Source organism: Dendropsophus ebraccatus, chromosome 7 (genome assembly GCF_027789765.1).
Source record: "Dendropsophus ebraccatus isolate aDenEbr1 chromosome 7, aDenEbr1.pat, whole genome shotgun sequence".
NCBI lineage: Eukaryota > Metazoa > Chordata > Amphibia > Anura > Hylidae > Dendropsophus > Dendropsophus ebraccatus.
In genome coordinates, this window is record NC_091460.1 from 63,134,641 (window position 1) to 63,637,775 (window position 503,135).

Sequence of the window (503,135 nt, forward strand, 5' to 3'; positions counted from 1 at the left end):
TTGCTTCTCTGTAATGAAGACAGATTTGCCTGATAATGAACAGATAGGCTGGGAAACTGCTGGGAAACTTTGCACCACCCCTCCGTCCCTTCTCCCCACCCTCTTCATCATTAGGAATGCCAATGGAACATTTTTTCCATGCTGAATATTGCACAGGTGCTTAATGATCCAGCCCATGTTCAGTATTCACACAGCTGACTAATAGGAGACAATCTGCCGTCCTAATGATGAAGAGGGTGGGGAGGAGGGACGGAGGGGTGGTGCAAAGTTGGGGCACAGATACTCCCGTTTGGCATTGGCTGCAAGTTTAAAAGTTTTTTTTTAGGACAATAACTGCATCACCTGCTGAAAGGACCGCAGGACAGATCTTGAATTAAAAGCAGCTATCCGAAGGTACAAGTGGTTTGGGGGGGGACAGATTGTGGGTACAGAGTTGCTTTAACGTCATGCTGAGGTTGTGAATGGATTCCTCTTAGTTGTGGCCTGATAATGGTTAAACTGTTAACTTATTGGCACACATGTAAAGCTACTTTTAATGACAGCTTTCTAGCAATGCTATAGTTTATAAAAAATCCTAAATGTATCTTGGGAACAAAAAAAAAAAAAAAGGAAAGACAAATTAATACAATTCCCACTTACCTTTTCTATCTCATTCCTGGCAGATGTATACTCTTCATCTAAAGCCAGACACTGGAGGTAAAATGTTAACGATTCGTACAGGTTCCCAGTATCCTGCAGTACTTTAGCTTTTCTGAAGTACACCTATGAAAAAATGCAGGGTTTAGATGGTCACGTAAGGCAGGCCACACAGTAGTAACAAGATGTCATACAGCAGCAAGGGATACTCCGGCCCTTCAAATCTTTTTATTTTGTGCTAGAGCTGCCTGCTATCGCCTAACCACTCTCCTCTGAGGTTCTCCTGTTACATGTTCAGAGGAGACCAAAAGACGTGACAGGAGGACCCCAGGGAAGAGGGGTTAGGTGAGAACAGGCAGACCCCTTTAAGCCTTAAACTGCTCAAAGATAAGGCTCAAAGAATCTTATAGTACCTTAAGGAGAATTCAAAGTACAGCAATAACTATCTGTACAAAATCACTGCATCTTTGCCTTGTGTGAATTTATCTTGCAGCTGTCAGGGCATGCTGGTAATTGTAGTTCTATAACAGCCGCTATGAGCAATCAGATTTCTCTAGAACATTTCTATACATTTTTGTAATCACCTCCGGCCAGTTCAGTTGCTTGGAGAGGACAAAGTCCAGGTCCTTGTGAGCCTTCCCACATTCATATAGTGCAGCATAGGACTCCGCTCTGTAAACACGTAGGACCAAGTCATTGGGATCTGTAAAAGCAAAACATAGAGGAGAGGAAAAACATAAGAGTCGTGCCACCAATCCAAGTTACTTATAAATTCACCCTCATTCACTCTTTAAGATACATATTGGCTCATATCTAGCTGACTGTTAGCAGGCTTTAACAAAGAAACCCTGTCTTTACAGTTTCTATACACTGTATATAGTCAAGTTCTCTTCACAATATAGGCCATGCTCACGCAATTGATTTTTTGCCATTTTTTAGGCCATTCTAGTGAACTCAGTGGTAAAAAGGCCATTATTGCACACATATCACTTTATTATAAAGGCTAAAATTAACCATTTGTTCCCTAAAGCAAAAAGTCAGAGTTTTTAACTAGCAGCAGGTAAAACAAAGGATGCTGTAGGATCTGTTAAAGTGTGTTATACATAAGGACACACACACACAGGAGATGCTCTTTCCCCCTCCTCTACAGTCCCGAGTGCTAGTTGTATAACATATGACATCACAAGAGGATTGTTTTATAACCAGCAGTCATGTGACCCATGAGAGGCGTCTCCATCCCCAGACGGAACACTGTATGTTCTCTATCCAGAAGCTTCTCCTCAGATTTCTCACTAACAGTAAGGGGCTTCATAGCTTCCATTGCTTTGCACCAAGTTACATTTACTAACAGAGGAAAGTGCTGTGTGCACAAGATCTAATGCTGCTGCACGACAACTGCAAAGTAACGCACAGGGTGTACCCGGTACTGTATATGCCCTGATACATAGTCTATTATATGTGCATTAGAATAGAAGACAGAAAGTATTGTTCACTTAAAGTTTCCACCTAGGCAATGTTTTCTATGGATGTTTATCCCTGAATTCTGTTTCTATGCAAAGAATCTGTTATATATTTGGCAGATCCCCATAGGCCCTGCCAGAGTATGTGCTGGGAGTTGTCTGGTAGATTTACTGCTCCCAACTTCTCATATCCTGGAATAACAGACATGTCTGGCAGAGCTGAATGTACAAGTAAAAGCAGGATCCCCTATACTAAGGCCAAATCTGTCTTACAGGGAGTAGTCGATCCCCTACGTGCTGCCCAATAACTTGCATTCACATCACAACTGTACCATTTGGGTCATGTATACATCGGCAACCTGTCAAAATGGGATACCAACTCTGACGTCAATGGTCAGAATATACATAGCTAGTGACTATGTTGGGATCATTTCCCAAATGCATAGACCATGAAACACATGTTTGGGTAGGTACCCGAACATAGGAACTAGCTGACTACAATAAAACCATTAGGGGGGCCCATGTCTATATGTGCACATATACATCCAAGTTTAACTGGTTGTCAATGTATACATACCATGGAGGGCACAACAGCCATTTGAAGGATTTTTATGCCCACAAAAAGATGATCAGCAGAGAATCAGTGGACCTTTTCCATAAGCCTATAGCTGGGCATAACATCCCCAAGCTGCTATAACAACCTCCCCATGCCCTGGACCTCTGGAGCCTGTTGTGTAGCCCCAACCTAAAGCATGAGGGAGGAACATAGCAATAGACTAAAGGCCTGATGGATAGGAGGTGGATTTCTGACTACCTCCAACACAGCTCAGAACAGTGACTAACCCAGGAGGGTCACACCCAGGTCCCTCCAGCTGCTGCAAAACTTTTATCATGCCTGGACAGCCAAAGCTTTAACTAGCTGACATGATGGAAATTCTAGTTTTGCGACTGCTGGACGGCTACAGTTTGACACCTGTGGACGACCCATAGCAAAACACCTCCAAACCCCACTTAAGTCCAGTGTGAAGGGCCCCAGAGGAAGCACAGAAGGGCTTGACCGTCACAGTACATCCAGTTCATCTAGAGCACAGCCTGTTCGGCCTGTCTGACTGCCAAGGAGCCACTTCCAGGTCTGTAATAACCATTGCAGCTCTGAAAATGAAGCCATGCTCCTTTATAGTATACGTACACCTTAGACAGCTGCTGGTCAAACACTTTCAGCCACCCTTTAACAACCCCATGCACACTTGGCAGACTGTCCGTTCTCTCAAATAGCAGAGATGAATACTCAGACAAGGGATTGGGTATGTTAAAATCTACCATGCAGGACCCATCTCTACCCCCACAATTACTACCAGGTGAGATTTTGCACTCCCCCATACATATCTGATGTTCACTTGGTGTATGGTCACCTTTATAGAACAGCACAATAGACTTAATAAATGCTAATTTCTTGGTTTCTAAATTTCTTGGTTTCCATAGGAACGTATTACAGTAGGCGCCTGTGAGCTTTGTGCTCAAATAGGTAAAAATAATTTAAATCCAGAGAAGATACAGCTGCATTGTAACGTGTGCTTATACAATCATTTACCCTCTATTACTGTGGGTCTGATTCCTTAATAGTTCTGCTGACTTACAGTACATGTTTTCTCAGCTCTTCTGACTACAGGAGGTCCTAGCTTAAAGTGGACGGGTCAGCGGCTTTCTGCTGACTACAGTAGAGCCTCTTACCCTGAATAACCATATAGCTCTTATATCAATCTGTCGCTCCAGCGCTGAGATATAAGCTTTAAAAGTTTTATGCAATTTAGGAGATAATGCCCATTAATGCCAATAATAATGCCCATTAGGTGCTCCCCAGGGCTGTGGAAGCCCTGCTAAGTGTGGCCATTTACATGAAGACATAGGGGCTCAGTCTAAAGGAAAGGGGCAGAATATTGCTGACCTCAGTAGAATAAAATAAGAGTTCTATCTCCTGATTCTGGGTGAGAAGCCCTATTCTATACAGTAAGCTGCTGACAAGATACAAATGTAATTAGGTGCTGGCCAACCACTTTAAGTGTATCTCCCTTTGATTTGACTAGGGTCTTACAATAGTGGTGTAGTGAGCTGTGTGTAAAGCTTCATACTGGTCGTGGGATCCCATGGCATCTAGCTGTGATACATTGCTGGGGAACTGATGTGGTTGGGGTTTGTAGTTTTTAGAAGTTGTGTGAGTGATCTCTCTGAAACAAATCCCACCATGCAACATCCTCCCAAGCGTACTCCCAATGCTTCCCTGATCTGCCCAATGCTGTCGCACTGGGAGTGGCTGCTGTCCCGTACCCTGTGTTGTAGGGCTGGGCGATTGGGCGATTAATCGAATTAATTCGATTAATTCGCCCAGAATTTGAGAATCGATTTGACTTTTTTGGAAAATCGAAAATCGATTTTCCAAAAAAATCATTGGATTTGGGCGCGCGGGCGGGCTGCTCGCATCCTCCAGCTACTGAAACAGCGTGAGGAGCGAGAGCGCCCAGCAGCGTCCTATGTCCCCGCCTCTGACCCGCCCCCATAGCCGGACGTGTACGCGCGCTTCCTCCCGGCCGCACATGAGGTCCCCGGAGGAGGCTGCAGATACTGAAGCATCGGGTGATCGCTGCGGGTGCTGGAGCTGTACAGCAGCGACACTATCACCCGATGCTTCAGTATCTGCAGCCTCCTCCGGGGACCTCCATGTGCGGCCGGGAGGAAGCGCGCGTATATGTCTGGCTATGGGGGCGGGTCCGCTGCGGGGAGTAGTGCGGGCGGGAGGAGAGCGCAAGTGCCGGTGGTGTGCGCCCGCGCAGAGCGGGTACACCAGGTATGTTCCCTCCTGCCCCGGTCTGCCCTATTCTCCCCCCGATCTGCCCCATGCTCCCCCCAGTGTGCCCCATGCATGTCCCCCAGTGTACCCCATGCCTTTCCCCCCTAGTCTGCCCCTTGCTCCCCCCAGTGTGCCCCATATTTGCCCCCCCCAGTGTACCCCATGCTCTCCAGCCCAGTGTACCCCATGCCCTTCCCCCCCAGTCTGCCCCATGCTCTTAGCTATGTCCCTGACCCTCATCTTTACCTGCACTACTACTACTGCACCCCTCATCTGTACCTGTACTACTACTACTACACCCCTCATCTGTTCCTGTACTACTACACCCCTCATCTGTACCTGTACTACTACACCCCTCATCTGTACCTGTACTACTACTACACCCCTCATCTGTACCTGTACTACTACTACACCCCTCATCTATACCTGTACTACTACTACACTCATCTGTACCTGTACTACTACTACTACACCCCTCATCTTTACCTGTACTACTACTACACCCCTCATCTGTACCTGTACTACTACTACTACTACACCCCTCATCTGTACCTGTACTACTACTACTACACCCCTCATCTTTACCTGTACTACTACTACACCCCTCATCTGTACCTGTACTACTACTACACCCCTCATCTTTACCTGTACTACTACTACACCCCTCATCTTTACCTGTACTACTACTACTACACTCCTCATCTGTACCTGTACTACTACACCCCTCATCTGTACCTGTACTACACCCCTCATCTGTACCTGTACTACTACTACACCCCTCATCTTTACCTGTACTACTACTACTACTACACCCCTCATCTGTACCTGTACTACACTCCTCATCTGTACCTGTACTACTACTACACCAGACTCATTTATACCTGTACTACTACTACACCCATCATCTATACCTGTACTACTACTACACTCCTCATCTGTACCTGTACTACTACACCGCTCATCTGTACCTGTACTACTACTACTACTACACCCCTCATCTTTACCTGTACTACTACTACACCCCTCATCTTTACCTGTACTACTACACTCCTCATCTGAACCTGTACTACTACTACTACTACTACACCAGACTCATCTATACCTGTACTACTACTACACCCCTCATCTGTACCTGTACTACTACTACACCCCTCATCTTTACCTGTACTACTACTACACCCCTCATCTTTACCTGCAACCCTACTACTACACCCCTCATCTGTACCTGTACTACTACTACACCAGACTCATCTATACCTGTACTACTACTACAACACTCCTCATCTGTACCTGTACTACTACCACACCCCTCATCTGTACCTGTACTACTACCACACCCCTCATCTGTACCTGTACTACTACTACACTCCTCATCTGAACCTGTACTACTACTACACTCCTCATCTGAACCTGTACTACTACACTCCTCATCTGAACCTGTACTACTACTACACTCCTCATCTGAACCTGTACTACTACTACTACTACACTCCTCATCTGAACCTGTACTACTACTACATCCCTCATCTGTACCTGTACTACTACTACACCCCTCATCTTTACCTGTACTACTACTACACCCCTCATCTTTACTTGTACTACTACTACACCCCTCATCTTTACCTGCAACCCTACTACTACACCCCTCATCTGTACCTGTACTACTACTACACCAGACTCATCTATACCTGTACTACTACTACAACACTCCTCATCTGTACCTGTACTACTACCACACCCCTCATCTGTACCTGTACTACTACCACACCCCTCATCTGTACCTGTACTACTACTACTACACCCCTCATCTGTACCTGTACTACTACACCCCTCATCTGTACTACTACTACACCCCTCATCTTTACCTGTACTACTACTACACCCCTCATCTGTACCTGTACTACTACACCGCTCATCTGTACCTGTACTACTACTACTACTACACCCCTCATCTTTACCTGTACTACTACTACACCCCTCATCTTTACCTGTACTACTACACTCCTCATCTGAACCTGTACTACTACTACTACTACTACTACTACTACTACTACACCAGACTCATCTATACCTGTACTACTACTACACCCCTCATCTGTACCTGTACTACTACTACACCCCTCATCTTTACCTGTACTACTACTACACCCCTCATCTTTACCTGCAACCCTACTACTACACCCCTCATCTGTACCTGTACTACTACTACACCAGACTCATCTATACCTGTACTACTACTACAACACTCCTCATCTGTACCTGTACTACTACCACACCCCTCATCTGTACCTGTACTACTACCACACCCCTCATCTGTACCTGTACTACTACTACACTCCTCATCTGAACCTGTACTACTACTACACTCCTCATCTGAACCTGTACTACTACACTCCTCATCTGAACCTGTACTACTACTACACTCCTCATCTGAACCTGTACTACTACTACTACTACACTCCTCATCTGAACCTGTACTACTACTACATCCCTCATCTGTACCTGTACTACTACTACACCCCTCATCTTTACCTGTACTACTACTACACCCCTCATCTTTACTTGTACTACTACTACACCCCTCATCTTTACCTGCAACCCTACTACTACACCCCTCATCTGTACCTGTACTACTACTACACCAGACTCATCTATACCTGTACTACTACTACAACACTCCTCATCTGTACCTGTACTACTACCACACCCCTCATCTGTACCTGTACTACTACCACACCCCTCATCTGTACCTGTACTACTACTACTACACCCCTCATCTGTACCTGTACTACTACACCCCTCATCTGTACTACTACTACACCCCTCATCTTTACCTGTACTACTACTACACCCCTCATCTGTACCTGTACTACACCCCTCATCTTTACCTGCACTACTACTACTGCACCCCTCATCTGTTCCTGTACCACTACACCCCTCATCTGTACCACTACTACACCCCTCATCTTTACCTGTACTGCTAATCCCCTCATCTGTACTACTACTAATACACTAGTACATAGGGCACATATTTGGGAAAACTACTTATATGGGGCACACAATGGGCTTGTCTACTACATAGGGGCACGGGAGGAGCACTGTCACATTGGGAAGCAATATGGTTGTTGTCTCAAACGTCTATAAAATAGTTTCTGATGCTGCAGGGAGAAAAATGTCCTGTTTGTTTAGCAAAAAGAGAAATTATCGAGATTTAAATCGAGAATCGTCCAAAATTAAAAAAAAAAAATAAAATAAAAAAAAAAAAATTGAGATTTTATTTTTTGGCCATATCGCCCAGCCCTACTGTGTTGTCATGCTCTGTTCCCCCCTACTCCTAGGACACATCCCAATGACAGAACTCTTTGGCCACACAAAGCAGAGAAGCGGACCAGTGAAGATTGGAACTGAAAGGTGCAGGGTGACATCTGTGCAATGCATCCCAGGAACAGGAGCGTGCATACAGCCTGGGCGGGATAGTCACATGGAAGTTACATCACACACTCCTCCAGAGCCTCACTTCCTATATACAGAAAGGACTGGATACAGGAGAGACAGATACCTGAACATGGACAGAGATGCAGGATGGATTTGCAGTTTGATGGGGGATTTACACACAAATCTGCTGCAGGAAAGAAAAAAAAAAATCTCCACCATATAAACTGCCAGCCTGGAAAACCCATGCAATAACTCTGCAACCTTGTGCTGTGACATCACTACAAGCATTATCCCTGTGCTGTGACATCACTACAAGCATTATCCCTGTGCTGTGCACTATCCCTGTGCTGTGACATCACTACAGGCATTATCCCTGTGCTGTGCACTATCCCTGTGCTGTGACATCACTACAGGCATTATCCCTGTGCTGTGCACTATCCCTGTGCTGTGACATCACTAGAGGCATTATCCCTGTGCTGTGCACTATCCCTGTGCTGTGACATCACTACAGGCATTATCCCTGTGCTGTGACATCACTACAAGCATTATCCCTGTGCGACAACAAGTGAATCATCTGTGGTAGCCGTGTATTATCAGTATGATATGATGACATCATGTACAGTATCCATATACTATACATTCACTGTGAATATACTTGTCATAGCATATAGATTAGCCCTAGACTGTGACATCACAACAGCAGAATAGATTATCCATGCACTGTGACCGCATTGTGTGTATATGTAATGACATCACTGTGTACTATGACATCAAGTACATTATCTGTATACTATATGACATTACAGTGTATTATGTCTGTAGTGGGACATGAAGATCACCTTGTGCCCTAGCTGCGCACAGTGACATCCCCTTGTGCCCTAGCTGCGCACAGTGACATCCCCTTGTGCCCTAGCTGCGCACAGTGACATCCCCTTGTGCCCTAGCTGCGCACAGTGACATCCCCTTGTGCCCTAGCTGCGCACAGTGACATCCCCTTGTGCCCTAGCTGCGCACAGTGACATCCCCTTGTGCCCTAGCTGCGCACAGTGACATCCCCTTGTGCCCTAGCTGCGCACAGTGACATCCCCTTGTGCCCTAGCTGCGCACAGTGACATCCCCTTGTGCCCTAGCTGCGCACAGTGACATCCCCTTGTGCCCTAGCTGCGCACAGTGACATCCCCTTGTGCCCTAGCTACGCAGTGACATCCCCTTGTGCCCTAGCTATGCACAGTGACATCCCCTTGTGCCCTAGCTACGCAGTGACATCCCCTTGTGCCCTAGCTACGCACAGTGACATCCCCTTGTGCCCTAGCTACGCACAGTGACATCCCCTTGTGCCCTAGCTATGCACAGTGACATCCCCTTGTGCCCTAGCTATGCACAGTGACATCCCCTTGTGCCCTAGCTGCGCACAGTGACATCCCCTTGTGCCCTAGCTACGCAGTGACATCCCCTTGTGCCCTAGCTACGCACAGTGACATCCCCTTGTGCCCTAGCTACGCACAGTGACATCCCCTTGTGCCCTAGCTATGCACAGTGACATCCCCTTGTGCCCTAGCTATGCACAGTGACATCCCCTTGTGCCCTAGCTGCGCACAGTGACATCCCCTTGTGCCCTAGCTGCGCAGTGACATCGCCTTGTGCCCTAGCTGCGCACAGTGACATCCCCTTGTGCCCTAGCTGCGCACAGTGACATCCCCTTGTGCCCTAGCTGCGCACAGTGACATCGCTATACATTATCCTTGTACTATGACATCACTGTGTGTATTAGACTGTTAGTGTATAACACCCTGCACTATATCACCACAGAGTAGACTGTGTCACTATCTGCATTACACAAGACAGAGGGGCGCGACCGAGCTCAGCAGAAACTTTTCATGTTTCTCAACTTGCTCCTAAAGGAAACAAATGCTATATATATACACACACACTATATATTATATATATATATAATATATATATACACATACACACAAATACACACTATAGAACTGAGTGGAGTTGCAGGAAAATTATTTAGTTGCTAGAAGTTCTCAGTCCAGCTGCAGGAGCCTTGGAAAGCCTGATAAAGACACTATCCATAAGGCTCCATTCACACCGCGTTTTGTTGCATTTTCTCTCTTGATTGGGGAACTCAATGGTAATTTATCAATTAAGACAAACGCAACAAGGCACCAGTGTGAATGCCAGCACTCTCGCTGTCCTGTGAGTCTCCCTCACCTCCGGCTATAGATTCATGCTGGGCATTACCTGCGTCTATGGCCGCTCCGGTCCTGGCCAGCGCCTCCCGGTGCTCCCCGGCCTCCAGCAGCTCTGCCACGTCCCGGTGCGGCCAGCTCCTCCCGGGGAGACACTTGTCCGCCAGCTGCTTGAGCAGCACGCAGGTCCGGCGGGGAGGGCGCCCCATGTCCCCCTGGCACAGCCGGCAGCGCCTCCTCGGCTCCCCCCGCAGGCAGGGCCAGCAGTACGTGTGTCCGCACTGCACGGTGACCGGGTCCCGCAGGAAGCCGCCACAGCCCGGGCAGCGCAGCACACAGGCCTTCTCCTCCCTCCGCACCACCACAGAGCCCCGGTACTGCCGCAGCAGACACGCCAGCAGCGGCTCCAGCTGTAGCGGACGGGACATATTGAGCGAGTCTGTGAGCACACAGCGCGGTGCGGCCGCCGACATGACGGAGCGCTCTCAGCCCCTCCACATACTATCACAGGCTCTACCTGCTATTACATAAAGTGCGGCTCAGCCAGCAGGTCAGGTGACCGCGAAGGACACTTCTGATTGGCTGCAGGAAGGGAGAAGGTTACAAAACACGCTGTTGCCGCTGCCCAGTTTCATAACAAGTCATAACAGGGGCGGAGCCGTGAGGTCAGCGGCTCTCATAACTGTGCTGCTAAAATGGTGCCCCGCCCACTCCTGACGTCACCGGGGCTCCACACTCCTGTGTTGTGTAAATGGGGAGTGGAGTTTATGTAACGGCCGGGACGGACGCGCTACACACAACGGAGGGAGAACTATCACCCATAGCAACAACACACACCTTATTGTATGGGGCGTGCTGCAAGAATCCTGCAGATAGTTATAGTACATGCAGGCCTGTATTCAGAGTTCATGCTGCCCTAGGCACTTGGCATGCTGAGGCGCCCCTCCCCCGTTACTGTACATGCATACTATATACCCTGGCACTTGGGTGCCGCTCTGCTTGATGCCCGCTCTTCTCATCAAACAGATGTGATGGAGGAAGGAAGGAGGCTGGGGACGTCTTAGTTTGGGGACTGGTTCTGTCCAGTGTCAGAGACTTAAAAAAAAATCACTGTGTGCAGAGTCTCCTGGTGGCTGCAATCTGTGGGTGACAACCATCAGCCCTGAAGGTCCAGCAATACATCTGTCTACACTGTACTACAACTCCCAGCATATCCTGAGGGCTGCAGACTGTCAGTAAATGCTGGGAGTTGTAGTGCCTGCAGCTGTTGTAGTTGGGTTCTGGGTGCATTATACACTGGATGCTTCGTGATATATACGAATACAGAGTTCTGCGGGGGCTCATTGTAGGGAAGTGACCCCAGAACATCACTAATAATGGGAGATCTTTTTGTTCTATCCCCTATTAGTGCTGTTCTGGGGTCACTTCCCTGCAATAAACCCCCACAGAACTATATTCTGATCTCCCTCTAAGCACCCAGTGTATAATGCTTATAGGACCCAACTACAACAACTGCAGGCACTACAACTCCCAGCATATACTGACAGTCTGCAGCACTCAGGATATGCTGGTAGCTGTAGTGCCGTTGTCCCCTTCCCCCCCAGCCTCTCTCCCTGTCCCCCAGCCCCCATCTACTTCCCCTGCTTGTCCCCCCAGCTGTTCCCCTGCTCCCCTGCCCCCCAGGCTTCTCCCCTTCCCCCCAGCTGTTCCCCTGCCCCCCAGCTGCTCCCCCTGCCCCCCAGCTGCTCCCTCTACTCTCCAGCTGCCCCATTTCTCCCTGCCACCCTAGCTGCCCCCCAGGCTTCTCCCCTGGCCCCCCAGCTGCTCCCCTGCCCCCCCCCCCCAGCTGTCCCCATCTTCCCCCTGCCACCCTAGCTGCCCTCCAGCTGCTCCTCCTGCCCCCTATCTACTCCCCTTGCCACACCAGCTGTTACCCCTGTCCCCCAGCTGTTACCCCTCCCCCAACAGCTGCTCCCCCTGCCCCTTTCACCCCAGCTGCTCCTCCTGCCCCCCATCTACTCCCCCTGCCACCCCAGCTGTTACCCCTCCCCCAACAGCCTCTCCCCCTGCCACCCCCAGCTGCTCCCCCTCCCCGTCACCCCAGCTGCTCCCCTGCTGCTGCCCCCCCCTGTCACCCCAGCTGCTCCCCCTGCCACACCCAGCTGCTCCCCCTGCCCCTTTCACCCCAGCTGCTCCTCCTGCCCCCAGCTGTTCCCCCTCCCCTGCCACCCCCAGCTGCTCCCCCTCCCCGTCACCCCAGCTGCTCCCCTGCCCCTGCCACCCCTAGCTGCTTCCCCCCCCCCAGTCACCCCCAGCTGCCCGCCTGCAGACGAGTTGTGGTCAGAGAAGTCTTCATCGTGGCTGTGCCAGATGGAGAAGAAAGCAAAAAGTGAGTGACGGCAATCGGAGAAGACGTCACCTGTGAGTCATTAGTAACTGCACTGTAATCACTTCTATAGTGTGCAGAGCCTGTGTACCATTGGGGTTTAAATAGGTCAGTGTATTGTTTGCGGTAGTGTACTGACAACCCCCTGCGGTCACTACAGTACACTAGCGCAAACTTTTAAACTAGGACCCAACTACAAGAGCTGCGGGCACTTCAACTCCCAGCATATCCTGAGGACTGCAGACTGTCAGTACATGCTGGGAGTTGTAGTGCCTGCAGCTGTTGTAGTTGGGTCCTAGGTGCATCATACACTGGATGCTTTGTGGCATATAAGAATACATAGATCTGTGGGGGCTCAGTGTAGGGAAGTGACCCCAGAACATAACTAATAGGGGATAGAACAAAAACATCTACCCTGCACTGAGCCCCCACAGATCTATGTATTCTGATCTCCCACAAAGCATCCAGTGTATGATGCACCTAGGACCCAACTACAACAGCTCCAGGCACTACAACTACCAGAACTGCAGCCCCAGGATATAGGGGTAGATGTTTTTGTTCTATCCCCTATTAGTGATGTTCTGGGGTAACTTCCCTGCACTGAGCCCCCACAGATCTATGTATTCTGATCTCCCACAAAGCCTCCAGTGTATAATGCACCCAGGACCCAACTACAACAGCTGCAGGCACTACAACTCCCAGCATGTGCTGACAGTCTGCAGCCCTCAGGATATGCTGGGAGTTGTAGTACAATAGTACAATCCTCTGATAACTGCAGCTGTAGACAGATGTATTGCTGGACCTTCAGGGCTGATGGTTGTCACCCACAGATTGCAGCCACCAGGAGCCTTAGCACACAGTGATTTATTACAGGGTTCTCCTCTCAGGCCCCATTCACACGTCCGTGTCAGTTTTTACTGTCAGGAAATCCTGATCAGGAGACCTCAAATGTCATCAGGATAGTATCAGGATTTCCTGACAGTAATCCGTTTTTACCATCAGGAAACCATCAGGAAAAACCTTCAGGATTTCCTGATGAGATGGTCTAGTATGCCAACATAAATCACAGGTACCCGTGTACCTGGATGGCCACAGGCTGCAGAACTACAACTCCCATCATGGCCTGTCAGCAAGGCATGATGGGAGTTGTACGTCTGCAACCTGGATGGCCACAGACTGCAGAACTACAATTCCCATCATGGCCTGTCAGCAAGGCATGATGGGAGTTGTAGTTCTGCAGTCTGTGGCCATCCAGGTTGCAGAACTACAATTCCCATCATGGCCTGTCAGCAAGGCATGATGGGAGTTGTACGTCTGCAACCTGGATGGCCACAGACTGCAGAACTACAACTCCCATCATGGCCTGCCAGCAGAGCCATGATGGGAGTTGTACTTCTGCAACCTGGATGGCCACAGGCTGCAGAACTACAACTCCCATCATGGCCTGCCAGCAGAGCAGCGCACTCTGCACTCTGGCCTGCACCGCACTCTGGCCGGCCAGCCCTGTAGTGCCGGGCAGAGTGTGCGGTGCGGGGGGGATGGGGGTGTGCGGGTGATCGGACGGCGGCCGGGGCTGGCTCTCTACCAGTCTGGAATCGCGGGCACTTTCCTGATATACATCAGGAAAATGCCCGTGATTCCGGCGCTCCCATAGACTTCTATGGGGGCGTCCGTGCCGGATTTCCGGACGAAAATAGGACAGGATCTAAAAAATCCGGTCCTATTTTCCGGAACGGACACCCTTCCGGAAAAATCCGGAAGGGTGTCCGTGTCTAATGTTAGTCTATGAGTCCGGAAATCCGTCCGGATTTCCTGATAGGAAATCCGGACAGATTTTCCGGACGTGTGAAGGGGGCCTTAGAGACTACAACTCCCAGCATACCCTGAGAGCTTTATAAATGTAGGGATTTGTCACAGATACAGATGAATCCAGGAAGGAGCGGGTCAGCGTGTCGTGTCTCACTGGTTCTATATTGGTGGGCCCCAGGTGGCCCAGTCCAGTGTCGGACTGGCTACTTGGGGCCCACCAGGGGAAATTATCCTGGGGGCCCACCAATGAAGAACCATTAAGAAGCAACATGCTGACCCATTTCTATGCTGGATTGATCCGTGTCCACAACCAGTCAAATTACAACTCTCAGAATGCCCTACACTTATGAAGCTCTCAGGGTATACTGGGAGTTGTAGTTCCAGAGAGGACAATCCTTTAACAAGTGATGGTTGTGTAGCGGCTTCTGGTTGCTGCAATCTGAAACAACCATCAGCCCTAAAGATCCATCAATAAATCTATTTACATCACCAGCTGTTATCAGGGGATTTTCCATTCAAATATACTAAAACTCCCACCATATCCTGAGGACTGTGTGCCGTCAATAAATGCTGGGAGTTGTAGTGTTTGCAGCTGTTGTAGTAGGAGGATCCTAGGTGCATTTGTGGGAGTCCAGAATACACAGAATAGTTCTGTGGGGGCTCAGTGTATGGAAGTGACCACAGAACAGCACTAATAGGGAATATAACAAAAAAGAAAATAAAAAATTACACACACATACAGCAATGTAGTGCTGGCATATACAAGCATATATGTATCCTGTTTGTAGGCTGCATGGTACATATATGCTTATATACACCAGCACTACATTGCTGTATGGTTTACTCATGTATTGGAGTAGTACATTAGAATTCCCATTTTTCTCCTGTTCATACTGGTGTTGGTTGGGCTGAGGGGCCATTTGTTACATCATGGCCTCTTGGTTTTTATCATGTTTAGTGTTTTTATCTCATGGTGTTTTTTGCATGTTGTGTACTATTTAAAAAGATTTTTTTTGGCTACTACATTTATTAGTGAAGCGCTGGTGTCTCTATCTGATGGGTCTTTCTCTTTTGATGCAACATATATACACGCTGCACCAACATACATTATACCTACAGTATATACACACACTGTAGATTCAGTCACACACACACACACATATATACACACACACACACTGCACCCCCACACATTATACCTGTATACACACCCTGCAGAGTCAGTCACACATACACATATATACACACACTGCACCCCCACACATTATACCTGTATACACACCCTGCAGTCAGTCACACATACACATATACACACACACTGCACCCCCACACATTATACCTGTATACACACCCTGCAGAGTCAATCACACATATATACACACACTGCACCCCTACACATTATACCTGTATACACACCCATACCTCCCAACTGTCCCGGATTCCGCGGGACAGTCCCGTTTTCGGGGTGCTGTCCCGCGGTCCCGGAACGGCCTCCGTGTCCCGCATTATATGTGGCCCCAGCAAAAAAAAAAAACAATAAACCAGTAACTCACCTGTCCTCCGGTCCCAGCAGCTCCTCTCCCGGCAGAGAGCGCACTCCCGTCATCCTCCGGGGCGGGCAGTGGGGTGTACAGACACTGACTGTGCCGGAAGTGACCTGCAGCCTCCATCATGACTCACTTCCGGCACAGTCAGTGTCTGTATACCCCACTGCCCGCCCCGGAGGATGACGGGAGTGCGCGCTCTGCCAGGAGAGGAGCTGCTGGGACCGGAGGACAGGTGAGTTACTGGTTTATTGTTTTTTCGCTGGGGCCACACTAATGGGGGATTGGCTACTCTGTGGGGCGCTATATGGGGGCATTGGCTACTATGTGGGGCATATATGGGGGCATTGGCTACTATGGGAGGCACTATATGGGGGATTGGCTACTATGGGAGGCACTATATGGGGGATTGGCTACTATGGGGGGCACTTTATGGGGATTGGATAATATGTGGGGCACTATATGGGGGGCATTGGCTACTATGTGGGGCACTATATGGGGGCATAGGCTACTATGTGGGGCTCTATATGGGGGCATTGGCTACTATGTGGGGCACTATATGGGGGCATAGGCTACTATGTGGGGCTCTATATGGGGGCATTGGCTACTATGTGGGGCACTATATGGGGGGCATTGGCTACTATGTGGGGCACTATATGGGGGGCATTGGCTACTATGTGGGGCACTATATGGCGCACTGGATACTATGTGGGGCACTATGTGGGGGATTGGATACTATGTGGGGGATTGGATACTATGTGGGGCACTATAATGGGGGATTGGATACTATATAGGGCATTTTTTGGGGGATTGGATACTGTATAGGGCACTATTCAGTCAGCAGCATGTGGTGACTGTAGGGGAGTGGCTATGGAGGGTTGCTATGGGGGCGTGGCTATGGAGGGTTGCTATGGGGGCGTGGCTATGGGGACCGCGGCGCACATGTCCCTCTTTGCCCTTTGCAAAAGTTGGGAGGTATGCACACCCTGCAGAGTCAGTCACACACACACACACACATATATACCCTCTGCACCCCCACATATTATACCTGTATACACACACTGTAGAGTCAGTCACACATACGCATATATACACACCCTGCAGAGTCAGTCACACATACACACATACAGTATAGTCACCCTGCACCTCCAGTCACATGTCAGACCTCCCATTACCACCATACCTGTGGAGCTTTTTCTCTTCAGACCCCAGGACAGCAAAGGGGGGAGGGGGAGCTGACTGACCTTTGCCTGACTGTTCAGTGGCAGCCACATCTGACCTCCTGGACGCTAATAAGATCTTCTTTCCCTTCTGTCTGAGCAGGAGGCTGGTGAGGAGAAGAGCAGCCAGAGCTCCTGTCATAGCTGCAGCCTCCTGCTCCTCCTGCACATCCCGACAACAGCATCTATGGGAGGGTGAGGAGAACCTGCCTGCTGAGGCTCACTGAGGGCCCTAGGAGAGCTGCCCACGGATTTGCCTGTAGCAGGGGGCCCTGGAACTTGCTGTCATCTGGCTGGGAAAGATCAACCAGGGCCCAGTCAGATGACAGCAGCGCACACCACCGGGGAAACCCCCGGCTCCCCGGTGGCCCAGTCCGAGCCTGCCCCAGTCCCACACTGGACAGAAGAGGTCCCCAAACTAAGACGTCCCCGGCCTCCTTCCTCCATCATGTCTGTTTGATGAGAACAGCGGGCATCAAGCAGAGTGGCATCCAAGTGCCAGGGTATATACCATGCATGTAACCGGCAGGCAGGGGGGGGGGGGGGGGCTCAGCATGCAAAGTGCCTAGGGCAGCATGAACTCTAAATACAGGCTGATTATTAGGGAGATTTGGCTACTTTCTAAGACTATTGAAGAGAGCTGGCTATTATATAAAACTATGGGGGAGGGGTGGTATTGTATAAGAGACTATTTTAGGGACTGGCTTCTTTATAAAAGACTATTGGAGAAAACTGGCTCCTATATAAGAGACTATTTTAAGGACTGACTTCTTTATAAGACATTATTGGGGAGGGCTGGCTACTATATAACAGACTATTTTGGGGACGGACTTCCATATAAGACACTATTAAGGAGGGCTGGCTACTATATGAGAGACTATTTGGAGGGCTGTCTACTAAATAAGACACTATTGGGAGGGCTGGCTACTATTTTGGGCACTATTGGAAGGGCTGGCTACTATGTGGGGCTCTTATAGTAGGTCTGGCTAGTATGTGGGGCTTTATTCGGGGGGCTACTACATGGGGCACAATTATGGGATTTCCTACTGCTTGAGGGATATAATGGGTAACTACCATGTAGGGACATTTACCTTAGGATAGGCAGTGCCAGGAACGCTGCACGCTGCTCTGACAGTACCTAAAACGCTGCATGCAATCTTCATTAAATATTAAGGTTGGCCTGCAACTTTCTCCAATTTTTTTATTTTGGCCTATTGTGTATTTCAGTTTGACACCCCTGCTCTATACATATATATAATAGCTGTATATACTGTACACCAGCCATACCACTGTTATTAGAGCAGAGTGGTGGTCAGTAACCTAGACAACAAGATGTCAACAACAGGGGGAAAAAGAGCAGTGAAATTAGGAGGAGGAGGCAACTTTGCTAAATGGATGTATTTGCAAAGTTTTTACTCATCTTTTCAATGGGTATTCATGCACTAAAAAATACTTTCCTTTCTAGGCCGCCACCTCATAGCCCATTTCTTAAATGCACATATTAAAAACAACGCACTGTTTGAACTGGTCCCATAAATCCTCACGGTGTTTATATGCAAATCATGTGTATATTGCAACTGAATCCTATGGATCCTATGCAATTGAATGCTCTCCTCCATAGGATTGAATTGCAATGTATGCATGATTTGCACACAAGGACTGTGGTGATTTATGAGACCAGGTCACACAGTGTGCTTTTTTGTTGTTAATATGTGCATGATATGTTAAAAGTTATTTGTAGTGAAAGTGCCTATTTAACAAACTTGGCTCCTTCTCCTGATATGCTACTCTTTCCCTCCGATTTTGACAGATTATTGTCTAGGTTATAGACCACCCCTGCTGAATATATCAGTCCAACCACTACACGCAGATTTATTCATTGTGCAGCGCTGTACAGATAATGTCATTACTTACCAGTAGAGCTCACACAATACACACATGAACACCAGGGACAATTTCATAGAAACCCAGTATCACTAATACTTTTGAGGTATAGGTAAAAACCCATGAAAATGGACAAGCTGCATGCACATGTTGCCCTTTGTTGGATGTGAAGCTAGACTTCCATATGAACCTCTGGTTAGCTAGATCAGTGATTTTCAACCAGTGTGCCGTGGCACACTAGTGTGCCGCGACACATGGTCGCGTGTGCCGCAGGGAAAGTTCCACAAACTATGGTGCCCCTGTGAAACAGGAGAAAACAATGGGGAAGAGAAACCTGGGGATGGGGGGGAGAAACAGGGGAGAGAAACCTGGGGATGGGGGGGAGAAACAGGGGAGAGAAACATGGGGATGGGGGGGAGAAACAGGGGAGAGAAACATGGGGATGGGGGGGAGAAACAGGGGGGAGAGAAGAAGTTTGGTGGAGAGAAGCAAGGGGGAGAGAAGCACAGGAGAGAAGCATGGGGGAGAGAAGCACAGGAGAGAAGCATGGGGGAGAGAAGCACAGGAGAGAAGCATGGGGGAGAGAAGTACAGGAGAGAAGCAGGGGGGAGAAGTATGGTGGAGAGAAGCACAGGAAAGAAGCACGGGGGAGAGAAGCACAGGAGAGAAGCATGGGGGAGAAGTATGGTGGAGAGAAGCACAGGAGAGGAGCAGGGGGGAGAAGTATGGTGGAGAGAAGCACAGGAGAGAAGCAGGGGGGGAGAAGTATGGTGGAGAGAAGCACAGGAGAGAAGCAGGGGGGGAGAAGTATGGTGGAGAGAAGCACAGGAGAGAAGCAGGGGGGAGAAGTATGGTGGAGAGAAGCACAGGAGAGAAGCAGGGGGGGAGAAGTATGGTGGAGAGAAGCACAGGAAAGAAGCAGGGGGAGAAGTATGGTGGAGAGAAGCAGGGGGGAGAAGTATGGTGGAGAGAAGCACAGGAGAGAAGTAGGGGGGAGAAGTATGGTGGAGAGAAGCACAGGAGAGAAGCAGGGGGAGAGAAGCACAAGAGAGAAGCATGGGAGATAGAAGCACAGGAGCGAAGCAGGGGGAAGAAGTATGGTGGAGAGAAGCACAGGGGGGAGAAGAAAAAAGGCCCAGGTTTCACACTGAGAGTATAAATACATTTAGAATCTATATTATTATATTAATAACTATATGTATGATATGTACTGTTTTAGTGTCATTTTGTGCCATTTTGGTTGGTGATGTGTGCCCTGGGATTATTTACGTATAAAAAATGTGCCGCGGTTCAAAAAAGGTTGAAAATCACTGAGCTAGATGATGTACTAAGTCCAGGGCTGGCTTGCTCTCACATACTAGTTAGGTGTGGCCCTAAATAGTAGTAAGGTTAGGCAGCAGTGGATTATAATAGGGGCCTTTCGGGCGGCAGCCCGGGACCCTGAGCTCCTGGGGGGCCCATGACCACCCAAAAAGACTTATACTTTCAGTGGTGTACTGTCTCCTGGCTACACTTCTGCCATGATTTGCAAAAAAATCACAGTTTTTTTGGCAATTTTGCACAAATCAGGACATCATGACATTATCTATCCTGTACTATGAACTCCAGGCTAGTGCCGCCATAGTTACAGTGGGGTGGGGGGGCCCAGGCTTGGTGAACAGCCCTGGGCCTATGGTAAAGGTAATCCGCCCCTGAGGTTAGGCCTCTATAATATAGGCCTCTCTGTGCAGTCCCCATGTATGGTAGTATCAGGCCTCTCTGTGCAGTCCCCATATAGTATCAGATCTATCTGCAGCCCCTAACTAGTATAGGCCTCTATGCAGTCCCTATATAATGTTGCATGATTAAGTATTCAGAAAGAGCTGTAGCCGTGGTGTTCTATGACATTGAAACTGCCTTGCAATCACCTGTAAAGCAATTTTAGTAGTTAAAAGATTATTAGTATAAACCAATTAGTGGATGGCCTTAAGCAGGAAATCTTTAGTGTGAAAGCTGAATGAGTGAAAAGCATTCCAGCACAGTATTACGCTGGTACAGTGACATTACAGGCTGGGCTCACACTGCTTTTTTGCTGTCCATTTAACACATTTGTTTTTAAATGCTTAAATGTGGTTAACCATGTTTTTTTGTACAGTAATAAAAACATGTTTTGATTTCTTTTTTTTTAATAATGAAAGTCAACGAAAAAACTGATCCAAATGGATGCATGCAAATGCATCTGTTTTTGCATCTGTTTTTTCATCCGTTTCTTTGATTAAACAGATAAGTTAAATGGTGGCTCCCCTATTTTCAGCATAAGTTTGCCTGTTATATCTCTCGCTCTTTTTAATACTTGGGGTTGGGGTTGCATGTTTCTTATTTTGACTTTTTTTATAGAGGTAAGCTAGTATTTTGATTGTAAGGCAGATAAATAAATGTAAAATTCCCCATTTGAAGCCATGCTTGGAAACTTGGAAACCCCTTAACGACATCGGGCGTAAATTTACGCCCTCGCAGCCTGGTACTTAACGCACCAGGGCGTAAATTTACGCCCGATGTTTCCCCGCTCGCTGTGTGTTCACACACAGCGATCGGGGAAGATGGCCTGCTATAATGTATAGCGGACCATCTCTGCTCGTCGGCACGGGGGGTGATTACCCCCCCCCGTGCCGACGATCGCTGCTATCGGCTGATCAATACAGATCAGCCGATAGCAGCTGAATACATCGGTGACCCGGAAAGCAATGGCGATTGGTGCTGTCCGGGACAGCACCAATCGCCATTAGTGTCCCCAACAAAGATGGCGCCGGTGCCACCCCCACGATCGCCGTGATAGGCCGGCCAGTACCCCACATGTGGACATAAAGCGCCATGCGGGTGCAGGGTAAGCCTCCAAAGAGAAGGAGCACCATTTGGTTTTTGGAGGCTGGATTTGGAATGGAATAGATTTTGAGGGCCATGTTGCATTTAAAAGGCCCCTGTGTTGCCAAGACCGTTGAAACCCCCCACACGTGACCCCATTATGGAAACTACACCCCTTAGGGAATGTAACAAGGGGTGTAGTGAGCATATGGACCCCACTGGTGACGGGCACAAATGTGGAACAATGTGGCGTGAAAATGAAATATTACATTTTTTACACTATAATGTTGGTTTAGCCTTAAATTTTTCATTTTCACAAGGGGTTAAAAGAGAAAAAAAACACACAAAATGTGTAGAGCAATTTCCCCCCAAGTCCGTAAATACCCCACATGTGGACATAAAGCGCCATGTGGGCGCAGGGCAAGCCTCCGAAGGGAAGGAGCGCCATTTGGATTTTGGAGGCTGGATTCTGCCAGAATGGATGATGAACGCCATGTCGCATTTACAGAGCCCTCGTGCTGCCAAAACACTGGAAACCCCCCACAAGTGACCCCATTCTGGAAACTACACCCCTCAAGGAATCTAACAAGGGGTGCGGATATGGAGGATGTGAGGATATGGACCCCTTGATGAAGGGCAGATTTGTGCCGTGAAAGTGAAAAATTTAAAAATTTCCCTTTCACGTAACAGTGTTCCACATTTGTGCCTGTCACCAGTGGGGTCCATATGCTCACTGCACCCCTTGTTAGATTCCTTAAGGGGTGTAGTTTCCAGAATGGGGTCACTTGTGGGGGGTTTCAAGTGTCTTGTCAGCATGAGGGCTCTGTAAATGCGACATGGCCCTTGAAATCCATTCCTGTAAAATCCAGCTTCCAAAAGCCAATTGGCGCTCCTTCCCTTTGGAGGCTCGTCCTGCGCCCGCTTGGCACTTTATGTCCACATGTGGGGTATTTCCGTACTTGGGAGAAACTGCGCTACACGCTTTGTGTTTTTTTTCCTTTTATCCCATTGTGAAAATGAAAAATTGAAGGCTAGAACAACGTTATAGTGTAAAAAATACATTTTTCTTTTTTCATGCCACATTGTTCTAAAAATCTGTGAAGCACCTGTGGGGTCCAGATGCTCACCACACCCCTTGTTACATTCCTTGAGGGGTCTAGTTTTCTAAATGGTGTCCCTTTAGGGGTGTTTTTTAGGTTTTGGCACCCCAGAGCCTCTGCCAACCTGAAGTGGTACAGTCAGAAATGACCAAATATAACGGAGCCATTGAAATTCACTAGGCCCTCCTTTGTATCTGAGGCTTGTGGTTCTGTCAAACAATGCATTAGGGCCACATATGGGGTATTTCTATAAACTGCAGAAACGGGGCAATCAATATTGGGGTGAATTTCTCTGGTAATAAGTTTATAAATATGAAAAATATTGGATTACAATAAAATCTCTGCACAGAAAGTTAAAATTTTCAAATTTCTTACACACTTACAGCTTTTATTTCTGTGACTCCCCTAAAGGGTTAAAACACTTTCTGGATATGCTTTTGCAGAGTTTGGGGGGGTGCAGTTTCTGAAATGGGGTGCTTTGTGGGGCTTTCTAACATACAGGCCCCTCAAATATATTTTAAACTTGAACAGGTCCCTAAAAATATCTGATTTTGAAATTCTACTGAAAATTTGGAAATTTGCTGCTTATGTTTTAAGCTTTCTATTGTCTAAAAAAAAAATGACAGATCGTTTAATAAATGCCGCCAACATAAAGTAGACATGTTGCTAATGCTATTTATTATATAATTTATGTGGTATAACCACTTTCTGTATAAGCAAAAAAGTTTCAAAGTTGGAAAAATGCATTTTTTCACAATTTTTCACGTTATTTGTGGTTTTTTCATAAATATTCGTTATAAATATGGACTCCAATTTACCAGAAATGTAAAGTACAATATGTCACGAGAAAACAATCTCAGAATCAGCCGGATAGGTAAAAGCATCCCGAAGTTATTAATGACTAAAGTGACACAGGTCATTTTCATAAAATTTGTCTCTGTCATTAAGGCCATTTCAGGCTCTGTCCTTAAGGGGTTAAAGGGGTTGTCCAGGGAAATTTTTTATTTTTCAAATCAACTGGTGTCAGAAAGTTATATAGATTTGTAATTTACTTCTATTTAAAAATCTATTTAAAAGTCTTCCCATACTTATAAGCTAATGTATGTTCTGCAGAAAGTGTTGTTTATTTACATTCAGAAACCGTGCTCTCTGCTGACATCTCTGGCTGAGTCAGGAACTGTCCTGAGCAGGAGAGGTTTTCTTTGGGGATTTACTACTGCTCAGGACAGGTACTGACTCGGCCAGAGATATCAGCAGAGAGCACTGTTTCTGAATGTAAATAAACAACACTTCCTGCAGGACATACAACAGTTTATAAGTATGGGAATACTTGAGATTTTTAAATAGAAGTAAATTACAAATATAAATAACTTTCTGACACCAGTTGATTTGAAAGAAACTTTTTTTCGCTGGACAACCCCTTTAAGTATAGGTGTCAGGACCAGTCACACCAAACACACAGACAGTGAGCCCTGAGCTCAGCCCCGCCCACTGTCCCTACCTAATTGCCGCAATCTGCCCTAAAATGGCAGCAGACAACTTGGCGGCGATCCCTGGCCTGGATACGTGATACAATAGACAAGACAAAACAAACAAACACAATAAGAATAGTCAACAATCAGGGTCACAACGGTCTGGCAGCAAAGGTACAAAATCAGGATCCAAAAGAGTAGTCGAATAACAGGCAATATGGTCGGGGGCAGGCGGCAAGCGAGGTCAAAAGATACAAGGCAGAAATCAGGACAAACAAAGACACAGAACCACAAGCAGGCAGAGACTAAGTCAATAACCGGCAAGGCACAGGCAGAAACAGAAATCTTAAATAGGAGACCAGGAACCATGTCCAGAAAGTGATAGGAGGGACCAGCTGTCAATCACTGAGGCAAAGGCAGGTTAACTGTTACAAGACCAGAAGAAACTTAGCAGAACAGACACAGGTGGGGCAGGGAATATATACCAAACAAGACAGAAAGACCAAGAATGGTGCACCCACAATATAATAATGAATAAATTCGATATCTTTATTTTCAAAACACATAAACAAAACAGCAAATGAACATACACTTAACCCCTTAAGGACAGAGCCTGAAATGGCCTTAATGACAGAGACAAATTTTATGAATATGACCAGTGTCACTTTATTCATTAATAACTTCGGGATGCTTTTACCTATCCGGCTGATTCTGAGATTTTTTTCTCGTGACATATTGTACTTTACATTTCTGGTAAATTGGAGTCGATACTCATACCAAATCTTTATGAAAAAAACCCAAATAATGTGAAAAATTGTGAAAAAATGCATTTTTCCAACTTTGAAACTTTTTTGCGTATACAGAAAGTGGTTATACCACATAAATTATATATTAAATAGCATTAGCAACATGTCTACTTTATGTTGGCGGCATTTATTAAACTATCTTTCATTTTTTTTTAGACAATAGAAAGCTTAAAACATTAGCAGCAAATTTCCAAATTTTCAGTAAAATTTCAAAATCAGATATTTTTAGGGACCTGTTCAGGTTTAAAGTGTATTTGAGGGGCCTGTATGTTAGAAAGCCCCACAAAGCACCCCATTTCAGAAACTGCACCCCCCACACTCTGCAAAAGCATATCCAGAAAGTGTTTTAACCCTTTAGGGGAGTCACAGAAATAAAAGCCAAGTGTGTAAGAAATTTGAAAATTTTAATTTTCTGTGCAGAGATTTTATTGTAATCCAATATTTTTCATAATTATAAACCTATTACCAGAGAAATGCACCCCAATAATTATTGTCCCGTTTCTGCAGTTTATAGAAATACCCTATATGTGGCCCTATTGCGCTATTTGACGCAACCACAAGCCTCAGATATAAGGGAGCACCTAGTGAATTTCAACGCCTCCGTTATATTTGGTCATTTTTGACTGTACCACTTCAGGTTGGCAGAGGCTCTGGGGTGCCAAAACCTAAAAAACACCCCTAAAGGGACACCATTTAGAAAACTACACCCCTCAAGGAATGTAACAAGGGGTGCGGTGAGCATCTGGACCCCACAGGTGCTTCACAGATTTTCAGAACAATATGGCTTGAAAAAAGAAAAAAAAAATTTTTACACTAAAATGTTGTTCTAGCCTTCAATTTTTGATTTTCTTAAAGGGATAAGAGGGAAAAAAAGACAAAAAATGTGTAGCGCAGTTTCTCCCGAGTACGGAAATACCCCACATGTGGCGATAAAGTGCCAAGGGGGCGCAGGACGAGCCTCCAAAGGGAAGGAGCGCCAATTGGCTTTTGGAAGCTGAATTTCACTGAAAAGGATTTCAAGGGCCATATCGCATTTACAGAGCCCTCGTGCTGCCAAGACACTGGAAACCCCCCACAAGTGACTCCATTCTGGAAACTACACCCCTCAAGTAATCTAACAAGGGGCACAGTGAGCATATGGACCCCACTGGTGACGGGCACAAATGTGGAACAATGTGACGTGAAAGGGAAAAATTTCATTTTTTCACTTTCATGGCACAAATGTGCCCGTCATCAAGGGGTCCATATCCTCACTGCACCCCTTGTTAGATTCCCTGAGGGGTGCAGTTTCCAGAATGGGGTCACTTGTGGGGGGTTTCCAGTGTTTTGGCAGCACGAGGGCTCTGTAAATGCGACATGGCGTTCATCATCCATTCTAGCCAAATCCAACCTCCAAAATCCAAATGGCGCTCCTCCCCTTCGGAGGCTTGCCCTGCGCCCACATGGCGCTTTATGTCCACATGTGGGGTATTTACGGACTCAGGGGAAATTGCTCTACACATTTAGTTTTTTTTTCTCTTTTAACCCCTTGTGAAAATGATAAATTCAAGGCTAAACCAACATTATAGTGTAAAAAATTTAATATTTCATTTTCACGCCACATTGTTCCACATTTGTGTCCGTCACCAGTGGGGTCCATATGCTCACTACACCCCTTGTTACATTCCTTGAGGGGTGCAGTTTCCATAATGGGGTCACTTGTGGGGGGTTTCAACTGTCTTGGCTACACAGTGGCCTTTTGAATGCAACATGGCCCCTCGAAATCCATTCCATCCAAATCCAGCCTTCAAAAACGAAATGGCGCTCCTTCTCTTTGGAGGCTTACCCTGCACCGGCATGGCGCTTTATGTCCACATGTGGGGTATTTCCGTACTCAGGGGAAATTGCGCTACACATTAAATGTTTTTTTTTATCTTTTAACCCCTTGTGAAAATGAAAAAATCATGACAAGATTAATGATTTAGAGTAAAAATTTTACAAAAATTACACTAAATGTTGGTCTAGCCTTGATTTTTTTCCATTTCCACAAGGGGTTAAAAAAGAAAATGAACACAAAACGTGTAGGGTAGTTTCCCCTGAGTACGTAAATACCCCACATGTGGGCATAATGTGCTATATGGGCACAGGGCAAGCCACCAAAGGGACAGAGCGCCATTTAGAGGCTGGAATGGAGGATGGAGGTCATGTCGCAATTACAAAGCTCCTGTGCTGCCAGGTCAGTAGAAACCCCCGACAAGTGACCCCATTCTGGAAACTACACCCCATAAGGAATCTAACAAGGGGTGCAGTGAGCATATGGACCCCACTGGTGACGGGCACTTACGTAGAACATGTGCCGAGAAAATAAAAAATACCATTTTTTTCATTTTCACGTCCCAAATGTGGCCGTCACCAGGGGGCCATATCCCCGCTGCCCCCCTTGTTAGATTCCTTATCGGATGTAGTTTCCAGAATGGGGTCACTTGTGAGGGTTTCTACTGTCCTGGCCGCACAGAGGCTTTGTAATTGCATCATGGCATCCTCTAATGGGAATGGCGGCCATACCTACTTAGCTGGGGAAAAGGGACAATTCTAATTTATTTGGGGGATTTATTTGGGGGTATTAGGCCAATTATTAGTTTATAAGGTTGAAAATGACAGGTGTCCATCAAACTCAACCTGTGTTGATCCAGAGGAAGGCAAAAAACCCTCGTGAGGCAGACGACAGTAGCCTCATCACAGGGAAAAATTCCTTCCTGACTCCATAATGGCGATCAGAATAATCCCTGGATCAACGTGACCCCTGAAATAGGAATAAGGGACAGAATATAGATAATGTAGAACCCCAATGACGTGTAGTACGCCTTGGAGCGATCCAGTATGCAGAGGCCGGGGTGATCAGGACAGGTGTCACACTGGAAAATGTTGTCCTTCCTGATCCCCCTGTTACGCCACACTCTGCACTTCTTCTGGGGTCTCCCTTTCTCCAGTGTGGGGGACGTCACCTGGAAAATGTTGCCCTGGTGCGATACGGGGTCCTTCATATCCAGAAGCGCTGGGTCCGCTCCATGGCTGCTAAATATTAGGGCTCTATTACTACTTCTGATATTTTCGTATCGTGCCGCAAGCTACAGTAGCTCGGGCAGCGAGGGACCGGAAGAGGGGGTGCTGGTATAAAGGTTATCCCCGTACAGGTGGTAACCTTTATCCAGCAGTGGGAAGATCAGTTCCCGGACGATCTTCCCACTTGTTCCGAGGATGGGGGGGAGGGGGCATCTGGGGCTGGATTCGGGTGTCCCTTCCTACATACACTCTAAGGGTACGTGCACACTGCGGAATCGCGACAGATAACCCTTCGTGCATTCCGCAGTTGGCACCCACCGGCGGACTGATGCGGGCGCACGTCTCCATCCGTGTCATAGACTCCATTCTATGCACGGGCGGATTCCGCTCTCCGTCCAACGTGTTAATTCTTTGGACGGACGATGGAATCCGTCCAAAGGGTTATCCTTCGCCATTCCACAAAGGGTTATCCTTCGCCATTCCGCAGTGTGCACGTACCCTGAATCTGTAAGTGTACCCTGAGGTACGCTCACAGAGTTAGTAGAATTTTACACCATACCGCCATCTCTTATTGGGACGGTACTGGTGGAAAAGACGTGTCTGGGGGGCAGCGTACGCTACGCTAACTCCCAGACATGTCACTGGATGATGAGGATGATGAGGATGATGAGGATGAATGGAGGAAAGAAGGATCCCTCCCATTCATCCTCACTGGCTGTTTCGGTGTCGGAGGCAATAACGTATGCGTCCAACGCCGAAAACACCCTGGGGGTAGGTAGTACCCCTGACGAAGTCACTTGAGGTGACGATACGCGTAGGGTTACAGACCGGAGCCCCATGTCAGTGCCCTGGGTGATATGTGATCATTCTGATTTGGTTTTGACCCTGACTCTCTGACATGATAGGATAAGTTTTGCACTAGGTCACTTTTTTTGGGGGGGAATTATAAGGATTTTCAGTATTTATATTTAGACATGGTTGTTTAGTTCATGCTATCTCTGTGAGCACGTGCACTTTAGGATATGTGTATTTTGAACAGTCAGGGTTTTGACTTATTTGTTTAGATAGGATATAGGGCCTGGTATTTATTGTTATTGGGGCTGCGGTTGGAGGGACACGTATATTATTACGAGTACTCCCTGTGATGGTTTACCTGGATTGGGTCTTTTAGGTGTTTTTAAGTGTATGTTCATTTGCTGTTTTGTTTATGTGTTTTGAAAATAAAGATATCGAATTTATTCATTATTATATTGTGGGTGCGCCATTCTTGGTCTTTCTGTCTTGTTTGGTATATGTTCTGTTAAAGGACATGGGCAGCATCCCATTTAGAGATTTTTAGTAGCTCCCACCTTCTCTTTTTGTACAGTGGGTGGGGCAGGGAAAACAATTAGCAGACCAGAAGAAATAAGACAGTTCAGACAGGGCAAAAACAAGGCAAACAAAACACAGAATAAATGGAAGATTATGGCCAAAATCGCAGTCTCGGTCGTACCTTACGCACCGAGGACTGCGCCAAAGTTCCATTCATGACAGTACCCCCCCTTTTATGAGGGGCCACCGGACCCTCATTAGACGTACCAGGAGTGGGTGGAAAATTACCTCTTACAACACATGTTTGAACACCACTGGAGATGTCACTGTCCGTCTCCCACTCATCAGCGGAGGCATCCAGGTGACTGACTAAAGGTTCACTGACAGGCTCGATATCACCAATTATACTACTGGCATCAGACACAGACTCAGCTTCCATGTTGCAATTATTTAAGATTACAGTGTCATCTTTGGGTGAACACATAGATTTCACATTAGGTTCAGCAGAGCAACAATGCATACCCACACCACTTTGAGGTACCTGTGCGCCCAGGTGACTCTCCTGGTTGTCACCTGGACGCTGATGTTCTGGCCGCAGGGGACGCTTGGGACAGTGGCAAATGAAGTGTTCGTCATCACCGCAGTAGAAACAAAGTCCATTTAATCTCTGGTGTTCACATCTGGTCCTGATGCCCATAACTCCCAACTGCATGGGTTCAGCCTCGATGTAATCAGAGGGAAGGACAGGTTTTTTCAAAGACAGAGATGGAGAGACAGAAGGTTTAGAAAAGTCAGGACCTGCTTTCTCCTTTTGCCTATCCCTGAGCCTGCGGTCTATGCGTACCGCCAAAGCCATGGCCTGCTTCAGGGTAAGGGGATCTGGATGACCTGTCCAGGCATCTTTAATGCCATCAGACAATCCCTGCTTGAATAATGCTTTCAGTGCAGCCTCACACCACCCGGTAGTCACACTATGACGTCTGAACTCGGCACAGTAATCTTCAACTGGTCTCTTGCCCTGGCAAATAGTCAATAACTGTGTCTCAGCTAGACCCACATGATCTGGTTGGGCATAGATGGCTCCCAGAGAAAGAAAAAAGTGCTCTAAATCGCTCCACTCCTCAGCCTCAGGAGGGAGTTTAAGAGCCCAGGCCTGGGGATCTCCTTGCAACAGTGAGACAACTATAGCTACCATTTCCTGCTGTGTAGGGAAGTGGTTGACTTGAAAATACAACAAACAGGAATTTTTAAAGGTTTAAAATTTGTCTCTATCCCCCAAAAAACGGTCTGGAAGCAACATTGTAGCTTTAGCAGATTGCACTACCACTGGGGGCGCCACAGCCCCATCCTGGTTAGCTGTAAGGACACGAACTTTATCAGCCAGCTCAGCTACCGACACTGCCAAACCCTTCACTTGGGTGACTAGGTCCATGTCTATAAGCATATTGACCTGGTTAGCCAGCTTGACTACCAGGCCTGACAGCCCCTCCACCTGGATAGCAAGATCCTCTACCGTAGTCATGGAACCAGAGGGGGCAGCAGATTTTTTGGGCCGGTTATTATGTCAGGACCAGTCACACCAAACACACAGACAGTGAGCCCTGAGCTCAGCCCCTTCCACTGTCCCTACCTAATTGCCGCAATCTGCCCTAAAATGGCAACTTGGCGGCGATCCCTGGCCTGGATACGTGAAACAATAGACAAGACAAAATGAACAAACACAATAAGAATGGTCAGCAATCCGGGTCACAACAGTCTGGCAGCAAAGGTACAAAATCAGGATCCAAAAGAGTAGTCGAATAACAGGCAATATGGTCGGGGGCAGGCGGCAAGCGAGGTCAAAAGATACAAGGCAGAAATCAGGAGAAACAAAGACACAGAACCACAAGCAGGCAGAGACTAAGTCAATAACCGGCAAGGCACAGGCAGAAACAGAAATCTTAAATAGGAGACCAGGAACCATGTCCAGAAAGTGATAGGAGGGACCAGCTGTCAATCACTGAGGCAAAGGCAGGTTAACTGTTACAAGACCAGTCTGCAGCACAGACACGGGTGGGGCAGGGAAAACAATTAGCAGACCAGAAGAAATAAGACACAGTTCAGACAGGGCAAAAACAAGGCAAACAAAACACCAAAGTTCCATTCATGACAATAGGAAATAACTTATTAGCATGTCTAGTGTTATTTTATTGAAAACGTCCAAAAGCATCCAAAGTAGAATAATCCAAGAAGTTTCAACATACTTGATAAAGACCAAAATGTTGTATTAGCACTTGGCAAATAATCTTCTTGGATTATTCTTGTTACAATACCAAGGGAGAGAACGGTCAGGGAAGGGATGAGGTCCCCGCACACTGTCCCTGCCTACTTGTCTCAGACAGCCCTAGGTTACTGCGGGCAACTGGACGATATGTGAAATACAGAATATGCAAAATGTGAAAAACAGAAAACATTGACAATAAGAACTTACAGATAAGGGGTAGTGGACAAGCCGTGTCTAACCAAACGGGTGGCAAAATACAAAATCAGAATCCAAACAGTAGTCGGGTAACAAGAGCCGAGGTCAGGAATGCCAGATAACAAAGCACATTAGGATATGGAAAATACTGAGCATGCTAGAAAGCTAGTCTAATAGCCAGAAAGGGTAATGTTAACTAGGAGTCGTATATATACACAAGGTCAGGGGTCCAGTCTAGAATGTGATAGGACCAGTCACCTGATCCTGACAAGGCACACATGCAGAAAGAACATTTGACTGGCAGGGAGAACTGCTAGTCATTGCAGCATGACTACAGAACTCTAAATGCCTGCCGAGTGACGCAGACCCGCAGTACCTTGTGTTGCCGGCGACACCGCCGGGTATCTGTGACGTCACCTGGCAGTCCCTGGCGGAAAAAAGGTTGGTGACCATTGCTTTAAGGAATTCACAATATTGCCTTTTGTCTGACACACCCGCTTTTCTTTCAGCCTCCTGGCAATGCAGGAGTTACACTGCTCACTGCTAGGCTTGATCGCTGCAGCTGATCTGGACCGGGCTCTTGATCCTCATAAATTAATTTGGTTCTGACTTGGCTTGTCGACTCTCCTATATTGTGTTTGTCTGTTTGTCTTGTTCTGTGTTACACTTATTCAGTATAGGGAACGTCTTTGTGGTTGTCCACAGCCGCCTAGGGCCGACTGAGGCAAGTATGTAGGGACAGTGGGTGGGTTCTGCTTAGGGCCCACTGTCTCGTTTGGTCTCTACCTCTCGTCCTGACAGAAGCTACCTGCATTGTACTGTGCTCTATAGCAGCACCACTTATTACCACTGTTAGACCATTGCATTCAAGGCTCTGCTGAGAGTTTCCATTGGACCTTTTGGCAATCTGCAGCATTGTTCTTGCCATCTACAATACCTGAAACATAATGGAATCACTAAGAAGTCACATAGTTTTCATGACTCCATTATAACAGAACAGTAAATAACCTGTGGCTTCCAACATATTAATATTATTAACCGCAGTACCATCTCTATGCTGATGATACCCAGCTGTATACCTCCTCCCGTGATATCACCCCCGCACTTCTACAGAACACCAGTAACTGTCTGTCTGCCATCTCAAACATTACGTCCTCCCTATTCCTAGAACTCAATGTTGCTTAAACTGAGCTGCTTGTATTCCCTCCCACTGCTAACCGCCCTCCACCTTACATTTCCATCTCTGTATGCGGTGCAACCATAACCCCTACACAGCAAGCCTGGGGTTATGTTAGACTCTGTCCTTTACTCACCATATTCAATCTCTTTTATGTTCTTGTCACCTGCATCTAAAAAAACCCTTCCGTACTGTTGAATCAGCTAAAACTCTCATTGTCTCTCTGATTCATTCCTGTGTAGACTATTGCAATTCCTAACTAATCATCTTCCCTGCTCTAAACTCTTCCCTCTCCAGTCTATTCTTAAAGGGGAACTCCAGGTAGAGGTTAAAAAAATGAAACTTCTGCAGAAGCATAAAGCATTACTTATCTATCTATTCCATTTTTTTGAAACTACCAAAAATCCATGCAGTAATTTATGATTTCATTGTGGTCCAATAAACACAGCACACAGTTACTACCTGTAACACCACACAGCACTGTATTCTCTACCTGTAACACCACACAGCACACTGTATGCAGCACACTGCACACTGTATTCTCTACCTGTAACCCCACACAGCACACTGTATATTCTCTACATGTAACACCACACAGCACGCTGTATTCTCTACCTGTAACATCACACAGCACGCTGTATTCTCTACCTGTAACAACACACAGCGCTGTATTCTCTACCTGTAACACCACACAGCACTGTATTCTCTACCTGTAACACCACACAGCACACTGTAATCTCTACCTGTAACACCACACAGCACGCTGTATTCTCTACCTGTAACACCACACAGCACGCTGTATTCTCTACCTGTAACACCACACAGCACTGTATTCTCTACCTGTAACACCACACAGCACACTGTAATCTCTACCTGTAACACCACACAGCACGCTGTATTCTCTACCTGTAACACCACACAGCACGCTGTATTCTCTACCTGTAACACCACACAGCACGCTGTATTCTCTACCTGTAACACCACACAGAACGCTGTATTCTCTACCTGTAACACCATACAGCACGCTATAATCTCTACCTGTAACACCACACAGCACACTGTATTCTCTACCTGTAACACCACACAGCACACTGTATTCTCTACCTGTAACGCTACACAGCAGACATGTGTAATTGCGTGGGCTGCGAGCGGGGAACAAGGAGCAAGCAAATGCTGACAGCACTGATTTGCTGCTCAGCATCGCCCTGTGTATAGGGGGCTTTAGGCGCTTAGAGCAAGTATTGATTGGTAACTGGTTTACCCACCCTTACCTGCATTTCCCATTTTATGAAGATGACTGGACCATAAGAACAACCAAGCACTTTTGCCCCTCTGCCTTTTTGTCTCCAACCCCCTGCTCATAGTCTGTAAGCTCATGCATGCGAGCAGGGCCCTTATTCCTCATGTATGGATAATTATATGTATAATTATCTGTAATGTCTGATTTTGTCTATGTATGTTCCCCAGAATTGTAAGTGCTGCGGAATCTGTTGGTGCTATATAAATAAAAATTATTATGATGATGATTATTATTATTAATATAATTAACCTTGATGTTTTCCGGTAAATAGTAAGGATTTCATAAAATAGTTTCTGTAACCATTGCAGATCAATGTGATACCCAATGGAGTACATGGCAGAGAATATTATTTGCACTAGACAACAGAGAAAAGAAACATTTTATATAATACTTCTAGAAATTGCCATGTAGGACAATTGAGGAGTATCAAACCCAATTATATAAACAGAATTTATGTAATCTAGAATTATATAACTGTCATACTAAGCACAGAGTGAGGCTATAAAGAGATACAAGTTGAAACCTGATTTCAAGACAGCCAGTTATGTAATCTGATTTCCACTCCCATAAAAAAAGACTTTTCTAGCTAACATTCCTGAATGCCTGGCTGTTTATATTGCACAACTGGTTTTCGTAAAATGATGCGGTAAGAGGGATCATTTTATGTATTCAGTAGCTAAAAGGTAAAAATAATATAACAACAGCAGAACAGGTTTCTGTCTATAACGGAAATCATGACACAGCTGAATCCTATGGCTGATAGCAGTGTTGCTCGACAGATCTTATTCATTTACTATGAAGTCTTTTGGGTTATTATGGTTACAGCCACCTTTATAGGAATCTTCCGTGTACACTGAATTATGATAGGCTGCAGTGTTTTTTTTAATTTTAATTTTTTTACTTTATTATTACTTTATTATTTATTTATTTTTATTTATTATTATTATTATTTTTTTATTTTATTTTTTTTTACTTTACTTTCGTTTTACAAATCATTTTACAAATGTTAAAAAATGGTTTATATCAGTTTGCAATGGACCACGCCTTGGATGTCACTGCTCCGCAGATGAAATGGGAGGCTCTCAAGTGCGTATTACGTGGCACACTGATAAAACATGGGTCCAGGTTAAAGAGAGAGGCGGCAGGCAAATTGCGTATATTACTAGACACCTTACAAACTCTGGAACTGAAACACAAAATGACGTTAGCTGACGGGGACTTTAGAGAACTGATCCGAGTACGCGAGGAAATAAGGAAACTCTTAGATAAAAAACACCACCGATACAGGCAAATCTGTGCGAGTGCATTCTACGAGCATGGGAACAAGTCGGGACGCCTGCTGGCGAGGGCGTTGAGGGATAAAAGGGCCTCCTTATATATACAATCGGTTAAGAACCCAGCCGGCCATGTGGTGCGACTCACCTCTGAGATCCTTGATTCCTTTAAATCCTACTACTCTGATTTATACCACCTTTTGCCAACAGGAGGGGTGTCTAAAGAAGATGTGCTCCAGTACATTGCTCGCACAGCCCTTCCACGAATGGATTCGTCAGTCCTATCGGATTTGGACAATCCGTTCAGCTCTGAGGAACTTGCTACTGCTATCGCGGCACTACCTGCGGGTAAGAGCCCAGGCCCTGATGGCTATACTAGCAAATTCTTCAAACTCCTGCAAACAGATCTTTCCCCCCACATTTTAGCAGCTTTTAATGGTATCTCCTCGTCCTCACCCTTCCCGCCCTCCTTCCTCACAGCACATATCACTGTTATTCCCAAGGAGGGAAAGGACCCCAACCTATGTGCGAGCTATAGACCAATCTCCCTTATAAACACAGATGCCAAGCTCTATGCTAAAATGTTGGCTCAGAGACTTTCACCCCTTCTGGAAACCCTGATCCACCCTGACCAGGTGGGGTTTGTCCCCTCCAGAGAAGCCAGAGACAATACTCTGAAGACTTTCTCTGCTATTCAGTTTGTTCATGCCTCCAACACACCGTGTATGCTTCTGTCTCTCGACGCGGAAAAGGCATTTGACGGGGTGGATTGGGGTTTTCTGGGGGGTGTTCTGGAGGGCGTTGGACTGGGAACGGTGATGAGGGATAGGATTCTGGCATTATACGGACACCCGCAGGCGCAAATTAGAGTAAACGGGGCATTGTCTGCCCCGTTCACAATTCATAATGGCACCAGACAGGGGTGCCCTCTCTCCCCGCTCCTTTATGTATTAGTGATGGAGCATCTGCTAAGGGCCATTAGGTCAAGTGACGATGTTGTGGGAGTCAAGCTTGGAGAGATGCACCTTAAATGCTCAGCCTTTGCAGATGACCTGCTGGTGTACATTACAAAGCCAGAGAGTTCCCTGCCGGCTCTGATGGACATTTTGAAAGCTTACAGTAAAATTAGTAACTACAAAATAAATCTCTCCTAGAGTGTTGCCCTAAATGTCTCCTTGCCCCACGAATCCATTCGCCCCTTGATGCAGCGCTTCCCCTTCATGTGGCGCACTTCCTCTTTTAAATATTTGGGAGTCCACATCCCTGCCAACTTGGCCAACACCTATGAGAAAAACTTCGCCCCTCTGTTGTCCCAGTTTAGGGTGGATCTCGCCAAATGGGATAAGAGGGATTTTTCGTGGCTGGGCAGAATTAACATTATCAAAATGAACCTCCTGCCTAGGTTATTATACCTTTTTCAAACTATTCCGGTCCAGCTCCCTCGCTCCTTTTTTCAGGCCATGAACCGCCTTTTCTCCCATTTTATTTGGCAGCGTAGACGCCCCCGTCTGGCGGGATCCACTCTCTCTTTGGCGAAGATGGATGGAGGTTTGGCCCTCCCTGACCCTCACAAATACTATCTGGCGGCAGTAGCAACTAGAGTCCTGGATGGATTCCACTTCTCTGATTCGAAATTGTGGGTACGCTTTGAAAACTACATGTCCCCGTACTCTATACCATCCTTGTTGTGGGTTAAACCCGCCCCGTGGACAGGTACACAATTGTCCTCCCTACCCTTGATATCCCGCACGGTCTTGCTGACGTTCCGTTACACGAAAGCTGGTAGTTCCCTATATTCAGCTGATGGCCCGCTCACTCCCATAACGCATAATATAGATTTTCCAGCAGGACACACTGACCGACTCTTTCTGAAATTCTCGTCTTCAAGGAGATCTGCACTGCTACGTCTCTTAGTCCCTTTGAGTCTCTGGTTCCCGAGTCAGATAGGACCCCCAGACTTAGCTGGCAATATATGCAGCTGTCACACTTCTATCGATCCATAGCCATTAGCGCTAACCTTCATAGACAACTTACGCCATTTGAAGAATTATGTGTTCAGGTGGAACCCGTCAAACACACTGTATCTCTCATATACGCTTTACTGAACGCATCGGGGGACTCGTTTAAGTTGACCTTTCAATTAGGGTGGGAAGCGGAACTGAACCACACTTTCTCCAAGGAGGAATGGGAAAAGGCGCTGTTCTTCTGCCACAAATCCTCGGTCTCCAGCAGGGCTCAGGAGACCTGCTATAAAGTTCTCTCACGATGGTATAGAGTGCCGACGTTGCTCCACAGACTATACCCATCTGTCACTGATATCTGCTGGAGATGTGGGATAGCTAGGGGAACTATGTCCCACATATGGTGGGGGTGCAATAGCCTACAGAGTTTCTGGACGGAAGTGGTTTCCATTATAAAGGAGATCACGGGACTGACTTTAGTAAACGACCCTGCCACGCTCTTACTGCTGATCCTGCCTGGTTCGATAGCTAAACTCAAGAAGTGACTTGTCAAATTCCTCCTCCTAGCCGCTAAAACGGTGATTCCAAGGAGGTGGAAATCAGACGCCCGCCCCCCCTACAATAACCGACTGGTTTGAGGAAATCGTACGGTTGCAGAGAATGGAGGAACTCAAAGCGGACTATCACAATAAACCCGTACCCACGGCCAGGCTGTGGTTTCAGTGGATGAACTTTCTTGACTCTCCAGCTTACAAAAATCGAGCTGTAGTGCATCGGGCCTGACCCATTTCCTGGCTCGCATTTCTTAAATGAACCTTTTCTCTATCGCTCGGACCGTGCTGGCACTCCCCCTCCTTTTCCCCTCCCTCCCTTTTTCATTCCCCCTCCTCTGTCTCCTCTCCTTCTCTTTCTTGCGGTTCTTCTTTTTAGTTCTCTTGGTTTTCTTTTCCTCTCCGTTAATTTGCTAATAAGTTGATATGCCTGTAGTGACCTGTAAGGTCAGAATTGCTATGAATAATCTCCACTATTGGCCCTACATAGAAGTGCTCCCTAATGTGATACTGATTTACTGTCGAGCGGAATGCCCGCTCCTACTGTTTGTACATTCTTTTTCGTGCACTTCTTTATTCTTCAATAAAAGCGTTGAGAAAGAAAAAATGGTTTATAAGTTCTACAACAAAAATCACCAACATTTTAATGCAAATATGTTGTGGTTATAACAGGAATGTCACTAAATAACAAGGGGTTATAAAGATGATGTGTATGAGAACAAAAGGAATTAGGGTAGTTACTCTTATAATAGGGGGAAACAAGAGGGTATGACAGACAATACCCACCAAGCTTAGGGAGTAAGAAGACAAAAGAATAGTGTTAGGGCCCTATTACGTGGAGCGATAATTGTACGAAATGGGCTGATTCGGCTGACCTCTCCGTGTAATAGAGACAATGATCTGCCATTGACAACGATCATCAGCTAATTGTGTCTTTAGGTTTTGATCTAAAATTATTGGCCGTCGGTCGCACATAGCTATTATACGCAGGGATGCGCGAACGACGGCTAATGATTGAATAAACTTATACAGTACCTCTCCACTCTCAGAGTCTTCTCCCACCCTCTACTTTCACTGGTGGTCCCAGACAGTGATTGGCTAGGCAGCCAGCAGACGCGAGACCAGGAGCGCAGGAGAAGACCGGATCGTGGAGAGGTAATGTATAACAGTTATGGCAAGGGGTGCACAGACATTGCTAATGATGTTCGTGCAGCCCTTGCTAAATGATTATCGAGCCGTGTAATAGGCCCAGTAAACAAGTGTCAATTTAGCAGATCTGCGCTCGTTTATATTATTGATCAGGCTGCCATTGGCCAGTGTAAAAGGGCCCTCGGCAGCAGAGAATTGGCCTTTTACACAGGTTGATTATCATGCAAAAAATTATTCGAATTTAAGTGATAATTTTCTCATGTAAACATGGCAATGATCAAACTATGAGTGAAAATTTGTTTGTATGTCGATTGCACCTTTTGAGCTGACATCAAAATCATTGTTAAAGGGTTAGTCCGGCGGTAAACAATTATTCACAGAATAACACACATTACAAAGTTATACAACTTTGTAATGTATGTTATGTCTGTGAATGGCCCCCTTCCCCGTGTCCCACCACCCCCACCCGTGTACCCGGAAGTGTGGTGCGCTATACATACCTGTCACGTGCCGACTCGTCTCCGATCTTCAGTCAGCGATGTCGTCTTCGGCCGAATCCCTCCGTCCGTCCTGAGTGCCGGCCGCCCTCTGCCGCGATTGGCTGAGCATAACTGTGCTCAGCCAATCGCGGCTGAGCATCTGATGACGCTGAAGAGGGCGGCCGGCACTCAGGACGCCCGGAGGGATTCGGCCCGGCCGTCCGAAGACGGCATCGCTGACTGAAGATCGGAGACGAGTCGGCATGTGACAGGTATGTATAGCGCACCACACTTTCGGGTACACGGGTGGGGGTGGTGGGACACGGGGAAGGAGGCCATTCACAGACATAACATACATTACAAAGTTGTATAACTTTGTAATGTGTGTTATTCTCCCTGCATTGCTCCCTGGGAAACATGCAAAAGGAAAGCCCGTGGAGCCTCATTTAATAGTCTCGAAACACAGGACTAGCCAGATATCCCTCCGGGAAAGACTCAGCCAAGGTGTGGCTCTTGTAGGGAAACCAACAAAACCACCATATTAAGTGGCCCTATAAGTCAATGTAATGACAAGGGAAAAACCAATGCAATAGAGCTTCCCATAGCACACAGTGAAGCAAGCGGCTGGAGCAGCTTGCTTCACTGTGTGAACTGACAGGTCTTTCTGCGGCCGGAATTCCCTGAATTCCGGCCGCAAAAAACTGACATTTCAGTTTTTTCCGGCGCCGCATGGGATCCCGGCCGGAGCGCATACGATGTGTGTACGCTCTGGCCGGGATGCCATTGAAAGTAAGGCTATGTTACACACCGCAAAACTACGGCCGTAGTGAAGAGAACTACTGTGGCGAGAACTACGGCCGTAGTTTTACGTAGTGTGAACATAGCCTTAAACAGGACATGTGCAGTTGATAGCAATGTACCGCAGGAACGATGCAGCAATAGTTTGCACGGCCCGGCCTGGTACCTCATTCCCCCTGCCCACCATTTTGAAGATGTGGTCATGTGACCCTTTCTGCTGTATTCTGTTGGAATATTGGGGTTAGTTGATTTAATACTTGAGTTAACGTGGCCTGACACGTGTCAGCTGAACCCGCAGATTCTGGCCCGGCCTTGTCTGATGTCATGTCAAAGACAGTGTAATCCTCTGGGCAATGTTCCGGTTGAAAACTTTGGGTTTATGTGGATGTTACTTTGACACATACTTTAGCACCTATCGCGTACATACTTTTACCTATACGCGGTAAACTCCGGCCGGAGATTTACGCTACTTGCGGCCGGCTACGTACGGACCGCGAACTTACGCCCGTAGTCTACTTACGCTTCCCGAGCGCCCTACGTAACAATCTGACAGCGGTCTTTTACTTGGAAATCTTCGCCTGGCCCCGGACACCCCACAGAACCTTTTGGATCGGCACAAAAAGCTGCAAAAATTAAGAAATCACCACTACGTACGGGACCGCATGTTACGCTACGGGTGTAAGTTACGGCATTTTCGTCCGCAAACAATGGTCTGGTTCATTTTTTACGCCGCCGCGAATGATTCGGGCATAAGTTCGTAAGTAGTGTGAACTGTGCAGCCGTACTTCGTATACTTTCCATTATACGCAAACTACGTAAGTCTCCGGCCGCTTATTCACAGAACGCGCTACGGCCGGAAACTTACGTAGTGTGAACATAGCCCCAGATTGTTAGACATTACCTGCAGTAGGCACTGGGTCTCTCACTGGCTGCAGGGGATGCTCCTTCTCATAGCGTTCTATTGTGCGCAGAGTGGAGCTGGCAGGACAGGTGATCGTGCACAGTGCAGTCATTGCTGAAAACCCCCCCACTAGAGGTACAATTTATGCTCCAGGTAGTGCCATATTATGTATGACAATGTGATAAAATGTGTTTTATTTAAATAAACATAATATTCTTCATAGTATGACACTTTCTTACAGTATCAGGTATTTAGAAGAATGAATTGGTGTGATAAATATTGCCCTCTACTGGTCGACCTGTGTATGGCACTAACATCTGAAAGCTCAATCCTTGTGTGAAATTAAAGTATGCATCTTACAAATGATATTGTATAGCTAGAGACTTGTTTTCTTGTATCACTTCAAATTTGACACTAAGTATGGCAGCATTAATGTATGGTAGTATTATCTGGCGATAACACACACAAGTTGTAAAAGAAACCTTTAAAGGAAGATGTCATTTCCCCTTGATGTGTGGTTTAATGAGAACACATTCACCCACAATTCCTATTAGGTTGTGCTTCTGACTGTGTTACTTGGCATCCCTGTATAGAAAATCTGCCATCTGCATACCCGCTGCCAGCTGGGCTGGAGATCTTGGACTAAAATATGCAGGGAGTAACATTAAGTGTATTTTCTGTGTGTGCTTATTTGTATATCGTTCTAGTGTGAACTCACAATACAGCACCTATAGAATTCATTAATATATCTCTGTGCAAACATGTAAAATATAGAGAAGAGTATTTTACTTTCTAATAGCACAAAGCATGTCTATGAGTCTGTAATAAAATACCACTATAGGGGTCCACTATCTCTTAGGCCAGGTTTATATATGTCCAGTATAGTTGCTACCCAGGCTGGTTGCCCTGGATGATAAAGCATTGCATGTAGCATTTTTTGTTTAAGGCAACTAGGCCAGATCATCTATAGTTCCAGCACTGTGCCTCATCAGCCTATGGAGCACAGGATAGGACGCTCAGTGCAATGGATCCAGCTTGTTGTATTGGATATTCCCCTCTTAGGCTCCGTTCACACGGAGTAAAACCGGCGCAATCTCGCCAGCCTCAGTGTCATAATGACAGTCTATGGGAGGCTTACGCATCTCCTCTCTCCGCGTCATGCCCATTCTTCATTGTGGAGAGAGGAGGCACGCAAACCTCCCATAGACTGTCATTATGACATGGAGGCTGGCGGAATTCCACCAGTTTTACTTTGTGTGAACGGAAGCTAAAAAGGCTCCAAATCATCCAGCATATCTGATCACTGCCTTAGGAGTATTAAGGTGGGAAAAGTGCACAGTTGCTTTTAGATTAAAACGTTACATTATACAACGTCAAAGTCTGGCGCAGTGCTCTCTGCTGCCACCTCTGTCCATGTCAGGAACTGCCCAAAGCAGGAGAGGTTTTCTATGGGGATTTGCTGATGCTCTGGACAGTTCCTGACATGGACAGAGGTGGCAGCAGAGAGCATGGAGCTCGGCTGGCGTGTGAAGTTTCCAAAGCAACCCATTCTTCGAGAGGGATCTGCACGCCACATCAGACACATTAGTCAAAGATACACCCCATAATTTTTGTTAATGGGGGGGCCCAAGCACTTCGGCTGTATGGGGCCCCAAAATTTCTGATAGCGGCCCTGATGACGGTAATTGTAGTTTTGCAACAGCTGGAGGGCCGAAGGTACCCTATCCCTGGCTTAGATCACAGTAAACACTAATTTTATGATATTTGAGAAGTTCATTTGACTGAACCATTAGCCATATGGTCGATTGTAAGTATAACAAGTTCCTGTGACCTATGAGACCTACATTTATTGGCTGCGTGCGCTGTTCCATGCTCCTGAAATGATGTCCTGCCCGATGACTCGTTTCTTCTGGTTCCTTTTCTTTATGGCCAGCATAGTCACAAAGCACTGATTTACAGCCTGAATGCATAGGAAACCATGGAGCCATAAACCGGCAGAGCCAGATGTCATTGATTGAGCAAATACATAGGGTACATCCTGTGAGAAGGTAGAACATCACATGTCCTGTGCGGCCGTTCAATAAATACCATTCCATACCACTGCTTTATCAGCAATTACTCCTTACAAGTTGCATCATTCATCATCTGATACTGCTGCATACTAATAATGTGCCAATCACATCACCATTCTGAAAGGCTCGCTCTGTTATTCTGTTACCATAGCGGCAAAATGGGCCGATGGAACAGCAGGAATAATAAACATCTTGTTCTTTTCTAAGAGCCAGAGCAGCGCAGGCAAAACTTGTTATTTCCACTAAGGAATTATATTCCTCACTTTTCAGATGAGGTCAGTAGCGGATTATAATAGGTCCGTTTCGGGCAGCAGAGCTCCTTAGGGGCCCATGGCCACCCAAACAGACTTATACTTTCATTAGTGTATTGTCCCCGGGCTACAATTCTGCCATGATTTGCAAACAATTGCTGCTTTTTTACTTCAATTTTTCACAAATCAGGGCATCACGACAATATCTATCCTGTACTATGAACACCTCGCTAATGCCACCATTGTTACCGTGAGTTGGGGGGCCCAGGCTTGGTAAACAGCCCGGGGCCTATGGTAAAGTTAATCCGCCCCTGGATGAGGTCATGAGGATAAAGGCAACGACCCTATATACAGAGCCTTACTGTCTGGAGAATTAGTATCATACAAATAATGAAAACAAATTAATTTCAACAATGAGGCAAAAGGAGCCCTCCAAGTCTTCCCTGATAGCAGAGGTCATTGGGCATGTTGGATTTTAGTTGCCCGATTCTTTATTTCTCACGGACATCACTAGAGGGGTCTGGCAGCAGCTTTCTCCCCTCTTTCCATTTAGAACAGATACAAGCTCTGCCTTGAGCGTTTGGGGGTTTGAGAGAGATAACTGTTAGCTTTTGAAGTGTCAGAGATTTGTAATTTACTTCTATTAAAAATCTCCAATCTTCCAGTACTTATCAGCTACTGTATGTCCTGTAGGAAGTGGTGTATTCTTTCCAGTCTGACAGTGCTCTTTGCTACCACCTCTGTCCGTGACAGGAACTGTCCAGAGCAGTAGCAAATTCCCACAGAAAACATGTCCTGCTCTCCAGACTGGAAAGAATACACCCCTTCCTGCAGGACATCTAGCAGCTGATAAGTCCTGAAGACTTGATATTTTTAAATAGAAGTAAACTACAAATCTCTGGCACTTTCGGGCACCAATTGATTTGAAAGAAAGTTTTTTTTTTGCTGAACTACCCTTTAAGAACCTGTAGTCTAAAAGGGATGAAGGTAGTGTAAATGTATGATGAAGGGACTGTAAATGTGTGATAGTACAGCACGAAGAAGGATTTTATCAATAAGGGTCGTATTAATGACGTAGTTCCCCAGTGATATGCCAGGGGGAACTATGGCTATTAGCTGTAAGGGGTGGCCAGCAAAGGGGGACAATTCTTCATGATAAATGTAGAGTAGGTCTCCGGAATGTGTGGTATAGAATGGCCCGTTGGCCCGGAGGGGATTCGTTTTCTAATCGGGGGTGGTTTCCTTGGGGTCAGGAGGGAAAGGCAGATGAGTGAGTGAATGACCTCAGGAGTGGGAACTGAGGTTGATTTTGAATATTGATTTTGATATTCTTCGGAGAGATGGTTACAAAGGTATGGAGGAGAGTGTTTGTGAGAAACGGCATGATTTGGCTGATTGGATTAAAGGGCGAAGGGGGAAGAGCTGAGAAGCTGAGAAGCTGAGAAGCTGAGAAGTGATAGAAGGGGCGGGCGGAGGGGGTCGCTCAGGGCCGCTCACTATGCATATGCTTAGTGAGCGGCAATACAGGGGGCGGGCAGGAAGGCTTCCTTGCGGTGCTCAGCACTGCTTGGAAGCCGTCTTCGCTTTATAGGACGCACTTAGTTTTATAAGTGCGTCTTATAAAGCAAAAAATACAGGTGTGTCCCAGAGGGCAGGGGGCCCCCTAGGACGCAAGGGCCCCCGGGCAGCCGCCTACCATGCCCAATGGGTAAGACGGCCCTGCCCTTCTCTCCTGGAACCAGTATTTGTGTAAAAAGTTAAAAATGTTTAATTCCAGCGTTACTGTGTCAACGAGGCTTGGCCTAGAGAATCTGTGCCCTAGGCCTGCAGCATTTTTCTCTCAAGGAAATCCAGCAGGAAGCCCCCATATTAGATTACAAGATAACTCAAAATCCCAGGACAGAGAAGAACATTTGTGAATACAATCTATGCAGAACATTGTGTAATATGGGATAGTAGAGATTCAAAGAATTCTAACACTTAAGGCTATGTTCACACTACGTAAGAGACCGGCCGTTCTGTGACCCCGGTCTCTCGCCGGATCAACTCGGACGGTTCTTAAGTACCGGCCAGATGATCTTTCCGCCCGCAGAGCTCTGATGCGGGCGCATCAAGGCGCACCCGCATCAGAGCTTCTCATAGCACACCGGCCACAGAAAATTCCGTCCGCAGAAAACTGACATGTCAGTTATTTGCGGCCCCGTATACGATGTGTATATGCTCCAGACGGGATCCCATTGAAAGTAAGGCATTGTTCCACCGCGCCAAAAGTACGTCCGTTGTTGCCATCGGCAACAATGGCTGTACTTTTACGTAGTGTGAACTTTTCCTAATACTGCAATTGAAATAGACATACGTACAAATGCTACATACTATTTCATGCTTTATGAGTTGTTTTTGTTAATCATTGTATAATAACTTCATTCAGTTTAGTCAGTGATTCTCATTCAGCAGACAGTGAAACATGTGTTGTGTGTGGGTGGATGAAATCTGTTTCCAAAATTGTGTGTCTAGCAGCCAAAGGAAAAATTGGCATGTTACCTTTCAGTTGTAAAAGAAATGAGTATGAATAAAAATGTAATCCCATTTCATAGTAATCCGATATATTGATTCACACATTGGTGTCAAATATGTCAGCGCTACAGTTGCACATTTGCAATTCTCCTTCTGTAAATAAAATGTATCCTGGATGTCATCATGCATCTTTTCAACTTATTCAGATTCATTCCTCAACAGGAAATAATTTCCGTCTTTTTTCATTTATGCCTTTATTCTTCCTCCCAGCCTGTAGTGAGAGGAAAAGGGGACTGATATATGTTGCATCGTAACACAGCAACTCTTTCTGACTTCTCAGACTTATCTTTAGTCTTATTAAAGTTTACATACACCACATATTGGTGCCAGTACTGGATACCAGTGCCATTTATTATTACCAGCCTTATTATCACCAGTTATCTACCTTTTGACATTTCCCATACTCTTCAGAAAAAGCTGCATGCTTAAAGTGCCACTTTATAGTAAAATTGCTCAGTGTCAGGATTAGTAAGTGTAGTCACTGTACTTACTGATAGCAGCTTCCTGTTTACCTCATAGAGCTAAAACCAGACTCTCCTCCTCCAGGCTGTGCTGCCCAGCTGTGTGGTGAGTCTGTCCATAAGATGGCTGACATGAAGGAGCATGTGACCATGCCCTGCCCCCAGTGTCCACCATGGGCATATACAGTGTTGGACACTAGGGGGTGGGGCATGGTCACATGCTCCTTCATGTGGGCCATCTTATGGAACCTGTTAGATGCAATTTGTGTCATATGTCATATTAAAGTGTATTTGTACTTTCAAAATAAATGTATAAACCTGCATGGTTTGTTACATTAACCTATCAGAGTGGTGAACATGTTTGGGCTTTCACTGCAATTAAATAAGCCCCTAAGGTTTCGCTGCATGGTGCTCAGCTATTTCTTATTCTCTACATTACAAGTAGTGGGACCAGAGCTGGGCTGTTTGCTAGCAGTACTCACATCTGGGATTCTTTTTCCCTACTTTTCTGATTAATCAGAGGACAGCACCTGCCCGTAAGTCTTATTATGTTTAGGGTACAAACCCACTTGCCGGATCCGCAGCGAGTCCTCTCGCTGCGTATTTGCAGCGAGACTCGCTGTGGATCGCGGCCCTATTCTTTCAATGGCAGACAAAATCGCAGCAGGGATGTACATCCCTGCTGCGAGTTTGTCCCCAGCCCGCCCCGTTAACCCCCCAGCCTGGGGGGTGATCAGGCGGCCGGGGCTGCGGGCGGGCGGCTGGAGCAAGCATATACTTTACCTGATACCGACTACGGCTTGCTGAAGACACCGGGAACCGCCGAAGCAAGCCAGAGTCGGGATCAGGTAAAGTATATGCTCCGGCGGCCGGGGGTTAACGGGGCGGGCTGGGGACAAACTCGCAGCAGGGATGTACATCCCTGCTGCGATTTTGTCTGCCATTGAAAGAATAGGGCCGGGATCTGCAGCGAGTCTTGCTGCAAATACGCAGCACTGGACTTAGGTGGCGTAGCTACCATGGAAGCAGACCACACAACTGCTACAGGACCCGTACGGCATTGAAGTGAATGGTGTTTTGCAAAGCACAGGAATTGCAAACCACAGCTGAACTGGAGACAAGAGTTATGTAGTCTCTGGAAGAAAGTGGCCATGTTTTTCTAACACTGCATAACCCCTTTGATTGGTCTCTAATCTTTTAACTAACTTTGCATAAATAAGCAGTATGAACAAATTTATGAAATATTAAAAATCTTCACCCTCTCACCCTCTCCCTATCTGACACAAATCACTCACTGCAAAAAAGTGCTCAAATCTGTCAAAGGCTGCGTTCACACACTATGGGGGAGATTTATCTAGCTCAGTTGCCCCTAGCAACCAATCAGATTCCACCTTTCACTCCTCAAAGACTCTTTGAAAAATGGAATGTGGAATCTGATTGGTTGCTAGGGGCAACTGAGCCAGTTTCACTTTACACCATGTTTGATAAATCTCCCCCTGTATGTTTACAATAAACAATGGCCGTTATTGCAATTTGCAACAACAGCCGCTGTTTATTGACAGTGTGATTACATTGTAGTGTATTGAAGACCGTCCGCAGTGTACACACTCTGTATACACCATGGCTGTGCATACAAAATAGCCTGTGCTCACAATGTAATGTACGGCTCCTGGCCATACTATAAAATCGTGTGCTATGGCTAATTGAAGTGGGGGCACACCCGAATGTGCCTGCATTCCAATTAAAACAAAGTGATATTCACCTGACTGATACTGCAGTATCAGCTGGGTGAACATCTGAAGCATTGGCCGTTTGAGACGTCAAACAACGTCCACCTCAAACAATGGCTTTGGAGCAGAGGATAAAGAAGATGCAGTTTGATAAAGGCAAAGACAGAAAGAGAGACAATGTATTTTATGAGAAACCAAGTGTTTTATCTATCCCCAGTAGTGGAATCATGGCTACTGTGACATGTGCCACTGTGCATATGTTCTCCGCCACAACTCTTGTCTTCCCAGCTCTCATTGCCCATAGTGAGTACCACATTTCACAGATTGAGAGTCTGAATTACTTGAAATGTGACATTACTTTGTTGTACTAATTATACGTGCATAGCCTAAAACTATGGGATATGGAGAAAAAAAGGCTACTTTGGAAAAACTCCCTGTGATGTGCCATCTTCATATTTTATGTGTCTGGTACATGCACGGCAGCTAGTAATGGTAATTGTTCAATAACTCAGTACCAGCAAGACAATTTGTTATTAGCATCACCTGCTGCCTATAGTTAGACAGAGCAGACAGAGCAGCTGTCCCCCCTCGCTACGTATAAGTAAATAGGTTATGCATAGAATCAGTCTTATCAAGGTTACTCTATTTACTGAATCAGCTTGCAAGTGATATATTGAAATTTTTGTGACTCATTGTTAACCAGGCAGGTGTCTCTCTCTACCGTAAGCTTTCTGTGAATGGTAAGTCTACAGTTCAGAGACTTTTATATTAGCAATCCACCCACTACCAGCCTCTAGTGAGAAAATGATGCTACGACAGTGACTCAATGGCGGTAGGTTAGCACTCTTCCCAATTTACACTGTCATCAATTACTATAAATGTCTTGTAGGGACCCAGCCCAAGCAGGGAGCACCTTCCTCCCTTCAACTGCAAATGGAAAATTATATGTCAGCTTGGGAAAAAAAACTCTTGTTAAAGCAGCTCTATCATGTCTGTGTGGTGCCTGAAGAGGAGTATTAGTAATCTAAGCAAGGTTGGTTGCCTCCAGTTACAACAGGGCAAGATTCCTTTTTACAGATAATTGGCTATGGAGATAACAAATACAGTGGACAGTTCTCCCGCCATGGCACCAACGCACGTGCAAATGGGTTATTAGGCAATTTCAGTTTGGGTGTAATTGGGAGTCTTCATGCTGTTCACAGGGATAAGTTTTAAGGGTAAATTCACACGGGCGTATCCGCAGCGGATTTAACGCTGTGAACTCGCAGCTAAATCCGGAGCGGATCCCTCCTCTGGGAATTCCAATGTGATTGCATATGTGATTACATCCCGCTGCCAGTATGTAAGTGCCGGCCCCATTAACCCCCGCCGCTCCGGATAATACACTACCGACACCACGATCCGGCCGCGTCTGAGGCTCCCGGCTCGCAGAGGTCCCGCAAAGCCAATCAGTGACTGTGACGGGGGCATGCACTGATTGGCTGTGCGGGACCTCCGGGAGCCGGGAGCCTCAGACGCGGCCGGATCGTGGTGCCGGTAGTGTATTATGCAGAGCGGCGGGGGTTAATGGGGCCGACACTTACATATTGGCAGCGGGATGACAATTCCGCAGCCAGTATGTAATCCCATTGGAATTCACAGGGGAGGGATCCAGAGCGGATTTAGCGGCGAGTTCGCACCGCTAAATCCGCTGTGGATACGCCCGTGTGAATTTACCCTAAAGGAGTACTCCAGCGGCATACACAGCATATATACAGCATATATACTTACCATCCCTCTGGTGACGATAGCATGTGCACCGGCAGCCTTTTCATTGGCTGGAGCGCATCAAATGGCTTCCAGCTTGCTCAGCCAATCAGGGCCAAGTGCGCTGACAGACAGAGAGTGGTGACTAGACATGGGCGGCGAGCCACCCAGATGACTACCTCCCCGCCTCTGCCTGTCACGCACTCACGGTACGGTAATTAAACTAATTTTTCTCCAGTATAAAGCTTCTGCAGCAGCTGCGGCTGGTACAAGTATGTAATCACATTGACACTGACAATAGAGGTATCTGCAGCGGGTTTTGAAACAAACTTGTAGTGTGAAATCCACTACCGATACATTACATGTGAGTCTAGCCTGAGTGTGTTTCCTGAGAGAAAGTATGTACAGAGAGATCTCCTGCTGCAGTGTCTATCCAGGCAGTCAGGACCCATTTGTGGGACTATTCCTATGAGAGAATTTATTTTGTTCTACCAGTATCTAGCTAGTGATGTCCAGCTAGTGCACCTCGCGGTGAGGCTGCGGTAGAAAGAAATGCAAAAACTGCATCCACGCTACGTGGCTATCTTTCTTTATCCTGATGACTAAGCCAGTATTTAGTCAGTAGTTAGGCAATCAAGCACAATTCGAGACAAGAACTCTACTGCTTTGGCTAGGTTTTGTTAGGGGTCCCCCCGGGGGCTGGTCCCACCTACTAGGTGGGACCTACATCCCTGATCTCATGCCACTCGATGCCCACAGACAGCATCAGGTAGAAGTTCATACCCATGAGCATAGGTGCTGTCTCTTTAACCCCCCCCCCCCCCCACAGCTAAGTACCTAAGGTCTGAATAGGACCCAAAACTCCTCATCTTACAGACATTCCACTGTCACCCCTGCCAGTCAATCTCAGATCAAGAACCATCTATTCAAGAAGCTGTGATTCCAAAGTCTATTCTCTTCTGCCAGCGAGAAGCTGTGAAGTCTAAAGTGTATTCAAGTATTCTTTTCTCAAGTACCCAGCTCAGCAAAGGGATCTCAGTCAGTCAAGTGTGTATCATTACACCTTTATTGGAAAACAAGAGACTGCCTATTGTGTACTGTCACTTTAAGGATTCAAGAAAACGTTTTCCTGGTTAAGTCTAATTGCTGGACTCTGTGGTTCCCCACACCTGCACCTAGAATGGTTCTATTTAATGGGCGTGTGTCGGTACATCCAGGGGTGGGCACTTACTACTCTTGACAACTGTGACATGCCTAGGCAGTACACTACCATCTTGCCCAGCTAAACACCTCCTGACCCCCCTGGGTTACTGCACTAGTTCTAAGTGGGGCTGTTCCTGGACTTTGCTTCTGCATATCCCTTCTGGATATCAATGTAGGAAGAATTCCTGGCACTTATCAATATCTTTCTTGCTGTTGTATTCACATAGCAGGTGAACTGAGTTGACAAAGGCATTCCTTGCCGAAACATGTCCTATTGTACAATTGTTTTTGATTGGTCACCTGCTATGTATACAAAACCGCAAGAAAGATATTGGTAAGTGCCAGGATTTCTTCCCTTAGTACTCCTGGAGTTTACTCTACCACCGTCCAGCTGAGTGCTATCCTTTACTGCACTGATTTACCACTTCTAGATGTTCTGTCTAGTCCTGTGTCTATGTCTGCTAGCCTAGTGTCTATGTTCCTAGGCTGATCTGTTCTGTGTTTATACCCACAAGTCTTGCATCCATGTCTACGAGCTCTGTGTCGTGTTTTGTACTTGTGGTACTATAATCTGGTGCAATGATTGCAAGTCCTTTCTATAGTCTGTGCTTCAATCGATTCCTGCTGCACAGACTGTGTTCCGATGATTCCTTTCCATAGTTCATATGTCAGATGTCCCTGTTATTCTGGTTGTGTTTGGATCCCTAATGATGGCTATTCTGGGGACCATGACCTGCCATTACTTTTGACTCCAAGATTCTGTATGGTCAATGCCAAATCAGTAGTAGCTAGAAGGATCTACACATCCCTGTCCTGAGACTTTGATTTATGTTTGAACATGCTTGTGTAAATTATTTGTGCCTTAAAAGGGAACTATGAAAAGGTTAGACTGAGGACAGATCAACGCACGGGTGGTGGGGCTACCCACCAGCCTCGCCCCCATTGCTCTTAACAGCCTTACCGGACCAAGGATTTCAGAACAAACAACACACAGAGCAGAGGATAAAGGTACTAGACATACCTTCATTTCCAGCACTTCATGCGTACTAGAGAGCGATCAGCAGATTCATCTAACTTGCTGACAGTTCCCCTTTAAGGCTATGTTCACACTCTGAAAAAGTACGGCCGTTGTTGCCATCGGCAACAACGGCCGTACTTTTCACGTTGTGGAACACTGCCTCTGCTTCTATGGGATCCTGGCTGGAGCGTATACACATTGTATACGCTCCGGCCGGGATCCCGTGCGGCTCCGCAAATAACTGACATGTCAGTTTTCTATGGCCGCAATTCAATGAATTGCGGCAGTAGGAAACCCTGTCAGTTCACACAATGAAGCGAGCAGCTCCGGCCGCTTGCTTCATTGTGTGCTGTGGAAGGTTCTGATGCGGGCACGCGCTGATGCTCCCGCATCAGAACCCTGCGGCCAAAAGATCATCATGTTCTTTGCAGAGACCGGCCGTTCCGTGACCTGGCCGGGTCACGGAACGGCCGGTCTCTCACTTTGTGTGAACATAGCCTTAAAAACTCAATAAAGTCTGTATACAATAATAGACAAATGATAGCAGAATCACTGTCAACTATTATAACTATAAAGACAGGTCTCACCTTTTCCTAGTATTATAATTTTCACATATTCCTTATTTCAAACACAACTCTAAATCTAAGTTGTCTTTGTCAGCTTGAGTACTCTTCATAAAGCCATTAGTGTTTTGTGTCATGCAGTGGAACATTCACAGATTTCTACTGTGTTGTGGAGTGACTTCAGTCACAGTAGTTTTATGAGCGCTGATATTTATTTTTCCTTGTTTGCCTCATAACTGTGCAATTATTATTTTTTTAGCGGTGTCTATTGTTCCCTTTTTTCCTGCTTTAAGCACTGATGTTCCCTACTTTGGACTTTAGGATAACTGTGATGGACTCAAGTGCCTAGGGATGACCAGTAGAATGGATTTTGGCGACCCAACCTAGAGCTATAAGCAAACATTCCCTAATCTTGTTTTTTTAAGCATCATACAAACCAAAAAAGTACCAAAACACCATACCAAAAAAGTGATTTTGACCGTTTATTGTCCTATTCTCGTCACTTGTATTTCCTGTTCTAGTGCTTTCTGAGCCCCAGTTGAGATTTCTAGTCTCAAAATCAGGGAAAGGCGGTGACCAGTAAAGGACAGAAATGAACTAGACTGGGAGTTGCAATGGGCTGGGATAGTGGGGTAGATTACTTATTTATTTTTCTACACCACTTTGAGAATATTATGAAATACCAGTATATCCCTTTAGGCCGGGTTCACATGTACCGTATCCGCAGCGGATTTCACACTGCGAGTTTGCAGCGAAATCCGCTGCAGATACCTTCCTATTCACTTTAATGGAATGACACACTCGCAGCGGGATTGTCATGCACCCTTAACTCCCCGCGGCCCGGGTACATACTTTACCGAGTCCCCCTCTGGCTTGCTTTGGGGGCTCCCTGCACTCAGCCAATCAGTGTGCTGCGGCGGGGCGGTAAAGTACGCTGCGGATACGGTACATGTGAACCTGGCCTTTAAGAGTTTATCCTAAAAATAAAATAAAAAATCCCCTATCCACAGGTTACAGGATAACTACCTGATCAGTGGAGGATCTGACTGCTAGGACCCCCACTGATCACAAGACTGGAGCTCATTCCCCTAAGTGAATGGAGTGCAGTGTACATGCTTGACTGTCACGCCATTAATTCTCTATGGGATTTCTGAACTTGGCATGCTGAATACTAAACTTGGCTATGTTTAGAAGACCTAGGCTCTGCTTATGTTGCTAAGCTATTAGACAATCTATGCCAATACCTTAAAGCGAATGCACCATCAGGCCCACCACCTCCAGTGCTTCAGCTCAGGCCGGTGTTTGGTAATAGAAAAAGGGACCAAGGAACCGGTAAAAAAAAGGGACCAAGGAACTGGCTTCCCTGAGTTGGTGCCGTTCTATTCATATGCAAAACTTTAAGATGTACTGATAGTACATTTGTTTAAGCCTGGTACTGCCTCATATATATCACGAGCTAGGACATAAATGCTATATTGGTGCTATCCTAAAGAGAAAGACAAGCGCTTATTTCTAATAACAAGAATGGCTTGAGGCAAATGCACATCCTTTCTTGCAAGTTCTCCCTTGAGCATTGGTCTTTGCAAAGGTCTCTGTGACTGGACTCAAACCCTATTATGGTTATATATAGTTTTTGTGCATAAAATAGGATTTCTTAATTGTTGGCTGCACTATTTGTTAAATCAATCTCTCTAGTTTAATGTTTGTTGACAGTCTATCGAGCTGAATAAATGTCTAATCTGCCATGAAGCAGATGCTACTTTCATCTACCCCATCACTGTATTATGAGCATATGTTTAAGGATTTTATTAAAACTCTAATAGTCCAGAAGAAGATGGTCCAAAATTCTAATAGAGTAGAATTATTATTAGAAATTCTAGCTAGCTGTTGAGCATATACTGTACACTTAAAGGCCCTTTACATACTGATTATTGGCCAGGAGTGATAATCAGCCAGTGTAAAAGTGACACCAATCAGCCGAGGAGAGGGAAAACGCATGAGCCTTGGCTTATCAGGTCTTTACAGCAGGCTTTTAAATTTATTGTTAAACAGTGCGCTGACAGAACACATGTTTATATCTGTGCTGTCAGTTTAAAGGTCACAAGCAGAGTGTATACTTACACCTGCGCTGCTTGTGATTAAGGATCCAGGTCTCCCATACTTCGGCCACCGACTTTGGCTTCAGGCCCCACCTTCTCTAGAATAATTGACAGCTGGAGGCGGGAGATCCAGCCGGTGGTCAGAAGACGGGAGACCTGGATGCCAGATCACAAGTAGGACAGATGTAAGTATAGACTGCTGCTTGTGCTCTTTTAACTGACAGCACAGATATATACATATGTGTTTTGTCAGTTTCCAGAGCTACAGTAATTATTTGTGCATTCTGGGGTTCAATTTTTTATGCCCTGTAAAGTCACTGCCGACCTTGCTAATTGGCACTCGTTTGCACCCCTGCAGCCTAGAAATCTTGACATGTAAAAGGACCCTTAGAGGGGGATATTCAGTATCATGTCAGTCGCATGTTCTTTGGAGAAGACCTGGTGGGGAAATGTCATAACCTACACTGAACATGCAGCCCACTATGCCAGCATCATGTTATAGAGCAGGAACAGCTGAGTAGATTGATATATAGCATTGCAGAACTAAACTTAGGGTCCATAAACATAGAGATTTATATGACAGCGTTTAGAAGCCAAAGCCAGGAATGGATTTGAGAAGAGGAGAAATCTCAGTCTTTCCTTTATGACCTGCTCTCTGTTTATAGTCTTTTCCTGGCTTTGGCTTCAAAAATCTGTCAGATAAATCTTTCTGTGTAAAGGCACACTTAGGGTGGTATGGGGGCCCGATAATACCTGTAAACGAGCAGCGATCTGCTAGATCATTGCTCGTTTACTGAACCTATTACACGGCCCGATAATCGTTAAACAAGGGCTGCAGGGACATCGTTACCGATGTTCTTGCAGCCCTTGCTTAACTATATACATTCCCTATCCACGTTCCAGGGCTGCTGCTGCGGTCTTCTTCTCCACGGGTTCCGTCGCACTCTAACTTCAGAGTGGCCTGTCAGCGGACAGGCCACTCAGCCAATCGCAGGCCGGGACCGCCTCGGCCTGTGATTGGCCAGGCGGCCTGTCAGCTGACAGGCCACTCTAAAGCTAGATTGCGCAGGAAGAAGACCGCAGCAGCAGCCGATTATCGTTCCGTGTAATAGTACCCTAAGAATGACTTGTTCTTTTAAAGCCATTGTTATTCTAATCTTACTAGTTCAGTGAGAGGTCCTAATCAGTGCTAGCTTTCTCTGTATGCAAGTTTATGTCATTCATCACTAAATTCCAAGGTATATAAACAGTGGAAAGTTAAATAAAGGAAAATATTGGAAATCACTTCCTACAAAACTATATATACTTTATATATCCAGGCAACAAAGCAAAGCTGCACAGCAAATACGTGGCTTTCATGTAGTGGAAAACCACATGGACATGTTGTTTGGTGTAATTTTTTATTGATTGATAATGACTGCTCAGCTCCAGATTACCTGTCCATTAATGGTTAAACTCCATGGCAGCATGATTTTGCAGGTAACCAGCTTGCAACACCATGTGGCAATTAACAACCAATTAGCATGTTTGCACTGTTTTTATTGCATCGCAGCTGGGAATCACTTTAATATTTTCTGCTACAAAGAGGCTATACCCTTAAAGGGGTTGTCCAGCGAAAATCTTTTTCTTTAAAACAACTAATATTAGAAAGTTATATAGATTTGTAATTTACTTCTATTAAAAAATCTTAAATCTGCCCATAGTTATTAGCTGCTGTATGTCATGCAGGAAATGTTGTTTTATTTTCAGTCTGAAACAGTGCTCTCTGCTGACACCTCTGGCCGAGACAGGAACCATGTCTTGTCTTGTTTTTATATGAATCCCGTATACAACCTCTTTTGCTCTAGACAGTTCCTGTCTTGGCCAGAGATGTCAGCAGAGAGCACTGTGTCAGACTGAAAATAAAACACCATTTCATGCAGCATATATAGTAGCTAATAAGTATGGGAAGACTTGAGATTTTTTAATAGAAATAAATTACAAATCTATATAACTTTCTGACACCAGTGGATTTGAAAGAAAAAGATTTTCGCTGGACAACCCCTTAAAGTAGCAGTCCATTTTTTTTAATTCTTCCCCCTGCCGCAGGCTGGCAGATATACTGATCAATCATGATTGGTGTCCCTCGGCACGGCTTCATTCGGCTTCAATTTTTTGCGAACGATCAACGACGATTTGAGAACTTGTTGAAAGATCAAAATGAACGATTTATCGCTCGTCGCTTGATTGTTCGCAGCGTATACACGTACGATTATCGTTCGAATTCGATCGTTATTGTGCGAATTCGCGCGATAATCGTTCCGTGTAAACGCAGCTTAAGATGTTAAATATTGCCACTCCTTTGTGATCATCAATTGACAGCAGTGGTTGGGGATGCCTAAAGCTGCTTGAAGTGACCTGTCACTAAGGCTTGGTGATATTTTCCTGACGATACCCATTTCGGAACTCATCAATGAAGTGTGACAGTGTGGTAAGGGATTTATTATATTTTCAATAAACTATGTTTAACTATTGCTGATTTGTCTGACTTTCTTCTCATGTTCTATAACGAAATCCAAAGAATCTAACTCTAAGCAAAACACTTCCGGCCTCCTGAGCTGTAGAGGTCATGTGTGTGCCAGCGGGATCTGAGCAGTGCAATAGGACCGGAACAAAGACGTGCTATGGGAAACCGATCATCATTGGTAAGTATTTGTGCCAGCCTGCAATGAGGGAAGAAGTAAAAAAAAAACCTGGACTGCTTCTTTAAACAAGCATCTAACCTGTTGATATGTCCCTATATAGTGCATGGAGGGGCTCAAAAGGATGAAGACTACTTTCTTACTTTCATCCATATCGTGGTAAATACTTGTGATCAAAGTATTTTAGGAGTGATACCTTTACTGGCCAACAAAAAATTGTTAGAGCTGGGAGCTTTCAGGATTCACAAGATGAATGACTTACAGAAACAGCACAACATTTTAGGGATGTTACAAGCAAGAAAAGAGAGACGGTCGGAGCGGTTCGGCCGTCCCTCTGAAGATGACATCGTTGGCACAAGATCACAAGATGGCGGATGGGGGGCGGCAAAAAGCAGGTGAGTATAGAGCACTACACTTACGGGTCTGGTAAGGGTGGGGGGGAAACACAGGGAAGGGGGCGATTCACTAACATAACATATGTATAACTTTGTAATGTGTGTTATTTAGTGAATAATTGTTTAGCACCACACTACCCCTCTAATTTACAACAAGTCCTTTTTATTGCCTTGGCTTATCTATGTGATGTATATACCCCCTCACCTCCCTTGTTCACAGATGTCTGTCCCTTCTTGTATCTAACGTCCCTTAAATGTTGCGCTGTTTCTGTAAGTCATTAATTTGTGAACTTATCTAATGAAGGGATCTTTTGAATCCCAAAAGCTCACAATTCTAACAATTTTTTGTTGGCCAATAAAGGTATCACTGCCAAAATACTTTGATCACAAGTATCTACCATGATATGGATTTTTCTGGCTAACACGGTACTATACTATTTTTTTTTCTTACTTTCATTCTCAGTGCCATCTTCTACACAAATTTTAGGTACCATGAAACTCACTATCATGTCCACATTTTACTTTAATAATAAAGATTTTCAAGCATTTTCCTGGTGCTATCGGGAAGCATACCTCTGGTGGTGGAGCTGTGGACATTCTGCTAGGTTGGGTGCAGTATGAGTGATACATTTGGAGCAAATATGGAACATCTTGGGCATTGCTGATAAAACTCTGTAATTGTATAGAAATCCTTGTAGGGTTGGGGCCAAATGTCCCATTTATCTCCATTAATATGTGTTTACTCTTTAATTTCTATTTAGATTGTCCTTGTGAGTAATATACAGTAATATGTGGCCCAGCAGATTGTACAGACGTATGTATTCCCAGCAGGATAGGAGTAAGAAGCTTTGTAGAAATAGGACAGGAAAGCGTAACAAAGCAGTTCTCCCACCACCTGAGACAGGTTATTATTATAATCGTCTGCTTATCAGCTATAAGAGAACGCATCTAGGACAAACATGAGTGCTCGGCAGAGAGGAGGCTTTTACATCTTGGTAATTGTTATGTGTCAGCAGAGGCTGATGGGTTAAACGACAAGTAATGTTCAATATCAGAGGGGGTGGAGCAGCTTGAATAAACAACCAAGTTTTTTTAAAAAAAGTTTAGAAGGGAAAGGGGGTTAAATTTATACAAAACTTTCTCTGACAGTCTTTTATTTCTTGAGTGATATCCAGTAGAGGTGGAAAGAAAATTCCTTAGTAGAGATGAGTGAATCTCAAGCATGCTCGGGTCCTTTCGTTCTTGGCATTCACAGCCCATGGAGCTGTTCCATCTCAGTCAGTTATCAGCTGACTGAGTGAGTGGGCTGTCATTTAGTGTTTTTTTTTTTTTAAGTTAAAATTTTTAAAAGCAGTCAAATAAAATAAAAGTTTTATAAGTTGCCAACATATATAACATGTCGCACGAAACCCCCAAAATGAAAAAAAAAAGTTTTTGGTTTTTTTTCAATTTAACAGCCCAAATATTTTTTTCCCAGTCTCGCTGTATTTTTTATGGAAAAATTAAGTCTGTCATTGCAAAGTACAATTGGTGTTGCAAAAAATAAGGGCTCATGTGGGTCTGTAGGTAAAAAATGCAAGCGCTTTGGCTTTTTAAACACATGGAGGAAAAAACAAAAGTGCAAAAACTTTAATTGGCCTGGTCATCAAAGCTAAATCTTTGGCTGTCCAGGCATGATAGGAAGTGTAGTTTTGTAACAGCTGGAGGGCCTGAGTTTGACACCCCTGATCTAAACAATTAGGGGATGTGAAATAAAGCAAGTTTGTCATATTTATATTTATTATTTATATTTTCGTTATCATGCTGTAAAACAAAGCTGTACTTACCAGAAATCCAGGTCCAGTCTCCTGAAGGCAAATTTTTAGTCTTGTGCTGGTTGTAAAAAAAAAAACTAAACACATGAAGTCCCGGCCAGTACAGAGAGTCACGGCTCAATGTGTCCATGAATCACACGACTGCCTTCTCTGTGAGGGCTCAGATGTGCTTGACTTGCTGTGTTTAGACTCTTTGGGGAAAAAAAGAGTCAGGGCGCAGAAAGTGCCGTATTTTCCATAATAACTAAAGAAAATATTGAATGTATTTTGCAAACTTGCTTTATTTCACATCTACCGTTGATTTAGATTTTGAAAGTTATAACGACAGTGACACTTTAAAGTTTTAAAGTACCCCTTCAAGTCTTAAAATTTAGCTGTGATTAAAACCACCATAAGGTAGAGAAGTGCACAACCTAGCAGAGCCACTCCCTCATGTTTATACTACAAAAAACAAAAATGGTCAACACCTCCAAACAGAATAAACTGAATGCAAAGGTTCATGCTGCCATGGCTGCACCACAAATGCAAACACACGACACAGCAGCCCTCTGCAAACACTGACTAATGGGAGCATATTTATCTCCATCTCATCCTCATATCTTTGTGTCCCTCTATACTTCTGTCAGAGACAGTGTTCTTCTCTTTTAACTCCTTATTTAGGTTTATTATTTATCCAGGTTTTTATTTTCCTTCCTGTCCTTGATATCCCTTTGTGTTGAGCCTTCCCGTTCTCTATACAGGCACTATAACACACTTCCTGAATAGGTTTCTGTAAATGATGAAAATGCTGACCCACTGTCACCGCTCACTTCATTGTTCGGCCATCAGTTTCACAGTGTGAGAAAATCTATTTGGCTTTCTGTTAGTAATATGTGTCTACTTGATTGGAAATTCTGAATAACAATGCTGCTCCTTTCTATTACAAAAGCAATGTTAGGCCACAATCACACAGCAGCTTGCCAAATAATGTAATTTAAAGTCTGGGAGAGACGCTCCAGCCATGTCTTTAGGCCTGTTCAAAGTGATCAATTTAAAGAGGAACTCCGCTTAATAAAGATTTGACCCTGTTTAATCCCCACCCATAATTTTAACTTATTTGTAATAGGTTTCTATTACATGAATTGACCCGTTTGTCTGCAGCACATCCTGATTTACACCTTGAGGCTAGGTTCAGACTATGTAACTGTGCGGCTGTATTTGCGGCTGTAATTGTGCGGCGGTATTTTTGGTGGTTCATGCGTACGCTGGAAAGTATAGGATATACGGCTGCACAGTGCACACTATGTATGAATCTGCGGCCCGATCGTAAACGGACCCGTAAAAAATGAACAAGACCATTGTTTGCGGCTGGACATGCGGCCGTGGATTGACAGGCGGTCCTTACGGAGTACTTCAAAAATAGCCGGCAATGATGCCGAATGCTGATGCCTCTAATAGTTAATATATTAAATTAATAAAACACATTTTCTTTGTAATAAAGTCCCTTTCGTTGGTCAATAATTTAATTCTAACGAATCCATCATTGTGCAATTAAATATACTGTCAAAAAATAAATATATATATATAAATATACATTTATTTATATATATATTTATTTTAACAGTATATTTAATTGCAAAATGATGGATTAGTTTAAATTTAATTATTGAACAACGAAAGGCACTTTATTACAACGAAAATGTGTTTTATTATTTTAATATATTAACCATGAGAGACATCGGCATTAGTGCAGAGGATCGCAAACCCCGGTAATAGCAATTCATGTAAACTGTGTTCCCTGCTTTCCCAGATGCATCCAGAGGTATTTGCATCACTTTCTTAAGATTTTATTTTTAGTTGAACCAGATTTCCAAGTAAATGACCGTATGTTTTGAGCCACATGTCTATTTTTTCCCACGGCCGGAGTTTCATCCGCACATTTACAGCCGCATAAAAAATACAGCCGCACAGTTACATAGTGTGAACCTAGCCTGAAGCTGATGAAAATCCTCACTTCCTGGTCCACTCTGTCTCCACTTCTCCTTATGAGACCAAAGTCACATGATTATGCAACATGTGTGAACACAGTCTTAAGGTCCCTATAAACTATATACCTTTGTCAGCCATACCTGCAGCATCCATCAGTATAAGGCTCTCTTGACTGCCCAGAACGGTCTTATGACGTGGTTATGCAGAAAAATTTATCTGACAAATTTTTGAAGCAAAAGGCAAGAATGGATTTGAAAAGAGGAGGAATCTCAGTCTTTCCTTTGACCTGTTCTCTGTTTATAGTCTGTTCCTGGCTTTGGCTTCAAAAATCTGTCAGATAAATCTCTCTGTGTAAACACACCCTTATCCCTCCCGTACCCTTGCCAAACATTCCTGTGTGGGGGGGAAACTGGAGGGATAAATGACGGATGAACAATTGTTTGTCCATCAGTTATTGAAGGTATATGGCCACCTTTATGGTCCTTTTACACGGGACGATTGATCGTTTGTTTTTGCACGATAACGGTCAAATTCGAACGATAATCGTACGTGTAAACGCAGCGAACGATCAAACTACGAGCAAAAAATCGTTCATTTTGATCTTTCAACATGTTCTCAAATCATCGTTGATCGTTCGCAAAAAATTCGCAGATCGTTCTGTGTAAACATTCTTTCAGCGATTTCACCTATGTGTGAGATAGGCTTAAACGATCGCAAAACTATCGCATAGCGAATTTTCCATACGATGTATCGTTACGTCTAAACGCTGATCGTTATAAAAAAAACATTGTTCATTCAAAATCGTGCGATTGGGTGAATTATCGCACCGTGTAAAAGTACCATTAGGCTGCATTCACATGTATACGGGTAATATACAGTTCGTATGTCTGATGTATATCACAAACTAAAGACTTTGCCTCTTACTGACTCCCATCATCATAATTCATTATAATATAGTGAGCTCCAAAACAGCTAAAGCACTACACTACTGAACTGACACACCAATATCACGGATGTGTGGATGCAGCCTTTTTGTATTCTCTTGCCTGCCATATTATGGAATGTTTCCCCTAGTAGTAATATCCCAAGAGGATACAACGCAGTAGCGTGCTAGGTAGCTAGGGACACTTCATTCTCTAGACAGGGCCTATGCACATAATCTGATACTTTTCAGAAAGCTATGTTATATTTATTTCATGAAAGATTTATAAAAAATGAAATTATAAAATGAAATGCTCCATACAGCCAATCATATATACAACGTGTGGTCCATGGATTGTATAACAGTAAGGATTGCAGAAGCAATCACGCAGCAATTACAAGTTAAAATAATCCCTTTAAATTACACAGAGTCTGCTCTGAAAAATCTGAAAAACTCATTAAAAGAACTGAGAAATAATTTTCTTTGTGTAGCTGGGGTTTATCATTCATTAGAATTACCATTTCTCTAACATACTGTAATAGAGGTTTCTTCTTATTGCTTTAACTTATTATTATAATAGAAATGATTGCACCTCACAGCATTGTCATTTGTTATGTCATTATCTCCATGTGTGAGATCCAAGCTGTTTTTGGGTTTCCATTTACACACTGCTTCACTGGGTTCTGCAACTAATATCCAATATTTATTATAATCTTAAAATCTTAGGTTCTATAGAACTTGAACCTTGTTGAACTTTGCGCATTTGATTCCCGATGCCTTCCCGGTCGGTGGGGAAGGAGGAGACAGCCCGGGTACTGCCTGGAATTCCAGGATTCAGCCAAGGTAATAGGCTATATCCTGGAATTCCAGGCGGTACCCAGGCTGTCTCCTCCTTCCCCATGGATCGGGAAGGCATCGGGAATCAAATGCGAAAGGTTCAACAAGGTTCGAGTTCTATAGAACCTAAGATTTTCCGCTGTTCGATTATCTCTAATGACTATTAATCCTGTAAAGGAGGCATATATATTTAGAAGCAAGTAAAAAGCAGTTCATGAAGTTTGGGTGTAGAATAGAAAAAATAGAATCTCACACCCTTTATAGTCTAAAAGGCACCAAGATTCAAATGGTGAGGTCCCCTGCTGTGGAAATTGATCCAACTTGTCATTTGCCTCATATGGGTTTTTGCCTTCCTCTGGATCTACAAAGAAGGGGTTCTCTAGGTTGAACCGGATGGATTCTTGTCCTCTTTGAACCTAATTAACTATGTTACTATATTAATATGTTAACTTGCCCTGGATCAGAGAGCACATGTAGACAGCCAGGAGTCATAATTCCATAAGTCCTATCCACATAACAGTTACATTTTCCAAATCACTGGACCTAGCCGAACGACCTCTTCTTCCCCCGCTTCTCACTCCTCTGTAGGACCCCAGAGTAGGTAGATATGCTGAACTAGTAGTGGGAGCTGGTATTTGGTCTACAAACATTATAGGGCCAGATGCAATGTTACCAGAACAATCATCCTATGACCCTGTGTTGCAAAGTTATGAGCCCTCTTAGTATTGTATGGGTTTTGCTTTCAGTCCAAGAGGGAAAAACTTGGGACCGTCCCATAGGGTGGGAGAGGAAGCAGGGGTATAAGTACTGGGAGCATTTAGTCTTTACTTCAACTAAGGGTGGTATTACACGGAACGATAATCGGCCGAATTGGCCCGATTCGGCCGATTATCGCTCCGTGTAATAAATGCAACGATCAGCCGATGACAACGATCATCGGCTGATCGTTGATATAGGTTAGAACCTATTTTCGTCGGGCGCCGACCGCGCACCGCTGCGTGTAATAGCGGTGCGTGGCCGGCGACTAACGATATACATTACCCATCCACGTTCCAGGGCTGCTCCTGCCGTCCGCTTTTCCCTGCTTCCCGCGCGCGCTCTAGCGTCACAGAGGCCTGTCAGCTGACAGGCCGCTCAGCCAATCACAGGCCGCGGCGGTCCCGGCCTGTGATTGGCTGAGCGGCCTACCAGCTGACAGGCTGCTGTGACGCTAGAGCGCGCAGGACCCCCGGGAGAAGCGGACGCAGGAGCAGCCCTGGAACATGGATGGGTAATGTATGCTAGTTTAGCAAGGGCTGCAAGGACATCGGTAACGATGTCCTTGCAGCTCTTGTCAAACGATTATCGGGCCGTGTAATAGGTCCAGTAAACGAGCAACGATCTAGCAGATCGCTGCTCGTTTACAGGTATTATCGGGCCCTGCTCGGCCTGTGTAATACCAACCTAAGTCCTTTATTCCAATGTAATGGACACTTCACATATCAAATACACAGCAACATGGTGAGAAGAGTGCTGCAACTTAGGGTGGTATTACACAGGCCGAGCAGGGCCCGATAATACCTGTAAACGAGCAGCGATCTGCTAGATCGTTGCTCGTTTACTGGACCTATTACACGGCCTGATAATCGTTTGACAAGAGCTGCAAGGACATCGTTACCGATGTCCTTGCAGCCCTTGCTAAACTGGCATACATTACCCATCCACGTTCCAGGGCTGCTCCTGCCGTCCGCTTCTCCCGGGGGTCCCCCGCGCTCTCTAGCGTCACAGCAGCCTGTCAGCTGGTAGGCCGCTCAGCCAATCACAGGCCGGGACCGCCGCGGCCTGTGATTGGCTGAGCGGCCTATCAGCTGACAGGCCTCTGTGACGCTAGAGCGCGCGCGGGACGCAGGGAGAAGCGGACGGCAGGAGCAGCCCTGGAACGTGGATGGGTAATGTATATCGTTAGTCGCCGGCCACGCACCGCTATTACACGCAGCGGTGCGCGGTCGGCGCCCGACGAAAATAGGTTCTAACCTATATCAACGATCAGCCGATGATCGTTGTCATCGGCTGATCGTTGCATTTATTACACGGAGCGATAATCGGACGATTATCGTTCCGTGTAATACCACCCTTACTCTACTTGTATTGTGCCAGATCTACCTCTGCCCCTTCAGAGACAAAGACACCCACACACCCTCTACTACCCTGCCCTACCAATACTTAAAGGGGTAGTAATAACACACATTAGAAATCACAAAGTTTATACAACATTGTAATGTGTGTTATTTAAGTGAATGGCCCCCTTCCCCATGCCCCCCCGACCATGGACCCGAAAGTGTGATACAGAAGACTTTGTAACTTTGTAATGTGTGTTATTTATTGAAACAATGCTTTACACCGCACTACCCCTTTAAGAACAATTGCCCAGTTCACTTGGCATGTGGAGTTCTTCATCATAGAAAGGAACCGCTTAGCAGTACACGCCTCCCCATGTGTTCGCTTTGCAACCAAGACCTGCATCAAAACATTAAATGACTACTTCTAAAACTGTTTCTATCACTGCCTGTGTTTGCATCTGACCCTTGTATATATCTTTTAACGTGTATATAGTGTCTTGTTTGGCGCGCTTTTAAGGCAATTAAATATCCCATTTAATCGTAGCTTGTCCTTTTATCTTGATCCATGAATTCACATGTTACACACTACAGGACTGGCTTTTGGCCCAATATAATCCAGATAACAGACTGGGCTTATATCTAAACGTGAAGCTGGTGGCAGTACTTCCTACTTTTTCACTGGTATTAGTGACAGGGGTCACTCGGCCCTCCTGTGCCTGTGTGGACAGGGGGTGTTGGTATAAATTAGCATTTATCTGACCTTCTGAACTCACCTAAGAGTATGTCACAAGGGGTGTTCCCTGTATATAGTGGTTAAAGGTTTTATTGGGACGAGCAACCAGTGAATCAGCAACAGGGACATGAGCAACTAAAGTTTATTGATTCATGTGGTATGGGAAGACTAGACTGTTTGACTGTCTCTCAGAGAAACTACTGTAGGAGAAATTGCTGCAAACCTAATGCAGGCTATAATAGAAAGGTTTCAGAATACACTGAACATTAGAAGTTGCTGTATATTCGGCTATGCCTATGCTAACCATGGTGCAATGCCAAAAGTAGCTTCATGTGGCAGAAGGAGACCAAGGAACAATGAAATAAGGCAGCCTAGTCTTATGAATCACATTTCCCAATACATCATGTGAATTGCCATGTGTGGGTCACTTACCAGTAGAAGAGATTGCAGCAGGATGCACTGTAGGAAGAAGAAAAGTCAGCAGAGGCGGTGTGATGCTCTGTTCGGGTACACTGAGGCTTGGTGTTCACATACATGTTACTTTTACATCTATCACCTATATTAACATTGTTGCCAACCAAGTACACTCCTAATGACAATGGTATTCCCTAATGGCAGTTTTTTCTTTCAGCAGTAATGTACCTTCCCATACTGCAAAAATTGTTTAAGAATGGTTAGCAAGTCAAAGAGTTCAAGGAGCTGAACACGTTCATATTCTTCTATGTTTACTTGATCTTAGCAGGGCAGTTTCTAGGTTATTTCGGCAACAGGGCGGATTTTGATAAAAGCGCCCCCCCCCTCTCTCAGTTCAGCCCTGGGGAAGGAAAGGGTTTTATCAAGATTCAGGTTATTAGAAAGAAGCAGTGTGTGTATTGCGGCATAGATCAGTGTTGCACCCCTGCCAAAGAATGTTCCACTGAATACAAAATAATTATACAGTGACTCACAGGTGATGTCTTCTTTGATCTGACGGGTCCCTTTTCCTCTCCATCCGGCCCCGGCCTCCATGACGGTTTCTTGCAGCTTCAATTCATCTCTTTAGGACCTGCCAGACAGACATCTCAGGATCCGCACATATCCAGGAACTTCCTTCCCCTTTTCCCACTTATAAGGTCCCAAACTGTATGCTGGGAAAGCTGGTGACCTCCATTATACAGTGACATACAGGATGCTGGGAGAGCTGGGTGACCTCTATTATACACTGACATACAGGATACTGGGAAAGCTGTGTGACCTCCATTGCACTGACATACAGGATACTGGGAAAGCTGTGTGACCTCCATTACACTGACATTCAGGATACTGGCAGAGCTGGGTGACCTCCATTACACTGACATACAGGATACTGGCAAAGCTGGGTGACCTCCATTACACTGACATACAGGATACTGGGAAAGCTGTGTGACCTCTATTACACTGACATACAGGATGCTAGGAAAGCTGTGTGACCTCCATTACACTGACATACAGGATACTGGGAAAGCTGTGTGACCTCTATTACACTGACATACAGGATGCTAGGAAAGCTGTGTGACCTCCATTACACTGACTTACAGGATACTGGGAAAGCTGTGTGACCTCTATTACACTGACATACAGGATGCTAGGAAAGCTGTGTGACCTCCATTACACTGACATACAGGATACTGGGAAAGCTGGGTGACCACCATTACACACTGACATACAGGATACTGGGAAAGCTGGGTGACCTCCATTACAGTGACATACAGGATGCTGGGAGAGCTGTGTGACCTCCATTACACTGACATACAGGACACTGGGAGAGCTGTGTGACCTCCATTACACTGACATACAGGATACTGGGAAAGCTGGGTGACCTCCATTACACTGACATACAGGATACTGGGAAAGCTGGGTGACCTCCATTACACTGACATACAGGATACTGGGAGAGCTGTGTGACCTCCATTACACTGACATACAGGATACTGGGAGAGCTGGGTGACCTCCATTACACTGACATACAGGATGCTGGCAAAGCTGTGTGACCTCCATTATACACTGACATACAGGATGCTAGGAAAGCTGTGTGACCTCCATTACACTGACATACAGGATACTGGGAAAGCTGGGTGACCTCCATTACACACTGACATACAGGATACTGGTGAAAGCTGGGTGACCTCCATTACACACTGACATACAGGATACTGGGAAAGCTGGGTGACCTCCATTACACTGCCATACAGGATGCTGGGAGAGCTGGATGACATGTAAACTTTGGCGTGGGGGCGGGGCTTATCGCGGGGGGCGGGGCTTATCGTGGGGGGCGGCATTATCGGGACATATCGGGCTCCCTTTGTGCAGGATTCCCCCACCAGATACTCACCTCTGTCCCTGCAGCCTCCAGCTCCTCTTCTTGGTGAGTCCCGTCCTCTTCTGGCTTCCGGTGCAGGCAGCCACCTGTCATACAGAGGCCGCCTGCACAGGAAGCCCCTCTGTCTCTGCCCCAGCTGCTGTCTCCTTTAGCTGTGCGTGCTGTACGCACAGCTAATAGTCTCTCTGGCCAGGGGATCTGGAACTTAGATTCCAGATCCCCAGGCCAGTCCTAATGATGCGGGGGCTGCGGGCCGCCCGCCCCTAGAAACGGCCCTGGATCTTAGGGTCCATTTACACAGAAAGATTATCTGACAGATTATTTGCCAAAGATTTGAAGCCAAAGCCAGGAATGGACTGGAAAAGAGGGGAAATCTCAGACTTTCCTGTATGACCTGATCTCTGTTTACAGTCTGTTCCTGGTTTTGGCTTCAAATCTTTGGCAGATAATCTGTCAGATAATCTTTCTGTGTAAATGGACCCTTATGCTGGGTTTACACGGAGCGATTATCGGGCGAATTTTCGCGATAACGATCTAATTCGAACGCGGCGAACGATCGAAAAATCGTTCATTTTGTTCTTTTAACAGGTTCTTAAATCGTCGTTCGCAAAAAATTCGCCGATTGTTCCGTGTAAACAGTCATTCACTGATTTTCCCTATGTGTGAGATAGGCTTAAGCGATCGCAAAACAAATTTTCTGTACGATATATCGTACAGTCTAAACGCTGATCGTTATAAAAAAAAATCGTTACTTCAAAATCGTTAATCGTACGATCGGGCGAATTATCGCTCCGTGTAAACCCAGCATAAATCTAATCCAGCACAACCAACAGAAAATCAGATATAAAACCACTGATTTTCAATTATCACTACAATTACAATTAATAAAATAAAGCGACAATCTCCAAGCAAGAAATATACTGCAGGAACAGTAGGTGGTATAAATATATAATAGCGGAGCTGGAGCTGCCAGATAAGCCTCATGCTATAGTCTCAGTATCTGCATCAGCTACTTGTGCTACACATGCAGAGATAAGTAACAGCCAGTCATCATATACAAACACAGTGGTTCCTATATTGCACTTCAAGCTACCTATTGCACATATCAATAACTGCATGACTCCCACATAAATACCGTCAGCTTCTCACCAATCCTGTATCCTGCAGACTAGAACCCAATGTGCGATTTGCGATTGTATGCTTTCTCGAGGGGTGTTCCTCAAGGGTTATACAATCGCAAAATGCACGTTGAGGTTCCAGTCAACAGGATACAGGATGGGTGAGAAGCTGACGGTATTTATGTGGGAGCCGTGCAGTTATTGATATGTGCAATAGGTAGCTTGAAGTGCAATATAGCAACCACTGTGTTTGTATATGATAGTTGGATGTTACTTATCTCTGCAAGTGTAGCACCAGCAGCTGAGGCAGAACAGACTCCTGAATAATATTTAATGACAGAATTTATTAGGATTAAAAAAAAAAAAAAAGGGGGGGGGGGACCAGTTTAATAGACCCTGTGTCCCGCTCAGCCAGTGTTCAGCCAAAGAAACAGTCATTAGCTGCAAGGGTAAAGAAAAAAAATAAAGATTTTACTTACTTGGCCAGGCTCTGTGTTCTCTGCTCACCGCAGCCACCTCCGGCATTTCCGAACCTGTCTCTGAAGTGACAGGCTGCTCCCATCCGGCTGTCCCATCTAGGCCAGTGATTGGCCGAGTCGCCTGTCACTTCACAAGTCCCCGATGCAATGAGTGGGGAACACAGGAACAAGGCTAGAGGACAGTGGGGGAGCCTGGACAGGTAAGTATATCTCTTTGATTTTTACACAAAAGCAAAGGATGCAAGGACATTACTAACCATGTCTGTGCAGCCCTCGCTGCAGATAATCGCGCAGTTTATGGGCTCAGTAAGGCTGGGTTCACACTGCGTTTTTAGCATACATTTAACGGATCCGTTTTTTTAACGGACAAAAAAATAGTGTCAGCAACGTTTTTGTGTCCATTAAAAAAACCCTTTTTGATCTGTTTTTTTTTTTTTATAAAGGAAGTCAATGGAGAAACGGATCAAAACGGATGCACACAAATGCATCCGTATTTGCAATCCGTCTTTCATCCGTTTTTTAGTTACGATCTAGCAGATATGTAATGCTGGACTGTCTAACACAGCCCTTTCTTTCAGCCAATGTGCAATTTGTTGACTTTCAACTTGTTTATCTTGCTGAGCAAGTCAATTTGCTAAACCTTTGACCTCTGCTATGACCTTTTACCATTTAGGTTGAGGAATGTTCACACAAAGTAAAATAAAAGCTAAATACAACCGTAATTTTGACGGAAAATACAACAATGTGTGAGGAAAAGAGGTAAAATAGCCATATTTTGCGAAAGCAGGTGGTAAAAAATGAGCATGTTTATTGTTTGGATGGTTGTACTTAATTACAGCCATTATTCTATATTGTGTGTGCTCTGCCATCCAATTTTTGATTGACTTATACGAGAATTACTTCTTGTGCATATTCCCTTATATAGATAATTCGGCTGTATTTTTTTCTTTTACCTAAAAATGACATATTTTACCTTTATTTTATAGTGGGTACCTATAGACCTATACTATATGAAGCTGTCAATACACAATAGATAGCACAATAACAGCATATAGACAGCTGCAGGGGCAGAATAAGGTTACCATGGGCCCTGGGCTGTTTACAAATTGTGGGCCCCTTGCTAACCATGCCCCCTCTAGTAGTAGTAGTTGTAGGCAGCATTTTAGTAGATGAGGGGAGTCACATGTCCCCTAGTGTACTGTTTCATCCTCTAATCCGTAACTTCAACTCCAATTATGAGATGTAGTCCTGCTTATTACCACACACCATGCTGGGAGATGTCGTCCTGCATATTACCACACACCATGCTGGGAGATGTATTTCTGTATATTACCACCTAGCATGCTGGGAGATGTAGTCCTGTATATTGCCACACACTATCCTGGGATAAGTAGTCCTGCATATTAGCCCACACACCATGCTGGGAGATGTAATCCTTCATATTACCACACACCATGCTGGGAGATGTAGTCCTGCACAGGGGCGTAGAGAGTGGGGACGAGGAGGGGCGGCTTCCCCGGGTGACAAGACCAGGGGGGGGCACCAGCACAGACAGCAGGATGGCAGAGGAGGAGGCAGCCTAGAAGCAGTCCTGACCTCTGTCAGTGTGGGGAGGCAGGGGAGGATGTTTAGCTGATCAGCAGAGGTATTTTCCATGCTGTACTGTTTCCTGGCTGTTGTTTGGCTATGATTTGCACAAAAATCACTGCGTTTTTACAGCGATTTTGCTCAAACCAGATACGGTTGTTGTCTCCTGGCTGTTCCTGTATGTACGCTGCGCTATGGAGGAGGAAAAAAGACGATACAGGTGTGTGGCAAGCGGAGGACAATCAGGGGTGCCCAGTCTGGGGAGGAGGTACAGGGGGCCCAGTCTTGGGAGGAGGTACAGGGGGCCCAGTCTGGGGAGGAGGTACAGGGTGCCCAGTCTGGGGAGGAGGGTGAATGGTGACCAGTCTGGGGAGGAGTGTGAATGGTGACCAGTCTGGGGAGGAGTGTGAAGGGTGACAAGTCTGGTGTGGAGAGGGGGGCAAAGGTGTACAGGGTGACCAGTCTGGGGAGGAGGTACAGGGTGCCCAGTCTGGGGAGGAGGTACAGGGGGCCCAGTCTGGGGAGGAGGTACAGGGGGCCCAGTCTGGGGAGGAGGTACAGGGGGCCCAGTCTGGGGAGGAGGTACAGGGGGCCCAGTCTGGGGAGGAGGTACAGGGGGCCCAGTCTGGGGAGGAGGTACAGGGTGCCCAGTCTTGGGAGGAGGTACAGGGGGCCCAGTCTGGGGAGGAGGTACAGGGTGCCCAGTCTGGGGAGGAGGGTGAATGGTGACCAGTCTGGGGAGGAGTGTGAAGGGTGACAAGTCTGGTGTGGAGAGGGGGGCAAAGGTGTACAGGGTGACCAGTCTAATGTGGAGAGGGGAAAGGGGGTACAGGGTGACCAGTCTGGGATGGGGAAGACACACAAGAGAGTTGGGGTCCAGTGTCTATTTAGGGGTCTGGTTGTACATTATTCTAACCCCTCAATTACTGCCCTCTCCAAATATATATCACATTTATATAAACCTTACCTACTATCTGCAGAGGTAGAAAACCTTGGTTCTATAGCTGTTGCAAAACTACAACTCCCATCATGCCTGGACAGCCGGAGCTGTCTGACCCCCCCTGCATAAACCCTACTTGGAATGTAAGCTATCCCTATCCTCAAACCATAATGTAAAAAAAACAAAACAATTAACACATAGGCATGGGTGTGACAATAGCTGTATCACCCATAGCTGCTGTTATGAGGACCAAAGGGTTAAATATTAATATAACTTCATTGAAAAAAAAAAATAAATATATATATATACATATATTTTTATATACCAGCAGTAAGGGGCGATATGGGCCCCCCTGCGCCAAATGGAATCTTTGCCCCAGGAGAGCCAAGCTACACCTCTGGTCCTGCATATTACCACACAGCATGCTGGGAGATGTAGTCCTGCATAATGCCACACAGCCTGCTGGGAGATGTAGTCCTGTATATTACCACACACCATGCTGGGAGATGTAGTCCTGCATATTACCACACACCATGCTGGGAGATGTAGTCCTGTATATTACCCCATAGCATCCTGGGATAAGTAGTCCTGCATATTGCCACACACCATGCTGGGAGATGTAGTCCTGTTTATTACCCCATAGCATGCTGGGAGATGTAGTCCTGCATATTAGCCCGCACACCATGCTGGGAGATGTATTCCTGCATATTACCACACACCATGCTAGGAGATGTAGTCCTGTATATTACCACACACCATGCTGGGAGATGTAGTCCTGCATATTACCACACACCATGCTGGGAGATGTAGTCCTGTATATTACCACACAGCATGCTGGTATAAGTAGTCCTGCATATTAGCCCACACACCATGCTGGGAGTTTGTCTACCAGAGACACATGTCTGAAGGGTTGGGGGGCAGGGTGTCTGTGAAAGCCGAGCATCCGGGGACAGGGAGGGGGGAAGGTGTGAGCGCTGTCCCCAGGGGAACGGGGGCACAGGCATGGTGGACACTGTTACCATGGAGGCAAGTCACACTCTGCCAGGGGGCCCGGACCCCTGCCACACGGATCCCATGGCTGCTGCCTAGTTTGCCTTTATGGCGAGCTAAAATTTTGCACCAGGAGGCCAATCATCCTTTAGCTATTCCCCTGGACCTGATTGTACAACCACTAGTCACATGTATTGGGCTGTAAAAATCTGCAACATATCCATATGTCTGAACTCACCCTACATCATTCTGAGAGGCCATAAAAGCCTCTTTCACATCTTGATATTTCATAGTGGGTGCAACGTGCCCCAACCTAAAACAAGTTCCATCATGCCCTGACAATCTGCATGCTCATGACATCAGGATACAACAAGCAGTGACATCAAGTGACATAATTGATGATGTCACCCCAGGGCCCTAGGAAAGAAGGTGCAGAGTCGCAGACTCTCTGTCCTGAGGGGCTTCACACTATTGACCACACTCTGTATTGCCCATGCATGGCTGCGTATACTGCCAGTTTGTTTCTACTGCTTCTGATTTTTGTCAGAACATGGACAGAGAGGAAAGAATTGACAGGGATCTAGCCTTTTTGGCAACCTCCTGTGCTATGCAGTTACAATCTTGGTGGACTCTCTCTCTACTAGACATCCGCTCACCATCGGTCCCACTCAGCCAATCAGTGACTGCGGCGGGGCCATGCACTGATTGGCTGAGCAAGACCGATGGGAGATGGGAGCCTCGAGCACCGAGCAGGTAATGTATGCTCCGGGCGGCGGGAGGTTAAAGGGGCCGGGCTACATACTCGCAGCGGAATAAACATTCTGCTGTGGGTATGTAACACCATTGAAGTGACAGTACCAGATTTCACAGTGGATTTCGCTGCGAATCCGGGACGTGTGAAGCTACCCCAACACTGAAAAAATGCCTCCTGCCTGGAATACCCCTTTAAATATGATGATAGAAGTGACATAATTTTACACAATAAATTTTCTCAGGTTGCAGATGCGCCCCTGCACCCTCATTGTTGTCTTAACCACATGTCCAGCTGTGCAGAGACAAGTCTACAACACAGGAATATTAGCCACGAAACCATCACCTCCATCTGCTCCATGCAGTATCTGGAGTATGGGAACCATGAGCAGACACCGCAGCTGCTGTATATACACTCACCGGCCACTTTATTAGGTACACCATGCTAGTAACGGGTGGTCTTCTGCTGCTGTAGCCCATCTGCCTCAAAGTTTGACGTACTGTGCGTTCAGAGATGCTCTTCTGCCTACCTTGGTTGTAACGGTTGTCTATTTGAGTCACTGTTGCCTTTCTATCAGCTCGAACCAGTCTGCCCATTCTCCTCTGACCTCTGCCATCAACAAGGCATTTCCGCCCACAGAACTGCCGCTCACTGGACGTTTCTTCTTTTTCGGACCATTCTCTGTAAACCCTAGAGATGGTTGTGCGTGAAAATCCCAGTAGATCAGCAGTTTCTGAAATACTCAGACCAGCCCTTCTGGCACCAACAACCATGCCACGTTCAAAGGCCCTCAAATCACCTTTCTTCCCCATACTGATGCTCGGTTTGAACTGCAGGAGATTGTCTTGACCATGTCTACATGCCTAAATGCACTGAGTTGCCGCCATGTGATTGGCTGATTAGAAATTAAGTGGTAACGTGCAGTTGGACAGGTGTACCTAATAAAGTGGCCGGTGAGTGTATATATATATTTGACAGCAGCATTTCAGGAGCAGTCACTGCATAAGGTCAACGACAATGCAACAGCACCACAACTGCAATGCAATGGGATTATGTGTTTTCACCCTTGAAATATCTCCTCGTATTAATGATTATTCATAATTACAGTATGTACCTAAAATCTGTTAGAGGGCACTACCAATTGTACATATCCAGGTTACAGGGCTTGTTCTAGATGAGTTGAACTTTAGTCTTTTCTTCTAGTAACAATACCATGTAACAATTACCCCTTTGATCCTATGACCAATGACTGCATACAATTAACTTAAATCCACTGAAGCACTCTATGTATCAGATGCTGTGATGGTGCTTATTGTTCCATTGTATCTAATCAGACAGGTAATTGTTTGATTTTTATGGCAGGCTGAGATTTATCACTGAACCTGGATGAGCTCTGTTCCTAGGTTGCAGATGTGAACTTGCAGAGAATGCACATGACCTATACATACCCTCTATGGGGAGGCTGGCAGTAAGGCATGACATGTCGTGATATGCGTGCAGAATGGGACCTGAGAAGCTGATCCTGATTCCCATGCACCTTGCAGAGCTTTTTATGTGAGCAAGAGGCAGGAAAAGAGAAGCAAGGTCACATGAGCAGCAGCAGCAGCAGTCCCCCACCCCCTCCTCTGTCCCCGGCACATCACTCTCTCTAGCTGCCAGTACTGAGGATTACTACAGGGAGCCAGCATCTTCCTGCTCCGTCTGGACACCCAGCACTGCCCTGCTGCTGCCCCTCACCCTCCAGCACTGGCTCCTTCCCTGCTCACAGCTCTGCCAGTCAGCTGCAGCAGCAGGGGGGGATGGAGGGGGCACACCATGCCAATCCGAGCAGTTTGAGCTTCCTTGGTCACAATGCTATGCACTGACTGCAAAACACGGGCTCCACGGCTGGCATCAGAGGCAGGTAATTCATGCAGCATGCTAAAGGAGTCCTAGGTTAGGCTAGAGAGTGTACAAGATGCAGAAAGAGTGTGTGTATAAGGGCTAAGTGTGCAGGGACATCCCATCTATATCTATAGTGTGGTTATAGAGGGTGCAGGGATATCCCATTTATATATCTATAGTGTGGTCATAGAGGGTGCAGGGATATCCCATATATATCTATAGTTTGGTTATAGAGGGTGCAGTGATATCCCATATATATCTATAGTGTGGTTATAGAGGGTGCAGGGATATCCCATTTATATATCTATAGTGTGGTCATAGAGGGTGCAGTGATATCCCATATATATCTATAGTGTGGTTATAGAGGGTGCAGTGATATCCCATCTATATCTATAGTGTGGTTATAGAGGGTGCAGTGATATCCCATCTATATCTATAGTGTGGTTATAGAGGGTGCAGGGATATCCCATATATATATATCTATAGTGTGGTTATAGAGGGTGCAGGGATATCCCATATATATCTATAGTGTGGTTATAGAGGGTGCAGGGATATCCCATATATATCTATAGTGTGGTCATAGAGGGTGCAGGGATATCCCATCTATATCTATAGTGTGGTTATAGAGGGTGCAGGGATATCCCATCTATAACTATAGTGTGCTCATAGAGGGTGCAGTGATATCCCATATATATCTATAGTGTGGTTATAGAGGGTGCAGTGACATCCCATCTATATCTATAGTGTGGTTATAGAGGGTGCAGGGATATCCCATCTATATCTATAGTGTGGTTATAGAGGGTGCAGGGATATCCCATATATATCTATAGTGTGGTTATAGAGGGTGCAGGGATATCCCATATATATCTATAGTGTGGTTATAGAGGGTGCAGGGATATCCCATATATATCTATAGTGTGGTTATAGAGGGTGCAGTGATATCCCATATATATCTATAGTGTGGTTATAGAGGGTGCAGTGATATCCCATATATATCTATAGTGTGGTTATAGAGGGTGCAGGGATATCCCATATATATATCTATAGTGTGGTTATAGAGGATGCAGGGATATCCCATATATATCTATAGTGTGGTTATAGAGGGTGCAGGGATATCCCATATATATCTATAGTGTGGTTATAGAGGGTGCAGGGATATCACATATATGTCCTTAGTGTGGTTATAGAGGGTGCAGTGATATCCCATATATATCTATAGTGTGGTTATAGAGGGTGCAGTGATATCCCATATATATCTATAATGTGGTTATAGAGGGTGCAGGGATATCACATATATGTCCTTAGTGTGGTTATAGAGGGTGCAGGGATATCCCATATATATCTATAGTGTGGTTATAGAGGGTGCAGGGATATCCCATATATATCTATAGTGTGGTTATAGAGGGTGCAGGGATATCCCATATATATCTATAGTGTGGTTATAGAGGGTGCAGGGATATCCCATATATATATCTATAGTGTGGTTATAGAGGGTGCAGGGATATCCTATATATATATCTATAGTGTGGTCATAGAGTGTGCAGGGACATCCCATCTATATCTATAGTGTGGTTATAGAGGGTGCAGGGATATCCCATATATATCTATAGTGTGGTTATAGAGGGTGCAGGGATATCCCATATATATCTATAGTTTGGTTATAGAGGGTGCAGTGATATCCCATATATATCTATAGTGTGGTTATAGAGGGTGCAGGGATATCACATATATATCTATAGTGTGGTTATAGAGGGTGCAGGGATATCCCATATATATATCTATAGTGTGGTTATAGAGGATGCAGGGATATCCCATATATATCTATAGTGTGGTTATAGAGGGTGCAGGGATATCCCATATATATCTATAGTGTGGTTATAGAGGGTGCAGGGATATCACATATATGTCCTTAGTGTGGTTATAGAGGGTGCAGTGATATCCCATATATATCTATAGTGTGGTTATAGAGGGTGCAGTGATATCCCATATATATCTATAATGTGGTTATAGAGGGTGCAGGGATATCACATATATGTCCTTAGTGTGGTTATAGAGGGTGCAGTGATATCCCATATATGCCTCCAGTATGGTTATAGAGGGTGCAGTGATATCCCACATATGTGCTTAGTGTGGCTATAGAGGGTGCAGGGATATCCCATTTTTGTATAAGGTGGAAGTGTGCATTAATACCCTGTATATGCTGTCAGAGTCTTGAGGGTACAATGAAGCCACTTGTATGTATATGGTATACTAAATACTGTTTGTCTTCAGTATGAGTATAAATGCATAAGTATCCTTTGTATAGTGGGTATTGATATGTCTTTAGTGAGAATAGAAAGGGTACATCCATGCCCCTCATATGTATATTGCATCAATATCCCATACAGTATGTCTTCAGTAGGAGTATAGAGGGTGCAACAATGCCCCTTCTACAGTATGTATATGGTACAGTGTGCAGTGAAAGCACATAGATGTCTTCAGTATGAATATAGAGGATGTAATGATGCCCCATGTACAGTAAATATGATATCTCATATGCCTTCAGTAAGAGTATAGAGGATGCAATGATGCCCCCTGTACAGAATATATATGGCACAAGTGCGTACTGATATTCCATAAATATCTTTAGTTTGGGTATAAAATATGCAATACTGCCCCTTGTACAGCATGTATGACATATAAGTGTGCAGTAATATCTCACATATGTCTTAGGTTTAAATATAGAGGATGCAATCATGCCCACTATATAGAAGTTTATATAGGTGTGTATTAATACCCTATATATGTCTTTAGTCTGAGTATAGAGAATGCAGTTATGCTTTTTGTACAGTATGTATTTAGTGACAGTGTGCACTGATATCTTGTGTATATCCTTGGTATGAGCATAGAGAATCCAATGATGCCCTCTGTACAGAATGTATATGGTATAAGTGTGTATTGATATTCCTTATACGTCTTTGGTATGAGTATAAAGGATGCAGTGATGCCCCTTGTACAAGTATGTAATGATATGTCTTCAATAGGAGTATAGAGAATGCAACGATGCCCCAATTTATAGTCTGCAGTTATGCATTATGTGAGTTAGCGGTATACATATGCAGTGATATCCCTGGGTATGAGTATATCAGGTGCAATGACATCCCAAATCTGCTAAAGTTTAGTGTAAGTATAAGGAGGTCAGTAATACATCATGTCTGTATTGGATATGCGTGTCAGTGGTATCCTATGTAGACACTGTACATGAATATAGAGGATGTAATGAGTTCCCAAGTATGTCTTGAGTATGAGTGTAGAGAAGCAGTCATACCCCATACATGTGTAAGGTATGAGCATGGAGCAGTGGCATCCAACCTGTGTCTCTTCAGGCTGCCTGGGATTTGGGAGTTGTAGTGTCACTACAGCTGGGGAATCAGAGCCTTAAGACCACTGGTATAGAGGATGCAGTGATATCATATACATGTCTTATATATGAGTGATATATAAATATGGAAATTAAGTGATAAATAATATATTCATTGCATATACATATAAAGAATGATGTTAGACTTTGACTATGAGCATACAATGTGATGTGAGCCCAACTTTATGTGTTGCTATGTAAATGCATGCTACATCAATCCTGGGCATGATGGTTCATTTACACCTTGTGCATATCTCTTGGCATACTTTTATATAGTTCCTTGTTACCCTATGTATTGGTGTGCAGAATGTAGTGATATCCCTATTGTCTTGGCCATGAGCCCAGAGAATGTATTGACACCACTTATATTTATTTCTTGGTTATGGCAGAAGACAATTCACAGATCATTTGTTGGGCATGAGTAAAAAGGGTGTAGTGACAATCCATATATTTCATGGATATGGATGCACATTAACACCCCATGTATAAGTGGTATAAGTTGGGTATGAGTGTGGATAATACAATGATATCTCATGTTTGTGTGGAATACAAGTATGGAGAATTCATTGCCTTCCCTTGCTTGCTTTAGGTATAGTATGAGTATAGAGGATGCAATGATCCCCTTTGTACATAATGTATATGATATAAATATATATGTATATAAGTGTAAAGCCATGTTCACATGTCGTAAGACAGCAGCCATTCTGTGACCCGGTCGGATCACGAAATAGCCGTTGTCAGAGAAGATCATCCCGATCGGTACTGCAGTACCGGCCGGATGATCTTCACTCTTGATGAATTGGGAAGCGGGTGCATCTGTGCGCGCCCGTATCCCAATTCGCCGCTGCACACAATTGAGCATCCAGCCAGTGAATAGCGGTCGCAGAAAACAGACATGCCAGTTTTTTGCGGTGCTGCTTCAGATCCCGTCCGGAGTGTATACTATGTGTATACACTCCAGCCGGGATTCCCTTAGCCTGCAGCACTAGGTAAGTTCTGTAGTATTGACGGCCGTTGTTGTAAATCGGCAACAACGGCCGAGATTACTAGGGAACTTACGTAGTGTGAACATAGCCTAAGTATGTTATGATATGTCATATATGTCTTCAGTTGGAGTATAAAGAATGCAAAGATGCCCCATGCATGTATACAAGTATAAAGTCTGCAGTTATGCATTATGTGAGTTAGAGGTATATATACGCAATGATATCCCATGTATACCTTGGGTAGAGTATATCAGGTGCAATGATGTCCCAAATCTGCTTAAAACGGTTGACAACTTACTTTTTACTATAGTAAAATTGTTTTGTGTGTAGTATGTGAAGTAAGTGTATTCACATTACTTACTGACAGCAGCTCCCTGTGTACCTCACAGAGCTACAATCAGACTCCCCTCCTCCAAGCTGGGCTGCCCTGCTCTGTGGGGAGTCTGTCCATAAGATGGCCGACATGGAGCAGCATGTGACCATGCCCCGCCCCCAGTGTCCTCCATAGGCTTTTACAGGCTCAGTGGTGGACACTGGGGGGTGGGGCATAGTCACATGTTCCTTCATTTCAGTCAGTAAGTGATACATCATGTATGTTGTACTTCCATATCTTGGCTATAAATACAGGCAATTCAGTGATACCAAATAAAAGATATGAGTACAGAATACAGTGATTATTTCTGTATGTATTTGATATGTGTGCAATGTTATAGCTATGTAGTGACATTCTAGACATGGATTTGCTGGGAGTTCAATGACAACCTTCCAGTACAATAAGTAAACCAATGGCTAGTGAATAGACTGTGATCTGTGAAGCTTAGCACATTTTATTATAGGGTACAGAAGACCCCCAGTGAGAGAAACAAAGGTTATTTTAATAGCAGAAAATGATATCAAAATGATGATTTATTTACCATGAACAGAGGCTTTTTACTACCCAGCAGCTGTTAAGTGATTTCTCAGCATTTGTCTGGCACAGTTGATGTTAACCATGCAGGGCATGACCACCTAATAGTCTGGGAACGAGAAGATAATTTAATAGAGGAAATATATAATTAATAGGAAACATTTATAATGCACTGAGAGTGTTTGGACATTTGGTAAATGGTGTAAGACGATTGCAGCCGGGACACTGGCAGCAGATGTGTATTCTAATCCAATATCCCTGTGTAATGTCTGGAGCTGGGCTGACTGTGGGTACGTCTGTCTGCGTGCCTACCCTCCAGCATTATGGAGATAAAAATATGTTATGTGTTCTGCTGTATTCAATAAGGGAAATGTGAGAATCCAGGTGTTTCTAGACAACATGACCCAGAGGGATTAGGTAGGGGATTATGATAAAAGGTGTAGTCCAGCAACCACTTCAAGGTAATCATGAGGATGTTGGTTTAAGGCAGGAATGGGGAATCTTCAACCCTCCATCTGTTGCAAAACTACAACTCCCATCATACCCGGACAGCCTGGACTTACCTGGTTTAAGGTAAAGCTTTGTTTGCATCATATGGACCAAAAATATTAAACATATCCATATTTCCATATGTTTGTACAATTCTGGTTAAGAAGTCTATCAACCACAGTGCTCGATTGTCCCCAAATAAGCTACTCTACATTAGAAATTTGCTTTAAAGAGGATGTACCACCAGGTACGTCCTCTCTAACCTGACACAGGGATAGAAAGGCGCCGTCACGGGGAAGCCGGTGCCGCGGTCCGTTTTTCGGCGTCACTGTTCTTTCCACGGTTACCGGCCGGTGCTCAAGCACTGGAGGTAGGCCGGTCCGCCCCCAGTGGGAGGGAATTTCCTCCCCTCTATCGTGGAAAGCGAACCGGGTCACTCGAAAAACGGACCGCGGCAACGGCTTCCCCGTGACAGTGCCGATCTATCCCTGTGTCAAGTTAAAGAGGATGTACCTGGTGGTACATCCTCTTTAAAGGTGACGTGGAAAAAATCCACAACAGTACAATGGGACTGAATGGGTATAAAGATAGGATAAAAAGATTGTTTAGATTTGCAGTGGATTTTGCATTAGGAAGTTAGAATGGGCAAAAAATCCAGAGCAAACTTTTTGTCATTATCCCTATGAAAATCTGTTCAACTATTTCATAAATATAAATTATTTGAAGGTGGTCTTCTGTGTACACAGAACAACCTGAGACCCTGGAGTTCAGCAGCCTGTACTGCAGAGCCTAGACTTCCCTCCAAACCGCTAGTACTAGACAGCAGGGAATCTGTGTACCGCCATGTTGTGTGGAGTGGAGACCCATTTTGCCCATAATATTGCTACCTGAATGAAGCTTTGTGTTGTATAACCTTGCCTGTAGGTAACCTACAGAGTCCATAGTGGCCCAGTATGCAGTCCATGTGTATACAAATTCACTTTCGGAGAAATGTCCGCAGGCTTCCTATAAAAGCAATAACACTATTGTACATTTGATTTATTAAATGAAACGGTGAAAAAGAGATAAAAGATTCCTGTAGGCTCTGTCATGTTCGCTCAGGAGGACACTGAATTACTTATTGTAGCTATAACGCGGGGTGAAATTGGAATTTGTGTTCTGTATCCTACAGCCATGATAATTGTATCCTTTGCCCTAATAATGGTTGATGCGAAATCTTTCACTATGGAGGTTAGAAAGACGTGGGAGGTTTTCTCATTCTGATTCTGCACTGTGTAAAGCAGAGGTGGAGAATTGTTTGTAGTATGTAAGCTGTGTTTAGCTAAGGTATTATTGACCCTCAATGTTCCTTTCATTTAGTGCGAGGCAGCCATATGGGCCCTTGTTATAGTTTGAGCCTCCTTGTAAAACAGATGTCTACAAATACCCCCATAACAGATAAGTGACAGATGCCCCATATAACACAGGTATGGCCCCCATGCAGTCATCCGCTCGCTCATATCCACCACACCTCTGCCTTCCTCGGGGGACTCTCTAAGGACATCAGTGTTTGTGGTAATATACAGGGCCGTATTTGCCACTAGGCACCCGTGGTCCGGTGCCTAGGGCGGCGCCCTGCGGGGGGCGGCACCCGCAGGACACATTTCTTTTTTTATTTAATTTTTTTTTTTTTTTTTTTTACCCCCTAGTCGCCCCGCCGCTGACATCCGCGCCCGGGTGGTGCGGCGGCGGCGGGGGGGGGGGGGGGTCTTGTGATCAGTCGGCCGGTGGATTAGCCGGCCGGCAGGGACAAAGGCAGGCTGGGAAGGAAGGTCCCCCTATGCAGGGCCGGCGTGAGCTTCCGGCATAGACTGTCACACAGGCCGGAAGCTCAAAGTGCAGCCCCGCGATGCCCGAACTTCCCTGCTCAGCAGCGGCGTGATGACGTCACACGCACGCTGCTGAGCAGGGAAGTTTGGGCATCGCGGGGCTGCACTGTGAGCTTCCGGCCTGTGTGACAGTCTGTGCCGGAAGCTCACGCCGGCCCTGCATAGGGGGACCTTCCCTCCCAGCCTGCCTGATCCCCCGCCCCCCCGCTGGTCCCTCTGCCCCCCTCCAGCTGGTCCCTCTGCATCCCCCCCCCGGCTGGTCCCTCTGCCCCCCCGGCTGCTCCCTTGCCACCCCAGCTGCCCTCCCATCTTCTCCCCCTGCCACCCCCCAGCTGCTCTCCCTGTTACCCAGCTTCTCCCCCTTTCCCTGCCACCCCTAGTTGCTCCCTGTCGCCCCAGCTTCTCCCCTCCCTGTTAACCCGACTGCCCCCCTGTCGCCCCAGCTGCTCCCCCTGTTCCCCAGCTTCTCCCCATTCCCCAGCTTCTCCCCCTGTCGCCCCAGGTTCTCCCCCTGTCGCCCCAGCTTCTCCCCCTGCCACCCCAGCTGCCCTCCCATCTTCTCCCCCTGCCACCCCTAGCTGCTCCCCCTCCCCCTGTCGCCCCAGCTGCTCCCCCTGTTCCCCAGCTTCTCCCCCTCCCCCTGTCACCCCAGCCTATCCCCCTCCCCCTGTCACCCCAGCTTCTCCCCCTGTCACCCCAGCCTATCCCCCTCCCCCTGCCACCCCATCTGCCACCCCATCTTCTCCCCCTGTTGCCCCAGCTTCTCCCCATTCCCCAGCTTCTCCCCCTGTCTCCCCAGGTTCTCCCCCTGTCACCCCAGCTTCTCCCCCTGCCACCCCAGCTGCCCTCCCATCTTCTCCCCCTGTCGCCCCAGCTTCTCCCCCTGCCACCCCAGCTGCCCTCCCATCTTCTCCCCCTGCCACCCCTAGCTGCTCCCCCTCCCCCTGTCGCCCCAGCTGCTCCCCCTGTTCCCCAGCTTCTCCCCCTCCCCCTGTCACCCCAGCCTATCCCCCTCCCCCTGTCACCCCAGCTTCTCCCCCTCCCCCTGTCACCCCAGCCTATCCCCCTCCCCCTGCCACCCCATCTGCCACCCCATCTTCTCCCCCTGTCGCCCCAGCTTCTCCCCATTGCCCCAGCTGCCTTCATCGCCCCAGCTGCTCCCCCTGTTCCCCAGCTTCTCCTGCTCCCCCTGTCACTCCAGCTACTCCCCAGCTTCTCCCCCTCCCCCTATCACCCCAGCTGTTCCTCCTGCCATCCCCAGCTGCCTCCTTTCCCCAGTTACCCCCAGCTGCCTCCCTTCCCCAGTCACCCTGCTCTGCCAGCCTGCAGACGAGTTGTGGTCGGAGAAGTCATCATGATGGCTGCACCAGATGGAGAAGAAAGAAAAAAGTGAGCAATGGCAATCGGAGAAGACGTCACCTGTGAGTCATTAGTAACTGCACTGTAATCACTTCTATAGTGTGCAGAGCCTGTGTACCATTGGGGTCTAAATGGGTCAGTGTATGGTTTGCGGTAGTGTACTGACACAGCCCTGCGGTCACTACAGTACACTAGCACAAACTTTTAAACTAGAATGCAACTACAACAGCTGCAGGTACTAAAACTCCCAGCATATCCTGAGGGCTGCAGACTTTCAGTACATGCTGGGAGTTGTAGTGCCTGCAGCTGTTGTAGTTGGGTCCTATACACTAGGTGCTTTGTGGGAGATCAGAATACATAGATTTGTGGGGGCTCAGTGCAGGGAAGTGACCCCAGAACATCACTAATAGGGGATAGAACAAAAACATCTCCCCCTATCCCCTATTAGTGATGTTCTGGGGTCACTTCCCTGCACTGAGCCCCCACAGATCTATGTATTCTGATCTTCCACCAAGCCTCCTAGGACCTAACAGCTGCATGCACTACAACTCCCAGCATGTACTGACAGTCTGCAGCCCTCAGGATATGCTAGGAGTTGTAGTACAGTGTAGACAGATGTATTGCTGGACCTTCAGGGCTGATGTCACCCACAGATTGCAGCCACCAGGAGCCTCTGCACACAGTGATTTATTATAGGGTTGTCCTCTCAGAGACTACAAATCCCAGCATACCCTGAGAGCTGTATAAATAGAGGGTGTTCTGAGATTTGTCACAGATACAGATAAATCCAGGAAAGGAGCGGGTCAGCATGTCGCGTTTCACTGGTTCTATATTGGTGGCTCCAGGTACCCCAGTCCGACACTGGACAGAAGCTGTCCCCAAATTAAGTCCCCGCCCTCCTTCCTTCCTCCATCACGTCTGATGATGAGAAGAGCGGGCATCAAGCAAAAGGGCACCCCAGTACTACTGACAGTCGGGGGGTGCCGCTCAGTAGTACTGGGTGCTGGAGTGCCGGCCTGCCAGCTGTGCCAGGGTATACACCATGCATGTAACCTGCCAGTGCCGAGGGGAAGGGGGCACTAGTTCGCCGGGGGGGGGGGGGGGACGCCTCGGCATGCAAAGTGCCTAGGGCAGCATGAACTCTAAATACAGGCCTGGTAATATAATATAATCACCCAACCAGGGCCCTACATTTAAATGAGTCTATGCATGACTGTCTGAGGTTTGGCTGATAATCCCTACTCAGGTTTTAAAGTTTTTTATCAGGCCAGACATTGAGTTACAGGGTAGTAACCTATAGGGGGCAGTAGAGAGGCAGGTTTCTTCCTTTGGAAGGAGAGCTAGTTTACATACTGTTTCCCAGAGAGCATTGCCTGCAAGAATCCCTATACAAAATGGATCACTGCAAGGAGAGCAAGTAATTTCCTGGATTATTACTGTAACCAGAGTAATTCTTATTATATTAGGGAGTCACAATATATTAGGGAATTTCTAATTACCCACCTTCCCTAGTTTACCAAATTAGATAAGGCCCAATATTACCTCCAGGCATGTTAAAATAGGTCTACAAGCAGACTCTGACTCAAGGAAGAAACCTGTCATGGCAATATGAATTTTAATGTATATGTGCAGTGTGTGGCAATAAATCTTTCATGCATGTTGCTATAAATATATCGCCTCTCTTATGCTTCCTGACTGCGCCAGACGAACCCTGTGAGATGTCTGTGATGGACTTGTAGGCATTGTGCCTTTCTCATTCATGCAATTCATTTGGCCACATTGATTTATTGTTAAAATCTCAGCAATGTACTTGATGAGATAGAAGTAATGAGGGCAAACAAAGCTTCTAGTTAAGACAGCAAGGCATCCATAGAGAATGACACGAAGAAAGACACGACAAGATCATAGCTCATACTTGGTAACCTCTTGCTGGTGACAGAAAGACCTACATCTTGGAGCTGGTCATTAAAACCAGCAATGAGAGACGCCAGTGCATCACTGTCTGCATTCAGGGTTGTGAACGTGGGACTGATGGTATTACACATGGACACTGCCTTTTACTGAAATGGCAATTTTAAAAAATCTGTCTATCTATCCCACTATATTATTCAGCAGACCGATAGACTGTCTAAGATTGGAATGGCGCAAACCTTTTATATTGTGATGGTCATACAGATATAGCATAGCCATTTCCTTTATGGTATTACAATACAAACAATGACTATGGCTCAATAAGAATATTATAATAATAACGCTTTTATTTGTATAGCATACACAGATCCCACAGCACTTTACATAGTATTGCCAATTAATGTTCCCTGTCTCCATTAGGGCTCACAATCTAAATTCACCTATCTGTATTTTTTGGGTGTGTGGAGAAACCCACACAAACACAGAGAGAACATTCAAACTCTTTGCAGATGTTGCCCTTGGTGGGATATGAACCCAGGACCCCAGCACTGCAAGGCTACAGTGCTTACCACTGAGCCACAGGCATCTGCTTTTTCAGGCGTCTTTTTATGCTCTGATTGCTTTGAATTGTGCCACTAAGTAAAAAAGCTCTGAAAAGGTAACTAGTAACATTGGAGTCTAGTCCCCATTGGAGTCTATGGAAGCTGAATACCAGTGCCACTTTTTTGTCTTTTGATCTTTGTGTATGTTTGTGTGTGTGTGCGAGGGGGGGTAGGCAATATTTATCAGTCAGGAGTGAATCATGGTAAAAATCTATACCGGCTGAGAGCTAGTGTAGATTTCTGAGACTGCAGCATGGCGTGCGTTTCCCAATAAATCAAGCTTGGGCCGAGGGGGGGATTAAGGTAGGACCAGCGTACAGATATATCAGTCTTGATAAATCTTCTCCATAGTTTTTATTAACCTTGTGAACATACCCTTAGACTTTTTTTTTGCTGAGTGGGTTCCTATCTAATGTAGAAAAATGTTGCTTTAATACCCAAGAACAGTGAAAAATACATTGTAGAATCTGAAATGTGACCTTCAGGCTTCTCATTTGATGTGGTTGATATTGAGCAGGAATTGAGACCCATGCTACTGTTTCTTAGCTATGCATTATATACTGTTCTGCATAATGTCTCTCCTTGCATTCCAATTCCATCTTATAATGCTCATTGGTCAACTGGTTTTATAACATTGTTAGGGGTTTTCCAGGAGATACTTTTCCTACTTGGGTTCATCTGAACCTAAGTGAGTGGCTGTAGAAGTTTCATACAGCCTTTAGGCTGCCTGGAAAATGTGGATACAGCCATATCAATTTGCTGCAACGGCCATGATTTATGCAAAACATATGGTGCATTTGAATGAATGGAATCCCGGCCGGAGTGTATACACATAGGGGGAGATTTATCAAACATGGTGTAAAGTGAGACTGGCTCACTTGCCCCTAGCAACCAATCAGATTCCACCTCTCATTCCTCACAGACACTTTTGAAAATGAAAGGTGGAATCTGATTGGTTGCTAGGGGCAACTGAGCCAGTTTCACTTTACACCATGTTTGATAAATCTCCCCCACAGTATACAATCTGGCCGCACGAAAAAAATGACATGTCAGTTTTCTGTGGTTGCTATTCATTGAATAGCGGCCGCAGAGAACCTGTTAGTTCACACAATGGAGCGTGCGGTGCGCCAGCATCCGAATTCAAAAGAAACGAAGATCATCTGGCTGGTACTGCATTACCGGCTGGGATGATCTTCTCTGACACCGGCCGCTCTGTGAAGGGCTGGTGTCTTACGCCATGTGAACATGGCCATAGGCTGTAGCCATGTTTTCCAGGACTCACTAGGGCTGCATCCAACTTCTTCAGCCACTGGTAATCAAATGTGACACGCTTGATAATGATGAAAGGCAGCTTGTAGAGGAGCCACTTGGTACAGTTAAAAAGCCACCTGCTTGGCCAGTCAGCTGGGTGGGACACTCAATATGCACAGGCTATCTCTGTTATAGTTCATGGCTACCATGTATCTAATGGCCAACAGTGCTTGTATCTCACTATGTCCTTCTGTATGATATGGCTTTTAGAAGATGATCCTTATAACAGCACTCATATATTCAGAGCTTAATTGGTCCTGTGAGACAAGAAATAGCATCTGTTTTTACATCAGCCTGTCTTATGGGAGATTGTGTTATGAGTGTCATCATTTTGCACTAGCGTTACAGCAAAGTGAGATCTCGAGACCTGTTTGTGCTGTGATAAGGTGGCTGTGTAACTTATGAATTGACTGGATATCATTGATATCAGGGGTACACACTGTAATGATCTGGTACCGTCAACACCCCAGAAAAGGACCATACGGCACAGTTCATCTATGAGATCCCCCTTTCCCATTACTGCAGTTTGGGTGATATATTTAGCTTATTCAGGTCTGTTGGGATAATGTTAAGTAGAACCAGAATACACAGGAATGGATTGTTATAGGCAGTCAACAGAAAGTCAGTATCATGATATACCCATGAGAGTAGGATGATGAATAGGGAATACTGGAGCAAAGTCAAGCAGGCTAGAGGTAATGAAGGTCGAGCAGTGCCAGAAAGCAGTACTATGGAACAGATAGTACAGTTAGCATAGAGATGCAAGCCAGGGGTAATTACAAAGGTCAAGAAATGCCAGGAAAATATACTACTAGGCTATGTTTATCAGTGAAAAAATGGATTTTGGAAATTAATTTACAACAGTAAATAATCATTTTGATCATTTTTTTCTGGCCATTATTATGAAAAATGTCAATTTTTTTACTTAAAAAAAAGTGTAAACATAGCCGCACACTTAACACAATTTTTTTTTTTATCATGAGGGGTCTGGTTGCTGAGAACAAGGGGCAGAAGCATTCAGCTCTCCCTGAATAATTGACCGTGTGGTGATGTCTCACAGACATAGAGGTTGGGGGCATAGTTGTATAACCTGATCATTATATCAGTTCACTTTAGTATTCTTCCCCATCTCAGCTTATCTAAACACTGTACACAGCAGCTCCCAAAGAGAATGGATAGAGTGGCGATGCACATGTACATCCTGCTGCTCTTTTCTAATGCAGGACTTAGGGCCCTATTACATCAACAGATATCTGACAGATTATCGGACACATTTTTTAAACCGGAGCTAGAAACAGACTATAAACAGAGAACATGTTATAAAGGAGAGACTGAGATTTCTCCTCTTTGGCTTCAATAATCTGTCAGATATCTGTTGCATACCTCCCAACTGTCCCGGATTCCGCAGGGCAGTCCCGTTTTCGGGGTGCTGTCCCGCGGTCCCGGAACGGCACCCAGTGTCCCGCATTATATGTGGCCCCAGCGAAAAAAACAATAAACCAGTAACTCACCTGTCCGCCGGTCCCAGCAGCTCCTCTCCTGGCAGAGCACGCACTCCCGTCATCCTCCGGGGCGGGCAGCAGGGTACAGAGACACTGACTGTACCGGAAGTGACCTGCAGCCTCTGTCATGACTCACTTCCGGCACAGTCAGTGTCTGTATACCCCGCTGCCCGCCCCGGAGGATGACGGGAGTGCGCGCTCTGCCAGGAGAGGAGCTGCTGGGACCGGCGGACAGGTGAGTTACTGGTTTATTGTTTTTTTTTCGCAGGAGCCACACTAATGGGGGGATTGGCTGCTCTGTGGGGCGCTTAATGGGGGATTGGATAATATGTGGGGCACTATATGGGGGATTGGATAATATGTGGGGCACTATATGGGGGATTGGATAATATGTGGGGCACTATATGAGAGGCATTGGCTACTATGTGGGCACAATATGGGGGATTGGCTACTATGGGGGCATTGGCTACTATGTGGGGCACTATATGGGGATTGGCTATTATGTGGGGCATATATGGGGATTTGCTATTATGTGGGGCATATATGGGGATTGGCTATTATGTTGGGCATATATGGGGGCATTGGCTACTATGTGGGGCACTCTATGGGGGATTGGCTGCTATGGGGGGCATATTTGGGGGCATTGGCTACTATGTGGGCACTATATGGGGGATTGGCTACTATGTGGGGCACTATATGGGGGATTGGCTGCTATGGGGGGCATATTTGGGGGCATTGGCTACTATGTGGGCACTATATGGGGGATTGGCTACTATGTGGGGCACTATATGGGGGCATTGGCTACTATGTGGGACACTATATGGGGGCATAGGCTACTATGTGGGGCTCTATATGGGGGAATTGGCTACTATGTGGGGCACTATATGGGGGACATTGGATACTATGTGGGGCACTATATGGGGTATTGGCTACTATGTGGGGCACTATATGGGGCATTGGATACTATGTGGGGCACTATATGGGAGCATAGGCTACTATGTGGGGCTCTATATGGGGGAATTGGCTACTATGTGGGGCACTATATGGGGGGCATTGGCTACTATGTGGGGCACTATATGGTGCATTGGATACTATGTGGGGCACTATATGGGGCATTGGCTACTATGTGGGGCACTATATGGGGCATTGGATACTATGTGGGGCACTATATGGGGGCATAGGCTACTATGTGGGCACTATATGGGGGGATTGGTTACTATGTGGGGCACTATATGGGGGATTGGCTACTATGTGGGCACTATATGGGGATTGGCTACTATGTGGGCACTATATGAGGGTATTGACTACTATGTGGGGCACTATATGGGGGATTGGCTACTATGTGGGGCACTATATGGGGGGGTTGGCTACTATGTGGGGCACTATATGGGGATTGGCTACTATGTGGGGCACTATATGGGGGCATTGGCTACTATGTGGGGCACTATGTGGGGGCATAGGCTACTATGTGGGGCACTATATGGGGGCATTGGCTACTATGTGGGGCACTATATGGGGGCATTGGCTACTATGTGGGGCACTATATGGGGGCATTGGATACTATGTGGCTCACTATATGGGGGCATTGGATACTATGTGGGGGATTGGATACTATGTGTGGCACTATTGGGGGGATTGGATACTATGTGGGGCATTTTGGGGGGATTGGATACAGTATAGGGCATTTTGGGGGGGATTGGATACTGTATAGGGCACTATTCAGTCAGCAGCATGTGGTGACTGTAGGGGAGTGGCTATGGAGGGTTGCTATGGGGGCATGGCTATGGAGGGTTGCTATGGGGGCGTGGCTGTGGAGGGTTGCTATGGGGGCGTGGCTATGGAGGGTTGCTATGGGGGCGTGGCTATGGAGGGTCCCTATGGGGGCGTGACTATGGAGGGTCGCTATGGGGGCGTGGCTATGGAGGGTCGCTATGGGGGCGTGGCTATGGAGGATCACTATGGGGGCGTGGCTATGGAGGGTCACTATGGGGGCATGGCTATGGGGACTGCGGCACACATGTCCCTCTTTGCTCTTTGCAAAAGTTGTGAGGTATGCTGTTGGTGTAATAGGGCCCTTAGGTCCTCATTCGTGGGATTGATGGGATCCTATCAGACAGACCCCCATCGATCAGCTTGTTATCCTCTATGCCAGTGCTTCTCATTTCCAGACCTCATGGCCCACCATCAGATCATGCTTTGAGGATTTCCTTAGCATTTCACAGGTGATATAATTATACTCAGCGTATAAGTTATTATCACAGCTGTTCTTTGTATGGGATATCCTCAAATCATGAATAGGGGTTAACAAGCTGAGATGGGAATACCCCAAAAACCTTCTGAACAAGTATTATTAGCCTGGTGGTAATATTTCATTCATTAAAATGTTATTATGTTTATAAGCATTTAAGATGCTTCTAATTCCAAACAGACCCTAATTCTAGATTGTGTCTTTCACAGGCCTGCACAAGTCCTCTACCATGCCTTACTTATGCTTGTAGGAGAAATTAAAGATTACATTTTTTACTATTTAATATAAACTTAGGGGGAGATTTATCAAACTGGTGTAAAGTAGAATTGTCTTAGTTGCCCCTAGCAACCAATCAGATTCCACACATACTCTTTTAAAAATGAGAGGTGGAATCCGATTGGTTGCTAGGGGCAACTAAGACAATTCTACTTTACAGTTTGATAAATCTCTCTCTAAGGGTATAAACCCACACCGTATATGCAGCGTATTTACTGCTGCGATATGCAGCAAACTCGCAGCAAACTTGCAGCAGATTAGATCTAAATAACTGAACACAACATCAAATCTGTACCAACAAATCTGCTTCGTATTTGTTGCATATCTGCTGCATATACGGTGTGTGGGTTTATACCCTTAGTGTTAAAGGTTTTTGTCAAATTGGATAATTATGTTTTCCTATTTTTCTGATGCAGACAAAAGAGTGCTTTATAGACCTGTTCACATCATATATGTCGGCATACTGACAAATCAATATATCAATGTAAAATGTTGCATACTCGTGGTGGCCCTATTGAGTTAAATTGGCTAAACGTAGACATCTACAAAGTCTAGTCCGTTTCCCTAACGATTTTTTTTCAAAATATCAATTAAATCAGCAGTTCTGCGGTTGCTGATTCAAGAGCAATGTGTAAATGCATAGTTCCCATTCACATTATTTGCAGCAGCAGTCTTTTAGTAGAAGGCATTCTAAAATGGAGGATCCCCTTTATAATAGCCATGTACCATAAGCACATCTGAGTGACCACCACAGTTGCTATTTTTGACCATATCTAAATTGTTTGCACAGCACTGTATATAGACTTTGTATTATTTAAATATTAGGAACTTAAAGATTATCCAATTGTTAGTTTCATGTAATATTACATATTAACCATAGATTTGTTAGATATGTAAGTTTATGTTCCCATTATGCTTACAGTATATGCTTGCAATTTGTCAAAGAAGATTGCCAACGTATACCATATCACACTCTCTAAAAAGAGAGTTTATGTGCATTTCCCATAATAAGTGTATATTGCTGATTTGTAAAACTTTGGGGGGCAATACAATAGTTTAATAAAAATTTTTGCTGGACTTCACCTTTAATGTTGCCGGAGTAGCACACTACATTATTGAGTGCCATAAAAGTAACATACAGTATACAGTATGTTTATAAAATGGACTGAATGTAGTAACTCAAAGGGTACTCTTACGAGTATGCTGTGGCATATGTTGCAACCTTTTTTGTTTAAACATGATGTGAACATAGCCTTACTAATAAAGTATAAAGTCAAGGGGGAATCCTACCATGTCCTTTTACTTGTGTTAAATCCTATGACCAATTTCATGTATTTAACAATTTTATATACAAAATGTGTCTAGAAGCAGTAAAATATAACTGCTACCCACTCTTGGTTTACTTAGCTGCATTGATGACATCTTGTACATGCATGTGACTGCTGCAGCCAAGCACTGGCCTCAGTTATCTGATGTAGGTGATATCATTGCAGTGCACTGGCAGAGACCACCATAGGGACGGGTGCTGCAGCAGTTGGAGTATAGGTTATTATTTATTTAATCACTTTTGCTGCTGTTAGGTTGATGTTTAAACCCTGGGACATCGACAGTGATCACAGTGTATTATTATTATTACATTGCAGAAAGAGGTTTTGCTTGTAGAACTGGATTAGAAGTCCCTTAAGCCAACATGTAATGACTATACTCCACTCTACTGATCTTACCTGCAATGAAATATTTACTAAGCTAATAGTATACATAATAAAACATGAATACATTCAGCTTATGTCACTGAAATACTCACGGATTACATGGATCATTTGATTAAGCAGTATTCTGTACACGGATACATGTAAAGGGTCAGCATGCACCTCTGATTTTTTGACTCTCAATTCACAGATGTTGTCACTTAGAATTCCTTTAGAGACATCTAAGCCACAAGGTCAACCATGTCGTGTCACATCACATAGCTACATTCCCTCAGGCAGGCACGCTCTTATTTTGCAAATACATAGACGTGTTAGGAAAAAAATCAATATCACCATGTTTGTGTGGGATTTCAGAGATTTTAATATGAAAGCTCTGTCTGGCACAGTCCATTAAGGCTACATGTACTTTTGCCACAGATACATCCATAAAGCATATAGGGAGGGTTAGCAATGTTTGACAACATAAAACCTGCGTAAAAAAGTGGAACTACTATATTATTTTATGTTTTTGGCTCCAAAGACTGTACACACAAGTGCATGGACCGTGCATTACAGGCTGGCACATGGCTATGCGGACGACGCCTTCTGGAATATGTTATCAGAACCTATTGTTTAAATCAGCTTTTTATGTTAAACATAGATTTCAAAAATTTCTGGTAGTTTTATCTAAAATTTTACTATCAGTATTTAAAAATAATTCTAAAATCGTGCATTTTTCTGTGCACTAAGCCTAGTCATAAGATGGATGAGACTTTAAATAAAACTTTTCAGCATTCTCCTCCTCCTTATAGTTACAGACAGGATTACAATGAAAGGTAACAGCAATATATAGATAACAAAGGATTCACCATTCACAATAGGTGATTGCCCTAGATCCTCCTACATGTACATTGACTTCTACACTGGTCACAGACCATGCCTAGAAAAGTTTTCCATAGAGTTTACTAAGTGCCTGATAGTCTATTGTTTCCTATGTACATATAGCTGCTATAAAGCATAAATCTAAATGCTGATAACAGTGCAGTATCTAACCGTAATCAGGAAAAACCTTAAGGCAGCCATTTCAGATAGGGTTAAATCTCCAGTTCTGAGAAGCTCGAGATACATACATATTAATTTTTTGATACCATTTTTATAGTATAACGTCTATAATATAGACTGCACAGTATGCATGAAAATATTTTGTATGAATATAAATCTGGGTTTATATCATTATCAAGCATGCTATATGTTTCAGCCTCCCTAGAAAAGACCGAACTATAACCATGATCTCCAATTATTCGCTCCAATTATTCTCTATGAGAAAGAGACATGAAGAGTATCTGATCTCTTATCAGAGATTGACAGACTGAAATCCACCGGTTAGCGGATCAGCGGGGCACTCAACACTCTGCAGGATATTAAGAAACTAGATCTACAGAGGTAGTGCCCTTAAAGCTAAATAGCAATTGTGATGAAAAGGAAATGATAACCGTGTTTTCATCCCACGAGTTACATAAAGGACATCCTTTTGATGTCAGATAAAGACACTCAGAGGTAAAAGCTTCCCAATATAATATTCTATCAGGTTGCCCGGCATCCCTTGTGTGGCTTAATGCTATGCTGAGAAGTTGTATTTCACATGAAATCTTATTCACTGTATCTGGGGTGGGGAATGATCAATAGTTTATGCTTTACCTGCTAGAGGGACCATAGCAGAGAACTGATGTGCCTCCTGGGAAGACACCCTACTATTGGGACATACTGTATCCTAAGAAATAGGGTACAATGCAGAAATCGTAGAAATGCACTGGAGCAAGTAATCCTCTTGCCAGATTTGTGTTACCAATAACAAGAATAAATGTTAGGTTTTATACACCGCTCTTTTTTTGTTCTTTTTTGTGTGGCCAGATATTTTCTTATATGTTTTCTTATATGTTTTCATGTCAAATCTGATATTCTACTGAAGGTCCTGCTTGCTGCTTTTTCTTTTTCTCAGCCCTTTGCAGTCAGTTCCAATAATCATTGCATTCCCCATACTCAGTGTTGTCTGATTCTTTTTGCTTTTTGAGAAGAGTGTAGGCACCACATCATGTCATGCCGGCCATGGACCATCAGACTTTTGATATGTAAGAAAGCTGGCAGTGCTTGGAGAGCCAGGGAATCTCAGAGCTCCAAGCACTACAACCACAGATTAAATACTTTTACAGCTCTATAACATATATAGACACATGGCCATTACACTACAGAACAATCCTTCTAGTTGAAAAGCAATTCCCTGTTCTTTAAAGCTTTGACGTTTTCTAAATGCAGATTGCTTTGAGTCGGTGGGCAAAGCTTGTATCATTGTCCTTAAAGGAAAAGTTTGGCCACAATGAAAAATTCAATGCAGGCAGGGTGTGTGGGAACATAATAAAGAGTCGATACTTACCCATCCCTGTGCCCCACAATGCTCACAGACCCCCGCCGGCCTCCTGGAACTCCAGCTCCTGCAACATAACAGCACTGGAACCTGGGAGAAACTGGAGCCCCGACAGGTAAGTATAAATTCCTTATTATGTTCCTGCACCCCCCACCTGCAGTTCTCCTTTAAGTACTGTACATCATTGCCTTTTGTCAGGTTAGGGAGACACGGACAAGACAGTGAGCCCTAAACTTGCCCCAACCAATATCCCTGCCTACTTGCCACGCACGGCCCTAATTAGCCGGGGACAACCACGGAGTCGGTCCCTACGCTGAGTAGGTGAACACACAGAACGGAGACAGACAAACAAACAAAATGGAGGAGAGTCAGCTAGCCAAGTCAAAACCAAACGGACAACGCAGTACAAAATCAGAAAGAGAGCGGATAGTCGGAGGTCAGACAAAAGGTCAGAAAACTGGCAAAACAATAGCAAGGGTATAGGTGAGGGAACGCTGGGAAAGGAGCAGGGGAGCTGGGACTAGTAACAACTAATAGCCAGCAGGGAAGTGAGGAGCTGGCTGCTTTTTATCCAGGATCAGAGCCTAAGTCCAGCAGCTGATTGGAGCAGCCCTGATTCCAGTTGAACAGACCTAGCAGTGCAGTAACCCCTGCACCTCCAGAAGTCTGTCAGGCAAGGCAGGTGTGGCTGGAAAGTAAGGTTCCTATTCCACGGGCTGAGCAGGGCCTGATAAACTATGTAAATGAGCGCTGATCTGCTAGATCAGCGCTCATTTACTGGGCCTATTCCACAACCCGACAATCGTTAGGGAGGGCTGCAGGGACATCGTTACCGATGGCCTTAGCAGCCCTTGTTTCATACATTACCTGTCCAGGCGCAGGTCTTCTCCTTCTCCCGTTCCCGCACGGCAGCATCAGCTTCGGAGCAGCCTGACTGAACTGACAGAATGCTCAGCCAATCACTGGCCCCCGCAGTCCTGGCCAGTGATTGGCTGAGCGCTCTGTCAGCTCAGACAGGCCGCTCCGAAGCTGATGCTGTGGCGCGGGACCGGGAGAAGACCTGCGCCTGGACAGGTAATGTATGATGTTTTTAAATCATCGGTCGCCAGCCGCGCCCACTATTCTACGTAGCGATGCATGAGTGGTGACCGATGATTTTAGGTTTGAACCTAAATGAACGATCAGCCGATAACACGATGATCAGCTGATCGTTCTCTCTATTCCACGGAACTATAATTGGCGAATCGGGCCGATTTGGCCGATTATCGCTCCGTGGACTAGGCCCCTAAGACACAATTCAGACAACATTCAGTGCAAACAACAGACAAACTCCTTCCTTCCTAACACTTTAGGCTATGTTCACATTATGTGAACATCCAGCCGTTCCGTGACCCCGGCCGGTCACGGAACGGCCGGTCTCAGCCCTGATCATCCCGGCGAGGTGATCTTTCCGGCCGAGGAGCTCTGATGCGGGCGCATCAGCGCGCGCCCGCATCAGTGCTTCACATTGCACACAGTGAAGCGAGCGGCTCCGGCCTCACTGTGTGAACTGACAGGTCTTTCTGCGGCCGGAATTCACCGAATTCCGGCCGCAGAAAACTGACATGTCAGTTTTTTCCGGCGGCGTATGGGATCCCGGCCGGAGCGTATACGATGTGTGTATGCTCCGGCCGGGATCCCATTGCAAATAAGGCATTGTTCCACACCGCAAAACTACGGCCGTAGTTCTGCGGCGATAACCACGGCCGTAGTTTTACGTTGTGTGAACATAGCCTTAATGTTTCCATAGCTGTTAAGTTCCATACCTGCTGGAACAGAGTAATGAGACAAACAAATGATATGAATAATAAAAGAATTCATTGTCTGGAGTAAGTAAGTTGAATGACTGACATTTTCACTTTTGCACAAGCAGCCGCCACTGTGTTTAATAAATAAGGATTATGTATTGGAGCCCCATTTTCTATTATGTCAGAATTCTGTAATAGGCAAAAAGGGAGAATTCTGTAATAGGTTATAGGATCATGGATTTTCTAAATCAGACAACACTTTTAGTGAGCATACTGTTAAAAAAAAAAAGATGTATTATGTTGTATGGATGCTTATAGGATAGCCTTATTAGTATAATAAAGCAATAGAAAGTCATCTTCTTGTTATAATGATGGAGAGAAAAAGACAAGGGTCGCTGTAATATCGTTAAAGCAGCAGAGTTTGCAACAGGGTGCAATTGGAAGCACTTACTGGGTGAGTTGTGCAAGTGAATAGGTACACCTCTATAGTAAGCAAACAGATGCTGACACTGCAGCAGTTCCAGGGGTCACCACCAGGGTGGCAATATATCTGTATAGAAGTGGTCCAAGAGTCCCCCACTAAAAGGATTAGTGCAGGTATGTATGGAAGGTGTCCAGTCCGCAGTCCCAATCAATAGATAGGGGGAGGCCCGGGTACAGTACATCAAACAGGATCTTTATTTTCAACGAGATTCAGTCCGTATTATCACAGACAGGCCTTTCTCAAGCATCTCAAGCATGCTTGAGAAAGACTTGTCTGTGATAATATAGGCTGGAACGCGTTGCAAAAACACATATTATTTGAAGTACTGTACTTGGGCCTCCCTTACCTATGGATTGGGACTGCGGACTGGACACCTTCCATACATACCTGCACTGATCCCTTTAGTGGGGGACCTTTGGTCTGGTGATCCTGTGTGGACCACTTCTTTATATACTAATATAATCATCAAATTTTAAATAGTCATTGTATCTGAAAAGAGTGCTAATTTCATTGTTGTTGGCCTTTTCTAGCATGGACTATGAAGCTGCCCAGCTGGAGAATCAGCATGTGCACAGCGTATATGAGAGCACCGCTCCTTACTTCAATGAAGTGCAGAGTAAAGCCTGGCCTAAGGTTCGACAGTTTCTGCTGGAGCAAAAACCAGGCAGTCTTGTTGTTGATATAGGTAAGCGTTTCTTATTTGGTATTGTTGCTGGAGATTGTCTGATCTACTGTATATTTATTTATTTCTACTACTATTCCTCCCTTTAGGGACCATACATCACACTGCACATCAGATAAGGCATATATCTTCTCTCCTGACCCCTCCCTGGGTCTTTCAGAAGTTTCTTTTGCATTCATTCATGGACATGACCCAGGGAGGGGGGGATCACATATTTGTATAACCCTTAGAAAACTATGTAGGATCTGTTTGGTGCCTTGGTGCCAAGTGGCTCTTTTGGCGACACAAGGTGACAGTGTGTTGTTTTGGCGACACAAGGGGGAAGTACACAATAAAAGGCAGGCTTCATCGTTTCATAGTAGTTTTAAAACGAGTCCATAAGGTTCAACCTGTAACCCTACTGTGTCTGTGTTGATCCAGAGGAGGGTAAAACCCCTGAAGAGTTAAATGCCAGTTGCCTCACACCAGAAGAAAAACTTCCTTCACGACACTTTAATATGGTAATCGGAATGTTGTATCCAGGGGTGTAGCTAGGATTCATGGGGCCGCATAGCAAAGAACTATACGGGGCCCCATGAATCCTGTAAGCTCCCCCGCCAAACACAGACAATGACGTAGATATACACACACAGAGGCACCATTAACATATATACAGATACACCACTGACATACACACATACGGTATATACGCTGTAATATGATTACACTAGTGCTGATGTATACACCATGAGTAGACTGTATAAAGGGAAATCATCTCAGTGTAATAAGAAATACTCAACCAGAAATAAAAGAAAATGCTGCAGATATTAATGGTGGGTTATTTTATTAGAGCCCAACATTAATAGAAGCTGCTGCAGAACATCTTTGGGAGCAAACCTGTCAATCACTTGAGACACAACTGACACAAACACACACACATACACCAGTGTTACAGACACTACTGACACACACACACATATAACCACAGATACATACACATACTGACATATAAATATATATACAGATACATACATACACTCACTGACACACATACACAGCACTTAAAGCTTCCAGGCTCCCATCCTCCTCCTCCTGTAGTCCGGGCTGATCTTCACATAGAAGTATTCAGGACCTTTGGGTCATGTGATCATAAGGTCCTTCATCCCTCTTCTGTGCCCTGCAGGACCTGGCAGGTCCTGCTCCTTTGTTCCTCTCCTTTTGATGTTAAGCCCGCTCACCCGTCACTACAGTGAGGGGGCTGAACAGTGCAGTGGCGGGTCCCTCTTCCTCTCTGGACCCCTGGGGGAGCGGGGTACAGTGGTTGACTGTCAGTGGCATACAGTACCTACCATGAAGGCAGAGCAGGCGTCCTCAGGCCCCCTTCCTGCATGGACCCCATAGCAGTCGCCTTCCCTGCCTTCATGGTAGCTACACCACTGGTTGTATCCCTGAATCAACATCCTATACCCAGAAATCTAGTATCCCTAACTTTATTCCTTTATTTCATCTTTTTCATTGAACATGTTTAAAAGGATTGAGCAAATATATATTTATGTAGACACTTTCCTGGCTCCTGTGCCAGTGTCAGTATTATGGTCCTCCATATCTGCTGTGTGGGGATTTTGGGTTTTGGGGATGTGATACTACAGGCCCACTCAGCCAGTCATTGGCCACAGCGGTGTCCCTCCTCAGCCACTGATTGGCTGAGCAGGCTTCTGACATCATGTCCCCGAATCCAGAAGCTCTGCACAGCAGCTCTATGTTTCCTTTCTTTGTCCAAGCATTTAGCTTCCCCAGATCTATCTATAGTGTTATCTTATCCTTCTCTGTGGTGATTACCTTACTCAGTTTAGTGTCAAATGAAAATATTAACATCCATCTACAAGGTCATTATTGAACATATTGAAGGAGTGGGCCCAATACTGACCCCTGCGATACCCCACTTGTGACTGTAATCTAATCAGAGTATATTCCATTAATGACCACCCTCTTTTTTCCATCACTGAGCCAGTTACTTACACATTTACTTACATTTTTCCCTAGTCCTAGGACTGTCCTTTTATATAGTAACCATTTATTTGGCGCAGTATCAGTATCAGATACACAGCATCCACTGCCTCACCCAGGTCCAGTTTATAAGTGACCTTCCTATAGAAGCAGATCAGTCTTACAGGCCCCATCCCTCATATACCCATGCCGATGCTATGTTATGTTAAGTACCGGCCGGATGATCTTTCCAGCTGCAGTGTTCTGATGCGGGCGCATCAGCGCGTGCCCGCATCAGAACTCCTCACAGCACACAATGAAGCAAGCGTCCGGATCTGCTTGCTTCATTGTGTGAACTGACATGTCAGTTCTTTGGGCGCCATGAGGGATCCCGGCCGGAGCGTATGCGATGTGTATACGCTCCGGCTGGGATCCCATAAAAGAACATGCGGCATGTTCACCTGTACAAAGTACGGCCGTTGTTGCCGATGGCAAGGGTTTGTCTATCGCTGTACCTAGTTTCTGCAGAATGTGGGGATGGATGTTATCTGGACCCGGTGATTTGTATATTTTAATGTTTTACATTATGCCTACTCATGACATCTAGTAGACAGTAGAGAAAAAGACTTTAATAAATTGGCCATTTCCGTATCCTCTACCTCCTCCACAGTTACACCCACATTATATTTTTGGATTCCTTTTGCTTTCTATAACAATCATTTTCTCCCTTTCAGTTTCTACTACCTTTACTTGTCTTTTATCCTAATTTTTTTTTTTTTTTACTTTAGAAACTTTTATTGCTTCCTCACTACCTTCTGGTTTTAATAACTTAGAGAGTACCTGTCAGTAAAACAAAACATAAATAAAGTTTAGATATATCAAAGGGACATATCAAAGGTTTTAATCAGTCATGGTCTAAGTGTTTAGACCCTGACTGATCAGTAGAACAAGTGGGGAGACAATTTGGCTGCCGTGCATTCTTCTACCTTCTGTGTGTCTGAGATAGTCCCATAGGCTTGCATTGGAAGTCCGTTTAGGTCACATGACACAGATCTGGGAGTGAATGCCCTGCACTTGTACTTCTCCCAGCTTGTTCTACTGATCGGTCACAGTATAAACACTCAGACCACAACCAATAAAATAGTGCCCATGTAAATTTTATGGCCCTTACAGTTAAAGGAGAAGTCCAGTGAAAATTTTTGTTAAAGTATTGTATTGCCCCTCAAAGGTTAAGAGCTGTACGGGCTGTGGCTGCTGGAGAGGATGATGGCAGAGGGACACTGAGGGACACAGGGCACTGGAGGGACACTGAGCTTCCTCTGCCATCATCCTCTCCAGCAGCCATAGCCCGCACAGTTCTGGGAATCAGGTCGTGACATCACCATTTTATCCAGGAAGTGAAGTCTTGATGCAGTAGTAAGTGCAGGGAAGAAAAACACTTTATAAGCATTTCCCGTGATAAGTGTATATAGGTAATTTGTATAACTTATGGGGGGCAATACAATACTTCAATAAAAATTTTAGCCGGACTTTTCCTTTAAACTTAATCACATTAATTTTCTCCTGTTTTTAACGCATTGATTCCCATGGTAGATATTGTACAGACTATACTTAAAAAGCTAGTGTTTAGTAGATATGTGGTTATACATTGTAGTTATACTCCTTGGTGACTATTATCATTTTTATCCTATCTTCTGTTTAGTCTGATACAATTGAATACTATTATATTTCTTTGTTGTAATTGGTTTGTTTCTTGTTTTGAACATATTTTGGGGCATATATAATAAACGTTATGCTTTAGCTTCTGTGATACAGTGGTGGGACCTGCCTGCAGTACTTGTAAAAGTCTTTTATTATTGCCTGCAGGTTTAGCTTCCAGCTGAGGCCTCTTATAATAATGACTTGCTGTTTTGCTGCCTTATCTGATTGTCTAGGTTTTCTTCTGCTTCCATAAAAGTGTGCTTTGTAAACCAGCCATAATGGGAAAAAATTAGACTGTTTTCAGTATTTTTACCTGTTTTCTGAAGCACAAAACTACTTTTTTATGTGTCAGAAGGTCCTCAAAAACAGTGCATCGATATCTTCTCCCCCCTCTGTTGTGCCTCATTAATAAAGCGTAACTGTCATTTTTCAGAAATCAATAAATATCAATAGTACAAGTGATTTTAAAGTGCTCTGTAATAGGGTTTTATTAAGAAAAAGAGTTTCCTTCTATACTCAAAAAGATGCTTTCCTACCATGCCCCTCACTTCAGAAGAAGTAGGATTTCTGTGTCCATTATGAGGGGAGGGATTGAGAGGGGTGAGTGAGCACAGAGGGGAGAAAAGCAGGGCTGTACAAAACAACATCCTACAATCTTCTCTCCCCAAGCTCCCAGATAACCACTGACCTTTCTGACCTCTGAATCCAGCATTTTATGTGCCCAGAGAATCTGCAAACTGTACAGCTACTTGACTGATCTCCCTTCTCACTCATCCCCCTTGACCCGTTGCCCCTCCATAGGTTATAATGGGACTTTACAAACCCGTCTTCACTTTGCTTCTTTGTTATGAAGACAAATTTGCCTGATAATGAGGAGATAAGTGAGGGGGGGGGGTCTAGGAAACAGCTTTTTGAGTACAGCTTTTTTGCCTAATAAAACCTATTACAGAGTTTCTTAAAATTGCTTGTACTATTGATTTCTTTAATAAAAATTTCAATGACTGTTACACTTTAAGTTCTTTTGAAAAAGGATCGGCATTCTGGAATTTTGTAAAAATTACCTCAAATGCTTTAAAGGGTTATCCAGCAATACAAACCTTTTCATATGTAGCTGCAGTTATAAAGAAAGTAATAACTAGCCCATACTTACCTCATGACAAGCCCATCTATAACAGGGTCCATCATAGAGGAGCATGTGACACACACAGCACTCGTCATCTTCCATAGGCATATACAGCTGCAGTGGAGGAAGGCGAGGGAGGTCATAGCTTTATTATTAAAGTAACATTACTAAATTCAGTGGCCACTCTTTTTAACAATTTGCTTCATATTCTTTATGTTTCAGTATGTAAGTTCACAAATCCTATAAAGGTATTGTTCGATCTCCCCCTTAGTGTGCTTTATAATTGAGCCTGTGAGTGTCATCATAATTGCATATGTCTTTAGGTGGAGTCTTGGGGGGCATCTTGCTGTCACCTGCCACCTGAGATTGGAGTCAGCCTCCCCTGAACAATGACAGAAATAGACAACAGATATAAATAGGCTGCGACGCATTACAGTGTCAAGCTGACTCAAGTCAGCACTATTTACCCTGCATGAAGAATAAGTGATGATTTCTTACATAATAACAAGGAAAAGGAACATTTGGAGATTCTAGCTGAGGAAACAGTCCCTGCTAATGAATGCAGTGCAGAGTTTTATAGTCTACATATTTGAAATATTCAGAATTTCACACTGTTCTATTTATTGACTCCAAAGGGACTTTATTTTAGGAATTATTGCAACATATTTCTATCCCTAGTGTATGATAATAGATGTACGGTTTTTATGGGGATTTCTTATTTTTGAAATGTGGATCTGCTAATAGGTTTAACATATCAAAAGTAGGAATGTGTGACTGACCTCAATGTGTTCCCAACATTTTGCATTGCTTCATCTCTCTATACATATGTGAATATAAAAGACATCAACAGGAATGTCTATGGGACATGTTTATACAACCATGGCTGGCTCTTCACTTTCCAGAACGCCCTATTCAGCTGCATGGGCTGCTTCCATTCTAGGTACATACTAGGGGTATAGCTTTCAGGATTTCTCTTACAATAAAGTAACAGAAGTGTGTTCTGCATTATTTTATTCATATAAATAGACCACATATGGTATTTCAGTCATGTCAGCTCCAACATGGGTTTTTCAGAAATCTTCACTTACTATTCATTTATTGTTACCCTGTTTGCTCTCTGCATATACTGTAAGTAAAAATGTGTAAATCGCCCATTTGTCATTGCAGGTTGTGGTACAGGAAAGTATCTGAGTGTGAACTGCAATACATACAATCTTGGCTGTGATTACTGTGAACCTCTAGTGGAAATTGGCAAAAATAACAACTTTGAAGTCATGGTATGTGACAATCTGAATCTCCCTTTTAGGGACAAGTGTTTTGACACCATCATCTCTATTGGCGGTAAGTCCCTTGGTGGTACTGTTGAACAATTGCTGTAAAATACTGCCCTGCTCAAGTCTTTCAGTACTTATCAGCTGCTGTATGTCCTAAAGGAAGTGGTATATTCTTTCCAGTCTGACACAGTGCTCTCTGCTGCTACCTCTGTCTGTGACAGGAACTGTCCAGAGCAGGAGAAGTTTTCTATGGGGATTTGCTACTGCTCCGGACAGTTCCTGTTACAGACAGAGGTGGCAGAAGAGAGCATTGTGCCAGGCTTTTATACTTCAGAAAAATCTGATCAGGGGGCCTTAAATGGCTTCAGGAAACTATCAAGATTTCCTGACAGTAATCCGTTTTTATGTTAAGGAAACAATCAGGAGTGTCTTCGGGATTTCCTGACAGTAATCAGTTTTTATGTTAAAGTGACACTGTCACCCCCTTTGTGCATCTCTACACAGGTGTAAAGTGTAAATTTAGTGTTATTCATACCTTATTTCATATCATACGTCATGGTGTTTGTTCAAGTAAAAAGTGTCCTTTTATCAACTGCAGATTGTGTTAAGTGGGCGTGGCCTTGCGGCAATAGCACCACTTAGCCCCGCCCCCTTGACGCCCATTGGTTGGTCGACGTAAAGGGGGTGGGGTCTAGACCTTTTGGCCAGCCTGTTCCAATGGCCGTCGAGGGGGCGGGGCCAACGGTGCAGTTGTGGGCGGGGCTAAGCGGTGCTAATGCCGCGAGGCCACGCCCACTTACTACAATCTGCAGTTGATAAAATGACACTTTTTACTTGAACAAAGACCATGACGTATGATATAAAATAAGGTATGAAAAACGCTAAATTTACCCTTTACACCTGTTTAGGGATGTCAGAATGCTCAAAGGGGGTGACAGTGTCACTTTAAGGAAACAATTAGTAGTTTCTTTAAGATTTCCTGATTCGCATCAGGAAAGTATGAGGGCTTCCTGAGCTCCCATAGGCATATGGCCAGGAAATCCTGATGAAAATAGACAGGTGACCTATATTCCTGAACGGACACCCTTCAGGAAAATCCTGAAGGGTGTTAGTGTTCAATGCAAACCTATGGGTGAGAAATCCTGAGAGGATTTCCTGATAAGAAAAACAGGTAGGGATCACATGGATTGTGCAAATTATAGGCAGATCTCCCTCTTAAATTCAGACTTAACATTTTTCACCAAGATACTGGCTACCAGGCTGGGATGTTGGTTGCCCTCCCTCAGTAACACAGATCAGGTGGGATTCGTGCCCGGCAGACAGGGTGGGGACAATACAAGAAGAGCTCTTGATATTATAGATGCGGTCAATCAGCAGTCGGAGAGGGCCCTGTTTCTTAGTCTAGATGCCGAAAAGGCCTTTGATCGCCTGGGCTGGCCATTCATGTTTGAGACTCTTAAAGAGGACCTGTCACCCCTGGTGCCGGGGTGAGAGGCTCCCTACACCCCGCTAGAGCTCCTCATACTTACTTGATCGCACCGGGTCCCGCTTCGGTCCTGGGACAGAGATATCCCCGCGGGAAGCCCGGCGCACGCGCCGCTGAGATGAGTCCGACGCTCATAGAGAATGAATGGTGAGTCCGACGCTCCATTCATTCTCTATGAGCGTCGGACTGATCTCATCAGTGCGCGCGCCGGGCTTTCTGCGGGGATGTCTCCGTCCCAGGACCGGCCGAAGAAGAAGGACCCGGCGCAATCAAGTAAGTATGAGGGGCTCTAGCAAGGGGTCGGGAGCCCGTCACCCCGGCATCGGAGGTGACAGGTCCTCTTTAAGCGTTTTGGCCTTCGGGGTCCCTTCCTGACTGCCATTGAGGCACTGTATTCTAAACTTACTGCAGACATTAAATTTCCTCATATGCTGTCGGAAACTTTGTCAACTCTGAATGGCACCCGCCAGGGATGTCCGCTTTCCCCTCTATTGTTTGTTTTATGTATTAAACTCCTGGCGGCAGCCTTTCGCAGTTGTCCTGATATACATGGAGTCTTCATTAGGGGGAAATACTCTAAAATTATGCTTTTCGATGACAATGTTCTTCTTACCCTGTCTGACCCTGATACGACCATCCCTGTCCTCCATGACCTGCTCACTAAATTTGGGGTGTTGTCAGGTTACAAAGTAAACACCACGAAATCGGAGGCTATGCCCCTGAACTTGCCTAGTACATTAGTAGCCCATCTACGCACAGTTTTCAAATTTAAGTGGACCCAGTCTTCCCTTAAGTACCTGGGGATTAATGACACCCGCCTACTGTACCGTCTACTCATTTGGGCCTCGAAAAGGCATTGCATACCTAAATGGGTGATGATGAGCAGTAAAACCCAGGGGGGGTTAGCTGTGCCTAATATACTCCATTATTACTGGGCGACTCATCTGAGGCAAATACTGGCCTGGTCTAAGTACCTGGCCTACAAGAAATGGGCCGAAATAAAGAAGGTGTGGCTGGCCCCATTCCATCCTAACTCGTTCCTCTGGCACCTATCATCTCCCTCCTTTTCCCATCTTTGATTGCTTGGGCCAATACGCTTTACCTTACACATATGGTCGTCCTGTTCGGCTAAGTTCAGGTGTTATGTCTAAAGCTTCCCCTCTTAACTCTTTCCTCCTCTTTCCAGACTTCCCACAGGCCTCCAATCTCAAACTGTCCGACTATGGGGTACAAAAAAACTTATCCAATTTGCAGATAGTGTTGACCCACTTACCCGGACCTTGCTTCCCTTTGCCAAGCTCATGGACAGATCGGACCTGCCGTCCTCTGAAAGGCTCACATACCTACTAATACCCCATCTCATGATGTCTCGCCTGGGTTCTCTCACGGTCTCTAAGCCCTCTGCATTTGAACAGCTAGTGAGGTGTAACACTTCTACCTCTGGCTTAATTTCAGACATTTACCGTATCGTTAATTCACCCGTGGGAAGATCCCTAGTGAGACATGCATACATGTCGAAGTGGGAGGAGTTCTTGGGTAGACAACTTCTGACAGAATGCTGGACTGTTATTTGGGAAAGGGCGGCAAAGTCTTCCATATGTACTACATACAAGGAATCGCATTATAACTTATTGATGCTTTGGTACCATACGCCGGAGTTAATAAACTGAATAGTGCCATCTCCCCCTCGTGCTTGAGGTGTATGAGTGCTATAGGGTCCCTCTTTCATATATTTTGGGGTTGTTCCCTCGTTCAACAGTTTTTGAGGGATGTTTGCGGTCTACCACAGTTCTCCAGATGGATGTCTCTAAGGACCCGGCAGTATGCCTGCTCAGACTCTTCCCTAAGCACTTGGGGAAAAAACAAGCTAAATTATTGTTGGTTTTCCTAACGGCCACTAAATCCTTCATAGCTAGGAGTTGGAAGCAGTTCTCCCCCCCCCCCCCCCCTACCCTGAACTGCCTCATGACTAGGATCATGACTAGAACTGCGATCTTTGGAGCGATTAACAGCCTCTCTCAATAATAGAATGGAAATGTTTGAGTCAGTGTGGTCTCCATGGGACTCTTACTATGCTCCGCATATTTCAACTGGTGGGCAGCCCTAAAGCTCTACCTTCCTCTCCACCCCTCCCTCTCGTCCTTCCCCTGTCTTCTATGTTGGTTTGTCTTGTCGGTATCCCGTGTCAAAGTGGGCCGCTGTGTAGGTCATGTACAATGTTGGAGGATACTGAATCTCGTTCTCCCTCCCCGTTGGGTTGGGGAGTCTATGGATGTTTTATTAGAGGTGTACATTCCATACCTGTCGCTCTGATTCTGTGCTTCTAATCTGACTGCCTTGGGAATGTGCTATGTGTAACTATTATTGTACCAATCGCATATATATGTACACTTCTCATTTTGTTTCTTTTATGATCTCCCGATAAGTCGGGTTTCCTTCTGTGTTTTTGTTAAAAACCTTTGAATTAAAAATTTTATAAAAATTACATTTATTAAAAAAAAAAAAAAAAAAAAAAAAGTATTCCAGTACCTACCAGCTGCTGTATGCCCTGCAGAAAGTGATGTATTCTTTCCAGTCTAAGGCCCTCTTCACACGTCAGTTTTAACCATAAGAAAATCCTGTCTGGTTTGGGGATGAGGGTTATGTATGAGTGAAACAGAGAGGAAGGGATAGGCTTGCCCTGGAGAGGGGAGTTAAACAATGCCAGTAGCCTAGGGGACAACTCCTCTGAGTACGTTTTATAGTAAAGATAAGTAAATCCATCTGGCCCCTGGGCCCGCCCTGACGGGAGAGACTTGAGCACCTCAGACAATTCTTCACTAGTAACAGGCGCATTCAAGTCATCTATGGCATTGGGTGGCAGGGATGGTAGCTGGCATTCGGAGAGGAATTAATTTATTCCGTCAGCACAAGCCCCAGGGTCGGACGGAAGGGTTGAAGGCAAGGAATACAACTTAGTATAGTATTGAGGAAAAAGGGATGCGATATCTGTGGGGTGGTACCTCAGCGTACCGGTGGAGTCCCTGAGGACCTGAGGAGACTGGGAAGCTGTATGCTCATTGAGCATATTAGCCAACAACGTGTGAGCCTTGTTGCCCTTCTCATAGAAGCGTTGTTTGGAGTAAAGAAGAAGTTTCTCCACCTTCATCAATGATAGTTCTTTTAGTCGCGCTCTAGCTGCCACCAGTCTCCACAGTGTCCGAAGTGACGAATGATGAGTGAAGGATCTCTCCAGGGCTGCAATATCTCGTTTAGCGTTACTAAGGGCCATCTGAGAGTCCTTCTTTTAGCGGGAACTCAGTGCAATACACTGCCCTCTAATTACTGCCTTATGGGCCTCCCACAGGATAGCTTCAGACCCGACTGACCCCCCATTCTCAAAAAAGAGTATACTGGCTTTGATCAAATCACGGGTGAGCGGAAACTTTAGCAGGCTCTCGTTCAGACGCCATTGGCAATGGCGTACTGGAGTCAACAGACTTTTCAAGTAAATTAACACAGGCCCGTGATCCGACCAAGAAATGGGGTCGATGGTAGCCTTCTGTAGAAGTCTAACAGTAGGGATATTGATGAAAAAATAGTCGATCCTACAGTGCAAACAGTGCGGATGGGAATAAAATGTGTACTCCCCCTCTGTAGGGTGATCAAGTCTCCAAAGATCATATAATTTATGTCTATGAATGAGCTTGCGAAACTTGCTAGAAAGTATTGCGAAACTTGCTATTCGGCCAGTGACCGAGTGCCTATCCATCAAGTCAGAAAAGAGTAGATTAAAATCCCCTCCACAACTCTGGGGGCTGGGGAATATTTCGCAAGCGTATTGAGAACCCTACGGAGGAAGGGAATCCGTGCTCTATTAGGGGCAAATACATGGCAAAAGAGGAGGGGCTTGCCCGGGTCAGAGAAGGAAGAGGAGATTTGCGAGAGCGAGAGAGCGAGAGAAAAGAATATCGACGCCTGCCGTCTTAGTTCCCTTGGAGGCTGACACGACTATGGGGTAGGAGTGGCGAGCAAAGCAGAAGGTGACAGTATACTTTTTTTTTTTTAAATAGAAATATTTTACAAAGTTGTATAACTTTCTCACATCAGTTGTTTAAAAAAATCAAGAAGTACTCCTTTAAGTGCATGGGAGCTGAGCTGCAGTGACTGATATTGGCTACTACATAGTGGGCAAAGTTGTCTGCTTTCTGCTATGTTTCACTGTGTAGACCAGCAGCACAGCCCTGCACACAGCTGATCGTTGGGTGTTCAGGGTTTTAGACCTTCACCAATCTGAGATTGATGATCTTCCCTGAAGATAGACCAACAATAAATGTTGCATGGAAAACTATCTGCAGTTTAATTGTGCCTTTGGCCAGGACAAGCCTTCTTGTACCAGCCGTAACCTTCCCTCCTCGTACAGGATGCATGTGTTGATGTCATGTTGTATGATGACACAGTCTATCTACACTATAAAACCATACTTATTAGTAATCCCACTTACTCAGTTACTTAGTAATAGTGCATGATATGCCATTGCCCTTTTCCAAGTACAGAAGCGTTTTTATGGTTGTAATGTCTGAAATCTTACCTTGTGTATAACTTTTCTTATTTCCTTGGTAATTATGTAGTAAAAAGTACTATGTCATAGAGGCAAACTGACAAGCAGCCGTGACTCATATGTACCTGCTTATTATTAGACCTGTGTATGCTCCATTTATACTTCTATAAATATCAATGACTAGAACACACAGACATCTTCATCATCGTTCCCAGTTAATGCATTCATCTTCGTATAAGTCATCAATACTATTTATTCTGCACACACTTAAAAGGGTATGACGAGGTCAGCAAATAAAACATTGTGTAAAGAAAAGATGGACTTTTTAAAATATACCTTCTGTATTCTTCAATTTTTTGAGGTCTCTGCTTGTTCGTATTTGGTAGCAACTTTCCATATTACATGTGGTAACCCAGGGGTTACTAGGGGGAACTTGCAAAGGCAGGTGTTCCGGTACTACTGCGGCATTTGTCACAGGGCTCAGTGTTATATGCCCTTACTGGGTCCCAACACATGCCCTTTAAAGGTGTAGGTGTAGTCCAAGGTGTCCAAGGTGGTGTGCTGGGTTATTGCTTTAGAAATAAATGAAAATGGGGCAGCTGAAATCCATCATGCTTGACCATCTTCTTCCATGACATCTTTCCATGATAGAAAATTTTGATTGCGTGGGTCTGGGTGTTTAGACCCCAACCAACCACTGGACTTGCTCTATGGATGAAGTCCTATCAAGTGCAGCTGGTGAAATCCATCATGCTTTGAAATCCGTCATGCTTGACCATCTTCTTCCATGTCATCTTTCCCTGATAGAAAATTTTGATTGCAAGGGTCTGGGTGTTTAGACCCCAACCAACAACTGGACTGGCTCCATATATGAAGTCCTATCAAGTGCAGTATCCCAGTTTTCTAGGCTTTCCTTACGCTTTATCCACCCGCGGCAGACAGCGGGAGTCAGATGCCGAGATTTCTGGTTCGTACGAACCAGAAATCCATCAGGTTCACTAATCTCTAGTCTGAACACTCACACCCAAAATTATCGAAACATTTGACATCACTGTCTGACATGTCAAAAGTTTTTTTCTAATAACTTGGATACTTTTAAGTGGTTTTCTTACCTCAAGGATATGTCCTAACATTGTGATTGTTGTGGGGTATACCTATGTGGGACACCTATGGCATATCCTTAGAGACATGCTGCTATGGCTCAGCACCACCTCTGTGACTCTTTACCTATATTTCCATATTTTATTTCAAGAGGTTGTCCCCTTAGGACAATCCCTGGCCATAAACTATATTAGGGCATGTGAACACCTTAACAGGGCCCCCCCTTTTTGGCCAAAGCAGAGAGCTGCGATGGAAAGTGCATGTATTAGCCAGTTAACATTGCCACGGTTTCAGTGACCAGACCCAAGACAATTGGCAGTGTGCTGAAGGTGTTGTCTTTGATGGCACAATTCCTTCAAGGGCATTCTTTGCTACATTTCTTATTTGTATTATAATGCTGTAAATTTGTAATTCAATGCCTATTTAATCTAGTTGTATAAATTGTGCATAAAATAATAATAACATTCATTGTCATTGTCAGTTAAATATAAGCTTTCTATTCTAATTTTATAGTTGGGCATGTGTTTAAATAGCTTCTTTTTTTTTTTTTTGTCCCCAGTGATTCATCATTTTTCCACTAAGCAAAGAAGAATCCGTGCAATAAAAGAAATGGCAAGAATTTTGCACCCTGGTGGTCAGATAATGTTGTATGTGTGGGCAATGGAACAAAAAAGCCGTCGGTTTGAAAAACAAGATGTATTTGTGCCATGGAACAAAGCATTGCTGCCTCGACGGACCCCAGAAACAAACCAGTGTGAAAATAAAGCTAATCCTGATACTAAGTCACATGACATCGGCCAAAAGTTAGACCAAGAGTCAGAGAGCATTGTCTTACATAACCTGAAGAAGTCTTTCGATTCTAAGCAGTTACACAACACTGGCAACTATAAAGCAAATGAATCATGCTGCATGAAGTTCCCTAATGATGACAGTAGACTCTACAGTGCTCTTGGAAGATCAATCCGCTCATGGTTCTTCTCCAGGTCCCTCGATGAGTCTACTTTGAGGAGGCAGATAGATAAGATGAAGTCTCTCAGCCCTGTCAGTGGGTGGGTGAACAGTGCGGTGTCGGTGCAGCCTTCTCGGCACTGTAGCCTGGACCTGGGACACCAGAGGCTTCTACTACAGGAGCATAGTTTTGATGATGATGATGAGGTTTTTATTAAAAATGATACGCACAAAAAACATCAATGGTTTCTAGCTTTAGATCCCTCGAAAAATAAAAATGGAAAACACGTTGTTGGTTTGGTTCAAAATGACATAAAGCAAAATTTTCAGCCAGATGCCAAATACTGTAGCTGTATTTGTAGCAGTGAAGGTAATACAGGTACCCAAAGCAAAGTCTTAAAAAGAACTTCAACCACTGAGTCCAGTGACTCAGTCCTGGATGAGACTGTGGCCGCCAGCGACCAAGAGGCAGATGCTTTTGACTCAAAATCATACATGCGATATTATCATGTTTTCCGCGAGGGAGAATTGCGTAGTCTCTTAGAAAGTGATGTTCCAGAACTTACCATTATAAGTTCTTCTTTTGACCATGGAAACTGGTGTGTAATCGCGGAAAAAAATAATCTTATCCCATAAGTATTTCATTTTTTTTACATGAAGTCATGGTTACTTCGTCGTAGTAGGATGTTTTAATGTGTTTTCTTTTTGTACCTCAACAAAAATAATAATTTTGCTATTTATTTAATTTATTACAATTATTGCAAATAACAATACTTGAAATAATGTTTTATACACATTAGCCATTAGTGGATAATGGTGTATTTTTACTATCCTTGTTTCCTATTATAACTATTCTTTTGTTCATTTTTTTTTTTTTTTTAACAAGAAACGGATAATGAAGCAATACTGTTTCTGGAAAAGGACATCATTACATGGCGCTCTCGTAGAGGCCACCCATCATTACTGGTTCATTTACCTCTATCTGCTTGATAATAGGTAATACCAGGATAATTAGAGGATTTCTAGATTATTATTATCAGTCTTTTACCAGGCAATTACCTAAGAAGCACCATATTTATTCACTTAAATGCTGCTTACTTTATAAAGCAAATAAACGTGTACTTCAGGGTGACTTCAAACAGCATTCCGCAATGTTTTTTAAAGAATTTTCGCTATGTGTTTTTTTCTATACTTTTGGGAGGCTAATCTATACTTTGCATTTGAAAGTCTATAGCATAATATAAAATGTATTTAACAACACCATAAAATATTTAAAACTAGTATTTCTATATGCTCTAGGATATTCTCTACTAACGGTATTCCAGGGACAAATATCTTCTTACATAAAGAGATCGATGGAAGCCACGCAGCATTGTTATTGGAATCTAGCAGTAGTTCTGCCTCAGGATTTGGGTCCAGTGAGGAATAATTTTTTTTTTCAGTAGGACTCCTATAAAAGCAGACAAAGAGAAACATACTGTATATTTTACAAGTAGTCAGTCCACAGAAAGTGCAGTTGGCACTGCTAAGTTACACTGGCCACTCATTTCAGGTGTTCACCTTGTCAGACCAGTGCTAATGGGTTTGGACTAAGGCCACATTCACAAGTTCCATGCATGGACCAGATTAAAAAAAACTTATGGCATCATGTATCATTATGATGCCGGGAGAACCGCAACTGTTTAAACCATTGCGGTACTGTACTGACACAGCTGTTCGGACCTGAGGTCCGTGAATCTGGTCCATAGCACATCCTCCGTGCATGAACCGCATTCACGAAACATGCTGCCTTAGGTGGTTCTCAGTGACGTGAGTGTATAGCAATCCACAAGTTTATCATCCAAAAGAAATAATCATGGCAGTCACTAGTGTGTTCTATATAAATCTTATTATTTCTTTTGGATCATATATATATCATATCTTATTGCTGAAGAAAATAAGATTTGTATATCCATGAAAAAAATTGCAATTATTTGACAATTATGTATGTAGATTTATGTAGGTTTACGTAGATTTTAGGGATTTTTTGTGTCAAGGATGGAGGAAAATCTTATACTATTAACGTTAAGCTATATTAGCTAGAACTGGGAGCTGCAGTTCTAGCTCTGTAGGAGAACCATCAAAGATATATATGTGATGACCCTGCAGAGTACCATGCACCATGTAAAAGTATTCCCGCTGTAGTAATCAAAACAGTTACAATATTCCAAATGCACTATATATTAATGTGGACTCTAAATAAATATTTTGTGTGCAACTGGAATATGCTATAAACTTTCCATACTTGTGTGGCTTCCTGCATAAAATGTTTACCTGGATTGCCCCACTATGTATATAATTATATAGACATACAGTAGATGCCTTGATATGTTAAAGTCACCCATCGTGAATAAGCCTATATATATGTGCACATTCAGTGCTCTTAGTTGGACTGTGCACTGCTATAAGGGAAGAGAGCAAAAAATACACAAGCTCAGTACATAAACACAGTGCCAAAACTAAGCTTGGTACAAAAATATAGTTAAATCAGATTACATAAATACAGTACCAGCACCAAACTTAAACAGAAATACAGTGTTATAATAAAGCCCTAAACGTATATTCAGCATTGAATCCAAGCTCAACACAGATATATTGTACTATAACCAAGTACAGTGCACATACTGTATGCTACTTTAGAACCAAGCTCAGTACTAGAATCAAACTCATACAGACATACAGTACCAGAACCAAGCAATTATAATGTCATTATAGTGCACAGATATACACCTCTAGCACAGATATAGCTCAGTACAGAGACCATTTGCTAATTCAGGTTAAAGGGGTATTCCGTTTTTTTTTAAAATCCGCTCAGCCTGCTGGAAAAACAAAAGTACCCTCCTTGCTCCCACCGCTTCAGCTGTTTGGGGTCGACACATGCACTACCCCATTTACCTTAAGGAGAGGATCAGGAACCCAACATAACAGATTTATTGAGCAATGCTTAACCCAACTGCTGCTGAAGTCAGAATGGCCAGTCTGGGCAGACAGACTGGTTGACTTGTTTTGCACCCTCTGATCTTCAAAGCCATGATTTGCTCCAGTTGTGTAGTCAATACTAGACTGTGATCCTCATGTCTCACTGTACCAATGATGGGGAACCTTCAGCACTACAGTTGCTGCAAAAGTACAATTCCCATCATGCTTGGACAACAAAAGTTATGGCTTTGGCTGCCCAGATATGATAGGTGTTGTAGTTTTGAAGCAACTGAAGTGCTGAAGGTTTGCCACCACTGCACTTTACTTTGTGTTCCTTGTGTACGCATGTGGGAGAACAGGATCCATTTAATCCTATCAACTTGGATTTGTTAGGAAAGTTAAAGTAGTACTTTGTCTTTTTAAATTAGCTTACCGCCCACAGGTTCCCCAGTATACTCACCCATGGTGATTGTCGTCATCCCGGTGCTTTGACACCTTTAAGATCCCGCTGGCGACTACGTTACATCTCTTCTGACCCCATTTTGTTCCCCCAGGCTTTTGTAGACCAGAAGTCAGGACTGATGGTTCTCTTTCCCCACTAGTGCTGTTAGGCTGTTCAGTTGTATACATTTCCCCATTTCCCGAGTTCTGGAAACCAGACTTTATTAACTAATTTTGGAGAACTGGGGAGAACAAGCCAGATCCTACTCCTGGCCAAGAGGACTCAGTGACAGGCACTTTACTTACATATAATGCACAAATGCTTCTGCAGCATCAGGTAACTGACCAGTAAGGGACCCAACAAAGAACAATTTATTAATATGTCATTGATGAACTTTCTACAATAGATTTTTGCTAGAGGGGTCCTCTAAAGATAAACTGATCTCATGGTGTATCACTGCTGTGTCCCCTAAAGATCAGTTGATTTCTGCAGCCTGTGTTCAATCTTACTGCTGCATGATCACACCGTAAATTTTGTATCACTCAGTACTAATTTAAAGGAGACGTCCGGTAAAATAAAAAATATTAATTCAGTTCAGAGGTGGGGGGAACATAGTAAAGAACCTATACTATAATAAAGACCAGGGATGTGGACGGGTACTGTAAACTGTCTTTGCAAAGGCTGCATGGACATCGCTAACGATGTCCATGCAGCCCTTGCTAAATGACTATCGGGGCATGTAATAGGCCCAGTAAACAAGCACTGATCTAGCAGATCGGTGCTCATATACAATATTAATCGACCTGTGTAATAGGACCCTTACTGGTCCCCTTGCCCTTGCAGTTCCGCGTCCCTCTCCCAGAGCCCGGCCAGGATTAACCATCTCTCCCCCCCACTACATCATGACTTGGCTCATGTATGCCACGCTCTGTCAGTCAGTGACTGGGGTGGGACACCCCTGCAGTCACTGACTGACTAAGTGGACTACTTTTCACCCTTTCCCAATGAGTTGTGACGTACTAAGAAAAGGAGAGCAGATGACATCTGGCAGGGTTCTGGTGATGCCGCGCTGCAGGGGCACAGGGACTAGTAAGTGTAGGTTCCTTATTATGTTTCCCCCACCCCGTGCAAGCATTGTAATTATTAAATTTATCTGACTTCTCCTTTCAAGAGTACCTGGCATGACGTGCGCTGACCCAATCGATTTGAAATCCATTCTGCCAGCAGAAGTTCAGATATCCAGGGATACAACCACATTGGGTTGGTTCTGTGCATCGGCCCTGTTGGATCAGAATGTGTTGTCCTATGTTAGGGCAGTATAGAATGGGGACAAATCTGCTCCTCAATTAGCCAAAATGGCACTTAAATACTGTGCTGGAGGCTAATATTACTGAAAAAAGAATACACATACATAGTTATGAGGTGGGTGTATTCAAAAAGGGAGTGTGTCTCCCCGCACAGTGATGACGGTCTGCGATCTGCGTACAGCTGTCAATCACCACTACAGACTGGGAACCTGTCCCTCCACTATGGTGTCCTTACAACAGGACAGCATAGTGTCATGAGAGATTTGCTTAAGTGGACAATGCAATAAAATGCTGCTACAGTGTACAATTTGTTCTTATTCATAGGAGTATTGATGTAATTTCTGTAAATTATAACATATATAGACTAGTTCAATGTGATTCTGTGATATGTGTATCTGTCAGCAGATGTATATTCATCACCTCATACTAGGAACTTGGTTGTTTCAAATTGAAACTTGTGTATTATAAGGAATAATAATTTGTGGTATAATGCAAAAACAGAATTGATGAATGAAGGTCAATAGTGTGTAGGTCAATAGTGTATTTTGAGGCTAAAATAACTGGCGTCATTTAGCAGCCCCGCCTCACCTTAGCAATGACGGCTGTTGGTACATTATGCTTTTTTGGGGTTACTAATTGGACTTTAGGTGTGTCTTAATTGAAAAGTCCATTTAATTTTTTATTTTTATTTCTTTATTTCTTTTACTTCCATTTACAAAAGAGAAATAATCATTTACATGAAAAGTCCATTTAATTTAATAGTAAAAATGTAGAAAGAATGGTGGGGAAAAAAACTGTGTGTCGACAACTACTAAAAAAGGTCTGCTGTTTGCAAAAGACATCTGAAAATGTTGACGTCCGCGGTAAAAATGGCCGTTATTCAATGCATTGTGTGCATTGGACGTCCTTCTTTCCATTGAATTTAATGTATTACCATTGCAGTTAGTTAAATCACGGCAAAAACTGACAATTATTTTATCGCTAAATCGTCCGCCTTTTCTCTGTTTTTGACGTTGTGTGAACATAGCCACAGAGAGTGAATTGCAGATTGAGATGGGAATACCCCATCAGTAATTTACCCTCCCCCCCAAACAAACTCCAGCCCCCCAGCTAGAGTTGCTTGGAGTGGCCAAATGCTGACGCGGTATATCTATGATAAAGTGACGCAGATGTATAATCACTGCTCATAGGCGGGGACTTTATGAAACTGTATGTTTCACTTCAAGACTTCTCCTAATGCCATATCATATAAATATATAGGGATAAGCACATAGCTATGGGTATTTTGCCATGAAAACCATTAGTAGCTCCCTAAGTGGCACTATATTGTGTGAATATGCAAAAGGTTGCTGATATTGCAGGCATTGTACTGGTGTTACTTAGTGTCTTTTTGAGGAACACAATGTTTGGTTAAACAAAAGTATAATGGAGATTTAGAGTATAGGACACAGTACAATGGTTAAAATTGCTTTTCTGTGTGGGAAAGTAATTGCAATCAGTACTGATGCAATCTGTATGGAGATGTATACCTAAAAATGTGTTCTCTAAAGGCCCTATTCCACCAACAGATCTGACAACAGATTATCTGCCAAAGCTTTGAAGCCAAACCCAGGAACAGACTATAATCAGAGAACAGGTCATAAAGGAAAGACTGGATTTCTCTTCTTTTCAAATCCACTCCTGGGTTTGGCTTAAAATCTTTGGCAGATAATCTGTCGTCAGATCTGTTGGTGTAATAGGGCCTTTAGGCTATGTTCACACTACGTATCTTTCCGGCCGTAGTGCGAACCGCGAATATACGCATGTAGTTTTGAGGTTGATGTGTTCGCTTGAAAGTATACGATATACGCCCGCACAATGGACACTACGTATGAGCTTACTGCCGTATCGTATGCAGCGCCGTGAAAAATTAACAAGACCATTGTTGGACGGAAATGTTCCAACTCACGGCCTGGGATTTCCATGCGGTCCCGTACGGAGTACTTATTGCAGCCAAATTGAATTTGATTTTTAGATCCAAAAGGTTCTGTGTGGTTTATGGGGCTGGACGAAGATTTCCAAGTAAATGACCTGTTTCAGATCGCTTCGACACAAGCTAGGGAAGCATAACTGTACTACCGGCGTATGTTCGCGGTTCGCCCGCATGTTCGCAATCCGGCCGCATGTCTATTTTTCCCCACGGCCGTACTTTCAGACGCACATGTACGGCTGTGTACGAACTACGGCCGGACTCATACGTAGTGTGAACATAGCCTTAAGGGGTAACCCAAAGCCGAGTTTGATCAGATCAAATGAAAAGCAACTGTACCCTTTATATACCTGTTCCTCCCCCCCTCCAAACTACCAGTGATGGCTTGAAGAAGCGGGATCTCACCCCTGACTCCACAAAACAGGATGCCTCTGTCAGGATGGTATCTCTGCAGAGCATTATGCGCCCCTCGGCTCGTGCTGTTCGGCCGAGAAGGCACTGATTTTCTTGTATCCTGTTTCTGTGTTTTGTTTGCAGTGTTTATATGCTCACCTTTGTTGGGAGACACACCCGACTTCACCTGCTGAATTCTGTCTGGCCATGTCATGGTTAATCTGTGTTTGGGTTCTGCTGTGACTGACAGGTCATCCTGCCAGTGGATCTGTCTTGTTCTCAGGTGTCTGTGCTTGGAGATCAGGGGGATGGTCCAATTACATTCTGGACTAGAATCCTGGCCTCCTATATAACTAACCCAGTCTGTGCTCTCATTGCCGGATATTGAGCTTGTCTCTGCCTGGTTCTGTGTTTCTATTCTTGCTCTGTTGATTCTGACCCTGCTTTGCCTTTCTGACCATTCTTGTTTGCTGCCTGCCCCTGACCATACTGCCTGTATATTGACTTTGCCTTCAGATTGTGATTTTGTACTTTTGCTGCCCGTTTGTTGTGACCCGGACTGTTGACCATTCGTTATTGTGTTTTGTCTGTCTGTCTTGTCCTTGTGTCCCACCTAGCCAGCGCAGGGACTGCCGCCCAGTTGCTCGCCGCCATTTTAGGGCGGATTGTGGCAAATAGGTAGAGGACAGTGGGCGGGGCTGAGCTTAGGGCTCACTGTTTGTCTTGTCCTGCTGTCCGGTTCCTAACAGCCTCATTAACAATTCTGATCAAATTATTATTTATTTTACTAAATGTATCCCAAACCCCAAAAGCCCCCCACCAGAAAAGACCCTCAGGCGCTGTCTGGAACCTGATGTTTGTTTAGTTGCCCTATGTAAGAGACGAGTAGAACAGTGATATCGTTGGTCCATACAGTAATTAGCTGAGTTATACACCTCCCCTGACTCACTGCCTGTCTCTTCTATCTGCTGTCCTCAGAATCTTTTGTGTGTTTTATTGTCAGGCAGCTTCACACTGATCTTCCCTGCTTCCTGCGTGTAAGAACAGAGAAGCCTACAATAAAGAGATGAGCTGAAGCTGCATCTCATAGGAATACACTGGTCCTCTATAGTAGGAGTTAGGGAACAGACATTATGTGTCACTGATGTATCACTTGCAGCACTTAGGATTCAGAGCAAGTGTAGTGATGAATCTCCGACCCCTCTGAATATTCCTTTGATTCTTGCATAGAGCTTACTAGGATGAGTTCTGATGGGGCAATTTTCTTTTCCATCCAACACCACAACACTGAAGTAATAAAATTTGCAGCACTTTCACAACAGAATAATCATACTCCACATTTATGTTTTTAAATCTCCATTCCCAAATATCGTACTGTTAATTGTGGTGGTTTTGCCTGTATGCAGCATTGACAGCTTAAAAAATGGGAACACACCAAACTGTTTTTTATTGTTTAAAGGGAATGTTCACCATTTTTTTCTTTCAAATCACCTAGTGCCAGAGATTTGTAATTTACTTCTATTAAAAAAAAGTCTCGTCTTCCAGTACTTATCAGTGCTGTATGTCCTGCAGGAAGTGGTATTCTTTCCAGTCCGGAGAGAATGATATGTTTCCTATGGGGATTTGCTACAGCTCTGGACAGTTCCTGACATGGACAGAGGTGGCAGTAGAGAGCACTGTGTCCGACTGGAGAGAAAACACCTCTTCTAGCAGGACATACAGCAGCTGGAAGACTAGATTTTTTTAATATAAGTAAATTACAAATCTCTGGCACTAGTTGATTTGAAAAAAAAAAAAAAAAAAATTGGGGTGAACAGTCTTTGTAATTGGAATGGTCTAATAATGGACAAATTTGTCATGGTCTCAGGGGTGATATCACTGGTAGGTGAAATGTCTGCTCAGATAGTGACAGATAATCATACCACAAATATTGTCTGATTAGAAAATATTGTGTATTACATGGAAGATGTATTTGTTATTGTCTATGTTGAAATAAAGAGAATCTAAACAGTGTTTGACATGTATCTCACTCTTTTAATGTTTTATCAATTATTTGTGACATGTTTTGTCCTGGTTTTAGATTACAATGGTGCAAATTAAGGGTAGACCTGAATACAAAATGGACCTCTGGCTACAAAATTAGGGTTGAATAGAAAATGTGTAACGTATCTTATCAGGAAAAATGTATTTTTCCCCTTTTATCTGGGTCCTTTCCTGCCCCCTCCCCCCAACTTTTTATTAACCAAATTACCCAAATTACTAGCAGCTCAATGAGGGTTTAGGTTATATGTTGCACAAATCTATGGAAAGACAAGAAGGGAGAGGAAAGTCACAGTAGCTACAGGTTCTTTACATGGTACTAAAGCTAAATCCTAATGCAATGTTCTTTAGAAAACCTAACCCCTCTTGTGCCTCATGCGGTCACACCGCAATCATACTAGTGATTGAAAGTGATTGTCATAGTGTCTGAGAAATTCTAGAAATCTTTACTCATCACAGGGAACTTGACCTTTCTACTTGTCACCATTAATGTACTCATCCCTGTATATTTTACAATCCATTCTGCCTGCACAGAGTATTGTTATTTTTTGGTGGATTGGAGCTGACATCATGTCAAGTGTTCACAGTGTGTTTTACATAGCTTTTTATTGCTGTTAAGAGTCTGCCCTCAGACAGACAGGGTAGCATATTTGTGGACAGACGGATGAGAGAGATGTTCTCTTCAGTCATCAATGAAACATTTATCTGCCTGTGCATTTGCCCACGCTTGTTTTTTGGGCTGGATGTGAAAGTTCCCAGGACTGGTCATAGCATGTCTGACATTCACTGTCATAGACGTATTATTTTATCTGTATGAACACAGCTCTAAGAATGCAGACTGGGGTATAAATAGTCTCTTGGATAGACTTCTTTATATTTTCATTTATAATTTATATATATATATATATATATATATATATATATATATATATATATACAGTATATATATATATATATAACACGAAGAAGACAATGTTTCCATTCACTGACATAGAATCTATCTACATTATAGAATGAACAACCTTTAGTTACAGACACCTGAAGAAGCCCTTTGGGACCCTTAGAGGACCGGGCCAATTTAAATTTTTGTGCTTTCGCTTTTTCCTCCTTGTACTTAAAAGTCCATAGCACCTTTTTCACCTAGAAACCCACATGAGCCCGTATTTTTTGCGCCACTTATTGTACTTTGCAATGACGGGCTGAAGTTTTGCATAAAGTACACTGCGAAACCAGAATAAAATTAAATGTGTAGTGAAATGTAAATTTATTTTTTTTTTTATTTGGGGTGGTGGTGGTTGTTCTTACGCCGTTCGCCCTGGGGTAAAACTGCCTTGTTATATATATTCCTCAAGTCAGTACAATTACAACGATATGTAACATGTAGAACTTCTATTTTATTTGATGGCTTTTAAAGCTGGTTCTTTAAAATGTCTCTATTACCATGTTTATAGCGCTTTTATCCTTTTGTCTATGGGGCTGTGTGAGGTGTCATTTTTTGCGCCATGAAGTGTTCTTTTTATCGGTACCTTGATTGAGCATATGGGACTTTTTGATCGCTTTTTATTACAATTTTTATGGATTTGATGCGACCAAAAATGCGCAATTTTGCACTTTGGAATTGTTTTGCGCTTACACAGTTTAGCTTGCGAGATCAGGAATTAAATAAACGTAATAGTTTGGGCGATTATGCACGCGGCGATACAAAACATGTTTGTTTATTTATTTATTTTTATTTATAAAATGGGAAATAGGGGGGTGATTCAAACTTTTATAAGGGGAGTTTTTTTTTATTAATAATAAAACATTTTTTTAAATGCAGCTGTCAGCTTTGACGGCTGCATTAAAAAAGTTAATTAGGGTCATCTAGGGGTTAAAGAGGTTGCTGCCCATGGTGAGACTAACAATTCCTTCCAAACTTGTTATTATCTTTTAAGTCTCCTTCACCCAGTTCTCAGCTGCTGCTGAAATGTTTTGACTATTACATCAGTGTGACATTTGTCTTACTGCTAATGTTATCAGTATTTCAAGGAGTATTCCACCCAGAATCGTGAATATTAATGGACATTTCTTCTATCCACACACAGGATCATTGGAGCTCAGCCAGAGTGACCACTTCATTCTTGGTCACCTCTCTTACCAAACCCTTCTCCGCTGTTACTTAGTTTGATGGTGCAGTCAGATCCAGAAAGAGTCTTGGTGGTTCCAAACTTCTTTCTTTTAAGAATTATGGGTGCTCTTGGGACCTTTCAGTGCAGTAGATTTTTTTTTGTATTCTCCAGATCTGTGCCTCCACACAATCCTGTCTCTGAGCTCTACAGGCAGTTCTTTCCTCCTCAGGGCTTTTTGTTTGAAATGTGTTGTCAGCTATGAGACTTTATATAGACAGGGCAGTGTTTTTCCAAATCATATTGGTAGAGTAAAAGAGGACAAAGACAGCGCTCCATGTGCAGGACCAGATGCAATAGGATGGATAAAATTCCAGTAACAGAGTGAAACCTGGTCCCCTCTCACCTGCCTGAGTTGCACAAGATCTCCATGCGTATACTCAAGAAGGGAACCAGTGTGCAACCTTCCTGCAAACCCAGGCCAGGGCCGTAACAAGATGCAGACCTCCTCTCCAAATTCCAGCAGGATGAACAGGCGCAGCTACTCCCAACAGATGAAGTACAAAAAACTACTTTATTAAAAAATAAAAACATATATAAAAGGCTCAGCATTACACATTTCAGTCTGTTCATGAAATTGATCAGTGCAATGAAGGCTGTTGGTACATTATTCTAGTTTGGGTTACTAATGGGCCTTTGGGTGTGTCTTTAATTGAAAAGTCCATTGAATTTAATAGTAAAAACAGTGAAAGCATGTTGAAAAAAAGAAAACTGTGTGTGAACAACTCAAAAATAACGTCCGCTGTTTGCAAAAGATGAACGAAAATAATTGTCATGATCATTATTTTGACTTCCGCGCATGACTTCTGTCATTTTATACACTGTGTGCATTTGATGTCTGTCATCCCATTGACTTCACTGCATTGCATTGAAGCCAATTACATTGCGGCAATAAAGGATGCCTTTTTTTTACGTTGTGTGAACATAGCCATAATATGACATTCAGAATGCACTGTATAGCTCTAATACTCCAACACCAGAAAATAGCTATATAGCTCTAACATCAAGTATGTATGAGCTGAGCATCTCACTAGATGGTCCTCTGCTGAACAATAAGGGACTCTGAACCATCTATGTATGGACAATGTGGTTACCTTGAACTCTTTGTCATATTCCTCAATTTCTAAACTTTGCAGTGCGACAGGGCACATTATGTTTCTGAGAGAGGCTCGTACCATATTAGGGAATTATGTTTCCATGAAAGGATGAACACAGCGTATTAAAGTAACATCCACATGAATGTCAAGATCCAAGTTATTGCAGCAGAGCATCATACTGCCAGTTCTGTCCTTCTTCCCATAGTGTGTTCTGGTGGTCAGGTAAGGAACACACACTCTCCAGCCATTTCAATTCATTAGACTAGACCACCTTCTTCCAATTCTCCATGGTCTAGTTTTGGTGCTCCCCTTACCATTGTGTTTGCTTTTAGACAGCCACAGCCAAGCACCAATCTCATTTACATCTCATTTATTACATGGCTGCAGAAAGATTTTGTTTTAATCAGCCGTTGTCTGAACATCTCTTATAACACGGACAGATGTGTGGCCAACAGAATATTTTTTCACCAATTTGTGCTACTGTAGCTCTAAGGCAAGATTAGACAGCTGGGCTGTTCTTTGTGCACCACCCTTGTCAACGAGCCTTGGGTGTCCAGATGGACCAGTTTTGGAAGGTACTGATCGTTGCATACTGGGAATACCCCACAAGACCTGCCGGTTTGGCCTGTGTACAAGTTGTTCACATTCTTATGTTTGCTCATTTGTCTTTCTTGCAATAAACTACTTAACCTCCCTATGACCGACACCATTACGATCAGTGCAGGCAGGAGTATTCAAAGGACTTTTGCCGTACTATTATAGGGGCCCTTGGATGCAGTCTGTATCCATAGATAGACAGTTTAGGAACCCAGAGAGAATGAACTGTTTGTTCAGGATAAGGTATACGTTGGTATGCCCTAATAACAGCCCCTATCCTTTCGGTACAAAAGTTGGTGTACTTGCAACTTTGTCAGAAGAGATTTAAAAATCAGCACAATTACAAGGTAACTTTAGTGCTCCCAGTGCCTCTGTAATGGTGAACACTATTTTTCATTGTCTCCACTTCACATGGTGGGACCAGAGTGGGAATGTTTGTCATTAGAGATGAGCGAACCTTGAGCATGCTCGAGTCCATCCGAACCCGAACCTTCGGCATTTGATTAACGGGGGCTGCTGAAGTTGGATAAAGCCCTAAGACTATCTGGAAAAAATGGATATAGTCATTGGCTGTATCCATGTTTTCCAGACAACCTTAGAGCTTTATCCAACTTCAGCAGCCCCCGCTAATCAAATGCCGAACGATCGGGTTCGGATGGACTTGAGCATGCTTGAGGTTCGCTCATCTCTATTTGTCATCCATTCTCACATCTAGACTTTTTTCTACATACTCTTCTGCTTTGTCATGACATATTGCAAAAAGTACTCTACACTGAATAGGCTGGCGCTGTGCTAGGGGAATTATTTTCTGTACACTACTATAGATATATAGATATGTAAGAATGCAATATTCATACACTGGGTTTGCAATGTACTGTGTAAGTAGAAAGGACATAAGTAGTAGCAGCGAGGATCACAAAAAGGATGGGAAATACCCCTGGTCTAAAATTCTAAGTTGTTATCTGTTCCAAATGATAAAGAAAAGAATTTTGACAGAATCCAACAGAGAGAAAAAAAAGAAGACATCTTTATTAGGATCCCCAAAACATGTAACGTTTTGACCCTCTAAGAGTCTTTGTCAAGCATTGTTTCCTGCTTCAGGGACATAACATATATTCATATTTGGCATTTGTGGCAATTGTGTCTGTTACTGAAAATTAAATTTAGTTTCATTCATCTCAGGTGCAAAACTCTCTGCCAGGTGTGAATATACTCATATATGCATTTTCATACATGACTTACCTTTTGAATTAAAGATGTTCTGTAATATTCCTGCTTGGAATTTACCCAGAATTGTTTACATGGCGTCTATTAAGTGAATATGTGAACCCTGATTCACAGCTGGGATTTATCTCATAAGATTTGAATCAAGCTGATGAAATGTATATGATAAAAGAGATCAGGCGATGAAAGGGTCTGGTCTGATGCTGGACATCCGAGACAGCAAGTTCACTCATCCTAAAGGAGCAGGAAGGGTAATAGAATAAAAGGTGTAATGGATGAGCAATTTTCAGTAATCAATACAAAGTGAATAGGAAATCAATATGACTGAGTAAATTCAAACAAAAGTCAATAGGAAATGTAGCCTGAAAGAATGTACTGAATTAATATTTTGTTCTTCTCATATACTGATATGTTTATCTAATTGTTTATTTATACTTGGCTACTGTAAAGAAATAAAATCAATCCTAAAGTACCGTATAATGCTATGATGGCTTTCTGTATTATATGCTATCCCAATTTACTAACATATGACAGTCAAAGTGCCCCATTCACCATCACAGTCTAGTGTTACATCCAATGCCTAGATGACTGGCTCAGAGAATCTTTAAGCGACGGGTCCTAAGTAGAGATGAGCAGACCGGGTTCGGGTTCGAGTCGATCCGAACCGGAACGTTCGGTATTTGATTAGCTGGGGCTGATGAACTTTGATAAAGCTCTAAGGTTGTCTGGAAAACATGGATACAGCCAATGACTATATCCATGATTTCCACATAGCCTTAGGGCTTTATCCAACTTCAGCAGCCACCGCTAATCAAATGCCGAAAGTTCGGGTTCGGATCGACTCGAGCATGCTCCAGGTTCGCTCATGTCTAGCCCTAAGGTCCCCATACACTTTATACTTCTGTTGGCCAAATGCACTTCTCACATGTGTATGTGGCTCTCCCAAGACTCAAGAAAGGGGTCAGGCGTGATGGAAAATTACTGTCCGACCCCTTTGTCTTATATGAGATAAGCCCTGTGTTCTCCTCCCAAAAGAGAAAACAGAAATGTTCAACCATGTCAACTATTCATGTGTATGAGGAGTATGGCAGAGACAACTGTTGGCTGAACGATCCTTTGTCTGACAGTTATTAAAGGTGTTTGGGCAACTTTATGGAGTTTTCAGAGCATACAGTGGTTAATTGGTATTAACCTATCGATAATGGTAGGAAAGGATAACCTTGCAGGTAAGGATAATCAGTAAACTTGAGAAAGATTCTCCAGCCACTGATGTGCATAAGGAGCCATGGTCAGCCTGTCTGATCTAATCCCGCAGAAGAGCTATCCTAAGGCTGGTTTCACACTATGTCTTTCCTATCCATTTTTTAGTCCTTTTTCCCCCCAAAAAAACAGATGAAAATAAAGGATCAAAACGGATCTGTTTTTCTGTCAGTGTTCTGCCATATTGATCCTTTTTTTTTTTTTTTTTTTTTTTTTTTATAATGGAAGTCAATAAAAAAACTGATCAAAATGGATGCACACAAATTCATCCGTTTTCCATCCTCCCCCCCCCCCCCCGCCAAAAAAAACCGGATGAATAAACGGATTGAAAAAAAGTATTGTGAACCCAGCCTAACACAAATTACTGAAAACTTTCATGCTGGCTATGATAAAGTTCTCAGAACACACAATGCAATGCTGCTTGTTGCATAGCCCCATACCAGTCAGAGATAGCACCAGGATGCATTATGGGCAGAAGATGAGCCAGAGAAAGAATGTGATGATGAACATTGGGTCTCAATATTCATGTGTTCATGTGTGTTTTCATTCATATGTTAGTATGCTACCACCTACCTAAATGCAGTGTCAGGAACCCATAGGCCTCTGGGTTCCTCTCTTAGTCAACTTGGCCCTGAAGGTATTTTTGTATGGGATCCCTATATTGTATTCTCAAACCTGTCTTACTACTTTTTCTACAAAGTATCTTCAGGAAGTCTTTCAGCTGACCAGAACTACCCAAAGTGGACGGCAAAAAGCAAGTAAAGCCGAAGTATCTCACTGAACCTCGCTCGATCTCCTCGAGTAATCTTATCATTTTATGGGATTAGCTACACCCGGATGTCCAAGCCCGTGGCCCCTATTCCTGGATCTGACACTCACACTCTGTAAACTCCGGCAAGAAGAGGTATTATCTAAATTGTAAGTATGTTTTTTTTCTACCAACAGTCAAATATTAAGGTAATCCTGACAGATTTCTGCACTGCCTAGACAGAGCCCCTGGTAGCCAACTATATCTTGTGCAAGTCTTCTATGTAAAACCTACCAAAGAGACTTTGCATTTTTCAGTATTACAAGGTACAGTGGTACCTTGGTTTAAGAGTAACTTGGATTAGGAGCGTTTTGGTTTAAGAGCTCACAGTTTTTCAAAATTGTGACTTGGTTTAAGTGGGAGGGAGGGGGAGTGGAGGAGGGGCATGGTCTGCATAGTGAGGTCTACAGCACTGTACTCTGACCCAGGAAGTCTACCTCACCTTCCAAATCATAGCAGATCCATTTCAGGCTTAGGCTTGCATCAGGGGACAGGACTGTGGAGGTAATTTCTTCATAGCTGTAACCCCTTTCTCCCCGGACAGAGAGTGTTGCTATACTGTGCCCACATCTGTACTTATTCCTTCATGCACCCTGCAGTCTGTTTCCCATCCTCTCCATTTTGGGGATCTGCAGTTCCATCCTGTATCTACAAACTGCTGCTGTTTTCAGGTTTCTGCACTTACTATACATTATACACCACATGCTGATTGCTATACTGTACAGTAATTTATAATATCACATATTCAGCTGTTTCTAAATGTTTGTTTAATCTGTTTTACATGTTATTCAGAATATAAAATCATTATTTTGGGGGTGTGAAACCAATTGTCGGCATTTCAGTGATTTCTTATGGGAAACTTTGCTTTGGTTTAAGAGTGGATTTGGATTACAAGCACGGTCCCGGAACGAAGTATGCTCGTAATCCAAGGCACCACTGTATTGGCAATCATACCACTTTGTCCACACTTGTTCCTAAAGTTATCCTGCACTGTCACTTGAACTGTTCCAGTAAAGTATTCAAATGGTTACGTTATTGTGAACTTTGTGGTTTCTCTACACTGCATCACCATCACACTACAGGGACCCCAGGGACTACCAACTATGTTTAAAGGGTAATTATAATCTTTAGTGGGGGGCAGGATACACTGCCAAAAAAACCTGCTGCTGCATTCCCTATGCGGTGACTCTTCAGATATGGATTTCTTCCAGCAGGGAAGTTGATTGCATTGTATACCGTGACAAGTGCAGCAGCGGTACCACAACACCTACCCTTGATAAGACCAACTGGCACCCCCTGGGTTACCACATAAACATTGTTACAGACTAGGTTCTCCCCTTCCCCTGTCTCACTACAAAAATTGTCCAGGAATGGCTTCAAGACATAAGAAAGTGTTCAAGATGCCGACTTGGCCTCCAGTTTCCCCAGATTTCCAAGTGAACATCTCTTTGGGATGTGCTGGAAAACAGGCTCAATCCAGGAAGACCCCACCTCACGACTTGAAGTACTTTAGTGGCATGAGGGGGACCGACACCATTATAAACTGATAGTTTTAATGTTATGGCTCTAATCTTATGGGTGTCTACCACAGCGGAAAAACTATTGAGGAAGCAATTTGTAGATTATAGGCTCCATTACAAAGTACACCTACTCCTGAAAAAAACAGGCACTTAGAAAGCCCTTAGAAGATAAAAGTGCTAGAGCTCTTAGAGAAAAAAAAGAAACAGCAAAAATGGGTCATTTTGGGCTTGTTCCTCTAAGGGTTAATCCATATCATGTCCCCTCCCAATATGTTATTTTTCATCCAAATAATGTAATTTAGGCCCAAGTACCATAGGTAAGTAGATAAATTAAGGTGTATTAAATATTGTTAAAGTATTGGACTAGAAATTGGCAATTTTGTGACTTTTTTTAACCCACGCATGAAGGATAACAGAATAGTTGGTTTACATATGTAGCCTGTAGTGCATCTCCAAGTCATGGAGATCCGGTGTTTGGTCTTGGGTTTAAAGGAAACTCTGGAAGAATCTAATGGAGTTTCTGTGGACAGAGAATTCTGAGCATCCATTCACTGTGCATCATGGCGCAATATCAGTAGTCAGTATTAAAAATGACCGTATAACAATGACTGGAAACCTCATAATGGTTTTGAGTTTGGATCCTTTCTTTACAACTCATGAATATTAGTCACCATATTAATACAGAGAAATAGTTCCATAGATCTCATTAACCAATAAATTACGAGGAGTTGAAGCATATCTTTATTCTACCACTAGGGGGCCCTCAAGCCTTAGTTCTGAACTGTACGTAACTATCACCTTGGCTGTCTTCTTTTTTTTTCAAGGAGTTTAGCATTCACAGTCACCATGTCTGCTGGGTCCTTTTACCAAAACAGATAGGGCTACTCCATATTAAAGTCCTAACACTGCACAATCCTGGGAACCCTGCTGATCTTGAGGAAATCGAGTCCTGCCATGAAGAATGTGATAAAGCAAAGAGACTGTATTTCCATTTGACTACACCAAACAACTCATATACTCTTAGGGCCCTATTACACTGGACGATTATCGCTCGAAAAATCATTAAATCACTCGGATTTGAACGATAATTGTTTAGTGTAATAGCAGACAACGATTAAACGACCAACGAGAAATCGTTGGTCGTTTGATAGGATTTGGACCTATTCTTATCGTTAATCATTTGCAAATCGTTCACATGTAATAAGACGTCATTCGGTCATTCGCTAGAGCGACAAACGCAATAGCGACGACAAGACGACTGCAAGAACGATCATAAGTAACAATCATCGCTCCGTGTAATTGGGTGAACGATTTCCGGTCATTCACCATAGCAGTACTTTGATATCATATATCAATAATCATTGATCGTTGAAAAATCGATTTGTGTAGTAGTACCCTTACACCCTTTTTAATCTAAAATAACGGACGACACTTAGCAGCCTGGCCTCCCCTTAGTGCAATGACGGCTGTTGGTACATTATTCTAGTTGGGGTTACTAATTGCACTTAGGGTGCGGCTTAATTGAAAAGTCCATTGAATTTAATAGTAAAAACGGAGAAAGACTGGTGACAAAAGATATACTGTGTGAATAACTAATAAAAAAGTCCGCTGTTTGCAAAAGACGTCCGAAAAAAATTGTCATGATAATTATTTTGACATCCGCGGTGATAACGTCCGTTATACAATACACTGTGTGCATTGGACGTCCGTCTTTCCATTGACTGCAATGCATTGCATTTAAGTCAGTTAAACTGCAGCAAAAACAGACGTTATTTTAAATTTCAAAATCGGAAGTTTTTTCTCTGTTTTTGACGTTGTGTGAACATAACCTTGAAGGGGTTATCCAGGCTTAGAAAAACAAGGCTACTTTCTTCTAGAAACAGTACCTCTCCTGTCATCAGTTTGCATGTGATTTTGCAGCTCAGTTCCATTGAAGTGAATGGAGCTGAATTATAATACAACCTGGGGACAGGGATGGCACAGTAGCTGTGCCTTTTTCTAACTCTGGATCACCCCTCTAAGGATCCGATATGGTATGGCAAGAGCTAAGCTTCCACAAATAAAACCATGCTGCAAGTTTAGTTATTGTGAGTCTTTTATACTTACCCAACAAGCATTTATTTTTTTCCCCCCTACATCCTCTTTCTGTACAAAAGCATGTAAAAGTAGGTGAAGGAAAACAGCTATAACATAGGCACATTAGTCTTTAGCTTTAAAGATGGTGTCCCCAGGGGCGCATTAACTTTACCATGGCCCCAGGCTGTTCACCAAGCTTGCCCCTCCCCCCCCAATCCACTGTAACGTTGGCAGCACTAGCTTTAGTCTTTTTCTTCCATAATGCAGCATGTAAAGGACCTGTGGTGACATCATTGTCACATGATAAGGTCCTTCAGTATGTTCTCAAATGCTACTGTCTCCTGGCTGCAGTTTTGCCCTGATTTGTGCAAAATTGCGGTAAAAAGCAACAATTTTTATGCAAATCATGGCAAAACTATAGTCTGGAGATAATACACCACTGAAAGCATAAGTCTGTTTAGGGGGTCATGGGCCCCGGGCTACCGCCCAAAATGGACCTGTTATAATCTGTTACTGGTTGTCCCAGATTGCTTAAACCTGCTCCCGGCACTCATTTTCGGTGATTCCTTGTCTTGGAAGTCTTCCGAGAAATACATCATTGGGTGTGGGCAAAACCACTAGCTGCAAAATGTCCTGGCCACCAGGACAAAGTAAATTGCAAGACTTACTGATGTTATATTAACAACTCTGATATTGTTATACACTACAGCTAAATCAGTGTGTTCCCCACTCCTCCTGGAACCTACACCAGTGACCTGCACATGGCTGGATATTGTCTCCATACAATACTAGTGAGCCATAGGCTGTACCCATGTTTTGCTGGCAGCCCTAGGGCTACAACCAACTTCTCCAGCCACTAGGAGTCAAATGCAGAGCAAGTTTGCCCATCACTATATAATACCCAACCCTTTGATATAATACATTGGATATTAAAGTCAATTAAAAATCATAGCTTACTGTTCAGTGATCAGCTGGTGCAGGTTGACATATCCAATGCTTTCACTTGCCACTATGAAACATTCATTAGCCAAACAGGACCCACAGACTTTGATATCACATCTGAAAGATTCAGTCAATGTCATGTATAAGGACACCAATGTTTTCTCCACCAGAAGCTAAGACATTTCCATTGGTTATAAGAGGTGACACAAGCTATGTCAGTAAACTGAAGCCATCCGTCAGCACTTAATCTTTATGGTGATGGAACAGCACATGGAGAATTGCTGTGCGATGTGTTACATGACCTTTTACCACTTGAATAACAGGATTAAATACATTCCAGCGAGGTTTATTGGAGCTTAAAATTGCCATTAATTGCCATTAACCTGTAGGATCAAACATTGACATACCTTATCATGTCCCTCCTCCGAATGGGGCCATTGTATAGAGCTATGAAATATGAGATTTCCTGTGCTCACTAAACCTATTACTTAATGCTCTAAACACCGGGATCCATTGTACGTATGCCTTCACCGCTTTTCAGAAAATGACAGCATGACATGTTATATTTGGATTAATATCATTTTAAGATGTAGATATGAATTACTGAAAGGAATTTATATGATGAGACATTATACAGAGAGTGATGATTATATCCTGTGTATCCAGCACTATGGAGGTACAGTAGAACCCCTCTAAAAGACCACCTCTCATCTAGGCCACATTGTCCGGGAGTAGATTTTAATTTCCACTCTATTATGCATATTGTCCATGCCTCTTAAAGACCATCTTTTACTACAATTATTGGCTGGTTATCTCACAAAGGTCTGCCTGTATAAATTTCTACAAGAATGTATCACTAGTTTCTTACAGACTCAATACACATATGATGACGTCTTAGAACAGGGGGTGGGGAACCTTTTTCCTTTCAAGGGCCATTTGGGCATTTATAAAATCATTCGAGGGCAATGTACTGTACGGATGTCGCACTCAATGTTATATTGAGCACGGCAGTTGGCATGATGCCCCTAGTATTTTACTTAACCCCAATGATGCCCCTAGTATTTTACTTAACCCCCAATGGTGCCCCTAGTATTATAGTTAACCCCCAATGATGCACAGACACCAGCGTCACCACAACAAGATGCCAGGAAAGCACAGAGAGGTAAGGATAAGCTCTTTATTGTTTTCTATATACAAGCTGCAATATATTAATAGTTGCTGATCAGTATGCCACTGTGTGCACGGTGCTGCCATGTGCACGATCCTTTAGGCTAGGGCTAATCTTTTCTAATTGTAGGCTAAAGAAAATCAGTCTGGTGTAAAAAGTTTGAGGTGAAACTAGAGAAAGCATAGTAGCATACAGCTGAGGGAAATACTCACCAAATAATTCAGTATATATCTCAATAGGACCAAGATGCCTATGTAAGTCATGGTGATAATAAATGTGGCAAAAGCAGACAAACGATCAAAGAACTAAATAATTGTGTAAGTGTAAAACAATGTAAATGCCACAGACGGCCGCAGCGGAGGAGATGAGGAAATAAGAGAGAAGTGAAGCAATGAGGAGCGTTTCCTGCAGTGGGGCAATGGGAAAGGCTTCTTGATCTCAGGTGGAGAGGGAAGCAGTATGTTGCAAGCTCCACTGCCTGCCTCATTGAGATAACAGTGTCCTTGAACATTTCAGCATTTTACCTCTCCACCATGCTGACTACCAGACAGCTTTGTGGTAAAGATGTGTCCTTTGAATGTAGGAACATATTTGTAAAGAGATATATCTGGTGACCTTCCTATTTGCACTCTACACAGATAACAAGGCCTAGAGAATAAGGCTTGATAGTGTATTACACATTATAAGCTTAGATTCTATGCTGAGTCTTTGTGAATAATGTGAAAACACGTACTGCATCTGTATTACTATTAAGGCAATTGCTTTTTGGCTTCATACACGGATCCATGCTGTTTGGCACTCACAGAGATGCACGGGGCCTTACTGTACCCCTCGCAAACAATGCCTGTAGGGAATAACTTCCTTGTAGAAAATCCCTTTAACTTTGTATTACAGAACAACAGGGGAATATGTGCTGCCATACAGCCTCCTTACCATGGCTCTATGTCTGCATGTATGAAAGTTGTTTTGTGTTTTATATTTATTTTTTTCTTTTATTTTTACTGAACCTTTTAAAAATATATTATCAAAATAAGAAAAACATTATATATGTTTAATATTAAATTATTCCTCCAGGACAACTGGAAGAACTCGGACTATTCATAGATTATGGTCTGCATAGACCTGTTTAAGAAAAAATAAAACAAATTCCTTGCAGGCCTGCCAATGTAGTATTAAATACCTGCCATTCAAGTGAGTCAATGGCTGAAGTAATACATGAATGGGCAAAGCCTGCCAGAGCAGGCGACATTCTTTTTGGATGGCTGTCTAGTTTGGCTAAAAGTTGTGGGTCCCCTTTGTAACCTTCTTATGTCCTTATAAGCCAGATGGTTAGAGGTTATCTTTTGAAGCACTTTACATCCTTTAATAGGAAAGTTCAAAAACCATAAAAAAACCTAAAGCTGACCGTATTGGCCATATGGGATAAATGTCCTCCAAACCCAATGATTTTGGTGTCATTTGCTATCTAATGTGTAGGAGTTTCTACACTGCCTACACATGAAAGGCAGATGCACAATGCTTTATTTGGTTAAGGTTGTGCAATGTCATGCCTAGTGGATAGCAATGGTCCTTAATATCCCCATACACTTTATACTTTATATGTCCGTATAAAGTGTATGGGGGTCTCCTAAGACTGTCATGGAGATAGGGGTAAGGTATCATGGAATTTCACTGCCCAATCCCTTTGGTCTCTGAGAGATAAGCTTTTCCAAGAGAAGTCTGGGTGCGTTCCCCTCTCCCCCCTTCTAAATAGAATGCAGGAACATTTGCCATGACGAACATTTATGTGTATGGGGAGAATGTGAGATATAATTGTCAGCTGAACAATCATTCGGCCAATAGTTATTGAAGCTGCACAACCTTTATTGTTGACCTCATGAAGATACAATGTGATAAGACCCCAATTAGCACCATAACTTGAACATGCATGGCTCCAGTACAAAATCTGTAACAGAATCCCAACTGTTATGATTCATATATTATACTGGTCTCCCTATATAGTAAAGGGAGACCTTATTGGGGGCCTATGGCTCCTGGTCACAGGTGCACCTGCACACTTTGCACCTCCTATAGATATGTTTCTACTACTAAAGGTTCCAGTTGATTATAATTTAGTGCTTGATGTCATCATAGCACATAAGTCACATGACAATAGAAATTAATGGAAAGTTTCTGCAACTGCAAGTCATATGCAAAAAAATGTTTTTTGTTTTTTTTTAAATTCAGCGTTCCTTGAATCAAATAAATATCTTGTGTCGGGCATAGCTCAAGGCCTTTCCTCCTTTATGTCTTTATCTTATGCTTTGAAAAATAGTTCCCTGACTATAGAAAGTTGCTGACTTGATATAACACATACATATCTAGAAGAAGATATCAGTCCCAGGGCTTTAAATGGGAAACGATAAAGAAATAGATCTATCTGTTTGTGTGATTGATGGCTGCTATTTGACATGACCCCAAGATAGCAATTCAGACGTCTTCCTTTCTCTTTGATCTAAATTTTTACTTCTGTCATGGCCTGAAACCACTTCTGACCTGCAAGGTAACTGTGCTGATAAAATGTCAGATATTCAGCTACTACTGATATGATAACCTTATATAGAAGCAGGCGTGTCAGCTATTATCTGGAATTTCTGTACAGAACAGTAATCTCCGTAGTCAGGACTCCCATACTTTTATTCTAAAATTATAACAAAAAGATATGGTTACATTTTATTGAAGATGAATAAGAGATAGGTCCATGTCAACCAAAAGGGTGCAGCTCATCTCTCTTAGAAACTCCTTTAGAACCACACAGAACTGAAAGATCAACAAACCTGATGCTTTCCATATGGTTGAAAAGAACCACATGCCTAATTTCTCATAATCCAAAAGTTGTTGCATTCCATTTTGGGTACAACTTGACTTATGTCTTTGAAGGAACCCATATGTCTCCCTTCCTCTGCTCCACATTTGTTTGGGGTGAAAACTGCAGATCTTTGTCTGCCCTATGTAGGGTATCTGGTGAAATGGTCATGAAGAATGAGCTGCAGTTTCCTATCACAAGATGCAGGTCTGTATATAGATGTGACATGAAAACCATGAAGCCCTGGTCCCAGGCTGCAGCCCTTGCAGGTACCAGAACAAAGCAAAGAGGACCTTTTGAAGTTTATTCTTTCTGGCTCTGTAGCTACTACTCCTTGGATGCAGCTTGAAAGTCTTTAAGATAGGACTGGAGACTGAAAGATAACTCCAAGTATTCCCAGGTTAGGTTTCTTTGGGTTTAACTATTTTAAGCTCAGATAGCCTACCACCACCCAGCCAATAGTGCTGGTAGGTATGTATCAATATCGGGAGCAGATTATCCTGTGTAAACAGGGGATGTGTGGCCGATAGCAATAGATTTAAATTGCTGCATGAATGACACAGGAGTCGTTCTTGTGGCCCGGCCGCTCAATTCATTTTGCCTTCTGAAGGCACCACAAATGAGTGCCGATTAGAGATGAGCGAATTTGCCGAAGTTCGGGTTCATATGAATCTGAAGTATCGGCTTCTGATTCCCACTGTCTGCAGCCTCCGTGAACAGGGTGGATACAGCCTTACGGACCGCCCGGAAAACTGGTATACAGACATTGGCATATCCCAGTTTTCTAGGCGGTCCTTACGCTGTATCCACCCTGTTTACAGAGGCTGCAGACAGCGGGAATCAGAAGCCGATAGTTCAGGTTCAGACAAACCCGAACTTCGGCAAATTCGCTCATCTCTAGTGCCGATCTTGCCGATCGGCACTTATTTGCTGTTGCGGACGGCTGAAGGTCTTCTATTATAAAAGGACTTGCACTTTATTAGTAAATTCCCCCATTTATTTGCAAAAATCCCATTATACAACACCTTCAGCGCTTTTCCTATTTTATTTTAGGATACGATACACAGATACAAACATCCCATTGTGATCAATATTATCTTGCGTTTTTAGCATGTTTTGACATGAAAGCAGGAGGATGAAGTCAAATATCACCATTAACACCCATATTAGTAAGAATTAACAGAAATGCAAAGATGCCTTTGGAAACAGTTGGCCATTACAATAGTGTGAAGTTAGCTGAAGGTGGCTGTGAACATTCAAGATTAACCTCAGCAAGTCATAATAGAAGGAGACATGCTATTTCACATACAAATACAGACAGCTACAAATGAGCCCCACACACAAGAGGTTACAATCTGTCAGTGGGGTGAGAAGACGCCTACTGCTGACCTCAAACAAGTGGTAATTATTTTACAAGCCTGTCATTGCCCTCCTATATACGCTTAGTCAATCGATAATGAACTGGTGTAAAGCTCATTTACATATTAATAAGAAGGGTATTTCCCTGGTGACATATATCCACACAATGAATATGTAATCACACAATTTACATTGGTTGTGCCAAATGGAACAATGCCATGTTGCTTCCATGTCAGTAGGGTCATTTGTTAAATTAAGTTTCTATAATCAATTCTCTTGGACCATGGTTATTTTTTTTCCTGTTGCTTAAATAACCCCAACATATTCTGCATTTTCTAAAATCATGCAACATTTTTAAAGTGATTTAAGAAATACAGCAAAAACTGAAAAGGAACTGAAGAAAAGACCAAAAAACAACAACAACAACAAAAACAAATTATACCTTTATACCTTTGGAGTGTGGGTGACAACCAGAATCCGCAGAGCATACATACAAATACATGGGGAGAACATGTAAACTCCATGCAGATGAAGTCCTCAATTCGAAATCAAATCTAGAACTCAAGGCAACCACTGAGCCCCTATTGTGTCCTTGACATGAACCCAGTGTACAGTGAACGCACTATATGTTAGCAAATCCCCATCTTTGTATTCTATCTATTCATCATCACCTCTTCCTGTGTTTTTGTACCCCCATTGTATCCCACTGTCTTTCTTCATCCATCTCTGTCTGCCTGACCTGGTGGTCCCTTCACTCTTCTCGCTGTCACCCTGATCCTTTTTCCATCGTTAAATATTTTAAATGTTTAATCACATTCAGTGTTTTTAATATCAGTATACCTTAATAGTAAGGAAAAGTGTTATGTAAAACTATAATGGACCATGCATAGAATATAGGTAGAGATATGTAAAGGATTGTGGCCCTAGAATTCCCTTTCACAGAAGAAGCAAGTTCAAGAGAGAGAAAATGCTTTCGTTTATGCTTAATGGTTTCAGAAGACACAGTGGTAACAAAAGCTAAATGGTTTCAACACACAAGATAGTCCTGACCTGAACTTTACTAAAACCCCAAATAAAAAAACAAACAGTTTTTTACTCCCCGCCATAGTTCAATTTTCCAATGACACTGTAACGCCCGGAGTAGTGGATCCACTGGACCGGCACCAGCGATGGCACAAACCTCACCAGGGAGCGGAGTCTAAGGGGCCGCTGGTTTTCACCAGAGCCCGCCGCAAGGCGGGATGGACTTGCTGCAGCAGGCGACCCCCAGGTCGCTACCCCTGGCTTGGTTGCTGGTGTCGGCAGGCGAGGCGTGGCAGGAGATGGCACAGGCAATAGTCTGCAGATGAGAGAGCACGTGACAGGCTGGACACGGGAACAGGTGGAGTGACAGGGGAACAGGAACCAGGAACAGGGACTTGGGACCAGGTAACGGACAGGACTCAGGAACAGGGACTTGGGACCAGGTAACGGACAGGACACAGGAACAACAGGGAGCTGGGCCAAACGCTATGGGAAGCATGTAGAGGCTCCAACACAGGGAACAGGGCAAGCTGGGATTTATAGGGGAGTGATTAGGTGCAACTACCAATTAGGAGCGCACTGCCCCTTTAAATCTGAGACAGCCGGCGCGCGCGCGCCCTAGGAGGCGGGGACGCGCGCGCCGGCCGGCACAGCGGGAGACAGGAGCGTGGAGAGGTGAGGCGCCCCCCGGGGCCGAGGTGATAGCAGCGCCGGGTCCCCGACTATGGACACCGGCTGCTGCATGGGGCAGGAAGCGGTCGCGGCGGCGGCCCGGAACGCGGGACGCCGCCGCGGCTGTGACAGTACCCCCCCCCTTTGGCCTCCCCCTCTTTCTTGCCTGCAGATGGCACAGGAAGCCACAAAGTCTTTGACATCTTGAAACAAACTGGACCACCAGTAGTGGCGAGAGATCCGTTGGCCGGTCTTACGGACTCCAGGGTGCCCGGCCTCCAACGAGGAATGACCCCACTTCAAAATACCTCTTCGAAGCGCAGGGTGAACATGAGTCTTTCCGGGGGGTACTCTCCGAAGCGAGGAGGTGACGACTGGTGCTAGGCGATCAGGCGGTAAAACATGGCAAGGGACTGTGGGTCTGTGGACGAGGACCTTCTGTAAGTTCTCCCGGTGGTGAGAGGACCCGACCTTAGTCTTGGGTACGGAGAGAGGGTACACCTCGGCAGAGAAGGCATCCGCCGAGTCTTGGTCTTCTGCCGGTAGGTCGGATAGAGGCTTGGCTGGGACAGGAAACGACATAGTACACTTGGTCTGAGGTGACCTGAGACACTGGTTGGAACAGTCCTGACCCCAACTGAGAATCTCCCCGGTTCTCCAGTCCAGTTGAGGGGCATGTTCTTGCAGCCACGGGAGTCCCAGGAGGACCGCGGGGGAAGAATGGGGCAGGACGTAGAAGGATATCTTTTCTTGATGTAAAGGACCCACCTGGAGGACTAAAGGTGCGGTCTGGTAGTACACACGGTCGGTAAGAATTTCGCCTGTGACCGAGGAGATAGTCAGGGGCCTGGCTAGTCGGGTCACGGGTAGCCGCCATCTTTGGACCAATGTTGCCGCAATAAAACTGCCTGCTGACCCAGAATCGAGGAAGGCAGTAGTCTGATGATTTCATCCTGAGAGAGTCCGGATGGAAACTGGCATAGACAGACTTGGAATGGTGGCATTCACACCTAGGGACACCTGTCCCACTGGACCTAGGTGCGAGCATTTTCCGGATGTTTGGGGACGTAGGGGACATCCCAGCCGGAAGTGATCGGAACCACCGCAATAGAGACAGAGATTCTGCTCCAGGCGCCGGATTCTTTCATCAGGCGTCAGGTGAGCCCGTTCCACCTGCATAGGAATCTCAGGAGAGGGTTGGGACATCGAAAGGTCAGGATTCTGGAAAACCGGCGCCAGCTGGGGATGGCGACGGGAACGGGTTAGTAAATGTTCATGCCGAACCTCCTCCTCCCTCTCCGAAAAACGAGTATCAACTCGGGTGGCCAGTAGAATGAGTTCGTTCAGGGAGGTAGGCAGGTCTCGGGCAGCGAGCACGTCTCTCACACGACTAGACAGGCCCTTCTTGAAGGTGGCCAATAGGGCGGCCTCGTTCCAGTCCAATTCGGCTGCCAGGGTGCGGAACTGGATGGCGTAGTCACCAACAGAGGAGCTGCCTTGAGAGAGGTTGAGGAGAGCAGTCTCGGCTGAAGAAGCACGGGCAGGTTCCTCAAAGACGGAGCGAAACTCGAATAGGAAGGCCCGGAGATTGGCAGCAACTGGATCATCACGGTCCCACAGTGGCGTGGCCCAGGCCAGGGCTCTACCCTCTAATAGGCTGATGATGAAAGCCACTTTAGAGCGCTCGGTGGAAAACTGACTACTCAAAAGTTCAATGTGCATGGTGCACTGAGTCAAGAATCCTCTGCACAACTTAGAGTCCCCAGAGTACTTGCTTGGGAGGGCCAGTCGGAGTGAAGAAGAAGCGTCAGGAGGTGGTGTGCGCTGGGCAGTAGTCTGCTGCTGTAAGGCGGCAGTGAGTTGCTGGATCTGCTGTGACTGTTTCTGGATTTGTTGCGCCTGCTGAGTGACCACTCTGGCGACGTCACGGAGATCGGGCACCTCGCCGGGATCCATGGTTGGAGCCTACTGTAACGCCCGGAGTAGTGGATCCACTGGACCGGCACCAGCGATGGCACAAACCTCACCAGGGAGCGGAGTCTAAGGGGCCGCTGGTTTTCACCAGAGCCCGCCGCAAGGCGGGATGGACTTGCTGCGGCAGGCGACCCCCAGGTCGCTACCCCTGGCTTGGTTGCTGGTGTCGGCAGGCGAGGCGTGGCAGGAGATGGCACAGGCAATAGTCTGCAGATGAGAGAGCACGTGACAGGCTGGACACGGGAACAGGTGGAGTGACAGGGGAACAGGAACCAGGAACAGGGACTTGGGACCAGGTAACGGACAGGACTCAGGAACAGGGACTTGGGACCAGGTAACGGACAGGACACAGGAACAACAGGGAGCTGGGCCAAACGCTATGGGAAGCATGTAGAGGCTCCAACACAGGGAACAGGGCAAGCTGGGATTTATAGGGGAGTGATTAGGTGCAACTACCAATTAGGAGCGCACTGCCCCTTTAAATCTGAGACAGCCGGCGCGCGCGCGCCCTAGGAGGCGGGGACGCGCGCGCCGGCCGGCACAGCGGGAGACAGGAGCGTGGAGAGGTGAGGCGCCCCCCGGGGCCGAGGTGATAGCAGCGCCGGGTCCCCGACTATGGACACCGGCTGCTGCATGGGGCAGGAAGCGGTCGCGGCGGCGGCCCGGAACGCGGGACGCCGCCGCGGCTGTGACAGACACCTTTAGCTCCAACCCTTCCCAGCCCATTCTTCCACAGACTAAGCCCACCAGGTTATGCCCAGGTCTAAGGTCACCCGCATATTGTGACTAGCTAGCCACCAACCTCCTATGTTGGCCCTGTTAGCAGTTTCTCTGGGGTTTGGGCCTAGCACTACCCCAAACTGGATTTACGCCCTTTAGTGTTGCACCTCTCTCAGCTCTGCACTCTTTTATAGAACTGATCAACCACAAGGCTGAAAGCATGCTCAGCCTATAGTCAGCATGCCCTAAACTCTGCATGCTTCAGGCTATCGTAGTCCCTAATCTAAATAAGACATGCTTTATTGGTAAGCTTCTATCCATTCCAATCAAACTCTGTACACAACCTTCTCACTGGACACTGGGACCTAATACACAGGCTAAATGCTTCTCCAAATTGGTGCAGGGGTGCAGCTTTTAACTGCTTCACTCTGTCCCTCATACCAACATTGGGATGCAGCTCCTCAATGTCAAAGCATATACTCTACACATGTGTCAGGCCCCACCTAGGTCCTAACCTCCCCCGGCAGCCACCCTTCTGTCAGCTGGGGCAAAGCTTGGCAGTACCATCAAATAATGGAATGGAGCATGGTGACTAACCAGCCCCAACAATCCAGGGCAGAGGAACACCATCACACAGGACCCCTCCACGCAACATAACATAACATATTCTTTGTGTTAACAGGTTTTTAAACAGGCTACTGCAAAAAATACCTGAAGGGAAGAAAACATAATTACACCTTACCTACCACCTTACAGATAAGCTGCTGCCTGACCCTGGGTAACAAAGCATTAAAGTCCCAATATCTTTAAGAGAGCTGTCTGCCAAATGCTCATTCAGCCAACAGCTATTCCTCCTGGCTCCCCCATGTACTTGCATTCTCACCTTGATCTGCGTGCACATTTTTTCAATGGGGGGAGACAGGTTGCAGCCAGGATGCTTGATCCTCCTTTCTCCTAACATCTCCTGTCAGGGAAGAGTCTGGTGAGCCGCTCCTACACTAGACGGTCAGCTGATCATGCTATAATAGACAGGATATGGATAGCTTTAGGTATATAGGTATATTGAAATTCATCATGTCCCACCTTTTTTTATTTTGCACAGATACTGAGCAGATGCCCCCACACATATTACATTGTCAGTCAATATTAATCTAAGGTACATGGTCTGGTTTTGCTAGGTCACAACAAGCAACCATATTTTTTTTATATGAATAGAATATTTAGGGGTTATTCACACTCCACTAAACAAGCCCTTTGTTTGTAGCCAAATGTTACTTTGCTGGCCAGGTATTGTGTTTTCAGGCATTGGTCCAATAGTCTTTTCTATAGGAACTAAAGAGGCAGGCAAATGGACCAAAGGAAAAAAAAAACAAATGAAAAAATACTACTATACATGATGCTGGTTTTAATTTTTCTTTTATAGTAATGAAACCTTATACCTTTTCCTTCTCTGCATACTGTATGTGATTCCAGCTTCCCTTCCTTGGTCACATGAGGTTTTGAAAGATAATTCTCTGAATTCCAAGTTACAGGCATACTGATGAAATCTTTGTACTTTTGTTGAAGTAGCCTTTTAGACCCAGTTTCTTCACCTTAGATGTGAGGTGATAGAAGACACGGGTCTTAACAAGGTGCAGGTCAGGTAAAGGCCAGTCCACAAGTTTGTTAAGCAGTAAATTTAGAAAACAGTAAAGGCAAAAATATTTCTTTCTTTTCTTTTTGTCTCTACTTCAGTCTGAATTGCACTTCCTTCAACTTTACTGCTGGAGGGCGAATTGTTTGACATGATGACTCTTTGTCACTCCTTACCTTATCTGATGACCCTCAGCTGGCTCAAGGTGGTGACAAAGCAGTAGGTCCTTCCTCTTTAGAATTTGCAACCCTGTGTTACATATAACAATATAAGGGTAAATTCAAATACAATAGAATTTTCTGTTACTTATGGGCCACACTTGGCCTGAAAAGCAGTCCTGGCACACATACCCCACCAAGCCACATACAATATGCCCCCCTCCCCCATAGATATTGTGAAATGTGCACTGTAGTGAAATTTCCTTTACTTCGTGATGCCCCTCACTATTCCCAGGGGCAGTCTTGGCATTTCTGGGGCCCCAAGCAAAGTTATGTCTGGGGCCCCCCCTCGACACGCATTCCAAAACAATAGACCGTTGTGTGTTGCCCCCAGTAGTATATACCCCTTGTGCGCAGCCGCCAGTAATATATACTCCTTGTGTGCTGCCCCCAATAGTATATACCCCTTGTGTCCTGCCCACAGTAGTATATACCCCTTGTTTGCTTCCCCCAGTAGTACATAGACCCCTGTGTGTTCCCCCAGTTATATATAGCCCCCCGTGTGCTGCCCCAGAAGTATATAGACCTCCTGTGTGCTGCCCCAGTTGTATATAGACCCCCTGTGTGCTGCCCCAGTGGTATATACCCCCTGTGTGCTCCCCCACTAGTATATAAGCCCCCTGTTTGCTCCTTCAGGGGTATTTAGCCCCCCTGTGTGCTCCCCCACTTGGATATAGACCCCTGTGTGCTCCTCCAGTAGTATATAAACCCCCTGTGTGGTTTATATAGACCCCCGCTGTGCTCTCCCCCAGTTAAACAGACCCCTGTGTGCTCCCCCTCCCATATAGTATATAACACAATAAAACAAACACTTATACTCACCTGGGTCCGGGCGTCTCCTATTCTCTTCACTCTTGTGGCCGCAGGAAGGGTTTTCCCTGCGATCACAAGAGACAGCACTCCCCTTGTCCTGGCGCCGATGCTCCAGTGATGTCACTGGAGCGCCGTCACCACAAGGACAAAGCTGCCACTTGTGACCGCAGGGAAAACCCTTCCTGCATCCACTCCTTGTGTGCTGCTCCCAATAGTATAAACCCTTTGTGTCCTGCCCACAGTAGTATATACCCCTTGTGTCCTGCCCACAGTAGTATATACCCCTTGTTTGCTTCCCCCAGTAGTACATAGACCCCTGTGTGTTCCCCCAGTTATATATAGCCCCCCCGTGTGCTGCCCCAGAAGTATATAGACCTCCTGTGTGCTGCCCCAGTTGTATATAGACCCCCTGTGTGCTGCCCCAGTTGTATATACCCCCTGTGTGCTCCCCCACTAGTATATAGGCCCCCTGTGTGCTCCTTCAGGGGTATTTAGCCCCCCTGTGTGCTCCCCCACTTGGATATAGACCCCTGTGTGCTCCTCCAGTAGTATATAAACCCCCTGCGTGGTTCCCCCAGTAGTATATAGACCCCCTGTGTGCCCCACCAGTATAATATAGACCCCTTGTGTGCTGCCCCAGTAGTATATAGACCCCTGTGTGCTCCTCCAGTAGTATATAAACCCCCTGTGTGGTTCCCCCAGTAGTATATAGACCCCCTGTGTGCCCCACCAGTATTATATAGACCTCCTATGTGCCCCACCAGTAGTATAGAGACCCCTTGTGTGCTGCCCCAGTAGTATATAGACCCCTGTGTGCTCCCACAGTTATATTTAGACCACCTGTGTGCATCACAAGTAGTATATAGACCCCCTGTATGTTCCCCCAGTAGTATATAGACCCCCTGTGTGCCCCACCAGTATTATATAGACCCCCTGTGTGCCCCACCAGTATTATATAGACCCCCTGTGTGCCCCACCAGTATTATATAGATCCCCTGTGTGCCCCACCAGTATTATATAGACCCCTTGTGTGCTGCTCCAGTAGTATATAGACCCCTGTGTGCTCCCCCAGTTATATTTAGACCACCTGTGTGCCTCACAAGTAGTATATAGACCCCCTGTATGTTCCCCCAGTAGTATATAGACCCCCTGTGTGCCCCACCAGTAGTATATATACCCCTGTGTGCTCCCCCAGTAGTATATAGCCCCCCTGTGTGCTCCTCCAGTAGTATATAAACCCCCTGTGTTGTTCCCCCAGTAGTATATAGACCCCCTGTGTGCCCCACCAGTAGTATATAGACCCCTCTGTGAAGTCCCAGTAGTCTATAGCCCCCCTGTGTGCTCCCCCAGTTATATATAGCCCCCCAGTGTCTTCCCAGTTATATAGCCCCCCTGTGTGCTCCCCCAGTTATATATAGCCCTCCTGTGTCTTCCCCGTTATATAGCCCCACTGTGTGCTCCCCCCATTTATATAGACCCCCGTTGTGATCTCCCCCATTTACACAGGCCCCTGTGTGCTCCCCCTCCCATATAGTATATAACACAATAAAACAAACACTTATACTCACCTGGCTCCGGGCGTCTCCTCTTCTCTTCACTCTTGTGGCCGCAGGAAGGGTTTTCCCTGCGATCACAAGAGGCCGCGCTCCCCTTGTCCTGGCGCCGATGCTCCAGTGATGTCACTGGAGCGCCGGCATCACAAGGACAAAGCTGCCACTTGTGACCGCAGGGAAAACCCTTCCTGCATCCACAAGAATGACTGACAGGAAGGGAGCCAATGTCTCCCGCCCTGTCAGTGCTGCTGCATGTAAATATGAGTGCTCATTACGAGTGCTCATAGTTACAGTTCAGATGGCAGTAGTGAGCGGGGCAGCGGCCCTGTCCAGCGTTCTTGAGCACAAGAGCCGGGCGTGGGGGCCCCCCTGGATGTTGGGGGCCCCAAGCGATCGCTTGGGGTGCTTGGTGCCAAAGACCGCCACTGACTATTCCCTTAGGGTACAAACACACACACACACCGTATACGCAGCAGATCTGCAGCAGACTTGGTGGTTCAGATTTGATGCTGTGTTCAGTTATTTAGATCTAATCTGCTGCGCATCTGTTGTGTCATTGCTGCGTATCGCAGCAGTAAATAAGCTGCGTATACGGTGTGTGTGTTTGTACCCTATGGCTGCGTTCACACTACGTATATTTCAGTCAGTATATGTATATTTCAGTCAGTATATTTCAGTCAGTATTGCAACCAAAACCAGGAGTGGATTAAAAACACAGAAAGGATCTGTTCACACAATGGTGAAATTGAGTGGATGGCCGCCATTTAATGGCAAATATTTGCTGTTATTTTAGAACAACGGCTGTTATATTGAAATAATGGCAGTTATTTACTGTTATATGGCGGCCATCCACTCAATTTCACCATTGTGTGAACAGATCCTTTCTGTGTTTTTAATCCACTCCTGGTTTTGGTTGCAATACTGACTGAAATATACGTAGTGTCAACGCAGCCTTAGGCTATGTTCACACTACGTATATATGTCCGGCCGCGGCCGGACATATACGTGTTAAACTCCGTCCGGGGATTTACGTAAGCTGCGGCCGGCTACGTACGGTCTGCGAACTTACGCCCGTAGTCTACTTACGCTTCCCAAGCGCCCTACGTAGCGATCTAACAGCGGTCTTTTACTTCGCCTAGCCCCGGACACCTCACAGAACCTTTTGGATCGGCAAAGAAAAGTGCAAAAATGAAGAAATCACCACTACGTACGGGACCGCATGTTACGCTACAGGCGTAAGTTACGGCATTTTCATCCTCAAACAATGGTCTGGTTCATTTTTTATGGCGCCGCGTACTATCCGGGCGTAAGTTCTTACGTAGTGTGAACTGTGCAGCCGTACATCGTATACTTTCCATTGTACGCAAACTATGTAAATCTCCGGCCGCTTATTCACGGAACGCGCTACGTCCGGAGACTTACGTAGTGTGAACATAGCCTTAAAGTGAATTTGTCAGTTAAATTTGCTGCTAAGATCTTCAGACAACATTGGATAGCTGTTTGTGTATAAAAGCAAACTGCCTTTCCTGGTGCTGATGGTGGTTGCTAATCTTATTTTTTTTCAACCAAGTGTCAAGGAGGTGGAGTCGAGTTGTTGTAGTGCCATAGCCTAGCACACCTTCTCACTTGCCCTCGCCACCCTGCCTCTCCTTGACTTACATACGGTGCTCTGTACATGGGTCAGGAGATAATGGGAGGTGAGGGTGAATGAAGAGGCATACTAGTCTGTGACCCTTGAGTGAGATTTTAGAAAAGGAAGATTTTATAACTTGGTAGCTCCAGGAAAGGTACAGTCCCCATGATGTGGAAGCCAACTCTGCTATATGAACTAAGGTGTGGATTCTGTGAATTCACATTAAAAACTCAGTGTGAATATACCCTTAAGTTTTTCAGACTCAAGATTGCACCTCAAAATTCGCCAGACCCCAGACCAGACCTCTAATTTCCCAGATCCCAGACCTCTAATTCCTCAGATCACAGACTAGACACCTGATTCTTCAGACTCAGACCAAACCTTTAATTTTTAGACACCCCTAATTCCTCTGACTCCAGATCAGACCCATAAGCTCCTTAGACCCCAAACGAAACCCCAGTAAGTGTGTTATACTCTTAATAAACTTCTATTCACTATTTCCTACCAGGTACCTCTAGCAGGCTGTAGAAGAAAAACGAGCAAAACTGTAACATTCACTGCATTGTGTCCTTACAGTAATCAGATGATTCAGAACATGGCTTCCATGGGACCTGATCAGAATCTCACTAGAAGGCAGTAGTGGTACAGTAAGACTTGTCACTTCAAAGGTGCGTTCATACGTACAGGATCCACTGCAGATCTGCAGCAGATTTGACGGCGCAGAGTTGATGCTGCAGATACCAATGTAAGTAAATGACTAAACACAGCATCAAATCTTTTGCGGATCCTGTACATGTGAACTCACCCTTTTACCCTGTATTCACGCTGCCTTTTCTGTTGTGGTTTCATTGACATTTTTAACACAGCATTTTTAAAAATTATTTAATTGCCTTTTTGCCATTTCAGTAACATTTTTTAGGGTCAGTTCCTTTTTTCTTCTTCAAAATACACATTGTTCTACTGTGGTTATACCTTTTTAGTGGAAATATACCCATAGTATTTGCCATAGAACATAAAAAAAACACTGTAATCACAAATGAAAACATTATTTTTTTGTTTTAAAATGTGTGAGATGGAGCCTCGGAGGGTATATTCCCATATGCCATGTGAATTCATGAGACTTACCATCAGTAGAAGCAACATATATAAAACAAAGCTACTGTCAAAACCATTTACCAGATTCCTGTATATTATCATCTTTAAGAAGTTTACATTTGCCTTGTATTGTTTCAATATAACTGAATACAATATTGTTGTGTCTACTTCTCTTTATGCATTTTAGACTTGCAGTTTATGACTATGCGCTCAGATACAGGCTTGTTGACTGCTGGAGGGGATAAGTACTATTTCCTATGTCCATCCCCAATAATACACTTCATTACATCAGTCACATCATGTGTACACATAAGATCTTTATACCTATCACTCAGCACATACTCCAGAGTGGCTGCAAAGCCCATTTGTAATGACAAGTTGGAGGCACAACACTGAAATGATTTATTCAATGCATTTGACAAAGTCATGTTCCTAACTTAAGTGGTACGGAGCAAAGGTTCCTTACAATGCACTCCTCACACACATCTTTTTTCCCAGGAGAGATAATGCTGTTGACATTCCAGGTTGACTTTCTGACAACTAAAGCATCAGGTAAAGAGCTGGAGGGAAATACCTCAAATCCTTGTGCAGTAATCCCTGTAAAGTAAAGAAATGCTTTCTGAATGATTTCACTATGAAATCTTCCATTGCTAAAGGGGCGAGACTGTGCCATGTGCTCAGTGTATGATAGGTATGTAAACTATTTTTTCTCAAACAATGCAGTCACTGGGACCAACCACTTACAGATTAACCTTAAGGAACACCGAACCTACAATCTACATGTCTACATATCTACATGTACTTCTCAGTTGCTAATATATATCAGGTCTCTGAAATGCTTTGCAGCCACAAAGAGAATGAATGGAGCACTGGTTACCTATGTGTGGTATGCAGTGGTGGATTAAATGCATCCTGGGCCCTGGGCTGTCCACCCAAACTGCCCTGATCCCTTGGACATGACTAAACGCAGGAAAAAAAAAAAACACTAGAAAAAAATGGTCCCCTCTGTAAAGTCTCCATAAGAAATGGCCCCCTCTGTGCAGTCTCCATTTAGTGAGTGGTCCTTTCTGTAAACTCTCCATATAGTAGGTGGTCCCCTCTGTGCTGTCCCCCTATAGTAGATGCTCCCTGTGTAGTCCCCTTATAGTGGATGGCCCCCTGTGTAGTCTTTCTGTAGTAAATGGCCTCCTGTGTAGTCCCCTTATAATAGATGGCCCATTGTGTAGTCCACCTTTAGTAGATGGCCTCATGGCTAGATTAAAAAAAAAAAAATCACTTAACACACTCTCCCCCGTTGCTGCTGCTCTCCTGCTGACTCTCCTCCTTCTATCTTTCGACACAGGCAGTGTTGGAGATGTTGCCTGTGTCAGAAATCCCAGCCACATGTCAACTCTCTGTCAATTAACTGCGTGCCTTAAAGGTGCTTAAACAGTTGCTCACAAAGTGCACACCAAGGTATCTAGGACAGACAGAGCTGCACATTAGTCGTGGCCAAACAGAGGATCCCTGATTCTTCAGTGGACTACTGCCACTTGCCATTCAGCAGTTTATGATCAGATGGGGTGGTTTGGATGGTCATGGGCCACCAGGAGCCTTGGCCCCATCAGCCACCCAAACAACCCTCATTATGATATACTACTGCAGGTATGCACTATTCATTTATAGTGTCTGTATTCTCACATTGCATTTTATGTTGTTGATGCAGGTTAATGGCTTTAAAGGCAAAAAAAGAGTGTATACCCTCACGTATGTTTTGTTTTTTTATACATTTTGTTTGTGTATAAATAGTTGATAAGTTTCTTAGCTCCACAAAGATTGCTAGTCTTTGTGGAATTGATGACATACCTATATACCCCCTGTATTGTCAGCAGCCAGTCATGCTGGCTGTAGCAGTAATCTGGCTATATGGGCATGTCATATCTGTAGAAAGGTAAGCAAAGACCGGTGTGAACAACCAGAAAGTCAGAGTGGCTGTAAGGTTATTAGATGTTATTGCAAAGGATGTCATTTTGAGGAGAATGAATAGGAAATTGTGTATAATATTCTATAGATTGAGGGTATGTTCACAGAACTTATTGTGAAAATACGTCTAAATTTTGATAATTACGGCTATAAATAATTATTATGATCATTATTTACGGCTGTAATTATCAAAATACTGCTGTATTTTAGCCTCACAAAAACATTGTGTGGACATACCCTCAGGGTCTTGCTTATCCTTTTAGCAGTATAAGTGACATTTACTGTTATATTTACTGTATTCTATGGATTTGGACTACTACAGTAATACCAAATTTATATGGGATTTTTATTATTTGCTACTTTTGCTCTATTTTGCTGTCAGAGCCACAACTTTAATTTTTTCAATGATGGAGTGTTGTGAGGACTTGTTTTTGTGGACTGAGCTGATGTGTTCAATGGTGGCATTTTTTGGTAATTTTTGGGGGTGGCCTGGTGATTGAAAAACAGTAATTCTTGCATTGTTTTTTAATTCATTTTTGTATAGCACTCATGCGTTTCAAGATTGAACTGTACCTCTTCCTCAGTGACAAAAGATTTTGTCTGTGAGGAAGGGGTACAGTTAAACCCCCAAAATGCATATGGCCATTCTACTTTAAGAACTTTATTGATATCATATCTACAGCTTACAACAGTGAATACTCTAATATTGTGCTATATAACTCGACAGTGCAGCCACAAATAAGCCAAAAACATGCTAATTGTGTTCTGTTATCAAAGAGACAACATATCCGAACGGGAGAAGACACTTACCACAGGACTCCACGTCTGACCGGGCTGCCCAAAAGGGTGAGAGGTGCTTGTAATCTGTGTGTGTCCCCTGGCAAAAACAAACATTACAGTGGAAATGACACTTGGAACTTTTAAAGTTGAATCATCAGTGTGAACCACAGCACGCTAAATGTCATCAGAAGAGAAAAGCGAATTTACAGTGGTAGCGAATCGCTTCACTAGGGCCAGCACTTGGCTTATCAGCCTGCTGTCTTTCAAATCTGAACTCTAGCACACAGTTCAAAGGCAGCCGGCTGACAAGCTGACCGCCGAGCCTAGCAAATCGCTTTGCTACTACTGTAAATTCGCTCAGCCCTAGTCATCATCGTCATTTGAACCTGCAATATATGTTACTGACATACAGTGTTTCCCAGTATATCTACAACGAATCGCCATTAACATTTAGCACTAACATCTAGCGCTATGGCCCCCTATCGAATCTCTCCATTGCTGAGTTTGTGGAACTCTACAATAAACTCAACAATAAAACAAGATCTCTCACACATTGTAAACGTATTACTTATTGCAATTTAATACAGTGATCTATTCATGGATGCTGATGCCCCTCGAGTGTGGCTTTTATTGCATTTTATTGCATATACACACACATAGGCCCTGCATCTGTCCAGTGGTATGTGATATATACATATTAAATTGTTTTATATTGAGAAATAGTACACCTTTTCTTTCTCTTAGTTGTGGGAAAAAGCCCTTTAAATGACCTGGATCTTCCTCAGACTTTTCTACCATGTCTAATCTACTCGTCATTAATGTCATTTTGCCACAAGCTCTAGCCTTTTTAGGACTCTTCTGTAAAGTATTTGGTAAATTCTGAGGAAATGCTAAATCATCAGATAAGAGTATTAAACAGGCTTTAGGATTGCTGATGTCAGTGACTAAACACCTCAGCTGCTAACACTAAATGTGTGCTTAAATCCAGGTACAATACAACTTATCTGGATCATAGTGATCAATATATTCTACACTTTCTGTAATTGTGGACAATATTTGAAAAGAAATATACAGTCGTGTGAAGGAGGCCTAAGAGTTCTGCAATGCTAAATAATTCTATACTTTCATCCCCTTTGCCACTATGCCAGTGCAAACCAAGATGGCACTCTAGGACATGGTTCTAACTAACATGGCTCAAAATAGCTGGAAAATCACAGCAAAAACTTACCATAAACACTAAATAAATGCCATTTGTGAATACGGCCTAAGGGGGGAAATTTATTAGGAGTAGTGCACTAATCTGACATCCTCTAATCCAGTGATTTTCAACCATTTTTGAGCCGCGGCACACTTTTTATACTTAAAAAATCCCGGGGCACGCCACCAACCAAAATGGCACAAAATGACACTAAAACAGTACATATTATACATATAGTTAATAATATAGATTCTAAATGTATTTATACTCACTCAGTGTGAAACCTGGGCCTGTTTTCTTCTCCCCCCTGTGCTTCTCTCCTGTTCTTCTCTCCACCATACTTCTCCCCCCTACTTCTCTCCTGTGCTTCTCTCCTGTTCTTCTCTCCACCATACTTCTCCCCCCTGCTTCTCTCCAGTGCTTCTCTCCACCATACTTCTCCCCCCTACTTCTCTCCTGTGCTTCTCTCCACCATACTTCTCCCCCCTGCTTCTCTCCTTTGCTTCTCTCCTGTGCTTCTCTCCCCCATGCTTCTCTCCTGTTCTTCTCTCCACCATACTTCTCCCCCCTGCTTCTCTCCAGTACTTCTCTCCACCATACTTCTCCCCCCTACTTCTCTCCTGTGCTTCTCTCCCCCATACTTCTCCCCCCTGCTTCTCTCCTGTGCTTCTCTCTCCCATGCTTCTCTCCTGTGCTTCTCTCCACCAAACTTCTCTCCCCCCTGCTTCTCTCCACTGTTTCTCTCCCCCATCCCCATATGTCTCTCCCCCCTGCTTCTCTCCACTGTTTCTCTCCCCCATCCCCATGTTTCTCTCCCCCCTGCTTCTCTCCCCTGTTTCTCCCCCATCCCCAGGTTTCTCTCCCCCATTGTTTTCTCCTGTTTCACAGGGGCACCATAGTTTGGGGAACTTTCTCCGTGGCACACCCAACCATGTGTCGCGGCACACTAGTGTGCCACGGCACACTGGTTGAAAATCACTGCTCTAATCTACTGACTGGACATAATATGATAAGACACAGCAATGTCTATATAAGATCTCAAGCTGACAATGTATACAGTAAGCATACAGTAAATCTTGGCTGCACTTAAAGTTCCCAAGACCACAGTGGCCTCCATGATTGCTAAACGGAAGATGTTTGGGACAACCAAGACTCTCCCAAGAGCTGTCCATCCCTCTAAACTAAGTAATATGAGGAGAAGGGCCTTGGTAAGAGAAGTGACCAAGACCACTCTGGTTGACCTCCAAAGATCCTGTGTGCAGATGGGAGAAACTTCCAGGTCAACCATCACTTCAGCACTTCACCAATTTGGGCTTCATGGCAGAGTGGCCAGAAAAAAGCTCTCCTCAGTAAAAGACACATGAAAGCCTGTCTGGAGTTTGGAAAAAAGGACCTAGCAGACTCTCAGACTGTGATAAACAAGATTCTTTGGTCTGATGACACACAGAGTGATTTTTTTGGCCCTAATTCTAAGCGCTGTGTCTGGAGGAAACCAGTCACTACTCATCACCAGCCCAATATCATCTGAATAGGACAAAGTACAAAGATATTCTTAAAGGGAATCTATCAGCAGGTTAAACGATCCTAACCTGTTGATAGATTCTAATAGAGCAGGGAACAGGGAAGCTGATGATATATTTGTTATTAGGTGTCGATAAGCTATAAATGTGAAAAATCTACTTTTATTAATAAGTAAATGGGGGTGTTTGATGCAGTGGAAGCCACCCTAATGCACAATAGGGACACAGCTTGTTATTAATAGACGATTCCTTTAAGCTTTAAATAACTACAGTTCTTATTTTCATAAGAACTGTAGTTACATAACTACGTAGTTACATAACTACGGTTCTTATTTTCCTTTAGAGAATTACTGAAGGGCAATTTATAGATTTTGATCAATGTCCCTTGTGAATCTTTTCTTCCTAAATGACACATGTAAGACCCTATGTGTAACTTGATAGTTTTGGAGAGGTTTCATCTTCTAGAGGTGTGCAGGAATAAGTCAGCCTAGCAGTATATACCTCCTGCACTCAGCGATTCATGAGGCAGAACATTGTCTGCAGTCTATCAACAATAATTCCATTTGTAAGACAATCCCCTGTTAAAAGAAAGTGGATGATGTGCCGCAGAACTCCTATCAGTACAACAGGGGAGGGTTTTCCCTTAACCTTCACTTGGTAATACTACAACTTTTCACAGTCAGCCAGAAATCTATACTTGTTTTTGACAAATTGCCATTGCTTGTCAATCACAACACAATTCCTCATTGTGAACATATCCAGGAGATTTTCTTAGAGAAATAAAACCAGGTATTATGTTTCAGTGATGGCCCTTACATCAACATACAGTACAAACATAGGAACGCTGTAGGCACAGTGCAGGAAATACTTGTGTTTATCGCATGACAAGATAGGCTCCCTTGTTGAGGTGAGTGAATGGAATGTGAACAGAAAGATTTGCAACAAATTCGGGGCCTTTTAAGGGGTGCGGAGAGTAGTATTTGTGAAAAAAACATATGTTTAATATACAGTAGCTTTTACATCCACATCCATAAAAACGATGACCTGGCTTACAACAAGACTCTTTTTCAGGCTGTCCTTACTTTTGGAAATGTAATACCAATGGAATTTTATGGTCAGTGACCTTCTGGGTTGTGATGGGTCCCTTGGGCGTTTATTACGATGGCTTGGAGTGGAGTTTTGACCCACCTGGACTGTCAGTACCACCAACCACAGAAAGGGGAAATGACCCAAGGACAGTGTAGCCTGTGTGTAGGTGCTGGTGCAATAACTACTGAGTCCTGTAAAATAAATAAACTTGTTCTTTACTGATAGATCTTCCGTGATACGATATGATATGCAGTGAATAGTATTATACAATCTGGACTTTACTAGATCTGCACCGAGAACTGTTGAGGTAGAAAGTAGAATAGCAGTGATGGCTTGGCTGCGTGCTGAAAAGAGTAGAGAGAGTTCAGAGTAGTGGAGAGGAGTAGGTCGTGAGAGTCCCAATTAGTACTGTGCCTGCCGAAACTTTAAAAAGTAGGAGAATACTTGAGAATACTTGAAAGAAGAAGAATACTGTGTTTCGACCTTTGTCGCTATACCACCTTTTTCCCCTGCAGTATCGGGTACCCGGCGTTGCGCGATAGAGTACATAGGCTCTTAGCTGCTTTGCTCTATCTGGATCAGTTCCTCTACTATTAGGATACTGTCCTGCACTTTTAGAGATGTTGGGTTGATCTCTGACTTGTACTCTCTTCAGTTGTTTAGCTCTGCATTATATGTAGAAGTGTTGTTTTAAGAACAAAAGTCTCTGTGTCTTCCATAAGGATACATTACAGCTGGTCTGTCCCGGACAGTGAACCTGGCAGAGCCAGGCTCCTGGCTAAACTCAGTAGGGATGCCTGATCCATGTCTTGCTCCTCTGAGAAACAAAGAAGAAGTGACTAAGTGCGGATCTACACTTCCTCTCCCCATGTGACAACTTCCTACAGGGTGTATGTCAGGACAGGGCAGTTAGGGAGAAGACACGACAGTGAGCCCTAATGCTGAGCCCACCAACTGTCCCTACCTACTTGCCTCAAATGGCCGGCCCTAGGTAGCCTTGGACAACCACGAAGGCGGTCCCTGCTCTAGAATAAGTGTTACACAGAACAAGACAGATGAGCAAACACAAAGGAAAGTTAACCAGCCAAAGTCCAAAACCAAATGGGCAACGCAGTACAGAATCAGCAAACCATAGGATAGTCAGAGGTCAGGCAGGAGGTCAGATAACAGGTCAAGCAAGCAGAGGAATTAGGAACGGGGATCGCAGGAATAGACAGGGGGAGCTGAGATCAGGGTGTAAACCTTAATAGCCAGTGCTTAGAGACTGGCTTAGCTTTCTTTTTTGAGGATCAGAGCCATTGGACCAGAGCTCTGATCCTCAAGGTTCCAGACAGGCAGAGGAACAAATCAGTCAACAGACTTGCTCAGCTGCAGTAATCATGTCTTGCAGAGGTTTGAGTATCTCCTGCCTTGCTGGATGCTGAGAAGCAATCGGGTGTGTCACACAAAAGCAAAAACCAGGCTACTGCACATTCCTGACAGTGTATGTAACAGCTCCTGTGAGTGATGGAGAAGAGAGTGCAAGAATAAAGGAGGATAGAGATAGGTAGAAGAGAAGAGCAGCTCCCATTGGTGTGCAGATCACAAACAAAACAGTAACCCTTAGTTCACTAAAGTTCACACCTCTTGTGGTAAAACTAAAATATACACTTTCATTACCACATTGTTCCTTATAGTACAAGGCTTTTGCAAGGGGTGTTCAAACAAGTAACACCCATGGTGGGATACCACACAGTCATATAGTGGGAGAGTCCCTATAGTGATAGGCTGCAGATATATAACCCCCTTACCCATACTGTTTTTTCTGCTGTCTTCTGTGTGCAGAATCTGAAGCTGGGCACTGCTTGACAATGCTTTCCTTGACACCAACATATTGTTTAAAAGCCGACAAAGAGAAACCTATCATTAGTAGACCGGATGAAGCTGCATCTTGTAGGAATACACTGAGGCCCTCCATTGTCGGGGAATTGTCAGGTTCTATGTCACCGATCTATGCACTAAAATATGACTTTTAGTGAACTGCTTAGAGCAAGTGCAGTGATTCTGCCACATGAGAGGTGTAGAGGGAACCTAGATAGACGACAGCCCATAAATGGTACATTAACAAACAACATATGCACAAGCCATCCCCAAGCCTTCACATTAATCTATAGTAATTGCATCTTGCAGCATATTTGCAAAATATAAAAATGCTTCTTTAACCCCTTCACATCAGCAATATGTCTATAAATGTTCTTGGTGAAAGGGGTTTTAATGTGTGCAGTGCTGCTTAATTGTGACCAAAACTGCCAAGAGATGGGCATAATGACAGGCAGCAGTAATCGCACTGCCAATCTTACTGATCAATGCTATGCAAAGGCATGGCATTGATCAGTATAAGCAAGTATAAGGTGTTACTATCACCCCCCCTTAGGGTGGTATTACACGGGCCGATGGGGGCCCGATAATACCTGTAAACGAGCAGCTATCGTTTACTGGACCTATTACATGGCCCGATAATCGTTAAACAAGGGCTGCAGGGACATCATTACCGATGTCCTTGCAGCCCTTGCTTAACTATATGCAATACCTATCCACGTTCCAGGGCTGCTGCTGCGGTCTTCTTCTCCACGATTGGCCGGACAACCTGTCAGCTGACAGGCCACTCTGAAGCTAGAGCGCGCAGGACCTGGGGAGAAGAAGACCGCAGCAGCAGCCCTGGAACGTGGATAGGTAATGTATATCGTCAGTCGCCGTCCGCGCATCGCTATTACACATAGCGGTGCGCAGTCGGCGCCCGACGAAAATAGGTCCAAACCTATATCAACGATCAGCCGATGATCGTTGTCATTGGCTGATCGTTGTATTTATTACATGGAGCGATAATCGGCCGAATCGGGCCGATTCGGCTGATTATCGTTCTGTGTAATAGTACCCTTACTCTATGTTCAGTTCTCTGCACTATCCACAAGCTTAGATGCTGCGCATTCGATATATACCTGTATAAAACTTGTCTGCCTCTGCCTTCTGCTGTAGAATTACTTCATTAAATCGGTGGACAACTAGACGGGGCTTCATGGCAGTTGGGCCTTCTCCCCAGCCAGAAGATGGGGCCCAACTGCTGTGAAGCTCCATCTAGGTGACACTATCCACTGACAAAATGAGGCAAGAGTAAAAAGGGTGACAGTATCACTTTAACCCTTAGAGGACCGGGCCAATTCCAATTTTTGCATTTTTGTTTTTTCCTCCTTGTGCTTAAAAGACCATAGCAGTTGCATTTTTTCACCTAGAAACCCACATGAGCCCTTATTTTTGTACTTTGCAATGACAGGCTGAATTTTTTCATAAAGTACACTGCAAAACTAGAAAAAAATCCAATGTGTGGTAAATTTGAAAAAAAAAAAACGCATTTCTTTTATTTGTTTTTTTTTTTGTTTTTACGCAGCTCGCCCTGGGTTAAAACTGACTTGTTATAAATGTTCCTCAAGCCGTTATGATTACAACGATATGTAACATGTTTAACTTTAATTTTTATTTGATGGCTTGTAAAAAATTCTCAAACCATTGTTAACAAATACATATTCCTTAAAATCGCTCTATTCCCAGGCTTATAGCGCTTTTATCCTTTGGTCTATGGGGCTGTGTGAGGTGTCATTTTTTGCGCCATGATGTTTACTTTCTATCGATAGCTTGATTGCGCATATACGACTTTTTGATCGCTGGATTTGATGTGACCAAAAATGTGCAATTTTGCACTTTGGAATTTATTGGCGCTTACGCCATTTACCGTGCGAGATCAGGAATATGATTAATAGTTCGGGCAATTACGCACGCGGCGATAAAAAACATGCTTATTTATTTATTTATTTTTATTTATAACATGGGAAAAGAGGGGTTATTCAATCTTTTATTAGGGGAGTTTTTTTTTTTTTTTATTAACAACAACACTTTTTTTTTACTTTTACAGGGGGGCTTCTAGTATATGCACACTGATATCTCATTGAGATCTATGCTGTAAAGTTATACAGCATAGATCAATGAGATAGGCACTCGATTGCTTCCGGCTGCATCAGCCATTACGGCGCTGACCCCGGCCGGTAAAGGATTTGTGGATCGCTCCTCGGGGACAACGTCCCGGGGGGGCAATCCACCCCACTAGACACCGGGGATGGCTGCATACAAGTAATCAGATGCAGCTGTCAACTTTCACAGCTGCATCTGATTACTTAATTAGTTGGCATGGCGATCGGACCGTGCCCGCTAATAGCCGCGGTCCCGCGCTACAAGCGGCACTCGGGACCGCGGCGGTTCAGAGCGTGGCCCCACTCTGAACACCCGCCCAGGGTCGTCTAGAGGTTAAACAGTGTATTTAAAAAGTATTTAGTTTTAAAAAATCACAAAGCCCTTCCCTCAGTTAAAACTGAAATCTCCCTCTTTCCCATTATACAAATAAAAATGTGTAAAATAAATAAATAAACATATTTTATATCATAGGCTGCAGAATTATCCGATCTATTAAAATATAACAATATTGTTCCCACATGGTGAACATGTTAGAGGAAAAAACACACCAGGATTACTGTGTTTTATTATTTATCATAAAAAGTTCAAATTTACACTTATATGGTACCAATAAAAACTATAGAGCCCCCAAACAGCCCAGTGGGGTAAAGAAATATTAACGTTATGGCTCTTAGAAGGTGAGGAGGCGAGCACTGCTTCAATGTGACCTGAACAAACATGCATCAATGACTCAAAGAATTAAACTTTCATTCAGCTATTGTTAGGACAGCATAGAGTAGACAAATTGAATGCAATATCACATCTCCAATTTTTTTGGTATCAGGACTGGATTTATCAATAGTTCTTTCTTTTTTTTAAACAATGTAAGTGAATGAAATTATTCTTTTTTAAATGTGAATGTCACTATGGATCATTGTTTCTCCACCCAGATCATAATAGGAAGGGTTTTTGCTTACATTGTTGGTCAGACTGCTACTAGCACAGTAAATGTTATTATACGGTATACCTACTAGTGTTCTGGAGGCACAAGCTCACCAGCTTGATATGTGATACTATATACTTACAAGTGAGAAACAAAACTCTATAGCAATACAAGCTGTTTCTGTTAAACACTGGAAAGTCGCTCTGTCTAAAGTCTACATGTGTATATATTGAGCCCTTCCTTCTCATACACAATGGTCTGCTCTGAATGTCTCCAGGCTATTGCAACAGGAAATGAAGGAAAGCATTTGCTAGGAGGGGATTTCTTCTCTGCAGGTTGGATGATCTGAAAGCAGAGGCTGTTAATCCACACCACCACTATTACGTTTACAAATGTGGACACCAGTAAAGTGACTGTTCAGATACCTCGTTCATATGTCATCAAGTTCATCAAGAAAATTAATGTTTGCTCCTTTTTGGTTTCGACTCATTCTTATACTTTGCTAAGCTGCATAATGCCAATATATAGTGCACTCTCTAATATTGGTATTACTAAAAGAGTAGTAGATGCTTGGAACAAACAGATGTGATAGGTAAAAATACAGTAACTGAATGTAAATATGTACTCAATAGAGAGAAAAAATAGACATGGCCGCACATCCACAGTGTTTATGAATGACCATCTCCTTCTCAGCACTGTTTACTACTAACAATAAGGAGTTAGCTACATTTTGATCAAAAGGCATAAGCCCACACACCCTGTCAAGGTTTCTGATAAAGTGTGGGTCCCTAACTTAAAAATGGCGCAGCCCCACACTGCGACCATCACAACAGTTGGGCCACGGGAGGGAGCAGCCCAGTTGCCCAGCAGCCCCAGCACTGCCTAGGCTCTGGGCCACACCACCCACAGACACAATGACGCCACAGCACTGGCCGCCACAATGGAGACCGACACCATAAAAACAAGGAGAAGCAGACAGAAAAGAAACCTCTTACCTTGTATGCGGCCATGTCTATTTTTTCTCTCCATTGAGTACACGGAATGTAAATATGCCTGGGATAAATATATATATTTCCAATTTCCAGTTTCCAATCAGGAGGCCTCTAGAGCTTGTCAATCATAATGGAAATGAGGGGGTTCTGGACACCTAACAAGAAGAACCACCTGCTGAGCATTTACTATAGTGGCAGCCAGGACTTTTTTTTCCCTTCGTGGAGGTTGCATGACTGATATACAAGGCTACAAGTTATGGGGATCTCAGCAGTTCTGATAGCTCAGAAATTCTGACAGATTCCTTATACAACTCAGAATATCAGATTACTATATCGGATAGTGCATCACTTTTACAACTACTTAAGATCAGTGTGTGCAGAGAAATATTTTGACATTTGTATTGATAAAGAAGTAGACTATTTTGAACTTTGCAGCTTGTGAAAGTGAGTTGTAAATAATTCTATGGTCTCATTTGAAGCCATTTACGACCAGTGGTTATCAATGCAATGTCTGACATATAGTATATATACTGCTCAACACTGCTCAACACTGCTCAACTTAGTTTAAAAGCCTCAACGTTTTAAAGGGGCTGTCCAGTTTAGAGAATTTTTTTTTTTCATGTATCCTGTTAGGTTAACATACATGGGTTCTGTGTACAGGGTCCTCATGGCCAGATTGAAGAGTGGATACAAGAATGTGTTGTTCTGACAAACCTCTCCTGTCATGCATAACACAGGCACTCCACTGACATAAGTGGGCACTATGTAATACTCAATTCCCCCTGTAGTGGCACTTCAGAGAGACTGGAGGGAACCTGCTAATTCTAACCGCCTCCCCCGCCAAAAGAAACAAACACAATTTATATATAAAATGTTTTTGCAGCATACGCTGCACTTTATTAACAAGAAGTATACAATACAAGGAGGGGGGCAATGCAAATTGCGACACCCCCATCTAAAAGGCTAAGCTTCGCTATTGAGGGCTGTTTGCACAGACATGCCCTCCCCATTGAAAGTTGGCCTGTAACACAACTATTCCTACAGGTGCCATCCCCTTTTCTGCTCCATCTTAGCTGACTTTCAACGTCCATATACCTCTCCCCCTATACACCTATATTATGCTCCTCATGATAAGTAAATGACCCCTAACCCATCCTATTGTTGTCGCATTGACCCCACTTATGGCCCCTTGCTGGGAGACCCCCTTTACCCCAACTTGTCTTTCGTAAAGTGTCATTGTCATTTTTTTTATGCAGAAATCAATAGTACAGGCGATTTTAAGAGATGTTGTAATTAGGTTTATTAGGCAAATATGCCATTATCTGCATTCAAAAAGACTTTCCCAAGGTCCCCCCCCTCCCCCTTTCCTCCTCTCTCACTGCTCATTATCAGGCATTCTCGACTCTTTTACATCAGTCAAGCCCTGTGTAACCTATGGAGAGGGGAGGGGGAGGAGGGAGGTTAGTCACCAGCAGAGAGCAGAGAACAAAGGATTACACAGTGGTCAGAGAGGTCAGTGCTGACTTCAAAGGAGATAGCCCAGTGATAAAGCTGTAAATTAACTCTTTGTTGTCCTCTTTTGGTGCCTCATCTCCCTCCACCCTCCCCTCTTCATAGAGAACAATAAAGACAGGGGGGGGGGGGGGGGGGGGGGGGGAGAGCTTTAAACTGCTTTTTCATGATAAAAATGCATTTTTCAGCTAATAAACCCAGTTACAAAGTTTTTTAAAGTCTGTACTGTCATTCAGCTGATAATCGACCCCTGTAAAAGTGCCAGAGATCAGCTGACAAGCAAGCAAACACCTGCCCATTGGCTGATTTGATCTTTTATTTGTCCGTAAAAAACCTCATTATTGGCTGCACATCTATCTGGGTAAACAGGAGACTAATAACATTGCATGTTGTTGGCTGCATGAACGATACAGCGATCATTTGCAGATTGGCCAAGTAATTAATCATGCCTTGTAAGGGCACTGTAAAGGGGTGACTATCTAGCTGATCAGCTCTTGTTTGGGGTCATACACAACCCCATATCGTGGCTTGTAAAAGGCCCCTTAAGGCCCTGCTACATGGAACAATTATTGTTTAAAAATGTGATATAATGACCAAAAATGAACGATTATCTGCCCGAGCAATAACACCCAACGATCAAACGACGACCAAAAAAATGTTGTCTATCAATATGTTGAAAAATTCTCGCTGGTAGTTCGCAAATCTGTTCGTGTAATAAGTCGTTCACAGATATAACATGATGCATGGGTCCTGCTGAGGAACAATTGACGACCACAAAAATTATCGTTTATAACGGCAATCAGTGACTGTAATAACATCAGAATCATTCGCTATAATATCGCTAGTTATCTCTAGCGATTAATCGTTATAGCAACCTTTAAAGGGAACCTGTCACCCCCATGCCGGGACAGAGCCCGTCCGACCCCCCGGTGCAGACCCATATACCCACCACTTCCAAGAAGTCCCACTCCTGGACCCGCTCCCGCCACCCAGATATCTCCGTCCAAAGACGTGCGCACGCTCCGAGATGAGTCCAATGCCCATAGAAAATGACTGGAGTAGTCATCTTCTACAGGCGTCGGACTCATCTCTGGGAGTGCGCACACAGCTTCAGATGGAGATATCTCGGCGGCCGGAGCGGGTCCAGGAGTGGGACTTCTCGGAAGCGGTAAGTATATGGGTCTGCATCGGGGGGTCGGACGAGCTCTGTCCCGGCATGGGTGGTGACAGGTCTCCTTTAAATGATAATTGCTCGGTGTAATAGGTCCTTAAAAAGTCACTGTCATATTTTTTTTTTTTTTTTTGCAGAAACTTTGTAATTGGGTTTATTAGCCAAATATCCCATTATCTGCATTTAAAAAACCTTTTCCCGGCTCCCCCCTCCCTCCTCTTTCCATCCACTGCAAAAAATTAGGAAATTGTGACTTGTTGCATCAGACGTACCCAGTCTGTTCTAGGGAGAGGGGAGGGGGGAGTTAGCCGACAGCAGAAAGCAGAGAACAAGGGGATTACAGGCACTGAGCTGGGTGACAGCTGTAATCAGAGCTTAGAGAAGTCAGTGCTGACTGTCAGAGGAGATAAAGGGTGAGGGATTTGTAGATTAACACTTTGTTGTCCTGTTTTGGTCGTTTATTTAGCGCTCTCCATAGAAGAACAATGAAGACAGGGGGGAGAGCTTCAAATTGCTTTTTCATGATAAAAATGCATTTTTCGACTAATAAACCCAATTACAGAGTTTCTTAAAATCGCCTAGACTATTGATTTCTGCAAAAAAAAATTCACGACAGTGACACTTTAACTATTGATTTCCCCACAGATAACATCTGGTCGCTGGAACTACCAATACAGGATCTGCCTACTGTCATGGTAACCCCTAACATGTAGTGTGTGTGTCCAAGCAGGTCAACCCTTTTGAGAAGAAGAAACACGTATATCAGCTTGTAATATTATTGTGACTATGGCAGGCATTGTTTATGCAGGTACACAGCATTTACTAATGTGTTTGTTCCTAGGCCTTGTTGTAAAATTTGTCAAAATTTGGAGCACTATTGGTTTATTCCATCAGATTTTAGACATGTGATAAATGTGCTCCTTTTTTAGGCCGCCTGGTCTAATTTTACAATGTATACCTCTTAAAGGGAATCAATCATGAGGATTTAGAGTTTTGAGTTACAATAATGATAATATGAAGAAAGCTGAAGCATTTCCTACCATATAAACTGCTTGTTTGATGTTGCCTCCAACCCCCCTGAAAATTTAGTTTTATTCCTTCCCGAGCTGTATGCAAATCAGCAGCAACTAGTCATGTGGGCGGCTTCTCTCCCTCCCTAGTCATGGCTTCCAGGCTGTAATCTCTCCCATCTGTGCTGTAACTTCACCTCTTAATGATGTAGCTACTCCTGGCCTGTGAATTACACCAAAAGAGGTGGGATTACAGCATGTAGGGGAGTGATCACAGCCTGGGAACCATGACTAGTTGAGGGAGAGACGCCGCCCACATGACTAGTTGCTGCTGATTTGCATAGAGCTTTGGGAGGAATAAAACTACATTGTCTAGGAGATGGCGGCAACAACAAACGAGCAGCTTATATGGTGGGAAACGCTGCAGCATTCTTCATATCATCATTATTGTAACTCGGAACCCTAAATTCTCATGGTTGGTTCCCTTTAAACAGAAGTAGTAAACCTGATATGGTGGCTTTGTTCCATATCTAGATATGCCTTAATGCTTTCATGGCTCCCTCATTGTCTGAGGACCTCTAGAATTCCTGGAAGATGCGGTCCACTTTTAAGAAATAATAAAGTGAAAATGACATTAACGTGTTTTAGAGTCGTCTCAGTAAGGTGCGCTCCACAACTGACAGCAAATACAGCAATAAAAGCTGAAAATACAATAAAACATAGTGACCGCCACATCAATTGTGAGACTTAGCAGGACACAATAAATGGTTTATGGAACCATATGATATTTTTAAGCCTTTCTGTCCACCACATCAAGAGTTTGCTTCTCCTCTACTGTACTTCACATGTTGGAATGATGTGGTCATTACTGAAGTTCTAGAGATGCCATAGCACAGAACTGTGTCTCTGGGGATTATTATCTGTTCCCATACAATGTAATGGTATAATGACTGCAAGCTGCTCTTGACTGTGTGAGAAATCTGCTTTAAAGCTCGTATTTCATCTGGTCAAAGAGAAACATCCCATCCCTTGCAGAAACTTGTATAATTGCAGCATTTTGATCCACTAAGCCATGCATTACAGATTTACATGATAAAAATACAATTGTTTTCCTAGAAACCGGTCCAGCTTTTAAATATATGGTAGGCATTCACTTTCTCACAGTAAAGAACTATAAGATGTCAATGCCATTGTTGAGTGACGTCATCGGAGTTACTTTAAAGTGATAGTAACACCTGCCAGTATTTATTAACCACAAAGAATATGTCTCTGCTGTTGGAGACCAAACAGTAAAGCTATTCAGAGAATAAAGAAAAAAGAACGGAAGTGTTAAGGCTCAGTTCTACTTCTGTTGTTACCTGTGTAGAGGAAACTATAACATTAAAAGGGCTGCTTTTAACTATTTTCATGTCTGTAGTGGGTCTGTATCTTGCCATTGCGGTGAGCTGTAGCATTTTTTTTGTGTTTTTGTGTGTTTATAACATTATCCAGTGGTGAGAATAGAATAAGTCTAGTGATTTAGGAGCTAGTATAAAATACAGAGTTACTGAGATAAACATCTACAACAATAATGAAATATAAGGTATAAGAAGAGGTTGATTTATGGGTCTCTGATGAGTCCACATTGGATGGTCATATTAATCCGTATGTGGGCCTATGGTCTACATGTAGATCAATGTAATGAACTCATCTGATTATGGCCCTTCTACTATTGCAGGCAGTGGTGGTCAGGAAGTGGAGGCGGTACAGTGAAAAATATATAGGACGGAAGGATGGAAAACCAATTATACAGCAACGAGTTTTACACTTTATATGTACTGTGCTAATATATTAGCTTTAGTAGCACATTTCAAAAGTTTTTTTTTCCTTTTTATTACTGATTAGCTGTTTCACTGGCATATTAGTGATTTAAACTAGAAGTAAAAATATCTATGTGTATTTGGCTCCTAAACTAAAAAGCTTAGAAATCAAATAACGTTTACTTAGTTAATTTAAAGGCGTTGGACACCTTTGAAAAGCATTTTCATTCTCATTTTGTACAAAACAATGGTACAAAAACAAACAAACAAACATATTTCCTCCATAGATTTTGCCTACTTTGGTTTGTGCAGTCTCTACAGCCTACTGTGTGAGCTCTATTTTCTCTCTGCACTGATGCTTCTCCCCTGCAGATAGGACTGCATCTGCTCTCTCCCTCCAGCCTGTGTGAGCTGTCCTCCAGAGTTTCTCTCCCCCATTTACTCTTTGAGCTGGTGTGTAAGTCCTCCTCCTTCCTGCTGCTATCTCTAACACTTAGGCCACGTTCACACAACGTATATTTTTAATTAATCACGGCCATTGTTGCAATTTGCAACAATGACTGTGATTAATTTAAACTATGCATTGCGTTGAAATCAATGGAATCACATAGTATACACTCTGGGGAAGTTCGTCCGGCCAGTACTTCAGTGATAATCTTCACTGACACTGGCTGTTCTGTAACATGGTCAGGTCACTGAACGGCCGGTGTCTTACGCTGTGTGAACCCGGCCTAAGAGAGCAGAAAATTAGGGTACTATTACATGGAACGATAATCGGCTGAATTGGCCCGATTCGGCCGATTATCATGCCATGTAATAAATACAACAATCAGCCAATGACAACGATCATCGGCTGATCGTTGATATAGGTTCTGACCTATTTTTGTCAGGCGCTGACCACGCACCGCTACGTGTAATAGCGGTGCTTGGCCGGCGACTAACAATATACATTACCCATACACGTTCCAGGGCTGCTGCTGTGGTCTTCTTCTCCAATCAGCTGACAGGCCACTCTGATGTTACAGCGCGCGGGACCCGGGGAGAAGAAGATCGCAGCAGCAGCCCTGGAACGTGGATGGGTAATGTATGTAGTTATGCAGGGCTGCAAGGACATCAGTTACTATGTCCCTGCAGCCCTTGTTTAACGATTATCGGGCAGTGTAATAGGCCCAGTAAACGAGCGGCGATCTAGCAGATCACTGCTCGTTTACAGGTATTATCGGTCCCTGTTCGGCCCGATAATCTGATAGATTTACATGATCTTTCTTTGAATAGCAGCTAAATCATAGGAAAATTTTTAATGAAGATGGTATAGAAAGTCGCTTGATTTTGCAGGAAACAAAACAATAAAAAAAACAATGCTAAGGTGTCCAACTTTTTAGTAAATAAGTTATAATCTAAAAGGCTCACTGTGTGTAGTACTTGATCCCTCTATTCTTCTCCTGATCCCCCTTTCTACTTCTAGAACAACTCGAAAGTCAAAATGATGTTAAATTCTGGGCTGGGGGTCCACTCTCTTTCTTTTTCTCTCCCTCTTTTTCATTTGCTCATCTCACTCCTCTTCTCCTCTCTCTTTCCCCTCTGTCGCCTTTTCTGTTTCTTCTCTCTATCTTGCCCTCTTTCTCTTCTCTCTCTCCCTTCTATTCCAATCCATTCTCTCTTATTGTCCCCCATCTAATCCCTCTCTCCTCCTCTCCTTTCTCCATCTCACTCTCATTCTCTCCTGTCTCCTTTTTCTATCTGTTACACTTCTCTCAATCGCCACTGTCTGTGTTGCTCTCTCACTCTCTTCTCTTATCCTCTCTTTCTTTCCTTCTCTCATTCTCTCCTCTCTCTTTCCTCTCACCTTCTCCCTCTCTCTCCTCTCTCTCACACTCTTCCTCTCTTAAGGCCCCCTATTACACCAAAAGATGTCTGACAGATTATTTTACAGATTTTTTCAGCCAAAGCCAGGAATGGATTGTACAGAATATAATTGTTTGCTTTTAGGATCATTCCTCCCTTTACATATATAATGAGCTGTGTGTTCTTATCTATTTTGTACAATGTCTACTTTAACATTAATATAAGTATAGGCTCATTTTCCTCAAGTGTTTTTCTTAGCCAAAAAACACAAAACTTCTGTTAGACTATACATTTTTTTTGCATATGAAAAGCTTCTCTATGTAAGCCATTTCAGTTTTTGGTTTATCAGCCCTTTAAAATTTACTCCTTTTAGTTATGTAATATATGGGACACTAAGCACTTTCTAATAATCAGAAATATTGTTCTATAAAAACAGCTCTCCTCAAATTGCATGCAGTTTCCTGCTTCCCGCTTCTATTTTCTGGACTGATTTACATTTTTCCAGATTGCACAAAAAGTTTCTATGATGTTATATAATTCATACGCCAACTTTACATTGAATTTCTTTCAATCCAACTGTTCCATCCATTAGCAGGTAATTGTTGTAGAAGCTCATAAAATGTGATTGAGTATAGTTTTATGTCATTAGCGTAATTGCTCCAGACACAAGCAACAACTGAAGAGACGTTCAACTAGTATGACATATGTATAGTACATAGGAAGGAAAATAATCTATATTTGTAGCATTCCACCAGGTTCTGTGTATCCAGGATCCCTGAAATGCAAATGTACTATGTGTTATAAGCATTTGTGTGTATTGTCCTACAATAAAGGTACATTTTAGATGGCAATAAGCCACTGTCTCCAGGTGGAGAATATAAAGCTCGCTGTGCATGTGTGTGGGAAAACAGACGACAACATTAAGCCAGAAAGTGGCAGAGATTTGTCATTTACTTCTGTTAAAAAATCTTGTCTTCCAGTACTTATCAGCTTCTGTATGTCCTGCAGGAAGTGGTGTATTGTTTCCAGTCTGGAGAGCAGGAGAGGTTTTCTATGGGGATTTGCTACTGCTCTGGACAGTTCCTGACATGGACAGAGGTGGCAGCAGAGAGCACTGTGCCAGACTGGAAAAAATACACCACTTCCTGCAGGACATACAGCAGCTGATAAGTACTGGAATACTTGAGATTTTTTTAATAGAAGAAAATTACAAATCTCTAGCACCAGTTGACTTAAGAGAAAAAAAAAATGTTTGGTGAACTACCCCTTTAAATAGGCGTGCACATGCTCAGAAACTGTACGGCCCTATGCATACATGCCCCACATCTGTGGCCAAAAGTCACAGTCTTTTTTCTGATCTCATGCAACCAGTGTGTAACAAACTTTACAAATGTTACCTTGTAGCTGTGGTAGAACTCGAGTGCATCACAGTCCACACATGGATGTGACAGAGATCATTGGACGCAACACAACAAAAGATTGATTTCATGCAACTATATCCCATGGTAGTAGATATGGAGCACAACTAATGTATACTGTCATTGTAGTAACATTTATTAACTTTTTATAACATAGCAACTGAGTCATAATAACAACCTGAAATGTAAAAGCCAGGATCTCTTCCTAGAGCAGGAAATCCCACGGATCATTGCATGGTCATCAGACAAAACTGGGATAATCATCAGAAAGTGTTTTTTAGGATTTCATGTCTGGCCAAAGTTAGCTTATTCAAGTGAGGAAACATCTTCTACAGCTTTGTTGTGGGGATATCATTTCTTATGTCAAACTAGCCAGAACTAGTGTTATTGCATACTCCAGAAATATTAGTATGTTAGTGCTGGAAAGATATATAAACCGTATGGTGGAACTCTAGGGATATGGCTGGGGTGTGCATAGATGTCTGCAAACCTCATTTACATGAATTGGAGAGTCACAGACATTTTAGCACAACATATGTATAGTGTGTGGTTATAATAAGTAGTGCCCAAATATATTTTTAGAAAAATCAAAAACACAGTCCAAGATGGGGGATTGATGTGACCTAATCATGCCTATCTGCAATTCTGTCTGCGCTGTGTCAGTCCAGGTATGAGACAATAGACTCATGTGTTCCCACTAAACTCAGGGCAGAGGCTTGGCAGGGTGGCAGGATGTATCACTTTTTATTAAATACACAGTTATACTAACACTTTTTTTTCTTAAATCCGATTATATTTTCTGCTACATATGATGTAGCTGATAGTGGCCAGATGTCTTGTTCTGAGTTGAGAACAGTAGAACATAAGAATAAGAAATAAATATATTTATGGTTGTCAATGGAGACTGTAGTGAGCATGCTCTAAGTTATGTGCAGAGAAAGGGCAGAGTAACTAAATGTCACCATTACTTTTTGTCAGTGGTGGTCCCTGCTTGAGATGTTAAAGGAGTTGTCCAGCGAAAATCTTTTTCTTTCAAATCAACTGATATCAGAAAGTTATATACATATGTAATTTACTTTTATTAAACAATCTCAAATTTTCCCATACTTATTAGCTGCTGTATGTACTGCAGGGAATGTCATTTTATTTTCAGTCTGACACGGTGCTCTCTGCTGACACCTCTGGGCGAGGCAGGAACTGTCCAGATCAGGAGAGGTTTTCTATGGAGATTCATAGAAAACCGAGACAGAGTTCCTGTCTCGGCCAGAGATGTCAGCAGAGAGCAGTGTCAGACTGAAAATAAAACAACATTTCCTGCAGGACATACAGCAGCTAATAAGTATGGGAAGACTTTAGATTTTTTTTTATATAGAAGTAAATTACAAATCTATATAACTTTCTCACACCAGTTGATTTGAAAGAAAAAGATTTTCGCTGGACAACCCCTTTAAAGTAAATGTACTATGTACATCACTTTGGGTCCTTTTTTTGAAGCACTGCCCTGTTCCAAAGCATGGCTCTGGTGTTTTCCCAAGCACCGACCCGGTGACTAAATATATTTTTTCTTTTCTCTTACTATTGTATCACTTTAAAAAGTGCAAAAATTCCCAATAAGGTTTACATTAGTTTTTTATTAGTAATTCATTTTTTTAATCAATAACAAGAAAAAATAAAGAATAAATAGCTATATTTTATTTCATTTCATTGAACCAAGGTGATTGGTCTTTAGACAGGTGAGTTACTACTAAACCACAGCTCCAACACAGGCTTGGAGGTTCAATTATATCTGAGTGTATATGTCAGACATAAACTTCCTACAGAGGACTGATCTGCAATCAGAGACACTGGCTAACAGCTGAGTGAGCAGGAGGCTGGGCAGTATTAATTATTCATGAAGAAGAAGGAGGTGGAAGGAGTAGTGAATGGTGAGTGCCACAACTCATCTTTGACTCTTCAGAGACCTGAGATTGTACATAATCCACTCCACAGACAAATTACCAAAAGCCGCCATGTTCACTAGGGGACTGCCCAGGGGCGCTTTAACCAGAGGGCACATGGTGCACGTGCACCGGACCCACTGGTTAAAGGGGCCCCCCGAGCAGGCCGGCCGTTGCTATGTGCGACCAGTGCGGTCGCACAGGGCTGCGACCACCAGCCTGTCAGGGGGGAGCGCCATGGATGGGTAATCTACTTACCCCTCCATGGCGCCCCCTGCAGGGCCCCCCCGTCCGCCGCTGCGCCTGTCCGCTGCTGCTGCTGCGGCACTTCAGCAGCAGTGATAATGACAGAGAGAGCCATTGGCTCCCTCCCTGTCAGTCAATCTTGTGGCTGCACTTCCTGCGGTCACAAGAGGCCGCACTCTCCCTCTAGCGCCCGACGTCACTGGAGCGTCGGCGCGAAGGTAAGGGGAGTGCAGCCTCTTGTGACCGCAGGAAGTGCGGCCACAAGAGGGAGGAGAAGAGGAACGCGTGGACCTAGGTGAGTAAAAGTGTTTGTTTTTTTCAATGTTATATGGGAGGGGGAGCACATATACTATTGGGGAGCACAGGGGGCTATATACTATGGGGGAGCACAGGGGAGCTATATACTATGGGGGAGCACAGGGGGCTATATACTATGGGGGAGCACAGGGGGCTATATGCTATGGGGGAGCAGAGGGGAGCTATATACTATGGGGGAGCACAGGGGAGCTATATACTATGGGGGAGCACAGGGGAGCTATATACTATGGGGGAGCACAGGGGAGCTATATACTATGGGGGAGCACAGGGGAGCTATATACTATGGGGGAGCACAGGGGAGCTATATACTATGGGGGAGCACAGGGGAGCTATATACTATGGGGGAGCACAGGGGGCTATATACTATGGAGGAGCACAGGGGAGCTATATACTATGGGGGAGCACAGGGGAGCTATATACTATGGGGGAGCACAGGGGAGCTATATACTATTGGGGAGCACAGGGGTCTGTATACTATTGGGGAGCACAGGGGAGCTATATACTATTGGGGAGCACAGGGCTCTATATACTATGGGGGAGCACAGGGGGCTATATACTATTGGAGAGCACAGGGGGGCTATATACTATTGGGGAGAGCACAGGGGGCTATATACTATGGGGGAGCACAGGGGGCTATATACTATGGGGGAGCACAGGGGGCTATATACTATGGGGGAGCACAGGGGGCTATATACTATGGGGGAGCACAGGGAAGCTATATACTACTGGGGAGCACAGGGGGCTATATACTATTGGGGAGCACAAGGGTTTATATACTATTGGGGAGCACAGGGGAGCTATATACTATTGGGGAGCACAGGGGTCTATATACTATTAGGGAGCACAGGGGGCTATATACTATGGGGAGAGCACAGGGGGGCTATATACGATTGGGGAGAGCACAGGGGGGCTATATACTATTGGGGGGAGAGCACAGGGGGGCTATATACTATTGGGGGAGAGCACAGGGGGGCTATATACTATTGGGGGAGAGCACCGGGGTCTATATACTATTGTGGGAGAGCACAGGGGGGCTATATACTATTGTGGGAGAGCACAGGGGGGCTATATACTATTGTGGGAGAGCACAGGGGGGCTATATACTACTGGGGAGAGTGCACAGGGGGGCTATATACTAATGGGGGAGCACACAGGAGGGCTGTATATAACTGGAGGAGCACATGAGGGTCTATATACTACAGGGACACCTTAAAACTATGGAGGCACAGAGGGATGTAACTATGTAGGGGTACAGAGGGGTGTAACTACTGTGTAGGGGTACAAGGGACCTAACTACTGTATGTGTTGGAGCCTAAAATATTTGTCTGGCAGATTCTGGAGAGAAGGTTCACAGCCAGGAGAAGACTTCAAGATGGCCCAGGCTGGATGGAGAGAAAAAGAAAAGGTGACAGACTCTGATCGGAGAAGACGCCCCCGGTGAGTCACTGAATGTAACTGCACTCTGTTATAGGGTTGTAGTGTTAGGGGTCATGATGTGGCGGTATTATGTAATGGTATAATTGGTGATATCTTTCTGTTTTGTTTAGTGCAGTTTTTATGTAATATGTAATCATTGTATGGTGGAAATAGTGTTATAAGGTAACTACTGTATATATTGGGGCTCTTGATACAGTGTGGGGGCAAATTCAGTACATTATACAATGTGCCGAAAGGGAAGGAGGGGGCCCACTCTTGAGGGCTGTGCACTGGGCCCACCAATGTATTAAAACGGCCCTGAGACTGCCAGCTACATCACACTGGCAGCACCTCAGGTAGGGCCTGCATGCTGACAGAATCCCTTTAAAGGGAACTTGTCAGCCCTGACAGAGGGCCAAAACTCACCCTACCAGCGTGGGATACAGCATGGGATATTTACCCTCTCCAGTCGGTCCCGCTCCAGATGTGTGTCCCATCGAGTAGAAATCGCCGCTGCACTCATTATGCAAATGAGCATGCATGGGTCCAATGTCATAGGAAATCACTGCTCAATGATTACCTATGGGCATCAGACTCATCTCTGCTCATTTGTAGGGCCAGTTCACACAGAGTAAAACTGGTGGAATCCCGCCAGCCTCCGTCTCATACTGGCAGTCCATGGGAGGCTCATGCGCCTCCTCTCTCCATGTCAATTCTTTCGAGCGGTGAGGCGCGGAGAGAGGAAGCACGCAAGCCTCCCATAGACTGCCAGTATGAGACGGAGGCTGGCGGGATTCTGCCGCGGAATTCTGCCAGTTTTAGTATGTGTGAACAAGTGGCGATTTCTATGTGATGGGACCGGCATCTGGAGGGGACCATCAGGAGAGGATAACTATTCCACGCTGTATCTCCGGGTATGGTGGGTTCTGGCCCGCTGTCAGGGCTGACAGGTTCCCTTTAAATCTATAGGTGCCTCAGTGTAAATATAGGCAGATATTTCCAGCTTATACTTGAATGTGCAAAACAGTGAAGTGAATTGAAAAATACCCTTATAGATGGACCCTAAACAAAATAACAAAGTTGTCATGTTAACTTTTGCCATTGGAAATAATAATTTCCTTACATGTATCTGCTTTTGTTGCAGTCTATTCAGTAGACAACAGAATCAGAGTTTAGAAACCTATAATCACAACAAAACAAAAGCAACACTTTAAGGATATGTTCACACAATGTAAAAATAAGTGTACATAATGGTGCAAAACGACTACCGTTATTAACCGTTATTAACTTATTTTTACATTGGAAACATTGGAAACATAGCCTTAAAGAAACTCTTCCATGTTTAGCCCTTCCCCCACAGTTGCCCCCTCTGCATGCTTGGCCTAAACAATGAAGACCTATCTTGGATGATGGCAATGTACCATTATGTATGTAAGAAGAATTGTCACTCTCTTTAGAAAATGAGAAAAACACATAAACTGTGACGATGGGGAGAAGGTAAAACTGTTAATGGTTTCATCCTCTAATTCAGGCGTAGACATCCTGTGAGGCTGTAACAATTCTACTTGTGGTTTTACTGTCTCCCCAGGCTATACAAGACGTGTGTAGCTGCAGGAGAGAGCAGGAGGTTTACATAAAAAGCCTTTGTTGTAAATAGACTGACTTCTTGTATTGGCCACTGTTCTTTCTCTTGTATGTAAAGGTAGCACTGGCTCAGCACTGGCCTCTTTGTTGTGCTTGTTTTGATGGCATGTAATGCGGCGGCCTTTATTTTTATGGTTATTCTAGGAAGACTTGGGGGTTGGCTTCTGGGTCTCTCTGTGTTTTGATCTTTTATAGGGGGGATTCTGTTGCACAGCTGAAGCTAATTTAATGCTGAAAAACATTTCCACAACATCTGCTTCCTTTCTGTGTCGATGCGCCATAAGTTTCTAATATAGGTGGACATGTTCACAGGCTGAGAACTAATAAGGAACTGTTCTTCCTAAAACTATTTCTATAGGGATGCAAACAGCTTTCATGTATAAATAAAACATAAGGAAATATAGCATAATATAACACAATAGAATATAAGGAAAACCTGGCCAATATTTATTCCTTTCTTGGTCATAGATCCCAAGTCAGTTTGTGGCTACTATGCATTTTAATATCGGGCCAAATTCACAATTCCCTTACCCCCCCCCCAAAAAAAAAAATAATAAAAAAAAAAATTGCCCAGCTAGCAGCTTTCCTTACTCCTGTATCATTGAATAGAAATTCAATACAAGCCTTTGGTAATGGTTTTCATGTTGTAGATTCAGAGTAGAACCCAAACTCAAGGTATTTATCAAAGTAGCGTTCTCAATTTAGTAAGTGAAAGCATAGTTCTAGAACATGCCATCATATATTGTTCTCAGGGGGTCTTATTGTTTGCCCAGAAGATGGCCCAAAATATTTTTTGTGCAGGTCAAAAAATTAGAGGGATTGTCCCGAGATGTAAAAGTAAAAAAAGAAGCTATACTCACCCACCCTAATTCCCTGCAGATATGGCACCAGCGCTTCCGGTTCTCACTTTCCAAGGTTACTTCCTGGTTCCTTGAGATCTTTAATCCTCACAGGAACTGCCCCACTCAGACGATCACTGGCCATAGTGACTCCCTACCTTAGTCAATGACTGGCTGATCGCCCACTTCTTGTAAGGATGGCACAATAGTAGGAACTAGTAGAAACTGGAAGCATTGGTATGCCAGCTGTGGGTGCTCAAGGTAGGTGAGTATAGCTTTTTTTTTTTTTTTTTACACCATATAAAAAAATTAAAATAAAATATAAAGGACAAGCCTGGAAGACAGAAATGGCTGTACATCGCACCCATGGTTGATACGAAAGCCTGTTCAGCTACATTAAAAACCAACATCAGTAGTATATAATTTGATCATACCATATTGCCTCATGTACCACGTGCAGGTCTTCTGATACGCATGAGTCCCTACACTAAATGACACTGTCGGTCAGCGAACGCCAACCCCGTAAAGCAAGCGCAAGCAGGGAAGGGGGGCCCCTGCAACCCCACTGTCACAGGACCAAACCCCAAGGGCCCCTTCAAACCCTGACCAGCACAGTGTTGTTTAGCGTAGGGACTCATGTGTATCAGAAGACCTGCACGTGGTACATGAAGCAATATGGTTTGATCAAATTATATACTAACTTCTGATGTTGGTTTTTAATGTAGCTAAACAAGCTTTTGTATCAACCATGGGTATGATGTGCAGCCATTTCTGTCCTCCAGGTTTGTAAATTATAATGTCTGGACAACTCCTTTAAGATTTGGACATATTTTTGGTTTTCTGATTTTAACCATGCACATTAGAACTTATTGATTTTGGTAGGACTGGGTGCCATCTTATGGGTAAGGGGGGGCTTCTGCCTTTCCCCTGACAGCAAAGTTTGTGGGAGAGAAGGATTAGGCATGTTTGATTTTAACTGCCTGATCCCTTTGTTCTTGAGAAGATAAGCTGCTGCCAGAGGAGTCTGACAGCAGCATATCCCCCTCTCCAACCTGAACACATGCCTATTCAGATGAGCCGAGAGTGATTGGCAAAAAGAGCTTATACATGAACCTCATTATATTTATTAATAGTATTATTTTGCAGTCAAATATTGCAATGCGTTGGTGTTCTGATCAATGTGGTCTGATGAAGTAATGGTTGCAAATAGAGTGGCTGAAAAACCAGACACACCTGCGGTATGTTGCGGTTTGTACCTGATTGTTAATGGCCACGTGGTTTTGAAAGTAAAACTTTAGGTAAACGATTTGCTAAACCAGGCAACCATTAATAATCAATTAGAAAGTGCGGCGAACACCATGCCCATTTGGCAGCGAAATGATATCCTAATGAGCATAAGAATAGAGATGTTATATTAGACACCAGGTCGTACAGATAGTGATATGAGAAAAAATGAAGCAGAAAGACTCACGCGTAAAATGAGATATCGGCTGACTGACACGATGTCATTAGAAGTAAGGGAAAACAAGAGTTCACAGACCCTTTGTGTTTTTGATGGTTAACATGATAATCGGCCTCAGATGGTTCCTAGTAGAGTCTCCTCACTTGTTTTGACTCTAATCCGAGGTGTCACTTATGCTCCAATTTTGAACAGATCTCCTAATTTGTTATTTTGCTTGCAAAGAATGCACACATTTCCTGGACTGTCAGCGTCTCTTCCTGATAAGTATGGAAGTGGTAGACTGACCTGCCTGAACCTGTCCCCTCACTCTTCTGGCTCAGGGTTATATTTCTATACACAGTTACATCATTACAAATTGCCAAAAACAAAAATACTCACCATCACAGTTATGAAACTAGATAATCCTTTGTATTACCAAGTCAGTCTATAAGGGGTGATGCCAACTTTTATTAACATCTATAATACATAAAATAAACAATAGTTTAAAGAGAACCTCAGAGCTCAAGTGTCAAGGATGCATTGTTAACTGCAGCATGCATGCTGCCCCCTCCCCCACCTCTCCCTCCCCTGCATGATTGATATGGCTTCTAGCACTTCTAGTCAAGGTGAGGAGGGCTGGGGAGGGAGCAGGCATGCATGCTGTGCTTCAGTAACACCTCCTTGACACTTGAGCTCTTAGCATGATACAGAGCTGACAGATTCCCGTTAAAGGGTGCCTTGTTGGCAACTGTTATATTGTTTCTTATACTTGGAAAAAATTTATAATTTCACAATAAAAAAAAAGATAGAAAAGGTTTAAATGTTAAAGGGTTTATCCAGCGAAAATCTTTTTCTTTCAAATCAACTGGTTTCAGAACATTATATAGTATATATAATTTACTTCTTTTTAAAAATCTCATGTTTCCCAGTACTTATCAGCTGCTGTATGCCCTGCAGGAAATGTTGTTTTCTTTTCAGTCTGACACAGTGCTCTTTGCTGACATCTCTGTCAGAGACGGGAACTGTCCAAAGCAGCATACAATCCCCATAGAAAACCTCTCCTGCTGTGAAGAGTTCCTGTCTCGGACAGGGGTGGCAGCAGAGAGCACTGTGTCAGACTGAAAAGAATACATTACTTTCTGCAGGACATTCAGCAGCTTATAAGTATAGGAAGACATTTTTAAATAGAAGTAAATTACAAATCTATGTAACTTTCTGAAACCAGCTGATTTGAAAGAAAAAGATTTTTGCTGGACAACCCCTTTAATGTTAGGTCAAGCTGTATACCTAATATGATTCTTGAATATTGAGCAGCATGGCCGGCAGCTGCTACCGTACATGCTCGGTGGGGTTGCTATATACAAGGTAATTCTTCCATAGAAGCAGTGATATCTGAGGAGGCAAACCACATTTTTTTTGTACTGAAACCAATAGAAAGAGACTCTATTCATCTGTAAGAATACACAGTTACCGTTTGGTCCCATGTAATTCTATTGATGCCCTATCATGGCTACATATGAAGCAGAGCCATAATATAAACCTGTATAATAATGAGCCCCTGCCATCAGGGAGCATATATCGTGCAGCCAACCCCCTTGGTTTCTATAGGGCCTTGGGTTCACCCCTTTAAACCTAGCTCTGTGTTACTTATAAATGGCATATATCTCTACATAAACCCTGCGATCTACAGGTGCCACCCTATTAGCAAATGTGGATCCACAAACCAATCCAGGGGTCCTATCCTCCTTTCCTAGGATGGCAGAGTGCTATGGAGATAAACCATCATCATGGAACAGGAGAAGGGGCCTTTCTGTATTTCATTTTTAAAAGTTTTTAGTTCATGACTTATTTTAGTCACTCGTCCACCCTCCTACAGATGATTTCAGTACATACTGTTACATTACCCATACTCCCACTAACCACATAGAAGGCTAAGATCATACAGCACATGGTGTAATTAGAAGACAGAGGGAAATACCAATAATTACTCAGCTTCGAAGAATATTTTAGGGAGGTACTAAGCTAAACATATGGGAAACTGGACTTAACCACAATGTCATCTCTATTGAGTTTTTCATTTAAACCTAAATAAAGCCAGAAAAAAACTCCAATAAATCACAGCTCCCTTGTTTTTTCTTCATTATTTTCCCATACTATTTCATTTCCTTGTTCTCTAGCTTTTCATATGTTTTATGGAAATGATGGATGTCGGGGCCCATGTATGTTGTGCTCAGGCAGCAAGTAAATATAGGAAATGAAATGAGCTATGTGGGCTGAACCTTGACCACTACAAGTAATATCTTACATTAAAGTATATGTGACAGAATGTTTGAGTGGTGCTTGCTGGAGATAATAGGATTTATATATAGCTGGTAGAGTGAGTCTTAAAGGGGTTGTTCAACAATTTTTTTTTCTTTCAAATCAACTGGTAATCTTTCCAGTTTGGAGAGCAGGAGAGGTTTCCTATGGCTATTTGCTATTGCTCTGGGCAGTTCCTAACCTGGACAGAGGTGGCAGCAGAAAGCACTGTGTCAGACTAGAAAGAATACACCACTTCCTGCAGGACATGCAGCAGCGGGAAAGAACTGGAAGACGTAAGATTTTTTTTTTTGTTTAATAGAAGTAAATTACAAATCTCTGGCACTTTCTGACACTAATTAAGTTATAAGAAATTTTCTTTTGTGAACTACCCCTGACAATATTATAATGTGTACCCATTTTCTTTTTGCTGTTTACAAATGTTAGTTGAGTCCTCCGTTCACTCTTTAATAACTACAATATTCCCCCTTTCCCTCCATTGATAAGTCAGTGTGTACTAGAGCCACCTTTGGTAAAGAATAAAGCCTTATGGTTGGCCTTACCCAAGATATTTTGGACAGCCAAAAAAAGCCATTTGCACATACTGCAGCAATTTTCACGCTGCAAGTTTTACAGTAAAGTCCACTGTAATACTGATTACTATTATCGTCTAGGGTTCTTTATTCTCGCAGCAATATTTCAGTCTCCTGCGAGAATGGAGTGACATAGACTTTAATAGTAATCAGTATTCCAGCAGATTTCGCTGAGAAACTCACGGTGTAAAATCTACTGCAATATGGTATGTGTGAACAATTGTACAATTTTCTGCTGACCCTCAGTGATATGAGGGTCAGTAATATGAGGGTCTAAATTCTGCCCTCTCAGGTGTCAAGTTACCACACAGAATCCTTGCAACAAGTACTGAACTAATTGAACAGCCAGGTAGCCCCCTCAGTCTTCTCTAAAAGGGTTTTCCAGTGCTACAAAAACATGGCCACTTTCTTTCAGAGACAAAACGACAAAACGTGGCAGTTCCCACCCACTATATACTCGCTGTGGTCTGGACGACCGCAGCGAGTATGTAATTCTACCGCCCTTAACCCCTTCTGCTCCCGCCCGGCTCCCCCACTGTCCCATCCGGCCAATCAGTGTGTTGCACAGCCGCAGCCACTGATTGGCCGGACGGGAGAGCAGGACGCCAGACCCGTGCTGCGAGGACAGGTAATGTATGCTTACAGCGGGGGAGCCGGGCGGGAGCAGAAGGGGTTAAGGGCGGTAGAATTACATACTCGCTGTGGTCGTTCAGACCGCAGCCAGTATATAGTGTGTGGGAACTGCCAGGACCTCGCTGCGAGTCCGTTCGTGTGAATATACCCTTAAGTAGTTCTTCGACAAAACTCATTTAAAGGGACAAACTATTATCATTATTGATCAATGGGTAATAGGGCCCTTACAGGGGTTTCTGGAATGTACAAAACTGATGACCTATTCTTAGAATGAGGGTATATCCTATGGAAAAACCATCAGTTCTGGAGCCCTGGATATTCCCTTTAAAAGCAGCTTTTGTAGACATCTGATTTTATTGCTGCTAGCCCACAAAACAAGCATTTCAGAAATCTAACAGGTGCAAGTTTGCAAGGTTTAGCAATCTTGTGAGTAAAGCCATAAGTTCAGCAGGTGCAAGTAGATCAAGTGCATTGTCCACCAGGTCACTAATATCATGTAGTTTTAGGCAGACAGTGAGAAAACAGACATTCAAGTGGGCACAATACATAGCATTTCTGTCATTTTTATGATGCTGTCAATCTGGGTCTTCCATTGTAGCCCTCTCATCTCATGTACACCAAATGGAGCTTTGTCTTCTGGCATATGTTCCCACTTCGGGAACATAGAGGGGAAAGGCGTCCTTTTCGGCCGTGATTATAATAAGATGGCTGCCTTTCCCTGCTGCCATAGTGGGAACATAGCCTAAGGCTGTATTCAAGATTAATGTATCTGCTGCAGATTTGCTGTGGAAATGAACATAAATATCTGAAAGCTTCTACAAATCTGCCGAATCAACAATTTTTTTTAACTCTTACCCTTATTAATACTGCTATAGAGTTAATCTTGTGATTCTAAATAGAAACATACAGGTGGGAACTTACATAATACTCTGCCAGCATCCGATCGTGCTAGGTTTACATAGGGGTGCATACTGAAATCTATGCCATCTCTGTGGGCAGCCAATAGCAGAGTTTACTAATGCTGAAAGAAATCTACATTGAGTGTCTCAGTAACCACAGTATAAATGTGTCTGTCACAAGGATCATTGCTTTCAGTGACAGCACCTCCTTCCTCTCTGCACAGACCATGACAGTTACGACTGTTTTGATAGTGTCTGAACAGTAACTACAATTTAGTAGCTGGGAAAGAGACAAAAAAAAAAAAAAAATTTTGTTCACTATTTCTCTATCACTTCAATTATAGTTAGAGAGGTTTCTGGGGCTACAGAATTAATGGTCTATTCTTAAAATGGGAATTTGACTATTCCACGGATAGGCTATGGCTGGGTAACAGCTATAAAACCAGGAAAGGAGAGTTTACTTTGTGGCATATAGAGAGCCAAAGATGCACACCAAACATTTGACCAATCTAACTCCAAGGATATTCAGTTTAAAGCTGATGCACTTAGATGTCACCATTTAGTGCTGCATAGTAAATAACATAGACGTTAGCATGGTGGTGACTTTAAGATCTTAGACTTTAGGTGGTGGGTTCTGCCATCAATCTAAGGTGTATGGGGGTCTCCCAAACAACTGCGGACACATGATGTCGGTGGTGATAGGGGTGGAGCGTGATAGAAAATCACTACCCAACCCCTTTTTGTTCAGGGTGAAAAAAGCCGCTGTCAGAGCGCTCTGACTGCAGCTTACAACTCCCCTCCCCATAGAGAATACAGGAAAGATCGGCTGTCAAAAATGTTCCTATGTGTGGGGAGGACTGGCGGTGGGTGGGAGAGATAACTGAGCAGAATTTTTTTTTTGTTTGTGTGAATCCTGCTCAATGGAATAGGGTGAGGTCAACGCTATTTTATCCAGCACCTATTTTAACCTACCTTATATGTTCCAAATGGAGACTAAAATTGACTAAAATATGATGCGTACAGTATATGAAGTCTATGGACCAGGCATTTGTCTGTGCACTGCCTAATGTGTAGTAAAATAGCCTAACATTCATAGATTATGAATCCCATCAGCCCCAAAATAAAAAAAGACATTACTTTTTGGATTCATCGCATACACAAAGTCATACAGTCATAAGACTAACAACAGACTGACATCTGTTTAACCCTTTGAGGACCAGGCCCAAAATGACCCAGTGGACCGCGCAAATTTTGATCTTAGTGTTTCCGTTTTTCCCTCCTCCCCTTCTAAGAGCTCCAGCACTTTCAGTTTTTTATCTACAGGCCATGTAAGTGCTTGTTTGTTACAGGAATAGTTGTACTTTGTAATGGCGTCATTCATTTTACCATAACATGTATGACGGAATCCCAAATATATTATTTATGAAGATATAAATTGGTGAAATCGCAAAAAAGAATGCAATATGGTAACGTTTGGGGGGTTCCTGTGTCTACGTAATGCACTATATGGTAAAAGCGACATGATACCATTACTCTATAGGTCAGTACGAACACAACCATATGCAGGTTTACGCAGATTCTCTAATGTTATATATTTTTTTTAAATGAAATCCTTTTTTTTGGCAATTAATTATAAATAAAATGGGCCTATTGTGACGCTTATAACGGTTTTATTTTTTCACCTACGGGGCTGTATGGGGTGTCATTTTTTCCGCCATGATCTCTAGTTTTTATTAATACCATATTTGTGAAGATCGGACGTTTTGATCACTTTTTATTAATTTTTTTATATATATAATGTAACATAAAATCGGTAATCCGCGCACTTTTTTCCCTCTTTTCGTGTACGCCGTTTACCGTTCGCAATGACGCTTGTTATATTTTAATAGATCGGACAATTACGCACGCTACGGTATATTATATGTTTATCTATTTATTTATTTTTATATGTTTTATTTATATAATGGGAAAGGGGGGTGATTTCAACTTTTATTGGGGGAGGGGTTTTGGGGTAGTGTGTTAGTGTTTTTAACTTTTTTTTTTTACACATTTGAAGTCCCTTTGGGGAACTTTTACATAGTTTAGTTTGATTTCTACACTGATGAATGCTATGCCATAGGCACAGCATTGATCAGTGTTATCGGCGATCTGCTCATTGAGCCTGCCTGTGCAGGCTCAGTGACCAGAGCGCCGATCGGACCGCACGGAGGCAGGTGAGAGAGCACCGGCGGCCCGTTTTACCGATCGGGACCCCCGCAGTCACACTGCGGGGGTCCCGATCGGTAAGTGACAGGGGACTCCCCCTGTCACTTACACTTAAACGCCGCGGTCGCGCCGCGATCGCGGCGGATAAGGAGTTAATGACACGCGGCAGCGCGATCGCTGCAGCGTGTCATTGCCGGTGAGGTCCCGGCTGCTGATTGCAGCCGGCCCCCACCTGCTATGAAGCGCGCTCCGCTCCGGAGCGCGCTTCATAGCGTGAGAAACACCCAGGGCGTACAGTTACGCCCTAGGTCGTCTGGGGACAGACTTCCATGGCGTAACTATACGCCCTGGGTCGTCTAAGGGTTAATACCAAAAAAAAAACATTCCACAGCTATGAGACTGTCAGGTGTATTACATCATGTCAGTTTTCCCTGCAAGCCTGCAATGATTGATTTCACACCCCTTACAATAAGATCAGCTAATTACAATTGCATGTTCCAAATTCCGTAATAAACCTTACTGTCAGGAGACGAAGCAGGTAATTTGCTTGGTTGATGTGTGAGAGAATGCACAGCTCTAATGGGGATGAAAAGCAGCTGCCAGCGCACTGTGCTAGGGTTTGTTCCCTTAGGGGTGGGTGGCCAGCTGAAAACTTGAATTTAGATTACATAAATGTCATGCCTCTATTACTGTGTAACAGAACACAATGTACACATTCTATAGGAGTTACATAGTTATTACATAAGGCAGAACAATTATCTCACGTTAGGATTTCAAAATATAAAGGAAGAGAGCCAGCTGTATTACAACCCAGGGGGCCTAACTACGTCCTATGATGACAACATACAGGGCAACCGGGCTTTACACAGTTTTCTATATATGATAATATACTTTAAAATACAGCCATAGAGAAACCAAATAATCCTACTTTATGACAAAAATCCTACAAAAAAATTACTTCATTTAATAAAGCCAGTATTAAAATAATACAGTATACAAGGGAATAATAATATCACTCCCCTATGACATTAACACTACTGTTACTAAATACTAAATAAAAACCTACTAATAGTAGACCAATATTAACCCCATACAATAACTAATAGTATAGTGGTAGATTCCAATTCATTGGAGCCAAGCATACTGTAGCTCTACACCATCACCTTCCTTTGTGCCCCCCGTACATTACTAACAACCCCTTTTGAGTACCTGTCAGTGGGCAATTAGAACTCTGATTTCATGCATTTACCCCTTGTATGCTGCAGTTAATATTGGCATATAGTCAACAGAGAGCAAAAAACCCGTATTTTAAAAATTCAATACACCCGCCTTATTATATAAATAAAAAGTCAACATAATTGATACTGCTTTGTCTAAAATGTTCTCATTCTTAAAATATAATGTTAATTTTCCTGCTTGGTGAACACCAAATAAGAAATAAATATACCCAAGTCCAATATTATTATATTATGGTCATCAATCAATCAATGGAGATCAATCCTGCTCAGCAATGAGATCATGGACACTTTTGTCATGGAAGAAATGATAGCAGAAGATTGGTCTACAGGCCATGTGGGCAATGCCATGAAGGGGCCCTCACAAGAAAATGTCAAACTGGTCCTGGAATTATGGCATGGGGTGGCATAATTTGCTAGCTTAACCCCTCTTCTCTTTCTAACAGCAGGCAATTACATTGGTTTTGTTATGGTACAAGCGGTATGGCGGCTATTTTTTAACATGAATTGCCAACACCAGGCCACATGTTGCTGATGGTGCAGTGAGCAGCCTGCATGCCCAAAATGCATTTAGTGTGGCAGAACATTCCTCAGACATCCATTAAAGTTCTCATTGACAGCTACCAAGGTATATTCGTTTGTCCATTTCTGTACATGGCGCTCATACTTGATTCTGAATAAATCAAGTACATTGGTACCTTGGTTTAAGAGTAACTTGGTTTAAGAGAGTTTTGGTTTAAGAGCTCACAGTTTTTCAAAAATGTGACTTGGTTTAAGAGCATTGCTTTGGTTTAAGAGCTCCCTGTACTGGGTGAGAGCGTGAGTGGGGGAGGGGCATGGTCTGCATAGCAGGGTCTACAGCACTGTATGCTGACCCAGAAAGTCTCCCTCACCTTCCAAATCATGGCAGATCCACTTCAGACTGGGGCTTGCATCAGGGGACAGGACTGTGGAGATAATCTCTCTATAGTTTCACTTTACACCATGTTTAATAAACCTCCCCATAACACCAGGGGCGTAACTACCACTATAGCAGCCATAGCGGCTTCTATGGGGCCCACCAAATTAGGGGGCCCCATTGCCCCCACTGGGCCCCTGAGCTGTCGTAATTTGCAGCACCAGGTGGACAGCTTAGGGTCAGTCGGGAAGGAAGGAGGGCCCGAATAAAAAGTTTGCTATGGGGCCCAGTCATTTCTAGTTACGCCCCTGCTGATAACACATAGGGCCACATGTATCATCCGGCAAATGGATGATTTTCGGCGGAAAGTGCCGATTTGCGTCTTTTTTTAAGCAAAAATGGCGGATTTGCGAATAAAATATTCGCAAATCGGCACTTTCCGCCGAGTACGCCAGAGGGCGGAAAAGGGGCGGAGAGTGGGCGGAAACGGACTCAGAGTCCGCGCGATTTATCATCCGTTCCGCCAAAATGTACGCCGAAAACTTACTCCAGTCCTCAGCTGGCATAGGTTTTCGGCGGTGCGCAACGGCGCGCACGGGATTTATGTAGAGGCAGTCCGCCTCTACATAAATCTCCGTAGCGCTGGAGCTGCGGGGGCATTTTTACGTCCGGCGTAAAAAACGCCGGACTTAATAAATGCCTCCCATACTGTCCACCTAATTTTGGACCACCTTGTATAAACAAAAGTTAAATCAGAGACCATCTTAAGGCTCAGTAGTAGTATTTTTAGCCAAAACAAGGAAGTCTAAAAAAAAAAAAAAAAGATTTAAATCAGTAGTATTTCTTTCTATTATTTCCACTTCTTGTTGTGGGTAATATTATTGATAAAAAACTACACATGAACATAGCCTTTACATTTCACAAAAACTCATAAAATAGGGACAAAGCAGAGACACACAGTTTCATTTGAGACATTTAATAGTGCACTTGGCTATAGTTTAACATATGCATCAAGATATAAATCTATTTTCTAAGCTCTTTATTTTTTATATTTAGCATATTTAAAATTGAGGGAATGCATCCACATACCAAAAAGAAATATCTGAGGTATAAATACAAGTATACATTAAATAATTACGCTTGCCATGCAGTTACTATCTGGAACAATACACATTACATTAAAGTGTAAAGTATGTACAGTGACGCATTTTTACAGTCATGAAGATTACAAGGAATATACAACATTTATATATTTAATGGAATACGTGGAAACACTGATAATGGAAACACTATTATTATGATTGTTACACAAACAGATTCTTCATTGCAAGGCATTAAAATAATACTGACAATGGTAACAAAAACAATCTTTCATCACTTTCATTCAATAAAAGTTCTCCTTACAGACGGCACACACTCAATTAACCTCTAGGAACTTCCAAGTTTCCTCCTCCTTACTGTAACAAATCTATTTAAAGAGACATCCTATATCTTCTGGGTGCCACAGGTTCATCTCATTGCATGGCAGTGACTTAACCCCTGACACCCATTGCATGAACCACCTACCTAAAAAGGTTTTTTTGTATAAGATTGTCATTGAAAGGTATCTCTACACTAGGCAGGAACCATGCATTTAAATATACACAAGCAGGATCCATCTTTTCAATGGAAACCATAGATCACCACAGTAAAAGTATTAAATAGTAATTTAAATTACTTTGTTGCCTCGTGAGGCACCTTGTCTGAACTTACACAATCTTATAGGTTATATGAACATTAAAGCATATATGTTGTATCTCAATGAGGATTTTTGTCTAGTGTGAAGAGTGATTGACACTATTTGAGTGGAAGGCTTAGATGGTATTGCTGTAGGGTCTAGTTGGTGTTCTTCAGAAGATTACCTGTACAAAGACAGGTCGGCAAACCTGGGATAGACATGTTATACAAATAAAGAATAGGTTGGTAAGATTTGTTGACCATTTCACTAAACCTGAGTTTAAGACCATTACAAGTTATCAGTGTACCAGACACTTGATAGCTTGATGACGATGACGTTCACAAGGACAACGCTCATTCACACATCTTCACTGTGCAAATATTTCTATTCGGAAAATAAAAGTATATAGATAGCTATACAGAGTAAGAGAATGAGTACCAATTATTCCAGTGGATACACCATAACCAAGAACCAGGATGATGATTTACATGAAAAACAGCATTAAGGAATGTGACTTTTTTTTAATAATTCTGCACAATACATCTTTCCAATAAAGTATTTTGTTTGCTTCTCAGAAGCCAATTCAGTTGATATGTAATAAAACATATATGAAGTTAAAAGTTGAGACAGTCTTTAGGACGATTAATTCCAGTCCAGGGGCATTAAGCACCATATGGATAAAAGCAGCTTCAAATCTTGCATATAACCAATCTGAAACAACAAATAACAGCACTAAATACAAAAGGTCCAACGGGTGGGGTCCTTATCTTCTTTGGACCCCACCAATCCTAAGGATGAATGTTTTTCTGCAATCTCTGGGTGACACTTCCTAGATTTGTCACCTTGACTTTCCATTATTGCTTTCAGTTTGTTGATTGGTGAAAGAGTCTCGAATCCTAACAACTTCAGCTGCACACAATTGTCCAAAAACTTTATTGTACCATTCTGGCATGCGGCCCCTGGAAAAGAAAACAAAAGTCCTATGTTAGGTATCCATTTAAAAATATACAATGAATCATAATATTACTGCTCTTTTACTTGCCCCCAGTTTCAGTGCAAATCATGTACCATCTGCACAGTTATGCAGAGCTACATGATATTATACAAGATTCTCCATCTACAATCTAGTTTCATGGCTGTTTTGGATTATGTCAGCTTCTTCACAAGCAGAGAAACCACATGATGAGGGATAGTGGTGAGCTGATTCCTGATGAGTATCCCTAACCTTCCTGACACTCAGTGCAAGTCTGGTCTTGTAGAATGAATGAATTACAGCTATTGGATAGCTCATGCGTACCCAATAGAATTTGTTGTTTACATGTTTGGAATGACTAAAGCTGGCTATAGACATAAAGATGCATCACATTGATCAGCATTATTAGCGCTCTGCTTATAAAGTCTACCTGAACCAGACTCTATGAGAAGATCACCAATCCGACAGGACAAGTAAGCATTATACTTATGTCTGTCAAAGAAACTGATCATGACATCTGCAAATTGCGATCAGTCAGTGACGTACTGTTCTAGTCAGTAACTTAAAGTGACTGTACCACCAGGCCCAGGCTGAAGCAGTAGAGGCGGGCTGACCCACACCCAGTGGGAAGAAACCCCAGCACCTCCATGACGTGACTCCATTAGAATGAATGGGACCCTATCATAGAGGGGCTAGGGGTTTCCTCCCACTAAGGGTGGGTCGGCCCGCCTCCAGTGCTTCAGTGATCACTATAGATTGCAACATTTAAGGAGTTAATAGCATACATCAGTGTGATCACTGCTCTCTGTCATTATACCTGGCTCCTGGCACATTAATATGAGCGGGCTGCTCCCACTAAAGCAGCCCTGCACACATTAAAGCCCCTCCATGCCTGGAAAGCTCATGGACATTCCAACTTCAAAAGACATTGACAGTTGGAACGTTTTCATATATATTGCTGACATGAAGGGGTTAAAGGAAATGACCGAACATTTTGGAAGCAATGGGACAGTGAAACAAATTATTATTGATCGTAAAACTGTTTAGAGTGTTTAAGAAACTATCCAGGAATCTTCCAAAACTATCGATCACAGCTAAAAGAAGGGTCTGGGGAAGCCGCCAAAACAGAGCGCATTGGGCACCTAACAGTAGTAGTCATCCAACTATTGCTATTGCTATGGTAGTAAACAGGACATGTAATAATGATTTTTTTGGTCATGGACAAAGAAAGTTTTATTATATTCCCAGCTTCCTGTTCTGCTCACCGGTGTTCACTTCCTCCTGGCCTAGCTGACCTCTATCTGAGATGAGAGGAGGCAGGGTGCATGTGCCGAGCAATGCATGTGGGCAAAACCATGGCTGTATGTGATGTTCAAGCTGTCTGAATTGAACACCACATAGAATAAAGGGTAAGATCCCCTCAAAAAACACTTTAATAGGCTGGGTTCACACACAGTATATTTCAGGCAGTATTGTGGTCCTCATAGTGCAACCAAACCCAGGAGTGGACTGAAAACACAGAAAGTCTCTGTTCACACAATATTGAAATTGAGTGGATGGCCGCCATTTAATGGCAAATATTTGCTGTTATTTTAAAACAACGGTTGTTGTATTGAAATAACGGCAGTTATTTACCGTTATATGGCGGCCATCCACTCAATTTCAACATTGTGTGAACAGATCCTTTCTGTGTTTTCAGTCCACTCCTGGTTTTGGTTGCAATATGAGGACCACAATACTGCCTGAAATATACTGTGTGTGAACCTAAGGGTTCAAAAATGCAAGATCCAGACTCATTAACCCAAATAAACAAAGCTATTTAAATGGTTCTTACCTCATGTCTGCTCTGCACAGGTAGGTAAGCTTGGATTTTCCTGTGCCACACGGCTCAATGAGGTATTTGCATAGAAGTACATTGACTCTCACACCAAGTAAAGGAGCTTGATCATGTTCAACAGATGTGGTCTGAAGAGCACAGGCTCCTTTGGCCAAATTTGTTCTCCAGGATCTGTCAGAATTAAAAAGGAAATTTTAGAGACACGAGAAAAGAAACCTACGAAGATTCAATATTGCCACTCCTTTTTACATACCTTAGAACAACAAAGTCTCGTGGTGGATGTGGAGCCATGTTGTTTTGGACATATTGATAAATATCAGTTTGATCATCTAATGTTTCAATAACTTTAGAATCCAGAAGATCCTCATCCCACATGTGTTGCTCTTTCAGTAGACGCTGAAGAACACTTTCTGGCTGGGCTGGGATCTCTATAGTGCTTTTCCACAGTCGGAGTGGAGGGCCATCTGGAATCTGTGCAACAAAGCAATAGTGGTAAGATAACTGCCAGGTAGATGTATACAGTATTGTAAAGAAACAAAGCAACACAAGTCTGAAAATTACCCCCCCCCCCTATAAAACAGCAGTTTTTGATCTCAAAAAGTTTGAACATAACCATAGGGTGTGTTCTCATTTTGATTTTTTTATGTACAAGCAGAGGACACAAAAAAGAAAAAAATGAGATGTCTCCTCTTTTTAAATCTATTCTTGGCTTTGACTTCAGAAACCATATCCAAAATTCTGAACGTGGAACACACCCTAACATGATCTCTATAGCAGTTAACGCCTCCTAAGTAAAACACTATCAAAAATAATCTAAGGGCAGAAAGCAGACAAAAAAATCAAGCCGTTGTCCACTAGCAAAGCATTCTGATGTACAGCACGATGCAGCCCAAGGCTATGTTCACACTCAGTATTGCTCAGTATTTTGGTCAGTATTTTTCAACCCAACCAGAAGTGGATTTAAAAGAGAGAAAGGCTATGTTCCCACACTGCTGAAAAAGAGTGGATGGCCACAGCAAATAATTGTCATTATTTTAAAACAATAGCCATTGTTTTAAAATAACGGACGTTATTTGCTGTTAAATGTCGACCTTTTACTAAATTTCAACAGTGTGTGAACATTGCCTTTTTGTGTTTTCAATCCACTCCTGGTTTTGGTTGAAAAATACTGACCAAAAAAATGGAGCAAAAATCCTGTGTGTGAACAAAACATAGGGCCATAAATCAGCAAAGTTATAATGCTCTCTTCTAGCCAAACGCGCAACAAGCTACCATCACAGAAAATGGCAGTCTAATAACCGGTGTGATTATATAAACTCATATATACTATAAACATTAGTTTTAAAAATACTCACTTTTTTGTAGGCAAGATCGGCCTGCTCAGACGTGGAACAGCTGACCCAGCCTTTAAACTTGTCCTTGGCCTCCTTGAGTAAATTGTCAATTCCCTCTTGAAGGTACGACTGATAGTCACACTGTCCCTCACCATTGCGGTTCACCAGTTCCTCCAGGCATACTGGCCTCAGGTCTTGTTCCATATAAGAATTGCGACATTTATTCATTTCCTCCGGAATCTAGAATAGGAAACAATACTATAAAGCCAAATCTGTTAATCTGTCCTAACAAGAACTTAACTGTGGTGGATTTACTCCATTTAGAAAAAGACTGGGCACAAACTCTAGAAAGGGCTAAATGGCTCACATCTTGTTATTGTTAGAGTTCTATATTAGTATTATTACAAAGGAATGCCACCAGTCTGGTAATCCAGTGTTTAAATCATTATGTAACCAGGTTGGAATAAATAGATTTGCTATGTGAAAAAAAAGTCTCCCGGCACAAAAGGCCAGAAGGAAAGTGATGCAATTCATTTTAGTTACCCTATATAATATGTCCTTTACAATATATCTGGATTTATTAAACCATAACTTAACATACCTGGAAGAGTTTTTTGCATTCGGCAATCATGTGTGCTAGGCCTTGAGTGGCAGCAAGGTTTTCATTCAGATCTTTCTGATCAGGTTTTCCTAAGCTTTGCTTTCTTTGCATTACTCTGGAAAAGAAGCATAAGAAGGGGTAAAGTTAATTCACCAAAATTATATACATATATATATATATTTGAATTTATATAAAACTACAAAAAAATAAAAAAAAAAACACTCTAGGGAAAACCAGGCATCATAATGGGCAGCATAATGCTACGCTTAGTGCATGATTCGAGGAAGCAGTGTATTATAGAGAGACTTAAAGAACATCAAAGACAGAATTGCTATGCACATTCTGCTTCCTCAGGACCAAGGGTCAAGTTGATCCTACAAACTACAATAACAATAACTGATGAATGTGAGTATGGCGCATTACCTTGGAGATGAGTTCTCTCTCTTTAGGGTGTTTAGATGGAATAAAGAAGGTGCTAAACAGACAGCCAGGTTGGTTGGTGTCATCTGATTTTCATCCACAGCTGCAGCTATATCACTCAGGAAGTATAAGAGAGTCTGGAGGACCTCTCGGTTTTCGTCAGGCAGAAGCATAATGGCAGCTTTTATTGCTTGGAGACGTTGGTCCTTTGGAACATCTAAAAACATCAAAACAACCAATATCAATGTACAGAACAGTAAAATGGATCTACATAATATTTGTGTAATTATATGGATATGTAGTGTAAAACTTATTATCTGCCCATGGTCCACCAAAACCCATTGGCTTGTGAGTGTCATTTTTGGGTGGCTACATTATATGTTTTGCCAAGGATATATTCACTGCTCCTTTATGACACTGGGGAAAGGAGAAGAAAAGTTTATGGGCTACCACTTATGTGGGCCATACAAGTGTGGCTACTGCTAGCCAAACCAGCCGATTTCAGCGAGATCATCTGACATCTAATGTGTATGGGGTCTGGCTGACTTTTTTTCTAGACAGCAAGTCTGGTGACAGCTTGCTTTTCCTCTCCCCAGAAGCCACACATGCATGCTGAGAACACAGCTTTCTAAGACGTATGACCAGCCATATGGTCTTTTTAGACAATAAAATAATTGCCCAATATAAGCACAAATTGACTATATACAAGTTGATTGGCGCTCAATCAATTGATTGTTCACATGGCCATACACCTCCATTAATATTCCAACAAAGATTTTTTGTCATGCAACGGGGTGTAATCAGCTAAGTATTTGTCGGATGATAGCTGGGCCTTATATGCAGGGCAGTGTCCAATTGACAAAGTCCTTTTATCAATAGTAAGTCTTGTCTCATATGCCTTTAGGTTAGTGTATTTAAAATATTAAAATGTTACCCATGTATACCAATAAACAGGACAAATAAAGGAATATGATGCATATTAACTTACACTGGTAGATCTGAAGGAATGTTTCTGACAGCTTGTTGGTGAGAAGTGGCTCTGGCAAGTCTCTGAAATACTGCTTTAACATATCAGCCACATCATAAGCAGATTGTCCCTCATACATCAGTGCGTCAGAACTGTTCTCACATATCTCCCTCAGTGCTAGGATCCTGGACTTCACTCCTGATTTTCGGAACAATCCCACCTATAGAAAAAAAATAACAAATGTAATATTTTACTGTATAAAATGCAGACAATGGATTCATCGTCTAACACATCCCACCCATAACCAACCTGATCCAGGCACTGGCTGCGCAGATATCGCATTGCTTGCTGAATGTTCTGTGGCAGAGGCTGACTGGATCTCTGGACATTAACGGCTAAAGGAACTCCAAACACGTTCTTGTCCCTGTAATCTGGAACTTTGACACGCTTCATAAACTTTGGCACAGCCCTGAAAGAGTCATGTAGAAGACTGTGATAAATACATTACATGGTAATGGTGAGAGATCGCTTGGAAACTTCCAGACATGTCCACAGACAAAGGTGGTGCTATATCCAGCAGACCCTACTGTATAATATCACACAACATTTGTATTTACCTTATTAACATTAATATTTATGTATCTATAAATTGAACTAATAGCTATCTATCTAGCAACCGTTCACATCTATCTATTGACCCTTCATGTGGGGCGATTATAGACTGCCCTATTCATTAGGTCCAGCGATAAGATGGAAAAAGGACAATAGTTGTCTGCTCATGTAAAAGCAGACTATCTATCTATCTATCTAGATACAGGAGAAAGTCGCACATCCAAACACTTATGAAGCGGGTGTTGTACAGAGCCAGTCCCCTGGCTCGGGGATCCCCAATATCTGTACATATCTATCTATCTATCTATCTATCTATCTATCTATCTATCTATCTATCTATCTATCTATCTATCTATCATCTATCTATCCCAATCAATTATCTTTTACATCATCTATCTATCTATCTATCTATCTATCTATCTATCTATCTATCTCATATCTTTCTAGCTCTCGTCTTTCTTTTACTAGAAAAAAAGATCTTCTGGGAATCCAGTGCATTTGTTTAGAGATGTACATAGGACTTCCAGTAAAAAAAAAGGGTAGCCAGAAGACAATTCTACAATTCTATTAACACAGCTCAACATTACAATAATGGAGACAGAAGCCAAGAAGTAAGTCAATAAATCCTGCGGTGAAAGACCCCTAATAATGTCACTTCTTCACTCTCCTCTTCATCAGGACAAAATAGCCTTGTTAACAAAGGAGGTTTTGTACATCAACTTTTGCCATTAACAAAAGGTTCCAAGTCAGGTCCGCCACCCAGCAGCAGGCATAGCAGCAGGGATCTGGTGTAAAGCATTAGCGGCTGTCAGCCCGAAACATCAGCTCTACAAATGACTGCTTTGAAAAAGAAAGCCAATTGAAAGCTACATGGCCAATTCTAAAGGGGTTCAGCAGAAGAGTCATGTAAAACAATGCTCTATAATTCCCCTTTATGCTCCAAACGATTTAAAATCCATCCAACACTTGAGCGCTCGGCCCACTCTCCGACCTTTCCTTACATACACATTCCTTTGCACACAATGAACACTGGCCAGATTTTGTTACTATGTGGCCGTGTTGGCCACTAACAAAATTTATGAAATGAATTAAGCCTTCTTTCCGCATAAAAAATACTGTAATACTAAAACATTATGAGCCCCACTAAGAATTGGAAACATGAAGTATGAGTAAGTAACTTTTCTGTCCGCGATTTCTTGGAATTTAGATAATAGCTGCTCTGAATGGGAAAGCTCTTTGATGCTGTGGGTTACACATTTTTGTGGTGAAGAGGAAGAAGGGACAATGTTACGTATTTTATCTATGCCACAAGCAATCCTATGAGCCATTCCGGAGATATCTGACAGTGAAAAGAATCTCTCTGTCTATTATGTGCAAGCAAGTTACAGCAAGGACACTATTACACCTCTATGCATTGTACAAGAGAGAGGAATTGCCCTGAGCTGTGGTAGCAAAAGGATGAATGAGAAACCACAGCTTACGACTCGCATGTTAACTGGACCATTATTTGTAAAGTTTTCTTAGATACATGACACAGACTATATGCTCACCAGCTGAATCCATGCTTGTTGGATGGGGTATACTTCTCCAGAAGAGCAGTCAACTTTAGAAGTGAATATTTCTGCAGCAAGTTAATCTGAGTCACTGACTGGCAGTTGATTTGCAATGAGGCAGATCGTAAGCTGGGACGATGAGAACTCTGAAAGCTGTGCCATCTGAACCGATGCCTGCATTGTACAAAGTCAGGATTAGGATATGAGTTACGACTTAGTAACAAGCTCTGACAAACTTGTATGAATCACACATTCTGGAGGTCTGACTTACAATTTCCATTTTCAATGACTTATCCCTAAAAACGCTTTACGTACAGTGAGTAAATGTAATTCATCCCATAAAATTGCACTAGATATAACAAGAGTTTGCTGTCGGTACATGTAAAGACTATACCCAATTGGTATTTTTCTTAATTAATATCTTATGATTTCAAGACAAATAAGTAATAAGTGATATCTAAAATAAAGGGTCAATCAAAAGTCAGGGAACATCCATGTATGTTACAGTAAAAAACTAATAAAATTGTAATGAAGCTGGGTAAAGAAAACTAGGTACAATGGTCTAAAAAGTAATATTAATGGTGATCAAAGAAACTACCTCCCTGAGGGAAACCCACCAGCCAAAACCTGGTTCAATTTTATTAAATACCTATTGTATGGTAATGGAACAATGCCAGTGTAAGAGCAGATCTTAATGCCTATTGTATATTTATCATCTATCCTCATGATTGGTGATAAATGTTATGCTGCATTGAGTTGGCCCATATTCGAGTGGTTTCTGACTGTTGAATCAAACTGAATATCTAAATATAGTTATGTATGTTTTGGTCACAAACAAACATTTTTACTGTTACTGTCCTCAAATTCCGAATCTTCAATGGTTAGAAAAGAATAGCTTAGAAATGTCAAGGTTTACAATACAGTTCCTTTAACAACGTTGTCTTAGCCGTGTGTCAACACTGGTTAGACAATGAAAATACCTCCAAATAGTTGAAGGAGTTGTTTAAAGGAGTTGTCTAGTTTAGAAACCCATTGTCATACACCCAATTGGGAATTCTGAGTTAATAGAGGGGGATCCTGTGACAACAATGCAGTTACAAAAGTGTCTCTCTTGCTCTCTCTTTTTTGGGTGTTCTAGCAGGGGTACGAATTGAGATCTGCTTAATTTCAAAGAAAGTTTTTAACAAGTAGAGATTGACCAAAGTGGAGAACCCCAAAAAGTACATTTAAAGTTGAAGTCCGGTGAGCTCCCAGAGCTGTGTGGGCTGTGGCTGCTGGAGAGGATGATGGCAGAGAAATGCTCAGTGTTCCTCCAGTGCCCTGTGTCCTCCTGCCATCATCTTCTGCAGCAGCCACAGCCCACACAGCTCTGGGAGTCGGGTCGTGACATCACCATTTTATCCAGGAAGTGAAGCCTTGATGCAGTAGTAAGTGCAGGGAAAAGCACTTTATGTGCATTTCCCATAATAAGTGTATATTAGAGATTTGTATAACTTTTGGGGGACAATGCAATACTTTAATAAAAATTTTCACCAGACTTCTCCTTTAAGCAACAATTTCAACATACAGCAACTGATAGTTCACTGCCTCTAATAAATAATAAGAAAACACACCTATTTGATCTTGTCAAGGATGCACCCACTCCAGAGTCTCTCCTTCCTTGAATGACCATAGTCTCCTCACACTCATTCAATGAGTTCCCTGTGCTGTCCAAGTCACTAAGAGCACTGCAGTCATTATCAATATCTAAGTGTATCTGTTTGGGAGAGGAAGGACAAGGAGACACAGAGTCTAGGGCTGAATCTGAATCTCCCTCATCGTAAAATTTCTCTGTCCATTGATTCACAATTCTCTGCATTCCCTTGACATGGTACAAGATGTCATCCAGTTCTGGGAAAATATCCTCATGTTCCAGATCTTCCAAGTCACCATTACTGGAGTACAGAAACGTGCCGGGCACATTGTCATAGATACTCAAGCGGCTTCCTTCAGAACAACAAGAAGTGCGTCTTCTACTACTGAAAGAACTTTTGCAGCTGTTGACACTGCTGATACTATTTTCCCTTATGAAGCTGAGGTGCTCATGTCCATGAAAACTCCCATTCCTCCAACTCACAGAAGAACTACTGTCTGTAGGGGACAAGTTACCATTCGAAAGTGCTTTAGGAAATGTTCCAGGCTTGTGGTCCTCCGGGATAAAAAACACAGCATCGTCACCAAAATTCCTCTGGTTCTTATAGTTTTGTTCAAGAACATCACTAAAAGTTGACTGGTTAAAGGGGTCAAACCCTTCTAAGTACATTCCAACTCTCTTGTGACAAGCACTTAAGCTACGTGTTCTTGTAACTGGACTTGGCGTACTAACTGCGCTGCTTGTTTCTGACTGGCTACTACTACTGCTGGTCTGCGTAGAGTTGGATACACTCCTCTTGCGCACTTTGGGGGCATTAATATGATTTCCATTTAGAGAAGTTATTTCCACACAGTTCAGTTGCTTTAGCTTATCATCATCCACCCCCTCTTGTAAGATGGGTTCGCTGATTGTCAGGCCTGTTTTGGATTGTGATTTCTTTTTGCTGTGAGAAGTTTTGATCTTTAAACTTTCCATTCTTTTCAGAAGGCTCTTAGTCCTAGACCTTGAGTTTTTTTCATTTGCCTTGAAGTTGAAGTTAAAATGGGAAAGCTCCTTAGGAGATGGGAGGCTACCAAAGGAGTCATCATTTGCGAAAAGGTTTCCAGATGAACAAATGCTATTGACAGAGTTTGTTCTTGTAGTGCCTGCCTCACTTGGGACGTGTGCTTTTTGACTGTCACTGCTGGTACTGTGGATGGATGAAACTTCTTGGTGCTCACTCAGGTCTGTAAGGATGCTGTCCTGGCTTATAGCGCTCCCCAGCTGATGACTGTCACCAAGTGCAGGTTTATGTCCTTGAAATATATCAAATTCTTCCAATCTCGACCACCTTTTACTGTCCCGCTGGAACGTCCATTTACCACTGATTGCACAAGGTTCATCTTCATCTGAATCTTCACTCTATAATGTCAAATGGATAACTGTCATTAGATTATACATTGAGCAGACACCCATGTTATAATAATATAGTAAGAAGCAACCACTTATAAGAAAAAATTGTTACCAATTAGAAATGATATTTCTAAAATGATTAACCTTGGACATACTTATGCAATTTAGTGTCTGCCTAATATGCCTGACTCTCTAAAGTGTATGGTGGTCTCCGGCCCACCTTTCTCCCTACAGAAAAATTGGGCACATTGGATTTTAACTGCCCAATCCTTTTGTTTTTGCAGAGATAAGCTATCACCATAGGCAAACAGCTGTTAAAAGGGTATAGTAAACCTTTAGACTTGACATACACTTCAGACAGCCCTTAGGAAAATGCTCATACAGCTGATAACTATTGCTCATGATCCCCCATACATATGCATGCTGGTTGGGTAAATGTGTTTTGAATTTAAAGAAGGGAGAAACTCCTGGCAGGGGCGATGCTGACAACAAAAAGTTTGGGTGCTGGGACATTCAATATTGCCAACCTTTCTCTCCTTGACATCTAATGTTGAGGGTGGAGTTAGGAGGTCCCCGTATATATTAGATGGTTGGCTGATCTTGCTGAAATAAATGGGTTTGGCCCAAAGTAATCAAATGTATATGGACACCTTTAGAGAATTTGCAACTTATTGCTCGCCATGAAATAAGACTGCATTAGAAACCACAAACATATTAATTATTCCCTGAGGGTGAGAGGTTAATGAAACTGATCCAGTTCATTGCTGTTATGTTTCTCTATTAGGAAATTAATAAAAGTATCAGACTGTTTAGCAAAATCCACCTAAACATATATATATATATATATATATATATATATATATATATATATATATTAATATAAAATAAAATAATATATATAAATAATATAAAAATAAAATATATAAAATAGTAATAAAGAAAAAAAAACCTTCTCTTTTAAGGTGAAGACTAGGTTTGTCACAAAGACATTTACCATCCCCCAATGTCCTAACATAATTAACTACCAAACTGCCAGAGGCAACAACTATAGTAAATAAGCAGGACTGAACATCTGTATTCTAAACATATAAGCAAAACCCACAATTAGCCGACATTATATAAGGTAGATTGCTTTTTAAATATAAAAAAGTCTAACAAATATGAACATGAAGTCAGGGCTCGTTCCTGTTCTGGGAATGTTATTTAACAACCATGTGTTTTATTCAGCTTATCCTCTATAATGGCATTAACTTTCTGCCTTCAACAACTCCCCATAGCTCAGCTTCCTAGATCTCCGAATATGAGATGAAGGATTGTGGATTATCAAAAATAACTGCAATACTATCAGGTTTTAAAATGACTCATGTGTAATAGTTTTCTGTCACCGGAAAAGTAGGGCATTTAGGAGCCGTACTGAGCCCATATAAAAACCTATTCCGCTAACTCTCTAAAAGACTTTGTTTCTGCAATTGATACTTTTAGATAAAATAAAATAATTCCAAGAGTGGTTATCCTCTCTTTTCACACTCTTTCCTGTTACCATCCCCCACGCCTTCATTTATAAGCCAGAGAACCTTATCTACATAGGGGTTCATTAAGATTCTTTTAAAATTGCAATGCAATTTCCAATGTGGCAAGTCATTTAGTTAGCATTTCAATCTACAATGGTTTGTCACTTGTAAGGGCTATACAGTTACACAGCTGACCGTGATATGGAGAGGTGACATTGTCTCTGCTATTATAGATGACCAAACACTTACAGGGACTCTTACCTTTTTTCTATTAGGACTGATTTCCAACTTCATCACCGCACATTTATTCAGAGTATTCAATCGCCTGTTGAATGTAAGAATAAAGAATAAATTACATTTTATTGGGTAATAGCCACTGCATTATTCGTCAATTGGTCGTGATGAGTGTCAATCAATAATACAGGAAATTGATTGCGCTTGTTCACACTTGACAGTTATCAAGAGAATGAGCATTCATTCTTACCACGTTTGCTAAAACCCCCTCCTACTGACATAAATTTTTTGGTACTAGCACATTCCCTGTTTACATGGTGAGATATGCGACTGACAAAGAATTATTTTAATGTCGATATAAAGATGTGATTAGCTGATAATCAATCCATTTGCAGGACTGTCAGGGAATCATTGAGATATACACACAGGGCAATGATCGGAAACCATTGTGCAATGAACATGGTGGAGACCTATTTCTATTATAGTGGAATTCCTATTATGGTGGAAAATAAATTACTTTCATTGTAAGGTTTCAAGCAGAACACAAGTGTATAGTATTATACTTATCTATGTATGCCTCTACATAATAATGAGCTGTATTCTGTATGAAGCTGACAGAAAGATAAACCATGTCATGCTCAATGGGAGATCATAACATGGTGGTGTGAGGAGCACCTTACAGTGGCTAATAGAGTGGGTGTAGCTCTATAGCATGGAGCCGCAGGCAATCTGTGTGCCTCTGCCATGTACATAAAGGCTTCAATGTAAATTTGCTTTTTAGGTCTAAAGGCCCTATTCCACGGAACGATTATCGTCCGTATTCAGCTGATATCGGCCGCTACAGACGATAATCGTCCCGTGGAATAGAGTGCAACGATCAGCCGACATCGTTCATGTTGGCTGATCGTTGCAGTCGCTTCTTTTTCAACATGTTGAAAAACAAGCGACTGATATAGGAAAGTCGGCAGCAGACGCTGCTGTATCCTATGGGCTGCCCGGGCGATCACCCGGGCAGCCCCCCCCACAGGTCCCCGCCGCCCCCTCCCGCACTCACCCGCTCGCTGCTGCCGCGATGAATAGCGGCGGCAGCGAGCGGGGAACGAGGAGCAAGCGAGCGCTGAGAGCGCTCGTTTGCTCCTCTGACAACCCGTGTAATAGGCCCTTAAATTTATATTATTTACACAACGTCAATTCTAGAATCTCGGAATTCGGTTATGTCCAACTCATTAAACTGTACAAACAGGACCTTGTAAATACATGCTTTACATAAAATCTTCATCGGTTTAAACTTCAGAAAAACAACAAGAGTATTTTCATAGAAGCATCATTTTTGTAACCTACATACCAAATGTCTTTAAGAAAATTCTTCAAAAATCGGAACAAGAGCCAAGAAAAGCAATTCTGTGTCTAAGTAAGTCTGCCACTGCTCACAGGTAAAATATGCTGGACTTGCGAAAATCTTAATATAAGCTCTGTACCAATGAGCAAACAGACTCCAGTTTAAAGACATTACCTTGAATACATACTCTACATAACGGTGCCCTTTATATTCACTTGCCTTCAAGGTTAGGCTATCATGTTCTGAGCTATGTTAGTAAGCTTTTTGTTTATCCAACTCACTAAATTCTAGACTTCAGGTCTCTTGTGGACTTGCAAGTGATTTATTACCCCTATGTGTGTGTGTGTGTGTGTGTGTGTGTGAGTGTGTCACTGCAAAAGTGCATGCTAGAATTATGCAGACATTTTACATTTTTATTATTTTAAATTGCATTAATGCTATTGACTATGCTCATTCAGTGCTGTGCAAAAGTTTTAGGCAGATGTAGAATAAGTGCCGCAAAGTCCAAAGCCTCCATCATGGACACATCTGATCTCAATGCTTGAAACACTTTTTCTGCATTTATTTCCATGTCATTAAGAACTATGTTTAGGGCAGCATTACACAACACAATGGTGGAGGAAATTATGGCCGACCGGTCAGTACAGCGCTTGCTTCCTCGGGGGGGGGGGGGGGGGGGGGGGGTGTAGGCCGAGGGGACACACAGGGAGCTGTGGGCGTTCTGCTGCTGTTGCTCCATGTTGTTGGCTCCAGCCAGCAAGGTGTATGATGGCTGATCGTGGTCTTTAAACAGGCCCTATTAAACCACATGTTTAATGCCCGAAACGGTCGTTAATCAGCCAAGTATTGGCTGATTATCATTTGGTGTAATAGCCTTTAGTGTAAAGAGTAACAATGAGTCCTGGAAGTGATGATATGGCCACCACAGAGCTCTGATCTCAGCATCCAGTCGGTCAGGGATTACTTGAAAAGACAGAAGGACACATGCTGCCTACATACAATGGAGATCTTGGGATAGTTCTCCAAGAAGTTTGGAACAACCTCCCTGCTGAAGAATTGATGCTGAAGACAAAGGGTGGCCACACTAAATATTGATGTCTTTAAGATCTACTGCTCATAGTCATATATCTATCTTAAAGTCTGTTTAACCCTTAAAGGGTTTACTGCTATAATGCCACATGCTCTCTACAGTTCAGTCTAAAGAGATGAAGCTCATGCCGCAGGAACGGGTTGGCAAGCAATTCAGCGCCCAGTGAGTTCTATAAACATACCTGGTGTCGGGTAGTTGCCCCATCAAGCCAACCCCCCTCCCCCCGACATGAGCTGCTTCTTTTCACGTCACACTCTGGAGAGCGTGGCACAATGTTATGGCAGTGAATCTTTAAGGGTGAGGCCACATGGGACGTCTCTAAGTATAGTTATATCTGCAGCCGCAAATCCATACCAAATCATGCCAATTCAGGTATAGATTTGTCTGTGCAGTTTATAATAACATTTGATTTCCTCACTGAAGTCAAAGAGGGAGATGTGCAATAAATCTGCAGGACAGCAAAAACATCGATTCACATGGACTTAAAATCCACACAGCGGAATTTTAAATGCAGGATTTTGTGTGTGGATAAGATTCTTAAAAATGCCATCTACTTTGCTGCCTCTGTAACATGCCTTGGATGTACCCCATGTCAACACACCCAACAAAACAAGTTTATTTATCACGGGGGAGAGGCGACGAGTTGTCGTAACTCTTACAGAAAGCATGTTCATTCGAGGCTGTGAGACCTTATTGTACATGAGGTATGCACAACAAGCACAGACTGCCCTTTCTTCTCCATTTACACATCCAAACGCTAAGTCCTGAGCAAATAGGTAGTGCGGTCGACTAATGTTTTTACCTTGCCAAATATATCCTTTACAAACTATTTGAAAAATGTATTTGATACGTGCAGCCAGAGTTAGGCCCCAAATATTTGTCGAGGAGCAAACAGAAAGGAATAAATTACATTTTTTGTAGAACATAAAATTCTTTACTTCAGCTTTTAATCTTTTTTTTCTGAACTTTCTTTGACCGTATGACCATGGAACGTAATCAGACCACCTTGAGATGAAGTAACTGGATGACCAGTGGTCACTGATCTGTAACCTGCTGATAACCTAGCTGAAGTAAATGGATTTGCACAGTTACAGTATATTGTGCCTGCAGTCACAAGAGAAACACTTTCTATAGTTTATTAAGAGATCTAGCATGATTCCAAGATTTTTCAAAATGTTCAAAGGAAAATAATTTCTTTCAAACTAACTGATGTATTGCTCATTCAAGTAAGCCTAGAAACAGATAGTTTTATTATTAATCAAGTGCTCAAGAGTAGTTTTATTATTAATCAAGTGCTCAAGAGTTCTATATAAAATTATAGGCTCCTTAATTCTTTATAAAGCTCTTGCACAGCAGCTGTGATGTTACAGACTTAACAGAAGGATCTGTTCATTCTCTGAGACTTCCAGACCCCCACCGGGACAATGAAGGGCTTGCTGCAGTGCTAGGCACAGCTTTTTAAGGTCCCCATACACTTTATATCGGCCCAACCTTTGGTCACTAGTAAGTGTATGGGGTCTCCTGACACTCCACTGTCAGATGATGTCGGTGAAGACAGGGTTAGGCGTAGTGGAATCTCACTGCCCGACCCCTTTTGTTCTTGGAGAGATATACCGCCTTCAGAGCTCTCCCTCTCCATTGACGATAGGTAAATGTTCAGTCATTGCTCCAAATGTTCATGGGCAAGGGAAAATCAGAAGAGGATTCTGCCAACAGCTATTGAAGGTGCCTGGTCACCATGAGACTGAATGGAATGAGCTTCAGTGCTATGTAAATATGCTTGTGAAGGTTATGCAGTTCCTCTTTATTGTCCTCATCAGATAGTTCACAAAGCGATTATCAGCAGTATTTAGCCGATAATCGATTTGTGTAACAGCTACTGTTAAAAGGAAAGATCAGCCGACATGCCCGATGTTGAAAAATTTGTGGACGATAACAGCGGTCTGCTGGCCATCGTTCCGTTTAATAAGAGTGTCGGAAGCAGACCACCCCTATCTCCTTTGAGCCCCTCCTGCAGACCCCCCTCTCTTACCCAAGTGGGGAACGAGGAGCAAGCAAGCGCTGATCTAACAGGTAGGCGCTCACTTGCTCCTCACAATCATCCCGCCTTAAGTCCATTGGGTCTTACCTGTACTTATATACATCCAAAGATATTAAGCCGTACTGCATGACTAGAATACCATGTAAACCATCTGAAACACCAGAATTATCTACTCCCATCCAGTTTTACGGAATTCGCCTTTGTGACTTGCATGAGGACTTTGATGTGCAGAGGGGAATCTCGAGTCTTGCTGATAAGACTGTCTAATCTCAGTGAGACTTCAGTTTAATGTGTCTACACAACTAAACTGCACAGACGGCTGAAAAGGATCCAGCAGCCTGCTGTAGGGAAGATAAACTTCTACTGTTTTCAGAGTAAGGGAATCTTTTTTGAAATCCAAGTTAAAATCTGTCTGATACGCATGGTGTCAATTACAAGAAAAATCATGTCTGCTAGGATTACGTTTATCCTGTGTCACATTTTATGGGTGCCAAGAAGAAAACAATTGAAATATGTTGTCTTTTTCTGACCTTAGGTGTCCCCTTTCTGCTTGGCTTCATTTTATTGTGCATTTCCCCTATATGCCCCAGTGTAAGTGTCACAAAAGGCAAAGGAGGGCAACACCAGCCTACATAATGGTGATAGATGGGCACCAAGGCAAAATTCTTACTATCATGCTCTCGAAACTATTCCTAATCCTGGTTTAACATATAATATAGAAAAAACGAAAGGGTGTACGGTGAGGTGGACCTATATACTAAGGACATGTATGGGTAATATTTACTATTTGTTGATGGTGTCTTTATGTTTTTCTGCCATATACCCACTGTGGGGATTATCTATTTATTTATTTTCTGAATGTAGTACCAACCCAGTGCCCAGTATATATGTTTGTACATGTAGGTTGTTTATTTATTTATCTCCTACCTTATGATATAGCATTTTATGTATAAGAATTCTTTGATCCACCGTTTGTATGGGGATTTGTATTAGCTCTAGCCCCCCCATCATGTACTTTTTAATAATCCTTTTTTTTTTTATATATTAATAAAAAATATTTATATTTATATTGGTCTTGCATTCCAGTTTTTCGTTTTTTCTGTGTTGGAGAGTTTTGGGTGAGCATAGACCGCACTATCTAGGCCTCTTTGGTAGGATTAACATATAATATATCTAACAGGTTTTACTTTTATTACAGGGAGCCAAATATTATGCTTATTGCCTTATGAGAGCACCAGAAGGAAGACGTAATGAGCAGGGAATGGGGGAAAGGTGAGTATGACTTATTTTTTTATGTTTACCTCAACACCCCCCCCCCCCAAGCCATGTATAAAAAGTTATGTTCCCAGGCCACCCCTTTTAGGCCAAATACTCTCACGGCACAACAAAGGACATATGACTGCCTATAGCTTTATAGTCAATAGGCAATGAGCTCTGTAGTGTGTAAGGCCATGCTATATTGTCTTATAAGGTGGCTATACACAAAGGTTGAATGACCATTAGACAAATGATTGTCTGGTGGATAATCATTTTGGCTGTGCAACCATACATATTTTACTCCATATTGGCCATTCCAGTTGTTGGCCATACATCAAAGACACTAGAAGATGTAACATCACTATCAAATAAAGAGCTAATACCTTAAGGGCACAACATTAAATAAAGACAGTGCTCTTGTCCATGGACTAAAAAAATATGAATGTTTTTCTAATTTTATACAGTCCCATAAACAACACAGCACATAAAAGTGCAAAGTTGCATTATGTGTCCTATTAATAAATTAATAAATTGATTAGTTTACACAATGGATACCAACCTGCATAAGGCTTCTGTTGCATCCCTATCCAAGAAATCATGGTCCTTCTTAACCGCAGAGATGTCAATGGGAAATAGGAGATCTATGGGGTAACACAGATTTATTAATAAGTGAGTTATTTTATTAAACAAGGATGTAAAGACAATACATAAGCAACAGTATAAGTAATATTATTTTTCCATTGATTACATAAAACATAGTAAATGTTTAGTGCCAGGAAGACTTCATTGGAGGTCTTAGGAGCAGAAGGTAAATAAAAGGGTTAAGGGAACCAGATGTTTCCTGTACTCTCCTATTAAAAAAAAACCTTCCAAGATAAATGACTCCTGGTGCCATCCCGCATACCATACTGTCGCACTGGTTCACATGCTGGAGCTTTTACATGCAACCTTGATAAAATTCCTATGGGACACACTAGGAAAGTCAGGCAAGCTGGGCCAAGCAAAGATAAAAGCCCAAAGGCAGAGTGCAAGCCAGCTGAATCTAAACCATCTGCAAGGGATCAAAGCTGAATATGATGCACAATATCCTACTAGAAGATAAATATTTGCCCGGTGTGTACACATGTTTATAAATCAGTGGATTAGTGATCAATTATTTACTATGGCAGTGGGGCTACTCTGAAGAAGCGCACTTGCAGAGGGGGGTATACAACCTTTGGAGCTCCAGATGTTTCGGCAGATTTTGACACTGGCTTCAGGGACACAAGTTGGCATTTGTCAGATGTTTTCAAAGAATTTAGATAAGCAGAAGAATTTAAAAAAAAGGAGGGCAGACTGCTGGGTCATGGAGAGGTCTGGCCGGCCTGTTGGTTTTTTAGTACATTAAGGGAAGCTTTTATATATGTGGTATAAATCTTAGAAATGACTATGTATTTAACTAACTACAATAAAATCCAGTTATCTGTAATGGACGTAGTCAAGATTTTGTAATACACAAAAATAACCTCGGATTAGGCACATTTTAGTTTCAGTTTTATGGTCATAATACCAAGACTTTCTGCAGTTCCACCAAACTGAACTTATATTACAATAGAGTATATGGTGTCCATGTCACTTTGAAAACTTTAACATGTTACACAAACATAATAAAAGTTTTTATCATTTCATATCTGGGTGTTCAAATGCAGCTTTTAGAGCCAGGAGAAGTGCTTAGCTGAATGCTTCTCTCCCTGGCTTGTTTTCTTTTCCCTCTCTGCTGGAGACAGGCTTTATAGGCTATGGAACCTATTGATATGTGGATTGCAGCAAGCTGGGGAGAGAAGTGCTTATTGCTTAGTCCGGCTCGATCTAGTGATCATGGGGGGTCTGAACACCCAAACTCCAATCGATTAAAACTTTTGAAATGTGAAAAGTTTTTAAAGTGACAGGGACACAAGTTTGGTTCAGTAAATCATAGGCGGTCCAAGCATATGTGTTTATTTTAATGGGTAAAGGGGAATAACTTGCTACTAAACTTGTCTTGCAAAGTGCAAATATGGCCTCTACTTCTGCAAACACCAAACCAGTGGAATTTGTACTGTACGATATGTACTGTACTATATTTCTCATAATAAAGAAAGCTAAACTGAGCGTCACTGAAGCAAGAATGTTACTATGAATCATGCTGCTAATCTGTGTTTCGAGCTTATTAAGCAGCCGCAGAGATTTCCATAAAATCCAAGAAACAAAGGAATTTACAAAGAACTGCAAAAGTCATTGAAATAAACAAGCTCCGAGCTGCCTCCCCAGCCATTCCATATGGTTTTCTCTTTCTACGTGGCGCTTGGAAAGACTATATTTACACATCTGCTTATGAATGGTGGGAAGTATTTGCTACACAATGAATTTCATACCAAGCTATTCTGCAGTGACTAAAATTTGAACAGCTGGTATCAGCATTTCTCAAGAATACAGGCAGCAAATCTAAGAATGTCTTCCAAGAAAACAACAGCTATGGCTTCGAAACTAAAGATTGTTCATCTCTCTGTTTTTAAATATAATATTCCACCTTTTCCAAGTAAAATACAATTTTAAACATTATATTCCACCTTTTCCCAGTAACACACAATTTCCAAAACTATAAAGGTTTCAAAGGAGTTGGATTTATAGACAAGAAGAATGAAAATTGTGAAAAGAGGGGAAAGGGTATAGGTAGTAAGCTAGGTTGAAAAAATATTGATTATTAGGTTGAAACTTTACATAGCCTACATATAAGATCGCAACGACAGGTCAAGGATCAGCACATCATTACAGGCTCATTCTCAGGATCTGTGGTGGTCTAAGGGAATGGACCCGGACTAGAGATGAGCGAACCTGGAGCATGCTCGAGTCCATCCGAACCCGAACTTTCGGCATTTGATTAGTGGTGGCTGCTGAAGTTGAATAAAGCCCTAAGGCTATGTGGAAAACATGGATATAGTCATTGGCTGTATCCATGTTTTCCAGACAACCTTAGAGCTTTATCCAAGTTCAGCAGCCCCCGCTAACCAAATGCTGATCGTTCGGGTTCGGATGGACTCAAACCCGAACCCGGTTCGCTCATCTCTGACCCTGACGGATCACAGTTTTCCACAGAGCAGCTATGCTGTAAAGTGTTTTTTTTATATTATGTATATTTTATTATATTATTTAACTGTACATTGAATAAAAAAACACCAGTTACATAATAGCATTCCAATAACATACTATATAATAGAGGCTTTAAAACGTCAAGTGCTTGACTGATGTGTCCAGCTAATTCCTATTATATCAGGCGTGAACATAAAACCTATTATCATTCAAGCCTCACCAATGTATAACAGAATAGAAGTTATTTTTAACAAAGAAGGAGCAATTGAAAAGAGCTACAGTCAAAGCCTTGTCCAGGAAATGGCCTTTACTGACCTACATCTGCAAGCACGGCTCACATCTTGGTTATTTTTGGCATACAAGAAGTTGTTAACCTCTTCTCAGCATGACAGGTTTCCCAGATTTACAAGGACCATTCATTCTTTTGGTTCAGGGAAGCTCAGCCTTTTTAAGTTTTTTCTTTTTCAGGAATTATTTTTAATAAGGTCTCATTAGATAAAAAAAAAAATCTCTTTTCCATTAATATCTGAACCACAGCTATTTAGCTATTTCCGCTAGACTGCGCGGAATTCTCCCACTAGGTCAAACCATTTTATGGATACAGAGAAAAGTCTCTTTCTTTAATGATGGAGAATAATTGTAGGAAATGAGTTTTTTTCTCCAGCAGAGATGGCACACAGGTTCCCTAATACGCAGGGATTTACATCTTTGTCTGCAACAATCCTTCACGTAAGAGGAGGACACAACATAGACACAACAGAGGAAGAGGAACTTTGGCTGCAGGTATTTAGCATTCAGGTTACAGTTATCTTACGTGCAGATCTACTCTCTAAATAGGGACTATGTATACACGGATTAAAGTGTTGCATGCATCCATAAACATAAATCTAATTTGTATCAAAAGTTGATAAATATTTAAACTGGCTAAGAAATATACAAAAATGGCTTTATTAGAGGGGGCAATAATCCGCTGTTCCATGTGACTGACTCAGCAATTAACTGCAAAGCGACACATTTCCATTTGTCAGCTGATCATCAGGATTATGCATGCTTAAAAATCATCAATCATTGGCAATACATCTTTCCATGTAAATGGAAGATGTGCTGCCCACAGTGATGAAAGTAAATGGCCTCTCAAATGATCCAGTGATAATTTCGACAACTCTTCAGTTATTAGAACGTCTAAAAGATAATTATACAAGCACTGACTGACTTGTACATTGTCATTGATCGGCGATTGTATCGGGCAGCTTTCCGCCCATCTAATAAACCTGTGAATATATTTATTACAGGGAAACTAAAAGCAGATTAGAATAATCTAACCTGCTGTTATGTTCTCATAGGGCAGGAGAGACGCTTAGGAGGAGATCATTTTATCACCTACTTTCTTAGCATGGTATTCCCGAAACCCTGTGTTTTAATAATACGGTAAATAAGTGGTTTGGTGCACTGGGGGTGGTACAACAGCTCTTGGTGCACCGATCTGTCTGCCCCATCACTCTTCATGAATATTTATTTAGCTCTCTGCAGTGATGAGCAGCTGGAGTGATGTCACCGCAGAACGCTACTTGAATATTCATGAAGAGGGGTGGATGGTTCTGTGCAGCGTGGTCTGTAGTCCCGCCCCCAGTGCACCAGACTGCCTATTTAACATAAAAATAAAGTGAAGGATTGCAGGAAAACGGTGCTAAGGATGAAGGTAAGAGAACTACCTTGTTTCCCAGTGTCTCCTCCTTTATGGGAATGCAACAGTAGGTTTGATTCCTCTAAACTGCTATTGGTTTTCCATTAAGTAGTTTTAATAAAGTGTTATTCATATGGGCATTTGGCCAACGGCTACCCCATACGCCTGCTCAGTATATGGCATTCTACAGTCTTACAGGATATAACACAGGGAATAAAGTTTTGTATCCACACAGCAGAGACCCACCAAATTACTAGTAAGCAACCTGATAACCGTACAGAAAGTACCCGGTGGGATGCCTATTCAAGGACAGAACCTAAGAAACACAAAAATATAATACTTTCCCACGTGGGCAGTGTTTTGGCAGCTAGGGATATTGTGTGCTGCTTATGTTCCTCAAATACTGTTACAATAACATGGGTCAGCTTTCACAAGCAGCGCATCATTGTCATTCCCAGAGTACACCAACAATGTGAGCGTCTAGACACATTAAGGTGTCATAGTACCAGGCAAGCTGATATATGAAGAACTTCAAAGTGGCTGGACGTATGCACCATATCTAACTAACCTAACCCACATATTTTTCTAGCTGGGATGATAGTTACAAAACCCTTGCATTACCTCATTCCCTAATATGTATCAGTGGTCAAACTCACGGCCCTTCAGCTCTTGCAAAACTACATTTCCCATCATGCCTGGACAGCCAACACTTTAGCTGTTCAGACATGATGGGAATTGTAGTTTAGAAACAGCTGGAGGGCCACCGTTTGACACCTGTGATTGGATTCTGCATTGTATTCTCTAGTAAAACATTGGGCGCTATGTAAATGATCTTTCTAGAATCTCGTTGACTTATAAGTAACAGTAAGATGTTGGGTGGGCCAGCCTACAACTAACAGTAAGATGTTTGGGTGGGCTTACCATCCAGTAACTGATACGACATGGGGTTTCTACAATTGTGGCAATTACTGTCTGATTAAAGCTACTCGCTACACCAGCAAAGCATACTCAAATTAGGAAAATACTGGAGCTAGTCACTAGTAGAAAGCTATATAATTTATTTTGTTATGTGATATATAGTTAGTAACATAGAATGTACAGAAAGCTTTCTCTTGCACCAGTAAAAAGAGTCCCTTTGTGGCAGGGCACTTACCTTCATATAACTGTGCATACTGAGGGAAGCCTGCTGCCCGCAACCAATCACATGCTTCCTTTGCCTCTATTTCTGTAAGAGAATAAAACACAGACATCCCACTGTTAGTGATTTGCAGAGTAACAAGTTCCTCTGTACACCTCCAATCCTCTCTATAGAAACAGTATTACCATGTAAATTTACTACAAGCAGTACGTAGCTTTGCCCATTGTCATTCATGACAGCTCCTCTTTTTTAAAAGTGAGGATTACTTTCTTTGACTTCCTCCTGATTGTTAGTGAAATCACATTTAAAATATGTGTCTCTTAGCGATGAATGTTATTCGAGCACCGGTAATTTGGTTGGTCAACAAATACTTAAAAGCTTTATGAATTGAGAATTTAGAGCTTTTTTCGAGAACATGGTTGTCAGCTGGTATTGATTAAAACAACTTCTGTAATTACTTTACTTTTAAAAGCTTTATTTGAAACAATCCTGAAAACCTCATAATATCCTAAGGCTTAGCATTGTAAGTGACCAGTCAAAGCCTTGATCCCTGTTTAACAACATGGCTCATGCTCATTAGCTTACAATAACACAATTATTAAGGGGGTATTCTAGCGTTGGAACATTTAAAAAAACAACAAAGTATACTCACCTGCCCTGTTTCCCTGTAGCTGCCATTCTAATGGCTCATGGTCCCCACTGCTCTCTGCTGCTACCTTGCAGAACATGCCTGCTGGTGGTGACCTGTGTTTTGCCAGTGACTGGCTGAGCGGCATTTCCTGCAGGGTTGACACATCAGTGGAAGATGCAGTGAGCAGTGGGGATCGGGAACTGTCAGAAAGGCAGTTGACAGGCATCGGGCAGGTAAGTATGGTTGATTTCTTAGCTTCCCATGGGTAAAAACTTCCACAGCCTTGCAATTATCCCCTATCCTATGGATAAGCTGATAAGTAATTTAGCTACAATGCTAAATCAGAGATGCATTAATTTTCAGAATTACTGTGGTTCCAATAAGTCATACTCCCACAACGTGACAGCTAATCTTCGCAATATGCCTTTACTTTATGATATAATTTAAAATTAGCTGTCTTATTGTTCTACATTGTATCAATACATTGTCATCTACACATAGTATTGAAAAGTTTATCCAACTAGTGTTATTCAGCCCTCCAAATAGAAAAAATGCTGGAATTAAGAATTCCAAGAGGTTCCATGACATTCCTTAAAAATGTAATAAATGACCATACAGCATTTACTAAACATCTACTTAACATAGGATTACAGTTTTACTACCTCCACTTATGTTTTTGCATTGTTTCCTGTTGATATCTATAGGAGTTATTAATCCTAGCCACTATAAATGGGCAGCGTGAGTGGTCGAGCTGGCTTCAATAGTCTACTGTGTTTTCTCAGTCCCTATAAAATACAGTGATACAGTCTCTATCTGTAGATGTGTGTTAGGGCTAATGATTGTGAACAGCATTGTGTCGCCTCCTCAAAGTAGCAGGGCGGCATACAGACCAAGAAGAAAAGACCAAGGCCCCGTGGAAAAAGCAGATCCCCTAGTACTGTGCAAAGAGCACTCTGTTAAGTGAAATGAACACTGACTCTTTTAGATTTTGCTTAATCAAGCAAACAGGTGGTGAGCAATCGAATTCTCCCTGTTTATCCAGCCCTGACTACATTCAGCCTTCTTGATGTGCCCGAACAAAAAGACTTCATTAGACACAACTGACTAGATAATTTTACCACCTACGTGGTTTTGATACTATTGCTACTCAACATTTACTTCTGACACTTCATCAATTTCTACGAAATCATGTTGGGGTCATTCAGAGAACCTTTAACACTTGACCCTGTAATTTTAACACTTGGAAAATTTAATAATGGGCAGGTCAAGGCCAGCAAACCTATCCATAGGCTCCTTCAAAAGCTCCAACCAGGAGTCTGTCACTCTTAACCCTCTAGGTCTAATTAGCCGAATGGCTTTGGAGAGTGTAGAAAGTGTTGTCGAACAATTCTCATAATCCCTGTGTTGGGGTCTCTGTAGTTGTAATGATTTACACATTGATCAAGGAGAGCGGAGGAGGGGGTCTGACTGACAGACAAGTATTTACAGAACTGGACTTCTGTTGTTTACTTCTGCCTTAGGTCAGAAAACACATGGAAAGTAGCACGTAGAACTTCTGTATGGGTCCAGCTATTGACAACTGACCTATTCTAATAACTAACGCATCTGAAAGGAGTGGGCTCTGGAATTTAATTCAGACAATTTGCAGCATTACATGAAAAGAGCCCTTGAAAAGAAAAAAGGCAGGACAGCGGCATGTACAGAAAAGAGCTGGTGGATTCCTGCCAACATTTACAAGAGATGAGTTGATACAGGAGAAAGGCTCTTTGATTACAACATCCTAACAAATAGGAAATGGCTCACACGTTGTCACCAGCTCATATCGGGCAACTCAAGCGTGAAGCCAGCATAAAATATCTTATAATGAAAGAAAGAAAACAGATTGCATTCACATAAAAGGAAACTAACAGGACACACAGCTCACAAATTCAAATTCCGTAATACAGCGATGAACTTAGTAAAAGGATAATCATGTTAGGGGACGGCAGGGTTACTATTACACAACCCTCTCCATCCAGATGAGGACATGACCAATATATTCGATACAAAAAATGCTATAGATGACAAAAAGCAAAACATGAGCCAATAGGCAGCTGAATAACGCACTCGGCTATCTTCTTCAATCTCATAGACTTTGAATGTTGTGGCTTATTTCACCACCAGGCCATTCAAACAGGACTAAATTCTATGGTTTGGTGAGGATCCCAGTGATTGGACCCCCACCAATCAGATCCATGATGTATCCTGTGAATAGGTGATAAGTTCTTATGTTGGCAATACCACTTTAAGGCTGGGGAAGTTGTTTAACATGTTTGTGCTGAAAAGAATGACATTTTCACCACTTATTTGAAATACAAATATATTGGGTGTGAAGCAGACTGAGAGTATTCACTGGCTTGTATGGATGAAATAGTAAGAACAATGGGGGAGATTTATTAAACATGGTGTAAAGTGAAACTGGCTCAGTTGCCCCTAGCAACCAATCAGATTCCATATTTAATTCCTCACAGACTCTTTGGAAAATGAAAAGTGGAATCTGATTGGTTGCTAGGGGCAACTAAGCCAGTTTCACTGTACACCATGTTTGATAAATCTCCCACTATGTGTTTAGCAAAGTACTTTAAAGCATTGCTATTATTTTAAAAAACTTTTGAAAGTTTGGATCGGTTGGGACTCCCACCAACTGCTGGAACAGGCTTGGAGAAGTGTTCACCATCATGTTTCTCTCCATAGCTCTCCTAGTTTTGATGCAGGAGACGGGCTCCTTAATCTAATATAGAATCAGCCAAGTGCTTCTCCAAGCTTGTTCTAGTAATCAGTGGGGGTCTGATTAGCCATGTGCCGACTGTTCAAAACTTTTTGCATTATGACAAAACTTCTGTAAAACAATTAGGATGCTTTAACATAGTGATCTATAATTGCCAAAAACTCTTAAAAAGGTCCCTAAACCTTAATCATTGGACATATTTTCCAATGTTCTTAGACATAAAGATGGGTATACACATAAAATTGTGATCGTCGAGAATGCGGGCGATTGTTTATTAGATCACACCGGCAACATGTTGTACTAAACTTGAAGATTTAGCACATACTTTGACTATAACTGGTTGACCATACGACACACATCTTGTTTCAGCTGATATCAGCCAAAAACCCAGAATCATAAATGATATTTTTGCAGACAGACATCCTTTGTTGGTCATTTGTGTAAAATTTGTTGTCGTCTGGAGTTGGAACTTGGCCTCAATGTTACATAGAAGCCAGGCCAGCAGGGATCAGCTGATTGGCCAGTCCGCCAGCTCCGTTTCTAAAAGGGGTTGTCATGGTGAGGGAACCACTTTAAAGCTGACCACACGGGGGCCAAAATTTCCAACCGTTGAGTCACTCTGGCTGAGAATCGCACCATAAATAGACAGACATAGAATACTCTTGGCAATCAGAGGGAAGTCTTCTTGCCATGATGCAAACCTTGTCTTTTGTCAGGGAAAAGAAGGGATTAGACCTCTGCTCCTTTGGTGACAAAGAGGAGGAAAACTAAAGACAGGAAGGAATCTCAGTAGCTGTGCGTGTCTATAGGTATCTCACCTGGTATGGCTATCTCGCATCTGTAAATAAAGAGGTGCACCGGCAGGGTCCTTAATTTTTTATTTTTTTTTTACATTCTAGCAATGAGTTTATGGCCAGTATAAAGATTACATCTGGAACTAGTACATTAAACCTAGAAGAAGTAGTTCTACAAAGACTCTGTATAAAGTCTGTATAAGAGCACATACACAGACACAGACTGGTTAGTCACTCAAATAGCGCCACTGGTTTTATAGTCTAATGTGTCTTTTGATAATTTCAGAACCCAGATAAGATCTTATTGTTTGCTAGGAATTCTGGAAGATGCAGCATATAGCATGCTCCAGGAAATCTCTCCTGTACTGCTGTATTGTAATACGCATGCAACAGGCGCAGGAGGGGGAAGGAAACAGGAAATTTTTATTGGAAGCAGCTTTATTTGTTAGATGGGTTCACAAAGCTAGGATTGCGCGTCTAAATGAAGTTTTGCAGATCTCCTTTGTGTACAGAGCTGGGAACTATTAAGCTATATTAACACACTTCCTGGGACTTTAGGACAACATCCTTCAGCCTACTCATAAATGATAAAGCTTTCCAAAGTGATTAGTTGATCAAATAAAGTTGCTGCTATTTTAATAGTAGGTTTTCACTAGTTCAAAATAAGAAATTAAAATAATATGAAAATACAAAGTTTCCCCATTGTCCCTTCAAAATTCTTAAAGTAGACAGCTCTGTAGCCCTTTATAGTAGGAGGGAGGATCTTGTACTTGGTTTGTGATATATAATGCAGTTGTACAGAAAAGTAGAGACTAAATACTATTTCTAATTCTAATTTCATGTGGATATTGAATAGATTGTCTTCAAAAATTAACTCATCACTAGATCTACTTGGGATCAGCTCTAATTTTTTGTTTGTATAGGACGAATAGAAAACAAAACACCCGGGAGCTAATATAATGCAGTATATTCAGCAACGTTTTCCACAATCAATAAGGATATAGGTCAGACTAACTGCTCCCAAGCAGGCACAACACTACTGAGCGTATGGATATAAAGAGTCCGGACATCTGTAACCCATCTTGATATGATGCCCACTTGTAGAACACCCAAGGACCAAGATAAACCAAAAGCACTACTCCAATAGTCTTGGTGCAGAAAAAAACAAATAGAATGGTACTGCTTCCAATTTAATCTCTACTCACTTGCAACTGACAATGAACAATGCGTTTCGGCGCTGAGCTAGCACTTTCCTCAGGCTGAAACGCGTTGCTCATTGTCAGTTGCATGTGAGTAAAGGTTAAATTGGAAGCGGTACCGACGTATTCATTTTTGTCCTGCGTCAAGGCTATTGGAGTAGTCCCTTTAGTTTTTCTTGGTCCTTGGATGTTCTCTAATTTGTTGTGAAACCTGGTGCTCGGTATCCTGCAGTGCCACTACCGGGGAAATGAAGTATTACACACTTACCATATATAAAGTGGCTTACCTATGTAATGGAAAAAAAAGTCCCTAGCGACATATCAACAAGCTTTTTTAAAGAGACAAGGACATAAAATGCCCTTATAATGTAGACAATTCATTCATCAAAACAAAATTAATATAAGGTCGTTGGGGCCATGGTGTTACTTTTAACATTTATAGCACAATATAAGTTTCTTTGTCCCCGAATGTAACTTGTAGAATCTTAGAAATTCCATGATTACTGTAAAAATGTAATATCCAACAATCGCATCTTTGCTTTGACCGAGTGTGTCAATGCAAACGCGTAATTCTTGAGATTTTTATTCTTTTTGCCATTTCAGAGTGATTATCCATGGCACAAAAAATGTTCCAGTCATCACAAAGCTCTTTTCATGGTTTTACTGGGCACGCCAAATGAATAAGAATTAGATGATTTTCATGAATAGCCGGATTTTTATTACATTAGTGAGAACTTTTATTTACTTTTCATTAATGATAATTAAATCAAGCAATATGAAAAACTAAATGCTATAAGATGTATCTATTAAAAACTGGTTGAGTTACTGAGGGTTAATAATAAGACTCAAACAGATGGCCCTGCAACCTAGAGTTCAGACATCCTCCTGGTCATCCTGGCTCCTTGGAACAGCAGGGGAAGATTTGCTTATCAGCACTCCTGGCTCTTTCGGGATGCTTGCCTTGCCAGATGTATGTGCAGCTCCACTTCTGTTTACTATCAGCCTATCTCACCAGATGTTCTCACCATAAAGCATGGCCAATTCTCAACTGTAAAGACATACTTTTGCTGCCTTTATTCTATAAGTATTTTTTCTTTTCATTTTTAGGAGACGTAAAGTAAAGTAAACATACAATAGCACCAAAAATTTATTTCGCCATACATAATACCCAAAGATAAAGGAGACAGAATCATATCATAGGCTATCTTTTATATTTCCTACACTAATACTTGGTTTTCAACTCTTCATGACCCTGCTAAAAAAGCAACCTCGGCTCCAGATATACAATTCTGCTTATACAAGGGCAGTATTGCTGATAATTTTATCCGACATGCTGGAAAAGCCAGTGTTTTCTTCTGCCATTTCCTCTCCATTTCCTTCTACCCCTTTGTACTTGAGCTTACTTATGATGAGATTAGAGAATGTAATAAAGGAGCTATTGTAAGTCGTCGAGAGTCAGATGTACAGAGCCAGCTTCTAGGAGAGGAAGGCGCACTCTAATAACACGATCCCTAGAAGGAGATGGCATGCCGGCCCTTTCACAGAAACGTGATGACAGCTGAAGAATTACTTCATTTGCATCACTGACTGCAGCTTTGTACCCAAGGTTGACATTCTTAAAAGCTACACAGGCATTTAGAGCTTTCTAGCAAGACTGTACGTGTACAGTTCAAAGTATACACAGAGTAGTACTACATACCGACAAATGTTAGGAAGCTCGCATACTACTGCAAGACAGCAAACATATAAGACTTCCATGGCTTGTCTCTAGTGACCAATTGTGCAGGAGCAGCAGGACATTCTATCCCAGCAAAAAATATATTTATTTACAAAATTATAGGTATATATACTGATGCAAGCTACAAAAGTCGCATGAAGGCCAATCACCGTTTGCATTTACTTTATACCAATTTAAAACTTTGAAGGTATTGTTGTGCCCTGTAAACCCCCAATAAACAATAAAACCATTCAAGTCTAAAGCTGACCATACACATTGTTGGCCAAACCTGCCTACTTCAGCAGGACCCGCTGACTATCTAATGTGTAGGGAAGAGGGAGAATCTGGAATTTACCTACCCAATCCTCATCTTCTTAGTCAGGTAAACTAGTCGCCAGAGAAGGCTGGCAGCAGTTTATCCTCCCTCTCATCAATGAAAACAAATGCACTGTTGTTGGAACCGAGAGTAATGGCAGTTGGCTAATGTGTATGGCCTTCTTAAAGATGTCCATGCGCCTTCAATATTTGTGTTGTAATCTTCCTATATACAGGAATGTTTGGCCCAACCCAGTGTTCATGTTTTCTCAAAAGAGATAGGTGGAATAGGCCACTGCCAGACAGTTCTGGTTCCAACAAAAGGGTCAACTCAGTTGAAAATATGGCAACCCTTCTTTCCTATAACATCATCTGCTGGGGGAGAGTTAAGAGGTCCCCAAAGACAGTCGCCAGGTTTGGACAACTTTTTACTTATACTTTGTACAGGTAAAACATTCCATGACATATTATAGGAGGACTCAGGACATTGTTTAATAATCTGCTTAAGGGTCTTTAATTTCAAGTTCTCTATACTAATGGCCATATACCTTCGATAACTGACAGCCTAACAATCATTTGGCCGTCAGTTAAATGTCTCACCTGCTGCCTGTCCTCTCCACACACAGGAGCATTTAGCATGGCTGAGCACCTTTGTGTTGTCTATAGGGAGGGGACAGGTAATTTTTTTTTAAAAAAGGGGTCGGATGTGTATTTCAATCATGGCCAACCCCTATCACCACTGATATCATTTCGGTGGTGGTTCAGAATGGCCCTATACTTTCTAGACTAACGTGAGCGGTGGGTTCGTCTGACAATAGTCTAAAGTGTATAGAGTACTTAAGAAGAGTTGGTAGAACAATGGGGAGAATTAAGGTTGTGGCTTTGTATATTTGATGCAGTGATGGAAATGTGTATAGTTTTTTTGAATAGCACTCTCTTAGCTTCTTGAATGCAAATCTTTGCAGCCACCGCGTCATTCTATACTGAATCCTTTTAATTGCATCACACAATGATACATTTAGAATCTTTTGTCTTTTTCTCTTTTTTTTTATTTTTTATAAAAAAAATGCGTTGTCCAATTTATAACTGTATTTTATATTCCTACACAGCCTTATCTTTGGTACTTTTCTAGTGCTATTCCAAAAAAAGACCTTCTGAGGTCAACTTTAGGACTTGGTCAACCAAATAGATGGGGGTTATAAACTGAATGTGATCTTTGACCACTGCAGGGACCACAAATTTTATTTAAATATTTAAAACTGATTTTTTCCAAGTTTCATGATAAGCTCAAGTGACGACTACTTTGAGTACAATGTGTATTTGCTTCTAGTGCGCTTCACAGGATGCTAGTGGCTATATCTACATTTGCTAATAGGCTTTTAGCCCTGTGATAAGATTAGCTAATTATTCCCAACTGTTTAGTATCATACAAATGTTCACAGGAAACAATAAAGAACTTTCAATCTTTATCTTTTATCTAGTAAGAAAGCAAAGCATATTACTCCTATCTGATATTAGTAAAGTGCAGCATAAAGTCATCATAATATATACTAACAAGGATTCCCGGCACTTCATCACAGCTATAACTTGTAAAAGTGCGTTTATTTACAAGAGATGGTGCACACATACAATCAGGCCTGATTGTATGTGTGCACCATGTCTTGTAAATAAACGCACTTTTGCAAGTTAAAGCTGTGGTGAAGTGCCGGGAATCCTTGTTGATATATTACGATTGCATTCACGGGCACCATGTGACGGAGTGCCGACATTGTAGCTGCATATCATAATATATACTAACACACACCACATTGGTGGATTGACGCAAGCGTTTATTTACCAAGAACAATTTCACAGGTTTTTACATGATGATATTAACTGGAAATAAACAAACAAACAGAATGTGCAACAATCAATAGCTGGTGTTATCAACTGCATATTGGTGGAAGCAGGAAGCCATTCTAGGATAACATAGATATCAGTTTTTTTCAATAAGTGTCATAGAGTAGAAAGATAAATAAACAGAGCCATTCATTCACTAATTCATCCACATGGCTGGGCCTCTGCCCCCTCTTCCCCCCAATCACAGTGCCGGTCTCCGCTGGAGGGGAGAAACTGCATAGACTGAGAGGAGCCAGGTGTTTGGGCATACGTGATTCCTGCTGGTGTTGTGTTCTGCCTCTAGTGTTGAACCATCTTTCACTTACGTGCTTGTAGATTAAAGACTAGTCTGAGATGAGTGACATCATTACTGGTTTAGTTTAATAGTGGCCAGACAAGAAGACCTCCAATTGAAATGAACAAACAACTCAAAAAACAAAATTAAGGTCAGCAAAAAACAAACAAAATTAGGGTCAGCAAAAAAACTTCTATGACTACTAGCTCCTAGGATTTGCTTAGCCCTGAAATACTCTTTTACTATAGTTATGGCCGTTACTATGATCCTGTGTTCATAAAAGGTAGAATATGATTTGGACTGTAAAATAAGGTCTTGTATAGGCAGAGGTTGAGTCTGTGCAAATAATCTAAAATCTAATTTCTAAGAATTTTTAATGTTCTAACACTCTACAAAAAGTTGATCATAGGTATGGATGAGACATGGATTTGTAAAAGTCTCTATCCAGCATTAGGGTAGCTTCACACACACCGTATCGCAGCGGATTTTCTGCTGCGGATCTGCAGCGGATCCACAGCAGATGAGATCTAAATAACTGAACAAAGCATCAAATCTGCACCATCAAATCTGCTGCGGATCTGCTGCAGGTCCTGTACGTGTGAACGCACCCTTAAATGAGTATTCGAACCCTTGTGTAAAGAAATACACTAATAAGCTACAAGTTGTGACTGTGCTTTATAGAATTTTTTTTTGTGGGTGGTTGCAGAAGTCAGGATTGTTTCGTCTGCCATGTTCTGCTTACTCAAACAGTCTTGAGGAAATCTCATGGCCTTAAAATTCTTCCATATTCGTCAACCTTGTGGTCAAACATAATAAACAATAAGAAAGACAATCCTGACATCCTGTGCACCACACACGTGGTTATTTACACTACACCCCAGCTCTCTGTCAGTGTTTAAGAACAAGTAAGAACTATGGTAGAGAACAAGTAAGAACTATGTTAGGAATGGTTGAGACAAGATGATTTCGGTGAGGTAAAATATGTACACAAGTTACATCCGACATGTGCCGGTGTATTTAGCTACATACAATGTTCTAGAAAGATTAGAAAAAAAAATTGTAAAAGTAGTAAAAAATATATCATCATGTCAATTGTTAGGGATATGATCAGTGTGCCTGAGCTGCAACATGACCATTGACGTTAGAGTTTAACCAGAACAATTTGAGAAAAATCTTGTTTATTGACTATATGTATTAAGGTATCAATAATTGTTAAAAGGCAGTTACCTCTCGGGCCTCCTCACATACATGAATGTTCAGCATGGACAAATGTTCATGTGTTCTTTATGGGGAGAGATCAGCCACCCCCAGACAGCTCTGGCACCGACTTATTGTTCCAAGAACAAAAGGGTTGGGTGCCAAAAGTCTAGCCACTGGTGGTGGTGGGTTTGGTTGACTTTAGTATAAGGCGTCTGGGCACCTTTTGACTCATGTTTGCTGGAATAGCTTTTATCACTGAGGTTTATTGCCCATTTAATATGTATGGGTTCCTTTAGACTCTAACCAATTACAGAGCCCAACAGTGGGTTACCTCCTTCTCCCCATATACATGCATGGTCCACCAAGGTAAGGGTGCATGTGTATGTGGGAACATTAGAGCTATCAGAAGACCAGCAGATGATCCCTGGCTAAATGTCAAGGGAGAAAGAGACATTGGCCAGATTTTGACCTAGCTATTCCTTTTGCTTTTCTGCTCCCACCAAAGAAATAACATGCCCTTTTGGTCAACCTGTTGGGCCATTTCTGGTGGATCCAGAGGAGATAGCTGTTGTATACGGCTAGCTTAAAATAACTTTGGTTACATGCTGACAGCTCATTTGTCTCATGTGACCTCACACACACTGGAGAAAGACAGCGAACAAGACTGGGCAATGCCCTCATGGCACAAACCTACAAGCTTCTGCCTTTACCATTCATTTACAGACCAAAACCTAGACCCATTCTCAAATGACCAACACCTAGACTCATTCTCAAATGACCAACAATGTGAGATGATTACAAATAACATCCCAAAGTTGGAATGCCTCAACACTTACGGACAGTGAGAAATCTCCCAGCCCTCCGACACCCCTGTCAGCGACATTGGTGTTACAGTGTGAATCCAATTCAGACTTTTCAGCTAGACAAAGTAGAAGGAAAATAATGGCAAGACTTTGCACCAGTCAGTGTCCCGCATCCATCATCTGTGTCTGGCCTTAGCAGTTGTAATTTACACTAAATAACAAAATAATACAGAGAGACGCTGGTCTAACAAAAGCAGAGTCAAGGCTGTGGATAAATAGCAGTGCTGTTCCTGTAAAGGCCTCATTGATTCCTGTTGCTGATAATCTGAATGCAAAATATTTCCAGGAAAGAGGAATGCTAATCCAGGTGGCCTATCAGGTACTTACTGAGCTGCCAGCCCTAAGGTGGACTCACGCTAGGTAGCTATTGACTAAACACTGACTCCTCCATGAAAGTGCATGCTCAGATGCTTAGGAGGAGAGGGGAATAAACCACTGCTAGACCCTTTTGCTCATGGTTTACCCTCTATTGGAGAAAAGGTTTAGGAATGAGGCCTCTTTCACATTGTTGGGGCGTCCTGCCAAAATCAATAATGTCCCAGAGTTCTACAGACTTTGAATGGAGCCCAGGGTGCACGTTCACCCCCTGCTCCTTTAAAGCTCTTAGGGCCAGTTCACATTGAGTAAAACTGGCGTTTTACTGGCCTCCATGTCATACTGGCAGTCTATGGGAGGATCGCACGCCTACTCTCTCCGTGCAGAAGAATTCAAATGTCAATTCTTCCAAGTGGAGAGGCGCCTCCCATAGACTGCCAGTATGACACAGAGACTGGCGGGGTTCCGCGGTGGAGAATTCCGCAGCAAAATTCTGCCAGTTTTACTCCGTGTGAACTGGCCCTTACTGTGGTAATGGGGCATTGGGGTTCCCCTTTTTGGATACTTTAGAGTGCAGCAGTCAAACCCTCACCGATATAGTATTTATCGCTATCCAGTGGATTGGTGATGACTGCTGCAGGATGGCATCTTGGAACCCTTCTCTATGGAGTACACAGAAAATGCTTGCAGGGTATTTTACTGTAACAAGTGACAGCTTAAAGGGGAATTTTCACTTCTATCTCTAGAATAAAGCCTCCTCAGCCCCAGTGTCGGAGCCAGAGGCGGTTGGGTTTTGAAAAAGGACAATTTGGTCCTTTTACACACTTCATACAACTTCCATAAAATAAGGGAATAGCACTGTGGGCTGTGATGTTGTTTCTGTAATATCCTGTAATATCTGTGTATCCTGCAATATCGTTATAGATTTGAGACAGGACTACCCCTTTAAGTTTACATAAAATACTAAATTATTGACATAGGAAGTTAGTTTTTTTTAACTTATGAAATAGCCAGCATATGATACTTTACATATTACTCTGCATCCTCAATATGGTCTTTCATACAAGAAAAGGAAGAGGAAACATCTGAAGGTACTATTATGTTTAGAATGCTTTTTTGTCATATACATTGCATGTCAGGGTGGGTCTGGCATTGTCTGGAGCCTCTAGGAGTCCACAGGCATTGCCTCATTTCCTTCTTCCTGTCACTAGGGAGGACAGAAGTACAAGACCCCTTGTTTACCACTGCTGATCATCCTGTTCAAAGCAGCATCCTAGTTTCCAAGCCAAAATAGAGACACCACCCAGAAACTACATGCCGCCAGTCATAAAAGTAGATGGACATTTAATATCAGGAATGTGCTGCAAATAGCGTCACACTTGGAGACAGAGCATCACTTTCTGCCCACACAATTCCCATTGGTATAAAAGAATCTAAAGGAATCGACGGGACGTGCCACAACATCATAAACTTATATCCCTTGGTCCACACAGGTCCAAACTGAATTTTACAGCAAATTTACAAGTAAAGCAAAACAATTACAAACAAATCCAAAATAATTTACTGTAAAATGAACACAAGCCACATACACACATATGTATCTGCATATTGTATTTTACAAACATACAAAACACAGACACAGGGAGAAGATACATATGTAATATATGGGAAATAGTCATAGATACGACATAAATCCATAATATTCCTTATCAATTGGAAGACAGTGACGAAAACATTCCGAGTACACTGATTGGCTGAATGGGATGCCAGGGAGCCGGGAGCCTGAGGAGCAAGCGGGAGTGCGGCTAGGTAATGTATTAGCCCAGCAGCGGTGGGTGAAGTAAGAAGGGGCTTTACATATTGCAGAGGATTTTGCTGTGGAACTTGCAGTGTGAAATCCATTGCAATACTGTATGTGTGAAACCAGTGTCTAAACACAACAGCGCCTCTAGTGGCCAAACTCTGCACGCAACAAAAAGCAAATAAAAAACAAGGGATAAGTTGGTGAGGCTCAATATTGTCATGGATGATATGGTGGCAGAAAGGCTCCAGAAGGCAAATATCATGCGCCATAAAGTCTCCCAAAGCTTCTGATAAAAGCGTCAAATATCTAAATAAAGCAATGTTCCTGGGATGTGACCACATCTGCTAAACCTTTTCCACACATTCTTTTCATGCTGGATCTGTCAGGAAAATCTATGCAGTAGACGGTCAGGTGATATGAAAGGGACTGCCACCATCTGCTATGATGGGAAAGACAGCATGGCAGAACTAAGTTGGTAGGTTAAAGACATCACCTAACACCAATTAGCCACGCTGTAGACCAGCAATAGCTTGTGGGCCAGATGGATGCTGAATTATATCACCCGTCCCTGGCTGCTGACAGATTTATACTCTGAGGTTGTTCTACAATCTGTTACGGTATTATTTTTCAGATGAAGCACACAGAAATGATCTGACATGCTCCACTCCACTCTCTGCTGTGAATAGGAGGCTTAGCACACAAAGTGACCACAAGAAATGAGTGAAAACTACCCCAAAGGGGATCAAACTGTGGACAGCTTAGCAAAATAGTTCGAAACTTTGCAAGCAATTTCTGATTAAATAACTTATAAGAACCAAGAACTTTGTATGTGGTCTCCTACGCTCATAACCAAAGAAACTGCCTGTAAAAAGAGACCTGAATGGCCCCAAAATCTGCAATATAAAACTTTTCAACCAATACAGAACACAACTTGTAAGCCTATATCACAAAAACAATAATATTGCCAGTGATCATTCACTTTCTTTGCATAACTTCATTGTGCATTATGGTGGAGCTATGATTGTGTACTATGGCAGGCACCACAAAGTATAGTGTATTAGTGTAATGTAGGTCTGGGTATCTGAACAATGTTTTGGAATGAAACACATTTCTGATAAGTCATTAGACATGGAAAATTAAAACAAGTCAAACATCTGGGATCAGTCCTGGTCTTAACAATGAGAGATCACAATGAGAAGTTGCCATACACGTCTCTTAACTTTCTACACAAATCAATGAGAGATAAACTTAGGTAGTCTTATCTCCAATGCAAGCTAGCAATGGGACATCTCTTTCTACTGACATATCGACTTCCCAGGTCACCAGATATTGGGCAATTTTTACATTTGCATTTGCATAAATAAAATGGTAAATTGGCATAAATATTGACAATATTACTTATAACATAACATATTAGGTACAGTACTTCCATTCAGTGTACCAAAAGGACTTTAAAAGTAACATTTGATTGTTCCCCTAGCATCTCAAGAAGTATGTCAGTCCTTAGGGATTCAGAAAGAGACGTGTGCTAGCCCTACATATTAGCACCAGCAGACCCATATGTTATACTTGGAGGTAGGCAAACAAGCATGGCAGTTTGACGACACAAGGAAAATTTGTTTTCTATTTGCCCAAGATATATATGGGTTTTTTACTACCAGCAGGAGGTGTTGCTTTTAGGGAGGGATCAAAAGGCAAATGTATGACATCATGGGCACCACAAGCAGGAGGGGGTCATTTGCTTTCTAAAAGGCAGCAGACTCATTAGTGAGAACTTCAAAGAAATTATTCCTCAAGTCTCTGACTTTAAATAATGCACATTCACAAATGTGTAAAAGTCCTTACAGCTCGCAAACTATGCAACTCCTATAGGCGGACACACTTACTCCATGTATGTGTTAATATGCAGGGGCTTTGTAGGAACTGGGAAAAGTTAAGTTGAGCTGACCGCAGACTTTTTATACGTCAAATAATTACAATTCTCAAACATTAAGCTTGGTCTGTCCTATTTTTGATTATTGATACAATTGGTATGAGTCCTGAATGATGGATTACTAAGCAACATTTACCATGCTGGTTATGGATTTTTATTAAGAGAAAAAAGATTGCAGTAACTTTCAAAGTGAAACTGAGTACTATATTGTCACATAAATTACAATAATGAAAAAAAGCTAAAAGTACATTAAAATTCTTCTTAATTGTAATGAACCATTTTTGTATCATAGATGAAATGGTTGTGTATCTGTTTCATCTCTAATCTGTTTATAATACTAAATATCAATCACTTTTGGAAATCTGGACCAAATATACCAATCTATCTACTATATATATATATATATATATATATATATATATATATATATATATATATAATATATATATTATGGCAAACTTAGATTAAAGTTTATTGTCAGAATAAAGTTCACTTTGTGAATTTTATTTGTAAACACATAAACAAATTGTGTAAACATACCAATTATTTGCATAAATATTGAACATTAGAAACTCCCCTAGAGAAATCTGAGGGTTCAGGGATTAGTAATATCTTAATAGAAGCCAAGCTCTGGGGCATGCCCACTTGGAGTAGTACGTGCAGCATCCAGGTCCCCCACTGGTGCCACACAATCCCCTTACCCCCCAGCAGTCTGCCCATCACTTAGATCACAGAAAATAATTAAAAAGCGGCGGAAGGTCCCCTGGCCTCCTGTATAGTGTGCTGTATAGTCTATATACCTGCAGCTCCAGCTTCCAGCAGCTTTCTTAATGAAGTGCTGCCCTATAAGCCTCAGGGAGCCCACTCCACATAGGGATTCCCACGCCTTGGAATGGCCAGAAGTGTGCAGGCACATAGGATACAATATTTCTATCACATTCTATCACAATAATCTATGGAATAATGCAATCTTACGTGTGAGGATCATTATGTCCAACTTCTCTTTACACATAAGTGGATCCAGTGCTGGCACCTAGAAAACTCCTGTACAGATCTCCCTGGCTGAGGAGGATGTCACAGTCATTGCAGATCAATAGAAACAAGGAATCATTTGCTCCATTTAGTATCCAAACTCTCAGAAGAAGCCACAGGTTAGAATAAGGGTGTAATCCAGAGGGTATCCCCCACACACAGAGAAGCCATGATGAAGTAGTAAGATGGTCTCAATCCTCCTCACTGGAAGTGCAGGGATAGCAGCCTGAAGGTTCCTAGGCAATAACCCATAGAGCTCCTCACACATACTGCTGCTGCTGCTGGGGGCACAGATCCAGCCTCTCAGTGCAGCTCTAGGCGGGTCATAGCATTACCTCCCCTTACCATCAGAAGCAATGACGCCTCCTTTGTGTTGCTATACAACCAGCGCCACCTACAGGACGCCTTACTAGTGGGACTCACAATATGCTCCATTCATATGCAGAAGAAAGCCACAGGTTGTCTACCTCTCCAGGACTAATCAGAGACATGGCTGAGGTTTAAATTTGTGTATCTAAGGATTTGCAGACCTGGAACTGTTTTACTTTAGTTACTCATCCTCACTATATACAATATATATATATATATATATATATATATATATATATATATATATATATATATATATCCCATGGACATATGTAGTAGATGTGTCATTTAACGTTTTATGGCTACATAGGGATAACTGCTCCAACAGATCTGACAGCAGTGTTATAACAAACCATAGCCTAGGCTTTATTAATCTATCTATCTATCTATCTATCTATCTATCTATGTAGCAACAATCCGCAGCACACCAAATAGTAAATGAAGGGTGATTTATTCTATCCTGCACTTCTAGATGGAATAAATCACCCTTTATTTACTATTTGGTGTGCTGCGGATTGTTGCTACATACATTGGGGATCCCTGGAAAAAGCACTTACTTGGCAAGCACCCATTCATCGAGATTTGGATGTGCGGCTTCTTAGATAGATAGATAGATAGAATAGAGTAAGAAGCCGCACATCCAAATCTCGATGAATGGGTACTTGCCGAGTAAGTCCCTTGGCCAGGGATCCCCAATGTATGTAGTAACAATCCGCAGCACACCAAATAGTAAATGAAGGGTGATTTATTCCATCTAGAAGTGCAGGATAGAATAAATCACCCTTCATTTACTATTTGGTGTGCTCCGGATTGTTGCTACATACATTGGGGATCCCTGGCCAAAGCACTTGTAAATGTACAGGCAAGGCATCAAAGGCCCGTCACCTGCTGATGTCCCCATTGCCCCCTACCTCCAAATGTAGAGCTGCTCACAGTCTGCTGTTATCCCGTTGTCTGCCGCCATACCGTACACTGTCCCCGCTGTGCTGTACTTGTGTGCTGTGTTGCGCTCCCCCTGGTGGCCAAAAGCCAATATACCGTGCGCTCTGTGCATGTGACATGGGAATCCTTCCTTAATTGGGGGTGCAATTCAATGTGAAAGATTCTTTTAGGATTTAATTCCTTTGATATTTTGTAATTGTTATTTGAGTAATTCTCTGACATAGTGTAAAGTATGGCTACAAGCTGAATCAATACAAAAAACTTAGTTGACAGTATGACTGACAAAATACTTAGACACAGATTATAGCTCGGAGCCATTTCCTCTAGTAATATATTCAGTTTTATGTGCATTTAGGGATCACGTATGACCTTTAACTGAACAAACAGAACAAGTACACAAGATACTGATTACTTCAATGCCGTTCTACACTACAGATACCACTGATGTGGTAACTCTGTGAGTACATGTCTCCTTGGTATGAATGGAAAATAACAGAAGCAAAGTAAGTCTGAAATGATCTACTAGAAATATATTGTGGGGCATCAATTCCATTCAAAGTAGATTTGTAAATGGATGCGACCAGCATGTACTAATAATATAGTAGATGACATAGAGATTTAGTGTGCAGCCCCCAGAGCCAGTCATAGTCATGCACACCTAGAAACAGCCACAGGGCTGCCCAGAGTTAATCACATGGTTCCTAATAAGAAGCACTACCTGCAGTGCTAATAACAGGGCCACACTGGTTACAGTGCACTTACTATTAGCCACTGTATCTTAAGCAAGCTAAAGTGTTCCTAGTGCCATTCTTTTTTTTAATTAAAATCTTTATTTTTAGAATTTTATAAAAAGGAAACAAAAATATTTTACAAAAGAAATTCAAGTACAAATACAAACTTGAACAGTGTGTACATTCCAAATACAAGTACCAATAACAGTTATGGCCCAAAAATGTATCAAACCCACAACAGTATCGGTATCCAGATCCCTTGGCACAAGCATAGTTATACAGCAAAAACAAATACTCTATTTATAACTTAAAGTGACACTTTCACCCCCCTTTGTGCATTCTGACATCTCTACACAGGTGTAATGGGTAAATTTAGCGTTTTTCATACCTTATTTTATATCATACGTCATGGTGCTTGTTCAAGTAAAAAGTGACCTTTTATCAACTGCAGATTGTGTTAAGTGGGCGGGGCCTTGCGTCGTTAGCGCCACTTAGCCCCGCCCACAACGCCACAGTTTGCCCTGCCCCCCTTGACACCCATTGGTGGGCTGACCTAGAGGGGGTGGGGCCTAGACCTTTCGGCCAGCCTGCTCCAATGGTCGGCAGGGGGGCGGGGCCAACTGTGGCATTGTGGGCGGGGCTAAGTGGCGCTAATGCCCTTTATACCTATGTAGAGATGTCAGAATGCAAAAAGGAGGTGACAGTGTTACTTTCACAGAAAAATGTACACATTGTATACCTTCTCTTATCCCCAACCCCGTCCTCCCCACCCCTACCCCCCAACCCCAGGCGTGGCTGCCCTTCAGAGAGGAAAGAGAGAAATAAATAAATAATAAAAAAAATATTATCCTTCCCATCATTTTATTTTTCAAAATAGTTAAATAAATAAACAATGTTTATACATCAGGTGTCACTTGCCAATTTTTCCAAAGACATTGGAACCTCCCCCTCCTAGTGCCATTCTTATTTTCACTACCCTCTAAATGTCACTTTACACTGTGCACTTAAAGTGGACGTGTCAGCATAAACACAAGGTGTAAATAAGCCCATTTCTAGATTTGGCTTATTAGGGTTCTGGGCATACCTGTAATTTACATTTTTTCAGCACTGAGATATAAGCATGTAAATGAGGCTCAAAAGCCCAGGGGGCATTCCAGAGTTTTGAAAGGCCCAGACAAGTCCAGTCCATGCCCTCTTATTTACCCCCTCCATACCCATGTGCACCATACTTCATTTGACTGACAGCCATTAGATAAAGAGGACATGGGCTGGACTTGCCTGGGGAAGGTCCTCTGGACGTTTAAGCATCATTTACATATTAACAAAAAGGCCTATATCTTGGCCCTGGAAAGGGCTATGGAGATTAAAAATGCATGCCTGTCATCCAGATGACTAACCTTATCTAGCCATGTGCTTGTGTACACCCCAGTTTCTGCTGCTGACAGGTCTACTTTAAAGAAGTGACACTAAATAATCAGAGAAACGATACACTTGAATTCTAGTCATAATTACCTGCTCCCGAAACAGAAAAGCATAATAAATACCCATATAAAATTGTGCATTTACTATATACGAGCTGAAAAGTTGCCCTTAAAATATTTTGCCAATTAAATTAAGTCTGTCACTAAATCTTCCCGTGAATTCAGAAAAGCCCTTATTGTCCCTTTAATTGCTGCTCTCTGCACATGACTAGACCCTAACACTTATATCTACGAAAGTTCCAATGAAGATTTATTATTTGAAGAAGAACATGTGACACTGACTCTGTAGCCACTGGTCATCTCTTTTGTTACAGCCTATTAAGAACATAGCCTACACACACTGGTCATATGCTTTTTAACCAAATAACCTAGGGAGGGTGAATAGGTCAGAGAGATAGTCCTAAACAAGAATTTCACCAGTTAAATGTTTGAAATGTAAAACATAATGATGATAAATGTTGCATTCACGAAATGAAACATATGATATTGTGTTAAACACAGTAACATAGTCTCTACATTACTTTAATAAAGGATATACCTACTTACTCAGAAACCAATGGCACTTTTAGCCCTTAAAGGAGAAGTCAGGCGAAAATTTTTATTAACGTATTGTATTGCCCCCAAAAGGTTGTACAAATCACCAATATACACTTATTACGGGAAATGCACATAAAGGGCTTTTTCCCCTGCACTTACTACTGCATCAAGGCTTCACTTCCTGGATAAAATGGTGATGTCACGACCTGACTCCCACAGCTGTGCGGGCTGTGGCTGCTGGAGAGGATGATGGCAGGAGGACACTGAGGGACACTAAGCATCCCTCTGCCATCATCCTCTCCAGCAGTCACAGCCCGCACAGCTCTGGGAGTCAGGTCGTGACATCACCATTTTATCCAGTAAGTGAAGCCTTGATGCAGTAGTAACTGCAGGGAAAAAAGCACTTTATAAGCATTTCCCGCAATAAGTGTATATTGGGGATTTGTATAACTTTTGGGGGCAATACAATACTGTAATAAAATTTTTCGACGGACTTCTCCTTTAACCCTTAGGACATTGCACCCCACCCACTTCCATGGCTCATGTATATTGAAGCAGTCACTTAATCAGCTCACTGTCTGCTCTGCCATGTCCAAGCTCTGCTGGTCTGTGGTGCCCCTCCTTGCCTGCAGCACAACAACACCATCCCAAGACTACATTCACCTAACCTATCATGCAGAGTGGCAAGTCAGTTCCCTAATATCCAAGCCCAGGACTACTGCACACAGGCCAACAACACTTCTCACTGCATCTCACCATGCTGCCTCCTGGCTCTCTGCCCTTAAATGCCAATTCATCATCCCTTGTCTTTTTGTCCTGTTGTTACTTGCATTTTTTCTTGGCTACATATGTCCTGTATAGTTAAAGGGAATGTTCTGATTTTATGTTACACATATGTTGATTACATGTTTGTTGGTTTATTTCTATTATTCCATTTCATTAACCATACAAAAAATACATAAAAAAAAACGTTGACAGCCCCCATTTACTTAGGCTGAATTTTCCTATACAGTGAAAATAAGGTATACCAATGTGTACCAGCCCACCGGATGACATCTGCCTGGTCCATATTGATCTATGGGCAGCTTCGGCGAATGTACCACTGGGCAGTGGATAAGTCAATTATACATTGCACATGCATAGTGGATAGAAAAAGTTCTCACAACAATCTGGGAATTTTATTTTTGGTGTAATATTTGTCACGACTCACGATCAATGACAGACAATAGTTTAATCTTTGATCCTTTTGTCCTTTTACACTTGGAGTGTTCTATATCTATCTGTCTATTGTAGCCATCTACAGTATTTTCCTCTGAATACTTTGATCCCTGTATCTCACCCTGCAGATAATTAGAGAAATCTATTGCAGTGGAGTCACAATATGACCTCCAAGGTCGGACTCTTCAAGGCTAAGCCGAGGCTGATCTTGAGCAATCACAATATTTTGCATTGCTGAGCCTCAATGCTCGCTAAAAATAGAAGAAGGCTTGTGCAAAGAATTGTAATGGAGGACAGAATGGTAAGAATAAAAAGGCGTGAATGTTAATATTTTTTTGCCCATAAATGAAAGGCAGAGAAACCATTTTTGTGATAGCGAAGTAAAATAAGCTACTGCTGTGGAAGAACCAACTGTAGTTACAACTACAGAGCTTTTATACTACAAGGCTCCTTTTTTTCACTCAATATTATAAATGTTAGCATGCAGTATATGTTGAGTGGAGAACAAGTCTTATTTTTTATCCTCTACCAGCACTTAACTCTAGGGATGAGTGAATCTCGAGCACACTTGGGTTCATCTGAACATGAATGCTCAGCATTTGATTACCAGTGGCTAAAGAAGTCGGATGAAGTCCTATGGACTCCTGGAAAATATGAATACAAGCTGCATTGAACTTCTTCAGCTATGGTAATTAAATGCTGAGCATTTGGGTTTAGACGAACCTGAGTTTGCTTGAGACTCGCTCAACCCATAAGGTAGGCAAGCAATTTGCTGCACACTATAAACAACAGCAGGACCGTTTCTAGCACTGGACGGGCTGGGCAACTGCACTCAGCACCCATGATTAGCATGAAAACGCAGCATCCTGGACCCATAATCCCCCCTGGCATGCTGCTGAAGCACCCCCCCCCCCCCCACTGACCTTGCTCAGCTGAGCATGCGAGACCTCAGCATGGCGCGCATCCTCTCCCCCAGCAGGGCCTGGATGTGATGTCTCCCTCGGAGCACAGTGACATGATGTTAGCGCGCCTGCTGGAGGATCTGTCCCCACAGCTGACAGGCTGGAGTCAGAAAATTGAGAGACCCGCTCCATGCAAGGATTTAGTGAATATAATGGTTTTGTTTGATATTTTTTTTTGTGTTGGGCAGTTGCTATGGGACAGGGCAGGGGTTAGCTACTATGGGGGCAAAGCAGGGCAGGGGGCAGTTACTATGGGGACACAGTAGGGCAGGGGGCATTAACTGTAGGGGCGGAGCAGGATACGTGACATTATTGCTATGGGGGGCACAGTAGCAGGCATTATTACTATATGAAGACACAGCACAGGATCCTATATACAGGGGGCAACCCATACACCTACTCCCAAGTGTAGTTCTTGCCACAGGTAAAGAACAGATTTTTATTTTTCTATTATGACCTTGATATTTATTGTAACACAAATAAAGAGGTGACAATTTTACTTTATAGGGGTTATCAAGCTTAGAAAAACATGGCTGCTTTTATCCACAAATAGTACCACTCTTGTCCTCAGTTTGGGTGTGGTATTGCAGTTCAGTTTTATTGAAGTGAATGGAGCTGACTTGTAGTACCACAAATAGCCTGAAGACAGTAGTGGTGTTATTTTTGGAAGAAATTAGTTGTGATTTTTCTAATTCTGGATAACCCCTTTAATCATTTTGTCTTTATACCAGAGATACAAACATACTTCCTATCTACCAATTATTTAAAAAAAAAAAAAACGCATTTACTTAATAGCGCCTTTACTGATACAGATCAATGTGTCATCAAATTTTCCATTCCACACTATGTGAAAGCATAACAACTACAATATCTTGAAAGAAGCATGCAAGCGTTCTCCCATGAACATCAATGTCTTGGATAAGAAATCTTACTCTCTCTTTGAATAAACTTGTATTGCATCATCCCAAATGATTATGTGGTTCCATTCTCTGCCATGATAGATACAGCTTTAAAATACTTAGTAAGGATATTGTGGCTTTTACTATTCAGAATACAGAGATGCAATTTTGGCTTACTCGAAGAAGTCGTTTCCTCCTCACATAGCTTAGGGATGATTGCCGGAATGTGGAATCAAGCAATTCCTGAACTCTGAAACTTTTTATAGTAAGGAGTACGTTTGTGAAATATGTCCCCGAGGCCCCCAAGGAAGTAGTTATCAGTAGTACTGCAAGCGATGATGCACTTCTTCCTTGAGTTTCATGAGAAATAAGCCCTGACCATGTTATTTCAACCTCAGGAGACATTCCATTCTAATATACAAATACGTTGTATTCTTATAGTATAATTTACATATAAGGATGGTGCTAATTTATCAGTACACAGTAGTCCTAAAGGTGGGGCCTTACTTTTAAGGAATTATAGGATAAAACCAGCAGTACCATATTACGTTGGTAAATATTAGCTTTTCACTAACTATTGTATACAGATGGATAAAATCCAGTGCACTGTTTGGCTTGTTTTTGTTGTAGCTACTCTACCGAGTGAAAACAACAAATGTGGTACTATTTACTAAGTAGGAGCAGTGAGCTCATATGATGCTATATACCCTGAGAAAAAAATGTATCTGGCCTCAAATATGTGAAAAAGAAGCTTTTAATTTAGAAGAAAAAACAAGAATGTAATTAAATTAACCAGACAGATTAAGGCCTTAGTGTGGATGAGCTGATCTGTCTCCACTAAGACCTTGTATAAACATCATACAGTTAACAGTAAAGGCCATGAAAGGGATCAAAAGGTTTAACTGGGAGATTATCATTTCTGTAAATATAGAAAGTTTTTCTTTATGACCCCTCCTAAGGTTTTCTGTATATGATACTAAACAGGGGTATTTTATAGCACTTACTGAGTATCAGTTGTAGTTGGTTCTTGAGGCTTTATTCTTTACAAATATATCTGGTTAGGGTTATATTATTTGCACAGAAAGGTCTTGGGATGCTGGACCTGTTGTTTTCTTCATGTTAGATGTCACAAGTTTTGATTGGTCTGGGTGCTGAGCTAAGCACATCCCTCCTTTTCCCTCTCCTCACTGCAGAGATGGTCTCCATTGAATTTCTAGCGATTGGTGGCTGTCTGAGCACCCAGACACCAACCTACCAAAACTTATTTAAATCTGTAGTGAAGAGTTATAGTACATTTGATTATAGTCATTTGCCATTCTTCCTAATGCTTTCTAAGGGGTTTAACTGTATTATTACACGGAACGATAATCAGCCGAATCGGCCCTATCTGGCCAATTATTATTCCGTGTGATAAAGACAACGTCCAGCCGATGATCGTTGTTATCGGCTGATCGTTGATATAGGTTCTGACCTATAATTGTCAGTTAGCAAAGAAAAATACATTACCTATCCAGGCTGCAGGGCTCATCCTGCTCTGTGCTTCTCCCTGGGTCCCGCGCGCTCCAGCTATAGAGCGGCTTGTCTCAGCTGACAGGCCGCTCTGCCAATTACTGGCCGGGACCTCCGCGGGCAGTGATTGGCTGAGCGGCCAGTCAGCTGAGACAGGCTGCTCTGAAGCTGAAGCATGCGGACCCGGGGAGAAGCACAGAACAAGAGGAGTCCTGCAGCCTGGACAGGTAATGTATAACGATGTCCCTGCAGCCCTTGTTAAATGATTATCGGGCCATGTAATAGGTCCAGTAAACGAGCGCCGATCTAGCAGATCGGCGCTCGTTTACATTTATTATCGGCCCGTGTAATAGTACCCTAATTGTAGAGTTCTGCTGACAGTGATCATTCATGCAACTGGGACTCCAAGGATGATCAAAGTGGCATTATCATGTTTGTGAATGTTGTTTCGTGGTACAACTCCCTACGGGTCTGTAGGCCCTCCTGGTACACCATAAGGTGCACAATATACCCCCCTAGAAACAATGCTTTTTTTTTTTTTATGGATTCCAGTAAAAATTTTATAGAAAATCAGAGCCAGTATGAGCCCAGGAGAGAATATAGAGACATAGTATGGGCCCATAAACGTTAGATGGAATAAGGATATGTATTACACAAATTCATATGACATCCATGATGATGATATATGCGTGAGGCCTTATATTGCCAGTAACAGGCCCCCCTCCCCGAATGGATTGTGTCAAGGAAAAGAAGGATCGGGCATACTGGATTTCAACTGCTCAATGCTTTTTTTTCTCAGTGACATAAGCCACCATCAGAGTTATAAGCCAACCCCAGAGGAATAAGCCACTACCAGTAGCTTACTCTCATCCATTGCGAATACATGAATGCTTGGCTATTGATCAGTGAGGTGGGCATTCACGTCTTTGGGTTTTTGGGATAGATTGCTGTTTATGTGCATCACTGGCTTAACTGCTAGATGAGTTTAGAACTAGATGAGTTAATCTCTGTTCACGTGTCGGAGGTTCTAATAGGATTCTCTGTAGCAGAAAATGCTGGTGCATCAGTATTCTGTTACATAAGCAAATAACTAACAAATCAAAGCAAAACTATTGAAAGCTATTGAGCATTGGTAAACTTCATGTGTTACAAGCAAATAGCAGTCACATTAATCTACAGTGAGCAGGTGGTAGTGGTGTACTAGGGATAATGCTCTAGATAACGGCCACAGACTCCATTGTGTGAGAAAAATGTAGAAAGATCAAGGTAGGTTTGAAGAGTGCTTAAAAAGCATCAATTCTAATCCTGTAGGTTGTGAAAAGAAAATACCTGATAGACAGAAGCATAAAGAAATTCCAATAAAGAGCGGATGATTAACACATATGTGCAGTAAGTGATCCTGCATCAGGGGACAGATGGGACCATACATACCACAGAGTATTAAATAGATCAGATTTTAGTTCTTCACATATTGTAATTTTAGATTTCATCATCCCAGGTGAAAGTTCATACGGCCTGCCTCCCCTACTTATTTCAATATTGCTCTTGTCAGCGTTTCTGGACTACAAGGCTAAAACAACAAAATAATCTCCAGTGTCATTAATCATTAATCCCCCACCTCCAATTATTTTTTGCAATTTGACTCTATGTTGGATGGAGACATTTCCTATGCAAACCCTATGGTAACTGATGGGTTGGAATATGTAACAGTATTCCACAAGTGCCGGAGCAGGTTCCCGTGACTGGAATATAATATTAAAATTTCTGCAGTAAAAGCTGCAGTAATTCGGTGCCTGGAGGCAAATTGAGCGACCATAGTTTTATAGATATCATGTATTATAGATTATTAACTTATGACTATATTAGAGGTTATTAATTTATACATAGAGATGAGCAACAAGATTCAGGATAAATTAAATTAGGATTTTTTGTAAAAAAAAAAAAAAGGGGGAATTTAAAACTTTTAAGATTTGTTTTATAGGAATCTTTCGAAATGGCAGGATAAATAGAAAAACCTGAAAGTAGAACACCTCGGTCACACACAACCTTTCAGGGCTATCAGGGCACTTTGAATTTGGACCAGCTTTGTTTAGGCTGAATTGACAGCTAATTTTAGCAAACTGAACCCTAAATTAATTTCTGGAATTTTGCACATCTCTGCATATAATATGTCCAGGGCGAAACAGAATAATCAAACCAAATGCATTCTTATTCATTCGATGTGTATACATATCTATTGCTATAAACCAGGGGCGTAGCTAGGGGTTCAGCCTAAGGGGGGCGAGTGAGTCTGAGTGGGCCCCCAACCAACCTTACCCATAGGGAACCTCAACAGGTGACAAGGCTTTCTGAATAATAAAGGGAATATTCTTCTACATTACTCATAGTGGATAAGGATAAAGAGCAGTGTAAGAGGCTTCTGTACATTTCACATATAGAACCACAAAAAAATTTAAAGTGCTTAAAGAAGCAGTTCACTTATTATTTTTTCCGCCCCCCCGGGTAGCCGCTGTCAAGTATACTTACAAAAGATGATCGGTGTCCCGTTCCCGTCGGTCAGTTCCGTCCCGCGGTGCCGTTCACATCGGGCGCGCGCTCACTTCCGCCGGCGCTGTGACTCCTCTTCTCTCCCTTGTCATTTGAACGCCGGAAGTCACGCGCTTCCATAGAGAATGCATGGAAGCGAGTGACTTCCGGCGTATAATCACTGGGCAGAGAAGAGGACTCGCAGCAGCTGGCGGAAGTGAGCGCGCGCCCGATGTGAACGGCACCACGGGACGGAACTGACCAACGGGAACGGGACACCGATCATCTTCTGTAAGTATACTTGACAGCGGCTACCCGGGGGGGCGAAAAAAATAAAAAGTGAACTGCTTCTTTAAGATTAGAAAAATATAGCTGCCTTCTTCCACAGACAGCACCCCTCTTGTCCTCAGTTTGTGTGTGGTATTCGACTGAAGTGAATAGTGCCAAGCTGTGATACCACACACAACCTAAGAGCAGGGGTGGCGCTGTTTTGGAAAAAAGCAACTATGTGTTTTTTTTTTTAATTCTGGAGAACCCTTTTAACCAGATTATCTTTGCCTAAAAATAATAGTGGTATAGGTAATAAGTTTTTAGACATTAAGGCTATGTTCACACTGCGTATGAGTCCGGCCGCATTTCATACGCCGGCGTACATGTGCAGCTGAAACTACGGGCGTGGGAAAAATCGACATGCGGACAGATGCGTACGAACCGCGAACATACGCCCGTAGTACAGTTATGCTTCCCTAGCTTGTTTCGAAGCGATCTGAAACAGGTCATTTACTTGGAAATCTTTGCCCAGCCCAATAAAACTCACAGAACCTTTTGGATCGAAAAATCAAGTTAAATTTGGCTGAAATTTGGACCGCATGGAAATCCACAGCCGTGAGTTTCAACATTTCCGTCCTCAAACAATGGTCTTGTTCATTTTTCACGGCGCCGCATACAATGCGGTCGTAAGCTCATAAGTACTGTGCATTGTGCGGGCGTATATCGTATACTTTCAAGCGAACGCATCAACCTCAAAACTACGTGCAGAAACATACGCAGTGTGAACATAGCCTCAAAGGGGTGAGCTGGTTGTGATCATACATGTACAATCCAAGTTATGTGATGAGCTGCTAGATATCCATTTCCTATCTATCTCCTATCTGTCTGTCTATCTATCTCCTATCTCTCTATCTCTCTATCTATCTATCTATCTATCTATCTATCTCCTATCTCTCTATCTCTCTATCTATCTATCTATCTATCTATCTATCTATCTATCTATCTGTCTATCTATCTCCTATCTCTCTATCTCCTATCTATCTATCTATCTATCTATCTATCTATCTATCTATCTATTATCTATCTATCTATCTATCTATCTATCTATCTATTATCTATCTATCTATCTATCTATCTGTCTATCTATTATCTTTCTCCTATCTATCTATCTATCTATCTATCTATCTATCTATCTATCTATCTATCTATCTATCTATATATCTCCTATCTATCTATCTCCTATCTATTATCTATCTATCTCCTATCTATCTATCTATCTATCTATCTATCTATCTATCTATCTATTATCTTTCTCCTATCTATCTATCTATCTCCTATCTATCTATCTATTATCTATCTATCTATCTATCTATCTATCTATCTATCTATCTCCTATCTATTATCTATCTATCTCCTATCTATCTATCTATCTATCATCTATCTATCTATCTATCTATCTATCTATCTATCTATCTATCTCCTATCTATTATCTATCTATCTATCTATCTATCTATCTATCTATCTATCTATCTCCTATCTCTCTATCTCCTATCTATCTATCTATCTATCTATCTATCTATCTATCTATCTATCTATCACATTACAGGAGGAGATATAAGAGGACAATGATCACATATCCTTCATGCACCAGCATCTTATCAGCCCCGCCCCCTCATGACATCACCACAGGTCCTTCATCCACAAGAATCTTCTCCAGTTCTCAGCCCCGCCCCCTTATGACATCACCACAGGTCCTTCCTCATTGCTCTGCAGGCTGTCTGCAAAAGAAATAGCTTTTGCAGATAGCATTAAGCCTCTGAGACCTCAGTGGGCCCCTGCCAGTGTGAGCCCAGGAGCCACTGCCCCCCCTGCACCCCCCAAATTTTGCTTACGCTACAAACACCACCATCCCTTCTATATAAACTTGTAATCTAAACACTTGCGTTATCCTCCCCAATTTTATCCACCTCCACTATAACCCTGAACACATTGCTTGCCTCATTGTAAGATGGTTTGTAAGACTCATAACAGACATATGCTTATTCAGTTCATCCTAATATATATATATATATATATATATATATATATATATATATATATATATTATATTGTAGTGTTGATAAAGAGAAATGCACAAAAAAATAATCACCTGATTATGTCCCTCAGGAACAAAGGATCAGCCATGATGAAATCCAGATCAATTCACCGTAACGCTGACATTTGCCATCGATGGACAGTCAGAAGGCTTTTAAACATGAGATTATTGACTGGTTCCACCTATATCAGTGAATTCCACTTACTTTGGTGTCATGTGTATGACAAGCTCTACACAACAATACATACCCACACACCGTGAGCCACTTACAAACTACAATACTCAGGTGTTTCTTCTCTTTCCAACATTTACCATGGACCTTTTTTCATGGTCACCTTATAGGATACATTTGTACTAGAAACCTCTGGACATAATAGGTAGTAATTTCCTCATCACCTTTTGTTTTAGTGGTATGTTGGCTTAATCACTAGTGGTAATCTAATGGTTTGTCCCAGCATTACACATCATCAGCAAACAGGTGGCGACTCATAGTGGTATTACCGATAAACTAGATCTTTTAAGTGGCTCTGCCATTAACATAAGATCTAATATGGTCAAGGTCTTCCTGGGTATTAGCATTATGAGCCATACATACTGCTTGTTACCATAATATACCAGCACAATTACAGAGGGAAACCATCACTTCATTGTTATAATCTGCCAGGGAGCCTCATTTTTGGCCTCTTTTCCTTGCCATATGCCTATATTCCTGTTTTCCTCCATCGAGAAATATTACATAAGTAAATGCCTTATTTAATAAATGAAAATTGATTTCACGCATGTATTAAATCTTAGCTAGGCAGAGTAACGGTAAGAAGTCATCAATGGCCCTAATGGCCTGCGGAAAATAACAGAATGTAACTGCAAATTGGCTTTAGAACCTGCTGTAGTGTATGTGTGCATGAGGGTGTTTCTGGCCTAGACACAATTGCTATGCACTGATTTCCTCCAGCGGAAATAACCATTTGCAACCACCTGTGTTCTTTAGCCTATTACATGAAAGGCTTCTGTAGATTAAGCCTTAGGGGGCACAGAACACAGGAAGCCTTTTTAAGGCAATTGCTCAATAAACCATGATATCAATTTCAACATGAGCACAGAATATCCCCGTAAATGAGCTACTGGTGAGGTAAAAAGTGCCCAATGTACTGTGTCATAGCTATAACATCAGGGAACAATTGACTGGCTCATTGTTTAATGACAATGTTGGGTTCACTGTAGATCTACAGCAGAGCAGTCATCCTATCAGATAAGTACAATATTTGTGAATTCCTATTTAAATTCAGTTTTTTTGCTCTTAAAGGGTTTATCCAGCATTATTGGACAGTACTCAGCGGACACATAATAAAGAAGTTATACTTACCCATCCCTGTGCCTCCATAGTGCAGCATCAGCAGCTCCAGTCTCCTGTTCCTCCTGGTTTCCTGTGTCGTCACGAACTGGCAGGAACCAGCTGTTCAGACAGATAGTGACTGCAAGGGTCCCACTTCAGTCACTGACTGGCCTAGTGGGCATTTCTGAGCAGGGGAATGACATCAAATAGTAGTATAGCTTCTGGTTAACCCCGAACCATTAGGAGGGGTTAACATGAAGGAATGGGCAGCAGGGGAAGGGTTAATAGTGAAAAGTTTGAAGAAATTACCTCAGGAGCTAGTAGGTGAGGATTGGGGAGTTAAGTAACCAATAGCAGGCTGGTATCTCAGGGAGCTACACTCTGCCTCACATGTGTATGCTGGCTTTTGGTGGCTTTAACCCCTTAAGGACGGAGCCAATTTTCGTTTTTGCGTTTTCGTTTTTTCCTCCTTGTGTTTAAAAGGCCATAGTACTTGCATTTTTCCACCTAGAAACCCACATGAGCCCTTATTTTTTGTGTCACTAATTGTACTTTGCAATGACAGGCTGAATTTTTGCATAAACTATGCTGCGAAACCAGGAAAAAATTAAATGTGTGGTGAAATTGAACAAAAAAACGCATTTCTTTTATTTGGGGGGTATTTGTTTTTACGCCATTCGCCCTGGGGTAAAACTGACTTGTTATGCATGTTCCTCAAGTCGTTATGAATACAACGATTTATAACATGTATGACTTTTCTTTTATCTGATGGCTTGTAAAAAATTCAAACCATTGTTTATAAATATATGTTCCTTAATATCGCTCCATTCCCATGCTTATAGCGCTTTTATCCTTTGGTCTATGGGGCTGTGTGAGGTGTCATTTTTTGCGCCATGATGTGTTCTTTTTTATTGGTACCTTGATTGCACATATTCGACTTTTTAATAACTTTTTATTACATTTTTTCTGGATTTGATGCGACCAAAAATGCGCAATTTTGCACTTTGGGATTTTTTTGCTCTTACGCCATTTCCCGTGCGAGATCAGGAATGGGATTAATTGATAGTTTGGGGGATTACGCACGCGGCGATACCAAACATGTTTATTTATTTATTTACTTTTATTTAAAACATGAGAAAATAAAAAAACTTTTATTAGGGCAGGGGGCTTTTTACTAATAAGAACACTTTTTTTTTTTACACTTATACTAGAAGCCCCTCTGGGGGACTTCTAGTATATACACACTGATCTCTCATTGAAATCTTTGCTGTATACTTATACAGCAAAGATCAATGAGATCGGCACTTGTTTGCTTTCGGCTGCTGTAGCCGAAAACCAACGAGTGTCGAGCCGGGATCAGCGCCATCTTAGCGGAGACCCCGGCCGGCAGCAGACACAGAGATCGCTCCTCCGGGACAACGTCCCGGGGGGGGAAGCGATCTCCACCACTAGACACCAGGGAAGAGCGGCAGAAGGTCATCGGATGCAGCTGTCAACTTTGACATCTGCATCTGATTACCTGATTAGTGGGCATGGCGATCGGACCATGCCCGCTAATAGCCGCGGTCCCGGGCTACACGCGGCACCCGGGAACGCGGCGGTTCAGAGCGTGGCGCTCTGAACACCTCTTGCGGACGCATGACGTCATGTCCGGGTACGTCATGCGCCCTTAAGAGGTTAAGGGAGCTTCTGATTGGTTAAGAGGCAATCTATAGCAAGAGTGTCTGGGGCTTTAGGATAAAGTTTTCCTCAGGGGGACATGTAGGGATTGGAGGAGACACAGGGAGGGGGCGTGGTCAGAGCTTATTTAGGAGCTGGCACAAGAAATTTTCTGTCACTTTGCCCACACTGTGGTAGATTTAGGAGAGAAGAATAAGTAGCTGAGACCCGCCCTCCCTCCCTCTGGTCTTGTATCGCTTATGTATGTTTAATTTCTTTTCCTGAGGGGTAAAGCCGTTCTAATAAAGAAAAGGGCTCTCAGTTATATATATATTTATTTGTTTATGACATGGTTGAATGTATGGTCTGAGCTGGAAGAGCTAGACTTTTGATGTCTGTTGATATATTTATGAATTTAAGTATTTATGGGTTTTTAAAATGAATTTTAATAAATTAAGTTAATACCAATTGTTTGGTCTATTATTTGATCATAGTAAGTTTAGCTTATTATAAAGGGTTACAACTAGTATGCTCTATTCCTTCATTTATAATGTACAAAAAAAGAATTCTCTTTGAGGGAGGTTTATCAAACTAGTGTAAAGTAGAATTGTCTTAGTTGCCCCTAGCAACCAATCAGATTCCTCTTTTCTTTGAAAAATGAAAGGTGGAGTCTGATTGGTTGTTAGGGGCAACTAAGACAATTTTACTTTAAACCAGTTTGATAAATCTCCCCCTTTATGTTCATTTTCTTGTAAATAACCAATAAGCATAGCTAACCTGCTGATACCCCTGCAGCTGTTTACCTCCTGTTAGCGGTGTGGTGATTCTTTTTTCCATACGCCCCAGCGTTCCATAGGATTTTATTCAAAACAGATATGCAAACTGGCTCCTTAGGAGCACTGAGGGCATTGCCCGGCCACACAGAGCACCCGCCTTGGCCCACCCAGCCTACTATGCATATTCATATATGCATTGTAATACTGCTCATAACAACACATGTGCTAGAAAGACGAGATGGGCTGCTTCCAGTGCTGAGAAGCAGTACATCCCAGCTGAGAAGAATTTCTTCTCAGCACTCTATTCCAATCATGAACAGACATATACACTAAGGCAGTGCTTCTCAAACTGTGAGGCGGGCCTCACCAGTGAGGCGCCCCCTAGTTGTTGGTGAGGCCCAGCTGGGGAGCCAGTTTTCACAAAAGTAACTATAATCTCAACTGTCCTTTTGCTGTTAGCAACATTATTAATTTATTTTGTACTTACTTTATTAGTATCTAGAGCTTGGTAGATGGGTGAAAGGCAGCCCTAGCATTGTATTCAGCTTTTAAATGGACTTTCACCATAGATAGTGAGACCCAGGCACCCTCTTGGTCAGTCTGGTGAGGCCCAAGCATTGCCTTGGTCTGTTGGGTGAGGCTCCAGTAGAAAAAGTTTGAGAAGCGCTGCACTAAGGGGTAGATTTATCAAACATGGTGTAAAGTGAAACTGGCCCAGTTGCCCCTAGCAACCAATCAGATTCCACCTTTCATTCCTCACAGACTCTTGCAAAATGAATGGTGAAATCTGATTGGTTGCTAGGGGCAACTGGGCCAATTCTACTTTACACCAGTTTTGATAAATCTCCCCCTTATCCATGACATCCATGACATCTGGGTTCCAGAAATGTGTGCTGAGGAGAGATCCTTCTCAGCCAGGGTGCACCGTAAGCGCCGGTAGCAGCCCATCTTGTGTGTGAGCTCTTTCTTGCAAATGTGCTGTTACGAGCGGCATTATTATGAATTTAGGGAGGGGCCCCCCCAAATAAATGGGGGGGCACACGGAATTGCGCCCCCCCCCTTTTTCGGCTATCTGTTTGTATGGGGACAGAAATGGTCTGTCCCGTTACCTCTCTCTCCCCCTCCCTCTAATTCCCTCACAGGTGGTGCAGCCCGGTTCGAGAAGTTTCTGTAAGGTTCATCAGCTGATTCGTCAACGGTCAAGAGGCAAAGGTGAAAGATCAGCTGATTGGCTGTTGAAGAAAAGTGCGGGAAGCCGGTTTTGAATTTAAGGAGCTGCTCGATGGCTGCAGCTCAGTTGGCGCTGACCCTCTGGATGAGAAGCTCCCGCCCTCCCACCCTGAGGGTTAAGGAATTCTGAGACTGTCGCCGACTTCATAGTGGGGTGTAATCGCCCAGTTTTTGCTGGGCTGGGTGGTTTGTTTAGGTCATGGACTTATGTGGTTAAAGATTCTACTATTTATGATGGTTATTTATATATTTATTTATTCTTATTACTTGTAAACCCTTATGAAGTTCCGCGGCCATAAAATTTATCCTCTGTTAATTTGTTGTGTCGTTATTTATTAGGTTTTAAGTGGGGGGTATGGGGCCTGCACTTCCGTGAGGTAGGAATATGAGGTAACATGAGGTAAACAGCTGCAGGGGGGTATCAGCAGGTTTGTGTGCAGGAAACAGCTGATTATTCCCCTTTAATATATTGTCTCAAAGTCGTTGTTTACTAAATAGGAACAATTATTTTTTGCAATTCTTAGATACAATTCTAATAAGACCTTGAGGTTATTTTTAACAGGGGACATGGCAGAGCTTGCATATGGCTCCCTTCTCCTAAGAGCGATGAGAACATTGCCAGATGCGATTTGTTTTCTGGAATCACACAGGTGCTGGACAGAACAGTAACATAGGAAGCCCATCAATATTGGACACAGATGCCTATGGCATTTCTCTGCATTAACTAGATGGACTGTTTAACTATAGCAGCAGTAAAATAACACAATGATAGTTTGCTACTCTTGCATAAGATTTTTTATTTTTTTTAAACATTGGCTTTCAGATTTGTGGACCAGAGCTAGAATCCCACCACGGCAGTATCTACACAGAGTTTTCCTGGAATGTATTATTGGATATTGTCCCCCCGGGGCAATGGGAAATTAAAACTGAATAAAGGGAACACTACTATTTATGATACTCAGTTTTTTTACTTCCTGCAAGGCTTTGTTCATGCTGCACACTGTATTGGTGAACAGGCCAGTTCCCAGTTCTCAGTTTTGCCTGACTGCAAAAATAATCAGACCAGACTCCTAATAAATTCTGGTCCCAAATCAGATCCTTTATTGAGACCCTAAACCCCAAATGTAAATTAATCTGATCTTAGACAAGATCAGACTAGCACAGACTAGCACATGACCAGACTTACTAACTTTGTGGCATAGACCCCTAAATTCAAACCTCAGACCAGAAAAAATATTATTCAGAATTTATCAGATACTCTTCATACTAACCAGCCAGTGGCAGAACAGTATGCGCAACCCCCCATAGTAGTTAGTATGATGGGGTAAACATCTAGGAAGGGGTTAAGTGTCTGGTGGGAAAAGGGAGAGTGGAAACTGCGTGGGGGAGCAGTTGGGGAGGAGCTTAGGGGTTAGATAGGACTGGCTCCCTCATCATGTAACAGTAGTGAGGAGAGAGACGGCATGCATAGTAGCTTAGGAGGGTAGGGGGTCCTTGGGGTTGATTTTAAAAAGTGCTAAAATGGGGTACATGGTAACGGAATACCCTTATGTTCAGGATCATCCAGGAAAATTTTAGATAGTTGGGCTCCCGTCAGTGTCGTGTCAGGGGGAGCATGTGTGGGTCTTAATCATCTACTCATCAAGGGCTCCTGAGTCAGTAGCGGGCGGCTGGGCTGAGCTGAGCAGTAGTGGTTTTTGGAGCTTTAATGACCCCCTCCCGTCAGATGTTATTGATATAACTTTATGGGTATACTTATTATTATTGTTATGATTGCAATTATTATTTATGTTAATTTTTGTTGTTTGTAAATAAAAGGCTGCTGTGGCCATTTTATCCCAACAGGTGTTGGTGTCTTCATTTGGGGAAAGATTTGGGCCCAGCGGGGGTGGTAAGGGGTTGGTTTTTAGGGTAGAGGGGTTGGATGTCTTAAAGGGTCATGACTTCCTAAGGTGTCAAAACCCAGTTTGGTTGTACCTAGAGGAGAAGCGGGTTGTGGAGCAGTTGCAGCTGACCACTCCCTGGTCTTCCTGAGTGCTTCCTTCTTCACTCATACTGATAGAAGGGCTCATAGGTTGATGATTGCTTCCATAAGTTTGAGAAAGGAGCTGCTCATTTGACTAAATATACCATCTAATCATGGTATCTAATGTGTATGGCCAGCCAGTGTCTATGGCTAGCTTAAGTCACACCATATCCTGTAGAGTTTAATCAACCAGGCACACATGAAAAACTCATTTTTCTTATGGAATTTATGAGGCCTCTGTTGAACTTTCATTCTGGAAAGTTTCTATTTTTGGTTTATTTGCTGCTGCTTGTATCAAGGAGAAATCTGTAGAACACATGTCTACTTGTGATCGTTTTTTCTATCTAAAGTACAACTCCAGTTTTTCTTCTTTTGGGTGGAATTTTGTTAGCGAACAACTGGGGTAGAAAAGTAATGGAGAAGAGAAGTGACAACTAAATTGAACACCTTTCAGTCCAAGAAAATCAGTTCATTCCTTTCAGAATCATAGAAAATAGATTTTGCTATGCGTTGACAGAATCTACCAATTGGTTAGTGTACAGTATGTGGGGCCCAGCAGACCTTCACTTGGGGCATTACCTTACATAGATCTAACAGAATAAAAATCTTCTGTTTCGTTTTTCTCCTTGGAGATAAGTGGTGGAGGAGGTGTTTGTTAGTCCTATTCCCCTTTTGCATATTTGCCCATCCACTGGATAGTCTCAATAGAGTATTATAAAAGACGGACACAACAAACACAAAGGGCTCTGATATAGTGTAGCAGGTCAAACCTGGTTAACAAAATAATATATGTCAGACTAATGGTACATTTGAGAACATGTAAAAAGTCGAGGTGTAACCTCACACTAGCGCGACACTCAATTATGCTGCTATTCGTCAAAGAAATGAACACCCGTCAGTTCATTAGGGGTTAAATGTGGCAAAATAATAGTATTGACAGTAAGCGCAATATTAGGCAATCCTAGGTATATAATAGAATGTTATACCGTGCATTGATTATATAGTTAGGAAATAATAATAATAATAATAATAATAATATTTATTTGTATGGCGCCAACAGATTCCGCAGCGCAGGAAATAAATAGGATTAGTTACCTGATTATCCCCTCTCACAATGTTGCTCGTGGTTTTCAATGTATGCTATGGATCCAGTATCTATGTCGGTTGTACGTCCTTCTGAAGTGCTCAGTGCCGTGTGTTTTGCAACAGGATGATGAATGTAGCCTCCGCTGGAGGTGCCCCGGCCGGCGTCACTACTCCGCAGTTGGCTACGTTGGTTGGTAACAGTTCAAAAATATTTTTCCCGGGAGTCGAGTGACGTCACTACTAGTACGGGTGCTTGAAGAGGCAAAAAAGGTAATCTACGCGTTTCAGCAACAATATCGGTTGCCCTCATCAGGATTATCAGATAATCCTGATGAGGGCAACCGATATTGTTGCTGAAACGCATTACCTTTTTTGCCTCTTCAAGCAAAAAAGATTACCTTTTTTGCCTCTTCAAGCACCCGTACTAGTAGTGACGTCACTTGACTCCCGGGAAAAATATTTTTGAACTGTTACCAACCAACGTAGCCAACTGCGGAGTAGTGCCGCCGGCCGGGGCACCTCCAGCGGAGGCTACATTCATCATCCTGTTGCAAAACACACGGCACTGAGCACTACAGAAGGACGTACAACCGACATAGATACTGGATCCATAGCATACATTGAAAACCACAAGCAACATTGTGAGAGGGGATAATCAGGTAACTAATCCTATTTATTTCCTAACTATATAATCAATGCACGGTATAACATACTATTATATACCTAGGATTGCCTAATATTGCACTTACTGTCAATACTATTATTTTGCCACATTTGAGAACATGTTGAAAGATCACATTGACCGATTTCTCGCTCATCGCTTGACTGTAAGCTGTAATTACACGAGCCGATTATCTCTCAAATGCAATTGTTATCATGAAAATTTGAACGATAACCGCTCCATGTAAACGCACCATTACCTGACCGTGTTGTGCCATAAGAGTAGGCACAGCACTACTGAGCGTGTATATTGGGATCTGCTGCCTGGCTGGTGGTCACAACTTGTGTCATCACAAGTAGACAACTCTAAAGGACCAAATTCCCACTCTAGTCTGCCTTGGCGCAGGTTCAAAAGTAGATTCACTAAATACTCCAAAGAGTATTCTTCACGTCATTTTTTTTCTAACACCAGTATTGGGCATCAATAAACAAATATGAGCGACACATTTCAGTACTGTACTAGCGGCTTCCTCAAGCTCCTGTAACAAAGAAATAGTCTATGTAGGGCCCAGAATTCCTTCACTTGGGGCATTGCCTTAGGGTACTATTCCACGGGCCGATGAAGGACTGAAAATAAATGTAAATGAGCGCTGATCTGCTAGATCGGCACTCGTTTACTGGGCCTATTACACAGCCCGATAATCGTTTAACAAGGGCTGCAGGGACATGCTTACCGATGTCCTTGCAGCCCTTGTTTAAACTTTATACATTACCTGTCCAGGCTGCAGGGCTCCTCTTGCAGTCTTCTTCTCCCCAGGTCGGCACGCTCCAGCTTCAGAGCGGCCTGTCTCAGCTGACCGGCCGCTCAGCCAATCACTGGCCATGGCGGTCCCGGCCAGTGATTGGCTGAGCGGCCTGTCAGCTGAGACAGGCTGCTCTGCAGCTGGAGCGCGCGGGACCCGGGGAGAAGCACAGAGCAAGAGGAGCCCTGCAGCCTGGACAGGTAATGTATCCTTCTTTGCTAATCGTCAGCGCCGGCCGTGCACCGCCGGTACAGATAGTGGTGCGCGGTCAGCCGATAATTGGCCGGATAGGGACAATTTGGCCGATTATAGTTCCGTGTAATAGTAGCCTTACATAGAGCTAACATAATAAAACTTTTCCGTTTCTTCTCTCTCCTTGTAGATAAGTGACGGAGGAGGTGTTTGTCAGTCCTAATTCTCTTTTGCATATTTGACCATCACTGCATAGTCTCAATAAAGAATAATGTCTTTAATAAAGTATTCTGTATGTTCGAATATAAAACATTAAAAAATAAAATACCTATGAAAAAATATTCAGTTGTACAGACATCAAAACAATTCATCCTACTCTTACTCAGAAACAAAACAAAAAACAAAGTAAGTAAATAAGTAAATAAATAAGTAAAGTGAAATAAATAAATAATGCAACAACCCATAGAGACCTGTCTCAAGTCAAATATTCCAGAAACAAATGTGTTTAGGTGGGCTCTCTGCCAGTTCATTGTTAGGCAGCTCTGCAAGGAAAGACTCATTTGCTCTATTTGGAATTATATTTAGATTTTTTTTTACTCTTTGCAACAATGTGGTTCTATTTTCATTGTTCCTGTTATGTAATTGAAGTATTAGCACGTCCTAAACAATTAATTATTGTATGTTATTATACAGTACATGGTCAAGCATTGCTGCCAATACAGGAAGGGTGAGGTGAAGGGTGTTTGGGGGTGGGTCGGATGAAGGAATACAGACAAAGAAAACCTCAAAGGAAGATGCAAGACACTGTGCCTTTTGTTTTGTGTTCCAAGATGGAAATAACTGTCTCCAGCTCTGATAAGCTCTCTTTTTGATCTCTCTTTCTTATAATTAGTGATGGACACTGGGCCATTTTATGCAGCTTTCTCATTCAGATTTTAGGTTGTATCAAACTTAGTAGTGAACTTATGTGTGTATGGTCGCTCTTAACTCCTGCTGACCCTTATTCATTACGTGGCTTTATATTGCTATTACTTTTTGCTACCCTAGGAGGTCCACAGCAGACCGCAGTTGTGCATGTTTTGCTCACTGATCATGTTAACCTACAGTTCAGTTAGTAGGATGCTCCAGTAAGAATTTAAAAGGGTTATCCAGTTCTACAAAAACATGGCCACTTTTCCCCCTCTCTTGTCTTTAGACTGGGTGGGGTTTCAAACTTAGTTCCATTGAAGTAAATGGAGCTTAATTGCAAACCACACCTGAACTGGAGACAAGAGAGGGGGAAAAATGGTCATGTTTTTGTAGCACTGGATAACCCTTTTAACCCTTTGAGGACCAGGCCCAAAATGACCCAGTGGACCGCGCAAATTTTGATCTTTGCGCTTTCGTTTTTCCCTTTTCTTCTTCTAAGAGCTCTAGCACTTTCAGTTTTGTATCTACAAGGCCATGTAAGGGCTTATTTGTTACAGGAATAGTTGTACTTTGTAATGGCGTCTTTCTTTCTACCATAATATGTATGACGGAATCCCAAATATATTATGTATGAAGATATAAATAGGTGAAATCGTAAAAAAGAATGCAATATGGTAACGTTTGGGGGGTTCCTGTGTCTACGTAATGCACTATATGGTAAAAGCGACATGATACCATTATTCTATAGGTCAGCCCGAACACAACCATATGCAGGTTTACACAGATTCTCTAATGCTATATATATATATTTTTAATGAAATCCTTTTTTTTGGCAATTAAATATCAATAAAATGGGCCTATTGTGACGCTTATAACAGTTTTATTTTTTCACCTACGGGGCTGTATGGGGTGTAATTTTTTCCGCCATGATCTCTAGTTTTTATTAATACCATATTTGTGAAGATCGGACATTTTGATCACTTTTTATAGTTTTTTTTTATATATATAATGTAACATAAAATCGGTAATCCACGCACTTTTTTCCCTCTTTTCGTGTACGCCGTTCACCATTCGCAATGACGCTTGCTATATTTTAATAGATCGGACAATTATGCACGCTACGGTATATTATATGTTTATTTATTTATTTTTATATGTCTTATTTATATAATGGGAAATGGGGGTGATTTAGACTTTTATTGGGGGAGGAATTTTGGGGTAGTGTATTGTTTTTTTTTACTTTTTTTTTTACACATTTGAAGTCCCTTTGGGGGACTTGTACATACATAACTTAGATTTATACACTGATTATTGCTATGCCATATTGCTATGCTCTGCGGGGGGTCCCGATCGGTAAGTGACAGGGGACTCCCCCTGTCACACTTAAACGCTGCGGCAGCGTTTAAGGAGATAAGGAGTTTAAGAAGTTAATGTCACGCTGCAGCGCGATCGCTGCAGCGTGTCATTAACAGTGAGGTGCCCCCACCTGCTATGAAGCGCGCTCTGCTCCGAAGCGCGCTTCATAGCTCAGGACGTACCGGTACGTCCAGGGTCGTCTAGGGACAGACTTCCAGGACGTACCGGTACGTCCTAGGTCGCCTAGGGGTTAATGACTGGTTCAGTTATAGAGTCAGGCTCTTATTGATGTTATTACTTAATGTTTTCATTACAAAGGTTGTCTTCATTATTTAAAATATTTCTACGACTATGTCTATGTACTAGTCACTGACCTCTGTAGGACAGATAAAACCTAGTTAGCAAACACAGTTTTTTTTTTAAATTCTAGCACAATACATAGTCAATCTACAATTGTGCACTGTTTTTAAGAACATTAACTCACATTTGTCACTTATGAGAAGTGTTTTCATCGCTAATTTTAGGCTTTTATATTGCATCAACATATTCTGCAGTGCTGTACAAAGATTATCCTGTCTTGCATTTCTTCCTGTTCCCATTGGGGCTCACAATCCATGTTAACCTACAAGCTTGCTAAGCTAAACATACAAACTCCAAAATCCCATGATTATTTTTAAATCCAGGATTCCAGCACTGTTAGGTAACAGAGATAAACATTGAGCCACCATGATACCCAAAATAAGTAATAAAAGTGCAGCTTTAATTTTTTAACAGCAGGGTATGAACTACTATTCTTTCCTGATACAGTATTCCACAGTATTGCAGATGTGGTCTCACTAGAGCTCTGTACAGCGGAATCACAATCTCCCTCTTCCTATAAGTTATACCTCTAGCTATACAGCTTAGCATTTGATTTGCTTTACTACCACCTGACTGCACTGATGACTCATTTTAAGGTTGTCAGAAATCACTACCTCTAAATCCTATTCTTCTGAAGTCTTTGCCAACACAGAACTGCTGATATGATACTCAGATAGTGTATTATTTTACATTTGGAAACATTGAACTGCAGTTTCTAATGTTTTGACAAACTCATGTAGTAAAGCTTAATCATTTTCCATATTACTGACACCCCCCAGGAATATCAACCTGTCAGGGCTGGGATAAACAGACAACAGAGGAACGTGAGCCCTGAGCTTACCCCAACCTCTTTCCCTGCCTATTGCCCCACCCACGCTAGACTGTGGGGCGACAACAACGAAGACTGCGATATACACTGACTAGGGTGCAGGGGAGACAAGAGACAGACAAACACAGAAGAATGGTCAATAAGGCCGAGTCAAAATCAGGAAGGTGCGTCAGGACAAAATTACAAAGCAAAGGATAGTTAAAAACTAGTCGAAGTCAAAAACTAACCAGTAGCGATGTACAAAGGGATCAGGCAAAGACGATGGTCAGTAATAGGGATGGTCCTAACCGAGTTCGGTTCTGGTTCGTACGAACCCGAACTCTCGGTAATGATTCCTGCTGTCTGCCCGCTCCATTCAGCGGGCGGATCCAGCGGGCGGACCGCCTGGAAAACTGGGATACAGCCATAGCCATAGGCTGTATCCCAGTTTTCCAGGCGGTCCTCCCGCTGTATCCACCCGCTCCACGGAGCGGGCAGACAGCGGGAATCTGATGCCGAGCGTTCGGGTTCATAGAAACTCGAACCTCGGAGGGTTTGGACCATCCCTAGTCAGTAACACAGAGCAAGGTCAGAACTGCAGAGAACAAACCACCAAACTAGCTAGTGCAGAGATATTCAAACACTGGCAACCAGCAGCCTGTTTGCAGACCTTAAATGCAGCCTGGAATCGCCACCCCCACAGGTGAGAGGAGGAGAAACTCCAGAGAACAATTAACCCTTGGATGACCAGGTCTGTACAACATGGCAATTGATTACAATGCTCGCGTTCTCCAGAGTGCTCCTAATGATTGAGAACCCTATTGCACACATTTGTGTCATCAGCAAACAGACAAACCTTACCTACCAAAACATTGGAAACTGAAGTTCAATGCTTCCAAATGTAAAATAATGCAGTTATGGAGAAGGAATCCTTCCAGAATCCATCCGAGTATCATACCAGCAGTTTTGTGATGGTAAAGACTTCAAAAGAGAAGGATTTAGGGGTAGTGATTTCTGACAGCCTTAAAATGAATCATCAGTGCAGTCAGGTGGTAGTGAAAGCAAATCGTCTCCTACAAACATATTAAAATGAACAGGATCCAGAACAGACCCTTGTGGCACACCACTTGTAACCAGTATCTACTCAGAATACACACCATAAACCACAACTCTCTGATATCTATCCTACAGCCAACCATAAATCCACTGAACTCTGAACACTGAGTCATCCAATATTAATATACATCAGACTCATTTTATAAGTTCACATAGCTGCATCCCCTTTCTCAACACTTTGAGAAGTAAAAGAAAAATGATCCTGGTTGTTGCAGACATCTTGCAGTGTACACCCTATGTATGTCCTGTGCTCATATCCTAAGGTTGGAACAACTGGAGTAAAAGTGATCTACTGTTCCATAAAAGTTTTTTTTTTTTACATTGGAATTAGGGATGGTCCGAACCTGGTTCGGGTCGGGTTCGTACGAACCCGAACCCTCGGAAATGATTCCCGCTGTCTGCCCTCTCCGTGGAGAGGGTTGATACAGCGGGAGGACCGCCTGGAAAACTGGGATACAGCCATAACCATAGGCTGTATCCCAGTTTTCCAGGCGGTCCTCCTGCTGTATCCACCCGCTGCACGGATCGGGCAGACAGCGGGAATCGAATGCCGATCGTTCGGGTTCATATGAACCCGAACCTCGGCAGATTCGGACCATCCCTAATTGGAATGTCTCCTAGCTTTATATTACATCATCACTTATATTGCTTTTCAAATTTTCTCTTTACCGTACAAAGCTGAACAATTTACATTTTACTAATTGTTTATTTTTGTGGAACGTTTACTTAGAAAACAATTTGTCATGACATAATCTTCCATACTCAGTGCAAAAATACTTAGAAACAAGTGTGCAGCAATCAGCCCACATTATTCCAGCCAGACACGAACACATTTTAACTGCTTGTAACCTAAGACATTAACTTTGCAGATCCACCCAAATATTTTTCTTTTAGTAAATAAGTCTGGAAATTGCAATGAAAATACGGATCCTTCATTGAACTAATGGTGAAGGTATGCTCAAGGAAGTCGCCTTGAGAAAGGCGGATTAGCTCTATATACGTCAGAAATATTTAGATGATGATGTGGACCTCTGAATAACAGAATCCAATGCTTGTACTGTGATGATTGGCAGGGGTACAAATATTACTTAAGGGAGAACCTGTTCTCCTTTTCAATGGTCTAAAGAAAAGCGTAGTTAACATTTACCAGAGTTACAGCAGATTTTCCACATATTTCTGTGCTCCATGATTATTTTATTTGCCTATCCACCTACTGAAAACATAATAAAGTTTGTTTCTCATAAGTGCTCCCCACCTTCTACCTGGTAATTAAAGACATATTTAACATTTATTGCCCGTTTATTTAAAGTCTTGTACAAGCCTTTCTATTGATACATGTTGGAACCTGGAACTTTAAGACTTTTTTAAGGTATCCCTGTCCTATACCTCAGCAAAACTAAAACACTGACCTGAGCTACGTCCGATGCCTGGTACTCACCATCAAAGTAAAAATGTATTCCCCCCCCCCCCATAGAATTCCTGTTCCAATCTTCCAATAGTTGCTATGGCTAACTGCTTATTTTTTTTCTGTACTAGTTGTGCATAAGACAATCTTTACACACTGTAAAATAAATGTAAAAATGTGATCATATAATCCATATAACAAGTCATTGGGAAATTGGACACCAGTGCACACTGTATAGAATAATGGCTTTAATTGATTCCTATCATCCAAAAAATGAACATGTTCACTATTTATCACCTGTGTCATTTTTTAAAATATCTGTGCACATATTGGAAGTTACGGTCATATTTAGCTCTTATTTTACTGTGTGTGAACATAGCCTCAAGGTTAAATTTGGGCAGATATTGCACCATGTAAAAAAGACCATGATCAGCTGAACAGTTATTTGCTAGTTGGCTGATCATTGTCTTTCAACAAGTTTGAAAATCATTGCTCCATGTAATAGGTGATGCGCAGTGGACAGATGATTAAAGGACATTGGTATATGGAAATTAATAAATATGTTATGCTTACCTCTTCACACTCCTCAGTGTCCTCCTGCCACGTCTCTGTGTCATGGCATGGCAGCCGCCACTTCCGAACCCACCTCTGCAGTGACAGCCTGCTCAGACAATGACTGACCAAGATGGGACAGCCAAATAGGATGGGCCAGTGATTGACTGAGCGGGCTGGCACTGCCGAGACCGGTTCATCTGCGGAAGAGTCGGTGGTTGCTGCAATAAGCCGAGGACCCACAGAAACGGGTAAGCATAACATCTAACGAGGTCTGTGCAGCCATGTCCAAACGATTATCCAACCATGTAATAGGCTTATTAAGCGATCAGGCGGATCTAGCAGGTTTGCAACAAGGACCGTTATTTAATTAAGTGGCCAATCGCATTAAAGTCTATGGAATTCCGGCTGGAGTGTATACACTCTGTATACACTCCAGCCGGGATTCCATGTGGCCGTACAGAAAACTGACAGTGCAGACAATGTACAGTGCGGCTCCGGATGCAATTTACATTGTCTGCTATAGTTAATTGGAATGTAGGCACACCAGAATGCACCCGCATTTCAATTAAAAAAAAAAATGAAGTTCATCCGTCTGGGACTGCAGTACCCTGGGACTGTTCTGTGACATGGCCGTGTCATAGAACGTCCGCTGTCATACACTGTGTGAACCTGGTCTTGAAGGATAACTTTTATTTAAATGGCACTGTTTAGAAATAAATAAGCCTCAATAGTTCAAGCGATTTTAAGAAACTCTGTACTCAAAAAGCTAATTTGCAGCTTCCCCTTTCTGTATCCATTATGCTCTATAGAGGGGGGTGGGGAGGTGTAGAGGGAGATGGAGAGGAGAAGGTAGTTCTACACAGCATATCATCCTGCAATCTTCTCTCACCAAGTTTACAGGCCTGCCCTGACCTTTCTGATCTGTGCATCCAGCGTTTTATGCGCCCAGACAGTTTCCAAACTGCTTGGATGCTTGTCTTCTCTTCCTGCTCATCCCCCTTGGCCCCTCCCCCTCTATAGTTTACAATGGGACTTAAATCTAAAGGAAACCCGTCTTCACTTTGCTTCTGTGTAATGAAGACAGCTTTGCCTGATAATGCACTGATAAGACGTGAGGAGGGGGGGAGAGAGGTGGGAAAACAGCTCTTTGAGTGCAGAAAGAGGCTTTTTTGCCTAATAAAACCTATTACAGAGTTTCTTAAAATCTCTTGTACTACTGGTTTCTGCAAAAAAATAATAATAATAAAAAAAAATTAAATAGCAGTTATACTTTAGGTCCTGTTTGGGAGTTAAGGAACATCCCCTGTCCTGGTGGGTTAGTAGATAGCCCCAGCAAGGTTAGGTTGTTGTGGGACCTAAGAGAATGGGAAGCGTGGGTATGATTTTTAAATATGTTCAAAGACAATGATCAGCCGACGAGTGAACGATAGCTCACTTGATCATTCTTTTTATTACATGGGGCCATATCTGCCTGCTTCAACCTTTACAAAGACCCAGTGGCATCAGATGTGGTGATGGAAATATAGCGTACTGCAAGTATTAGAGGAAGACAGTATCAAGAATAGAACCACTGAAAGCTGCAGCTAGGAGTGAGAAGAACAGCTGCCAGATAGATGGCAAAAAGTGTGAGACTTGTGAGGACCATTGGTTCTGCTTAAAAATGGCAGCATTCCACGCCATGAGGTACTGCGCCCTTAAAATATATATAAAGATTTTTCACATTATGACCCTGGCAAATAAAAACTACCTTTACAAGACACTCGAGAGGATGAGGAAAGATTTGTAAGACTAAAATGCAAAACATACACTTGGTGTTATGGTAACAAGTGAATGTTTACATCCTCTTGTTAATAGAAAGTACCAGTCTGGAAAAAGTTTACAGTGTGGATCTAATGTTACAAGCACCAGTATGAGAACCACTCATTTACCAAGTAACAGGTGCCTGGAGTGATGAACAATTTGATATGCCATGTAAAACTCTGCTGCCAGACTAGTTAGGTCATTTCCCCCCCTTATTACCCTAGAAAATACTAGGCCTAAGTAATCTAATTCCTCCTGGGCATGTAAATAGTGGACAAGTGTATATAAGAAGAAAATTAGACAGCTGTTCGGCTGGAATTCCCTAACAATATATGCTTATTTAATCATTTACACTTGGCAGTGAGAATTAATTGGAGTTTTAGGTCAATTTACTGTATAATTATAGGCTTTCTGGTTTGGTGGATTTGGGGGAATTTTGTAGATAACTTAAACATTCTGATCGACTGATACTTTGTGCTCATGAAATCTATATCATAGATATATATGAATGGTCCACAGAGGTTGGATATGCTTATAATCACTTTACTGAAGCACATATCGGAAAGAATATAGTGGATATTTTAAAAGGTTTAACCCCTTCCTTACCCATGGCATATAGTTACAGCATGGCTTGTGTGAGGGAGTATGATGTGGGATCTGGAACTGGGTCACATGCTATGTGCAGACATCACCTGTTGATGATGACAGCCAAAATTCCTCTAATGATGTTCATTTAACTGCTTAGATGCAGCTATCAATAGCAATCAAAGCCTCTAACCTGTGTTGACAGATGTCACTGGTGTTCAGTGGGTCTGAACAGCACCCGTACACCATAATCCACTGCCAGGACTGATCCGCTGATAGAGTCTGCCTGTAGAAGAGTGCTTTTCTATGCATATAGATCAATGCATTGCATTGATCTATATAAGCAATTAAATGTTTGCTTATAATAGGCCCCAAGGAAAGGGGGATCGAAAATTGCTGAATTTTGGCTCCATCACATGCAAAAATTATAGCTCACAGATTCACATTCCAACTATTTTAAGAAACAACTGACACTATTACACAACCTAACAGCTCTTATAATGCAATAGACAGGCTATATTTTCCTTAAAGCAAATGTACCATCACAGGAAGGAGGGCACGGCTGGGAGATGATCTGTACAGAACAGGAAGTCTTCACTTATTTTTAAGCCCTGTGGCCAAATAAAAACTGCAAGATTGGTTTATAAAACAATGGAAAATTTCTAAAGGCATCACCAAAAAAATCACTAAAACTTTTATATCTTGATTTAGACAATAGGTAATTTTCTGATAAAATATTCTATTTACTTTCAGATGATTTCATTGTTTTATAACATTTATTTAAGATAGAAAAACACCAGCACTGCCCATGGTTCACCCAATTCTACCCAGTGGTGCTCAGTTGCCATAGATAGCAGTCTTCCACAATCCCACATATCAGTACACGTGTGTTGTGCGGATAATGAAATATGTGTATAAGAATGTGAACCTGAGGGATGACGCAGGGCCAAGACAAAGCGCATTACTAGTGAGAAACATGCGTCACCAAGGTCTGCGTCCTCAAGACGAATATGTTTAATAAAGAATTGTTCTTTAACTAAGATGGAATGCCTTGATCTTTCTTCCTTTTTTATAATAACGTTTCATTGTTTTATTGTTGTTAAAACCTGAAACTACAAAACATGTTGATCTAATGGCCTCAGGTGTAAGTAACATGATGTAATGTAATAAAAGATTGGCTAGATATAGTAAGGATTATTAAATGCGAGTGTGCAATTTCTTAGTAAAACAATGACAAAAGACTGAAATGTATTGGTCTCATGTTACTGCTGGGCATTAGGAGTCTTCTTTTAGTATGTGAACCCATCTCAACATCTGGAGAAGGGTGGTTTCTTAAGGCTAAAATGATGCACTTGAAAAAACTTTTATTACACTTTTCTTTTCCAACCACATGAAGTCACTTGGAAGGTTTCCATTTCGGCAGCTTTTACATGTGTTTCTAGTTTCTTATGCCCCAGCATCAGCCATAGACCTGACTGAATGATTTCGTTTTCAGTGTAAGGGCGACTGTCAGATGTCAGATTATAATATTATAAAATAAACTGCAGTGTTGGTTATTCCCAGACATAAATCAATTGTAATGGACAAAACTGGTTGTACTCACAAACTAAGGACAGCTTCATACTTTTGGAAGGAATCCGATGATGCTTTAAAAAGGAATACATCTCAACCCAAATTGACTAAAAAGGTATGTTTTTATGATGAGCTTTTTTGTTTCACAGTCTTTGATAACAATGGAGAACAAAGTGGGAATGGTCCATTAGGTGTGAACCATTAAGGCCACGATGGCGAACCTATGACACGCGTGTCAGCACTGAGAGAAGTATGCGGCCGCATGCAAGCTCCAAAATGGCCCCGCGACCTTACAGTGCGGCCTGACCCCACCACGTATTCCCCGCCCCACGTACTGCCCGGGCGCAGCTCCAGACCCGTCTTGCTCCTGCCTCCAGCCTTGTCTTGCTCCTGCCTCCAGCCTCGTCTTGCTCCTTCCTCCAGCCTCGTCTTGCTCCTGCCTCCAGCCCCGTCTTGCTCCTGCCTCCAGTGTTGTCTTCTGGCGCCACAGCCCGCATGCTCGACCAGCAGCAGCAGTATTATAAATGTGTGTGAGGAGAGATGGGGGTCAAGGGATTGGTGTCGTGGGATGGGTCAGTTGGGGTAGTGTGTGTGGGGAGGGATAGGGCCAGGTAGGGTTGTGTGTGTGGAAGGGTCAGATAGGGTAGTGTATGGGGAGGGATGGGGGTCAGGTGGGTTAGTGTGTGTGTGTGAAAGGGTCAGGTAGGGTAGTGTATGGGGAGGGATGGGGGTCAGGTGGGGTTTTGTGTGTGTGGAAGGGTCAGGTGGGGTAGTGTGTGTGGGGAGGGATAGGGCCAGGTGGGGTTGTGTGTGTGGAAGGGTCAGGGAGTATATGGGGAGGGAGGGGAGTCAGGTGGGTAGTGTGTGTGTGTGTGGAACAGTCAGGTAGGGTAGTGTATGGGGAGGAAGGGGAGTCAGGTGGGGTAGTGTGTGTGATTTGTAGTTCACTTCACACAATAATTATTTTTTGGTTTATTAAGTACAGTTATATATTATAATTACATATTTTTGTTATTTAAACTATAAATATCACAAAATTATGGTGTTTTTTCTCAAAGTGACACACCATCTGAGTTATATATTTTTTTTTCCCGAATGCTGACACACCAAGCTCAAAAGGTTGCCCATCATTGCATTAAGGTATCCCAATGTTTAAGGAGGATTCCCGTTGACACTATATGCCATAACTTGATTGGGAGGTACCCAGGATTCACAGTCCAGACATTGATCCAGACATTCAGTTATTTACCAATGAAGTAATACTCCAAAAGAAGCACTGTACAGGAAGTTATAAGAGGGGCTCCCCATTAGCCCCCCAGATCAGTCCCTACACCAAGTCTAGTAAACTGTATCTGTGGCTGCCAAAGTGACTGTTGGCTATAATATGGGACACCCTTTTATGCAAGGCTGCAGATGTGCAACATACTAAAAGACCCCTAAACAGTGCAACACCAAAGCAAGGGCCCAAGCCACAGCATAGTACATATATTGGGGACCAAGTCCTTTTTAAATGGTCAAAACAAACAAGTAATTTTGACACATGTTCTGTAGTAGGAATACACCCTGAGACTGTGTTCAGACAACGTAAGAGACCTGCCGTTACGTGACCTGTCCTGGTCACGGAACGGCTGATCTCTGAAAAGATGATCTTTGGCGCCGCAGAAAGCGCCAGACAGGCGTGAAACGTCGGTGGGGAGGGAGCGTCCTCCTAGTGTCCTGTGAAGCATGTGTTGGAACTAATAAAGGTGAAATTTTATGGTGAAGTGCCGCTGAAGCATTTTCTTCCTTTGTATGGATCCAGTTGTACCACTGTAAGGCTGAGCACCACCTACACCGATACGGGAGGGAGAAGGGTCCTGTATAAACCTCCAGACTGGGACCTGTAGTGCCGGTGATTTCTCGGAACTGTGTACACCCTGAGACTATGTTCACACAACGTAAGAGACCTGCCGTTACGTGACCTGTCCGGGTCACGAAATGGCTGATCTCTGAAAAGATGATCTTTGGCGCTCCAGAGTTCTGATGCGGGCGCATCCCTGCGCGCCCGCATCAGAACTCCCTACAGCACACTATGAAGCGAGCCGCTGGAGCCGCTCACTCCATAGTGTGCACTGACAGGGTTTTCTGCGACAGAAAACTGACATGTCAGTTGTTTGCGGTGCCGCTAGGGATCCCGGCTGGAGCGTATACTATGTGTATATGCTCTGTCCGGGATCCCATAGGCGGCAAGGTAACGTATATTTTCGTAACAATCACGGTACAAAAATATACGTTGTGTGAACATCATACGTTGTGTGAACATCATACGTTGTGTGAATCACAGAGTGTACAACTACTTGGCTTCTCCCAGCTTTACCTAAAATTTGGTTAGTGTTCAGACCCTGCGCAATCAAAACTTTTGGCATTCGTGTCCAAAATGTCAAACTTTTTTCTAAATGAAATGGAAGCTGTAAGGACCAATTGGTTTTAGCTCATGGTTGTATTCCTATTGACGAATGAGACTTGTATGAGGCTATGTTCACAGAACGTATGTTTTGTATAAATCATGGCTCTGATTTATACGAAACATACGTTGTATGTAAATGAATGGAATCCCGTCTGGAGCATATACACATAGTATGCGCTCCAGCTGGGATTCCATCGGATTCCAATCTTGCACAACACCTTGAAGCACTGATAAGATGTTTGTATTGGTTTTCTTTCTATAAAATATTTCTGCAGGTTTCTGTATTTCTGTGGTTGACAATAGCTAAACCAAACAACAAACTTCTACCTGGCCTAGGAATGGTAAACTTTCAGGTTATGTTAGGATTGGGTAAGACTTTTTTGTGGTTGGAGACTATTTTGTAAAGAGGAGGCAGAGGAAATATCTAGTAGTAACTTTTGACCTTTGCATCAAAATCCACACTGGCCACACAATTTCTATATGTTTAATGCTGGTAAACAGTACATTTACCTCTGGCAAACAGTGCAGGACACGTTTAAAAAATACTTTCTAAATAATCTGACAATGCTAGTTTCATAGAGTTTAGTAGTGTGTATAAGAGCAGGGTCTTAAGAGCAGGGTGGACGACCACTGAGGAAGAAGAGCTGGCTGCTCAACCAGAACTGGTGGAAGAAAGAGCAGGCTGTTTAGCAGACATAGCCCTTTTACTAGTTTTGGGATAAGACAAATTGTAATAAGAACATTTTATAAGCCTTAGAAAATTTCGATCTCCTACAGAACATGACGTAAAGCAAATGACGTAAAGCAATTAAATACAATAGTAAGTTGAATTGTTTAGCATTTATAGGTAGTAATAGGCAGCTCAGGCCAGTTAGGGGACATTTCAACAATTTTTTTAATTCAGGAATTACATCATCTGTAATAAAAGAAAATAATATTTTTGAAACAGTTGCTTTTACAAGACATAGCTTTCGGGATTTTGGAGAGATGGGACTTTTATTGCTAACCTGCAGGTGCCATCATTGATTGCTTTTCAAGGCCCTCTTTTAAAGTAATACATGGAATAGGAGGACTACTCAGAAATGCAATCAAAATTAGGGTTATTTAGTTTTTGTTAGTTTAGAAGAAAGATGATTGAGAGTATATCAAAGGTCAACACTGATGTTCCTCCCATTACCTATTTATAGAAAAGAAGGATTCTATGGCAACATAGAACCTGATTCTTTGCTGTAAGAGCAGTGAGATTATGGGACTTTTTGCTAGGAGTTTAAAAGTGTCCTGGATGTAATATTGCAACACGTTATAGCTACTAGATCACTGGAGATGAGTTGTGGATCAAGGGAAATATTCTAATATAAAATAAAAGATAAAACTATGTTTACTAGAATACAGGGACTCATAAGTACAACCTCTTTTTACATGTTGTTTTCGGTATGTTTGCCTAACAGCTCTTGTTCCCTTTGCTAGGGCCATTTCACACTGAGTAAATTCGGTGGAATTCTCCTTTGCAAATTCCAGCCTGCCGCAGTGACAAATGGACACTCTATGGAAGGGTTTGTGCAACTCCTCTCTACTCCACCCTCCCCTCAAAGAATTGACATGTCTATTCTCTATGAGTGGAGAGCTGAGGTGCGCGAGAGTCTCCTTTTGACACTTACGTAGGTGGGATTCTCTCCACCACGGAATTCCACTGAATTTACTCAGTGTGAACTGGCCCTGTACCACCTGTACCAGGTAAAATCACATTATTGTTATCAGTATCCGCTGATATCAATTGATGCCCCTTTCATATGTTTTTTCCCCCTTGCAGAATACTGACATTGTAGCTTCCCTACTGCAGTAGGAGCTACCAAGCTCCTGCTTAAAGGTCTCTATACACTTTTGCTAGCAGCTGTAAAGTGTATGGGATTTAAAAGGGAGAAGCTTGCAAGCCAACAAACACATCCCAACTGTGAAACATAGCATGGCAGCATTATATAGTGTTTTTTTTTTTTTTTTTTTTTTGCTGCAGGAGGTTCTGGTGCAGAACTTTACAAAATAGATGGCATCATGGGGAAAGAACAATATGTGGTAATACTGAAGCAACATCTCAAGACATCAGGAAATTAAGGTTTGTGTGCAAATGGGTCTTCCAAGTGGACAATGACCCGAAGCATCCCCCTAGTGTCCTCCATAGGCATATACAGGCTCAGTGGTGGAGGACACTGGGGGGATGTCAGCCATCTTATGGACAGAATCACCCCAGAGCAGGACAGCACAGCCTGGAGGAGGGGAGTCTGGTTTTAGCTCTTTGAGGTACACAGGGAGCTGCTGTCAGTATATACAGTGAGTATACTTACTTAGGCTGGGTTCACACTACGTATATTTCAGTCAGTATTGTGGTCCTCATATTGCAACCAAAACCAGGAGTGGATGGAAAACACAGAAAGAATCTGTTCACACAATGTTGAAATTGAGTGGATGGCCTGACATGGCTTTCTGGGGTCGCTATTCAATGAAAAGCAGCCACAGAAAACTGACATGTCAGTTGTTTGCGGCACCGCGAGGGATCCCGGCCGGAGCGTATACTATATGTATATGATCCTGCCGGGATCCCATAGACGGCTATGTAACGTATACTTCGGTAATAATCATGGGCGTTGTACAACGGCCGTGATTTTACGAAAATATACGTTGTTTGAACATAGCCTTACTTTGTAAATGTACCAGTCTGAACTGCCTTAGTTTTAAGGTTAAATGTTCTAAGCAGTTGAAATATGTAATTGTACATCTGCTAGAATTTTACTCTGACAAATATTTTTTCTCATGCAGATGGAAAAAATTAAGTACTGATATATAAAATCATGAGGCAAGATCAGACAGTCAGCCATGTGGTCCAACTTTACTTATAAATTTAGAATCTAAAAAAGTAGATATTTTTAGATATGATATAACATGTCTCTATTTCTACTGTCATTTTGTTAAAATGAAAGTTCATATGAAGACATTGTCCTAAAACTATTTGGTTTTAAGATATTAAAGTGCCCCTATCCTTAAAAAAATGTCATTGCTACCTACACATCTTCTGTTTTCACAGTAATATGTGTGACCTATTGATAAAAATGTGTAGGGCTGCAGGATTCCAATGATCAGCTTCCATGTCAGCTGATTGCTGGGTCTTTTTACAAGGGACAATAACAGTTTCTTTTGGCCAATAATCAACCAGTGTAAAATGCTCTTAACCCTTTAATTACTTCTCACTTTCGTTTGATGGCATCAATGGAGTTAAGAGGGGTTTGTAGCTTCTGGGTCCTTCCTCCTCTAGGAACCAGAGCTCCACACTTACTACAGTTCTTCCTCCAGAGGAACTTCCAATTTACCTAATCAACTCTTTCGATCACTGTACTCCATGACCACATGATCAAAGGAGAATCTACTCACCCTTATGAGGTTATTGTAATACCCAGTGACCCAATCAGGCATTGATAAAGTGCTCTGCCGTCAGACCTTAGGACCTAGTGAGGACCCCTCGGCTGTCTGGTGTGCGGATCAATTGTTGTCAGGCAGGAGCCCTCACTCATGATATGTAAAAGGGCCAATGATCAGCTTACTCATGATGCAGCAATCGTTCATGAGGCCCAGCACACGATTGATTGAGTCTTGTAAAAACTTTGCAAATGAGCGCTGATTCCACTGATCAGTGGTCATTGGCAGCACCAAATCAGGCCATGTAAAAGGATTCTAAGTGTAAACCTTGCAGCAGTCCTAAGTGCACTGGACCATCCCGTCCGTTGACTGTCTCCTAATGAACATTTCTCTGCAGGGACGTCACTCCAGCCACTCATCACTGCAGAGCGCTGGATGAATATTTATGAGAAGGGTACAGGGGTGGATTAGTGCTGGAGTACCGTTAAAATAGAGACCAGATCAGATAAAAGCTGGGACTATTTAAATGGGTATATCAATTGGTAAATTGTATTTCTACATGTTTATTTGAATTGCACACTTTTTTTTGACTGTCCTGTAGACCAAAGGTTGTATTTATGTTTACGGGTTAACTTTACTTTGCAGAACTGCCTCCCGCAAAGAGATTTGTTCACTCATTATAGATAAGAGGTAAATCATGAGATTATGCTACTTGTAAACAATCTGAGGAAATGCCAGAGGATGGACAGAAAGGACGCATCATTCATTAATAATACGTTCCAATGCCAACAGAATGTTTCCTTTTTAATGAATTATTCCACTGTGGGCCAAAGGTAGCTCCGTGGTTAAATAGATGTTGACAGACTAACTGGAGCCGCTGATGTTGGATTCTTGCTATTCCATAGAAATTCTTTATAGTTGAATATAAACTTGATACTCTATATTCAGCCAGACCTACACTCGATCCCCAAATATCTTATAACAGAATAAAGGGGTTTCTCAGGGAAAACATTTTTTTCCCCATGGCGGAGGGTGGTATAAAATAAAATAAACAAGCTCTACTTACCACCGATAGTTCCCCACAGCTACCATATTGATTCTCTGGGCTTCCACTAGTCTCTACTTTTTCCTGATTTAGTATACAGTAGTTCAATACCCACAGGACTTGCAAGCTCAGCCAGGGACTGAGGAGGGACACCACTACAGCCACAGCTAAGCATAAGAATGCTCATTCGAACATTGGGATCTTCAATTGAGTTCAATGCTTTACCGATCACCTTGTGGTACTTGGGTAAAGGTGGACTTACACCTTTAATAACTGTCTTCATACCGCCAGAGTTCTTGCACAAACCTATTATTTTTTTTTGTTCTAATTTTTGTAAATTTTGTTTAAAGATCCCTTCAAGAGAGGTAATATAGAAATATTAGAATAAAAAAAAATGTATTAGGTTTCTGCAAGACACATTAGAACTCTTGCCTTGAGGGGACGAAATATACAAATATTAGGACGAACAAATGTAATAGATTACCCAGGCACCCCTCAGACTGCCAACCAGGGAGCACCTGGTGAAATGCTTGAGTCTCCCATTGCTTTTAGTAGGGTGGAGTGAGGCTGGAGTTATGAGCACTTATGCATTCAAGTGCTCGCTCAAAACTAAATGCCACAGAACCTTGAAGACGTGGCGACCAACGGAGAACCAGGAGTGTTGGCACTGCAGCTCTGGGGAACTGGAGGAGGTTTATAAAGCATGTTTATTATATTTACACCAACTTCAGAAAGACTTTATTATTAACTATAAACATTCAAACAACAGAGATACTTAATTGGTTCATATTTAGTTTTTTTCTTTATGATTAATATTATCATTAGAGTTTTATATTATCATAAAAGTTTGCTTTACCACTTTATTTTATTTTACATAAGACTATCAGTTAATATCCCTTGTTATTTATATGTCTCCAGAAACATCATTGGGATGAATGTTTGCGAGAGGACACAAAGTATGAAAACAATTTTGTTTTGTGGCGTTGTTAGGGATTGTGGGAAAGAACACCATTATGAAGGACAGATATTTCCACATCTGACATATAACATACAAACCTCTCTTTGATAATGGCAAAACTAAATACATACTAACGTTCTTAGAAAAGGACATTGAGTCCCTAACAAGAAATAGCAAGAGAGGCTCCAGCCTTGGGACAGTAGAATGACTAGCATTTCATGGCAGCAGCCTTATGCTGTCAATAGGTCTTTGTCATATTTTCCCTCGGCTGCTGTATATACACATTCCAAGGAGAACTGTGGATCGAAAAAAATCATGTGTGATTCACTCATAGGGGAGTTGTTAAAAATCTGTAATTACTTAGCTATGCAGTTGTAGGATTTCTACAGAGTACCGCAAGCTTCATCTAAATGTATATGGAACATATAACAACTTCCTATTAGCAACTTCTTCATTTTCAAAAACTTTTTCAAATGATACAAGGTATCTATGGAACTTTTCCATAAAATGTTTGAATTAATGAATTCACTTGAGAGATTATGCAATGGAAAGTAAGAATGAATATGTTACCATACACGTCCACCTCACAAAACTCTACAATTTTTTCTTTCTTTCTAATGGAATAAAAATGTTCATCAGAGTTCAAAGCAATATGAAAAGGACCACAGGAATAAAGACTACGTCACTTAGAAGCCTGAAGATTAAAACAGGATACAGAACATTCTGGAGGAAAACTTTTAATGTGGTTAGTATCACGAGCTGAAACTGACTTGACAGCATATATAATATAATTATTATTATTATTTATTTTTAAATCGCACTTAATTCCTGAGTGCTATACAAGAGATAGGGGGTGACAAAACTAACATTACAAAATCAAAACACGTTATATAAATAAGGTAAATGGCATACTGGTACATGGAGATGGAGAACCCTGCCCATGAGGGCTTACAATCTACAAATAACAGGAAAATAAAATAATGATATAAATATTACTATTACTGTTAGTAGTAGTAGTTTTAAAATTATTATTTAGGTATTTTTATAGAGCATCTTCAATGTTCATGTGTAATACAGTAGGGCATAGGACACATAAAACAGTGAATATATGCTACAAAACAAGCTTACAGAAAAAGAAATCAGTTAAAAAAGGAAAAGCTCTCGCTTACCATCTATAAGGAGAATAGAAAAAAGCTGTTTGCAAAATTTTCAAGTTAAAGGGCATGTGTCACCTAAATTTTCTTTTATTGATTAGTCAGATACTAAAAGTTGTTATTTTACCCTAATCTGTTTCTTTTTTCTGATAAAGATTTTTTTTTATTGTAAAATTTTTGTACATTGTTATGGGGGTGGCCATCTTGCCTGGGCTGTTGTTAATAGCATTAAGTTACATGCTTTTTAGCAAGACTCATGGACATAGACAACAATAGACAGAGTGGAGGGGGATGAGGGAAAAATGATTAGGTCTGTTTTGTTCATCCTGAATTTTAGAAAGTGGGAGAAGAAGGAAGATATAGCCGATAGACGCTCTGGAATCCTGAATAGCAGAGAGCTGACAATCTGATTGGAGAGGTAGATCGTAGATTTGAGCATCATCTGCATAGAGGTGGTACTTGAAGCCGTGGGATTATATAATGTTTCCCAGGCAAAAAGTATAGCTGGAGAAGAGAAGAGGCCTGAGAACAAAGTTTTAGGGGACAACAAAAGTCAGGAGACGGGGAGGTGATGTGGGATTGGAAGCCACTAAAAAAGCGGTTGGAGAGGTAAGAGGAGATCCAGGAGAGGGCCAAGCTAGTGACACTGAGGCCCTGTTCACACTACAGAATCGGTGCTGAGATTCCATGCGGAACCCCCCAATTCTTTGAGTGGAGAGGCATGGGAGCCCTCCCATTCAAACAGATAGAAGGCAGGATTTGGTGCCAAGTCCGTGCAGGGGGGGTGGGTTCAGCGCAAAATCTTGGCACTGATTTCATAGTGTGAATGGACCGTAAGGGATCAAAGAGTTTGTAGGAGGAGGAAATGGTCAACTATGCTGAAGGCAGATGATAGGTCAAGGAGAAAGAGCACAGATTATTGGCATGAGGCTTTAAGAGTTAGTAGGTAATTGGCCACTTTGGTTAAGGCAGTTTCTGTGGAGTGGTGGGGGTGGAAGCCAGATTGTAGGGTGTCGAAGAACTAGTTAAATGAAAAGTGGGAGGCTAGTTCATGATAGACATGTTGTTCCAGTAGGTTTGAGGCAAAGGGGAGAAGTGAAATGGGGCAGTAACTGGATAAGAAAGCAGAGTCAAAGGATGGATTTTTAAGGATGGGTGTGATGGTTGCATGTTTATATGGAGATAGAAAGATTCCAGTAGTTAGTGATAGATTGAAGAGATGAATTAGTGATGGGACAAATGCTGAGGTAAGGTTGGGCATAAGGTGGGATGGAATTGGGTCAAGTACACAGGTTGTGAGGTGTGATGTGGAGAATAGTTTGGAAAGGTGTTCTTTCTTGATAGTGGAGAGGTGAGTTAGTTTGGAAGAGCATGGAACAAACATAATGGTGAGCTAAGGGGAGTGTAAGGGAAAACTTTCTTGAATGTCATCATTTTTCTGTTTAAATTATGTGGCAAAGTCCTTTGCAGAGATAAGAGATGTGGGAGGTGAGTATTTTGCAGGATTCATGAGAAAGATTAGGATATTTGGAGACTATCTGTACATAGCACAGGAGGTGTACATACAGTACATAACCTGGTTATTTTCACAAAGGACGGAATTTCCCAATAAAGCAGATTTCTAGGTTTATTTAAATAAAAACTGGGGAAAAAGGGATTTGTAGTTGTGAAATAAATTTGACATCAAGAATGAGACTGATCTTAAATTTAGATCAGTATCTATAGTGGCTTCTGTTGTTGGTAAATCATAGTAATTATTTAATGGTATCATAAAATGTTGACACTTCCTGAGGCCATGGAAGCTATTCAGATTGTAGCATTCAGAAAGAACAATGCAGTGAACCTTAAGGGTGTAGGATGAGATTGAATTTAATGCTTTAGGAAATGTTTACAAGGAATGTCCGCCTAAAGCGAATAATTATAAAAACAATATGTGGCAGGACCTATCGCTAACTTTGGTATAGCAACACATTTTATTAAAGATATGTTGAGTATAAACAACCATTAGAAGCTATACATATTGCTTAAAAGGGATTTGTAACATAGTCTGTAAGTCTGTTAGTGAGTTAGTGGTCCTTTCCAGAAGACAGCAATAACCCTATCTAACATTTAATACTTAGTATTAAATGTTAGATAAATGTGTAGTGACAGCCTGGTTATAGCCATATTAACATCAATGGCTTGCTTCCAAGTTGGTTGCCATCATTTTTTTAATTCCAACTTGTCTATAAAATTATTAAATGTTTCTTGTAGGGACATAATTATTTTTAACATATCCTGACTCATTGACCTGAGAGTTTTTCAGGCATGCTTGTGGCCTGTGCAGAAACCACTGTGCAGGAATGGGAAAGAAGGAGCTGTGAGCATGAGCTATGGTTAATTGTGGACCTTCTGTTGTCTACATACAGGTGTCACCCGTCACGCTAATCCTGGCTGTGATGATAATTAAGAGACTGCTGAAAAATTATTTCTACAGAACAGGAAGTCTCAGCCTATTATTAGGTTTAGTGGTAAGAATAAGAACTGCAAAATTTCAGGAGCTCCATACACATTGCACATTATGATGTTTATGTTTCGGCTTAATTTCCTTTTCTAAAAGTATTGGAAATGCTCTTATCTGTATTACTACAAAGCAGACATCTTCCCCTTGTAAGAAATATACAAGACATATTTGTAGTCAGGCAGAAGTGTTCCCATATGAAGTAAAAACGCGAGCCAAGTCTGAATTTTTATCCTCTTATAAATCTATAAGCACTCTCGTTGAAGATATAATCCTACTTACTGTATATATGTCAGCATTCCACAATGAGGTTATAACACAAATCACATGTTGTAGCCTTCAAGCCAAAGCATAACAACTGTGCACTTTTTGTGTCTGGTTTAATGTGTTGAAAAAACACAGCTATGAACAGCTGGCGCTGAGAGGCAATGACAATAGGATTCTTTTTCTTGAACAAATGAATAACATTTGCACAGTTTTTTTTAGTCATATATATAATTTTTAATTTTAATTATTTCAATTGTTTTTATGTACAGTTTATAAAAGATATCTTGAATACTACTACACTACTGTGAATTTTATAGTGTTAAAAATCTATCATATTCCAGAATTTTTCATATGAATTTGATCATTTAGGCTATGCTCACACTACGTAAAACAACGGCCGTAGTTTTCACCGCAAAACTACGGCCGTTGTTTTGAGGATGATACGATATAGCAATTCGTACGAACTATGGTCGTATGATGCACACAGCGTATAAGACTATGGCTGTAGTTCGTACGGACCAGCGAAAAATGAACGTCATTTATTTGCGGCCGGTAATATTACAACCACGGCCATGGATTTCAATGTGGCCGCACACGTAAAATTTATTTCAGCCAAATTAAACTTGATTTTAATGTAAAAAATTTACTGAGTAGTTTATTGGGCTAGTCGCAGTATTTCAATTAAATGACATGTTTCAGCCCGATTAAAAACATGCTAGGAGGCAATATAAAACAACGGCCGTTGTTTTACGTAGTGTGAACATAGCCTTAATATGCTTCAGACAAAGAATAGTATGCCTCCAAAATTCATTCTTCTATAATCATATAAATTCTCCTATGAGCCAACACTGCCAGTCCCCATCACAGCATTAAGAGAGGCACCAACTACAGTATATCATCCCTTCATTCTGTCCCTCTAGACATATTCTTGCTGTCTTTATTCATATTTTTTCCATTGTAAAGTTCTTTGTTCAATGTAACGTCATGAATTCCATCAATAACACAGTCAATTCTATGACGTAATCATTTTTCTCCCAACAGATTCCAAGAAATTCATAAGGATCCCCATTAAGTTATAATGGGATCCATAAGGTTTCTGAAATTTTTCATTCTATAAATAGCACTGCAGGCTATACTGTTTTTGTAGTCAAAAAGACCAAAATGCCTGATTGAAATTGATTAATACAATTGTGTACAGAGGGAATACTTTTTCCCTTTTAGAAGAGATTTTGTGCTTTTTGGATCGAGTTTTATGTTGTCTTCTTTCAACCTATAAAGAGGTATTCCCATGTGGACAAGGTATGCCTTATCCACAGTATCCAAGAAAGGGGACCCCAATCTCTGAGCATTGCACTGCACATGGTGCTGCCCCATTTATTCTCTACGGAGGTGCAAAGAATAGGCTTAATCTGCCTTCAGTGTTTCCATGGAAAATGAATGGAGCAGTGGCACATAACAAGCAGGAATATCAGGTACCAAACTCTAGAATATAGGGGACCTCAGCTGTCAGACCCCCTGCAATCTTTTAGTTATGCTCTATCCTGTGGATACTACTAATAGGCAAAACTTCTGTAGATGGTAATACCCCTTTATTATTGTCATCATTCCTTAGCTTATATAGCAATCTATAAAAAAAAATCACCTATTAGTATGTATGTAACCTAATGTAACAAAATAAAACAAGAAAACTAGAAACTTTAAAACTTAATAAAATCTACCAATTGTTTTAACAAACTTTTGACATATAGTACCATGTCAGAAGTTTGTATCTGTAGGGGTCCGAGTGCTGAGACCACCACTGATCACTAGTATGAAGGGGCAGAAGTGTGTCCACTGTAAGCTGCTATAATGAGCAGTCAACAGAATTATAATGGAGGCTTAAAGGGCTGTATGCAAGATTCCCATAGACTACCATTATAACCATAGGTATTTCCTATGTGATGAGATTGGAACAAAATCTATCTATAGAGAGTGCCAATTCACACTTGTACTTGGGGCCGTATTACACTACCCAAGTAGGGCAGTAAGCGGGCGCAGATCTGCTAGATCGAGCAAGTTAAACGGCTCGATGATAGTGCAGCATGGGCCTCACAGGCATTATAAGGGATGTCCGTGCAGCCCTTGCTTATATAGAAAGTAATAAAGTATATACTTACCTGTCCACACTCCCCAGTGCCCTGCTGTCTTTTTCCGCACAGCTGACTGATGCCTGTAACTTCAGAGATGGCTTCAGAAGCTTCAGTGGAATCTTTGGTCAGTTGTAAATGGAGGGAAAAGGCAGCAGGACACAAGGGTGTGTGGACAGGTAAGTATTTACCTTGTCATCAGCCATGCATCACTATTACACGTAGCAATGCATGGCTGAGGGTCAATGATTTTTAAACTTGCTAACAGACAATGTTCAGCCACTGATTGTAGTCTCTATTATAAGGAATGATATGCTTTTGCTTTTTTATTTGTATAGCGCACACAGATTCTGCAGCACATAGTTTTTGCCAATTATTGTTCCCTGTCGGCATTAGGGCTCACAATCTAAATTCACCTATCTGTATGTTTTGGGTTTGGGAGGAAACCGGAGGACCTGGAGGAAACCCACGCAAACACGGAGAGAACATACAAACTTTTTGCAGATGTTGCCCTTGGTGGGATTATGATATCTGCCGTAATATTTGATTTGCCAGATTATAGCTCTGTATAATAGGACCCTTAGACAAGTCATAGAGACAAACTTGTTGCTAGGGGGTTTTTCTGCTTGACAACACTATTTAAAGGTTTGTAACAACCAGTCTCTCAGTTCTCGGAAACTTCAACTGTTCCTAGACTGGCATTGTGCTGTCTGCAGAGACGAGAAAACGTATTCAGTTCTTTGCAGCATATTTTAGCATTTATAAATAATGTGCATCTCATGTATTTCATAGTAATCCCAGTGCAGATGCGGAATAGAGAAAGATAAATTAGATGAATCAATAAATCTCAGCATGAAGCAACATTAAATAGAAAACCAACAAATTACGTAGAAATCAGAAAAACAAGTGACTGCAACATATTGTAAGTGCTTTTAGCTTTACCGAAAAAGTTTAAAATATGTAACCTTTTAAGGAAACAAGTCCAACTTTTAACAGCCCCTAAAGTTGGGAATACTTTGGCTTCCAGCCATTTTGAATGCCATCATTTCAGGAGACACAATAGAAAGGAGAACTGAAAGACTAAATAGATCAAATAGTTGCTGCTGTTTCTATAAAATTCAGGCTGCTGACCGGAATGTTATATATGATTCTGTTATACATTTTGTAGCTAGAATATCACTAAAGTTTTTACTTTCTATTATGCCATTAAAACTTTAAATGCATCCCAAATTGCATTTTATGTAAAAAAGGAATGGAGGGATACATCTGAAACCAATTCTATGCACCCAATGTAGCGGAGTAGCATAGTCTATTACAGTTTTCTATCCCTCAAATGAAAAATACTGGTGTAAAATAGATCAAATAACAAATAGACTATATTAGGTCATTTTAAGCCCATGGCTACACTGCAGTATAACAGTATACCATTTTACCAACCTCCTATTGCTCTTGTAGGCTGTAATGGGAGACCTCATCTGGAATATACTTTGTCCAGTGCTGGAGAGCTCACCTACATTAAGATATTGATAAAATAGAATGGGTCCAAAGACAGGCTACAAAAGTGGTGGAAGGGCTTCAGCATAAAAATTCAGCAAAGATGATTGGGATATGCATCCGCCTTTGCCATATCATAAGATTTACTTCTAAGATGTCCAATCGCCCAAAATCAGTGTCGGGGAGTAGAAGACTTCAGCCATCTTTTGCTCCCCAGACAACCCCTTTAAGGATCTAAATCAGTTGGTGCATGATTAATACATATGTTAAGTGGCTAAATAAGGTTCAGAATAGAAGTGTTTTTAATAAGAAACTGAACACAAGAACAAGGGGACACAATCTGAGGTTAGTTGGGGGAAAGAATAAAAGCAACAGGAGAAAATATTTTTAAGGAAGTGTAGTAGATACTTGGAACAAATTTCAAACAGATGTGGTTGGTAAACATGCCTGGAATAAACATATATCTAATATATATTCTAAGATAAAGTTATTGTCCGAGACCTGAGTGATTTCCTATTTCAGTTGCTGACAGTGGATGACTTAGTGGATGACCTCTTGTATGGAATGGGCTCAGTTACCAAGCCTGCCTATATACTCTGCCCTGATGTATTGTCATACATCTAGTTCACTTTCTAGTCTGCGTGTGTGTATGTGTGTGTGCATGTGTGTAATTGTGTGTTCGTGTGTGTGTGTGTGTGTGTGTGGGGGGGGGGGGGGGTCAAAGTGCCTGTGTACTGTAGAGACCTACAGTGGTAAAAAAGGGTCTAGACTTCTATTGATACCAAAAATAAGTTCCAGACTTCTACTGGTACCATATTACAGCTTCATATAGCTTACTCTCCTGTACATGGAGCATTGCCTGTAAATAGATCTTTACACTCTACTTATGTTCAATTAGAATAAATATATCAACTGAGACATGTTGACCAACTCAAGCCAACCAGTGTTGTTTTCTGCACTTGTAAAGCTGCAAACATCTCTAAAGCGGTCTATTGATGGCTAATGCTTCATTTTGAACTCTAAGTCATAGGTCACATCAGTGTAAGGCCATGTTCACATGGCGTATAGGACCGGCCGGTCTCTAAAAAGATCAAGAGGCAGACGATTTTTCCGGCCACAGTGTTCTGATGCGGGCGCATCAGCGTGCGCCAGCATCAGAACACCTCACAGCACACAATAAAGCTTGTGGCTGGAGCCGCTCGCTTCATTGTGTGAACTGCCAAGTATGCCAACCAAGTGCCAGTATCATACGCTGGGTTCACACCAGGATTGTTTTTTCCATTAATCTGCTCCATTATAGGAGTAAACCAATAATGGTGGTGCTACAGCAGTGTTCAGTTAATGGAATGAATGAGGTCCGTCGGATTTCCTTCCTTGTGTTCAAAATTTTGCTGGACAAAATGGCACTCCATAATGTAGTATTTTGATGGGAGTCTGCAACAGAGGTTGCTGTGTCTCCAAAACAGATGTGAATGGAGTCCTAAAGTTAGTAAGATGACTGTGCACTTGGTCAAATAGACATACATGAATAATCTATTGCATGTTCTTATTTTGAACCTTTCTTCTACATGTATATTCCTGCTGTTGTGCTTGTAAATCTTTCTGTATAATATTTATACCTAAGTCGCTGCCTGTCATTCCCGGTAGCAATTAAGGTTACTTACCGAGAAGAATAACTAGAAGCTAGCAATTATACCTTGTGTCTTCTGTACATGACATACATCACCACTGTACTGTCATCCCTGCTGGGAAGTATGTGCTTTTCCATTAGATACTTTGGGCAATTCTGTTGCAATATATCACAGTTATTTGGTTACAACAATAAGCTTAAAGAGCCTGTACTTCACATACATTAACATCCTAAATGAACTCATTAAGACCATTTACACCTCTTGGCGACTCCGTAAAGATCTAATGACACATCATTGTGTAATTCTGCCTTCCAGCACTACCATCAATGGTGCCTTGACCACTGATCACATCAAAAGTATTATTATTTTGAAGGTAATTATGCAGCAATAGTCGACTTGAGAACAATAAACCCCAGATCAGGAGTGAAAGGGCCAAGGAGAATGGCCAGTTGCATAAAGCTTTGATCTTGCCAAAAAAGCTATTAAAGTAACATGCTGGACAAAAACAAACAGATGTACAAGCATCATTGTCAGAAGAGAAAACCTTTGATCTTTCTTGCTGTTTCTGCTACTGCTAATCCAGCTCCCTAAAGACACAAGTAACTTTGTTTCTACAACTAATAGCCCTGCTTAGGATAAGTCTATCTGGAAATGGAAGAAAATGGGGCTTTCTCTGAAACATCTTTCATCACTAACAACTATTATTTAATCTTGAAGTATCCTTTTTGCTTCATGCTGTTATATAGATTTGTGAGAACCATCATGGCTACTAATATAAGGACCTGATTACACAGAGTGATAACTGGCTGATTATCGCTCTGTGTAATAAAGACAACGATCAGCCAAAGAGACAATCATTGGCTGATCGTTTCTTCAGGCCCTGACCTTAAATAATTAGCCGTCAAGTGCGCATCACTACATGTAATAGCGATGCACAGTCCATGGCTGGCTATTGAATAAACAGTTAATACAATACATGTCCATGCTCCCAGTCTCCTCGTGCTCTCTGCATGTGTCCCGATGCTGCGGCTGCATCTTCAGAGCCGATCTCTGAGCTGACAGGCAACAGTCCCGCCCAGTGATTGGCTGCGTGGCCTGGCAGCTCAGAGACCGACAGGGAAGCATGCAGAGGGCAGGAGAAGACCGGGAGCGTGGACAGATACTGTATTAACTGTTTGGGCCAGGGCTGCACGGGCATCACTAACACTGTCCATGCAGCCCTTGCTAAACAATTATCAGGCCGAGTAATAGTCCTAGTAAATGATCGCCAATCTAGCAGATGGACTCTCATTTACAATATTGATCAGGCCTTCATCGGCCCATTTAATAATTCCCTAACAGTAGACAGTGAAGGTGGCAATACTAGTTCCTGCAAGGGGTACAGTATGCCATTGTACACCCCTTAAAGGAAACTGTTAGCCTTATATAACAATAATAATTGTTTATTTGTATAGCGCACACAGATTCCGCAGAGCTTCACCTATCTGTATGTTTTTGTTTTTTTTTGGGGTGTGGGAGGAAACCCACGCAAACACGGAGAGAACGTACAAACTCTTTGCAGATGTTGCCCTTGGTGAGATTTGAACCCAGGACTCCAGCGCTGCAAGGCTACCGTGCTTACCACTGAGCCACCAATATATCATATATTATATCATACACAGTGCTGTAGACAGGCACATAGAGAAAGTAAATGATACCTGTCTTTTAGCTGATGGCTGTTTGCAAAGTTACAAAATCAACTTTTCCTTATAAGCTCAGGAGAGGCTGGGCTGAGCTGCAGAATGCAGGCCTTCTCCCTCATCCCTTTCTCCCCTGCATGATTAATGTACAAGTTTAGGCTTGAGCCTGGTAATACACCAAACATGCAGGGCATGGCCCCTAGGACTCGGAACTTGGAAAGAAAACATGATTTTATATTTTTTCCTAACAGCCATCAGCTAAGAGAAAGGTATCACTTGTATTATCTCCTTATAAGCTATATGCTCACATCTGCAGTGCTAAGCATGATATAGAGCCGACAGGTTTCCTTTTTAGCAGGTTGCCCAATCTTTAGTAAGTAAATCTTTATATAATAAATGTGCAAAAAACAACCAACCTGCACAAAGTGCAGGAGAAATCTTTGTGATATTTGATAATACAATAAAAACAATGTATTTCTATGGTTGTAAGAACTTTTTTTTGTCAGGTACTGTAGATAAGATAGATAGAGAACATGACATACATAATTCCAAACAGGGGAATAGGGTTACATGACATCATTGTAAGGTTATACAAGGCATGTATTGTAAAAACATATACATCATAATAAAATACAGACAGACCGTATAAGTTATCACAAAAATGTGTGCATCACTTGCCACTTACACGGGTACACACACACTAATGTTCACATTCTGTACAACGTTAGTGAAGTCAAGTGAGGATAATGTAACATTTTTCTAGAACCTGGGGTCAATTTAAGGACTTACTAGGATAATCATATCAATGTTCTTTTTGTGTAAAATTGCTTTTTGGAGTACAATACCCTTAAAGGGGTTATCCAGCAAAAATATTTTTCTTTCAAATCAGCTGGTTTCAAAATGTTATATGGGTTTGTAATTTACTTTGACTGTATTTAAAAATCTCAAGTATTCTAATACTTATCAACTGCTGTATGTCCTGCAGGAAATGGTGACTTTTGTTCAGTCTGACACAGTGCTCTCTGCTGACATCTCTGTCCAAGACAGGAACTGTCCAAATCCCCGCATAAAACCTCTCCTGCTCTTGACAGTTCCTATCTCGGACAGAGGTGGCAGCAGAGAGCACTGTGTCAGACTGAAAGCTCAACAACATTTCCTGCAGGACATACAGCAGCTGATAAGTATAAGCTGATCTATTTTTTAAATAGAAGCAAATTACAAATATGTATAACCTTGTGACATCTTTTAATTTGAAAAAAAATATATTTTTGCTGGATAACCCCTTAAAGGACTAGCCTACTATTCATTAGTCAGAGATAAAGATGAGATAAAACAAAATGTCACCTGGATCAACCAGTTTAGATAGGATAATCTAACAAATATAGAGACAACACAACTGTACTTTCACTCCTGACTTTTCATATATATATATATAGATATGATGGATTGTGCAAGGTTGATTTCAACATACCCTATTCTATATTCTCCCAGGAAATAGACTGCTATAGGAGTGTTTCATGAGTAGCTGTTATAATATCTTTTACGTGGATGGATATCCTTAACATAAAAACATAACTGGGCCTATGAAGAATTCCCACTGTGATCCTTATTAGGGATGAGCAAACTTTTGAAAAGTTTGGTTCGGTTTGGTCCGGCGAACTTTCATAAGGTTCAGATTCGTACGAACCAAACCTAAAACGAACCTTGCTATAACGGCTGAATAATTGCAGCTACAATAGTGGGAGTCTGATATGGTATAGTTCCGTTTAGTTGCAGTTGCTATTATAATGAAAAAAGTGGAAAAAATCAAAGTGCAAAAATAGTGGAAAAAAAATTAGCCAAGGTGTAAGTGATTATACGGAACATAGGACACAAAGTTCCTTGTACCCAGTAGGGTAGGAAAACAGATATTTGACAGTGGAACCAGCAGCAGTAATAGTACTGTATTGGACCCAGTGTGGTTGAGAACAGACAATTGACGTAGGAGGAGGAGGCAGCAGCACTTGATTGCGCCCAGCCCAGTATGGTTGAGAAGAGACTATTGGAGGAGGCGGTACCACTTGATTGCACCCAGGCCAGTATGGTCGAGAACAGACTATTTGAGGAGGAAGAGGAGGAGGTAGTACCTAATTGCACCCAGGCCAGTATGGTTGAGAACAGACAATTGACGGAGGAGGAGGAGCCTTGGAGTGGTGGCCTGGGAATCCTCGATGATGATGTTTTTCAGTGCACTTTCAAGAACACGGACGATTGGGATGATGTTGTTGATCCCATAGTCATGCCTGCTCACAAACAGAGTCACGTCCTCAAAAGGGAACAACAATTGGCAGGACATGTTTGAAAAAACCTGTGCACTATGAGATTTATCACATGTGCCCTACAAGGTGTATGACTCAGCCCTGCCTGCTGCACTGTAGACACAATTTTCCTCCCTTTGTGGGCCACAACACTTCCCACCGTTAGTTGACGTGGGGTCAGCCATTCATATATCTCCTACCTGGTGGTCCGGAGGAGCTCCTGCCCGCTGTGGTTCCGTTTACCCAGGCTCACAAAATGGAGGACAGCCTGAAAGTGCCGGGCCTGACATTGTTGGTAAGACACCGGGGCAGGTTGGACTGCAGTCAAAGCGGTGGATGGTTGCAAGCTGTTGGAGGCAGAACTTGTGCAGAACTGGCCCCCTAAAGCACCGGGGAGGTGACAGTGGCAAGAATGGGCTAACTTTATGATGGTCTTCTGGGGCAATGTTGACCAAATGGGCAGTAACAGACATGTACTGCCCTTGCCCATTAGTAAAGGACCAGACATCAGCACTGGGGTGCACTTGGACACTAAGAATCCCAACATTTATCTACACAACTGTGCAGTGATGGGACTTTTTTTGGACTGTTTTTTTTTTTTTTTTTTTTTAAACGGGGTTCTCCTATTATTTTTTGAAGCTTTATTGTGAAGATATGAACTGAGATTTTCAATTAATAAAGTAGATCAGCTTGAACACTGAAGTTGCTTTCATGTGTCTTGGTTCATACTCACAGACAGCTGTCACATTACATTTTTGATTAAGCAGCACCCAGGTATATCTGAGGAGACTAATTAACCCCTTGCCTCCGCAGCCTGTTTTGGCCTTAATGACCAGGGCCTATTTTTCAAATCTGACCTGTCTCTCTTTATGTAGTGATAACTCTGCGGTGCTTTTAACTATCACAGTTATTCTGAGACTGTTTTTTCGTGACATATTCCTCTTTATGTCAGTGATATACTTTGGTTGATACACTCAGTAGTTTTTTGTAAAAAACACAACATTTGCGCAAAAATTTGAAAAATTTACAATCCTTCATATTCAAAATTCTCTTTTCCTAAGAAAGATAGTCATGTCACATGAACTAATTATTAATGCAACATCTACAACATGTCTGCTTTATGGTGACTTCATTTGGTGAACGTCCTTTCACTTTTTAGGATGTTAGAGGGCTTTGAAATTTTTCAGTGATTTTTAAAATTTTCAGGAAAATGTCAAATTCTGATTTTATTAGGGACCAGTTCAGTTCTGAAGTGGATTTGTGGGGCCTGTATATTAGTTATCCCCATAAATCCCTCCACTGTAAAAACTGCACCCCTCAAAGTATTCAAAGTATCATTCCATAAGTTTATTAACCCTTTAGGTGTTTCGCAGAGACTTAAGCAAGCAACAGAAGTGAGGCCTGGGGGAGGATGATGGCAGTGGCGGCGGGAGGAGGCAATGTGCTGCAGCCTCCTCCTGCCGCTCGATCTGCGGGAGACACAGGAACTCTCCATAGACGCTCACAACGACCACGGCGTTTATGGGGTTAACTGTCCAGGGGGGAGCACGGCTCCTCTCCGGACAGTGGCAGCAGGAGGAGACTGTGTGTCACAGCCTCTTCCTGCTGCCCGATCTCTGCTAGGGACAGTGGGGGGAGGCAGGGAAACCATGACGGAAACCATGACATTCAGGGACGTCATGATGCAGAATGGCACTGCTTTTCATGACGTCCCTGGACGTCATATTGGGGGAAGGGGTTAAGGTCTCACTCTAACGGGGTTGATGTCACACATCTTGATATTCACAGAAAACCAGGATACAAGGGATTATAGGAGTAATATTCTGTGATTTTTCTGTGTAATATTCTGTGATTTTATTTGTTATTGTTATTTTAACTAGATTCGTTACGAACTTTCTCAAAGTTTATTTCGGTGACGAACCGAACATTTTGCAAAGTTCGTAACAAATCAGGTTTGTTACGGTTCGCTCATCCCTAATCCTTATACTGAGATGTGGGTCACATCACTCCCCATCTTTGCCATTTCATTACAAATACACTTAGTTTTAGGTCTTCAAATTTCTTTTAATGTGTAATTCCTCCGAGACATTTGGTAATGTAAGTGAGGAGTCTTCTAAAAGTAATTATATATGTTCATCCTAATTAAAATATTTTTGGTCTCAGTAACAGTGATACATTATACAAGCAGTCACCAGGCTACATAAGGTAAGCTAACACATGGGAATATCTAAACATGTAAGCTTAGACGCTATCTGCCAAAACATGTGTTGGTACCATTAGATTTTATCACTTATCGGATAAATTACAGCACATACTTTAAATGGAGCTGAAAACAAATTGCTGTACAATTTCCACATTCTAAAGGAGGGAGGATTTGTTACTGGAAGTACGAGCAATCTTTTAAATTGGTCAGGCATAGTGCCAGATTCATACATGCATCTTCAAAGCTTATTTCATGTTTTTTAGCATTCCAAGTTACTGTCAAGAGAAGGTATTTTTAAGGTGTTTTTAATAAGCTGTTTACAGTAAAATTATCTGTACTGTTACATGTAAAAACGCTGATAAGAGTACATGGAAACATTTCTACATCTAAATGTGGCCATACCCTAGGGAAGTTGTTGGCTGAATGCTTTTTTTATCTTTACTGTAAAAACGTCTTTTTTGAGAAGGGTAGAGTAGCCGCTGCCAGAAATCTCCAACAATGGACTCTACCAATGATGGCGAATTGGGAGACTCTGATACACATTAGATAGTTGGTCAATGACACCAACATTGCCAGGCTCAGCCAAAATTTTTTCTAAAAGATATAGCCACTTTAAGAAAGCATTTTACAACAACCTAAAATGGTAATACCATCTCAACATGTTATCCCTTATCCACAGCATAGGGCATAAGATGCTGACTGGTTGAGGTCAAACCACTGGGACTAGGGATGGTCCAAACCTGTAGAGGTTCGGGCTCGTACGAACCCGAACTCTCGCCAATGATTCCCGCTGTCTGCCCGCTCCGTGGAGAGGGTGGATACAGCGGGAGGACCGCCTGGAAAACTGGGATACAGCCATAGGCTGTATCTTAGTTTTTCAGGCGCTCCTCCCGCTGTATCTACCCGCTGCACAGAGCGGCCAGACAGCGGGAATCTGATGCCGAGCGTTCGGGTTCATACGAACCCGAACCTCGGCAGGTTCGGATCATCCTTAACTGGGATCCCACTGGTCCTTAGAATGGAGGTGAAATATCCAGTGGAATAAATGAAGTGCACTGTAAATCCACAGCTATGGTAGCTTCGTAACATTGCTTCATGGAGCAGCAGTGTGTGCTCCATTTATTTCGGAAGATATTATACCTCTATGAACGAGTGGGGGTATCAGTGGTTAGATGGTAATACCAACTTAAATACCATGAAGCTACTATGGACTCATAGTGCATTTAGGGCCATGATTTGTTGTCATATTTAAAGCAAGTCACATGGCTACAGCTATAACTGTTTGGTATCCATGCAAAATTATTGGAATAACATATCATATTGTGCATTAAAATTTATTTTATTGGAATATCAATGGAGGTTCAGTGTCATTGCTATTGGGGTTTCAGATTTTCCATTTTTGACCCACAATGAACAAGACATGTTTTATCTCTCACCTTTCATGCATTCAAAATGTTAAGTGGTTGTACAATACACTATATATAGTGAGGCACACTTCATATGATGAGACTTCCACTGAATAGCTATAGTATGTGTCACAAATTATAAAGGATAATTTTGTCCCTTCTGGCAGCAATTCAAATGTATGTGCCCACATATATGGCTTCTATGGGTAACAAATATTAAAATTTTAAATGAGTTGGTTGGAAAAATTACCATGAATTATTCTGGGCTGCACAGTTACTCAACGTCATCTTGCAGAGTTGGGGTCTTGAGTCTGAAGCCACCCAAGAACAACATCTGTATGGAGGTTGTTCTTGCCAGACATGTATTGGTTTCCTCTGTGTACTATAGTTTCCTGCCACTTTCCCCCCATAAACATTACATCTTCCAAACCCTCTAAACTATCATCTACTGTGATTTACAAGTGGACATTATCCATTTAGTTGCAGGTAAACAATAGGATGAGTAGATACTAGCAAGGAGCAGCCTGATAAAATGCCCACTTGTTTACTCTGAAATATTTGGAAAATACTGTATGAGAACATGAGGAGTGCATGAATGTGACTGAACAGTAAGAATGCTGAACAAAGATAAATTCTCTTCTATATCATGAACATTGAGCATATTAGGGAATTTTCCATGCATGTCACACGCCATACTTCCCATAACTAGATTACTATGACGAATATTCTTCCCTGCTGGGGAAGCCTCTATAATTACTGTTGAAATGTAAAGATTTATAAGGTGAGAAACATAGAAAACGTGACAATTACTTAATATATGTTCAAGCAATGGACTGTAAATCTGATAATAAAAAATTGTATTCACAAATTATTTTGGGGAATGTCATTACAGCATTGCAGGGGTCATGGTATAGGGCTGAAGAACAAATCTGGCTACTTACTAAGAATATAGTAATTGTCTATTATATGCCTATATATTTAACCAATGTTTCGGTTTAGTTCCACAAAACTTTTATAGTGGATCTCCGATTACTATTGATGTTTTTGTATCCGAGTAACATAATACATAAGAGGGTAAATGGCACACTTTGGAAAATGTCTTGGTCTACATTCCTTGTTTTCTCCCATGTAGGTCCTGAGTATCACTAATTTAGATGTAAAGAAGGATTAAAGTTTGTAAGCCTTAGGAGCTTAATGTCATCACGATCATTACATGCTCCTCACTGATGGCTGTTATTTGAAAAACTTACTGTAATTCAGATACCATGAGATGTATGTCAACATGAGAAGATCACGTATTATCATAAATCATCCTGTCAGGATCCCATCATGCAGTCATAGGCAACAATGTCAGAGGAAAGTAGAAAATGCTGAGTTTTTCTCTACAAAATTATTTGTGTCACCTCCGGGTGGAAAGAATATTTCTGCATTACAAAACTTCCCTTGGTGTGGCTTATGGAAGCTTGCAAGTGAGTACGAGTGGTCACTCTCTACAGAGCCTATGAGTGGGAACATTTCTCCAAAAGAGAAATATGATAGATCACGTGAATTGTAGATCATGTCATGTGATAGATCATGTGAATGGTCTCTGTAGGTGCCATGAGAAAAACTTAAAAAAAGAAAACTTAAAAAAAAAAAAAAATTTAAAAAATTCTAAATTTCAGTGTGTTTTTATATTGCAAGTTCCATGAAACATGTTTAGTCATGCAGCTAGACACTTACAATTGTGTCCCTTAAAACCACAGGGTAAATGGTTATTTTTCAACAATCTGTAGTTAGTTGGAAAAAAGATCAGAAGCAATATGAGAAAATATTACTTTACTGAAAGCATAGTAAATACCTGGAACTAACTTCTAGCAGGTGTGGTTGGTAAATGCATAGTAACTGAATGCACACCTGCCTGGGATAAATATTTATCTTGTCAGGAACCTACCTGACCACAGTTCCTCGCTGGTAGTTTCCCCCCATTGCACAGTGCAGAAGGCAGTCCACGGTGTGATGGAAGCTCGGTCATCTTCCAGCTGAGCATCCAATCATGTAAAGGGGAGTGCTAGCTGGCCAGAAGAATCAGAGCGTTGGGAGAATCACAACAGAGCCAAACGCTTTGATGTGAAGGTGAGTGGCCGATTTAAACGGACAGCTAATGTCCCATAGATGCCTGGGTGTTCTGGTTTCTGGTATGCCCGTACTTCACCAGTGTTTTGTACTACTGTTGTCCAATGTATCCTGTTCTCTGCTCCTGCGCTCCTGACAGTGTTCCCGACCTTGGCTTGTTTAGCGGTATTTCTTCTGGCTCTGGTTCTGAACTATGTAGCTATCTTAGTTCCGACCAGTGCTGTGTTTTCTGGTTTCTCTGTTGTTTTTCGTTTGTGGCTTGATGTTACCTTTCTGTTACTGACCCGGACTGTCTGACCTTTCTTACCACCTCATGGACCCAGCACTTTAGCTGTATAGGGACCCTCACCCAGTTGGGGTCTGTCACTTAGGGCAGCCCATGAATAGGCAGGGACAGTGGGCTGAGTTCCAGTTAGATAATAGGTGGCATTTTTCTGCTCGCAACATATTTCTATGTTTAAGGGGATAAAAATATTACAGGGCTCTAACTGAAACCAAGGGTTGTCTACTGTGTTCATTGATACCATTTAGTGCTTTGCAGTCTTTTAGAGTAGATAATTGCAAAGTATCACTCTATATTTAAAGGGCCCTTCATATACAACACCTTTTAAAGCCAACAAAGAATGACTCTCCACCACTGAATGAGAAGACAAAATATTGGTTTGTGATAGTTCTCGCATGCACCAAAAAGCAATAGCTACGGTAAATGTAAGTGGAGACCAGGAGGGAGTAGGGACCCTAACTACTTCAGTAGCTCAACATATCCCAGAAAAGCTTATGCAAAATCTGAGTCTGAAGCACTAACTTGTATAATGGAAATTAATATCTGATTGGTAGTGTCAAAATTAGTATTCACTGTGTTTTTATACTAGTCTTGTTCAGGATTTATTCATCTGCTCTAATCGTGTCACAAGGTTACAGATTTCTCATAAAACCTAACAGTGCATGTCATACATTTACCTATAGAAGGTGTCTGTTTATTTATATAAAATACATATGATCCTTATTCAGTATTTTCTAAGGAATTGTTAACATGTTTTAACATTTTCATAGCTTCTCATAACTTTTAAGTTTATGTTATAAAAAAAAGTTAATATACTAGTTGTTAACTAAAGGTAACAAACATCACATGGTAGATAAGTGTCACTGTTTCATTAACCTTCTTCCTTTTTGCTTTGTTTTACCCATCTGTGATAAATCATTACTTTTTTATCTGAGCCCAAATATATTATATGTCAGGTATAAAGATACCATAAAGAAATGTAATGACATCTTGGACATGTTTGGCGAAGGCAATTAGTTGCTTTAAGCCATCTGTTGTCCAAACTCACATTACACTATTGACTTCCCTGCCAGCTGGAGTTGGTCCATTAGGAGGAAACATGGGAAACTAGAAACTTTAGAAATTCAGTAACACATGGACACATTGTGGACATTGCTAAAAACCTTTAAACCAACTTTTTAATGGCTGTCTAAAAGTGTGCTTGGACACAAACCAATGGGTGTGCTAAAGGTGGAATCAAAACTTCAACAAAAATCTTTTTAATTAGACAGTATTTGGTGTCCGTAAATTTGTCTAAATTGTACAAATAAACTCCTTCAAAATGGTAACTTCTTAATTTTTAACTGGACTTCTAAATGTCCCATGACTTTTGCTATTATTTACATATCAGTAACTTCTAATTGATAATTTGATGTTTTGCACAGTATTTTAATCTATTTTTGCATATGTTGGGCATCTCCCCTAGTATTCCCCCCATTAGATAGTGCCCCCCAAGGTAGACATCCCCCCTTAGTAGATAGCATATGTTAGGCATCTCCCCTGGTATCCCCCAAGTAGATAATGCCCCCATGGTAGATATCCTCGCTAGTGTCCCCCCCGGTAGACATCTTCCCTAGTGTCCCCTGTGGTAGGCATCTCATCTTGTACCCCCCCCTTACATACTGCCCCCCAAAGACATCTCTCCTATTATCCTATTCCCCCGCAGTACATAGTGTCCTTTATAGTAGGAATCCTACTTGGTACTATGATGACTGCTCAGGAGGCCCAGTGTATTGCAGGTATGGGCCCCCTGATGTGGTGGGCCCCATAGCGGCTGCTATGGCCGCTACAGTGGATGTTACGCTCCTGAAAGTGCCACATGGACAATTCAGCCCTCGAGATCCATGGCTAAATCTAAGGGGCTTATTAGACTTTTTGACAATTGCTGTAAACAATTACTGCAGGTTTACAGACTCTTTACAGTGCTTGAGCACCATGCAGGAAGGCAGCAGCAGCAATCATTAGATCGGTGCTTCAGCAGTGTAAAGGTTCTATAAATTAGATAAGCGCTTGTTTACAGCAAGCATATCAAGAAGTCTAATAGGGTCCTAAGAGCTAGATATAGATCTCAAGGGCTGTTGGGAAAGATAACAACAGAGCTTTAGGGCAAAGTCATGAACATGTTTAGTCTTTGCAAATAGTTCATTAAGTTTAGGTATCAATAGTACATTGGGTATCCTAACTGTTGTCCATGATCATCTGTTTTCTACAAAAGCCCATATTATACATTTCAGCTCTGGTGCACATCTACATGTGCCATATTAAAGCGAATAAGTAAGGCCGCACAACTCTATCATGAGTTGTTACTAGACATGGAGCTGTAAGTAGCCACAATCTCATTCTTCATGTGGGCTCATTGCCATACATAAGTGACCATACATTGTATGCATAGCCTTATGTAAAATCTTGGGTATGCTTTGTGGAAAAAAATGCAATATGATTCTCCTATGGATTCCAATTATTTTGACCATATTTTCTGTTTCTTTTGTTTCATTTTGGTTTAAAAATAAAAAAAATTAACCCCATGCACTTCTCTGTTTCCCTGCAGCAGCTGTTATGATGTTGCCTGGTCTCTGCTCATCAACCCCTTTTCCTGCTTCCAATAAGAGTTGAGCTGTCTCAACAGGAACTGCCCACTCAGCCAATCACTGACTGAGGGGGGACATTGTTGCATCCAGTGATTGGCTGAACTGGCAGTTCCTGATAAAATGGCTTGTCTTGGAGGCAGGAAGAAACAGTGATGAACAGGGACCGAATGACGTCATACCAGGAGTTTCTGGGTATCAGGGAAGGTAAGTATGTTATTTTTTATTTTCCTCCACCCTGAACAACATTTTTTAAAAAATGACGTTCTCGGACAGCTCCTTGAAACATATACTGGTGGGGGACTGTGGGATCTTTGGCCCTTGAGCAGCAGGGGTTTAACACATGAGTAAAAGATTTATTTGCTCTGTTGCCACATAGGCAGCTGCCATGGGAATCTTCTTAAATGTTGGACAACCACTGAAAGTTTCTACAGTCCCGTAAATCTACTTATCAGTGACAAGTTTCATTTGTTTATTGTAATAGTTTGACAAAGATAAGACTGTTTAGTGGACACTCATGAACCTGTGTCAATGACCCATCCAAAAACCAGTGTGAGTGAGGTTTTAAAATGTCAAGGCTTTGACATTGTTTTTTTTGTATTTCTGTAGTTTGTTCAGCTAATCCAATGCAACATTTTGTAGCCCATGATCGAAATGTACCTGACCATCGGAAAAGCAAAAGCTTCAACTCAGCACTTTTTTCACACATAAAATATATGCTAAGAAGTGAGATTTTGTATTTTAAAACCATATTTTCCCTTGGATAAAACTTTCCACTGATATATTTCCTTTCGTGCCCAGTTTTTTAGACCACAAAGTCAACAATAGGCGCTGTCGTCGTAGCTCATTATAGAACTGACATTCCTTCGCCTGCTTTACCTAGTATTATTGCTCACCTAGTATTGGTTATAAGGTGCATGCAAATACTGGACGAATCAGCCATAAGAGAGCATAATGCTTCCCAATGTCCCAATGGGCAGTAATGATGTTAGTGATCTGCGGCTAAATTGAATAGCTGCAATATGCATGAAGGTGCTTGCAGTGTGGACCACTGCCCCAACACCCAACATGGTAAATGCTTATAGGCACGTCTGTTCTCACGGAATATTCAACCGGTGCTCTTAGTTGAGGTCAGCTCCTATATATCTGTATAAGCCAATACAATATGAATAGAGATAAGCAAATTTACAGTAAGTTCGGATTCACAAATCTCAGCATTTGACTCTTGGTGGCTAGAGAAGATGTCTTCCAGGCATCCCTAGGGCTGCATCCATATTCTCCAGCCACTGGGTCTTAAAGGCGTTCGAGTTTTCGCAAACCCAAAGTTACTACAAAATTTGCCCATCTCTAACAATGAGCACATAACTAACTTGTTGACTAGTAACTTGTCCAATAATAGTTCTGTTACAATGTGATAGTTTCCTTGCTCTATTCCATAAAATAAATAAGTTTTCATCCTAGTTCTTTTTATAAATTCAATTGACCATGTATTTTGTGACTACATTGTGTAAGCCTGCCTGATGCACATAAGTAAGAGATAAAAGCTATCACTTTACAAAGGCCTAGAACATGATCTTTATTAAGCGGACATGAAAATGTTGACACTGCAGTCTGGGACAGAAGCCAACTAGACTATGTCTCATTATTGCTTTCTGCTTTGGTTTTTAATGCTTTTTTTCTGTTATGTACCAGCTTACTTAGCTGTAATGCACCATTAATTTACCAAGGCTGCATCTGCAAGACAGGAGCTTAATGGACAGAAGTATTTTGAAGAAGCCTGAGGATGACATATCAGGACAGGAGGAAGCAAACTTTACTGCAATGAGTTTGGTTGACAGATAGGTGAATGACACAGATAAAAACTGTATTTTTTATATAAAAAAAAATTACACAATTTTCATTTATTTAGGAATTTCATATTGGAACATAGAAAGATTATGTTTTTCATCATAAAGCATAAAACTTTTGATGGACAGCTCTTTATTTTGTATTACATCTAACATTGTCCGGTGAAGGGTATCTTTGAGAGTAGCTACCAGTTCTGATATTGTTAGTAATGTAAAAACAGGCATTTAATAGATAACAAGACCTACATAGCGTTTGTTTGTAATCTGTAACCATGAAGATTTACAGAGCTATAGACACATAACTATAGGAGATTTTTATATTGATTATTTAGAAAAGTTTATGTAGAACAATAAAAACAAAAGGTAGATATATTATTTAACATAAGATAAAAGCCGTGTATGTCTGGTATTGGTGAATCCAGTCCTGGTCATTCAATGTCTGCAACATAAACTTGAATATTGTAGTGAAGCATTGGGAGTTGTATGGTATGCAGTTTGCATTATTGGTCTAACAATCCATCTTTTTTATTGTCTTAACATGTGCAATGGGTTGTCGTCAATCGTATATAGTGAATTACATATAGTATGGTCCATTTTCCACAAATTCTAGAGAACACTATGCACCTGGGTGTAATAATATATGTACTGCTTACTCTGGTGACATCAAGTAAGTAAACTGTGGTTAAGTATGTGTGCAGAGAGGTATCTGTTAACCACAGACAAAGCACCTCTTAGGATGTGCAAACCCATAAACTAACAAGAAAATGTACCGTAATTTATGAACCAAAATATCTAAAGTTGTACAGAACATTAACTGTGCAAATTCACTTAAGGGTTATTCCCATCTCATAAACTCATTGCATACCTTAGCAACATGCCATCACTGTATGATAGGTAGGGATCCAACTGTTAGGACCCTGATGATTTTAAGAATGAAGGAGCCACAGTTCAGATTTCCTGTTATTCAAGGAACTACAGCTGCCCCCAATGACATGAATAGGGCAAACATTTCTTGTATACAGCAGGTCACCAGATGCCATTTTGCAGGGAAAGATTGTAGATTGCATAGTGAACTCTTCTAACAAAGATCCTTGTATCATCCAATGCCTGTCCTGAGATCCCTAGGAGCCCAGGCCAGGGAGTTAGCATAAGGGTCTCCCACTGGCCAGACACTAAGTCTGAGTTAAGGCCCTGTTGCACAGAACGATTATCGGCCATATTCGGCTGATATCCGCCGCTACGGACGATAATCGTCCCATGTAATAGAAGGCAATGATCAGCCGACATGAATGATGTCGGCTGATCGTTGCTGTCTTTCAACATGTTAATAGAAAAAGGACAATGATAGCAGTGATTTGCTGCCATCGCACAGTGGAATAGGAGCAGCGGCAGCAGACCGTCTGTATCCTCTATGGGCTGCCTGGACAATCTAGAAATCACCCGGGCAGCCCCCCCACATCTCCCCATGGCTTACAGCGATTGTTTGCTCCCCCAGCCGCCAAGTGTAATAGGGGCCTTAGGCCACCAAGATGTGGTGCCAGCCGATCTAGTCCCGACCAAGGACAAAGTAAATATGCAGTAGATAATTTACAAGATTAAACGTGCAAAAAACTTGTGTTTTATTCCATCAAAAAAATCTTCAACAATAAAGTGCAGTGCTTTGGTATTCTGTGTGCTGCACTTTATTGTTGGGGAGATCCGTTGTACTGAGCCGGCCGGGGCTCAGCGTCGCTCCGACGCTGTTCCCGGCTCGGCAATCTATTTAGATGGTCTGCAGCAGACCATTATAATAGAGCCATGATCTGATGGATCATTGCTCTATTATATACACAGGATTGATCTCAATGGGAGATCAGTTCTGTGTATATAGAAGTCCCCCAGGGGGCTTCATATTACTGTAAGTGAAAGTAAAAAAAAGTGTTTTTATTAATAAAAAACCCCCTCCCCTAATAAAAGTCTGAATCACCCCCCTTTTCCCATTTTACAAATAAAAATAAATAAATAAATAAATAAACAAACATGTTTGGTATCGCCGCGTGCGTAATCGCCCGAACTATTAATTAATCACATTACTGATCTCGCACAGTAAATGGAGTAAGCGCAAAAAAATCCCAAAGTGCAAAATTGCGCATTTTCGGTCGCATCAAATTCAGAAAAATTGTAATAAAAAGCGATCAAAAAGTCACATATGCGCAATCAAGGTACCGATAGAAAGTAAACATCATGGCACAAAAAATGACACCTCAATCAGCCCCATAGGCCAAAGGATAAAAGCGCTATAAGCCTGGGAATGGAGCGATTTTAAGGAACATATATTTGTTAACAATGGTTTTAATTTTTTACAGGCCATCAGATACAATATAAGTTATACATGTTATATATCGTTTTAATCGTAACGACTTTAGGAACATATATAAGAAGTAAGTTTTTCCATATGACACACAGCGTAAAAATGAAGCCCCCCCAAAGAAAAATAATTGCGTTTTTTTTTTTCACTTTCACTGCGTATATAATTTTTTTCTGGTTTCGCAGCATATTTTATGGAAAAATTCAGCCTGTCATTGCGAAGTACAATTAGTGACGCAAAAAAAAGGGCTCATGTGGGTCTGTAGGTGTAAAAATGCAAGTGCTATGGCCTTTTAAGCACAAGGAGGAAAAAACGAAAATGCAAAAACGAAAGTTAGCCCGGTCCTTAAGGGGTTAAGTCTGGTCTAAGCTTGTGATGGTCCAAAAAGGACCATTGTATATTGAAAATATTGTAACCCGAGGCCATTGTAAGTCAATGGATCACTATATATATTGATGCATCGACTTTGTCTTTTTAAAATGTGTGTAGATGAAGAGGAATTTGACCCTAAGAAGCACGAAATGGAAGCTTTTAGCTGACATATGCAATGTGGATCTGTGCATGACACCATTGACAGAGAAAATAATATGCCCATAGGGTGTACAATGTGTCAGTAGCCAGATGTATGCTGTAAAAGCAAATAATTACCATAATCAAAATGTAACAAACAAAATGAGCTGAAAAATAACTTAACCCCTTTGTGCTGCAGCTAGTTTGGGCCTTAATGACCAGGCTAATTTTTCAAAATCTGACCTGTCTCACTTTATGCTCTTATAGCTCAGTGATGCTTTAACGTATGCTAGCGATTCTGAGATAGTTTTTTCGTGACATATGGCACTTTATGTTAGTGGCAAAATTTGGTCACTACTTTGTGTGTTTTTTGTGAAAAACATCAAAATATCATGAAAAATTTAAAAAATTTGCATTTTATGAACTTTGAAATTCTCTGCTTCTAAAAAAAGAAAGTCGTAGCACATAAATTAGTTACTAAGTCACATTACCAATATGTCTTCTTTATTCTGGCATAATTTGGTAAACATATTTTACTTTTTTAGGGTGTTATGGGGCTTAGAAATTTATCAGCAAATTATCACATTTTCGTGAAACTGATTTTTTTAGGGACCAGTTCTTTTTTTAAATGGATTTAGAAGTCTGGTATCCTGAAAACCCCCATAAGTGACCCCATTTTGGAAACTACACACCTTAAAGAATTAATCTAGGGGTATAATGAGCATTTTAACCCTACAGGGGCTGGAGGAAAGTATTCACAATTAGGCAGTAAAAAAATTGAAAATTTAAATTTTCCAATAATATATACGTTTAGATTAAAGTTTCTCATTTTCAAAAGGAATATGAGACAAAAAGCACCCCAAAATTTGTAATGCAGGTTCTCTTGAGTACAACGGTACCCCATATGTGGGCGTAAACCACTGTATGGGCACACAGCAGGGCTCAGAAGGAAGGGAGCGCCAATTAGCTTTTCCAATGCAGATTTTGCTGAAGAAGTTTCTGAGCGCCAGGTGCGTTTGTAGTGCCCCTGTAGTGTCAGCAGAGAGAAAAACCCCCATAAGTCACCCCATTTTGGAAAGTACACCCCTCAAAGAATTCATCTTGGTGTGTGGTGACCATTTTGACCCCACAGGTATTACAGGAAAGTATTCAAAAGAAGACAGTAAAAATGAAAAACTCGAATTCTTCCAATAATATGTTCGTTTAGTTTGAAATTTCTCAATTTCACGAGGAACAAGAGGAAAAAAGTACCCCAAAATTTGTAACGCAGGTTCTCCTGAGTACAATGGTACCCCATATGTGGGCATAAACCACTGCATGGGCACACAGGAGGGCTCAGAAGGGAAGGAGCGCCAATTAGCTTTTTCAATGCAGATTTTGCTGCAGAAGTTTCCGAGCGCCAGGTGCGTTTGCAGTGCCCCTGTAGTGCCAGCGGAGTAAAATCTCGCCATAAGTCACTCCATTTTGGAAAGTGCACCCCTCAAAGTATTCATCTTGGTGTGTGGTGACCATTTTGACCCCACAGGTATTAGAGGAAAGTATTCAAAAGTAGACAGTAAAAATGAAAAACTCAAAATTTTCCAATATTATGTTCTTTTAGTTTGAAATTTCTCAATTTCACGAGGAACAAGAGGAAAAAAGTACCACAAAATTTGTAACGCAGGTTCTCCTGAGTACAATGGTACCCCATATGTGGGCGTAAACCACTGTATGGGCACACAGGAGGGCTCAAAAGGGAAGGAGCGCCAATTAGCTTTTTCAATGCAGATTTTGCTGAAGAAGTTTCCGAGTGCCAGGTGCGTTTGCAGAGCCCCTGTAGTGTCCACAGAGTAAAATCTCCCAATAAGTCACTCCATTTTGGAAAGTGCACCCCTCAAAGAATTTATTTTGGGGTGTGGTGAGCATTTTGACCCCACAGGTGTTTGAGGAAAATATTCAAAAGTAGACAGTAAAAATGAAAAACTCGAATTTTTCCAATAATATGTTCCTTTAGTTTGAAATTTCTCAATTTCACGAGGAACAGGAGAGAAATGTCACCCCAATATATGTAAAGCAGGTTCTCCTGAGTAGAACAGTACCCCATATGTGGGCATAAACCACTGCATGGGCACACAGCCGGGCTCAGAAGGGAAGGAGCGCCAATTAGCATTTTCAGTGCAGATTTTTCTGAAGAAGTTTCTGAGCGCCAGGTGCGTTTGCAGAGCCCCTGTAGTGTCAGCAGAATAGATTCCCCCCAAAAGTCACCACATTTTGGAAAGAGCACCCCTCAAAGAATTCATCTTGGTGTGTGGTGACCATTTTTACCCCACAGGTATTAGAGGAAAGTATTCAAAATTGGCCAGTAAAAATGAAAAACTCGAATTTTTCCAATAATATGTTGGTTTAGTTTGAAATTTCTCAATTTGACGAGGAACAGGAGAGAAAATTCACCCCAAAATCTGTAACGCAGGTTCTCCTGAGTAAAAAGGTACCTCATATGTGGGCATAAACCACTGTATGGGCACACAGCAGGGCTCAGAAGGGAAGGAGCGCCAATTTACAGGAGCAAAACCGCAGCTAGTAATGGTTATTAGAATAGCGCAGTTACTAAAATAAAATAAAAAAAATGAGATTACAGGTAATGTGAGGTGGTTACGGGCAACCAGGGGTGGTTATGGGCAACCTGAGGTGGTTACAGGTAATCTGGGGTGGTTACGGACAACATGGGGTGGTCACGGGCAACCTGCTGTGGTTACAGGCAACAAGGGGTGGTTACAGGCAACGCGGGGTGGTTACGGGCAACGTGTGGTGGTCACGGGCAACCTGCTGTGGTTACGGCAACGTGGGGTGGTTACAGGCAACGTGGGCTGGTTACAGGCAACGTGGGCTGGTTACAGACAACGTGGGCTGGTTACAGGCAACGTGGGCTGGTTACAGGCAACGTGGGCTGGTTACAGGCAACGTGGGCTGGTAACGGGCAACGTGGGCTGGTAACGGGCAACCTGCTGTGCTTACAGACAATCTGGGATGGTTACGGGAAACGTGGGGTGGTTACGGGCAACCTGCAGTGCTTACAGACAATCTGGGGTGGATACGGGCAACGTGGGGTGGTTACGGGCAACCTGCAGTGCTTACAGACAATCTGGGGTGGTTACGGGCAACGTGGGGTGGTTACGGGCAATGTGGGGTGGTTATGGATAAACTGAAGTTCTTATAGGCAATCTGGGGTGGGTACCTGTAATCTGACATGGGCACCGCAATCTGGAGGGGGTCATTGGCAATTTGGGGTGGTCAGAGGCGACGTGTGGTGGTCAGAGGCGACGTGTGGTGGTCAGAGGCGACGTGCGGTGGTCAGAGGCGACGTGCGGTGGTCAGAGGCATCGTGGCGTGGTCAGAGGCATCGTGGCGTGGTCAGAGGCATCGTGGCGTGGTCAGAGGCAACGCGCGGTGGTTACGTGCAATCTGGGGGGGGTTACATGTAATCTGGCATGATTACGGGGAACCTGGGGGGTTATGTGCAACCTGGAAGGGTTACAGACAATCTGGGATTGTTACTGATAAACTGAAGTGCTTATAGGTAATCTGGGGTGGGTACATGTAATTTGGGGTGGTTACGGGCAATCTGGAGGGGGTCACTGGCAACGTGCGGTGGTTACGGGCAACGTGCGGTGGTTACGGGCAACGTGCGGTGGTTACGGGCAACGTGCGGTGGTTACGGGCAACGTGCGGTGGTTACGGGCAACGTGCGGTGGTTACGGGTAATCTGGGGAGGGGTTAGGGGTAATTTGGGAGTAAACTGCAATTATTACTATAATAAAAAGTGTGTGTTTTATTTTTTTGTATGTTTGTCACTTTTTGTACTTTATACATTCATTTTCACTGTATTACTATGATTACTGTGATATTTTCTATCACAGTAATCATAGTTCAGTGACAGAGACCAAATTGGTCTCTGTCACTTTAAATTTTCAGAGCTTGGCTGGTTGTGAAGCGCATGCGCACTTCATAACCAGCCAGGACGTCGAGGAGGAAGGAGCTCCGTGGATCCGGTGAGTATATTGGGGGGTGGGGGGACATCACTTTTTATCCCCTGTCACCAATCATTTATGGTGACAGGGGATAAAAAGTGCCGGGAGCACATGGTACAAGCGATCAGCGGTATATAGTATATACCGCTGATCGCTTGTACCGGGACCCCACAGGGGGGTCCCCGATGACTGCCCCATGCTCTCCGCTACCTCCGGTGGCGGAGAGCATGGGGCTTTCATTCACTTTAACTTTTTAATCGCTGTGAACCGACGTTAGTCGGTTCACAGCGATGGCGGCGGCCATCTTGGAAATGATGGCCGCCGGGGGAGGGGGGTTAGTTATCGGGGCACTAGGGGGGTCTGATCTGGGGTCTGATATACACTTATTTCATCTCCCCCCGCCGTAGATTCACGGCGGGGGGAGATGAAAGGTGGCGGCGGCACCGGTAATCCTCTTTACCGACGGCCGCCGCTATAACGTTAATAGCGGCGATCGTCGGTAAGGGGGGGGGGGGCGGGACGGACCTCACACACTGCCCCAACCCCTCAGCTACCTCCGGTAGCCGGGGGGATGGGGTGGGGGCCGTCCCGGCCCCGCAGCCTTATTCTCTGCCATCGCCGTAAAAAGCTGATGGCAGCAGAATAAGGCCCATTAGTGACCGCCGTAGAAAGCCGTATCGGCGGTCACTAAGGGGTTAAAGAGTCACTGTCGTATTTTTTTTTTTGCAGAAATCAATAGTCCAGGCGATTTTAAGAAACTTTGTAATTGGGTTTATTAGCCAAATCTGCCATTATCTGCATGTAAAAAGCCTTTTCCCAGGTCCCCCCCTCCTTCCTCTTTTTCATCCACTCTGAAAAATCTGAAAATTGTGACTTGTTGCAGGAGACGTACCTTGTCTGTTCTAGGGAGAGGGGAGGGGGGGAGGAGGAAGGAGGGAGTTAGCCGGCAGCAGAAAGCAGATAACAGAGGATTACAGGCACGGAGCTGGGTGACAGCTGTAATCCGAGCTCAGACAGGACACTGGTGACTGTCACAGGAGATATCCCGTGAGGGATTTGTAGATTAACTCTTTGTTGTCCTGTTTTGGTCTTTTCTTTAGGTCTCTCCATAGGAGAACAATGAAGACAGGGGGGAGAGCTTCAAACTGCTTTTTCATGATAAAAAGCATTTTTCGGATAATAAACCCAATTACAAAGTTTCTTAAAATCGCCTGGACTATTGATTTCTGCAAAAAAAAAATTCACGACAGTGACACTTTAAGGGAAGTGAGGGAAACATGTGAAGTCATCGGTGGCTGAAACGTCTTCAAGACGTTCTTACTCTTATTTGAAATGAATGACGATTACATTGTTCTGTCTGGAGGGAAATGAAATTGGAGCTTATCAGCTTTTCGCTGCGTTATTTATACCTCAGTGTACTCGCACTGGCCGAGCTCTAATCTTTATAAATCATAGAAGGAACAGCATGTTAATATTTTACCATAACTAAAACAATTTTCCATCCCAATTGTAAAACCCTGTCTTCACAGAAAGTGATCATTTGTCAGCCAAATTGTGATAAGGCATCTCGGGCCAGAGACGGCATCTGACAAGATGGAGAACATATCTCAGGGGATATGAGCAATAGTGCCAAGAAACTTTGACTTGAATTTTAAATGAAGAAGATTGCTATTGATTTTTTTTACATTGTGATTTATAATAATAAAAAAAGTTATTGTTGCAAGTTCAGTTTAGAATATTCATCAGTAAGAACCCCATTAAAGTAATAGTTTCTCAAAAATCACTCTTCAGAAATGCCCTTGTATGAACAAGTCCTTAAAGCTTATAGAAACTAGTACAAGGAAAAGTAGAGGAGTTAGTCATGGCAAGCCTTCAGCTTTCAGCTTGATTTTTCTCAGAGGCTCACTGGAAAATGAAAATGGCAACCTGAAAACATTTCCCTTTTATAATGTACCTCTGCTGGGGAGGCTTTGGCTTTTCATGGATACAATGTAGACCAGGAGTGTGAAACTCAAATACACAGTAGGCCAAAATAAAAAAAATTGGACAAAGTCGCAACATGTGGCGTTCCTGGCACTGCCTATCCTAAAGTGATTGTCCCCACATGGTAGTTATCCATTATATCCCTCAAGCAGTAGGTAATTCTATAATTGCGCCCCATGTTGTAGCCGCCACACATATACTAGTCAGGCCTGCTATTAGATCCACACATAGTAACCAGCCCTCCCAATAGTGACCCATATAGTAGCTAACACACCTAAAAGTGCCCAATATAGTAGCCAGCCATCCCAATAGTGTCTCATATAGTAGCCAGCCCCCAACAGTGTGTTATATAGTAGCCAGCCCCCGTAATAGTGTCTTATATACAGGGGCGGATTAACATTACCATAGGCTCCTGGGCTGTTCATCAAGCCTGGGCCCCCCCCCCACTCCACTGTAACTATGGCAGCACTAGTGTGGTGTTCATAGTAGAGGATAGATAATGTCATGATTAGTGCAAAATTGTGGTAAAAAAAACTATTTTTTGCAAATCATGGCAGAAGTGAAGCTAGGAGACAGAACACAACTGAAAGTATAACTCTTTTTGGGTGGCCATGGGCCCCCCAGGAGCTCTGGGCCTCGGGCTACTGCCCAAAACGGACCTATTATAATCCACTACTGCGTATATAGTAGCCAGCACTCCCATTAGTCTTATATAGTAGCCATTCCTCCCAATAGTGTCTTATATAGTAGCCAGCCTTCCTAATTAGGCACAATATAGTAGCCAGACCTCCCAATAGTGTTGTATATAGTAGCCAGCCTTCCAATTAGTCTTACATAGTAGCAAGCCCTCTAAATAGTCTTTTATATAGTAGCCAGCCCTCCCCAATATTCTTGTATATAGAAGCCAGTCCCTAAAATAGTCTCTTATATAGTAGCCCTCCCCAATAGTTTCTTATTTAGAAGGCAGCCCTCCCCAATAGTGTCTTATACAGTATGGAAGCCAGTCCCTAAAACTGTATCTCATATAGTAGCCAGTCCACCCCAAAATACTTCTAGGTCGCGCGCTAAAAAAAGCCTGCGGCCTATGAGATTATAATATGGGTGGTCTGAGTGGTGGTCCGGACCACCCATACTATAATTTGTTGTGATGTCAAGGGGGGCAGATTAAACACAGCAATGGAAAAGCGTGGCAGGCCAGATTTGATTCGTGGACCAGAGTTTGACATGACTGATGTAGACAGTAAGTGTTATGATTGACTAGGTAGCCATATGATGTCTGAGACCTCGCCTACAAATATCCTTTACAGGTAAATCTCTGTACAAGGTTCACTAGGCAATACAGCAGCTGTTGTCAATTTGGGTATGAATATTTGACATTTGGGTTGAATATTATAGTGGGATGCATGATCTGTGGATTCTCAGACAACCTCTTTAACTCCAACTCTCATTCCTGTTTAAAGGCAATCTGTCACTAGGATTATGTTTCCTAAATGAGGGCATAATATACTAGTGACAGAAAAGTTAAACAGATCGGTGTATTACTTACATGACTCTGTTCATCCGTTCTCCTAATATGTAGGAGAATAGGATTTTTGCCACACTCCTCCCCCCGCCCTCTAGCTGCTGATTGACAGTTGACTGCCTAAACACAGCATGGATAGATAACTGCCAATCAGCATCTGTTGGGTGTAGTTTTCTGCTTTATTTGAATATTGAGGACTACCAGGCTAATGCACATAATGGAGAGGACTATTTACTGTCTATGTTATTCAGGAGGATATCTCTGATCAGCTGCACATAACAATGTAAGTGATATATCATTCTGCTAAGCTTCTCTATCACTAGTTTATGCTATCCTGAGATAGGACAGCATAAACCTACTGACAGAGTCTCTTTATGGGGTACTTTGGAGAAACATGTCTTTAAATCAATTGGCATCAAAAAGTTATACACATTTGTGAGTTACTTCCATTTAAAAATCCTGCAGGAAGTGGTGCATTCTTTCCAACCTGACACATTGCTCTCTGCTGACACCTCTGGAACTCAGGAACTGTCCAAAGCTGTAGCAAATCCCAATAGAAAACCTCTTCTGCTTTAGACAGCTACAAATACTGACAAAAATACTGACAGAAATATTGACCAAATTACATCGTGTGAACATAGCCTCACAGTGCAAGCCAAACAATATCCCAAAAGCTCATTTCTGTCCTTAGTCACACAAGTTATATTCCCTGAGTAATATGACAATACAGAATGTATTATGTTTAATAAGTATATTATAATAAAATGTATATAATATATAAAATATATTATAATGTATATGTTAAGATTGAATAACAAGTAACAGTTCCAGTAAGCAGATGATGTTTATTTCCACAAATAAGCCATTGTTTGGTCTGTCTTCCAGAATCTGCAGACATGCAGCGCCATAATAAAATATGTCTGATATGCAAGACATGTGCTACATGTGGAAGAACAAATGAGCTTTGCTTTGGGAACAGACTAGCCATTGTCGTGCCAATGTCATACATAGCTAAACTGCACAGAATGACATTGTAACATATTAAACCACAATTAAACCTTTGACAAATGGTTGTGTCCCATTGACCATGGTCTAGATCTTATAATTCACTGTAAAATGTAGTTATACGCAGATACCACATATCTGGTAGTTCATTTTTATTAGTAGTGAATAACTGGAAGTTATGTCATAGCACTGAGACATACAGTAGAAAAACTCATATCACAATGTTGTTGTCGGTGCTGGGGGTCACCATTGGTGTTACGGAATAATAAACTGTAGTTTGCCAAATTTACAAATTGGCGGGACGTCGGTACATGTGGCTGTGCTTCAGGAGGTCGGGACGTGCGGACGTACGTGGGGGCCATGGAACAGTGTAACTGCGGTGCCGGCTGTCAGAGTCCACGAGGAGATTAGATGAGTGGGGTGAGGCTGGGCTGGGTCGAGTGGGTGGTTAGCAGCCTTACTTTTGGGGAGTGCCTTACTTTCAGGGGGTGCTTTAGTTTTTTGGGGGGGGCTTATTTGTAATGGGGCAAAATCCAATGTTAACCATTCCAATGTTAACCAAAACTCATATCACAATGTTGTTGTCGGTGCTGGGGGTCACCATTGGTGTTACGGAATAATAAACTGCAGTTTGCCAAATCTGGCATTTGCCTTCTTTTTCCTATAAAGATACAATAATGATAATAGTGTACATTAAAAAATCTTCATAAGGGTGCCTTCACACGTACCGGATCCGCAGCGGATTTCATGCTGCGAGTTTGCAGCAAAATCCACTGCAGATCCTGGTAGTGTGAAGCTGAATGGGTCACATACATGCAGTGGATTTTTCATTCCGCTGCCTGTATGGGACCCGAACGCTTTAACCCCCCCAACATCCCGCCGCCCACAGCCCCAGCCCGAAGCATACATTACCTGCTCCGTGCCGCGGCTGTGTGTGAGGCTCCCGGCTCCCCTTGCTCCCCATCAGCCAATCAGTGATAGGCTGATGGGAAGCAGGGGAGCTAGGAGCTTCACTGGAGCCGCAGGATAGGGGATGTGAGGGGTTAAAGGGGCCGGCTTACATAACCGCAGTGGAATGAAAATTCTGCTGCGGATATGTAACCCCCATAGACTTTTACAGTACATGGATCGCTGCAAACTCGTAGCGTTAAATCCGCTGCGGTTCCGGTACGTGTGAAGGCACCCTGAATCTTCACAATTTGAGCATCTTTGTTCTTTGAAGGCAACATAGACTTCTTAGGGCAGTATCTAGCTTTTTTTCTCTATTTCTTTTACTAAGATTTGTAAAATTGTTTCTCTTATGCTTTAAGATTATGGAGTTTAAGGTTTTATAAATCTTTTTTGTCCAAGATATTTTATTGACTGTATAGCTATAGTTGTTATTTGTGCCATGTCATGGACTACTAACACTAACTATAGTATTCTATGATGGTAAGACTTAAAGGCAGGGGCATAACTACCACCTTGGCAGCCATAGTAGCTGCTGTGGGGCCCCTCCGCATCAGGGCTTACTTCTGCAATACACTAGGCCCAGGGGCGTAGCTAATGTCCCTTGGGCCCTGGTGCAAGAGTTCAACTTGCCCCCCCCCCGTTCCTCGACCAAGCGATGCGATACATAGATAATAGCTAGAGGCAGATATTACCAATAATACCAGTATATAGGAAATAATATCACCATACATATTACCGCCATACTGTTACTAACCAAATCCTGTATACTGAGACTGATATTACCAATAATACCAGTATACAAGGGGGAAATATTACCACCACAAGCACTACCATCACCACCATATTGTTACTGACCAAATCTACTATACTAAGACCAATAAAACACTGTACCAGATTACAAGTAACAAATACCACCACATACTGACTAACATCACCGCATACTGACTAACATCCACTGTACACAGATTACCATCACCTCATCCAGTCATATAGAGGCAGCCCCATCTCTACACAGGCTCTGAACACCATATACATTACAGTGCAGTTATATCAAGTGACTCACATTGGACGTCTTCTCTAATTGGAGTTCTTTCCTTTTCATCTTCTTCTCCATCTGTCCTGGGCCGTCATGAGAACTTCTCCGAGCCACGAATCCACAGAATCTGACAGACAAACATATTAGGCTCCTCATACTGGCACCATCCTCATCTCTATACACACTGCACATCTGTATTGGCCCCTTTACACCCTCATTTAAGTGACTGTACCACCAGGCCCAGGCTAAAGCACTGGAGGCGGCCGACCCACCCTTAGTGGGAGGAAACCCCCGCACCTCTATGAAAGGGATCCATTGATTCTAATGGAGACACGTCATAGAGGGGCTAGGGTTATTTCCCACTGGGGGTGGGTCGGTCGCCTCCAGTGCTTCAGCCTGGGCCTGGTGGTACAGTCACTTCAAGTGGGTAGGCTGACTATGTCATCCCCATGATAGTATATGCCCCCCTCTGTGTAGATGGTCCCTAGCTCAGTCTTCCATATAGATGGCCCCTTGTGCATCTCCTTTGTGCAGCCCCTCTCTGTGTAGTCCCCCTATAGTAGATTCCCCCTCGTTTAGTCCCCCTTATAGATGGCTCCTTTGAAGTCCCCCTAATAGATGGTCCCCTCTGTATCCCCTATAGTATACACCCCCCCCCCTGTGTAGTCCCCCTTATAGATGCCCCCCTCTGTGTAGATGGTCCCTAGCTCAGTCTTCCATATAGATGGCCCCTTGTGCATCTCCTTTGTGCAGCCCCTCTCTGTGTAGTCCCCCTATAGTAGATTCCCCCTCGTTTAGTCCCCCTTATAGATGGCTCCTTTGAAGTCCCCCTTATAGATGGTCCCCTCTGTATCCCCTATAGTATACACCCCCCCCTGTGTAGTCCCCCTTATAGATGCCCCCTCTGTGTAGTGTCCCTTACAGATTGACCATTTCTGTGTATTCCCCCTTAAAGATGCCCCCTGTGTTGTCCCCCTCTGCCCCCATTTTAGATGGCCCCCTGTGATGTCACCCTTATAGATGCCCTCCTTACAAGGCCTCCCCTTATAGATGGCCCCCTTATGTTGCCCCCCCTTATAGATGCCTTCCTGTGTTGTTCCCCTTATGTTGCCCCCCCTTGTAGATGGACCACTTATGTTGCCCCCCTCCCTTTTAGATAGCCCCCTGTGTTGCCCCCCTTACAGATGGCTCCTCTATGTTGTCCTCCTTATGTTGCCCCCCCTTATAGCTGGCCCCTCTGTGTTGCCCCCTTATACATGCCCCCCTTATGTTGTCCCCCATATTGATGCTCCCCCTTATAGATGGCCCCTCTCTGTTGCCCCCTTATACTGCCCCCCATGTAGATGCCCCCACTGTGTTGTTCCCCTATACATGCCCCCCTTTTGTTGCCACCCCCCTTGTAGATTGCCTGTGTTGTCCTTTTATATTTGTCACCTGAAAAGCAGATAAAAACAAAAAAAAAAAAAAACTCACCTAACACCCCGCTCCCCCGACGCAGCTCCTTTCTCTTCTATTCTTCTGAGGTGTCGGATGGGCCCCCGGCGATGCTCAGCTTCCCAGTGGTGTCCCCGGCATTCCCGGGCAGCATATGCACAAGAGAGCTCAGTGTGCGCTGCCGGGGCTGTTACTTCCGGGTCAGGGAGCGACGCGCTCCCTGACCCGGAAGTAACAACTCCGGTGCACACAGCTCCCTGGTGCCTATGCAGCCCGGGAATGCCGGGGACACCACTGGGAAGCTGAGCATCGCCGGGGGCCCGTCCGACACTGACTCTTATGACCGCAAGCGAAAGAATGCTTGCGGTCACAAGAGTGATCAGTGCGACGGGAACCCGCGGCGGAGGACGGCCGGGAGCAGGGGATAGATTGTTGGGCGTGGGCCCCCCTCGACGCCGGGCCAGCTCGCAGCGGCGACCCCTGCGACCACGGTGGCTACGCCACTGAGTAGGCCCCTTAAGCCATCATTATTTGCAGAACCAGGTGGCTGAGCAGGCTCTCTCTCTCTTTTCTATGTATGGAGGAGTATAAAAGTGCTGTTTTAGTATCTTTACTGTACCATTTTTCTGATTACTTCCTGGTTTCCTCTCTGAACTGTGACCCTGCAGTTGCCACGCAACAGTGCAGACACTTTCCCACAATCCCCCTTGCTTGCATGTAAAGTGAAAACCAACTGCCAGTACTAATGGGACAGATCCTGTGACTGAACTAAACATGAGTGACTCAGCCTAGTGGATATCTGGTGGGTCAGAACCATGGCAACAGGTTATCAAAACAAAGCAAGCACATGGGGTAATCTATATCTTTCAAACAATACATTTTAAGAAATGTATGTACATTGGATTCATATTTCATTTAACATAACACATCAATATAGACTAGTTTTCTTTGTGATACAAACCCTTTTAATTTGTAGGGTCTAAAGCAAAGTTTACTTTGAGGCTTCCCTAAGAGGCGTAGGAGGCTAATGATGTCACTGCACTGGTATACCAGGTAACCCGACTGACAAGACTTATCAATAACAAGACACAGTCATGGGCAAAAGCTTATAGGCTTTCTGGGATTTAGTCTCTGTTGATTGTGAGTATCTGAAAGAAGCTAACAGGACCTGCAACTCTCAACATCGAGAAATGCAGAAAAGTATTTTGTCACTTGTTATATAGTAGGTTTGAACATATAACACAAAATTTAAATAAGTAGCTATTACTGAACAAGCCTGCATTGTATAGCTTGGGGTGATAAACAGAACCATAGGGAGCGTGTTTAATTGCCAGTGTAAAGTGTATGGGGGTCTCCCAAGACTTCTCCAGTAGATGATGTCGGATAGGCATTGGGCATGATGGAATTTCACTGCCAGACCCCTTCGTTCTTGGAGAGATAAGCTCCCAGAGCTGTCTGGCTATGGCTTATCCCTTCCCTCTCCCCCATAGAGAATACAGGAATGTTGGGCTGTGCCAAATGTTCATATGTATGGGGGGGACAGGGGAGAACAGGGGCCACCTTAAATCCTCTCGGGATGTAAACAAGCCCAAAGTGCATTTAGCATTGAGAAAGAAACAGCTCCATCATCTTGCTCTCAATCTGTACAGATAAAACTAAGTCAGCCACCCTTCAGTACTAGGCGCAATTAGGCAAAGAAACTATTCAATGGTGGATAGTCAGTCAGAGCATCTGGTATTCATCAACGCGGGCCTAATGTAATGAAACATTCCAAATGATGATAGTCGAATTACAGCTTTAATAACCTTTCAAAATAAAATAAAAAGAACAGCATTCCAAACAATGTGACCCAAAAGGATGGGGGAGAACAGGCCCGAGAGCCCACTTGCTAAGTGCATAGCTTGGAGAAGAAATAAAATCCTGTGGGAGATAAGCGCGATGCTTGTGTGCAGTGCAGAATTCTTCAGCCAGTCAAACATGAACAAGATGTATCTGTTTATGCTAACACTCAAGCGAGCCAAAAGACATAGTGCTGAAGGTGCAGTATAGGGTTATAATCACTCACATCTGCTGGAGCTTACATGGGAACTTCAAAACAATTTGCTCTCCCTAGATATATATTTACTGTATAAGAGAAGGCAATCATGTAGTGTGGACAATATGTTGCTTTAAAAATAGATCTAATATTTATCTTTCTCACAACAATCCAGATGTTAGCGATAAAAAGGAATTCTAGTACATTGATTTATGTCCATAGGAGTTTATTGCTTTTTCTTGGCATTGATAAGAGTGACTTTTACTGACAGTAAACTAAGGGTCTGTCTGCTTTGGACCTCTTTGTTAGAAGGGTCCCCCAGTGATAAGCTGATCACAGGATGTTCCACTGCTGGTTGCTGATTTGCTGTCATGTGTGGGGGAACCCAAAATTGTTCAGCTTGTCTCTAGGATAACTGTAGGGGAAATAAAACAGTAATAAAATGGTTATTACTGAAACCTACGGGCTGTCCCAGGTCTCCATGACACAAGATCTTTGCAGCCGTTATTTGCTCTGGCAAATAGTTAAGAATTCTGAAATGACACTCCACCTCTATTCATTTGAAATTCCTTTATAGGGTATGAAAAAAAATCATTTTCTAAACCAGATTACTGTATACTGTATATTATTAAATATGACTGTTTAATTGGTACGGTAAAATTATCAATCAACAAGTTACTGCTTCCAAATCAATGTCCCCCAACATGTTTTATCATAGAAATGGCTTTTTCAGAGGACTGAGCGTAAACAGATAAAGCTCTATTTTGTAAAATACTCACTAACGTCCTGCAGGATGAGAAGACCAGAAGCGTGTGGCGGGACATTGGGACATTGGTACTGCTTCCAAATAAATGTCCCCCAACATGTCGTATCATAGAAATAGCTTTTTCAGGAGACTGAGCGTGAACGGATAAAACCCTATTTGGTAAAATACTCACTAACGTCCTGTAAAACCAGACCAGGAGTGTGTGGCGGGGCATTGGGACATCGGTATGTGTGGCGGTACGTCAGTACATGTGGCTGTGCTTCAGGAGGTCGGGACGTGCGGACGTACGTGGGGGCCATGGAACAGTGTAACTGCGGTGCCGGCTGTCAGGGTCCACGAGGAGATTAGATGAGTGGGGTGAGGCTGGGCTGGGTCGAGTGGGTGGTTAGCAGCCTTACTTTTGGGGGGTGCCTTACTTTTAGGGGGTGCTTTAGTTTTTTTTTTGGGGGGGGCTTATTTGTAATGGGGCAAAATTCAATGTTAACCATTCCCTTTTATTAGTGGGATGCTGACCGCCAGGAATTTCTACTGAGCGGATGCAAACAGTTTTAACACAACAGAAAAATTTACGCTTTATCCCTATACTCCTACACACATTTCCTACTATACAGGTGAGCAAAGCAATACATCCACAGCAGGATGATTTTATGTTGTAAATCTTAAAATTCTATTTTACTTTTGAATTTATCTTTTTTTGAAATATCAGCCATCAACATCAACAAGAAAAGGGTAAGATAAATGATAAATGATTTATGAAGCTTACATAACATGTGCCCTCTTACAAAGCTGTACTGGACAAAGGTTATCTTAATGAAAACTGTCTTGAGTTCTGTAAATTACCTTGGAATAACTGAGACCATGTATATAGTAAAAATACTAATACTATAGTGAAATATGGCCCCAAAGTCATACACTAAAAGCCTGCTGACGTGCCTAAATAACACATAAAATGGGAAGGGTCTGATGAAACATTTAATGTGAATGAAGTACTGTTTAGAAGAGTCCACTAGAAAGGGAATACATACTAATGTCTTCAAATGAGAATATAAACAAAACCCTTTTCAAAATCTTGGGCCAGAATCACACATGCAGTGTAATGGGGTAAACTTTGTACTTTACCTCCCCTTAGGTAGAGAAGTATTAGTACCTTTGAGTTGACGCTTATGTAACTGAGGGACTGTGCAGCTTACACAGAGAACGGTTTTGTATGCAGTGGGTGCTGTGGGTGGCGCTCTTCTGTTTGAGGTTGTTGGGCTGGTGTGCTAGAGGACTGGAAGGGTAGGACTGCAGGGGTATAAGTGATATAAAGGGGTAAGGGGTGTGGCTAGGATAGTCTTAAAGTTCTATTACACCAATTAATTATCGGCTGTATTCAGATGTTCATTGGCCATTACGACCGATAATCACTTGGTATAACAGCTACTGTTAAAAGGCTACAATCAACTGACATGCACAATGTCAGCTGATCCTTGTCTTTCAACATGTTGAAAAATTTTTGAACAATAATGAATGTCTGCTGGCCATCGCTCTGTGTAATAGGAGTGGTGGCAGCAAAACGCTGCTATCTCCTATGAGCCTTTCCTGCAACTCCCCCCCACCCAGCTCTTACCCGCTCGCTTTTGGCATGTGTTATAGCACCAACATCCAGCGGGGAACGAGGAGCAAGCGGAGAAGACAGCTCATTGAGGTTGGTGCATGTTGTTGAGGCCATATAACCTGAGCCTTCTTTCAGTATTTGGAGCGTGGGTCTATGTGACTACTCTATTGTATTTACTGAAGTTCTGGTGTAAATTGCACCTAGTTCAATAATAATTGGCTTGAATCAGTTGTGGCATAGCCCAATAGGCACTCTATCCCAGAGCATTGGGTGCTTGTCTGCTGGTCATGTACTCTGTGTTCTAGTAAAGTTTACGTCACAATGTCAACTTGTGCATTCTAACCAATGTTTCCAGGGGTGTTCCTTTTAAAAACTCTTTAGTCATTCCATAATCATCAATGATCTCATATAAGACACCAATGATAATCACACTTTGAAATTGTAGAATGGAAGATGTTATGTATGGGATAGTTGCCACATTGTAATGTAGTGTAATGTAACTATTTGCCATGGTTGCTGCTCTGCCAGATATATCCTGTAATGGTGACTAAAGGGTAAACATAATTTTTACAATACAGTTACAGAACATATAAAAAAAATATTACGTGAGATCTAATTTTCCATTTTAGACAATTTTTTTTATTATTCCAGCTGCAATTTTTTATTTCTTTTTCTCCTCGTAAATGAATAACATGTATTGTCATTAAATAAAACAAGATATATTGTGAGCTTTGCACCTTCATGTGCCAAACAGTCCCCACCCCATGAGATGTAACATTTTATGTAAAAAGTGAATTCTAGTCGACTCAAGAAAAATATATTGGGAGAGATTTATCAAACATGGTGTCAATGAAACTGGCTCAAGATTCCACCTTTCATTCTTTAAAGAGTCTGTGAAGAATGAAAGGTGGAATCTGGTTGCCAGGGGCAAATGAGCCAGTTTCACTTTACTTCATGTTTGATAAATTTCTTCCACTATTTGCAAAACAGACTTTTTTTTTTTACTTACTTTTTTGTGGAAGGTAGCACATTGCCTAGGCATTGTATTATTGCCTGCTTACAAGCTTACCTGTCAACAGTAAGTAGGCTGATAGCTTTTTCCAGGCTTTCTGCATTTTCAGATTGTATGCAATACTTATGCATGTGATATTCGCCTTAGAGAAATTAGTCCTAGGTTAGGGCCCTAATACACAGAACGATAATTGTCCAAATCAGGCCAATATTGCTCTGTGTTAAAAAGACAAAGGTCAGCCGAAGAGAACAGCTAATCATCGGCTGATGGTTGTCTTTTGGAAGATTTAAAAATCATCTGCCGCTGACAGCGCATCTTTACATGTAATCGGTAGAGCGTCCAATGGCTGATGATTGAGTTTATAAAGTAAGCTGTCACATATCTGTCCAGGCTCCCCAAGCGTCTTCCAACCTTGTCTGTGGGATTCCATGGTCACTGCAGCTGCAGCTCTTACTACGGGTCCCGTCTCTGAAGTTACAGGCCACTTAGCCAATTACTGGTAGAGACGGGACAGCAACAAGACCAGTTATATGCTGAGTGGCCTGTCATTTTAGAGATGGGACCAGAAGTGAGAGCTGCAGCTATGGAGACCAGAAATTCCACAGACAAGGCCTGAGGACACCGGGGAATGTAATCAAGTAAGTAATAGCTTTATTATTCTACACCAAAGCCAGGAATGGTCAGACATCACTAATCTTGTCTCTTACTGCACGATAATCAAGCCATGTAACAGGATCTGTAAGCGGGTGCTGATCAAGCAGATTGGCATTTGCTTATTGGGACTATCGGTTTGAGTAATATGACCTTTACAATCACAGATCCACAGATATCTAAATCATAATAGCACATCAGGAAGATACAATGAGCCTTATCTGAGCCTGACCCTCTGTCCCTGCCTACCAGGTAAATGGATGAGCCCCAAATCAGAACCAGAGAGAAGTAATGTAAGAAGCCAAATGGTAGAAACCAAGAAGGCAATAAACCACCAAATCAGAACCAAAGGGGAAACTTTATAACAAGCCAAGGTCAAAACAGAAGGGGAGAAGTACAAAATCAGAGCCGAGGAGAAAAAAACACAAGCAAAGGTCAGGTACCCAATTATAGCAGAGATAGGGAATGCCTGTAAAGTAAGGCAGCCAAAAACTATCATGGGCATCTACTGAATGCAGAATCTGGTTTGCTAGATTGTCTGGCCGGTGCCATCATCATGTTTTAAACTTATAAATTAATCTGTAAAGATCTGTGTTGTGTAAACTACTGCATAGATTGTAATTAAAAAAAAAATCAATCAATGTCGGAATTCATATAGGAATTGAACCAGTGTGAACATATTCTTGGAAAACCACTTTGTCATATTTGATATCTTTTTCAGTTTTATAACGTTATGAAGAGTGAAATTCTGTTAGGAGCTGTTCAAATCAAGTTGTAGCTGTATATTATTGGTACACAATTGAGATGCCAATATGGCTAAAGGCCCCATTACATAACTCAATTATCGGCCGATAATCGCTTTGTGTAATAGAAGACAACGATCAGCCACCATGCATAATTGGCTGACCATTGTCTTTCAATATGTTGAAAGACCAGCAATCATGATAGCAGCGATATACTGCCGTTGCTCCGTGCAATAGGAGTGGCGGCAGCAGACCACCGCTATCTTCTATGGGTTGCCCGAACGATCTTTTGATCACCCAGGCAGCCCCCCCCCCGCAGCTCCCCGTAGCCCCCTGGCTCTTATCCGCTCGCTGACGGTGCGTGTAATATGACTGACAGCGAGCGGGAAATGAGGTGCAAGCAAGCAGCAACCTATCAGGTCAGAGGTTGCTTGCTCCCCGTGTAATAGGGACTTAAACCAGCATAGCCCAAAGGGTATGTTCACAGACTCTGAGGTGCATTTTATCTAGACTTGAAAATCCTCATGGTATCTACATCACATTGATTATAATGTGAAATTTTAAAACATGAATTGACAGGGAAATTCTTATTCTGTTGTCTCCCATTGAAGTCAGTGGGCATTTGTAAAAAACTGCATAGTTTTTAAAAATGCAGAAGAAGCTTAACATTTTTCTTTTTCAGCAATAAATAAAACACCTCCAAAGTATGACAACTTCAAACAATATCACACCTCCAAAGTCATTGCATGACAACTTTAAACAATAGAGAAATGCAAGATGGCAAATGAGAATTTCTAATCAGATCGATGTGTGATATTCCACCCCTCCCGATCCTGCCTTTTCTTGCTTCTTCGTAGTTGCCCCACATTCTGCAGATGTTGAGGTCATCATAGATTTAAATAAACTATTAAAAGACTGGCTCTGGTAAAAGTCAACAGTGCCCTGGAATTGAAAGCACGGTGTAGCTGCCAGAGGAAATGCCATCAATTTCTCACTACATAGCTCACATATGCCAACTGACACACTTCTTGGCAATAAAACAGAACAGGTTTATTGCAAGCTGTAAATCTCGGCAGTATTCTCCTCAGCAGGGTACAGTACAGTAAGGTTTTCTAAATCGCTTCAGAATATGACCAAGATAAAAGTACTTATACATGTTAACCATTTATTATACCGCACAAATCCCATCCCTGCATCTTGTAAGACACCTATACCCTGGATATATGGATTGACTATATTGGAAATACTTAAGAGATTATACTGACATCACATTTCTTGTGCTAAAATGGGCTTTAAATCTCCTCACCTGCTAGACGTCTCTCTCTTGCATTTTTCCAGATAACATCCAGAGCCTTAGCAGTAGAATCTCTAATATGGTCACTCAGTGATCTCCTCAAAGGGTTTCTGAAGGGTCTGTCCATTTTACGTAAACCGCCAAAAAGCTGCATTAGTCTCTGTCAAGGTATTTGCTGGACACCTCTTGGTGACTGTTAATATTCAGCTCCAGCAGTCTTCATAGACAGTGTCAGCCTTACCCTTCAGGAATCAGGCAATGCAGTCTTTACTGCAGACACAGGATAGCTCATACTGCAGGCAAGATGTTGACAAGCTGCCAGCTTTGGCACTATAAGTATATCTGGAATACTTTACATACAGCTGAGGATGAACTGGTATAAAATGCAAGTTTACAGGTATTATCGATGTGTATCAGAGTGTTTGTTAAAATAATAAAACCAAGCTGCAGAAAATTACAATGACTTACTACAATTGCACATTCACAATGCTCAGCAGATACAGCATGCTATTCTGTTATTAACAGGATTCTACACTGTGGCCTCTTTCATCCCCATGACTAATGCAAACCACCCAGCAGGGTTTAACAGAGGAGAAGGGGCCCATTAGCAAAAATCCCCCAAGTCAGATCCCTTGTAGTAGAAAAGGATGGTGTGACCTTTGTGCAGACCCCCCCCCCCCCCCTCCCTAATTTTAATTTTGCCTCTGAAAGAGGAAAAGTTATGATGGATTTCCTCTGAGAAAGTAGTCTAGATTAACAGAAGTAGAAGCTCCTGTCTTCATCCTGACCCATGTCTATTACAAGTATAATGTGCATGTACAATATGTAAATATAGTTTCATTATGTAGATCTTATTGATGTTAGTAGAAAGGTCTGTGCCAGTGGTAAAACTACCGCAGTAGCGGCTGCTCTCGGGGCTCTCGACATCAAGGGGCCCGGTGGCAGATCCTGTAATAGACCAGGCCCCCTGAGCTGACATTCCTTGCAGCACCAAGTGGGTCGTCGAGTGGGCCTCCCAGGTGCTACAAATAGCGTCTGGATCTGGCACTTTCACTGCAGCTAAATGCAGGGCTGTGATTGACAGGGTCAGGATCCAATGGCTCCCGACCCTGCCAATCATTCTTGTGGCTGCAGGCAGCATTTCCCTTCGTGATCCCAGCTGCTATTAGTAGCCCGAGACTGCAGCAGTTAGCAGGTGTGGTCCGATCGCCGCTCCCACTAATTATCTATTAGATGCAGCTGTAAAAGCTGACAGCTGCATTTAAATAGCCATTTGCCTGCATCTGTGTGTGTGTGGGGTGATCCGTTCAACTTACCCCGCCGGGCCTCAGCGTTGGAATGACGCTGATCATGGCTCGGCAATTGACAGATCTGGTCTCCAGCAGATCAGAATAAGCCTATGTTCACACTACGTAAACTTACGGTCGTAATTTTCCATGGCCGTGAATTTGCGTTCACATATTCGGTCGTATGTCCAATCGCACTTCCGACCGTAAGTGCTAGCCGTGAACATACGGACGTTGTTTAATGTGGCTTCCTAGCATGATTTCAAGCGGGCTGACACAGGTCGTATATTTTAAATATAGCACCCAGCCCGAGAAACCACTCAAAATCAAGTTTACTTTGGCAGATATCAGATGTACTTTCGCGTCCGCATTGAAACTCACGGCCGTAGGTGTAGCATTTCCGGCTGCAAATAATGGTCTTGTTCATTTTTCACGGGGCCGTATAAAATCTGACCGTAAATTTATACGTAGTGTGCACTTCCCGGCCGTAGTTCCATTGCATTACATTCATATCAGTGAACCTCAAACTTACGTTCGTATTTTTGCGGTCGTAAATACGACCGTAAGTTTACGTAGTGTGAACATAGCCTTATACAGCACTAATCTAATCGATCAGTGCTGTATTATGTATACTACACTGATCTATATGATAAATCAGTGTAGTTGTGTGAGAAGTCCCCCGGGGGGACTTCTGATTACTGTGTAAAAAAATAAAATAATGAATTTTAAAATTTTAAAATTTTAATTAATAAAAAAATCCCCTCCCCTAATAAAAATTGAAATCACCCCCCTTTTCCCATTTTATTAATAAAAATAAATAAATAAACATGTTTGGTATCACCACGTGTGTAATTTTCCAAACTAGTAAATTATCACATCCCTGATCTCACATGGTAAAGGGGAAGCGCAAAAAAACACCAAAATTGCTGATTTTTTGTCACTTCAAATCTAGAAAAATTGTAATAAAAAGTGACTAAAAAGCCACATATATGCAATCAAGGTACCGATAGAAAGAACAGATCATGGTGCAAATAATGACAATGGTAATAGAGCCATTTTAAGGAACATTTAGATTTTTAAAAAGGTTTTACTTTTGTAAAAGCCATTAAATAAAATTAAAATTATACAAGTTACATATTGTTGTAATTGTACCAACTTGAGAAATATACTGTAAGTAACGTTAGTTTTACCATAGGGCAAACGGTGTAAACACAAAACTCCTCTAAATAAAAGAAAATTGCATTTTATTTTTAATTTCACTGCTGCAATAATTTGTTTTCCAGTTTTGCATCATATTTTATGGAAAAATTAGGTCTGCCATTGCAAAGTACAATCAGTGGCGCCAAAAAAAGGGCTCAGGGTGAAAAGTGAAAAAAGGGAAAAAAAAGGAAGTGCTATGGCCTTTTAAACATGAGAAGGAAAAAACGAAAGTGCAAAAGTGAAAATGTACCTCCTAAAGGGGTTGATACACGTAGACAACAAAAAATGGCCTATGCTTACCATACTCTCCCAGTGTCCTCCCACATCTCTGGTGTCCCCCGCTGATTGCAGCCACCCCCAGCCCACTCAGCCAATCATTGACCGATTAAGACAGGACAGCGCCCATCTCAGTCAGCTTAGTTAATCACTGACTTACTTTGAATGACTGACTGACTGAGACAGGACAGCGCCGCTGCTAGTGATTGGGTAAATGGGCTGTCACTTGTCTCAGACAGGAAGTGGAGGCAGCTGTGATCAGCGGGGATACCAGGTAAGTATGGATGAGCAAACTTGATTAACTAAATTAAAATAGCTATATGCCTGCAGTAGTTTAGCTGTTTTAGTGCAGTTTGTTTAAAGTTCGGTTTTCTTAAAAGTTTGGTGAACCCAGCTGAGCTGAAATTTTAATAGTTTGCTCATCTCTAGTAAGAACTTTCCAGAAGATGAGGCGGCTTACACCTTATTCCAGCCTCTCTACAGAGAGGAAGCTAGACGTTTATTTCAGAACAGCATGGAGATAGGAGAAACACCTAAGTAGTTCAGTCCAGGACACTGTTCATGTGAATTTGTGTGCAAGATGGAGAGTTGTAAAGAGGAGCTTAGATTGTAAGTGTGTCGGAGACTCCAAGTGAGCAGAGAAAAAAAAACAAAAATGCTGCTTGAAGGATTTTTCTGTTTGTCCAAACTTTGTAAGACACCATAATGAAAATACAATGGATCCCATTAAAGTCGCCTCTCTTGAGATCCATTAATGTCTGTTGTACAGTGGACCGCTTGGCTTGGTTCATTGAAGCTCAAGGTAATATCTAACAGGCCCCAATGGAGCCTCTGATGCAGATGTAAACATAGCCTTAGATGAACAAAGACCATAGCTTTTGGACCCGGACAGGACTAATGTAGTGTGGCTACCATATCATGAACTTCAATGTACAATGAAGAATAGAATAAGTGGCACTCACCAGTTGTCAGTTGCAAAACTTTAATATTGTGCTTCAAAGTCTATTACATAGCTGGGAGGAGAGAGCAGAGCATAGTGCACCATGCAGCGACGGCCCGTTTCACATCTATCCGGCGCTTCGTCTGGCTGCATCAGCCAACCAACAATTGTGAGTGTCACTCATTCTATTCTTCATTGTACATTGGATATTTCACTTGGATGCTTTCTAAGTGTGCACCCCATGTCCGCGCAGTTGTTGTGTGAACCAGGTCGTATTAGCCCACAGCCAGCATACGGAGCCTAGAGACTCAGGTGGTGCCGAATGATTAGACTCTTGCTAAGGCAATACATATCATAAACTTCGCACCCCCGTAGCTGAGAATCACAGTACTGATGATACAAGCAATAAACCTCCCTGCCTTTCAGTTACAAGACAAGCAGATCAGGCTCTCCTGCCTGTGAGTTCTGCCATGAGACAAAGACAGAGAAATATAATAGTTTGACAACTGCACCAGATAGAGAAATTAAACTATTTAAATGAGCTGGAGTAGAGGAAAGAAACAGGTCCTTACATCTACAGAGAGAATATACACATTGGGAAAACCTTCCTTCATCATAGGCCAAGCCTGTCTGTAGCTGTGTTGAAGATTGGTGCATCCTTGCACACTACCATTAAAGGCACCCCGAAAACTACCAACCAAGACACATATACAAGCAGTGCCCAAAGGGATTACTGCTACCTTCCTACCCAAGTGCAACTTCCTCGCTACTGTGCCGTCCTAAGAAGTACAGGAAGTATAGTAAAAGAACTCGACCTCGGTCACCTTGACCACTATAACCAAGAGTGGGCTACACACTTCAGCATTCCCAACAGCTCTTTCTTAGTTATTCCATCTGGGTTGATGCACACGCCTCAACAGGTTAAAATCTACTCAATATTGAATGTCGGCTCATCCAAGCGCTGATATGACAGGTCGGCGCTTGCTTGCTCCTCCCGATTGGCTCATGTGATAGGGCCTTTAGGCAGGTAGTTTTAATGCTATTGCCAAATATAATGTGGACTGTTTTCTATTTCATATGCGCCTATTTCATAGATATTTAAGAGTTTATATTTTAGCTTGTGTGCCCTACTTGAGACAGGTAATAAATTCTCTATGCGGCAGTGCCAAATATGTTGCCATTATATACTGTAGATGTCGGGCGGTGTTATATATACATACTGTATATGCAGGTGTTTATATGTAATAGATATATTTCCGTGATCAAAACATTCTTCTGGGGATTTAATCAAAGATTTTTTTTTTCCGCAATTTCATCTGAGATCTGCAGAATAAATCTATTCCCTAATGAAATGCTGAGGAGATTTCAGGCCAAGCGTTCCTATTGTGAAGTTTTACTGCTAATCATATGGGATACCTGCGGCTCTGCCTGGACTTAATTTTAAAACCACTTCTCAGCGACTGAATAAAGCTTTTTTCCCTAAAAACAACAACCACACAGCAACAGCTTGAAAAAGTAACTCTTTTCCCTACATTCTTTTATTCCCAGTAATTGGAGGGCTTTTCTTTGCAACATAGTTCTTTTGTACACTGTGCTTCCTGGGGTGAGTGCTTTGCCTCTTTTTAAGAGCTTTTTGAGAGCTTTAATTCAATCTTTCTGTCAGTTCCACATGCCGAACTCATAGGAGGTCATGTGACTTATGCTGCGTTCCTTTTAACCCCTTAGTTGTCTGACATACACAGAACACTAGCATACAATATCTCCTGCTTGTACTGTTCCATTTAGTCATTAGCCTATAATTAAATAATTAACTCAATTTCCATTATCTACCATCACTGCATATGTTCTGCTCCACCTGGTGACATGAAGCCATCTGCTCCACACAGATACAGGGAGTGCCATGTAATCACATTAAAGGATCACCTTTCATGACACTTAAGGCCTTGGTCATAGGTCATTACATTATCTAATATACAATATGGTACCTGAGAGTAAGGATACATGCATACAAACATGGAGCTTGTATACTGTAGCTCCTTTGTCACATAGCCTCTTTGTGTTGTTGTACAGGCCACATTTTTAGAGACATTTACTACTTGAAGCAATGGTGGGCATATGGATTCCACAGAAGTGTGAAATGATTTTCTTCTATTAGAATTATCCAGATATAGCTGGGATATATACAGCATGAAAGCGCTAAGAGCCCCAGCAATCACTAGGTATAGCAAGGATTACGTTAAGTGCGCTCCCCTCAACCTCTGTCTAATCACATTATACTGCAATAGACAGGGATCTTAAAAGTGAGGCTAAACCAATCAGAAACTCCAAACAAATGAGAAGACTGAATGGCAGCATGATTTCCATTTCCTGCTATAACACATGCAAAGACTATTTTATAGCCAGCTGCTCCACACCAGTTCACTGTGTAGAATGAGTGCTGATCAGCTTATCAGCGGCAGTGCCGGGTGTCAGCCCCTCACCGATCAGTGACTGATGACCTATCCTGTGGATAGTATACTCTTAGAAAAAGGGGTATGTCACATGACACTAGGCACATCACAAAGTAGAAAATAAACAACCCTTTATTACATATTAAAATCAAGTATACATATAGAGCAAACCCTAACCCATAAAAACATTTAAAAACAACCCAGTACTAGAGGTACAAAGCGGTCCCTACAAACCACTAACAGCCCATACAATATGAAATGTGGAGGCCAATTGTCAGTAACTTACCTGACCGCGCTCCAGCGTCGTCTGGTCCGGCTGGAGCGCAGCGCCGTCCTCCTCGGCCGAGCCGGGTGACGTCACGGAGACCCGACGGCGTCCCTTGTAACCAGGGAAGCCGCGGGTCTCGCGTTAGTGTACGTCGCCCGGCCAAGCAGCTGAGTGCTGTTGAGCTCAGGCTGAGTGACGGATCTCTCTGCCACTCAGCCTGCAGCGCACCAGCTGCTATGTGTCTGGATTCAGGAGGCCGGACCAATCAGTCTTTGGTCCGGGCTCCTGATCCAGTATAAAGTGTTTGCAGTGTCAGCCTCTAATCGCTGGCTATTAGTTTGTTCTGATCCCAGCTCCCCAGTCCCTTGTATTCTGTCCTATCCTTTTCCATTTTGTCTTGCCTGGATTCTGACCTTTTGCCTGTCCCCTGACTCTCCGCTCGCTTCTGATTTTGTACTGCGTTGCTCGTTTGGTTCCTGACTCGGCTAGTTGACTCTCCGCATTTTGTTTGTCTGTCTGTCTGCGTTTTATGTTCTGCACGTATACAGTATAGGGATTGTCTTCGTGGTTGTCCGCGACCGCCTAGGGTCGAGTGAGGCAATTAGGCAGGTGACAGTGGGTGGGGTCAGATTTAGGGCCCACTGTCGAGTGTCTTGTCTTCACCTGCCGGTTCGTGACAGAATAGCCAGCCTGTACAGTTTCGTGACGTGCACCAGGATTTCTATTATGGATCCTATGAAAGCATTGTTGGAGCAAATGCAGAGCCTAAACTCTATGGTACAGAGCAGGCCCGGATTGGTAATCTGGCGGAGCGGGCGAATGCCCGCTGGGCCGCCAGGATTACCAATCAGAGGGGCCGCTGGTCCCCGTGCACACTTCCATCAGCCCCTGCAGTGGTTGAGAGAACAGCGCTGCTGGCCGCTGCGCTGTTCACTCAGCCTCTGCCAGATTAGGATGGGCCGGCATATTCCTCGGCCCCCCTCCCCCCAGAACAAAGGGCCGCTCTGTTCCTTTAGTAGAACCCAGGTGTTGTGGAGGTGCCGCACAGGCATGTCTGTCTACTACAAACTTCTCTATGGCAGCTGACGTCATTTCCTGGACGCGCTGCAGAGAAGGGGGACAGAGGAGAAGAAGCTGCAGCACAGGAGGGGGACTGAGGAGTCACTCAGAGGGGGCCTCTTGCTGCTAATAACAAACAGCACTGCTTGGTGAGAATTTTCTTCCCACCAAGCTACAGCCGGAGCCTGCTCTCTCCCCCTGTGTAAGGACGGCAGCCAACTCTCCCTGCCCCCACACAGGGACTTCATCATCTCCTTCCTGCTGAGCTCTGCTGTCGGTGCAGGGAGGAAGAGGCAGGGGAGCACGAGCTGGCTGTGAGGGAGGACCTGTCACAACCTGAGATGTAAGGAGCTTATTGATGGAGAGTAAGTGACTGTTTCTTTTCTTTGAGTGTGAGTGCATATGTTATATATAGTGTATATCTATATGTATATCAAGTATGCAATGTGCACAGTATGTGTATTGTGTGTGTAGGGATTTCTGTATGTATAGTGTGTGTGTGTGTATATATGTATGTAATATATGTGTGTGTATATATGATATATGTATGTACTGTAAGTGTGTGTATATATAGTGAATGCATGCCTCTTTAGCATGTTTATGATATATGCATGTATGTATGTACAGTATATATGTGTGTTTACATGATATATGTGTTATGTACAGTGTGTGTGTATATAGTGTATGCATGCCTCTGTATTATACTTATGATATATGCATATATGTGCAGTAGGCATGCAGTATAATGTATGTTTGTACAGAATGTGTTATTCTACTTCATGCAAAAACTGTGTCTTTTTATTCTGACATATTGCACATACAGTATTATATATATTTTGTATATGCAATGTGGTAGAATATGAAAACACATTTTTTGCATGAAGGAGATGCTGTCCTAGTGTATAGTGTACATTGTGTGACAGGGATGCCATAGGTTGGTTGTAGTGCAGCCAGCCCAGGGAATCTGCAGTATACAGCGCTACCAAAGTGTATTCTGCCTGTATTAGAAAAATCGTGCTGCCATGTGACCATACACGAATTGTAGCGTCTGCACAATCTGTTTAATACCGGCTACATGTGTACGTATGTATGTATGCACAGTGTGTGTGTATATATGATATATGTATGTATGCACAGTGTGTGTTGTGTGTTTATGATGTATGTATAGCATGCATGATGTGTGGATACAGGTGAGCAGCACATCCTACAGCACTTACACCACTGCAATAATCTGTATTTAAAGGGAACCAATCAGCACAATCTGATATGGTTCCCTGAACTGCTGTATACAGCTCCTGCAGCAGCTGTGGCACATACTGGCCACGGCTGCAGCAGGAGCTGTATACCCGGAAAAAGCACTTTAATCCCCCGGGTGCATGACAGGCATCAGGAGGTAGTCATCTGGGCTGCTCCCCGCCCGGATCTAGTCACCACTGCCTGTCAGCGCGCTCCAAGGAGATGAATGACAGGCAGAGAGGTCCCTTACTGGCCTCTCTGCCTGTCAATCATCCCTACGAGCGCACTGACAGACAGAGAGCGGTGCCTTGATACAGGCAGGGAGCAGCCCAGATGACTACCTGTCACGCGCCCGTGGATTAAAGTCCTTTTCTCGGTTAAACAGCTCCTGCTGCAGCCGGTATGTGCTGCGGCTGCTGCAGGAGCTGTATACAGCAGTTCAGGGAACCATATCAGCCCGATTGGGCTGATTGGTTCACTTTAAATGTGACTAAATGTATGTAGGATTCCAGATACAAAAGTGCAGCACTTTCTTTCTGTGTAATAATATTCACAACTCTATAGTAAATCCCTGATACAACACGCCATTACCATCACATAGAGCATTTGTTGGTAACAATGGTGTCGTGCATCATGGACCTGTTATAGAGTTGTGAATTTTAATACACCAGATTGAACTCTTGGACTTTTGTCTGTCAGGCTATGTTCACACACACTTTTTTGAGTCATACAGTAGCTGCTCAAAAAGTCCTTAATGATCCTTTATGGTGTATGGCGTTCAATTAATTAAATTTGATCTTAAAATGGCTGTTTGTGCACACATGTAGTAACTTTATGGTCATAATTAGAGATGAGTGAGCCTGGCCAAGGTTCGGCTTCATACAAACCTGAACCATTGGCATTTGAATTCCTGTTCCACAGAGGTGGAGATAGCACGAGTCACACCTGTAAAACAGCAATGCAATACAGCCTAGATCATAGGCTGTATCCCTGTTTTCCAAGCGAGACTCGTGCTATTTCTACCTTCCCAAAGGAACAAGAAGACAGCGGGATTCAAATGCATCCGAACCCAAACCACGGCCTGGTTCACTCATCTCTAATTATAATCAATACTATAAAATTAAAAGGATTATCCAGGATTAGAAAAACATAGTTGTTTTCTTCCAAAAAGCGGGCTCAGGTTGTATGTGGTATTGCCGTGCTGTTTTTGGGAGAAAGCAGACATGTTTTATCTAATTCTGGATAACCCCTTCGCAAGGAGTGTCATCAGGAGAAGGGCACACTACATCCTCCTGATGACGCTCTTTGCAAGTGAAACTAGTTGAGGGGCTATGCAGCTTTTACGATATCACTTGGTCATCAGTATTCTGTTGATAGTAGTCTGCAGCTACTACAGTATAGGCAGAGGCTGTGTAAGCCGCCATATCCATACACTTCATATACTGGTGACCTGGAGTGTATTTTTAATAGTGTCACATTCATCTTCATGTTAAACTTATACTTTTATCAGGTATTAATTAACAGTATGTTTTAATAATAGGGTCATGTCCAAGGTGTGAGTGGGCCATTGGCCCTTTTGTTAAGGGGGCCACAAACACTTTGGCTGTATGGGGCTCCAAAATCCCTGTTGGCGGCCCTGCCTATACCATGTGGAGGCTCAGAGAGGACAATTATAAAAGTTTACACTGGACTTGTCGCTGTCGCTTATATCTCCCCTGCACCTTTCTGCTGGGATCTACAGCTCTGTACCTGGTATGGACCTCATAGATTCCCTTTAAGTGCACTGACACTAGTAATCCATTGATGCTGCTGAAATACATAAATATGCAACAACAAATCCACAGCAGATTATGTTGTTTTTTTATGTGTTGATGGTAGGGTTCATATATTTAATGAAGTAGTGAGCAGAATTTGCTACAGCATGTTTAGAACACTGCTATCTATGATATATCGGGGGGGGGGGGGGGGGATATATGTTATGTGGGCTGCTGAGGTTTGAGTGCCAGGGCTGATTTTAAGTTCCAGTCCGGCCCTGGTACAGAGCCTTGCTGAACGGGTTCAGGAGCAGGAGGCTGCTCCCCGACAAGTTACTATGACCACCCCTTCCCCCCCTGAACCACCGGTACAACTCCCAGAAAAATTTAAGGGTGATAGAAGGAATTTCCGGACCTTCAGAGAGGGGTGCAGACTGTTCTTTCGACTACGTCCCCGCTCCTCAGGGGACGAGTCCCAAAGAGTGGGGATTATCATGTCACTATTGCAGGGGCCACCACAGGAGTGGGCATTTTCTCTTCCTCCCAACGCCATAGAGTTAACCTCGGTTGATTATTTCTTTTCAGCTTTGGGTTTATTGTATGACGACCCTGACAGGACTGCTGTAGCCGAGCGACAATTGACATCTTTAAAACAAGGTAAAAGGCCAGTTGAGGACTATTGCGCAGAGTTCCGCCAGTGGTGTATCCCATCCGGTTGGAACGACTCTGCTCTGCGCTATCAGTTTCGGGTGGGCCTATCTGAGCAGCTAAAGGACTGGTTGGTAGCTTATCCTCCCCCTGAAACGTTAGAAGAGACCATGACGTTAGCCATCAGGGTGGATCGTCGTACGCGGGACAGACGTAGGGAGAAAGGAATCGTTGAACCCTGTAAAACCCCTACCTCTTTTCTGTCTCCTTCTAAACCTCCTTCTTCCCCGTTACCACCTCCGGAGGAACCCATGCAGATCGGGGCTACCGATGCGAAAATTAGACGGGCCCATCGTATGCAACATAATCTGTGTCTGTACTGTGGCAAAGCTGGACATCGTGTTCGGGAATGTACTTCCAAGCCTGGATCATCGCCGGAAAACTCCAGCGCCTGAGTGACTATCGAGGGGGTCACTCAGGCGCACAGGTACCACTCGATAAGAATAAATTAATGGTCCCTATCTCACTATGTTTGGGTGAGAAGTGTATCTCGGGAATGGCCCATGTTGATTCAGGGGCATCCGCTAATTTTATTAATTCCGGGTTTTGGTCCAGTCTGGAGGTATGTCCACTTCAGCTTAAATGCCCGCTGAGTATTACTGGGGCGGACTTTACACCACTGGCTCAAGGTAGAGTGAAATATATCACTCCTCCTCTAGAAGTAAAAGTGGGGTCGATCCATTCGGAGTGTCTTGATTTTCTGGTTATGGACAATTTGTCTTCCAATGTTATTTTAGGTTTGCCCTGGTTGACCCAGCATAACCCTGTTTTCGATTGGGCAAGCAGAGAGCTCGTCCAATGGGGGCCCGGGTGTGCTGCTCACTGTCTTTCTTTAAATTTAACAGGATGTTCTTCATTAGAAGGGGAGATCCCCGAGTTTCTGTCTGATTTTTGTGATGAAAAATACGATTGTGCTATCGATTTGGTTCCTGAATCTAAATACCCGAAAGGACGTATCTTTAATTTGTCTAGACCCGAAAGGGAAGCTATGCGGGATTATATTAAGGAAAGCTTACATAAGGGTCACATCCGTCCCTCCTGTTCTCCCCTTGGGGCCGGATTTTTCTTCGTAAGCAAAAAAGATGGTGGATTACGTCCCTGCATTGATTATCGGGAGCTAAATAAAATCACCATTAAGAATCAACACCCGCTCCCTTTGATTCCAGATTTGTTTGATCAGATTGGGGGGGCCCGGTGGTTTTCTAAGATCGACCTCCGGGGGGCCTATAATTTGATTCGAATAAGGGAGGGTGACGAGTGGAAGACTGCATTCAATACCCCCGAGGGACACTTTGAATACCTAGTCATGCCCTTCGGGTTGTGTAATGCGCCTGCAGTTTTCCAACGCTTCGTCAATGATGTGTTTCGTGAGTACCTGGGTCGTTTTGTAGTGGTGTACTTGGACGATATCTTGGTTTTTTCTCCAGATTGGTCTTCACATGTCAATCATGTTCGCAGAGTTATGGAACTGTTAAGACACAATCAGTTATTTGCGAAGTTGTCGAAGTGCCAGTTTGGTGTTCAGGAGGTCTCTTTTCTAGGATATAAAATCACCCCTAGTTCTTTTGGTATGGATCCCCTTAAGGTGGCAGCCATTGAAAAGTGGGAACGCCCCAGGAATCTTAAAGCCCTTCAAAGATTTCTGGGTTTCGCCAACTACTACAGAAAATTTATTAAAGGCTTCTCAGTAATTGCTAAACCCTTAACCGATCTCACTAGAAGGGGTTCCGATATGGATAACTGGACTCCTGAAGCCATTCTGGCCTTCGACAAACTAAAAACATGTTTTTCTGTCGCTCCAGTGTTGATTCAACCTAACTTTGAATTACCTTTCATTGTCGAGGTAGACGCATCAGAGGTGGGTGTAGGGGCTGTCCTCTCACAAGGGCCCGTAACACTCACTAACCTCCGACCCGTTGCCTACTTCTCTAGAAAGTTCTCCAAGACCGAATGCAACTATGACATTGGCAATAGAGAGCTCCTTGCCATTAAGTGGGCATTTGACGAGTGGAGACATTTTTTAGAGGGGGCTAAACACAAAATTAAAGTTCTTACCGATCATAAAAACCTCGTTTATTTAGATAAAGCTAAGCGCCTTACTCCACGGCAAGCCAGATGGGCATTGTTTTTTGCACGGTTTGATTTTGAAATCACCTTCAGACCAGGTTCCAAGAATGTAAAGGCAGATGCGTTATCTCGTAGTTTCAGTGTTAAAGAGGTCCCTGTAAGAGAATCCGAAACCATCTTATCTCCTGGGGTGGTGGTGGCAATTCTGCAGCCCGATCTGGCTGCTCAGGTGGTTCAGTCTCAGTCCATGGCACCTAGAAACACCCCGGAAAATAAACTATTTGTTCCCCCTAATCTTCGGTTGAAAGTGTTGGAAGAAACACATTGTTCAGTACTGGCAGGTCATCCAGGTATTGCTGGTACCAAGTATCTACTGTCTCGTCATTATTGGTGGCCATCCTGGGCTACGGATACTAAACTGTTTGTAGAAGCTTGTGAGATTTGCGCCAGGTCCAAGGTTCCTCGCAGGTTACCGGAGGGACTTCTTCAACCCCTGCCTCTGCCTGCTAGACCTTGGACCCACATCTCCATGGATTTTATAACTGATTTACCACCCTCTAAGGGTAAAACGGTGATTTGGGTGGTTGTTGACAGGTTCTCGAAGATGTGTCATTTAATTCCTCTCAACAAACTGCCCAATGCTCGTACTTTGGCCTCTCTTTTTATTAGTCATGTCTTACGGTTGCATGGGGTACCAGAGAATATCGTGTCTGACCGGGGGGTACAGTTTATATCTAGATTCTGGAAAGAGTTTTGTGGTCGCCTAGGTATATCTTTGTCATTTTCTTCAGCCTTTCATCCACAATCCAATGGACAAACGGAGAGGGTAAATCAGTCACTGGAGCAATTCTTAAGGTGTTTCGTTGCAGACTCACAGGAGAAATGGAGAGAATACTTACCATTGGCTGAATTTGCCCTGAACAATCGTGAAAGTCAGTCTCTCAAAATGTCGCCGTTCTTTTGTAATTTTGGGTTTAATCCTCGTTGTTCTTCTGTACATGCGTCCGAATCCACTAATCCATCCGCCGAAGGAATTTACAGAAAACTGTGCACAGTTTGGGCCCAGGCTCTGCAGAACCTGGTTAAAGCTCAAGAGAATTGTAAAAAACAATCTAATAAAAGACGCATATCTGGCCCTGAGTACAGGGTAGGTGACAAGGTGTGGCTCTCCACTAGAAATTTGAAATTAAAGACACCATCTGGTAAATTGTCTCCAAAATACATTGGTCCTTATCCTATAGTAGAAATCATAAATCCAGTTTCATTTAAGCTGCTGTTGCCTAGGAGTCTTAGAATTCACGATGTTTTTCATAAATCTCTATTGAAAAAATTTGTTAATCCAGTGATTCCGTCTGCTCCTCCCGCTCCGTTGGTCATTCAAGGTGAACTGGAATATGAGGTGGAGAGAATTCTGGATTCTCGTCGGGTTCAGAGTTCTTTACAATATTTAGTTCATTGGAAGGGATTTGGACCAGAGGAGCGCACTTGGGTAGCTAGTAGAGATTTGCATGCATCACGTCTAGTTAGACAGTTTCATCTGCAAAATCCATCTAAGCCTGGTCCCTTAGGTAGAGGTCCGGAGGCCCCTCCTGAAGGGGGGGGTAATGTCAGTAACTTACCTGACCGCGCTCCAGCGTCGTCTGGTCCGGCTGGAGCGCAGCGCCGTCCTCCTCGGCCGAGCCGGGTGACGTCACGGAGACCCGACGGCGTCCCTAGTAACCAGGGAAGCCGCGGGTCTCGCGTTAGTGTACGTCGCCCGGCCAAGCAGCTGAGTGCTGTTGAGCTCAGGCTGAGTGATGGATCTCTCTGCCACTCAGCCTGCAGCGCACCAGCTGCTATGTGTCTGGATTCAGGAGGCCGGACCAATCAGTCTTTGGTCCGGGCTCCTGATCCAGTATAAAGTGTTTGCAGTGTCAGCCTCTAATCGCTGGCTATTAGTTTGTTCTGATCCCAGCTCCCCAGTCCCTTGTATTCTGTCCTATCCTTTTCCATTTTGTCTTGCCTGGATTCTGACCTTTTGCCTGTCCCCTGACTCTCCGCTCGCTTCTGATTTTGTACTGCGTTGCTCGTTTGGTTCCTGACTCGGCTAGTTGACTCTCCGCATTTTGTTTGTCTGTCTGTCTGCGTTTTATGTTCTGCACGTATACAGTATAGGGATTGTCTTCGTGGTTGTCCGCGACCGCCTAGGGTCGACTGAGGCAATTAGGCAGGTGACAGTGGGTGGGGTCAGATTTAGGGCCCACTGTCGAGTGTCTTGTCTTCACCTGCCGGTTCGTGACACCAATAGGATATATAAAAGGATATACAGACCAATCACAAGAAAGAAAAAATACATGAATAAATATGTGCTACAGTGCATACTGTACGTGATAGAAGGCTATTACACATATGGAAGTAAGTAAAAATTATTAAAAAGAAAAAATGAACACATGCAGTAACAAATAAGACAAAGTGACACAAAATGGATAACACCATGTGGCTCGTCCACCGGCTGTAAGTGGTTCTGTGATATCCTGTGGATAGCTCATTAGTCTGTTTTGCCCAGAAAATCCCTTTAAGAAGAATGCCCCCATTAGGCTGACATATAAGGGTATTTCAATATCAGTGCTTCTATATATAATGTCATTATTTCTAGTAGCTATTCTTCTTGGATGGTACAATATATTTTTAGCACTAGTAATACCTGTATTGATCACTGGAGAGATTAAAAAACACCGGGGGCGCACATAGTGTGTTACTGCAAACAGGACATTCGAATAGAAATGGTGGCTTTGGAGCTGCTCACCTGGGGTGGTCGTGCCACGAGCCCCACACTGTCGATAGCATAATCAAATAATGAGCCTCTTGCAGCCAGTCCGCGGGGCGGGGGGATCACGGTGGAGAATCAAAGGAAGGTTATGCCAGCTGGAGGTACAACCGTGCAAGGAGATCCGGGAGTTTTAGTGGCGCTAACGGCATCAGATGGACATCACTCCTACAATGATGGGAGTAGTAGTATTTGATATAAAATCAAAGCTTTATTACAAGCAAGCATGCTAATCTGATGAAGAGGCTGTGCCTTGAAACACGAAATTCTTGAAATAAAGCTTTGATTTTATATCAAGTACTACTACTCCCATCATTGAAGGAGTGATGTCCATCTGATGCCGTTAGTGCCACTAAAAGTCCCGGATCTCCTTGCACGGTTGTACCTTCAGCTGGCATAACCTTCCTCTGTATTGATCACTGACATATACAGTACAATGACATGGCCTAACAACACACTGGAAAATAGGCATGTAAGATTGTATATTAGTTGCCTGTAAATGATTTCACATCATCATCAGCTTCTTAGGAGAGGGTATTCACTGACATCATGCTTAGAAATACTCTCACACTTAATCCTCAGATCCAACTAGCAAACAGTTCTTCTAGACACCATGTACAGTCATTCATTTCTTGTTTCAGCTACAAGAAAAGTTTATGGAAATCTGTCTGCAATATGTGTTAACTTGTAAGTCAAGACTGATTTTCTGCCCTTAAGGACTGAACTTGAGGAAACCTGATTTATAGTAGCGCATCTGGACATAACAGATCAAAAGAGCTGAACAAATAGTTCCTTCTGAAACTCTTCAACTCTTAAGGTTTTTGTGAACTTCCAGCTTTTTAACACTTTTGTTAATGCTGTTACCTTACAAACAATGCCGGTTTCCACTACTGATTACTTGACTAGCGCTTTTACTCACATAGTACCTTGTTTCTTTTTCTTCCTTGTAATCATTCTTACCATGTAATATTTCTATGATGAGACATGTGTAATGACTATTTGTATTATATTACTGGGTCTATAAATGGTGTTGTTACCTAACATATCTCTATAACTAGTCAGTTTTTTTAAGTTTTGATTGGTCAGGGTCTTGGTGCTAATACCCCCACTGATCACTAGATATAGCTAGAAGACGTGCTCACTAAGGGGAAAGTACTCATATACCAGTCTTAAAGCGACTCTGTACCCACAATCTGACCCCCCAAACCACTTGTACCTTCAGATAGCTGCTTTTAATCCAAGATCTGTCCTGGGGTCCGTTAGGCAGGGGATGCAGTTATTGTCATAAAAACAACTTTTAATCCTAACGTCTAACGGTCGGGGCTTACATCTGTATATGCATTAGGCTGGCACACCCTCTCTGTCCTTCCTCCCCACCCTCCTCATCATTAGGAATGCTCCAGGCAGATTGCTTCCTATTCCCCACCTATGTGTATAATGAACATGGGCTGGATCGTTAATACACCTGTGCAAATCTCAAACAGTAGTAAATGTTCCTGGATCATTCCTAATGATGAGGAGGGTGGGGAGGAAGGACAGAGAGGTGGTGCCAGCCTAATGCATATACAAATATAAGCCCCGGCCAATAGACACAGGATTGTTTTTAGGACAATAACTGCATCACCTGCCAAACGGACCCCAGGACAGATCTTGGATTAAAAGCAGCTATCTGAAGGTACAAGTGGTTTGGGGGGGGACAGATTTTGGGTACAGAGTCGCTTTAAGTAAAGCCCTGCGCCAATGCAGTCCTCCGGAATTACTAAGAGAAGAATACCTCTAAGTAAATCCAGCAGGACCTGCACCTGTCGCCTGGCGGGCACAGAAATCTATATCTGTTTAGGAGCACGTGTAGATTTCTGCCGTGGTTTACACCAAAATATTTTCACAATATTTTCCCTCCTGGCAAAACCTCTTTAAGGCTATGTTCACACAACGTCTTTTCATCTCTGTTTAAAATGACGTCCGTCATTTTGAGTCTAAAATAACAGACGTTATTTAGCAGCCTGGCCTCCCCTTAGTGCACTGACGGGTGTTTGTACATTATACTAGTTTGGAATTGCTAACTGGACTTTGGCTGTGGCTTAATTGAAAAGTCCATTGAATTTAATAGTAAAACGGAGACAGAACCGTGACAAAAGGAAAACTGTGTGTGAACTACAAATAAAAAACGTCCGCTGTTTGCAAAAGACGTCCGAAAATAATGATCATGTTCATTATTTTGACGCCCGCGCCCACGTCTGTTATTCAATACGCTGTGTGCATTGGACGTCTGTCTTCCTATTGACTTCAATGCATTGCATTGCAGTCAGTTAAATCTTGGCAAAAACGGACGTTATTTTAAATATGAAAATCGGCCGCCTTTTTAATATTTTTGCGGTTGTGTGAACATAGCCTAACACTGTAAAAGCTCCATATTGGAGTAACTATAATGTTAGTCAAGAGATAGACATTATATTACCCAAATTGGTATCTCGGTGCATATTCCAAATTAATTACAAGCAGATGCAGACAGTAAAAATGACCTCTAGAGTTTCAAGGTACATCAAGACTTAAAGAGTTGTCAAAGGTTTTGTTTCATTCTAGCTATATTCTTCTCATAGCGCCTGATCTTTTCTGTCAGTATTTCCCATTCCGCCAATAGGTGCCCACTTTCATCAAACCAATACCGTGCTATCAAAACTTTCACAATAAGAAACATTAATAAGTAACATTTCTGCGCCTCCATCATCCGGAAATCTGGATAGAAGGATCTCCGAAACGTTATCAACCACTTAATATACGGTTTGACTTATAACCAGAAAATATGTACCTTAGGGCATTCCCACAATAAGTGAAGGAAACCCGCTTGTTCATCTTTGCATTTTGGGCACTCTGAGTTACATGTATCCTGTGGAGTATAGTACAGCCAATACAATATTTTTAGCTGTATCAGTTGATGTGAACCGCTTTCTGACAGCTGGGGGATGTTGCCAAGAACCAGTTTCCAAGTATCGTCAGGGACAATTCTAATTCTGAACTCCCACTTCTCCCTGATCATAGTTGTATGGCCCTCCCCTTTCTCGCCAATCAATAACTCATAAATGCATGATAAGTGTTTACCCCCAAGTGTTGTCACTCCTTACATAATCTAAAGTTTTATGTGAACCTATATGCCAAACCTGTTTGTTATTAGTACAAATAAATGCATTTCTTAATGGTGCATACTAAACATTAGAAGTGTGTGGCGGTGTGATTCACTCCCTAGCTCGCCAACTCAAGAAATGGGCCTTATAGAAATCTCCCAACTCTATTTAATGATTGGTGGGGGGGTCGGAATACTTAGACTCTGACCAATCAAAACTGTTGACATGACATGTGTATCAATTTTTTCTTTTTTTTTAAGTGACAGTAATGGTTTAAATGGAAACTATCAGCATGTTAGAAGCGTCTAACCTGCTGATATATCCCTACTGCACACAGGGTATTGAGGATGAAGGTAAGTTTCTTAACTTTATCATCTGTGCTGTTTTCATGATGAAGTTTACTTCCAATACTAAAGTGGCGTTTTGGTGCACTGGACGTGTGACTACCTCCCTCAGTGCACCGATCTGCCTTGGCCATCCCGCCCCCTAGCTGGCCCGCTCTGCTGATAATCATTAGAAGTGACGCGTTGGCCAGGGTGGATCAGTGCAATGGGGGCCGTATTCCCTCTAGTGCACTCATTGACTCATTGGCATAGGAAATAAACTGCTGATATCATAAAAAACGCGCAGAGGATGAAGGTGACAAACTTAACATTCATCCTGAGCGCACTGTGCGCTATAGGGACATATCAGCAGGTTAGTTGCTTCTAAAGTTTCCCTTTAAAACTATTCTCCTAGTCAGATAGTGGGTTGTTTACTTGTTACTATGAAACACAATAGTTGATAACTTTACTAATAATACTCATATGTGCTGACAATCTACCACTGTACAATTAATAATGGTCTGTGGAAGACAAAGGGAGCTATAGTTAGCTGTAAAGAACACATTCACTAAGCACAACTGATAGGTTATCAAATACTTTATGTTTTCTCAGCATTATTATAAGAAAACATGCTAACTGTATGCCTGAAATTTCACATCTGGCAAATATTTTGTGTAAGTGCATTTGGGTTTCTGCTGAATATGATCAGTTCTCAGGGCTCTATGCTACCTTTGTCCTCTTTTCTCTAAAGTACATTTTTTGGCATTCAAGTGCATTTAGTTCATCTAAAAATAGTTCTATTGTTATTTTTTAGTACAAAAATGACCTCTCCTTTCCAGGATGTGTAACAAGCAAAGTAGTCAGATAGGCTATGTAACTTTACCATGCCTATTAGTTTATAATAGACTGCCCCCCCCTTATATGCATAGAGAATATAACATCAGTATATTTATGCAGTCCATTCATTGCATTATCGTGGCACGAAAACTGTACTGTATTGTCTATACAGACATATAAGGAAGGGGGTTTGCAATAATACCTCCCACCCAGAGATGATTTTAAAAATGCAGCTCTGGTTTCTTCACTCTCTGTGGGCGAGCCGCAGTGTGATCATGTGACCAGAAAGCAGCTGTATCATTCCGGAGTGCACTGCAGTCTGGACCTTTGTAACTCCCGACTTACCAGAGTTCACTTCTCTTATCTCCTTCCACTGACCCAAGTAGAAAGTATTGGCTCCCTCTTTCTTATAAATATTCCTATGGAATCTAATTTCCTTAAAGTGTATTTGTATTTAGAAAAAACTTTTGACTTGTCACAAAGACAAAGTCAAAAGTTTTGATCAATCGGGGATTGGGTGTTCCCCTCTCCACTTATAACAGTCTGACCTGGACAGCCCCATAGACTTAAGGTGCGTTTACACAGACAGATTTATCTGACAGATTTTTGAAGCCAAAGCCAGGAATGGATCTGAAAAGAGGAGAAATCAATCTTTCCTTTATGATCTGTTCTTTTTTATAGTCTGTTCCTGGTTTTGGCTTCAAAAATCTGTCAGATAAATCTGTCTGTGTAAACGCACCATCACATTATGCAGTCTTCAGGTCACATACCACAGAGCTCCTTCACCTGATTGTTCACAGTCTGAACACTCTGACCCAAACCATTCAGAATATGTCTCTGTGAAATATCAACCTTTTTTTTTTTCTAATGACAGGTACTATTTATTTTTTTTTCTCCACTGCTCATATTCATTTATGCTTTTTATTTATTGTTTGTGCTTCATATACTTGCTATATGCACTTGCCTATAAAAGTAAATGAAGTTAAAATAGTATTACTAAAATCTTGTGAAAGTGCTTAAAAAAAGTGCATTACATGAAGTATGAACATCTACAAACGGGATACTCATGTACATAATTGTCAGTGTGCCTGGTGAGAACACCAGCAGCCGAACTTTTGTGTCCACTACTGGAGGCTGCAGAAGGTGGACCCAGAAATCATCAGAACAAGTAACAGCAGCGGGTGCTACCATCAATTTAAGTAAAGATGAGCGAAGCATCTGAAAATTTGTAAAAAATTGCAAATTGGATACAAACAAATCTTATTAAAACGGCCAAACTTTTGTAGCTATAGTAGTGGGACTATTACAGAGTAGCAATTTTTTTCAACAGATGTTGTTACAGTGTAAAAAAATTGGAAAATTACAATTTTGAAAAAAAAAATGTCAAGCAGCCAGTCAGTCATTTCATTTCCACCATGACAGCAGTGGATTAGCAGCAAAATTCCAGGACAGCAGTGAATATTGGTAAATGAGCTGTAAATCTTTACAGTTTACAGCTCTCAATGAGTTATAAAGGCAGATGATCTCTTTACTGAACCCAGTGAATTAGTATAACACACAATGAGTTCACAGAGCCCACTAAACTATTAAGGCGAATTCTGTCTTCACTGATCACAGTGAACTGGTATAACACACTATGGGGGAGATTTATCAAACTGGTGTAAAGTAGAATTGTCTTTGTTGCCCCTAGCAACCAATCGGATTCCACTTTTCATTCCTCATAGATTCTTTGAAAAATGAAAGGTGGAATATTATTGGTTGCTGGGGGCAACTAAGACAATTCTACTTTAAAATCCCCCTATGAGTTTACAGCGCCCAGTAAGTAAAAATATAGACTTTGTCTTCACTGCTCTCAGTGATTTCATATAATGCACAACAGGCACCCAGTTATTTGGTATACTGGATACTGGCTTGACGGCTCCCGCAGAAAATCATCCACAATCTATCTAAAATCAACCCCCAATCAACTGACAATCCACCCTCCTCTCCTCTCTGTCCCTATATCTCTCTGTCAGTCTCTCCCTGCTCTGCACTAACTGCCTGCTACGATCCTGCTCTCTCCTCCACACACAGCCGACTGGCCTCCAGGAAGCAAATCACCTTATATAGAGGGTGAGGTGCTGACATCATGCAGATGATTGGACGGGGCAAGGGATTATGGATAATCCCTTTCTCCCGCAGAGTGACAGTACTGTAAACCAACATGTGCGTCCACCATTGCGGCCATCTTGTTAAGTGAATTTGTTAAAGGAGAAGCCCGCGAAAATTTTTATCAAAGTATTGTATTGCCCCCCAAAAGTTATACAAATCCCAGCACTTTCTACTGCATCAAGGCTTCACTTCCTGGATAAAATGGTGATGTCATTTCCTGGATAAAATAGTTATGTCACGGCCCGACTCCCAGAGCTGTGCGGGCTGTGGCTGCTGAAGAGGATGATGGCAGAGGGACACTGAGGGACACAGGGCACTGGAGGGACACTGAGCATCCCTCTGCCATCATCCTCTCCAGCAGCCACAGCCCGCACAGCTCTGGGAGTCGGGTCATGACATCATCACCATTTTATCCAGGAAGTGAAGCCTTGATACAGTAGTAAGTGCAGGGAAAAAGCACTTTATAAGCATTTCCCGTAATAAGCGTATATTGGTGATTTGTATAACTTTTGGGGGGCAATACAATACTTTAATAAAAATTTTCGCCAGACTTCTGTGAATTTGCTTCGCAGAATGAAGAGAATTAACATCGCGATTCACATTGAATCTGGCTTAACCAGATTCACTTTGCTCATCTTTAAATATAAGATATCTTTTAACAGAAAAAGATTTTTAAATCAATCGCTATGGATAAGATATTTATTTTCATACATGCTGTTAAAATACACACCATAGTTTATGTTGGGTAACTGGATTAACTCTATATGACCTCTTAGGTTTCTTTATACCCCAAATTTTGCACAATGAAGTTTTGGCACATAGTCCACAGTCTTTTGTGCCCCCTTTAGAGCATGACGGCACAGTGTCCGAAACACGGAATTATTAAAAAGACACATAATACATAAGGCGTAAGGCTTGTACATCTTTGCAAAGCAGATGTACTCTATTATTTAACTAACATCCGATGAATGAAAGTAAGAAATGCAGGATACATTCCCATCAAGATAACAGAACTATTGATACTATGAAACGTATGGTGCTAGAAAATGTGGGTCAAGCAGCGGCAGGTAGACACACATCATCTGATGTTACTTACAGTACAATCTGAAAAAAATCTTCTTGACACGGGCCTCAGTGCTGACAGTCCTGCTGCTCACTTTCACAGACATCTGAGGTAACCCTGCTGGAATGTTATGGATTTTTCCATGTGCGTTTAACTACTTAGGAGACTTTTTTTTTTTTTTCGTTTCTGAGTCCTTTACTCTGTGGTAAAATAAAATGTCTGAGAATGTGAGGTTTGTGTATTGAGATGTATGGAGATGGATGAATATATTATGCGTCCCATATAGAGAAGAAAAATGTGACATCATGTAGTTTTATAGGTTTCTTAAAGTATGAGGGATTTTAGTGTCCATCACGGATTTACAGGCTAGGGTTTTCACCCTGCGTGGTTTTATCATTCCATAGTAGTTATTAATACAGGATAGAAATATGTGGTAGCCACAGCGGTAACAACTGTATTTTATACAGCAGGAATTAATAGCCGCTCTATATGTTAACTGTACAACATCATAATCATAATGATAATGTATTAAAGGGGTACTCTGGTGAAAAACATGTTTTCTAATGTTCTCTACCTCAGGTATTCTAGTACTCATCAGCAGCTGTATGTCCTACAGGAAGTGGTGTATACTTTCCAGTCTGACACATTTCTTTCTGCTGGAGAGTTTTAAATACCGGTAGAAGTAATAATAATAATAATTATTATTATTATTTTTATTTATATATCGCCAACAGATTCCGCAGCACTTTCCAATTCTGGGGGTACATACTGTACATAGACAAAAAAATAGACATTACAGAGAGATACATATAATTATCCATAGATGAGGAGTGAGGTCCCTGCTCACATGCATGAGCTTACAGACTATAAGGAGGGGGTGCGAGACAAAATAGCAGAGGGGAAAAGCGCTTCATTGTTCTTATGGTCCGGCCATCATTATAAATAACGCAGTGCAGGTAAGGGTGGGTCTAAGTGCTTAAATGCTTGGTGTGTGTGTACGTGTGTGTGTGTGAGTGTCTGTGTGTGGTGGAGGTGTGTGTGTCTGTGTGTGAGTGTGTGAGTGTCTGTGTGTGTGTGGTGGAGGTGTGTGTGTCTGTGTGTGTGTGTGTGGGGGGGGGGGGGGGGTTGAGGGTAGCAGTGAAAATTAGGGAACCTGGTAAGCCTGCTTGAACAGATGTGTTTTGAGGGAAAGTTTGAAGCTTTGTGTATTGGAGGCGAGTCTGAAAGTCTTGGGTAATGTATTCCATAGAACTGGTGCAGCTCGGGTGATGTCCTGGAGACGGAAGTGAGAGGTGCGGATCAAGGTGGATGTTAGTCGTAAGTCATTAGAGGAGCATAAGGCACGGGTAGGACGGTAGACAGAGATGAGGGAGGAGATATAGGGAGGTGCAGCACTGTGGAGAGCTTTATGGGTGAGCAGGAGGACTTTGTATTGTATCCTGTGTTTAAAAGGGAGCCAGTGTAGTGACTGGCACAGGGGGGAGGCATCGGTATAGCGGCTGGACAGGGAGATGAGACTGGCGGCTGTATTGAGAATGGACTGGAGAGACTTACAAATCTGTATAACTTTGTGATACCAGTTGATTTTAAAACCCCTTTAATAAAGTAAAATCAGTACATATTTGGGAACTTTAGGGTGGGGCCGAAGTGGGTAAAGACAAAATATGGTAAATTATAGAAGTTGATTGGCTCTAATAATATTTTACAGAAGGACTGTATGAAATGCAATACCCAGGGACATTGATATATGGGTCTCTGTTGCATGTGGACCCTGGAGCCTGGACCAACCTCTACTCCATATGAGGAGACTAGTACTAGTCAATGGTGAACTCAAAGATTTTGCATTGCTATTCAAGTCATGACTTTGCTAATCTCCTAATATAGAGTGCCTTAAAGAGTCACTGTCTTTAAATGTATTTATTTTTTTTGCAGAAATCAATAGTCCAGGCGATTTTAAGAAACTTTGTAATTGGGTTTTCCCAGGTCCCCCCCCCCCTCTCCTTTCTGTCATCCACTGCTCAGAATCAGGAAATCTCAACTGTTTTTTCATCAGTCGGATGCTGTCTGAGCTATGGAGAGGGGAGGCGGGAGGAGTGAGATTAGCGGGCAGCTGAGAGCCAAGAACAAAGGATTGTTCGGTGGGGGATTTATTCAGAGCCCTAATTAGAGATCAGAGAGGTCTTTTGGTGACTGTCAGAGGAGAGCGCCTGCAATATGAATGTAAATTAACTCTTTGTTGTCCTGTTTTGCTGCTCTTACTTTCTCTCTCCATAGGAAAACCATGAAGACAGGGGGGAGAGCTTCAAACTGCTTTTTCATGATAAAAATTCATTTTTCGGCTAATAAACCCAATTACAAAGTTTCTTAAAATCGCCTGGACTATTGATTTCTGCAATAAAAATTTTAACGACAGTGACACTTTAAAGGAAAGAATTAACAGAGGGATGTTACAGCTTGTAAGAAAAGATGATGAAGAATAGTTTATTCAAGGGGAATAAAATTATGTAAAGAAGACCTGTCAGTAGCTAAACAAAGGTAAAAATAGGCCTATGATTAAATAAAGCTTCTCATCAGGATTCAAAGCATAGGTATTATAACTCCATAGTCCGTCCCTGCACCGAGATACATTGAGTCTTTTGTATGTAAATGCGGGTTTAAGTGCCCAGGTAAGCCAGTTGATTTCCTCTTAATCACTGCAGAAGTAATGAATTGGAAACCTTGGTATGAGTATCTGAAAGACATTCCCATTCACCCCTATGTAAGTGAGTTAGTTCCTGGTGGGAGGGCTCTTCTAGTCAGTAGTGAGAGATTGAAGTTTGTTTGCCAGAATTTACCACAAGTAACTATGCACTGCTAAGCCCAAAGGTTGGGCTGGGTTCAACCATGCCTATGTCTGGGATTCTTCTAGAGTCAGGACAGTCTACAGATCCAGACATTGATCCTCAGTGGAACAAAGAGTGCAAGCTGACGTATTCTATTGATACTTGCTTGGCCTTCTCAGGGAACCTTGAGAGGTTAGCTTCCCCCAGTAGTTCAAGCCTAGGATTCGAGCTACCAAGCCTGACACTTGCGGGACTTGTTTGGCATGAGGTGGTCTTCTTCACTACTTATTCTAACCTTGAGTACAAGAGTCTTCTTTTTCACAAAAGTATCTACCAAACATCCCAGAAGAGTACTCAACTAATTAGGCAAGGTCCCCAAGACAGTCTCTATACCTGCTTTACTCAACTACACCTTTACTAAGTCACTCAACTCAACTATTCCTTACACTCTACCTCAAGCACTCTAAGCACCAAAGTGCAAAATTCTGTGTGATCCCTAAGGAGAAATTATTATATATCTCTGCGTTTGTTTTTGGTGCACTTCTCTACAGCCACGTGTTAACCTGTATTGCACGGAAGATTATTTAAGTAACGTTATATCTTGGTTAAGTGCTTGACTCTGTGCTTATTACTCCATTGCACCTGCACCTACACCGACACACACCTGGTTTTACCCTTTTCAAAGTCTAGTGCCTGTGTTTGCATGTCAGGTGTATACCTATGCTCATGTAGCATAGTGCCAGTGAGGTGTACAGTGTAGTATGTAGTGTCCATTTTTTAGGTGTATGAGTCTAAATTTTGGAAGTAATGGGCACAGGAACAACCCAGTGATTGAGCATTCATACTCAATCACTGGGATTCATACAGTGATTGAGCCTTGGATACTTGAAAGGCTCTATAATAGAGATCTGGATAGATTTCCTGACCCATAGGGCTCTATATGGCATGTCAGAAATTTCAGATGCGCTGCTTGCCAGCCCAGGCAAACACCAGCACCTGGGCAAGTGCTGCACCTGGCCCTTTAATTATATGTGCCCGTAAGCAGGAGCTCATGCCATTAAGTGCATTGCAGTGTTTGGTAGGGCAAGAAGCCATTGGCTCCCAGCCATATTAATCACTCTTCTGGCCGGAGGCAGCATAATGCCTCCAGCCACAAAAGGCCACTCTCTTACCCCAGTACTTTTAGTATACAAGTGAATTCACTCTTGCCCTCACAGAGAAGGAAGGGAGATGAGGGAACAGGAGGAGGGCACTGCTGCCTGCAGCAGGTGAGTATGATTTTTTTTTTTTTAAATCTCAGTTCTTATGGTCAGGAAATACTGACCTAAAAGCCTCCTGAAAGGCTTCCTGATCAGTATTTCCTAACTGTAAAAATGACCACGGACATGTGCATGGGGTCTAAGAATTAGTCATTGTTTTTTTATAATCTCCCCCTGAGACTTTTATAAAGTTCCTTGCTGTACACTAACCCTTTAACACTTGAGCAATCTACTTTGAAGAGGTTGTTTGGGGAACAGAAATGGCTCATGACTTCTACTTAACAACGCTTACTTTCAGTATTTCCATGTCTCGGAAGTAGACCTTCTGAGAATAGTGGAGACACATGTAACTCCCGATCATCGCAATGACCAATAGCTGCATAATACTGCTCATGTGTTGGAGACATTGCGGAGCTATTGGAGATCAGAGGGTATACTTCCAAGATGTTGGAAGAACAAAAGTAGGCTCCATTGAGCAGGAACAGAACAGCCCCTTTTAGTGGCATAGCTAGGATTCGCGGGGCCCCATAGCAAAAACTGTAAGCACCCCCCCCCCCCCCCCCATGCACAACACAAAGCACTGAGGCTCGGTGATGTGGCCAAAACATAAAATCCCTTGTGGCAAGAGGCAGAATCCAGCCTGCAGAGACAAAAGTGACTGGCAGAGCAGAGAGCCAATGGGAGCCCTTATGGTTAAATACAAAGGTGCAGAAGCAGACTACCTTTTGCTTAACCCCTTATATACTGCAGTGAGTAAGTGACCCAATGTTCTGAGCTTTACTGCTGGTGCACTGATAAATCCTCACCTCTGCACATTTTCCTACTTGATTGCAGGCAGCTGAGAACAGAGGTCAGAAGTTATCAGTGCAATGAAGCAGAGATCTCTTTGTCTTCTGCTTCTTAACCCTTTTTGTGTAGCAGCTGCCTACCCTGCCTCTATGGTAGCTACTCCACTGGCCCCTTCTATGTTTGCCCCAGCATTATATTAAAACATCTTAAATGGCCAAAGTACCCCTTTAAATTATTGTCAGGTTTCACACAGTGCAGTTTTTAGTGATAGATTTTTTTGTAACCAAAAGCAAGTAGCAGATACTTTTTTCCTTTAGAATCTACCACTTGCTTTGGCTAAAAAGTAAACCTGCACCTAACTGGTCTGTGTAAAACTGGCTTGGTGTTTACTTTGCTGTGAGCATGGACAGTGCACATTTTGCTCCCAGCAGTCAGTCAACATCTTGCTTGAATTAGGTGAAGGACCGTACACATTCATTACATAACTGTATATCAAATGTTTACAGTTCACCTGGACAATGAGACGTCTCAGCCAGATAACAAAGAAGAAGGAATGAAATCTTAATGAAATCGCCTCCATTCACAATTATTTTATTTGAGAGTTCACCTTCAATATTTCTTTTATGTTTGCCGTAATCTGGTGAGAAATGAGAGAAGATGAATGAAGAACGTTTTTCTTTTTAATGAGCGTTCTTTCCCAGGTATCTACATGTTATAACTGGGAGTTATTCTGCTGTCTGTCAATAAGGTTTGTGTAAGGACTAAAGGAATGTAAATAGGCATGAAGGACCAGACAAACTTCAAAGAAGACGTTTTTTCTTCCTTCAAGTATTCAGTGAAAGAGAATGTTCTGCACACAGAGTGGGACTTTGAAGGCAAATAGACAAATACTTCAGGCAATTAGCCATATTATAATCTGAGAAGAAACAAACATACAAACAAAACAATATATACATTTAGTACAGTACAACATACATGAAACAATACTCTCAATTGTAGCCCTTTTTATTTGATAACATTTCTTTTAGTGCATTGTAGATTTTGATATGACATAATACATAAAAAAGCTCCCGTCATAAAAATCCAAACACATGGGGTATGGGAAATTGTATATGAGCCATGCAATGCGAACCAAATGTTTTTTATGGCTCCATATTACATGGTATAGCCACTCGTATGGGGCCTTGCCTTGTAAGGAGAAAACAGGCACTCTATTGCATGATTTCAGGGGTTTCCTAAAGCCCCTCACAAATGTGTAGGATGGCAATAAAATAAAAAGGTGGATGGGTATCCTCTTGCACTGGGTAAGAAAATGGCACACATAATGGCTCTAACTCCACTGCTCTTTCCTGTAAGTCATTTTGCAGCATAATGCTATTTCCTTAACTGGAAGGGAATCCGCTAGAGCCCTTCAGAGGCGGGGGTTGGTGTTGAACAACATCATCATAACTTTATTGATGTTAAATGAGGTGCCTATAAGGAGATAGTCCACTTATGTAATATACAAATGAGCCGCAAATGTCTGTTGTTCAACCTTTAACTGCCTCTACTGTTAAATTCAAGGGATTGTCCAGCTTAACTAATAGCTCAAGGCCATTTTACACAGCCTGATGGCTAGTGTAAGTGAGCGCCGATCACTCTACTATTAGGCTATGTTCACACTACGTAAAACTACGGCCGTATTTTTAACCGCAAAACTACGGCCGTTGTTTTGAGGATGGTACGATACAGCAATTCGTACGAACTACGGTCATACGGTTTACACTGCGTATAAGACTACGGCCGTAGTTCATACGGACCCGTGAAAGATGAACCGGTCATTTATTTGCGGACGGTAATGTTACAACTATGGCCGTGGATTTCAATGCAGCCGCACACGTAAAATTTATTTTGGCCAAATTAAACTTGATTTTAATGTAAAAAAATTACTGAGTGGTTTATTCGGCTAGTCGCAGTATTTCAATTAAATGACATGTTTCAGCCCGATTAAAAACATGCCGGAAGGCAATATTAAACAATGGCCGTAGTTTCACGACTAGCCCGCACGGTCGTAATTCTACGGACGATGTTTTGGCCTCAATTTGACCTCAAATAACGGCCGTTGTTTTACGTAGTGTGAACATATCCTTAGTTGCAGCAATGGAATGTACTGAAGTATTTCCCATTGTGAAATGGTACAGGACCTTGCACCACTGTTAACAATATGGCAAAGCAAAGGCAAGCAAAGGCAAATTATAAAGGAGGCTGCCACATTCACCTAAGCACTGTGCCCCTTCAAATATCTGGGTAAGAGTGCTGGGAGTCAGACCCTCTGCAGACCTTATACTCATGGCCTATAATGAGTACAGGCCATTAAGTATATAAGCCTGGGTATCCCCTTTAAGCAATGAACTCTAACTTGAAGCATTCTAGACAATCTGCATATTTCTTACATCAAATATACAAGGAAATTAAAATGTGTGAACCCTGGGAATTTGTCAACTCTACAAAAACAAGAGATATAATAAACAGTCATCTTCCTTCAGGTCCTGGGAGTCAACATCTGTTTTCAGTTTTCTCTCAAATCTTCTCGAAATACGTGCAGAGAGTATTGTAACTTTCAAACCACATGAGGTTACCCCGTAGATAGTTCTGGGGATCTCATTTTCATAGACTTAACATTTTTCATATTAAATATTTATAACGTTTTGGAATATGTAAAATGCTCCTTCAATGTTCTGAATAAATAGCATCATCGGAAATGGCCGGCCAGAAAATAGATAGCGCTGTAAAGTATTATGATAGATACCACATCTGGTCTAGATTTGCTGACATGGGTTTTATGCTATGAGGTCAGGCATGTCACTTCTCTGGAAATTATTAGGACAGTTTAGAGATTCCACATAAATTCTATACAGATTTTTCTAGTGAATAGTATAAATGAAAATACCTGAATAATATTGCCATGTCAGCTTCAGATTGAATATAAATGGTTTTCAATGGTTACTTTTGTAAATGAATGTATCACATCAATGGTGACTTTAATTGTATGAAATATTGCAGATGTTATTTATTATTGGACTTTGTGAACTTTACTGGCACACTATATATTATTTTAGTACTTTGAGTAGATAAACATTTAGGGTGCTTTAAAAAAAAAAAATAAAAAAAAACATGTACAAGATCCTGGCAGATTTTATGCTGTGAGCTCTGTTGCAGCAAAATCCGCTGCAATCCTGTGCAATCCTTTTTCATTCCACTGCAAGTATGCAAAGCCCCGTCCCCTAAACCCAACGTTGCCCGTTTAATACTTTACTCATTACGCTCTGGTCTGCTTCTGTGGCTTCCGACTCCCCGATGTCCTGCTCAGACAAGCAGTGCGCTGTCCCGCCGCAGCCATTGATTGGCCAAGCGTGATGTCAGGGAGTCAGGAGCCACAGAAGCAGGCCAGAGCGTGGATGGGTAAAGTATTAAACGGGCAGTGGTGGGTTAAGGGGATAAGGCTTTACATATTCGGAGTGGAACAAAAAATCTGCTGCGAGTATGTAAACCCATACAAAATGACAGTATTGGGAATAACAGCGGATTTCCAACACTTAACCTATGTTTACACAATGTAGCTTTTGTATTAATCATGGCCGTTGTTGCCGATTTGCAAAAACGGCCGTGAATAATACAAAAGATACATTGCATAGAAGTCAGAGGGAATCATATTATATACACTCCGGCTGGAATTGCAATCGGCCGCATGATAAACTGACATGTCAGTTTTGTGCGGCCGCTATTCATTGAATAGCAGTCGCACAGACCTGTCAGTTCATACAATGGAGAGTGTGGCTTTGTGATGCCTTATGGGCCTATTCCATGGCCCGATGATCGTTGAGCGAGGGCTGCAGGGACATCGTTACTGATGTCCTTGCAGCATCATACATTACCTGTCCAGGCTTCTTCTCCGCGCTGTCTAAAGATAGAGCCATTCTGAAGATAGAGCGCGCGGGACCCGGGGATGAAGACATCGCGGAGAAGAAGCCTGGACAGGTAATGTATGCTGCTGCTGCTTGTCAAATCGTCGGTCGCCCGCCGCGCACTGCTATTTAATCGTAGCGATGCGCGGTGGGGGAACGATGATTTTAGGTCTGGCCCTAAATGAATGATCAGCCGATGACACGGTCATTGGCTGATCATTCTCTCTATTTCACCGAACGATAATCGGCCGAATCGGGCCAAATGGGGCCGATCCGGCCGGTTATCGTTACTGTGGAATAGGGTCCTTAGCCTAGAATCCATCAAATCAAAACTTGCTACTTCTGACGTCCTATAGCTCGAGAGATGTTGAAAATATGAATAATGTTTCTTTAACAATGAGTATTAGTCTCCTGAAAACATTTTTGTAGCTCACTGCTCCCACTAGGGGTCTATTTTGTATACTCTGTTGATCTTGATACATGCAGCAATTGTATTGTACACATCTGAGTACATGTTTTAGAGGTGTAGTCAGTGTGTATAGATATATGCAAAAACATGTTGTTGAAACAATACTAAATGCAGCCAATAATAGTTTTCCTAATGGATTTCAATTTGTGAGAGTAGTTACAAGAGCAGTTTCCAATTTCCACATTAGGGGAAGTAACATGTGTTATCGTATATTAGTTAGCTTTCCGTTTCATTATAATGTTTTGAAAACCACAAGCGGAACATTTAGAAGCCTTAGTGTTTTCCATTAAATCTGTTTAGGAGACTGACACATGTAATGGATTAATAGGGACAACTGATGAAATTTTGTATGTGGGGGATCAAAACTTGTCATCGCTCAGCCTTCAAAATATAAACGGAATTAAAAGAATTCCTTTAGGTCATTTTTACGTAAGTGTCTTTGCTGCGTTTTGATTTCAGAGCTGGGATGCGGTCCAATACTGTCATAGAGGCTCAAAAAAAACCCACACATTTGCTGTGTTGTGTGACTTTGGTTTGGACAATGCCCACAAACAGTACTGATGCTGAGGTGATGGGAACATAATAATAAAGTGAGGTAAGTAGCAAAACAAAAGATGTTGGTACTACTAAATAATAATAATAATAATAATAATAATAATAATAATAATGAAGTGATACCCATCCTGGTGCCCCTGCTGCATCAGCATTCACTGTCCCCCTCCGGTCTCCGCAGTTCCTGTGTCATCACAACACCACAGGAACTACCCACTCAACCAGTCAGAGACTCCAGTGATGTCTTGCCTCACTTACTGATGCGGGAATTGCTGAGTGGGGCCATGATATCACAGCATGGAGGGATAAAGCAGACTGGCAGGTGACTATGAGTGGTGAAACTCCCATCACCCCCTGCCCTCACTGCTTTTTTTAAATCTTTGCCCAGAGTTCCCCTTTAAAATTCAAATCAAGACAGTGCATGCAGGCAGCTAATTCATTCACATTCTTGCTTTGGCTCTAAGCAGTACTCAATAAAGTAGACTTTTTCCTGTTCAATAATTTCTATTGATTTTTTAAAAGTAATATAAAGATATTACAAACTTAGAAACATGTGATAAACTATTCACAATAGGGTTTCCTAAAGAAATTAATGATGCGTATGACTGTCATAAGTAAAAGTTTGTGGATGGGGCTTGAAATGCGTTGATGTTGGCATGAGCTAGTTCTATGGGTAATTGTTTCAACTTCAGTTTTTTTAAGGACACAATAAAGTAATGATTTTATTGGATTGACTTTTCGTCTACCCTGTCTTCTTTGCACCATAGAAGCCTAGAACAAGGACACAAGAAATATGGGTAGATTGTCTGGCGTTCGTTGGAGCTCATTTTTTTCTTTTTGTAGTCCCCTATGTTGGCTGAGCAAGTAAAGAATAAGGAATTTAACAAGAAAAGGAATAAACTAAGCCATGGGCACTTAATCGTTATCAAGAAAAGGTTTAATAGTGCAATGCCTACTGTAAGCCACAGAATGGAAGGAATATACGCTAGATGGACCCAATCCAGCAGTGCAATTGCCTGGGACTGAAATGTACAGCATTTCTATATTCTTCATTGTAACAATGTAATATACATTGAATGGCAATGTTTAAAACCGACATGTGCACTTGACAAAGACAGCCATGTCAGGGTTGAAACGTTCCCAATCACTGTACTTCACTTTGTTACAAAAAAAATGTAACTGGTTGTTTAGAAGGCTGGATATCTTACACTTTGTCTACGTCATGAAGACGTCGAAAGTCTTGATAGCTTAAAGTCTGGGTGCTGAAAATTAGTAAGGAGATGCACTAAGAGTAGCACTAAGTGATCATCTCTCCCCTTACTGCAGGAGATGGGTTTATAGACTTTCTACAGCATCTGTCTTCTGCAATGAGGGGAGATAACGTAGCTGAGTAATTATTCCAACTCATTCTAGAGAGCAGTGGCGTCCAAGACCCTTATCTAACAAAATGTTTGACATATCTCTATAGCACATCAGATGTTTTTTTTTTTTATTGCCTTTGTTATAATTATTTCACTTCATGAACAATACAAAACTACATAGATATCCGAGAAGAATTAAATAACGTGAATGCTCTTAGAGTTTTAGGCACATTGTAATGAGCATTTTGTGTCACTAAATGGAATCTAATGTGCCTTTCTGTATTCTCCAAATCCCCCCACATGGGAGTGTAGTTTTTTTTCTGCAAGGGATACACAGGTCACATTCCTAAGAGTTGTCTCCTTACATGACATGCCAAACAGAAAGGAAAAATGTTTTCTATCCTAGATTTGGATAATTCCAGAAATACTATATATGATAAATGCTTGTCTAAAATGAAATTAGGCCTTTTGCACTGAACCACTTCTGCCAAGCTTGTGAATTATGTGTTTTAGGCGCACACAATTCTTTCTCTGAGCAGAGATACTATATGTCTTAAAAATACGAGGAACATATGTATATTTCTCTTAAAAAATATAATATATATATCTAGAAACATGTTGGGCAAATGTTTTGGTCCCTTTACAGCTGATCTAAAATGTTAAATAGAGATAGTAGATAGGTACTAGATTTTACACGATGCTATGCACGCTAGGGTAACATTGCCGAACCTAATGGAGTAGAAACATATTTTTTCAGTACCATTTAAAACAATTATGGGCCTTTTTTTATTATTTTTGCATAGATTAACAGTACAAGCAAATATAAGAAACTTTATAATATATCTCCAAAGTAGCAATAGCGCAGTGTACAATAGTGATGTGCATGCCATCCAGGAAATATCAGCATCCATTCCTGTTCTATTTGTTTTGCTCCTCTAAGTACATGCAGCGAAGAAGGGGGTATGCTCAGTACACACTGTTAAAATATAAAATAACGTACTTTCAGGCATATAAGATGACTTTTTAACCCCGAAAAATCTTCTTAGAAGTCGGGGGTCGTCTTATACTGCAGGTATGGTCACCCCATGCGGTGGCGGAGCTAAAAAGTGGACGCATTCCCACTGTATGGGGCGACCACTATAAAAAAAACAAAACACTTAACTCACCTGGGGCCCCCCGGCATCCGCGCGTCTCCTGGCCCGTTCCTGGTGCCAGCAGTGTGACGTACACTGCCTGCTGCAGGGATCCCCGAAGCTCTCCCGAGCAGCAGAGCGTCTCATTGGAGTAGCTTGGCTGCTGGGAAAGCTTTGTGAGTATGACAGAGGCCCTGGAAGTACCCGAAGCCTCTGTCATTTTCCCAAAGCTCTCCTGGCAGCCGAGCGTCTCCGAGCTTCTCAGATGAGAGCTTTGGGGATCCCCGGCACATGCAGTGTACATCACACTGCCTGTGCCGGGAATGGGCCAGAAGACACGCAGATGCCGGGAATGGGCCCCAGGTGAGTTAACTGTTTATTTTTTAATTTAGCTGCAGTTAACCCCTGCCTGACCACAGCAGGGCTGGGGTCAGGCAGGGGTTAACATTTTCCACCATATAAGGTGAATCCCTGACAATCTTCTTAAAAGTCAGGGGTCGTCTTACACGTCCAGTCATCTTATACGGAAAATACGGTCGTTATAGACTGGTCAGGTTTGCCATGAGAGTAGTCATGTGCTGTTATTGCTAGCACAACAACAGTCTACATGTAAGTGTAGGATACAAACCTTACCTGTTTAGGCCAGGTTCAGACTATGTAAGTGTGCGGCTGTATTTGCGGCTGTAATTGTGCGGCGGTATTTTTGGTGGTTCATGCGTACGCTGGAAAGTATAGGATATACGGCTGCACAGTGCACACTATGTATGAATCTACGGCCCGATCGTAAACGGACCCGTAAAAACTGAACAAGACCATTGTTTGCGGCTGGAAACGCGGCCGTGGATTGACAGGCGGTCCGTACGGAGTACTTCAAAAATAGCCGGCAATGATGCCGAATGCCGATGCCTCTAATAGTTAATATATTAAATTAATAAAACACATTTTCTTTGTAATAAAGTCCCTTTCGTTGTTCAATAATTTAATTCTAACGAATCCATCATTTTGCAATTAAATATACTGTTAAAATAAATATATATATATATATATATATAAATAAATGTATATTTATATATATATTTATTTTTTGACAGTATATTTAATTGCAAAATGATGGATTCGTTAGAATTAAATTATTGAACAACGAAAGGCACTTTATTACAACGAAAATGTGTTTTATTATTTTAATAGATTAACCATGAGAGACATCGGCATACTGCAGAGGATCGCAAACACCGGTAATAGCAATTCATGTAAACTGTGTTCCCTGCTTTCCCAGATGCATCCAGAGGTGTTTGCATCACTTTCTTAAAATTGTATTTGTTATTTTTAGTTGAAGCAGATTTCCAAGTAAATGACCGTATGTTTTGAGCCGCATGTCTATTTTTTCCCACGGCCGTAGTTTCATCCGCACATTTACAGCCGCATAAAAAATACAGCCGCACAGTTACATAGTGTGAACCTAGCCTAAGTCTGTATTCCCAGGTCCAGCCACACTGTTAAGTGTTGTGGTCTGGTGTAATAAAGACTGAACACTAAACATATAGGCATTATGGTATAAAATAAAAGTAAAGTATTTTAAGGAAATGCTTAAAAAATTGTTGAAGTAGTTGTCTCACAACATCAAACCCTGTCCATATGCTATTTTAGGGCATGGGTGTCATAGGAGGAGTCCACCTGGATACAAAAAATGAAGGTTTTGGAATGTTTTTTACAGTTTTCAGAATTAAATATTATTATTACCAATCTGTGGAATATATTCCATAGCCATAGAAATATATATATATATATATATATATTTATAGTAAGCGTAGGCTATGTACTGATTTTCCTACCTAGTAAATCATCAGCTCCAAACCCAAAGTCAACATTCTTTTTACCGTATTTGATTTTGTCAACAGATGCATAGTACATGTCAGACATAAAGTCATTGCAGCCAGTGAATATTATAATAACTTTAAGCAGCGGCACAGACATGACTCAAGTTCACACATGAAGTTTAAATATTTTTTTTCCTGCTTTTCAGGATATTTATTAAGATGTCTGGACTATATTTGTAAAAGAGCATTTTGAAGTGTGGCATTACTTGTAGCCATAAACATTGTTACATTTGAGCTCTTTATATAAAAGGTCCATTGATATTGGGCCGTTAAGACCCATGTTCCATGTGAGTCGGTTATTTATAGAGTCAGGTTATTTGTCAAGGCCTACTAGGATGACTTGGAACCAGGCCTTGCTTACATGTAGCATGAACAAGCCCTACCTACTAGTTTTGCTGCGGTCTTAGGGATGTTTTCCTACTAGTTTTCTTCAAGTGTGAGGGGATAACAATTTCAAGGGCCCCATAGCTGTGAGTTTGTGGACTTCTGGTCGAGCCAGACCACCTTCTACCTCCAGGTATGATTTCTCCATCACCTTAGGAATAGTGATGAGCGAACATGTTCGTATGTTCATATGAACATGACGCCAATTGTTCGTGTTTGCCGATCTCAAACAATTTGCTTCATAATCCGAATGCGTAATTTATGCTTGGCAACAGTTTTCTATCTACAGGCCATGTAAGGGCTTGTTTTTTTACACGAGTAGTTGTACTTTGTAATTTCATCTTTCATTCTACCATAACATGTATTATGAAACCCCAAAATTATTATTTATGAAGATATAAATTGGTGACATCGTAAAATAGAATGCAATTTGGTAACTTTTGGTGAGTTCCTGTGTCTACGTAATGCACTATATGGTAAAAGTGGCATGATACCATTATTCTGTAGGTCAACCCGAATAAAACCATATGCAGGTGTACACAGATTTTCTAATGTTATTATTTTTTTTTTTTTATGAAATCCTTTTTTTTTGCAATTAATTATTAATAAAATGGGCCTATTGTGACGCTTATAACGGTTTTATATTTTCACCTACGGGGCTGTATAGAAGGTTATTTTTTCCGCCATGATCTATAGTTTTTATTAATACCATACTTGTGAAGATCTGACATTTGATCATTTTTTATTAATTTTTTTTATATACAATGTAACAAAAAGTCGGCAATCCGCACCTGATGATTGTTATATTTTAATAGATCGGAATATTACGCACACTGCGGTATATTACATGTTTATTCGTTTATTTATTTTTATATGTTTTTATATATATATATACATATATATATATATATATATATATATATATACACACACACTAGAAAATGTACCCGGCGCTGTCCGGGTATAAAGTGTCAGTGTGTATAGGGGGTCCTGTATACCTGTAGTATAGAGTTGGTGGAGGTGCTGTATACCTGTAGTATAGAGTTGGTGGAGGTCTTGTATACCTGAAGTATATAGTTCGGGGGTCCTGTATACCTGTAGTGTATAGTTTGACGGTCCTGTATACCTGTTGTATATAGTTGGTGTAGTTCCTGAATACCTGTAGTGTATAGTTTGGGGTTCTGTATACCTGTAGTATAGAGTTGGTGGAGATGCTGTGGCAGTGTTATCCAGTCACAGTACGGTGGTATTGGTCAGGTCTGGTATGGCAGTGTTATCGAGTCACAGTATGGCGGTATTGGTCAGGTGTGGTATGGCAGTGTTATCCAGTCACAGTATGGCGGTATTGGTCAGGTGTGGTATGGCGGTGTTATCCAGTCACAGTATGGTGGTATTGGTCAGGTCTGGTATGGCAGTGTTATCCAGTCACAGTGTGGCGGTATTGGTCAGGTGTGGTATGGCGGTGTTATCCAGTCACGGTATAGTGGTATTGATCAGGTCTGGTATGGCAGTGTTATCCAGTCACAGTATGGTGGTATTGGTCAGGTCTCGTATGGCAGTGTTATCCAGTCACAGTATGGTGGTATTGGTCAGGTCTGGTATGGCAGATTCATCCAGTCACAGTATGGCGGTATTGGTAAGGTCTGGTATAGCGGTGTTATCCAGTCACAGTGTGTCGGTATTGGTCAGGTCTGGTATGGCGGTGTTATCCAGTCACAGTATGGTGGTATTGGTCAGGTCTGGTATGGAGGTGTTACCTAGTCACAGTATGGCGGTATAGGTTAGGTTTGGTATGGCAGTGTTATCCAGTGACAGTATGGCGGTATTGGTCAGGTCTGGTATGGCGGTGTTATCCAGTCACAGTATGGCGGTATTGGTCAGGTCTGGTGTGGCGGTGTTAAATGTGATGTCTGGAGCTATTACCTACCAATCCTGATGCTAATTGGTGAGTGAAGATGGGGTGTCCCCAGGTTTAGCGCTTAGGGCAGCAGCAGCAGCTGGTAATACTGCCCTGTATACATGTACTGTATAGTAGGGGTCCTGTATACCTGTAATGTCCTGTATACATGTACTGTATAGATGGAGTAGGGGGTCCTGTATACATGTACTGTATAGATGGAGTAGGGGGTCCTGTATACATGTACTGTATAGATGGAGTAGGGGTCCTGTATACATGTACTGTATAGATGGAGTAGGGGGCCATGTATACATGTACTGTATAGATGGAGTAGGGGGTCCTGTATACATGTACTGTATAGATGGAATAGGCATAGCATTGATCAGTGTGATAGGCTCTCTGCTGATTATGCCTGCCTCCTATGAAGCGCGCTCCGCTCCAGAGCACGCTTCATAGTTTAGGACGTACCAGTACGCCCAGGGTCGTCTGGGGACAGACTTACAGGACATACCGATACGTCCTTGGTCGTCTAGGGGTTAAGTAAAGTTACCCATTGTGAATCAATTTCTCAAGTACCAATGTCTTAGTTTTAGGCTATGAGGTAATTGAGTGGATGGCCGCCATTTAATGGCAAATATGTGCTGTTATTTTAAAACAACGGCTGTTATATTGAAATAATGGAAGTTATTTACCGTTATATGGCGGCCATCCACTCAATTTCAACATTGTGTGGACAGAGCCTTTCTGTGTTTTTAATCCACTCCTGGTTTTGGTTGCTATGAGGATCTGACATGAGGACCAAATACAGCCTCAAATATACATAGTGTGAACCCAGCCTAAAACTGCACTTGAACCACCAAAGGCATCCCATTTACATGTGCACCAGTGTATTAAAGAATAACATCTCTAGCGACACCATCTCTATACATTTGTAGTGACCCTAGCAAAAGAAAACCCACTCCAACTGCTGTGATCTAAAATGACTGCTGGTGTGGAACTACCAGTTGCAGCCGGTTCTCTCTGTGTCTGCTCTGTCAGCTTGTCTTGATAGGGTAACTCCTTAGTTTGTTCAAAGCACGTTCATGGCATTGAGTGTACTCTTGATCCTATTCCACAAATGTTTGCCTGTACTGTTGCATATATTTACTAGCGACTATTGAAAAATGTAGACTTTTCAATGCAGTTAAAAACTAAAAAAAAAAAATCATATGCTGGCTAAACATATTCCAAAGTTCTAAACTACATTTTCCTATGGTTTTAACTAGTGAATTCTATGAGACAATTAATGGAAATGTTAGGAGATGTCTCAGCATCTGTCTGTCTGTCTGTCTATCTATCTATCTATCTATCTATCTATCTAATCTATCTTTCTGTCTATCTGTCTTGCATGTCACAGATGGGATGTGAAACCAGTATATCCAAGGTTGGTTCATTTCTTTAAACAACTGCCACACTATACTCAGTAGAGAAAGAAAAGCTTTCTGTCATCCCATAAAAAATATGTGACTGTATTTAATAAAGTAGAACTAATCTCATTATTATTGATATGTTTTCATATTATTATTCCTTATTTGTGGAAGCACAATTTTCAAAAAACAATTTACCCTTGACCCCTTAAGATAGCAGAGATTTCCATTATCTTAAATAAAGGGAAAACAAAACTTTGGGCAAAATAAACAGAAAGAAAGTTGTGATCAACAGAAATGTTTATGCAGTGAAAAAAAAAAGTTATCCCGAAGAAGCTTGAACTCTCTGGGAAAACAGGCTCCTCCTGCCAAACTCACCAATTACAACATGTTTATACTAGAGATAGTTCTGGGAATTATTAGAGCCTGAATACTCCGAAGGGCTGGTGACATCCTGACATGAAGCAGCTGTTCTTGCTGGAGAGCTTTAAGAAATTGTTCTCATAATTTAAAGTGACAAAGGCTCTTTGGAAAATGAGACAATTGTATAATGCTACATTTGACACTATAAGAAAATATTACCAGTCTTTGTAGAATGATATCATATTGGAACAATTCTACTTTTGAATTAGCAAAACTGGATTATGGTGATGTTATCCAGGCAGGAAAAGACATATAAAACCATTTATGAAAAAAATATATATTTTTTTTTAAATGAACAAAAAGCAATGTAAAGATTTCTATAGTTACACTGGTATAAAGTATAGTTGTAGAGTTGCACACTATGCAAGGCTATGTTCACAAAAGGAAAAAGGCGTCCTCCTTTTCTAATTTAAAAGATGTCTGTTATTGCCACAATTGTGCACTTTGTAGTTTAATACCTCATCTAGTAAGGCCATTTGGAGCACTAGGCCAGTGGTGGATTGGTGTTTTGGGGGGTGGTAGCCCCACCCCCAGTGCTCCAAACAGCCTTACTAGACACATAATTAAACTACAAATTTAATGGAAATGGCGCTGATGATAAAGGTAAGAGGTTAACCTTCATCCTCAGTGCTCCAAGCACAAAAGTGAGTTATCAGCAAGTTAGATTTATTTAAGCTGTTGATAGTTTCCCATTAACCCATCCCATAGAGAACACAGAGACGCAACAATGACAACCTAAAAAGTAGGTTCAGCTTCAATGTGAATAGGGAAACAATGTAAACATATTTTCACTTAGACATTCCTAAGATCTAGTCACCATACCCCAAACATCCTGCACCAACAATCCCTGGCCAATGCACGGTTTATTCTCCAACACAGGGTTAGCCATGTGGTACCGTGTTTCCCTGAAAATAAGACGCCCTCTTAAAATAAGACACCCCAACTACCCTACCCTCTAGCCTAAAGTATGCCCCCCTGCGAAAATAAGGCACCCCCTACCCTAAACTAGGGCACCCCTGAAAGTAAGGCTGCCCGTCCCACAAGGATGTGAGTATTCTGGGGAGGCCCAGGTGGGGAATACGATTTAGTGCCTGTTTTTGAGCAAAAATTTATATAAGGTACTGTCCTATTTTCGGGGAAATACAGTAGTTAAGTACATATAGTAATGTTATATTTCCCATTACAATGAATGCATGCTAAACCATTTAAGCACTTTGAGGCAATGCGTTATTTATTAATGGAAGCCGTAAACAATACTGCCAGGAGGGACTGACACTACACACCCTAAGAAACCGAGGTCTAGTCTGTCCAGTGGTTAGGCTTAAGTCTTTGTAAGATGGAAGAAGGGACACTAGCTGAATTTATTTCACTAACCAAGCCCACAACAATATTTTCCCACTGTTTTCCCGCCATCTTCTGCCATTTCTATACCTATGCCTATGACCCTTTATCTCTGACACAGGACAAAGCACATCTTTCTCTATCTGACTTACCCCTGGATGGGTTAGACCTATGCTTCTTAATGTGTAGGGTCAGTTCCTCATGGAATTTGGGGACACTGAACCAGGGAATAAAAGTAGGAAGGGCAGAATAGGGTTACTGCACTGACCAGAAGTACCCTCTTTCTTATATGTATGTTTGTGTGTCTATGGTAATTATTATTTGTTTTCTACCAATAAATGCTTAAAGATTTATTATAACAATCTACCATGGTCCCTCTCTTATTTATTTTCCAAATGTCTATCTGTTGTTACATAGGACTATGGGGATCCTCTAAGAGAATCAAAGGCTCTCGAACCCTGCCTACATTTATTCAACTAAAAATATGTTGTGAGAACATAGCCTAAGATTTAAATCCTAAATGGAGTAAGCTAATGTAATAAACTATAGAAAATAAATTTCAAACATATGCGTTAACAGATAAAAAAGTTTATAAATTTTTTACCTTTATATTCATATAAAGCCACCTGTTCTATACATTTCATTTTCAATTGATTCAAATAAGCCTGGAAACCTAGGTTTTATTCAACCATATAACATTTACACACCATTAATATGCTGTATTTTTAAGGTGGTCATATTAATGGGCCTTTAACTCTAAGTACATTTAGACTTCCTGCTCCGGACTAATTTGGCATAACACATTTATTATATTAGGGAGAATGTTCAGTATTTCTTTCTGGGTGGCACCCAACAAACTCTCTGTACAGAGAACTTACATGCCAGAGGAAGACAGAAAATCTCCGACTGAGGAATGTTTGTTTCTCCAGTATGTAATGCATCTAGAAGTTATTTATTGTAATGGCAATATAACACAATAACCCATAATATATATATATTCACAGTTACATAAATATTTAGACCATTTGCTCTTAATGTTTGCGGCTGGAGCAGAGGCACTCAAGCCCTCTTATAGACAGGCTATGGCATATGAGATTCTGCCGCATTTACTCAGTGTGAACATACTCTAACAAATCTACAATGTGCAATCATCCTAATGTGTAATGCAAAAAACTGGCATATGATATATCCAGTGAAAAACTATGCAGCATTGGATATCTTGTCCAATAACTGGCTGGCCCTGGGGTCTATCGGCCATGTGGTAACTCTAAGCACAAAGCAAATAGTTAAATATGAACTTTAGAAAAAAAAGGTACACAAAGTGAACTTGAGGTTAACTAAAGAGGGGTGATACCAAGTGGGAAGTTTTTGTTGTTGTTTTTTTTTAACATAATAAGTGTATGCGTTGGGCAAAGGGAAATGTCCCTGTGGTAATAGAGAGGTGGAATAGGAGGTTTAAAGCCATACTTATAAAATAGGAAGGAATGCTAAGTAGCTTTTGCTGAACAAGGTCAGGAGGGCGGATAGTAACGTGGGACTAGGAGGGCAGAAGTACATCAGTTTCAGCATCAGGCACTGGCATAAAACAGCTAATGAAGGAGTTTGGGAGGGCAAAGGTCAGGAAGCCAGTGTGGAAAACAATGGGACACTGAAAATTGCTGCTTCTATTTTATTTGTAAAGTGTATAACAGGGTTTCAATTGTAGGGAAAAACAACAACTGTATACACAGGATAAAGGATATGTATCCATAATTAGCAATCTTAGCTGTCACCCCATACACTCACTATGGGACTCATTGGCTATCTTATGAAATCACATAAAGACTGAAAATGAGTGGTGGTCGCACATGCACGCTGAAGCTTTTAGTCTTGTGCTGGTTGAAAAAACTAAACATAGGAAGTCCAAGTCATCTGCGCCAATAGAGAGAGCAGTCATGTGACTGATGGACACATTAGGCCATGACTCTCTGTACTGGCCGGGACTTCATGTGTTTAGTCTCTTTTTTTAACCTGCACAAGTCTAAAAAGCTGCCTTCAGTAGACTGGACCTGGATTTCATATAAGTAAAGCTTTGTTTTAAAGCATGATAAAAAAAACATGAACCACATAGCACCAAATTAGAATTCTAGCAGACATAGAGGAAAATGCTAAAGATTTCCCAGGGCTTTGCCTGAAAATAATATGGAAAAGGGAGTGTTACCAAGTGGCACCGGAGGGCACATGAGCCCATTAGGAGTGCTGTTTATATTTCATCCATGCACCTAGGACTAGCTTTATTATCTATCCATGTGCAAATGTGCTTGCATAAGCTGTGATGCAATATCAGATGTATGTGCAAACATTAGAGGCGATAATTAAAAACTGTGTTTGTTGCCAATAGCAAACAATCAGGACATTATATAAAATAAAAGATGAGCGCTTACTGGCTTCTATGGGGACCAAAGATAGTTTTTCTTTTACACTGTTTTGATTATCTCTCATATTATATTCTAGTTAACAATGCCATGACTTGTAACATTGGATAGGATCGGTTCACATAGCATTATGGCTTCTCTTTAGGTTGCCTGGAACCATTGACTTTAATGGAATCTTTGAGGTTTCTGTCAGCTATCTTGGGCTTCCTTCACACTTTTACACAGTGTTGGGAAAAGGTGGGAAAACTGGTATTTTTCTTAAAATAAGTATTGCTCAAAATTTGGTACTGCTCTTCTTAAGTCATGATATGATTTATTATTATGGGTAACTAAGACAGTACATGTTTTTGTGACATTATTTCAGCTCATTACAAGTCATGTCGTTCCTGAATCATGTCATTCAGGGGACTCTTCTATTTAGGTCCATGCCACAAACTAGGTGACAAACTACCATAACTACAGCCTGCTGACTTCTAGAAAAAATGTCACTAACCCAAACAATGCCACTCAAAGAAGAAAAAAAACCAGAAACAAAAAGCATTGTAGGTAGAGATGAGAAAGCTCAGTTTGAAAGTTTATTCACCTGTCCTTGCTCCCCTGGTGTCCTATAACGTGTCTTCAGCTGCACGCTCAGGCAATCATTGACTGAGGGACAGCACCAGCTGGTGATTGGCTGAGCGAGCTGTCACTTTCAAGACACAATCATGACTGAGAAGGGCCAGCACCAAGGCCAGTGATTGGCTTAGCCAGCTGCCACTCTCAAGACACAGGAGTTACAGCCCGCTCAGCTGTGGTACTCTACCTGAGTCAGCGATTGCCTGAGTGTGCAACTGAAGGCATAGAAGAGGACACTATGGGAACACGGACAGATGTTTAAATTCGCTCAATTCGGTTTGTAAGTGTTTCACTGTGGATTCTAGTATTTTTGACAGCAAGGATCAGAGCCCACAAACACTGCATTTAGATGTTAGGGAAATATAAAAACTATGCCTACAATTACAGATGAGCCAATCATTGAAGAATTCAGTTTGCAACATTTGCAAACTTTTATCCAAAATTTGAAAAAACTGCAAAAAATTTTTTCAATGATTCGCTCATAATTTTTATATTTCCCTAACATCTGGATGCAGTGTTTGTGGACTGTGATCCCTCAGTGAAACACCAATAATGCCAACATAGAGTCTAATATGACCTATAAAATCAGATGGCTGAATCAATGATGTACAGTATGTACAGTATATATAATAAAGAATAATTCTAAGCAATCATGTAATTCCTCACTAGTTACACAGGGTTAAGCACACCTTGTAACCCTTAGGGTGACAACACACGATCAGGTCGCATTGCAGCTTGTATCAGATTCCAATTATAAGTAATGGCAGAATTTTATTTCCGCAATGGAAACTGCGCTGCAACTGCAACGCAATCTGATCATGTGTTTTGAATGGTAGTCATCCTAATCCGCCTATTAGCAATCAGGTTCAGGTCTCACTCATGTACATATTGGTACGGTGAACAGAGTGGGGGGTAAGGGGCTGTCACACACCTCAGGTGACACCTATTTTACGGGGAGACTAAACAAAACAACTCATCCTAGCACATTATCTGGCAGCCCCTATAAACATTACCTTGTTTAATTCTATCTGTGGATTGAGATTGTAACTTGTTAAGGTTAATGTAAATACCGCAGCGAAAATGATGTGTCTATTTTATTACATATCCAGACATATGTGTATAAAAAGTTGTGTTCTTTATGTTATCAGTAAATTACTGACTGCTTTGCTGAGCTGGTAAGCCTGCCAATGTTGGCCTATCTCCACATAGCTCTCATATGCATCACAGCAGGGTCTTCACATGGCGGCCCTTTATCTCTAAGCTCATCATTCATGTTCTCCTTCTACACTTCAATAAAACTTTACACTGTAACAAGCTTGGCATCTCTCCTCTTCTATAAATTTCTGCAGCTGGAAATATTTCTCTTCCCACATTCCTCCTCAATTTCACATGTCTAGTGATAATCTTAATAACCTTTTAACTTTCACCTGCTTGTGCGGTCACCTTCCTTTTCATCTATTCTCAGCAGCGCTCTCTCCTTGTAGAGAAAGGCCTTACAGTACACGACCCATTGCCCTTTGTTCCATCACTTGTCTTGTCCTGACTAGAAATAAGGATCTCTGATCACACACCTGTAGCGACGGCGTTCAGTTCATATAGTACAGTGCATCTCTCAGCATTACAAATACACCATGTTTTAACGGAGAGGTAATAGAAATTGTTAAAACTTCTTAACTGTCTCTGTATGTCTTATTAGCTAAGGAATTAAAATGTTCATGTTGATTATATTGTATAACAACAGTAAATATTAACAGTACAGACCTCATTCCTAAATAAACAAGACAAAAAATGTCTACAGTAAGTTACAAATAGTATGTACACCCCCATAAAGCTGATTCCCACCTGAACATGGCCATTACAAAAAAGGACTTCTAATATTTTCAATAAAAATCATAAAGGTCCATAACTTACTATACAATGCATTACACAGGTTGTAACTGAAAGGCTCATAGCATTTGCCAATATCCATCCCTTAAAGAAGACATGTAGCCAACCCCAAAAAACTAGAGGCCTATGTAACTATGATTAAATAAACTGATTACAGGTTCTTGATACACGCTCTTTTACCTAAGATATGTGGGTTTATACTTTGTCTGACAATTTGAATAATAATCAGATGGGGTTAATGTACTTTTAATAATGGGAGTGGCTATCAAGTGATGGGAGTGTTCATATAGTCAGGGGGTGTATTAGACATACTCACTCCTCAATGTAACAAATTCAAATGCCCTGACTGTATAATTACACCCACCTAAAATTAAGTTCTCGCCCATCTGACTAATAACTGAATTGTCAGACAAACTACAAACCCATATATCTCAGGAATGGGAGGGTGTATTAAGAAACTAAAACAAAAAGTTATCCAGTGAAAATCTTTTCCTTTCAAATCAACTGGTTTCAGAAAAATATATAGATTTGTAATTTACTTCTATTTAAAAATATCAAGTCTTCCCATACTTATAAGCTGCTGTAAGTCCTGCAGGAAGTGTTGTTTTATTTTCATTCAGACACAGTGCTCTCTGCTGACACCTCTGGCCGAGTAAGGAACTGTCCAGAGCAGGAAAGGTTTTCTATGGGGATTCCCATAGAAAGCCTTTCCTACTCTGGAGAGTTTCTGTCATGGACAGAGATGTCAGCAGAGTGCACTGTGTCTGAATGAAAATAAAACAACACTTCCTGCAGGACATACAGCAGCTTATAAGTATGGAAAGACTTGAGATTTTTAAATAGAAGTAAATTACAAATCTATATACTTTTCTGACAGCAGTAAATTTGAAAGAAAAAGATTTTCGCTGGACAACCCTTTTAATACAAGTTAAGCAATATGATATGGGTGTTTCAGAAGAAAGACAACAATGGAATCCCTGATAATATCAGGGCAAACAGGATGTATTCAGCTTATGCATAAAATGCTTTTCAAACTTCACATTAAATCCATATGATAGCCACAAAGGAAAGTGTAACTCAAACTTCACATAAGATCCATATGATAGACACAATATCCAACATGACCCTCATTCCCATAAAATCCATAGGAAAAAAAACAGTAAGTAATAATATAGTATAAATTTGTTTATGCCATTTGGAATGAATTGGATTCTCTGGGAAGGTAGAATACATCTGATTTGTATAACAAACATCCTATAGTGCATGGTTCATATTACAAACATATCTATCATATTTGCTCTTTCAGCTACATTTGCAATGTCTGGATAAATTATTCCTTATACCATGGCATAGAGAATTCATCAGGAAATACAGGTTGCAATTACTAGTTAAAGGCCTTTTGCTGGACAAGTTATTTATAATGTAAAAAAATGTTAACTTTTAAATGAGAAGTCTAGCGAAAAATGTTATTAAAGTATTGTATTGCCCCCCAAAAGTGCTTTTTTCCCTGCACTTACTACTGCATCAAGGCTTCACTTCCTGGATAAAATGATGATGTCATGACCCGACTCCCAGAGCTGTGCGAGCTGTGGCTGCTGGAGAGGATGATGGCAGAGGGATGCTCAGTGTCCCTCCAGTGTCCTGTGTCCCTCAGTGTCCCTCTGCCATCATCCTCTCCAGCAGCCACAGCCCGCACAGCTCTGGGAGTCGGGTCGTGACATCATCATTTAATCCAGGAAGTGAAGCCTTGATGCAGTAGTAAGTGTAGGGGAAAAAAGCACTTTATGTGAATTTCCCTTAATAAGTGTATATTGGGGATTTGTATAGCTTTTGGGGGGCAATACAATACTTAAATAAAAATTTTCACCGGACAATGGTGATGGCAAAATTGCTTACCAGCACATCCAAATAGGAAAACCAAAAGAAATGAAATAGATTGTAGGGAAAATATATCTCTTTGCTACTGTGCTGATATGATCACATCAATTTCCTTTACCATGACCTGTAAAATAATATTACAATCACAATAATCTGCCGAAGCGCCAAAAGTCTAAAAATATTCTGCACACTTGATTACATTCTCCTTTATTTACAGATTGTCCAGGAAATGAATTGTGAACTTTGACCTACAGTTTATAACATGTAATGTAGAAAGTGACTCAACCTAATAAAACATAGATAAAGACCTAATGAAACATGAGATTGTTACATAGAATATACTAGAAACATACATACCCGCCTTTTCTCTTTCTGAAATCACAGGCATGGCCTAAAAGAAAATAGATGAAAGAATATTTTGAGATATGATAAAACTAGGTCTTGTCTGTGTAATAATACATACATTATTGTGAAAAAAAAAATTTTATATATATATATATATATATATATATATATATATATACTGTATATATATATATATATATATATATATATATATATATATATATATATAGTGGTGCCTTGGATTACGAGCATAATTCGTTCCGGGACCGTGCTTGCAATCCAAATCCACTCTTAAGCCAAAGCAAATTTTCCCATAAGGAATAATTGAAATGCAGATAAATGGTTCAACACCCCAAAAATTATGATTTTTTTTATTCTGAATAACAAATGAAACAAACATTTAGAAAGAGCAGAATATCTGATATTATAAGTTACTGTAGAGTAATGGAGAGGATGGGAAACACAAGGGCTGACAGAGACTGCAGGGAGCATGAAGGAATGAGCAGGGCAGATGTGGGCACATACATGCAGTACACCCTGTCCTGGGAGAGAGGGGTTACAGTTACGAATAGATTACCTCCACAGCCTTGTCCCCTGATGCAAGCCCCAGCCTGAAGTGTATCTGCTATGATTTGGAAGGTGAGGGAGACTTCCTGGGTCAGAGTACAGTGCTGTAGACCCCGCTATGCAGGCTTTGTCACTTCCCCACTCCCCCTCAGTACCGGGAGCTCTTAAACCAAAGCAATGCTCTTAAACAAAGTCACAGTTTTGAAAAACTGTGAGCTCTTAAACCAAAATGCTTTTAATCCAAGTTACTTTTAAACCAAGTCACAGTTTTAAAAAATTGTGAGCTCTTCTTGCAAAACGCTCTTAATCCAAGTTACTCTTAAACCAAAGTACCACTGTATATATATATATATATATATATATATATATATATATATATTGGATTTACATACTTTTTACGCCTTTCTAATAAACCTTTCTCATAATTTGGACCATAATCAGGTCCCACACCACTGGTCCTGTGAAAAACTATTCAGTAACCCTTAAAATTATGTTTTTAACCATTATTATTATTTTTTCCCCAAAAAACATTGAAAAGATGTCAATGCAGTAAAAAAAACGTTAGAATACTGAACTGAGCTGAACTTATATAATTGTACATGGCTATCCCCCCCCCCCCCCACACACACACACATGTTTTGTATTAATGTTTTGTCAGGGATTGGTGGGGTAACAGCTCAGTTGCCCACTATTAACTCACAAAGTATCTATGCAAAACATGTAGGGTTTGGTGGGATACTGATGTGCTGTCTCTACACTATGGGGGGATTTATGAAAGGATGTAAATATACACCTGGTGTAAATTGCCCACAGCCACCAATCACAGCTCCTCTCTTATTTTACAAGAGCTGAAAGCTGAGCTGTGATTGGTTGCTGTGGGCAGTTTACACCAGGTGTATATTTACACCCTTTCATAAATCTTCCCCTATATGTTCCTGTAATAATACTTGGGGGGAGATTTATCAAACTGGTGTAAAGTAGAGCAACCAATCAGAATCCACTTTTCATTTCTGACAGGTATTATATTGCATTTGTGTATGGTTGTTAAGTGTTGTGATAATGATGAAATAACACTTTGTATTGTATTTATTTCATATACATTGGTCCAATTTTTGGACCTAACAGGTCCAATTTATGCTTGACATTGTGGAGGATTTAACAGAAATACCAATACATTGGTAAGAGTAATAATGTTTAGTCCATGGACTGACAGTAGAACACATCTGTGACAGCTGGGGAGCCCTGATTGCTCCCTGATCCGTCCTCCTGTTTGGTGAGGACAGACAGGAGCAGCTGTCACAGGGGTCACTAGTCTTTGTCACATCCTCATTCTGCAGGTGTTTCTGTGTTGTAGATGCATTGTAAATAAACTGCATGCTATCAGTTTTATGAGGTCCCCGCAGCTTTGTTTTAGGTCTGTATTAGGTCGGAAAAGGTCAGAAAACTGCATTGTAATTTTTTGCAATTGCCATCATTTCTAAAAACACTTTGTTTTTTTTTATTTTTTACAAACTTCAAGGCTTGATGTATTAAAGCTGCTTAAATTAAAGTTACTTATGTGAATGGCTGTATGATATCCAGAGATGTGCCTTATTGTCACACAGGGGCTATGCCTGGTGCAGAACTGGCAAAAAGTTGTAAATTGCAAAAGGTCATATGAGGCACCAGTCTTAATAAATCCCCCTACCTGGGGTCTAACTTCTATATAAATACTGCAACTTGCTTTTTATGGACAGCTACAGCAAATAGAAAAACTGATAGCTAAATGTGCAAACACACGGTGTCAAAAGAGCTTAAGTGAAACATGTTGGATAAGCTCAACTACATCCTTAACTACCAACTTGTTAGGCTCAAATGTTGGTCCTATGTGACTTCTATTAGCTCAATGTAAGAGAAGACCTGTCAATGGAATGAATGGAAAAGGCCCATGTGAATAATAATACAAAGCCATGAGTTGTATATTAGTCAGAGGACACACACACACACACACACACACAATGTATACCCTATTGAAAGAAGTCCACTGGATTTGTATTTTAAGTTATTTTAGGGGTGTTCTAGGACTAAAATTTTGATGACGTCTAGTGATAACCAAAGTACAAATAACAAAAGTTCCCTATTATAATAAAGCTAGTAATGTGATCAGATGATCACTGTGGGTCCAGCTTCTCTAACCCTTGGCAATAGAGATGAGCAAACCTTTAGCATATTCAGGTTTGTCCCGCTGATCCCGGCTCGGCTATTCATTTTTCTGTGCTGCAACAGGCCAGAGCAATGGATCACCGATCTCATTGATCTTTGCAGTTATGACAGAATTCCTCTAGCTAGTGTGTAAAAAAATGCATTAATAAAAATCCCTTTCCCAAATAAAAGTTATATAAGTTGCATATCATTGTAATAGTACCGACTTGAGGAATGTATATAACATGTCACTTTTACCATAGGGCGAACAACATAAACACAGTGCAAAAACAAAATTTGGCCTGGTCTTCAAAGGGTTATTGGGGGGAACAGTACTAGGGATGAGACAGTGGCATAGTCAAACTCAGGTGGTCATCAGGGCAGGCGGCACAGTCCACAGGCAGCATAATATAGGCCAACAGTCGGGAACAGCAACAGGAGAGGAAAACTAATACAGAAGGGTACAGATGGAAAGATGATGTCAAAGGGTAAAGGCCCTACTCCACGGAGCGATTATCGCCCACATTAGGCCGATATCGGCCATTAAGGCCGATGATTATCCCGTGGAATAGAAGGCAACGATCAGCCGACATCATTTATGCCGGCTGATCGTTGAAGTCGTTTGTCTTTCAAATATATTCAAAAACAAACGACTGTCATAGCAGCAATCTGCTGCTGTCGCTCCGCAGCAGACCGCAACTCTCCTCTATGGCAGTCATGCCAAACTCTGACCAAGGGCAAAATTTGGCCCATGGTGCCATTATTTTTGGCCCGCCAGGCAATTCAGAGTTTTAATTACATCTGGCCCGCCATGGCCACTATATAAGAGAATATGGGGGAAGGCTGGCTACTATATGAGACTATTGGGGAGGGCTGGCTACTATATAAGAGACTATGGGGAGGGCTGGCTACTATATAAGAGACTATGGGAGGGCTGGCTACTATATGAGACTATTGGGGAGGGCTGACTACTATATAAAAGAATATGGGGAGGGCTGGCTACTATATAAGAGACTATGGGAGAGGGCTGGCTACTATATAAGAGACTATGGGGAGGGCTGGCTACTATATAAGAGACTATGGGGAGGGCTGGCTACTACTGGGAGGATTGGCTATTATATGGGTTGGGGTTTAATCATGTCATAGCAATTTATCATGTCATGCCATTTACCATAGTGCACAGGCCTGGGAGACATACACCACTGACAGTATCAGGAACAAAGCACACTGCTCTGACAGTGCCAGCACTGCGGCATTCGCGATTCAATAATTATCAAGGTTGGCCCACAACTTTGTCCAATCTTTTAATTTTGGCCCACTGTGCATTTGAGTTTGACACCCCTGCTATATGGGTTGCCTGGACGATCTAGCGATTACCCAGGCAGCCCCCTTGCAGCTCCCCGCGCCCCCCCCCCCCCCCCCCCCGGACTCACCTCTGCCGGTGGAATAGGGCCCTAAGGCATGGGTTAAGATACACAAAATGGCAGATACTAGAATATCTTCACTCAGAAACACAAGCAGCCAACAATGCTGGGTGCAGCAGTTTTAAATAGGTGTTGAAAAATCATTAGAAGTTGTGGAAGAATAGTGAAGAGCATACAGGCCCTTTAAATCTTAGAATGCAGGCGTGCATGATAGTGGAGAAACAGCATGAAAGCATGGATAACAGGTCAGGAAAAGAGAACATGCAGGCCAACATCCACCACCAATGACCATATGGGGAGCACAGTGGAGGAGGTGGCTGTATCAGGACTGAGCCACAAGCAGTAAGTGGAAGAATGCTGCTAGGTGAAACCCGGTGGCATTACAGATTGGGAGCTAGAAATACACACTTTTTTTAAATTATTAATAATATTAAAAATGTTAATAGTAGCCCATAAGAAAATATTATAAAGAAACCAATCATATCTACTATGCATAGGGATTTATAAGATTGTAATAAAAAAAACAACTGTGAACCAAAGGTTTCCAATGGATGACTATAATAAATGAACAAAGTTAAAATGAGAAAAAATATCCAAAACTCTTTCTGTTCCAAGAAAAACTCCCCACTCTCACCTTCTACTAAATAGCTTTCTATATGGAGAAGTTGGAGATTTAACAACTTCATATTCTTCAAGTTCTGCCTCCCACAGTGTTAGTGGAAACTAGATTTAAGGATTATATCCTACTTTTCTGGAAATATACTTTTCCTACTGACTTAATAAATGCGAAAAAAATTCCCAATTGCTTATTTTTATTCTATGTCAGTTTTATTTATAGCCAAAAGGTATTTTCACCATGTAGTTGTATACAGATTTACATGCCTGATGTCTTGTCTCTAAATAATGCTCATGGCTGAAGTAAAATATTCAAATATCACATTGTCCAAGTCTAGTATTGTTATAAAGGGGGTTGCTATAATATTACCTTTCATTTTTACAAAGTGTTTTACTTCAGTTTTCTCAATTTTTCTGGAGGCAGTAATATATTTAACTTAATTGGATATGTAAGAATCAGTGGGTATCACAGCTATTCCCATGAGAAACACTTAAATAATTATGTGTTGTTGTGACAAGGAATCATCTGATAGTCATTAAACTGTAATCTGACTACTTCACTGTCTTAACTCCCTAGCCACCAGGCTATTATTTGGTGTTCATTTAGCCATGTTTTTTTCACTTTGTCCATCCCTTGAGAGGTCATATGTGGAAGTCTGGAATGCCATTTAGCTGCAACACAGACATTTCCATGTAAACAATAACACTTTACTCTTTCAATAAGAAACACAATGCATAAATAATTATATATATATATATATATATATATATATATATATATATAAAATACAAATCTATGCTAAAATGGTTCACTTTTACTAAATATTTATTTAAATTAATATTTATTTAAATTAAGTATTGCCTTCCTCAATTCTAGGGTGAAAGGGAACCAGGTGAGCAGGGGGGGGGGGGGGGGGGCATAGCAGAATTGTCAAATAACATGGGACTGATGCTTGACCAAAAAACTGCAGAGACACCATCAACACTAGTGAATCTAGGAACACTGCTTCCTTGGAAGACAAATATGTAAGACTACTGCAGATACATGTTTTTCTCAATGTCAGTGAACTAGCCAGGTGTTCTACTGGAAAAGAACAACCAAGCCAAGGGGAGCATCCAGTCAAGGGAAAGTACCTTCCAACAAGTCACAGTCAAACATGACATTACCTGGGAAATACCCAAGCAAGGTCCACAGACAGCTGTTTCGGAGTAACACCTTGGTGACAGCTGATCCCCACGTGACAGCCTGGGAGACATACACCACTGACAGTATCAGGAACAACGCACGCTGCTCTGACAGTGCCAGCACCGCGGCATTCAAGCTTCAATAATTATCAAGGTTGGCCCACAACTTTGTCCAATTTTTTTTATTTTGGCCCACTGTGTATTTGAGTTTGACACCCCTGCTATATGGGCTGCCCAGATGATCTAGCGATCACCCGGGCAGCCCCCCGCAGCCCCCTGACATTGAGTCTTGTGTGGTAGCATTACAATGACACTTTGATTTCATGATTTCATGATTCATATGGCAAACAGCAAAGAGTATGAAAGGTACTTTACTTGGCAACAGAAAAGTAACCAAAGATAGAAGATTAGATGTCCCAGATATTTCAGCAGCACCTCAGAACATTACGGAGTGCTATAAAAAGATTTTGTACATTGAATTGTGTAGAATAAGGAAAATGCGGATAGTAATGCTATCATTTTGAAAAAGAATATTTTACTAAAGCAGGTGGACAACAAATCTTGACTGTTTGCATTGGACTCTCTTGACTTCAGTGCTGCATTCCACTCCATCTGGTGTTATTGCTTTAGTGTAGTCTGAAATACCATATTCTTGCCACCATATAGGTGGCACCTGGATGAAAACCCGATGGGCCGACTATAAAGCGATTCAATCCTTCCAGGTTTCTTGGGATCTATCACAAAAGGCATCTGCCGAAGCTGCTTAAGCTCCTTTGAAAACAGAAGCCATGATGCTAATATGAACAAAGATTTACATCAAGGAATGAAAACAATGATTGAACGACTACAACACTCATTTCTATTCATATACTGTACAGAGTAAACAGCACAGAGTAGGACATGTCAGTCTATGACAAGGTGTAACATGAATACCCTGAGAGGGCATGTATAAGGGACGGAGGAAGAAAACACATATTATATTAATGGCTCTAATAGCAGAGCTGCTAGGAAACATGATAGCATTCAGAAAGTTAGACTTTTTTTGAGTATGCTTAAAGCTTTAAGGGTGAGAGGTTAGTCTGATTGGCTAGTAATGTGCATTCCATAGACTACGAGGCTTGGAGACAGATGTGAGACAGAAGATGATAGCTATAGGTCACTGGAAATTTTAAGAAGATAAAAAAACTTTTTGGAATATGTAAAAAGGTGCAGAAATGTTGGGGCTTTTGTAGGAGACATGGCGTAGCATTTCAGAAGTGAAGGACAGGTCACCTTTACATTTCCTTGTAAAACAACATCCTTGTATTTTTAAGGCAGATAAAAGTACTGGCAGCACAAAGAGGCATCAGGTGTGAAAGTGTTAATGGATAAAGTGAACATCGACTTTACCAGATTTTATTTCAGGTAGATGGAAGACAAGATAGGAGTCAGTGGAGAAAAGGTTCAGATCTGTTTTATTTGCAGGTTTGATCTATAGAAGTTAGCTAGAAACCTTAAGCAGCAAGCTTCTTATCAGTCGCCTGTAAAAGGTAGCTGTCACGGAGATGAACTGTTTGACAACTGCTTTTGCATGTGCATGTGCAGAAGTTAGATGTTAAAGGGGTAGTCCACCCCAAAAAAATTTCTTTCAAATCAACTGGTGCCATAAAGTGCCAGAGATTTGTAATTCACTTCTATAAAAAAATCTTAAATCTTCCAGTACTTATTAGCTGCTGTATGTCCAGCAGGAAGTGGTGTTTTCTTTCCTGTCTGACCCAGTGCTCTCTGTTGCCTCCTCTGTCCATGTCAGGAACTGTCCAAAGCAGGAGCAAATCCCCATAGAAAACCCCTCCTGCTCTCCAGACTGGAAATAATACAACTTCCTGTTGGGCATACAGCAGCTGATAAGTACTGGAAGGCTTGAGATTTTTTAATAGAAGTAAATTACAAATCTCTGTCACTTCATGGCAGCAGTTGATTTGAAAGAAAATTTTTTTGGGTGGACTACCCCTTTAAGGTATTGGCCATCAGTATAAGCAGACTAACAATTATCCATAAGGCAGCCATGTAGTTTATTAACCCATCCAGCCAAGCATTTCCGTATGAGCCCAAATGATTAGGGAGGACCTCTCATAAACAAAAACTTTTGATAGAAGGACATATCAAAAGTTTTAATGGGTCAGGACCTGAGTGTTCAGACAGTGACTGACAGAAGAACAAGCCGGGAGAAGTACGTGCTTAGTACACTCACTCCTGGCTCTGTGTCATTGGACCTAGACAGACTTCCAATGCAAGTCTATAGGGCCATCTAGGTCTCAGACACAGAGTAGGGAGAAGAGTGTATGATGATATCCCAGCTAATTCTACTCACTGGTAAGGGTCTGAGCTATAAAAACATTTGATATGCCTCTCTGACATTAGAAGACAAGGATTCCCACAGCATCCATAGTAGAAGCAAATGTGTTTATTTACACATCAGGGTACAGAAAAAATGCAACGTTTCGACCTATTGGTCTTTATCAAGCAGCTTGATAAAGACCAATAGGTCGAAACGTTGCTTTTTTTCTGTACCCTGATGTGTGAATAAACACATTTGCTTCTACTTTGGATCCATTGGGAATCCTCTTCTAAAGTCTACAGCATCCACACCAAGGATTGTGGGTCTTTCTGCATGCATCCTGCACCTACACTGGTGGCCATAACTGGAGTATCTCCAAGGTGCTGTTGGACCTTTTGTTTTTTGTTTGTTATTCCTCTCTGGCATGTCAAAAGTTTTTTCTTTTTTTATCCACAGGTACCTTTTAAAGGGATTGTCTAAGAAGACAATGCCTCTGTTTAAAAAAGCACATCTGCTGATCAACATGAGCCTGGCATATCAAACTCTGTTGATCAGTTGTCACTATAGGACACCTGTTCATTTATATAGAGGATATACTCCTACTAACCCCCTCATTTTGGAAAGCTTACTTTATATATGTGAAATCACACATATGGTGAGTGCCGGGAGCAGAAAGCTTCAGCCATCTTCTGCTCCCTGGGCAACCCCTTTAAGAAACAATAAGCAATAAACAAGGCTGCATGGCAGTGACCGGGGGGGTGTCTCAAAGAGTAGGGTAAAGAGTTAGACAAACTGTCCTACGATTGGCATATTGGGAGACCATTATGTGGTATAAACTGTGCCTTATTAAAGGGCCTTTTTCCAATGTTTGTTTCTTAACTTACATAATACAGTATATAAACTGAGTTTAAAGTTTGCAGCCCTAAAACAGTAGCTTACTGTGTTGCAATCTAACAGGATTAATTCTATAATATACAGTAAATTTGTGGAAAGTTTATCTGAGATTTTTCCCATCCATGCATTATGCACATGCACAGTATGTACAACCCCCCCTGTCTTATAGTCTTACATCCTTGCTATTCGTCTAGTTCTGTTTCGTTTCAACAATGATACAATATAGAATAAATGTAATGATAGCTTTCCAGAAATGGGAATATTCTCTTGCTACTTTGTGTCTTGCTTCTGTCATCATGAGCGCAGTCCTGTTAAGTTACTGTAGCAAGCAATAGGCTGAATTCATGAGTTGCCATTATGGCATGTATGTGTCTCATAGATCTGCATATGTGCGTAATTCAGACACATTTGGTAGTTCGCCTGGTGGAAGCGTGAGCTCATACTTGGCAATCTTATACATGTTACAAAAGACGTTGTTACTGTGGAAACAAAACTGAGTCTAAATAACACTCATACCAAAGGGACAAAGTGCTGCAATGCTTTAACTTGATGAAGAGCTGACTGCTATTTGGCTTGGGTTGCTAAATACCTTATGATATTCAATTATGTTATCTGCAAACAGAAAAATGGATCTTGTCTGGTTCTACCCCTTTTAACCTTAGCTGTAATTTTTTTTTTTTTTAATAGAGAAATGGTTTATAGTGTAAGGAATATACAAGAGTCGGACAAACTAACTAGAACACCAAGAACAGATCATTCATCTTTTTATATTTAAGGGCTAGGACTCCCTTGTGTAAATAATCCAGCTGAAATACGTTGAGGAATTGATAAATATAAATTATAAACAACATTTTTGTCAATTCCATTCAGTTCTTCAACTAAAACAAATAGATACTAATTCTTTAAATGGGTACTCCAAATATTGAATTTTTTTCCCTATACATTGCTTTAATAGAGTTATATTACTTTGTTATATCATTTTATTCAAAATAAAGGTATAGTTTTTTTTTTTTTTAAATCTACCATTCAGCTTTCATTGAGTAGCAACAATCTCTGCACCTCTGCTGCCACCAATATTCCTGCTGGGAACTGCAGGGCTGTCTAAGCTATGCAGTTTCTAATCCTCTGCTCTGATCAAGTTATGCTGTGCAGCGCTATATAGAGTAGGGTCTCCCCCCCCGTGTACTGTATATTCTTATATACAGTACCTGGGGCGAGGCAATATACAGCACAAAAGGAAATGGGACTCTACTCCGTATAGCACTGTCCAGTAGCACTTGATCAGAGCAGAAGATCAGGAGCTGTGGGGCTCAGACAGTCCTTTGGTTCTGGACAAGAACGTTGGTGGCGGCAGAGGGGGCCTGTATTGCCCCTTATCACTGCTACTAAATGGAAGTTGAATGGTAAATGATAAATGATAAAAACTATACATTTATTTTAATGCAGTAATATAACTTTATTAAAGCAGTGTATTAGCAAAAGAAAAAAAAAGGTAGAAAAGTATCAGGCAAAAATCTGACATAATAAGCTTGTGTACAAACTCCAGAAGTTCTTTTATTATATATGATATTGAGTAGATATGATATAATCAGAAAAGACCAAGAAACAAACAAGTGTTATACTATGGAGAGCAAATAAAATGTATTAACCACTTTTTATTTATGGTCCAACCAATAATCCTTTTTGATTAAAGACTATTAAGTAACGTTGTATGGTAAAATATTAGAGATGTTTTCCAGTCCCATAAAGAACTCGCAATGTCCTGGCCCTGAGCTGGGATACTATCACTACAGTTAACAGAGACTATCAGATGACCAGGGGACTGTTGGCATAATGACAGAAAAGGGATTAGAAAAGTTAGAGGAAAGTTGATTGTTTTATTAATACTTACTGATTTACTAACTGTTCATAGGCCTGCAACATCTTTTCTTAATCAAGTAATTCTAAAGCAATTCTAGATTTATGACACAACCAGACATGATAATGTGCACTAGTTGACCAATCTGGCTGAACTGACCAACAAAAATGTAACTATATTTGGGCATCTTTACTGAAATCCAATAACTATTGCATAATGCCGCATGTATTAAGCATGTTAAAATCAGAAAAAAAAGTTCAACTCTAGATGATAATAATAGGACAGGCAGGAGCCTAAGCCATTTCCCTAGATTTTGTGAAGGAGACTATTTTCTTCTGTTTGGATGAAAATGTTGAAAAGAAAAAACAAAATGATTTAAAGTATTGTCTGGCAGAGAAAATCTCAGGACAAAAGGCTTCCTGACTCAGAACCAAAACTGAAGATTAGTGAACAAAGGGTTAGCAAGGTGATTTGGCAGGATGTTTGCTTTTCTTTTTAAGGAAAGGTCACCCTTTAGAAGTTAGGGCACGAGCATCATTAAATAACTTTTTTTTACATTTATATAAAATATCTGGCATGTCATAATCTGAGCATTCACTTAAGGACATGTACTAGTCTAACAAGTTAAATTTCATTTATTACTTTACATTTAGATCATTTACAGTCATATCTACTGTATATAATAAATGCAATATTAGAACTAATGCAATAGGCAATGAGTAACGTTACAGTGTAATATTTTTTACAAAAATAAATATAAATACATCTTGTATTGCTGCATGCAAAATTGTCTGAACTATTAGGCTGGGTTCACACACAGTATATTTCAGTCAGTATTGTGGCCCTCATAGCAACCAAAACCAGGAGTGGATTGAAAGCACAGAAAGGATCTGTTCACATAATGTTGTAATTGAGTGGATGGCGGTCATTTAATGGCAAATATTTGCTGTTATTTTAGAACAACATCTGTTATATTGAAATAATGGCCGTTATTAACTGTTATATGGTGGCCATCCACTCAGTTTCAACATTGTGTGAACACAGCCTTTCTGTGTTTTCAATCCACTCCTGGTTTTGGTTGCTATGAGGACCTGACATGAGGACCAAATACTGCCTGACATATACGTAGTGTGAACCCAGCCTTAAAGTATATCTGTCATGAAGTCGAAACAGTAATGTGATTCTGCTCAGTCAATAGCGCAAATGTAAAAAATAAAGCAAGGTTCAAGGTTGCTGATTTTAGGTCACGTTTTTCTGCAAGATTAGGTTGCAGAAAAATGGCATTAAAAGGAATCAAAAGTCACATACTAGCTTGGTCAGTGACAACCAGTGGGAATGACAAGGACATGGACAGTGAGCCCTGCTCAGTTTTCACCCATTGTTACTGCCTACACTGACAGCCCTAGGCAGCTGCAGACAACCACAAGGAAGGTCATTGCACTGATATAGGTAGCACACGAAACACAGACAAACAAACACAATAATTCTTAGTGGACAACAGGGGCGGATTAACTTTACCATAAGCCCCGGGCTCCCCCCCAACCCACTGTAACTATGGTAGTACTAGTGTAGTGTTCATAGTACAGGATAGATAATGTCATAAAGCCCTGAATTGTGCAAAATTGCTGTAAGAAAGCAGCAATTTTTTTGCAAAGAACTGTAGCCAGGAGACATTACACCACTGAAAGTATGTCTTTTTGAGTGGCCATGGGCCTCCCAGGATTTCCAGGCCCCAGACTACTGCCCGAAACAGACCTGTTATAATCCGATGCTGGTGGACAATCTGGGTCAGCAGTAGCAGGCAGCAAGTATTTTGTCCCCAATTTGGAACCTGCAAGTATTCTGCCAGTACAAGAAACTGATCTGACCACCAAAATAAAACCTTTTCATGGTTCTGAGGTTCTTTATCGGGAAAAATGGTTTGTTCCCTGTCAATAAAACTAAAATTAAAACTAATACTGCGTAACAATTTAGTTTTGTCTGCCCATCTGAATATTAATGGCTTCAAATAATTAATTTTGGTGGCCTACTGTAAACATGTTAAAGTGTTGGGTTAACAAAGTGTATGGGAGTCTTTAGTCTGTTGTCTTAGTTCGCCTTAGTTCCAGAGAGAGAGTTTGTCCCCAAGGCTTGGCCCCAATGTACAGGTGCCTGTGTGCTAGCAGGATTATAGCCTGCTGAACATTACCAGCGGCAACTAATGCTAAAGTGGGACCCAAACCTGTCTACGTCAAGGGAGACTGTCCTTTATGTTATCTTCAGGAAGTCCTTTCTACTGACCAAGGACTATCCCCAGTGGTTGCTTATTTGGCCGAAGTGTCCCACTCACTACTGCTCAATCTCCTCGGGTAATCTTGAGTGATTAGCTCCACCCAGACGTGTCCCCCCAGACTCGTATTCCAGGACCAGGCACTTTGTGACCTCTTCCAGTATTAGGCTGTTCTTTAAAACTGTGAGTATGGCTATCTTCTTATCTTCAAATAATACAACTGCCGCCAAGAGTTGCCCTGAAAGAGTTACACACTACCTAGACAAGCCCCTCCTCTTGGTAGCCCCACAGCCTTCCTACAAGTCTTCTACTAAAAAGTTAACTGAAAACGAATGTACCACTTCAGTTAGTAAATAAATAAATATTTTTATTTTATTTTTACCTTGATGGCTGCTGCTGCACAGATTCTGATCGCCGCCTGGTTGCCACAATATGTGACTTTTTTGGGGGGTTACCACATGTTGTAACCAAGTATTCCCCTAGCCTTCCCGACCTTTTGTTTCCATCTGACTTTCTGGTTTTGACCCTTTGGCATGTTATCTAGTTATTCTATTGTCTTTTTGCTCATTTGGTGTTGACCAGTGTTGTGCACTTATCCCAATGTAGGGATCGGCACCTAGTTGGGGGCCACTGTTGAGGATGGATAAGTGGGTAGTGGGTAAGAAAGGGGCTGCACCGATCCCTTCCTAGAATGACAATTTTCATATTGAATGAAGACTAGTAAGAAAAAAAAGGAGGATTGTAAGCACAGAATACTGACAGCTTATATTTCAATAAACACTAATCTCCTTTTTAATTTTGATAATAAAAACTATTTAAAGAGAAAATTGTGGTTCTCACATTCTTTGATTCCTAAAATAACTTGTGCTTGTGATTTGTTCTCTGGTCTGTAATGTGGTCAGACAGCAAATAGGGTGTCTAGACAACATTGTTTTTCTGATTAACATTTTCATTTGCTGAGATCCAAATTTAATGATTTTACATCATGCAGAAAATGTGTAGCTGAATTAGTCACTGTTGGTAGAGAAATACCAGCGACTTTCATCACTGCTGCTGTGCAAGGACACACTGAGGATGTCCACATATGGACTGACCTTGTGGCATAAGCTTGTTTGAGTGGGAAGTAATCCAATGGACTGTTGCGAAAAATCATTTTTCAGCTTGATGTGTATTAACCAAAGGACATTATTATCTCTACCTAATAAAATGTCACTAAGGCCTATGTTATGAATGAAGAATATGAATGAATACTGAGATAGCACTTTTAATAATTCACAGATTTAACTCATACAGTACTTGGAGTAAAAATTCGGTTTTATTAAATCTTTCCAATAATTTCAGTAATTCCCATCCTTGCTCTCCCAGCACTGAACCAGTAAGTGAGTGGGGACGCAGTGGTGTCCAGTTGAATTCTCAGCAGATGGCACAACCAAGTTACATTTTTGGAAGGGAAATATAGAAGTAAAAATATATATTATAGATATTATAGACAAGATATTATAAACATGTATACATTTCTACTAATAGTATTAATATTTATTCATATACAGATTCCAAACCACTACTAAAGTATTCAACATATTGATTTTTTCAGAAAGGTTGGGACTAAATTCTTGCCTACAAAGACAATGTGGTTGTTTTGCAGACACAGAATTTGATTACATGTGCCCGGTAGCAATCTCCATGAGCAGTGTCATGAACTAATTTGTAATAACATGATGTACTATATAGAGGGACAATCTCATCTTTTGTATAAGCTTAATTGACTGAAACCTCATTTCCACGTGGTGGTCAAAGTTGGAAACAAAACACTCAGTCATTGTCCAAAACACCATGATTGAGTTATTTACAGGACGCTTCAGCCTGTACAGTATCATGTTACTAAGTGAATGAAGCATCTGAAAAAGGTAAAGTATTCACAACATGTTCAAAACGATAGTTACCGTGCAGGAGCACTGACAGAGAGGGAGCCCGTGGTACCCTCCTTGTCAGTCACTCTTGTGGCCGCAGCGATCACAAGTAGGTGCTCTCTGTCTCTGGTGCCGGAGCGTCTGTGCAAGGACAAGGGGAGATCGGCCTCTTGTGACTGCTGCAGTGCGGCCTCAAGAGGGGAAGAGAAGAGGAGACGACCCGGACCCAGGTAAGTATAGGTGTTTTTTTTTTTTATGTTATATGCTATATGGGAGGGGGAGCAAAGGGGGCTTTATACTACTGGGGAGCAAAAATCAGGTGTCTACATACTACTGGGGGAGCGCTCAGGGGGGTATATAGGAGGGGGAGCACACAGGGGGTCTATATACTATTGGGGAGCATAAAGTGGGGGTCTATATACTACTGGGGGAGCACACAAGGGGGCTATATACTTCTGGGGAGTGCACAGGGGGGACTATACACTACTTGGGGAGTGCACAGGGGTCTATATACTACTGTGGAGTGCACAGGGGGCTATATACTACTAGGGGAGCGCACAGGGGTCTATATACTACTGGGGAGCGCACAGGGGGCTATATATTACTAGGGGAGCGCACAGGGGCTATATACTACTGGGAAAGTTCACAGGGGGCTATATACTACTGGGGGCGAACAGGGGGCTATATAATACTGGTGGAGCGCACAGGGGGACTATATTATACTAGGGAAGCGCACAGGGGGACTATAAAAGGGCTGGTGAGAGAGAAAAAATGCCAGTTTTCCCACTAAAAAGCATCAATTCTGTATGGAAATAGTTCAACAACGTTTGTGAAAGGTTAACAAAACACGTTTACTACTGATGTTCAACTCGGACCTTCACCTGACAATAGACCCCGGTAAGTGGACCTTCACTAAAAGTTGTTGAGTACCCCTGCTCTAGACCATGGTTTAAGGGAAAACAGATGAGATGATTTTTGTTTGAAGGGTTCAAGAGTGACATGAAGTGTGTAACACAGAAAAGTAGAAGGGTCTATGAAGGTAATTGGGCAGTTGTATTATAAAGTTACTAACCACATTTGATGTGGCCACCATGGGGACTATCCAACACGTAGAAACTTGTACTAATGTGAAAACTATTAAAATGGTTACATGCAGTGGCTCTCAGGTCAGTGATTGCTGGTGGGAAATTTGGAAAGACCTAATATTTTTAATGAATAGTAAGACTTAAAGGGACCAACTCCTGCCAGCGGCACATCTGGAGGATCTTACTCTGCATGCAACTTTAGAAGCTACTATATTATATTTATGTATTCCTGGATTTCGCACTCTACATGAAGACTACCATAACCCTACCATTAAAGCGACCACAACTACTACTACCTCATCGCAGAGGCTGCTAGCAGCACACTTTGAATCAGGAAAAGTAATACACATTATCTATATTGCATTCTGTGTTCCTGAGAGGACTATCAGGCTCTTGGAATTGTGGTCCATAGTGATATCCCTGATCTAACAGCTATGTCAGCAGTTTTGAATGTGAATTACAGCCTACAGATACCTTTTAAAGTACTTATCAGCTGCTGTTCGTCCTGCAGGAAGTGGTGTATTCTTTCCAGTTTGACACCGCGCTCTCTGCTACCACCTCTGACTATATAAGAACTGTCCAGAGCAGTAGTAAATCTCCACAGAAAACCTTGCTCTGGGCAGTTCCTGTCAGGACAGAGGTAACACCAGGGAGCACCATGTAAGACTGGAAAGGGAACTCCAAGTACTGATCAGTCCTGCAGAAAGTGAAGCCTAAAGATTTTTTAAATAGAAGTAATATACAAATGTATAACTGTCTGGCAGTTGACCTGAAAACAATTTCTTTTCCTCTGGAGCATCCCTTTAATGAAGGGAAAAAAAAAAACAAAGGGCCACATGTATCATCCGGTGAACGGATGATTTTCGGCGGAAAGTGCCGATTTGCGTATTTTTTTATTCGCAAATGGCCGATTTGCGAATAAAATATTCGCAAATCGGCACTTTCCGCCGAGTACGCCAGGGGGGCGGAAAGGGGGCGTGTAGTGGGTGGAACGGAGGGCGCGGACTCAGAGTCCGCGCGATTTACCATCCGTTCCGCCCAAATGTACGCCGAAAACCTACTCCAGTCCTCAGCTGGCGTAGGTTTTCGGCGGTGCGCACGGGATTTATGTAGAGGCAGTCCGCCTCTACATAAATCTCCGTAGCGCCGGAGCTGCGGAGGCATTTATAAGTCCGGCGTAAAAAACGCCGGACTTAATAAATGCCACCCATACAGTTTTCCTCACTTTATTACTAGCTCCCATTAACCATATAGCTTTACTAACGCTAACATTTACTCTTGCAATCAGTTCACAGACATAAAACAAAATAAAACCTTCACTCAGATGGGACAGTCTATTTGCTTATCCTTTCATAGTAGCAGATAGATCTTGTATATTCCCAACTATGTAAAAATTGAGTCTATTTATTATTACAAGGAATTCGGGGATATTACTGTAGCAACTTTATTGAATGATATCCATGGATTACACTCTTGTGAGTATGACAAGTTTTAAACCTTACCGAAATTTAACTTTTTTTCAACTAAGGTTGAAACTATACTTAAATGGTGATATTTGTATATGCTCCTCTCCTATCGTACCTACAGATTTCCTACTATTAATGAGATTTCCCTTTATCTCTACTAAAAGAGTGAGATTATTTTGAAATATTCTATAACAGCTTGGGATGATCTCACAGTAACTATCAAACCATTTAGATAACATTTTTTCTTCTTGGAAGCTGCTAAGGCAGCGATTAGAGGCAAAAATGTACTTTGTGTTAGTACAAGGCTATGTTCCCACAACGTCAAATAAAGAGAAAAGGCATCCACCTTTATTATTTAAAAAAACATGTTATTTTGCGTGATTTAATTGACTTTAATGCGCAATGCATTAAAGTCAATAGGATGACAGACATCCAATGCACACAGTGTATAAAATGACAGACGTCTGCGCGGACGTCAAAATAATGATCATGTCAATTATTTTCGGATGTCTTCTGCAAACAGTAGGGGTTATTTTTTAGTTGTTCACACACAGTTTTTTCACTGTTTTTTTACTGTCTTTACTATTAAATTCAATGGACTTTTCAATTAAAGATACAACCAAAGGCCAATTAGTCCACCTAAACTAGAATAATGTACCAACAGCCGTCATTGCACTGACGGGCAGGCAAACAGGGAAATTACAGGAAAAATGTGAACATAGCCTAGAGGAGAAAATCTCAGGTGAAATTAAGTCTACTACATAGACCATTATGGCGGCAATATTAACAAATCAAAACTGACAGGCTACATAGGGCAAGCACTGACTATATACTTTTATGTGTTATGATAGGAACACTTTATTAAGTCTGATACCAAGTCCCTATCCCTTTTGGGATACTTTATCTGGACATTGTTCTACAGTCCTATGTCTATGCCTGACAGTCCTGTGGTTGTGACCTCCCTCCAGTCCTGCTGCTCCATTAGTAGTACCTTTTCTGTCATCCCTGCAATATTCAGCAGCCATCTAGCAGTTATTCTGGAAACCATACCAGTCTAGTCTGCAGGCCAAAGGATCAGACCTAATCCACAGACTCTCCTCTCTGTTGAACACAGATTTACAAATGTTGCAATCTATATTTGACATACAAGGCACATGATCTGGGAAAAGGCAATCTCTCTAAATTGCTAGAATTATGATCCCTTTGATTACAAGTGTACATTCAGGAAAAATCTAAGATCACTCTTTAGGTTATCTTCTAATATATGACGGTTAGCTATCATGGGTGAACAACCCGCTCTAAGTTACTAAGTTACTCCTAATAAAGTAATTACAAGATTACAAAATGGAATTACAAGAATATGGACTGAAATATTAAACTTGTGTAATCCACCAGTAATTAGAAAACAAACTTTTAGGCTATGTTCCCACTATGGGAATGTACCATCCTATATCGGGAAAACAGATCACTGACCTCAGGGAGACCAGCCAAATATAACACTGCCGGCTGCTGGTTAAAGCGCTAAATAAAGTGAAATTCTAGGTGCATTGCTCCCTCGGCTGGGTCCTTCCCGGAGGGATATCTGGCTAGTCCTGTGTTTCGAGACTCTTAAATGAGGCTCCAAGGGCTCTTTTTTGCATATTTATATCAGAAAATATATCTATTCGTAATGACAACTGTTAATAATGATCATGATCATTATTAGTGGCGGTCATTATCAATAGACGAACACTAGAGATGAGCGAACCGGGTTCAGGTTCGAGTCCATCCGAACCCGAATGTTCGGCATTTGATTAGCGGGGGCTGCTGAACTTGGATACAGCTCTAAGGTTGTCTGGAAAACATGGATACAGCCAAAGACTATATCCATGTTTTCCACATAGCCTTAGAGCTTTATCCAACTTCAGCAGCCACCGCTAATCAAATGCCGAAAGTTCGGGTTCGGATGGACTCAAGCATGCTCGAGGTTCGCTCATCTCTAACGAACACCTTTCCCTGATATCCCTGATATAGGAGGGCACGTTCCTGTAGTGGGAACATAGCCTTAAAAAGTCCGAATAGTGATTTTTTTTTCCCCTGACATTTTCAATGGAGCTATGTGATCAGCATACATTATAGTTTCAGTAACTTACCAACACCTGTAGACTTCTGCAAAAGTGTTCTTCTACAGGATGGGGCCACCCTGTTGTTTCCTTATTTTTGTTCCAATACTCGCAACCGAGTGGGACTTAAAGGAGAAGTCCGGCCAAAACTATTTTTTAATATGTTAATACTTACGGAAAGTTAGACAAATTTCTAATGTACATTAATTATGGAAAATGCACTTATAGGGCTATTTCCCTTAATTTAGTAGATCAGGGAGACTTCAGATTCTCTAAAAAAAGATGACGTCACGAACCGGGGGTGTAATTACAATGGATCGCCAGCAGGGGCGCACTAAATATAGAAGTCAATGAGTACCATTGACTTCTATATATAGTGCGCCCCTGCTGGACACTCCATTGTAATTACAATGGATGTGTATGTAAATGTTATACAGTATACAGTGTTTTTGATTGAATACATTTATGGAATACTTTGGGGAGCAAGTGTCCTTGCTCCCCAAAGTATTCCATAAATGTAATCAATCAGTACATAAAAGTAACCCACCGAACCGCCGCCCGCCCGCCGCTACCGAACGCCCACCGCTCTGGACTAGACTCAACTACTACTCTCATGGTGATGGGAGAGTAGTAGCTGGGTTATATCGCCGCCGCCACTGATACTGCTGCTGATGGGTGCAGGGGGAGCCGCTCATCACTGTGCAGCTATCATCCCCCTCCGCTCCCCCCTCCTACTCCGGACAAACTTTACACTATGTGATGGCTGACTCCCCGCCCGGCCACCGCTCTCTGATCACACATGCCGGCCGGGGACACCAGGAAGCATCGGGAGCCAGCACATGTGATCAGAGAGCGGCGGCCGGACGGGGAGTCAGCCATCGCATAGTGTAAAGTTTGGCCGGAGGAGGAGGGGGGAGCGGAGGGGGATGATAGCTGCACAGTGATGAGCGGCTCCCCCTGCACCCATCAGCAGCGGCGATATAACCCAGCTACTACTCTCCCATCACCATGAGAGTAGTAGTTGAGTCTAGTCCAGAGCGGCTTGCGTTCGTGAGCGGCGGGCGTTCAGTAGCGGCGGGCGGCGGTTCGGCGGGATTACTGTTATGTACTGATTGATTACATTTATGGAATACCATAAATAAATGTATTCAATCAAAAACACTGTATACTGTATTACATTTACATACACATCCATTGTAATTACAATGGAGTGTCCAGCAGGGGCGCACTATATATAGAAGTCAATGGTACTCATTGACTTCTATATATAGTGCGCCCCTGCTGGACACTCCATTGTAATTACACCCCCGGTTTGTGACGTCATCTCTTTTTAGAGAATCTGAAGTTTCCTTGATCTACTAAATTAAGGAAAATAGCCCTATATGTGCATTTCCCATAATTAATGTACATTAGAAATTTGTCTAACTTTCTGTAAGTAATAACATATTAAAAAATAGTTTTGGCCGGAGTTGTCCTTTAAGGGGCTACCTATCAGGGTGGTGTGGTGCCCTCGCCATCATGGAGGCCCCCCATGGCAACAGGCTAGAGATATCTGGCTATCCCATGTTTTGATACTCGCAACTGAGGCTCCACGAACTCTTGTTTTGCATGTAGTGGGAACACAGCCCTAAAAAGTCAGAATAGTGATTTTTTTTCCGTGACATTTTCAATGGAGCTATGTGATGTTCAGCATATATTATAGTTTCAGTAACTTACGAACACCTGTAGACTTCTGCAAAAGTGTTCTTCTACAGGATGCTAAAAAGTTATCAATTTCTTAAATCTATCGAACAATTCACTATTGGTAATTCAACTCAAGACAACTAAACGCCTCTTGCAATATGACATACTGTAATTGTGTAAGCTTAGATGAATGGAAAAAAAATAGGTGGGGTGTTTATTCTCTAAATAAATAGAAATTATTACGATGAGTTCTGGAAAATGCATTTAATAGTCTACAGGGCTTTTGATATTAGGTTCAAAACTAACAACTATGTCACTGCTAATGTTTACGCTGATGCCAACACTTGCCCAAAATGTCATTTATTTACTGCTGGTTGATGTTTTGTTTATGGATATGTCCAGCCGTTCAAAGGTTTTGGGATATGGTCTATGGCTTTATACCTCATTTTTATGGGACTACTTTTTAAGCATATTGGTTGGTTATTTACTTTACATATAGGTGTAGAAAATTTCTGAGGAAGATTTATCAAGCTGTCTTTTAGTAAGATTGTTCTCCCTAGCAACCAATCGCAGCTTATAAAATATAAAAGCTGAACTTTGATTAATTGCTATGGGCAACAAAGGCTAATCTTACTATAATGCAGCTTAATAAATCCCCCACATACTGTTGCAAAGTACAATTACTTGTCGGTTCACATGAAATATAATCAACAAAGGAATAAATAGATAAAATTTACAGGTGTCTATTTTAAAAAAAGAAGAGATTGATAATTCATAAAAGGAACTGTGGCAAAATCTTTTTGGACAAAGAATATCAACAGTATTCAGGCAGTGTAATTTATTTCATAATAACTCAGCTGCATATATATATTGTGAACCCTTTTAGTATGGCAACTGGGCCTGGGATTCGCAGTCTGATCACTATTTCAGAGTTTACAATACTTTGTAGACAAGAGATCAGTCTCTCATGCAGTGCCATTATTACCATTGGGTGGGAGAAGCAGCAGGTCAGGGCACCAACCTGATTTATGGTGGGGGAATGTGAGGGTGTCTTTCCCAAGATGGAAGCTGACAGAGGCATCCGAAGGGGAAACTACCTATGGGGAGACCTGGCTATGGGGATACTTCCTGCAGGGAGGACCTGGCTACTGTGGAAACCACATACAAGAAGGGTACTGGATACCAGGAAAACTACCTACAGAGAGGACCTAGCTGCTAGATATACTACCCACTGTACATAGTGGACGTGGCTAATGGGGGTTCTACCTCCAGGGGGTAACCTGGTTTCTGAGAGTTCTAGGGGCTTTTATGTGGGTTGTGGTAAATAAATGGGCATCCCTGAAATCAGGTAAGACCTTTGCACTATTATAGACTTAATGGGTTAGCAAACCAAAGAAATACATAACTTAATCAAGACAAACTGAAATAAATCTGCAGTTAAAAGTCGAACTCAACTTTTAACAAGATGCTACTAATAAGGTGGTATGTAAGTCTATATTGTTCTATTAATGTAAAATTTGCTAATATTCTACCAATTACTATTTCTCACTTTAACCTATATAGACCAAAATAATCATTACTCCATTGAACTTTTGGTTGAATAATAATTTAGACTAAGAGCAAACAGTATTAAAAGTCACAGCTGCATCCCTCCAATATGCTGTGCTCCATCACTTTTATGGTCTATAATTTTACTTGTACCTGTACTCTATCTACAAAAAGCCACTTGTACTAATGAAATGTGTCATGGAATCTGTTCTGCTTTGCAGTATTTTTCTTCACCTTGCATAATTAATACATAATGTACCTCTGTTAGGTTTACTTCTCAGTTCTACATTTATGTGCAAGGTTAGTGCTGCTAACCACATTTACACATTTTATAAAATGAACCGTAACATTGTACATGAATGAGTCTATGTATGTGCAATTAAGGCATCGGCATAGGGGACATGCTATAAATTCATTTTTCCTGGCAGAGGGATTTTAAAAGTAGCACTGCTACTAACTAATGCATTTTATATAAAGACACTAGTTCAATTTACTGTTTCTTTTAGGCACCTGAAACGCAGGAACATTTTAAGCCATTAAAATGGGCATAGCTTTTTCTTTTCTTTCCCAGAGAGCAAACTAACTTAAACCATTTAATGTTCTGGCCCTATTACACCAACAGATTATCTGACAGATGTTACCCACTAAGGGCCCTATTACACCAACAGATTATCTGACAGATGTTACCCACTAAGGGCCCTATTACACCAACAGATTATCTGACAGATGTTACCCACTAAGGGCCCTATTACACCAACAGATTATCTGACAGATGTTACCCACTAAGGGCCCTATTACACCAACAGATTATCTGACAGATGTTACCCACTAAGGGCCCTATTACACCAACAGATTATATGACAGATGTTACCCACTAAGGGCTCTATTACACCAACAGATTAACTGACAGATGTTACCCACTAAGGGCCCTATTACACCAACAGATTATCTGACAGATGTTACCCACTAAGGGCCCTATTACATCAACAGATTATCTGACAGATGTTACCCACTAAGGGCCCTATTACACCAACAGATTATCTGACAGATGTTACCCACTAAGGGCCCTATTACACCAACAGATTATCTGACAGATGTTACCCACTAAGGGCCCTATTACACCAACAGATTATCTGACAGATGTTACCCACTAAGGGCCCTATTACACCAACAGATTATGTGACAGATGTTACCCACTAAGGGCCCTATTACACCAACAGATTATCTGACAGATGTTACCCACTAAGGGCCCTATTACACCAACAGATTATCTGACAGATGTTACCCACTAAGGGCTCTATTACACCAACAGATTAACTGACAGATGTTACCCACTAAGGGCCCTATTACACCAACAGATTATCTGACAGATGTTACCCACTAAGGGCCCTATTACATCAACAGATTATCTGACAGATGTTACCCACTAAGAGCCCTATTACACCAACAGATTATGTGACAGATGTTACCCACTAAGGGCCCTATTACACCAACAGATTATCTGACAGATTATCTTTTTTTTAAGACAAAGCCAGGTATGGATTTGAAAAGAGGAGAAATATCAGTCTTTCTCACCTGTTCTTTGTTTACAGTCAATTCCTGGCTTTGGCTCAAAAAAATCTGTTAATGTAATAAGGACCGTAAGGCCTTGTTGTCCATGGGCTCACATAAACCCGGAGCCCTGTCTACAGATCAAACTATTGCAATTTAAAACTGTTTAAAACTGAACCTTAAAGGGAAACTGCCAGCTATGTCCCAAACTGCTTACATGGCTACATAGCTAGGTAAGCACTGAGGCTATCCATACTTTTAATACAGTTGTCTGAGGTTGCAATCACCTAAAAGTAATTTTTATTACTGCTCTTACAATACCTTTGTACAGTAACTTTGTTCCATTGAAGTAAATGGAACCTAATTGAAAACCACACCTGAATTGGGGACAAGAGTCGTGTTGTCTCTGGAAGAAAGTGTTTATGTTTTTCTAAAGCTGGATAACCCCTTTAACTGCCTCTATTTTTCTAAGCCATCCTATACGCTTGTTACAATAAAACCATACTACCACATTAAATGCTATGTATCATACTCATATTAGTTGTCATTGCAAATGCTCTGGGGAGTATGCCCGTGATCTGTGCTCATTATCACATGAAATGTTGTGTGGAATTATTTTCATGCACTATGATTTAAATATTGTGAACTTGTATGATTAAAAAAATCATGCTAATTATCACAGTACACACCCCTGGAAATATCATGACAGAGTGCTATATAAACTAACCGTATATTGTTAATCATATTCATTATCACAGCAATTTCTTTTTTTGAGCTGTTCTATATTGACTGTGGATAATTATTCCAAATTCATATTAATCATCACAGCAAACACCCTGTGGAATTATCTGTGCAGAGTTATATAAAGACTGGGAATTTCTGTGAATACTAAGGAATACTAGGAATTTTTTGGCACTAAGGTGGTAGAAAAGTGACTTGCTCACTGAATTCGACAAGGTAAAAAAATGTGGTAACACAAGAAGCTAACATTCCAGGAAAAAAGGAAATCCTCAGAAAAAGTAGATGCCTAAGGGAATAATAAAAAAAAAAAAAATATATATATTGCAGATGATGAAGCAAAGTAGTAGAGAAAAATCCTTAACCCCTTAACAACCTCAGGCGTACATTTATGCCCCCGCTGCCTGGGCCTTAACGCAGGAGGGCGTAAATGCACACCCTGCCGGGGGCCCGGGCTGTGGTGCGGGCTCAGGAATTACATAGCTGGTGAGGACCGACTGCTATATGCAGCCAGGCACTCACCCTCTTACCTTCCTACGTGCAGTCAGGTCTTCAGTCTTCTATCAGAAGATCACAGATAACACTGATTCCTGCTATGCTATGGCATAGCAGTGATCAGTGAATGCAATCCAATGTATTTATGTAAAAGTCTCCTAAGGGGACTTACAAAGTATAACCAAAAAAAATCAATAAAAGATTTAAAAAATTTCCCAAAGCCCCGTCCCCCAATTAAAGTGAAAATCACCCCCCAAACCTTTTTTATTCATAAAACATGTAAAAATAATAAAGTTAATTAAAATGATCTATTAAAACGAAACAATATTGTTACCTCACGGTGAACGGCGTGAACAAAAAGCGGTAAAAAATGCAGATATTGCTTTTTTAAAATTACATTTTCTGTATAAAAGAAATTAATAAAAAAAGGGATCAATGCGTTTGATCTAGAAAAAATGTTACTAATAAAAACAAGAGATCATGGAGCAAAAAATGACACCCCATATGACCCTGTAGGTGAAAAAAAACGCTATAAAAGTCACAATAGGGCCATTTTAAAAATACCCATTTGCAAAAAAAAAAAATGTTTTACTGCTAATAAAAATAGTAAAACGTTAGAAAACCTAGTAAACATGCATATTGCTGTATTTAGACTGACCTATAGAATAAAGGAAAAATGTCAGTTTTACCGCAAAGTGCATTCCGTAAACATGGAAGCCCATCAAAATTTGTGGAATCACATTTTTTTACCCAAATTCACCCCAAATGATATCTTGAGGGTTCCGTCATTCATTTTATGTCAGATTGAAAGACCCCATTACAAAGTACACCTGTTCCTAAAAAAAAAAAGCCCTCACATGGCCCTGTAGGTGGAAAAATTAACGAGTTATGGGTCTTAGGGTATGTTCACACTGAGTAAAAAAGAAGTAACATGTCACATCTCTGAGCGGAGAGCGCGCGCTCTCCCATAGAGATGCTATGACACACTAAGGCAGGCGGAATTCTGTAGCTTCCGCCAATTTTACTCAGTGTGAACATACCCTTAGAAGGTGAGGAGAAAAAACGAAAATGCAAAAGTGATAATTGGCCCGGTCCTTAAAGGGGTAGTGCACCCAAAAAATTTTTCTTTCAAATCAACTGCTGCCATGAAGTGCCAGAGATTTGTAATTTACTTCTTTTAAAAAATCTCAAGCCTTCCAGTACTTATCAGCTGCTGTATGCCCAGCAGGAAGTGGTATTATTTCCAGTCTGGAGAGCAGGAGAGGTTTTCTATGGGGATTTGCTCCTTTGCTGGACAGTTCCTGACATGGACAGAGGAGGCAACAGAGAGCACTGTGTCAGACAGGAAAGAAAACACCACTTCCTGCTGGACACACAGCAGCTGATAAGTACTGGAAGGCTTGAGATTTTTTAATAGAAGTAAATTACAAATCTCTGGCACTTCATGGCAGCAGTTGATTTGAAAGAAAAAAATTTTTGGTGCACTACCCCTTTAAGGCAATTTCAAGCTCTGTCCTTAAGGGGTTAAAGAGCACCTCCGTAAATAGATAGTCTGTAATTATTAACCAGAGACTTGGATAGTAACATGATCCAAGAAGGAGCAAGATTAAGATTTAAATAAGACCCTGTTACTGAATCCAGTACTAGATATTGATCTTTCTCAAACTTCTGATGCTATTTGCCAAGTCCCTAAACCATCAGAATTCTCAATGTCTTGATATTTACAATGCAATCCAACTCTGCAGGAAATAAAAGGTTTGGCAGAACAATCAGGTTTAATCAAGTCTTGTATTTCAATAATGAGAGCTGACTCTTACAAATGTAGAGAACTGGTAAGTCAAGCAGAATCCAGCTTATCTACAGTGGAAGATAAAATGTCAAAAATGGTAACAGATGCAAAAATAATAGTAGATAAAAATAAAAGGATCTCGCGAAAGCTTCAAGCCTTGGCAAATTGAGTGACAAGGTACTTTTTAAATTTCTTGTAGCTCTGTTCCTTATGACTGCCTTCAGCAAAACAGTAAGAATTTGCTTAGTTTCCATGAGTTTGATATCCTCTTTATGCGGCCCCTACTGAAGGATGCAAGAAGTGAATTTATTAATTTAATGTAGAATGGGTCAAAAATTCTGGAGTGATATGGAAAGAATAAGGGGCATCTACCTTGACTTGCCTTATAACCCATTTGTATTTATCCTTGGCATTCCATCCCGAGATAATATACATAATACAATAGAAAATACATGATTAAGTTGCTCTATTATAATTGATTAGATTGATTACTTTATGTAATTCGTTCTCTGCTGACAGCCTGGGAAATCTCAGAACAAAAAGGCTAAAAGGTATGAGCTTATATTATACTAGGCAAAAACAAAAACAAAAAAAGCTGAAAACAGGAGTAAAATTTAAGGCAATTAAATTAGTTTCCTGTCAAAATTTGAAAAGCGATTGCATACAACAAATACCTCCTATTCCATGACATTCCAGTTGAGACTCAGGGTTATAAAGAGTGCAAATTTATATGGTTTTCAAGAAGCAAATGAAGTATATGACTGGCTTGAATTGAATTTTATTGAATTTTTCTTTGCTTGGAACCCTCACTTAAATTCACCTTTCTAGAAGAACCCCATCTGTAGACAGCCATATCTGGTTTCGCTGGTCATCTCAAGCTAATCAACACCCTTTTCTGTATTGGTGGCAAGAAACCAGAAAAGGCTGTCTATAGAGGGTTGATTCCTTTTAGAGGAGACTCCAGTTTTCTAGTTCTTCTTTCTAGGCTAGTTTGCATACTTTTTTTCCCCCATGTAGCCTTATCCACCAAATCTCCATACACCACAGGATCTCTATAATAAAAATCAATATACCACTGCTCTGCATTTAGGGCATTTCTCTGGCCAAGTAATACCCTACTGTATACTGATGAGGAGCAAGCTTCAAATTAATGTCCCCCTTTTTGTCAAAGATTGCAGTTTGAAGCGTAACTGTCATATAGGGAATGCAGTAAATTCTGCCACTGGAATCTCGGGTATCTATGGATATGACCATATCTAGTCAGTTCTATGCACAAGCCCCATTCTGATTCAATGGGAGGTCATGCATGAAACTGACCCGGCGTGGCTGTATCAATAGATATCTGAACTTTCAATTGCACACTAATTGGGTAAGCTTACATTATAAACCATGATACCCAGTACAGCCATGAAGCAGATACGTTTTAAACACTTAGGGGGAGATTTATCAACAGGGGATTTTTCTAGATGTGGTCTATTTCTGCTTTGGCAAGAATAGACTGGTCTATTTAAAGTGCAATTTACTATTAGGGATAAGCCTGGTCTATTTTCTGTGGTGCTGATTTGTTTGACTCAGAATTGTCTCAGAATTGTCTCTAAATAGTCTCAGAATTGTCTCTAAATAGTCTCATTGGCCCTGGTTTGCCTCCTGGGTAATGAGCATTTTCTTCTCACTTTCTTTTTCAGATACTGGCATGCAGAGGATTACGTCGGATTCGTTTAGACTACGTCGATGACCAGCGGACTTTACTGTTCAATAAAATGGTCAACGAGGGGTGTGGGGGTGTTTTTATTTGAATAAAAAAATTGTCTAGGTGTGTTGTGTTTTCTTTCATTACTTTACAGACTTATTGGTGGAAGCTGCCTGATAGACGGAATCCATTACTAAGTCGGGGCCTAGTGTTTACCGGTATAAAATGGCTAACACTAACCCCCCCATTATTACACCAGTACCCAATGCCACCAGGGGTACTGGGAAGAGCCGGGTGCCAGTGGTCCCAGACGTCAAAATTGGCTCTCCTGGACTGGGTGGCAGCAGGCTGGTAATATTTAGGCTGGGGAGGGCTTAAACCAATGGCGCTTCCCACCCTGGTGTTACTAGGCTGCTGCTCCTTGGTTTTTAACCAGGCTGGTTATGGAAAAGGGGGGCGTTTTTTTTCTTTAAATAAATAAATATAAAAAACGTCTCCCTATTTTCATAACCAGTCGGGTTAAAAACCAAGCAACAGCAGCTTGGTAACACCAGGATGGGAAGGGACATTGGTTTAGGCCCTCCCCAGCCTAAATATTACCAGCCTGCTGCCGCCCAGTCCAGGAGCGCCAATTTTGACGCTCCTGGACCACTGGCACCCGGCTCTTCCCAGTACACCTGGTGGCATTGGGTACTGGGATAATAATGGGGGGTTACTGTTAGCCATTTTATACCAGCTAACACTAAGCCCTGACTTAGTAATGGATTCCGTCTATCAGACAGCTTCCACTACTAAGTCTATATAGTAATGAAAGAAAATACAACACACCTAGAATTTTTTTTTTTATTCAAATAAAAACACCCCTACACCCCTCGTTGACCATTTTATTGAACATTAAACTCTGCCGGTCATCGACATAGTCCAAATGAATCCGCGGTAATCCTCTGCATGCCGGTATCTGGAAAAATATAGAAAAAAACACAAGCAAAAACAAACAGCAAGTAAGGGGTTAACCCCCTGGGAGCCAGACAGTAACTCTCATGCCCATGCTGGAGATCACCCAGCTTTCCCAGCATCCTGTAAGGTTAACCCTTACAGGATCCTGGGAAAGTTGAGTGACCTCCAGCATGGGCATGGGAGTTACAGTCTGGCTCCCAGGGACTTAACCCCTTGGGGACCAGACTGTTCTGGCATTGCATCTGCACCAGCAAGGAAGGGGGTTAAGTGCCCCCTTCCTTCCTGGGGCAGATGCTGTGCACTCTCCAATGGGGGTGATGGGGTGATGATAGGAGCTGGGGGTTACCTGCTCCTGCTTCCTCGGCTGACCCGGTAGGCTCTGCCTCCATGACAGTAAGCCCCTCCCCCATCATAGGCCAGTACAGGGGCGGGGCTTACCGGGACTGCCGAGGAAGCAGCAGCAGGTAACTCCCAGCCCCTACCATCACCCCTCCACCACCACCACCTTGGAGAAAGCACTGCACCAGCAAGGAGGGGGCACTTAACCCCCTTCCTTGCTGTTGCAGTGAACTCTCCGAGGGGGTGGTGGTGGTAGGGGCTGGGAGTTACCTGCTGCTGCTTCCTCGGCAGTCCCGGTAAGCCCCGCCCCTGTATTGGGCCACGATGGCGGGGCTTACTGTCATGGAGGCGGAGCCTACCGGGACAGCCGAGGAAGCAGGAACAGGTAACCCCCAGCCCCTATCATCCCCCATCCCCCCACCCGCCATTGGAGAACGCCCTGCATCTGCTCCAGCAAGGAAGGGGGCGCTTAACCCCCTTCCTTGCTGGTGCAGATGCAGTGCCAGAACAGTCTGACTCCTAGGGGGTTAAGTCCCTGGGAGCCAGACTGTAACTCCCATGCCCATGCTGGAGGTCACCCAACTTTCCCAGCATCCTGTAAGGATAACCTCACAGGATGCTGGGAAAGCTGGGTGACCTCCAGCATGGGCATGGGAGTTACAGTCTGGCTCCCAAGGGCTTAAGCCCCTGGGAGCCAGACTTTAACTTCTGTGCTGACTGCTTTCTGCTTTTGGGTGGAAAACCCTGTAGGCAGGAAATCCCAGATTAACCCCTTAAGGTCAAAGCCTATTTTCGTTTTTGCGCTTTTGCTTATTCCATTTTAAGTTTAAAAGTCCATAGCCCTTGCATTTTTTCACCTAGAGACGTATATGAGCGATTATTTTTTGCGAAACCAATTGTACTTTGCAATGACAGGCATTATTTTTCCATAACATATGCTGCGAAACCGGAACAAAATCATTTGCGCTGTCAAATTGAAAATAAAAACGAATTTGTTTTGATTTCGGGGAGTTTTGCATTTACGCCGTCCGTCCTATGGTAAAACTGACTTGTTATGCATGTTCCTCAAGTCGTTACGATTACTATGATATATAACATGTATAACTTATATTGTATCGGATGGCCTGTAAAAAATTCAAACCATTGTTAACAAATATACGTTCCTTAAAATCGCTCCATTCCCAGGCTTATAGCGCTTTTATCCTTTGGTCTATGGGGTCTTTGGTGTGAGGTGTCAGTTTTTGCGCCATGATGTGTTCTTTCTATCGGTACCTTGATTGCGCATATACGACTTTTTGATAGTTTTTTATTACATTTTTTCTGGATTTGATGCGACCAAAAATGCGCAATTTTGCACTTTGGAATTTTTTTGCGCTGACGCCGTTTACCGTGCGAGATCAGGAATGTGATTAATTAATAGTTCGGGCGATTACGCGCGCGGCGATACTAAATATGTTTATTTATTTATTTATTAATTTATATTTATAAAATGGGAAAAGGGGGGTGATTTGGACTTTTATTAGGGGAGGGGATTTTTTATTAATAAAAACACTTTTTTACTTTTTTTTTTTTACTGTAACTAGAAGCCCCCCTGGGGGGCTTGTATATAGACAGCACTGATCTCTCATAGAGATCAATGCTGTGTATATACACAGCAAAGATCGATTAGATCGGTCATAGATTACTATGGCCTGCTGCAGGCCATAGCAATCTATTGCCGAGCAGGGATCAGCGTCATTCCGACGCTGAGGCCCGGCTCGGGCAGAAGAACGGATCTCCCCCCCGCGATCGCATCGCGGGGGGGAGATCCGTCCCACTAGACACCAGGGACGTGAGGTCTTAATTAGCCGGCGCGGCAACGGGACCCGCGCCGGCTAATAGAGGCACTGCCCGGCTGCACGTTTCAGTCGGGATCAGCGCCGTTCGGAGCGGGGTCCCGGCGGGACCCCGCTCTGAACACCCCGAGCGGCACCATGACGTATCAGATACGTCATGGGTCGCTAAGGGGTTAATTAAGGGATTCCCTGCTCCTGTACTGCAAGGAGGGGTGCGCTAAGCACCCCTTCTTACTGTACAGCCCCAGGGGGTTAGTAGTGATGCTGCTGCATCACTACCTCACCCTTTACACTCCATGGACCGGGTGCACTGCACCCGACCCACAGAGCATATGGCTCCACATTATAGGTGGTGAAATAGGCCACCTCTAGTGTGGAGTGAGTTTGCGACACATGTGCCACTATTTTAGATAGTCGCACATGATAAATCATGCCTACTTTCAGCGTAAGCTGAAGTAGGCATTATCAGCCTAAGTCAGTGAAATGTCGCAAAATTTGGCGCAGCTAAGCGGGTGCGCAAAATTTTGAGACATTTTCACTCCAAAAAAAATTTGTAAATTGTTGATTAATCTCCAGTTTGTAACTGTATTAAAAAGAAAACAAAAATGAAAAAAATCACTTTACACTAAAGACTAAAATATAAAAAAAACTGTGCTATAATTAAAACCAACTCTTGCTTGAACTTGGAAGTATTGTGGGTATGGCTACAATAGTCTACTTATATGGAGTACATGTTCATGATGCCAGTGACATATGGCTGCTGTCTAATTTTTGATGACACAAGCATAATTCCTTGTATAAGCAAACAATGCTTGGTAACACCCAGACTGTTAGAGGGGTAAAGTCAATGTCTCTCACACATCCCAGAGAACGAACAGCTCCAATGAATCATTTTAATGAGGACAGACAAGTACACCTCTGTACACCAGACATAAATCACAGATACACAGAAACTTAACCAGAATACCTTCAGATCAGAGAGCGTGGAAAGAGACAAGTAGGCTCTTCTTAGATTGTACAGAAAATGCATAGACATAAGCAAACTGATAATAATGAATTAGAGGATATCTATGTTTTATAAGTGTTCATTGGATCAGCTTCCATTTTTCAATGCCAGACTAGCATATTTTTTTACGTAAACAGATTATTCTTAGTGATTAAGCATGTGTTATAGTCAAAATCAAAGTTATCCCCTATATATAGGATAAGGGATAACTAGCTGATTAGTGAGCATCCGACTGATGGGACCCCCACTGATCATAAGAATAGAGGTCAATTGTACTCCTAGTAAATGGAGCAGCATGCATGCTCAGTAATTGTTCTGTACACTTCTGAATATAGCCAAGTTCAGCACATGGCAATTTTCAGAAATCCTACAGCATCCTAGTAATAGAGCAGTGTATGAGCATGCGCACTGCTGCCCCATTCACTAAGGGGTCAATTGACCTTTTTTTTCATAATTAGTCTCTGGAGCATCATAGTAAGGTCTCACCAGTCCCTGCAATAGTTGACAGAGTAAAGGCATGGAATACGAAATATGGAATATGGCTAGGGGTTGTCCAAACTTAACACCATGTTGTTGACCTGTAATTGTGCTTATCATCATGAAACACAAGGAAGACATTTGTTAGATCACAGAAGAGCAAACTACCATACCTTTTACCCCCCAGGGAAAATTGCCTGGCCTTTAAGGGTACTATTAAACGGGCTGATGGCAATCTGCTAGACTGAGCTTATTACATGACTCGATTATCATTTAGCAAGGGCTACACGGACATCGTTAACGATGTCTGTGCAGCCTTTGGCCTAAACTTTTCATACATTATCTCTCCACACTCCCAGTCTGCTCCTGCTTTCTGCTTCCTTCCTGGCACTGCGCACTGCAGCTTCTATGAGCTGACAGGCTGCTCAGCCAATCCTTAGCCAAGGCAGTCCTGGCCAGTGAGTAGGTGAGCGGCCTGTCAGCTTAGAGAAGCTGCAGCACACACTGCTAGCCATCAGCCACGCATAACTATTTAATATATCTATGCGCAGTAGGCAGTCGATGACATTAGGTCTGGCCCCAAAGATCGTTACATTCATCTATTGACTCTATTACACAGAGCAATAATCAGCAGAATCGGCCTGATTCAGACAACTATCGCTCCATGTAATAGGACTTCCTGAGCAAGGTTGTGCTCTCCACTAAAAGAAACGTTATCCTATTCAGATCAACTGTTTCCTTACAGTGATGCTTCACTGTGGAGCAATTTTAAATCCTATTTTGGGGGATATCTTAATCAGCAATTCCTTAATAAAAAAATATATTGTCTGCATTGCTCTCCGTGTTGTACTGGTGGTAATAATAAGGTGGAGATTTATCAAATGGTGTAAAATATAGACTGGTGTAAACTGCCGATAGCAACCAATCACAGCTCAGCTTTCAGCTCTGGTAAAAAGAATGAGGAGATGTGATTGGTTGCTGTGGGCAGTTTACACCAGTCTTTATTTTACACCCTTTAATAAATATCCCCCAAAATGTTCTACAATACAAACACAGTGAATGAAATACCAGTGCTAAGCACAGATTTACAGCAGTCGCAGTCTGTTTCTTCTTATAGATTTTTTTTTGTAATGACCAAGATTCTTCATAGTATATGTTATATCTCTTATTTAACCCTCTGAGGACCAGGCCCAAAATGACCCAGTGGACTGCGCAAATTTTGATCTTAGTGCTTTCGTTTTTCCCTCCTCCCCTTCTAAGAGATCTAGCACTTTCAGTTTTCTATCTACAAGCCATGTAAAGGTTTGTTTTTTACAGGAATAGTTGTACTGTGTAATGGCGTCTTTCATTTTACCATAATATGTATGACAGAATTCCAAATATATTATATATGAAGATATAAATTTGTGAAATCGTAAAAAAGAATGCAATATGGTAACGTTTGGGGGGTTCCTGTGTCTACGTAATGCACTATATGGTAAAAGCGACATGATACTATTATTCTATAGGTCAGTCAGAACACAACCATATGCAGGTTACACAGATTCTCTAATGTTATATATTTTTTTTATGAAATCCTTTTTTTTGGCAAATAATTAGTAATAAAATGGCCCTATTGTGACGCTTATAGCGGTTTTATTTTTTCACCTACGGGGCTGTATGGGGTGTCATTTTTTCCGCCATGATATCTAGTTTTTATTATTACCATATTTGTGAAGATCGGACGTTTTGATCACTTTTTATAAATTTTTTTATATATAATGTAACATTAAATCGGTAATTTGCGCACTTTTTTCCCTCTTTTCGTGTACGCCGTTCACCATTTGCAATGACGCTTGTTATATTTTAATAGATTGGACAATTACGCACGCTACAGTATATTATATGTTTATTTGTTTATTTATTTTTATATGTTTTATTTATATAATGGGATGGGGGGTGATTTCAGCTTTTATTGGGGGAGGGGCTTTGGGGTAGTGTATTTAGTTTAGTTTTGTTTTTTTTACACATTTGAAGTCCCTTTGGGGAACTTTTACATACACTAGTTTGATTTTTACACTGATCATTGCTATGCCATAGGCATAGCATTGATCAGTGTTATCGGCGATCTGCTCATTGAGCCTGCCTGTGCAGGCTTAGTGAAGCAGATCGCCGATCGGACCCCACGGAAGAAGGTGAGAGACTTCCGGCGGTCCGTTTTAACGAACAGGACCCCCGCAGTGTGGGGGTCCCGTTCGGTAAGTGACAGGGGGCTCCCCCTGTCACTTACACTTAAACGCCGCGGTCGCGCTGCAGCGCGATTGCTGCAGCGCGATTGCTGCAGCGTGTCATTACTGGTGAGGTGCCGGCTGCTGATTGCTGACTGCTCATAGCCGGAGAAACACCCAGGACGTATAGTTATGCCCTAGGTAGTCTGGGGACAGACTTCCATGGCGTAACTATACGCCCTGGGTCGTCTAAGGGTTAAACTATCCTAGTTTTGCAAGGCACCAAAAGTGGATTTTCATCCATTTCCACTCTATAATAAAGTCATCCAATTGTAAATAACATTACTATAGAAAACACTGTTTTCTATACACTAGAAAATTCAAGAGAATGCAATTTCCTAACAGTTTATTTAAGCAAATTCATTAATACCCAGATCATTAGGCCTAGCTCTTCTGGGAAAGATCAGACTCTCCAGATCACTAGCCTCAGTATAATATTTGGTTGTTATCTCACTAATACTTTTAATAAGATATATACTGCCAGGTCAGGATACTGTTTTTAACTTACCCATGTAGGTGGCCAAAATCAATTTGACAAACTATAGCCATTTGGCCTTCAGGACACGTAGACAAAATATTTTTGGACCATACGTGAATTTAATCATTTTAATTATTCAAGTCTTTTATACAGTTTATGTTCATAATGTCTTTTTAAAGTTTTACACGGTTTGTAGTATGTTTGCAGTCTTGTCCATTCTTTTTATTAATATTCAACAAAAATGAGACAGTGATCTACTGCATAAACAGTAGGCAAAGAAGCTAAAGGTCAGGTCAGGTAGAAAAGCTCCAGTGCCTAATCAACCCAATAAATTCCTAGTGTTTATCCAGTATGTACTGTTATCTGTCACTGAGACTAATCTCTGCATGTATAAACAAACTCCATTTCATGACTTAATACTTTCTGCTAAGGGCCATCATTTCTATTGTGTCAGAATATGTATACAGTAAGGGCTTGTGGAGAAAATGCACAGAAATTCCTCACACCAGTTGGCAAAATTTTTAATGCCAGAATTGGATAATTTTATTAAGCATGTAGAGACTCTTCAAAGAAGAGGGTGGGTAGACTCAAGCATCTAATATCCTAGGAGTCTGCCTTCTCACTTAATTCTAAATATTTTGGATTGGTGGCCACATATGTCATCAGTCTTCTACTTTTCTCAAGCGTTTTATAGTAGCTACGATATAATCTGTGATCATGGCTGCAAAAGTAATGATATTACTGATAAAGTTTCCTTCATGATTGGGCCTCTTTTTTAATATTGACTGCACCCAGAGTGCAGTCTGCTCCTTCTAATGATATTCAATGGATCAGGCAGGCCGGCTCCGTGCTATGGGGGCGGAGTGGTGCTCCGGCCTGAGGATTCAACTACTAACAGCATGGGAACTTCTCTTACCTTCCTCCTCAGTGCCCCATGCGCAATAGAGGGCTATCAGCAGGTGAGATTTGTTTAACCTGCCGACAGTTGCCCTTCAATAAAGTCATATGTACTGTGATATAACGTCATTAAAATAATTGTACAGTGAAACCTTGGATTACGAACATAATTCATTATGGGAACGTAATTGTAATCCAAATCACTTGTAAATCAAAGCAAATTTTCCCGTAAGAAGTAATTGAAATGCAGACTTTTTCCACAATCCAAAAATAAGGTAGTAAGAATATTGTATCTATGTTAAATCTCCCTCCACACACAACTCCCCAGGTCGTTGCGCACCTGCTATTACTGGTACCTATTGGTACTAGCGCCAGCTATCTGGAGCAGCTATCGGTGAAGGGGTTACTTCAGGGGTCAGAGTGAAGCAGAGGTAATGTGGACGATCAATGAAGGAGGGTTGGAAGGCTTCCAATCACAAGCATAGTTGATCAGGTTGCAGTGGGTTAAAATGAGAGGGCTTTCTACCAAGTACAGTATCAGGATAGGGACACAGGGGGGCTTGTATTACAAAATCTTTAGTTACAATTTTTTTTAATTGTTAGCTTGTCTTGCAAAGCTCTCAAACCAAGTTACTTGTAATCCAAGGTTTCATTGCATATGTTTTTATTTATAAAACATTTTATGTTGTGTTGAGTGGCAGCAGTAATGGGATTAGATGAGCCAATTGACTTTATAATTGGGTAAAAAAATACTTTCTCACTACAAATCACAATAATTCCCTGGATCTACAGTGTGGCCCTTCTTTAGAATCTACTAACTATATCACTCTAGAAATGCATATATGCTCCTTTTCAGAAATTTCATTATGACATCTTCCCTTGACATAGAGTTCCATAGTCTCAATGTTCTAGCAGTAAATAACTGTCTTCTGTGTTGGTGAAGATACTTTTTTTTCCTTCTAGACATATACTATATAGTCCAGGGTAAAAGTAGATCATAGGATACACCTCTGTAGGGCTTCTTGACATTTAACTTATGTGTATGGCCAGCTACAGAAACTAGGAAAAGTATGTACTGTATTCCCTCTCAGTTCTGCTATAAAGCTTATTAGTGTTTGTAAGATACCTGCCCCTTCACACCTGATACCTTTCTGTATTCCAATTTAAACTTTTCTCTACAAACAATAAGACAGTGGTCTTAGGTAGCCCTTGCCATCATGCTAGGACTCCATATTGCTCCACCAACAGCAAGAAAAGGCTAAAAAAACAACCAACCAACCAACTAAATAACGTAATTGACTCCCCATACAGAAGGTTATGTATGGTAAACTGATATTATGTTTATTGTATAGTGATAGTATGATGAGGATATTTTACATGCTCTTGACCTTTTTCAGACCAACATGAGAAAGTGTAATTCAACCACAAAATAAAACAAAGGTCATGGATTGTATTTCCAAGGTTCTGTCCATCTTGTGAAGTATGGTATAATGTATTGTCTCAGCAGGAGCCAGAACAAAGCGGGTATGTGGAAGCAGAGTCTAAGTCCTGCTGTGCATGGCTCAATCTAAGGATGAGAGTATTATCTATACAAAACATGTTATAGAGTAAATAAATGTGTAATAGAGTATTTCTTTGATAAGGCATGTATAGTTTTTAGCCACAGTTAATTTAAATGTTGACTTTTTGCTTTCATGTACAGCTTCCATGGCACCATAGTCTGGTACTGATAAGTTTAGCCATGGATCCAACATTTCTTCTCACTGCAGATGGAATTAATATTCCATGAATGTGATTGGTGGCGATATAATCATTGAGACTTGGCCTATCCTATAAGTTTACACAAATATGGAACACAGTAATTTGTGTAGACCCACTGGTTTGGCTTTGGGCAACACTCTGGAGCAGAGCCTAATTGCCCTCTATTTAGTCATCTTTTATCGCAATATATGGAATAGATGTTGGGCTAGTATGAGTCCTAGTATGAGTAATTACCGGCCACATAGATAAAAAAACACTGGTCTACAGCACTAAGAAATCAGACAAAGTCTTTGGGCAGCTGGCAGAGTGTTAAAGTCAGGGATAGGCAGGAGAATTACCGGTGACACAGGTTCTTAGCTATCCAAGTCATACACAGGAGGATACCTCAGTACAGTACACAATAAGAGGAGAGAATTCCTGGAGAAACAAACAGACCTTTGCTATGGAAAACCATATTATTACTCCACAGCCCTAAAGAAGGGAGTACTAATCCATGGCGGTTGTGTGTGTGTGTGTGTGTGTGTGTGGGGGGGGGGGGGGTTTGCATGCACACACAGCCAGTAAGGGGAGGAAAGAGTGCATGTGCACACCCTATGGGGACTGCAGGAACAGCCTTAGAGAAAAAGGCTGCAAGATGGGAAGGGCTAGATGGCAATTGATGTAGATAAGTTGGCTATTGTATTTGTCAGATGGCGTCACACAATGATGGGGACGAATCTCTGGCGTAACAAAATATCTTCCATGCATTTGAGACATAATCAAATGATATCATTTCAATAAATGTATGTAGTGTGAAAAGCCTTTAATACACAGTATACATAAAAAGTCTAGAATACTCTTTCGCCTTTACTATGGACCAAGCTGTACCACATTTTCCAGATACAATGTTGCTCTGATTTGGTGTGTTTAGTAATAAAACTAACTATAGTTTCTTTCAGGAACTTTGCTACGCATGCTTTATGAATTTTTGTGGCCATGCAGCTCAAAGCAATCCTTTGTATTTATCAACATTTACTTAAAAAATGGTATGATCCCCAGAGACACCTTCAATAGTTATGAATGAAATATATTTCATACCTGAACTAGGTTTGACTAAATAAATATTGATTCTGCAGGAAACAAGCAATGACTTAGAAATGCCGTGCCTAAACCAACCCGACTGTTACAAATCAGAAACTGGGCATTCGATAGCGACTAAACATTTACTTAAGGAAGAATCATTAAAATGTTTATGCCTCTTATCACATGAGCCCTGATAGAATGTCTGCTTTATGTCCGCTCAACAGTAAAGCCTTGTGTGTTGTATGTTACAAGAGCCAATGATGTAGAAAATCCTTATTCACTATGTACAATGTGGCACAGAGGGTGCAGATAAATGGCTGGTGTAGCTAAAGTGTTTGCTTACATTAACAGACCAGTAGCCCAGTAGCTGTCCATGGACAGGATCAATATAATCTGTAGCAGCACCTTTTATTTACTAGGGCAATGCACTTCATGTTCTGTATATGGCATGCGACATGATAATGGAAAACATCCTCCTACCCCAATTACCCAAAGTCCAAGTCTACTGTATAGATAACATGCACACACATATTGCACAATTTCTTCTGAAATAATTTTAGCTATGTATCATATCAGTGCAATTAAAATGTATGCACTTACCACAAAAAAACGTTTAAAAGGCCCATGAAAGTAAAATAAGGCAGGCAAGCGGAGATAGGGGAACTTAATAAACAGTGTATACTTACCAGTCCTCGTGCCTCTGTAGTGCCACTCCCGGGTCCCAATGACGGTGCTGTCATTTTTGGCTGGAATCTGGGTATGTCATGTACCCGGCACCTCCAGCTGAAACAGTCTGGCTGATGAATTGCCCGCTCAGCCAGTCAGTGACTGGGGTGGTGTCACGCGGATAGATAAGTATACTTTGTTCATTTTGTTCCCGCACCCCTTGCCTTCCTGCTTTTTTATTTCATGGGATTTTTCCTTAAATGCTTAATATATCAGTTTGGCATGCCATAAATGTCTGTGGCTTTGTTCGCATCACATTTTTTCCCTATAGTTGACATATGTGTTGGAAAATTCTCATGGCAAATATCCAGGCCTACGCAACCGTATAGCTATTGCCCACTGACATGCACTGTAAAAGAACATCTACTGTACAGAATATAGTTTTTGTGATGTGTCATGTGTATGGAAAAACAAAGCAGCCTAGGCTTCTGTGATACAGTGTATATATGTCAACAAATATGTCAATATTGAACGCAAAAGCAACCCAAAAGCATGCTGAGTGACACAATGTGGGTTAGAAAGGGGGGGGTCTGAAACAGAAAATATGATTTTATAGAAAGAGTAGTCGATGCTTAGAATAAACTTTCAGCAGATGTGGTTGATAAGTCCACAGTAAGTGAATGTAAGCCTGCCTAGAATAACCTAAGATAACATTAAAAGGAAATAATATAAGAGCAGACAAGATAATGTAGTCTTTTTTCCTGGCATCAGTCTCTATGTAGTTATGTTTCTATATTTCAAAGGACCACTTTGTGGTATATGTTGGACCTGTAACCAATTTATTCCACAGCATTATGCAAGGCCTTTTTTTTATACATATAAGAACTAATTTAAGAAGAAGTGATGTCATGCTGTTGTTTAAGTTTGGTAGGAAACCAGAGTACAAGGCGGAAATCCATGGAAATATGCCAGATTCCCGCCATTTGCCACACTGCTAGAATGGAATATTACTAAACACTAAATTATACTGCCACAAATACAAATGTTTTCTATATTTATTAGGAGTAAAGATAAGCAAATTGATTTGGAAGTTATCAGATTCATTCTGAATAATAATAAAAAAAAGCGAAAATGCTGTAACCCAGGGTGCTGGTGTTGTGGCAGCTGGTGGGCTCTGGTGTTTTGGGATAGCTTTGTCACGTTTGCCAGGAGAGGCAGTACCCACCCCCGGACACACAGGCACCGGACCTTGGAAGAACAGTAGTGAGGTGCAAGGGTGCAGGTACAGGTGCGATGGAAAGAAGTTCAGCACTTAACAAGCATTGAATCTTTACTTCAGTGCAATACAAAGAATACAATTACAGGACCACTCGCTTCTACCTAAGCAGCTCAGAGACTGCCAGGTTAGGTAGCACGAGTCCCAGGTCTCTGTCTCTGGGCATAGCTAACTCCTCAAGATTCCCCAAGTTAGTTAAAAAGTAGTCAATAAAATACTTTGCCTCTCTGCAACTTTGTTCTTCTGGGGATCAGTCCCTCTTTCTTTCCTTTAGGGGGTGACTGTCCTGACATTCAGAAGGATCCCAGGCATAAACAAGGGTTTACCCAAGTCACAGTTACCCCACTTCTAAAGGTCTAGCACTGCATACTGTAGTCTCAGTCTCTCATAAACTAGAGCTCCTTTCACAACCCTGACTGGATCAAAACTCTCCCAAAAAAGGAAACCCCTATTCTATATAGGTCTGTGTCACAGGAAGGAAGGAAGATAGGGAGAGTGTGTGAGGGTAGAAGGTCTGCACCTGTGATTGGACAAAACACACTTTGCTAAACCTTTACACACACACTGCAGCTATGCATAGGGGGGAAAGTGAGACACCTAGTGGCTGGAGTGGAAATCACAGCTCCCAGTTCTTGGTGTGATACCTGAAAGAGGTACTTTCACAAAGACAGTAAATAACTTGATGTATACAATGTATGCCACACTGTTTGGTAACTACAAGAGCAGGTACTCCCTAATTTGACTTGCATGTCAACTCCTTTATGCAGTTTCTGTGGTGCCCTTCGCGGATAAAGACAGGAATCCCTGCTCCTGTACAGTATAACAGGATGTAGATGTTGACCTACTGTGCTACCGAGGTGGTTTGGCTTGGGGCCATGCCAGGGAGTGGAATCTAAGGGCCTTCTAGGTCTTTACTCTTTATCCTGCTGCAGAATGCGGAAGCTGCACTTTTGCTGCCAGAGGGCATCAGGCTACTCCATAAGCACGGTCCCTGTGTGAGTAGCTGCTGGTGAATAAGGCAGCAAAGACATAGGGTCCTCCGCTTTTATTAAAACTAAATTAAGCCATAAATCATGATAAGTCAAGCGCAGGAGGGGGCCATGCATTGCTGCACCGCCCTCTGGCCATCCATCAGGCGAGTCGGAGATACGGCTGGTGTATGCCATGGAAAGAGTGTGAACTTGCCCCTTTTCCACAGCATACGCCAAGGATGCATCTTAACAAATGTCCCCCTAAGTCAACAAGCCAGAAATAAGAATAGTACTAGGGATAAGAAAAAGGTGGAGTCTAAACAAGCTGTACAGAAGAAATTCCTGCCTCTGTACAAATCAAAGTCTGTTTAATCTGAGTTAAATTGATTTGATCTCTAGGTACTTTCCTTGTGGCGACATTTCACTAAACCCTGGCCCTCCCCACCAGATCTCAACTACCATGCATCTGCCCTCCTTTCGTCCACATTTCCATACATCACGCCGCCACTCTAACACCATACGCATCCGTCCTTACCCCCCCCCCCCTGTACCTTTCTCCGCTGCACTCTGGAACACACACTCTGTCCGCGATAAACTCACATTCATACACAATCTCTTTGTTTACCACAACCTCTTCTTCCTAGGCCTAATTGAGACATAGCTGACCCCTACTGACACTGCTTCCCCTGCTGCACTTTGCTACGGTGGGCTCCAGTTTACTCACACCCCTCGCCCTGGCAATAAACAGGGTGGTGGGGTTGGCCTGCTACTGATGGACAACTGCTCCTTTACCCCAACCCGTCCCTGCCCTCACCCTCTCCTCCTTTGAAGTACACTCTATCCGTATCTATTCCCCCTCTAACCTCCAAGTGGCATCTACCAACCACCAGGCTCTGCAACCACCTTCCTTGACCAATTCAACACTTGGCTACTACATTTCCTCTCAACAGACATTCCCACTATCATCATGGGCGACTTCAATATCCCCATCGACATATCCAAATCAGCCGCCTCTAAACTCCTATCCCTAGCCTCCTCCTTCGGCCTCACACAGTGGTCCTCTATGGCTCACAAAAAGGGTCACACACTGGACCTCATCTTTTCCCGCCTCTGCCCTATTTCTGACCTCACCAGCACACCTCTCAACATCTCTGACCACAACCTCCTAACATTCTCTTCTCTCTTCTCCTCATCTTCCCCCCCAGTCCAGAACCTTGCCAACCCTCGCAGGAACCTTAGAAACCTCAACACCCAAACACTCTCTGACTGCCTCGCGCCACTCTCCACCATACACTCATTGAATGACACTGACACAGCCACAACCTTCTACAACTCCACAATAACCTCCGCTCTTGACTCTGTTGCCCCCCTTACGAAAAAGAGAACACGACGCATAAACAGACAGCCCTGGCACACCCACTGTCAGGATTTGAACCTAGTGACTCCTGCACTCCAGGCTGCAGCTCTACTCACTGAGCCACTGAACCTTGCTGGACAGCTCCAGTTCTGAATATATTGGTCAAGATCATGTTTCTTTAGTTCCCAGTCTTGAATCCTTAATTGGCTCCACCCCTGGACTTCCTATATAAACCCAGCCTTTCCACTTCCTCCTTGTGAGATTATTGAGCTTTTGCTCTTAATCAAGCTACTCCTTCCTCTGCTCTGCTGTTATTACTTATCTGTGTACCGAACTCTGGCTAGTTATCTGACTACGATTCTGCCTTATCCTCCAACTATATTGCTGCTCTCTGTGCACCGGACTCTGGCTAAGTATCTGACTACGCTTTGTATAAACCTCCCAAACACATTGCTGCTACCTGTGTATGGACTTCTGGCTGACTGCTGACCACGCTTGTCTCCACCACTTCACTGCAACCTGTGTAGCGACCTCCAACTAACCAAGGTTAGTCTCTTGTGCTTTTGTCTACATCCAGTGTTGTTATTGCTATTGGGCTCCAACCCAGACTAGACCACTAGACCGTTACAGAATAATCTCACCCAAAATATGGAGTCTGCTCTGACAACTTTGAGGGAACAAGTTGCTGAATTACAAGCATTTGGTGCTACCTATCAAGAAAAGTTTTCTAAATTACAAACTGTAGTACTGGATGAACAAAAGGACATTATTGAGCTACAAAGACAACTTCTGGACGTACGTGGCTCTGACTCAAATCCACGCATGCCGCTGCCATCAAAATTCAATGGTGACCGTCAACGTTACCGTGGATTCCTTAATCAATGCCGTATATATTTTCAAATGCAACCTGCCTCATTTTCTAGTGACAAGAAAAAAGTTCTGTTTATCATTAATCTCTTGACAGATGAAGCTCTTGCATGGGCTTCTCCATATGTGGAAAAGGACTGTAATATTCTCAATGACCTAAAAATCTTTATTATTGCTATGAATCAAGTTTTTGATGATCCAAATCGTTGTGCCACTGCTGAAACTAAATTGCACAATCTACGTCAGGGTAGACGCTCTGTTGCTGAATATACAGCCGAATTTAGACGCTGGGTTACTGATACTACATGGAATCCAGCAGCACAAAGAAGCCAGTTTCGCCGAGGACTATCAGAGCAAGTGAAGGATGAGCTTGCCATAGTAGAGACCCCAGATGATTTGGAAGCCTTTATTCAACTGTGTATTCGAATTGACCAGAGACTTACTGAAAGAAGAAAGGAAAAACTGCAGGTATTTGGAAACAATCCTACTTTTTCTTTTAATCAACTACCATTAAACACCCAGAAAGATTCAGAAAGTGCACCTGAACCCATGCAAATTGATGCCATACGGAGACCCCTTTCTACAGCAGAAAAAGAGAGGCGTCGTACCGAAAACTTGTGCCTCTATTGTGGGAGTAAAGGTCATTATGCAATCAACTGTCCTAACAAAGTCCAAAGGACCATAGCCTTTACTGGTGCCAAGTCTGTAAGTAACCCTGATCTTGAACATCTGGACTATGTTGCATATCCTATTTCCTCTATAACTGTAGATAATGTGAAGGCATGTTCACCATCTTCTCACTTTATCATTCCGATACAAATCACCATTGGAAATCATAAGGTGCAGTCTTCAGCCATGTTGGATTCTGGGGCAGGAGGAAATTTCATGGACTTGGAATTTGCACTTAACCACAGCATTGAGAGGAGAAATAAAGCCATGCCTATTGATATGGAAACCGTAGATGGATCAGCCTTATCATCTGGGCCTGTAACCCATGAGACTGTTGAACTTCAGATCTATATTGAACCAGACCATCAAGAAACCATTAGTTTCCATCTGATTTCTTCTCCTAAATTTCCGGTTATTCTAGGAATTCCCTGGTTTTCTATCCACAACCCATCTATCAACTGGGAATCAAGGACAATTTCTTTTCCCTCTGAGTACTGTAAGAACAGCTGTCAGAAAAATGTTTCTGAATTCATCAAGGTGGCTGAGATTTCTCAACAGGATTGTACTAAGCTGCCACCTCAATACCAGCAGTTTAACGATGTCTGCAGCAAGAAGAATGCTGACCAACTACCACCTCATCGCCCTTATGATTGTCCTATTGAGTTACTACCTGGAGCAGCCATTCCTTTTGGGAGAATTTATAACCTCTCTGAACCTGAATTAAAAGCACTCAGAGAATACTTAGATGAAAATCTTAACAAAGGCTTCATTCGACCTTCTACATCTCCAGCTGGGGCACCTATATTCTTTGTAGAAAAGAAAGACTCAACCCTACGACCATGCATTGACTACAGGGAGCTAAATAAGATAACTGTGAAAAATCGCTACCCTCTCCCCTTAATTCCTGAGCTGTTGGAAAGACTCCGCTCTGCAAAGATCTTTACCAAACTAGATCTAAGAGGGGCCTATAATCTTATACGCGTTCGCCCAGGGGATGAGTGGAAAACTGCATTTAGAACTAGATATGGACATTATGAATATCTGGTAATGCCATTTGGCCTCTGTAATGCTCCTGCCACTTTTCAGCATTTTATCAATGATGTGTTTCGAGATTTCTTGGATCAATTTGTTATTGCTTATCTTGACGACAGCCTCATATTTTCTGATAGCTTGGATGAGCATCGTAGACATGTAAATTTAGTCTTGGAACGTCTACAGAAAAATCACCTTTATATCAAACTGGAAAAATGTGAATTTGAACAAACTCAGATTCAGTTTCTTGGATATATAATTTCCCCAGAAGGTCTGACTATGGATCCCAGTAAAGTCAAGGCTGTCGTTGATTGGCCTACTCCAAGCAATTTAAAAGAAGTTCAGCGTTTTATTGGATTTGCTAATTTTTACAGAAAATTTGTAAAAAATTTTTCAAAAATCATTTTGCCAATCACTCATCTCACAAAGAAAGCAAAAACATTTAATTGGTCTCCAGAAGCACAGGTTGCATTTGAGAAACTAAAGACTCTTTTCACTTCGGCACCCTTACTAGTTCATCCAAATCCGGAATTACCTTTTATTGTTGAGGTTGATGCCTCAGAATCTGCAGTGGGAGCAGTATTATCCCAACGAATCGGTGACAAGATGCAGCTTCATCCGTGTGCATTTCTTTCTCATAAAATGTCATCTGCAGAAAGAAACTATGACATTGGAAATAAAGAACTTTTAGCCATAAAGGTTGCCTTCTCAGAATGGAGACATCTCTTGGAGGGAGCTAATCATCCAGTAACAGTCCTTACAGACCACAAAAATTTAGAATTCATACGTACTGCAAAAAGGCTATCTGCAAGACAAGCACGATGGGCCTTATTCTTCTCTAGATTTAACTTCATCATCTCTTATCGGCCAGGTTCAAGAAACGGCAAAGCCGACGCCTTGTCCAGGACTTTTACTGAGTCTCAAGAGAGATACAAGTCAGAGGGTACCATTTTGTCTCCTAAAAACTTTCTAGGAATACTTGACTTTAAAGAATTTTTGACAATGCTTAAAGATGGCTACCAAGATGATTCTTTCCTTAATCATCCTCCTAATGATGTGGATCTCTTTTTTAAGGAGGGGTTTTGGATGCAAGAACATAGGCTATATGTCCCCGAATCTGTTCGACTTGAAATCCTCAAGTTGGTCCATGATTCCAAACTTGCTGGACATCTTGGAATCAATAAAACTAATGAATTACTACTCCGTTCATTTTGGTGGCCTAACTGCAAGAAAGATGTTAAAAAATATGTATCCTCTTGTTTAACATGTGCACGAAACAAGACCCCACGATACCCCTCTTTAGGACTTCTTCAACCACTTCCAATTCCATCCAGGCCTTGGGGCTCAATTTCCATGGATTTTATTGTTGATCTTCCCTCTTCTAAAGAAATGACTGCTGTCCTCGTGGTGGTGGACCGACTTACAAAAATGGCTCATTTTATTCCAACTAAAGGGATTCCAACTGCTGAGCAAACTGCAGAATTAATAATCAAAGAAATATTTAGACTACATGGAATTCCTGATAATGTGGTTTCAGACAGAGGTGTACAATTTACTTCAAGATTTTGGAAAAGTTTCTGTACAGCCTTAGGAGTAACTGTTAATTTGTCTTCGGCCTTTCATCCACAATCTAATGGTCAGACTGAAAGGACCAACCAGACTCTTGAACAGTACCTTCGCTGCTTTATTTCATATCTTCAAGATGATTGGGTAGATTATCTACCAACAGCAGAATTTGCATACAACAACTCTGAACATAGTTCTACCTCTCAAAGTCCATTCTATGCTAATTATGGCTTGCATCCTGTGTTCATTCCTAACCTCCCACTCAATACTCCAATTCCTGCTGTTACTGAAAGATTATCAATGTTGCAAAAATCTCACAAAAAACTAGTAGAGATGTTACAAGAAGCCCAAAAGAACTACAAGAAAGCAGCGGATAAACATCGCAAAGCTCCACCTACATTTCAGGTTGGTGATCAGGTCTGGTTGTCCACAAAGAATTTGAAGGCTCATGTACCATCTCCTAAATTGGGGCAAAAATTCATTGGTCCTTTTAAGATTTCTGCAAAAATCAATGAAGTTGCTTTTCGTTTAGAACTTCCAAACAAACTGAAAATTCATCCTGTATTTCATGTATCTCTGCTTAAACCATTTAATGAAAATCCTTTTCCAGGAAGAAACCAGCCACCTCCTCCACCTGTAAATGTTCAAGGGGAAGAAGAATTTATTGTTGACAAGATTCTGGACTCTAGAATTTTTAGAAATAAATTGCAATCTCATTCAATGGAAGGGATATGAGCCGGAAGAAAATTCCTGGGAGCCAGAGGAAAATGTCCATGCTCCTAGGTTAACAAAAGCATTTCACCAACAGCATCCTGAAAAACCATCTCCTAGGATGTCCAGAGGCCATCTTGGAAGGAGGGGACTACTGTCAGGATTTGAACCTAGTGACTCCTGCACTCCAGGCTGCAGCTCTACTCACTGAGCCACTGAACCTTGCTGGACAGCTCCAGTTCTGAATATATTGGTCAAGATCATGTTTCTTTAGTTCCCAGTCTTGAATCCTTAATTGGCTCCACCCCTGGACTTCCTATATAAACCCAGCCTTTCCACTTCCTCCTTGTGAGATTATTGTGCTTTTGCTCTTAATCAAGCTACTCCTTCCTCTGCTCTGCTGTTATTACTTATCTGTGTACCGAACTCTGGCTAGTTATCTGACTACGATTCTGCCTTATCCTCCAACTATATTGCTGCTCTCTGTGCACCGGACTCTGGCTAAGTATCTGACTACGCTTTGTATAAACCTCCCAAACACATTGCTGCTACCTGTGTATGGACTTCTGGCTGACTGCTGACCACGCTTGTCTCCACCACTTCACTGCAACCTGTGTAGCGACCTCCAACTAACCAAGGTTAGTCTCTTGTGCTTTTGTCTACATCCAGTGTTGTTATGCTATTGGGCTCCAACCCAGACTAGACCACTAGACCGTTACACCCACATAACCAAACAACTAAGGCGAGTGTCCAGAGCTGCTGAGCGGCGCTGGAAGAAGTCCCACTCCGAGGAACACTTCCAGACATACAGGCAAGCACTCCTTGATTTCAAATCTGCTCTCACCTCTGCTAAACAGGATTACTTTACTTCCCTCATATCCTCCTTATCTCACAACCCTAGGCAACTGTTTAACACCTTCAACTCTCTTCTCTGCCCCCCACTGCCACCCCCCACATCTCTTATTTCTGCTGAGGACTTTGCTACATTCTTCAAGCAGAAAATCAATGACATCAGAGTAAGCTTCACCTTACAGTCCCCTCAGCCCCCTCTCATGCCCATCCAGTGCTCTTCCCCACTAACTCACCTCTCCACCATCACGGAAGAACATCTCTCCAAACTACTCTCTACATCACATCTCACCGCCTGCGCACTTGACCCAATCCCATCCCACTTTATCCCCAACCTCTCCTCAATACTTGTCCCAGCACTAACACATCTCTTCAATCTATCACTAACTTCTGGAATCTTCCCATCTCCATATAAACATGCAACCATCACACCCATCCTTAAAAAGCCATCCCTTGACCCTACTTCCTTATTCAGCTATCGCCCCATCTCGCTTCTCCCTTTTGCCTCAAAACTCCTAGAACAGCATGTCTACCATGAACTTTCCTTCCAACTTTCATCCAACTCACTTTTTGACTCCTTGCAATCTGGCTTCCGCCCCCACCACTCCACAGAAACTTCCTTAACCAAAGTGGTCAATGACCTGCTAACTGCTAAAACCTCACGCCAATATTCTGTGCTCCTTCTCCTTGACCTATCTTCTGCCTTCGACACAGTCGACCATTCTCTCCTCTTACAAATTCTCTCATCCCTTGGCGTCACTTGCTCAGCCCTCTCCTGGATCTCCTCTTACCTCTCCAACCGCACTTTTAGTGTCTCACATTCTCACACCACCTCCTCTCCTCGTCCGCTCACAGTTGGTGTTCCCCAAGGATCTGTACTTGGGCCTCTTCTCTTCTCCATCTATACTTCTGGCCTGGGACATATCATAGAGTCCCACGGCTTCAGCTACCACCTCTACGCCGATGACACCCAGATCACCTCTTTGCTATCTAGGATTCCAGAGTGTCTGTCGGCCATATCCTCCTTCTTCTCCTCCCGCTCCATCCCGCTCTACCCTGCCGTCTAATCTGTCAATCTCTATCAATGGCTGCACTCTGTCCCCTGTCCCCCAAGTCCGCTGCCTTGGGGTCACCTTTGACTCTGCCCTGTCTTTTAAACCACATATTCAGGCCCTGACCACCTCCTGCCGCTTTCACCTCAAAAACATTTCCAGAATCCGATCTTTTCTCACCCCTGACTCTACCAAACTGCTGGTACATGCTCTCATTATTTCCCGCTTGGACTACTGTAACATCCTCCTCTCTGGCCTTCCTTCTAACTCCCTTGATCCCCCCCAGTCTATCTTTAACTCTGCCGCCCAAATAATCCACTTTTCTTCTCGCTTTGCCTCTGCCTCTCCCCTCTGCCAATCCCTCCACTGGCTCCCCATTGACCAACATATTCACTTTAAATTATTCACCATGACTTACAAGTCCATCCACAACCTGTCCCCTCCGTACATCTCTGACCTCATATCCCGCTACCGTCCCTCACGCAACCTTCGATCCTCCAATGACCTCCGTCTACACTCCCCCCTTGTTTGTACCTCGCACAACCGCCTCCAAGACTTTGCCCGAGCCTCCCCCATACTCTGGAACTCGCTACCCTGACACATCCGGCTCTCATCCACCTTCAAGTCCTTCAAAAGTAACCTGAAAACCCATCTCTTCAAACAAGGCTACAACATACAATAACTCTGCATCACACTTGAATGGCTGCACTTTACCTCATGTTTCTCTCCCATTACCTTATAGATTGTAAGCCCTCGCGGGCAGGGTCCTCTTCCCCATGTATCAGTCTGCCATCTGCCTTTATGTAATGTGTTTTGATCTTGTAATGTTCTTGTTTGTTACCCTTGTCGCCTGTATAGCGCTCTGGAATTAAGTGCTCTTTATAAATAAATAATAATAATAATAATAATAATAATAATAATAATACAGTATATACATCTAACTTAGAGAAATATGTGAACATAGCCTTAACCATGGGCACTTTGTGCTCGGATTGGAACTAGGTTGTAATGCCAGGCTATTTGATTTCTTTCAACCTTAATCAAGAAATAAAATAATTTTGTATCCTAATTGTTTAATAATAATAATAATAATAATAATTATTATTATTATTATTATTATTATTAACAAAATGCTGTGGTCTTGAAATGTATTTATATGTTAGAAACCTGTAACACCTTTATGATATAGGGTCAATCACATCAAGAACAAAGTAACACTGTGCTTGGTACCAAAGTCCAAAATATCCGTACTTTGCTTACCGAAGTCTTTGGTTTTGCTCCACAAGCGAGTACCTGAGCTGATGATGCATAGTCTGCAGTCTGTACCTGAGAGATACTTGGAGGAAGACACAGTGGAGATATATCTTGTGCATTTTCAGGACCCAACCTTGTAACCTAGAGAAAACATAAGATGCATGTAGGAGTTAAGAAATGGACACATATTTGACATTTACATTACTTTCTTACTTTCCTGCTTTGCATTTGTGACAATTTACACTGGCACACTGGGCTAAATTGTTACCAAAACCTATGCCAGCTGGTGTAGATTTAACTGATGTATCATAGGAACTCAGGTGCACCTGGATTAATGTTGGGGTGTGTGCCTCTACACACATGCTGTGTGTCTGTGCAATTGCGGGGGATTTTTTTGGCAATGTGTGAAATGCAGGTATTAATAAATCCCCCCCCATAAAATCTCAGGAACCTGGTCTCCCTTATACCATGTTGCACAGATTTCTGCTCTGCTTTCATTTCAGTCAACCCATGGGAGGGATGCCTCCCTCCACCCACCTGACAACTTATCCTGTGACATCACTTTCACTGGAAGGAAAAGGAAACAGACAGAAAATGTCATATACATACAGAAAAAAAACCACAGGAAGATCAGTCAGGATCCAGCTTGGGAACACTAGATGCACTGGAAATTAAAAATTAAAGTGTAGAAATTCATGTACAGGAAGTGCCTGCTCAGCCAATCACTGGCCAAGGCAGGTCACCACAATGACACAGAGAACGCATTTAGTTTCTAACAGATGCTTGTGTGCATTGTGGAAGTACTGGTGTGATGCATTCATCATGTTGTAGAATATATATATATATATATATATATATATATATATATATATATATATATATACATCAATAAATAACAGTTTTAATGCAAAAGGAGTAAAATTGTCACCCAATATGTGGTTAAAACCAGTTTGCAGATGTCATAGATGGCTTCATGCCGTTAATTGGACAGGTTTTAATTCTGTGAGATCATAATTTGCTTTTCAGTAAACAGTGCTTAATATTTCCTGTAATCTTTTATTAACCTACACAGTGTTTACAAGCTGCAGACATCTGTAAGAGATTATGGATGTGAACTGATGTCATTTCAGAGACATTTATGGCTGTGTGAAAGTTTTACATATAGAGGAATAACAAGGAAGGGTTTGTTCATCCACGAGAAATGTCTTTCGTTTTCTCAGTCCAAAAACATTAACATTAAATAAGATAATTCAGAAGTTAAGAAATGTTCAGTACTAATAAAACTTAAATGTATTTATAGTGTATGAAGAAAATATTAAGACACAGTTTGTGTGCTTGGAGAAACATCCTTACACCATTTAACTAACTGAAAACATGCTTTTCTTTTTATAGGTTTCCTCCTCTTCTGGAAGCTGTTAATGGTGAAGGCTACAAGGCTCCATATTAAGGCTTTGTTCACATCTGCATCTGAGTTTTGGTTATGAGCCCCATCACAAAATGTGTCAAAAGCACAGGACTAAATAGCACAGCATGCGGCACTATTTTGTGCAGTTCAATACTGAACACTATGAAAGAAATTTAATGGACCCTAAGAAAGGGGTTATTTGACTGGTGGGAGGATCCAACTCACTATAAACAAAATAGTAGTATTATGCCATATAAGTCCTGCCACTCTAGAGAGGTTTATCACTAGTGATGAGCGAGTACTAAAATGCTCGGGTGCTCGTTACTTGAGACAAATATTTCCCAATACTCGGGTGCTTGTTTCGAGTAATGAACCCCATTGAAGTCAATGGGAAACTCAAGAATTTTTGCAGGGGACTCAAGTTCGGAGAGAAGGTCGTGTGAAAACTTGTCAACCTCAGAAAATGATGGAAACACTGCGGAAATGGACAGGAAACAGCAAGGGCAGCATGCATGGATGCCTCTGAGGCTGCCTAATCGTTCTATTACGCCAAATTATGGGCAACAGTATGGCAGTGATCACACAGAGAAGGATTAAAACAGAGGTAGCATACGAACCACCCCAAAATTTAGCCTGACACAGCATGGCAGGGAGAACAGAGGGAACCATTGAAACAGAGGTAGCATATGATGAACCACCCAAAAACTTTGCCTGACACATTATAGCGGTGACGACACAGAAAACCATTAAAACAGAGGTAGCATATGAACCCCCCCAAAATTTAGCCTGACACAGCATGGTGGTGAGAACACAGTGAACCATTAAAACAGAGGTAGCATATGAACCACCCAAAAACTTTGCCTGACACAGCATGGCAGTGAGGATACAGAGAACCATTAAAACAGAGGTAGCATAAGAACCACCCCATAATTTAGCCTGACACAGCTTGGCAGTGATGACACAGAGAGCCATTAAAAGTAAGGAAGCAAGTGAGCCTCCCAAAAATTAGGCCTGACACAGCATGGCAGTGAGAAAACAGGGAACCATTCAAACACAGGAAGCATATGAACCACCCAAACACTTTGCCTGACACAGCATGGCGGTGAGGACACAAGGGAACCATTAAAACACAGGTAGCATATGGACCACAAAAAACTTAGCCTGACACCACTGACCCAGACCAAGATGGACAATCCTTTAAGGAGTATCTAAGAGAGGGCAAGTGTGGCAGCCTGTTTATTACAAAGACCTGGTCAATCCTGCCTTCGGCTACAACATCCAAGGAAGGTAGAAGGTATTGGTGAAAGGATGGCAGAGGACACACATAAGATGACATCCACACATAATATGGTTCAAAATGGACAAGACAAAGATGTGCTGTTTTGAGTTTGAATTTGACTTTGAATTTGACTGTAGCAGTTGGGTTAACATTCCCTGCATCATGTGACTCACCACTTCTCCCCACCACAGTTTTGAGTTTGAATTTGACTTTGAATTTAACTGTAGCAGTTGGGGTAACTTTCCCTGGTTGACTTGCGGAAATGCGCACAGATGCGGTGCACCATGGTGAGCAAGTCAGCCAAATTGGGGTAGGTTTTAAAGAACCACAGCAATACTAGGTTGAAGACGTGGGCCTGGCATGGTACATGTGTGAGGCTGCCGAGTTGCCGAGCCGCCACCAGGTCTCGCCCGTTGTCACACGCAACCAAGCTCACTGCAAATTACACAGGGAAATTAGCAGTGAGCTTGTATATGGTTGCAATAAGAAATAAAGAAATAAGAAAATGAATAAACGTCAGCCTGTCAGTGCTGACAGTTGACAGGCGGGTGCGCTTATTAGTGATGATGCCACCAGCTGCACTGAAGACCCGCTCTGACAACCCGCTAGGGGCAGGGCAGCCCAGCACCTCCAAGTCAAACTCAAAATTGAATCAGCGGTGGGTAAAAGTGGTGAGTCACATCAAAGCTCACTGCTAATTGAGCTATACTATATAGCTGCAGTTACCCTCAGATTGTATAGGACAACCTCCAGAAACTAGTGTGACCAGTATATTTTCTTATTTCTTCATTTATGGCTGCAGTCACATCCAAGCTCACTGCTAATTACCCTGTGTAAGAGGGTGGCATATACTATATAGCTGCAGTTACCCACAGAATGTATACATTGATATGGTCATCAAGGTATTCCCTCACTATCTTTCTAAAGGCCTACCCCCTACTCTGTCTAGACTGGGGACGGGTGACATAGTCTTGCTGAGGTGCCATGAAACTGTCAAAGGCCTTGGAGAGTTTTCCCCTGCCCCTTGACAAGCTGCCTGCTTCACTCCTCCTCTCCCCCGCTATTTGGCCCACAGAACTACCTCCTCTGGCGCTAGTGGTGTCAGATCGTAAGTAAGGAGGGTGAACATCCAGTAATCGGTGTTGTCAAAAAATGGACAAGACAAGGATGCTAAATTAGGATCCACCATATTCATTCTCTGTTCCTTTGAACTGAGCCAGTGCCTGACAAACTGACTGCTCCCCTCCTCCCACCCTTAATATATATATATATTTTTAAATACTAGACTGACCAGTAGCTGACTACTGACTTTGAAAGAGTCAGTAGTGAGCTTGGATATGCCTTGAGTAAGAAATACAGAAATCAGAAAATATACTAGTGGTCCCACTAGTTTTTTGAAAGGTGTGGTATACAATCTGTTGCTGACTGCAGCTATACACTGTGTGACACTCCCTTACACAGGGCAATCATAAGTGAGCTTAGATATGCTTTGAGTAAGAAAGACAGAAATCAGAAAGTATACTGGTGGTCAGGTCACACTAGTTTTTTGGAGGCTGTGGTATACAATCTGTTGGTGGCTGCACCTATACACTGTGTGACACCCCCTTACACAGGGCAATTAGCAGTGAGCTTGGGTATGGCTTCAGTAAGAAATACAGAAATAAGTAAATATACTGGTGGTCAGTGTCACACTAGTATTTGGAGGCTGTCGTATAGAGTCTGTGTGTAAGTGGTGGTCTGTGGTCTATGGCACCTGTTACACAGGACAATGAGCAGTGAAGTTCTATGCAGGTGTACTACAAATCACAGCAATACAATGTACGGCAGCAGCACCACCAGCCACAAAATAATAAAAGAGTACTGAGCACTTCTTAGGGGTCTGTATGCAACACCTAATGTCCCCTTTCTGCCAGCAGCCAATCACCACAGTTTGCTGCTGAAATTGTGGTAGCTGCACTGCAAGTCCCAGCCAGCAGTCCGGAGTAATACAAAAAAATAATGATTTGAAGCCCTTACAAGGACTGTTTGGTTCTTTCGCTAGTATTCCCTGCCTACTGGAACGCTAATTCCCTCCCTATTGCTCTCCCTGACAAGCAGCTGCTCTGTCCCTAATCTCTTCCAGCATGCATGTGAGCCGAGCGTCCGCGGCCGAGATTTTTATATGGCAGGCTCATCTGATCTGGCCAACCAATCGCTGCTATCGACATGTATGGGTCCTACGTGATCGTGATCGCAGGATGTTCAAAAGAGTCTCCTGCATGTTGATTGGCTGAGAAATTGCGCCCAAACTTACAGGAAACGGATGATGAGATTTTCTCGAGTACCGCGAGATGCTCGTCCGATTAACGAGTACCATCGAGTACCCTAATATTCGAAGGAGTACCAAGCTCGGATGAGCATGTTCGCTCATCACTATTTATCATATAACCTGTATACAGGTACATAAATGTCCATGAAAAGCCCCTTTAAGCCCCTAACAGTCAGACTGAAATGGAAATATCTATATATATATATATATATATATATATATATATATATATATATTTATAGTGATACCTTAGTTTAAGAGTAACTTGGATTGATAGCATTTTGCAAGAAGAGCTCACAGTTTTTCATAACTTTAACTTGGCTTAGGAGCATTGCTTTGGTTTAAGAGCTCCCTGTAATAGTTGGGTCTACAGCACTGTACTCTGACCCAGGAAGTCTTCCTCACCTTTAAAATCATAGCAGATTAATTTCAGGCTGGGGCTTGCATCAGGGGACAGGACTGTGGAGGTACTCTCTTCATAGCTGTAACCCCTCTCTCCCCGGACAGAGAGTGTTGCATTTATGTGCCCACATATATCCTGCTCATTCCTTCATGTTCCCTGCATTCTCTGTCAATCTTTGTGTTTCTGTCATTGTCCTCCTGCACAGCTCTGTGATTCCCACTTCCTGATTGGTCCATGCTGAACACACCCCTTCTCCATTGCTGTCATGTGACCATACAAACCTCTAACAGCAGCCCTGCTTCTCTATTCTAGCCTGTTGTACTATGCTCCTGCATTATGGGGATCTGCAGCTCTACCCTGTATCTACAAACTGCTGCTGTGTTATCAGGTTTATGCTCTTACTATACATTATACTCCACATGCTGATTTCTATACTGTACAGTAACCTATAATATCGCATATCTAGCTTTCTAAATGTGTCTCATTTGTTTTGCCTGTTATTCGGAATTTAAAAAAAAATCATCATTTTTGGGGGTGTGGAACATTTCAATTCTACATTTCAATGATTGTTTATGGGAAAATTTGCTTTGGTTTAAGAGTGGATTTGGATTACAAGCATGGTCCCAGAACAAGTTATGCTCGTAATCCAAGGCATTCTTTTTTATTTTTTTTTAAATGTACTGTAGATGGCTCATAATTCCCTTGCCTTATGATATTGTCCAGGTTAAAACAATTCCTATTCACAAGTTTGGCTACAAATAGTTGTTCGACAGGTGACAACTCCCACCACCCCTTTCAAGCTGTTTGGTGCCCCATTGCAGCTCCATTCTCTTTGTTCCTGTTTAGCTGTGGTTCCGCTTCTCTTATTTGATTATAGTAATACCTAGATTAGTTTTTATTTCTTTGTGTTTCCAAAAATATAACTTTTTGTATTATTTTTTTGGCTATGACTCTGCATTAAAGTTCCTCTTTGCAGTGATCTTGATGTAGTTGTCTTTTTATTTAGCAGTGAGACCCCGATCGAACAAAACTTGTGACATGTTCCTGTATTTTGTACTTTGATCAGTAAACCAAGAGTGAGTCCAAAACACCAAAAGCAGCGCAAATCATTCTGGGATAGTTTTGTTTCCATTCCACTCCTTGTTTTTGTTTTTGATGAAACTATACAACTACATTTTTACATTAGAATACAGTTCATTAGTTCGTGCTATTGTTTTGAAAGCCACCTAAGTTTCCATCTTTCCTATACTATCTTCTTAGCACATTTATATATTTGCTGCATTTTAAAGGAATTATGTTCCAAACTGTAATGTAAAGGTGGCAGATTATTATTGCTAAATAAAGGGACAAATTATCATTTTCCTTCATTTTATGTGAGCAGCTGAATAGCAATGAGAGTCAATATGAAGAGACTGAAGTAATAATAGCTGGACTATAGTGACCTCTAGAGTTTCTTTTGTGTTAAAACTAGCATGCAGAACAATTCATACCACTTTCTTTGTCTAGAGTCAATTGCACTTTTTGTGTGGCTAAAGTTGGATTTAAACTATCCAATGGTACAAGCAGTTCGGGGGGGGGGGGGGGGGGGGGGGAGAGATAGGCAGTGCAGAGTTGCTTAAAACTATATATAAGTGAATGTTTAATAAGTGATAGCTATTTATAGCAATCTTTAAGTGGGTGATGGGTGCTGAGACGATAGTGTGACTACATTATAGTGAATGTGCTTTTTGGAAGCATTTTGCCATGTGGCTACAGATCTGGTGGGCATGAGCAAACATATACTCAGGGGGTAATATCCAGAACCAGGACCCAATAATTAAGAGGCCCAACAAATGGGGACCAATTGGCTTGTATTATCCATACCTATCCATACCTTGTATTATCCATACCTTAAGGGGTTTCATTAAATTGGATCTTCTATCCCCTATAATTCTCCATGTTGAGCTGCTAGAAGTTTGCACTATTTCCTGATCGTATTTCTCTACCATGAGCTGATGCCTTTATCCACTATGGTGCTCAAAACAGCAGTTTTACCATACACATGTCATTCTCTATACTGAATGCATCATTGAATAACTTGGAACAAGACATTGTTATCGGTGCTTGACTAGCCAAAGCCAAAGCGACTAGCCAACTATAAACACTACTGACCTTGTGGGGTTATCCTGTGCAATGGTGTTGAGAGTATACTGAGGGTAGTGTGATCTAGGGGATTCTGCTGAGGTGAACAGGTTGAAGGAACAGAGGTCAGAGAAGGATCTTAAGGATTGTTCTGAGGAACAGAAGCAGCCAGCCTCGGGGTGGGCCGCCGGGGAGCTGGGGAAACCCCTGGTGGGCCCTCCCCCTTCCTCCCCATTGGTGGGTCCCTGAACAGGAGGCTTCCGTTAACTTGCTCAAGGCCCCATATGCTGTACATTTCTCCCTCAAGGCTGATTAACATAAGCTGCAGAGTCCTGTCACCTGGTCACTCACTGTCCCTCTGTATGGTGAGGTGTATAGGGCTAGGACCATGGTGACAGGCAGCAGAGTGTAATGTGCAGCCTGGTGTCTCTCTCATCTCTCGGCCCCTCCCCCACCTCCTCCTCTCTGGCTGCTCTGTCAGGAGTGGAGAGGGCCCCCTGCAGCAGCTATGACAGGCGGCCTGTAACAGAAGGCCTCCTGCTGTGTAATGTATCTGCATGTGGAGTTTCCTCAGAGCAGACAGGCCTCCAGTATCCAGCTCCCTAGTCGGGACAGAGAGGGAGGGCAGCAGGGAATGTCTGCAGACACTGTGCAGCTCTCTGATCTCTGCCACATACGTCTCCTATACACCTGCCCCTGCTCTTCATGAAGGGTGAGTGTGGTTATGTGTGTAAGTGTGTGCAAATATGTGTGTTATGTCAACATTATGTAGGATGGTGTGTATATGTGTAAGGGTTGAACTGGGAGGTGAAGGTTCTGCTCCACTACAGCTATTACTATCCCCAATATACTATACTGGTACTATGTGTCAGCACTAGTATAATATATTGGGGATAGTAGTTGTATGACTGACATAGTACTAGTATAGTATACTGGGGATAGCAGTTATATAGCTATGTGTTAGCCATACAACTACTATCCCCAATATTCTATGCTAGTGCTATGTTTCAGCCATACAACTGCCATCCCCAATATACTATGCTAGTGCTATGCGTCAGCCATACAACTACTATCCCCAATATACTATGCTAGTGCTGTGTGTCAGCCATACTACAGCTAGCCCCAACATACTATACTTTCTGTCAGCCATACTACTACCCCTACCCCCAACATACTATGCTGTAAGTCAGCCATACTGAACTACTACTACTACCCCAACATACCATACTGTAAGTCAGCCATACTACTACTACCCCAACATACTATACTGTAAATCGGCCATACTACTACTACTACCCCATCATACTATACTGTGTGTGTCAGCCATGCTACAGCTACCGTCAACATACTATACTGTCTGTCAGCCATACTACTACTACTACCCCAACATACTATACTGAAAGTCAGCTATACTACTACCCCAACATACTATACTGTAAGTCAGCCATACTACTACTACCCCCAACATACTATACTGTAAGTCAGCCATACTACTACTATCCCAACATACTATACTGTGTCAGCCATACTACTACCCCAACATACTATACTGTGTCAGCCATACTACTGCTACCCCCAACATACTATACTGTGTCAGCCATACTACTACTATCCCCAACATACTATACTGAAAGTCAGCCATACTACTGCTACCCCAACATACTATACTGTGTCAGCCATACTACTACTACTATCCCAACATACTATACTGTGTGTCAGCCATACTACTACTACTACCCCCAACATACTATACTGAAAGTCAGCCATACTACTGCTACCTCAACATACTATACTGTGAATTAGCCATACTACTATTACCCCCAACATACTATACTGTGTGTGAGCCACACTACTACCAACTCCAACTACTTTCGAAAAAACAAAAAAGGGGATAAATTGGTATCATCGCATGCATTGTGTGTGTTTTAGGGCCTATTCACACATCAGTAATAGAGTCTGTTGTCAGTATACTGATGTAGGCTGCGTTCACACTACGTATATTTCAGTCAGTATATGTATAATTCAGTCAGTATTGCAACCAAAACCTGGAGTGGATTAAAAACACAGAAAGGATCTGTTCACACAATGTTGAAATTGAGTGGATGGCGGCCATTAAATGGCAAATATTTGCTGTTATTTTAGAACAATGGCTGTTATATTGAAATAATGGCATTTATTTACTGTTATATGGCGGCCATCCACTCAATTTCATCATTGTGTGAACAGAGCCTTTCTGTGTTTTTAATCCACTCCTGGTTTTGGTTGCAATATGAGGACCACAATACTGACTGAAATATACTGACTGAAGTATACGTAGTGTGAACATAGCCATATACTGTATATGCAGTATACTGATGCCTGAATGGGGTCTTAGAGTGATTATGCTGCTGCACATTTATTAAGGGGGTATTCAGGAGAACAGAATTCTTAAATGTTGTGGGGGCCACACTGATAATAGAAATTCCCCATACTTACCAGGCCTCCTTGGGGTTCCTCCTACAAGCTACTACCAAGCCAGACTTTTCTCTGTTGTGACAGCCGCTCAGCCAATCACTGACTGAGGAGAGACAGCACTGCAGCTGGTGATTTGGTGTCCCTACCAAGACCAGTTAGTCACAAAAGTAACAGCCAGAGCAAAGGTACGTATGGGGTATTTTTATTTTCAGTGTATCCCCACCAACATTACAAACTCTGGTATCTGCAATAGCCCTTATAAATAAAACAGGACATGTATATAATAGCTGCCAGGTATCAGGAGGTTTCTCCCATGTCCCAGCGGGTGTGCAGCAGTGTCCTCCTGGTGGGTGTGCAGCAGTGTCCTTCTGGCGGGTGTGCAGCAGTGTCCTCCTGACGGGTGTGCAGCAGTGTCCTCCTGGCGGGTGTGCAGCAGTGTCCTCCTGGCAGGTGTGCAGCAGTGTCCTCCTGATGGGTGTGCAGCAGTGTCCTCCTGGCGGGTGTGCAGCAGTGTCCTCCTGACGGGTGTGCAGCAGTGTCCTCCTGACGGGTGTGCAGCAGTGTCCTCCTGGCGGGTGTGCAGCAGTGTCCTCCTGACGGGTGTGCAGCAGTGTCTTCCTGGCGGGTGTGCAGCAGTGTCCTCCTGGCGGGTGTGCAGCAGTGTCCTCCTGGCAGTTGTGCAGCAGTGTCCTCCTGGCGGGTGTGCAGCAGTGTCCTCCTGGTGGGTGTGCAGCAGTGTCCTCCTGGCGGTTGTGCAGCAGTGTCCGCCTGGCGGGTGTGCAGCAGTGTCCTCCTGGCAGGTGTGCAGCAGTGTCCTCCTGGTGGTTGTGCAGCAGGGTCCTCTTGGCGGGTGTGAAGCAGTGTCCTCCTGGCGGTTGTGCAGCAGTATCCCAGCAAGTGTGCAGCAGTGTCCCTCCATGCCCATTGACAGATTGGGCAGAATAGAGGGGGGTGCTGCATTACCCCACTCATAGGTGAGAAATCCCGATGACTGACTGGTGTACGGACGTGCTTAGAGCACACACTGTGAAAATTGCGGCCAACATTTGGAGCAGCTTTAAAGGGGTACTCTGGAGACTTCCGTTGAGTGGCAGCAATAAGGGGCAACACCGGCCCTTCTGCTGCCACCAGTGTTTGCGCTAAACAGCGCTATACCCCCCCTCCCCCCTTCCCCTGTGTATTGTATATTCTTATATTTATTACCTGGGGGGAGGCTACCTGCTGCTTTAGCACAGCAGCCTCTGCACAGCGAGAGGTGTATGGGGCTTGTGCTCTTGATCTTTCATAACTCTACCAACGCTCCTCTCAGAATTCCTTCTGATCTAACTGTGCCTATGTTGCGGTACAATATCTGGGCACTTGGGGCCCCACTTTTAGGTTTTGCCCAGAGCCGAACTTTGCCTAAACTTGGCCTAAAACTGGCCCTGCCTGGTAGTTTACTACAAGAAACCAGTCAAGTTGTTAGGAGTTACTGCTTCACTTAAAGGGATATTCTCACATGCTAACATGCAGCACACAGCAGTGAACTGAATTTCTGCAGACGAGAAATCCCCTTTAAAAAAAACAACAACAAAAAAACAAAACATTCTAAACGTTCTATGCTGTTTACATATGGTGCCACAGAACTATTGCAAATGTGACTGGCAGTGTGCGAGCATCGATGGTTACATACACAGCTTTACGCAAAGCCGCTGTACTAATGTGAAAGGTTTGGCGCTGGTTATGTCTTTGTATGTAGGGTGGGCCCCTAGAATCAGTATCCCTAGTGGGCCCAAGGTTCTCCAGTCCGACACTGGGAGCAGCATAGTCAAGTAGGATAGTCAGGAGTATCTGGAGTCTACTCAGAGGAACCTCAAATTCCCATGCCACTTAGCTTGCCTGTGGGGCAATCAATTCCCACTGTAGCCATCTACTCACCTACCAGGACTACCTGATTGTTTAGGGTACCAACAATCGAATCCCTACCAGCCTGGTATCAACCGTATTGAATTCATAGCTTCAGCATTTACCTTGGTCAGAGATGCTACCTCTGCACTACCTATATACAATTTGTTGTGACTGATATTTCATATCTGAACTGCAAGTTGTAACTATGACCTGATTTATTTATTTTCTGATGAGTATTATTTTCAGAAGTGATTTCACAGATTTGCCATGATGGTATACTAGCTGTGGCCAAACTTACGCCTTGAATAATAATTTTTATGTGCACAAATCCCCCTTGCCACCTAGTAAATGTCAAACCAAACCATGATTTTAACTAAGCGTGATGAAGGCAAGAAGAGATTCTGGACTCAAACACATGGGAAAAGGAGAAATGGCAGGATAATCATCTGAATGATCCTTCATCATGAGATGTGTCAGCATCTGCCAAAACAGCAATGTTTAATGGGAGATAAATCTTTAGTCCCATAATCTGGTATGGGAAACAAAGATTTTAAGTTTAATTGTAGTGTGTTGCTGGCATTAGGCAATGACTGTGGAGAGATGCCAAAATTGTGAGAAGTAACAGATCACAGGGTCAACATGGTGCAAGTTCATTGACGTACAGCAGTCCAGTAATTTAATCTGCTGGATGGGCCCATTGGAATAGACAAGGAAACTTGGCAAGTAGAAAGAATATATAATATAAAGTAATATTGGATGCATTTATCACAGTACAGTTCCAAAAGATTTTTTTATCATGCACATTAAGGGGGATCTTGCTCTGGGCCGGTGTAGATTTCCACCATAATTTCTAGCTGTATGCAGAGGTAAATCATGTACAGGAGGAGGCACCTTGCTGCACCACCCTAACCCCCCCCCCCCAGCATTAGCTGCAGCTTTAGTAAGTCCCCTCCCCCCACTAAATACAATATAGCTAGCCTTTATATTGTATATAGTAAGATTTCATATTGTCTATTGTACCTTTCGATAGTTCAGCTGCATCTGAAGAAGCTCTAAGTGACGTAACATTAAAAAGAAACATAATCTACGGATCTTATATATGTAATGCTTACCTGCGTGGATTGGAGGTATCTTTGGCTGAAAACTTGTTTCCTACACAGAGATGGAGAACTAAGTGCATTGTCTATGTCTTGGTCCAGCTGATCCAGTTTCATTATTAGCAGCACCATAGAATCCAGTCTTGATGGATCTCTACTTTGTCTAAATTTCTAGAAAAACAAATACAATGGAAAACAAAATCTTAGGTTAATGATCTTCCATAAACTAGAAGGACAGTGTGTTATTGTCCATCGCAGCTCTAGAATCTATCAATATCGAAGCAATTGTTAGTCTCATAATGGGCAGCAACATATGAAAAGTTATATGCAGGAGAGACAAAGTCCAGTGCACTCACCGATCGGTAGTAATCTTCAGTGGTTTATTGGCAATAAACCACTGAAGATTCTGCATATGCCGTTTCAGTTCTCCTTTTTTCCGCTGCACCCCGAACACCATCTCAGTAGGTTAATTTACGTCGCCATATTGCCTCAGTACATTTACGTGAGCCAGTTACACCTTTAGTGCGGGCGCTGCCTTCTATTTATTGTTCATATGAAAAGTAATGTTTTAGCAAAATACCCCTTTAACACAACTTTTTTTTAACCCACAACAGTGCCTAATTATTAGTGATGAGCGAGCATGCTCGTCAGAGCTTGGTACTCGATCAAGTATTAGAGTACTCGATGGTACTCGTTACTCGGACGAGCATCTCGCGATACTCGAGAAAACCTCATCATCCGTTTCCTGTAAGTTTGGGCGCTATTTCTCAACCAATAAACATGTAGGAAAGTTAGCCAGATCAGATGACCCTGCCATATAAAACGCGCAGCCGGCAGTACTCGCTTCAGACGCATGCTGTGAGAGATCAGGGACAGAGCTGCTGCTGGTCAGGGAGAGTGTTAGTGTAGGATTTAGCGTTCCAGTAGGAAGGGTATATACTAGCAATATAAACAAAGAGCCCTTTTCAGGGCTTCAAAGCGTTTTTTCATAGTATTACTACAGACTGCTGGCTGGGACTTGCAGTGCTGCTACCACGATTTCAGCAGCACACTGTGGTGATCGGCTTCTGGCAGAAAGGGGACATTAGGTGTTGCATACAGACCCCTAAGAAGTGCTCAGTGTACTCTTTTTTTTTTTATTTTGGGGCTGGTGGTGCTGCTGTACTACATTGGATTGCTGGGATTTGTAGTACACCTGCATAAAACTTCACTGCTCATTGTAAGGGGGTATCACAGCATGTGTCTAGGTCCAGCCACTACCACATTGTACCGTACAGCCCCCCCCCCCCCCCCCTAAACTAGTGGGTACTACACTGTATTGCTGGGATTTGTAGTACACCTGCATAAAACTTCACTGCTCATTGTAAGGAGGTATCACAGCGTGTATCTAGGTCCAGCCACTACCAGATTGTATTGTACAGCCCCCCCTAAACTAATGGGGACTACACTGTATTGCTGGGACTTGTAGTACACCTGCATAAAACTTCATTGCTCATTGTAAGGGGGTATCCCAGCGTGTGTCTAGGTCCAGCCACTACCAGATTGTACCGTACAGCCCCCCTAAACTAGTGGGTACTACATTGTATTGCTGGGATTTGTATTACACCTGCATAAAACTTCACTGCTCATTGTAAGGGGGTATCCCAGCGTGTGTCTAGGTCCAGCCACTACCAGATTGTACCGTACAGCCCCCCCTAAACTAGTGGGTACTACACTGTATTGCTGGGATTTGTAGTACACCTGCATAAAACTTCACTGCTCATTGTAAGGGGCTCATACCCAAGGCCTATCTAATTTCAATCACATCACAACTGCTTTCAAAGAGTAAAGGGTGTGTCAGAGAGTGTGTCTAGGTCTATTCACTACCAGATTGTACCGTACAGCCCCACAAAACCAGTGGGTACTACAAGTATTTTTCCTGATTTCTGTATATCATACGCAAGGCCTATCTAAGTTCCATACTGTGCAGTGTCCATAAAATGGTGAATCCCAGTGGTAAGGGTCGAGGACGAGGGCGTAGGCATGGGGTTCCAAGTGATGCCGTTGCCGGAGGCCGTGGTTTAGGGCAGGGTGACACAGCAGCTCAGGAAAAGAAGTCGGTAATCCAGCACTTGAAGCAGAGAAATTCTTTTTATTTATCCAAATGCCAAATGTACAAACAGCACCTAAGTGCAGTGACCCCACAGGACGCATTTAAAGCGCATGCGCGCTCTTGATCACCTAAGTTTCCCTTGTGAACTACTTCCTTAAATCATCACCACTACAGGTGTAACATAAACAGGTGCACAAGTTAACTCTTAAAACAGACAATACTAATTCTGCGGCAACATATTCATTCAAAATAAAATAAAACACATACAAAAAATGTTATAAAGGCAAAGAGGGCTCACATAATTCATCTAATTAACACTATACCATGTACATTTATGTAATTATAGATATAAATACAAAGCAATGAATAATCATTGTAGATATGAATATACAGTGTAATAAATCTGTATCGGTATATATAAGTGCAACAGGATCCCAAAGGCACAGTAAATTTCATGTGGTGCGCAAAAATGCAAGCCAAATGCTTACAATGTGTTGTATGTTTATTTATTTATTTATTTGTTTGTTTGCGCTTATGGGGAAACCAATGAATTATATCAGATGGAAACAAATGGTACATGACAAACTATCCTAGTATAATAATGTTAATATTTATATAACTGGATAAATCACTGATAGTTGCTGTGATATGGAGACTCAAGCAATGCAATGAAAAATAATGCGGTAATGAGTAATGGTAACTGCATGTGAATGACCGCTAACGAAAGAAACGCATGTATAACCAAAAGAGATGTTATATCTTGGACAAAAAAGGCTCAGGTAATACTAGATGATGAAGCCACTAAAACCACATACATGATCTAATATGGCACAGGAAAAAATTTAAATATAAACAGCGGCACCTGTTGTGGAGGTAGCAGCGTCACACCGCAGATGTCCACTCCCTAGCATCTTAGCCCAACTTACAGGGTCTCATGGTAGACCGATATTAAAACCGCAGCAATGTGAACAGGTGATCACGTGGATAGCGGATAATGTGTCCAGTAACTTATTCACCACCCAGTCTTTCACGCAGTCCACCCACGCTACCCAAGGGAGTGGAACCCTTGCTCCATTAGCTTAGCCTCCTTCCCCACAGCCTGGCCCCTCCAGGGAAAGAAGGGAATCAGATCCACCACCATGCTCCCAGGAACTCTTTTCTGGACCCTTCCCTGAGTCAGAGCAACCGGAGCAGTCGATCTGTCCCGATGCCCAAACAATGTAGGTCACGCAGTCAGTGGGTGATGAGAGTGGGGACTTGCAAGCGGGGTTTGGAAGAGGTGTCTGCTGATGACGATGAGACCCGGTTGTCAGACAGTGAGGTTGTTGTCATGGCTGTAACTCAAAGTGAGGAGGAGAGTGAGGAAATGGAGGAAGAGCTGGTGGTTGAGGACGAGGTGACTGACCCAAGCTGGGTGGATTAGCCTAGTGAAAACCGTGCTTCTGAGGGGGAGGCAAGTTAACCCGCAGGACCCGTTAAAGGAGGAACAGGGGTGGGCAGAGGGAGAAGCAGGGGCAGAGTGAGTAAATCAGCAACTGTTTAACAGAGTCAAACTCCCGTGGCCAGGGCTAGATGTTCCCAAGTCTGGAGGTTTTTTAAAGAAAGTGCAGATGATCGACGGATTGTAGTGTGCAACATGTGCCACGCCAGGAACAGCAGGAGAGCCACCACTACCAGCCTAACCACTACCAGCATGCGCAGGCATATGAGTGCCAAACACCCTACTTAGTGAAACCAAGGCCGTTCAGTGACTGCAAGTAGCACACCTTCCCCTGTGTCACATGCTGGCTCTGTCAGTCCCCCCGCCCAGGCCCCAGACACGAGGGCCTCCCGCCCTACGCGCACCCCTTCACCTCCACTATGCTCCACACCCTCCAGCAAGGTGTCCAAGTGCAGCGTTCAACTGTCCCTGCAGCAGTCCTTTGAACGGAAGCGCAAATACACTGCCACTCACCCCCATGCACAAGCCCTAAATGTGCACATAGGCAAACTGCTGAACTTGGAGATGCTGCCTTATCGGCTGGTAGAGACAAAGGTAGAGACAGCCTTTTAGGAACCTCATGGCGGTGGCTGTCCCTCGGTACTCTGTCCCCAGCCGCCACTACTTTTCACGGTGTGCCGACCCAGCTCTACACAAGCATGTGTCGGATAACTTCATCTGTGCCATGACCAACGCGGTCAGCGACAAGGTCCACCTAACCACGGACACGTGGACAAGTGCTGGCGGGCAGGGACACTATATCTCTCTTTTTTTTTTTTCCGTGCGACGTGCCCATGAGGTGGAATTCCACCTTCCAGATGGTAGCCAGGGTTTACCAGCAACGCAGAGCCATTGTGGAATGCCAGATGTCAACCTCTGTGCGAAGCGGTAGTCAGGTCAGTAAGCTACCTCAAATCTACAATGAGAAGTGGACGTGGATGTCTGCTATCTGTCAGGTACTGGGCCCCTTTGAGGAGTCAACACAGATGGTCAGCGGCGATGCCACCATCATCAGCCTCACCATCCCGCTTCTGTGTCTGCTTAAATCCTCCCTGCTCAGCCTGAAGTCTGACACTTTGCCTTCGTCTCAGGAGATGGGTGAAGAACAGCCACTGCTAGATAGCCCTGCCCTGTACCTGACATCAGTTTCTCACCACGGAGTAGAGGATGAGGAGGATGAAGAAGAGGAGGAAGAAGAGCAGACTGTTGCCGCTACTGAAGAGGGTACCCATGCTCAATATTTGGTGGAGGAGGAGGAAATTGAGGCTAGTGAGGAGAGGGAGTTCTTGCGTGTTGGGACCCTGGCGCACATGGCTGACTTTATGTTAGGCTGTCTTTCCCATGACCCTCGGGTTAAATTTTTTTTTTACAACACTGATTACTGGGTGTTCACCCTCCTGGACCCTCGGTACAAACACAACTTTTCCACTCTCATTCCTGCCGAGGAACGCAGTATGAGAGTAAATCAATATCAACAGGCTCTGGTGCAGAGGCTGAAAATGTACTTCCCATCTGACACCACTAGTGCCAGAGGACGTAGTTCTGTGGGCCAAAGAGCGGGAGAGAAGAGCGGAGGAGCAGGCAGCTTGTCAAGGGGCAGGGGAACACTCTCCAAGGCCTTTGACAGTTTCATGGCACCCCAGCAAGACTATGTGAACCGTCCCCAGTCTAGACAGAGTAGGGGGGAAGACTTCAGGAAGATGGTGAGGGAGCACCTTGCTGATCATACCAAAGTCCTTACCGATCACTCTGCTTTCTACAACTACTGGGTTTCAAAGCTGGATACGAGGTGCTGGCCTGCCCTGCTGCTCGCGTGTTGTCAGAGCGGGTCTTCAGTGCAGCTGGTGCCATCATCACTGATAAGCACACTGATAAGCTGACAGGCTGACGTTTATAAAAATAAACAAAGCCTGGATTTCACCTGAATTCCAGGGAAAGCAGCTCAACATGAAGATTCTTGGTATCTCCTCTCCTCCTCCTCTTCCATCAATTCTCAGCCAACTGCCAAGTCTTCTTCCGCCATGCAGGGTCTGGCCTAATTATTGGGAGGCTCAATTGCTTTCTCCCTCACTTCTAATGGTTCTCTGTGTCCTCACTGCCATGCTCTGACGTCACACTACGTCTGCGCCCCCGCCAACCAGCCAGCTGTTTTATTTTTTTTTTTTCGGTCTAGTTGTGGCCGGGGCCTCACCACCCCCGGTCGAGAGGCATCAGGTGTACCCATGATGGTGACTGACAGCTGGCCTAGCCAGTTAGCTGTCAGCACCCGGGTTCATGTCCAGTAAGTATCCCAGCCCCTGGACTCACTCCAATTTTTGGGTGGGCTCACTTGCTTCCTCACTCACTTTTAATGGTTCTCTGTGTGCTCAATGCCATGCAGTGTCTGGCCTAATTTTTGGGAGGCTCACTAGCTTCCTCTCTCACTTTTAATGGTTCTATGTGTGCTCAATGCCATGCAGTGTCTGGCCTAATTTTTGGGAGGCTCACTTGCTTCCTCACTTACTTTTAATGGTTCTCTGTGTGCTCAATGCCATGCAGTGTCTGGCCTAATTTTTGGAAGGCTCACTAACTTCCTCACTCACTTTTAATGGTTCTTTGTGTGCTCAATGCCGTGCTGTGTCTGGCCTAATGTTTGGGAGGCTCACTAGCTTTCTCACTCACTTTTAATGGTTCTCTGTGTGCTCACTGCTATGCTGTGTCTGCCATAATTTTTGGAAGGCTCACTTGCTTCCTCACTCACTTTTAATGGTTCTCTGTGTGCTCACTGCCATGCTTGGTCTGTTTTAATTTTTGGAAGTCTAACTGGCTACCGCTTCTACCTTCTTCACTCTGTCCTCACCGCCATGCTGTGTCAGGCTGAATTTTTGGCTGGTTCATGATATGCTACCTCTGTTTTAATGGTTCCCTGTGTTCTCACTGCCATGCTGTGTCAGGCTAAGTTTTTGGGTGGTCCATATGCCTACCTCTGTTTTAACCAGGCTGTTGCACAGAATTAGGCATAATGGTGCAATTAGGCAGCCTCAGAGGCATGCATACATGCTGCCCCTGCTGTTTCCTGTCCATTTCCGTTGTGTTTCCATCAATTTCTGAGGTTGACAGGTCTTCACACGACCTTCCCTCTACCGAACTTGAGTCTCCTGCAAAAATGCTCGAGTCTCCAATTGACTTCATTGGGGTTCGTTACTCGAAACGAGCACTTGAGTATCGGGAGATATTCGTTTAGAGTAACGAGCACCCAAGCATTTTAGTACTCGCTCATCACTACTAATTATGTATAAAAGGTAACATTCTGAATAGTCACCTAATCAGGTAAATTAAGAAGTTCTAATTTTTTTCATTAAATCATTTAATAATAAGAAAATATCAGAGACTTAGTTTTGTGTAACAAAGACAAAGAGAAAAAGGAAAAAAGGAGAGATAACAACAGACACAGCATTTTGTTCCCAGGGGTTCTGGACACCTGCAAGGAATAATAACATGGGATAATTTCATAAAACATCTGAAGTCATTATCTCTTCCCGTGAAGCGAGCCAAGTCCTAGCTTTGATACAGACACTCCAACAAAAGATTCATGTGACTAACATTTATTTTCAACCTGATATAAGATACTTGGGAAGCATATTTATAGTGTCTACACATTTCCATAAGCATGTCCTGAGAACAGAAAGACTTAGGACACTGGACCGTGTTCTTACTAAAATATATTAGTTTTTATGTAGATACAATAAATAGTGTTGCAGAAATTGCATTACTACAACTATTACTACGACTATGACGAATGGGTGGATAAGACGAATGCCGACTTTTCAAGTTAAAATATAGAGTTTAGGATATACTCACTGTATAAGACTTCCCCTTTTCCAACACCAAATAAAAATTAATAAAAAACATCAGACAGCAGCAAGATCTGAGAGGCAGAGAAGGAGGTACAGTAATATCGGTTGGATACAAGGGCGGCCAGACGGGTGAGAGAGGTTTGTTGTTTTTTAGGGCACAGCGCCACTCTACCGTATCTCTTTTTTTCATACCCTGAACACCTGTAGCTTGCTCTGCCCTTCATGCAATCGCCGCATACAGATAGGATGCACCCATTTTTGAGCTCCCCCACCATATGCAGCAACCGCAGATTCTCCAGTTCGGTTTCAAAGATTTTCATTAAGACAACACCCGGCATATAAGACAACTCCTGACTATCGAGAAGATTTTTCTGGGTTAAAATGTAGTATGCATGAAAATACAAATACTGTATTCAGTTTTTTATTTTTTATTTTTTTTAGTAAAGTGGATCCATCATCTGCAGTTCATTTTCTAAACTGTTTACACTGTTAGATAGCTGTTAGGTTAGTGAGACGCATGGTACCATTTATATATCTGTCTGTGCTTCCATGAGGTAGAAAAAGGCTTTTATGCTCTGCTGCAAAGTGTCAAAGAGGCTTTCCCAAGCTCCAGAAGTTCTGAAGGCTGGAATGACTTGCTCCCCCTTATCCTTATCCCTGCTTGATTGACTGGAAGCTGAGCTCTACTTTCAAATCTTGCACCTGTGCACAATTGAGTCACACAATGCAGGAACAAGATTTAGAAGCGCGGCTCAGCACTAGAATCTGACTGTCAATCAAGCAGGGACAGGGATGGGAGAGGGAGAGAAGAGGTGTTACAGCTCTCAGCAATTCAGGGGCTTGGAAACACCTCTTGTACCAGTGGATAAAAGCATCTTTCTACTTTATGAAAGCATAGATGGACATATGAAAGGTAACATGTGGGTCAGCAGTTTGGAACACGAATTGATCTAAAAGTTAGTCACCATTAAAATTTTGCATACACAGGTTATGCAGCAAGTCCTGCAATTCCATTCATATGTGCTGCAATCTCTGGCAGGACTTGGCTGGACAGCCATGGTGGGACACCACCTGCTAGTGCCATGGGATACCTATGGGAAGGCTAGGCTTTAGGTACCACAATATTGTCACAGATAACAAGCATGACAAATCCTAACATAAATCATGTCTATTTAGGGGAGTAGTAGGCCTGTTACAATCCATGCAGAATGAAGCAGTGTAGAACAGGTTGGTGCAGGTTTGGAAGGAGTCAGACTACACAGGGTTAACAAACAGTTCCTCTTCTACTTTTTCCAAATGACAGGTAGTTTCAGCAAATTTCAGCAGTGATCCAGATTCAATATACAAATATAATCCACAACTTGTCAGGCTAGGGCACGAGTACACCCTGATGTTTCTTAGTAACCATGGGGGGTCTCCGAGAGTTCTCTTCTTAGCTGTAAAGTGGGGGTTATAGATCTGTAGAGTTCTAAAGCTACTCCTTCCCCAGGAACACAGGTTTCACACTGATTGACTCCTAGTGGAAACTGTTACAGAGTTTCTACAATTCCCAACTGTGGGGTGTAGACAGATGGTTCTAGCCACTTTACCTACATTAGATGACCAGGCCTGGACTGAAGCCCTGTACAGTACCTGGAAAGCAGCAAGGTACTTATAAAAACTTAACTTTCCTGACTTACTGACTTATTTGTTTTGACCAGTAGAACACCTAAATGTGCTAAGGAACCCCTTTGGAATATAAATATTTCCCTAGGTATTAGATAACTTTGCTCGTGTAATATCATGTGGCCCAGGCTCTCTTATGTCTCCATAATTTACTCTAAACTCTCCTCTCTATACTGACTGAACTCTGCACACTGAACTAAACACCTCCTCTCCAGGCAGGACCTGTTACTCTCAGCTAAAGAGGTAAATATTGGCTGATCTGGAACCTATCCCCCCCCCCTTTTTATGACCTACTAACCATATGTGGGTGAGTAATGCAATACAATATCCTTAAGCTATTTGTTCTACCATTTATAAAACAACCACTAGATGTCAGTATAACACATTATGCAAATAAATACTAAGGATATGCATACACATTATAAAGAAAAATGGTTAAAAAGATTTATAACACTACATTAGCAATAAAGTGCTAGTTTAAGGGCAATGTCAAACAACCATGAGGGTTGCTAGAAGACCGTGCAGAGGGACACTGCATGTGAGTGATTTTTTTTTTTTTGGGCTAAAAATATATAGGCAAGAAAACCCTAATAATTATCATCTGGTGCTAAATTATTATTAATGACAGTATTATAGCATTTGTCTTTGCCTAGGATTTCTATAAGCATTATTTGCATTTTTAGAAACATTTTGGATGCCATCCCCTTTATATAACATAGCCTTCTGTTTTGTTGTATTGATTAGATTTTGCATTATTATGAGGATTTGCACATTTTTCCATGTTTATTCTACGGTGGAAAAATTGGTAACATGTCAGATTTAAAGCCTATATTCACTGGCTAGATTACTTTTCTGTAATCTAATAGCAATAAATCAATCTAACCCTACAAATCTTCACTTCTTATTCCTTATGTGTACATGCTGGCACTTTCTGTGGTTTAATGGCACATTTCCTTTAAAAACATGGGAGTTGCATATTGAGGAGTCTTCCTTATCATCATGTACATTTATTTAATAAGAGGAGACTCAGGTCACACTGTGCAGCCATAGAGCGGATTGCATTTCTTTTAGGGGAAACTCGGAAGAGATCCTAGACATAAAAAAACAATAGCTTTCTTTCTTTTGCATCTTTTAAGTTGGTTTAGAACTTACCCTGCAAGAGCTAACTGAGATACTTGAATAAACTTGGCCTTATAGTTCAAAGAATAAATGCCCTTTGTTCAAATCTCTTGCTGCTAACATAATGCATTAGGGAACATACTCCAATTATTTTAAAAACTTAAAAAACTCATCTTATGTAAGAACAAACTGTGATAATCTATATAGTATAGTACTGACTAAAAGGGGCACCCTGCTCCCTGACACTTTCAGCTGTATCTGCATTCTCAGGAAGCAGACACAGGGGTATATTAAAGCGTAACTGTCATTTCAGGGTCATATTTCTGAAAACATTAAATATCAACAGTACAAGCGATTTTAAGAAACTCTGTAATAGGTTTTATGTACTAAAAAAGTTTCCTTCTGTACTGAAAAAGCAATCTCCCAGCCTCCCCCCTCACATCAAATGAAGCAGGATTTCTGTCTCCATTATGTGGCTATGGAGAGGGGAGGGGCTGTTAGGAGTGACTGAGCACGGAGCAGTCTTGCACAGCACAACACCCTGCAATCTTCTCTCAGTGAGTTCATAGATAAGCACTGACCTTTCTGACACCTGAATTTAGCGTTTTAGGTGCCCAGAGAGTCTACAAACAGCTGACCTTCATGTCACCTCTTCCTGCTCCCTCATCTCCCTCAGCCCCTCCCCCCTTCATAGGCTTACAATGGAGAGAGCAGAACCCGTCTTCACTGGCTTCTCTGTAATGAAGACGTGTTTGCCTGATAATGCACAGATAAGAAGTCAGGGGGGAGGCTGGGAGATTGCTTCTTGGGTACAGAAGGAGGCTTTTTTGGCTGATGAAACCTATTACAGAGTTTCTTAAAATCGCTTATACTACTGATTTCTGCAATAAAAAAAAAAACATGACAGTTACGCTTTAAGTATTGTGGTGCAGCAGAGAACCCTCAGCTGCTTATATGTATATGACCTATAAATGTACACTAAGTGAGTGAATGTGGCTCATGGGAGAATGGCCAACAGTACTGTGCAGTATAACTGCCCCTGGAACACATATGTTATATGTTTTCCACGGGCAATTATACTGCATAGTGATGGCCTAGGGACGATGATGACTATCATAGTCTATACTAGAGCACAGTCCATGGATGGAACCGCACAATACTACAAATATACAGGCAGGGTGCCTATTTTGAGTTATCAAGACTGCATTTTCTTTTTTCTTCTTCTGAGCAAACCAAACTTCATAAACCAAGATTTGTTCTGAAGTTTTCAAAAAGTTCATAACAAACCTAGTATAAGATAGGGCAAGAAAATTTAATACATATAAAGAACAAAAAGAGCCCATGCTTACCTGTCCATTAACCCCCGATGTCCTCCGGCTGGTCTCTAGTGTTCCCTACTGATACAGCAGCTTCCACTTCCTGACTGAGACAGGAGTGACAGCCCTCTCAGCCAATCACTGACGGACTGCTGGAGTGACAGCCCTCTCAGCCAATCACTGACCATGGCACAGTCCTTCCTCAGTCAGAGATTGGCTCAACATGCTGTCACTTTTTTCTCAGGAGCAGCATGGTTCTGTCTGTCAGCGATTGGCTGAGTGAGCTGTCCCCCCACTTCAGTGTGAGGCTATGTTCACACAAAGCAATTTGTCCAGTATTTGTAGACAGGAGTAGAACTGACAGAGAAAAATGATAATGAAAGCATATGCACAGTTAAAGCCCGTTCACACTACAGAATTTGCGAAGAATTGCAAGCGGAGTCCATGCGGACTCCGCTTGAGTCCGCATGGACTCCCAATGGTGAATGGCGGAGTGCACGTGAGACATTCTATTCAATCAATGGGACAGGCGGCCATTTAAATGGGGTACGCGGCACGGACTCTGCCTGAATTTTTGTGCTAATTCTGTAGTGTGAACGGAACTTTAGGCTATGTTTGCACATACAGTATTTTCGTCAGTCTTTTTTCAACAAAAAAACAGGAGTTGGTTGAATATTATTGATGGCTAAGGCCATGTTCACATGGCGTAAGAGGCCAGCTGACCCGTCTGGGTCTGGGAGCGGCCGGTTTCTGAAAAGATCATTCCAGCCGGTACTGCACTACTGGCCGGATGATCTTTCACGCCACAGAGTTCTGATGCGGGCGGATCCTTGCGCACCCGCATCGGAACTCCTCATAGCACACTATGAAGCTAGCGTCCGGAGCCGCTCGCTTCATAGTGTGCACTGACATGGTTTTCTACAGCCGCTATATACTGAATAGCGGCCACAGAAAACTGACATGTCAGTTTTTTGCGGCGCTGCGAGGGATCCCGGACGAAGCGTATACTATGTGTATACGTTCTGTCCGGGATCCCATAGAAGGCTGGGCAACGTATCTATTCGTAAAAAGTACGGCCGTTGTTGCCAATTGCAACAACGGCTGTACTTTTACGAAAAAAATACATTGTGTGAACATAGCCTAACATTGTAAAAACATGGCTGTTATTTTAAAAACATGGCCATTATTTTGCACAATAGACGTTGTGTGAACATAGCCTGATTGTAGAAATTGTAAAACAACAGTTTTACAATAACAGACATTATTTGCGCCGTCCAACATACTGACCAAAAAACTGATCTGAAATACTGACTGAAATACTCTGTGTAAACATACGTTGAAAATGAGTTGAGTGATAACTGCTTTACATTAGCCATCGTTTGGCTAATGACATTGTGGGAACTTAGCCATTTAATGACAGCTACTGTACTAGGAAGTGGCCCACACCAAACTTTTTTTTGTCAGTTGGATCCCATGAACGATAATCCAGCATCACATCTAACATAGACTGAGGTCCTATATATTATGAGCATCAATACATTTATAATTTATGATGTCACTGATGCTGCAAGAGAATCGATCTATTTAACTGTGGACATTTCCTAAATAAAACAACTGCCATTGTATTTACTTCCTATAATTATGTCTGTTTATGCCAAGAAAGCCTATCCTTGCTTATGTATGTGCAGTAAAGTTCACAGCTGTGGTTCTATTCCCCTAAGTTTTTGCTATTGTTGATGTGTTTGTATTAACATCTGTGAATGTTTTTATTCTCTAAACAGGGTGTATAGCCCACAAACAATTTTACTTCCAGCAAACACAGATATTTGTTCTTTGGCAACCTTCTATTCATTTATATCTAAATAATCCTCTCTGAGACCATTGAGAATGAGTGACAGTAAGGTCAACTGTGCACAGAATCGACGGCTTTTTTTTTTTTTTTTTAAAGGGGAACTATCAGCAAGTTAGACAAATCTAACCTTGTTATGGCCCCTTATTTTGCATGGGGCGCCAAAGAGGAAGGTATGTCTCTTACCTTCCTCTTCAGTGCCATTTTCTTGCTGTTAGCAGTGTAATCCTCAGTCTGGAACACCATTAGGAGCACTGCCCACCCCCATTGTGCGGGACGTCCCACTCCTTTTAATGATAATTAATGGAGAGGGTGGTCCGGATCCTGCAAAGTGGGTGAGGCAGTGCTCCTAATGGTGCTCCAGACTGAGGATTTCACTGCTAATAGCATGGAAATGGAGCAGATGAGGAAGATAAGAGACATACCTTCCTCCTCGCCGTCCTGTGCGCAATAAGGGGCTATTGGCAGGCTAGATTTGTCTAAAGGTCCTATTCCAGGGGCCGGCTAAGAGGAGCATACGGGCACTATTAGCACTCGTTTGCTTCTCGTTTCCCGTTCACTGCCGCCGGTATTCCCCACGGCAGCAGCGAGCGGGTAAGTGTGCAGGGGGGGGGGGAGCTGCGCGGGGGCTGCCCGGGTGAGCGCTAGATCGTCCGGGCAGCCCATAGCATACAGCAGCGGTCTGCTACCACCACTCCTATTCCACAGAGTGACGGCAGCAGATCGTTGCTGTATGAGTCGTTTGTCTTTCAACATGTTTGAAAGACAATTGACGCAACGATCAGCCGACTTGAACGATGTTGGCTGATCGTTGCCTTCTTTTCCACAGGACAATTATTGGCCGAATAGGCCTTAACCTGCTGATAATTCCCCTTTAATTAAGCTTACTCTTGTTGCTCCCTGTACTTGTACACAGTCTATATAATTTTCCCCTAAAAATTGTCTTGTGTCTGCTTTCCACCTCCAACCTATGTGGCCTGCTCACCAAGGTTTCTCTCCCCTTGTGTACTCTTTAAGACGGTGTGTTAACCCCTCCCCCCCCACTATTGTTTTCTCTAAGGGTACTATTACACCAACAGATCTGACGACAGATTATCTGCCAAAGATTTGAAGGCAAACCCAGGAACGGACTATAAACAGAGAACAGGTCATAAAGGAAAGACTGGATTTCTCCTCTTTTTAAATCCACTCCTGGGTTTGGCTTCAAATCTTTGGCAGATAATCTGTCGTCAGATCTGTTGGTGTAATAGTACCCTAACACTGAGAGAGCAGAAAGTCCACCCAATGACATGAGTAGCAGCTACTGTAGGGATTTTTTTTTAGTTGCTTCCTTTTACATAAACATAGGCATTCTGCTTCAAAGACAGTTAGTTCCTATAATTATTCTCTTTTAACCACCTTATGGTCCACATGGTTATTAAAAAAAAAAAATCAAAAGCAGGTTTACAAACTGTAACCTGCTGTTATGTTCTCATGGGGCCATGTATTCTAACTTTTTTGGGGGGATTTTTTTTTTCATTTTTAAATATTCAAATTATGTGGGTTGATGCATTGGGGGGGGGGGGGGGACTAGCTTGTTGATCCTCTCTTCCTCATGAATATTCATTCTGCACTCTGCAGTGATGAGTGCCATAGTGACGTCACTGCAGAGCACTGCCTTTATATTAATAAAGAGGTAAGAGACAGCTGAGTAATTCTGCCCCTAGTGCACCAGGCACCTAGTTAGTCAAATTTTTGTGGTAAACAAAGTACAGATTTCCCGAAAACGGCACTGAGATTGAAAGCAAGAAAATTGCCCTCATTTTCAGTGGCCCCAGCCCTATGGGACCATAACAGCAGGTTACAGTCTTCTAACCTGCTGTAAGTTTCCCTATAAGCAGTCATGGCTGATAATTTGTACATACATCACTCTAATTGAAACAGTTATAAGCTCAGCACAATTCTTCATGACAGAACAAGCAAGAAAACAACACAGGAAAGATTTCTCAAAGGTCTCATTTCTAACCATATACAGTTTGTAGACCTTGATCGATTGTTTATCTTTGAGTTAAGCTGGCTGGACATAGTACATAAAATTCTGTTCTTGAGTTTCAATCCATCTATTCTCTGAGAATCCATGTATTCTCTGACAACTGATGCCATAGGAAAGGACAAGCGTGTTGGATTTATACATAAGCTTATAAGTTTCACCATTTGTTCCTATTTTGCACCCTTTGTCAGCTTTTTCCCCTTCCCAATTTAAAGGCTATGTTCCCATTATGGAATCTTAGCTCAAAATGACAAATATCTATTGATAATAACAGCCGCAAATAATGACTTTGAATATTATTTGCATCTGTCATTATCAAGAGACAGGCGTCTTTGGCCATTAAATGACATCCTGTTTCCGTAGTGGGAAACACGACAACACGACTCTTGTCTTCAGTTTAGGTGTAGTTTACAATTAAGCTCCATTCACTTCAATGGAACTGAGCAGCAAAAACCCGCCCAAGAGTGCCAACATAGTCCACAGCCAGGTATAGTCACCACAGTGGTAGTCACGGTGCAATGTAACACAATCACTAGGCCAATTTAATAGAATGCCATTAAACACATGGAACCCTAATAGCTTTGATATGTTTTTGTTTTGAATTAAAATTCTTGTAACCTAATTTTAAAAATGCTAAAATGAAAGAATAAATAAATAAACAAGATTAGATTTATTGCTAAAAAAATAAAATCATGACAGCGAAGGTCTAACATGTTTAGAGATTGTATTTTTATGAAGAAAGAACTGGTTGTGTTGCCAGATGATGTGCTGGATCCAATTCATACACATAATTTTGTTTTCATCTGCATCTTATTTTAAAGCTGTAGATCACAAGCTCCACTGTCTATTAAATGAGTTCTTAATGACTTACTGATGCACTCCCTAAATGACTTGGAACAGCTCACTTCCTTTCATGTGGGATTGTGCACATTGACAATAGAACACTAAATTATTATGAATTTTAACGCCATCTTTGAAATGTCCAGCATAATTATAACCTTGGCCTATAATAGAACTTCTCTCTTTGCCTTATGAATGGCTTCCATTTTAGGGATATTAAAGCTGCAAGTTCTCAGCCAACTCAGAATCTTTGTCACGCTGTGTACTATACAAGTGACTGTGGGTGCCCTGACCACAAACTGTGCTGAAGCTTTTTGTCTCCAGTCACATCTGGCTATAGGACAAAATTAAAGGGTGTACAGGAGGAATTCCTAGAAACTCAACAGTATTAAACAGTAGTGTTGGATAATAGTACTAATGTATTGATTCCAGACAGTAATGTAAAGCATTGGACATTGAGATGAAAGCGAATCTGTTGCTCCCTGGATGCTACCAAGCTGGAGGCACAGGTAGATAGATATCAGTAACACCTTTCAGAACATACCTTTGTTGCCTGTGTCTGTGTTTTTATTTTCAGGCTGTGAATAGTGTCAAGGAGGCGGGGTCTATAATTTACTGGGCCCTAGCACCACTACGCATACTGTTCCTGATACACAGTGGGGAAGATTTATCAAACATGGTGTAAAGTGAAACTGGCCCAGTTGCCCCTAGCAACCAATCAAATTCCATTTTTCATTTCCCACAGACTCTTTGGAAAATGAAAGATGGAATTTGATTGGTTGCTAGGGGCAACTGAGCCAGTTTCACTTTATACCATGTTTGATAAATCTCTCCCAGTGTGTATAACTAATCATGCTTAAAGTGACACTGTCACCCCCTTTGTGCATTCTGACATCTCTACACAGGTGTAAAGGGAAAATTTTGCGTTTTTCATACCTTATTTCATATCATACGTCATGGTGTTTGTTCAAGTAAAAAGTGTCCTTTTAGCAACGGCAGATTGTATTAAGTGGGCGTGGCCTCGTGGCATTAGCGCCACTTAGTCCAGCCCACAATGGCAACGTTGGTCCCGCCCCCTTGACGCCCATTGTTTGGCCGACATAAAGGGGGTGGGGTCTAGACCTTTCGGCCAGCCTGTTCCAATGGCCGGCGAGGGGGCGGGGTCAATGGTGCCGTTGTGGGCGGGGCTAAGTGGTCCTAATGCCGCGAGGCCACGCCCACTTAATACAATCTGCAGTTGATAAAAGGTCACTTTTTACTTGAACAAGCACCATGACGTATGATATGAAATAAGGTATGAAAACCACTAATTTTACCCTTTACACCTGTGTAGAGATGTCAGAATGCAAAAAGGAGGTGACAGTGTCACTTTAAAGCACAGGGAGGGAAAGCAGTGCTTGGAGCCAGGAAAGGATAGGCCCCGCCTCCTTGACACTTTTCACAGTCTAAACCAGTGTTTTTCAACTCCAGTCCTTAAGACCCACCAACAGGTCATGTTTTGAGGATTTCACAGGTGATCTAATTATAGTCAGTGCACCAATAACTGCCACAGCTGTTCATTGTATGGGTTATCCGCAAAACAAGACCTGTTGGTGGGTCTTGAGTACTGGAGTTGAGAAACACTGGTCTAAACAAAGGTTTTTTTTCTGAAGTAATAATAAGCAAAAAACAGACACAGGCAACAGAAATATGTTCTAAATTCTGCTGTCTATCAAATTATGCGATTAAGGAATGACAGATTCACTTTAAGGCTATGGTCGGTAATCTTTAAATTCATGTATAATATAGAAATTAAAAGGAATCTGTCAGATGACAGAAATTCTCTTCAGGGCAGCATTTGAGAAAAGCTGAATAATATATAGGTTTAAAGAATTTGGAGCATTTTTGGTGTAAAAAGCAGAGGAAATCCTGACTGGATTCCATGGAGAACCAGTGAGATTCCTACCTACCCCGCCCACACACAATGATTGATAGCTTTCCCTGTATTAGTCTGTGTACACTGTGTGGGAGGGGTAATCAGGACTCTCGATGTCCTAGGAGTCCCAGAATTTTTTTTTAATGAAACCTACATACATTTAGATGAGCTCCCATCCCAACAAAAATGTTTTCATTAGTTGACAGAAAACATGTATCTTAAAAATGTTTAAAAAATGGAAATAAAGCCTATTATGAAAGTGCATAATTTGTATAATATTGCGATAAAACTTTATTTATAGATGACTCAACTAATACAATGATTTACCTTATTAAACTATTGTAACAAAAATGTTCAGAATATACTACTGCACACTGAACAATATGTTGAAAGTCTTGAGAGAGTTGTCAAGTCCTGGGCTAAAAATAAGCAGTTTGGCAGCAAGTACCTGAAAGAGCCATTTTTTCCAAGAACTGCTTAATGCAGCTAAAATGTGTTCCCCATCTGTAGAGATTTAACTGTTTTCATATTTCCTATATATGCGTCAGTACTGAGTTTGTAATTATTCTGGTCTTTCTGGGAGGTGACCTTGGGCTTATTGTAAGCAGAAAAAATGAAAATAATTATTGGAGGTGAAATGTTATTAACCTCAGAGTACTAATAGAGAAATGTCTTGTCTGGTTTTGTGTCAATATATTGAAATACAAAGTAGCAGAATAGATATATGGGAATAAATACTCCATCTCTTGTAGCTAAAGAATTGTATTAACCCTTTAAAATGGAGCTAGTTTTAATTTTTCTTTTTTGCATTCCTAGGGCCATAACTTTTATGTTTTCTCCTCAACATAGCCAAATGAGGGTTTGTATTTTGCGGGAAAAGTTGTACTTTTCATTGGCACACTATTTTAGCATATGATATGTTAAGAAACATTTGTGGGATCTAATGGGGAAAAAATATTCTAACTTTTTGGTGGTTTCATTTATTCTGCTGTAAAAATGATATATTAACAGTTACTGGCACAATTACAACATTGCCAGATTTTTATTGTTTTTTTTTTTCTTTTCACTTTGCCTTTACAGAGCTGTGTGAGGCTTATTTAGCTGTGGATTGAGCTATAGTTTTTATTGGTATTATTTTGGGGTACATACAACTTTTGTGATTACTTTTAATCTATTCCCTTTGGGAGGCAAGTTAACCATATTGCCGGGGCCGGCTCCAGGTTTTTGCGGCCCTCGGGTGACAGAGCCTCAGTGGGCCCCTCATCCATCCACTATGCACAATCACTTGAGACACCACTAACATACACAAACACACATTGACACTGACTGACACTGGCTGACTGACTGACATAGACACTGACGAACTGACTGACACTGAATGATTGACTGACACTGACAGACTGACTGACACAGACACTGACTGACTGACACACATTGAGACACTAACACACAGCACTTACAGCTCAGTCTTCTCCCTCTTCCTCTCTGCCCAGCTGCTCTCCATACTGTAAGGTTGAGGACCTTCAAGTCATGTGATCAGGTCCTTCACCCTTTTCTCTCTCTCTTTACAGGTCCTGCTCTGTCTTCTGATGTTCAGCCCGCCCACCCTGCACTACAGTGAGGGGGCTGGACATTAGAACATCGGGCCCTTATTATTATTATTATTATTATTATTATTATTATTATTATTATTTATTTTTGTTACTTTGGTCAGTTGGGGTCTGAGTGCTAAGACCCCATTTGATTGTTAGGATGAAAGAGAGAAACACTTTCTCTCCTCATCATTTCCTCACAGCAGGCTCCATAAACTTTATCAGCAAGGAGAAAGCTGGGGAGAAAACACTCAGCTGATCCCTTTTTGTTCCAGTGATCAGTAGGTTGTCTCCACTCACAGACCATGACTAGTCAAAACTTTTAAAATGACTCTATGACACATAACAGCCTATATCCACCCGTTATTCAGAGGCTCAGCTTATGGGCCAATTTCATACCCACACAAGGGGTTATTGTCAGTATTGCTGCAGTATTGTCAGTGTTGCTGCAGTTATGTTCCAAAGTACATCATGTCATTGTACTTGGGAACATAGCATCAGCCGGCTAAAACAAGTGAGTGGTGCAGTGTTGAAAATGGGAGGTTTTTATTTTTTCACTGATAGAGTCTTATGAGGGCTTAAATGGACACTGCCGTTATTTACAATTTACTTTTTTTTTTTTTTTTTTACAATTATCATCCTTTATATGGGCCCATTCACACTAGGAAAAACAGGTGGAAATTCCGAGTGAAATCCCCACTGCGGACTATGCTCGGAATTCAGCCTACCTCACTGCCTCTATGTTAAGTATAGGGTGGCTCCGTTCACCGCTGAAAGAATGGGGAGTTTCCGCCTGTTTTCCCTAGTCTTGTGCCGGTTGACAAAAAATCCCAGTCATCTGTGCACTCGCATAGAAGGCAGTCATTTCATTGAAGTACACAGTGAGGTGTGACTCTCTGTATTGGCTGGGACTTTCTGCGTTTGGTCTTTTTTTTTTCCCATCAAGCATAAGACTAAAAAGCTGTCTTCAGGAGACTGGACCTGTACAGCTTTAAGTTTTAATGATAGTCACCTTTCAATGTTGTGGGACACGTTGTACTTTTTTAAAATTAAAAATAGGGAAAGGAACCTATTAAAATATAATCATCCGATTGCTTATATAGGTCAGTTTAATGCATATACATTACACTCATCTTTTAGATTGGCTCTCTACAGGCAGACTACCTTGTGAGTGGCCACTGTTCCATCAATTAGAACTGTCAGAACCTGCTGCACTGGTGGAAGTGCCATTCTGACCATACTAAAATGCTTATACGGCAAGTTTACTGCTAGAGGATTGGAGTTGGGGAACAGTGATCGAGAAGTTATCACCCCGGATCCCCCATTTTTAAGCACATTAGGCTTAGCATTATAGTAAATAGTATATACTAGGAATTATACAGCACCATGCTACATTATTTGACAGTAGGAAGAATAAAATGGTTTCCTTTGTATCATGAATTCATAAAACAATTTACTTTCGAAGCATTTGACTTTGATAACCCTGACTGAGGACACTTACAGCATAATGCATCTATTTCCATTTATGGCCTATGAAAATGATGTAGAGATACAGTCTAGACAAACTTGGCAGGCTGTTGGAAACTCTAAACACGCTGCCAAAAATGTATAGATGGTAAATGTATTTAAGGTTATAGGATAAAATAGTCTGGCAGGCATTCTAAGGACATACATTATGAAAGAATATTTTAGAAGCATTGGGTTATGGCACTTTCTAAAAAAAGAATTACACATAAAAAATAGAGTTCAGATAATAAACAGTCTTAGAATTTGGGGAATTATAATCTCTCCTGCTCAGCCCTAAAACTGATAGGACAGGAGAGCCCAAGTATTGCTCAGGCAATCCTGAGGATGCTTCCTAGAACTCTGTCTTCTCTCCTTCACTGATCTCTGACCCCTATAATCCATACAGGAAGAGAAATCTAATCGTCATGTAGTATAATCACTTCCCCAGAAATATTATAATGTAGATCTTTGTAATGTTATGTGCAATGTATCATCAGGAAATGATCAGTTTACTTATTGCTTAAACATTCCATCATCAGGATTTACACCAGTCTATAGAAGTTTGGAATTACTGAGAAAGGTCAAATCTATATATTACATCCACATTAAATATGGTTCTTCTATTACAGCAAATCTGCGCATATGTGCTCCCCTTTTATGTCAGAAGGTATATTATGAAGATGGCTAGAAGGAAGAAGTGGAGTGCTGAGGAAAACAGGTTGGATCTTTTCTGCTGCCTATATAACCCATTTACAGCTCAAGTTGCAGTTATTCCACTAAGTACTAAGAGATAGCCAATGGAATTTATAAAAGCCTAGATTTTTTAAAGACATTCATTTTGTACCCCAATTAGAAATCGGCTAGTTGTGTTTTTCATTATGCCCTAGCACCTATTCTTCTGACCATACCTGTCACGGACCGAGGCAAGTGCTTAGCTCCTGGCACCGGCAGAGTGCGTGGCCAGCCTGTCGGATGTGCTGACGGCGTCCCTGGCAATTAGCCTGGCCAGTTGCTAGAGGCGTGCCAACGGCGGCATGTTGCTAGGAGTGCGGAGGCGTCCTTTAAGCTTCACTTCCACCGGCTGAGCGGCACAGCTGCTCTGTATTGTGTATGACTGACTGGTAGCCGACACCGCCAGTCAGCTTGAAGTATGTGTCCTGGGGCTTGGACTCCAGGCTCCATGTCTGTAGTTCCCTGCCTGCGATAGAGCCTGAGTACCTGACTGGTTGTTGCTGACTTGGATTCCCCTACTTTCTTTAATTGTGTTTCCTCGTTTTGTGTCACACTTGTGCAGGCAAGGGAACGTCGACCAGTTATCTGCTGCCAGTTAGGCCAGTCAAAGTAATTAGGCAAGGACAGCGGAATGGGTGGCAGTGCTAGGGCTCACCTGTCTTGTGGCTTCCAGTCCCCTGTCCTGACAATACCTGTGAAAAGTTAGTATCCTAAATCTGTATACTGTTCAGGGTAGGATGTGCTGGGTTATTTTCTGTCTCACTTCTGTACGTGCAAAGTTATCATTGTCCATTTGTGCTGTACACATATTCAGTTTGTGCACATAATTCACGTTTTGAGGTGTAATTATTATAAATGGTCAGTTGTCCTGGCTGCAGATCTTTCCAACTGGCAGAAAAAAAATTACTGATATACAATTACTATAAATTTTTAGTTACTCTAGGTGCAAGAAGCAATCATAAAAAAATCCCTGATGTGTTAAAAATAGGCCCCCAAAAATGGAAATTATTTTCTAGTTTATCTTCCCCTTCTCCTAGATCTTCCCTCCACTTTCACTAACCATTTTTTTTACTAACTCCTTTCTCTTTCTTCAAGTCAATCCTTTTTACATTTTTACAAAATTCAAGACTCTCTTTAAAGTTTTTCTTTTTTTTCTGTAATGTGTCCTCTCAGTAACTGCCTGTATTTTGTTAGCTCGTTTGCCTCCTATAAATGCAGTCTTTCCTTTGAATTCCCATGGTGCATCTTGTCCACATTTGGGTCAAACACTATAGGGAAACACAAGATGGCAGGCATAAACACCTTTTTATGGAAGGAGGACACAGAGGGAGGAGTAGTGGGAGCTTATTGAGGGTGTCTGAATCTATAGACTAGAACTGGCTTTCCGGCAGACTTGGTGCAGGGCACACAGCATTGCTCAATAGTGAATGTGAGCATAAATAGAACAATTATTTAATTAAAAAAAAAACTACACAGGGATTCAATTTTTAAATGACCCTATCCTGCTCTGGCTGCCGTACTCAATGGTTGTGTGCATTCACAGCACATCGCTGCTGGCAGATTGTAAACTAAGATCAGCAAGTGATCACTGAAGCATCTACACTGTATAGATGGAGAATTAAGGAGGTGGATAGCGTTTTCTTTATTATTTTATAACATGTATTTTTTTTTTCCACAAACCAGACAACCTCTTTAAGGATGAAGCACATTGTTCTCTCTGTTCACAAAAATCAACACTTGACATAAATTGAAGCCCCCTGCACAAGAGTTCATATTAATCTGACAATATACTTATGTGCTGTATTAAAGGTAAATAATATTTTCAGCACATGACTGCCAATAAATGAGAATTTGTTCCAGGATCCCTCAAAATATAAATCAAGTCTAACACATGCAGATGTGCACAATGGAACAAAATATTGTGGAAAATTCTTTTAAATATGAGAAGAGAAAAAAATATGAATAATTTCATTGTATTCAACTCGAAGCAGATAAAACTTACAATTTAAACAAATGCTTTTTTCCCCTGCTGGGCCATTACTATTCTAACCAGCTGGGTCTGAACCCCATTGATCACAATGTTAAGATCTTTGCGATCTTAAATTTTTCATTTACTGCTGCCCTGTTGGAAAACATAATAAACATCTTGAGGGACATACATTAAGACTGCGCCTGGCGTAGGCATTGCGAGACAAATCTATATCTGCTCAAAAGCAGGTGTAGTTTGTATCATGATTTATGCCTGCAAGCGGGGAGATTTATGCTAATCTAGCGTGGGAGAAGGCTATATCTTTGTCCACCTTGTCACAGCCCCCCTTGCCCACCCATCAGGCGAGCAGGGGATGCGACTGGCGTATACCACTAAAAAGGGGCGAAGCTGCTTATCTAATCACGGAATGAGATGTTGATGTGCCACAGTCACCATCCACCATCCTCAATGACAATGTCAGCCAATCACAAGGCCTGACAATGATCTCACCTAGGCAACTCCAGGGTCCTTAAAGATCCTTCTGGTTGTGTGCTATTTTAAAGGTTTGTTCTAGTCACATTTGGGCCCTCATCCATGCATGGATTTATTGTGACATTTTGCCTATGTATCCATGCCACGGAAGACAACTGTGATGTGAACCTAGCCTAACTACTAATATGTCCTGATTACTTAGCAAGTCCTGTTGCATATAAACTGACACATTACAGGACATAAACAGATACAGCTTGAGGCTATGTTTACACTACTTAAAAATAGTTAATACGCAACAACGGTCGTACTAGTTAGGCAACAACGGAATGCAGTGTGGAACATAGCCTATTGTTCTATGGGATCCCCTCCGGAGCGTATACACATCATATACGATCCGTCCGGGATCCCATGCCGGGCCACAAAGAACTAACAGTGAATTGCGGCCGTAGGACACCCTTTCAGTTCACCCAATGAAGCGAGCGGCTCCGGCCACTTGCTTCTTTGTGCGCTATGGGGAGTTCTGATGCAGGCACGCGCTGATGTGCTCTCATCAGAACACCATGGCCATAAAGATCATCCAGCCGGTATGGCCGGTCGTTCACATTGTGTGAACATAGCCTATCTGCACGCAAAAAAAAAAATGGGAATGCTAGGCTGGTGCGCCAAGGCCACTCTGGTCACACAGCAAACAACAGTAAAATAATAAAACACATTTGCTCCTTGTACTTTCAGCTCAGATCTTCACAGGCTGAAATTATGGTGTCTTTTGGGGTTTTATTTTATTATTCAAAGATTAGTATAAGAATGTTTAGCATAAACCAGGCAAGTATTCTCACTGCCGATACATTTCCACACAATAAGAAAAGGAATACTGTTCTTACAAAGCTTTCGATGTATAGCACAGACAATAAGTACAGTTCAAGTTCAAGTTCGCACAAGAATTTAAGATACTGGTGCATGTAAAAACATGCAAGCAAATATAGGAAGATTATATATGTCTATATAATGATACAAAGACAAACATACTAGCACAAAAAAGGCAAAACTTATACAAAAACAAATTCTAAGAAAAACAAGGATGTTTGTAAGTATAAGGAATCAGATCTCATAACATGGCAAAATGCATATTTTATATTTAGCTTTTATAATCTGGACTATCCTAACCAATGCTCAAGAAATAGACATAATTTTCTATCTAACTAATAATAGAATATATTTTATTGGGCATTGGTATCATGTTGGAAGGCAAGGTTTAGTGTAACAGTGATGGCAATGGTAATAATCATCATTGTATTAGTCCTCTTGTATTTCATCATTAAAAAAAACTACAAGAATAGACATTAGGTTTCTAAGCAAACTTAGTAAACACCCCTAACTTTCTATAGATGGGAAAGATCAGCTTTTACTTAGGTTTTAAACTTTACAACCATTAAAATAAGTCTAACCAACCAAAAATGTATTTCTACTCACAAGTTGTATAAATCATAGGTTAATGTAATAGAATATAGTAAAAAACAGAGATGAGAAGGTTTTTTTACCTTTTTTTTACGAAGTCTAACTTGATCCCATATCACTTCACATGTAGAAAGGCTATCCTTGGTGGGTATAGATTGGGTACAGTTTGGTACTTGTAAACCATTCTGTGATACATCCAGATCACTATTTGCCTCACTGTGTGACTTTTGACCCTCATGGTCTCTGCAGAGAGGGGATGTTTTTTTGTTCCCTCTAGTTCCTCCTTTAGGTTCCAGATGGGAAGATATACAAAAATGCAAATGATCAGAAGGATCATCGGACAACGCACTGCAGACATTCTGTTCATATACAACTTTTGATCCATCAGATTTTCTTCTCTGTTGTGCAATCCTAGCAGAATGTAGCAGCTGTTCACCAGACATATCAATTTCCTCCAAATCTGTATTTCCATGTAGTGTTTCAATGGATGACATTCCATCTAAAGCTGTCACATTGCTTTCTTTGATTTCATGACTAGTATCTCCACCTTCCATTTCTGAACATTTGTTTTTCTCAACATCATCACTGGTATTCTTAACACCAGATGTATTGCTCGTATCATTTCCAGGTATGATTTTAACCAATGAGCTGATTCCATCCTGGCTTGGCAGAAGGTCCTCCTCCTTGGTCTTAAATTCACTAGATGGCAAAAAAATCATTGTTTCCATGTTGGTGTCTGAAGACACACAGTGATCTTCTGTATCCACGTTATCATTTTCATCCATCTCTGTAGAGATCTGTCCTCCATCTTCAATAAAACCATTACACTCCTCTAAGTAGATGCCCTCTGATGAAGATGGTGTCTTCTTTTTAACCTCTTTTCCATGTTCTTCCATAGCTGTTTTTAAATGTTCCACTTGAATTCCATGGCAACACAATTTATCACAACCAGAAGTGTTAGAAGACAATCCAATCCATTGAGATACATGATCTTCCCAGCTTTTTTTCTGAAAAGCTACAGACATGTCACAAAGCAAAGCACCAGATAAGCTTTGTAGACAGAGGATCATGTGATCTCAGTATGGGAATGCTGTGAAGTGCTACGCGGTTGACCTGGTGAAGTATCATCTAGGAAAACAAGAAATCAAATCAGTTAGTGTCTAAATGTTGACAAATGATCAGCAAGCAATACAGCAGCCCTTGTCTGGACAGACAGCCTGTTTTCTCATACAGCCATAATAGTTCCTGCTTGCCAACTTTTGTACAATAGGATTCATTTTATTTTAGTCACAGGATAACTAATTTCATGCATCTGAATTCTATACAGTCTCATGACTCTGGCCTACTAATAATGTAATCACTCACTAGAGAATATACTAGACAACTAAAGGAGCCAATTCTAGCCAGCAGTTACATAAGCCCATTCCACATTAAATCGGGGAAATGACATTGTCTGAATAAAATGTAAAGTATTTCCTTAGCATTGTACACATGATGGGCAAAGAAATGATCATTGCCTTAGAATATAATGATATAGTCAACAGTAACCGACATGGCTTTACGAAAGAATGGTCAAAGCAATCGATGAATCAATCAATCAATGATTATTGTTATAAATGTCATATTGTCCCTCACATAGAGTTATTTGACAAAATTAGTTCCATTGGTTTAGATAGTATAATATGTGACTGGATCCATAACCTGCCAAAAGACCATATTCAATGAATAATCTTTAAGAGGTCACTCCAAAACTGGATTCCTGTTAAGGGGGACTTCCGGTCAAAATTTTCTGTATCTGTTTGTGGGGGTACATATTAAAAAAGAGCTACTTACTCATCCCCGTACCCCTGCAGTGACGCATCACAGGCTCACTAATCCCCACCAGAACTCATTTTTTTTCCCCAGGTTACATTGTTGTCACGACTCAAGAAACAATACCCCACCCAACTAATGAATTGCCCATTAAGCCGGTCAGGGTGTCCCACCCCACAACATTTATTATGTTGGCCAGACCTCTCCATTAAGGGTACACACTACGTGAAACATCGGCCGTTCTGTGACCTGCACCAGCATCCTAATTCACCATTGCACACAATGGAGTGTGTGGCCGAAACCGCAATCTCCATTGTGTGAACTGACAGGTCTGTGTGAACTGACAGTTTTTCGTGCAGCTGGTTGTAATCCTGGCTGGAGTGTATACTATGTGTATACACTCCAGACGAAATTCCTTCTGACTTCTATGCAACATATCTTTTGTATTAATCATGGCCGTTGTTGCAAATCAGCAACAACAGCCGTGATTAATACAAAAGATAAGTTGTGTGAACATAGCCTAGGTGAAGTACCTCAGGAATTTATGATGGGGCTATTGCTGTTTAATCTGTTTATAAATCCTTTAGTAGGACTTCCTAGTACTTGTATTCACAGATAACATAAAGCTCTGTAATGATACAGAATAGCATCTCATATGCCTATAATGTAGACAGACTGGTCAACATACAGTCAACAAAGTAACAGGCAAGGTTCAATGTTGAAAAGTGTAATGTTATAGATTTTAAAACAAAAAATAAGCTTAACGCATCACTGTATTTTTAATACACTGTAGTTATGTAACATCTATTTTGATAACATGTTGCTTTAAAGAGGATGTACCACCAGGTACATCCTCTTTAACCTGAAGCCACTGATCGAACGGCGCCGTTCTATGCACCAGAACCGTCCGGTGCTCAAGCACTGGAGTTAGGCCGGGCTGCCCCCAGTGGGAGGGAATTCTCTTCCCTGTATGACGCGGCTCCATTCATTCTAAGGGAGCGGCGTCACACAGGGGAGGGAATTCCCTCCCACTGGGGGCGGCCTGGCCCGCCTCCAGTGCTTGAGCACGGGCTGGTTCCGGTGCATAGAACGGCGCCGTGCACAGGAACTGGGCCTTGGTCCGAAAAAAGGACTGCGGCACCGGCTTCCCCGTGCCGTCACCGTTTGATCCGTGACTTCAGGTTAAAGAGGATGTACCTGGTGGTACATCCTCTTTAACCCTTTGAGGACCAGGCCCAAAATGACCCAGTGGACTGCGCAAATTTGGATCTTAGTGTTTTCGTTTTTCCCTCCCCCCTTTCTAAGAGCTCTAGCACTCTCAGTTTTCTATCTACAAGCCATGTAAGTGCTTGTTTTTTACAGGAATAGTTGTACTTTGTAATGGCGTCTTTCATTTTACCATAACATGTATGATGGAATTCCAAATATATTATTTATGAAGATATAAATAGGTGAAATCGTAAAAAAGAATGCAATATGGTAACGTTTGGGGGGTTCCTGTGTCTACGTAATACACTATATGGTAACAGCGACATGATACTATTATTCTATAGGTCAGCCCGAACACAACCATATGCAGGTTACACAGATTCTCTAATGTTATATATGTATTTTTTTTATGAAATACTTTTTTTTGGCAATTAAATATTAATAAAATGGGCCTATTGTGACGCTTATAACGGTTTTATTTTTTCACCTATGAGGCTGTATGGGGTGTCATTTTTTCCGCCATGATCTCTAGATTTTATCAATACCATATTTGTGAAGATCGGACGTTTTGATCACTTTTTATAGATTTTTTTAATATATAATGTAACATAAAATCGGTAATCTGCGCACTTTTTTCCCTCTTTTCGTGTACGCCGTTTACCGGTCGCAATGACGCTTGTTATATTTTAATAGATCGGACAATTACGCACGCTACGGTATATTATATGTTTATATATTTATTTATTTTTATATGTTTTATTTATATAATAGGATGGGGGGGTTATTTCAACTTTTATTGGGGGAGGGGCTTTGGGGTAGTGTAATAGTGTTTTGAACTTTTTTTTTTTTACACATTTGAAGTCCCTTTGTGGGACTTTTACATACACTAGTTTGATTTCTACACTGATGATTGCTATGCCATAGGCAGGCTCAGTGTAGCAGATCGCCGATCGGACCGCAGGTGAGAGACCTCCGGCGGTCAGTTTCAACAATTGGGACCCCCGCAGGTCCCGATCGGTAAGTGACAGGGTACTCCCCCTGTCACTTACACTTAAACGCTGCGGCGTTTAAGGGGTTAATGACACACGGCAGCGCGATCGCGGCAGCGTGTCATTACCGGTGAGGTCCCGGCTGCTCACTGCAGCCGGCCCCCACCTCCTATGAAGCGCGCTCCGCTCCGGAGCACGCTTCATAGCGGGAGAAACACCCAGGACGTAGAGTCTGGACTGGCTAATGTAATGCTAATGTAATGTTGGCTATTTAAATCCTATATCATTGGTAGATTCTGATGATCTACCTGTTACTCAGTACTCTCATGCTATTCTTTTGCCATTTTTCCTGGCTTTTGACCCCTGGCCCATGTGTCTAGTAATCTGATGTGCTCTGCATATATAACCTGGGTTCCTGGCAACCAAGTCCATCTGACCTCACAGAAGGCTAAGGTAAAGCAGCAGGATCTATATTGGCCTATGCTAAGCAGAAAAGAATTAAGTATTTGCTGCTAGTTTTCCTCATTTGATTGACACCCACATCAGACCCCTTCGTTGTCATTAAAAGTACAATGAGATTCAATGTTCCTACAAAAAGAAAACAATCAGTCATCCACTAAATGATACATTTCTCGATGTGTTTTAACACAACAATCTTTTAGAATACATTTGTGAGAGTGTTTTGCACGTGCTTTCACAGTAGGCAACATTATGTCTTTGTGTTCTATTGTAGATATTAATAATACTCAACTGTTCTCTCAGAAGTCACATAAAACCCCATTCAAATAACTTTATACCAAAATGATTCCACAGATGCTTGTGATGTGAATCTTCTGTCAACTGCAGCTGGACTACTTGTTTTCTGAGTACATTCCACTGAATCATCCAAGCTGTAAGGCAAGGAATAATACAAGACCCACATTGCAGAATCTTTAGAACACAGTAACACCACAGCTGACTTCTTGGACTCACACCTTTAAATCTAAATCATATCTGTTCATTAAGTACTGTACACCAACTACTGCTTAGCATCACATTGTTATTTGTTCTGGGTCATTTTAGTTCATGTAAGTAGACAAGTTATCCATCCGGCTACAGTATCACATGCCGGAGGGAAGGAGGGACGCTAATCTCTGTTATCTGCATACTGCTGTTCCAGCTCTTTATCCATTAATAAAAAATGCTATACAGTCTGGCTTATTTCATAAAGTAGTGTATACTGTACAAGGCCTTGGGTGTACATAGAAAAAAGGGGTCTCTGTAGCAATCTGGACCCCTCATTATATTGATTTTTTTTACATCCATTTCCCTCACAGTACTGTTTTTACAGCCTTTGAGTCAATTCATCATGCTCTTTTTTTTTTTTGCTAACAATTCAGATTTTGTTTTTGTAGGGGAGTCATGCACACGTACTCATATATGTGTATATGTTTTAAGTGTCACTATGCAGTGCCACATGCTGATGCCAGGGGATTGCATTGCAGAGGAAACATCCCATGGCTGGGGAGCTCTGTGCACAGGCTCTATTGATTAGAATAGCTGCATTAGCATGACCTGCGTCTCTCCATGTGTAACTATGGTGGCGCATAGTGACGGGTTCTCTGTAAGATTAATAATCTAAACTTTTATCTCAGTTCATGCATTATACAACTGTTCTTAATCTGCCCTGCTTTTTTCCACTAGTCAATGCCAATACCCTTTAGCACTTAGAGTAATAAACCGTCTTAGAAATACCCTCACCTATAAAATAATAGTGTGGTAATTATACTACTACTACTACTACTACTACTACTACTACTACTACTAATAATAATAATAATAATAATAATAATAATAATAATATTTTTGTTACCCTTGGGACTTTTTGCTAAATTGCCAAAGCAAATTGCCGAAGAAACTCACACCTACCTTGGGGAGGTTTTTTGTAGGTTTCTGATCACTGGTGACACTGGTAAGCAATGATAACATGCATAGAGTGGCAAATATATAATTTATTTATTTTATTTTTTTGGAGGCTGGGCAGACATGATTGTCTTGTGTATGGATTGGGTGTTGGGATTTGTTAATGGGTGGCTTTAGGTATTCTGTGGGTGAACTATAGGCTCATTCTGTGTGGGGGTTTCAGTTGTGTGGTTGTTTTTATGGATTCCAAACATCCGGGGCTTTTCCAATCCTCCCCCACATCCTGCAAGTAAGCAACAGTTGTTTCCTCTCCACAAAAGTTAAGAGGTCTCCCCCTTCTGTCTCTTTATGCCATTGTAAATGCTAGTATAAGCCATATTCTATAATAAAATTGAAGCAGCTGTTTTGTCAAATTATCGACTGGTTGAATAATTATTTCATATTTTTTTACTGGATTCAGAAAATTCCAATGAGCCCTATATTTTTCAACAAGATTCATGTATTATTTTAAAATGAACCATTTATCACACAAGAGTTGGCCCAGTAAGAGATTTACTAGCCTACATTTAATATAGCCAATTAATACCAACAGTATATCAACTTCCCCACCCAAAACAACCCTTTAAAAGTTTCAAAACCTGCCATGAAAACACATCTTAAGGCGAGAGTTGTAATAAACATATGTTCAGCATTATAATTTTGGAATCAAGCTTCTGTTAGATCATGTGCCACGGAAATGAGAACAAACTGCAAGCGAAACATGAACAGTCCTGGGCCACCATACTGCTGTCACATGCTTGGCTGGAAATTTACTACAGTGGAATAATACATGGAATATTTCAAAACTTTTTCAGGTCATTTTTTGAAACACTAATAAATCTTAAGGGGAGGTACACCAACATGAAAAACGCCAAACTGGTAATAACATTGTTTTAAAACATTGTGATATTTGCTCATAGTCTTATCTCCCTAATACAGAACCTTGCAGAATGCCTTACATGTAAATGATTGATAGCCTATTGACAGTATAGGCCATAAATCGATAATGGGCAGGGTGCTTAGACCTGGGACCCCCTCTAATTAGCTGTTTGGTGCCTGCACTACACAGGAGTTTGCTCCGTTCACTATGTAGTGGTGGTGGAGTGTAACTGCAGCTCGGCTCCTATTGTAGTGCGGCCACTGAACAACTTACTGTGCTAGGTGTTGGCATCCTGCTAATTAGCGATTGGTGTTCCATCCTGTAGATAGGTCATCAATCATATTGGCCTAGAAAACCCCTTAAAAGGATTAACCATCATCTCAACAACCTAATTTTTGTGCTGGGCTTTGTCACTCAGGATAGAAGAGTCATGGTTTTATTTTATCTGCTACTCCTTTAACATTACCCATTGGAGCAATTTCTCATTGGAACATAGACTTTAGCATTATGGGGCCAAAGTAAGATATTGTGGCGAAATTCACACAGCATAAAATGAAGGTAAAATACACGTGTATTTTTAATATATAAATGTGCACTATTAAAGGGGTAGTCCAGCGAAAATCTTTTTCGATCAAATCGACTGGTTAAAGTTATATAGATTTGTAATTTACTTCTATTTAAAAATCTCAAGTCTTCTCATATTTATCAGTTGCTGTATGTTCTGCAGGAAGTTGTGTATTCTTTCCAGTCTGTCCATGACAGGAACTGTCCAGAGCAGGAGAGGTTTTTTATGGGGATTTGCTACTGCTCTGGAGAGTTCCTATCTCGGACAGAGGTGGCAGCAGAGAGCACTGTGTCAGACTGGAAACAATACACGACTTCCCGCAGGACATACAGCAGCTGATAACTATGGGAACTTGAGATTTTTTAATAAAAGTACATTACAAATCTATATAACTTTCTGAAACCAGCTGATTTGAAAGAAAAAATGTGTTCACCAAAGTACCCCTTCAAAGTCAATAAGAAAATGACATTATATACTGTGTACACACAGTATATAATAATGTAATTGATTATGATCATCCAGTTAATGAACATATTTATTATCTACATTTTGATTTTGCAAAATACAACTGTTTTATTTTCATCTGTTCTCACATTGTTTCATTTTCACTCAAAATTACACCTATATTTAGCTTTTCTTTTAGTGTATGTGTATGTAGCTATAGTGTAGCTATGTTCACATATCATATTTCCATCAGTTTTTTTAGTCAGTCTTCTTTCAGCCAAAACCAGGAGTGGGTTGAAAAACAAACAGAAATTGCAAATCTTTCCATCATAATTTTTCTCTGTCAGTTCCACTCAAGTTTTTGTTAAAAAAAGACTGGCCAAAAGACCGACGAAAATACTGTGTGAACATAGCCTTCGGTTATGTTCCCACTATGTCTTTTTAGGTGAAATAACAGCTGTTGTTTTTTACAATTAAATGGTGACTGTAAATAATGATCATGATTATTATCAAACAATGGTCATTTTTAACCTAAAAAGGCATTATGGGTACATAGCCTCAATTTATAAATCCTATTACATTATATGCCAAGATATCTGACTGATAATGGAGAATAGGCTTAAATAGGCTTACAATAATAATAATATCTATCTATCTATCTATCTATCTATCTATCCATCTATCGATATTTGTGAGATTTGTTTTGCATGTATGGATAAAAAAAAAATCTAAACTATTTTGCTTGGAAGCTCTGGATCACATATTAATTTACTTCTATCATATGAGAAATTGAATAACAAATGTGAGAAATTTACTTATACTTTATTTACTCTGAAGTCAACCAGAAATAATTCAGGGATTGTAAAGATCTTTGGAAAAGTTCACCAGGGAATCAATCCAACTGCTGAATACAAGATACACATTTTATTGATGTTAACAATCAGAGAAAAGTACAGAGTCAAGTATTCGGTTGCTTTATCTTCATCCAGCTGCTATAAAATGAACAAACAGCATGGTTTGACCTTTTATTTTATTATTATGTTTGTTTGTTACCAGACTCTAAAAGACTGTTCAGCATTAATAAAGTGGTTGTCTAGTTCCCCCTATCAGGAAGTTCTAACTCAAAAGAGTGGGGTCCCATGTTGAGCATTTCTTCAGGGGAGTGGTTACACAGAGAAGCGCTTCCATTAATTATTATGATACCCCACAGGTTATAGGGATGGCTGGGGGTCCCAGCTGGAACATTCTAACAACTTTTATGACATTATTAGATGTAAAAATGCTGCTTGGTATGTGGACCATGCCTGAAAACATGTGTTAACTTCAGTTTTTTTTTTGTTTGTTTGTTTTTTCACTTTAGTTTTGTAGCTTTGTTTTGGCAATTATAGTAGCATTTAGTATACCTTTTTGTGTAAGGAAGAGTCAGGTAAAATTGTTATTTATTTAGACCCCTCTACATCCTGTACACTTCACTGTTCTGTGACAAACATGAAATGGCACTATCCTTAGCTTCCCAACCATGTGATAGAACTGGGGTATAGCTTAAAAAGAATGTATCGCTAATAATAATAATAATAATAATAATAATAATAATAATAATAATAATAATTATTATTATATATATATATATATATATATATATATATATATATATATATATATATATATATATTTATTTTAATGGTTAAAGCCAGATACTGAGCTGTTAGTGTCCTTCATATCCCTACTAGGGGAGACTAACTGTTTTATGCAATGGCTCCCTGGATCATTACACCATCAGTTATTGCAGTGTGTTACTCCATAGCAAATGCAGGATTGAAGCGCTCATCACAAAGCCTCCATACTTAAACCCATCTGTTGTCAGATCACACAGAACCTGTATTCAACGCTATCATGATATGGTCCCAGTCCTATGTAAAACAGGTTTCTCCTTCACAACACCACTGGAAATAAAAGCAATGGTAGCTGGCTGTGAATGGTAGGACACATGATAGGTACAGAAACGTTCTTCTGCTAAGTTTCTGGAAATGGTCTGGGCAGAGACAGGGTGTGTAATAAAGATGGCACTTGTGTCTGGATGGTGGACAAGGAACCTGTGAGAGATGCTTAACATCTCCTAATAGCTTGGCCAGAACAGCCCAGATAGCAGATAGTCTCAGTCCTTAGTTCAGTCTCCTAGTCCCCTCTCAAGTGTCCTGAGTGTGTTGTAGGTACATGTCCAGCAGTCAATGACCATTTGTCTATAAGTACACTATCCAAAAGTAGCCTCTGAGAGCCTTTTTAGAGGGAAACATGGGAAACACTTTTAACCTCTCTTGTGGCAAGACACCATTGCCCAGATTTATCAGTCTCACTAACACAACAATGTGGCTGACTTTTGTATCAGCAACCAATCACAGCTCTTTAAAAAAAAAGCTGAGCTGTTACTGGCTACAATTCTGATATTTCCATCATTTTTTTTTTATACAGTGAGTGTAAATAAACTTGTAATTGTTACATATCAGATGCGCCTGCACGGTACAAGAGTTTAAGGTACAGCTCTAGAGTCTTTTACTAAATATACAAGAAACATGGATGAAATTAAAGGATTTCTTCATCTCTTTTGTTGCTAGGGAGGGATCTGCTGCTGAACAAATAAGAAACATTCCAGCTCCACCAAGTTTAAGGATGAGCAGAATGCTTCACCAAATTTCCATTCTCTACATACAGTAACTATTGTATAGTTACAGTAAAGAAGTTTTAATACAATGCTCCAATAAACTACTTTTTTGTTGGATTTTTAAACACAGTATTGACAGTTATCTCTTATGACTCCCTCACACAAAAGCAGGGACTTAGGGCCCTATTCCACCGGACGATTATCGTTAGCATAATCGTTAACGATTAACGATCTCAAACGACCGCTATTGCGAAAGACCTGAAAACGTTCACTCATTTCCATGGAACGATAATCGTTACTTATGATCGTAATTGCGATCGTTTTTTCTTCCGTATTTCTTCGCTATTGCGTTCGTATCTATTGCGAACGACCGAACGATGTCTTATTCAATGCGAACGATTTGCGAACGTTTTGCAAACGAGCAACGATAAAAATAGGTCCAGGTCTTATAAAGCGATCAACGATTTCTCGTTCGGTCGTTAATCGTTACTGCATTTCAACTGAACGATTATCGTTTAGATTCGAACGATTTAACGATAATCTGAACGATAATCGTCCGGTGGAATAGGGCCCTTAGATTGCCCAAATGTGTGGGGAGAAGGGTATGAGCTGAAGACAACTCTGGAGGTGGTTTGTTTAATCCTAACATGGTCAGTCCTTACCTCCCATGATTTCTACCTCCTTACAATAGTTAGTCAACTGTTGTACATGACAGCCAGTAGAAGTCAAGAAGACAGAATGGTTAAATATATTCGCATAGGGCCTAAATTACTATTTTGCTATAGTCTGTGACCTGATCAATTAAGAGGTCTAGCCAGAAGCCCGGTGAATCTAGATTACAAACTTTAGGGTCTAGGGTCTCAATAAATTTAGAAGTCTAATGAACTTAGGGTTTAGGTAACAGAGGTTGAAGGGGAGCAGAGCAGACAAGTATATGAGGAAAGCGCGTCAATTTTTAAAACTTAGGTGACCCCTTTAAGATATAGTATGAAATCTTTTCTTTTTCATGGTCACAAGAGAGCAAAGTTGTGATGTTGTTTTATGATCTTTAAAGAGGGCCTGTAGCCAAACCCCCCCAAAAAAAGATGTCTCTATCAATAAAGTTAGGATGATAACAATTTTTTTAGAAATTCTTTATACACCCTCCCTTTCCTTAGATATTTGGGTTTATTCAGTTATTAGTTACATAGACATGCACTTAATATTGCTAATGAGGCTATGTTCACACGCTGTGGCTATGTTCACACTACGTATATTTTTGTAAAACTACGGACGTTGTTGCCGATTGCAACAACTGCCATGATTATTACGAAAATATACATTACATAGCCTTCTATGGAATCCCGGCCGGAGTGAACAGCGGCTGCAGAAAACCCTGCCAGTGCACACTATGGAGCAAGCGGCGGATGCACCCGCATCAGAATTCTGCAGTGCTAAAGATCATCTGGCCGGTACTGCAGTACCGGCCGGGATGATCTTTTCTGAGACTGACCGTTCCGTGACCCGGCCGGGTCACGGAACAGCCGGCTTCATACAGCGTATGAACATTACCTGTGTAAACAATGGCTGTAAACAGCTATTGTTTAATACTACTTACAGCCGGAATTAATGCTCATATTCATTAATTCTGCCATTGATAGCATTAAACAATGGCTGTTCATGTGGAAGAGTGGTTGTTAATACAACGTGTGAACATAGACTAAAAGTGAATATCAGGTGTGGCACTGATTTTTTTTTTTTTTTTTTTTTTTTACATTTCAATCTACAAATCATTTCTTTCAGTTTTGCAGTATAATTTTATGGTAAAATTAAAGGTGTCTGTAAATGGCATAAAAGAAAATAGCAGAACTGTGGGTTTTTCTCCAATTTCAATTGTTTTGCTCTTTTATGGTATATATAAAAAAATACTTAGTAATGGCTATTAGAAGATGGGGAATTACAGTACAAGTGTGCCAAAAGTTGCAGTTGGGAGAAGGGGTTAAATGCTAAATTGTTGGCATATTAAGTTTCTCTAGTGTTATATGGTTGTGGGCTATAAATCACAACTTCCCTGCCACAAGCAGCCTCATGGGCACAATCTGTATACAATGTGCTATAACCAGGACAAAAAATACAGTATGTCACAATACGTGGGCTACCTACTTCCTGATTGCATATTGTTGTCATTGTGTGAAAATACATGAACACAGTGATCAATCATAAAGATATTTTCCCATACAGTAGATAGAATTAATAAGAATCCATACTATAAGAAATGATCTTATCATGTATTTTCTTTGCATATCTCATCTACAAAAACCCTGAGCACCCCATGGGTGTTCTTGGATGTGTTCTTTATGTTTCTTCAGTAAAAGCTGTGGAATGCACTGACAACTTATGTGTCAAATTTGTGAGCAACATACATAGAATAAATCATTTTTACCATATGGTGTGGAGTGATATAATTTATAGATTCAGGCTAGGTTCACACTCTGTATCTGTGCGGCTGTATTGCGAGCGGTAAATCATCGGCCGGATTTTTCCGGTTTATGCGTACGCTGGAAAGTATACGATATACGGCTGCACAGTCCACACTATGTATGGATCTACGGCCCGTTCGTAAACGGACCCGTAAAAAATTAACAAGACCATTGTTTGCGGCTGGAAATGCGGCCGTGGATTGACAGGCGGTCCGTACGGAGTACTTCAAAAATAGCCGGCAATGATGCCGAATGCCGATGCCTCTAATAGTTAATATATTAAATTAATCAAACACATTTTCGTTGTAATAAAGTCCCTTTCGTTGTTCAATAATTTAATTCTAATGAATCCATCATTGTGCAATTAAATATACTGTTAAAATAAATATATATATAAATAAATGTATATTTATATATATATTTATTTTTTGACAGTATATTTAATTGCACAATGATGGATTCGTTTTAAATTAAATTATTGAACAACAAAACTGATTTTATTTCAACGAAAATGTGTTTTATTCATTAAATATTAATTAGTACAGGAAGCTCCAGTAAGCCGTTAATTCATATTGCCGGCAATAGAGCATTCTGTACTAATCATCACTTTACTTTAATTAAAACATCAAATGTTTCTTCTAATTATGTTATCACAATAGCATTATTAGAAGAAACATTTAGAATTATATGTGCCCTCAGCTGATTGGCTGATCGGCTGAGCGTACATATAATTAGCGGGTCCGCAGCACAGTGACTTCATTGTGCTGCGGACCAGCGAAGAGGACACATCGGGGTGAGTATAGAGCTCTCCCCACCCCCTCCCCAGCACTGCACCCCTCCCAGCAAGGAAGGGGGGTCACTTAACCACTTCCTTGCTGGGATGGGTGCAGTCTGACATCAGTCTGGCCCCCAAGGGGTTAAGGGGGATGCAATATATCCTCCCTTAACCCCTTGGGGGCCAGACTGTAAGCAGCGATCTGTAAAGATGCTGCATACTGTAAGGAGCACAACACCGCTCACAATGATGGGTGTTGTGCTCCTGTTTGTGTGTTTTTTGTGTGTTTCTCCCTTTTTGTTTTTCAGATATCGGTATCCTGTGGATTACGTCGGATTCCGTGGACTACGTCGATGACCAGCGGTTGTTTTTTAAAAAAATGGTCAATGAGGGTTGTGTTGGTGTTTTTATTTGAATAAAAATTTTTTTTAACTTGTGTCTTGTCTTTATTTCTTTACTTTATAGACTTAGTAGTGGAAGCCGTCTAATAGACAGAATCCATTACTAAGTCGGGGCCTAGTGTTAGCCGGTATAAAACGGCTGGTTATAAAAATAGGGGGGACCCTATGCGGTTTTTTTAAAATAAATAAATAATAAAAAAAAAACACATAGGGTCCCCCTTATTTTTATAACCACCCGGGTTAAAAACCAAACGACAGCACCCTGGTAACACCAGGGTGGGAAGAGCCATTGTTTTAGGCCCTCCCCAGCCTAAATCTTACCAGCCTGCTGCCGCCCGGTCCAGGAGCGCCAATTTTGACGCTCCGGGACCACTGGCACCCGGCTCTTCCCAGTACCCCTGGTGGCATTGGGTACTGGGGTAATAATGGGGGGTTAGGGTTAGCCATTTTATACCGGCTAACACTAGGCCCCAACTTAGTAATGGATTCCGTCTATTAGACGGCTTCCACTACTAAGTCTATAAAGTAAAGAAATAAAGACAAGACACAAGTTAAAAAAAAAACGCTGGTCATCGACGTAGTCCACGGAATCCGACGTAATCGACAGGATACCGATATCTGAAAAACAAAAAGGGAGAAACACACAAAAAACACACAAACAGGAGCACAACACCCATCATTGTGAGCGGTGTTGTGCTCCTTACAGTATGCAGCATCTTTACAGATCGCTGCTTACAGTCTGGCCCCCAAGGGGTTAAGGGAGGATGTATTGCATCCCCCTTAACCCCTTGGGGGCCAGACTGATGTCAGACTGCACCCATCCCAGCAAGGAAGGGGTTAAGTGAACCCCCTTCCTTACTGGTATGGGTGCAGTGCAGGGGAAGGGGTGGGGAGAGCTTTATACTCATCCTGATGTGTCCTCTTCGCTGGTCCGCAGCACAATGAAGTCACTGTGCTGCGGACCCGCTAATTATATGTGCACTCAGCCGATCAGCCAATCAGCTGAGCGCACATATAATTCTAAATGTTTCTTCTAATAATGCTATTGGGATAACATAATTAGAAGAAATATTTGATGTTTTAATTAAAGTAAAGTGATGATTAGTACAAAATGCTCTATTGCCGGCATATGAATTAACGGCTTATGGAGCTTCCTGTACTAATTAATATTTAATTAATAAAACACATTTTCGTTGTAATAAAATCAGTTTTGTTGTTCAATAATTTAATTTAAACGAATCCATTATTGTGCAATTAAATATACTGTAAAAAAATAAATATATATATAAATATACATTTATTTATATATATATTTATTTTAACAGTATATTTAATTGCAAAATGATGGATTTGTTTAAATTTAATTATTGAACAATGAAAGGGACTTTATTACAACGAAAATGTGTTTAATTAATTCAATATATTAACCATGAGAGACATCGGCATTCGGCATACTGCAGAGGATCGCAAACCCCGGTAATAGCAATTCATGTAAACTGTTTCCTTGCTTTCCCAGAGGTGTTTGCATCACTTTCTTAAGATTTTATTTGTTATTTTTAGTTGAACCAGATTTCCAAGTAAATGACTGTATGTTTTCAGCCGCATGTCTATTTTTTCCCACGGCCGTAGTTTCAGCCGCACATTTCCAGCCACATAAAAAATACAGGCGCACACATACATAGTGTGAACATAGCCTCAATGTGCATCTATTACAATCTATTGCAATGTATTACTTCTGTATAGGATATTTTGATCTTGGTTAAGTTACTTGTTTATTTATGTAATTCAAATACAAACTATTTAAGAGGGTTGTCTGAAACAAAAAAAAATGGTATATAAGTATTCTCAAAAAAGGGCTTCTCACCCCCCACTGCCCCCCACTGTGTCTGTCCCACTGGACCTCACTGAGCAGTGCTTTCTGCTTCTATTTTGAAATGCATAAAGAAACCACTCAGCCTATTATTGGCCATAGTGGTGGCCCATCTTGACTAGTGATTGGCTGAGTGGGTGCTTCATGAGTGTCAATATGAAAGCAGGAAGTGCTGCTCAGCCAGGACTGTGGATGGGCTGAAGAATTGTGGCAGGTGAGTATCATTTATTTTTCATTTTTCTCCCTGCCCAAGACTGTACACAAGACAATGACTATTAAGGGGATGTCCACTTTGTAAAGTCTGTTTATGCTATATCTCTGCTGGGAACAACTATGATCAGCTATACCCTCCAGGGGAACCTGCTACTTGAAAGTGTTAAACTTCGCGTAACACACCAAAAGGTTCCATAGAAATTGATAAGCTTTCTGAATATTGTATGGACATGCAGGAACCTCCAAAGAGTAATATACTTGTTGTATCCCTGTTGTGAATAAACAATGATAGTACTCTTCTTTCAACTTGGGATATCTTAAAAGGCACCTTTCTACACTAGACAATACCATTCAATATCTTGTAGAGGTATACCTGAAATAGGGAAAAAGTACAGGAAAGGCATCTATAGTAGCTATGAGGATTTAGATTTTCTAAACTTTTAGTAATCTTAACCTTTAAACGTAGGAAAGAGTATGTCTGCTTCCTCCTAAATTTCAGAGTGAAGGAGCAGCACAGTTCATGCCAAATTACATTTGCCCAGTGAATAGCAATACATGGCAGAAGGATGTTCAGATATAAGCAGCAGTTTATACATTAGAGTATCACTATAGAGTACAAGATGAACTCTCTCTCCCGCACTAATGCTGAATATTATATGTTATATGTATATAGATATATATATATGTATATATATATATATAAATATATATCATACATGTTCACGTGACAGTTAAGCAATAACAAGTTGTGTATTGCTTATAAGTCAGTTACGGACTTTTAGTTCCAGAAGCAATACACAGAAGATGTAGGCAGCAGTCTTACCTATTCATTTACTGGATGATGCCCAGCAGTTGGTATGGACATGCTGTTGTCACAGATTGCTGTTATGTTGCAAGCAGATTCCTTCTCATGCTGTAAACAGCTTTTATAGCTGTCAGGAACATGAAATCAGAAAAAAAACAACCCTGTAAATGGTTTCCCCTCAATACCTTCTGTCTTCTGAAACCAGAAAGGTGTTATGTAAAAGGGCCCCCTCAAGAAGCAGGCCTGGATTACAAGGAAAGTATTTCCTGCTTTAAAGAAATATGCATGTACTAAAAGAACGGAGTAAGATGGAAAAACTAGAAACTAAAAATGGAATCTGCGAAAAGAAAATACGAAGAGGAAAAATCTTCACTGCTGAGTCCAGAGGTTTGATTTAGGAGACTGTGGTGCTTACGCCTACGAGTCTGACACAGCTTCTACAGAAAAAAAAATATTTCCCAGTCTCTCTGCAGACCACTGTAAACTGCTTCCTTTAACAGATATGTAATACAATGACCTATGCGCAAGGAGAATACTATTTACAATGTCAAAAAAACTTCTGTCTATCTATCTATCTATCTATCTATCTATCTATCTATCTATCTATCTGTCTTTTATCTATCTATCTATCTATCTTTTATCTATCTATCTATCTATCTATCTATCTTTTATCTATCTATCTGTCTGTCTGTCTGTCTATCTATCTATCTATCTTTTATCTATCTATCTATCTATCTATCTTTTATCTATCTATCTATCTATCTTTTATCTATCTATCTATCTATCTATCTATCTATCTATCTAGTACATATATAATATCTTGATGTCAATTATATATTAAACATGCAGATTAAGCGGAATCTGTCATGTGACTCTTCATAACCATGATACATCATTGACTCAATTCAGGACATTTGCCAGCAGCTCTAGTAAACACCATATGAAAAAGTACACTCAGCTTGCTATACACCCCACTGATACAGACACAGTCATATGACTACCAAATGATAGAAAAAGTCACATATTGACATATAGTTTTACCTCTCAAATTAAGTTGTAAAACTCTCGAAGCACACTAACTCTGTCGAAGGTCTTCATAATAGTCCCATAAGAATTGTGCTGACATCTTCCCAGCCATCTACTATGTGCACTAAGCTCGCAGGATAACCTCTCTGTCTTCAGGCTCTGTAGAACTGTCAACCATTGGACATTTTTTTCACTCTTCTGTCTCCGTAGAATGACTTCCTTCTAACTGCTCTGGTTGAGGCTGAAAACTTGGATCCTCATTTGGTTTTGATTAAATCCAGACATGCTGCTTAGATGTTCAGATGTAAGCAAAAGAAAAAGAAATGGCACGCAGGAGTATAACCACCGGATTGATTCGATAATTACTAAGTGAAATCTGGTATCTGCTAGAGTGATAATATAATAAACTTATTCTTTCAATGTGTGAATTGGCAAAGTTCTATTTCAACTTTGGATTTGTTGGTTCATTGCTAAGCCATGAATATTTTAAAGAGCAAGTATTTTTTTAGTAATAGACTATTATTGTCCTTTTCAAAATGCCTTATTTAAAGTGAAATAGTTTAATATTAGAGATGAACCAATTTACAGTCAATTTGAACGCTCGGTATTTAAATCCCAGTGGTTGGAGAAGACAGATGCAGCATGGGGCTATCTGGAAAACATGGATACAGACACACTAGACAGTCCCACAGGTCAACTAGAAAGCAGGTGTTGTTAATTTCCATAGACTTAAATGGCATGTGCATATGACAAAATATTTAGCAGTGCAGCAAGACAGCTGTGAGAAGGTAACTTATAAACAAGTCATATTTTCCACATTACAGTTGCCAGATATTGGCAAAACCATGCGTATGCGATCACCAATAGGGGCGCAGTGTTGGCAAGATTGATTAGTAGCATCATGGGGCTAACGGTGACTATATGGGATGTGGATTCAGCAGCATGTGGTGACATGTTGCTTTAAAGATTCTAACCCCTCCTTTAGATACTTACAAAGCACAAAGGCCCAGGAATACATTGCAATTTTCACCATTTTTTATATATGGATTTTATCAACAGTCTGTACTGAGGTTTAGTTAACATCGGACAACTGCTGGCACAAAAAGCCACTAAGCATCGGCTGTGCTACAGCCTCCCAAGGGATGTACACTGGCAGCTCAGGGAGTTAACCAATGCTCCTATTCTCCGAAGGAAAATGAGTGACATTACTATTGTGCCAAGTAGTATTACAACTGTGATCTTATTTTGCCTTCGGCTGAAACTGAGCTCAAAATCCTCTACTTTTTTTTTTAAATAGATTTTAAGGCTGAAGACACTTTTCTCTGATTTAGAATAAAAACATTTCTAAATATTCTTTATTAAAAATTTTAGCTGCAGCTCAGATAGAAATAGGAAAAAGGCATTAGACATGCATTAGTCTTTCATTTCTTATGAAGGCACAGAGTTGAAGGAGCAATGCTTAGAAGCTGCTTTATCTCAACATTTGTATACAGCCCATATCATTCTCCCCTGGACCCTGCTTTGTATCTGCTTTCCTCCCTATCAACATGCCCCAATAAAGAGGGTTCAGTAAGGAAGTATTTTTCAGAAATCATAAAAAGAGGTTACAGTCAGGTCTGTTGAGGGAAAAACCAGGAAAAACATGAGAAAATATCACTATTCTGAAAGAGTAGTAGATGCTTGGAACAAACTTGCAGTAGATGTGGCTGATAAATTTACAGTAACAGTAAACATGCTACTAGGGATGGTCCGCTGTCTGCCCGCTCCGTGGAGCGGACGGATACAGCGGGAGGAACGCCTGGAAAACTGGGATACAGCCTATGGCTATGGCTGTATCCCAGTTTTCCAGGCGGTCCTCCCGCTGGATCCGCCTGCTCCACGGAACGGGTAGACAGCGGAAATCATTACCGAGGGTTCGGGTTTGTACGAACCCGAACCAAACTCGGTTCGGACCATCCCTAGTAGCTACCATGGAGGCAGACCATGCAACTACTATGGGACATGTGGGACAGGGGGGCCCCGCCCCCCTATGCAAAACACATGGCATGACTCCATGGTACTAACGGATGGCACTGGCACTGACTGTTGCATACCATTGATCAGTGATTGCTTTAAATCTCAGCATTTAAGCAGTTGCTAGCAGACGGCAGCCAGTCCTCACCATCTATAAAGCGAGCTCCTAAGCTCAATTCATAGACAAACTGTACACTATGGGGCAGAGGCGGACATGTCACTTGTGCAGCCTGTTCAGCTGCACAGAGGCCCAGGCCAATAGAGGGGCCTGCCAGGCTCAAACTCTAAAGTGTCAGATCAGCATGTCTGTAGTGAGCCCCCAAGGCGGTATCAGCACCCAGGAAGTGCAGGACCCCTGCTCCTGTGGGGCCCACTTAGTGACTGGATGCTGTGCCCAGCTGGGGTTGGTTCTCCTCTCTCCATCTCTCCTCCTGCATGCTGCTGCTGACCGACCCTCCCCCTCCTGTACTCCACTGTCGGGCATACCTTTTGTGAGGAGGAGCGGAGAGAGAGCATGTGGTTACAGACCCGCTCCCCTTCCTGTACTCCACTGCCCGGCATACCTTGTATCAGGAGGAGAGGGGAGAGAGCATGCGATGACAGGGGCTGGAGGGATCCTGCAGGGTTGTGGCTGCTAGGGATAGGACTGTGAAGAGAAGCAGAAGCTCTGACAGTGAGTGATGCCAGTGTGTCTGTCAGGCTGTTGGAAGTTGTAAGATAGAGGGTGGACTGTGTAAGAGAAAGCACAGAGCACAGCCCCCCCCCCACTCTCTGTTGTTGATTTGTTGATGTTTGATTGTAAGTTTATGCCTTTTTTTTGCCAATAACTGTGCCCCCTCCCCTTGCAGCATGGTTGTTTTTCTCTTTCATCTTGAGAAACCAGGACACATGTACCAGATATCCCGGCGAACAAAGGTGGTGGGGGCCCAAACACATTTTTTGCACAGGGGCCCTTAGCAATCTGTGTCTGCACCTGCTATGGGGTATCAGTATGTCATGATGTACCAGTACATCAGATTTTGTTAAGGGGTTAAATGACAAACTAACATGCAATTTGATATGTGCTTTATCCAGCCATGAGGATATCCAGGCGATTGGGCACTAGACTAACATATTGCACAATTACATGTGTTATTCTAAATCCTTATATAATGATTAATACAGGAATAAGATTACTGTGTGGATATTTAATTACGGGGACTCAACAGTAACTTCAGGAAAGACAAAGACATACGGAAAACTAGTCAGTGAGTGGGTGGGCACAGTTACAAAGGAAATGTGACTAATTGTTTGAAATGGAATAATGTGTGTGGTCGGGGTCTGTGTTATTGTTATTTTTTGTTTGTGTATGTTCATTGTTAGAAAAATTTACCACTCACCACACTAAACCTTGTTATCCCCGTCCTTGGCCTACAGGGACTAGTGTGTGTTACAGTCAAATAGAATTATGCCATATAAGTGCTTAAAGTAATCTGTGTACTTGGAAGAAATATGTCAGCTGACATGCCAATGAATACACGGCTCATAAGCTCTTTCATGTCCCACTATTTTTTAGTGATAAAAGCTGTAGTTATCAGTACCACTTGAACTGCACTGTATGCCCCATACTATGCATTGTTTTTTATTTGTTTAGTGAACGCTCAGTGAAGTGTATACAGGGTCTTTGAGCACAATATACAGCTTGGATTTATTTATTTATGTTTTCATTTGCACAGATTGTCTTTTAATGAAGCTGATACACAACATCAAAACTAACAGTAATTCAAAGGCAGATTAGATACAGTACATTTTTTGCTGGAGACGTTAGCACATGTTATCTTAAGTATACTGCTAAGAAAAGAAATTCAGTGTAGCCAAATAAAGCAAGCTAGAGCTTATTCTCTCCATGAGACCTAGTAGCTCACTAAAGGAGACATATCATTATATAAACAATTTAGTTATAAATGGATCAAAATCTATTATATTCAGATGATCTCCGGGTTCACAAATACATTCTGTTGCCTTCTTAAGATAATATTAAGATAAAATTAGGGTTAGGATAAGCCAATGGGCTCCCCTGGTCAGGACTAAAGATGGTGTGCACAAAACTATATCTGGAGATCTATTCATTCTGTCTATGAAAAGACATTTTATTTTCCAAATACTTTTCTGACTGCTGAGATTCCTTGAAAAATCTCATTAGACTTTTACAGGGAATTTAAGCACTTGGAGATCCATTAAGTTCCGTTAAGTTGCCAGGTGCGGGCTCCATGGATTAGACTTGCCAATTTCAACACATCCTAAGAGTGCCCAACAAGATTGAAATCTGTCAGAAACCAAGTCCAGAACTTAGGTTTCCTAGCAGAACGTTGCTCACACAGCGTATCAGACACCTCTTGTCTTCTTTTCATAGTCATCCTGCAACCATCTGTTCCCACACACGCATCTGACCATCCACATGATGTAAAGAAAAATGTGATTTATCAGACACCAGGCTGCTTTCGCCCATTGCTCTATGGTCTAGTTCTGATGCTAACATGCCCATATAGATCCTTTTGATGATGGAAAGGGGTCAGCATGGGCTCGCCATGTGGGTACCAACATCTTTCTGCCCAGATCAATATTTTACAACAATCTTTGGTATGTTAGTTATTAGGACTATTACCTACACCCAGATCATCAATCCTTGAGCATCTTTGTCCTTGTAGCTGGTTTACTCAATGTTCTTGGACTACTTTACTAAGGTACTTACAACTGTACATCTGAAATACCCCGCAAGAACCATGGTTTTCAAAATGCTCTGACCTAGTCATTTAGCTGTTTGCCAGTTTTTCCAGCTTCCAGTACATCAACTTCAAGAATTGACTGTCACTTGCAGCCTAATATATAGCCCACCTTGACAGGTGCTGTTGTAACGATATAATCAATGTTATTCATGTCCCCTGTTAGTTTAAATAAGTATTGATTTAAGAATAGAGTGTCTTCAATCTTACATTTCAATTGTACTTAAGATAGCTATGCAGCATATTTAGGCAGTAATTTAGCATAGAACTGATCCTTGCTGTTTAAACACAAGAAAACTTAGCTTTCAGAATGAGCTTTAATTATACAGATACTCACAGATATTTCACAGATTTTTTGCACTGCATATACTTTATAACTTACAGGGTCTTAACACATGACAAGGGTGGTCTCAAGAAGAGGATTTGTTTTTGAATAGAAGCTAGCCCAGTGCAAATCTACACGCTGGCTAATGGGGGGGGGGGGGGGGGCACTATCCTCTATATCTGCCAGTTTCAGTTTCACTGCTTTCAGATTATGTTTGAGACTTTGGTGGACATCTGGCCATCTAAAAGATCATCATGGGCATTGAACAATTTGCCTATTTTTGTTCAATGTAATTAGTGTGCCAAAAGTTATTATAATGGTATAGTAGTTAATGATGACTTACATAGTCTGATGTGTAATAGCAGGCTAGAAAGTGACCAATATTGCTTATTTTATATTATAATCTATAATTCTATCATACTGGTAAGTTAGCTTAGCACTCAAGAAGTTTTTTTCTGATAGGAAAGGGAGAAGATGCATCACTCTAATAGCCACATGTAAGGAGAGTTCAGAGCGTTCAAAGGAAACACTCACACAGGCAGGTGAAGCCTTTACACTGTCCCACCCTAAATGATGGCGGACAACCAGGTGACGTTCCCTGCACTGAGATAGGGTGTAACGTGAGACAAGACAAAAGACGATAACAAAGACAGACAAAATAAAATGGTGGATAGTCGGGCAAAAATTGGTTAGAATCAGGAGAATCAAAATATAGATCAGAATCACAGAGCCAAAGAATGGTCAGAAGCAAGCAGAGGTCAGAATTCAAAATACACAGAAATAGAATGCCAAAAACAGGTACAACAACCCTATAGCAGGCATCAGGCTTAGGAAATGACTGAGCTTAAAGGGGTTATTGTCACGGCCACGGCGGCGTCCCGTGTTCCGGGCCGCCACTGCAACCTCCCCCTGCCCCATGCAGCCGCCGGGGTCCATGTGCAGGGACCCGGCGCTGCTACTAGTTTGGCCCGGGGGCGCCTTACCTCGCCCCGCTCCTGTCTCACTGTGCCGGCCGGCGCGCGCGTCCCCGTCTCCTAGGGCGCGCGCGCGGGCTGTCTCTGAGTTAAAGGGGCAGTCCGCCCCTAATTGGTTGCTGCCCACACACTCTCCTATAAATTCCAGCCCTGCCCCACCTCAGGTGTTGGAGCCTCTACATGCTTCCCATAGCGTTTGGCCCAGCCCCCTGTTGTTCCTGACCTCAGTCCCTGTTCCCAGCTCCTGTCCGCTGCCTTACCCGTTGTTTCCTGAGTACTGTCTGCCACCTGTGATTACGCCTACAGACCTCTGCCTGCACTCTCCTGCCTACTGTTCCTGCCACGCCTCGCCTGCCGTCACTAGCAACCAAGCCAGGGGTAGCGACCTGGGGGTCGCCTGCCGCAGCAAGTCCATCCCGCCTTGCGGCGGGCTCTGGTGAAAACCAGCGGCCCCTTAGACTCTGCTCCCTGGTGAGGTTAGTACCATCGCTAGTGACGGTTCAGTGGATCCACGACTCCAGGCGTTACAGTAGGATCCCGTGGATCCCGGTGAGGTGCCTGACATTCGTGACGTAGCCAGAGTGGTCGCCCAACAGGCTCAGCAGATGCAGGAATTGACTTCTGCCTTACAGCAGCATACTACAGCCCAGCGCTCACAACCTCCTGCTGTCGCTTCGAAACTTCAGCTGGCTCTCCCGAGTAAATATGGAGGTGATCCCAAGTTGTGCAGAGGATTCCTGACTCAATGTACCATGCACATTAAACTTTTAAGCAGCCAGTTCGCCACTGAACGCTCTAAAGTGGCTTTCGTCATCAGCCTCTTGGAGGGAAGGGCTCTGGCCTGGGCCAAGCCACTGTGGGACCGAGATGACCCAATTACTGCCAATCTCCGAACCTTCCTGGCAGAGTTTTGCTCTGTCTTTGAGGAACCTGCCCATGCGTCTTCAGCAGAGACTGCTCTACTCAATCTCTCACAAGGGAGTTCCTCCGTTGGCGACTATGCCATCCAATTCCGCACGCTGGCAGCAGAGCTAGACTGGAATGAGGCCGCTCTAGTAGCCACCTTCAAGAAGGGCCTGTCCAGTCGGGTGATAGACGTGCTTTCCGTCTGAGACCTACCTACCTTCCTGAACGAACTCATCCTACTGGCCACCAGGGTCGATACTCGTTTTTCTGAGAGAGAGGAGCCTGTCTCGTCGCCATCACCAGCCGACTCCTGAGGTTCCTATGCAGGTGGAACAAGCTCGCCTGACGCCTGATGAGAGAATTCGTCGTCTGAAGCTGAATCTCTGCCTCTATTATGGTGGCTCTGATCACTTCCGGCAGAGATGTCCCCAACGTCCTCAAGCGTTCGGGGAACGCTCGCACCTAGGTCCGGTGGGAGAGGCCTCCCTAGGTGTGAATGCCACCTCTCCAAGGTTGTCTATGCCAGTCTCCATTCAGACGCCCACGGGACAAAATCACCAGACTACTGCCTTTCTCGATTCTGGGTCAGCAGGCAGTTTTATTGCAGCAACCAACATTGGTCCAAAGATGGCGGCTACCCGTGACCCAACTAGCCAGACCCCTGACTATCTCCTCGGTCACGGGCGAGATTCTTACCGACCAGGTGCACTACCAGACTACACCTCTAGTCCTCGAGGTGGGCACTTTACATCAGGAAAAGATCTCCTTCTACGTCCTGCCCCATTCTTCTTCCACCATCCTCCTGGGACTCCCTTGGCTGCGATTACATGCTCCTAAGCTGGACAGGAGAACTGGGAAGATTCTCAGTTGGGGTCAGGACTGTTCCAACCGGTGTCTGAAGTCACCTCAGCCTAAGTACTCTATGTCGTCACCTGACCCCGCCAAGCCTCTATCCGCCACTACTGGTGGCCCAATCTCCTCCAGGATACCAAGAACTTTGTGGCTTCCTGTGCCGTTTGTGCCAAAAATAAGTCACCCCGTCAAAGACCTGACGGCCTACTTCAGCCATTGCCAGTTCCAGATCGTCCCTGGGGGTCGTCTGCCACAGCAAGTCCATCCCGCCTGGCGGCGGGCTCTGGTGGAAACCAGCGGCCCCTTAGACTCCGCTCCCTGTGAGGTTAGTACCATCGCTAGTGACGGTTCAGTGGATCCACGACTCCAGTCGTTACAGTTATCCAGCGCTACAAAAACATGGCAACTTTTTCCCCTACTGTTGTCTCCAGTTCAGGTGTGGTTTGCAATTAAGCTCCATTTACTTCAATGGAACTGAGTTCCACCCAGTTCCACCCCACCCAATCTGGAGACAAGAGAGGGGGGAAAGTGGCCATGTTTTTTTATCCCACTGCCAGTATATAAGTGCCGGCCGCATTAACCCCGGACGCCGGGGATGATACATTACTGGCACCACGATCCAGCCGCGTCTGAGGCTCCCAGTTCCCGGAGGTCCCAAACAGCCAATCAGTGACTATAGCGGGGCCGTGCAGTGATTGGTTGTGCGGGACCTCCGGGAGCCGGGAGCCTCAGATGCCGTCGGATCGTGGTGCCGGTAATGTTTCATCCCGGGCGGAGGGGGTTAATGGGGCTGGCACCTACATACTGGCAGCGGGATGACAATCCCGCTGCGAGTATGTAATTGCATTGGAATTCACAGGGAATCGATCCGCTCCCGATTTAGATGCGAATTTGCAGCCTTAAATCCGCTGCGGACCTGCCCGTGTGCAGAAGATTGGAGCAAAGAAAGAAGAGAGATTGCACAGGAGGACCAAATGTCCAGTTGTTATCCAAGGCAAGGTGTTAATTGTATAGCTGCTGGAAGAACTTTTCCCAGACAGGTAGGGAGTTAACCTAAATCAATAGTAATAGTAAAATGATACAGGAAAATAACTAGCAAGCGCGTAAATTTTGCTGCCATGATCGTAGCCGGCGACCAGAGCTCCAGAACGTGGTTTTACCATGTACAATCCTGAGAGCCACATATGCAGATTGCTATGAGAGAGCAGGATTGAGCTGTAAACAATTCACTTTGACCGCACCCTAACATATATATTTATAATCATCTGAGCACCAGCTTAATAGATAACACTAGTAATAAAAATACAATTGTCATAGTATATCATCTTGTATTGTGATTAGAGATGAGCGAACCTCGAGCGTGCTCGAGTCAATCCGAACCCGAATGTTCGGCATTTGATTAGCGGTGGCTGCTGAACTTGGATAAAGCCCTAAGACTATGTGGAAATCATGGATATAGGCATTGGCTGTATCCATGTTTTCCAGACAACCTTAGAGCTTTATCCAACTTCAGCAGCCACCGCTAATCAAATGCCAAACGTTCGGGTTCGGATGGACTCGAGCATGCTCGAGGTTCACACATCTCTAATGGTGATTTACCTAACTGGGGTCATAAGTAATGTGTGGTTACTAAGTCATTTGGTAGCCTAACTGTTTAATTGTATGTATCTACTATAAATATATCTAACTGGGACCAGATGAGTGACTGTCTGACACAGACACCACCATTATATTTGGCTTGCATTTGGCATTGGTGCCCAGGACCTTCACATTATTCTATTGCTTCAGTGTTAGGCTACATGGGCATCTCTGTAACCAAGCAAAAATGGTGAGTCATCCTCAAGGCATATAAATGGAAGTACATGAGAGGAAGCTTATTTTATTGCCATACGTTTTCCTTTTAAGTTAAATTACAACCAATTAGCCATTATTAGCAAAACTAAGTTAATTTTCCAAATTAGACATAAAAGATTTCCGCCAGACTGAAGAGTATAAATATTCTATTCATACCTAAGTAATGCATTCTTCCTCTTTTTTTCAAGCTTGGTATTTTTTTTGGCAAGTGTCAGTCTTCTTCGGTATTCCTGAACAGAGAATTATTCTGCTGCATTTTGCTTAGTAAACCATTTTCTTTCTCATATTTCCAAAATGACTTACATTGACTGCCACGATTGTTCAAAATATAGTAAAGTCGCCTTTCAAACGGATGAGATTGACAATGATAAAAGTTGTTTTCACAGCTTTTTCACATTCTGGATGTTTAATGTAGCCATGTTTAATGTAACAATGCAGTTTTCATTCCAATATGGTCCTGTTATGCAATATCTTTACATCTATATAGCAAAAAGTTTGATATCATTGTGAACAATGTCACCATTGTAACAAAGTTATCTTGTTACACTAAATACTTGAACCAGTATTAGCTCTTCAATTATTTTCCTTAGCTAAATATACATTGTCTTTTATGTCAGCCAAAGGTAGAGTAGACCTAGACATTTCTTAGAATAAAGAAGGTGTTCTTATTAGTGAGAGGTTAAAGACAGGGCACGATAATACTGCTAATATTTTATAGTAAATGGATGGAACACACTTGTGAAGGCTTTAGATTAACAATAACTTATTCAGCAAAGTCTTGCAAAAAAAAAAAAAGTTTTCATGAACCCCTTTATGTCACAGCCAAGTTTTGTGTTTTTTCTCATCACTTTTTAAAAGCCGTAACTTATTAACCCTTTTTTCTTATGATTAATATTTTATTAATAAATTTTATTTACAAATATTACAAACATGGCAGAGGAAAAATCGTCCCACATAATTATTGAACTGTTCAACAATACAGAACGATGCATTGACATAGCGGTGTGTCACAATATGTCGTAACATATAAAACAGCAACAAAAGAACAAAAGAACAAAGGAACAAAGTTCCGCAGAAAAAGGCAGTCCTCCAACAGAATTGTAATGTAAAAGTTTTGCCCGGAAAAGAATTGTATAGCGTCTAACTTGGGTTATACCACAATCCTGTTATTCCTTCTTTATCTGAGAAGGAAGAAAGAAAGAAAGAAAGAAAGAAAGACAGGAAGGAAGACCATGATCTCAACCTGAGATATAAAGCCCAATAGACACGTGTCCACCAAGTATGTGTGATTATACATCCAGGCCTATGACAGTCTATTTGGGCCAATTCTTTTCAACCTCAGCAACGGTAATATTCCTCATAGCTATAGATTTCTCCATATCACAGTTGTATTGGAGTATTGGACCCTTGCTTGGATTTCACCGAGGGACGGAATGAAGACAGGCTTCCACTTCAAAGCAATTGCATTCCTTGCAGACATTAACACATGTATTAAAAGTGTCAAGTCTTGGGGAGGTAGGTCATCTGTATCTAATGAAAGCAGGGCTAAACTGGGTCCCCATGGTAATGGGGGTACAAAATTGTACGAAGGAAGGCATGAATTTTATCCCAGAAGGGTACTAAGATTGGACAGTCACACCAGATGTGCATTACAGTACCCAAGTTTGAGTTTTTGACTTTTTGTCAAAGACTAATTGTAATTTGTGACACCCTTCATTTCTCTATAAGAAATATTTGTGGGATTAAATAATAAAAATAAATTCATTTTTTTGAAGTGGGTGGTGGTGATGGTGGTGGTGGTGGTGGTTACACAGTTTTCAATGTGTTAAGATGTGTTCACCTATGTAAAACAGGGAGACCAGCCAAAGATAACACTGCCAGCTGCTTATTAAAGTGCTCAATACAGTAAAATCCTAGGTGCATTGCTCCCTGGGAAATATAAATATGCAAAAAAGAGCCTGTGGAGCCTCATTTTAGTGTCTCAAACACAGGACTAGCCAGATATCCCTCCAGGAAAGGCCCAGCCGAGGGGTGGCTTCTGTAGGGAAATCACCAAAACCACCATATTAAGTGGCCCTGTAAGTCAGTATCCATACACAGACAGCTGTTTTGGGGTGTTGCCCCTCATCAGTGTTTAGCAGGATTTTGGTGGTTTCCCTACAGGAGCCACCCCTTGGTTGGGCTCTTCCCGGAAGGATATCTGGCTAGTCCTGTGTTTTGAGACTATTAAAGATTTTTAACTGAAATCAATGGAATGCATTGAAGTCAATGGAATGACAGCCGCCCAATACACATAAGGAGTCTAATATGTGCAACTATTAATGGGGATTGGTGTGTTCCTATTTTGTTCCATTATCTTGTGACTGATTTATTAACATGTAGCACTGCCATAGTAAATGTATCTAATTAAAAAGGCACAAAAAAGTCGCATATATGAAGAAATTGCGGTTTTATTCACCTGGTACTGACCAGACGGAAGCCTGCGCCTGTTTATGCGACTTTTTAAAAAGTCGCAAATAAAAAATTGGGTGCTAATCCCAGATTATGCAAACTTTTGGGTGAATACTTAAAACAGGCAGATGAAAGAAAAGTCGCATGTAAAAAATATTCATCTATCGAATACTATATAAATCGAATACTACATAAATAGAAAATGCAATTATTCACCGAAAATTAGGCACAAAACCCTTGATAAATGTCCCCCATAGTGTATTGAATAACAAACGTTTTTTGCATGTATGGCAATTGAATGTTCATGACAATTAATTGGGGATGTTATTTTGCTAACAAAGGACGTAATTTTTAGTTGTTCACACACTTTTTTTTCACTGTTCTTTCAGCATCTTTACACACAGGATTTTGGTCAGTATTTTTTTAACCAAAACCAGGAGTGGGTTGAAAACACAGAAACCATTGGTTCTGCTCCTGATTTTGGCTACAAACATTAACCAAAATGCTAACAGAAATACTGACCAAAATACTATGTGTGAACATTACCTATGGCTTTGTTCCTACAGCATTTTTTCTCGTGCATTTATAACTTATTTTTAAATGACGTCCGTCATTTTGAGGTCAAAATGTTGTCTGTTAATTTTTGGTTTGGCTGCCGGTCAGTACAATAATGGCTGCTGGAACATTATTTTACTACTTTAGGTGGGCCAATTGCCCTTTGGGTGTGCCTTTAATTGAAAAGTCCATTGCATTTAATAATAAAGAAGGTGAAAGAATGGTGAAAAAAAGAACTGTTTGTGAACAACTAAAAAATAGCATCTGTTGTCTGCAAAAGACGTCCGAATATAATTGCCATGAACTTTGATGTCCGCCTCAAAAGATGTCTGTCATTTAATAAACTGTGGGCAAATGACATCTGTTATTCCATAGACTTCAATGCAATTCTTAAAAGTCAATTAAAATTATGCAATAACTAAATAATAAAAAAAAACAATAAGTAGACACCTTTTTTCTACTAGTGTGAACATAGCCTTAATGTAACTTTTTGGTTACTTTCTATTAAATTTTTTTCAGGTATGTAATGTGCCCCAAAATAATCAATTTTGACCTCTTTTTGCACTTATGCCATTGACCATGCAGGATAAAATTATATTTACACAGCGTAAAATAAGAAAAAAAATATGGCCAGAATTCTGAGCTAATAATGCGTCCGTATTTTTAATAAAAAAAATGTGTTCTATTGAAATCAATGGGAATTTCGCACACACATCCACAGTGCACACACATCCAAATAATAAAAATGCTTATTAGCTGTGACCTGATTTTGCAAAATATTGCCTTTTTCTTTTTCCCTGTTCATATGGGTGTTTTATTTTCACAGATAACCATATTTTGATATATATATATATATATATATATATATATATATATACACTGTATTATTATTTTTTTTTGCTGTGAGTAAGTAATCTTAGCTGATTCTTTAATTTGCTGTGGCAATTATTGTGCCGATACCAAATATGTACATTTTTTGCATACTTGTTTAAGGCTATGTTCACACTAAGTTATCATCCTCTTTTTGTTATTGTTCTGTTATTGCACTATTTTAATTGATTTCAAGGAATTGCACTGAAGTCTGTGGAATAACAGATGTCATTTGCACAGTGTATTAAACAAACAATTTCTTTTGAGGCACACATAAAAATAAATGTTCATGACAATTATTTTGGAAGTTTTTTAACAACGGGTGTTATTTTTTAGTTGGTTGTATTTGGTAATTATAGGGGAAATTTCTCAAAAAATTTCTCTTTGCAGAGGAACAGAGGGGTAGCTAGAAATGTCCTTGCCCTATAGCAAACTTTCCAATGCCCTCCCTTCCCTCGCGGACCTACCTCCCCACCAACTGCCTCCCCCCATTGCATAAGACTTAGCCAACCTGATATAGTTGCACTGTGATAGGCAGCTGTTTAGCAATTTATGGCCCAGGGATAGATGTTGAAGAAATGCCTATTAAGTCCTCAATAATGGTGCCTTGAACTCTGACTCCTTCCCCCTGTAATTTTATATGCAAGTACCCACAGTAAGTATTACAGGAGCTAGGGACTTTGGTGTGGGCCTGTCTATAGTCCACCTCCCCTAGTTAGCTATTGTCCTGAATGGCTAACCAAGAAACATCACACAGGCTGACCAGACCGCCACACCCCTTGATGTGGTGGGCCCCACAGCAGCTGCTACAGCTGCTATGGCGGTACCTCCGCCACTGCAAAGGAACAGTAGAGCAGTTGTCCATAACCACCAATAAGGTTATAGCTTTAATTTTTAGAATGGTCCCTGGAAAATGAAAGCTGGAATCTGACTGGTTTTTATGGACAGCTGGCCCACTGTTCCTCTACACATGTTATAATTTGTAGAGTTCAGTGTTTCCCCACTCTGATCTTCAATCACCCGCTCGCTCAAGGTCATGTTTTGAGTAATTCCTTAATACCGAACAGATGACTTAATATGTCACTAAATCAGTAATTCACCGCATCAGTAATTGCCACAGGTGTTTTATTCTTGGGAAAGCCTTAAAACATGACCTGTTGGGGTACTTGAGGGCTAACACTAAGAAGCACGCTCTAGAGGAGACCAACCTTATAATTTCAACAAGGCAAAGAAAAAAAAAAAAAAGAAGAAGAAGCATGCCAGATGTACAGTCCAAGAAATATCAGTATAAGTTGCTGATCTGATCTTTTAAAATGACTGATGGAAACCAGCTTGTTTTAGAATGTTAAATATATGTTCAGACCACAACTTTGGAAAGGTCTATGACAATAATGTCCAACAATCTGTGCTCCCCATCCCTTCATTACATCAGTTATGGGTTATTCCAAAAGGAAGGTCAAGCTTGTAGAATTAGTCATAATCATAACTAGAGAATAACTCATTCTTTCCAAAGGACATTTTAACCTCCATCTTCTTACATTTCCTACGCACACTGAAGTCTTTCATTAAACTATTTCCTTTCTCTCTATCGACTGTGAACCTTTTACTCACTAATCGTAGAGGAACTTATAATGTAGCAAATTAGCTCTAGGACTACCTCCCACACGGCCGAGTCATCTAAGATGGTTCTGTTTCCATCATAAAATACATTGTATTTGTGCATTTTGTGAGCTGTAATGTCAGATTTATCATTATTCAGGGAATATTTGGTCAAAAGGGATTTTTCACAGGGATTTTTCGGTTAAAATTTATAGGAATAAAATTTGGAAAATTTGTTCTTTTTATGTTCTGTTACATATATAAAATTTTTATTACAGTAAACTTGGTGTGCAAGACATCACAACAGAATGGGGGAGATTTATTAACCTCTTAAGGACCCATGACATACCGGTACTTCATGGATCACTGTCACTTAAGGACCCATGACGTACCGGTACGCGGGTCCTTTAAGAGGGCGCCACGGACCGGCCGCATGCGATCGGGAGAGATGGCCTGCAGAAATACACTATCCCGTTCAGCTTTTTTCGGCTCCAGCGTCGTCTTTTTTCGGATCTTGCGCTCTGCTGCCCTCTAGCTGCTGATAAGTGTAATACACTTATCAGCAGCTATAGGGATGTTCAGTATGTAATAAAGGGGGTTTTTTTTTCCAATTTTTTTTTGCTATTTTTCGCATCCTATCGCCGCTGAGTGTTGATCAGCATCGCACGAAAGTGCTCTGCTAATCAGCAACTCCTCCTTTTTGGCGTAGGGTGTTTTTTTTCTATATCCTACTGCCACGGTCTGCTGATAAGTGGCAGTAGGATTTATCAGCAACACCATTTTTGGCGTAGGTTTTTTTTTTTTATACTTACTGTAAAAAAACACGTAAAAAAACACTACATTACACCACACTACACTACATTGAATAAAGTTTGACACTACACCACTACATACCCCATATACCAATCCCTATATAAAAGTGGCCCCGGCGTGTTTTCGGTATTGGACACATAAGCTATTATTGCCCCCGACACCGAAACAGCCAGTAAGGATGAATGGGGGGATCCTTCGTTCCTCCATTCATCCTCATCCTCCAATGACGTATCTGGGGGTAGCGTAGCTGCCTCCCAGACACGTCTTTTCCGCCAGTACCGCCCCAATATGAGATCACGGTATGGCGTGAAACTCTCCAAACTCTGTGAGAGTACCTCAGGGTACACTTACAGATTTAGGGTACGTGCACACTGCGGAATGGCAAAGGATAACCCTTTGTGCATTCCGCAGCTGGCACCCGCCGGCAGACTGATGCAGGCGAGTGTCTCCACCTGTGTCATAGACTCCATTCTATGCACGGGCGGATTCCATCGTCCGTCCAAAGAATGAATACATTGGACAGAGAGCGTAATCCGCCCTTGCATAGAATGAAGTCTATGACACGGACGGAGACGCGCGCCTGCATCAGTCCGCCGGTGGGTGCCAGCTGCGGAATGCACAAAGGGTTATCCTTCGACATTCCGCAGTGTGCACGTACCCTTAGGCTATGTTCACACTATGTATGTGTGCGGCTGTATTTTTTATGCGGCTGGAAATGTGCGGCTGAAACTACGGCCGTGGGAAAAAATAGACATGCGGCTGAAAACATACGGTCATTTACTTGGAAATCTGGTTCAACTAAAAATAAAAAATAAAATCTTAAGAAAGTGATGCAAACACCTCTGAAATGCATCTGGGAAAGCAGGGAAACAGTTTACATGAATTGCTATTACCGGGGTTTGCGATCCTCTGCAGTAATGCCGATGTCTCTCATGGTTAATATATTGAATTAATAAAACACATTTTCGTTGTAATAAAGTCCCTGTCATTGTTCAATAATTAAATTTAAACGAATCCATTATTTTGCAATTAAATAATGCTGTTAAAATAAATATATATATATATATATATATATATATATATATAAATAAATGTATATTTATATATATATTTATTTTTTGACAGTATATTTAATTGCACAATAATGGATTCGTTTAAATTAAAATATTGAACAACAAAACTGATTTTATTTCAACGAAAATGTGTTTTATTAATTAAATATTAATAAGTACAGGAAGCTCCAGTAAAGCCGTTAATTCATATTGCCGGCAATAGAGCATTCTGTACTAATCATCACTTTACTTTAATTAAAACATCAAATGTTTCTTCTAATTATGTTATCACAATAGCATTATTAAAAGAAACATTTAGAATTATATGTGCGCTCAGCTGATTGGCTGATCGGCTGAGCGCACATATAATTAGCGGGTCCGCAGCACAGTGACTTCATTGTGCTGCGGACCAGCGAAGAGGACACATCGGGGTGAGTATACAGCTCTCCCCACCCCCTCCCCTGCACTGCACCCATACCAGTAAGGAAGGGGGGTCACTTAACCCCTTCCTTGCTGGGATGGTTGCAGTCTGACATCAGTCTGGCCCCCAAGGGGTTAAGGGGGATGCAATACATACTCCCTTAACCCCTTGGGGGCCAGACTGTAAGCAGCGATCTGTAAAGATGCTGCATACTGTAAGGCGCACAACATCGCTCACAATGATGGGTGTTGTGCTCCTGTTTGTGTGTTTTTTGTGTGTTTCTCCCTTTTTGTTTTTCAGATATCGGTATCCTGGGGATTACGTCGGATTCCGTGGACTACATCGATGACCAGCGTTTTTTTTTTTTTTTTTTTAATAAAATGGTCAATGAGGGGTGTGGGGGTGTTTTTATTTGAATAAAAAAATTTTTAACTTGTGTCTTGTCTTTATTTCTTTACTTTATAGACTTAGTAGTGGAAGCCGTCTAATAGACGGAATCCATTACTAAGTTGGGGCCTAGTGTTAGCGGTATAAAATGGCTAACACTAACCCCCTATTATTACCCCAGTACCCAATACCACCAGGGGTACTGGGAAGAGCCGGGTGCCAGTGGTCCCGGAGCGTCAAAATTGGCGCTCCTGGACCCGGCGGCAGCAGGCTGGTAAGATTTAGGCTGGGGAGGGCCTAAACCAATGGCTCTTCCCACCCTGGTGTTACCAGGCTGCTGTCGTTTGGTTTTTAAAACGGCTGGTTATAAAAATAGGGGGGACCCTATGCGTTTTTTAAAAATAAATAATTAAAAAAAAACGCATAGGGTCCCCCCTATTTTTATAACCAGCAGGGTTAAAAACCAAACGACAGCAGCCTGGTAACACCAGGGTGGAAAGAGCCATTGGTTTAGGCCCTCCCCAGCCTAAATCTTACAATCCTGCTGCCGCCCGGTCCAGGAGCGCCAATTTTGACGCTCTGGGACCACTGGCACTCGGCTCTTCCCAGTACCCCTGGTGGCATTGGGTACTGGGGTAATAATAGGGGGTTAGTGTTAGCCATTTTATACCGGCTAACACTAGGCCCCAACTTAGTAATGGATTCCGTCTATTAGACGGCTTCCACTACTAAGTCTATAAAGTAAAGAAATAAAGACAAGACACAAGTTAAATTTTTTTTTTATTCAAATAAAAACACCCCCACACCCCACATTGACCATTTTATTAAAAAAAAAAAAAACGCTGGTCATCGACGTAGTCCACGGAATCCGACGTAATCCCCAGGATACCGATATCTGAAAAACAAAAAGGGAGAAACACACAAAAAACACACAAACAGGAGCACAACACCCATCATTGTGAGTGGTATTGTGCTCCTTACAGTATGCAGCATCTTTACAGATCGCTGCTTACAGTCTGGCCCCCAAGGGGTTAAGGGAGGATGTATTGCATCCCCCTTAACCCCTTGGGGGCCAGACTGATGTCAGACTGCACCCATCCCAGCAAGGAAGTGGTTAAGTGACCCCCCTTCCTTGCTGGGAGGGGTGCAGTGCTGGAGAGGGGGTGGGGAGAGCTCCATACTCACCCCGATGTGTCCTCTTCGCTGGTCCGCAGCACAATGAAGTCACTGTGCTGCGGACCCTCTAATTATATGTGCGCTCAGCCGATCAGCCAATCAGCTGAGCGCACATATAATTCTAAATGTTTCTTCTAATAATGCTATTGTGATAACATAATTAGAAGAAACATTTGATGTTTTCATTAAAGTAAAGTGATGATTAGTACAGAATACTCTTTTGCCGGCAATATGAATTAACGGCTTATGGAGCTTCCTGTACTAATTAATATTTAATTAATAAAACGCATTTTCGTTGAAATAAAATCAGTTTCGTTGTTCAATAATTTAATTCTAACGAATCCATCATTTTGCAATTAAATATACTGTCAAAAAATAAATATGTATATAAATATACATTTATTTATATATATATATTTATTTTAACAGTATATTTAATTGCAAAATGATGGATTAGTTTAAATTTAATTATTGAACAACGAAAGGGACTTTATTACAACGAAAATGTGTTTTATTATTTTAATAGATTAACCATGAGAGACATCGGCATTAGTGCAGAGGATCGCAAACCCCGGTAATAGCAATTCATGTAAACTGTGTTCCCTGCTTTCCCAGATGCATCCAGAGGTGTTTGCATCACTTTCTTAAGATTTTATTTGTTATTTTTAGTTGAACCAGATTTCCAAGTAAATGACCGTATGTTTTCAGCCGCATGTCTATTTTTTCCCACGGCCGTAGTTTCATCTGCACATTTACAGCCGCATAAAAAATACAGCCGCACAGTTACATAGTGTGAACCTAGCCTAAACCTGAACAGGTCCCTAAAAATATCTGATTTTGAAATTTTACTGAAAATTTGGAAATTTGCTGCTAATGTTTTACGCTTTCTATTGTCTAAAAAAATTAATGATAGTTTAATAAACTTAAAGTAGACATGTTGCTAATGCTATTTAATATATAATTTATGTGGTATAACCATTTTCTGTATAGGCAGAAAAGTTTTAAAGTTGGAAAAATGCCTTTCTTCACAATTTTTCACGCTATTTTGTTTTTTTTCATAAAGATTCGTTATAAGTATCGACTCCAATTTACTAGAAATGTGAAGTACAATATGTCACGAGAAAACAATCTCAGAATCAGCCGGATAGGTAAAAGCATCCCGAAGTTATTAATGAATAAAGTGACACAGGTCATATTTATAAAATTTGCTCCGGTCCTTAATGCCATTTCAGGCCCAGTCCTTAAGGGGTTAAACTGGTCTAAAGTAGAACTGGCTTCAGATTCCACCTTTCATTCCTCACAGATTCTATGGAAAATGAAAGGTGAATTCTGATTGGTTGCTAGGGGCAACAGAGCCAGTTCTACTTTACACCAGTTTGATAATTCTCCCACTATGTGTCAGGGACGGGGAGGCAGGGACAAGACACAACAGTGAGCCCTGATGCTGAACCCACCATCTGTCCCTACCTACTTGCCTCAAATGGCCTTAGGCTGCCATGGACAACCACAAAGACGTTCCCTGTGCTAGATACGTGCAGACAGAACAAGACAGACAAACAAACACAATATGGGATAGTCAAACAAGCAAGGTTAGAACCAAACGGGCATTGTAGTACAGAATCAAGTAACAATCGAATAGTCAAAAAGTCAAGCCAGAGGTCAGGTAACAAAGTCGAGCAAGCAGAAGGAGTTAAGACGGGGATCGCAGGTACAGACAGGGGGAGCTGGGACCAGGGTATGAAACCTAATAGCCAGTGCTGGGAGACTGCCTCAGCTTTCTTTTATGCTGACCAAGAGCCCGGTCCGGATGCCCATTAGACCGGCGCTCTGATCTTCCAGGTTCCAGATAGGCAGAGAAAACAGTCACAGAGAAAACAGTCTAAAGACCTTCCCAGCTGCATAAATCAAGTCCAGGAGTGATCAGCCTAATTCCTGCTTAGCCAGGAAGCTGAGAATCAAGCGGGTGTGACACACAAAAGTAAAAAACAGGCCCAGTTCACACCAGGTTACTACACATTCCTGACACTATGTATGTATATATTATATATTTTATATAAAAAGGTCTGTTGTCTGTTCTTTGTACATAGCTAAATGACTGGCATCAAATGTGGCACATAGGTGATTCATGTACTTTGGAAGACTTTAGTTTTAGCTCTGGCGAACCTAACCCTTTT

General features: G+C 42.2%; 3 protein-coding genes and 1 long non-coding RNA gene across 10 annotated transcripts in view; 2 read left to right on the forward strand and 2 right to left on the reverse strand.

The window, feature by feature from the left end:
• LONRF1 (LON peptidase N-terminal domain and ring finger 1) overlaps positions 1 to 11,215 on the reverse strand; it is a 19,514-nt gene extending 8,299 nt beyond the window's left edge. The window contains exons 1-3 of the mRNA XM_069977655.1: positions 10,627 to 11,215; positions 1,221 to 1,339; positions 640 to 762 (exon numbers count right to left, since the gene is read on the reverse strand). Of these exons, the coding sequence (XP_069833756.1) occupies positions 640 to 762; positions 1,221 to 1,339; positions 10,627 to 11,047 (663 nt within the window). The 5' untranslated portion in view covers positions 11,048 to 11,215. The remainder of the gene's footprint in view (positions 1 to 639; positions 763 to 1,220; positions 1,340 to 10,626) is intronic.
• A 61,491-nt stretch (positions 11,216 to 72,706) lies between these two features.
• Positions 72,707 to 116,029, forward strand: TRMT9B (tRNA methyltransferase 9B (putative)). 4 transcript variants are annotated; one of them, XM_069976546.1, is made up of 4 exons: positions 72,707 to 72,783; positions 101,061 to 101,215; positions 107,169 to 107,342; positions 114,962 to 116,029. In XM_069976546.1, the coding sequence occupies exons 2-4, from the start codon at positions 101,062 to 101,064 to the stop codon at positions 115,984 to 115,986; spliced, it is 1,353 nt and encodes a 450-aa protein (XP_069832647.1). In that variant the 5' UTR covers positions 72,707 to 72,783; position 101,061; the 3' UTR covers positions 115,987 to 116,029. The 4 variants fall into 4 exon arrangements, with proteins under 4 accessions (XP_069832647.1, XP_069832644.1, XP_069832646.1 ...); XM_069976543.1 differs by lacking the exon at positions 72,707 to 72,783 and adding an exon at positions 72,886 to 72,945; XM_069976545.1 differs by lacking the exon at positions 72,707 to 72,783 and adding an exon at positions 77,218 to 77,309.
• A 75,607-nt stretch (positions 116,030 to 191,636) lies between these two features.
• Positions 191,637 to 482,082, reverse strand: DLC1 (DLC1 Rho GTPase activating protein). Of its 4 annotated transcripts, none has more exons than XM_069977657.1 (18): positions 481,967 to 482,082; positions 463,987 to 465,031; positions 438,032 to 438,187; positions 425,069 to 425,203; positions 372,359 to 372,392; positions 217,133 to 217,204; positions 211,747 to 211,828; positions 205,488 to 205,551; positions 202,304 to 203,724; positions 200,688 to 200,864; positions 198,835 to 198,994; positions 198,547 to 198,745; positions 197,562 to 197,775; positions 197,139 to 197,253; positions 196,559 to 196,777; positions 195,457 to 195,674; positions 195,201 to 195,374; positions 191,637 to 193,352 (listed from the first exon to the last, which is right to left on the reverse strand). In XM_069977657.1, exons 2-18 carry the CDS (start codon positions 464,971 to 464,973, stop codon positions 193,232 to 193,234), a joined length of 4,548 nt encoding a protein of 1,515 aa, XP_069833758.1. In that variant the 5' UTR covers positions 464,974 to 465,031; positions 481,967 to 482,082; the 3' UTR covers positions 191,637 to 193,231. The 4 variants fall into 4 exon arrangements, with proteins under 4 accessions (XP_069833758.1, XP_069833757.1, XP_069833759.1 ...); XM_069977656.1 differs by lacking the exon at positions 481,967 to 482,082 and adding an exon at positions 480,944 to 481,309; XM_069977658.1 differs by lacking the exons at positions 438,032 to 438,187; positions 481,967 to 482,082 and adding an exon at positions 480,944 to 481,306.
• On the forward strand, positions 433,111 to 482,301 carry LOC138797468 (uncharacterized). Its single transcript, XR_011363939.1, has 3 exons — positions 433,111 to 433,290; positions 459,885 to 459,973; positions 482,162 to 482,301. It is a non-coding gene; the product is annotated as an uncharacterized lncRNA (long non-coding RNA).
• Positions 482,302 to 503,135: the final 20,834 nt, after the last annotated feature.

Bases quoted from the DNA above. Each gene is read 5' to 3' on its own strand.
- TRMT9B (XM_069976543.1), top strand. From the start codon at position 72,920: ATGGAGGAGGAAAAAAGACGATACAG. The intron at 72,946-101,060 runs GTGTGTGGCAAG...GGCCTTTTCTAG, and splicing joins GAGGAAAAAAGACGATACAG to CATGGACTATGAAGCTGCCC. The intron at 107,343-114,961 runs GTAAGTCCCTTG...TTTTGTCCCCAG, and splicing joins CACCATCATCTCTATTGGCG to TGATTCATCATTTTTCCACT.
- DLC1 (XM_069977657.1), bottom strand. From the start codon at position 464,973: ATGATCCTCTGTCTACAAAGCTTATCTGGTGCTTTGCTTTGTGACATG. The intron at 197,776-198,546 runs GTAAGTTAATAT...TGATGTTTTTAG, and splicing joins ATTCCTTCAGATCTACCAGT to ATGTTCCAAAGGACCAACGT. The intron at 193,353-195,200 runs GTAAGAACCATT...TTTCTTTTCCAG, and splicing joins CTGTGCAGAGCAGACATGAG to GGGCCGCATGCCAGAATGGT.